This window comes from Lathamus discolor, chromosome Z (genome assembly GCF_037157495.1).
Source record: "Lathamus discolor isolate bLatDis1 chromosome Z, bLatDis1.hap1, whole genome shotgun sequence".
Lineage (NCBI taxonomy): Eukaryota > Metazoa > Chordata > Aves > Psittaciformes > Psittacidae > Lathamus > Lathamus discolor.
In genome coordinates this window covers 108039635-108534361 of record NC_088909.1, presented here as the reverse complement: position 1 = coordinate 108534361, position 494727 = coordinate 108039635, and the positions used below count along the sequence as shown (strand labels likewise).

General features: G+C 45.7%; 12 protein-coding genes and 22 long non-coding RNA genes across 93 annotated transcripts; 15 read left to right on the top strand and 19 right to left on the bottom strand.

The window, feature by feature from the left end:
* Positions 1 to 4079: 4079 nt before the first annotated feature.
* Positions 4080 to 55937, bottom strand: ARK2N (arkadia (RNF111) N-terminal like PKA signaling regulator 2N). 4 transcript variants are annotated; one of them, XM_065662575.1, is made up of 7 exons: positions 55790 to 55870; positions 37421 to 37504; positions 35806 to 36622; positions 16724 to 16906; positions 13131 to 13257; positions 6846 to 7031; positions 4080 to 4642 (listed from the first exon to the last, which is right to left on the bottom strand). In XM_065662575.1, exons 3-7 carry the CDS (start codon positions 36527 to 36529, stop codon positions 4621 to 4623), a joined length of 1242 nt encoding a protein of 413 aa, XP_065518647.1. In that variant the 5' UTR covers positions 36530 to 36622; positions 37421 to 37504; positions 55790 to 55870; the 3' UTR covers positions 4080 to 4620. The 4 variants fall into 4 exon arrangements, with proteins under 4 accessions (XP_065518647.1, XP_065518648.1, XP_065518644.1 ...); XM_065662576.1 differs by lacking the exon at positions 55790 to 55870 and adding an exon at positions 43399 to 43418; XM_065662572.1 differs by lacking the exon at positions 37421 to 37504 and having other exon boundaries at positions 55790 to 55937.
* Positions 55938 to 66462: 10525 nt separating this feature from the next.
* Positions 66463 to 79333, bottom strand: HAUS1 (HAUS augmin like complex subunit 1). The gene is made up of 9 exons (XM_065662187.1): positions 79112 to 79333; positions 76946 to 77120; positions 75892 to 76027; positions 74007 to 74141; positions 72880 to 73003; positions 72011 to 72076; positions 70463 to 70534; positions 68197 to 68244; positions 66463 to 67183 (listed from the first exon to the last, which is right to left on the bottom strand). Exons 1-9 carry the CDS (start codon positions 79322 to 79324, stop codon positions 67106 to 67108), a joined length of 1047 nt encoding a protein of 348 aa, XP_065518259.1. The 5' UTR covers positions 79325 to 79333; the 3' UTR covers positions 66463 to 67105.
* A 692-nt stretch (positions 79334 to 80025) lies between these two features.
* Positions 80026 to 87720, top strand: ATP5F1A (ATP synthase F1 subunit alpha). The gene is made up of 12 exons (XM_065662186.1): positions 80026 to 80192; positions 81172 to 81250; positions 82325 to 82494; positions 83332 to 83505; positions 83589 to 83755; positions 83902 to 84050; positions 85078 to 85229; positions 85354 to 85578; positions 85658 to 85765; positions 86328 to 86472; positions 86703 to 86853; positions 87511 to 87720. The coding sequence occupies exons 1-12, from the start codon at positions 80130 to 80132 to the stop codon at positions 87590 to 87592; spliced, it is 1665 nt and encodes a 554-aa protein (XP_065518258.1). The 5' UTR covers positions 80026 to 80129; the 3' UTR covers positions 87593 to 87720.
* Positions 87721 to 89367: 1647 nt separating this feature from the next.
* Positions 89368 to 165627, top strand: LOC136005794 (proline-serine-threonine phosphatase-interacting protein 2-like). 7 transcript variants are annotated; one of them, XR_010608885.1, is made up of 18 exons: positions 89368 to 89446; positions 96515 to 96615; positions 98749 to 98826; positions 99758 to 99792; positions 101110 to 101216; positions 101914 to 101976; positions 102462 to 102560; positions 102761 to 102806; positions 103185 to 103264; positions 105398 to 105496; positions 106003 to 106099; positions 106410 to 106491; positions 111549 to 111583; positions 112793 to 112850; positions 119693 to 121248; positions 121626 to 121705; positions 163047 to 163134; positions 163273 to 165627. XR_010608885.1 is itself a non-coding variant. In XM_065663640.1 (15 exons), the coding sequence occupies exons 1-14, from the start codon at positions 89414 to 89416 to the stop codon at positions 112840 to 112842; spliced, it is 1005 nt and encodes a 334-aa protein (XP_065519712.1). In that variant the 5' UTR covers positions 89368 to 89413; the 3' UTR covers positions 112843 to 112850; positions 114180 to 114426. The 7 variants fall into 7 exon arrangements, 5 of the variants coding, with proteins under 5 accessions (XP_065519712.1, XP_065519711.1, XP_065519707.1 ...); XM_065663640.1 differs by lacking the exons at positions 119693 to 121248; positions 121626 to 121705; positions 163047 to 163134; positions 163273 to 165627 and adding an exon at positions 114180 to 114426; XM_065663639.1 differs by lacking the exons at positions 119693 to 121248; positions 121626 to 121705; positions 163047 to 163134; positions 163273 to 165627 and adding an exon at positions 113999 to 114426.
* LOC136005807 (uncharacterized) lies at positions 104954 to 116640 on the bottom strand. Its single transcript, XR_010608915.1, has 3 exons — positions 116222 to 116640; positions 115288 to 115570; positions 104954 to 109757 (listed from the first exon to the last, which is right to left on the bottom strand). It is a non-coding gene; the product is annotated as an uncharacterized LOC136005807 (long non-coding RNA).
* Positions 117589 to 125568, bottom strand: LOC136005814 (uncharacterized). 2 transcript variants are annotated; one of them, XR_010608931.1, is made up of 3 exons: positions 125044 to 125568; positions 124645 to 124921; positions 117589 to 118002 (listed from the first exon to the last, which is right to left on the bottom strand). It is a non-coding gene; the product is annotated as an uncharacterized LOC136005814 (long non-coding RNA). The 2 variants fall into 2 exon arrangements; XR_010608930.1 differs by lacking the exon at positions 117589 to 118002 and having other exon boundaries at positions 124093 to 124921.
* LOC136005799 (uncharacterized) lies at positions 129555 to 138298 on the bottom strand. Of its 3 annotated transcripts, none has more exons than XR_010608905.1 (4): positions 137736 to 138298; positions 136663 to 136822; positions 132322 to 132453; positions 129555 to 129572 (listed from the first exon to the last, which is right to left on the bottom strand). It is a non-coding gene; the product is annotated as an uncharacterized LOC136005799 (long non-coding RNA). The 3 variants fall into 3 exon arrangements; XR_010608904.1 differs by lacking the exon at positions 129555 to 129572 and adding an exon at positions 131148 to 131249 and having other exon boundaries at positions 137736 to 138294; XR_010608903.1 differs by lacking the exon at positions 129555 to 129572 and having other exon boundaries at positions 132254 to 132453; positions 137736 to 138270.
* On the bottom strand, positions 152855 to 260208 carry LOC136005801 (uncharacterized). 4 transcript variants are annotated; one of them, XR_010608909.1, is made up of 4 exons: positions 259577 to 260208; positions 258491 to 258774; positions 254493 to 254549; positions 152855 to 154173 (listed from the first exon to the last, which is right to left on the bottom strand). It is a non-coding gene; the product is annotated as an uncharacterized LOC136005801 (long non-coding RNA). The 4 variants fall into 4 exon arrangements; XR_010608908.1 differs by having other exon boundaries at positions 254493 to 254531; positions 259577 to 260205; XR_010608910.1 differs by lacking the exons at positions 254493 to 254549; positions 258491 to 258774; positions 259577 to 260208 and adding exons at positions 159757 to 160037; positions 160852 to 161412.
* Positions 166840 to 198855, bottom strand: LOC136005339 (uncharacterized). The gene is made up of 5 exons (XM_065662737.1): positions 198405 to 198855; positions 197346 to 197629; positions 178999 to 179993; positions 178500 to 178780; positions 166840 to 168128 (listed from the first exon to the last, which is right to left on the bottom strand). Exons 1-3 carry the CDS (start codon positions 198853 to 198855, stop codon positions 179463 to 179465), a joined length of 1266 nt encoding a protein of 421 aa, XP_065518809.1. The 3' UTR covers positions 166840 to 168128; positions 178500 to 178780; positions 178999 to 179462.
* LOC136005795 (uncharacterized) lies at positions 199594 to 233783 on the top strand. 12 transcript variants are annotated; one of them, XR_010608888.1, is made up of 10 exons: positions 207346 to 207513; positions 207665 to 207760; positions 208435 to 208497; positions 209706 to 209782; positions 220605 to 220682; positions 231123 to 231211; positions 231365 to 231468; positions 232147 to 232515; positions 232696 to 233034; positions 233429 to 233783. XR_010608888.1 is itself a non-coding variant. In XM_065663642.1 (7 exons), exons 2-7 carry the CDS (start codon positions 207459 to 207461, stop codon positions 220920 to 220922), a joined length of 672 nt encoding a protein of 223 aa, XP_065519714.1. In that variant the 5' UTR covers positions 199594 to 199607; positions 207425 to 207458; the 3' UTR covers positions 220923 to 221409. The 12 variants fall into 12 exon arrangements, 5 of the variants coding, with proteins under 5 accessions (XP_065519714.1, XP_065519716.1, XP_065519713.1 ...); XR_010608887.1 differs by having other exon boundaries at positions 232147 to 232804; positions 232980 to 233034; XR_010608890.1 differs by having other exon boundaries at positions 232151 to 233034.
* Positions 211797 to 217930, bottom strand: LOC136005815 (uncharacterized). Its single transcript, XR_010608932.1, has 2 exons — positions 217405 to 217930; positions 211797 to 213320 (listed from the first exon to the last, which is right to left on the bottom strand). It is a non-coding gene; the product is annotated as an uncharacterized LOC136005815 (long non-coding RNA).
* LOC136005803 (uncharacterized) lies at positions 222368 to 229310 on the bottom strand. Its single transcript, XR_010608911.1, has 3 exons — positions 228934 to 229310; positions 227847 to 228130; positions 222368 to 223663 (listed from the first exon to the last, which is right to left on the bottom strand). It is a non-coding gene; the product is annotated as an uncharacterized LOC136005803 (long non-coding RNA).
* LOC136005804 (uncharacterized) lies at positions 235196 to 242051 on the bottom strand. Its single transcript, XR_010608912.1, has 3 exons — positions 241751 to 242051; positions 240674 to 240957; positions 235196 to 236491 (listed from the first exon to the last, which is right to left on the bottom strand). It is a non-coding gene; the product is annotated as an uncharacterized LOC136005804 (long non-coding RNA).
* On the top strand, positions 241824 to 247285 carry LOC136005811 (uncharacterized). Of its 2 annotated transcripts, none has more exons than XR_010608927.1 (4): positions 241824 to 241982; positions 243940 to 244028; positions 244192 to 244295; positions 244974 to 247285. It is a non-coding gene; the product is annotated as an uncharacterized LOC136005811 (long non-coding RNA). The 2 variants fall into 2 exon arrangements; XR_010608928.1 differs by lacking the exon at positions 241824 to 241982 and adding an exon at positions 242646 to 243201.
* On the top strand, positions 259258 to 264433 carry LOC136005808 (uncharacterized). 4 transcript variants are annotated; one of them, XR_010608918.1, is made up of 6 exons: positions 259272 to 259808; positions 261773 to 261861; positions 262015 to 262118; positions 262797 to 263165; positions 263346 to 263684; positions 264079 to 264433. It is a non-coding gene; the product is annotated as an uncharacterized LOC136005808 (long non-coding RNA). The 4 variants fall into 4 exon arrangements; XR_010608917.1 differs by having other exon boundaries at positions 262797 to 263454; positions 263630 to 263684; XR_010608916.1 differs by having other exon boundaries at positions 259258 to 259808; positions 262797 to 263684.
* Positions 264434 to 265640: 1207 nt separating this feature from the next.
* LOC136005800 (uncharacterized) lies at positions 265641 to 273099 on the bottom strand. Its single transcript, XR_010608906.1, has 3 exons — positions 272850 to 273099; positions 271768 to 272051; positions 265641 to 266881 (listed from the first exon to the last, which is right to left on the bottom strand). It is a non-coding gene; the product is annotated as an uncharacterized LOC136005800 (long non-coding RNA).
* LOC136005809 (uncharacterized) lies at positions 272549 to 282664 on the top strand. 6 transcript variants are annotated; one of them, XR_010608922.1, is made up of 10 exons: positions 272552 to 273081; positions 274169 to 274309; positions 275047 to 275135; positions 275293 to 275396; positions 275693 to 275799; positions 276619 to 276677; positions 276791 to 276983; positions 277164 to 277280; positions 277456 to 277510; positions 277898 to 282664. It is a non-coding gene; the product is annotated as an uncharacterized LOC136005809 (long non-coding RNA). The 6 variants fall into 6 exon arrangements; XR_010608923.1 differs by having other exon boundaries at positions 272549 to 273081; positions 276619 to 276682; positions 277164 to 277510; XR_010608921.1 differs by having other exon boundaries at positions 272550 to 273081; positions 274179 to 274309; positions 277164 to 277510.
* On the bottom strand, positions 279456 to 286289 carry LOC136005805 (uncharacterized). The gene is made up of 3 exons (XR_010608913.1): positions 285765 to 286289; positions 284679 to 284960; positions 279456 to 280696 (listed from the first exon to the last, which is right to left on the bottom strand). It is a non-coding gene; the product is annotated as an uncharacterized LOC136005805 (long non-coding RNA).
* On the top strand, positions 285770 to 291923 carry LOC136005797 (proline-serine-threonine phosphatase-interacting protein 2-like). 7 transcript variants are annotated; one of them, XR_010608900.1, is made up of 8 exons: positions 285770 to 285996; positions 287087 to 287227; positions 287966 to 288054; positions 288212 to 289055; positions 289169 to 289361; positions 289542 to 289658; positions 289834 to 289888; positions 290277 to 290712. XR_010608900.1 is itself a non-coding variant. In XM_065663651.1 (8 exons), the coding sequence occupies exons 4-7, from the start codon at positions 289320 to 289322 to the stop codon at positions 290351 to 290353; spliced, it is 291 nt and encodes a 96-aa protein (XP_065519723.1). In that variant the 5' UTR covers positions 285770 to 285996; positions 287087 to 287227; positions 287966 to 288054; positions 288212 to 289319; the 3' UTR covers position 290354; positions 291876 to 291923. The 7 variants fall into 7 exon arrangements, 2 of the variants coding, with proteins under 2 accessions (XP_065519723.1, XP_065519722.1); XR_010608901.1 differs by having other exon boundaries at positions 288212 to 289060; XM_065663651.1 differs by adding an exon at positions 291876 to 291923 and having other exon boundaries at positions 288212 to 289361; positions 290277 to 290354.
* On the bottom strand, positions 291825 to 298410 carry LOC136005798 (uncharacterized). Its single transcript, XR_010608902.1, has 3 exons — positions 298129 to 298410; positions 297048 to 297329; positions 291825 to 293062 (listed from the first exon to the last, which is right to left on the bottom strand). It is a non-coding gene; the product is annotated as an uncharacterized LOC136005798 (long non-coding RNA).
* LOC136005796 (proline-serine-threonine phosphatase-interacting protein 2-like) lies at positions 298202 to 305503 on the top strand. 6 transcript variants are annotated; one of them, XR_010608894.1, is made up of 8 exons: positions 298202 to 298360; positions 299451 to 299591; positions 300330 to 300418; positions 300576 to 300679; positions 301361 to 301725; positions 301906 to 302022; positions 302198 to 302252; positions 302639 to 302990. XR_010608894.1 is itself a non-coding variant. In XM_065663648.1 (8 exons), the coding sequence occupies exons 4-7, from the start codon at positions 301684 to 301686 to the stop codon at positions 302713 to 302715; spliced, it is 291 nt and encodes a 96-aa protein (XP_065519720.1). In that variant the 5' UTR covers positions 298202 to 298360; positions 299451 to 299591; positions 300330 to 300418; positions 300576 to 301683; the 3' UTR covers position 302716; positions 303045 to 305503. The 6 variants fall into 6 exon arrangements, 2 of the variants coding, with proteins under 2 accessions (XP_065519720.1, XP_065519719.1); XM_065663648.1 differs by adding an exon at positions 303045 to 305503 and having other exon boundaries at positions 300576 to 301725; positions 302639 to 302716; XR_010608893.1 differs by having other exon boundaries at positions 299461 to 299591; positions 300576 to 301725.
* Positions 304198 to 310766, bottom strand: LOC136005806 (uncharacterized). Its single transcript, XR_010608914.1, has 3 exons — positions 310480 to 310766; positions 309398 to 309681; positions 304198 to 305426 (listed from the first exon to the last, which is right to left on the bottom strand). It is a non-coding gene; the product is annotated as an uncharacterized LOC136005806 (long non-coding RNA).
* Positions 310411 to 312897, top strand: LOC136005812 (uncharacterized). Its single transcript, XR_010608929.1, has 3 exons — positions 310411 to 310711; positions 311802 to 311942; positions 312676 to 312897. It is a non-coding gene; the product is annotated as an uncharacterized LOC136005812 (long non-coding RNA).
* Positions 312898 to 312934: 37 nt separating this feature from the next.
* Positions 312935 to 314645, top strand: LOC136005810 (uncharacterized). The gene is made up of 3 exons (XR_010608926.1): positions 312935 to 314071; positions 314252 to 314368; positions 314544 to 314645. It is a non-coding gene; the product is annotated as an uncharacterized LOC136005810 (long non-coding RNA).
* Positions 314646 to 316541: 1896 nt separating this feature from the next.
* LOC136004911 (uncharacterized) lies at positions 316542 to 323142 on the bottom strand. The gene is made up of 3 exons (XR_010608617.1): positions 322821 to 323142; positions 321739 to 322022; positions 316542 to 317770 (listed from the first exon to the last, which is right to left on the bottom strand). It is a non-coding gene; the product is annotated as an uncharacterized LOC136004911 (long non-coding RNA).
* A 2138-nt stretch (positions 323143 to 325280) lies between these two features.
* LOC136005019 (uncharacterized) lies at positions 325281 to 327264 on the top strand. Its single transcript, XR_010608658.1, has 3 exons — positions 325281 to 326417; positions 326597 to 326713; positions 326889 to 327264. It is a non-coding gene; the product is annotated as an uncharacterized LOC136005019 (long non-coding RNA).
* Positions 327265 to 328887: 1623 nt separating this feature from the next.
* LOC136004570 (uncharacterized) lies at positions 328888 to 337690 on the bottom strand. 2 transcript variants are annotated; one of them, XR_010608538.1, is made up of 4 exons: positions 337676 to 337690; positions 335199 to 335924; positions 334117 to 334400; positions 328888 to 330135 (listed from the first exon to the last, which is right to left on the bottom strand). It is a non-coding gene; the product is annotated as an uncharacterized LOC136004570 (long non-coding RNA). The 2 variants fall into 2 exon arrangements; XR_010608539.1 differs by lacking the exon at positions 337676 to 337690 and adding an exon at positions 337344 to 337358.
* Positions 337691 to 341045: 3355 nt separating this feature from the next.
* Positions 341046 to 346673, top strand: LOC136004569 (proline-serine-threonine phosphatase-interacting protein 2-like). 3 transcript variants are annotated; one of them, XM_065661150.1, is made up of 4 exons: positions 341046 to 341246; positions 345587 to 345703; positions 345880 to 345934; positions 346323 to 346673. In XM_065661150.1, the coding sequence occupies exons 1-4, from the start codon at positions 341142 to 341144 to the stop codon at positions 346397 to 346399; spliced, it is 354 nt and encodes a 117-aa protein (XP_065517222.1). In that variant the 5' UTR covers positions 341046 to 341141; the 3' UTR covers positions 346400 to 346673. The 3 variants fall into 3 exon arrangements, 2 of the variants coding, with proteins under 2 accessions (XP_065517222.1, XP_065517221.1); XM_065661149.1 differs by having other exon boundaries at positions 345862 to 345934; XR_010608537.1 differs by lacking the exon at positions 341046 to 341246 and adding an exon at positions 345379 to 345406.
* Positions 346674 to 347880: 1207 nt separating this feature from the next.
* Positions 347881 to 354541, bottom strand: LOC136005022 (uncharacterized). Its single transcript, XR_010608660.1, has 3 exons — positions 354175 to 354541; positions 353085 to 353368; positions 347881 to 349121 (listed from the first exon to the last, which is right to left on the bottom strand). It is a non-coding gene; the product is annotated as an uncharacterized LOC136005022 (long non-coding RNA).
* Positions 353896 to 359402, top strand: LOC136005023 (uncharacterized). Of its 4 annotated transcripts, none has more exons than XR_010608664.1 (5): positions 353896 to 354406; positions 355505 to 355635; positions 356370 to 356458; positions 356616 to 356719; positions 358685 to 359402. It is a non-coding gene; the product is annotated as an uncharacterized LOC136005023 (long non-coding RNA). The 4 variants fall into 4 exon arrangements; XR_010608663.1 differs by having other exon boundaries at positions 355495 to 355635; XR_010608662.1 differs by lacking the exon at positions 355505 to 355635 and adding an exon at positions 357401 to 357463 and having other exon boundaries at positions 353899 to 354406; positions 358681 to 359402.
* An 838-nt stretch (positions 359403 to 360240) lies between these two features.
* On the bottom strand, positions 360241 to 380529 carry LOC136005021 (uncharacterized). Its single transcript, XR_010608659.1, has 5 exons — positions 380207 to 380529; positions 379287 to 379442; positions 366378 to 367381; positions 365684 to 365839; positions 360241 to 361541 (listed from the first exon to the last, which is right to left on the bottom strand). It is a non-coding gene; the product is annotated as an uncharacterized LOC136005021 (long non-coding RNA).
* On the top strand, positions 366121 to 394785 carry LOC136005020 (proline-serine-threonine phosphatase-interacting protein 2-like). 5 transcript variants are annotated; one of them, XM_065662114.1, is made up of 10 exons: positions 366121 to 366609; positions 368827 to 368933; positions 369611 to 369673; positions 381565 to 381704; positions 383008 to 383070; positions 383557 to 383655; positions 383856 to 383901; positions 384270 to 384348; positions 391986 to 392031; positions 392905 to 394785. In XM_065662114.1, exons 4-10 carry the CDS (start codon positions 381660 to 381662, stop codon positions 393082 to 393084), a joined length of 558 nt encoding a protein of 185 aa, XP_065518186.1. In that variant the 5' UTR covers positions 366121 to 366609; positions 368827 to 368933; positions 369611 to 369673; positions 381565 to 381659; the 3' UTR covers positions 393085 to 394785. The 5 variants fall into 5 exon arrangements, with proteins under 5 accessions (XP_065518186.1, XP_065518190.1, XP_065518191.1 ...); XM_065662118.1 differs by lacking the exon at positions 391986 to 392031 and having other exon boundaries at positions 393893 to 394785; XM_065662119.1 differs by lacking the exons at positions 391986 to 392031; positions 392905 to 394785 and adding an exon at positions 386990 to 388283.
* Positions 394786 to 395421: 636 nt separating this feature from the next.
* EPG5 (ectopic P-granules 5 autophagy tethering factor) lies at positions 395422 to 473547 on the top strand. 4 transcript variants are annotated; one of them, XM_065661767.1, is made up of 44 exons: positions 395423 to 395668; positions 400789 to 401727; positions 403708 to 403951; positions 404793 to 404929; positions 405510 to 405617; positions 406625 to 406698; positions 408990 to 409098; positions 409609 to 409723; positions 410397 to 410547; positions 411469 to 411624; positions 411967 to 412124; positions 431053 to 431207; positions 431779 to 431919; positions 432983 to 433147; positions 434562 to 434681; positions 436263 to 436522; positions 438160 to 438300; positions 438789 to 438933; positions 440152 to 440349; positions 440830 to 440940; positions 442182 to 442301; positions 443916 to 444082; positions 444281 to 444508; positions 446350 to 446473; positions 447375 to 447516; positions 449254 to 449425; positions 450354 to 450516; positions 451240 to 451382; positions 452960 to 453116; positions 454083 to 454277; positions 455375 to 455588; positions 456989 to 457149; positions 457265 to 457472; positions 458119 to 458194; positions 459103 to 459206; positions 459677 to 459852; positions 460532 to 460717; positions 463345 to 463554; positions 463691 to 463835; positions 465364 to 465606; positions 466394 to 466613; positions 468076 to 468291; positions 469264 to 469378; positions 470762 to 473547. In XM_065661767.1, exons 1-44 carry the CDS (start codon positions 395609 to 395611, stop codon positions 470942 to 470944), a joined length of 7755 nt encoding a protein of 2584 aa, XP_065517839.1. In that variant the 5' UTR covers positions 395423 to 395608; the 3' UTR covers positions 470945 to 473547. The 4 variants fall into 4 exon arrangements, 3 of the variants coding, with proteins under 3 accessions (XP_065517839.1, XP_065517838.1, XP_065517840.1); XM_065661766.1 differs by having other exon boundaries at positions 434559 to 434681; XR_010608603.1 differs by lacking the exon at positions 470762 to 473547 and having other exon boundaries at positions 395422 to 395668; positions 434559 to 434681; positions 468185 to 468291; positions 469264 to 469350.
* Positions 473548 to 478160: 4613 nt separating this feature from the next.
* SIGLEC15 (sialic acid binding Ig like lectin 15) lies at positions 478161 to 488626 on the bottom strand. Its single transcript, XM_065663150.1, has 5 exons — positions 488575 to 488626; positions 484386 to 484769; positions 480759 to 481118; positions 479724 to 479754; positions 478161 to 478257 (listed from the first exon to the last, which is right to left on the bottom strand). Exons 1-5 carry the CDS (start codon positions 488624 to 488626, stop codon positions 478161 to 478163), a joined length of 924 nt encoding a protein of 307 aa, XP_065519222.1.
* Positions 488627 to 494727: the final 6101 nt, after the last annotated feature.

Here is a 494727-nt window from a genome sequence, read left to right as displayed (position 1 = left end):
ACCTTGGGCCCACTGTAGGAGAGGATGTGGTTCGAGAGCATCTTCAAAATCTGAACGTGCACAAGTCCGTGGGACCTGATGGAATCCATCCGTGGGTCCTGAAGGAGCTGGCGAATGAAGTTGCTAAGCCACTGGCCATCATATTTGAAAAATCATGGCAGTCAGGTGAAGTTCCCGACGACTGGAAAAAGGGAAATATAACCCCCATTTTCAAGAAGGGGAAAATGGAAGACCCGGGGAATTACAGAGCAGTCAGTCTCACCTCTGTGCCTGGCAAAATCTTGGAGTACATTCTCCTGGAAGGCGTGCTAAGGCACATGAAAAACAACAAGGTGCTTGGTGACAGCCAGCATGGCCTCACTAAAGGGAAATCCTGCCTGACCAATTTGGCGGCCTTCTATGATGGGGCTACAGAATTGATGGATAAGGGTAAAGCAGTTGATGTCATCTACCTGGACTTGTGCAAAGCATTTGACACTGTCCCACATGACATCCTTCTCTCTAAATTGGAGAGATATCAACTTGATGGATGGACCACTCGGTGGATAAGGAACGGGCTGGATGGCCACACACAAAGAGTTGTGGTCAATGGCTCGATGTCCGGCTGGAGACCGGTAACGAGTGGTGTCCCTCAGGGATCAGTGTTGGGACCAGTCTTGTTTAACATCTTCATCGCTGACATGGACAGTGGGATTGAGTGCGCCCTCAGCAAGTTTGCTGATGACACCAAGCTGTGTGGTCCGGTTGATATGCTGGAGGGAAGGGATGCCATCCAGAGGGACTTCAACACGCTTGTGAGGTGGGCTCATGCCAACCTTATGAAGTTCAACCACGACAAGTGCAAGGTCCTACACCTGGGTCGGAGCAATCCCAGGCACAGCTACAGACTGGGCAAAGAAGAGATTCAGAGCGGCCCAAGGAGAAGGACTTGGGGGTGCTGGTCGATGAGAAAATGAACATGAGCTGGCAGTGTGCGCTCGCAGCCCAGAAAGCCAAGTGTATCCTGGGCTGCATCAAAAGGAGCGTGACCAGCAGGTCGAAGGAGGTGATCCTGCCCCTTTACTCTGCTCTTGTGAGACCTCACCTGGAGCATTGTGTGCAGTTCTGGTGTCCTCAACATAAAAAGGACATGGAACTGCTGGAACAAGTCCAGAGGAGGGCCACAAGGTTGATCAGGGGCTGGAGCACCTCCCGTATGAAGACAGGCTGAGGAAGTTGGGGCTGTTCAGTCTGGAGAAGAGAAGGCTGCATGGAGACCTCATAGCAGCCTTCCACTACCTGAAGGGGGCCTATAGGGATGCTGGGGAGGGACTCTTTGTCAGGGACTGTAGTGACAGGACAAGGGGTAACAGGTTAAAACTTAAACAGGGGAAGTTTAGATTGGATATAAGGAGGAAATTCTTTCCTGTTAGGTTGGTGAGGCACTGGAATGGGTTGCCCAGGGAGGTTGTGAGTGCTCCATCCCTGGCAGTGTTCAAGGCCAGGTTGGATGAAGCCTTGTGTGGGATGGTTTAGTGTGAGGTATCCCTGCCTATGGCAGGGGGGTTGGAACTGGATGATCTTGAGGTCCTTTCCAACCCTAACTATTCTATGATTCTATGATTCTATGATTCTATGTGTAAGAACCCTCCCTGAAAAGGCACCAGTCGGACTCCAGGAGTTCTGCATTCAATCTGCACCACCTACGGCAATAGAAAATGAATTTGACAGGGAAGTCTCGCTTGTTCTATTTTCCAGCTCTGATGTGGTTGCTCTGGATTCACTCAAAAGCTGCAGCTTGTAAATGTAGAAACTAACTGAAATTCAACTTTCAGGCAGTTTTCCCCTGCCCAATACAGCTTTGCCCCAAGATTCACTGTTTGAAAGATCCTTCCTTCCCAGTAACTGGCTCTCCATTCTGATTTCAAACTTAACTGCAAATCCAGGTGACTAAGCAACCCCAAGAGAAAACTTCCAATGGGCATTTATGAATCAGCAATCATAAGGACTCTCAGGGACACATTTACTTTTCATACACTTCCTGGTATCAAGATACAGACACAGGGACGGGGGGTTGAATCCTCATCTGCTGTTTAATCTCAATGAAAGTGTGGCATTCACCTCATTTGCACTGAAGATCTGAAGGGAGGCTTTAAGGGTGCTGGGGAGGGACTATTCATTAGGGACTGTAATGATAGGACAAGGGGTAATGGGTTAAAACTTAAAGAGGGGAAGTTTAGATTGGATATAAGGAGGAAGTTCTTTCCTGTTAGGGTGGTGAGGCACCTGAATGGGTTGCTCAAGGAAGTTGTGAATGCTCAATCCCTGGCGGTGTTCAAGGCCAGGTTGGATGAAGCCTTGGGCGGGATGGTTTAGTGTGAGGTGTCCCTGCCCGTGGCAGGGGGGGCTGGAACTGGATGATCTTAAGGTGCTTTCCAACCCTAACTATTCTATGATTCTATGATCCTATGATCCTACGATTCTAAGATGAAAATAAATGCGGGGCTCTTCTCAAGTTCGCATTTTACAGGCGTGCTGCTCCTCCCCTTCAAAGGCAGAACGGAAACTGCATCCCTGTGATGTTCTGGAGAGAGCCACAGCGCCGATGTTCACAGATGACAGCCCTGAAAAGAAGAGACACAAACAAGTAGTACTTCAGCAAATGAAGGTGATGCACGCAGCAAAGGGCACCAGTGACAGGTTCTCCTGGGAACTGGGGAACTAATGCACTTAGTCAAACCCTTCCTGTCCCTATTCTGAGGCAGACAAACTGAATTTGCAGCCTTTAATTTGCATTGCAATGACTTCACAGGGGAAAGACAGAGGGATGTGTTGAGTGCCACAGGAGGAATGTTAAGCTTTCCATTCAGTACACCCAGAAGTCTAAAGACTCTGAGTGTCTCTTCGTAATGGAGAAAGATCAGATTCAGGAGATACATCAGCTCTCCTCTTACCACAAGTGCATCAAACTCCACATCGCTGCTCTCCCTCAGCTGGTGATAGATGTGAAATAATATCTGAGCTTGGGGTCCACCCCCATGGTCAGACCCAGAATTTTTATTTTCAAGCTTCATGAAAACCAGAAATTCACCGGAGCTGAAAAGCCAACACTTCATTCTCATTATCCATCTTGACATTTAAAATATGTGAATAAACAGTTCTCCTTATTGACACCACTGAGAGTCTTCGCGTGATAAAAAGCCATCAGAACTAAAGTGAACTCCCCTTTTCAGTTAGAAGTGTAATGGATCTTTATTACTGGAGAATCACACCCTGGGTTGGAGTGGTACAGGCTCTTGTCCAAAGCCCCTCTTCCAGATTTCTTGTAGCCCCTTTAGGCACTGGGAGCTGCTCTAAGGTCTCCCCTTCAGGAGCCTTCTCTTCCCCAGGCTGAACCAGCCCAGCTCTGTCAGCCTGGCTCCAGAGCAGAGCTGCTCCAGCCCTCGCAGCATCTCCGTGGCCTCCTCTGGACTTGCTCCAGCAGCTCCATGTCCCTCTTGCGCTGCTCCCCTAGAGCTCCATCAGGACTGCAGGGGCAGGTCTCCCCAGAGTGCAGAGAGGGGGAGAATTCCCTCCCTCAACCTGCTGCTCATGCTCTGGGGATGCAGCCCAACACATGGGGTGGGCTGGGCTCAAGTGCACACTGAAGCTGGGTCATAGGGAGCTTCTCAGTGACCAAGACCCCCAAGTCCTTCTCCTCAGGGGTGCTCTCAGTTTGTATTATTACTGCTACTACTACTATTATTTCCATATTAGCTCTGAGAGGGCTATCAGGCAGCAGGACCCCAAATTTAGCACAGCTACACTCACCATCCTTCTCTTCACTTGTGGCTGTAAATTCCCCAGCATAACTCAGTGATTCTCCAGACTCTTCATCCTGACACCACGTCTCTCATGGTCTGCGAGGATCTGCACAGAGCTGCACAGCAGTTCTACACATTCATTTCAAATGTCAGTAGATCTGAGCCACAGCACTATATGGCTGTGTGAGAAAATACAAGTGTAACACTACCAGAGCTTAAGGCTGCATTTTGGAGATGTCACGCACAGCAGCATATTTAATGAAAGTGGAATGAAAATAAAAACCCCAAACAAATAGATATTGTTTAAATAATACACTTTATTTTGTTTTAAAATAGTTTAACCTTTATGCTACAGACTTGTTGCAAAAAACAGAAGGTCTCATCTTGCACCAAAAATATATATATTTATATATATAACACTCTGTTTTATTAATTTTTTTCTCCAAAGACCATTAAATACTAGATGGAAAATGAGAACTAAATAATGAGTGTCAAGAAGAATCAGATCTTTTAACAAGAGTTGTACATTTTAAACATTTATATCCTAAGCAATGATTTGTCTTCACTATAGAAGATTCCAAGTTCACACTCCAGCAATTTCAGGAACTGCTAAGCCATGAAGGGCTTGAGCCAATGCACACTGAAATCGATGGAAAACATCAGCTCCAATGGGTTCTGGATCAGCCCTCAAGTGCACTGGTTCGCAGCCATACAATGGCTAACACTTCTCTTTCCTGCTGAGTAGAGCAAAAGCGTCCAGGCACTTTTTGCTCTCTTAAAAAATAATAAAACAACAAGAAAACAAACCCACTTCGCAGCTATCCAGTGATTGCAGTTTTCAGATCTCTACCCTTTCAAATCTGTTAAGAACAAGAGAAAATTATGTAGTGTTTTAAATAAAAGAAAACCTGCATCAGACTACAATACATGAATTGTTTAAACTAACACAGTGCACAACTGGAGGAAGTTTGGTTAGGACACAGTCGTTTTTATATATATACATGGAAGTCACATCATATACAAACTGAAAAACAAGGGAGTTAGTTTGCATTTTCCATGGGAGGACTACAAATGGGTCCCTGCAGCTTTCTTCAAAACTCATCTTCAAAAGGCTTTGTGAAAAAGGAAGAAGGAGCAACACGGAGTCATGGTTCCAAAGTTACCTTTACAGCATGTGTGCTAAAAACTGCTTGGCTACAACATGAGGAGAAAAGATGGACAGCCCCTAACCAATGCAGTGCCCCAGTTGTACAGGGCTTTTCCTTCATGGGCTGCAGTGCCTCAGTCGTACAGGGCTCTTCCCTCATGGGCTCCATGCAGACACTGCTGCTTCCCTCCCTCCCATCCCCAGAAGAAGACATTGGCCACTAGAAACACAACACACATTTTTCTGGCCATGCAATTCACTTACGTTCAATGCCTTAGAAAGCTTGAAATTAGAATAACAATCCCTTAACCTAGTTGTTCTTTAAAGTGCAGTCACAGCTGTTCTGCTTATTAAAGACAGAGCTCTTTGTTACTAACAATACAGGGTTATTTTTTGTTTCTCTATGTGAAAAATAGGTAACCTTATTTATTTGTCTTGCCTATAGATACAATTATTGGAAGTCAAGTAAATTCAGAAACCATCCAACACAAAAACAAAATCACAACTTCCCACGTCCTGACTACCACCTTAAATGGCAAAAAGAAAAATACAATCCAAGGATAGAGCTGTACAAAATTCCCACTAGGAACATTTGGAATACAAAGGAACATTCTAATTGCACAGTAGTCTTTAAAGTGAATGTCATCTTGTTATAGTCTAATCTTTGGTTTTTGCCTTGAGAAAGGCTCAGAATGACAGATGAGGGGCGGGAATTCCCATACACGCTACAAGGAATCACAGCCCGCTCAAGGAAGTAGTTACGCTGATTTCAGTCAGTATTCTGGTAGACAAGTGGATCCTGGATCATAACCCCAAAACAATTCCAAAGCTAGGATAAGAGACATGGCCCAGAGCCAGGAAAATGGTGCAGATATAGGGGTTTGCAAAAAAAACCAACCAAAACAACCCAAAACAAAGATCCCAAACTCAGGCCCTGATCCTGCAGCATTGCTTAGGACAGGGTTTTAAGCACTTGAATGGCCCCACAGTTTCAGCTGCTAAAGTGCTTTGCCGGCCTGGGGCTTTGGAATTCCATTGTATACCCAATGAAGCAAATAACAGCAGAAATGAGACCTATGAGTGAAATGTTTCATTTCTCCCCTTCTCCTACTCCAGGCAAGACCCAGATACAGGTAGAAAAGTTCAGCTATATTTAAAACAGAGACAGATGCTGGGCCTTTTTATTACTTTTTCCCTGTGCTTTTGCAATAATCAGCTGCTACTAAGTCACTACCATTACTATTTTAAATCATAATAAGCAGTGGGAAATGATCAGTGAAACACAGTAGTCAAGTAGACAGAAGACAGCACTGGAAAGAGTGTAAACTGAAAAATTATTCAAAGTAAAAGTCCTTTAAAAGCTGTTCAGTGCATATGTTATGGGCCGTTTGCATTAAAGACAGTCCCTCCTGCTGGTATACACCAAATCAGCTTAGGTATGAATACTCTTGGCCCAGTTTTTGCAAGTGTTGAATACCCCCAATTCCACTAAAATCAGTGAGAACACAGCATTTCTCAAAATCACTGATGCTCACACAGCAAAACACTAACTTCTAACAAAAAAAACCCCTCAATATACTGATAAATGAAAAATCTTCTAAAACTGTAGGTGGGAAAAGGTGGGAGGATTTAAGTTTTCACACAGTTATTTCTTCAGATTAACACACACACATTAGTACTGTAGCTGTGTTTTAAATTTGGTGCTATTGGGTTTTAATTCTGGGAGGAATCCTCCTTGGAGAAGGCAAAACCATTTTAAAATATATTGAAATTACACTACATTTGGATGAAGTTTTCATGAGTTTGAATTTTGCAATGCTGGGAGCAGGGCTTCTGAAGCTGAAGCTTTAACAATGAACTTCTGTGCCATAAAGGGGAGAAGGGGTGGGGACAGAAACACAGTGACATTGAATTACAGTAGATATTTGCGTCTGGTATCCTCATCCAAAGTGAGGTCTACTACTTCAGGGGGTGAAGACCAATTCTGCTGGGGAGTCACAGCTGTCCATGATTGTGTTTGCTGAGTGTTAATATACTGTGAGCCTGAGCCATGCTTCCAGGAAGACACACTCTGAATCACGCCTCTCCTGGGATGCACACACCTGCAGGTAGGCAAAAAGCACAAAGGATTAAAGCTACAATTGGATTCACGCACAAGATTCTTATCTGAAGTGTTTCATCATTTAGACATCTTGTTAACATATCCCTCTCCAAACTGTTCTTGTGGAGTGTGCATTGGTAGAGTCCATGACATGTTAAATACCCAGTAAGCAAAGCTGAGACTGAACTTAAACTCGGGGGTGGTGGGGATTAAATTATTAAGAACTGCATTCTACCAGTGGGTGTACAAGATATTCCTCATAAAATATGTTAATGGAACCCAAGGAACTTGAAGAGATTTGCCCCACCATGCGTAGCACCACACATTATCCAGAAGCATGGTTCCCTGGTAGCAGTTTCACCCACTGGACTTTTTAAAAGGAGAAAAAATTTTAAGTGGGGCTTGATAAAAGCTGTCTTTCTATATGAAATCAAGCCCCTCTTAAAATAAGGACATAATGATACTTTCACTACAATAATTACAAAAGAGCTCTTGTAATTACATTACTATAGCCATTACATTTGATTCTTTCCTTTGGTCTTCTTAACTAAAGATTACAAACACGCTGGGAAATGCTCACTCATATAATGAGCACAGCCCCACTTCAGCAAAACATTTAAGCTTTCAGTGATTATTGTCAATGACACTGAATCAGGTATTTAAAGATAAGCACACATTAAAGTGTGCTTTGCAGGAGTGAGGTTCATACCTACTTATTTGCACAGTATTTTTACCTATTATATTCATAATAGATAGTGACAATTGAAGTACAAGCTAATAATAATTAGGAGAAAAAAAAGAAAGATCAACCAATTTTATTATATGATGAAGTGATAAAAATTTACTGGAGTCATTAAGATCATCACCCCACTTCCAGCTGTAAATCTTAAAAAACAAAGGCTAGTAAAACTTTAAACCTGGTGCTCCAAAAGTCATTTTGCTCTTGTAAGCATTGATGGTGGCTGTAGCTGCTCCTGGCAGCATACATAAGTAGGAGATGTTTGGCTGCTGGAGTAACATTTTCCCTTCTCTTTGTGAATCATGTGTACCGTATATTTCAGGAAGCCAGGTTTTCTGGTCAAATAACCCTGACATTTTAACTTAAAAGTAGTGCAGTTTATTTTCTTCAGATTTACTTCAGTTACACTCATCTCTCTTGGCTCCGGTTAAGAGTTTCATGAAATAGAATGAAAAATCTCATTCTCTGAGCTCTAGCTTCTCTGAATATAAATGTCTCATTTCCTTCTCAGATATGCTATTTAGTTTTGATGTGATGTTCAGAATGACTTTTTTATTACTTCTTCAGTCTTAAAATTACATGCTTACAGTACATATGTACAAAGAATTTGTAATAAAGGACTGGAACTCTAACAAATGAAGGATTTTTTTTTAAAGCTTTCTTCTAAGAAGAAGTATTTTTAAGCATAACTGACAAGAAAAGCTTGTAGCCAAAGCAAACTAAACACAATGTTTGGTCTCAGGGACTATGGCTCACCATTCCCATTCAGAACAGTCCTCAATGCTTAGACAAACCTAATACTAACTTTTCTCCCTGAATATGATAAAAAGCAAGCTATAAACTACCTCATGATACCTTGCAAAAATAAGTGTTTATCCTCAAACAAGTCACACAAGCAGCCAAGAGCAAAACATTCAATCAAACAGAGCTTTGGGAACATGCTTTCCAATCTGTAGCTAAGGAAAAACACCTGGTAAAGGAAACCAAAAGAAGGACGGGGGGAGGAAGTAGGAAAAATCAAAGGAAGACTGTTTTATGCACATGCGTAATTTACAAAAAATTTAAATCTATTAGAGAAAAATGAAACAAACTGAAAAACGTGACTTGTCCTAAGCAGATGCCAAGTAATATTCCAATGATGACAGATCCAGTAGCAATCTGAAAAAATCACAAATGATGGACAAACTCTGGGGTGTCACAACTCACACCACTCCAATGACAACATAGAATATGAAGCACAATGAAAAACACTGTGAGCAAAAGAACTGAATCCAAACACCATACTAAGCACGCAAAAAAATACTGATCAAAAACCTAAACCTCCAAATGACAACCCTGTCAGAAGCCCATCAATACTTCATAACTGCAAGCCTAGACCTGCAAGAGAAATAAAATTCTAACTAGGATTTGAACAACTGAAACGGATGAGTGTTGAACGGAGCCAGTAAAAACTAGTTTCTGGGAGATGGGAGATGGTTACCTGAACACAGGAAAAGCACAAAACCATGCTTTAAGACTATGTTTGCTGAAATTATCTCAGTACAAATATACACAAAACTGATTTCAAACAGCAACTCTGCATTAACCTAACATTACCTTGTACACGGTAAACGTTATCAAGGCAAGGAGCACAGAAAGCTTTTGAATAGGGGACCTCAAGCAGAGGGTTGTAAATAGTGCTAGAGAGGTGTACGTAGTGCTAGAGAGATTTGCGTGAACTAGTAACTGAAGGATAAGTCCACTCTGCTTATTATTAGGACAAAGCCCTGGGTCTGCTGCGTGAACAGCCAGGAGAACTACTTCCTAAGGAATTAGTATCTTCAAACGAGTTGGCCATGCAAGGACTTTTACTACTCTAAAAGCCAAGACTAAATCTCTCTTCCTTTGGCACCTTAAAATTTCCTTTATTCACATCCAACAGCACTGGACTGTGTCCAGACTATCTGCATAGTTTCCAGCACTGAGTCCTGCACACCTTTTTCTTCCTTTCCTCAAAAAGATGCAATGAAGGGACAATGAGGAACAACTCTCTTCCTTGTTCCTCACACTCCTGTTCCGTCTCCAAGCATGCACCAGGCAGCAAAACTAGTTTCAGAGAGAGTTCACTTGTTTACTGTTTGTCCTGGCTTTACCAGGAGCCATTTTGCTCCTTAGTAACTGGTGCAAGCTCTGTGTTTTGACTTCCAGCCTGGGCAGAGAGCTGATAACACCGATTGGTTTTAGTTGTTGTTAAGTAATGTTTATTCTGGCCAAGGACTTTGTGAGTCTCATGCTCTGCTGGGGACAAGGGGAAGCCGGGAGGAAGCAGAGACAGGACACCTGACCCAAACTAGCCAAAGAGGTATTCCGTACCACAGCACGTCATGCCCAGGGAGGTTACTGGCAGTTACCCGGAAAGGCACACTCTCTCTTCGGGGGGGGGGGGGGGGGGGTCGAACTCGTTCGGCAGTGGTATCGTATTCTCTTGTTATTTTCTCTTATCAATATTATCATTGGTGGTAGCAGCAGTGATTTGTGTTGTACCTTAGTTACTGGGCTGTTCTTATCTCAACCCGTGGGAGTTACATTCTCTCGATTCTCCTTCCCATCCCTCCGGGAGCAGGGAGGGTCGGGGCGGGGGGGTGAGTAGACGAGCTGTGTGGATTGGTTTAAACCACGACAGTTCTGCCTCTGGCAGAAAGCTCCAGGGGAGACTCAAGGTCGACCCCTTGGCTTTTGGAGTCGGGGGTACAAAGGATCTGAGGCCAGCTATACCCCAACTGAGAAAGAGATACTGGCAGCCTATGAAGGGGCTCGAGCTGCTTCGGAAGTGTTAGGCACTGAAGCACAGCTCCTCCTGGCACCCTGGTTGCCCGTACTGGGCTGGATGTTCAAAGGCAGGGTCTCCTCTACACATCATGCAACTGATGCTACATGGAGTAAGTGGGCTGCACTAATAACACAATAAGCTGGAATAGGAAATGCCAGTTGTCCAGGCATTCTAGAAGTCATCATGGACTGGCCAGAGGGCAAAGATTTTGGAATGTCACCAGAGGAGGAGGTGATGCGTGCTGAAGAGGCCCCACCATATAACAAACTGTCAGAAAGTGAAAAGCAGTATGCCTTGTTTACTGATGGGTCCTGCCGTATTGTGGGAAAGCATCGGAGATGGAAGGCAGCCATATGGAGTCCTCGGCGACAAGTTGCAGAAACTGCTGAAGGAGAGGGCGAATCAAGTCAGTTTGCCGAGGTGAAAGCCATCCAGCTGGCCCTGGGCATTGCTAAATGAGAAAAGTGGCCAGTACTTTATCTCTACACTGACTCATGGATGGTGGCAAATGCCCTGTGGGGGTGGTTGCAGCAATGGAAGCAGAGCAACTGGCAATGCAGAGGTAAACCCATTTGGGCTGCTGCACTGTGGCAAGATATCGCTGCCCAGGTGCAGAACCTGGTGGTGAAGGTACACCATGTAGATGCACATGTACCCAAGAGTCGGGCCACTGAGGAACACCAGAACAGCCAACGGGCAGATAAAGCTGCTAAGACTGAAGTGGCTCAGATGGACTTAGATTGGCAACATAAAGGTGAATTATTTTTGGCCCGGTGGGCCCATGACACTTCAGGCCATCAGGGCAGAGATGCAACATATAGATGGGCCCGTGACCGAGGGGTGGACTTAACAATGGACACTATTGCCCAGGTTATTCATGAGTGTGAAACATGTGCTGCAATTAAACAAGCCAAACGGTTAAAGCCTCTTTGGTATGGAGGACGATGGCTGAAGTACAAATATGGGGAGGCCTGGCAGATTGACTATATCACACTCCCACCAACCCGCCAAGGCAAGTGACATGAGCTTACCATGGTGGAAGCAACCACCATGGAAACATATGCTGTGCCCCATGCCACTGCCCGGAACACTATCCTAGGCCTTGAGAAACAGATTTTGTGGCGACACAGCACCCCAGAGAGAATTGAGTCAGACAATGGGACTCATTTCCGGAATAACCTTATAGACACTTGGGCCAAAGAGCATGGCATTGAGTGGGTGTATCACATCCCTTACCATGCACCAGCCTCTGGGAAAATCGAACGGTACAATGGGCTGTTAAAAATCACACTGAGAGCAATGGGTGGGGGAACCAACCAGGTGGCCTTTGGTGTGTAACACTAGAGGATCGGTCAATAGAGCTGGCCCAGCCCAGTCAGAACTTTTACATATTGTAGAGGGGGACAAAGTTCCTGTGGTGCACATGAAGAATTTGCTGGGGAAGACAGTTTGGGTTATTCCTGCTTCAGGTAAAGGCAAACCCACTTGTGGGATTGCTTTTGCTCAGGGACCCGGATATACTTGATGGGTAATGCGGGAAGATGGGGAAGTCCGATGTATACCTCGAGGGGATTTGATTTTAAGGGAAAACAGTCAATGAAGTTAATTGTATGCTGTTGCCTGCTGTGTAATACTTTTATAGCCCATCAATTAGATGTCTTCAGGTCACCATCGACTGGCCCTGACTTCCCCCCAACCATCATCCCAACAGAGAATGAATTCTGATAGAACCAGACAAGTTCTGCAGTGAAGGAACAATCAGCATCAGTAGGCAACACTGTTTTAAACTGCTTTTATTCCACCTAATTAACACTCCATACTATGTGAAAATGGCAATCTTGTTCAACTGCTACGTAATAATTTAAGCCAAGGAAAGACTGTAAACTAAATATGAAAGTAACATCAAAAAAAGCCTATAAAGAATAACAGCTGAAGCACAGCTGGACAGCTTTGTATCTGAGCTTGAGAGAAACCTCTGGGTTTCTCACCCTCATCTACTCTGAACTCTCTCATATCCTGAAATAAAACCAAGATTCATAAGGATATGATTTTTAATCTAAAGGGGCTATCTTATGACATTAGCCACTGAAAAAAATGACAGTATTAAATTCTTAATTAAACTGGAAGCTGATTAAATGCTTAAAGTACGTGAATATTCTGAAAGCAAACAAGAACCCATATAGTTTTGTTTATGTATGTGCATAGCCACACTATGCCTTTAAAATCTGTATTCCTGATGTACATGTATTATTTAGTATCTCAATATTTGGTATCTCAGTACTACATATGTTCAGCCTGTTAACATTTGACAGTAATCGCAAGCTTAGCCTGAATACTTACCAAGTTGGTAATATTCTGAAGGAAAACAGATTTTGACATCACCATGATCAGCAGAATGATAAAAGTGGAACATTTCCTAGCTTTGGGGCCTCAGTCGTGGATGGGTAACTACAGAAGTGTAAGTCAGCACGTTTTTTTCTTTATTAATTTTGGAAATACTGGTATTCTGAGAAAATGAAAGAAATATTAGAGCAAGAAAAAGGGATTCATACCTGGCATGTTCTTGAACTCCAACAATCTCTACTTCACTATCAGAAGAGGCGATATGAATTTCTTCATTGATCTGGACATTACCAGAAGAGGTTTTGTCACTTGCAAGGAAGCCTGGATCCAAATGACCTACAGATGGGGAAAAGACAAATACAGCCAATGTTTAATATCTTATGCAACTCAGAAATCAGCTGGAAAAGGAATTTCCCAAGCACCCCCAGGTCCTTTTCCATAACAGCTTTCCAGCTACTCTTCCCCACGCCTGGAGCCCTGAATGGGGCTGTTGTGGCCAAGTGGAAGACCCAGCACTTTGCCTTGCTGAACCTGATACCATTGGCCACAGTCACAACTAGTGAAGCCGTGTTGTGACATATTAAGTAATACTTGCATGAAAACCAGAAAACAGCCAAAACTAGTGTTTTACATAAAATAAATTATTTTTAAAATAGTTATTTCAATAAAGAGATGTAACTTCCATTTGATTATTTTTTCTTAACTAAAAAAAAAAATAAAATAATTATTTCTACTGTCTCTCTGTAGCAGTAACCTGGGGGACACTTGAGCCCTGAAGCAATGGCAATACCTGCTTCTTGGAAACCACTCACTCAACTGTACCACACAGGGGAAGAATCATTTTTGTAGCAGGAAATACGGGATTAGATGAACACGTTACACATGTCTAGTTTGAATGGACAATATTCTAAGATGAGAGGAGGAGAACACAGTAACAATCCACAGAATTTCAAAGGTGTGTAAACAGGCAAAACTGATTTATACCCCCAGCTGGATCAAGAGGACACAGAGGGAAGAAATTTAAGTTTGATTTAAGTTTAAACAAGTGCCAGAGAAACTTCCTAATGACTGCTTGAAGTACTTGGGAAAGATGCAAGCAAATAGAGGGGTAGAGACCATGTTGTATGTTCTGGTTTTGGAAAGCAAAGTCCCTTGGTGCAACACGGGGGTTAGCTAGGGAAGGAAACCTGTGTGCTGCCATGTACCCAGACGAGGAGTTTCCACCTCTCAAGACAAAAAAGATGTGTCAGCTTAAAATGAAATAATAACACAGGAGGCCTTTTCTAACATCAAATTTTAGCTGAACAATTGATAATTACCACTGACTGCCAGAAAGTCCCAAAATGGGTCACGGATCTTGCTTTAATAGAAGTGACTGGTCACACCATGAAATATAAAATGGAAGAGCTCAGAGGCTTTGAATCATGTGCTGGCAACGCAAACTGGGAGATTTATGTGTTCACCATCCCAGTGATTCACATCACCCTGCTCCTGAACATCACTGCTGCTAGAGCACAGGCAGCATGACAGTAACACAACCCTTGTGTGGCTCTTCTTGGTCCTTGGTCACCAAATCATGCAAGCTGGTACAGATACCAACCTGCCTTAATATGTTGTATTAATGTGCTAATGATGTAAACACCATTCTGCACCCTTTGCTAGACAGGGTAACATCTGGCAGAGGGGCAAAGCAGATTAAATAACCCCAAAATAAATCCCCAGAGGTATAAATGGGATTTCCAACAGAGATTTCACATATTACCATAGCTTTAAGCTCAGAGAACAAAAATGTGATTATCAGTAGAGAAACTATGATTAGCGGAGTAAATACTGTGAGAGTAGCTCAGGGTAAATCAGGATTATAGCATGCAGATGTATTTACAGACTCTGGCCATACAAATTTCATGCCTAATAACATGCCTACACTGTTAATTTCTTTGCAGGAACATTCGGATGATGCCCAAAGGAGATGTTTTGTTTGCCCTGCAATATCAGTTCTTGCAAAACAGCCCAAAATATTTGCCCATGCACAAAGATGTGATAGTGTGTCTTAGTAAGATTTTTCACTTAGATAAGGCTTATGTTGTTATTTTCCCATGGGAACACATCATTTAATGTCTGTTAAATTAGATACTGGCTGAAGATTATAGCTGTGAATGAGATGCAAGTGTTGAAAACTCTCCAAATGTGCAATCCTAGATATGGTCAGAAAAGACCAGTACTGACAAACGTACAGTCACAAGTGCACTGAGGCTACAAGGCTCTGGGGCAAGGTGTATGAAGGAAAAGAGATTAATTCTGTCAGACATTGAGATGGCCACAGCACCAGAAGCAAATCTGTATGGCCACATCCCCACAGAATCAGGGATGACGAAGTTTCTTGAAGCTTTCTTTTACCTGGCAACCTCCTCTTTCCAAGTCCCCATGGATACAGGTGGAGGAAGGAAGACAGATCTCCAGCTGCACTGCAGCACCGTACTCATAAGCAGAAAGTGGAACAAAGCTTGATAAGAAACTTACACTCCTTTGAAGTGACAATCTATTAGTGCTAAAGCTAATTTTCGGTGTTCTAATCTCTAATAAATCGCTTAATAAAGGAGTTGGCTTTTTAGGGGTCAAACAGCTATGTATCAGTCAGCTGATATCCTGCAAACAATACCAGTGAGCTTGTAAAACCAGCTATCTTCCAAAAGCAACAACATCTAGCTACAGATCACAGTGAAAATGCAACACTCATATTCAAATAACAGACTTGTCCACATGATAATAATGGAAGATCTTTTTCCAAATCAGCCACACGCTTGTATTTCTTTAAACTTTATAGACATTCAGAAGTATCTAAGAGCCATCAGGACACTTCCAATGCAGGTACCCTTTGGCTTGCTTACATTTGGAAAAACATAGCATGAAAGAAAATTTTGCTATGCTCCAGCACTGCAGGCAATACTCTATATCTTTCACAGTTAAAAATCTTAACATGGGTATTAAAAACACGAGTGGAAAGGAAGGCAGTATGTTAGCATATAAAACTACAGGATGAAGTTGATAGGAAGTACACCGTTAGCTCTATGCATGCAGAACACAGTAACATTTAATCTTGTGGTTTAATTCTTTTGTTAGGGAAGAATTGCAGGCACCAATGGAAACCGAACAATTTTTATGAGCTACATGAACTCTTCTGAATTCTCCCATAGTATTTCTGCTCTTGCTTTCCTGAAGGAAACTTCTTTGCTGTGTCTTGATCCTAAACCCATTTACCAACATCTTTTCACCCTTCATCTTTATCTGGTGCTGATCTATCCAATTTTCTAAGTTACATTAGAAATGCAGATGAAATATGGGAATGATTAATGCTTGCATTTCAAAGAAATAAACAGACAAAGAAGAAAAAAGACATACACAATTGCAATACTTAAAATGAGGTTATGATCAGTTTCCTAGCTGATGGCATAGGTCGTCATGATCAATTATTCAATAACAAGCTGAGCTCGCTTTAAATTACAAAACCATCAAATCCACAAAACCTAAGTTCCAATAACTAATTAGAGGGAAAAGAAAGAGAAAAAAATAATGAAGGAAACTACTATTAGTAATACATTGCAGCAACCTTTGCCTATATTTATCATTTGTATTTTAGAATAAATGTCAGACATTTTTAATAAGCACCTGTACTGTTTTACTGCAAAATCCACACATACAGCTTTTCAAGCTTCGTAAACTATGAAAATACTGAAAGCAGGAAATGGAGAGACACCAACTGAGATGCTGAAAAAAATGTCAAAGGAAAAGAATTTAAACAAACCTGTATCACCGCTCAGTTCATCTAGCAGCCCTCTGGTTCTCCAGGCAGATCCTGAGTCTTGATTTCCTAAGGAATTACTGTGCTCTTGAACTACTGCAGCTGCCAACAGATTATCCACATTCACCACTTCTGAGTCTGAATTTGTGTCTGATATATCATAATGAGGTATGACAGGAGGTCCATCTGCAGAAGGAGAGAAAAACAACATGGATTAGAAGTAGGCATACTGTGAAAGAAACCTTTAAAAGTACAAATGGTTTGTTGAAGGACTGATGTCTTCTCCTACATGAATCTATTATAGAACTATAAATTTTATGAATTCTTAACATTTCATTTAATGAATATAGTCTGAGATTACAGAGACATTTTAACCTTTGCATAGACAGAAAACACAAATGTAAGAAAACCATGTTTATAGATGTATCAGTAATTTGTGTATTATCTTTTACATTAACACATAAACATCTCCATATCTGACAATGTTACATTTACAATATTAAAAGGATAAAACCTTCAGTTTCAAATATAAAAATAGTTAAGTCACAGGACATAAAATTTGGCAAGACAAGATATTTACCTAGAGGATTTTACAGAACTCAAGTGACAGCTTGCATTACTTTAGGGTTTGTTGAATAAAACTAACTTTTTGATATAACTGACCCACTGACAATAAACTTAACATTAGGCAACTTCCCTTTCATAATATTTACCTGTTAATGGCAGGGGAATTTTTCAAAATGCAAAGTTTTTTGCTGCTGTTTTTTTTTAAGATCAAGAATAGCAAGAAACAAAACTATAATGTGCAGTGATAAATATGCTTTTAATTCAATATGATTACCATATGTATTTTTTGCCACCAAAGTGAAGGGGAGAAGCAGGAGAGAAAGCTGCTTACATGAAATCTATTCTTGAGGAATAACAAAAAGCTATTTTTGGTCTATTTTGTTAAGATGGACTATCTTCTTTGTGAGGAATGAAAATCCTAACTGGAAAGCATGCTGTAAACACAAGAGTCTCAGAAAAAAAAAAATAAAATTCAAGACAAAGATTAATATGGAAGCAGAGGGAATGGAAGAATGCTGCGATTCTGAAAGGATGCATATTTTAACTCAGATGCCTTGTCTCAGCAACAGCTTATCAACTAAGAGTGGATGAAAGTGGCTGGAGTTCCCACTCCCCATATGAGAGTATCAAAACTTTCTTTGGGCCACGACTTCATCCACAAAAATGAGTATGAAATAGAAGGAAACACAGGTTGGGTCAAAGCTCAGCAGGTTTGCCACTGCAGATCTTTAACTGTAAGGAAGTTCTAGCAGCTGAGAGTCTGCAAGACATTTTTGTTATGGGAATGAAACACAGATGGTGTAATTTGTATGGAATAATACAAAATAACCATAAACTAGTAATGTGTTTAGGATGATAGGAGCCTCAGAGTTACAGAACGACTAAAGAAATCTTTAAAAGTCACAAAGAATAAAATGAAAAAACTTTTCAGAAAGACTGGCTTCTTTTAGGAGTATTAAGTGGCTGTTGAAGACAGAAAAGAATATGATGATTTAAAAGTTTCAAATTTATTTCTCTGAAAGGCTGTTTCCACAGAGGTTTTTAGGGTGAGTTTGTCTGCTTGTGGGTTTTGGTTGGTTTGGTTTTTTTTTGTAACTTGGTCCCTGAAACATAATTCAACTCCCCCTATTTTAAGAAATGCCTATTTTATGATTAGCAACAGACTTCATTAAAGAGCGATTGTATTGCTTAAATCATACTAAAGATCAGTTTTGCAACAAGGTATGAAGAAATTCACAAAATATTTCCAATCAGACCTGCCTCCAACACAACATTTTCATATAACAGTGCTATATTACAAACTTAAAACAGACCAAACAAAAATAAATGGGTAGCTAAATACCAATGTATTAAAGACCAAACTGTTCACAACATGAAATGCTGATGGTTATGACTGATAAAGAAGTCCTGATAATTAACTGAAAGGCAGTATCAGTCTTTTCAAAAGGCAATTACAAAATAATGTAATACGAAGTTCAGAATTAAGCTGGCTGATGTTCAGTTAATTATTTGTGACAGCTGATGATTAAATTACATGCAGAAAGCAAGAACTGGACTGAATCATGAGAAGCATGTTTTCTTTCAGCCTTATCATCAAAGTTCATCATGAACATATATAATGTGATCTATAAAAATAAACAGTTGAGTGCAGAAGATACGAGGGTCAAGTACAATATTGACTATATGACCATTTTTTCAATAGGTTATCTAAGATTTCAGGAGCTATGCACTGTTCCTTCAGGTCTTTGTTTCTCTTGCTTTTGACTGAGAGCTTCAAAAGCAGAAGCAAAATTTGATTTTAGACAGACATGTCTACACAAGTGAAATTATATTTGGACAAAAGGCACCAATAGTCTCAAGTCAAAATTGTACCACTCCTACATGTATAATCATGCAAAAATGTATAATAAATGTATATACATGCAGAGTGATATTCTTATCACCTACCCATAGAAATAACTTGTGTGAAAGTCTTCATCAGTAGGAAATACAAGCATAAACTTGTTATCTGTAGCTCCACTCCTGTATCTTCCACACTTCCAAACAGCACACCTTATAACTTAGCTTAAATTTATTATACATCAAACAGACAGAAATATTTTCAATATAATTTACACACTGTACTTTCATACTTGTCAGCGCAATAGCCACCAATTTAACAATACTGAAAAACCAAACTCCTTATTTATAGAGAAATCACAGCAGAGGTCTATTTCTGCTTTTCTCAGCCTTGCATTTCAGGATCAGATCTGGAAATGAAAGGCTCCTGACACCAGGGTTATCCATACCTATCACCAGTAAATGACCAGCGAGGCCAAGATAATGGCCTCGACACTGCAACAAATCCTAGGATTACCAGCATGTGTAACAGAAGAAATAAGCAATAAATAAATGTGTGTATTTAAAGCAACCCAAACAATAAATAAAAGAATAAGTAAGTTGTAGACAACTACAGCTAGATGAAAGCTGCAGCAAAGGCACATAAAAAAATTATCTAAAAAACCCCTATTCCCAAAGGCATGCTTCCTTTTCAGTGCTAAAAGGATGGGTTAGGAGGGGTTAAATTTGGAAATAAATAATACTTCCCTAGCCAAATATGTGACCATCCTATGATGTGATGCAAAGTGAATGTGTGGTACCAAGAAATAAGGACAATTGGCCTCAGCTAGGAAATAAGTGGGAAAAAAAATGCTTTCAGGTTAATAATTAAGGGGAAAAAAATAAGGAAAATTAAGGATTAACTACAACCACAGTTGTACCTTATCATCTTTTCTTTACATTAGAGCTACTCCTCCTACTTACTGTCACAGGATTTCAACAGATAGAAAAGCAGACACCAAAACAAACCATGCCAGAATAAAAATTTAATGTAGCGCAATTAGGAGGCTCGCTGGTCAGTAATTTAAACAATCTATTTAAGAGAAATTGCTTCTTTTGAGAAGTCAAGGGAGCTGGAAGACTTACATTTCCCTGGTGATAAGCTTTAATTCATTTCTAAAGCAATAAACACTCAAAAACGGCAAGGCTGAAAAGTTAATAAGTACCAGCAGCAAAATACAGCTGTTGACATTTAATGTTAACAGGGGGAGGAGAGACTGCTTTTCTTATTTTTCTTTTAAAGAATTCAGAGGCAGAGGTCACCACGGGGACAGCGTTTCCAAGTGTCAAACTCTCCCTTAATTTACACAGCTCATCAAAACTAATTCTACTCAGGACAATTGCATCAGAAGCTACGTGTACAAAATCCCAGGGCTAACAACATCTTTCATTTTAAAGCTTGCAACAGAGGAAATTCAGTTATTTCTTCTCTGCTAGCCATTCTCATGCTTTTCATTGAGCCACATACCAACATTCAGTCTAAACTCTTGTTAAGATCCACACTCCTATTATCCCTTAATTCATTATAATGGCAGCACAAGCAAAAAGGGGGAATCAACCATAAAATTTCAGCTGTAGGTTAAAAGCAGTGATCCTGTAGAAGCACCGTACCTTTGTGCTGCAACAGCTTTGTATCAATGCACAGCAGTACTTCATAATAGGAAATAGAAGGTAGTAGCTAGCAAACCCTGAATTTAGTCTTTTAACTCATTATTTCCCTTTAGCTTTCTTAAATTTAGGCATCTAGTGCCATGCTCATCACTTACACTCCCTCCCACTGTAGCCTGAGAGAGGAACTTCAGGGTTAGGTAATCTCAGACTGGAAACTGCAGCCTGGAGCACCCTCATCTCCCTCATTCCTCAGTAAGCAGGAAGAGCTCAGACAACCCCCTTAGACAAGGCACCTAGCCTTCAGACCACTGAAGTTCAGCGAGATGAATTCCAGCCTTCAGGATGGGATTTAAATTTGCTGTATTTTTTCTACTAGTGGCAAAATCTCCAGAGGATTATCCTGACTGAAATAACTTCCAAATTAAAAGCCTAATTTTGGTGATCATCAGAATCTTTGCCATGAGAAAACACGGAGCCTCATTGACGTGTATCACCCTACGCTTTAAAACACACAGAATAGGTACACTAATAATAGCAATAATAACTAGAGCAATTTATTCTTACAAAAACCTTTCCATTAGTGGCTCTCTAAACAGCCCCAGGTGGTTAGTATACCTCCTTCTGCCTGTTGGGGAAACTGAGGCAAGCAGAGATTTGCAGTTTGCTCAAGGTTAACAAGCAGCAGAGCCCAGCTTTGCTGAAAACAACACTCCCCTAAAATTACTGAGCTATTCTTAACCAGTAAATTATTGAGGAGTTAAAAAACTGTGTTTGGAAATGCTTTCATGAAACATACAAAAGGTGTAAAGGCACCACACCGAGGCACCGGAGTAATCATAGAATCATAGAATAGTTAGGGTTGGAAAAGACCTCAAGATCATCTAGTTCCAACCCCCCTGCCATGGGCAGGGACACCTCACACTAAACCATCCCACACAAGGCTTCATCCAACCTGGCCTTGAACACCGCCAGGGATGGAGCACTCACAACCTCCCTGGGCAACCCATTCCAGTGCCTCACCACCCTAACAGGAAAGAATTTCCTCCTTATATCCAATTTAAACTTCCCCTGTTTAAGTTTTAACCCGTTACCCCTTGTCCTGTCACTACAGTCCCTGATGAAGAGTCCCTCCCCAGCATCCCTATAGGCCCCCTTCAGATACTGGAAGGCTGCTATTAGGTCCCCACGCAGCCTTCTCTTCTCCAGGCTGAACAGCCCCAACTTCCTCAGCCTGTCTTCATACGGGAGGTGCTCCAGTCCCCTGATCATCCTTGTGGCCCTCCTCTGGACTTGTTCCAGCAGTTCCATGTCCTTTTTATGTTGAGGACACCAGAACTGCACACAATGCTCCAGGTGAGGTCTCACAAGAGCAGAGTAGAGGGGCAGGATCACCTCCTTCGACCTGCTGGTCACACTCCTTTTGATGCAGCCCAGGATACGGTTGGCTTTCTGGGCTGCGAGCGCACACTGCCGGCTCATGTTCATTTTCTCATCGACCAGCACCCCCAAGTCCTTCTCTGCAGGGCCGCTCTGAATCACAAGCCCAAGACCACAGGTCTGCTTCTGGTCTCACATCTGCACTAGGAATGCAGGCACTGCTTTGTGTCGATCCCAGTATTCTAAACTAAGTAGTATTTACTTTTTCATATAACAAAAGAGACATTTAAAAACAATAAAAGATCTAAGAACACCCCGATTTACATGTGACATTTAAATTTGAGAGATAACTCCATTTACTTCACAATTAAGCAAAATATAGAACGGACTTCAATACCTATAAATTTTAAGATCAATGATCATTACAGTAATTGAAATAATCATATTTTGCATGCCAAAAACTTGAATATTCATCTTAAGTGACTTGCCAAAGTAGTTTTACAGTAGACACATCAGTAACTTTGATCAGAAAGGCTTCGGATATAAGACTGCAGGCTGAACTGACAGTCATTCTGTTGTAGATAAACAATATAAACCTGGCATTATTTAAAACATGATCCAGAGCTGCCTCTTCATAACATATGAGCAGTTTAAATGGCACAAACTAGCTGAATCCTAAAACAATTCCTAAAGCAGGGTGGGGAGGCAGGAGATTGCTGCTTTTTTATGTTGTTCAGCAACATGAAACACTTCATTACTGTTTATATTTATATTCATATTTATTTATTCCAGGTTACACTAGTTACATTTCAAAATATACAGGGTTAGGCAAAGAATACATTGTAAATACAATAAAAAACAATAGAGTGTAACAACATTCGCTCTAAAGCCATAAAGTGAACTTTATCCATGAATCCACTTTCCTCAGATTTTCCTTCATTTCGCACAGTAAAGCTTTTGTGGTTTTGTTGGGTTTTTTTACCATAATAATAAAATTATAAACTCAAAACATGATCAAATGAGTACCTGTTTTCAGACCAGACCATTTTTTAGACAGCACATCAAAAATTCAAGTCTTGCTGATCAACATTCATTCTTTCAGGCTTTTTGATGACTAGATGGAAAGTATCTTGGATTTGTTTTATCAAATTATACATGAAGACACAAAACAGCCTTTTTCATTGTGTGTTAAGCAAAAGCACATGGAACATGGCTGTGTACTGAAAATACCAAGAAGTAGTGCGCACTTCGTATCTTGTGATAAGATTTATTTTTCCTGATGTCACCTAATGATTCATTAATTATGGGAGCACATATGTTAGCCAGATCTCTTCCCTAGTTTCACTTGCAAAAGTGTATCAGGAGGGTTTTGGAAATCATCACACTCAACTCTGACAGAGATATGACAGTTAAAGTATTCCCTACGTACATACTGCTTACATTAGGAAAAGGCAAGCAAACACACTCACCTCCAGAAAACATCACATTTTTGCAAGTACAAACTGCATCTTCCCATGGAAGGGCTAATATAGCGTTTGTGCAAAACTTTTGATGGTCCAGACTAATCCCTTGGCTTGGCCAGCCTTTGAGATTTAACAGAGCACTTCAATCACTTCTAACTCAATCAGCCTATTTTCCATGTGCCTTCATTTTTCTGATCTAACACTATGAAACTAATAAAATTAGTGAAAAGTCCGGTTTCTAGCTTTTTTAATTTTGTTTTGTTTCGCAAGGTACTGTCCGTCTCTATCAATCAGCCTGAACATTTTAGCTCATACAGTATGAACTACACATTGCATTTGCTCTCATGCTCCCATATGAAACTGCAGAGGTCAGCTTAAAAACACCTACTTAACTTGTCTGATTTACACACACCCATCAGGCAAAAGTTTACCCTAGAAGTCAGCTGAAGGATTGATTCTCTGACCAAAAAACCTGCAAAACAAGTTCAGTTTCTAACAAGGTGAAATGATAGTCCCACTGAAATTAGCAGAAATTTTCTACTGCTTTTTAATGAGGATTTAATTTCTTAATGCCCTTGAAACAGTACTCTGAAAAAAAAAAAAAATTACAGTACTTGAATACAGGATGGGACAAAATACATTAACAGAATAAATCAGTGAAAATAAATACATTTCAATTTGCAAAATAACTGCTAAATATAATCCAGTGTCACTGAAGTTAAGATTTGTCCTCCAGGTCTTAACTCTAGCAGCTCAGACAAAACAATCTCAGAATCCTGCAAAAACACTAAACATCCTGTGAACTTAAAAAACAGAGATGTCTATTTCTGTCTGAGTTATTCTGTCCTACTACTATTAAAAATAACACTGAGGAGCAGTAAATCTGAAAGTTTTAAGATTATTTTCCCTTTTTTGTCCTTTTACCTGCTCCATTTATTTTTTATAACAGAAACACTGAATAAAGTTTCACTACCTTTGTTTGAATTTCTGCTGTATATAATACGGCTTTGTTTTTTTTTGTAAATAAAACCTGAAAATTCAGATGTTTTATCAGAAGCATGTGAAGCAAAACCCCAAAATGCTCAGATAAAACAAGGTGTGAAGGGTGGGATTTCCTGCAGACCCCACTAGATGAAGGGAAGCAGCACAAATCCCTGGGAAAGAACTTGCAGCCTAAGCCTGCAAAAACACTGCACACTAAATCCCCTGGAAATGCCAAGGACTCCTACATCGGCTCCAATTCTAGGAGCAGATCCTTCAATTTTTCATTTAGTGAATTGTCAGTTTGTATTTAGTGACATTTATATTAAATAAAGACTTATTTCTTTTGCACTTGCAAATAAAAGAGCTAACAAAGTAGCTGTGTTTTACATGCTACTAAATCTCAACTCTGCAGTCGCAGGGGTGTTCAATTACCCCCATGCAGAAACAGATGCCGCATGGAAAACACCTATTTCAATTTAAAGATGACAATACAGGAACTTGAATAGGCCAGTGAGGTTTAAGCTGACACCATCCTCCCTGGAATTACATCAGTCTGAACCAGCTGATCTGACTTGATGCATTTACTTTTTTCAAATCATACATAAAAATCTTTAAAGAAACCATAAGGTTTCTTTGCTCCACTCTTAAGTATAAAACCAGGGCAACTAAAGAAACTCTAAATTATAGTCTGTGATTCTCCACCTCTGTGAAAAACTCCTTCTGATTTCTCCTCCACTTGTTAAATTTCACGGGTTTGAAGTAATTTCTTGAAATGTGAGCATAAACAGAAATTCAAAATGTAACTGGTTTTGAAGCAGTTCACTGATATGCCAGCATAAACTTAGATTCAAAATGTAACGCTGGATTGGAAAGTTAAATAGTTTCCTTCTGATAACCTTAAAATAGTCTTAAATGAGGCCAGACTGGTTTAACAAAATATGGAAGAGATTAAAATTTATGTTAAAATTGCAGCTGAAGAAATTTTAACTCCCTGAAATTTTCTAGTCAAAGCCCTTTGATAACAAGAGGTTATAATGGAAATCATGAGAAACTTAACTGCAGACATACAATATAGCAAAGATATTTCCAGGAGAAAAAGTAAAACATAATCTGAAATTACATATTGGGAATCTGCTTTTTCAGATATGCCAAAGGCTGTCGCCACACACATTTAAAATACAGACTAATCACTAGGATCTGAAGGTTGGTTTTTTTCAGTGCTCTGCATCTTTCAAAATCACAATACAAAGCAAGAAGAGAGATGCTTCAGTTTAGACCAGACAGTCAGCTGTCTGGTCTAAGATGCACACTTTTCATCCTAGAGGAGCTGATTTATGACAGCTGAAGATCTGGCTCCAGTTTTGAGGCAAGTGAAAAGAGCAACTCAACCAAATCATATTTATCATTTACAGAACAATTTACAATCACTGGTCTTGCACAGGTGTTCTTCACACTATGTAGCTTTCGTAGGGGAGCTTCAGTTAAAATTATACCTAATACGAACTATTCCCTCAGTCTTCTGGGTGTCTTGGAGTAATTTTACCCTAGAAAAAGCATAGCTTTAAAGTCTGCATGCTCAACTGCTGTAATCTGCTTGTTTTTTCACATTCACAGCTGCTTGCAATTGAAAACAACAATTAACAGTAATGGATAAAAATGTTGAAAGTTTTAAATTTTTGCCTGTAGTAACAAAATCCAAATTTTTATCTATTAACACACTGAATTATTTAAATTTTTTTTTTTTTTTAAGAGTGCCTAACCAATGAGATGGGGAAAGAAGAAAGACAGAATGAAGGATAGCTCATTGTATATAGAACGAACCTTTTGTTTATTACTAAGTGACCTGGACCACAGGTGGACTCTGTAACAATGATAAGGAAGAGAACTCTTCAGTTAATGTTTAGGGAAACCAGTCAGAATCAACTAAGCAGTTGGCAAACGGGACAACAAGGATGGCCAGCTCCAAAGTTCAAACGATGAAGTGATGAAGAGGAAGATTATGAAGAAGTGACCACCAGGGATCTCAAAGATCACTACCACATTATTGTGCACATGTGGGAAGAATTTTCTAGAGATATGATGTAATGCATAAGTAACCTCATGAATATGCATGTTATGTAATGTATTTGTATATTTAATGATTATATAATCACAGCTTGTTTGGTGCTCCAGCGGGACACGCTTGGAGGAGCTATCCCCTGTGTCTCCCAGCACCGCCATAAAGAATACCTGCTTGTCAACTTAGATTTTGTTGGCGAGTTTTTAGAGTTTTTCTACAAATCACCAAGACATTGAAGACTGGCAGAAATTTTACTGGCTACATCCCTAGCAAAATTATTACCCATTTATGAGACCCCTACACAAAGATGTTTCAATCTGAGAGGCAAGTTCAACCTATCCCCTGAAACAATTTGTTTCTGAAATGCCTAATTGCTCCATATATACAGTTTGATAAAAAAGGTTAACGGCATGCTTACGGACATACTGAGTTAAGTGACTCTTGCACATTAAAAAAGAAACCAGTCACTGCAAAAAGCTGCTTCTGCATGCATGGGAAGACTTGTAAAATCATCATGCATTAAAATATGCTGTTCTTATTATCTGCATAAAAGATACACGTGTGTGTATATATATATATATGTATATATAAACCTATGAACACCAAAAGGATATGATTGTTCTCAATACCAGCAAATAATCTTCCCTGAAGGTTCTTAAATTTTAAATGGACAAGGACAAGTTACTGAATTACAAACAAACATAAAATAACTTATTTAACTTCTACCTGAAATGCTCAGAATTTCAGATAATGGACTTTTCTTACAAGTTTACATCAAAATCTTTATATCAAAATTATGCATGAAGGTGATCTGCAAAGAATTTATTCCAGTACTTAAAAACTATCTCCTGCATAGCCTTTCAAACAGTTACTATGAAAATAAAACAATTCTCTAACCACACAGGTTTTCAATGAAGGCATCACACACTAAAAAAAAAAAAAAAAAGTCTGGCCAAGTATTATACTGTTAGCAAAAAGCATTTCTTAAATTCTTACAGGTTTGATCCAAACCCCTACATAAATTAATGGAAAAACTCCCACTGACTTTGGGGAGGAGGGGGGGGGGGGAATAAAAAAAAAAAAAAATAAAAAAAAAAGAAAAAATAAAAATCAGTGGTTACTTCCAACAGGAAGAAAAGGAATTACATTAAAATAATTAGGGGGGAGGAAAAGTGACTGTAGTTTAAAAAGCAAAATAAGAGAGCTAAAGTGTTCTCTCTACTTCAGCTATGTCTATGCAGACTTTCAATTTCCATTATTAGAACTTTGATTTAACTCAAATTAGAAACTTTTAGCAAGTTCTATCTGATGATAAATATACATTTTTGGTAGCTACAGAGAAGTTACTTCACATGAAGAAAGACCTTAATGGAGAAATGACCAAAAAATCCCTGCGTGTACTGATAATAGCAAGAACTAAATAGAGATTTCTAATATATAGTTTAAATTAATCCTACTTTAAACATCACAGTTTCAAACCTTCCTATTTAGAGTAACTATAAGTATAAAAAAAAATTCCACACAATAGCAAGCTACTGTATTATTTAAAAAAACTAATGTTCTGGCATTCCCCATCACAAATAAGAAATTATTTCAGTGGCATTTGAATGCGGTTTAGAAGAAGCTCATGCTGTCTAACACAGACCAGCAACCCATCCCTTCAGATCACCACAGTGTTTACTAACCCAACTGTCAAGCTTTCCTTTAAATTCCTATGCCAAGGCTCAATTCATCCACTGGTGGCTGCTTATCTCAGGACTGACACAACTATTTTTATTCCAGCATGAAGGATGCAGCTCAATCGTATATACAGAAGGAAGCAGCAGTGCCTTATGTGTACAGGTCATGCACATACACGTAGTTGGATGTGATTCATCTCCCCAAGCTCCAGCCAGAAGTTATCTATACTAAACTGTTTGTAAGGGAAGTTGAGACAACTAATGGAAGACGAAGACATTGCCAGGAGGTATCCTCTCTAGGTGCTTACCTCTTCCCATTGTCTCAGGAAATCCACATAACAGCAAAGTAGACACTTAAAAATAGAGGAGATGATGTCCATCCAAACTGAACACACACACATATATATATACACACATATACACGTGCATACTTGTTTACACAGTATAAGACAGCTGCTTCCATAAATGTGCCATGTGCAACACAGTAGTGACATTAATAAAAACTCTGGACAGAAAATGAACTACTAAAAGGGAGAGCAGAAAAAAAAAAGCAAATCAGTTGTGCACATTTGCTATATATAGTTAAACCTTTAGGGTAAGCTTATTCATTACTTCTGCCTAAAAAATGGAAGAAGAAAGAACTAATGTTTGACATTTTCAAGCTGCAAAACTTGGGAATAAACAGATAGTCAAAAGAAATGTTATAGGTTTGTACCTAGTCTGGTTCTCTAGGGTACTTTACATATTTAAATATAAAACTTATTTCCTCATATAAATGTTCTGACATGCAAAAAGGGCCATTTGGATGAATACTCCGAATGCTCCTAATGTAGCAGACATAGGTCTACTGATTTTGGGGTAGCTAAAAGGGATTTTAAGTTCTATTTTCCCAAGTTTGGTGATGAAACTTAGGCTGGTTTCCCTCATACACACCTTTAAAGGTGCTGGTATGTGCGTGCTGGCACACGCATATGGGTACACTCTGGGTTTTTTTTAAACTACATATATATTCTCTGTAAATTAAAAAACAATTACACCATGGTAATAAAATCCCAAAGAGAAAAATCAAAACAAACATATATGAAGAAAAAAGCAAACCTTGTTTAAAGCATAATCCAAAACAACATCAATATTGCAAAGATCAGAATATTTTAAGTTTATGATTGATTCAGATCAGGCTCTGCAATATTCCCATTCTCTGGAAAGACAGGTGAAAAATTGTTATTAAAAGTCACTGGAAACTCTATCATATCATCAACATTTTGATAGCCCACGTAAGAACTGAATGAGTGCTGTGGAAGTATGTGGCTACCAGGCATCTGTAGGAAAGCCCCTGACTGTGTGGTAGGGGAGATTCTTTGGCCAACTAGTTGAATTTTAGGTTCCCTGGGCTCCAGTTGTTGCTTGCTTTCTTCATCTGTGTCAAGATGGGTTAGCTTTTCTATCCACATGCGAAATTTCTCCTCTGTCTGCCTCTGCATCTCGGCAAAGCAGTTCATGGCCTCTTCCAGGACATTGCCTATGCAGTTCCTATCCCACACGGTGCCCCTGTCAAGCAATCCTGGAATTTCCCTGGTCGCTCTTCCAGATCCCCCAGCACGAATGAAGCCAGCTTTAAAGACATTGAGGCCATTTGATAAGACATCATTAAGTAAGAACATAAAACTGTTTATCAATGCATGTTAACTCAGGAAATCAACTTTTCTAATTGTGTCCCTTGGATATGACAACAGGGGAGGAATTAACAAATATTAACCAACAGTACTACTGTCAAAAATAATTAACATTTTCACACTTACTGAGTTTATAATGGAAATTTTGGCTTCAAAATTATTTTTATCCTAGAATTCTCAGAAAACCCTGTCACAAAGGTCTTTTTTTTCCCCCACAAATAAACCAAAGTAGTCCAGTTCCCTTGCAATTTCTGTTTAGAATTCAACTGAAAGTGTCAAAACATTATTCAGTAACATGCTTACTTGTTATGCTGAGATCCAAATACTACTAACTCAGAAACCTGAATAATTATGCGTTACTTCACTTACATACTTGAACCTTTTTATAATGGACTGTTAAATGCAGACAAAATTGTACACAACAGAGATAAAGGCTGATATAGCAACTGCAGCACCTACAGTAGCCAAGCTCAAAGCTCTTGGTCCAGTTTTGGAGAACACAATAAACACCAGTGAAGAGAATGCACAACACAGACGTGTATGAACATGAGAAGATATGTGAATGCCATCCTAGTACATGAGGTGAAAGCAACCTCTGCTAGGTGTGACGGACACAGCTACACCACAATGACATGCCCATATGACACAACCTCACACCAATCAGAAGCATGCATTTCACCACACGAGCCGCTGGCTTTGCAGCATTTCTGGCATCAACTCTAGGCAAGGCAGAAAACCAGACAGGGCATAATTGGAAGGAAATTGTTCTCCTTCCTTCTATCCATCAAAAAGATGGTTGAAATTACTGGCTTTGGGATTATCAGGAAGAACTTTAGCAGCAAGGACAGAAGGCCATTCTCATTTGTTTACTCTAAGTATCAGTAAAGAAAAGGCAGTGGTATCTATATTTTTGAGTTTGGAGCTCATTCAGGAATCCCCTAGAAGCAATAAAACCCCAAGAAAAAGAGGCTCTGTAGCAGTTTGAGGAGTAATAAACAATATGTGCATGCTGTCCAAACACACAAATGTTTCCTAAGTTAATTCCAAAACAAGACAAGCACCACATTAAACTACATAAAGCACCTGCAGAATGTGACAATTTAATATGTAAACGTGAATCTTCTAGGATCCTCTAGCTTCAGACTAATAGAAAATACCCTAAGAATGAAAAAAATCATTGCACAACCTAAGCAAATATTTACTAACAAAAACATAAGGCACTAAATCTTTACTGGGATTTCCCTGTGCACATGAAATTGCAGTATTATTTACATAATACATTCTTTTTAGCAGCTATTTAAATGAGGTATACATAATTCCTTCAGTAGCAGCTAAACAAAGCCCAGGGTCATTCTCTTATTTCCAAGCAGTAGCAATGATACCTGTTGGGGGCCAAAACCATTCTGTTTTTAAACCCCCGCTTTTTAAGTCTTCTCTCCCATCTGTTCACCTATCAGGCAGGCTGGAAGTTCAGCATTCAGGTCCTCTGCTCAAAAATACGTTGCTTTATAGCAACTAATGTACATCCCTCCAACTGCATTTTAACTAAAACTAATTAAATAAAATGCTATTTTTTTCCCCTAAAATGTGGTTCGTTTTTTTATATTAAGTGTCTTTTTCCTCCCTAAGAAAAAAAAAAAACAAACTTCATTTTGTTCATATACTCCTAGAGCTGAACATCCAATACGATTCTGGATTTTTTTTTTTTTACTTTATTCAGGGATGTAATCCTAAAATCAAGTAACTACAGGGTAATCTTTCTGATTTCCACATGCTTATGATCAGACACAGTTAAGTAATGTTGAGTAACTTTAAACAGCAATTTAAATAAAAACTATTGATGGTGACGTGTGATTCTTGCTAGCTCACCTTTCAGAGTCAAGAATGAACTAGCATGATGAAAGTTGACAAAACCAATTTGTAAACTGAATTAACTATGCTTTGAAATCTATGTCACCCTGCAATACTATTTTTAAAAGGCACCATTTATAGTATATCTAGAATTTACAGTAGCAGCAAATCAATGTTTCAAATGCTTCCCTTGCAGTTCTTGTAAGTCTTGCCTTCACTGGTGGCCTTCACGGTTAGAAAGCAAATCAAGCCTAAAAATGCATTTTTATTGTATTAAAAATGCTAGCATTTATCTAACTGTTCCTTCTGCTATATAGAAACTTATAGCTCTATAGTTTTTCAAGTTATGCCAAGATAAAAGGTAATTTGCTATCTCAAAGGAGTCAGAATCCAAGAATCGTATCTTACTTTCAAGACAATACCTCCTGCAAAACAGCACCTACGAAATACCCCAATGCTGTCTCTTTATAGGATCTTTGAAATACTATCTAAATAATAACCAAATCCAAGGTTATTTAATTCAGGAAGTCTGACAAAGTAACAATTTAAAATATGCCCTATCTTCATTCTCATTATCAATGCTGGATGATTCCTCCATCTCATTATGCTACCATTTCCAAATAAGAGTGATTTGCAGTAAGATACTCAACAGATGTTTTTCAAAGATCATCCTCTTATGACATAAACACTATCTGCTGTTTCCTTAAGAATGACAAAATCCTAAATGCCAACAGAGAGGCTTAATCATTAAAAGAAATTTCTCCTCATCTGCAGTAATTCAAAAATCATGGCATTCCTTGCATTAATGAGACCAAGGTTAGGACTACACAGGTGAGTGAAAAAATTCCCAGTAGCACCTATGAAGTTTAGATTGAACCTGTATTTTCGGGTGTAAATTAACATCATATAATGCATTCAGAAAAACTTAACACACATTGTGCATAGCTCCTATTGAGCTCGCAGTATTTAAAGTACCACCAGTGAGATGTCAATTCTTTACTCTTCAGTCTTTCTTGAGAAGACAGACAAGCCTGCCAGTATTTTAACCCACATCACATTTGAGTTCAGCAGAGAGAATTGACTTTATTACAAAACAGCTCAGTTCACAACTTCATAGCATTGTTATGTATCTCACTAAACATTTCCCTTACCTTACTTATTTAGCTAAAAGTATTTCAGAGCCAGTGATGTGGATAATTTGAGAAAAATAACTGCACTATCACAATGGAAGAGGCTCATTTACACAACAGGAAAGATTACAGTGTTCTCAAATGCAGCACTTTAATTTTCAGACCACACACAAACCAACTGTCTCCTGTAACACTATGTGAGTTGAGAGAAAGTTAAGAGACAGGGTATGATGACATAAGCTCCATGCATGAAAGGCCACATTAACTGTCACTAAAAGTTTTTGAGCATCTCTGTTGGCAAAGCAATTATTCAGACAACAGACATTTGAAAATCAGTAATGAAACAATAACCAACCAAAACTACAACTGAAGCGTCCAAATACAGGAAGACTAAGACAAACACAGCCTATCTGTACAACTCCTCTACATCAATGCATACAGACCTTTTCCAAAAGTAAAGGTAAAAGTCTTTTCATGCTTCAGTCCCTCTAACAGGCACATTCTAATTTCTTGACATTAAAGCTCAAGCCTCAAGATAACCCGCTTAGCTTTTAACTGTCTTCAGAGGACACTCATGGACTGATTTTCCAGTAATGTTTTTTGATACCCTGTATTATTTTCTAACTACATGCTCATTCCCTAAATTTTGAGGATATTCACAGTGTAATGCTAAGTGCACTAAAGTGGCTTTCTAGTAAAAAAAAAAAAAAAAAAAAGACAATTCAAGGTAAGCACTTTGCCAGTTCCAAGAAGAGGGATCGCAGATGGCACGTGAACCCATCACTGCAACCAAGACCTGAGAGTCCTTCTCAGGCTCCCAGCTCCATTGCATCTGTTCAGACCACAACATTTCATTAACCCGCAAGTAGCACAAGATGCATTTTTGGCCGTCCTTGTCCTTATCTCTACAGAGAATACTTTTCTCTTGTACTTGGAGACTGTTTCCCACAAACCAAAGTTGCTCCTATTTAAAAGAAAATTACAATGCGGCAGGTACGCATTGCCCCTAAGTCCAAAATGACTGCTCAGAAGTTTTAACGTCTTAAATGTAGTTTAGTATCAAGCACTCCCACATCTTGCTCTGCAGGTAAACTTGGGCCTTCGTGCCATCACCACTGAATAAACAAGTTCTTTAGTGCACTGCAATGGGACCTTTTCATTGAAGGCGTCTCATAGTTAAGACAGAGAACTCTAAACACAGATATATGCCTTAGTGACACTGAAAAAGCACCCTGGAGCAGCTTCAGGTTCATGCAACAGAAGTAAAAAATCTAAGCAGACTTGAAAATGTCGTGCCTTTCCAGGTCACAAGGTATTTCTATAACTTAAAAAAATAACATAACCTGAGGGATTTATTGCGTATGGTTTGGGTTTTTTGAGGGCTGAGGAGGAACCTGTCCCAAAACTCGATGAAGTAAGTCTTGTTTGACAGGCTTTAAACCAGGCTTTAATTACCCAGCAAGTGTAAATATAGTAAATATAGGCACAAAACTAAGAAAGCTGTAAGTATAACTACTAAAATTATTTTCACCAATTTAGATCTCTATTAGAAGTTTACTACACAATAATTATAGGAGGACTATGCCTTTGCCAGACTTTGTAATAATAAACATTAATTTCCTTTGCACAACCTGCTTCCTAGCAGTATGTGGGAAAAATTGCCACTTCTCATGGTGCCAGAGCCATACACCATAAACAAGTCAGTTAAAACACAGTTATTTGTAAAATCTGCTGCAAATATTTTAAATAATTCATCTAGAAAATGTCAGTTCAGCAACTTAAGACTCAATTATTGCGGTTTTCCTTTAAATGGTCTTGTCTTATTTAAGCTGATATCTACCCCAAAAAAATCCCAAAACTTCTAGCACAAGAGGCAAAAAGGCATGTAACCCAGCAAAAACTGGCAAGCCAGAAAGTTTCTTTTTATGTGTTTTTATTTCTGATTTTCATATGATGATGGTTCTATGGTATAATATACTGCAAGAGTAATTCACACGAGCTCCTGTCCACAACACTTGAGCTAATAAAATAACAGACTGAGCAGACAGAAAAGAATTCATCTTTCTTTTGCTAACAAAGTCATGAGAAGGCCCTTGTAACTTGCTGCCTCCAATCTTAAAACGGATGTGTCAGAAATAAAACTTTCTACAGATGTTAAAGATTTATGTCAAAGGAAAACAGTAACAGGTTTGTCTTGTGTGTTAAAAATTTGGGGATGGAAATAGCTTGGGTACCTGCACAAACAAATTCATGTTTATGTCCTAAAATAGGTGACCAGCTGTGATCTGCAAGAATTTAAAGTACGGCTAAGTAGGTCTGTCTGTCATGCACTGAAATGTAGAGCTGAAAGCAATGGCAAGTGCAATATTGAACAGGGCCTTACTGTGACACAGCAAGAGGTTTGCCATGTTATTTCTAATACAGCTGCTGAGCTGTGGTCTTAATATATTAAAGCAAAGCTGGCCACTTATCTTAAGAATGTATTTACTACATTATCACCATCTAATGGGATTTGACAGCACTGACAGGAGTTCATAGAGGCTAGCAAAGGCAAAGATCTGAAAATTACAGAATTCAAAGATAGTCTTTCCTCCAATCTACCATTCCTATGCTTTGTTTGAGTGCAAAAGTGCAGTGAAACCTCAGAACAGATTTTATAATTTGCCCATGTCTTGTTAATACACTGCAGTCTTCAAATTTACACAGAGCTGCAGTTCTCCTGTTTTTTCTCAAGTGTCACTCATTTAACTTAACATGACAGCTGAGAAACGATGGCAGATGCGTTACAGTTCAGTTTAAAAAACATCCTCTACCTGGTATCTCTGTAGTGATTGTCTTGCTGCTCCCTGAAACCTCTTCATCATCCTCTGATGAGCTTGTGCTCGAGTCACACGTCAGGTCACTATCACTGGTACTGCTGTCCTGCAGCAGGTTGTACTTCTTGCGAGCAGCCGCTTCCCGTTTCTGTCTCAAGAGCCGGATTCTTTCCTTGTGCTTTTGGCTTCGATGACCTTTTACTTTGGTAACTCGACCATTCTGCTTATCGATAGACTGTCGGTTTTTCTTGGCAGCCATTGTTGAAGTTTCACTTTCAGACCTGGATCGCCTGGATTTCCTCCCAACTGCAACCCCAGCTGCTGCAGAAGGATCTCCCTCTACAACAGCTTCAGCCTGACAGGGCTCATTCTCTTCTGTGGAAGACAATGTATCTGAGTCAGCCAAATGACCACTGGAAGAAGGGGAAAGCATGCAGTGATTAGAAGAGTCACTCTCATAAACTCGACCACCCATTGGCTTATCACTCTCTGTAGATGCTAGCTGAGACTCTGAGGAGTCTCGCCTTAGTTCCATCAGTAAGCAAGGCATTGAGGACAGCACTGCAGAGTCTGCTGCAATGGGCACATTGTCTTTCTGAGTGTGTGTCTCAAGTTCTATAGGTCCATCTTCATCAGGAACAGTCTCTTGCTTTTCAGAAGTCTTTGGTGGAACTTGTGAATCAACAAGTTCTTCTGCTTTTCCCACCGCCTCCATCTTCATTTCAGAACACCAAGGTCCTCCTGGTCTCAAAGCATGGAGCACGTGGTCTGGAAGACTGGGTGAATAGGAGATGGACTTCAGCAATGCAGCAGCCTGCACAAGAACACAACAGTAAGAACAATTTACCCAAATAAATCAGTCCTGCTCTTTACAGTATTACCTAAACAACTCAGGGCTTTCAGTTACAGTTTAGTTCAGTATTGTATTGGTTTTCTTCATTTACTTCTTCCTAGTGGACCCATCTTGGTACACATCCATGAAAGATGGCACTGGAATCACCTCACTAGAGTGATCAGAACAGAATAGAAAATAATAAAAATATTTCTAAATGCTCACTTTATAAAACATAAATCAATATATTATAAGCAACACATGCTAAACGTCTTTAACTAGAACTTTAAACATATTTTAATGGAGAATTGTAGCCCTTGTGAACAATGCCAGCCTGAAAATTCCAAGACTTAGTGGTCATTTAACACAACAGATGGGACTACAGTTCAGTTTCCGTATCTATCGGAAATCTGCTTTTAGCTGACAGAACCTCAATCTTATAAAATTACAACAGTTTTACGGTAATCTCCAAACTTAAAGTGCTAACATGGTACAGGAGAAATACAGTCACTTTGAGCAGAAACCAAGCAGCTGCTGAACATTATCGACCAAGACTACAAACACCTTCCTCTCCCAGTGGCACTGCTCTGCCAGTAGATCTTACATACCAAAGACATGTTTACAAGTGACAGGAAAGGACACTAAACTGTCAGACACATGTGGTTTATGACACCTACAGGCAATGTCTTCAGAAGCATTAGCTATGTGTAACACAGATTTGCCGTCAGTACACAACCACCACAGATGGTGGTGAGTCACACAGAGACTTTGGAAGCGTACCTAATACTGAAGTGCTCCTTGAGTGTCTCCCATACAAGTCACGGTTATATGAGAACCTACAGGCTGGCCTAGTTTCTCTCAAATCTGCAAGGAAAACAGCATCAAATAGTATGGGCTGAAAGCAAGAAATGGTGTCCACCTACACCAGTATCTTACACTGTACTTCAAGTTATTATTTAACAAATTGCATTGCTTCACTGTAAATGCAAAACCCAAGCTATTTATCTGACTGGTAACCTGCAATTTACCAACCCAAAATCACCTGCAGCAACTTCAGGGAACTTTTGTTTGAGAGATCAGTAGCTATCATTCTAGCTTTGTTAAACACTCTTTGCCTTCCACCTACATTTTCCCACAGAATTTAACACAGAATAAAGATCTTTCAATTACCACATTTGCTTACAGATGAATGGTACAGAACAAATCGTTCTTCGGTCTAAAAGTACAGGAAATGATAAATTTATGGCACTTGAAAAAAACTAGACAAGAAAAAGCAGCAGTTGAGTTTAATCTACTGTTTTAAGATTAACTTCTGCAGACCAGGGCAATTAGTACTTGAGCAGCCTGAGAAAGCATCAATGCTTCAGAAAGAGATTCTTCTGTACCCTGACAATCCTTCATTTTTCCAGATCCATCCAAAGCTGCCTGTAATTGTATGTATGTAATTGCATGCTGCTTCCCCTACAACTGCAGCATGGAATAAAGCTACTTCCCTGCTTCTAAAAGCTACTGCAAAAAGCTCACTGTTGTCCTCTCTTCCCTAACCCACTTTAAAGAATACTAAAGGTGAGGGGAGGGAAAAAATAACCAACCTAAAACCCCAAACACACAGTAAACCCAGCATTTTACTTAAAAAAAAAAAAAAAAAAGGATAAAATACATACTATAAAATACAGAAACATTTAAAGAAAAATATTTCCTCACACTTGCACTGAGTATAACTCTTGAAAGCAGCTTAAAAGAATTTTGGGATAAAGTAATTTAATCTAGGCAATAAATATCACATAATAACCAGTTTATTTCCAAGGCCACAGCACAGCAGGAACAAACTCAAATGATGAATACACGTTCTAAGAAATAACTGCATCCAAATACTGCAATAAAATCAGTATTTCTACATATTTTTCATCCAAAAATGTACATTATAAAATCATTTTCCTATTATACAGATAAGTAAAACAAAGATTTGATGACTGAATGAATGGCCAAGAGTTATAAACAGCAGGGTATGTATTGTACCTGCTCATGAAACTCGCAGTTTTGCTCTGGTCTTGCACTTTGAAAAGAAATACGAGTTTTGAAATGTACATGCAAGGAAAAATTTGGTTGCTCAAACACATACCAGGAGATATTAGCCTAGCCAAAAGAAATGTACTTAAATATTCCGACTAATAGCTGCAGAATAGCTTCGGCACTAATCATCCTTTTAGCCTAAGGAACACAAAGAACAGAGCTTGACACAAAACTGAAGGACAGCCAAAGTGAACTAGAGACTCCTTCACAAACGTCCTACTTGGGTATATAATCTACCTCACAGCTCCCAAAGGGACTATAAAGACACCTGTACTTGCCTTTCCATCTCTCTGGCCTATCAGTCAGAGAAAAATATTTTCATCTATGTGTTGCCACTTTGGTAACAGCCTAATTGCAACAACTTGAGGACACCTGTGGCTGAAGCACTCTACAGACACATAGGAACAGCCTCACGCCTGCAGGCCCTTGTTCTCATAGGGGACTTCAACCACCCTGATATCTGCTGGAGTGATGGTATGGCCGGCACAAGCAATCCACGAGGTTCCTCGATTGCATGGAAGACAACTTCCTTCTGCAAGTAACAGAGGAGCCGACAAGGAGAGGTGCCATGCTTGACCAACAGGGAAGGGCTCGTTGGAAATGTGATGCTCCAGGGCAGCCTTGGCTGTAGCAATCATGAGATGGTCGAACTCTAGATCCTCAAGATAGTGAGAAGAGCGTGCAGCAAGCTCACTGACTTGGACTTCAAGAGAACAGACTTTGGCCTCTTCAGGAACTTCCTGTCCTGGGTTCAGCAGTAGCAGTTGTTTTTCTCCTTCTTGGTAGCTGGTGCAGTGCTGTGTTTTGACTTCTGGCCTGGGAACAGCACTGATAACACAGATGTTTTTAGTTGCTGCTCAAATGTTTGGTCTGGCCAAGGACTTTCTGAGCCTCATGCTCTGCCAGGGATGAGAGGAAGCTGGGAGGAAGCAGAGACAGGACACCTGACCCAAACTGACCAAAGAAGTATTCCATACCACAGCACGTCATGCAGACGTATAGGTTGATGATCGGTCAGGGGCGGGTGGTTGGGTGAGTTATCGGTTCGCTGATGTTGAGGTGTTGTATTCTTTCCCCTTGTTATTTCCTTTATCATTATTATTATTGGTGGTAGCAGTAGTGATTTGTGTTATACCTTAGTTACTAAATTGTTCTTATCTCAACTCATGGGAGTTTCATTCTTTCCAATTCTCCTCTCCGTCCCTCCAGGAGTAGGGGGTGGGGCAAGAAGGGGGGGAGTGGGAGAGCAATTGCGTGATTTATGGCTGACTTTGTTTAAACCACGACACCTCCTTAGTAAGGTTCCATGGGATATAGCTCTAGAGGGCAGGGGGGCCCAAGAATGTTGGTTGATATTCAAGGATCTCCTATTACAAGCTCAGGAGTGTTGCATCCCGACCAGAAGGAAGTGCAGCAGGAGGGCCAGGAGACCAACTTGGATGGATAAGGAGCTGCTGAGGAAACTTCAAAGGGAAAAAGAGGCTTATAAAAGGTGGAAGAAAGGACAGGCGGCCTAGGAAGAATACAGGGATGTTGTCTGGGAAGCTACGGACCAGTTTAGGAAAGCTAAGGCCCAGTTAGGAGTAAACCTGGCTAGGGATGTTAAGGATAACAGGAAGGGATTCTACAGGTACGCAGCGAATAAAAGACAGACTAGGGACAACACAGGCCCCCTGAGGAAGCTATCAGAAGAACTGGCTACCATGGACTTGGAGAAGGCTGAGGTTCTTAATGACTTCTTTGCCTCAGTCTTCACTGGCAAAGGCTATGACCACACCACCTAAGTCTTGGAAGGCAGAAACAGGGACTGTGAGAATGAAGACCTTAGGCCCACTGTAGGAGAGGATCTGGTTTGAGACCATCTTAAGAACCTGAACGTACACAAGTCCATGGGACCTGATGAAATCCATCCGTGGGTCCTGAAGGAGCTGGCGAATGAAGTTGCTAAGCCACTGGCCATCATATTTGAAAAATCATGGCAGTCAGGTGAAGTTCCCAATGACTGGAAAAAGGGAAATATAACCCCCATTTTCAAGAAGGGGAAAATGGAAGACCCGGGGAATTACAGACCAGTCAGTCTTTCCTCTCTGCCTGGCAAAATCTTGGAGTAGATTCTCCTGGAAGGCATGCTAAGGCACATGAAAAACAACAAGGTGCTTGGTGACAGCCAGCATGGCTTCACTAAGGGGACAACCTGCCTGACCAATTTGGTGGCCTTCTATGATGGGGCTACAGAACTGACGGACAGTGGTAGAGCAGCTGATGTCATCTACTTGGACTTGTGCAAAGTGTTCAACACTGTCCCACACGACATCCTTGTCTCTAACTTGGAGAGACATCAATTTGACAGGTGGACCACTTGGTGGATAAAGAACTGGCTGGATGGCCGCACACAAAGAGTTGTGGTCAATGGCTCAATGTCCATCAAGGGAGACCAGTAACAAGTGGTGTCCCTCAGGGATCAGTGTTGGGACCTATCTTGTTCAGCATCTTTGCCAGTGACACGGACAGTGGGATTGAGTGCGCCCTCAGCAAGTTTGCCGATGACACCAAGCTGTGTGGTTTGGTTGATACGTGGGAGGGAAGGGATGCCATCCAGAGGGACCTTGACACACTTGTAAGGTGGGCTGATGACAACCTTATGAAGTTTAACCATGCCAAGTGCAAGGTCCTGCACCTGGGTCAGAGAAAACGCAGGCACAGCTACAGGTTGGGCAGAGAAAGAGATTCACAGTGGCCCTGCACAGAAGGACTTGGGGATTTTGGTTGATGAGAAAATGAACATGAGCCGGCAGTGTGCACTCGCAGTCCAGAAAGCCAACCATATCCTGGGCTGCATGAAAACGAGCGTGACCAGCAGGTAGAATGAGGTGATCCTGCCCCTCTACTCTCTTCTTGTGAGACCTCACTTTGAATATTGTGTACAGTTCTGGTGTCCTCAACATAAAAAGGACATGGAACTGTTGGAACAGGTCCAGAGGAGGGCCACGAGGATGATCAAGAGACTGGAGCACCTCCCGTATGAAGACAGGCTGAGGAAGTTGGGGCTGTTCAGTCTGGAGAAGACAAGGCTGTGTGGAGATCTCATAGCAGCCTTCCAGTACTTGAAGGGGGCTATAACGATGATGGGGATGGACTATTCATTAGGGACTGCAGTGACAGGGCAAGGGGTAATGGGTTAAAACTTAAACAGGGGAAGTTTAGATTGGATATAAGGAAGAAGTTCTTTACCGTAAGGGTGGTGAGGCACTGGAATGGGTTGCCCAGGAAAGTTGTGAACATTTCATCCCTGGCAGTGTTTAAGGCCAAGTTGGACAGCCTTGGGTGGCATGGTTTAGTGTGGTGTCCCTGCCCATGGCAGGGGGGTTGGATCTAGATGATCTTAAGGTCATTTCCAACCCTAACTATTCTACGATTCTGTGATTTCTTAATTTATAAATAGGATCTCTACTTCATTGCCAAGTGGAAGGTGTCCCTGCCTGTGGCGAGAGATTGGAACTGGATCACCTTTAAGGTCCCTTCCAACCCAAACCAGGCTGTGATTTAACTATTTAAACCACAGTGGTTTGATCCCTCACACAACGATCAGTGAATTATGTTTTCAGTGAGAAGGCAGCACATGGGCTAGTAACTTCATAAAAGTTTATCCAGTCAACACTGATGTGCATTTCTGTGTATCTGGAAAAAAATACTTGCTTTGATGACGTTTGTGCTCTCCAGGTCCGTTAAACTGGCTACTTAAATGTCAACAATTCAAGTGTTAATATGTATGTAAAAAAGGACGTTTTATTCATCTCAGTGGAAAAAAGTCTGTCATGACTCAAACAGACTTTGCTGCAGGGAAGAACACAGGACAGTTCAGGGGAAAATGTCTACGCCAAGGAAAGCCATGTCTCAAAAGAAAGAAAATAGATTTCTATAGTTCTATTTGGAAAATTTACAGATCAGAAAGAGGAAGAGACTATATTGAAAAACTCCCATTCCTTTCTTGCCACTCACTTTTCTAGTAACAGCACGAGAAAAGGTAATCTCAAGGTGATGCTAGAGAAAGACCAGTTTATTTTACTTAAATGAGAACACAGCACTGAAATATAAATTGTGATGCTTACAGACACAGATGGGATACTTAATGAGACGTTGCTCAGAAATGTCATTCTCCTTTTTCTATTGCACAGATATTGCGCTGGTGATTTTAAAAGGCAATTCTGTGAAAACTTCTGTGCTAGAATTTCCCGATGGAAATTATTTTCCAGCTGCACATAGAACACACCAGTACGGTTAAACCATTAAGTATCTATCTGTTCCATTACCTGGGAAGTATTTTCATATCATAGACCCATTTGTATAGGCAAACAATTAGTACACTATGAAACCTGAACTGCAGTGAAACAATCCAGATGGATTTTAAAGGTCAGATCAGCAGAGCATTCCAGCCAGCCTAACAGTATGCTGCCCATAACAGGAATGAGTTTTATCCCCTGCTCTTTTACCACCCAATCCTGACTGCACAGTCATATTTCCCTCATTTGCACCAGAACTGGCTCATCCTCTTGTGGACAGATTCACTTCACTAAGCCAGCAGAAAACAAAACCAGAAAATAAGATACATTTTCTGGCAGGAAGGAGTGAAGGGAGGACAAGCACAAACCATCCCATTAGAAAAAACAAATCTGGTTAAAAACTACCTGCTGTTTGGTCTCATCACACCTTGAGCTCTCAGGTTCTAACTAGACACAGGAGAGGGTACTAGGTGTTTCCTTCACAGTACTCTGCTCTGAGAAGAGATGTTTGAACATAAAAATTTATTAAAAATTATATTAAAAAAAATAAAAAAAAAAAAGCTAAATTCAAACAGCGGTGTTAGCAGCTTCCAAAGAACAACTATCATATAATGTATACTATTAAGTAATATATATTACTGCACAAAGAGTGTTATTGAAGATGGCATGCATGCCCTTTATCAATCAGTAACTGGCACTGATACATCCTTCATACTTTTGTTTGGTTTGCTGTCAATGTTATCTATAATTGTACATCCTGCAATGTCAGAAGGACATAAGTTTCACCCAAACAAACGATAAGGCTTGAAATAGTTGTTATTAACACCCTGTCACCCTAACCTTAAGTGTACATTGTCGTTTTAGGTGTTACTGGACTGACAAAAAATGCCTAGCTTGTATGAAGCAAACCAGCTCTTCTTCTCAGCAACTCTTGATTATGAGAGATTCTCACATTGGTAGTACTGAGCTTTTCACAGCAACTTGCTGTTAGAAGTCACTTTAGTTTGTTACTGACATAATTCCTCTTATTTAGAGCCCAACAGACCACTTCTTTCCCCTGCTTAGAACCTTATCACCCTCCTATGCCAGTTCTACCAATTGTTTAAATTAAAAAAAAACCCCAAAAAACCCAAAACAGAAAAAAAACCCAAACAAACAAACAAACAAACAAAAAAACAAACAAAAAAATGAGAAGTACATTTGTCATATAATGCCATTTTAGTTAGCACTGAAAGAAAACAGTTTGAGGTTAGAGCAACCTACCTCCTCACACCATTAGCCATGTGTTTGTAACCTGTAATTTTTAAGAATGACAAACTGTAGCTACATTTTTGAAGAAAATAACATCAAATACGCTCTTTCAGGTTTTGTGACTAAATGAGAAGCTAAAACTGTAGTGCTGCATCAGAGTTACTTGTAAAGAATAGGAGTTACTTGTTCAGAATACAGTTAGCTACAAAGTTCCTTCCAGAGCATCTACAGCACTTTACAGCTCCAGTGCCACAGAATCAGTGTTTTCATCTAAATCTAAATATGTTTTTGTATTTATATGGAATTAAGACTAGAGTGGCTCCCATTTACACAAACAATCCCCAGTGATTACATTATCGCACATATACAAAACATAACTGATGATGAAATAAATCAAGAGGTGTGAGAGAGGTAATGAAAAATGTATAAAACTGAGGTTAATAAAATTATGTAAAACAGACAATTTTTTTTAAAAAATACACTCAGACAAGCTCATCAAGAACTCTGAATCATGCATATGGCAGACTATGTGTCTAAGGATGGTGGCTGGAAAAGGACTGAAGCAGCACATGACCTGCATACTGAAGAGTTGGCCATAACATGCAAGTCTACTTCATAATACAGGAGAAACCTTTGGCAAAGACCTAAGTTATCACAGAATGGTTTGGGTTGGAAAGCATCTTAATATCATGCAGTTCCAAATCCCTGCTATGGGCAGGAACACCTTCTACTACACCAGGTTGCTCCATGCCCTGCCCAGCCTGGCCTTGAACGCTGCCAAGGATGGGGCAGCCACAGCTTCCCTGGGCAACCTGTGCCAGCGCCTCACCACCCTCACAGTGAAGAATTTCTTCCTTATATCCATCCTGAACTTCCCCTGATTAAGTTTGAACCCATCACTCCTTGTCCTATTAGTCCTACAGTCCCTGATGAAGAGTCCCTCTCCAGCAGCATCTTTGTAGGCCCACTTAAGATACTGGAAAGCTGTGCTTTTGGGAAGTTATGTCCTCTTCTGACAGACAGACACATAGCTCTGGAGATGTGAATGACCGTCTCCACTTCCAACACCACTGAAAACCTTTGTAGGTGCATCTGCATGTTGATCATGCTTTGTCCCCACTACAACTGCCTTCCTTTCCATTAAAAGCCAACACGCTTAATTCAGCAAACTCACCAGAGACATTCTAATGCGAACAACACATACGCCCAACCACACAATGCCTAAGTAACAAGAAACTCATCAACCCAAATAATTAGACCTTTATCATAAAAGACTAATCTGTATCCAGACACACATAGACATACTAACGCCTTCTGGACTCATTCATTTCCTCCCCAAGATACTACACATTCTTTTCTATTTTCTTATAAGCATCACACATACCTATGCACGGAAAACAATACGAGTGTGACCAGCACTCGATTCAGACCAAAGACAGCTGACTCAGCTGCGTGTGGATGTGTGTGCATGATGCTCCAGAGCAGACTTTTCACAATACTAAGCCTCCCCCACGCGGATACTGTGTAATTTATATAGTGTTCTTTGAAAATGCTGCCCTAAAGCTGACTCACTGGCATACAATTCTACCTAAGGCACATTTCTGGGAGTGGAGCTGGCTCTTTATCAGATGATTCATAAATCAGGCCTGGTAGCAATCCTAAAGAATAGAAGCCACACACTAAGAGCATTGCAGTGAGAAACAAAAGAAGGAAGGATTAAACTAATGCTGTGTTTCAAATGGTTTTGCATAAACAAATGAAGGATACAAATAGGCTGCTCCTGCTGAGTGCTCAACAGGGTGCATATACAGATTACCCACAACTGAATTACAAATGTATGTGTTCAGACAAAGGTTTGCAGAGCATCCTTTGCAAGTGCGAAAAGCAACATTTTTCACTGTAAATACGATGCAAGACTTAACATTTAAATACAGGTTTTTGCTTCATAATGCTTAATGCATATATTATGCCTCTTTCAAATGGAAGGTAACTACCAGCTATGAGTTATATGACAAGCCTGCACACAGGCTGCTAGAAGCTTTCACCAGCTGCACTGGAATCACACACACAAAAATAAAATAAAATAAATTCATTATCATACAGATAAAGGCACACAGGCTTGGCTGTACTTGTCCTCCTAAAACTCTCATTTCTTTCTCACAGTCAAAGCATTTTTCCCAAGTCTGCAGTGATTTAAAGTCTACAATGTTCTTTACTCTAAAAACTTGAGAAGGCATATTTTTATCACTATCTGTTCCTAAAAATATAAGTGACTGTCAGATTTTTCATTATTCTTTCAACAAAACTGGTGGCAGAAATCAATGCTAGGATAGCCATGCTCCATTTCTTTTTCTCTCTACCATAGATTAGCTTGCACAAGATCACCTTACTGAGGACAATCGTATGCATGTACCAGCTTTCTCTCAGATGTTAACATTTTCTCACTTTACCTTCCCATTTCTGTTACTCAGAAGAAATAAATTCTGTGCCATTCTATCTAAATAGACCTTTTCTCAAGGAATGTTGTCTATTTTTCTACCACAGACAATAAAGTAATGCTCACAGAAAAGCCACATTTTAAATTGCTTGAGCATAACAGTAATAAATTAATCCTGATTTTCAAAGCACAGGTTTTCATTCTATTATGAACATTTATCTGAATTACTCCCAAACCAATCAAATTTTGCTAATTTACTAATTTATTTGCTAATAGCTCCAACTGGCAGATCAGGACAACTGCAGTGTAACTTTGATACAGTACTGCAGTATTCATTGGAGAAAGGCTTGTGCTGTCTCCCACAAAAATCAAAGACAGACACAAACATACCTTCCTGTTGCCGTTATTTGGTAGTTTTGAAGGAGGAATGAGTGCCATGGGACACAAAGGCAGCATTCCAGGAGGCTGTAAGGCCATCCTGCAGTCCATTGCAAATGTGCAGAGGTAGAAGTGCCTACCTGCTGGGCCAGTTTGCACCCATCAAGTCCTTTTGTAATTAAATTCCCCAGAGAAAAGCTGAGCACCTTATCATTGGGTTAGCGGCTGAATAAGATCAGTCAGGGTCCAGAAGGACAGTGAGAGCATCTTACACAACAGACAACAGCAAGAGGCCATGAACAAGGGAAAGCAAAACAGCACTCCAGAATTGCACAGCCCTTGACATCAGGAGGAGATATGCACAAGAGCTGTTTTATCAAGGTCTGTGTAACATTCCTTCCCAGTAACAGTGCTGCCTCCCTAACGATGCTACAACCACCAGGGCTGCCTTGTGGCACTTCTGTACCTCACGTAGCAATCCCCCCATCTCTTACAGCTATCTAAGAACTCTTGTCACTGAACTACAAGTGGTATAGATTTATGACAGCCATTCAACAAAGATGAGTTAAGAGATACTAAGTGACTCTACAGTTTCTAAGTATTTTATGATCAGACATTTTTTCACTTCTTTGCCTCAGGAAATGAACAAACCCCACATGTAATTTAAAGCTTCAAATACTTTAATTCAACACCAGTACTGTGTCTTTGCTTTAAGCCAGTATCTTTCTAGTGTAGGGCAGTAACATACACATTTTATCGTCTAGCCACTGAGGAAGAGAGTCAAGGTGACATGCCCAAAGGCTGCAAAGGAGCTGCAAGCCAACCAAACCCTGACCTTCAGTTATTTTCTCATCCACAAGCCACTAATATTATTCTTTTTTTTCCCCTTTAATTAGTAAGCTAGCAGTATACAAAAATATAACTATATATATGAAAATACAGTATAAATATTGCAACATGAATTTTCAGTAAATATATTACTGAAAAATAATTGGTATCAATACACTAAAGGCAAAGTCACACTGCATTGAAATTACGGAAGATTTAGTGGCAGTAAAATTCCAGCTGCTATTGGACTGTTCTTAACATTAAATCCTTGATCCTTTTTTGACCCATAATAAGATGTGACAATTGATTTCAGCATCCACTGGATTGCCAACAATGGATACCAGTCTTTGCATGTCCTAAGTGCTCCTGAAGAAGAAAGGACTCATCACACTGGTCTGTCATGACCTAATGAGGAATCAGTAGGCAACAGGTACACCTCCACTGGAAACTACCCACCACTTTCTCACCAAAAGCAGCTCTAAGGAGGACTTGGTGTTGTCTGACAAGAGCTCCCCATGACCCAGCCATGTGCACTGGCAGCCCAGAAACACCCTGTGTCCAGCAGTGCGAGCAGTAGGTCAAGGAAGGGGATTCTCCCCCTCTCTGCACTCTGGAAAGACCCCCTGCAGTCCTGATGAAGCTCTGGGGCAACAGCACAAGAGGGACATGGAGCTGCTGGAACAAGTCCAGAGGAGGCCATAGAGATGCTGCGAGGGCTGGAGCAGCTCTACTCTACAGACAGGCTGAGAGAGCTGGGCTGGTTCAGCCTGGAGAAGGCTCCTTAAGGGGAGACCTTAGAGCAGCTCCCACTGATGAAAGGAACTACAAGAAACATGGAGAGTTGCTTTGGACAAGGGCCTGTAGGGACAGGACAAGGGGGAACTGCTTTAAACTGACAGTGGGGAGACTGTGATGAGATCTTAGGCAAAAGTTCTTTCCTGTGAGGGGGGTGAGGTGCTGGCACAGGGTGCACAGAGAAGTTATGGCTGCCCCATCCCAGGCAGTGTTCAAGGCCAGGTTGGACATGGCTCGGAGGAACATGCTCTAGTGGAAGGCATCCCTGCCTGTGGCAGGGTATTGGAACTGGATGAGCTTTAAAGTTCCTTCCAACCCAAACCAGTCTGGGAGTCTATGACTGCACGAAGAAAATTCACCCCTGCCACTGAACTGTACTGAAGAGCACAGCTAACTCAAGACTGCTAATATTTTAGTCTGTATCTTCACAAATCCTAACTCTCTCCTCCTTAGTTGAGCTTTCCTAAGAAACTAATGCAATAAAATAGTTAAATACTTGTAGAACACTACAGCCATAGGCTGGCAGAATTAGAGGAACTGTGGCATGGTCTGTTATGGAAGAACATAGAAAAGGGACAGTGTAGGAGAGGGTTAATTGAGAATAAGCTTTTGACAAACAACAGATGAAAAACTGGTACAAAATAAACACAGGTTGACACTACAAAGAACAAAAGCTATTTGGGTATTTCAGAAAACAGAACAGACTGTGTCAAAAGCCAGTTACATGTGTTATGAATAATGCCTATAACACGGGTTTTACTATCAGATACTTCCTACAGTACCTACTCCCAGTTGGCAGAGGTGCAGAAATTTGACCTCTACTTCAAGAGAGAAACAGACAGAGCACGAAACAGACATTTCTCTCCCACAACATAAAGAACACTTTGCATGTATTTGCCTACAGAAATTAAACAATACCATGTAAGAGGACACCAAGTTACCAGCTATAAAAAAAGCTAAAAGAAAATTAAAAGGCAGTTTTCATCAGCACCATAAAGGTACTGACAGGAGTTGAAAAAAAAAAAACCCAACAACAAAAAAAAAAACAAACCCACAAACTAAAGAAACTTTTCTTACCCTCAAATAAAAGGGTGATATAGAAAGAAAACTATGAAGTCTAGAGTATTAATCCAACCCCATTCTGTTCATCCCACACAGTCTTATTACTATTGTAACTTGAAGAGTTCCATACAGAGAGTGAACACATACAGGTGTTAAAAAGTAGAAAAAACATTTTGATCTTTTAGGACAAAAAAGGAGAAATCTATTGTCTGTAATCAAACCAACATCACACTGAGGAGAGGTCTATAACTTTACAGGGGTTCAATCTCTGGCAAGATACTCATTAATTTCCCTAGCTTAGTTTTATGTTATTCAACAGTGTCTGAATTTTCTTTATACACAATGAGCAGATCCAAAGTCTGTGAACTGCCTTTAAGATGACTTATTAGTAACAGTAGCTTGAACCATTGAAAAAACAAACTTCACTTTAAAGGCTTTCTAAGAAAAACATACAAATATGCTTGTTTTTTTTTTATAATAGCCCCCCCCCCCCCCCCCCCCCCCCCCCCGCCCCGATTCTGAGTAGTACTGACCAAAAGGGATTACCAGCTCAGTAGCCACAGCTATTGACAACTCAGGCTGTATTTATCATTAAGTCAGCTCATGGATACTGCTACCACAAGCCCATTCTTGTCCCACAGCAACAACGTCACTTATAAGACACTGTAATAACCACGATGAGGCCTCAGGCTATGAGCATTTCATTCTACTTACTTTATTAGGAGACAGGCTCTAAATCCCCCTTATCTTATGCTGCATTTCTAACCACAAACACATGGAATTAATAGAGATCTTTCTGACCTGCTCTTCACTAACCTTTTTCCCTAAAACTTTTCCTTTGCTAGAACACTTCAAACTCTCTAGCAAGAGTTACTATTCCCAGAGACCTAGAACTGGGAGACAGAGCTGAGGAGTCAGGAGATTACCAGCTGGGGAGAAAGCTACAATATAAGAGAACAGCACTATCTTAACTGTACTGGGCTACCAGGTTAAATTGCTTCTTTTTACTTCAGAAAGTCTGACAATACTACTGGAGCATAAAGTCCCAATCTCAAACTGGTATCATGGAAATGTAATAGTCCCAAGGAAAAACAAATTACTGAAATGGCAACAACTGCATCACCACACAGACAACTGGTATTACAAAGTCTGGCTTCCAGTTATTCCCAGTTCTGCTACTGTGAGTCACTTCGTTTCTAACCATTTTGGATGAATGCAAGTGAAATCTGCCTTCTCTGAAATAAGACCAAGCACCATGAAATAAGACATTAGAGCAGAAACATAACAAAAACAACACATCTGATCATGGTCTGGCTCTTCCTGCTCATTTCCAGGAAATTTTGAAGCATCAGGGCAGAAAAACACTGCACAGGACACTGAAGAAATCTCACTATAATGTCAAACCCATGATCCACATATACTGAAATAAAAACGCTAACTTGAAAAAGTCTGAAATACTTGCATTTAATTAAAAGGTGGCCACCTGTTCTGCATATGATTTTAAAGCTGTCGGATTGAGTCCTAACAGCTTTTAAGCTGTCTTCCTGAAGACTAAATATCACAAGGCGCTATACAGCAGAAGCCTGTATGCTCTTCAGCTACTTTAATCAATTTCTGAGCATTCAAGAGACAGACTATGTGGTTAAACCGATACAAAACTCTAAACACCTTCTTAAATAAGAAGTGACATTAGGCTGGATCATTCCAAACCTAAAGCTGACTCACCACATGACCACGGGCATGTTACTTGAACTCCCTATGCATTCAGTAATGCATCTGGAAGAGTGTAATGGCAACACCTCAGTGACTGAGCAGCATCTCACTTTCAGTCCTCAACAAGTAATCACTGTGTGCCCAAGCTGCATAAAGTCAGTCATATCCATACAGAAACTGCTATACTGTACAGGCTCTATCTGTACAGTACTCACACTGATAAGACATGTGAAGAGGAACACTAACAAGTGGGAATCTGCAATCACAAAGTTTAAATTCTAACCCTAGCAGTAACACTGAAGAACTGACAGGGTATCAGTCACTCCAGCCTACCTGAGAGATGTACTTTGTTATGAGAAAGCAACTGCAGAGGCTAATATTTACACTGTATGAACATTTTCAGTTACAGTCCCTTTCCTCCAGTTTTCTTCTTGCTCAGAATTGCACATTTGTAGATGTTGCATTTCAGACCTCAAGTCGCAGGCTCAGCACTGCATTATGCATTAAAATCCTGGAACAAAGATGTGACAGAAAGACAATACAGATCACCACGAAAACAGTACTAAGTTTCCTGCAATAATATTTGCTGCCATAGATTCTGATGTCATAACAGTTCAGATGATCCCAAGTTACAGAGCTAAAATTCAAGGCACAAGCTTTGGTTCTCTCCCGAACTTCATGTACTGGAAAATGAAAACAAAAGCGGTTTCTTTGTGAACCTCAAGTTATCTTGACATGCATTATGTAAGACACAGCTTTAACCCAAACCTCTCCCCCAGCACTATGCCCATCCTCCTCTCCTGTTCCTTCATTTTTGGTTCTCCATTTCTACCAGTAACACTCAAGCTATCAAAGACTGTCAAGTTTTACTACTTATTTTCCAGAGCACTTGCTCTAAGGGGTTAAACAGTTGCAACTGTGGTATTTAAATCTTTCACTCTGATCTAGTAAATGTGTTATTAAATCTGCTGCTCAGTTTCTGTCAATGTTTACAGCTTTCTAAGTTATTTAGTCAACTGCAGATAAAAACACAGAAGCTGTGATTGACCATAGACCTAATTCTGTCAAAAAGTCCCATCAACATGCTAACTTTGAAATGTTACAGAAAATTAAAGCCAGGTTGCTTTAAACTATTTAGTAATTTGAAAAGTTTCCAAAGCTTTAACTGGTGGTGTTGTTCCAGTCAGAGGGCAATAAGGCAGATGTGCATGCTCAGCCTGCAGACACTTTCGCAGTGTGGCATGCGGAGACTCCCATCTTGTTAACAGATATTTATGTGAGATGTTGATATATGTGTGGGTCATAGATGGCACATACATCCCTGGTGGAGCAGGGAGCTGATGTGCAATGGGGTGAATAAGATCAAGGCAAGGCAAAGAAGCCAGCATTTTAAGGGTAAACATACAACATGCAGATGTGAGGTTGGGATGATCAAGGCAACTACTCCTTGTTGCTCTGGCCAAGTTACATCAACTTATCTACCTAACACTCAGTGTTCAAAGCCCCTCATGGCTCTCCATATCTACTCTTTGTTCATCCAACCTTACCTCACTAACCCCGCCTCGTCCATGCTGTCACATCAGCGTGATCTGCCCATCTGTCAAACATACATAAGCATCCTTTCCTTCTCACCTCTCTTACCAGCTAGAGCATGTATGACTACTCCACATCGACTGTTCTCAAACTGATTTGTGGTCGGCCTCAGGTTCCTTCTCTCTTCCCCTCCCTCCATAGCACCCAGCTTAACGTAGCCACTCGTTTCCCAACTTGTTTGTGCGCTTCAACGGTTAAGTAGCAGACCCCATGTGTTTATCGAGTGCACACACAGGTGGCCAAGCTGTAAAGCAATGCACGTTTGACGGTGTAAGACCACAGTCCTTTCCTCTTCCTGATCTCTCAGGAGTTTTTCTCATCGCACCTCTTCACGATGCCAACTAGCAATTAGGCTGAAGAGCAAACAGAAATAGTCAACACATCATAATTAAAAATTGAAGTGTTATTAAAAATGAGTCAGAACTGTTATCCTCATACTTGAGGATAAATACCAGCTGCCCAGACTCACGTACTACCTTCCATCACCCGCACTGTTCCTCCTCCTAATCCCCTAGACAAAACACCAGTGTTACTGGTGTACCAGAATCACAGAAAGCAGTATTTTATTAGCATTAATAGCCACACAACCACCCCCTTTGGAGCTTCTTTTGCCAGCACCAGACTGCTCCAGATAACCAGATGTGAGAAAGACGCAGAAAATTATGCTTAAGATAGATTGCTGTTGGACAGCTGAGTTTATCTCACTGCTTTTGTATCATGCATATACATGGGGAGAGATGTTTGGGCTTAGCAAACACCTGACAAGCTGCTGTCCTTGGAGCTTGTCACAAACCTGCTCCCTCTGCAAAGGCAGTGCTTCCCTCCTCCTGGTCAACAAGGGAATCTGCCCTGTTGTGCCTGACTTTCAGCTCTTCTATCACAGAAACAGCAATTACAGGTGTTAACTAGGGCAGAAGAACCACAAGATGAAGACCTCAAAAAAGCACTATACCCAGTTTCCACCTCAAGGTCAAACATCAAGTTTTTGAATAGACTTCAGCAACTTTAAGAAAAGCTTTTTACATTCATCGTTTGTTTGCCATTCTAAGGACAGAGCTATTACAGGTTGTACCTGAAATTTCACCTTGAAAACTGTAAATAAGCTATTATTTGGTTTTATGCTTGACAAATACCAGGCAAGACTTAAAACCAAATAAAAACTTAGGGAGGAGGGGGGCTTAAGAGAAATTTTACATTTTTAAAGAGATGCTCAAGGGTTCAAAGATTCACTACTCATTCATTTTAAAAGCTAAAATCACTTGCCCATGAAAGAAGAAACATCCAGTATCAAACAGGATTGACTTATCTGGCAGCATCTCTACACACACCTTTTTTCAGCCTTCTAAATGCTGCTAGGTACTTTGTGCTGGTTTAAAGTGTGTGATACTACAACCAAGACCTTGTTTAAGTTATTGCAGTTAAAGCTTCATGAAAGCAGCTACAAATGTTAATACAAGTAGCCTGGTTCCACTATTTACAAACAAAGACATAAATACAACTAGATGCTGCTTTACAAAGATGTAAGCTCTCCCTACCAACTACAGAACATAAACCTGAAAAAACCCACCCAGAAGTTTTTCAAAAAGCAGCCTTTTGAGTAGTTGCCAAATAACCCTGATACAAAGAAAGTTACACTACTTGAACTGGGGAAATGCTTAAATTTTACAAGTCTGCTCAGGCTGCCTTTTTCCTTTTTACAAAGAACAAGTAGCACAGTTAAATTTTACATTCTCTCTGGATAGCTGTGTGGCTCAAAGCCACATCTGCAACCCATTAGACATCAGTAGCTCAAGGGGACCTCAGGCTCGATAGGCAAGGAGTAACTTGAACTCTTTTTCCACATGAAATATATATTCCCACATCATCCAAGGTAAAAAAGAAGCAGAAAGACTAGAGAAGCAGAAACTGGAGTAGTTACACGCCTCGCTTTTCAGCAGTTTTTCTCCAAACAGCTAATACTACTCCATATATGATCCCACGGTGCAACACGCAAGTCCTCTAATCACAGAATCAGCTGGGCTGGAAAAGACCCTGAAGCTCATCAAGTCCAACCGTTCCCCAGCACTGGCAAGGCTACCACTAACCCATGACACTGAGGGCCTCATTGACACGGTGTGTGAACACTTCCAGGGCTGGTGACTCCACCACTGCCCTGGGCAGCCTGTCCCCAGAGGAAAAATACGGTCCCCACTGAGCCTTCCCTTCTGCAGACTAAACACCCCTAGGTCCCTCAGCCCTTCCTCCTCACAGTTGTGCTCCAGCCCCTTCATCAGCTTCGCTGCCCTTCTCTGGACCCCTCCAGCACCTCAGTGTCTCTCTTGTAATAAAGACTCCAGAGGGGACTGTCTCCCTCGTAGCGAGGGAATTCACAGTGCCCAGAAGTTGCTCCCAGGAGCTGGGACACAGCTCTCATCAGTGCATGGCTTCAAAGCGGAGGCTCGGCGGGTCTCCCGCGCCCCGGCACCGCACTGCCCGAGATGGAGGTCACCACTTACTGGCGCCCGAAGCCAGCCGCCGGGCACCCCGCGCTCCCGAAGCCCTTGGCTTGGCGCAGGCAGGACCGCCGCCTCCCCAGTTCCCAACACCGCCGGCCCCGGAGCTGGAAAGAGGATGGAGGGAGGCCGGCAGCAGCCTCCCGCCCGCGCAACAGCGGGGATAACGGCAGCGGCCCGGCCCGGCCCAGACCGGCCCCTCCGAAGCGCGCAGCTGACGAGCCCTATCCGCGCCGGCTGCACTCACCTGTAGGACGCGGGGCCCCGCTGCCGTCCCCGCCAAGCCGCAGCAGCCGGGCATGGACGGCCAGGACGAGACAGGTCTGAGCCCCGCCGCCGCCGCTCCCCCCCTACCTCCTCCGCCTCACAGAATGTCACCGAGGCCGCGGATCCGCGTGCGGCGTCACTTCCTCCCACAGAGGGAGCACCGAGCGCCGCGCAGAGCGGCCGTCGCCCCACAGCGCCACCCCCGGCGCCCTGAGGGGAGCACGAAGGTACCGCGCCGAGCCCCACACCGGCGGAGAGCAGTGAGGGGCCGCGGCCGGGTGAGGGGCTCGGCGGCGGCTGAGGAAGGAGCGGGAAGGGTGGGTCATCTACCGGCTAACGGCACACCCTGTTACCTGGTATCATAGAACGCTCACCCAGGTTGAATCCCGTCCCACGGGCAGGGACACCTTCCACTAGAGCAGGTTGCTCCAAGCCCCCGTGCCCAGCCTGGCCTTGAGCACTGCGAGGGATGGGGCAGCCACAGCTTCTCTGGGCACGCTGTGCTGGCACCTCAGCAGCCTCACAGGGAAGAACTTCTGCTCATCTCAATCTCCCCTCTGGCAGGTTAAAGCCATTCCCCCGTGTCCTGTTGCTACAGGGTCTTGTCTAAAGCCCCTCTCCAGGTTTCTTGTAGCCCCCTTTAGGCACTGGAAGCTGCTCTGAGTTTCGCAGTATGGGCAAACCAAGCTCAGCAGTTGGGGCTGACTCACCAGAGTAAAAGAGAAGATGAGGAAGCAGAAAGGAACAACAAAACAACAAGAAAGAAACATCTTCCCCAGTGCAGGGGCCAGGCAATGGGAAGGGCTGAGCTAGGTGAGGTGCATGCGAAAGGGCCGGAGCCCAGCACCACCTCTCAGCCCTGGGCCAACATGTGCTCCCCTGTGACAATGATCCCTGAGATCAGAGACCTGGGGGCTGGGTGGGAAGCATGGTGTGCAGTTACAGTGGTGTTACAACTCACACATTAAATACCCTTATGGTGCTTCTTAATCAGAGTATCTAGCTTTGCAGCTGTGAGGTATGCGTGCTGCACAACTGCACGGTGTGGGTAGTGCTCTGCAATTGGAAATGTGGCAGCAATTGTGAAATCATGGAATTGCTCAGGTTCAAAAAGACCTTTAAGATCATCCAGTCCAACTGTTAACACAGCACTGCCAAGGCCACCACTAACACATGTCACTAAGTGCCACATCTGTATGTCCATGAAACACCACCAGGGATGGTGACTCCACCACTGCCCTGGGCAGCCTGTTCCAATGCTTGACAGCCCTCTCAGGAAAGAAGTTATTCCTAATCTCCAGTCTAACTGTTCACTGGTACAGCTTGAGGCCATTTCCTCTTGTCCTATAACTTGGTACTTGGGAGAAGAGACCGACCCCCACCTCACAACCTCCTTTCAGGTGGTAGAATCATTGCAGTATAGTCCTTAAATCCTGGCCAAGGCCTAGGACAGTCTGGGAAATTCTAGTGTTAAACATGCATCGCAGGGCAGAGGAACCTCTGGCAGATCTATTATAGAGCTGATAATATAGAAAGCAGTATTTGCACATCTACCCTACCATCACCCAAATCATGTACATGGACTTGGGAAATAGAGATCACACACTACCTCACAAGAATTTGTCACAGCAAGGATTTATAACATTAAGAGATTCAGGTAGAAGTAGAGCTACATATCCAGGGATTCAGGAGCCTGTCTTCAAACAGTAGTTTGCAAGATAAATTTGTCACTGAACATGTAAAAATACTTCCTTTGCAGGAGTACCATCCTGATTGGTGCATCCAGTATCAGTGGAGTCAGCTTAAGAGGGAATGAGCATGGTGCTAATGAAGTTAGTGTTTAAGAAAAGATGAAACCTGCCCTGTGTGGGGAAAGTCTGCTCTTATTTCATGCGTGGCTCCAGCCATGCCCTGCCACCAACTAAAATCATGTGTCGTGGTTTAAACCGATCCACACAGCTTGTTCACTCACTCCCCGCCCCCCTTTTTTTTTTCTCCCTCTTTCTTTCTTCCCCACCCCCCCCCCCCCCCCGGCTCCCAGAGGGATAGGGAGAATTGAGAGAATGTAACTCCCATGGGTTGAGATAAGAACAGCCCAGTAACTAAGGTATAACACAAATCACTACTGCTACCACCAGTGATAATATTGATAAGAGAAAATAACATGACAAGAGAATACAATACCACTGCCGAAAGAGTTCATCCCCCCCGAAGAGAGACTGTGCCCTCTCGGGTAACTCTCAGTTACCTCCCTGGGCATGATGTACTGTGGTATGGAATACCTCTTTGGCTAGCTTGGGTCAGGTGTCCTGTCTCTGCTTCCTCCCGGCTTCCCCTCATCCCCAGCAGAGCATGAGACTCACAAAGTCCTTAGCCAGAATAAACATTACTTAGCAACAATTAAAAACAATCGGTGTTATCAGCTCTCTGCCCAGGCTGGAAGTCAAAACACAGAGCTTGCACCAGCTACTAAGAAGGAGAAAAACTGCTACTGGTGAACCCAGGACATCATGGAACCACAGCCTGCTTTGGGTTGGAAGGGAGCTTAAATTTATGCAGTTCCAACCCCATGCCACGGGCAGAGACACCTTCCACTAGAGAACGTTGCTCCAAGCTCCAACCAACAGGGCCTTGAACACTGCCAGGGATGGGGCAGCCACAGCTTCTCTGGGCAACCTGTGAGAGTGTGTCATCACCCTCACAGGGAAGAACTGCCTAAGAGCTCATCTCAGTCTCCCTCTGGCAGGTTAAAGCCATCAATCAGCCTTCACAACATGCCTGGCTACTTGTGGGAGAAAGAAAAACATCCCCAAAACTATGGTTTTGGAGGCACAGCTCCTGAAAGACACCCAGAGGACAACAGGCTGCCACACAGGTGCTAGGACACAGCAGTGAGGAACAGGCAATGCAGTTTTGGACAGCGTACAGGAAAGCATAACGATACAGGCGAGGGCGGTGAGCATCTGCCTTGCATTTGCAGCAAGACTGATAAATGGAAAGGAGCTCAAAGAGCCTCGACTGAAGGAACCAGAAGGCTCGAGGCGTTAGAAAGGAAAAGGAAAGAAATACTGCCAATTCTAGGTACAGTGGAATTAATAAACAAAGCAGGGAGGCATTAGTGATCTGTAAATATTTGAATGAAGTAAGTGGGATGAAGACTGGTGATATGTTACTGAGTTTAATGGGGTGGAATTAAGAAAGGGCATGTTTAAGCTGAAAATCAGGGTGGAAAGCTTTTGAACAGAGAATCATAGGCTGGAAAATTGTCTCCCTAAGGGAAGTGGTGAAAGCTTTATTGCCTGAGAGTTTATATGCCAGATGAGGAGAAACACCATGGAACTCATTCTGAATTTTCAGGGAGAGGGGTTGAAAGATTAAGAAGAGAGGAGAAAATGCAGGCGGTGGTGCTGGCTCCAGGAATACAGGAGTACAGCTCAGCGCCTTTTGTAGCCTGCTTTTGCTCTGCTATATCATTCTCTCTCCATATCTGCCAAGAATGAAATGATTTCAGTGTTAGTTATGTCCTCAAAGAAGCAATAAAAACTCTTCTGTCTAAGAAAGGGGAGTCTTGGTGGGATATCTCTAGGGAGGATCGCCAGAAAAGGGAGCAGCAGAAGCTCCTTCTGGCCTGAGCTTCCAAGGGAAGGTCACCACCACTGCTGCCACCACCTCTCTTCACAGCTTTCCCGAAGACAATGGGAGGAAATTAAAGAAGAGGCAGGAGTGACCCAGAGCCATGTTGTGGTGTCAAAGTAAAAGCTTTTTGAGAAGGTGCTTTGGCTCTAAGGGCTTCCAGGCTGGGTACCCTCTGCACCAGTTGGCAGGGAGAGCAGGAGTTCCTTCATCCCTCTCCCATCTCTTCCCCAGCCCCAGGCCGAAAGTTTTCCCCCAGCTCCAGACTGGGAGAATGACTTTTCATGAGCCCAATCCCAAGCATCTAACAGCGACATCCATAGGCAAATTACTGAGCATCCTCTGCAGAAAGAATATATAGAAACTTCACCTTCAGAGTAACATTTAAACAACACCCATTTTCCAATGGGCAGCGGGCTGCCAAGCATTTGAAATCACAAATGGGCTGCTGAAACCCGGACAAGCCATCACCCAGGCTCCTCCACAGGGGGGACCACGAGGAAGAACACTGAGGGGTTCACCGTCCCCAAGCCACAGACCGTCTGTCTCCTGGGGGAGGAACAGAGATAAAACCTTTCCTTACTGTTGGGTTTTACCGGCCAATACTGCCTAATCAAGCAGCTGCACTGCTTAATTAGCATGAAAGGCATATTTAGCAAGCAGCTAGAGGAAGCGTTTATTAGATTAAGTGGTGGCTTTGGAGTTGGTTGGCGTTTTTTTACCGGTGATTAGGTGGCTCAGGAAGGACGGTGCAATGCTGAATGACTTCAAGGCAGACGGAGGCAGCGCTGTATCTCCCACATAGGTGGTACCCAGCAAAGAGAGAAGGAGCAGCAAGTTCTCCTTTAAACTTATTGGTAAATCCTCTGCTTACTCACTTATGGTGTTTTTTGTTTTCAGAGGAAATATTTCTGAATTGGAGAAGCAGAAATCCTCCCAGACTGATAATGGTGTTTTAATTAAGGAGAAAATGAAAAACATTTCTAAAGCCACTTGAAGTTACTTACAACAAACAGAAACTCACAGTGAAGCATTTCCTGCAGCATGCAAGGGTGCATGGTCCAGGATTACTGTTGTTTCACTGCTGACTCTGTAGTTTAAAAACTCAAAGAATAGGTCAGAAATGCAAAATATTTCTTAGACCTATAAGACCTATTCAGTACCAGGTGGAACTAAACCAAATCTAAAGTACACTTACAATTCAACATGTCATATTTTTTTGCTGATAGGTACCCAAACAGAAATGAATATTGAAAGAGTATTTGGAGTGTTTTACTGGAGAAGTTACAAAATGCAACTTACTTTTAAAATAAATCTTGAAACTATTTTCTTAAATTGTATTTAATTACAAAGTCCCATATTAATATTCTGTAGCTACTAAAGGACTTATAGGAATGAAAAAATAAATTGAATGCATTCAAAGGAAGATTGAAAAGCAATCACAATGAAATATTTGCAATAAGTAACAATATTTCTATAGTACTAGCCAAAACATGTAGCCAAAAAGAGATCCTATCTGCATAGAATCATAGAAAAGTTTGGGTTGGAAGGAACCTTCAAAGTCCATCTAGTCCAACCCCACTGAAATGAGCAGGGACATCTTCAACCAGATAAGGCTAATCAGAACTACATCCATCTTTTGATTCAATGCATTTTGAGTGAATAGATACATATTTCAGCTCAGTAGCTTTAAATTTGCTTAAGGTATTTTGCATTTTTCTAGCATTTAAGGTTTATTACTTTGGATTTAGTACCTAAATGTTTTCTTTTAAATAAACACCCCTCACTTAGCTAGTATGTGGATGAATCTTAATTTCTCTAAAGCTGTTACTATTTTGCACATTGTCCTGGTAAGAACATTATGTCACTGTGTGGTAAAACAAATACATTTACACTCAAGGTTGACCAGTTTTCATGTCTAGTGTATAATTTTAACTTTTTTTTTTTTTTTCCTTTTCAGGTGGAATTTGGATACCCATCTTTTCCTGGAGGAGGATTTGAGCATATGGTGATAAAGCATGCACATTTTTGTGCTTTGTTGGTAAAACTGATGGTCTGCAGCTCCAGCACCAGAACTCAGGAGCCCCACACGAAGCTCACAGTGAGCACAACTGCTCTCAGGCTGCAGATATTAATAGACTACAAGAGTCTCCAAGACTCTGCAGATGTCTCCAGGAGTCAGGCTATGAGTTGAGATCGGAGCAGCTGATGTAACCCAAAGTGAGGCCCTTCCAGGCACTCACCCTGTGTCATTCTCAGCAGGGTGATTATATCATGATACATAATAGCCAAGGGGCCTGGCTGGCACCCTCCCTCCAGCTCTGCTGTGACCTCTGTGGAAATACTCAACAGTTGACAGGACAGAGAGTGAAGCCCAAAATCAGTGTCTCAGCAGAGCATTCAGGCTGGTGTGCTCCTGCGAGGCATTCCCAGCATCCCATTCCCATGCTGGACAATGCCAACAGTGAGGGAGGACACCTCTGTTGGCCCTGCAGGGCATTCAGCCCATGCAAACACTACCTGAAGAGCTGAGCAGCCTCACTGGCAGCCCACTGGCTGCACAGATCTTGCCTGACTCTCTCCATTTCCATCAAAAGGTGCGCTTTTGACCCAACAACTGGCCTCATATTTATGCTGCATGTGCTGCAGATGGCTCAGTTGTGCCACACAGCTTGAGCGCAGCTGCTGGGTGGTTTGTTTTGCAGGGTTTTTTAATTCCTTGCCTTTCCAGTGCTAGGAAGAGACAAGTGGTGATGTTTGGAGAGCTCTTGAGTGAGCCTGGCCCTGCTGCCGTCTGTATTCAGGCTCTTTGCCAATGAATGGGACACACGGCACTTGTGGTGCAGCTGCCCTGTGGGTGCAGGGGGAGAACTCACTCCCTGGTTTCACAACCAGTGTAGTATTATGTGATGAAGTGGAGCTAAAGAAGAGCCATAGTGCTGGGAAAGCCTCCCAAACCTCAAGCTGTGGCTACACGTGTGTGATAAAAAGCCTTCTGATGTTAGCTAAGTCTGAAGATTCTCATTGAAAAGCAGGGCTGAAAGCATCCTCCAGCCCTCGTCTAATCCATCTTTGTATCCTAAGGCATGATCCTTGCATTATAAACACTTAAGCAGCACATTTCTGATCTGCTCTTAAAGGCCTCCAGTGATTAAGATTCCTCAATTGTCAGGCCATGACCTCCACTGCCTTACAATGGCTGTCTTGTTAAACCATTCTCTGACACAACTCAGCTATGTTCTGGTGCCTTCCAAGACTTCTTTTCCCTTCCACAACAGAAAGGTCAGATTATACTGTTGCTCTTCACAGATTCAAACACTACTAGCTTGCCTTCCGTCAGTGTTTTTTCTGGTAAGCAGTAGCTATACCCGTAATCACCCTTATGCTACCACTCCTGGTCTGAATTTCATGTTGGTCACCTCTGAGGTAAATTCCCCTTAGCCAGCTTAGCCCATGTGTACAAAAGATGGCTTGTCCACTCACTTTTACCATCTTGACAGGCTCATAGCTGGACTTATTCAGCCTGGAGAAGAGAAGGCTCCTTAAGGGGAAACCTTAGAGCAGCTCCCAGTGCCTGAAGAGGCTACAAAAAACCTGGAGAGAGGCTTTGGACAAGGGCCTGTAAGGACAGGACAAGGGGGAATGGCTTTAACCTGCCAGAAGGGAGATTGAGATGAGCTCTTAGGCAAAATTTCTTCCCTGTGAGGGTGGTGAGGCACCGCACAGGGTGCACAGAAAAGCTGTGGCTGCCCCATCCCTGGCAGTGTTCAAGGCCAGGTTGGACACAGGGGCTTGGAGCAGCCTGTTCTAGTGGAAGGTGTCCCTGCCTGTGGCAGGGGGTTGGAACTTCATGAGCTTTAAGGTCCCTTCCAACACAAACCAGTCTGTGGTTCTGATTCTGTGATCTTGATTCCTAGCCCAGAAAGAATTGAAGATAAATAGTTGGAAACTAAGGCATCTAACCCCTTCCTAACACACTGATTTTAAAATCTAAAACTAAACAGCACACCCCCCTCTGGCATATGGAACATGAGGCTGAAGCTTCCCATGAGCAGTGGCTTTCTGAACGTCCTTCCATTTGTCCCCTTCACAGTGAAAGAAACAAGGTGAAGGGGCTATGGCACTGCACCAGTGTCATTCTGAAGTTGCAGCTTCTTAGAAATCAGAGCTAGACCCCAAGCAGAATCAGAGACAGATCTCATAATCCTGTTGCTTCAAAGGAGGATGTGAAGCAATAGAAAGAGTCCTCCTGCACATCAGCAGAATCAACGTCTGCAGTGAAGTAACAGCTCCTGGGGACAGGCACACCATGCTCTATCGTATCATAATCTTTTACAACTCTGACTGCAAACAGATTTTAGAATTAAACTTGGCTAGGGATGTTAAGGATAACAGGAAGGGATTCTACAGGTACGTAGCAAACAAAAAACAGACTAGAGACAACATAGGACCCGTGAGAAAGCTCCTGGGAGAACTGGCTACACAGGATTTGGGGAAGGCTGAGGTTCTGAATGACTTCGTCTCGGTCTTCACTGGCAATGGCTCTGACCACACCACGCATGTCTTGGAAGGCAGACACAGGGACTGTGAGAATGAAGACCTTGGGCCCACTGTAGGAGAGGATCTGGTTCGAGACCATCTTAAAAATCTGAACGTACACAAGTCCATGGGACCTGATGAAATCCATCCGTGGGTCCCGAAGGAGCTGGCAAATGAAGTTGCTAAGCCACTGGCCATCATATTTGAAAAATCATGGCAGTCAGGTGAAGTTCCCAACAACTGGAAAAAGGGAAATATAACCCCCATTTTCAAGAAGGGGAAAATGGAAGACCCGGGGAATTACAGACCAGTCAGTCTCACCTCTGTGCCTGGCAAAATCTTGGAGCACATTCTCCTGGAAGGCATGCTAAGGCACATGAAAAACAACAAGGTGCTTGGTGACAGCCAGCGTGGCTTCACTAAAGGGACATCCTGCCTGACCAATTTGGTGGCCTGCTATGATGGGGCTACGGAACTGATGGACAGTGGTACAGCAGTTGATGTCATCTACTTGGACTTGTGCAAAGTGTTCAACACTGTCCCACACGACATCCTTGTCTCTAACTTGGAGAGACATCAATTTGACAGGTGGACCACTTGGTGGATAAAGAACTGGCTGGATGGCCGCACACAAAGAGTTGTGGTCAATGCCTCAATGTCCATCAAGGGAGACCAGTAACAAGTGGTGTCCCTCAGGGATCGGTGTTGCGACTGGTCTTGTTCAGCATCTTTGACGGTGACACGGACAGTGGGATTGAGTGCGCCCTCATCAAGTTTGCCGATGACACCAAGCTGTGTGGTCCGGTTGATATGCTGGAGGGAAGGGATGCCATCCAGAGGGACCTTGACACGCTTGTGAGGTGGGCTGATGACAACCTTATGAAGTTCAGCCATGACAAGTGCAAGGTCCTACACCTGGGTTGCAGCAATCCCAGGTACAGCTACAGGCTGGGCAAAGAAGAGATTCAGAGCAGCCCTGCAGAGAAGGACTTGGGGATTTTGGTCGATGAAAAAATGAACATGAGCCGGCAGTGTGCACTTGCAGCCCAGAAAGCCAACCGTATCCTGGTCTGCATCAAAAGAAGCATGACTAGCAGGTAGAAGGAGGTGATCCTGCCCCTCTACTCCCCTCTCGTGAGACCTCACTTTGAATATTGTGTACAGTTCTGGTGTCCTCAACATAAAAAGGAACAAGTTGGAACAAGTTGGAACAAGTCCAGAGGAGGGCCATGAGGATGATCAGGGGACTGGAGCACCTCCTGTATGAAGACAGGCTGAGAAAGTTGGGGCTGTTCAGTCTGGAGAAGAGAAGGCTGTGTGGAGACCTCATAGCAGCCTTCCAGCATCTGAAGGGGGCCTATAGGGATGCTGGGGAGGGACTCTTCATCAGGGACTGTAGTGACAGGACAAGGGGTAATGGGTTAAAACTTAAATAGGGGAAGTTTAGATTGGAAATAAGGAGGAAGTTCTTTCCTGTTAGGGTGGTGAGGCACTGGAATTGGTTGCCCAGGGAGGTTGTGAGTGCTCCATCCCTGGCAGTGTTCATGGCCAGGTTGTACAAAGCCTTGGGTGGGATGGTTTAGTGTGAGGTGTCCCTGCCCATGGCAGGGGGGTTGGAACTAGATGATGTTGAGGTCCTTTCCAACCCTAACAATTCTATGATTCTATGTAGCTACAAATTGTCACTGAGAGCACCACTGCTGTTAGTCTGGACACAGCCCAGTAAAAACGGGCCCTAGTCCATGCCACCACTATTTCTGTATTTTGATTTTTAACCCATGCACAGATTTTCAGATTTTTTGCTTTAGTACAGTTCAGTTTTAAAAGCTGGGGTTTTTAAGGTTGGTGGCAACATGGAAGTAGAAGGGTGGCTCTGGGCACCCTTTTGGAAGATAACATTTGAGATAGAACTGGAGAGGACAATCCAGCTTAACTGTGATCACATCCCACAGTGGTTCTGCAAAAATATTCACGTATTTTGAGTTCTAGAAAGGTCTTACTATAGACCCATTTTATTTTTAAAGCTATCACCTCATTGTTCATAAAGCTATTTATCTACTTCCATTTGCTTGGCTCTATTTATAAAATCAGGAGAAACAACGAGTAGTCAGCAGAAGACTGCTTTCTCTCAAAGCCTTGAACTTGGGAAACCTTACAGGCTAGTGCCATGGGCTTCCCTGTTATGACATGACAGCCAGACTACAGAACCTTGTGAGTCTGATGCTCCTACATCTCAGCTCTTATCTGTGAGAGCTGTTCAATTTGCTGATCTGTGAAATCAACTCTGTGACCCACGTGAAACACCTCTGGGCTCAGCCTGTTTCCATGAAGGTAGACAGCAACAGACATGCACATGAAAATCCCTTTGTGAGCTGTCTCAGATGCTGCAGGGCTTTAGAGGCAACAGGAACTACTATTCTGAGCCCTAGATCACACTTTCTGTATCATTCACTTTAATCAAAATATCAAACACTGATGACATTATGGAGAAATGTAACTGTTTAATTCTGTTTAAAGAAAATGTTCAAATTAAGAAGTCTAGAATCAAATTCACAACCTTGGTAAACAGAAGACATTCTGTAAGAGGAAAAAAACATGTCCCCAGCTGTGCAGTGACAAGAAAAAATAAAAAAAAGGAGCAATAGCCAATGATCTAGTTGATGCAACATGAGTCTGTCATGATCATACTTATGCCAAAGACAGCACTCCAGGAAAAAGCCCAGTCCTTGGGCCTGGACAGGGAAAAAGACAAATCAACTCCCTTATCAGTTCAATTTTAAGTGGCAAACGTCAATCAAACCCTGACACATCTGGTGAAGGTGCCATCTGGAGGCCAGTTGCAGGTATGCACCACATATAAAAGGTAAGTAAATTCAGGGGCCTATTTTGTGAGAAACATATATTGTTTACAATAGGTATTGTTTTATGAGAAATAGGTATTGTTATTATGTACAAAGGTACATGAATTCCTAAAAACAAGCACGCTTGCTGGAATGGTTGCAAGTGTGCCATCCAACAGCAAGAAAAGTAAGGCAGAAAGCTGCAGAACTACAGCAACAATTCAAAAATCTTTTACCAGTGCAAATAGAAAATAGAAGGGAAATCTTCTTCCATGCAGGCCACTTCACGAGAATTTGCTGGGTATTTGTATGTCACGGGTCAACTCTTCAAGCTCCTTGGAGAACTTTTCATCCAAGTAATTCTAGCAGGAGAGAAAACGCAGAGCAATCAGTAACCCTGAAAACAGTTTCCTTATCTTCTTGTTACATACACGTATCTACAATGATCAAACCGTGGGACATTATTAGCATGAGTTAACCGAAGTATTGAACCAGAAGGTCTCACTACCACAAGCAGCAGTAGTCTCTAGACAACTACAGAGAAATCTTCACAGGAAGAAGGGCTAAACAAGCTCAGTTACTCCAGTGTGATATTAAACACCTTCAAGCAGAACAGATATTCTCCCTTGAATATTCTGACCTGATAAAAGCCTCAGGCTGTTAAGGTGAGCTTGTATTTCTGAATCAAATCCAAGTGGCTCATCAACCTGAGCAGTTTCATCTGAAAATGTACAAAATAGCTCCCAAATAGCTGTAATTTTTGATTGCAGCTTCCAGGCTTATGGCTGAATACCTCATGCTTTATCTATGAGCAAGCTGACAGTAGCCTAAAGAAATAGAGGTTCGCATGCTCAAATGTGGCCCAGCTGACTCAGGAAAGTTACATATGAACTTCCCAAACGTGTTTATACAACCATAAGTGCAGATGACACAAACGTGGATGAAATGGGCATTATGTTTTATAGGGGAAGGTCCCCCACCCACTTGTTTAGCGCAGCTGTTAAACAAAATACATGCCCTAGAGCTCTCTGGGAGTTCAGGAGCAGCAAGGAAGGCTGTGAGACCAAGAAGCTGCAACACAGCTGGGTGAATAAACACTCTGACAGGTGAAGCAGACAAAATCCAACAGGACATAGATACCTAATCCTCACTGATACCATTATGCCCAACTGCCTTTGTAACTGAGACTATCATTCCTTCACCAGTTCCTGCTACTGGTATGCATGGCTTCAGCCTTACCAGAGGAAAATCTCCCTTTAGAGATCATTAAGACTACAATCTGAGGTCAATAAAACAACAACCAATTAATACATGTAGTTTGTTTTAGAATATCAGTGCTCATTCAAATCTCTGTGAAAGATAAAAAAACTCTTACCAGTTCTTCTTGTAATCCTTCAACCATCACTTTTGCAAATGGAATATTCTAATGAGAGAAAATGGCATAAAAATTAATATTTCAGCTGGAAACAGAGTCCCTTCATCATGGCAAGAACCTAATGATGTGCTGCAGGGGAATTCGGGAATAATTAAATCAGTTATGTGTACACCCTTCACATGCAAGAGGTACTGACATTAAAAGGCTGGTCTCGGACTTTTACCCAATTTGGTTTGGGTAATCACAATATTTTTCAAAAGTCTGGTATGGCCTACAGTCAGAAAAAAAAACCCAAAGCATTTTTCGCAGCCTACTTACTAAACAAGGAACTAGATTTAAAACATATCCATACATGAATTTTTACAAAGCACAGTGAGTTTGCAAGGATAAACCTTCCTCCCTCCTTCTAACTGCACCAGGAGAGAGGCACTGGGGCTCTGCCTGTCTCTGGTGCCAGTACAAGGGGAGGGATGGGAAACTGGAGAACCTAATCCAACTTGAACATTTCATTTCACTTGAGAAAAGGAGGCAGCTGCCTCTTGGAATAAAATGGATCTGAAAGAGAAGCAGCGTTCTCTCCCTTCACTCTGTTCTTCTAGAAACAAGACAGCAGTAGCAGTAAGAGGGAGTTGTGTTGAAAAGCAGGAACTCTATGGAAGGGGTAACAAGGTGGGGAAAGAAGTGTGGCCTAGCAAACAGGTCCCTTGTTCATAATAAAAGACATGCAATTAATTGCTGAGTTTCTGTGTGATTTTGGGTACGTCCTTGTTTCTCTGGCCCTTTATGCCCCATTTATAAGTGGAATAAAACTTTTTCACTTCTTACACAGAAAGGTCTGAGGTTAGCTCTTTTAAAGGCTGTTCAGTACTCAGATGAGGAGGTAACAGGCACTATGTCAGCTAACTCAAATGCAAAACTGTAAATTAGAGAGTTACAGCTGAATTTAACAAAACCCAAACCCATTTAACTATTCACACTCCAGCTTTACCTACTTTTCCCCTGAATGACAAAAAGAAAAGTCCTTAATATTTCTTTGTAAAAGCAATGGCAATCTTTTAAAGGAGACTATAAATACTTGGGTTTGGTAGTCCCAAATACCACAGCTGGCAATGTACAGATGTCACACACAGCCAAGGCCTTGTTTCATGGACTAAAGCCTTGTTCACCCATGATTTCTTTAAGTCAGTATGAAGTTGTTGACAAAATTACCCTTTTTGTAATTTTGTCACAAGCATTCTAATTTGAAAAGGGTAAAATCATTTTTATAAAAGATGCTTCCCATAAGTCTGATAGTAACTCTTAGCACAAGGACCAGTAGTGATGATAGTCCAAACATAAAACAAAGACAGACAGGGCTTTCAAAACTGCAACTTAGTCACCTAAATGACAAACCTGACATAAGTAGACACTCATTTAGCATGAGCAGACAGCACCCTCAAGAGAAAGAGGGCCTACAAGGATGTTGGATTGGGACTCTTCATCAGGGACTGTAGTGATAGGACAAGGGGTAACAGGTTCAAACTAAAACAGGGGAAGTTCAGGCTCGATATAAGGAAGAAGTTCACTGCTGTGAGGGTGGTAAGGCATTGTAACAGGTGGCCCAAAGAACACAGGAATGCTCCATCTCTGGCAGTGTTCAAGGCCAGGTTGTTCAAGGCTCTGGCCTTGAGTGACATGATCTAAGGTGAGGTATCCCTGCCCCTGGCAGGGGGTTGGAACTGGATGATGTTAAGGTCCTTTCTAATTCAAACCATTCTATGATTCTAAATCAAAGAAGATGATGGAGCAGCGAGCACTCACACAAGCTAGAGTACTTGTTTAAGGTCAAATGCCTACATTTGGCTATTTCTTCATAATAATTAAAATCTTGCTCAGAGATCCAACCTTTGCTCAGTGTGCTGTGCCCGCCGTATTGACAGCTTTATGACATGCAGATCTAAAATACTGGTAAATAGCAAAAGACTGGTTGTGCTAAAGTATTATCCTTTCTTCTACATTTCTTTGTCTGATTTCTAGCTAATTCATTTCGATACTGAGTTTACCCAGCAAATATGTGTGTTTTGTTAGAATAGAGTTTGCCTGGTAAGCCTACTTATTTTTCCAGCTTTGAATAATAAATAGATTGCCTTTTGTTTAAGTCAAGTTTTCCATTTACAACCAACATACATCTGTCCACTGAAAACATCATAATATCTTTTACATTCTGAAGTCCATTAAAATTAATCTGATGGCAAACACAATAGAACAAAGTGGAAAAAATAATTACAGCAGGTAAATCTCGGTAGCTTTCCACTTTTTTCTTCAGTGGCACAAGATCTTTCTGCAGTCTATCCAGTTTCTGTGAAGAGAGTAAGGCAGATTATATTATACAGTCTTACTTGTAGAAGTGATACAAGCCAGTGAAATAGATCCACATTTATCTATAGCATTTCAAACCCCACAGATGCTGGTGAGAGCTTCCACAATCCATCTTAAAACTCATGGAAAATTACAGATCTGCTACTTATTTGGTTATCAATCAGTCAACACCAGTACAAGTTTTACGCAGAGGTTTCTTCGCTCTGAAGACATCTTCAGATATCTTTATTTTTACAGTACAACCACCTGACCACATCTCCCTGAATGAGAATCCACCAGACAGAGGATTTTTCACTGACCACCTCCATGCAGGCCAGAGAAAGAACTGAGCCCCAAGGAGACACACTCTCATGCCTGTGGCTTGTGTGTGGAAATGGTTTTTGCACATGCAGCAGCACAAAGACCCCCTTTACACTTGTACTGTTTTGCTTAATCTCTTAACAAGGGGAAACAATTTCTCTTTAGTGATGAAAATTAAGCACCTTCCACAGAACTCAATTATTTTCAAATAATTAATAATAAAAAAAGATGCACTCCAAAACTAAAGGCACTTGTGCTGCCCAGCTCACTGAGCTCTTGGCAAAGGAGACACAGAAGTGCCAGGGAGTCAAACCCACCCTTATGCTCAGGTTCTAAAAGATGACAAGTCTAGAAAAGAACACCTATGACTTTTTGTATATGAAACTCCTACAGAAATTATTTTTGGTTAGTACTCTTCTGAAACACTGTGCAGTGTAAACATTGCCACCCAGTGCTGGCTCATGAGAATGACAACATGAACGTCAGGAAACCTATTTACATTGTTCAACTTAAAAACGCAGGAACAGGTAGCAAAGAAATGGGAAGAAAGGCTAAGTTCTCATTACAGTAACAGCAAATAATATTAAAGCAAGTAATATAATATTCAAATGTGGTGAGTGCAGACAGAACAACACCAGTACATGCAACATGCTTCAGCATAAAGGTGGAGAATCTATAACTAGTAACTCAAGAAATGTGCTTTTTTTTTCCTTTAACAAATTATCCCACTGGGCTTACAATACAGCAGGAAAGTATATAAATAGTATAAAAAATATATAACACTTATATTTAAAGACACAAGGGAAAAAAAACCCACACAGTGGTTCAGCATTTGGGTTTCACTTGGCCTCCTCCAGTCACCCTGAAGTGTTTGAAAGAAAGCTTCTTACCAAGTCCAAAATAACCCCATATCTAACCCTGAAGAAAAGGTACCACTTCAGTACCCATAGGCGTTTCTCAGTTTCTAGAAGAGAAAAACCCACCGAACACACCCCAGCTCAGCAGAAGCCCATTCGTAAGATTCTTAAATGTGTTTCTTTTTATCATTAATATTTGTCGGGGTAACCAAATAACAACCTGCATTTCCTGAAATGATGCAACAAACAAGCCTGGTCTGTGCCACTGTAAAACATCTATCGTGTACCAGCAAACCTACCTGAGCCAGGCTCACCAGTGACTTGTGTGACAGCGACATGTCAAACCCGGTGGCAGCAAGCTCCATCTACAAAGAGGAAAGAGTTCCTTTGGAACTGACCACAAAATACAACAGGGAGGAGAGAGATTTTACCTTTTTTTTTTTTGAGCTAAAGAGCCAAACAAGAACACAACCTGTCAACAAAAGAAACATGCTCTGTGAACCACAGCTATAGCTGGTGTATGAATTCAGTTGCTACTAAAATTTGTATCAAGAATAGCAAGTCTTTCCAGAAAAGTACTGGGTGAAGACCACATGGCAAGGCTGGGAACAGGTATCCCTGGATATGTTCAAGGCTGGGTTGGACAGGGCTTGGAGCAACCTGGGCTAGTGGAAGGTGTCTAGTTCCAACAGGGGCTTAGAATTGGATGAGCTTTAAGGTTCCAAGCATCCAAGTGTTCAATAAAGCATCTGCATATCCTTCATCATGTGAAAGACAGTACAATTTCTGCCTTCTGTGTTTAATCATGCAGTAATTTTAAGAAAGTTGTATAATCAGAATTTTGACACACAATTTACCTCTGTGGATCAACTGCTTTAACGGTAGCTATGTGTATACTCTTAGATGACAGCACCTCACAATAAGCATGTGGTAGTCCTAGCTAATACAGCTCTCAGTGAAAGTGCCCTTGCATTTATCATAGGATGTCCTGGGGAGAGACCATGAATATAGCAGAAACAACTTAAGTGTAGTGTCATATTTTCCTGTTAGTCCAAAAATCCTCAGTCCTGGAGTTTAGGAAGCTCCTGGGATCTCTAGAACTACAATTTTTGGCCCAACCAACCATGACTGTGACATGGAAAAATTCTAGATGTAGATGGAAATCTACCTCAGCAGCATTGATCCTTTTTTTTAACTCTTCACATTTAAGTTTCAGGAACTGCACGTCCTGGGATCTTTGATCAGCTTTGGCTTTTCTTACTTCGATAACTTCCTGTGTATTTTTAAGATCCCTTAAAAAAAAAACCAAGAAACAAAACCCATCAAACTTATGTTCCAAGAGATACTGGTATACAGTAGTATGTATATTAGTTATTAGTATATATTAGTAGTATATATATTAGTTATGTATGCTCAAGCTAAACCCTATAATACAACCAACATGAGAAGGGAGAGAATAGATTAAAACTTGCATTTTCCTGTGAGATTTCCCAATGGACACATTACAGCTGTTACATCCAGAGTTCCAAAGACCAAGACAGGGAAAAAAAGGCCAAGGGGAAAGCCATCTGCATAAAAGCAAAGTGTATTGGTCTTCTGCATAATTCCAATTCAGTTAGAGACCTGCTAAGCAAGCTCAACTGAAGATGACAGAGAGGAGCCATGCAAACCTGCACAAAGCACACAGGTCTGGTATCTTTGTTACAGTTACTACTCTAAAAGACAAAAACCAGAAAATAATTAGCCTTGAAGAGGGCTGTGGAGAGCATCTGGGCCAATCCCCACTTGAGGCAGGGGCTGATCCTGCTATGCTTGGCAAAGCATTTCGGATTACATCCTCTAGGGATTGGACTTCATACCGACTATTAATTATTACTTGTTTTCTGAAGTCTGCTACACACTGGCTAAAGGAAATTCTTACCTGTGAGTCGTTTTTGTTTTGCCTGGTTCCTTCACTCTGACTAGAGAGCCCATGCTAAATGTGGTAAGAGAATCAAGTTTGCATCTACCCCCAGTGAAGGCAACTGGTGAAAGAAGCCAGTGCATACCTGAATACTGTTTGTAGATCATTTTTGGTTTACAGTAATGGATTTGATGGTATCCCAAACCTCTTTTCATTACCAAATGTGTCTGTAGCGCATGGCTTGTGATAAATTCTTCAAAATATTGTGAATTATAGATGTGCTAAGAAATTCAGTTATCCTTATTAGTTATCACAACCAACATTCCATATTGTGGAGATCAGAGGCATCACTTAAAATGTTTAAACATTCCCTTTTCTCATTCATTACTCACTTCTCTAACTGAGTTTGCAGCTCCAGTGCTTTAGTCATTTTTTCCAAGAGATTTTTCAATTTCTTTTCCATTTTTCTGTTTTCCAATTCTATTGTATAGAGTTCGGATGTCCTTTCATTGATGGCACAGATGAAGCTGGTGAAGAGAGACAGATTCAGTGGGAATACTCAGGAGCCAGCTCTTCTCAAACTCAGAATTATTATTTTCTCTACTCTTTACACTAATGACTTGGTTCTCATATTATGATAGAAGGAAAATAAAACAAATCATTAAGAGTATTTACCTCCCTTAACTAACAAAAGTTTCATCTGGAAGGGGAAGTGCCCCAGCAATCTGGTAGGAGTAAGTGAACAAGACCTCGCACTCTGGTGAATATAACCGCTGGGACTTGAGATCATCAGATGCTGCACTCCTGGCTTGCCAAATTTCCTTTGAGAGAAACTGTATTCAGTTCCTGAGGCATGCCCAGACTATTTTCAGTCTCCTTTCTCTTCCCAAATGGTTCAAAGTTGCTTTCCTCTCCAGCTCAGGAGAAGAGCTGTAAGAGCCAAGCTCCTGAACATCATAAAAAAATTGGATTTCAAGGCAGATTTTGGTCCTTACTGCCAGTGCTCAGCACAAACTTGCTGTGTTCTGGGTCAAAGACATGCCCAGGAAGACCAGGCTAACAGCGGCCATTTCTCTGTGGCTAAGAGAATATCCTTACCTTAAGTGAAGCCAGATAAGAGCGAAGAATGAGGACCTGAGCCTGAAAGACCAGAACTTTCAGTTCCCCAGCCCTTGCCTAAGCAGTATGAATGCTGCTCTAGCTTGTGCTACCTGCCACAACAATGTGAGCAACAACATCCTACAGTCATTGACCTCAAAAGAACAAGCAAAAAAAGAATCATAGAATCTTAGAAGCAACTGGATAGGAAAAGACCTTTAAGATCATCGAATCCAACTTTTAACCCAGGACTGCCACATTCACCACTACATGGTTTGTGAACATTTCCAGGGACGGTGATTCCACCACTGCCTAGGCAGCCTGTTCCAATGCCTTACCACTCTTTCGGTAAAGAAATTGTTCCTGATGTTCATTTTAAACCTCCCCTGGCACAGCTTGAGGCCATTTCCCCTTGTCCTGTCACTTGTTACTTGGGATAAGAGACTGATCCCCATCTCACTACAACCTCCTGTCAAGTAGTAGTAAGAGCAGTAAAGTCCCCCTTGAGCCTTCTCTCCTCCAGACTGAACACCCCAGGTTTCTCAGCCCTTCCTCATCACACTTGTGCTTGAGGCCCTTCACCAGCTCCACTGCCCTTCTACGGACCCGCTCCAGCACCTCAATGTCTCTCCTGCAGTGAGGGGCCCAGAACTGAACACAGGATTTGAAGTGTGGCCTAACCAGCTCCCAGCACAGGGGGACTATTACTGCCCTGGTCCTGCTGCCACACTATTGCTGATACAGGCTAGGATGCTGTTGGCCGCTTTGGCTGCCTGGCCACAAGCTGTTCATGTTCAGCTCTGTCAATCAGCACCGCCAAGGTCCTTTTCCATGAGAACCTTTCCAGCTACTTTTCTCCAAGCCTGGAGTGTTGCATGGAGTTGCTGTGGCATGAGTGCAGTACCAGTGCACTTCCTCTTTCCAAGTGCAATCCCTCTTCCCAAGAGGCATCTATCTCTTGCCAAGGCACTTAGGCTACAGAGACTTTCCTTTCCCCAGATAACCAAGGTTAGAGTTTTGTGCTGAGTTCCAATGTCCTTTAGAGCTGCCCAAGGAGTGAAAAATAAGCTGGACAAGTAAGATTCCTGGGTATGAAAGTCAAGTTTGCAACTACTGAATTGAAAAAACAGAGGGAAACAGCACAGACCATCACCCCTGATGCACAGTAGGAAAAATTACCTGGCAAGAGAAGTGTCCTTCGTTTCAAGTGTCATTGCGCTGCTTACCAGGACATCCAGGTACATGATGCTTTTCCCAGACAGCTTGTATGTGGGAAGACCCAGCTCTTCTGAGAGAAGGCGCTCTAGATACTTAGCTGGAAAACAAATACAACCCCAAAGAGTAATTTTATTTTTTAATATTACTGTTCTTTTAAGGGACTCTCCAAAGCTAGAACCCAACCTTTGAGCCATCTGGTCTACTGAAAAGTGTCCCTGCCTGTGGCAGGGGGTTGGAACCAGACGAGCTTTGAAGTCCCTTTCAACCCAAATTATTTTGTAATTCTGTAAACTTTGTCTATTTCTCCACTGTTAGGGAAAGAGACATCTTAAAAGAAGGCTTCAACATACCAAACTGCTGCCACACCCTTGCTTGTCAAACAAATTCAGCGAGTTGAAGGAGAAAGCACTGCTCCAATTTTCCTGACCAGCCTGCCTAAACTCACTCAAACACAAGTTCACCCTTGTGCGGTGTTGATGAGCACACACAGGTCTTCTCCCTGCAGAGCTCAACCTAAGCCTTTCCTGAGCATGAACTTCCCTGTCACAGCAGACTTGGGAAGTCTGAATTTGCACCAGAGTTAATACATATGCCTGTCTGGTAGTGCCCATGTTCCTTGACAGGCTAAGCCAACCATCCAGCCTCCATCATCATTTGTTTGATGGCAAGGCACTAGAAGACTGTCTATCCAGCCAATATTTCAATGCTGTGCTGTTCAGCCCAGCAGGGCAGGAGGTTTTAGCAATTAAACTCCTTGGCTGTATTAGCAGCATACTAAACATGGCTTAAAAAATTGCTCTTGACCAACCTTATGTCACCACAAATTTTGCTGAAAGGAAGGCATGGGATGCACTGTAGCAAAAACTGTACCAGAACAAAAGATGAGTTCATTTCAGTTGTATTTTTATATATATATATATATGTATATTTATGCTTGCAAGATTTAAACAAAGACAATCTTCAGGATTACTAAGAATAACTTTGATGGAACTGAGAACTGGAGCTTCAAACTCACCTTCTGCTTTATATTTGTTTGAGCACTCCTTCAAGCCCTCTATCACCAAAGAAGCATCTCTGTCTCTGGCTTCGCTGTATTCTGCAAGCTTACACGAGGTATTAACTGCCTGCTCATTCATTTTGTACTGTTGAATAGGCCAATTCCCAAATACTTTCTTTAGCCATGCAGCAACCTACCAGTGAAAGGGAAAAAAAGTACTGAATGAGTAAAAAGTGAAGTGAAATGGGAGAAAATACCTGATGGAGGTAAGAAATGTAAAGTGCTGCAGACTCTGCCTTCCTGAAGAATAACTCCCACGACACCTGTCAAGGTATGGGTGGCGCTCTTTGTCTCTTCTTCAGTCACGCTTGTAGTTTAGAAAACGATTTCCATTTTAACCTCCCTCATTTCTCTGGACACCTGTTTATCGCCAGGTGATAAAATTTTATCTTTTTATTAACATGACCTCTTTATACAGACACAGTAATAACCCAGAAGATGGTAAATAGGTATTTGGGCAGCTGGTAAAAACAGCAGTAGAGTAGCATGGGATAAAACTGCCCTAACTATGGCAGAGCACTGGGAACAGTCCCTACAGGCTAGAAGGGGAGAAATAGTTAATATAACATGCAGGCATGAGTCCTGCAAAGCATAGTACCTACTTCTGAAAAGAAGGTCAGAAATGGGAAAGAGATTAACAAAATCATAATTGAAAGATTCAATTATAATTGCTAATAATAGTTCTGGGGCCCCCAGCATAAAAAGGATGTGGAGCTGCTGGAACAAGTCCAGAGGAGGCCATAGAGATGCTGTGAGGGCTGGAGCAGCTCTGCTCTGGTGTCAGGCTGAGAGAGCTGGGCTGGTTCAGCTTGGAGAAGAGAAGGCTCCTGAAGGGGAGACCTGAGAGCAGCTCCCAGTGCCTAAAGGGGCTGCAGGAAACCTGGAGAGGGGCTCTGGACAAGTGCCTGTAGGGACAGGACAAGGGGGAATGGCTGGTTAACTTCCAGAGCGGAGACTGAGATGAGCTCTTAGGCAGAAGTTCTTCCCTGTTATGGTGCTGAGGTACTGGCACAGGGTGTGCCGAGAAGCTGTGGCTGCCCCATCCCTGGCAGTGTTCAAGGCCAGGTTGGACAGTGCTTGGAGCAACCTGGTCTAATGGAAGGTGTCCCTGCCTGTGACAGGGGCTGGAACTGAATGAGCTTTAGGGTTCAAACACACTGAGGAAATGTAAGTTGTTGTCTAAGGTTATTTAAGCAATGTGATGGAAAGGGACCCAGCCTTATAATTTTCTTTTTCTTTATGCTTCTACCACACCAGCATCTCAGCTACATTACATGGCATACTGAAAACATCATCCTAAACTAAACTGGGGAGAAAACCATCAAGGCCATAGAAGCAAAGAGCACTAATTTTGTGTAGGTGAAAACTCTCATACTGCAAGAAACCCAAGTTTGCAAATAAATAATAAATTACACTTTTCTGTCAGTCTCTCTATTGAGAAAGACTTGAAACACTAAAAACTTAAGCAATGCAAGATTTTCACAACTTAGGAATGATTCCTTCCCCAGAGGGTGCTCAGGCATTGGAACAGGCTGCCCAGGACTGCGCTGGAGTCACCATCCCTGGAAGTGTTCACAAACCGCGTAGATGAGGCCCTAGGTGACATGGGTTAGTGGTGGCCTCGGCAGTGCTGGGGAACCATTGGACTTGATGATCTTATAGGCCTCTTCCAGCCTGGCTGATTTTGTGATTCTTACGATCAGCCTCTCAAACCAGCTCACACCTAAAGCTGTGAGCCCGGGCTGCCACCGAGCAGGTAGCAGCGGATGAATACAGGCCTCTTTGCTGCAAAACACACCGCGAGACCGCACCTCCCCTCCCCCAGAACGCTGAAAGGGGCGAAAGCCGTTGGCAGGCTCGTTCCTGCCCGAGACCCGCGCATGTCCAAGCGGCGGCGCCCGCCGCTTACAACAGCGCAGCGCTCGGTGCCTCCTGTGGGAAGGATGAAGGAACGGCGCTGGGGAGGGAGGGACGCGGGCCCCGATAACGCACAGAGCCGTCCGTCCGTCCGTCCGTCCGTCCGTCCATCCTCTCCGGGGGGAATCCAGGCAACTGGTCCCCGTGCACAGACCTGCACCTCCGGTAACCCCATCCCGGGAACCTGCGCCCCGACCCCGCCATTACCTGCTGCAGCGTTGCCTCCCCAGATTTGTAACAGCCTCCGCGATACCGAAGTTCCCGCCACCTCCCGGCATGCGCCAAGCGCCGCAAGGGCTGATGGGATTTGTAGTTCCGGATGTGTAAGCGGGTGGGGGTGGGCTGGTTTGCGGGGATTTCGGGTTTTGAGGGAGTTGAATGTTTCATGTATACCGTAGAGCAAATTACAAATAAAAGCATCTACAGCCCTTCATCAACACGGGTATATCACATATTGAAGTTAAAGGGTAAAACTTGACATTTGAATAGCTTGTATATCGGTGCTTACATAAATCCATATAGCATCCGTGTTCTTTATAGGAAAAGACACCATAAAAACACACAGAATCATGGCATCACGAAATGTTTTGTGTTGGAAGAAACCTTGAAGCTCATGACCCTGCTCCATGTCCCTGCCCTGTGTCCCGTGTCCCTTCTCCATGTCCTACGCTCCTGCCCTGAACTCCATATCCTTGTCCCATGGCCCTGTCTCATGGCCCCTGCCCCATATCCCACTCTATGTGCCCTGCCCCATGTCCCAATACCCTCCCCACTCCCCTGCTCCATGCGCCATACCCCCACGACGCCCCAACGCAAGGCCTCATATGCACGCCTCACGCCCCCGCCTCATGTCGCAGACTGCGCACCTCATGCCCCACCCCCAAATCCGCCGCCGCTCTGTGCCCGTTCCGCCCCCCCCGAGGGCCATTTCAAGGGCACGTACAGCACAGGGCCACTTTTGTAAAAGCCCCGTTCCGGGTTTTTATTGTTTATACACGTATATATACATATACACAAACACTCCCTCACCGCTCAGAGGCACAGGGAGAAAAAGAAAAGCTCCCCGCCCCCTGAGGCTGAGGAACCCCTTCCGGCTCTCGCCCCGCCTCGCAGGCGTGGCCTCGTCGCCAAAAGGGAGGAGCGCGCCGCGGCCATTTTGTGGAGGGAGCGTGGGGCTGGCAGTCCTGGTCTGTTATCTTCACTCTTCGCCTGAGCTGTCGCTGCCATGATGCTCTCCGCCCGTGTGGCCGCCTCCCTCGCCCGGTCCCTACCGCGGCAGGCCGGCCTGGTGAGCCCTCTCTGTCTTCCTTGCAGCCAGCGGTGTCTGAGACGGGCGCCGTCGCCATCTTGGGGGCAGCGGTGACATTGAGGGGTCGCGGGCTCCCGATGCCGATGTCTGTGTGGGAGGGGAGGGGATGTGCGGGGCTCCCCTCAGCGCTGGGTTTCTGCGGGGCCTGGCAGCTGCTGAGGCAGTGGTGCTGTCACTTGGGGGAGGGGATGTCTAGAGGACGGCGTGTCCTTTGCGATTCGGGTTTGCATGGTTGGGGTTGAGGTCAGTGTCGGAAAGATGCTAGAACAAGGTCAAGGTTGGGTATTTGAGCTGGGAGGCTTTGCTAGGTGGCATTTCTCCTCCGTGTTTTGGGGAGTGGTAGTGTGAAGGTCTGTCAGGACCCGTTCCTGGCGTGTCCCCTTGTGAAGGTGAAAGCAGGAGAGGCCTGCACAGGCGTTCAGAAAAACAGCATTGATGCTGCATGGGGCTACCCTAGGAGCTTTGGGATGCTGATTGTAATCTTTTCATGTGTTATAATGTCTTAATGCATTATGTTAGATTACTCCTTGTTTCTGTTGTATATATTCCTGCCATGCTTTGGAAATTCTGCAGTTAGATCTTTCTTAGGTCAAGCCTTAGAAGACACAGTCTTATTTTCCCTTGTGCAGAACCATTAGGGGTTCGCTGTTTCTTAATGCACCACGGTTTTGCCAGTCATTGCGTAGACAGCAAACAAGATGAGGTGTTGCTTTCAGAGCTGCTGCAGTTCTATGATGGTGACATACGTGCAATGCAGGAAAATGCAGCAAGTAGTTTAGAGCAATCTTCTTTTCCGTCTGTGCTTGCTTAGTATTGCTGTGCGTGGTTCCATAACTGCAACTTGTGAATAGAGTGGAGCTCATGACATGTTAAAAATATAACCTCATATGATTGTTATCTCAACAAAATTTTTTTTGAATGACTGAAGAAATCTCACTGAAATAATTACTTATTTTAGGTTTCCAGAAACACCCTGGGTGCAGCATTTGTTGCTGCAAGAAATATCCATGCCTCCAAAACATGCTGCCAGAAAACTGGTGAGTCCGAGAAAGATCTTCATAGAAGAGTGTGGCTTCAGAACTTGCTCTGGCAGATAAAAAAGAGTTTGAATTTGGAATGTGAGGAGTGTCAGTTTTGTCAGTTGACAAAACATTTGAGGACACTTATGTACTGTCAGTGTCAGTATGGAACATTGAATTGCTATAGCCGCATCTAAGAGACTTCAGTTTAATAACTTTGTATGTCCAAACAAAATGAGTGGTGAGCTGTCTTACACAGCTTACCTGCTCTATGGGAATTCAATTAAGTCTTCAGCTCCTGCAGAATTATTTGGAAAACTCTCAGATTCCAGTTGCCTGTCTTGTTTGTAACAGAATGAGGGAACGGATGACTTTCCCTGGCCTGCTTGGGTTTGACCTTACGTCCTTGAGTGTCATTTTTTGGCTGCCAGTATCTTGGTGTTTAGAGAAGACAGCGGCACTGCACAGCTGTATTTTTGGTAGTGTTTCATGTACACTTTATGAAGTGGCTTAGGGTAATTAAAGGTATTATTAGGAAATAAGAGTTTCACAGCTGTATTTGAGGAAGTAAGAAGTCATTGGAGGTGCACTGCCAAACAGATTTGAGGAACATGAGGATTATATTTTTTACAGCTTATATCAAAAAACTTGCTCCATAAATGTATTAACTTCTTTTAAGTATATTTAGATCCTGGATTACAAATCAGGTGGCAGGGTGTTTTGATGCCTTCAGTCAATCTTCTGTAGGTGGAGCTGACACATCTGTTCTTTCTGGGCTATGGCTAATTATTCTGTTTGCTTTCTAGGGGAGAGAAGCTAATAGTGTAGGACATAATGAAGGATATTGAAAACTGAACAGCCATCAATGTTCTGATGAAAGCTGGCTCATAATGATGAGTTGAAGCTGCTTTTATTATCTGTGACTACAGAAGTTGTTACTTATCTTGAGTTCCTATGTGAGGAAGAATGTTGCTTGCTATACTTTGTGGCGTATCTACGAAAAGATACCTTGGTTTATGAATTCAGTACAAGCTTACAAAATTCATATGCTGTCTTAATGTGCTAAATGTGGTTTGAAATGTCTCTTTCCAGGTACTGCTGAGGTATCCTCTATTCTTGAGGAACGTATTTTGGGAGCTGACACCTCTGCTGAACTTGAGGAGACAGGCCGTGTGCTGTCAATTGGTGATGGTATTGCCCGTGTGTACGGCCTGAGAAATGTCCAAGCAGAAGAAATGGTTGAATTCTCTTCTGGATTGAAGGTAAGCGTTCTCTAAGGCAGATTGTTCAGTCTAGGAATATAAAGAAGACTTTTTATAAGGAGAACATGGGACTCTGCTGGAGATGCCTGTATGGACTTATACAGGCTTCTGTATAACAAGACTTCATTGCGACTTTAACACATAGTAACTAGTTGAAATAAAACTACAAAAAAGCAAATACTCTTCTAATTTGTAACACTTTGCTTCCAGTATCTGGTTCTTGGCCAGCATGAGAGCTTTATTTGTCTTCATCTAGGAAATATAAGAGCTAGTCAGGTGCTGGATTTGTTTTCTTTGGTTTCAGGCTGGCTTTTCTGCTGTTGGGTAATAGTCTCTCTGCTCCAGTACTGTGTGCAGTCTGCTCCAGTACTATGTGCAGTTTGCTGATTTCTTACAGTTTAAGAGCTGTCTAAAGCTAAAAAACTGTCTCGACTGTTCCAAGAGTACTGCAACGGCTCTTCCAGTTTTTTTAATGACTGAACTCTCTTTAGGGAGAGAAGAAGCCAGTGATACTCCCTTGTCCAATTCCTAGTCAAGGGACAAATGTATTTGAATTCTGCTTACCTTTTCTTTTTAGAGAGAGAAAGGGCTGAACACTACACTACTGCAAGTACAGTTCTGTAGTAAGCTGAAGGCTTAGGCAGGTTCTGTAACCACTATGGAAGAGCATACACGTGTTGTATGTAAAAGCAGAACATTGACTATTGTTACAAATAAGATTGAAGTAGGTTATATTGGATAGTCTACACTGTAGAATAATCACATCTGTTTTAAACTGTCAAAATGCTTGTAAATGTCGATATGGGTTTTCTCATGATAGTGTGGTCTTTGTTCTAGGGTATGTCCTTGAATTTGGAGCCCGACAATGTTGGTGTTGTCGTGTTCGGTAATGACAGACTGATCAAGGAAGGGGATGTAGTGAAGAGGACTGGTGCTATTGTGGATGTTCCAGTTGGGGAAGAGCTGCTGGGCCGTGTTGTAGATGCCTTGGGCAATCCAATTGATGGGAAGGTAAGTGTAACTACAAGATGTTTAATACCTCTGCTGTTATGTATGTTATACAGACTGTAACAGGGCTTTTCCTGTCTTTCAAGGGTTCCATTGCATCCAAGACACGTAGAAGAGTTGGCTTGAAAGCCCCTGGGATCATTCCTAGAATCTCTGTGCGTGAGCCTATGCAGACTGGTATTAAGGCTGTGGACAGCTTGGTGCCAATTGGTCGTGGCCAGCGTGAGCTGATTATTGGCGACAGACAGACTGGGTAAGCTAAATGCCCAAGCTAAAAATGTTTTCGTTTTGTTTTTTAAACTTGAGAACAGATTGCACTGATGTGCAGAGCTGAACACAGGGCGGTGTAGAGGTTTGGAGAACTGTAGGCAGCTTAATTTACCAACCTCTGTATTACAGGAAAACTTCCATTGCAATTGACACAATAATTAACCAGAAACGATTTAATGATGGAACAGATGAGAAGAAGAAGCTGTACTGTATCTATGTTGCAATTGGCCAAAAGAGATCAACTGTTGCTCAGCTGGTGAAGAGGCTTACTGATGCAGGTACCAGATACTTGAAGATAGTTCAGCCTGGCAACTGGTGACATCCTCTTCCTATTGTAATGCTAAATACTGCTATGACCTCTCCTACCTGTGCATATAGACAGAATTCTTTAGTTACTGAATGACTGAAATACTTGCTTTTGTGGACAAGAGCTACCTGGGGGAAAAAGCCTCCTTTTACTGCAGCACATTAGAAGGCTAGTATGAGCCCCTGGAACTCCTGAATTGCTTCTGGAGAAGTCAGCCTGGTTTTGTTGGGTTGTTTATTGGGCTTTTTGGTTCTGGTTTTTTTTGTGGTTGGTTTGGGGGTTTGGGGGGGGGTTGGTGTGTGGTTTTGTTGTTTTTTTTTGTTTTTTTTTTTTTTTTGTGGTGGTTTTTTGTTTTGTTTTTATGTTTTTTTTCTCATCAGCATTGAGCTTCCTCTTGGCAGGCAGGCCTGATGAGAAGCTGGCCTGCAAGTATTTTGGCATTTGTTTCATATATATGCAAGTCATTGTGAGTCGCAATTGTAAATATGGCAGATAGATTTTTACTGCCCAAACATGAGGGATTAGATGATAGTGTCTTTAAAGAAACAGTGATCTCCTTGACCTAAGCTGCATATGTAACAGCTTGCAAGAGATGAAGCAGCTTACCTCTTGCCTGCTAGTGCAAAGCAGAGTCATACCTAACAGGAAATAAAAACAAACCGCATTTAACTGCAGTAATTTGTTTGGCACTTTGAAACAAAGGATTGTATTGCCTTGCAGCAGCCAGGAAACCATGGGCTTCCAGGCTGAGTTACTTTCAGAACTAAAGTGTGTCTTAGTGAAAGTTTAAGCTTAATTTTAAATGGGAAATGAGCCTGCAAGTGTTAGACATTAGTTAGTTGTGTTGATGGATGTTTTAATCTAGTAGGGTGGTCTTTTTGTAACAGTGTAGGGATGCTGCCTTCGCTTGCTTCAGTGACTAGTACTTCACATGCCTGTTGTTTGCTGTTGACAGGCACACTGAGGTAATATGGTGTGTGTTTCCCATTCTTTTCCAGATGCGATGAAGTACACCATTGTGGTGTCTGCCACTGCATCTGATGCAGCACCCCTGCAGTATCTGGCTCCCTATTCAGGCTGCTCCATGGGGGAATACTTCAGAGACAACGGAAAACATGCATTGATCATCTATGATGACTTATCCAAACAGGTCAGGAAACACTGTTTGTAGGCCTCATAGTCTGGTATGTGTGTAGCTGTCAGATCACCTCAGGTTTAGAAATGCAAATTTTTACATGAGCTACTGAAGTCTGAAATCTTTGTCTACTACACAGGCTGTTGCCTATCGTCAGATGTCTCTGCTGCTGCGTCGCCCACCTGGTCGGGAAGCCTACCCAGGTGATGTGTTCTATCTGCACTCCCGCCTGCTGGAGAGGGCAGCCAAGATGAATGATTCCTTTGGAGGTGGCTCTCTGACTGCCTTGCCTGTCATTGAAACTCAGGCTGGTGATGTGTCTGCTTACATTCCAACCAATGTCATCTCCATCACTGATGGACAGGTAGGACTTCTCATGCCAGTACTTATGTGGCAGATCTCTGAGGAGGCTTCCAGGCTTACCAAGATACTTTCTCCTACAGATTTTCTTGGAAACTGAGTTGTTCTACAAAGGTATCCGTCCAGCCATCAATGTTGGTCTGTCTGTGTCCCGTGTAGGTTCAGCTGCTCAGACCAGGGCTATGAAGCAGGTAAGCATGAAACTGCAGCATCCTCTTACTAGAGACAAGTAGTGTGTAGGCTTTCCAACCCATTTCACTCTTTAAAGAGCTGTGAATACACAGAGAATAAAGTTTTTGATTCCTTAGCATTCTGACATCATAAAAGAGCAAACTTTGGGGACCTCTTTGATAACTTCTGTTGCCTCCTGGGGTTGGTAGGGGGAAAGGAAAATTGTGTCTGCACAAAGATGTAGGGCTGTTAAGTTTCGGTATGTTGAACTGGGTACTCATCTAACTAGAAACAGAGAATTCTCTCTTTACCTCATTCTTTTAGTCCAGATGTGGAATTAGGTTTCATATCCACTGTTGCCATTTCAGGGAGGATTAGTATGTTTGTTATAAATGCCAAGCAGGCTTTGTAGATAGCAGGACTTATAGAAATGCATATAATTATCTGTCAGAATCTTAGGATTCACTTGACTTGTAATGCCAGGCAAAGCTGACTTGTGACAGCTGTTAGCTGAAGATAACCTGCAGACTACCACATTTAAAAGGTGGTCAGACTCAGGCTGACCTGTATCTTGTGTGGTAGGTGGCAGGTACCATGAAGCTGGAATTGGCTCAGTATCGTGAAGTAGCTGCCTTTGCCCAGTTCGGGTCTGATCTGGATGCTGCCACACAGCAGCTGCTGAACCGTGGTGTACGTCTGACAGAGCTGCTCAAACAAGGACAATATGGTGAGTGTCTTGGACATAACAAGTCTGCATTTGCCATTAGTCTCTTGTGCTAACAAGGCTGGTCTTCCTGACAGCATTATGTCCATTCTGTGGACATGGTGAATGCAAACTGGATTGTTGACTAAACCATGTGGTAGATGTGCAGTTGATCTGTAAAGAAGGACTCTGTAGCACTGACTATGTCCTGATGTTGGGAGTTACCAGTGGCGTGAATGCTTTCTCTTCTGCAGTTCCCATGGCTATTGAGGAACAGGTTGCAGTCATCTATGCTGGTGTCAGAGGTCACTTGGACAAGCTGGAGCCCAGCAAAATCACCAAATTTGAGAGTGCTTTCCTAGCTCATGTACTGAGCCAGCACCAGGCCCTCCTGTCCACAATCAGGTATGATAGTTAATTGTGCATCATCCCAAGATGATGGTATGAATGGCTGGAGTGCAGATAATGTGCACTGAACTGTTAATTCAGGGTATCCTACAACATTAGGCCTTGGACTGCCTGTTATGGAGGTGGAGGTTAAATCAGCTTTGCTGCTTCTGGAACTCGGCTTTACATCTTCAGCTTTTACTTGGGGAAAATGAGAACCTGCTTGCATACCTATAATCTGACACTGAAATAATTTAATCAGACCCTAAATTTTTGGCAGCTTTAAGCTATGAGAGTGCTGTTCATTAAGTGCTGCTCAGTGCCTTCCCTGCTGCAGGGTGGACTGCTGGGGTTTTTGAATGTTTCTGCCCTAGTCATAGCTTGTTTTGTCATGAGTCAGATTACATGCCTACCATCACTCTGTAGAAGGCAAAGCCTTTCTGAACTACATAGAGCTGTTTTTAAAGCTATTTGTTGACAAACCTCCGTTCTTCAACAGGACTAACTTTGGAAGATGTTATGTTAGTTTCACTGCTACATAGCTTCATGCAGCAAACATGCTAATTATTGTGCTAATCTTGCTAGAAATGGGAGGGTTCATCGTAGTTTTCTTTGTCTTGGGGATTGACCATTATCTATTCCTGTGTCAGAAGTTTAACTACATTATTTCAACAGGACTGAAGGGAAGATCTCTGACCAGACAGAAGCGAAGTTGAAGGAAATTGTCACAAATTTCCTGGCTACTTTTGAGGCATAAACTTGTAAAACTGCTAAAACAGGCCAGGCTATTGTGATCCCGTGCTCCAGCTCCATCAAAGACTTAAAAGAATATGCGACTTGAATGTACAGATACTGGTGAGAATAAAAATTCCTGTGTAAAAAAGATGTGTATGTTCTGTTCCTTGTATGTTATACTGCCTTGCTGTGTGTGCCACGTACGCCTTTAAAACCACAGGGTTAAACTCCTGTAGACACTCACTTGTGAGAGGAAATCTGAAAATTCAAACTAGGGGTTCAGAATTGGGTGGATTGGACTCTATATAGAATATGGAGTATGGGTAGCAGTTGCATTCTGCTTTAAGGGACCTTTTAAAATTTATCCAGGGACACCTTCCACTAGAGCAGCTTGCTCCAAGCCCCATCCAACCTGGCCTTGAGCACAGCCAGGGATGGGGCAGTCACAGTTTCTCTGTGCTCCCTGTACCAGATCCTCACCACCCTCACAGGGAAAAACCGCCTAAGATCTCAGTCTCCCCCTGTGTCAGTTTAAAGCCATTCCCCCTTTTCCTGTACGTGTCCTGTGCCCATCCATAGTTTTTCCTGGGTCACTGCCTGGGGTGAGTCACTGGGTGCTGCCCTGTGAATGGTTCTTCAAAATGATGAAAGCAGGTAATGTATGACACTGCGTACCAGACAGCCTGAGTCGTACCCACTGCCCTAACCTCCTACCCTGCTTTTAACACAGGGAAAGCTACAGCAGTGGTCCAGTAAGGTAAAAAAAAAGGCATTTTCCACTTACAGGAAATAAATCGGCTCAGTTGTGACCTGGGGGCACTGCTGTTTGTTGGCAAACATTAGTTTTAATTTGACAAAAGCAGGCTTATGTGGATTTTTGCTTCCAACGTTGACGGCTGCAGTTCCTGTGCTGGTAGCGGAGGTCATGTCCGATCTGTTTCAGATCTGAAATACTTCAGGCAATGCTTTGAAAGTTTTAACACCTCACCTTTCAGCTGAGGTACAACCTGCACACGAACAAACTCCACAGTGTGAATTTTGGAATGAATTTTGTAGTTTTCTCCACCTGATCAGCTGATCAAGCAGGCTTTAGGACAGGGAGGTAAACCTGAGTGGGGCTGAAACCCCAAGAGAATCACCAGCACCACCACATGCTTCTCAGCTTTCCATCAGTGCTCTGTGGCTGAGGCAGCCAACAGCACCTTCAGGAATTGGTGGCAGACCCTCCACTACCAGTCCCATTGTCCCCACCTCTGACCAATCCCAGGTATTCACCACACAGTGCTTCAGTAAGGAAGTTCTCACCCTCCAAGTCACAGCAGCAACAGGGCAGAAAGCTGGAGCAGCTCTGTTCTGGAGAAAGGCTGAGAGCTGGGCTGATTCAGCCTGCAGAAGAGAAGGTTCCTTAAGGGGAGACCTTAGAGCAGCTGCAGTGCCTAAAGGGGCTACAAGAAACCGGAGAGGGGCTTGGACAAGGTGGAATGGCTTTGACCTGCCAGAGGGGAGATTGGGAAGAGATCAGAGGCAGAAGTTCCTCCCCGTGAGGGTGGGGATGCACTGTCACAGAGTGCCCAGAGAAGCTGCGGCTGCCCCATCCCTGGCAGCGTTCAAGGCCAGGCTGGATGGGGCTTGGAGCAACCTGCTCTAGTGGAAGGTGTCCCTGCCTGTGTCAGGGGTTTGGAACTGGGTGGAATTGGGTGAGCTTTATGGTCCCTTCCACCACAAAACACTCTGGTTCTCTGAGAGGGTGCTGCGGGGTGGGATTGGCTGGGCTGGGCGGGACGGGGCGGCACCAGGAGGTAGAGCGGTGTTCGAGCAGTGTCGCTGTCAGAGAGGCAGCAGGATGCAGGAGGCACGGTTCAGAGACCACTTCTGGGTGAGTGGGGTCTCATCAGGTGGGGGACAGTGTGGTAGGACCTAGTCGGACCCAGGGGGTTCACAGGAGGGCCGGGGGGTGTCACTCTGCTCTGGTCAGAGCTGCTTCAAAGCCACCTTCATGTTCCTGTGGTGCCGTTGCTGAAGGCTCAGAGCGTCCCCAGGCAGGCATTCCCTATCCACGCATGTCCCAGGATCCCTGGCTTTGCAGCCTGCCCTGTCCAGCTAAAATACACTCCATGGAGCTGCCGATCTGAGGGAAGTTGGTGCTGAGTTTGGGGTTTGATAGTATTAATTTGATGAACTTCTTAGAGACGCTATGGCCAAAAAGTCTCCTTTGATGCAAACTAATCCTGGGTAGGAATGAGTTCCTCAGTGTGCTGCTGTCAAATTGTAGAGGAAAAGCCACAGTTCAAGGAAAACCAAATAATTTTTTTTTTTTATTCTGAACATTGCTTTTGGAAATGGAGAAGTGCAGAATCCCCACTTAGCTGCTGCACAGCCCTGGCACTGTGGCTGCTCAGTTCCTCTTCATGTGTGAGCCTTCCAGGAAACAAATGACAAAATCTTATATTTGCAGGCTGAAAATCCCCATCTGTGAATGCCCCACAGGGTTTCCCAGATTTCTGTGAAGAAGCTCCTATCTTCCAGGGCAGGGAGAAGGCGTGTGGGTCCTGGGAGGAGCGGGTGCCAGGTCTGGGCGTGCTGATGAGGGGTAAATGCAGAGCACCCAGCTTGTGGAGCATCATTAGCGTGTTATCTAGCACATCATCAGATATGAAAGCCTAAATGAGTATTGAACCTGATTTGGAGAATGAAGCCAGCTTTGCATCTGGCAGATCTCAGCTATTCCCGCAGTTCTCACTTTGCTTTGCAAGTGTGAGGGAGAGGAGAGATTTGAGGGTGGTGGCAGCACCTCCCATGCTGGGGAGAATAACTATGATGCTATGCAGATGTGGATTGTCATGCTTTGTTGGAGCACTGGATTGAAGTAGAGGTCCTTGCTGCAGGGCTGGCTTTGGCTAGCACTGCCCAGTTTGTTCCTCTCTAGCTGAAGCAGGGTGCTTTCTAAAGGAGGATCTTGGAGAAAGGAGAAAATACCAGGGCAGGAGCAGCCCCAAGCCTCCAGGATGAGGAGGAGCTGGGACATTGCATTGGATGCTTGCTTCTGCCTGACCCCCCGTATTGCAAACATGGCTACATCCTGAATAATGCCCAGTGCTTGCTGAGCCTAAAACTATTGGTGCTGACATGGATTTTGCTTGGCTTTTAGCGTTTTCCTTTCCGAAGCTCGTGAGCTTCAACATTCCCCGCTCCCCCCTCCCGACAACGGAAATGTGCTTGGGCAGAGGCTGGAGTGGAACATGATGGATGTGACTCAGTGGAGAGAGAGGTCCTGCTGCGGTTGATCGGCCCATGGAAACAGCAGTTATCACCCCAAGCAGTCTTCACACCATGGGCCAGTGACTGTGCATCAGCTACAAGGGCTGGGGAGGGAGTGGGGGGGGCAAGAGATGGACAGAAAACCCCATATTTAGCTGAGGTGCAGAAGGCTGCTCATCCACCTTCTGTTTGCTGTTTAGTACTGTGAGAGCACAAACTTCTTGCTGCAGTTTTTGCTCTTAAGTTACTTTGCTTAAGCCAAAAATTCAAGGAGAATTTTTTGCTGAAGCAAGCGATTGTGCAGTGGTCAGGACAGTCCAATGGGAAAGGGGAGATTCTGGGGAAGGCTCCAGGTCAGGGATGCTCCAACTGATGGGACAAAGTCTGAAAAATAACCAAACCCCACAAAAGCTGAGCAGGGTTTGGTGTTGTAACTCCCAGCTTTGAAACAAATCTGGTTGTGAATGGCAACAGCTGAATTTCTCTCGGGGATAAGCTGCAGCCCACCTTGCTCTATCTGGGTGGCAGGGCTGTGCTTCAAGCCTATTTAAGACTGATTTAGCTTTAAACCCCATTAGTTCTGTTCTTTTCAGTGGTGTGCATGTGTCTGTCTTTTCCTGCACAGCAACCTAGTCCCCACCAAAGTTCATGGCGTGATGCTCATGATGTGCTGCACTGGGAAAGCACATGGCAACTTTGCTTGCTGCATGCCAGTTTACTCATGCTCTCAGGTCTCTACACAAGATGATAAATTCCCTGAAATAAAAGGTTTTTCTCTTTTGCATCCTCCTGCAGCTCCTGCTTACCCAGGGGCCAAAGCCCAGAGATGCCTGCAGCTACACATGCATTGCGCTGAATGTCCCCGCTTGCATGATGCATGCTGTGCTGCCTGGGAAAGAGCTGTGAGCACACCAAAGACCGTGTTTGTTTCCTCTTGCCCAGCATGTACTGATTGCCATGAGTTGAGCAAGTGTGGGCTTTTGTTTCCATTTGTTTTTGCAACATGCTGTTCTTCTTTCACTTTAACCATTTTCTTGGAAAGTGCCTTGATCTACACAAGCCTGCTCTTGCAGTGTATTTTGGGTAATCCAGCAGCAGAAATTTGGGTTTCATCAGAGCACTTTGGTCCTGTAATAAGAAAAATAGACATTATGATAATGCTAAGAAAAACCCACTTAAAGTCTGGTGTATTGGCTCACAGCTTGCCACTTGGAGAGTGGATTTTTGGTCATTTTGCATTAAACAAGACAAAACCACTGCTCTGCTCTTTACAGTGTATTTAGCAATGCTGCTACAACAATCCATAGCTCAGTCAAGTCATCTGCAGTAAAAACTGCACTGGTATATTTAGTTTTCTAATAAAGCATATGTCAAAGTACCTGAAAATACTTATATACCCCCAAATGCATAGGAAATAACTATAGCATCTCTTTTTGCAGTGACACAAAGGAAATGTGGGGGAAAATAAATGCTTTGCCCCTTGCTCCAGAGCAAGGGAGCATTGGTACGTGCAAAGGAACCAGCAGTTCCTCCCTGTGGCCTCTCTACCATGGGCTATGGATGGTATTTTGTCAGTGCTGTGCCTGGCTGTATTTCTCCTTCATTGGCATGATATTCTTTCAGCCCTGTTTAGCTGGCTGTGGATAAACTCCCTTTTCTTGTGTTCCCTCTGCCAGCCCCAGGCTCCTGGGTTCATCGCCCTGCTGCTGAGCCACAGTGTGATGCTGGCTGCGCCATTTCACTTCCCCTTTCTCCTGCCTGTCCTTCTCTAAACGGAGCCTGGCCTGGCAGAGTTTATCAGCAGTGTTATGAAACCCTCAGGTCCTTGTTTGAAAGGAACAAAGTGGGGTTTGTGGAAGAAGCAGTTGCATCAAAGCGGAATGGTCCATTGCTCTCTGTGTCTCTGGGATGAGCAGGATGGGTGTGTTTCCCTATGGCAAGGAAACTTCAAATGAAAAATTATTAATCAAAAAGCTGCTTTTTTGCTGTTCTGAGGTGGGTGACTTTACAGTGAGTCCTGTTCCTCCCTGCGGTGAGTTTTGTCTGTCCTGTTGTACCCACCTGGTCATGGAATGGGGAGGAACTGCAGCCTCTTGCACTCTACACCCTGCAGGCACCAGCACAAGGTTTTATTTCGTCCAAGCCATATCTGCAGGAGCCTGAGTGATTCTGAGGCTGTGCTGACTGTGAGCAAGAATAGCACAGCTATTTATTGCTGCACAGCACTTCTGGCTACTAAAATAGTCACTCAGCTTCTGCTGTGTTTATCTAAGCAAGCAAGACTGAGAAGAAAAATTCCGGACCCCTCACTTCATTTCTGGGCCCTTCACTACAAAGAGACACTTTACAAGAGAGACATTGAGGTGCTGGAGTGGGTCCAGAGAAGGGCAACAGAGCTGGTGCAGGGCCTGGAGCACAAGTGTGATGGGGAACAGCTGAGGGACATGGGGGGTTCAGTCTGGAGAAAAGGTGGCTCGGGGGGACCTTCTTGCTCTCTACAACTTCCTGAAAGGAGGATGTGATGAGGAGGGGGTCGGTCTCTTCTTCCAAGAAACAAGCAATAGGGCAAGAGGAAATGGCTGCAAGCTGCACCAGGGGAGGTTTAGACCAGGTGTTAGCAGATATCTTTCCCTGAAAGGGTTGACAAGTCCTGGAACAGACCATCTGGGACAGTGGTGGAGTCGCTATCTCTGGAGGCGTTTAAAAGACGTGTAGATGTGGCATTTAGTGACATGGTTTAGTGGTGGATTTGGCAGTGCTGGGTTAAGGGCTGGACTCAATGATCTTAAAGGTCTTTTCAGATCAAAACAATTCTGTGATTCTTTGATTCTCTCATGTCACTAGCTTCATTGGGTATGTGTCTTGAGGAGGTTTTCCATGTTGAAGATGAATGCCAAGCTCAGCAGCTCGCCCTTTAGCTGTGGGTCATACAAGGTCAAAACATGACTTCAGATCCCCACTAGAGCATTTTAGCTCTTTTGCCTGTAGGTATACCAAAACCCAAAGCATTACAACAGGCACACAAATTCCTTCTTGCCAAGTCCACTGGGGGGATGTTTCAATCCTAGGAAGTGGATTGGGAAGGGGGGCTCATCCTGCTGAGCCCTGCAAGCTCAGGAAACATCAGCTGCTGCTTTGTCACCCTGAAATCATCCGCTGTTTTCATGTAGTTTCCTCTAAAGAGCATATGGGTTCTGAGCTCTGACCAGTGGGGGGCACCAGGACAGCCTTGTGCAGGGGTGCAGGGTGGGAGGAGAGATGCTTGTCCTCCTGCATCCCTCTGGCTGGGGAGGCTTGGTGCAACTCCCAATTCTCCATATCTGTCTTTGGCTCAGTTATTATGTCTTTAAATCTTGTCCCCATGGCTCTGTGCTTGCCACATTGCCCTTCCTCTTTCATTGCTCCCTTCCTGCCCTGCCTTTGGGGTGTCCTATGGGCAGTCATGCTTTCATTCTTTCCACACCAACATCTGCCCACAAGGGTGCTTGCTGTGAAGGCTGGTTTCAGGGCATATAAACCTGCTCTGCTCCTTCTAGGCCAGGAGCAACTTTACTTCCTGGAGGTAGCTTTTTTGGAAACTTCCATTGGCCCTCTTACCTCTTATGTTTTGCGTAACACATTGCACTATGAGGGCTGGTCCAGCCTTGGGTGCTTAGGAAACAGAATCACAGACTGGTTTGGGTTGGAAGGTTCCTTAAAGCTCATCCAGTTCCAGCCACCTGCCTTTGAGCCTTTGGGTGCACTGACACTCAGTGATGTGGGTCTGACTGTTCTAGTTAGTGGCCCTCCACATCCGTTTTATTTCCTATGAAACCAGGGATAGGAAGACAAGTTAGAATGTTCCTGTGTTTTGCAACTGGCATGAAGGCTGATTTCAGTGTAGGCGTGTTTCCTTTTTCACAGGCCCCATTAGCAAAGACATGATGAAAGCTTGAGGATTGGTTGTGTGTTTATCAGCAATAAGCCCATTTTGGAAGGATGTTTGTGCTTTGCAAAGAAACAGAAGCTGTTTTGGTTTCTGCTTAGGTCCTGCTCCACAGTTCTCTCTTCCCATGCATGCCACGGATGGAGCAAAGTGGATCTGGGATACGCGGGGATTTCCTGCAGGTCCCACTCCACCACATCTACATTTCACTTCTTGTTTTCTGGCCATTGACATTCAAGTCCTTGACTCCTCAAGTCCACATGATTAAATCCGTCATTTATCACAAACACCAGCCGTGTTCCTGTTCTTATCTTGCACCAAGTATAAACTCCTGATAAATTCCCCCTTCTGCTGTCCACACTTTCACACCAGTTCTCTGCATACTCTCGCCCTAGCTTCAATGCGTTTCCTGAGTCTCTCTCTCCTGCATCATTCCTTTTTAGGTTTCTTAATAACTGTTTGTGGCTTTTGCTTCCTTTCCCTGAGTTTCGTATGTGCTTCTACCATTGCTTCCTTTCTGCAGCTTCTTTCCCTGTATTTTTTATTCTGATGTGTGCTGTTCTATGCAACATTGCTGCTCTTTGCAGAACACTACAGGTAGCAGCTTCTGCTCAGCTCCTCATCTGCTTCTTCCAGAGCATCTGTTCGTATTACTATAGCACTTAGGAAGCCTGTTTTCAGCCCAGGTTTCCAGGTAAATCCTTAAAAGGTCATAGGGCAAAACCCCATTTTTCGTATTAAGGTGCTTCCAGGCATGGGTATGAGGAACAGGATAGAGTTAGGCAACCTTCATTCTAGCCCACCTACGTCATTGCTGCATGACATATATATATATATATATACATATATATATATAAAAGCATTAGTACAATATATGGTTTTACAAAGTTTAAGAATGTTTTCCTTCAAATCAGAAGGAAAGCACTGATCCTTCAGAAGTCTATGTGAAGTGTGAGTGGCACTGTGGGACTGAGAGGGTTGGAAGATGGAACTTCTTCCATCTTGGAGATGGAGATATCTACATTTGACCAACCAAGTCCTGTGGGTGGCAGAGGCAGGACCTCTCCATGGCTGTGATGTTTTGTGGGGAGTGAAGAAGCCATTTGTGATGTATTGAAGCGCTTACAGCAGTGGTGGGGGAGAACTTGTTACTTAGGGAAATGATCTTTGCAGTGGTGTTTTGAATTGATGTGAGGGTCAGTGTTGCTTTTTGGAAGGCCAAAGAGAAAGCTGTTGCAGGACCGGCCATTGAGTGCATCCATGCATTACTGTGAGGGCAGCAAGAGTGCAAGAAGCCCATAGCTCAGCAATCCTGAACTGAAAAGTCTAATAAATTCATCTCCAGCCCATGAATATATACATATATATATACATACATATGTATGTATATATAGCTATATCTGAAGACTTGTGGGGCTTTTATTGTTTGATTTTATTAAGTTAAAGCTGACAGCTAAAGTCCTAGGAGTAGATACCATGCCTCATGAGGCCAGCTGTGCTTAGGCCAGGAGAAAGCAATGAGATGTGGTAGAGAACTGAGCTCTTCTGTTTTCTTGAAGTCATGGAAGTGCCTTGTCCAATATTGCCACCATTGTTCTCATTCTGGAGCCTTTCCCACCCCTCAAAGAAACATCTTATTTCATAAAGAGGCACTTGCACACTTGCTCCCAGCTGAGCCATCGCTTGTGCAAATGCTGCTTGAGGTGGCAGTGTCCATGGACTGCACTGACCAGGGTGTGACTGCTGTTCTTGTGTTTTCAGAGTACGGATCTGACAAGCACAGTTGGCTATGACAGCATAATTCAGCATCTGAATGATGGCAGGAAGAACTGCAAAGAGTTTGAGGACTTTCTGAAGGAAAGGTATGGAATTGTCTTCGACAACAGGTTGGGCTAAGCCTGGGAAGTGGGGTGGTGGCACTACTTCTACTCATGTATTCCCAGTTGGGTTTCTGCCACTTCGTCATGTCCACTATGTTTTGTGTTTTAACAAGTTTTAACATAAAACACCTCTGGTTTTTGACTGACGAGGAACTTAGGTTCTTACACTGTCCTTTCACTGCATGGCTTGGTGCTCTGGTATGAAGTCCACCCAGACATGGACTAGATGATCACGGTTTGAGCTGTCTATTAAAAAGAAAAGAGGAATCAGGAGCAGTTTAATAATTCAGTCTTACATGCTTGATGTGTTTGCAGCTGCTGGCAGCCTGCCCAGGCCACATGCTCTCCAATGAATTCCAGCTTGCTGTTCAGCTTGCAGAAGATCCTTGACATAGGACAGGCATGGCTTTGTTCTGAATTTGTCTTTGTACATCGTGGACAGCCCATATAGTTTATGTTAAAACGAAGTAATAGAGTAGGTAGTGCATTTATTAATCAGAGGATATGACCCAAGTAGAGGCTCTGTAGAGGGCACAACAGAGATGGTCTCGCCATGTATTTTGAGTTTATGGTTCCTCTGGTTAGCAACAGCTAATGAATAGTGTTGTAAAACAATAGTGAATTAATGTAATTTAATACTGAGAACTGGAGAAAACAAACCTCTAAATACAAGACTTGACAGAAACCAGCCTGGAACAAAGGTAAGGGGGATGAAGAGGAGAACCTGATGTTAGAAGTGTCTAATGCACATACATTATCTAGGCTGTAATCCCACATTCCAGGAAAATTTGGGCTTTCAGGCTGCCTGGGGAACCACCCACTGAACCCCAAGAATTGTGTCCCACTCAACCATGGCAATGGAAAGAGTGCAAAAACTGTGCCCTGTTCCTCTTTGCTGTTGAAGGAGGTTCCCACTGAGGTGTCTAGCTAGGAGGAAGTTACAGGCAGGCCTTGGACTTGTTACTGGCATCCCTCTCTGAATATGTCCCAGCTCTTCATGTACAGCCCACATGTTACATGGTCCCACTCATGGAGAACATGGGTGTTGGATCTGATGCTTTGCTCAAAAGGAAGTTCATGGGAATATTGTTAGATAGAGGAAATAAATCAATTAAGAATATTTATTTTTTCCATTTTCCTACAAGCTTTTTTTTTTTAAGAGTTAAGTTAGATGAACCCCACTGCCAAACTCTAGAAATCAGTAACATAGGCATCTGCATCTGCGCTAGAGATACAGGCATTTTAGGAAACTGTTTTACCCAGTAGACCTTGTAATGCAAGTCTTCAGCTGTGCTTGTTTCTCTCCACTGACTGCAGACAGCTATGGTAGCTTGACTAGATGGAGTTATCTGCATTTGACCAACTAAGACCTGGTTGTCCGTACAGATTTCAGTGCAACTGCAGAAAGCTGGTTGTTCATAGACTTCAACACATAGGTTTTCTTTCCCACCAGATTTCTTCCAAGAGAGGAGAACAATACAGTCTCTCAAAGGTGTTTTTATGTTACTGCACAAGATGTGGTCACTTCTTCGGGTGTTCTTCCTAAGAGGCAGAAGACAGTACCTATTGTCTCATTCTAAAAAGAGCTGAAAAGGCCTAGCTGAGCTTTGGAGTGCATGTATGGTAGCTGCGTGGTCTTTGAGGTGCTTAATCCCTTATGATTTAACTACATTTGGTTTGGATCAACCAAATCAGATTCAAAAGCACTTTGTGGGGATGGAGTGACAGACACGGGTGTCTGAGACACAGAAAACTTGTGTTCACACAAGCCTTGTTCACATGGGAAATAGAGCTAAAAACCGCAGAGGCAGTGGCCCCATCTAGCCACCAGCTGCACTGGCTGCCTCGTCCTCCACCTCCTGTGGAGGTGGTCCTTGCATGTATTGGCCACAGGGAGATGGGCAATGCATCGGGAACACAGACAGAGCAAAGTAAAATATTTTCATGAGAAGGCTGTTGTAGCAGCAAACAACAGTCTTCCTTCAGCCAACTGCGCACAGTTGGTTTGCAGCAGATGGGGGGGTGGGGGGTTAAGAGTGAGTCTTGGCTCGGCCTGCAAACAAGTATCAGTTTCTGAAATAAGAACTTCCTCTCATTTCAATCTTTCCTCAACAGGGCAATAATAGAAGAAAAGTACGGCAAAGAGCTCATTAACTTGTCGAAGAAGAAGCCCTGCGGACAGACAGAGCTGAAGTAAGTTCACAGTTCCGTGTATGTTTTGCTTTTATGGGTGTCCTTACTTGGAGAAATGAAGGAAGGAGGCTGTGAGAGACAGAAGAGTGTTGAAATGTGATTGGGATTGCTATCAGAGGATGATCTGAAATTGGTCTGTGAATGAATGGTGCACACTTGGGTTGTACTTTGCTGATGATTGAGTTGGGCTCCACCAAGTTCCCACCAGCAGTAGCCTAATCAAAGCACTGTGGATGCTCAGGCAAGATGTGGAGTGGTAGTTCAGCAAAGAGAAAAGTATCATGAGACCTTGGGTTTGCTCCTGACTGTTTTTGTGGTCAGAGGGAAGTACAGGCACTTCCTTGACTCAAACCATGCAAATCTGCAAAGCCCAGTGTTACCACGCCACAGAAATCCTGTGGCCACTGCAGTCGGCTTCGTAACTGTATCTCCATTTCCCCACCAACTCCTGGCACCTTCTACTTCCTGCTTTGTTTCTATACTTTATACATGCCTGGTCTGATATTCTCTGATGATTTATTTACAGTTTCATATTGAGGTGTCACATAAAATGTTTCTAAAATCTTTATTGCACAATCTTAATAAGGAGAAAAGTTCTTACAGTTCCAACCACTGGCCAGTGCACCATGTAGAAGGTGTTCGTATGTGCCAAATGATACTTTTAGGGCATTGCCTGAAATATTTGTCATAAAACTTAGAATTGTCAATAGCATCCAATGTTCAGAAAGATGTAAGGTAGATCTCAAACCAAGTAAGCTGTGTTATATTTGCTGAGAGGGAAAAAGCCAGATGTGTAAAGAGGGTAAATAAACCTGCTTCAAGCTGTCTTGGCCCATGTTAAGTTGGGGACATGCTATTCAGTTTGAGAGAGGTGCTCTGCTGATGCCTGAACCTGACTGTGCTTTCCCATTCTCTTTAATTTGTTTTTCAGCACACTGAAGAGATCCCTGGATGTTTTCAAGCAACGTAAGTAATTCTTCATGTTTGCCAGGACACTTGGCAGTGCCAAAGCCTGCTAGTTTAGAAAAAAAAAACAAATAGCAGAGAAACTTTCAAACCTGTCTGATGCTGGAGTTAGGTGTAGGCTGGCCTTCTGGCCCAGATCATTCCTTTGGCTCCAGAGCATCTGTGGGAGACAGACCCACAGAGCATCTTGCTGGGGATCTTTGTGTCCTTTTGGGGCAGGCTGCGCTCAGAAGTCACCCTTATGTTGTACATCAGAAGCTGTGCATGTGAAACTCATCTGGAGTTTCCTGGACTGTCTTGCCTTGCTCTCTTCCCAAGTAACAAGTGAAAGGACGAGGAAATGGCCTTGAGCTGCACCAGGGGAGGTTTAGATGGTTATTAGGAAAAATATTTTCCCTGAAAGGATTGTCAAACACTGGAACAGGCTGCCCAGGGCAGTGGTGGACTCACCGTCCCTGGAGATGTTTAGAAGATATGTATTTAGAGGTATTTAGAAGATGTGGTGCTCAGTGACATGGTTTAGTGGTGGACTTGGCAGCGCCAGAATAATGGCTGGACTCAGTGATCTTAAAGGCAGGTCTTTTCCAGCCTAAATGATTCCACAATTCTAATTGGACCATCTACAAGATGATGCTTTGGCCACCTTATATTGTCCCTCCATTTCAATGTACACACAGCGGGCAGCATCCCTGTGCCAAGGGCTGGTGCTCTGCTCTCCTGTGCTGAGTCCACTCTCTGCCCCAGCCACATTTGCCTGCTGCCCTAACCATCGGTGAACCTCCCCAGCCTGGCTCTGCTGTTGAAGCAGCTGGCTGTTCATGGCTGTAGATTTGAAAAAGCTCTGGGGCTCGAATCATGAGCTACACTTCGCTTATGTCCTTTGATGAGCTTGCTGGGGTGCTGTTCTACAGTATGACCAATTCATTTTCAGCAGGATGAGCCTGAAATGTTTTTAGTATTAGTGTTTCTGTGCCACAAGTTGACTGTCTGATAACCTGGGGCAATGCTTCCTTCATAAATCTGCTTCAGGCTGCCGTATGTTGAAGCCTACTTTAATTCACTGGGGTGAGGGGCAGATGTGACTGTGCTTGCCTGATACCAGTTTTCTTACACTGTAAAGCAGGCCCCAGCAGGACTGACCCAGGACTGATCCAAGGCAATGTTGCTCAGATGCTGCTTCAAATGTCCTGCTCCTTTTATATGTTTCTGCATGGGGATGTGTGATGTGGGCTCAGCATGCTGTGAGCTACAACAGTTGACTTGAGGAAAAGAGGTATATTTTGGGTATATATATACTCAAATTTCTTTTCTTTGCAGAGATAGACAATGTGGGACAAGGTCACATCCAGCTGGCACAAACCCTTCGGGAAGAAGCAAAGAAAATGGAGGAATTCAGGGAAAAGCAAAAACTGCATCAGAAGAAGGTCAGGGTGTTAATCTATCACCATCCTTGGTGATGGATCCTGGCTCGTGTTTCCCACCATGCCCCAGCCCCCTGTGTGCCCCAAATGCTTGCTGCTGGTGGGAAGTCCTGAGCCCTTTTCTATATATTGCCACCCTGCTGCTGAACCAGCAACCTCTGACTTCTATTTCTGCCACATCTTCTCCTTTGAGCACCTTTTGGGGCCAGCTATCGCAGGGGCTCAGCTCCAGAGACACCAGCCTCAACCAGGAATGTTCTTAAAGCATATATATATAAACTTATATATCTCATATATATAGAGTTGCCTGATCTCCACAGGGCTTGCAAAAATTGGCAAGCCTTTTAACCTCTTCTGTATTGAGATTCCTTTGTCTAGAAATTGAGGGAAAACTGCTAGAACTTTGGACCTAGCAGAAGGGAGAGGGAATACGAATTTTCCAGACTCTGTGGAGATGGTATGGTACTATATATTGCTGGATTTTATTTGTAGAGTTCTTTTCCATACACAAGTGGAGGCTTAGAGTGGAGGCTTAGATAGAAGTATTAAAAGTTGGGTTTTGTGAAGATGTTTTAAGTGGACATAGGTTCTTAAAGCCATCTGAGTTTGTACTGTGCCTCTTCTTTTCCAAAGCTACATAGTCCATCATGGAGCTTTGATGGTCAGTGATGTGTTGACTCTATCTCTGTTGTCTTCACAGATAGAGCTGATAATGGAGGCGATTCACAAAACCAGGAATCTGCAGTACAAGAAGACTATGGAGGTAAAGCAGACATGCTGCTCTTTCTTGCTATATGGTTTAACACTTCTAACATACGCGCACACTGCTGGTGCAGTCTTAAATATGAGGGTCTTCCTCTGCTGCAACTCATGCAGACACTACATCAAGAGCTACAGCAGAGGAAGACTGTCACATTTAAGTCTGCATATTGTGCTCTAAAAAACTGAAGAGTACACCAGGGACATGGCTGGTAGCAGCCTTGCACTGTTGGATAAGAGTGATTTAGATGTCAAGGACTCTATTGCTATGAGCTTTTCATGCCAAACGAAGAGCAGCTTGTCTTGTGAGATTTTTTTGCTCAAGCAGTAGGGCACTGGGGACCTTAAGCGCTGTCCCCTGCTCTGCAGACAGCCTGTGGCCACCTCTCCACTTGTAGGCTGTGTTTTCCTCCAGAGCAAGCTGCATGAGCTGTAATAGCGACTCATTGCTTGCTAACACGCTCCTGCCCTGTTTGTTGGCTTTCCTAGGCCAAGCGGCTCTATGAGCAGCGCTGCAGGGATAAGGATGAGGCGGAACAAGCTGTGCACCGCAACGCAAACATGGTTACACAAAAGCAGCAGGAGAAGGTATGGAGAGGTGGGTGGCCATGGGATGGGAGGAGGAAGGGTGCATGTTCTTGAAGCTCTCCTGCCCCATAACTCTTCTCCCAGCTCTGGGTTTGGGGGTGAGATGGATGGGATGGCAGTGTTCTTCAGTTGAGCTTCAGTACTGTTGGCAATGCATTGGAGCTCTCCTATAGCTTTTTTCTCTCTCCCATGTTTGGCAGTTATTCCTCAAGCTGGCTCAGACAAAATCATCTCTGGAAGACTCTGGTGAGTATGGAAATGCAGGCTTTGGCAGGTGAGGGGAGTGTTTTCTGGGGCAGGGGGTGTGAAGCCATGGCATGGCTATCGAGTGAGCTCCAGCTCTTGGTTCAGGTCTGGCTCCTCAGAAACTCATGCTCAACATACCAGCGGTGGAGAAGCCTTCACAGCCTTACCAATGCTGTTCCCACCATTTCCCTGTGGCATGACCCTCCACAATGCTGTGCAGCTCTGCATCTCCTTGCAGAGCACATCCATAGCTGAGCTCACGCATTACTGCTGCTTTCTCCCTGGTGTCCCTGTCAATTCCGTCTTCATGTATCGTCTTTCTAGCAAAGGGTGTTTTTAGTCATTGTTAACCAGATGAGAGCATGATTTCTCTCGCAGACAGGAGTTACCAGCAGAGCATTACCACACTGGAGAAGATCCGGGAAGAATGGCAGAAAGAGCATGTCAAAGCTTGTGAGGTAAAAGACTCCAAACGCCTTCATGTGGCAGTGTGGTCCTATGGATGTCCACTCCTCACTGCAGGGGTCCAGGATGGTATAGATGTGCCTTCTGTGTGCTTCTCTGGCAGTGAATCAGCAGGGTGTCTTGCAGCTAACCCTGTGTGTCTCATTCTTGGCTTCTGGCAAAGAAGCACCATGTGCTGCAGCTAACTCTGTATGTCTCACGCTTGGCTTCTGGATTTAAGGTCCCACCACTTCAAGGTTTCCACTATCTTTTTTAATTTTAATTCTACCATCTTTTAAAATTAACAGAGTCAAATTAGGGACATTTTACCCATTAACCTGCTTGCGTTGTTTGGTGTGGTCCTTATACTGACCAGCCTTGGTCACCTCTGTGACTTAATGTCCTTACAGCCACAACACCACCTAGCAGACTCTGAAACTCTGGAAGACTTTAAATGAGTTTGTAGCAGAAGGTGCTGGAACACTGGGGATGCAAGCTGGGTGAAGCCATCTCCATGTGAATCCAGTGTGCGAGCAGTCCTTTACCATGTATCTGGCATGGTAGCATGGGAACCCCTTTGAGCTGATGTATCAGTCTAAAGCAGACTGCCTCATAGCAAAGTGGTCTAGCCAGGACATCCAGCAAGTGCTGGAGAATTCCAGTGCTAGTGTAGAGAGGACTGTGACGCTGCTCTTCTGCTGACCTGTGTCTTGTAGCTGTCCAAGAAACGTAACCAAGGGTCAAAGGAGGTGATCCTGCCCCTCTGTTCTGCTCTTGTGAGACCTGACTTGGAGTATTTCACACAGTTCTGGTGTCCTCAACATAAAAAGGACATGGAGCTGTTAAGGCTAGTCCAGAGGAGGGCCATGAGGATGACAAGGGGGCTGGAGCACCTCCCATGTGAAGGCAGGCTGAGAAAGTTGCAGCTGTTCATCCTGGAGAGGAGAAGCTGTGTGTAGACCTCCCAGCAGCTTCCAGTATCTGAAGGGGGCCTACAAGGATGCTGGTGCAGGACACTTTATTAGGGATTGTAGTGACAGGACAAGGGGTAGTGGCTTCAAACCTAAACAGGGGAAGTTCAGGTTGGATATAAAGATGAAGTTCTTTACTGTTAGGGTGGTGAGCCCCTGGAATGGGTTGCCCAAGGAAGTTGTGAATGCTCCATCCCTGACAGTGTTCCAGGCCAGTTTGGACTGGCCTGACTATTCTATGATTCTATGGACAGGGACTGCAGTGGTTTAGATTTTATGCCAAGTCTGCTGCAAGTCTGCCAACAGCCTTCCTACTCCCAGCTCTTCTGGTCCCTCCCAAGCTACTTCTCATTAGGCCTCTATTTTAAGTTTTCGTTTTGAAATAGAATTTGCTGTCTGTATTGTGTGGTATGTCAGTGCCTCAGTGCTGCTGTGCTTTCCATGTCAGGAGTCTCTAGAAGCCTTTATGATAGTGGGGTGTAGAAAGCCGTAGTTTCACTTCCACAGATGGATCACGTGGAGGTATTCCCTTCAGTGTGTTGCAAAGGTTATAAAGGATAACAATTGCATATGTACACGTACGATGAAAGGCTGTCTGTCAGGGAAATGTGTAAAGGCTCATGAAATTGAGCTATACCAGACAGCACATTTCAAAAGACTTCTGTTTCAAGCTCCTTGGAAAAGGGATGGTAAAGAAAGAGAGAAAAGACAAACCAGTCAAGACACTTTGCTTTCAGATATCCCCAATGCTTTTTTATTGCTCCATAGTTGTGGGAGAGAAGTCAGCTGGGACTGCAGGACCATGGGGTACCTACGGAACATGCAGTGCCTTTAGGAAGCTGGCTTCGTCTCCCCAGAGGTAGTGGTGTGCTGAGTGACCCCCTCCACATCGATCCTGCAGACCTTCGTTGAGCTTAACACTCATCTTTGACATATCTGGTTGTGTAAAGGGACGACTTCTCTGGATGAGGTCTTTTCCATCCTAGTTGGTTCTATGATTCTATGACTCACGGTTACCATGCTTCCTGCAGAAGACCAACATCAGCTGCTCCTCTCTGTGGATGGCTGATCAAAGATCAACAAGTGATCTTTGTAGTGGTTTGAAAGGAGATCAGAATAGGAGACATTTGCTCTCTTCTTGAAGATGTTAGGGCTGTTTTGTCTGTGTCGTTTCAGTTCTTTGAGACTCAGGAATGTGAGCGGATCAACTATTTTCGCAATGCCCTCTGGCTTCACGTCAACCAGCTCTCCCAGGACTGCGTCCAGAATGATGAAGTATGTCAAAGGAAAATCTTCATCTTTATTTTGAGAAAACACAATCCAGTTTGCTTCCCTGTGCTGAGTTGGGTTGTGGCCTTTAATCAGCCGCCAGACACCAGCATGAGTGTGCAGGCAGATTCTGGCCCGAGCTCTCGCAGATGAGGTTTCTGCTGGGATTCCCATGATTTTTGAGGATTGTGAGGCTCTGGCACAGGTTGCCCAGAGAAGCTGTGGCTGCCCTAGCCCTGGCAGTGTTCAAGGCCAGGTTGGACACAGGAGCTTGTAGCAACTTGCTCTAGTGGAAGGTGTCCTTGCCCATGTCAGGGGCTTGGAACTGGATAAGCGTTAAATGTCTCTTCCAACCCAAACCAGTCTGGGATTCTATGATTCCCTTACCACTGGAGCTTGTGTCCATGTCCTGGATGAGTACTGGGTTTTCACCCATCTGTGAAAAACATTTGAAAAAACCCTCCTGTTTTTTTACCTCATTTACAAAAATGCATTTGATTTCCCTTTCATAGAAATACGAGGAAATCCGCAACAGTTTAGAACTGTGCAGCATTGAAAAGGACATTGTTTTTTTTGTAAATTTACGCAAAACTGGAAGTTTGGCACCAGGTAAGAGCTCAGTGCAATCTCACAGATTAGTGCTGTCTTCCTTGTACTTCTCTTGGAGCTGCTTCTCTGATAAGCATCAGCTTGGATGCAAGAAACACTGGTCTTGTAACATCTCTCCTTTCATTCCTTGGAATGCAACACTGATCTCTGCCACTCTTGACCAGCTCCTGAAGATAATCTCCTCTTCTTGTAACTTTAAATTCATTGATAAGACATTTTCACAGAGAGGGGACTTAGCAGCTGAATACTGGTATGACAGAAAATTTATGTCTTTAAAAGGTCTGGACTTCACTATTGTTAACTTTTTTAGCTCCTGTTGTTTATGAAAACTACTACAATACACAGAGAAATCCAGCTCCTGTGAGAAGTCCAGTTCCCATGCCTATACCAAGGTAAGGGACACAACATGAACAGTTGTGTCGTAGTTTAAGCCATGCTGGTAATTCAGAACCACGCAGCTGCTTGCTCACTCCCCCTGCTTCTTACTCCGCCCGCTCCTGGAGGGATGGGCAGGAGAATCGAAAGAATGCAACTCCCATGAGCTGAAATAAGAACAGTCCAGTTAGTAAGATATAATATAAACCCACTACTGCTACCATCAATAATAATAATGATAAGGGAAATAATAAGGGAAGAGAAAACAACCACTCACCACCCGCCTGTGGACACTCAGACTGACCTGAGCAGCAACCTACCCCTTCTGGGTAACTCCCCCTTGTTAATATACTGGGCATAACGTGCTGCAGTATGGAATACCCCTTTGGCAAGTTTGAGCCAGGTGTCCTGTCTCTGCTTCCTCCCGGCTTCCCCTCCTCCCTGGCAGAATATGAGACTCACAAAGTCCTTGGTCAGACTAAATATTACTTAGCAACAACTAAAAACATGGGTGTTACCAGCATTGTTCCCAGGCTGAAAGTCAAAAACACAGCACTGCACCAGCTACTAAGACGGAGAAAAATTACTGCTACTGCTGAACCCAGGACAGTATCCACCCCTTATTCCATATCATTCATGTCATGCACAAATCCCACACTTTTTCAATATACCACCGCTTTTGTCTCATATATATAGATACACACACACACACAAAAATATAATTCCTTAGTCCATGGACCAATCCCTATAAAGCTGCTGAATTCATCCATTCCATGATATTGGGCTCCATCTCTTGTAACAGTCTTTCAGAGCAGGAGAGACAGTGTGCAGTGCTGGATTGTTGCCTGAGATGACACTGCAGAACTTGTCTGGTTTCATCAAAGTTCGTTCTTTGTTGGGATGATGGTTGGAGGGAAGTCGGGGCCAGTCGCTGGTGACCTGAAGACATCTAATTGGTGGGCTATAAAAGTGCTACATAGCAGACAATAGCATACAATTGAGTTCATTGGCCGTTTTCCCCTAAAATCAAATCCCCTTGAGGTACACATCAGACTTCCCGTCTTCCTGCATTACCCATCAAGTATATCTGGGTCCCTGAGCAAAAGCAATCCCATGAGTGGGTTTGCTTTTACCAGAAGCAGGAATAACCCAGACTGTCTTCCCCAGCAAAATTTTATGTGCACCACAGGAACTTCATCCCCCTCTACAGTATGTAAAAGTTCTGATTGGGCTGGGCCAGCCCTTTTAGCAGATCCCCTAGTGTTGACCAGCCAGGTGGCTTCTGGTAAGTGTGAATACCAATGTTTGAAAGTCCCACCACCCATTGCTCTCAGTGTAGTTTTTAACAACCCATTGTACCGTTTGATTTTCTCAGAGGCTGGTGCATGGGAGGGGATGTGATATACCCACTCAATGCCATGCTCTTTGGCCCAAGTGTCTATAAGGTTGTTCCGGAAATGAGTCCCATTGTTTGACTCAGTTCTCTCTGGTCTGCTGTATTGCCACAAGATTTGTTTCTCAAGGCCCAGAATAGTGTCACGGACAGTGGTGTGGGGCACAGCATATGTTTCCATGGTGGTTGCTTCCACCATGGTAAGCACATGTCACTTGCCTTGGCGGGTTGGTGGGAGTGTGATATAGTCAATCTGCTAGGCCTCCCCATATTTATACTTCAGCCATCACCCTCCATACCAGAGAGACTTTAAATGCATGGCTTGCTTAACTGCAGTAGGTTTCACAGTTGTGAATAGCCTGGGCAATAGCATTCGTTGTTAAATGCACCCCGCGATCACGCGCCCATCTGTATGTTGCATCTCTGCCTTGATGGTCTGAGGTGTCATGGGCCCACCAGGCTAAAAATAATTCACCCTTTTGTTGCCAATCTATGTCCATCTGAGCCACTTCAATCTTAGCAGCTTTATCCACCTGTTGGTTGTTCTGGTGTTCCTCAGTGGTCTGACTCTTGGGTACATTAGCACCTACATGGTGTACCTTCACCACCAGGTTCTGCACCCGGGCAGCAATATCTTGCCACAGTGCAGCAGCCCAAATGGGTTTACCTCTGCATTGCCAGTTGCTCTGCTTCCATTGCTGCAACCACCCCCACAGGGCATTTGCCATCATCCATGAGTCAGTGTAGAGATAAAGTACTGGCCACTTTTCTCATTCTGCAATGTCCAGGGCCAGCTGGATGGCTTTCACCTCGGCAAACTGGCTTGATTCACCCTGTCCTTCAACAGCTCCTGCAACTTGTTGTAGGGGACTCCATACCACTGCCTTTCATCTCCAATGCTTCCAAAGCACTGGAGGGGCCCACTGGACTTGCCCATACTGTCCCCCACACCCTGCCACTCATGACTGTCCAGCCTCCTGGTGGCCCTCCTATATCATCATCTAACTCTAGACAAGACCCAAACCCAACTCTGCTTAACTTTCAAGATCAGATAAAATAGGGCATTCTCAGGGAGGGATGGACATGGGTAAAACACACTCTATGTGTGCCAACATGCTGATGCCCATCATAATCAGCAGGCAGGTCTCAAGGGTATTCAAAAGCCATCGAAAACCTTTAGAGCTCTCAAATGCTGCTGTAAACAGCCTGCTGAGGGAGCGGGAGATGTAAGCGATTGTCTCCTTCATAGGCTGACTGCCCGAGAAGGAAAAAAAGATGTGTAATTGCTAAACACTTCCATTATATACCTCCCAAAGTATAGAGGTGATGACCACACTGTGAACGCAAGCCACATCCGTTTCATGATCAATGAGTCTACTGTATTACAAGTCATTACTATAAACTACAACAAAACAAGAACCTTAGCCCAAGCTCCCCAGCCGGTAAACACTAAACCAGCAAATACCAGCTGTTTGTAAGATACAACATGCTGAAACTCTGAGATTAAGAGCAACAACTTTGAGAGCCAATAAATCAGCACTGTAATGAATGACTATTAATCTGAAACAATGAATGCTTATCACAGATATGATCAGACACACTCTGGACAGATCTGTGATTATCTCAACCCTCTGTGCCCCACGCTGGGCACCATAAGAACTGTCTTGGTTTAAGCCCAGCCAGTAACTCAGAACCACGCAGCTGCTAGCTCACTCCCCCCACTTCTTCCTCCCTGACTGACACTAAGCTCGACCTGAGCAGCGATCTGGGCCTTTCAGGTAACTCCCCCCAGTTTACATACCAGGCATGACGTGCTGTGGTATGGAATACCTCTTTGGTTAGTTTGAGTCAGGTGTCCTGTCTCTTCTTCCTCCTGGTTTCCCCTCCTCCCTGATGGAACATGACACTCAGAAAGTCCTTCTTCGGAGTAAACGTTACTTAGCAACAACTAAAACATCGGTGTCATCAGCATTGTTCCCAGGCTTAAAGTCAAAAATACAGCACTGCACCAGCTACTAAGAAGGAGAAAAATTAAGAAGGAGAAAAATGACTGCTACTGCTGAACCCAGGACAAATTGCAATTGGTATTGCAAATGATACTCTCCCAGACAAAAAAAGAAAAGAAAAAGCACATTTTGTTGCTTGCTTTCAGTCTATAGAGGTGTTGTGGTTTAAACCTAGTCAGCCACACAGTTTCAACTCCCTCCCTCCCTTTTTCTTTCCTTCCCCCTGACCCCCATCCCTGCTCCCGGAGGGATGGGGAGGAGAATCGAAAGAATGTAACTCCCACAGGTTGAGATAAGAACAGTCAAGTAACTAATGTATAACACAAATCACTACTGCTACCATCAATTATAATAATTATAAGAGAAAATAACAAGGGAAGAGAATATGATACCACCTGCTGAAATGAGCCTGACCCAGAAGAGTTGAGTGCCCTTCCAGGTAACTCCCAGTTACCTCCCAGGCATGACATGCTGTGGTATGGAATACCTCTTGGGCTTGGGTCAGGTGTCCTGTCTCTGCTTCTTCCCAGCCTCCCCTCCTCCCTGGCAGAGCATGAGACTCACTAAGTCCTTGGTCAGAGTAAACATTACTTAGCAACAATTAAAAACAATCGGTGTTATCAGCTCTCTTCCCAGGCTGAAAGTCAAAACACAGCGCTGCACCAGCTACTAAGAAGGAGAAAAACTGACTGCTACTGCTAAACCCAGGACAAGAGGCAGTTGCTTTTTCTTGCAACTATGGTTTCATCTATGACAGTTGCAACTACACTTCCAGTTGCTTGAAGGCTTGAACTGCAGAGTATTAGAAGAAAATATTTCCCATGCTATCAGTTCACACAGCAGGAGTTGTACCAATGCACTGCCTAACATAAGCTGCTTAAGAATTCCCTCCAGCCCCATCAAAGGATTCTGCTCCCCATTTGGGGGTCATTTCTCTCTTCTCATGATTGGCAATTTTATTCTGCAAGGGCTTTTGGTGAGGATCTGCTCATTTTTTTCTTGTACTCAAGCTATTCCAGAAGCCCTTTGCATGGAGGTGAAGGACTGCAGTGTTCAGACAGCTGAAAAGGAAGGCAGCCTGGGGAATATTGAATTTCATGTCTTGTTCTCTCTGGGAACTGTTTGAGCTCCCTTGTATAAGAGTTCAGTTTTTGGTGACAGAATGAAACCTGCTGCTCTTCCCTGTATGGTTCTCCATGTGTTCTGTTTATCTGAGGAGACCGGATTAGTTAAAAGCGTGTGTAGGTCGAGGAAGGACATGATGAAGGATGCTTCTGCCCAAGGGGAAGGTGAGAAGTCAGGGCCAAGGGGTCATGCTAAAGATGAGTGTGTCACTTTAGCTGTCACATCTGGAGAAGAGTCATGTCTAATTAGGGCTTCATGATGTCTCAGTCTGAGCAAAGGCATGTAAAAAGGCATGCACTGAGGCTCACTTGTGAATGTGTCCCCAACTTAGTGCTTGTTGGTCACTTCTTCCTCTCCCTAACCCTATCAGCTTTAATTCCCATGTCTGCCAAGCCAGCTGTTGGTGGTGAGCCCACCATGACGTGCCTTGGTATCAGGTCTCCATAAAGCCCAGGCTGGCCAAACCTCTTGCCCTCCAACCAGCTCTGGGAGGGCAGCTGGGGAGGCCAGAGCCATGCAGATCCTCAGGTCTGTCTTTTCTTCCATGCAGGAGGGCACCTCTACTTACCCCGGCCAGCACGTCAGGTGAGTTACTTGCTTTATGGGGTTTCTGGCTCCACTGAAGAACTCTGCTTTTGCTCTTCCCCATCAGATCATGAGCTTCAGCTCTCTAAAGGGAATGGACCAGTACAGGTTGGGGGTTGACCTGCTGGAAAGTAGTGAAGGGGAAAGGGACCTGGGGGTCCTGGTGGATAGGAGGATGACCATGAGCCAGCAATGTGCTCTTGTGGCCAAGAAGGCAAATGGCATCTTAGGGTGCATTAGAAAGGGAGTGGTTAGTAGGTCAAGAGAGGTTCTCCTCCCCCTCTACTCAGCCTTGGAATATTGCGTCCAGTTCTGGGCCCCTCTGTTCAAGAAGGACAGGGAATTGCTTGAAGGAGTCCAGCGCAGAGCCACAAAGATGATTAAGGGAGTGGAACATCTCCCTTATGAGGAGAGGCTGAGGGAGCTGGGTCTCTTTAGCTTGGAGAAGAGGAGACTGAGGGGTGACCTCATCAATGTTTACAAATATGTGAAGGGTAGGTGTCAGGATGATGGAGCTAGGCTTTTTTCAGTGATATCCAGTGATAGGACAAGGGGCAATGGGTGTAAACTGGAACATAGGAAGTTCCACGTTAACATCAGGAAGAACTTCTTTACTGTAAGAGTGACAGAGCACTGGAACAGGTTGCCCAGGGGGGTTGTGGAGTCTCCTACACTGGAGATATCCAAGGCCCGCCTGGACAAGTTCCTGTGTGATGTACTGTAGGTTACCCTGCTCTTGCAGGGGGGTTGGACTAGATGATCTTTTTAGGTCCCTTCCAACCCTTGGGATTCTGTGATTCTGTGATTCTGTGAAGCTCCTGCTCCAAGTCTGGTCCCCACTGAAAGATACTGGGAAGTTGCACTCTGACTTTAGAGGCAAGGTTTCACTCAGGAGAAGTTATGATCAAAGCCCTGTATGTAGGCATTTCTGAAGCTGAAGGATGTCCACGCTTAGGATACCACCAGTCTCTACAGTTTGGGCCCTTTGCTGATTCAACACCATGAGCTATATAATTCCCAGTGCCAGTTCAGTGGTGGAACTTGGCAAAATGTTTTGGTTGTTCAGCAAATCAAGACATCTCTTTCAGCCTCATCCACCATTGCCTCCCATCCCTTTAACATGGGTGGCCAGTGTTTCTGCCCTGTGTAGAATCTTGCAATGAGCACTTTGCAAAAGCAGACTTCATGTTTTTGTGCTCTGTGTTTCAGGTGAGCCTGATTATGCCACAGTTGATGGCTACAGTTTGATTCATCACTAATAGCCACAGTAAGTACTTATACTTGATGAAGAATTTAATATGAGATATAGCTACACACAGGAGGGTCAATGGAGAAAGAAAGGCCACAGGTTAAGGGATGACAATTTGAGGTGACCAGCTTGGAGTTACAATCACGTCAGGCCTCCCATCTCTTGTCTGAGCTAGAGGTGTGGTTTAGAGACTGCTAAACCTGTTTGTAGGTACTCCAAGCAGAAGACATTGTTGGTCTGGCTAGTGTGCTGGTGTTTCCAGTTACTCCCAACCAGACAGAGCTGAAGTGCTACACGGTTTCAGCAAAGTATTTGAGGACTCTGATAATTATTTGTACGTTCAGAAAGTGCCTACTACAGATCTGTGCCTTTGATCAGCAAACTCCTCGGACAGATATCCCATCTTCATACTCAGGGGAAGAAAAGGAATCTAAGCGATGGACCCAGACGCAGGGGCCATCTGTGTCAGAAGAAGTTTTTGATTTGAAATTCTTCTAAAGTGCAGCCATCTGGAAGAGGCTGGAGATAACCAAGAAGTCACATGTGCTGAGGGGAGTGCTGCACAATGCTTTGGGAAATTGGCTTATGGTTAGGGCAGAAGTATCCCACTCAGATCTCAGGTTAAGCTTTTCCCTGTTTCTCAAGTACTTCATTAATGGTGAATAAGCTTGTAATTTAGGTTTAATTTTGGCCATGTCTCTCAAGGAGCTCACTTAGAGGAGCACTAACAATAGACTTTGTTTCTGGCTTAGCTGTAGATGTGCTCCAGGCTTAACTGCTGATGCTGGAAGCTGATTTGCATTTTGCCTGGTGCAGTAGTCCACAGCGTAGCTACGCAATGAGAGCCTGTGCTGCCACAAACCTACACCCTGCAGTGCTGCTGAGGGTCTGGAGAAGATGCTCAGCTCTTCAACTACCTCTGTATTGAGGCGCTTGCACATTTTTAGGTTCACTATATAGCTTGTGCCTGGTAGGCTCTGCAGACCCTTGCTTGACTGACATCTGGTAAAGAAGTCCCTTGCACTTTTTGTGACTATGTATCATTACAAATAGACTTAGCTACTAATGTTGGGCTGGAGCACTGAAACTCATTTTCTGACCATATCTCCTCAAAGTTCTTGCTTTTTTTTCTTTCCCTACCCATGATCATGGCTTTAATTCAGAAGCTCATGTGCTGCAGGGATGCTGGTCTCTCTGATACCCTCATGTGCAGCATTGCTTAAGGAGGTCCTCAGTGCCTTATGACACGGATGCAGAAGAAGGGGACAAGCATACAGTTTAGCAGTTTAAACCTGGTGTCAGGTGACTAGCTTTGAGCAGGAGCTGCTGATGTATGATGTTCTTCAGGTTGAATCTGCATTACTTCAGTGCATGTCTAAGCCAAACAGTCCCTGGAGCTATTACTGTATTTCCTTCTGCGGAGAAGATGACAGTGAGCTTAAACATCTCTCCTGCTGCATTACAATGGACCATGCAGAGTGCACATCCAAGGAATCAGATGTCCATTTTAATTTCTGAAAGAACAATTGTGCAAATATTCTGCTGAAGGACCCTGCTGTAGCCTTTGTTCTTAAATACATATATTAAGTTTCGAGACTTGTATGCTGGCTGGCTTTCTTCTAAAGTACATCAGACTCACTTTTCATCTAGGCTAGGGCTGGTACACCTTCAAAGCACCCTTTGAAACCTTTCACCAGGTTCCTTCTCCTGGAAGGAAGCCTACAAGAGCATATTCTTCCTACTTGCTCAATGCCACAACAGCTCTGGGAGGAACACACCAAGATTTTAGCCTTCTCCTGAGCCCCTAGAGTCAGGCTGAGTTTCTTCACAGGTGTCTGTAGAAGGGTCTGTCCTCCTCCCAGGCACCCATAGAAGTGAATGGCCTAACAAGAGACCCTGATAACCAGCTGCACAGCTCCTGCCTTCCCCCCTAGTGAGAGAGAGGCCAGAGCCGCTTTAATAAGACAGAATAAGAGGAGGGATCCAGATAGCATGTGAATATTATGGCCCTTCAGATGCTGGGTACCCTGCTTTCAGGCATAGTTACAGCTTTCCTTTTTTGGTCCTACGAGCTAATACATAAAGTATCACAAGAAAACAGCATTATTCGTGAAGAAAGTTCACATGAGAAATTCTTGCTGCATTTCCAGATACAGGCAGGGCCAGGCAGCTGGTGTAAGGGTCAGTATCAGGTAGGAGCTGCCCACAGACCCCCTGTTACCATGAGATGGCCAAGCTCATCCTGCAGCCACGGGACTTGTGCAATGCAGACAAGCCCTGTGCCTACTCAGGGGATCACCAGCTCCATAATGTGCAATGGGCTCCTGGTCAGGATCATCTCTGCCTTGACCTATGCATAATTTACCTTTCCCACAGGTATTAGAAATGACAGCTGATATTGATAACAAAGAATCTTCTCAGGCCCAAAGTAGAGGCCTAAGAGAGTGGACATTACCTGTTCAAGATTGTTAGCTCCTCAACTATGATGCCTTTTGCAAGTACGGACTGAGCTCTGCAGGGTCTCATCCATGTGGGGACTGGTTGAAATCACTTCTGCTCCAGTGGGGCTTGGCCTTGGCTCCAGCAATGGCTCCCTGCGGCAGCTGAGCACTGGTGCAGGGATCAGAAGGGCAATGACACCTGGTCCCCCAGGCTGAGCCAGGAGCCCCACTGTGGCTGGAGATGCCTCAGGCACTGCAAGACAGGCTGCCCTGCTCCAGCGGCACTTCCAGGTCCTGCTACAGCACAAGTAGAAAGAAGAGACACACACTCCCCATTTTCAGTAGTAGGGGCTTGTTTTCTCAGCTCACGTTCCCTCTAGCAACAGCCTGACCTCCCAACAGACCCTTATAGAGATACCTGGCTCCCTCCCAGGCTCTTACAGAGGAACCTTACACCCCTACACCCACTGGGCCCCTCCACAGGTGCATATAGGGGAATGTGTCCTCTTCCTAGGTTCTACAGATGAGCTTCACCTCCCTGCCACCCCTTATAGGGGGAGCCTGTCCTCCCCTATCCCCAACGAGCCTTATATAAGAGCCTGGCTCCTCCACAGGCCCATATAGGGGAAGCTGGCCTCCTCCTACTTCCCAACAGATGAGTCTTGCCTCCCTGGTTGCCCTTGTTGAGACAGTCTGGTTTATATCATTAGAAACTAGATTCTTCCCTGCCTCCTACAGATGACCCTGGCCTCATATCCATTGCTCAATATGGGAACCTCCCTCCCAGACTCTTATAGAGGAGTTTGGCTTCCACACAGATCTTTATAGAAGATGTTGTCCCCCCACAGGGTCTCACAGGAGGGCCGATCCTCAACCCAAACTCTTACAGAGGGCATGATCTCCCCACATGATCCTACGGAGTAGTCCGACCTCCCTCCTGGCTCTTACCGACGAGCCTGGCCTTTCCACGAGGGTCCGTATACCAAACGACCCCACACCCGCCACACTCCCCACCGAACACCCCCCTCCGCCCAGACCAGTTGCGTCCTTCCGTGCATTACGTAACCTCCGCGCTTCTGACTGGACGGGAACGCGCAAGGAGGGATATGAGGCACGCCCTTCTTCTGCCTGCAGGCGCCGTGGCGGCGGGGTGGTGGTGCTGGTGAGCGTCGCCATGACAGAGGCTGTGAGGGTGCCCTGCAAGGCCCGCCCTAAAAGCGGACCCAAGTACGGGATAACGGGGTGATGGCGGGGAGCGGTTCCATTGGCTCTCGGCCGGGTTGGCACCGGCGCCTGCCGGTTCTGGCGGGTCCGGTGGGTTTAAAGCGGCGCAGAGGGTGTCAGCGCCAGGCCGTGTTTGTGTCCGTGTTTGTGTCCGTGTTTGTTTGCTGCTGGAAGCAGTTAGCTCTGGGTGTGTGTGCCTATCTAAAAAGACATGTCCCATCCCTGATCTAAGTGTCAGCTATGGCTGTGATTCCAGACCAAGTTTTATTTCGTGGGTAGGTAAAGACTGAAGGGACTACCCATCGCTGAAGTGTAAGTGTGTCATTGTTTGATTTGATTCAGCCCCATAGCATTTGTGAGGCAGTCACATCCTAAAACTGCTACCTGGGAGAATCCATTCCCTGCAGCAAGGTGGGGATTCACTAGTGACACCGCTGCGCGTTAACACGTGTACAGAATGACTCTGGTGGCTGCTGTCTTTGTCTGTGCCTTCCAGGTGTAATTCACTGTGAAACAATTCCCTGGCAATGTCACGTGTGGAATCTATATTTCCTCAGTCTTAAAATGACCCAGTTCTGTTATTTTTGTGGCTATTATTTTGCTCACCTCTGTTAATACTGTGTTTTGAGGGTGCTGTTTGGGGCTCAGTCGCATTAAAGGACTTCTGAATTCCCATGCCTCAGAAACAGGCATAATCTGGTGAAAAGCTGAATTTCTTGGGAGCTGGGAGGAAAGCTACTCAGCTGCAGGGCTGCCAAGCAGTGCACTGAAAGCCAGGGCTTCCTGAAAATAGTAGCCCCAAAGTTCAGCTAGTCCAGCACCAGTAACACAGGGATGTGGCAAAACCAGTGAAGCCAGTACTGGTGAAGATGAGCCTGCATGTCTGTGTGCTTCTTGGTGGGGAGCACTCAGGTCAGATCATAGAATCCCAGACCAGTCTGGGTTGGAAGGGAGCTTAAAGCTCATCTAGTTCCAGCTGCCTGCCATGGGGAGGGACACCTTCCACTAGAGCAGGTTGCTTCAACCCCATCTAACTTAGCCTTGAGCACTGCCAGGGATGGGGCAGCCACAGCCTCTCTGGGCAACCTGTGCAGGGCCTCAGCACCCTCACAGGGAAGAACTTCTGCCTAAGAGCTCATCTCAGTCTCCTCTCTGGCAGGTTAAAGCCATTTTCCTTGTCCTGTCCCTGCAGGCTCTTTCCCATTCAAATATTTACAGATCATTAATGCCTCCCTGCGTAGTTTACTAATTATGCTGTACCTAGCATAGTCAGTAATTCTTTCCTTCTCTAACACCTCCAGCCTGCTGGTTCCTTCAGCCGAGTACAGAACTTTTGATCAACTTTCCATTTATCACTCTTGTTCCAAATGCGAGGCAGATGTCCTTGCCTGTGTCATTGTACTTTCATGTACATTGTCCAAAATGGCATTGCCTGTTCCTCGCTGCTGTGTCCTAGTGCCTGTGTGACAGGTTGTTGTCCTCTGGGTGTCTTTCAGGAGTTGTCCCTGCAAAAATAGAGATTTTGGGATATTTTTTTCCCCCAGAAGTAGCCAGGCACATTGTGGAGGTTGGTTGATGGCTTTAAACTGACAGAGGGGAGATTGAGATGACATCTTAGGCAGAAGTTCTTCCCTGTGAGGGTGCTGAGTTGGTGGCACAGGTTGCCCAGAGAAGCTGTGGCTGCCCCATCCATGGCAGTGTTCAAGGCCAGGTCAGACAGGGCTTGGAGCAACCTACTCTGGTGGAAGGTGTCTCTGCCCATGGCAGGGGGTTGGAACTAGATGAGCTTTAAGCTCACTTCCAACCCAAAGCAGGCTATGGTTCCATGATTTCATTGGTGGCAGCGCACAGCTGGAGCCACACATGAAATCAGAGCAGACTCCTCACACGCACAGGGCAGGTTTTATCTTTTCTTAAACATGGACTTCCTTAGCACCCTGCTCATTCCCTCTTAAGCTTAACCACCAATACTGGATGCACCAACAAGGATGGTACTCCTGCAAAGGAAGTTTTTTTACATGTTCGGTGATAAATTTATATTGTATTATATACATTTCTGTATTATCAACCCTGTAACTGTGGGATCCACCAGAGGTTCTTCTGCCCTGCGATGCATGTTTAACACTTGAATTTCCCAGACTTTTCCAGGCCCTGGCCAGGATTTAGGGACTATACTGCAATGATTCTGCCACCTGAAAGGGGGTTGTGAGGTGGGGGTCTGTCTGCTTTCCCACGTATCAAGTGATAGGACAAGAGGAAACAACCTCAAGCTGCACTAGATGTGGTTTAGACTGGATACTAGGAACAATTTCTTCCCCAAGAGGGCTGTCAAGCACTGGAACAGGCTGCTCAGGGCAGTGGTGAAGTCACAATCCCTGGAGGTGTTTAGAAGATGTGCAGATGTGGCACTTCAGGACATGGTTTAGTGGTGGATTTGGCAGCGCAGGGTAAACATTTGGACTCAGTAATCTTAAAGGTCTTTCCCAGCCTAAATGATTCCACAATTCTAATTAGAGCATCTACAGGCTGATGCTTTGGCCACCTTACATTGTCCCTTCATTTCCATGTACGCATGGCTGGCAGCATCCGTACGCAGAGGGCTGGCACTCTGCTCTCTGTCTATCCCACCCACACTTGTCTGCTGCCGTGACCCTTGGTGAACCTCCCCAGCGTGGCTCTGCTGTTGAAGCAGCTGGCTATTTGTAGCCGTAGTTTTGAAACTACTCTGGGGCTTGCATTGTGAGCTACACTTCACTTACGTTCTTTGATGAGCTTGACAGGGTGCTGTTCTGTGGTTTGGCCACTCACTTTCAGCAGGATGAGCCTGAGGGTTTTTTAGTGTCAGTTTTTGTGTGCCCCAGCTTCACTGTCTGCTAACGTGGGGCAACTCTTTGCTTCAGGTTGCTGTGTGTTGAAACCTGGCTGAATTTGTTGGGGTGAGGGGCAGATGTGACTGTGCTTGCTTGAATAAATTCCTGATACCAGTTTTTTTTACACTGAAATGCGGGCCCCAGCAGGACCCTTACATATGCAATGCTGCTTGGATGCTGCTTCAAAATTCATGCTGCTTTTATATGTTTCTGAAAAGAGAGTTGTGCTATGGGGTCAGCTTGATGTCACCTATTTGAACAACAGAGTCTTTTTGTGTATTTGTGTGCATATATATATATATATGAAACTTTCTTTTTTTTTCAGAGATACATTGTGGAACAAAGTCACATTCAGCTGGTGCAAACCCTTTGGGAAGAAGCAAAGAAAATGGAGGAATTTAAGGAAAAGCAAAAACTGCATCAGAAGAAGGACAGGGTGTTGATCCATCACTATCCTTGGTGATGGCTCCTGGCTTGTGTCTCCCACCATGCCCCAGCCGCCTGCGTTCCCCCAGTGCCTGCTGCTGCTAGAAAGTACTGAGCTCCTTCCTATATGTTGCCACCTTGCTGCTGAACTGTGCAGCAACCTGTGACATCCTGTTTCTCACTGCCACATCTTCTCCTTTGGGTGCCTTTTGGGGTGGGCTGTTGGAGGGGCTCAGATCCAGAGATACCAGTTTCATCCAGGAGTATTCTGATATATGTATATATATATAAACATATATAAAATACACATCTCTCATATATATAGTGTTGCCTGATCTCCATAGGTCTTGCAAAAATTGGCAAGGCTTTTAACCTCTTCTGGCTTGAGATTCATTTGTCTGGAAAATGAGGGAAAGCTGCTGCAAGTTTGGACAGAGCAGAAGGGAGTGGGCTTACCAATTTTTCCAGATTCTATGGAGATTCTATGGTACTATATATTGGCAGGTTTAATTGCAGAGTTTCTTTGCATACACAGGAGGAGGCTTACATAGAAGTATAAAAGGTGGGTTTTGTGGAGATGCTTTAGGTGGAGAAAGGTCCTTAAAGCCATCTCAGTTTGGCTCAGGAATCTCCAGTACAAGAAGACCATGGAGGTAAAGTAAACATGCTGCTGTTTCATGTTACATGGTTTAACACTGTTAACACACATGCACAGTGCTGGGGCAGTCTTAAATCTGAGGGTCTTCCTCTGCTGCAACTCATGCAGACACAACATCAAGAGCTGTAGCAGAGGAAGACCGTCACATTTAAGTCTGCATATTGTGCTCTGAAAAACTGAAGAATACACCAGGGACATGGCTGGGAGCAGCCTTGCACAGTTGGATAGGAGTGATTTAAATGTAAAGGACTTGATTGCTATGAGCTTTTCTTCCCAAATGGAGAGCAGCTTGTCTTGTGAAGTCACTTTGGCTCAAGCTGTAGCCTCCTATGCAGGCAGCTGCCTCTTCACTTGTAGGCTGTATTTTCCTCCGGAGCTACCTGCATGAGCGGTAACAGAAACTCATCGCTTACTAACAGGTTCCTGCCCTTTTCATTGGCTCTCCTAGGCCAATCAGCTCTATAAGCAGTGCTGCCAAGGTAAGGAAGATGTGGAACAAGCAAGCTCTGCACTGCAATGCAAACATGGTTACACAGAAGCAGCAAGAGAAGGTTTGGAGAAGTGGGTGGCCATGCGACAGGAGGAGGAAGGGTGTATGTTCTTGGAGCTCTCCTGCCCCATAACTCTTCTCCCAGCTCTGGGTTAGGGGGTTAGATGGAAGGGCTGGCAATGATCTCCAGTTGGGCTTCAATACCGTTGGCAATGCACGTTGTCTCTCCTGTAGCTTTCTTCTCTCTCCCAGTTTTGGCAGCTGTTCCTCAAGCTGGCTCAGAGGAAATCATCTCTAGAGGACTCTGGTGAGTGTGGAAATGCAGGCTTTGGAGGGTGAGGGGAGTGTTTTCTGGGGCAGGGGGATCTGAAGCCATGGCATGGCTCTTGAGTCGGTTCTAGTTCTTGGGTCAGGCCTGGCTCCTCAGAAACTCATGCCCAAGATACCAGAGGTGGAGAAGCCTGCGTAGCCCTACAAATGTTGTTCCCACCATTTCCTTGTGCATAACCCTCCACCTTGCTGTGCAGCTCTGCATCTCCTTGCAGTGCACATCCAAAGCTGAGCTCACGCATTAGTGCTGCTTTCTCCCTGACATCCTTGCCAATTCAGGCTTCATGTATTGCCTTTTAGCAAAGGGTGTTTTAAATCAATGTTAATCAGATGAGAGTGTGATTTCACTTGCAGTCAGGAGTTACGAGCAGAGCATTACCACACTGGAGAAGATCTGGGAAGAATGGCAGAAAGACCACATCAAAGCTTGTGAGGTAAAAGCCCCCAGATGCCTTCATGTGGCAGTGTGGTCCTCTGGATGTCCACTCCGCGCTGCAGGGGTCTGGGATGTCACAGATTTGCCTTCTCTGTGTTGCCCTGGCAGTGAAGCAGCAGGATGTGTTGCCGCTAACCCTGTGTGTGCCTTAGGCGTGCCTTCTGCATTGAAGGTCCCACCACTTCAAGGTTTTCACTATCTTTTTTTTTTTTAATCATTTTTTCTTCTACCACATTTTAAAATTAACGAAATCAAAGTAGTGACATTTTTGCCCATTAACCTGCTTGCGCATTTGGTGTGGCCTTTATCCTGAACAGCCTTGGTCACCTCTGGGTACTTGGTGACTTAAGGCTAGTATGTCCTACAGCCACAACACCACCTAGCAGACCATGGAACTCTGAAAGACTTTCAATGAGTTTGCACCAGAAGGTACTGGCACACTGGAGATGCAGGCTGGGTGAAGCCATCTCCATGTGAACCCAGTGTGCCAGCAGCCCTTCACCATGTATCTCACGTGGTAGCATGGGAACCCCTCTGAGCAGATGTATCAGTCTAAAGCAGACTGTCTCATAGTGAAGTGGTCTAGCCAGGACTTCCAGCAAGTGCTGGGGCAGTCTAGAGCTATAGGAGAGAGGACCATGATGCTGCTCTGCTGCTGACCTGTGTCTTGTAGCTGTCTGTGATCTCTAACTGAGGGTCAAAGGAGGTGATTGTGCCTCTCTACTCTGCTCTTGTGAGACCTCACTTGGGAGTATTGTGTACAGTTCTGGTGTCCTCAACATGAAAAGGACATGGAGCTGTTGTGGTTAGTCCAGAGGAGGACCACGAGGATGATCAGGGGGTTGGAGCACCTCCTGTACAAGGACAGGCTGAGAAAGTTGGGGCTGTTCATCCTGGAGAAGAGAAGGCTGCGTGGAGACCTCCTAGCAGCTTCCAGTATTTGAAGGGGGCCTACGAGGATGCTGGGGAGAGACTCTTCATTAGGGACTGTAGAGGTAGGACAAGGGACAGACTGGCAGCAAAGTCTTGTGGCTTCTGTATTGCAAACAGAAGTGGTGAGGTAGCACCAGGTTGACTCCTGTTCTTACCTCTGCCTCCAAGTGATTCCAAAGAAAGTTTATCAATATGTTGATAAGTGCTTTATATGTATAAACATATCTAAACCTTCATTAGGGACTGTAGTGGTAGGTCAAGGGGTGATGGGCTCAAAAAAAACCAGGGGAAGTTTAAGTTAGATATAAGGAAAAGTTCTTTACTGTTGTCCTGGGTTTACCAGTAGCTGTTTTGCTCCTTCTTAGTAGCTGGTGCAAGCTCCGTGTTTTGACTTCCAGCCTGGGAAGAGAGCTGATAACACCGATTGTTTTTAATGTTGTTAAGTAATGTTTATTCTGGCTAAGGACTTTGTGAGTCTCATGCTCTGCTGGGGACGAGGGGAGGCCCGGAGGAAGCAGAGACAGGACACCTGACCTAAGCTAGCCAAAGAGGTATTCCATACCACAGCACGTCATGCCCAGGGAGGTAACTGGGAGTTACCCGGAAGGGCACACTCTCTCTGCGGGGGGGTCGAACTCGTTCGGCGGTGGTATCGTATTCTCTTGTTATTTTCTCTTGTCAATATTATCATTGGCGGTAGCAGCAGTGATTTGTGTTATACCTTAGTTACTGGGCTGTTCTTATCTCAACCCGTGGGAGTTACATTCTCTCAATTCTCCTCCCCATCCTTCCGGGAGGGGGGAGGGTTGGGTGGGTGGGGGGGGGGAAGGAAAGAAAGAGGGAGAAAGAGAAAAGGGTGGGGGAGTGAGTGAACAAGCTTTTGTGGTTGGGTTTAAACCACGACAACTGTGAAGGTGGTGAGGCACTGGAATGGGTTGCCCAATGTAGCTGTGAATGTTCCATCCCTGGCAGTGTTCAAGGCCCGGCTTTAAGCAGTCTTGGGTGACATGGTTTAGTGTGAGGTGTCCTTGCCCATAGCAGGATGGTTGGAACTAGATGATCCTAAGGTCGTTCCCAACCCTTACTACTCTATGATTCTATAGACAGGAACTGCAGAGGTTGAGGTTTTATCCCACATCTGCGGCAAGCCTGCAAACAGCAAGTGATATAAAGTGCATATGTACTTGCAGGATGAAAGGCTGTCTTTCAGGGAAATGTGTAAAGGCTCATGAAATTGAGTTATACCAAACTCAAAATAACAACCAGACTGGGAGGGCCTGTTTGAAGTACTGCTGACCACTGAAACTGCCGTGAGGACTGCCTAAAAAGGTTGTACACACTACACCTGGATCAAAAGACCAGTGGAACTCCCATCTGAAGAGGGGCATTGACATACGAGATCACCTAAGAACTCTGTGTGTATTAAGAGAGACAATAACCATACATTCCTGCTTCTGAAACTTTGCGAGAACCTTTATAAGGTTATTTTATATTTCCTATTCTGAAAACATACAGGATACAGGTAGCACGTAAATCTTATGTCTCTTCAGATGCTGGTCACCCTGGCTTCAGGCAGAGCTAAAGCTCTCTCTTTCTAGTCCTATGAGCTAATACATAAAGCATCACAAGAAAACAGCATTATTCATGAAGAAAGTTCACATGAGGATTTCTTGCTGCATTTCCAGATACGGGCAGGGCCAGTCAGCTGGAGTAAGGGTCAGTATCTGGCCAGAGCTGCCCACAGACCCCCTGTTACTATGAGATGGCCAAGCTCATTCTGGAGCTACAGGGTTTGGGCAGTGCAGACAAGCCCTGTGCCTGCTCAGGGGATCACCAGCTCCATAATGGGATCACCAGCTCCATAATGTGCAATGGGCTCCTGGTCAGGATCATCTCTGCCTTGACCCACGCATAATTTACCTTTCCCACAGGTATTAGAAATGACAGCTGATATTGATAACAAAGGGTGTTCTCAAGCCCAAGGTCTAATAGAGTGCACATTACCTGATCCTTAGGTCCTCAACTACGATGTCTTCTGCAGGGAGGGACTGAGCTCTGCAGGGTCTCATCCATGTGGGGACAGGTCAAAATCACTTCTGCTCCAGTGGGGCTTGGCCTCAGCTCCAACAATCAGATGCTTGGCAGCTGAACACTGGTGCCGGGATCAGAAGTGTCAGTGATGTCTTGTCCCCCAGGCTGAGCCAGGAGCCCCACTGTGGTGGGAGATGCCTCAGGCACTGCAGGACAGGCTGCCCTGCTCCAAATGCACTTCCAGGTCCTGCTATGGCACAAGCAGAGAGAAGAGACCTCACACTCCCTGTTTTCAGTAGTAGGGGCTTGTTTTCTCAGCTCACATTCCCTCTAGCAACAGCCTGACCTCCCAACAGACCCTTATAGAGATACCTGGTCTCCTGACAGGTTCCTATGGAGACGTCTCTCCCACACATACCCTCAGGGGCCTTACAGGAGGGCCTGGCCCCTCCACAGGTCCATATAGAGGAATCTGGCCTCCTCCTAGGCTCCAACAGATGAGTCTTGCTTCCCTGCCAGTCCATGTAGGGGGATTCTGGCTTACAGTCTTATAGAGGAAATTCGATTCTTCCCTGCCTCCTATAGAAGATCCTGGCATCTCACTCAGTGCTCAATATGGGAACCTAGCATCCTCCCAGGCTCCTATGGAAGACTCTGGCCTCTACACAAGTCTTTATAGAGGATGCAGTCCTCCCACAGGCCCTAATATGAGGGCCGATCCTCATCCCAAACTCTTATAGAGAGGTCTAGCCTCCCCACAGGATCCTATGGAGTAGTCCGCCCTCCCCCATGGCCCTTACTGAAAAGCATAGCCTTCCCATAGTTCCCTGTATACCAGCCTGTATACACAACAGCTCCGCCCCTGAATAGATACCCCGCCTAGCGCATACCATGCTCGGTACCTACAGCTGCATTGCGTCTTTCCGTGCTTTACATGACCTCCGCGCTGCTGTCTGGAAGGGGCCGCGCGGGGGTGTGTCAGCAATTCTACCCCTTCTGCCAGCAGCTGCTATGGCTGCAGTGCGTTGGTGCTGCAGAGCATGACCGTGACAAAGGAACTGCGGGGGTCCCACAGGGCCCACCCCAAAAGCAGGCCCAAGTACGGGATAGTGGGGTGATGGCGGGGAGCGGTTCCATTGGCTCTCGGCAGGGTTGTCACTGGCGCCTGACGGTTCTGGTGGGTCCGGTGGGCTTAGAGCGCAAAGAGTGGTCTGTGCGGTGCTTACACGCTGTGGGGTTTTTGTCAGGGCTTTGTCTCGTGTTCGAGGCTATTCCTGAGTGGATTTAAAGCGGCAGAGAGGCTGTCAGCTCCAGGCCGTGTTTGTGGCCGTGTTTGTTTGTCTGCTGCTGGAAGCAGTTAGATCTGGGTGTGTGTGCCTATCTAAAAAGACATGGCCCATCCCTGGCAGCGTTAAAGGCCAGGTTGGACTGGGCTTAGAGCACCCTGGTCTAGTGCCCAGATTTCAGTAGTTCGTGGGATGATCTGAACCAGAATTCCTTGCCTCACAGCTGGATCAAATTGGAAATGTTTCTCTTAATTGCTTAACCTCTTCCATGTTGTACACTTCACCCCAGAGAGCAACGGCAGTGAAGTCCTGGCTGTCAAAGCCCTTTGACAATAAATTAGTGAATTAATTGACCACTGTTCTGGAAAACAAGGGTCAGATCTAAGTGTCAGCAATGCCTGTGATTCCAGAAAAAGTTTTATTTCGTGGCTGTAGTTCTATGATTTAGTTGGTGGCAGAGCATGGCTGGAGCCACTGATGAAGTCAGATCAGACTCTCCCCACACAGGGCAGGTTTTATCTTTTCTGAAACATGGACTTTGTTAGCACCGTGCTCATTCCCTCTTAAGCTGACTCCACTGATACTGGATGGAGCAATGAGGATGGTACTCCTGCAAAGGAAGTGTTTTACATGTTCGCTGACAAATTTATCTTGCAAACTACTGTTTGAAGACAGAATCCTGAACCCCTGGGTACATAGCTCTTCTTCTACCTGAATCTCTTAAGCTTAATAATCCTCGCTGTGACACATTCTTCGGAGCTAGTGTATGATCTCTAGTTCCCAAGGCCATATACATGATTTGGGTGATGGTGGGGTAGATGTGCAAATACACGTTCCTATATTATCAACCCTATAACTCTGGGATCTGCCAGAAGTTACTCTGTCCTACAATTCATGTTTAACACTTGAATTTCCCAGACTTTTCTAGGCCCTGGCCAGGATTTAGGGACTGTACTGCAATGAGTCTACCACCTGAAAGGGGCTTTTGAGGTGGGGGCTGATCGCCTCTCCCAAGTACCAAGTGATAGGACATGAGGAAACAACCTCAAGATGCACCAGGTGAAGTTTAGTCTGGATATTAAGAACAATTTCTTCCCCGAGAGGGCTGTCAAGCACTGGAACAGGCTGCCCAGGCCAGTGGTGGAGTCAACATCCCTGGAGATGCTTAGAAGATGCGCAGATGTGGCACTTCGAGACATGGCTTAGTGGTGGATTTGGCAGTGTAGGTTAAACGGTTGGACTCAATAATCTTAAAAGTCTTTTCCAGCCTAAATGATTCCACAGTTCTATTCAGAGCATTTAGAAGATGATGCTTGGGCCACCTTACATTGTCCCTTCATTTCCCCATGCACATGGTGGGCAGCATCCCTACCCCGAGGGCTGGCCCTCTGCTCTCCTGTGCTGAGTCCAGTCTCTGTCACAGACACCTTTTTTTCTGCTGCCCTGACCCTTGTTGAACCTCCCCCGCGTGGCTCTGCTGTTGAGGCATCTAGCTGTTCATAGCTATGAGTTTGGAACAACTCTGCTGTTCTGTAGTACGGTCACTCGCTTTCAGCAGGATGATCCTGAGGATTATTTAGCATCAGTTTTCTGTGCCCCAGCTTGACTGTGTGCTTACCTGGGGCAACTTTGCTTCAGGTTGCTGTGTGTTGAAACCTGGCTGAATTCATTGGGGTGAGGGGCAGATGTGACTGTGCTTGCTTGAATAACTTCTTGATACCAGTTTTCTTATACTGAAAGGTGGGCCCCAGCAGGACTGATGCTGACATCGGTAATGCTGCTTGGATGCCGCTTCAAAAGTCATGCCGCTTTTATATGATCCTGCAAAGGTACGTGTGCTATGCGGTCAGTTTGATGTCAGCTACAGCAGTTGATTTGAGCAACAGAGTCTTTTCATGTATGTGTTTATATGTGTGTGTGTATATATATATGTATGTATATTTGAGTATATCTATATATATGAAACTTCCTTTTCTTTGCAGAGATAGTGTGGGACAAAGTCAGATCTAGCTGGCAGAAACCCTTTGGGAAGAAGCACAGAAAATGGAGGAATTCAGGGAAAAGCAGAAACTGCATCAGAAGAAGGTCAGGGTGTTGATCCATCACCATCCTTCTTGATGGATCCTGGCTCCTGGCTCATGACCCCACCATGGCCTGGCCCCCTGCGTGCTCTCAATGTCTGCTGCTGCTGGGAAGTCTTGAGCTCCTTCCTATATGTTGAAACCCTGTTGCTGAACCTCTGACTTCCTTCTTCTGACCACCATATCATCTCCTTTGGGTGTCTTTTGTGGATGCCTATTGCAGGGGCTCAGCTCCAGAGACACCAGCCTCAACCAGGAACGCTCTTAAAGCATACATCTCATATATACAGTGTTACGTGATGTCCATAGGGTTTCTAAAACTTGCAGGACTTTTAACTTCTGCTGGATTGAGATTCCTTTGTTTGGAAAATGAGAGCAAACTGCTGCAAATTTGGACACAGCAGAAGGGGTAGGCTTCCCAGTTTTCCTACATTCTATGGAGATGATACAGTACTATATACTGCTGGATTTCATTTGTAGAGTTCCACTGCATAGGCAGGTGGAGGCTTAGCAAGAAATATAAAAGGTGGGTTTTGTGAAGATGCTTTAGGTGGACATAGGTCCTTAAGGCCATCTGAGTTTGGGGTGTGCCTCTTCCATTCCGAAGCCACATAGTCCATTGTGGAGCTTCAGTGGTCAGTGATGTGTTTACTCTGGCTCTGTTGTCTTCACAGATAGAGCTGATAATGGAGGCGATTCCCAAAACCAGGAATCTGCAGTACAAGAAGACTATGGAGGTAAAGCAAACATGCTGCTCTTTCTTGCTATATGGTTTAACACTGCTAACACATGCGCACAGTGATGGCACAGTCTTAAATATGAGGGACTTCCTCTGCTGCAGCTCATGCAGACACTGCATCAAGAGCTGCAGCAGAGGAAGACCGTCACATTTAAGTCTACATAGCGTGCTCTGAAAAACTGAAGAGTACACCAGGGACATGGCTGGTAGCAGCCTTGCACGGCTCGATAAGAGCGATTTAGATGTCAAGATTGCTATGAGCTTTTCATGCCAAATGAAGAGCAGCTTGTCTTGTGAGGGCAGTTTTGCTCAAGCAGTAGGGCACTGGGGGCCTTGTGTGCTGTTCCCTGCTCTGCAGGCAGCCTTTGGCCACCTCTTCACTTGGATGCTATTTTCCTCCAGAGCTACGTGACTCACTGCTTGCTAACACGCTCCAGCCCTGTTTATTGGCTCTCCTAGGCCAAGTGCCTTTATGAGCAGTACTGCAAGGATAAGGATGAGGCGGAACAAGCTGTGCCCCACAAAACAAATGTGGTTACACAGAAGCAGCAGGAGAAGGTATGGAGAGGTGGGTGGCTGTGAGACAGGAAGGGTGTATGTTCTTGGAGCTCTCCTGCCCCATAACTCTATTCCCAGCTCTGGGTTTGGGGGTGAGATGGAAGGGCTGGCAGTGTTCTCTAGCTGGGCTTCAATACCGTTGGCAATGCACGTTGTCTCTCCTATAGCTTTCTTCTCTCTCCCAGTTTTGGCAGCTGTTCCTGAAGCTGGCTCAGCTGAAATAATCTACAGAAGACCCTGGTGAGTGTGGAAATGCAGGCTTTAGAGGTTGAGGGGAGCGTTTCCTGGGACAGAGGTTGTGAAGCAATGTCGTGGCTCTTGAGTAAACTCTTGCTCCTGTGTCAGGCATGGCTCCTCTGAAACTCATGGTCAACATACCAGAGGTGGAGCTTACTCGAGTGCCATGCCCTGGCTGCACACCCCATTTCCCATTTCTCACTGTTTCTCTGTGGCATAACCATCCACCTAGCTGCACAGCTCTGCATTTCCTTACAGTGCACATCCACAGCTGAGCTCACACATTACTGCTGCTTTCTTCCTGACATCCCTGCCAATTCAAGTTTCACATATTGCCTTCTAGGAAAGGGTCTTTTTAATCAATGTTAATCAGATGAGCTTGTGATTTCTCTCACGGGCAGTAGCTCCCAGCAGAGCCATTATCCTGAACAGCCATGGTGAACTCTGGATACTCAGTGACTTAAGGCCAGTGTGTCCTATAGCCATGACACCACCTAGCAGACTCTGAAACTCTGAAGGACTTTAAATGCTTTTGCAGCAGAAGGTGCTGACACACTGGGAATGCAAGCTGGGTGAAGCCATCTCAATCTAAACCCAGTGTGCCAGCAGCCCTTCACCATATATCTCACCTGGTAGCATGGGAACCCCTCTGAGCAGATGTATCAGTCTAAACCAGTATGTCTCATAGCAAAATGGTGTAACTAGGACTTCCAGCAAGTGCTAGGGAAGTCCAGAGCAGGTGGCGAGAGGACCATGATGCTGCTCTGCTGCTGACCTGTGTCTTGCAGCTGTCTGTGATGTGTAACCAGCGGTTGAAGGTGATCCGGCTCCTGTACTCTGCTCTTATGGGACCTCACTTGGGGTACTGCATACAGTTCTGGTGTCCTCAACATAAAAAGGATGTGGAGCTGTTGGGTCTAGTCCAGAAGAGGCCCACGAGGATAAGGGGGCTGGAGCATGTCCCATATGAAGACAGGCTGAGCAAGTTGTAGCTGCTCATCCTGAAGAGGAGAAGGCTACGTTGAGACCTCCTAGCAACTTCCAATACCTGAAAGGGACCTACAAGGATGCTGGGGAGGGAACTCTTTGTTAGGGACTGTAGTGATAGGACAAGGGGTAATGGCTTCAAACTTAAGCAGGGGAAGTTTAGGTTAGATATAAAGAAGTTCTTTACTGTGAAGGTGGTGAGGCACTGGAATAGGCTGCCCAAGGAAGTTTGGAATGCTCCATCCCTGGCACCGCTGAAGGCCAGGTTTGATGCAGTCTTAGGTGGCGTGGTTTAGCGCGAGGTGTCCCTACCCATGACAGGGGGGTTGGAACTAGATGATCTTAAGGTTCTTTCTAACCCTAAATATTCTGAATCTGTGATTCTATGGACAGGAACGGCAGAGGTTGAGGTTTTATCCTTTGTGTACTGCAAGCTTGCAAACAGCAAGTGATAACAAGTGCATATGTACATGTGGAATGAAAGGTTGTCTTTCAGGCTCATGAAACCGAGCTGTACCAGACAGCACATTTCAAAAGACCTGGGCTTAAAGCTGCTTGGAAAAGGGATGGGCAGGAAAGAGAGTGAAGAAAAATGAGTCAAGACACTTTGTTTTCATATATCCCCAATGCTTTTTATTGCTCCATAGTTGTGGGAGAGAAGTCAGCTGGGACTGCAGGACCATGGGGTACCTACGGAACATGCAGTGCCCTTAGGAAGCTGGCTTCATCTCCCCAGAGGTAGTGGTGTGCTGAGTGACCCCTTCAGCATCGGTCCTACAGACTTTCCTGAGCTTAACACTCATCTTTGAAGGACCTGGGTGTGTAAAGGGATGAATTCTTCTCTGGATGAGGTCTTTTCCAACCTAGCTGGTTCTATGATTCTATGACTCATGGTTACCCTGTTTCCTGCAGAAGATCAACATCTCCTGTTCCTTGCTGTGGACAAAGATCTTTGTAGTGGGATGAGAAGAGATCAGAATAGAAAAGATTTGCTCTCTTCTCACAAATATTAGGGCTGTTTTGTCTGTGTCGTTTCAGTTCTTTGAGACCCAGGAATGTGAGCGGATCAACTATTTCCATAATGCCTTCCGGCTTCATGTCATCCCCCCACGACGTGGCTTGGTATCATGTCTCCGTAAAGCCCAGCCTGGCCTAACCTCTGGCCTTCCCACCAGATCTGGCAGGGCAGTTGGGGAGCACAGAGCCACGCAGATCTTCGGCTCTGTCTTTTCTACTGTGCAGGAGGGCTTCTCTACCCACCCCGACCAGTGTGCCAGAATTACTTGCTTTATGTTGTTTCTGGCTCTACAGAACTCTGCTTTTGCTCTTCCCCATCAGATCATGAGCTTTAGCTCTCTAAAGGGAATGGTTTAGGTGACGTCCGGTCCCCCATGAAAGATCCTGGGAAGCTGGACTCTGACTTTGGAGACAAGGTTTCACTAAGGATAAGTTCTGATCAAAGCCCTGTATGTAGGTATTTCTGGAGCTTAAGGATGTCCAAGCTTGGGATCCCACCAGTCTCTGCAGTTTGGGCCTTTTCCTGATCCAACACCATGAGCTATATAATTCCCAGTGGCACTTTAGTGATGGAACTTGGTAAAATGCTTTAGTTGTTAGGAAAATCATAGATTCAAGACATCTCTTTCAGCCTCATCCACCATTGCCTCCCATCCCTTTAACACAGGTGGCCAGTGTTTCTGCCCCGTTTAGAGTCTTGTAATGAGCACTTCTCATAAGTTGACCTTATTTTTTTTGTGCTTACTCTTTCAGGTGAGCCTGATTATGCCAGAGTTGACGGCTACATCACTAGATGCTGTTGATCATGTTTGTAGGTTCTCCAGGCAGAAGACACTGTTCGTCTGGCCAGTGTGGTGGTGTTTCCAGTTACTGCCAGCTGTGAGAGAAACAGTGTTGTTTTTGCATAATTTGGGATGGGGTTTTACAATATTAAGACTTTCCAATATTAGAGCTTTAAGATCAATAGTAAGGCTCTGCAATAATAGGAGTTTTCAATACTAGGTCTGAGATTAAGTTCCTAAGGCAACGAAAAAAAGGGTTTGAGATATACTTATTCAAAAAGACACGTTCTGTGGTTCAAGACAGTGTCATCTCTAGATGAAAGACACACTCTATGGTTAAATAGAATACTATCTACGTACAACCTATGAAACTAAACCAGTGCAGGCTGGTTAAACAGTAAGTTGCGGTAAATATTTATATCCAGAGTATTGTTTCCAACCATACTGGGAATCACCTTGTCCTGGGTAGAGTGATGTTTGGTTTACAACTGGCTTGCACGGGTGGATCTCACCCAGTGCTTAGGGAAAATCTCTAAAAAGTAAAATTACGATGTTTAAAGGTCACATAGAATCTGACTGGGAGGGTTTAGAGTGTGGTCCCCTGCACTTGCTATTGCAAGTGCTGGAGGGGAAATAAGACAAGTTCATAGCCTGAGGGTAGATGTGACAAGAGGGGATTCAATTGCTAGATTTAGAATATTGGCTTGGGAGCCAAGAGGAATGAATGTGGCCAGCCTGGGGACACTACCATTCCTCCATCGGTGGGAACATGGACTCCACCTCATAATCCTAAAATAGTAAATGTAATTGCAATTAAAGATTTGCAGTAGATGTTTGAAATAGAAAAAGGATATATAAATACAATTGCCTGGAAGAATGGTTCAAATATACAGTGAAAATAGAATACTTTTTAGATGTATTAGCTGAAAAAGGAGGAGTATGCATAATGCTAGGGAATACGTGTTGCAGATTTATTCCAAATAATACAACACCAGATGGAGCCATAAGCAGAGCCTTACAAGGCCTCACTACCTTGGCAGAAGAATATGCTGAAAATACGAGAACAGATACTTCCTTAACAGGATGGTTAGAATCCTGGTTTGGAAAACGGAGAGGAATGGTGGTATCAGGTTTTACTTCTGTAATTGTAGTAGCAGCTGTATTAATAGCTATAAGGCGCTACATAATTCCGTATATAGGAAGATGGTTACAACTGGTTGAAACAACTTTGTGAAAACAAATGCTCCTGGGACCACCACCCTACTCTGATAAAATGCCCTAGATTTAAAAAAAAAAAAAAAAAAAAGGTGAAGATGACTGGGACGACTTATCTTTAGACCAAAACCATGAAATGATTTTATCCAGACTGGAAGCGACAAAAGGGGCAATTCTTTACAGAAAGTGTGAAAAACAAAATGGGTATAAATAAGAGAAAGGGGGAATTGTGAGAGAAACAGTGTTGTTTTCGTATAACTGGAGATGGGGCTTTGCAATATTAAGGCTTTCCAATATTAGAGCTTTAAAATCAATATAAAGGCTTTGCAATATTAAGAGTTTTCAATACTGGGGTTAAGTTCCTAAGGGAATGAAAGAAAGGGTTTGAGATACAGTAACTCAGAAAGACACACTCTGTGGTTAAAGCCAATGTCACCTCGAGATAAAAGATTCACTCCGAGGTTAAAAAGAATACTCTCTATGTACAAACTAAGCAGGTGCAGGCTGGTTAAACAGTAAGTTGGGGTACAACATGTCTGCCAAAGAGTTACAAAATTGAACCGGAAAAGGATTATGTGGTTAATAATGATGTGGTTAATAAGTAAGAGGAAGGGGCATACAAAGTCGAGTTAAGGGGAGGTATAAACAGAGGCGGGACAGTTAGCTTATAGATCATAAGCACTGAATAGGCTGCAAACCTTGGAGTACCCAACCAGTGGGAAAACAAGGGAAGGAACTTGTGGATGGGATAGGAAATATAAATCATAGTTACTCTTTTGCTGTGTCTGCTTACTTGCTAGGACACCCGTTTTTGCAGAAACATGAATAAAGAGCTGCTTCACTTTTGTGTCTACCCTGAGCTGAAGTTTTTAACTAGAAACCATTTCTCTCAGAAGTCACACACAGCGGAGGTGCTTCTACATTCAGCAAATTATTTGAGGACTCCAATAATTATATGCATACTCAGAAAGTGCCTATTACAAATCTGTGCCTGTGATCAGCTAAGTGCTTGGACAGATAGCCCATCTTCACACTGGGGGAAGCAAAGGAATCTAAGCGATGGACCCAGATGCAGGTGCCATCCGTGTCAGAAGAAGTTTTTCATTTGAAGTTCTTCCAAAGTGCAGCCATCTGAAAGAGGCTGGAGATAACCAAGAAGTCATATGTACTGAGGGGAGTGCTGCACAATGCTTTGGGAAACTGGCTAATGTTTAGGGCATATATATCCCACTCAGATCTCAGATTAAGCTTTTCCCTGTTTCTAAAGTCCTTCATTAATGGTGATTAAGCTTGTAATTTAGGTTTCAGTTTGGCCGTGTCTTTCAGGGAAGCTCACTTGAGGTAGCACCAACAATACGCTAGGTGTCTGGCTTAGCTGTAGATGTGTTCTAGGCTTAAGTGCTAACAGTGGAAGCCGATTTGCATCTTGCCTGGTGTAGCAGTCCACAGTGCAGCTACCCAATGAGAGGCTGTGCTGCCACAAACCTGCACCCTGCAGTGTTGCTGAGGAATTGGAGAAGTTGGTCAGCTCTTCAGAAACCTCTCCAATGAGGGGCTTGCAGATTTTCAGGGTCAAGGTATAGCTCGTGCCTCATCGGCTCTGCAGACCCTCATTTGATTAACTTCTCGTAAAGAAGTGCCCTGGACTTGTGATTATGTACCACTGGAAATAAACTTATTAATATTGGGCTGGAGCCTGAAACTCATTTTCTGACCATATCTCCTCAAAGTTCTTGCTTTTTTTGTTACCATATACATGACCATGGCTTTGATTCAGAAGCTCGTGTGCTACAGGACTGCTGGTCTCTCTCATATCCTCATGTGCAGCATTGCTTAAGAAGCTCCGCAATGCCTTATGACACAGGGATGGAGGATAAGGGGACCAGCACACAGTTCAGCTGTTTAAACCTGGTGTCACGTTACTAACTTTGGAACAGTGGGAGTTGCTGATGTATGATGTGCTTCAAGTTGAATCTGTGTGACCTCAGTGCATGTCTAAGCTACAGTCACTTGGCTTTTACTGTATTTTCTTGTCTGGAGAAGATGACAGTGAGCTTGGTTACACATATCTCTCCTGCTGCACTGCAGTGGACTGTGCGAAGTGCACATGCCAAGAAATCAGTAGTCCATTTTCATTTCTGAAAGACCAAGTGTACAAATATTCTCCTGAAGGACCCTGTTGTAGTCTTATTTCTCAAATACGTCTTTTAAGATGAAACTTTGAGACTTTTGTGGTGCCTATCTTTCTTCTGAAAGATGTCATACTTTTTTGTCTAGCCTAGGGCTGGTACACCTTCAAAGCACCCTAGGATGTTCAGGTTCCTTCTCCTGGGAGGAAGCCTACAACAGCATATCCTTGCTCAGCCTTTACTTCCAACATGCTCAATACCACAATAGCTCTGGGACAGAACACACCAAGAATTTAGCCTCCCCCTGGGCCCCTAGAGTCAGGCTGAGTTTCCTCACAGGCCTCTCTACAGGGGTCTCTCCTCCTCCCAGACAAACACAGAAGTGAAGGACCTAAGAAGAGACCCTGATAACCAGCTGCACAGCTCCTGCCTTCCCCCCTAGTGACAGAGAGGCCACAACTGCTTGAATAAGACAAAATAAAAAGAGGTATACAGTTAGAATGTAAATCTTACATCCCCTCAGAGCCTGGGCACCCTGCCTTCAGGCAGAGTTAGAGCTCTTCCTTTCTGGTCCTATTAGCTAATACACAAAGCATCACAAGAAACCAGCATTATTCACGAAGGAAGTTCACATGAGAACTTCTTGCTGCTTTTCCAGATACAGGCAAGGCCAGGAAGCTGGTGTGTCAGTACCAGGCGGGAGCTGCCCATAAACCCCGTGTTACCATGAGATGGCCAAGCTCATCCTACAGCCACAGCGCTTGCGCAATGCAGACCAGCCCTGTGCCTGCTTAGGGGATCACCAGCTCCATAATATGCAATGGGCTCCTGGTCAGGATCATCTCTGCCTTGACCCACACACAATTTAGCTTTCCCACAGGTATTATAAATTACAGACGATGTTGATAAAAAAGGGTCTTATCAAGCCCAAAGTACAAGGCCTAAGAGAGTGGACTTTACCTGTTCAAGATCATTAGGTCCTCGACTACAGTGCCTTCTGCAAGGAGGCGTTGAGCTCTGCAGGGTCTCATCCATGGTTGAAATCACTGGTTGAAATCACTTCTGCTCCAGGGGCGCTTGGCCTTGGCTCCAGCAGTGGCTCCCTGGGGCACCTGAGCACCTGAGCAGGGATCAAAAGGGTCAGCAATGCCTGGTCCCTCAGGCTGAGCCTGGAGCCCCACTGTGGCTGGAGATGCCTCAGGCAGTGCAGGACAGGCTGCCCCACTCGTGTGGCACTTCCAGGTCCTGCTATGTCACAAGCAGAAAGAAGAGACTTCAAACTCCCCATCCTTGGTAGTAGGGGCTTGATTTCTTACCTCGCATGCCCTATTAGCAGCAGCTTGACCTCTCCACAAATTCTTACAGAGACACCTGGCCATCTCCCAGACTCCTTTGGAAGAGAATCCCTCCCCACCCCCCTTCCGCCCCCGGGGCATTATAGGATAGCCCAGCCCCTTCGCAAGTACCTGCAGGGGAAGCTGGCATAAATGAGTTTTCCCTCCCTGCCAGTCCCTTTAGGGGAGCTTGGCCTCCTCGCAGGCTCCTATGGAGCAGCCTGCCCCTCCCTCCCCCCGCGGCCATTTTATGACAACTCCATCCCTCCACAGGTCCATAGAAGGGAACATGGCCTCCTCCTAGGCTTCCATAGATGAGCCTTGCCTCCCTGCCAGTCCTTATAGGGGGGGCCTGGCCACTCCCTTACAGAGAAGTTTGGATTCTTCCCCGGTTCCCAGAGATGACGTTGGCCTCCCATCCGGTCCTCAGTGGGGGCAGCGAGCTCCCTCCCAGGCTCCTACAGAGGAGCGTGGCCTCCACACAGCACTTCATAAAGGATTCTGTTCCCCACAGGCCCTTGTAGGAGGGCCGATCCTCATCTCAAACACCTATCGAGGGGCCTGGCCTCCTCACAGGATCCTATGGAGCAGTCCGACCTCCCCCCACGCCCTTACTAAGGAGCCCAGCCTTCCCACATAGGAGCCCGCATCTGAGCCTACTGCAAGCCCGCTCCCCTCCTGACAGAAGACCTGCCTCACCCAGGCTGGGCGGCCATTTCCTCGCTCCCAGGTCTGCGTTCTGCGCTGAGTCCTTCCGTGCTTCACGCAGCCACCGCGCTGCTGACTGGAAGGGAGCCGCTGGGGGCGGTGTCAATCTCTCCCTGCTTCCGGCCGCAGTACCCGTGGCTGCGGCTCGGTGGTGACGCAGAGCATGGGCATATTGGAGGCCGTGAGGGCGCCCCGCAAGGCCCGTGCCAAGAACAGGCCCAAGGTGCGGGGGGGCAGCGGGGATGGGTTCCGGGTGAGGTTCCTCGGGTCCTCGCCCGGGCTGGCTGCGCCGCCTCCCGGTTGTGGTGGGTCCGGCGAGCTTAGAGCGCCGGGGAGGGGTCTGCAGGGTTGTTGCACGCCGCGGGGCGCTCCTCAGCACTTTGTCTCGTGGTCGGGGCTCTTCCTGAGTGGGTTTAAAGCGGCAGAGAGGCTGTCAGCTCCAGGCCGTGTTTGTGGCCGTGTTTGTTTGTCTGCTGCTGGAAGACATGTCCCATCTCTGGCAGTGTTCAAGGCCAGGCTGGACAGGGCTTAGAGCACCCTGGTCTAGTGGAAGGTGTCCCTGCCCGGATTTCAGAGGTTTCTGGAATGATCTTAACTGAACTATTCTGCCTCAGAGCCGGGTCAAATTGGAAATGTTTCTCTTAATTGCCTAATCTCCTCCATGTTGTACACTGCACCATGGAAAGCAATGGCAGTGAAGACCTGGCTGTCAAAGCCCTTTGACAATAAATTAGTGAGTTAATAGACCAGTGTTCTGGAAAACAAGGTCAGATTGTGAGAAACGTGCTCACTTCAAAAAAACATTTAGTAGGGACAAAGTCATTGGATCAAAGAAAACAGTGGTGGGCGCATGACCTTAGCCAGAGGTTCACCATCATACCTGTACAGAAGCTTTTTATCCATTCCATATTGCATTAACTGAATACATATTCGTAGTTATCCCAAGAACAGGGAGGAATTACTACTGTTGCTTGTCCGAAAGTGTTTTCGTAAGTCCGCCCTGGTCTCCTTTTCGCACATGCTCTCTGCCTCCTGGTGTTTGTCTCTGCGGTCTTTGGGGCTGAAGTAAGACCTCTTCCTCTAAGGTGAACTTTTCACCCTGGGTCTTGAGCCAGTTCTGACCAGACCTGTGGGTGTTAGTTCTCTCAGTTTCTCTCACTGGTGTTACATTATAGGATGGTCATGTTTGATAAGCTTTTGTCTTGTGCAGGCCACATATGCTTGGAGAAAGCAAAATTTCATTAACCCTTTATTACCTCCCACAATCCACCCTTTTACTTTTTCCTTTAAATTTTGCTTGAGCCATAGTTATGATTCTCATTTATTCTCTCCATCCTTTCCATAATCAGCCTAGGTTCTTCTAAGGGGTCTTCTTCATTTATTGATTTCTTTTTTAATACCATGATTTTCTGAGCCATACTAGATGTAGCCATTTTAGGGCCTCTTGGCTTTGTGACTACTTGCATGCCTTGGACCACACTGGTGATTAACTGAATAAAACAAGTTATTAGTCAAGGAAGAAACATCAGGGTGGCAACTGCACATAACAGGAAGAAACCTACTTTCTTCCACCAGGCCACTCCCAAGAAATTGTCCCACCAGCTAGCTTTCATTATGGATTTCCATTTTTGTACTGGTACATGAGCTGTTTCCCGAATTTCCTTGGCTATATCTAGTACGGCATCCCCGTTATTGTCTATTTTTAAGCAACAATCTGAAATGTTAAATTTTCCATAAACACCTCCTTCTTTGGTAAGCAGATAATCTAAGGCTAATCTATTCTGGTAGACTGCTGCCCTAGTTTGTAATTGCTATTTTGTGATCAGTTCTAAAGCAGAAGCGGTCTTATTGGTAATGATTTCTGCCACAGCTTGGAGTCTTATTATCTGATTTAACATATATATTGAAGTTCTATATCCCCAGCTTCCATCTTGTGCCCAGGTGGCTGGCCCATAGGTGTTTATTATCCGCTCTGGGGGTCATTCGTCCTCTCCCTATCTTTGGGTTCCTTAAATATTGATCGCTTGTTTCTCTTTAAATTCTCATATACTGGTACCCCCAAATCATCACCTTCTTTGGCTGGTAGTAAGAAAAAGCCAGGTTGTATTATTCCCAGAGTACAACTTCCTTTCCATCTCTCAGGGAGTTCCGGATAAGTCCTTTTTCCACATATCAAAAATAGTCCATCTGGTGCTTTCCTGTAATTTTTGTTTGTGCATCCTCTGTTTTCCCAGAATTTAGATATCTCAGGTACACCAAAATAGGGGTTACTACCTGTTTTATTATATAAGAAAAGCTCAGTATCATTATCATACTTACATCCAGTATCATTTAGTGCCCAGTAAGATTTTGGTTCTTCTGGAACCCACCAGGTGGAGGTTCCGTTGTAGATATTAGGGGTATCTCCTACTCTATTAGAAAATTTATTCTCCTTACGCTGAATACACTCTTGTCCGATGACTATAGAACTCAAAATCCACCCCTCTGGTCTATTTGTTCCTTCTATTTCATTACGATTCCATTTGAGTAGTTCTATTGGACCTAAACTACTGCCTTTCCATGGCCATTCCTCAGTCATTAGAGCCTCTCCACAGATCCAGCAGTTAGTTACATTCAATTCTTTACCTATCCTTTCTCCCAGATCTACAAATAAATTTTGTCCAAACATCGGGTATCTTACATCCTTTTCCAGACGTTGTATTAATTTAGTATATAGATTACAGGTAGGTATCTTTTCTGCTTCCTCCTGTTGTAATCTTTTGGACACACTTTTAACTACTTCTTTTATCATATCTTGTACCCTTTCTCCATCCGAAATATCCCAGTGCCCTGCTTTAGTCAAACATATCTGTTCTTCTTCTCGTGGACAACCTATTCCCAATCTTATTCCCCCTTTTCCCAGATTCTTAGCTATCCAAAATTGTTGTTTTCCCATGGTGCAGGTTTCTAGTTTTTTTGAATCATAACAGACCTTATTGATCTGTGTGTGTGTAATGAGGTAATTACCCTATTTGCCTCTAAGATATAGGTGTTGCCAGCATTTATTGCTGGATGTTGTCTGTATTCTCAGAGGGAAATAAAATAAGAGGACTAACAGAGGTCCAGTATGACTTATACTCCCACCTCCCATACCTATGGGGTTGCTACCCACAGCAGGTATATGTGATCTTCACGAAGGTCAGTACAGAGGTCAATCTGGTCTTGCCCTCTATTATCCTTTTACTTATTTAGGTGCTTTATAAGTTGTTTGTTTAGTTTTTTGGGGTTTTTTTTTTGTTGTTGTTGTTGTTTTTGTTTTTTTTTTTGTTGTTTTTTGTTGTTTTTTCAACTTTCGGGGCAAATCTCTTCTGACACTTTTTTACAATGTTTTCCCACTCTCCTTCTGGTATTTTCCAATGTTCAGGGATAAATTCTGTTTTTCCACACAGAAGAGTAACAATGTTAGCCTCAGATATGTCCCTCTAGTCACACCTACTGCAGTCATGACCTGTTATGGGAGGAACAAAACCACCTTTTTTTACATTGTAGACATTCACACAAAACCCAACTTGGATGGAATTTATCAAGGCACTCTAGACAAGGTATTACTCGGTGTTTCCTTGAGTCTAAGGCAAAGTTATCTGCTTTAGGTAGTTCCCAGTCAATAGTGATAGGTTTCCAACTATATTCTGCCTTGTATATTCCTGCCTTTTCCTTATTGTTTGTTATTGGTTCTGAACGTGTCCCTTCCTGAAATACAACCAATGTTTTCTTTTCTAGGAACTCAAATTGGGCTAGTCCAAACCACCTGTGCAAAGACATATGTTCCCCTCCCTTGATGATTATTTAGTCCTTTTAAGAGTTACTTTCAGTGGGTCATCAGATGACGTTGTAGTCCATGTAACAGGTTCTTCTACTGGTCTTTTTACTTGGGAAGCATGTGTGCACCCTTTTTCTTTTGTTTGGATCGCAGTCTCAGTGGTGAGTAGTACCTGAAACGGACCTTCCCAGTCAGGGGTTAGCAAATGATCTTTCCAGGCTTTTATCAATACCCAATCTTCCAGTTTAACCTTATGATTTTTGAAGTCTAAAGAGGTGGTCTGAGGTAGGAGTCCCTTTTCTCGTAATTCCGTAAGTGTCTTGGCAATGGTGGTCAGATATTTACAGACATACTGATCTCCTTCCTCAGGGATTACCATATTCCTATCCTCCTGGTTCTGATAGGGTAACCCAAACATCATTTCATAAGGAGAGATACCCATATCTTTTCATGGTTTAGTTCGAATATGCATTAATGCCAATGGTAAACATTTAATCCAGGACATTTGGGTTTCGATCATTAATTTTGATAATGTTTGTTTTAGAGGTTGATTCATTCTTTCTACTCCTCCCGAACTCTGGGGGTGCTAGGGAGTATGTAATTACCATTCTACTCCCAAACTTTGGAACAATTGTTGTATAATTTTTGAAGTAAAATGGGTACCCCTATCAGAATATTTTTTTTCCATTATCCCATATTGGGGAATTATATGTTCTAACAAAATTTTAGATACTGTAGTTGCCGTTGCCCTTGCCACTGGAAATGCTTCTATTCAGTGTGTTAAATGGTCCACTAATATTAGAACATGTTTCCATCTTTGTAACTGTGGTAACTCAGTAAAATCTACCTGTATGCTTTGGAAGGGCTGGACAGCCAAATGCTGTCCCCCTGTGGGTGGACACTTCATTACCTTTCTGTTCACCTTCTGACAAGCTGGACATCCACTAAGTAATTGTTTTGCTATTGTATATATCCCTATATGTCGTGAAAGGAAGACTTGGATGACTCAATATGAGTTACCAGCAAGCTTCGTTTATTGGGCTTCTACCTTCGGTTAATATAACAGTGAATATGCAAATACTAGGCACTTGATTGGTTCTGGCACAAATAAGGCATTGTGTAAGCTCTATATTTTTGCAGCTACACCGTGCACCCCCCCACCATCCTCCTTCTCATGCACTTATCGCTTAGTGTCCTTGGCTGTGATTGGTCATAGTATGTTGCTGTTTGCCGGTGTCCTTCAGTTCCTCATTATCTGGCGTGAGAGGTTTGCACCATGTTCTACACAGATGTCTTGTTTCAGCTCGTTGATGGGAACGTGACCTTTTGACCTTTTTCGACAAGCCAAACCTCCACACCTATATACCCGTATTGTCTTAAAAAGTGATCACAGAGAGCCTGTACTCCCCAATGAGTCTTTTGGTGAATTTGTGATAACACTTCTCGAGATAGAGCTTTATCTAATATTTGCCTACCGTCTAGTAATTTCCATTTTCCTTCCACATCCCTTTTTGCCCCAGTTTTAATCACCTCTTTCAATTTCTGTAAACTTGGGATTTGCAAACTCACACTTTCTTGGAGTCATAATTAACAATATTGCTAAATGTGAATTCATGGCTGCTTCCTTGGCCATTTGGTCAGCTAGATTGTTCCCTCTGATTTCTCTTGACATTCCCTTTTGATGGCCTTTTATATGTGCTATTGCTGTCTCCAGGGGAAGTCTTAATGCTTCTAGAATCTCTTTAATCAATTGTTCATGGACTAGTTCCTTTCCTTTTGTATTAATCAGACCTCTTTTTTCCCAGATTTTTCCGAAAGTATGTACTACCCCAAATGCATACTTTGAGCCTGTGTATATAGTTCCTTCTTTGTCTTTTAGATATAACAATGCCTGGTTTAGGGCATATATCTCACAGGTCTGTTGTCCTGGGTTCAGCAGCAGTCATTTTTCTCCTTCTTAGTAGCTAGTGCAGTGCTATGTTTTTATTTTTTGGCCTGGGAACAGTGCTGATAACGCCAATGTTTTCAGTTGCTGCTCAAATGTTTGGTCTGACCAAGGACTTTCTGAGCCTCATGCTCTGCCAGGGAGGAGGGGAGGCTGGGAGGAAGCAGAGACAGGACACCTGACCCAAGCTGACCAAAGAGGTATTCCATACCATAGCACGTCATGTGCAGGAGATAACTGGGAGTTACCTGGAAGGGCTAGTGGACTGCAGGGTTGGACAAGGTATTGGTCGGTGCTCGGCTGGGGGGAGTGGGGCTAGTTATTGGTCAGCTGGTGTTGAGATGTTGTATTCTCTTCCCTTGTTATTTTCTTTAGCATTATTATTATTGGTGGTAGCAGTAGTGGTTTGTGTTACACCTTAGTTACTAAACTGTTCTTATCTCAACCCGTGGGAGTTGAATTCTTTTTGATTCTCCTCTCTGTCCCTCCAGGAGTAGAGGGAGGGAAAGAAGCGGGGGAGTGGACGAGCTGTGTGGATCAGTTTAAACCACGACATCTGTGCAGACCAGTTTGCAGGTAACCTTCCCCTTGTTCGATTGCAACCATCCTTTTACCGTCCGCCCCAGCAATCCTGACATTCTTTTCCCTTCAACTCACTGTGAAGAGCCATCAATAAACAATTGTTCCCCATATGGTAAAGGCTCATCAAGTAAATCCTCTCGGACCTTAGTCTGGTAATTAATCAAATCAACGCAATCATGTGCTAGTTCCCCTGTCTCTTCTCCTGTCCCATATAGGAGTTGGGATGGGTTAATATGTTTGTCAGTTACTAGGGTGAGGTCCGTTTGATCCATTAAGATTGCCTCATATTTTAATATTCTTGAATTTGTTAACCATCTCCCCACTTTTTGGTTTAGTATACTTCTTACTGCATTTGGGGTGTGTACTATCAATGATCCTTCAAAAGTCAATTTCTGGCTTTCTTCGACCAAAATTGCTGTGGCTGCCACTGCCTGTACGCATGTGGGCCAACCTTGGCTCACAGGGTCTAGCATTTTAGATAAATAAGCCACAGGCTTCTTTTGTCCACCCCATGACTGAGCCAAGACCCTGTGTGCTATTCCATTCTCCACATTCACAAATGTCAGTCTCACCTCTGTGCCTGGTAAAATCATGGAGCACATTCTCCTGGAAGGCATGCTAAGGCACATGAAAAACAACAAGGTGCTTGGTGACAGCCAGCATGGCTTCACTAAGGGGAAATCCTGCCTGACCAATTTGGTGGCCTTCTATGATGGGGCTACAGAATTGATGGATAAGGGTAAAGCAGTTGATGTCATCTACCTGGACTTGTGCAAAGCGTTTGACACTGTCCCACACGACATCCTTCTCTCTAAATTGGAGAGATATCAATTTGATGGATGGACCACTCAGTGGATAAAGAACTGGCTGGACGGCCGCACACAAAGAGTTGTGGTCAATGGCTCGATGTCCAGCTGGAGACCAGTAACGAGTGGTGTCCCTCAGGGATCGGTGTTGGGATCGGTCTTGTTTAACATCTTTGTCGCTGACATGGACAGTGGGATTGAGTGTGCCCTCAGCAAGTTTGCCGATGACACCAAGCTGTGTGGTCCAGTTGATATGCTGGAGGGAAGGTCCTCGTGGCCCTCCTCTGGACTTGTTCCAGCAGTTCCATGTCCTTTTTATGCTGAGGACACCAGAACTGCACACAATACTCCAGATGAGGTCTCACAAGAGCAGAGTAGAGGGGCAGGATCACTTCCTTCAACCTGCTGGTCACACTGCTTTTGATGCAGCCCAGGATACGGTTGGCTTTCTGGGCTGCGAGCGCACACTGCCCGCTCATGTTCATTTTCTCATTGACCAGCACCCCCAAGTCCTTCTCTGCAGGGCCGCTCTGAATCTCTTCTTTGCCCAGTCTGTAGCTGTGCCTGGGATTGCTCCGACCCAGGTGTAGGACCTTGCACTTGTCATGGTTGAACTTCATAAGGTTGTCATCAGCCCACCCCACAAGCATGTCAAGATCCCTCTGGATGGCATCCCTTCCCTCCAGCATATCAAACGGACCACACAGCTTGGTGTCATCGGCAAACTTGCTGAGGGCGCACTCAATCCCACTGTCCATGTCAGCGACGAAGATGTTAAACAAGACCGGTCCCAACACCGATCCCTGAGGGACACCACTCATTACTGGTCTCCAGCTGGACATCGAGCCATTGACCACAACTCTTTGTGACTTCCCGTAAGGGATGAAGTTTAGTCCCTCTGCTTTCCACCCCCTCCTCTTTCTCTAGCAAGGCAGTTACATGCCCACCCCCTTTTCATCGCTGACAGGTCCTCGGAGGGGCTGTCAGTGTCACCAGCATCCTCCAGTCATTATTTCTGTCCCCTGATTCATGCCTATTCTGATCCCCAATGGGTCTGGCGAATCCATATTCACAGGATTATAGGGAGGAGGTAAGTTATCCAGTGGGTCCCATTTCTTTCTTTCTTCTTCCTTGTCCTCTCCTTGTTTTGTTTCTTTTACTCTAAGTATCCTTATCTCTTGTGGCCAGATTTCACCTCTCCAGCATGCTGCATAATCATTCTCTTCCTGAATAAAAGGTTCCTTAGCATTAGCAAAAAGGGCTAATGCCTGGCAAATCCAGCCCTCATAAGGCCTGTACTGGGGCCACTAAAGTGAATTGGGCCTGATAGGACCTTTGGTCTATTCAAACATACAATATTGTGCTATTTTAGTTTCATCCTTCCCTTTAGTACAAGGAACATAAACACAATTTGCCAACATCCTCCCTAATGGACTGTCGGGGTGGATGTCTGAAGGTACTTCCCTGCTCCCTTTTGCTCCTGGACTGGGCTTACCCGCCCCTTGTCCCATTATTTCCTGGGGAGGTCACTCACTTCGTCTCTTCACTGGCCCACTCCCTCGCGGGCTATGGGAACCGTGGTTAGAAAGACTGAGCTCACTTCATAGGACAGTCCTACGTCTCACACACACTCCTTCCACCTCCCCTATCCCAGCCACCCAAGTGATACTTACAGTCCGTCTTCTTCTCACTCGGGCCTTGTGCACAAGTATTATTGGCTGCCGTGGTGCTTCCCTAGGAGCTCCTTCCCCTTCTTTGGTCCACAAGTCCCCTGCCGGGGTCGCCTCCGTCAACCCTCACTGGTGCCTGAGGGAGCCTAAGAGACCGCTGAACTCAGTGGGGTGCACATTCTGTTCAGGACCCCCAAGCCCAGCAAAAGAGAGGCTTCGAGTATCCCGGACGAGCCCCCAGTTGTGAGAAACATGCTCACTTCTAAAAAACATTTATTAGGTACAAAGTCAATGGATCAAATACAACAGTGGTGAGCGCATAACCATAGCCAGAGGCACACTGTTATACACAAGCTTTTTATGCATTCCATATTACATCAACTGAATACATATTCATTGTTATCCTGAGAACAGGGAGGAATTATTACAACTGCCTCTCTGAAAGGATTTCCGTAAGTCCGCCCTGGTCTCCTCCTTTTGGCGCATGCTCTCTGGCTCCTGGTGGTCGTCTTGGGGGTCTCTGGGGGTGAAGTAAGACATATTCCTCTAAGGTGAACTTTTCATACTGGGTCTTGAGCCACTTCTGACCAGTCCTATGGGTGTTAGTTCTCTCAGTTTCTCTCACTGGTGTTACATTACAGGATGGTCACGTTTGATAACCTTTTATCTTGTGCAGGACACATATGCTTGGAGAAAGTAAAATTTCATTAACCCTTTATTACCTCTCACAAGATCTAAGTGTCAGCTATGGCTGTGATTCCAGAACATGTTTTATTTCGTGGCTGTGGTTCCATGATTTTAGCTGGTGGCAGAGCATGGCTGGAGCCACCGATGAAGTCAGAACAGACTCTCCCCACACAGGGCAGGTTTTATCTTTCCTTAAACACGGACTTTGTTAGCACCGTGCTCGTTCCCTTTTAAGCTGACACCACTGATACTGGATGCAGCAATGAGGATGGTACTCCTGCAAAGGAAGCTTTTTTTACATGTTTGGTGACAAATTTATCTGGGTAAGCAGCTCTACTTCTACCTGAACCTCTTAAGCTTAATAATCCTCGCTGTGACACATTCTTCTGAGGTAGCGTATGATCTCTATTCCCCAAGTCCATGTACATGATTTGGATGGAGGTGGAGTAGTTGTGCAAATACACGTTCCTGTACTATCAAGCTGATAACTGTGGGATCTGCCAGAGGTTCCTCTGCCCTGCGATGCATGTTTAACACTTGAATTTCTCAGACTTTTCTAGGCCCTGGCCAGAATACAGGGACTATACTGCAATGATTCTACCAGCTGAAAGGAGGTTGTGAGGTGGGGGCTGATCTTCTCTCCCAAGTACCAGGACAAGAGGAAACAACCTCAAGATGCACCAGGTGAAGTTTAGACTGAATATTAGGAACAATTTCTTCCCCGAGAGGTTTGTCAAGCACTGGAACAGGCTGCCAGGCCAGTGGTGGAGTCACCATCCCTGGAGGTGTTTAGAAGATGTGCAGATGTGGCACTTCAGGACACGGTTTAGTGGTGGATTTGACAGCGTAGGGTAAACGGCTGGACTCAATAATCTTAAAAGTCTTTTCCAGCCTAAATGATTCCCCAGTTCTAATCAGAGCATCTACAAGATGATGCTTTGGCCACCTTACATTGCCCCTTCATTTCCATGTGCAGCATCCCTACCCTGAGGGCTGGCCCTCTGCTGTCCTGTGCTGAGTCCCCTCTCTGCCACAGCCACTTTTTTTTGCTGCCCTGACCCTTGTTGAACCTCCCCAGCATGGCTCTGCTGTCGAAGCAGCTGGCTATTCATAGCTGTGGGTATGAAATAGCTCTGGGGTGAATCCTGAGCTACATTTTCGTATGTTCCTCGAATTTACTGTGGTGCTGTTCTGCAGTAGGGCCACTCACTTTCAGCAGGATGTTCCTGAGGTTTTTTTAGTATCAGTTTTTCTGTGCCCCAGCTTGACTGTGTGCTAACCTGGGGCAACTCTTTGCTTCAGGTTGCTGTGTGTTGAAACCTGGCTGAATTCACTGGGGTGAGGGGCAGATGTGACTGTGCTTGCTTGAATAACTTGTTGATACCAGTTTTCTTATACTGAAAGGTGGCCCCCAGCACGACTGACGCTAACACAGGTAATGCTGCTTGGATGCCGCTTCAGAAGTCCTGCTGCTTTTATATATTCCTGCAAAGGTAGGTGTGCTATGGGGTCAGTTTCATGTCAGCTACAGCAGCTGATTTGAACAACAGTCATTCCATGTATGTGTGTGTGTGCATATCTATATATATATGTTTATTTGTGTATATCTATATATATATATGAAACTTTCTTTTCTTTGCAGAGATAGACAGAGTGGGACAAGGTCAGATCTAGCTGGCAAAAACCCTTTGGGAAGAAGCAATGAAAATGGAGGAATTGAAGGAAAAGCAGAAACTGAATCGGAAGAAGGTCAGGATGTTGATCCATCACCGTCCTTGGTGATGCATCCTGGCTCCTGGCTCGTTTCTCCCAACATGCCCCAGCCCCCTGCGTGCTCCCAGTGCCTGCCGCTGCTGGGAAGTCCTGAGCTCCTTCCTGTATGTTGAAACCCTGTTGCTGAACCTCTGACTTCCTTCTTCTGACCACTACATCTTCTCCTTTGGGTGTCTTTTGGGGATGGCTATTGCAGGGGCTCAGCTCCAGAGACACCAGCCTCAGCCAGCAATGTTCTTACAGCATATATACATATATCTCATTTATATAGTGTTGTGTGATGTCCATAGGGTTTGCTAAAATTGGCAAGCCTTTAAACCTCTTCTGGCTTCAGATTCCTTTGTCTGGAAAATGAGAGAAAACTGCTGGAAGTTTGGACACAGGAGAAGGGAGCTGGCTTCCCAATTTTCCTAGCTTCTATGGAGATGATACAGTACTATATATTGGTGGATTTCATTTGCAGAGTTCCTTTGCATAGACATGTGGAGGCTTAGCTAGAAGTATAAAAGGTGGGTTTTGTGAAGATGCTTTAGGTGAACATAAGTCCTTAAGGCTATCTGAGTTTGTACTGTGTCTCTTCCTTTCCTAAGCTACATAGTCCATCATGGAGTTTTGATGGTCAGTGATGTGTTGACTCTGGCTTTGTAGTCTTCACAGATAGAGCTGATAATGGAGACAATTGACAAAACCAGGAATCTGCAGTATGAGAAGACCATGGAGGTAAAGCAGACATGCTGCTCTTTCTTGCTATATGGTTTAACACTTCTAATATACGCGCACAGTGCTGGTGCAGTCTTAAATATGAGGGTCTTCCTCTGCTGCAACTCATGCAGACACTACATCAAGAGCTACAGCAGAGGAAGACTGTCACATTTAAGTCTGCATATTGTGCTCTAAAAAACTGAAGAGTACACCAGGGACATGGCTGGTAGAAGCCTTGCACGGTTGGGTAAGAGTGATTTAGATGTCAAGGACTCTATTGCTATGAGGTTTTCATGCCAAATGAAGAGCAGCTTGTCTTGTGAGGGCAGTTTTGCTCAAGGAGCAGGGCACTGGGGGCCTTGTGTGCTGTCCCCTGCTCTGTGTGCAACCTTTGGCCACCTCTTCACTCGGAGGCTGTGTTTTCCTCCCGAGCTACGTGCATGAGCTCTAATAGCAATTCATTGCTTGCTAACACGGTCCTGCCTTGTTTGTTGGCTCTCCTTGGCCAGGTGCCTTTATGAGCAGTGCTGCAGGGATAAGGATGAGGCAGAACAAGCTGTGCCCCACAAAACGAGTGTGGTTACACAGAAGCAGCAGAAGCTACAGAGAGGCGGGTGGCCATTGGACAGGAAGTGTATATGTTCTTGGAGCTCTCCTGCCCCATAACTCTTATCATAGAATCATAGAATAGTTAGGGTTAGAAAGGACCTCAAGATCATCTAGTTCCAACCCCCCTGCCATGGACAGGGACACCTCACACTAAACCATCCCACACAAGGCTTCATCCAACCTGGCCTTGAACACCGCCAGGGATGGAGCACTCACAACCTCCCTGGGCAACCGATTCCAGTGTCTCACCACCCTAACAGGAAAGAATTTCCTCCTTATATCCAATTTAAACTTCCCCTGTTTAAGTTTTAGCCCGTTCCCCCTCGTCCTGTCACTAGAGTCCCTGATGAAGAGTCCCCCCCCAGCATCCCTATAAGCCCCCTTCAGATACTGGAAGGCTGCTATTAGGTCTTCTCCCAGCTCTGGGTTTGGGGGTGAGATGGATGGGCTGCAAGTATTCTCTAGCTGAGCTTCAATACCGTTGGTGACGCATGTTGGCTCTCCTGTAGCTTTATACTCTCTCCCATTTTTGGCAGATGTTCCTCAATCTGGCTCGGATGAAATCATCACCGGAAGACTCTGGTGAGTGTGGAAATGCAGGCTTTGGAGGGTGAGGGAATTGTTTCCTATGGCAGGGGGTGTGAAGCCATGTTATGGCTCAAGTGATCTCCATCTATGGGTCAGGGCTGACTCCTCAGAAAGTGATGCCCAACATACCAGAGGGGGATCTCACTCGAGAGCCATGCCATGGCTTCACACCACATTTCCCGTTTCTCACCGTTTCCCTGTGGCATGACCCACAAACTTGCTGCACAGCTCTGCATTTCCTTGCAGAGCACTTCTATATCTGAGCTCACATATTACTGCTGCTTTCTCCCTGATGTCCCTGCCAATTCGCGTTTCATGTACTGCCTTCTAGGAAAGGGTCTTTTTAATCAACGTTAATCAGATGAGAGTGTGATTTCTCTCACAGGCAGGAGTTACCAGCAGAGCGTTACCACACTGGAGAAGATCCGGGAATAATGGCAAAGAGCACGTCAAAGCTTGTGAGGTAAAAGTCCCCAAACACCTTCACGTGGCAGTGTGGTCCTCTGGATGTCCGCTCCTCGCTGCAGGGGTCTGGGATGGCACAGATCTGTCTTCTCTGTGTTGCCCTGGCAGTGGAGCAGCAGGACGTGTGGCAGCTAGCCCTGTGTGTGCCTTAGGCATGCCTTATGTGTTTAAGGTCCCACCACTTCAAGGTTTCCACTCTTTTTTTTTGTTTTTGTTTTTCCTTCCACTACCTTTTCAAAGTAACAGAATCAAAGCAGTGATGTTTTTGCCCACTGACCTGTTTGCATGTTTGTTGTGGCCATTATACTGAACAGCCGTGGTCACCTCTGGGTACTCAGTTAGTTAAGGCCAGTGTGTCCTACAGCCATGACACCACCTAGCAGACTCTGAAACTCTGAAGGACTTTAAATGAGTTTGCAGCAGAAGGTACTCGTGCACTGGGGATGCAAGCAGGGTGAAGCCATCTCAATTTGAACCCAGTGTTCCAGCAGCCCTTCACCATATATTTCACGTGGTAACATAGGAACCCCTCTGAGCAGATGCATCAGTCTAAAGCCAGACTTCCAGCAAGAGCTAGGGAAGTCCAGAGCAGGTGGCGAGAGGACCATGATGCTGCTCTGCTGCTGACCTGTGTCTTGCAGCTGTCTGTGATGTGTAACCAAGGGTTGAAGAAGGTGATCCGGCTCCTGTACTCTGTTCTTGTGAGACCTCACTTGGAGTATTGCGTACAGTTCTGGTGTCCTCAAAATAAAAAGGACGTGGAGCTGTTTGGGCTAGCGCAGAGGAGGGCCACGAGGATGACGAAGGGGCTGGAGCACCTCCCATATGAAGACAGGCTGAGAAATTTGCAGCTGTTCAGACTGAAGATGAGAAGGCTGCGTGGAAACCTCCTAGCAGCTTCCAATACCTGAAAGGGGCCTACAAGGATGCAGGTGAGGGGACTCTTCATTAGGGACTGTAGTGATAGTACAACGGGTAATGGTTTCAAACAGGGGAAGTTTAGGTTAGATACAAGGAAGAAGTTCTTTACTGTGAAGGTGGTGAGGCACTGGAACAGGCTGCCCAAGGAAGTTGTGAATTCTCCATCCCTGGCAGCGTTCAAGACCAGGCTGGATGCAGTCTTGGGTGGCATGGTTTAGTGCGAGGTGTCCCTACCCATGACAGGGGGGTTGGAACTAGATGATCTAGTCCTTCTAGTCTAGAAGGTCCTTTCCAACCCTATCTATTCTATGATTCTGTGATTCTATGGTTAGGAAGTACAGAGGTTGAGGTTTTATCGCATGTCTGCTGAAGGCTTGGAATCAGCAAGTGATAACAAGTCCATAAATACACGTGGGATGAACGACTGTCTTTTAGGGAAATGTGTAAAGGCTCATGAAATTGAGCAATACCAGACAGCACATTTCAAAAGACTTGGGCTTAGAGCTGCTTGGAAAAGGGATGGGCAGGAAAGAGAGAGATTATAAATGAGTCAAGACACTTAGTTTTCTTAGATCCCCAATGCTTCTTTATTGCACCATAATTGTGGGAGAGAAGTCAGCTGGGACTGCAGGACCATGGGGTACCTACGGAACATACAGTGCCCTTAGGAAGCCGGCTTCTTCTCCTCAGAGGTAGTGGTGTGCTGAGTGACCCCTTCCGCGTCAGTCCTGCAGACCTTCCTGAACTTAACGCTCATCTTTGAAGTAGCTGGGTGTGTAAAGGGATGAATTCTTCTTTTGATGAGGTCTTTTCCAACCTAGCTGGTTCTATAATTCTATGATTCATGATTACCCTCTTTCCTGCAGAAGAACAACATCACCTGCTCCTTGCTGTTGACAGAGATCTTTGTAGTTGGATGAGAAGAGATCAGAATAGAGCAGATTTACTATCTTCTTACAGATGTTAGGGCTCTTTTGTCTGTGTCGTTTCAGTTCTTTCAGATCTAGGAGTGTGAGAGGATCAACTATTTCCACAATGCCCTCTGGCTTCATGTCAGCCCACCATGACGTGGCTTGGTATCAGCTCTCCGTAACGCCCAGGTTGGCCTAATCTCTTCCCTTCCCACCAGGTCTGGGAGGGGAGTTGGGGAGCACAGAGCCAGGACACTGGGAGTCCCAGAGCCATGCAGATCCTCGGCTCTGCCTTTCCTGCTGTGCAGGAGGACACCTCTACCCACCTCGACCACTGTGGCAGAATTACTTGCTTTATGTTGGTTCTGGCTCCACAGAAGAACTCTGCTTTTGCTCTTCCCCATCAGATCATGAGCTTTAGCTCTCTAAAGGGAATGGTTTAGGTGAAGTCTGGTCCCCCCCTGAAAGATGCTGGGAAGCTGGACTCTGACTCTGGAGACAAGGTTTCACTAAGGAGAAGTTCTGATCAAAGCCCTGTATGTAGGCATTTCTGGAGCTTAAGGACGTCCAAGCTTGGGATCCCACCAGTCTTGGCAGTTTGGGCCTTTCCCTGATTCAACACCATGAGCTATGTAATTCCCAGTAGCACTTTAGTGATGGAACTTGGTAAAATGCTTTGGTTGTTAGGCAAATCATAGAATCATAGAATCAAGACATCTCTTTCAGCCTCATCCACCATTGCCTCCCATCCCTTTAACACAGGTGGCCAGTGTTTCTGCCCTGTGTAGTATCTTGTAGTGAGCACTTCTCATAAGTAGACCTTATTTTTTTGGGCTTCCTATTTCAGGGGAGCCTTATTATGCCACAGTTGATGGCTACATCTCTAGATGCTGTTGATCCTGTTTGTAGGTTCTCCAGGCAGAAGACACTGTTGGTCTGGCCAGTGTGGTGGTGCTTCCAGTTACTCCCAGCTGTGAGAGAAACAGTGTTGTTTTTGCATAATTGGGGATGGGGCTTTACAATATTAAGACTTTCCAATCTTACAGCTTTAAGATCAATAGTAAGGCTTTGCAATAATAAGAGTTTTCAATACTAGGTCTGGGATTAAGTTCCTAAGGCAACAAAAGAAAGGGTTTGAGATATACTTATTCAAAAAGACACGTTCTGTGGTTCAAGACAGTGTTATCTCTAGATGAAAGACACACTCTGTGGTTAAAAAGAATACTATCTACGTACAACCTATGAACCTAACCTTGTCCTTAGGGAAAATCTGTAAAAAATTATGGTGTTTAAAGGTCACATAGAATCTGAATGTGGGGGGTAAAAGTGTGGTCCTGTGCACTTGATACTGCAAGTGCTGGAGGGCATATAAGTCAAGTTCATGGCCTGGGGGTAGGTGTGACAAGAGGGGATTCAATTGTTAGATTTAGAATATTGGCTTGGGAGCCAAAGAGGCACGAATGTGGTCAGCCTGTGGACACTACCATTCCTCCATCAGTAGGAATATGGACTCCACAAAAGAATCTTAAGATAGCGAATGTAATTGCAATTAGAGGTAGATGTTTGAAATAGAAACAGGCAATAGAAATACAAATGCCTGAGTAGAATGGGTCATATATACAGTGAAAATAGAATAGTTTTAGATATCTTAGCTGAAAAATGAGGGGTATGCATAATGCTAGGGAATATGTGTTGCATATTTATTCCAAATAATACAACACCAGATGGAGCCATAAGCAGAGCCTTACAAGGCCTCACTACCTTGGCAGAAGAATAGGCTGAAAATATGACAACAGATATTTCATTAACAGGATGGTTAGAATCCTGGTTTAGAAAATGGAGAGGAATGGTGGTATCAGTATTTACTTCTGTAACTGTAATAGCAGGTGTATTAATAGCTATAAGGTGCTACACAATTCTGTATATATGTCTTGTTTAACATCTTCGTCGCTGACATGGACAGTGAGATTGAGTGCGCCCTCAGCAAGTTTGCCGATGACACCAAGCTGTGTGGTCCGTTTGATATGCTGGAGGGAAGGGATGCCATCCAGAGGGACCTTGACACGCTTGTGAGGTGGGCTGATGCCAACCTTATGAAGTTCAACCACGACAAGTGTAGGGTCCTACACCTGGGTCGGAGCAATCCCAGGCACGGCTACAGACTGGGCAAAGAAGAGATTCAGAGCGGCCCAAGGAGAAGGACTTGGGGGTGCTGGTCGATGAGAAAATGAACATGAGCCGGCAGTGTGCGCTCGCAGCCCAGAAAGCCAACCGTATCCTGGGCTGCATCAAAAGGAGCATGACCAACAGGTCGAAGGAGGTGATCCTGCCCCTCTACTCTGCTCTTGTGAGACCTCACCTGGAGTATTGTGTGCAGTTCTGGTGTCCTCAACATAAAAAGGACATGGAACTGCTGGAACAAGTCCAGAGGAGGGCCACGAGGATGATCAGGGGACTGGAGCACCTCCTTTATGAAGACGAACTGAGGAAGTTGGGGCTTTTCAGCCTGGAGAAGAGAAGGCTGCGTGGAGACCTCAGAGCAGCCTTCCAGTACCTGAAGGGGGCCTATAGGGATGCTGGGGAGGGACTCTTCGTCAGGGACTGTAGTGACAGGACAAGGGGTAATGGGTTAAAACTTAAACAGGGGAAGTTTAGATTGGATATAAGGAGGAAATTCTTTCCTGTTAGGGTGGTGAAACACTGGAATCGGTTGCCCAGGGAGGTTGTGAGTGCTCCATCCCTGGCGGTGTTCAAGGCCAGGTTGGATGAAGCCTTGTGTGGGATGGTTTAGTGAGAGGTGTCCCTGTCCATGGCAGGGGGGTTGGAACTAGATGATCTTGAGGTCCTTTTCAACCCTAACTATTCTATGATTCTAAGACTTGTAAAACTTCTTATTGAAACATCATTGTCAAAACAAAAGGTCATGGGGCCATCACCCTACTCTGATAAAATTCTTTAGAGAAAAAAGAAAAAAAGTGAAGATGACTAGATGACTTTAGACCAGTGTCATGGTTTAAACCCAACCACAAAGCTCCTTCACTCACTCCCCCCCCTTTTTTTTTTCTCCCTCTTTCTTTCCTTCCCCCCTCCCCCCCCCCCCCGCCCAACCCTCCCCCCTCCCGGAAGGATGGGGAGGAGAATTGAGAGAATGTAACTCCCACGGGTTGAGATAAGAACAGCCCAGTAACTAAGGTATAACACAAATCACTACTGCTACCACCTATGATAATCATGATAAGAGAAAATAACAAGAGAAGAGAATACAATACCACCACCAAACGAGTTCATCCCCCCCCGAAGAGAGACTGCACCCTTCCGAGTAACTCCCAGTTACCTCCCTCGGCATGACATACTGTGGTATGGAATACCTCTTTGGCTAGCTTGGGTCAGGTGTCATGTCTCTGCTTCCTCCCGGCCTCCCCTCGTCCCCGGCAGAGCATGAGACTTACAAAGTCCTTAGCCAGAATAAACATTACTTAACAACAATTAAAAACAATCGGTGTTATCAGCTTTCTTACCAGGCTGGAAGTCAAAACACAGAGCTAGCACCAGCTACTAAGAAGAAGCAAAATGGCTACTGGTAAAACCAGGACAACCAGAAACGTGAAATTATGTTATCCTGACTGGAAGTGACATACAGGGCAATTTCTTAAAGCAAGTGTGAAAACAAGTACCAGTATAAATAAGGGGGAATTGTGAGAGAAACAGTGTTGTTTTCGCATAACAGGAGATGGGCCTTTGCAATATTAAGGCTTTCCAATATTACAGCTTTAAGATCAATTATTAAAGCTTTGCAATATTAAGAGTTTTCAATACTGGGGCTGGGGCTAAGTTACTAAGGGAATGAAAGAAAGGGTTTGAGATATAGTAGCTCAAAGAGACACATTCTGTGGTTAAAGCCAATGTGACCTCGAGATGAAAGATTCACTGCGAGGTTAAAAAGAATACTCTCTATGTACAAACTAAGCAGTTACAGGCTGGTTAAACAGTTAAGATGGGGTACAACATGTCTCCCAAAGAGCTACAAAATTGAACCGGAAAAGCATTATGTGGTTAATAATGATGTGGTTAATAAGTAAGAGGAAGGGGCATACAAAGTCGATTAAGAGGAGGTATAAACAGAGGCGGGACAGTTAGCATATAGATTATAAGCACTGAATAGGCTGTAAACCTTGGAGTACCCAAGCAATGGGGAAACAAGGGAGGGAACTTGTGGACGGGATAGGAAATCATAGTTCTGCTTTTGCTGTGTGTGCCTACTTGCTAGGACACCTGTTTTTGCAGAAACATTAAAAAGACCTACTTCACTGTAGTATTTACCTTGAGCTTAAGATTTTACTCAGAGACCATTTCTCACAGCAGCCACACAGAGCTGAAGTGCTTTTCCATTTCAGCAAAGTATTTGAGAACTCAGATAATTATTTGCACATTCAGAAAGCACCTATTATGAATCTTTGCCTGTGATCAGCAAACTGCTTGGACAGATATCCCATCTTCACACTCAGGGCAAGAAAAGGAATCTAAGCGATGGACCCAGATGCAGGGGCCATCTGTGTCAGAAGAAGATTTTGATTTGAGCTTCTTCCAAAGTTCAGCCATCTGAAAGAGGCTGGAGATAACCCAGAAGTCCTATGTGCTGAGGGGAGTGATGCACAATGCTTTCGGAATGCTGGCTTATGTTTAGGGCATATATATCCCACTCAGATCTCAGATTAAGCTTCTCCCTATTTCTGAAGTCTTTCATTGATAGTGATTAAACTTGTAATTTAGGTTTCAGTTTGGCCATGTCTCTCAGGGAGCTCACTTAGAGAAGCACCAACAATAGGCTAGGTGTCTGGCTTAGCTGTAGATGTGCTCCAGGCTTAACTGCTGATACTGGAAGCCGATTTGCATCTTGCCTGGTGTAGCAGTCCACAGTGCAGCTACCCAATGAGAGGCTGTGCTGCCACAAACCTGCACCCTGCAGTGTTGCTGAGGATTTGGAGAAGTTGTTTAGCTCTTCAAACACCTCTCAAAGGAGTGGCTTGCAGATTGTTTGGTTCATGGTATAGCTCGTCCCTGGTAGGCTCTGCAGACCCTCATTTGACTAACTTCTGGTAAAGAAGTCCCTTGGACTTGTTGTGTCTATTTACCACTGGAAATAAACTTAGTTGCTAATCTTGGGCTAGAGCCCTGAAACTCATTTTCTGACCACATCTCCTCAAAGTTCTTGCTTTTTTTGTTACCATATACATGATCATGGCTTTGATTCAGAAACTCAGGTGCTGCAGGGCTGCTGGTCTCTCTCATATCCTCATGTGCAGCATTGGTAAGAAGCTCCGCAATGCCTTATGACACAGGGATGGAGGATAAGGGGACCAGGACACAGTTCAGCTGTTTAAACCTAGTGCCACATGACTAACTTCGGAGCAATGGCAGTTGCTGATGTATGATGTGCTTCAAGTTGAATCTGTTTGACTTCAGTGCATGTCTAAGCCAAACAGTCCCTGCAGCTTTTACTGTAGTTTCTGCTCTGCAGAAGACGACAGCTTAAATCTCTCTCCTGCTGCATTACAATGTGCAAAGTGCACATTGCAAGGAATCACTTGTCCATTTTCATTTCTAAAAGACCAAGTGTACAGATATTCTGCTGAAGGACCCTGCTGTAGTCTTAGTTCTTAAATACATCATTTAAGATTAAGTTTTGAGACTTGTGTGGTGGCTATCTTTCTTCTGAAAGATTTCATAGTCACTTCTTTGTCTAGGCTAGGGCTGGTAAACCTTCAAAGAACCCTAGGACGTTCAGGTTCCTTCTTCTGCAAGGAAGCCTACAAGAGCATATCCTTGCTCAGCCTTTAATTCCAACATGCTCAATACCATGACAGCTCTGGGACAGAACACACCAAGACTTTAGCCTCCCCCTGGGCCCCTAGAGTCAGGCTGAGTTTCCTCACAGGCCTCTCTAGAGGGGTCTCCTCCTCCCAGACAAACACAGAAGTGAACGGCCTAAGAAGAGAACCTGATAACCAGCTGCACAGCTCCTGCTTTCCGCCCTTGTGAAAGAGGCCACAGCTGCTTTAATAAGACAAAATGAGAAGATGGATAGAGATAGCATGTAAAGCTTATTTCCCTTCAGATACTGGGCATGCTGCCTTCAGGCAGAGTTAGAGCTCTTCCTTTTTGGTCTATGAGCTAATACATAAAGCATCACAAGAAAACAGCATTATTCATGAAGGAAGTTCACATGAGAACTTCTTGCTGCATTTCCAGTTAGAGGATGGGCCAGGCAGCTGGTGTAAGGGTCAGTATCAGGCAGGAGCTGCTCATAAACCCCCTGTTACCATGAGATGGCCAAGCTCATCCTGCAGCCACAGGGTTTGGGCAGTGCAGACCAGCCCTGTGCCTCTCAGGGGATCACCAGCTCCAGAATGTGCAATGGGCTCCTGGTCAGGATCATCTCTGCTTTCACCCATGCACAATTTACCTTTCCCACACGTATTATAAATTACAGATGGTGTTGAAAACAAAGGGATTTCTCAAGCCCAAAGTACAAGGCCTAAGAGAGTGGACATTACCTGTTTAAGATCATTAGGTTCTCAACTACAATGTCTTCTGCAAGGAGGCACTGAGCTCTGCAGGGTCCCATCCATGTGGGGACTGGTTAAAATCACTTCTGCTCCAGGGGGGCTTGGCCTCGGCTCGAGCGATGACTCCTTTGAGCGGCTGAGCACCTGGGCAGTGCTCAGAAGGGTCAGTGACACCTGGTCCCTCAGGCTGAGCCTGGAGCCCCACTGTGGCTGGAGATGCCTCAGGCACTGCAGGACAGGCTGCCCCACTCGCGTGGCACTTCCAGGTCCTGCTACGGCACAAGCAGAAAGAAGAGATCTCATGCTCCCCATAATCAGTAGTAGGGGCTTGGTTTCTCACCCTGCATTTCCTACAGGAGCAGCTTGACCTCCCCACAAATCGTTATATAGAAACCTGGCCTTCTCCAAGAGTTTTATGGAGGAGAAACCCTCCCCAAAACCCTTCGCCCCCGGGGCATTATTGGATAGCCCGACCCCTCCACACCTACCTATAGGGGAAGCTGGCATCCTAATAGGCTCCTACAGATAAGCATTGCCTCCCTGCCAGTCCCTTTAGGGGAGCTTGGCCTCCTCCCAGGCTCCTATGGAGCAGCCTGCCCCTCCCTCCCTCCCTCCCTCCCTCCGCGGCCATTTTATGACAACTCCATCCCTCCACAGGTCCATAGAAGGGAACATGGCCTCCTCCTAGGCTTCCATAGATGAGCCTTGCCTCCCTGCCAGTCCTTATAGGGGGGGCCTGGCCACTCCCTTACAGAGAAGTTTGGATTCTTCCCCGGTTCCCAGAGATGACGTTGGCCTCCCATCCGGTCCTCAGTGGGGGCAGCGAGCTCCCTCCCAGGCTCCTATAGAGGAGCGTGGCCTCCACACAGCACTTCATAAAGGATTCTGTTCCCCACAGGCCCTTCTAGGAGGGCCGATCCTCATCTCAAACACCTATTGAGGGGCCTGGCCTCCTCACAGGATCCTATGGAGCAGTCCGACCTCCCCCCACGCCCTTACTAAGAAGCCCAGCCTTCCCACATAGGAGCCCGTATCTGAGCCTACTGCAAGCCCGCTCCCCTCCTGACAGAAGACCTGCCTCACCCAGGCTGGGCGGCCATTTCCTCGCTCCCAGGTCTGCGTTCTGCGCTGAGTCCTTCCGTGCTTCACGCAGCCACCGCGCTGCTGACTGGAAGGGAGCCGCTGGGGGCGGTGTCAATCTCTCCCTGCTTCCGGCCGCAGTACCCGTGGCTGCGGCTCGGTGGTGACGCAGAGCATGGGCATATTGGAGGCCGTGAGGGCGCCCCGCAAGGCCCGTGCCAAGAACAGGCCCAAGGTGCGGGGGGGCAGCGGGGATGGGTTCCGGGTGAGGTTCCTCGGGTCCTCGCCCGGGCTGGCTGCGCCGCCTCCCGGTTGTGGTGGGTCCGGCGAGCTTAGAGCGCCGGGGAGGGGTCTGCAGGGTTGTTGCACGCCGCGGGGCGCTCGTCAGCACTTTGTCTCGTGGTCGGGGCTCTTCCTGAGTGGGTTTAAAGTGGCAGAGAGGCTGTCAGCTCCAGGCCGTGTTTGTGGCCGTGTTTGTTTGTCTGCTGCTGGAAGGCATGTTCCATCTCTGGCAGTGTTCAAGGCCAGGCTGGACAGGGCTTAGAGCACCCTGGTCTAGTGGAAGGTGTCCCTGCCCGGATTTCAGAGGTTTCTGGAATGATCTTAACTGAACTATTCTGCCTCAGAGCTGGGTCAAATTGGAAGTGTTTCTCTTAATTGCCTAATCTCCTCCATGTTGCACGCTGCACCCCAGAGAGGAACAGCAGTGAAGACCTGGCTGTCAAAGCCCTTTGAGAATAAATTGGTGAATTAATTGACCACTGTTCTGGAAAACAAGGGTCAGATCTAAGTGTCAGCAATGGCTGTGATTCCAGAACAAGTTTTATTTCATGGCTGTGGTTCCATGATTTTAGCTGGTGGCAGAGCATGGCTGGAGCCACCGATGAAGTCAGAGCAGATTCTCCCCACACAGGGCAGGTGTTATCTTTTCTGAAACACGGACTTTGTTAGCACCATGCTCGTTCCCTCTTAAGCTGACACCACTGATACTGGATGCAGGAACGAGGATGGTACTCCTGCAAAGGAAGTGTTTTTACATGTTCGCTGACAAATTTATCTTGCAAACTACTGTTTGAAGACAGAATCCTGAACCCCTGGGTACATAGCTCTTCTTCTACCTGAATCTCTTAAGCTTAATAATCCTTGCTGTGACACATTCTTCAGAGGTAGTGTATGATCTCTGTTTCCCAAGTCCATGTACATGATTTGGGTGGATGTGCGGTAGTTGTGCAAATACACGTTCCTGTACTATCAAGCCGATAACTATGGGATCTGTCAGAGGTTCCTCTGCCCTGCGATGCATGTTTAACACTTGAATTTCTCAGACTTTTCTAGGCCCTGGCCAGGATTTAGTGACTATACTGCAGTGATTCTATCACCTGAAGGGAGGTTGTGAGGTGGGGGTCTGTCTGCTTTCTGAAAAACGAAGTGATAGGACAAGAGGAAAGGAGCTGCACCAGGTGAAGTTTAGACTGAGTATTAAGAACAATTTCTTCCCCAAGAGGGTTGTCAAGCACCGGAACAGGCTGCCCAGGGCAGTGGTGGAGTCACCATCCCCGGAGGTGTTTAGAAGATGTGCAGATGTGGCACTCTGGGACACGGTTTAGTGGTGGATTTGGCAGCATAGGGTAAACGGCTGGACTCAATAATCTTAAAGGTCTTTTCCAGCCTAAATGACTCCACAATTCTAATCAGAGCATGTACAAGACGATGCTTTGGCCACCTTATATTGTCCCTTCATTTTCATGTACACATGGCGGGCAGCATCCCTACACCGAGGGCTGGCCCTCTGCTCTCCTGTGCTGAGTCCCCTCTCTGCCACAGCTACGTTTGTCTGCTGCCCTGACCCTTGGTGAACCTCCCCAGCATGGCTCTGCTGTTGAAGCAGCTGGCTATTCATAGCTGTGGGTTTGAAACAGCTCTGGGGCTTGAATCGTGAACTACACTTGGCCTATATCCCTCGATGAGCTTGCTGGGCTGCTGTTCTGCAGTAGGGCCACTCACTTTCAGCAGGATGAGCCTGAGGCATTTTTAGCGTCAGTTTTTCTGTGCCCCAGCTTGACTGTGTGCTAACCTGGGGCAACTCTTTGCTTCAGGTTGCTGTGTGTTGAAACCTGGCTGAATTCATTGTGGTGCGGGGCAGACTTTATTGTGCTTGCTTGAATAACTTGTTGATACCAGTTTTCTTATACTGAAAGGTGGCCCCAGGAGGATTGACCCTTACATAGGCAATGCTGCTTGGATGCCGCTTCGAAAGTCATGCTGCTTTTATATGTTCCTGCAAAGGTAGGTGTGCTATGGGGTCAGTTTGATGTTAGCTGGAGCAGTTGATTTGAGCAACAGAGTCATTTGTATGTGTTTATATTTATATATACATATGTATGTATATTTTTGTATATATATGAAACTTTTTTTTCTTTGCAGAGATAGACATTGTGGGACAAGGTCAGATCTAGCTGGCACAAACCTTTTTGGGAGAAGCAACGAAAATGGAGGAGTTTTGGAAAAAAGCATCTGCAGGAGCTGAGGGTGTTGATCCATCACCATCCTTGGTGATGGATCCTGGCTCCTGCCTCCCACCATGCCCCAGCCCCCTGCATGCTCCCAGTGCCTGCCACTGCTGGGAAGTCCTGAGCTCCTTCCTATATGTTGAAACCCTGATGCTGAACCTCTGACTTCCTTCTTCTGACCACCACATCTTCTCCTTTGCGTGTCTTTTTGGGATGGCTATTGCAGGGGCTCAGCTCCAGAGACACCAGCCTAAGCCAGCGATGTTCTTAAAGCATATATACATATATCTCACATATATAGTGCTGCGTGATGTCCATAGGGTTTGCCAGAATTGTCAAGCCTTTTAACCTCTTCTGGCTTCAGATTCCTTTGTCTGGAAAATGAGAGAAGACTGCTGCAAATTTGGACACAGCAGAAGGGAGTTGGCTTCCCAATTTTTCCAGATTCTGTGGAGATGATACAGTACTATGTATTGGTGGATTTCATTTGAAGAGTTCCTTTGCTTAGACAGGTGGAGGCTTAGCTAGAAGTATAAAAGGTGTGTTCTGTGAAGATGCCTTAGGTGAACATAGGTCCTTAAGGCTATCTGAACTTAGCCTGTCTCTTCCTTTCCTAAGTCACATAGTCTATTGTGGAGCTTTGATGGTCAGTAATGTGTTGACTCTGGCTTTGTTGTCTGCATAGATAGAGCTGATAATGGAGGTGATTCACAAAACCGGGAATCTGCAGTACAAGAACACCATGGAGGTAAAGCAAACATGCTGCTCTTTCTTGCTATATGGTTTAACACTGCTAACACACGCGCACAGCTCATGCAGACACTACATCAAGAGCTGCAGCAGGGGAAGACTGTCACTGTCTGCATAGTGTGCTTTGAAAAACTGAAGAGTACACCAGGGACATTGCTGGTAGCAGCCTTGCACGGTTGGATAAGAATGATTTAGATGTCAAGAACTCGATTGCTATGAGGTTTTCATACCTAATGAAGAGCAGCTTTTCTTGTGAGGTCAGTTTTGGTCAAGCAGTAGGGCACTGGGGGGCTTGTGTGCTGTTCCCTGCTCTGCGGGTGGCCTTTGGCCACCTCTTCACTTGGAGCCTGTGTTTTCCTCCAGAGCTACCTGCATGGGCTGTAACAGCAACTCACTGCTTGCTAACACGGTCCTGCCCTGTTTGTTGGCTCTCCTAGACGAACCGCCTTTATGAGCAGCGCTGCAGGGATAAGGATGAGGCGGAACAAGCTGTGCCCCAAAACACAAACATGGTTACACAGAAGCAGCAGGAGACGGTATAGAGAGGTGGATGGCCTTGGGACAGGACGGGTGTATGTTCCTGGAGCTCTCCTGCCCCATAACTCTTTTCCCAGCTCTGGGTTTGGGGGTGAGATGGAAGGGCTGGCAATGTTCTCTAGCTGGGCTTCAGTAGCGTTGGTGATGCACGTTGGCTCTCCTGTAGCTTTCTTCCCTCTCCCAGTTTTGGCAGCTGTTCCTCAGTCTGCCTCAGATGAAATCATGACCGGAAGACTCTGATGAGTGTGGAAATGCAGGCTTTGGAGGGGAGTGTTTCCTGGGGCAGGGGGTGTGAAGCCATGGCATGGCTCTTGAGTGAGCTCCAGCTCCTGGGTCAGGGCTGGCTCCTCAGAAACTCATGCTCCACATGCCAGAGGTGGAGCTCACTCAAGAGCCATGCCATGGCTTCACAGCCCATTTCCCGTTTCTCATAGTTTCTCTGATGCATGACCCTCCACCTTGCTGCACAGCTCTGCATTTCCTTGCAGTGCACATCCATAGCTGAGCTCACACATTACTGCTGCTTTCTCCCTGATGTCCCTGCCAATTCGTGTTTCATGTACTGCCTTCCAGCAAAGGGTCTTTTTAATCAATGTTAATCAGATGAGAGTGTGATTTCTCTCACAGGCAGGAGTTACCAGCAGAGCATTACCACACTGGAGAAGATCCGGGAATAATGGCAAAGAGCACGTAAAAGCTTGTGAGGTAAAAGTCCCCAAACACCTTCACGTGGCAGTGTGGTCCTCTGGATGTCCGCTCCTCGCTGCAGGGGTCTGGGATGGCACAGATCTGTCTTCTCTGTGTTGCCCTGGCAGTGAAGTAGCACGACATGTTGCAGCTAGCCCTGTGTGTGCCTTAGGCATGCCTTCTACGTTTCAGGTCCCACCACTTCATGGTTTTCACTCCTTTTTTTGTTTTTATTTTTCCTTCCACTACCTTTTCAAAGTAACAGAATCAAAGCAGTGACCTTTTTGCCCATTAACCTGTTTGCATGTTTGTTGTGGCCATTATACTGAACAGCGGTGGTCACCTCTGGCTACTTAGTGACTTAAGGCCAGTGTGTCCTACAGCCATGACACCACCTAGCAGACTCTGAAACTCTGAAGGACTTTAAATGAGTTTGCAGCAGAAGGTGCTGACACACTGGGAATGCAAGCTGGGTGAAGACATCTCCATGGGAACCCAGTGTGCCAGCAGCCCTTCACCATGTATCTCACGTGGTAGAATGGGTACCCCTCTGAGCGGATGGATCAGTCTAAAGCAGACTGTCTCATAGCAAAATGGTCTAGCCAGACTTCCAGGAAGTGCTAGGGAAGTCCAGAGCTGGTGGCAAGAGGACCATGATGCTGCTCTGCTGCTGACCTGTGTCTTGCAGCTGTCTGTGATGTGTAACCAAGGGTTGAAGGAGGTGATCCGGCTCCTGTACTCTGTTCTCGTGAGACCTCACTTGGACTATTTTGTACAGTTCTGGTGTCCTGAACATAAAAAGGACATGGAGCTGTTGGGGCTAGTCCAGAGGAGGGCCATGAGGATGACGAAGGGGCTGGAGCACCTCACATATAAAGACAGGCTGAAAAAGTTGTGGCTGTTCAGACTGGAGAGGAGAAGGCTGCGTGGAAACCTCCTAGCAGCTTCCAATACCTGAAAGGTGCCTACAAGGATGCTGATGAGGGGACTCTTCATTAGGGATTGTAGTGATAGGACAAGGGGTAATGGCTTCAAACGTAAACAGAGGAAGTTTAGGTTAAATATAAGGAATAAGTTCTTTACTGTGAAGGTGGTGAGGCCCTGGAATGGGCTGCTCAAGGAAGTTGTGAATGCTCCATCCCTGGCAGTGTTCAAAGACAGGCTGGACGCAGTCCTGGGTGGCGTGGTTTAGTGCGAGCTGTCCCTGCCCATGGCAGGGGTGTTGGAACTAAATGATCTTAAGGTTCTTTCCAACCCTTACTATTCTATGATTCAGTGATTCTGTGGACGGGAATGGCAGAGGTTGAGGTTTTATCCTATGTGGGCTGCAAGCTTGCGAACAGCAAGTGATAACAAGTGCGTATGTACCCGTGGGATGAAAGGCTGTCTTTCAGGCTCATGAAATTGAGCTATACCAGACAGCACATTTGAAAAGACTTGGGCTGAAAGCTGCTTGGAAAAGGGATTGGCAGGAAAGAGAGAGAAGACAAATGAGTCAAGACACTGCTTTCTTAGATCCCCAATGGTTTTTTATTGCTCCATAGTTGTGGGAAAGAAGTCAGCTGGGACTGCAGGACCATGGGGTACCTACGGAACATGCAGTGCCCTTAGGAAGCCGGCTTCTTCTCCTCAGAGGTAGTGGTGTACTGAGTGACCCCTTCCACATGGGTCCTGCAGACCTTCCTGAACGCTCATCTTTGAAGTAGCTGGGTGTGTAAAGGGATGACTTCTTCTCTGGACGAGTTGTTTTCCAACCTAATCGGTTCTATGATTCTATGACTCATGGTTACCCTCTTTTCTGCAGAAGAACAACATCACCTGCTGCTTGCTGTGGGCAGGAATCTTTGTAGTGGGATGAGAAGAGATCAGAATAGAGGAGATTTGCTCTCTTCTTACAGATGTTAGGGCTCTTTTGTCTGTGTCATTTCAGTTCTTTGAAACCCAGGAGTGCGAGCGGATCAACTATTACCGCAATGCCCTCTGGCTCCATCTCAGCCCCCCATGACGTGCCTTGCTATCAAGTCTCCATAAAGCCCAGCCTGGCCTAACCTCTGGCCTTCCCACCAGCTCTGGCAGGGCAGTTGGGGAGCACAGAGCCATGCAGATCCTCGGCTCTGCCTTTTCTACTGTGCAGGAGGGCACCTCTACCCACCCTGACCAGTGCGCCAGAATTACTTTCTCTATGGGGCTTCTGGCTCCACAGAAGAACCCTGCTTTTGCTCTTCCCCATCAGATCATGAGCTTTAGCTCTCTAAAGGGAATGGTTTAGGTAACATCCGGTCCCCCCTGAAAGATGCTGGGAAGCTGGACTCTGACTCTGGAGACAAGGTTTCACTAAGGAGAAGTTCTGATCAAAGCCCTGTATGTAGGCATTTCTGGAGCTAAAGGATGTCCAAGCTTGAGATCCCACCAGTCTCTGCAGTTTGGGCCTTTCACTGATTCAACACCATGAGCTAAGTAATTCCCAGTGGGACTTTAGTGATGGAACTTGGTAAAATGCTTTGGTTGTTAGGCAAATCATAGAATCATAGAATCAAGACATCTCTTTCAGCCTCATCCACCATTGCCTCCCATCCCTTTAACACAGGTGGCCAGTGTTTCTGTCCTGTGTAGAATCTTGTAATGAGCACTTCTCATAAGCAGACCTTATTTTTTTGTGCTTCCTATTTCAGGGGAGCCTTATTATGCCACAGTTGATGGCTACATCTCTAGATGCTGTTGATCCTGTTTGTAGGTTCTCCAGGCAGAAGACACTGTTGGTCTGGCTAGTTTGATGGTGTTTCCAGTTACGCCCAGCTGTGAGAGAAACAGTGTTTGTTTTTGCATAATTGGGGATGGGGCTTTACAATATTAAGACTTTCCAATCTTGGAGCTTTAAGATCAACAGTAAGGCTTTGCAGTAATGACAGTTTTCAATACTAGGTCTGGGATTAAGCTCTTAAGGCAACGAAAGAAAGGGTTTGAGATATACTTACTCAAAAAGATACGCTCTGTGGTTCAAGACAGTGTCATCTCTACATGAAAGACACACTCTGTGGTTAAAAAGAATACTATCTACGTACAACCTATGAAACTAAACCAGTGCAGGTTGGTTAAACAGTAAGTTGTGGTAAATATTTATACCCAGAGTACTGTCTCCAACCATACATACATACATACAACATGTCTGCCAAAGAGTTAACAAAATTGAACCGGAAAAGGATTATGTGGTTAATAATGATGTGGTTAATAAATAAAAGGAAGGGGTGTACAAAGTTGAGTAAGGGGAGGTATAAACAGAGGCGGGACAATTAGCATCTAGATTATAAGCACTGAATAGGCTGTAAACCTTGGAGTACCCAAGCAATGGGGAAACAAGGGAGGGAACTTGTGGATGGGATAGGAAATATAAATCATAGTTCTTCCTTTGTTGTGTGTGCCTACTTGCTAGGACACCCATTTTTGTAAAAACATTAATAAGGAGCTCCTTCACTGTTGTGTCTACCCTGAGATTAAGTTTTTACCTAGAGACCATTTCTCACAGCAGCCACACAGAGCAGAAGTGCTTCTCTCTTTCAGCAAAGTATTTGAGGACTCAGATAATTATTTGCACATTCAGAAATCACCTCTTGCAAATCTTTGCCTTTGATCAGCAAACTGCTTGGACAGATATCCCATCTTCACACTCGGGGTGAGACAAGGAGGGCACAAAATTACAAAATGGAATATATAAACCTTTAGAATTAGTTTTGAGTAATGTTAAGTTTGATGGCTTTGTAACAGTAGCAGTGGAAAATTACTGAGGTGCAGAATACATGGAGAAAAAATAGAGTACATACTGAGAATTCTCACACGAGATAAATTGTTGTAGTTGACATAGTTTTAAGAAAAACAGGACATAGGGATAAGGTGTATCTGGGAACGGCAGGTGTCCAGGATGGGCTACAGCTAAACTAACTGGTAAGTAGGAGGATAGGAGTCTCTGGTGCTAACGAACCAATTAAACTGGTATAAACATCTACTGTGCATGCTTCAAAGGCTGCCAGAAGTGATGAAGATTGTTGGAAGAAGTAAATGACCCTCAGAGACCACCACCACCACAATTCTGTACGCATGCGGGGAGCTTTCTGGAAAATGATGTAATCAATACGTAGCCTCATGTATATGTATGTATGCCCAGTGACTATAAAAGGATAGCGTGTGTGGCAGCTGAGGAGACACACGTTAGGTGGAGCTATCCCCCGTGTCTCCCGGTGCCGCAATAAAGAATACCTGCTTGTCAGCTTGAAAACTTTGTTGGCAAGTTTGTTCCTGGAGTTTTCTCCGAATCAATCTGGCGACCCAGATGGGACCCTCTCTGCTCGGCTGCAGGACCCGCTGAGGACAGGGCCCCCTAGGGCCCTTGGGAATTTTTCCCGGAGGGACCCCTTGACTCATTCAGATCACTGCAGGAGCAGACAAGGATAAAAGGTATTCTTTTCTTTTGTGCAAGGTGCAGGGGGCATCTTGCATAAAGACTTCATTAGTAATTGGGTTGGTTTGGTAAGCGTACGCAAGGTTTGGAAGCCTTCCATAAATCGAGATAGGAAATCTCATAGGTAAAGGTGTATACCCGGCTGCTAGCGTCCGTTTGGTATACACCCACAAGAAGCAGGGGGCATCTTGTGGTTTGGGTCCTACAAGACGCACGGGGTGTCTTGTGGAAATGGTTTTGGATCTTGTTGGTATTTGGTTTATTTTGTGGCTTGTTACGTTAAGGATTTTGGTCGTGTGATTTGGTATTGGTGACAGGATGCTATAACTGTGTTATTAACTGTTGTCTGATAGAATTTTAGTCTCTGTCTCAAGTGTTGTAACTGTGTGGAGTGTGTCTGTGGGATCCCATGTGTATGTGTGAATGTGAGATTGATAATGGAAGATCAGCAGAGTGAAGAGATCTTGAAAAAGAGTCTTTTAGGGTGCATTTTGGCACACTGGAAGTAACTTGGAGGGTCTCCTGGGGGCTCGGTAAATAAGAAAACATTGGTAAAATATTGTAACCGATGGTGGCCTTTGTATATTTTGGAAAATCAGGGAAAATGGCCTGAAAATGGCCTAAAAATGGAACTCTGAATTCTAATACATTGTTACAATTAATGTTGTTTTGAGGTGGCAAGGAAAATGGGATGAAGTAATGTATGCAGATATGTTTTTCACTTTAAGAAACCACGTGGAGTGACAGACTGAATGCAAAATTAATATAGCTCCGCCAGATCCCTTAATTTTGGCTTTGGAAAAGGACAGGGAAAAAATGAAAGTTAAGATGGAGAGATGCTGTTCAGCCTGTGATATTGGGGAAAGATGTTTAAAGCTAAAAAACAGTAATCAGGAAGATAGGTTGGAAAATTATGTGTCACAGGTACCTCTAAGAGGAGCAGCCTCTGCACCTGTCCTATCTGATATTGATAAGGAGGAAGAGATTGTTGTCACTGGCAAAAAGCGGCAGATTCACATTCAGAGTTAAGAAAGGGTTAAACCAGAAGTGCTGTTGCAGAGGCAGGCATCTGGAGCCTCTGCAGAGCAGGGTGAGCAACTGTGAGATAAAAAAAAAAAAAGGGAAAACCAAGGGGGAAAGGAGGGGAGCTCGAGCAGCTCCCGTGTTTGAGCCTGGGAGGAGGGATGTTGGGCAGAGGTGGGGGAGTGGGCTCTTCTTCTGTGGAAGCGGATCGGTGTGCATGCTATGGGGAATTTGGACGTTGGAAGTGAGACTGCCTTGGGGGGGGGGGGGGGGGGGGGGCAGTGCCATGGGGTGGCTCCGGTGACTGAATTGCAACTAGACTGACGGGGACCTGGGGAATCTACCCTACCAGATCCACTGGTTAAATTAAAACTAGGGACTAGAGGAAATAAAGTGGAATTTTAGTGTTTACAGGAGCAAGTTATTTGGTATTAAATCAGAGAGAAAAGAATTTGCTACAGATGTGGGAGCTACTGGACACCAAGAAAAAAAAAAAAAAAAAAGAAAAGAAGAGAGGCATTCTTTCTGAAGCCTTTAAAGTACAAATTGGGAAAATAAATAGGAATGCATAAATTTTTATGTATGCCAAATTCTCTAAAATTTTTATTAGGGTGAGAAGCAACATTTAAAGTAGGCAAAATGGAATTTAGAGTTAAAAATAATCAATTAATTGCAGTTTTAAGTTTATCTTTAATTCAGCAGAAAAGCAAACAGGAGGACCTCTGTGAAATAGAAGAAAACCTTAATCAGGTATATCCAGGAGTTTGGGCATCAGAAATTCCAGGTAAGGCAAAAAATGCTTTGCCTATTAAAATTGAAATAAAAAGGGGGGCCTGCCCAGTTTGAATAAAACAGTAGCCTTTAAGAATACAAGATGGAAGGGGAATTAAAGGAATAATTGATATTTTTTTTTAAGATATGGTTTATTAGTGGAATGTGAATTGGAATATAACACACCCATTTTACCAGTAAAGAAAGCAGATGGGAAAAGCTATAGGCTCGTTCAAGATGTAAGAGCAATAAATAAAATACTAGAAGATATTCACCCTGTGGTGGCTAATCCATATACTTTATTGACCAAATTAAAACTAAATCAGAAATGGTTTGCCATCCTGGATTTAAAGGACGCCTTCTTTTGCTTGCCATTAGCCAAAGAAAGCCAAAATTTATTTGCTTTTGAATGGGAAAATCCTGATACAGGAAGAAAAACCCAATTAACTTGGACGGTATTACCTCAGGGGTTTAAAAACAGTCCAACAATTTTTGGAAATCAGCTAGCACAAGAACTAGAATCCTGGAAGCCACCTTACTCAGACGGGGACTCTGTTACAATACGTGGATGACCTGCTAATTGCTACAGAAACAAAGGAAGAATGTATCCAGTGGACAGTGGAATTATTGAATTTTCTGGGGCTGAATGGTTATTGGGTATCCAGACAAAAAGCCCAACTAATCCAAACCCGAGTTTCCTATCTAGGATATGAAATAACAGGAGGACAGAGAGAACTTGGAACTGCCAGAAAAGAAGCCATTTGCCAGACTCCTCGACCGTCAACCGTCAAGGAACTCCGGACATTCCTGGGAATGACTGGATGGTGCAGACTTTGGATCCATGATTATGGAGTTCTGGTAAGACCACTATATGAACTGTTGAAGGGAAACCCTTCCTCTTTGGACTGGACTGATAAAGCAGAGGGGGCTTTTAGAAATTCAAAGATAGAGTTAATGAGAGCTCCAGCTCTGGGACTTCCGGATGTAACTAAACCATTTTGGCTACATTCCTATGAAAAACAAGGAATAGCCTTGGGGGTCCTTGCTCAGAAACTAGGACCATACAGAAGGGCAGTGGCGTATTTTTCAAAACAACTGGATGAAGCGAGCAAAGGATGGCCTGGATGCCTAAGAGCTGTGGCCGCAGTCATCATAAATATTGAAGAGGCTCGCAAATTCACCTTGGGACAGAAGATTACTGTGCTAGTGTCCCATGCGGTATCAGCAGTCCTGGAACAGAAAGGAGCCCACTGGTTATCTCCTTCAAGTTTTTTAAAATACCAGGCCACACTTGTGGGACAGGATGATATAGAAATTGTGGTCACTAACGTTGTGAATCCAGCATCCTTTTTGCAGGAACAATCAACAGAACCACTAACACACGACTGCTTGGCCACCACAGAGACTGTATATTCGAGCTGACCAGACTTGAAAGAAAAACCTCTGGAAGACGCTGATTCTTGGCTCACTGATGGCAGTAGCTTTGTGAAAAATGGTGAACTAAAGGCAGGATATGCCGTTACCACCACTTCACAGGTAATAGAAGCTAAACCTTTACCTGCAAACACCTCAGCCCAGAAGGCAGAAATAATAGCATTAACGAGAGCCCTGGAATTGCCTAAAGATCAAAGGATAAATATTTGGACTGATTCTAAGTACGCATTTGGCGTGGTACATGCACATGGGGCTATCTGGAAAGAATGAGGACTTTTGAACACACAAGGGAAACAGATTAAACATGCTGCAGAAATTCTACAATTACTAGAAGCTGTTCAGCTACCTGAAGAAGCAGCTATTACATACTGTGAAGGACATCAACAAGGTGACTGATCAGGAAATTAGAAATAATTTGGCTGATTTTGAAGCCAGACGAGCAGCTGAACAATCTCAAATCATGTCCTTAATCCCTGACGGCAAATTAATAATTGAAAAATCTAAACCTAGATATTCAAAAGAGGATAGAAAATTGATTGAGGATCTAAAGTGACAGGAAAATAAAGAGGGTTGGGTTCAAATACCTGATGGGCGAATTGTAATCCCCTATAACCAACTCTGGAAGTTAGTTCAGGACGAACATAATAAAACTCATTGGGGTAGCAACTCTTTGCATAAATATTTAGACAAACAAATTGTAGGAAGGAATCTATACACCACAGTTCAATTAGTAACAAAACAATGTCAGCTATGTCTTAAGAATAATCCTAAAACTGAAAATAGAAATCAAATTGGGACAATTGGGAAAGGAAGTTATCCAGGACAGCAGTGGCAAATAGATTTTTCTGAATTACCAAGAAAAGGGGGCTATCGATATTTGTTGGTGTTAACAGATACTTTTTCAGGCTGGCCAGAAGCATTCCCTTGTAGGATAAATAATGCAAGACAGGTGATTAAGACATTATTAAATTAAATTAAATAATACCTTGTTTTGGAGTACCAGCGACAATATCTTCCGACCGGGGTTCACACTTTAGTGCAAAATTGTTACAAGAAATTAGCAAAAAATTAGAAATTGATTGGCAACTACATGTTCCATACAGGCCTCAGGCCAGTGGGCAAGTAGAAGAAATGAACCATCTGATTAAACAACAGATTAGTAAAATATGGCAAGAAACAAATTTATATTGGTACCAGGCGTTACCACTGGCTCTATTAAGAATTCGAACTAAACCTCGGTCAAAAGAAGAGGTTAGCCCATTTGAGATTTTGTATGGAAGACCATATCAGTCCCAGTTTACAGGGGAAAGTCTCCAGGAAGTGGGAGAAGGCTATCTATGACAGTTTTTGATTAATTTAGGAAAACAATTGGAAGAGATAAATAAGAGAATAGTAGGGACAAGAGCAAGAGGTTTGGATTATCCGGTTCACCCTTTCAGATCTGGAGACTGGGTTTATGTTAAGAATTTTTAGGAGATCCTCTACAGGAGAAGTGGAGCGGACCGTACCAGAGATTACTGACCACCTTTACAGCAGTGAAGATACAGGAACAACCTGCTTAGATACATTATTCAAGAGTAAAGAAAGCACCAGAGCCACGGAAAACATGGCAGATCGAACCTTCAGGACCCTTACATATGAAATTGCGTCGATCATGATTTGGACTTATGTGATAACTGGCGCACAAGCTTGGGACCAGAATTTGTACCTGAAATTAGTGCAGAATGTTACTAATATTTTTAATCGTAGTGACTGTTGGGTATGTGCACAGTTGCCTAAATCAGGAGAAAGCCTGGATCTCCCATTGACTGGAATTCCAATTCATAACACTGTCTCATGGACAAATTTGTGGGTTAACACTAGTAATCTGTATCCGAAGGAAAGGTTAAAATTTGGAATAGTTAATCTTAATCCAAGTAATAAATATTACACCTGTGCACAAAGTTGTATTACACCAGGAACCAGGGTAGTAAATCATGCTTGTTCAAATGCCACAGACGTAGGTCACCATTCAAAATGCAATCATACTATTAATATAGATGGTATCATAGTTCAGTGGTGGCCTGTTCCTAAAGGGAAAGGATGGTATTGGTTATGTGGAGAAAATGCGTACAAGATTCTACCCCCCAACTGGAAAGGAGCATGCACCTTAGGTGCTGTAATACCCAATTTTACTATTATCGACAGGTATCCTTCCAGGACCTGGATTAGAAGTTTTTCTAAACGGATTAAGCGAGGATTTAGCCCTATTATTGAACGGCACACTGCATTTCATAGTTTTATAAGAGGGCTAATTCCATCTTTAGGAGGAAGTGAATTAGAAAAAGCAATTGTAAATATCTCAGCAACTATAGAGGAAATGGAAAGTGAAAACACTGATATAATCCAGGCAGAACAACAAGAGATAACCAGCCTGTCTAAAGTGGTATTACAAAACCGAATGGCTCTAGACATGTTATTGGCATCACAAGGAGAGGTTTGTTCCATAATCAATGAAAGCTGTTGTTCCTATATAGACCAAAGTGGCAGAATTGAAACAGATCTGGAGGAAATTTGGAAACAAACTAAGATATTTCATGAAATGGCCATGGATGACACCTCCTGGGGTTTTGAAGAGATATGGAAAAGGTTAACTTCATGGTTACCCAGTCTCCCCTGGTTAAGGCAACTAGTTGCAGGAATATTGATGTTAATTACTTTAATATTAATTACTTGTGGTATGATACAATGTTCCCTCTGGTGTTGCAAACGATCTATGATAAATTATGAAGATTGGAAAAGAAATGAAATTAAGCACCAAGTAGAAACAGGAAATTATTTCAAAAAGACTTTTGATGGTAATGGTAACATATAAAATGTTGCAAAAGAATTTGCAAAAGGACAGAAAAAGGGGGGAGTTTGAGACAAGGGGGGCACAAAATTACAAAATGGAATATATAAATCTTTAGAATTAGTTATGAGTAATGTTAAGTTTGATGGCTTTGTAACAGTAGCAGTGGAAATTTACTGAGGTGCAGGATACATGGAGAAAAAATAGAGTACAGCTAGAGAACATACTGAGAATTCTCACACGAGATAAATTGTTGTAGTTGACATAGTTTTAATAAAAACAGTCTAGAAAAACAGGACATAGGGAAAAGGAGTATCTGGGAACAGCAGGTGTCCAGGATGGGCTACAGCTAAACTAACTGATAAGTAGGAGGATAGGAGTCTCTGGTGCTAACGAACCAATTAAACTGGTATAAACATCTACTGCGCATGCTTCAAAGGCTGCCAGAAGTGATGAAGATTGTTGGAAGAAGTAAACGACCCTCAGAGACCACCACCACAATTCTGTACGCATGCAGGGAGCTTTCTGGAAAATGATGTAATCAATACGTAGCCTCATGAATATGTATGTATGCCCAGTGACTATAAAAGGACAGCGTGTGTGGCAGCTGAGGGGCAAGAAAAGGAATCTAAGCGATGGACCCAGACGCAGGGGCCATCTGTGTCAGAAGAAGTTTTTGATTTCAAGTTATTCCAAAGTGCAGCCATCTGAAAGAGGCTGGAGATAACCAAGAAGTCATACGTGCTGAGGGGAGTGCTGCACAATGTTTCGGGAAACTGGCTTATGGTTAGGGCAGAAGTATCCCACTCAGATCTCAGATAAAGTTTTCCCTGTTTCTAATGTCCTTCACTAATGGTGATTAAGCTTGTAATTCAGGTTTCCGTTTGGCCATGTCTTTAAGGGAAGCTCACTTAGAGGAGCACCAACAATAAGCTATGTGTCTGGCTTAGCTGTAGATGTGCTCCAGGTTTAAGTGTTGATACTGGAAGCTGAAATGCATCTTGCCTGGTGTAGCAGTCCACAGCACAGCTACCAGTGAGAGGCTGTGCTGCCACAAACCTGCACCCTGCAGTGTTGCTGAGGATTTGGAGAAGATGGTCAGCTCTTCAGACACCTCTCCAACGAGGGGCTTGCAGATTTTGGCGTTCAGGGTATCGCGTATGCTCTGCAGACCCTCATTTAATTAACTTTTCGTAAAGAAGTCCCTTGGACTTGTTGTGTCTGTATACCACCGGAAATAAGCTTACTTATTAATGTTGTGCTGGAGCCCTGAAACTCATTTTCTAACCATGTCTCCTCAAATTTATTGCTTTTTTTGTTACCATATACATGATCATGTCTCAGATTCAGAAGCTCATGTGCTGCAGAGCTGCTGGTCTCTCTCATATCCTCATGTGCAGCATTGCTTAAGAAGCTCCACAATGCCTTATGACACAGGGATGGAGGATAAGGGGACCAGCACACAGTTTAGCTGTTTAAACCTGGTTCCTCGCGACTAACTTTGGAGGAACGGGAGTTGCTGATGTATGATGTGCTTCAAGCTGAATCTGTGTGCCTTCAGTGCATGTGTAAGCCAAACTGTCCCTGGGGCTTTTACTGTATTTTCTTGTCTGCAGAAGACAACAGCTTAAATCTCTCTCCTGCTGCATTACAATGGACTGTGCAAAGTGCACATTGCAAGGAATCAGTTGTCCATTTTCATTTCTAAAAAACCAAGTGTACAGATATTCTGCTGAAGGACCCTGCTGTACTCTTAGTTCTCAAATACATCTTTTAAGATTAAGTTTTGAGACTAGCGTGGTGGCTATCTTTCTTCTGAAAGATGTCATACTCACTTTTTTGTCTGGGATGGTACACCTTCAAAGTACCCTAGGATGTTCAGGTTCCTTCTCCTGTAAGGAAGCCTACAAGAGCATATCCTTGCTCAGCCTTTACTTCTTAGGTGCTCAATACCACAACAGCTCTGGGTCAGAACACACCAAGACTTTAGCCTCCCCCTGGGCCCCTAGACTCAGGCTGAGTTTCCTCACAGGCCTCTCTAGAGGGGTCTCTCCTCCTCCCAGACAAACACAGAAGTGAACAGCCTAAGAAGAGAACCTGATAACCAGATGCACAGCTCCTGCTTTCCCCCCTAGTGAAAGAGAGGCCACAGCTTCTATAATAAGACAAAATGAGAAGAGGGATAGAGATAGCATGTAAACCTTATGTCCCTTCAGATGCTGGGCATGCTGCCTTCAGGCAGAGTTAGAGCTCTTCCTTTTTGGTCTATGAGCTAAAATATAAAGCATCACAAGAAACCAGCATTATTCATGAAGGAAGTTCACATGAGAACTTCTTGCTGCATTTCCAGATAGAGGCAGGGCCAGGCAGCTGGTGTAAGGGTCAGTATTAGGTAGGGGCTGCCCCTAAACCCCCTGTTACCATGAGATGGCCAAGCTCATCCTGCAGCCACAGGGTTTGGGCAGTGCAGACCAGCCCTGTGCCTGCTCAGGGGATCACCAGCTCCACAATGTGCAATGGGCTCCTGGTCAGGATCATCTCTGCTTTCACCCATGCACAATTTACGTTTCCCACACGTATTATAAATTACAGATGGTGTTGAAAACAAAGGGATTTCTCCAGCCCAAAGTACAAGGCCTAAGAGAGTGGAAATTACCTGTTTAAGATCGCTAGGTTCTCAACTACAATGTCTTCTGCAAGGAGGCACTGAGCTCTGCAGGGTCCCATCCATGTGGGGACTGGTTAAAATCACTTCTGCTCCAGGGGGGCTTGGCCTCGGCTCGAGCGATGACTCCCTTGAGCGGCTGAGCACCTGGGCAGTGCTCAGAAGGGTCAGTGACACCTGGTCCCTCAGGCTGAGCCTGGAGCCCCACTGTGGCTGGAGATGCCTCAGGCACTGCAGGACAGGCTGCCCCACTCGCGTGGCACTTCCAGGTCCTGCTACGGCACAAGCAGAAAGAAGAGATCTCATGTTCCCCATAATCAGTAGTAGGGGCTTGGTTTCTCACCCTGCATTTCCTACAGGAGCAGCTTGCCCTCCCCACAAATCGTTATATAGAAACCTGGCTTTCTCCAAGAGTTTTATGGAGGAGAAACCCTCCCCACAACCCTTCGCCCCGGGGCATTATTGGATAGCCCGGCCCCTCCACACCTACCTATAGGGGAAGCTGGCATCCTAATAGGCTCCTACAGATGAGCATTGCCTCCCTGCCAGTCCCTTTAGGGGAGCTTGGCCTCCTCTCAGGCTCCTATGGAGCAGCCTGCCCCTCCCTCCCTCCGCGGCCATTTTATGACAACTCCATCCCTCCACAGGTCCATAGAAGGGAACATGGCCTCCTCCTAGGCTTCCATAGATGAGCCTTGCCTCCCTGCCAGTCCTTATAGGGGGAGCCTGGCCACTCCCTTACAGAGAAGTTTGGATTCTTCCCCGGTTCCCAGAGATGACGTTGGCCTCCCATCCGGTCCTCAGTGGGGGCAGCGAGCTCCCTCCCAGGCTCCTATAGAGGAGCGTGGCCTCCACACAGCACTTCATAAAGGATTCTGTTCCCCACAGGCCCTTGTAGGAGGGCCGATCCTCATCTCAAACACCTATCGAGGGGCCTGGCCTCCTCACAGGATCCTATGGAGCAGTCCGACCTCCCCCCACGCCCTTACTAAGGAGCCCAGCCTTCCCACATAGGAGCCCGTATCTGAGCCTACTGCAAGCCCGCTCCCCTCCTGACAGAAGACCTGCCTCACCCAGGCTGGGCAGCCATTTCCTCGCTCCCAGGTCTGCGTTCCGCGCTGAGTCCTTCCGTGCTTCACGCAGCCACCGCGCTGCTGACTGGAAGGGAGCCGCTGGGGGCGGCGTCAATCTCTCCCTGCTTCCGGCCGCAGTACCCGTGGCTGCGGCTCGGTGGTGACGCAGAGCATGGGCATATTGGAGGCCGTGAGGGCGCCCCGCAAGGCCCGTGCCAAGAACAGGCCCAAGGTGCGGGGGGGCAGCGGGGATGGGTTCCGGGTGAGGTTCCTGGGGTCCTCGCCCGGGCTGGCTGCGCCGCCTCCCGGTTGTGGTGGGTCCGGTGAGCTTAGAGCGCCGGGGAGGGGTCTGCAGGGTTGTTGCACGCCGCGGGGCGCTCGTCAGCACTTTGTCTCGTGGTCGGGGCTCTTCCTGAGTGGGTTTAAAGCGGCAGAGAGGCTGTCAGCTCCAGGCCGTGTTTGTGGCCGTGTTTGTTTGTCTGCTGCTGGAAGACATGTTCCATCTCTGGCAGTGTTCAAGGCCAGGCTGGACAGGGCTTAGAGCACCCTGGTCTAGTGGAAGGTGTCCCTGCCTGGATTTCGGTAGTTTGTGGAATGATCTCAGCTGAAATATCTTGCCTCAGAGCTGGGTCAAATTGGAAGTGTTTCTCTTAATTGCCTAATCTCCTCCATGTTGCACGCTGCACCCCAGAGAGGAACTGCAGTGAAGACCTGGCTGTCAAAGCCCTTTGAGAATAAATTGGTGAATTAATTGACCACTGTTCTGGAAAACAAGGGTCAGATCTAAGTGTCAGCAATGGCTGTGATTCCAGAACAAGTTTTATTTCGTGGCTGTAGTTCTATGATTTAGTTGGTGGCAGAGCATGGCTGGAGCCACCGATGAAGTCAGAGCAGACTCCCCACACAGGGCAGTTGTTATCTTGTCTTAAACACGGAATTTGTTAGCACCGTGCTCATTTCCTCTTAAGCTGACACCACTGATACTGGATGCAGCAACGAGGATGGTACTCCTGCAAAGGAAGTATTTTTACATGTTCGCTGACAAATTTATCTTGCAAACTACTGTTTGAAGACAGAATCCTGAACCTGTGGGTACATAGCTCTTCTTCTACCTGAATCTCTTAAGCTTAATAATCCTCACTGTGACACATTCTTCAGAGGTAGTGTATGATCTCTGTTTCCCAAGTCCATGTACATGATTTGGGTGGATGCGCGGTAGTTGTGCAAATACACGTTCCTGTACTATCAAGCCGATAACTGTGGGATCTGCCAGAGGTTCCTCTGCCCTGCGATGCATGTTTAACACTTGAATTTCTCAGACTTTTCTAGGCCCTGGCCAGGATTTAGTGACTATACTGCAGTGATTCTATCACCTGAAGGGAGGTTGTGAGGTGGGGGTCTGTCTGCTTTCCGAGAAACGAAGTGATAGGACAAGAGGAAAGGAGCTGCAGCAGGTGAAGTTTAGACTGAGTATTAGGAACAATTTCTTCCCCAAGAGGGTTGTCAAGCACCGGAACAGGCTGCCCAGGGCAGTGGTGGAGTCACCATCCCTGGAGGTGTTTAGAAGATGTGCAGATGTGGCACTCTGGGACACGGTTTAGTGGTGGATTTGGCAGCGTAGGGTAAACGGCTGGACTCAATAATCTTAAAAGGTCTTTTCCAGCCTAAATGACTCCACAGTTCTAATCAGAGCATGTACAAGACGATGCTTTGGCCACCTTACATTGTCCCTTCATTTTCATGTACACATGGTGGGCAGCATCCCTACACCGAGGGCTAGCCCTCTGTTCTCCTCTGCTGAGTCCCCTCTCTGCCACAGCCATGTTTGTCTGCTGCCCTGACCCTTGGTGAACCTCCCCAGCATGGCTCTGCTGTCGAAGCAGCTGGCTATTCATAGCTGTGGGTTTGAAACAGCTCTGGGGCTTGAATCGTGAACTACACTTGGCCTATATCCCTCAATGAACTTGCTGGGCTGCTGTTCTGCAGTAGGGCCACTCACTTTCAGCAGGATTTTCCTGAGGTCTTTTTTAGTATCAGTTTTTCTGTGCCCCAGCTTGCTGTGTGCTAACCTGGGGCAACTCTGCTTCAGGTTGCTGTGTGTTGAAACCTGGCTGAATTCTTGGGGTGAGGGGCAGATGTGACTGTGCTTGCTTGAATAACTTCTTGATACCAGTTTTCTTATACTGAAAGGTGGCCCCCAGCAGGACTGACATAGGTAATGCTGCTTGGATGCTGCTTCAAAAGTCATGCTGCATTTATATGATCCTGCAAAGGTAGGTGTGCTATGGGGTCAGTTTGATGTCAGCTAGAGCAGTTGATTTGAACAACAGGGCCTTTTCATGTATGTGTGTATGTGTATATGTATATATATATATATGTATGTATATTTGTTTATATCTCTCTATATATGAAACTTTCTTTTCTTTGCAGAGGTACAGTGTGGGACAAGGTCAGATCTAGCTGGCACAAGCCCTTTGGGAAGAAGCAATGAAAATGGAGGAATTCAGGGAAAAGAAAAATAGCATTGGAAGAAGGTCAGGATGTTGATCCATCACCATCCTTGGTGATGAATCCTGGCTCCTGGCTAATGTCTCCCATCATGCCCCAGCCCCCTGCATGCTCCCAGTGCCTGCCACTGCTGGGAAGTCCTGAGCTCCTTCCTATATGTTGAAACCCTGCTGCTGAAGCTCTGACTTCCTTCTTCTAACTGCCACATCTCCTTTGGGTGTCTTTTTGGGATGCCTATTGCAGGGGCTCAGCTCCAGAGACACCAGCCTCAGCCAGCAATGTTCTTAAAGCATGTATACATGTATCTCATATGTATAGTGTTGCGTGATGTCCATAGGCTTTGCCAAAATTGGCAAGCCTTTTAACCTCTTCTGGCTTCAGATTCCTTTGTCTGGAAAATGAGAGCAAACTGCTGCAAATTTGGACACAGCAGAAGGGAGTTCGCTTCCCAATTTCCCTAGCTTCTATGGAGATGATACAGTACTATATATTGGTGGATTTCATTTGTAGAGTTCCTTTGCTTAGACAGGTGGAGGCTTAGCCAGAAATATAAAAGGTGTGTTCTGTGAAGATGCTTTAGGTGAACATAGGTCCTTAAGGCTATCTGAGTTTGTACTGTGCCTCTTCCTTTCCTAAGTCACGTAGTCCATTGTGGAGCTTTGATGGTCAGTAATGTGTTGACTCTGGCTTTGTTGTCTTCACAGATAGAGCTGATAATGGAGGCGATTCACAAAACCAGGAATCTGCAGTACTAGAAGACCGCGGAAGTAAAGCAGACATGCTGCTCTTTCTTGCTATATGGTTTAACAGTGCTAACACACGCGCACAGTGCTCGCTCCGTCTTACATATGAGGGTCTTCCTCTGCTGCAGTTCATGCAGACACTACATCAAGAGCTGCAGCAGAGGAAGACTGTCACATTAAAGTCTCCATAGTGGGCTCTGAAAAACTGAAGAGTACACCAGGGACATTGCTGGTAGCAGCCTTGCATGGTTGGGTAAGAGTGATTTAGATGTCAAGGACTCGATTGCTATGAGGTTTTCATGCCTAATGAAGAGCAGCTTGTCTTGTGAGGTCAGTTTTGGTCAAGCAGTAGGGCACTGGGGGGCTTGTGTGCTGTCCCCTGTTCTGTGGGAAGCCTTTGGCCACCTCTTCACTTGGAGCCTGTGTTTTCCTCCAGAGCTCCCTGCATGGGCTGTAATAGCAACTCACTGCTTGCTAACACGGTCCTGCCCTGTTTGTTGGCTCTCCTAGATGAAGCGTCTTTATGAGCAGCGCTGCAAGGATAAGCTCTGGGTTTGGGGGTGAGATGGAAGGGCTGGCAATGTTCTCTAGCTGGGCTTCAGTAGCGTTGGTGATGCACGTTGGCTCTCCTGTAGCTTTCTTCCCTCTCCCAGTTTTGGCAGCTGTTCCTCAGTCTGCCTCAGATGAAATCATGACCGGAAGACTCTGATGAGTGTGGAAATGCAGGCTTTGGAGGGGAGTGTTTCCTGGGGCAGGGGGTGTGAAGCCATGGCATGGCTCTTGAGTGAGCTCCAGCTCCTGGGTCAGGGCTGGCTCCTCAGAAACTCATGCTCCACATACCAGAGGTGGAGCTCACTCAAGAGCCATGCCATGGCTTCACAGCCCATTTCCCGTTTCTCATAGTTTCTCTGATGCATGACCCTCCACCTTGCTGCACAGCTCTGCATTTCCTTGCAGTGCACATCCATAGCTGAGCTCACACATTACTGCTGCTTTCTCCCTGATGTCCCTGCCAATTCGTGTTTCATGTACTGCCTTCTAGCAAAGGGTCTTTTTAATCAATGTTAATCAGATGAGAGTGTGATTTCTCTCACAGGCAGGAGTTACCAGCAGAGCGTTACCACACTGGAGAAGATCCGGGAATAATGGCAAAGAGCACGTCAAAGCTTGTGAGGTAAAAGTCCCCAAACACCTTCACGTGGCAGTGTGGTCCTCTGGATGTCCGCTCCTCGCTGCAGGGGTCTGGGATGGCACAGATCTGTCTTCTCTGTGTTGCCCTGGCAGTGAAGTAGCACGACATGTTGCAGCTAGCCCTGTGTGTGCCTTAGGCATGCCTTCTACGTTTCAGGTCCCACCACTTCATGGTTTTCACTCCTTTTTTTGTTTTTATTTTTCCTTCCACTACCTTTTCAAAGTAACAGAATCAAAGCAGTGACCTTTTTGCCCATTAACCTGTTTGCATGTTTGTTGTGGCCATTATACTGAACAGCGGTGGTCACCTCTGGCTACTTAGTGACTTAAGGCCAGTGTGTCCTACAGCCATGACACCACCTAGCAGACTCTGAAACTCTGAAGGACTTTAAATGAGTTTGCAGCAGAAGGTGCTGACACACTGGGAATGCAAGCTGGGTGAAGACATCTCCATGGGAACCCAGTGTGCCAGCAGCCCTTCACCATGGTAGAATGGGTACCCCTCTGAGCGGATGGATCAGTCTAAAGCAGACTGTCTCATAGCAAAATGGTCTAGCCAGACTTCCAGGAAGTGCTAGGGAAGTCCAGAGCTGGTGGCAAGAGGACCATGATGCTGCTCTGCTGCTGACCTGTGTCTTGCAGCTGTCTGTGATGTGTAACCAAGGGTTGAAGGAGGTGATCCGGCTCCTGTACTCTGTTCTCGTGAGACCTCACTTGGACTATTTTGTACAGTTCTGGTGTCCTGAACATAAAAAGGACATGGAGCTGTTGGGGCTAGTCCAGAGGAGGGCCATGAGGATGACGAGGGGGCTGGAGCACCTCACATATAAAGACAGGCTGAGAAAATTGCAGCTGTTCAGACTGGAGATGAGAAGGCTGCGTGGAGACCTCCTAGCAGCTTCCAATACCTGAAAGGGGCCTACAAGGATGCTGGTGAGGGGACTCTTCATTAGGGACTGTAGTGATAGGACAAGGGGTAATGACCTCAGACTTACACAGGGGAAGTTTAGGTTAGATATAAAGAAGTTCTTTACTGTGAAGGTGGTGTGGTACTGGAATGGGTTGCCCAAGGAAGTTGTGAATGCTCCATCCCTGGCTGTGGGTGACTGATAGAAATAGTTAACGAAATGGATACAGGTGTTACTGCCCTGGCCCTGCTTAAGCCTTGGGTATGGTAAAGAAAATACCAGGTGCTATTTCCTTGTACAGGCTCAAGCCTTGGAAACCAGGAAGAAAATACCAGGTGTTAATGCCCTGCTCGGTCCTAAGCCTTGGGAACTGTAAAGAGAACTATGAAGGGTAAAGATCAGTTAGCAAAAGAAAGCAGGCAGTTTGGAAGATAAAGCAGGATGTGCATCTCAAAGACAGACCAAACAAGGTGAATATTTGTAACCGTTAGTAGTGTTGCTAAATCGGGATGATAAGGGGGTAAAAGAGTGCAAAGTTATTGCTTAGCACTTAGTAGACTGTAAAAGGGATGCTAGGCAACCAGTCAACGAATGCTTGATCGCGTGTAAAGGAAGCAGAATGATATAAATATGGGCTTATACAATAAAGTGTCTTATGCTGGATTCACACTGGATTGGGCATAGTCCATTTCTTCCCTTAGATGGTGAACCCGACATGATTCTTTGCAGCGAAGAAGAGGGGACCTGAAAGAGGAGACTGGCTGGAGAGCTGCGTCGGCTGGACCGAAGTCAGGATAGAACAAAAGGAAAACATTGCAATGGAGTCACCCGGCAAGGTGAGTAGTTGGTGTGGCTATGGGGCAGGCAGTGTCTGCAGAAGAAGGGGCCATAGTCAAGTTATTGTTAAAGATTCTCTGTACTAGAGGCATTAAGGTTGATGAAAGCCTTGTAAAGCACCTATTGTTGTGGTGCAAGGACAGAGGGTATTCCCCAGAGCCACAGATGTTTGATGTGGAGACTTGGGAAAAGATTGGTATGGAACTGTGGGATGCAGTTACAAAAGGCAATGACACTGAAAAATTTGTTGGTCATCTGAAGAACTATTTTAGAGATGTTAAAGTAAAAAAATGAGATTGTGGAGCCCATTGCCCGCCCCCCTTGCCCCGCCCCGCTCGCCCCTCCCCGGACCTCCGCCAGTTGCCGCCGCAGCTGCGAAGACTGAGGATAGAGATGATCTTTTTGACCCAGGCCCTCTTGACCCCGAGAAGGAGCCTGTGCACATTCGTCAGACTGCTGTTGCTGCTCCTGAGGTTCTGATGCCTGATGATTCTGATGCTGACCTGGATGGTCCTTTTAACCCAGGGCCTATTGATCCGCAAAAGGAGCCTGATTTATATCCCCCAGATCCTCATGATAAATGGGCAGCTGTAGAGGGAGAAGCGAGATGGGTGGGGGATGCAGATGTATTGTGTGCTTTCCCTGTGATGTATGTGCTGGATCAAGACCCGCGGTGGGAAGGTCTCTCGTATGCTCTTATCAGGGGTATTGGGCAGTCTGTGGTGGACCGTGGACTTGGGACCCCATATACAGCTCATTTGATACAGTCTCTGTGTGATACTCATGTACTAGAAGTTGGCAAATATATGTCCATGTTTCTGTTGATGCTTGGAGACCTTTATAGATATTGCTGGCCACTTCTTCCAACCTAGGCTGGCCATCTGTGTCAGGAGTGTGCCTTTTGGTCAGTATAAAAGCCCAAGCCTCATGCAGTGTGGGCAGGCAGAGCCTCTGCGGGCATGCTTGCTAAGGTTGAGTCTGCCACCTCGCACTGCGATGATGCTTCTCAAAACTGGTTTCCTGATAGTCTTCACAGGGTCCTTGTGCCACGTTCTATACGTGGGACTGTGTAGTGGGAGTAATGATTTTCTGGATTTTGTGTTTCAAATATTTTAGTTGTGTGGAGTGTGCTTGTGGGATCCCATAGATATGTGTGTGTGTGTGTTGAGGGCAGATGGTGTTCTGTGTATTTTTTTGTTGTTGGGTTCATGTAAAAGTTTTTAATGGGTAGCAGTTTAACATTTCGGGCAAGAAAGGGTTAATGCAAAAGTGCGGTTGCCAGCAGGTATTTATGGTTGCTGCTGAAGCAGGCAGGCAGCTGTAGCTGCTGGATCAGGCAGGCATTTGTAGCCACGCAAAGCAGAGTGAGCAACTTTGGGAAAAAAAAAAAAAGTAAAAATTTATTTGGTAAGAGTTCAGTACCCATGTTCAAAAGAAGCTGCCCTCCAATTCAGCTCCCAGTGCTCCACCGGTGGAACGGCCAGGATGGACACCGCTGCGGAGTGAAGAAGGAAAAAAAACCCCAAAACTCAAACCAAAACAAAAAACCCACCAAACCTTTTGATCTATTAAAGTATTGAGGCAGTTTGCAGAGACACCACAGACAAAGCCTAAAGAGCTCCTGGAACATGCTGGGCACATGGTAGGAGCCTTGCTTAGTGTGTTTAAAGTAACCTGGGGGTGAATCCAAGACTTAGAAGAACTGATCGCTTGAAAAAGCTGCTAACTGAAAAAGCGAGAGGGGTAGTGCAGCCACAAGCTTTATCAGCCATCACCTAAGCAGCATCAGGGTGGCAGAGAAAGAAGAAAAAAAATAGAATTAAAAAAAAAAAAGGGTAATGATGCAGCAAACTCCTTGACTGTTAAAAATGTGCAGTTTACTTCTGCAGCTGCTTTACATACCTTTTGCATCAGAATGCCTCTGCTTTAAGGAAACGCTTTAACCTGTCTGCTTCTCAAGAACTGATAACCTGGAGGAGGGGGTATATTTGTGTCCTCCTACCTACAGGTCCATGGCGGCTGCCTGCAGTTTGTCAAGCCTTGCCATGAGCTGGACAGACGAGTGGAGGAACCAGATGCCTCAGCTACAGGAGCTGACTGTGAATACCCCAAGCAGAATGAGATAGAGGAAGAGAAAACAAATGATTGCAAAACATCACCTGGGGGCAACTGAAAAGTAACAATTTGAATACGTGTGCTTGTAAATTATTAGAGGCTGTGATTTTGTGTATAAAACCACCTGTATTTACTAGCCAGTTGCTAATAAGAAACTACACCTTGTATGGATTTGTCACTTGTAAAAGAGATGTTAGAGCATGCAAATTTGCAGCAGCTGCTAGAAAATGCTAAGGCAAAAGCTAGAAAGATTCTAATACAATGGTAGTGTTATAAAGCAGATAATGGAACAAATTAAGAGGGTGGCAGAACTCCACTGGTAAGAAATTTCTTTGGCTAGTCCCTCGCTGCCATCAGCATCTTCAACATGCTGCTGCACCCTGTAATAGTTACTCTGCTAATGTAAATCTGTGTGTACTTTGCCATAGTAGTGACTTGTTACTGGATGAAGCAGGTGAAACTCTGCGTTGACAAGGTGCAAGGACTGAGGTTGACCAAATGCCTGCTACCACAGTCAAGGGCAAGACTAGGTTGGCCTCTGTGTTTGCCACCAAGAAGGACCTTTAGCTCCGCTGTTGGCTGCAACCCATCAGGTGTGGAGCTGTGGGGCCACATGCCATGCCAGACCTTGATGTGAGGGATGGCCGCCCTCCCCTGTTATCAGAGAGCCATCCAGGAGAAAAAGGGCAGGCCCAGCAGCCTGTGGTTGGCATATGTTGGAGATATGATCTAGTCCAAATCCCCTGCTCAAGTAGATTCATCCAAAAGATACATAAAACAAAAAAGGGGGAATGATAGGGGAGATCCCAAATGTACAAATCAATAAAGCAATGTTTATCTTAAATTTTCTAACATCCAGTTCTGATTTACACACGGGCATGAATGTCCCCCCAGTGATTAGGCATTTTTCTGCACTAACCCTTGTAGGCCCAGATCTGATACCAGGGAAAGAACCCTTTATGGTAATGGTAAAGTCTTTGGAAAATCATAACTGGGAAGGTCCTTTTAGGTTAATAACTTGGGGAAGAGGCTATGCTTGTATCTCTACAGAACAAGCACCCCGATGGATCCCTGCATGATGTACCTGTCCGTTTATACAGGTGATGGCTGCCAATGAAGATAGATGCAGATTCATAACTGGTTTGAAGTTAACCCATAGGAACTGTACAAAGTTAACTGGTCTCTTTTTGGAGAACCAGTCAACAGAGAGCATATCCATGCAGGAACGTATTGCAACTGGACTTTCCAGCCACTAGTAATAGACTGGGAACATTTAAGCCTGGAAAGGGTACCACTGGACAACAGGGTTGCTTTTAAGATGTTGATCCTGTGAGGCACACCTCACTACAGAACGGCTGTTGATTTTTATTGTTGGCTCAAGACCATGGGTGTGAAGATTTTGATGGTATGTGCTGCATGAATTTATCAGATCATCCATAAAAGCATTCCAGACTTAATAACAAGGACAGCATACCTTCAGGAAGATGAGGGACCGAATTGGTTGAACAAACTGTTTTCTGGCTTGAGCATTACAGAATGGCTCTACTTAATCATTTTGTTAGCCTTTCTAGATAATCTAATCTGCGTGCCTTACTCTTTTTAGGTATTCTAACCTGTGTGCCTTGTTTGGATAAATCATTCTATTAGTCTTTTTAGGTATTTTTAATTTGTGTGCTGTGCTTACAACAACTTATTGATACATCTATACAGGCTGTCTTTTAGTAAAACAAAAAGGGGGAAATGTGAGTGGCAGATAGAAATAGATAATGAAATGGATACAGGCGTTATCGCCCTGGCCCGGCTTGAGCCTTGGGAATGGTAAAGAAAATACCAGGTGCTGTTGCCCTGTACAGGCTCAAGCCTAGGGAACCAGGAAGAAGATACCAGGTCTTAATGCCCTGCTTGGGCCTAAGCCTTGAGAACTGTAAGGAGAACTATGAAGGGTAAAGATCAGTTAGCAAAACAAAGCAGGCGGTTTGGTAGATAAAGCAGGATGTGAATCTCAAAACCAGACCAAACAGTTTAAACATTTGTAACCTTTAGTAGTGTTGCTAAATCGGGATGATAAGGGAGTAAAAGAGTGGAAAATTACTGCTTAGCACTTAGTAGACTACAAAAGGGATGTGAGGGGACACAGAATGCGTGATCGCATGTAAAGGAAGCAGAATAATATAAATATGGGCTTGTCACACAATAAAGTGTCTTACGCTGGATTCACATTGGATCGGACATAGTCCGTTTCTTCCCTCACCTGCCAGCATTCAAGGCCAGGTTAGACGCAGTCTTGGGTGGCGTGGTTTAGTGCAAGGTGGCCCTGCCCATGTCAGGAGGGTTGGAACTAGATGACTTTAAGGTCCTTTCCAACCCTAACTATTCTATGATTCTGTGATTCTATATAGACAGGAACGGCAGAGGTTGAGGTTTTACCCTGTATGTGCTGCAAGCTTGGAAACAGCAAGTGATAGCAAGTGCATATGTACATGTGGGATGAAAGGCTGTCTTTCTGGCTCATGAAATTGAGCTATACCAGACAGCACATTTCAAAAGACTTGGGCTTAAAGCTGGAAAAGGCTTGGAAAAGGGATGGGCAAGAAAGAGAAAAGACAAAAGAGTCAAGACACTTTGCTTTCACAGATCCCCAATGTTTTTTTATTGCTCCATAGTTGTGGGAGAGAAGTCAGCTGGGACTGCAGGACCATAGGATACCTATGGAACATGCAGTGCCTTTAGAAAGCTGGCTTCGTCTCCCCAGAGGTAGTGGTGTGCTGATTGACCCCTTACGCATCAGTCCTGCAGACCTTCCTGAACTTAATGCTCATATTTGAAGTACCCGGATGTGTAAAGGGATGAATTCTCTGGATGAGGTCTTTTCCAACCTAATCGGTTCTATGATTCTATGACCCATGGTTACCCTGTTTCCTGCAGAAGACCAACATTACCTGCTCCTTGCTGTGGACAGAGATCTTTGTGGTAGGATGAGAAAAGATCAGAATAGAGATCTACTATCTTCTTAGAGATGTTAGGGCTGTTTTGTTGGTGTCGTTTCAGTTCTTTGAGACTCAGGAGTGCGAGCAGATCAACTATTTCCGCAATGCCCTCAGGCTTCATGTCATGTCAATACTAGGTCTGGGATTAAGTTCCTAAGGCAACGAAAGAAAGGGTTTGAGATATACTTATTCAAAAAGACACGCTCTGTGGTTCAAGACAGTGTCATCTCTACATGAAAGACACACTCTGTGGTTAAAAAGAATACTGTCTACGTACAACCTATGAAACTAAACCAGTGCAGGCTGGTTAAACAGTAAGTTGCGGTAAATATTTATATCCAGAGTATTGTCTCCAACCATACTGGGAATCACCTTGTCCTGGGTGGAGTGATGTTTGGTTTACAACTGGCTTGCACAGGTGGATCTCACCCAGTGCTTAGGGAAAATCTCTAAAAAGTAAAATTATGATGTTTAAAGGTCACATAGAATCTGACTGTGGGGGGTTAGACTGTGGTCACGTAGTATCTGCTACTGCAAGTGCTGGAGGGGAAATAAGCCAAGTTCATGACGTGGGGGCAGATGTGACAAGACGAGATTCAATTGCTAGATTTAGAATAGTGGCTTGGGAGCCAAAGAGGAATGAATGTGGCCAGCCTGGGAACACTACCATTCCTCGATCGGTAGGAACATGGAATCCACCATATAATGCTGAGATTGTAAATGTAATTGCAATTAAAGTGTTGATGTTTGAAATAGAAACAGGATATAGAAATACAAATGCCTGGGTAGAATGGGTCAAATATACAGTGAAAATAAAATAGTTTTAGATGTATTAGCTGAAGAAGGAGTATGCATAATGCTAGGGAATATGCGTTGCACATTTATTCCAAATAATACAACACCAGATGGAGCCATAAGCAGAGCCTTACAAGACCTCACTACCTTGGCAGAAGAATACGCTGAAAATACGAGAACAGATGTTTCATTAACAGGATGGTTAGAATCCTGGTTTGGAAAATGGAGAGGAATGGTGGTATCAGTTTTTACTTCTGTAATTGTAGCAGCATGTGTATTAATAGCTATAAGGTGCTACATAATTCCGTATATAGGAAGACGTACAACTTCTTGAAACAACTCTGTCAAAACAAAAGCTCATGGGACCATCACCCTACTCTGATAAAATGTGAAGTGTGAAAAACAAAATGGGTATAAATAAGAGGAAGGGGGAATTGTGAGAGAAACAGTGTTGTTTTCACATAACTGGAGATGCAATATTAAGGCTTTCCAATATTAGAGCTTTAAGATCAATATAAAGTCTTTGCAATATTAAGAGTTTTCAATACTGGGGCTGGGGCTAAGTTACTAAGGGAATGAAAGAAAGGGTTTGAGATATAGTAACTCAAAAAGACACACTGTGGTTAAAGCCAATGTCACCTCGAGATGAAAGATTCGCTCTGTGTTTAAAAAGAATACTCTCTATGTACAAACTAAGCAGGTGCAGGCTGGTTAAACAGTAAGTTGGGGTACCACATGTCTCCCAAAGAGTTAGAGAATACAACTTCTCGAAACAACTCTGTTAAAACAAATGCTCATGGGACCATCACCCTACTCTGATAAATGCTTTAGATTAAAAAAAAAAAAAATCAGTGAAGATGATTGGGACGACTCATCTTTAGACCAAAACCGTGAAGTTATTTTATCCAGACTGGAAGAGACATATGGGGCATTTCTTTACGGAAAGTGTGAAAAACAAAATGGGTATAAATAAGAGAAAGGGGGAACTGTGAGAGAAACAGTGTTGTTCTCGCATAACTGGACATGGGGCTTTGCAATATTAAGGCTTTCCAATATTAGAGCTTTAAGATCAATATTGAGGCTTTGCAATATTAAGAGTTTTCAATACTGTGGCTGGGGCTAAGTTACTAAGCTATAAGGTGCTACATAATTCCGTATATAGGAAGACATGTACAACTTCTCGAAACAACTCTGTCAAAAAAATGCTCATGGGAACGCCACCCTACTCTGATAAAATGCTCTAGATTAGAAAAAAAAAAAAAAAATTAGTGAAGATGATTGGGAACAACATATGGGGCAGTTCTTTACAGAAAGTGTGTGAAAGTGTGAAAAACAAAACCAGTATAAATAAGAGAAAGGGGGAATTGTGAGAGAAATAGCATTGTTTTCGTAAAACTGGAGATGGGGCTTTGAAATATTAAGGCTTTCCAATATTAGAGCTTTAAAATCAATATAAAGTCTTTGCAATATTAAGAGTTTTCAATACTGGGGCTGGGGCTAAGTTACTAAGGGAATGAAAGAAAGGGTTTGAGATATAGTAACTCAAAAAGACACACTCTATGGTTAAAGCCAATGTCACCTCGAGATAAAAGATTCACTGGGAGGTTAAAAAGAATACTCTCTATGCACAAACTAAGCAGGTGCAGGCTGGTTAAACAGTAAGTTGGGGTACCACATGTCTCCCAAAGAGTTAGAGAATTGTACCGGAAAAGGATTATGTGGTTAATAATGATGTGGTTAATAAATAAGAGGAAGGGGTGTACAAAGTCGAGTAAGGGGAGGTATAAACAGAGGCGGGACAATTAGCATCTAGATTATAAGCACTGAATAGGCTGTAAACCTTGGAGTACCCAAGCAATGGGGAAACAAGGGAGGGAACTTGTGGATGGGATAGGAAATCATAGTTCTGCTTTTGCTGTGTGTGCCTACTTGCTAGGACACCTGTTTTTGCAGAAACATGGATAAAGAGCTGTTTCACTGTTGTGTCTACTCTGAGCTTAAGTTTTTACCTAGAGACCATTTCTCACAGCAGCCACACAGAACGGAAGTGCTTCTCCGTTTCAGCAAAGTATTTGAGGACTTAGATAATTATTTGCACATTCATAAAGTGCCTATTTCGAATCTTTGCCTTTGATCAGCAAACTGCTTGGACAGATATCCCATCTTCACACTTGGGGGAAGTAAAGCGATGGACCCAGATGCAGGGGCCATCAGTGTCAGAAGAAGTTTTTGATTTGAAGTTCTTCCAAAATGGAGTGCTGCACAATATTTTTGGAAACTGGCTTATGGTTAGGGCAGAAATACCCCACTCAGATCTCAGATTAAGCTTTTCCCTGTTTCTAAAATCCTTCATTAATGGTAATTATTAAGCCTGTAATTTAGGTTTCAGTTTGGCCATGTCTTTCAGGGAAGCTCACTTAGAGGAGCACCAACAATATGCTATGTGTCTGGCTTAGCTGTAGATGTGCTCCAGGCTTAAGTGCTGATACTGGAAGGTGATCTGCATCTTGCCTGGTGTAGCAGTCCACAGCACAGCTACCCAATGAGAGGCTGTGCTGCCACAAATCTGCACCCTTGTCCTGGGTTCACCAGTAGCCGTTTTTCTCCTTCTTAGTAGCTGGTTCAAGCCCTGTGTTTTGACTTCCAGCCTGGGAAGAGAGCTGATAATACCGATTGTTTTTAATTGTTGCTAAGTAATATTTATTCTGGCTAAGGACTTTCTGAAACTCATGCTCTGCCGGGGACGAAGGGAGGCCAGGAGGAAACAGAGACAGGACACCTGACCCAAGCAGAATCTAGCTGGAGGTCTGTGACTAGTGGAGTTCCTCAGGGGTCGGTGCTGGGACCGGTGCTGTTTAATATTTTCATCAATGACCTGGATGAGGGAACTGAGTGCACCCTCAGCAAGTTTGCTGATGACACAAAACTGGGAGGAGTGGCTGACACACCAGAGGACTGTGCTGCCATTCAGCGAGACCTGGACAGGCTGGAGAGTTGGGCGGGGAGAAACTTGATGAAATTTAACAAGGGCAAGTGTAGAGTCTTGCATCTGGGGAAGAACAACCCCATGTACCAGTACAGGTTGGGGGTTGACCTGCTGGAAAGTAGTGAAGGGGAAAGGGACCTGGGGGTCCTGGTGGATAGGAGGATGACCATGAGCCAGCAATGTGCTCTTGTGGCCAAGAAGGCAAATGGCATCTTAGGGTGCATTAGAAAGGGAGTGGTTAGTAGGTCAAGAGAGGTTCTCCTCCCCCTCTACTCAGCCTTGGTGAGGCCGCATCTGGAATATTGCGTCCAGTTCTGGGCCCCTCTGTTCAAGAAGGACAGGGAATTGCTTGAAGGAGTCCAGCGCAGAGCCACAAAGATGATTAAGGGAGTGGAACATCTCCCTTATGAGGAGAGGCTGAGGGAGCTGGGTCTCTTTAGCTTGGAGGAGACTGAGGGGTGACCTCATCAATGTTTACAAATATGTAAAGGGTAGGTGTCAGGATGATGGAGCTAGGCTTTTTTCAGTGATATCCAGTGATAGGACAAGGGGCAATGGGTGTAAACTGGAACATAGGAAGTTCCACGTTAACATCAGGAAGAACTTCTTTACTGTAAGAGTGACAGAGCACTGGAACAGGTTGCCCGGGGGGTTGTGGAGTCTCCTACACTGGAGATATTCAAGGCCCGCCTGGACAAGTTCCTGTGTGATGTACTGTAGGTTACCCTGCTCTTGCAGGGGGGTTGGACTAGATGATCTTTTTAGGTCCCTTCCAACCCTTGGGATTCTGTGATTCCATACCACAGCACGTCATGTCCAGGGAGGTAACTAGGAGTTACCCAAAAGGGCAACGTCTGTCTTCGGGGGTGGGGAGTGGAACTCGTTCAGCGGTGGTACTGTATTCTCTTGTTATTTTCTTTTATCATGATTATCTATAGGTGGTAGCAGTAGTGATTTGTGTTATACCTTAGTTACTGGGCTGTTCTTAGCTCAACCCGTGGGAGTTACATTCTTTCAGTTTTCTTCCCAATCCCTCCGGGAGCAGGGGGTTAGGGGGGAGAGAGAGTGAACAAGCTGTGTGGATGGGTTTAAACCATGACAACCCTGCTGTGTTGCTGAGGATTTGGAGCTCACCTCTTCAACCACCTCTCCAATAAGGGGCTTGCAGATTTTTAGGTTCAGGGTATCGCTCATGCTCTGCAGACCCTCATTTGATTAACTTCTGGTAAAGAAGTCCCTTGGACTTGTTGTGTGTATATACCACTGGAAATAAACTCAGTTATTAATGTTGGGCAGGAGCCCTGAAACTCATTTTCCAAACACGTCTCCTCAAATTTATTGCTTTTTTTTGTTACCATATACATGATCATGGCTTTGATTCAGAAACTCAAGTGCTGCAGGGCTGCTGGTCTCTCTCATATCCTCATGTGCAGCATTGCTTAAGAAGCTCTGCAATGCCTTATGACACAGGGATGGAGGATAAGGGGACCAGGACACAGTTCAGCTGTTTAAACCTGGTGCCATATGACTAACTTTGGAGCAATGGGAGTTGCTGATGTATGATATGCTTCAAGTTGAATCTGTGTGATTTCAGTGCATGATAAGCCAAACAGTCCCTGGGGCTTTTACTGTATTTCCTTGTCTGGAGAAGATGACAGTGAGCTTAAACATCTCTCCTGCTGCATTACAAGGGACTGTGCAAAGTGCACATTGCAAGGAATCGGCTGTCCATTTTTGTTTCTGAAAGCCCAAGTGTACAGATATTCTGCTGAAGGACCCTGCTGTACTCTTAGTTCTCAAATACATCTTTTAAGATTAAGTTTTGAGACTTGCGTGGTGGCTATCTTTCTTCTGAAAGATGTCATACTCACTTTTTTTTGTCTGGGATGGTACACCTTCAAAGTACCCTAGGATGTTCAGGTTCCTTCTCCTGTAAGGAAGCCTACAAGAGCATATCCTTGCTCAGCCTTTACTTCCTACATGCTCAATACCACAACAGCTCTGGGTCAGAACACACCAAGACTTTAGCCTCCCCCTGGGCCCCTAGACTCAGGCTGAGTTTCCTCACAGGCCTCTCTAGAGGGGTTTCTCCTCCTCCCACACAAAAACAGAAGTGAACAGCCTAAGAAGAGAACCTGATAACCAGCTGCACAGCTCCTGCTTTCCCCCCTAGTGAAAGAGAGGCCACAGCTTCTATAATAAGACAAAATGAGAAGAGGGATAGAGATAGCATGTAAACCTTATGTCCCTTTAGCTGCTGTGCATGCTGCCTTCAGGCAGAGTTAGAGCTCTTCCTTTTTGGTCTATGAGCTAAAATATAAAGCATCACAAGAAACCAGCATTATTCATGAAGGAAGTTCACATGAGAACTTCTTGCTGCATTTCCAGTTAGAGGCAGGGCCAGGCAGCTGGTGTAAGGGTCAGTATTAGGCAGGGGCTGTCCCTAAACCCCCTGTTACATTGAGATGGCCAAGCTCATCCTGCAGCCACAGGGTTTGGGCAGTGCAGACCAGCCCTGTGCCTGCTCAGGGGGTCACCAGCTCCACAATGTGCAATGGGCTCCTGGTCAGGATCATCTCCGCTTTCACTCATGCACAATTTACATTTCCCACATGTATTATAAATTACAGATGATATCGATAAGAAAGGGATTTCTCAAACCCAATGTACAAGGCCTACGAGAGTGGACAGTACCTGTTTAAGATCATTAGGTCCTCGACTACTATGTCTTCTGCAAGGTCGGACTGAGCACTGCAGGGTCTCATCCATGCAGGGACTAGTTGAAATCACTTCTGCTCCAGGGGGGCTTGGCCTCAGCTCCAGCAATGGCACCCTGGGGCATCTGAGTACCTGTGCTGTGCTCAGAAGGGTCAGTGACACCTGGTCCCCCAGGCTGAGCCTGCAGCCACGCTGTGGCTGGAGATGCCTCAGGCACTGCAGGACAGGCTGCCCCACTCGCGTGGCACTTCCAGGTCCTGCTACAGCACAAGCAGAAAGAAGAGATCTCATGCTCCCCATAATCAGTAGTAGGGGCTTGATTTCTCAGCTTGCATTTCCTACAGGAGCAGTTAGACCTCCCCACAAATCCTTATAGAGACACCTGGCCTTCTCCTAGATTCCTATGGAGGATAATCCCTCCCCACACCCCTCTGCCCCCGTGGCACACGTATCTATAGGGAAAGCTGGCATCCTAACAGGCTCCTATAGATGAGCATTGCCTCCCTGCCAGTCCCTTTAGGGGAGCTTGGCCTCCTCTCAGGCTCCTATGGAGCAGCCTGCCCCTCCCTCCCTCCGCGGCCATTTTATGACAGCTCCATCCCTCCACAGGCCCATAGAAGGGAACATGGCCTCCTCCTAGGCTTCCATAGATGAGCCTTGCCTCCCTGCCAGTCCTTATAGGGGGAGCCTGGCCACTCCCTTACAGGGAAGTTTGGATTCTTCCCCGGTTCCCAGAGATGACGTTGGCCTCCCATCCGGTCCTCAGTGGGGGCAGCGAGCTCCCTCCCAGGCTCCTATAGAGGAGCGTGGCCTCCACACAGCACTTCATAAAGGATTCTGTTCCCCACAGGCCCTTGTAGGAGGGCCGATCCTCATCTCAAACACCTATCGAGGGGCCTGGCCTCCTCACAGGATCCTATGGAGCAGTCCGACCTCCCCCCACGCCCTTACTAAGGAGCCCAGCCTTCCCACATAGGAGCCCGTATCTGAGCCTACTGCAAGCCCGCTCCCCTCCTGACAGAAGACCTGCCTCACCCAGGCTGGGCGGCCATTTCCTCGCTCCCAGGTCTGCGTTCTGCGCTGAGTCCTTCCGTGCTTCACGCAGCCACCGCGCTGCTGACTGGAAGGGAGCCGCTGGGGGCGGTGTCAATCTCTCCCTGCTTCCGGCCGCAGTACCCGTGGCTGCGGCTCGGTGGTGACGCAGAGCATGGGCATATTGGAGGCCGTGAGGGCGCCCCGCAAGGCCCGTGCCAAGAACAGGCCCAAGGTGCGGGGGGGCAGCGGGGATGGGCTCCGGGTGAGGTTCCTCGGGTCCTCGCCCGGGCTGGCTGCGCCGCCTCCCGGTTGTGGTGGGTCCGGCGAGCTTAGAGCGCCGGGGAGGGGTTTGCAGGGTTGTTCCGGTGCAGAGTGTTAACCAACATACAAGGGGGTTAGAGGAATTCGCCTGCTTAAACAAAAGTATTGTCTGTTGATAAACACCCGTCATGCCTACTAAGCAGAACAAAGGCACAAAGTACTGATAAGGGGAGAAGCAGAGGTCTGGTTCTACTGATAAGCAACTAGTGACAAGGAAAAGCAGATGCCTGAGTCTATTGATAAGGGGGAGTAGCAGATACCTTATGGCTGGGATATCGACCAAACCCTAAGGGCATGCATGAAGATTAAAAGGTGAAAAGTTTAAGAAGAGGAAGACTCATTTACTTCGTCTTGAGACCCCTGCCCATAACCAGAAGGGGGCACTGCACATGGGAAAGTACCTTCTAGTTCATTATAGTACGAAGCGGGGATAGATACTAAATATGTATAGGCATATCAGTAATCTAATGCATATGTATACTTTAAGAGAATAAATGTAGAGGGAAAAACGACCCTGGGTGTGCATACTCTGAGGCACTAACCCCATGCACCTCAGTGCTGAATAAAGCATTCCTACTTTACAACTTTAACAAGTTGTGGAGTCAATCCCCCTATCAATTTGGCGAGCCAGCCAGGAGGCCCGTGTTCGGCTGCAGGATCAGCTGAGGGGTGGACATCCTAGGTGCCCCAGGCCGCTTCCCTGGAGGAGCTCCGCTTCTGGTCTGCTCACTGGGGGGACAGACAACAACCTCTGCTGGCTGCTGAGAAATGGTATGCTTGGAATTTAGGTACTTTAGGGGGCCTGTAAGGCGTACGTGTGGCCTGGGGCTGCTGGTAAGGCCTGCAGAGACGTCTGGTGCACAGCGAAGTTCCCCTTGGCAGGTAGGGCTTGCAAGCAGGGGGCTCATCGACCAATAGGGCGTCTGAGCGATCCTGAAGGCGGATCGGGCGGGCCGGGTTTTCGCTGCATCCCAAGTCTTGGGAGCCAGGACGGACTTGCTAAGGGAAGCAGGTGAAGGGTAGGTGAACCCACCAGGTCTCTGCTGTATCTCAAATTCTGGAAACCAGGACTGACCTGCTACCATAATAAGCAAGAGAAGGGTAAGCGGAACCATAGTGTGGGTGTGTGGGATCCCGTGTGTAAGGGTTTGTGTTTCTGTGTGACTGAGACGTAGCGTAGCTACAAAGCGAGTGTGGAGTCCTAATCCACGGTTCCATGTCTCCGCGAGGGGAGCGGCCGGAGATGGACGAAGCGTTTATGTTTTTCTGTCCTGTGTCTTGTCTGTATATAACCCTTAAACAGCTTAGAAAGTGGGGGAAGGTCCAGCTACCCCTCCCACAGTGGATAGCTTTACGAAATACAAGGGCAAGGGAATTCCATATGTGCCTTGTGGGAGTGTAACTATGTGACGAGTAGCATTTCAGGTGGATGTTGCGGCAGTGCTTTCAGTGTATATTCCACTTTTATAGCCACTCAGGATACTGGTGGGGCAGATACTGCTCGGGGTGTCCTACAAAACATTGGCAGGTTGTGGGGAAAAGCCACAAAATCCAGGAAGACTTCTGGGAAGTTAGAAAGGAAAACTGAGAAAGGGTTTGTAAAAGGTATTAAAAAAAAAAAAAAAAAAAAAAAGTTTTTTTAGGAGACGTGGTTACGAAGGAGAAAGTAAAATGGAAATACAACAATTGGTGTCTCTCTTTTTGGGACAATCCACAGAGGATATTAGGAAAAACTTCATAACCTCACATATGAGTGCATAATAACTTTTGAACAGTGGAACCTGCTGAGGATACTAGGGCAGTGTAAATTTTGCTGGAACTGAAACTATGATCTAACGACAGGGGAGCTGATCTGCAGAACCGAGAGATATTATCTTACTGAATCCCCTAATAATATCATAAAACTTGTGTGTAGGTGCTCTCATATTTTTTAAGTGCATTTGCAGAGCACTGGGAAAGAGAAGCTATAGAGATTTGTAAGAGATTGTTTGAAATGGGAGCCGGTCAAAACAAGTGAATTCAGAATAAAAGCCCATTGGATTACATTTTGGCACATTGGAAAGAACTGTGAGGTTCTTCTGGGGGCTCAGTAAACAAGAAAATGGTAAAATATTGTAACCAATGGTGGCCTTTATATACTTTGGAAAATCAGGAAAAATGGCCTGAAATGGAACTCTGAATTATAATGCATTTTTTACAATTAATGTTGTTTTTGAGGTGGCCAGGAAAATGCGATGAAGTAATGTATGCGGATATGTTTCACTTTAAGAAACCACCCGGAGTGGCAGACAGAATGTGAAATTAATATAGCTCTGCCAGATCCCTAATTTCGGTTTTGGAAAAGCACAGGGAAAACCAGAAAGCTAAGCTGGAGAGATGTTGTTCAGCCTGTGATATTGGGACAGTAATCAAGAAAATTATGTATCACAGGTGCCTCAGAGAGGAGCACCCTCTGCCTCTGTTCTATCAGGTGTTGGTAAGGAGGAGGAAATTGCTGTCACTGGCAACAAGCAGCACATTCACATTTGGAGTTAAGAAGGGGTTAAACCAGAAGTGCTGTTGCAGAGGCAGGCATCTGTAACCCCTGCAGAGCAGGGTGAGCACCTGTGAAAAAAAATTAAATAAATAAAAAAGGGAAAACCAAGGGGGAAAGGAGGGGAGCTCCCGCAGTTCCTGTGTTTGAGCATGGGATGGGTGCTGGGTCAGACAAACAGACATGTTAACAGATGGGACTGAAGGGTTGATGAATAAATGTGGATGGGAGTGAAGGAGGAAGCATGGAGAGTGTATAGGAATCGGAAACAGGTAGAAAAGAAAAAGCTGGGTCGTGCTGTAGCCATGGCTGCGCTGGTTGCTTTGAAAATGGTGGAGGAGGAATGTTGGGCAGAAGTGGGGGAATGGCCTTCTCTTCTGTGGAACCGGATCAGTGTGACTGCCATGAGGAGTTTGGATGCTGGGAGTGAGAATGCCCTGGTGGGGAGAGTGCCATGGGGTGGCTCTGGTGACTGAACTGGAACTAGACTGATGGGGACCAGGGGAATCTTCGCTAGCAGATCCACTGGTTATAATGGAGCTAGGGGACAAAAGAAAAAAAAAGGAAGTGGAATTTTTGGTTAATACGGGTGCAACGTATTTAGTTTTAAACAAAGCTTTAATGCCTTTGGGGACGATTATATTATGATAAAAGGGGCAATTGGCCAAGGTGAAAAGGCTTATTTTTGTAAACTATTAAAATATCAATTAGGAAAACAATGGGGCATCCATAAGTTTTTGTATATGCCTAACTCCCCGAAAGCTCTTTTGGGGAGAGATTTGTTAGAACACTTGGGAGCAACCATTACTTTCAAAGGAGGCGAGATCACTTTAAAAGTAAACTACCAACAGTATATAGAGATGTCAAAGCTTAGTTTTGATCACTAATCATGTCGAGGGAGAAGTCAGATTGAAGATATACTGGATCAGGTATTCCCAGGGGTATGGGCTACATACATACGTGGAAGGGCCAAAAATGCACCCCCGATACAGATAAGCTCACGGAGAGAAAACAGCCAGTCAGGATTAAACAATACCCCCTGAAAAGGGAAGATAGGGAAGAAATTTTTCCAAATGACGGAAAATTTCCTACAGCTAGGACTGCTAAAAGAGTGCCAATCTGATTTTAACACCCCTATTTTACCTGTTTGTAAACCTTATGGGTAATACCAGGTGGTACAGGACTTATAGGCTGTTAACAAAATAACAGGATCTTTACCCTGTAATAGCAAATTCATACACTTTGCTAACATGCTTAACATCAGAGCTAACTTGGTTTACTGTTCTAGATTTGAAGGATGCTTTCTTTTGCCTCCCTCTCCATGAAGCCAGCCAGAAAATCTTTGCATTTGAATAGAAAAGCCCTAAGAGTGGGTGCAAAATCCAGCTCACATGGATGGTGTTGCCTCAGGGATTTAAGAACAGTCCCACCCTGTTTGGAGAACAACTTTCAAAAGACTTAAAGTCCTGGGAAGCCCCACAGGAAGAAGGGAAGTTACTGCAGTACATAGATGACATCCTAATAGCTACCCAGACAGAAGAGGCCTGTGTGGCCTGGACAGTATGACAGGATGGTGTAGATTGTGGATCTACCATCATGGACTAATTATTAAGCCTCTATATGCACTACAACAAGAATCTTCAGTGGACAAAAGAAGCTACTTGAGCCTTCCACCAATTAAAAAATGCCTTGAGGTCGGCATCAGCCTTAGGACTCCCAGACGTGAGTAAACCATTCTTTCTTTTCTCCCATGAGAAACAAGGAATTGCCTTAGGAATACTAGCACAGGACTTGGGCCTGTACCAGCAAGCAGTTACTTATTTTTCTAAGCAGTTGGACTCTGCAGCTGAAGGATGGCCTGGATGCCTCAGGGCCATTGCAGCAGTTGTACTAAACATCCAAGATTCACCTTGGGCCAGAAAATGACTGTGCTGGTGTCCTATACAGTGTCTGCAGTGCTGAAAGTGAAAGGCGGGCACTGGCTTTCACCACAAAGGTTTCTGAAATATCAAGCCATCATGGTGGAGCAAGCCTCAGCAGAAATGAAGGAGAACCAGTACACCACGATTGCCTGGAGACTATTGAGGCCACATATTCCAGTCATCCAGATCTGAAAGATACCCCTTTAGACGACGCAGAAACCTGGTTTACTGATGGGAACAGCTATGTCATCAGTGGAAAACGGCATGCTGAAGTAATAGAATCCAGACCATTACCCATAAACACCTCTGCACAGAAGGTGGAACTGACTGCTCTGACTACAGCTCTGGAACTGGCAAAAGGAAAAAACATAAATGTCTATACAGACTCAAGATATGTATTTGGAGTTGTGCATGCACATGGTGCCATTTGGAAGGAGAGGACTGTTGAATTCACAAGGAAAGAAACATTAAACATGCACAAGAAATATTGAGACTGTTGGAAGCGATCCAGCTACCTGAGAAGGTGGCAATTATGCACATCAAGGCACACCAGAAGGTGAACTCAGAATTAGAGGAAGGAAATGAGCTGGCAGACAGAGAGGCAAAAGAAGCTGCAAAAGGTGAGATAACAATTGAAAGAGCTTTAATTCCTGATGGGAAAATTTCTCTGAAAGGTAAGCCAAACTATAATAAGGAAGATCAGAAATTAATTATAGATCAAGATGGAATATTTAATGAGGAAGGGTGGGCTAGTACACCACAGGGGAAGATAATTGTTCCCTCATCTTCGTTATGGTCCTTAGTAAAGAATGCACATCAAAAACACACTGGGGAGTGGATATAAATATTTGATAAGCAAAATTATGGCTAGAACTCTGTATGCTACTATTCAACAGGTAACTCACCAGTGTGATCTCTGCCTCCAAACAAACCCCAAAAGTAATCCTAAACCCAAAATGGGTCAAATTGGGAGTGGCAATGAACCAGGACAACAGTGGCAGATCAACTTTACAGAACTGCCAAGAAAAGGGGGTATAGATATAAGTTGGCACTAACGGATACCTTTTCAGATTGGCCAGAAGCCTTTCCAACTAGAACTGTGAAGGCCTGAGAAGAAACGCAATTGATACTAAGAACATATGCCTTGATACAGAACTAGGCATTTATCATTTTGAAATCCATCCAGACATTACTCAAAGGACTTTACTTGTATATATTGTATATGTGTGTGCTTAAGAACTGCTTGTGCTTTTGTGAGAATAGATAATGATAATGAAATCATGACTGTTAAGAATCATTCTAGTTTTTGTTTTTATAATTTTACTAAGAGCACTGGGTATGACTACATATTAAGCACCAGGTATATCCCACCAACTGATAAAATCCAGACCAGTTATATCCCACCAACCTGATAAAATCCAAACCCAGAGGGGTCCAGGAAAACAGAAAGGAAACTTTAATTACCATCCATCATAACACAGAAGAAATAAGCAGAGTCCTACTAAGGGTAGGACCAGATACAAGCCACCACTGGTGAAATGTACTTTTGGGATGACCACCAACTGCAACTGGCATACTGAATACGTTGTGTCACCCCATTATTGTTCTTCTAATGTTAGTTAGTATTAGTTTCATATTGTCTATTGAATTATTTGTTTGGAACTGGCGAATGTTACAACACATAATGATTTTGACCTCTCTATCAAATACACATAATAAGGTGCTGAGAGATACCTTCCCCAGGAATTGGTCGAAAGAGGAACTTGTCTGAAGAGTAAAAGAATTTACTCACTTTATAGAAAAGGGGGAACTGATGCAGAGGGTTAACCAATATACAAGGGGGTTAGAGGAATTCACTTGCTTAAACAAAACTATTGTCTGTTGTAAATATCTATCATGCCTACTAAGCAGAACACTAACTACTGATAAGGGGAGAAGCAGAGGTCTGGTTCTACTGATAAGCAACTATTGACAAGGAAAAGCAGATGCCTGAGTCTATTGATAAGGGGGAGTAGCAGATGGTTTATGGCTGGGATACCAACGAAACCCTAAGGGCATGCGTGAAGATTAAAAGGTGAAAAGATTAAGAAGAGGAAGACTCATTTACTTCATCTTGCAGACCCCTGCCCACAGGAGGAAGACTCATTTACCTCACCTTGAGACCCCTGCCCATGACCAGAAGGGGGCACTGCGCAGGAGCAAAGGACCTTCTAGCTCATTATAATAAGAAGCGGGGATAGATACTAAATATGTATAAGCATATCGGTAATCTAACCTTAAGAAAATAAATGTAAAGGACAAACGACCCTGGGTGTGCATACTTTGGAGGCGCTATCCCCATGCACCTCAGTGCTGAATAAAGCATACCTACTTTACGACTTTAACGAGTTGTGGAGTCAATCCGCGTATCAGTTCCACACCGTGGGGCACTTGTCAGCACTTTCTCTCATGTTCAGGGCTATTCCTGAGTGGGTTTAAAGCAGCAGAGAGGCTGTCAGCTCCAGGCCGTGTTTGTGGCCATGTTTGTTTGTCTGCAGCTGGAAGACATGTCCCATCTCTGGCAGCATTCAAGGCCAGGCTGGACAGGGCTTAGAGCACCCAGGGAAGGTGTCCCTGCCCGGATTTCGGTAGTTTGTGGAATGATCTGAGCTGAAATATCTTGCCTCAGAGCCGGGTCAGATTGGAAATGTTTCTCTTAATTGCCTAATCTCCTCCATGTTGCACGCTGCACCCCAGAGAGGAACAGCAGTGAAGACCTGGCTGTCAAAGCCCTTTGAGAATAAATTGGTGAATTAATTGACCACTGTTCTGGAAAACAAGGGTCAGATCTAAGTGTCAGCAATGGCTGTGATTCCAGAACAAGTTTTATTTCGTGGCTGTGGTTCCATGAGTTTAGCTGGTGGCAGAGCATGGCTGGAGCCACCGATGAAGTCAGAGCAGACTCTCCCCACACAGGGCAGGTGTTACCTTTTCTGAAACACGGACTTTGTTAGCACCGTGCTCGTTCCCTCTTAAGCTGACACCACTGATACTGGATGCAGCAATGAGGATGGTACTCCTGCAAAGGAAGTGTTTTTACATGTTCGCTGACAAATTTATCTTGCAAACTACTGTTTGAAGACAGAATCCTGAACACGTGGGTACATAGCTCTTCTTCTACCTGAATCTCTTAAGCTTAATAATCCTTGCTGTAACACATTCTTCGGAGGTAATGTATGATCTCTGTTTCCCAAGTCCATGTACATGATTTGGGTGGATGTGCGGTAGTTGTGCAAATACACGTTCCTGTACTATCAAGCCGATAACTATGGGATCTGTCAGAGGTTCCTCTGCCCTGCGATGCATATTTAACACTTGAATTTCTCAGACTTTTCTAGGCCCTGGTCAGGATTTAGTGACTATACTGCAGTGATTCTATCACCTGAAGGGAGGTTGTGAGGTGGGGGTCTGTCTGCTTTCCAAAAAACGAAGTGATAGGACAAGAAGAAAGGACCTCAAGCTGCAGCAGGTGAAGTTTAGACTGAGTATTAGGAACAATTTCTTCCCCAAGAGGGTTGTCAAGCACCGGAACAGGCTGCCCAGGGCAGTGGTGGAGTCACCATCCCTGGAGGTGTTTAGAAGATGTGCAGATGTGGCACTCTGGGACACGGTTTAGTGGTGGATTTGGCAGCGTAGGGTAAACGGTTGGACTCAATAATCTTAAAGGTCTTTTCCAGCCTAAATGACTCCACAGTTCTAATCAGAGCATGTACAAGACGATGCTTTGGCCACCTTACATTGTCCCTTCATTTTCATGTACACATGGCAGGCATTATCCCTACCCTGAGAGCTGGACTTCTGGTGTCCTGTGCTGAGTCTACTCTCTGCCATAGCCGCGTTTGTCTACTGCCCTGACCCTTGGTGAACCTCCCCAGCATGGCTCTGCTGTCGAAGCAGCTGGCTATTCATAGCTGTGGGTTTGAAACAGCTCTGGGGCTTGAATCGTGAACTACGCTTGGCCTATATCCCTCAATGAGCTTGCTGGGCTGCTGTTCTGCAGTAGGGCCACTCACTTTCAGCAGGATGAGACTGAGGGTTTTTTAGCATCAGTTTTTCTGTGCCCCAGCTTGACTGTGTGCTAACCTGGGGCAACTTTGCTTCAGGTTGCTGTGTGTTGAAACCTGGCTGAATTCATCTGGGTGAGGGGTAGATGTGACTGTGCTTGCTTGAATAACTTCTTGATACCAGTTTTCTTATACTGAAAGGTGGGTCCCAGCAGGACAGACGCTGACATAGGTAATGCTGCTTGGATGCTGCTTCAAAAGTCATGCTGCATTTATATGTTCCTGCAAAGGTAGGTGTGCTATGGGGTCAGTTTGATGTCAGCTGGAGCAGTTGATTTGAGCAACAGAGTCATTTCATGTATGTGTTTATATGTATATATATATATGTATGTATATTTGTATATATATATCTATATCTGTGAAACTTCCTTTTCCTTGCAGAGAAAGTGTGGGAAAAGGTCAGATCTAGCTGGACGTTGGGAAGAAGCAATGAAAATGGAGGAATTCAGGGAAAAGCAAAAAAAGCATCAGAAGAAGGTCAGGGTGTTGATCCATCACCATCCTTGGTGATGGATCCTGGCTCCTAGCTCATGTATTCCACCATGGCCTGGACCCCTGCATGCTCCCAGTGCCTGCCGCTGCTGGGAAGTCCTGAGCTCCTTCCTATATGTTGAAGCCCTGCTGCTGAACCTCTGTCTTCCTTCTTCTGACCACCACATCTTCTCCTTTGGGTGTCTTTTTGGGATGGCTATTGCAGGGGCTCAGCTCCAGAGACACCAGCCTCAGCCAGCAATGTTCTTAAAGCATATATACATATATCTCATATATATAGTGTTGTGTGATGTCCATAGGCTTTGCTAAAATTGGCAAGCCTTTTAACCTCTTCTGGCTTCAGATTCCTTTGTCTGGAAAATGAGAGCAAACTGCTGCAGAACAGCAGAAGGGAGTTGGCTTCCCCATTTTTCCAGATTCTATGGAGATGATACAGTACTATATATTGGTGGATTTCATTTGCAGAGTTCCTTTGCTTAGACAGGTGGAGGCTTAGCTAGAAGTATAAAAGGTGGGTTGTGTGAAGATGCTTTAGGTGGACATAGGTCCTTAAGGCTATATGAATTTAGCCTGTGTCTCTTCCTTTCCTATGCCACATAGTCCATTGTGGAGCTTCGATGGTCAGTGATGTGTTGACTCTGGCTCTATTGTCTTCACAGATAGAGCTGATAATAGAGGCAATTCACAAAACCAGGAATCTGCAGTACGAGAAGACCATGGAGGTAAAGCAAACATGCTGCTCTTTCTTGCTATATGGTTTAACACTCCTAACATGCACGCACAGTGCTGGCGCAGTCTTAAATATGAGGGTCTTCCTCTGCTGCAGTTCATGCAGACACTACATCAAGAGCTGCAGCAGAGGAAGACTGTCACATTAAAGTCTCCATAGTGGGCTCTGAAAAACTGAAGAGTACACCAGGGACATTGCTGGTAGCAGCCTTGCACGGTTGGATAAGAGAGATTTAGATGTCAAGGACTCTATTGCTATGAGGTTTTCATGCCAAATGAAGAGTAGCTTTTCTTGTGAGGTCAGTTTTGGTCAAGCAGTATGGCACTGGGGGGCTTGTATACTGTCCCCTATTCTGCAGGCAGCCTTTGGCCACCTCTTCACTTGGAGCCTGTGATTTCCTGCAGAGCTCCCTGCATGAGCTGTAATAACAACTCATTGCTGCCTAACATGCTCCTGCCCTTTTTGTTGGCTCTCCTACATGAAGCGCCTTCATGAGCAGCGCTGCAAGGATAAGGTTGAGGCGGAACAAGCTGTGCCCCACAGCGCAAACAGGGTTACACAGAAGCAGCAGGAGAAGGTATAGAGAGGTGGGTGGCCTTGGGACAGGACGGGTGTATGTTCTTGGAGCTCTCCTGCCCCCTAACTCTTCTCCCAGCTCTGGGTTTGGGGGTGAGATGGAAGGGCTGGCAATGTTCTCTAGCTGGGCTTCAGTACCGTTGGTGATGCACGTTGGCTCTGCTGTAGCTTTCTTCTCTCTCCCAGTTTTGGCAGCTGTTCCTCAGTCTAGCTCAGGTGAAATCATCACCAGAAGACTCTGGTGAGTGTGGAAATGTAGGCTTTGGAGGATGAGGGGAGAGTTTCCAGGGCAGGGGGTGTGAAGCAATGGCATGGCTCTTGAGTGAGCTCCAGCTCCTGGGTCAGGGCTGGCTCCTCAGAAACTCATGCTCCACATACCAGAGGTGGAGCTCACTCAAGAGCCATGCCATGGCTTCACAGCCCATTTCCCGTTTCTCTGTTGCATGACCCACCAACTTGCTGGGAAACTCCGCATTTCCTTACAGTGCACATCCATAGCAGAGCTCACACATTACTGCTGCTTTCTCCCTGATGTCCCTGCCAATTCGCCTTTCATGTACTGCCTTCTAGCAAAGGGTCTTTTTAATCAATGTTAATCAGATGAGAGTGTGATTTCTCTCACAGGCAGGAGTTACCAGCAGAGCGTTACCACACTGGAGAAGATCCAGGAATATGGCAAAGAGCACGTCAAAGCTTGTGAGGTAAGTCCCCAAACACCTTCACGTGTCAGTGTGGTCCTCTGGATGTCCGCTCCTCGCTGCAGGGGTCTGGGATGGCACAGATCTGACTTCTCTGTGTTGCCCTGGCAGTGAAGTAGCAGGACGTGTTGCAGCTAGCCCTGTGTGTGCCTTAGGCATGCCTTCTGCGTTTAAGGTCCCACCATTTCAAGGTTTCCATTCTTTTTTTTTGTTTTGTTTTTATTTTTCCTTCCACTACCTTTTCAAAGTAACAGAATCAAAGGAGTAATTTTTTTGCCAATTAACCATGATGCTGCTCTGTTGCTGACCTGTGTCTTGCAGCTGTCTGTGATATGTAAACAAGGATTCAAGGAGGTGATCCAGCTCCTGTACTCTGTTCTCATGAGACCTCACTTGGAGTATTGTGTACCGTTCTGGTGTCCTCAACATAAAAATGATGTGGAGCTGTTGGGGCTAGTGCAGAGGAAGGCCACGAGGATGACAAGGGGGCTGGAGCACCTCCCGTATGAAGACAGGCTGAGAGAGTTGTGGCTATTCATCCTGGAGCTGAGAAGGCTGCGTGGAGACCTCCTAGCAGCTTCCAATACCTGAAAGGGGCCTACAAGGATGCTGGGAAGGGGACTCTTCATTAGGGATTGTAGTGATAGGACAAGGGGTAACGGCTTCAAACTTAAACAGAGGAAGTTTAGATTAGATATAAGGAAGAAGTTCTTTACTGTGAAGTTGGTGTGGTACTGGAATGGGCTGCCCACGGAAGTTGTGAATGCTCCATCCCTGGCAGCGCTGAAGGCCAGGTTGGACGCAATCTTGGGTGGCATGGTTTAGTGGGAGGTGTCCCTACGCACAGCAGGAGGGTTGGAAAAAGATGAACTTAAGGTCCTTTCCAACTTAACTATTCTATGATTCTGTGATTCTATGGACAGGAACGGCAGAGGTTGAAGTTTTATCCCATGTGTGCTGCAAGCTTGCGAACAGCAAGTGATAACAAGTGCATATGTACACGTGGGATGAAAGGCTGTCTTTCAGGCTCATGAAACTGAGCTGTAGCAGACAGCACATTTCCACAGAATCACAGAATCCCAAGGGTTGGAAGGGACCTAAAAAGATCATCTAGTCCAACCCCCCTGCAAGAGCAGGGTAACCTACAGTACATCACACAGGAACTTGTCCAGGCGGGCCTTGAATATCTCCAGTGTAGGAGACTCCACAACCCCCCTGGGCAACCTGTTCCAGTGCTCTGTCACTCTTACAGTAAAGAAGTTCTTCCTGATGTTAACGTGGAACTTCCTATGTTCCAGTTTACACCCATTGCCCCTTGTCCTATCACTGGATATCACTGAAAAAAGCCTAGCTCCATCATCCTGACACCTACCCTTCACATATTTGTAAACATTGATGAGGTCACCCCTCAGTCTCCTCCAAGCTAAAGAGACCCAGCTCCCTCAGCCTCTCCTCATAAGGGAGATGTTCCACTCCCTTAATCATCTTTCTGGCTCTGCGCTGGACTCCTTCAAGCAATTCCCTGTCCTTCTTGAACAGAGGGGCCCAGAACTGGACGCAATATTCCAGATGCGGCCTCACCAAGGCTGAGTAGAGGGGGAGGAGAACCTCTCTTGACCTACTAACCACTCCCTTTCTAATGCACCCTAAGATGCCATTTGCCTTCTTGGCCACAAGAGCACATTGCTGGCTCATGGTCATCCTCCTATCCACCAGGACCCCCAGGTCCCTTTCCCCTTCACTACTTTCCAGCAGGTCAACCCCCAACCTGTATTGGTACATGGGGTTGTTCTTCCCCAGATGCAAGACTCTACACTTGCCCTTGTTAAATTTCATCAAGTTTCTCCCCGCCCAACTCTCCAGCCTGTCCAGGTCTCGCTGAATGGCAGCACAGTCCTCTGGTGTGTCAGCCACTCCTCCCAGTTTTGTGTCATCAGCATTTCAAAAGACTTGGGCTTAAAGCTGCTTGGAAAAGCGATGGACAGGAAAGAGAGAGATGATAAACGAGTCAAGACACTTTGCTTTCACAGATCCCCAATGTTTTTTTATTGCTCCATAGTTGTGGGAGAGAAGTCAGCTGGGACTGCAGAACCATGGGTTACCTACGGAACATGCAGTGCCCTTAGGAAGCCGGCTTCGTCTCTCCAGAGGTAGTGGTTTGCTGAGTGACCCCTTCCGCGTCGGTCCTGCAGACCTTCCTGAACTTAATGCTTATCTTTGAAGTACCTGGGTGTGTAAATGGGTGACATATTCTCTGGGCGATTTGTTTTCTAACCACCTGTTACTGTGGTGAGGCACTGGAATTGGTTGCGCAGGGAGGTTGTGAGTGCTCCATCCCTGGTGGTGTTCAAGGTGAGGCTGGACAAAGCCTTGGGTGGGATGTTTTAGTGCGAGGTGTCCCTGCCCATGGTGGGCGGGTTGGAACTAGATGATCATGAGGTCCTTTCCAACCCTAACTATTCTATGATTCTATGATTCTAATTGGTTCTATGATTCTATGACTCATGGTTACCCTCTTTCCTGCAGAAGAACAACATCACCTGCTCCTTGCTGTGGACAGGAATCTTTGTAGTGGGATGAGAAGAGATCAGAATAGAGGAGATTTGCTCTCTTCTCACAGAAGTTAGGGCTCTTTTGTCTGTGTCGTTTCAGTTCTTTGAGTTCCCGGAGAGTGAGCGGATCAATTATTTCCGCAGTGCCCGTTGGCTCCATGTCAGCACCCCATGGCATACCTTGTTATCAGGTCTCTATAAAGCACAGCCTGGCCTAACCTCTGGCCTTCCCACCAGCTCTGGCAGGGCAGTTGAGGAGAACAGAGCCAGGACACTGGGAATCCCAGAGCCACGCAGATCCTCGGCTCTGCCTTTTCTACTGTGCAGGAAGGCACCTCTACCCAGCCTGACCAGTGCACCAGTATTACTTTCTTTATAGGGCTTCTGGCTCCAAAAGAGAACTCTGCTTTTGCTCTTCCCCATCAGATCATGAGCTTTAGCTCTCTAAGGGGAATGGTTAAAGTGACATCCGGTCCCCCCTGAAAGATGCTGAGAAGCTGGACTCTGACTTTGGAGACAAGGTTTCACTAAGGAGAAGTTCTGGTCAAAGCCCTGTATGTAGGCATTTCTGGAGGTAAAGGATGTCCAAGCTTGAGATCCCACCAGTCTCTGCAGTTTGGGCCCTTTCCTGATTCAGCACCATAAGTTACATAACTCCCAGTGGCATTTTAGTGATGGAACTTGGTAAAATGCTTTGGTTGTTAGGCAAGTCACAGAATCATAGAATCAAGACATCTCTTTCAGCCTCATCCATCATTCCCTCCCATTCTTTTAACACAGGTGGCCAGTGTTTCTGTCCTGTGTAGAATCTTGAAATGAGCACTTCTCATAAGCAGACCTTATTTTTTTGTGCTACCTATTTCAGGGGAGCCTTATTATGCCACAGTTGATGGCTACATCTCTAGATGCTGTTGATCCTGTTTGTAGGTTCTCCAGGCAGAAGACACTGTTGGTGTGGCCAGTTTGATGGTGTTTCCAGTTACTCCCAGCTGTGAGAGAAACAGTGTTGTTTTTGCGTAATTGGGGATGGGGCTTTACAATATTAAGACTTTCCAATTTTAGAGCTTTAAGATCAATAGTAAGGCTTTGCAAGAATGAGAGTTTTCAATACTAGGTCTGGGATTAAGTTCCTAAGGCAACGAAAGAAAGGGTTTGAGATATACTTATTCAAAAAGATACGCTCTGTGGTTCAAGACAGTGTCATCTCTACATAAAAGACACACTCTGTGGTTAAAAAGAATACTATCTACGTACAACCTATGAAACTAAACCAGTGCAGGCTGGTTAAACAGTAAGTTGTGGTAAATATTTATACCCAGAGTATTGTCTCCAACCATACTGGGAATCACCTTGTCCTGGGTGGAGTGATGTTTGGTTTACAACTGGCTTGTACGGGTGGATCTCACCCAGTGTTTAGGGAAAATCTCTAAAAAGTAAAATTACGATGTTTAAAGGTCACATAGAATCTGACTGTGGGGGGTTAGAGTGTGATCCCGTAGCACTTACTATTGCAAGTGCTGGACGGGAAATAAGCCAAGTTCATGGTGTAGGGGCAGATGTGACAAGAGGAAATTCAATTGCTAGATTTAGAAGAGTGGCTTGGGAGCCAAAGAGGAATGAATGTGGCCAGCCTGGGGACACTACCATTCCTCCATCGGTGTGGACATGGACTCCATGTTGGAATCCGAAAATAGTAAATGTAATTGCAATCAATGTTTTGAAGTAGATATTTCACAGAGAAACAAGATATAGAAATACAAATGCCTGGGTAGAATGGGTCAAATATACAGTGAAAATAAAATAGTTTTAGATATATTAGCTGAAGAAGGAGGAGTATGCATAATGCTAGGGACTATGTGTTGCAGATTTATTCCAAATAATGAAACACCAGATGGAGCCATAAGCAGAGCCTTACAAGGCCTCACTACCTTGGCAGAAGAATACGCTGAAAATACGAGAACAGATACTTCCTTAACAGGATGGTTAGAATCCTGGTTTGGAAAACGGAGAGGAATGGTGGTATCAGTTTTTACTTCTGTAATTGTAGCAACATGTGTATTAATAGCTACAAGGTGCTACATAATTCCGTATATAGGAAGACGTACAACTTCTTGAAACAACTCTGTCAAAACAAATGCTCATGGGACCATCACCCTACTCTGATAAAATGTGAAGTGTGAAAAACAAAATGGGTATAAATAAGAGGAAGGGGGAATTGTGAGAGAAACAGTGTTGTTTTTGAATAACTGGAGATGCAATATTAAGGCTTTCCAATATTAGAGCTTTAAGATCAATAAGAAGGCTTTGCAATATTAAGAGTTTTCAATACTGGGGGTGGGGCTAAGTTACTAAGGGAATGAAAGAAAGGGTTTGAGATATAGTAACTCAAAAAGACACACTCTGTGGTTAAAGCCAATGTCACCTCTAGATGAAAGATTCACTCTGTGTTTAAAAAGAATACTCTCTATGTACAAACTAAGCAGGTGCAGGCTGGATAAACAGTTAAGTTGGGGTACCACATGTCTCCCAAAGAGTTAGAGAATTGTACCGGAAAAAGATTATGTGGTTAATAATGATGTGGTTAATAAGTAAGAGGAAGGGGCGTACAAAGTCGAGTAAGGGGAGGTATAAACAGAGGCGGGACAGTTAGCATCTACATTATAAGCACTGAATAGGCTGTAAACCTTGGAGTACCCAAGCAATTGGGAAACAAGGGAGAGAACTTGTGGATGGGATAGGAAATCATAGTTCTGCTTTTGCTGTGTGTGCCTACTTACTAGGACACCCATTTTTGCAAAAACTTTAATAAGGAGCTGCTTCACTGTTGGGTCTACTCTGAGCTTAAGTTTTTACCTAGAGACCATTTCTCACAGCAGCCACACAGAGCAGAAGTGCTTCTCTGTTTCAGCAAAGTATTTGAGAACTCAGATAATTATTTCCACATGCAGAAAGCACCTATTACAAATCTTTGTCTTTGATCAGCAAATTGCTTGGACAGATATCCCATCTTCACACTCAGGGGAAGAAAAGGAATCTAAGCGATGGACCCAGACGGAGGGGCCATCTGTATCAGAAGAAGGTTTTGATTTGAAGTTCTTCCAAAGTGCAGCCATCAGAAAGAGGCTGGAGATAACCAAGAAGCCGTACGTGCTGAGGCGAGTGCTGCACAATGTTTTGGGAAACTGGCTTATGGTTAGGGCAGAAATATCCCACTCAGATCTCAGATTAAGCTTCTCCCTGTTTCTGAAGTCCTTCTTTAATGGTGATTAAGCTTGTAATATAGGTTTCAGTTTGGCCATGTCTTTCAGGGAAGCTCTCTTAGAGGAGCACCAATAATATGCTGTGTGTCTGGCTTAGCTGTAGATGTGCTCCAGGCTTAGGTGCTGATACTGGAAGGTGATCTGCATCTTGCCTGGTGTAGCAGTCCACAGCACAGCTACCCAATGAGAGGCTGTGCTGCCACAAACATGCACCCTGCAGTGTTGCTGAGGATTTGGAGAAGATGCTCAGCCCTTCAACCACCTCTCCAATGAGGGGCTTGCAGATTTTTTGGGTTCAGGGTATCGCATATGCTCTGCAGACCCTCATTTAATTAACTTTTCGTAAAGATGCCCCTTGGACTTGTTGTGTCTGTATACCACCGGAAATAAGCTTACTTATTAATGTTGTGCTGGAGCCCTGAAACTCATTTTCTAACCATGTCTCCTCAAATTTATTGCTTTTTTTTGTTACCATATACATGATCATGGCTTTGATTCAGAAACTGATGTGCTGCAGGGCTGCTGGTTTCTCTCATATCCTCATGTGCAGCATTGCTTAAGAAGCTCTGCAATGCCTTATGACACAGGGATGGAGGATAAGGGGACCAGCACACAGTTCAGCTGTTTAAACCTGGTGCCACGTGACTAACTTTGGAGGAACGGGAGTTGCTGATGTATGCTGTGCTTCAAGCTGAATCTGTGTGCCTTCAGTGCATGTGTAAGCCAAACAGTCCCTGGGGCTTTTACTGTATTTCCTTGTCTGGAGAAGATGACAGTGAGCTTAAACATCTCTCCTGCTGCATTACAATGGACTGTGCAAAGGGCACATTACAAGGAATCAGTTGTCCATTTTCATTTCTAAAAGACCAAGTGTTCAGATATTCTGCTGAAGGACCCTGCTGTAGGTCTTGGTTCTCAAATACATCTTTTAAGATTAAGTTTTGAGACTTGCGTGGTGGCTATCTTTCTTCTGAAAGATGTCATACTCACTTTTTTGTCTGGGATGGTACACCTTCAAAGTACCCTAGGATGTTCAGGTTCCTTCTCCTGTAAGGAAGCCTACAAGAGCATATCCTTGCTCAGCCTTTACTTCCTACGTGCTCAATACCACAACAGCTCTGGGACAGAACACACCAAAACTTTAGCCTCCCCCTGGGACCCTAGACTCAGGCTGAGTTTCCTCACAGGCCTCTCTAGAGGGGTCTCTCCTCCTCCCAGACAAACACAGAAGTGAACGGCCTAAGAAGAGAACCTGATAACCAGATGTACAGCTCCTGCTTTCCCCCCTAGTGAAAGAGAGGCCACAGCTTCTATAATAAGACAAAATGAGAAGAGGGATAGGGATAGCATGTAAACCTTATGTTCCTTCAGCTGCTGGGCATGCTGCCTTCAGGCAGAGTTAGAGCTCTTCCTTTTTGGTCCTATGAGCTAAAAATATAAAGCATTACAAGAAAACAGCATTATTCATGAAGGAAGTTCACATGAGAACTTCTTGCTGCATTTCCAGTTAGAGGCAGGGCCAGGCAGCTGGTGTAAGGGTCAGTATCAGGCAGGAGCTGCCCATAAACCCCCTGTTACCATGAGATGGCCAAGCTCATCCTGCAGCCACAGGGTTTGGGCAGTGCAGACCAGCCCTGTGCCTGCTCAGGGGATCACCAGCTCCAGAATGTGCAATGGGCTTCTGGTCAGGATCATCTCTGCTTTCACCCATGCACAATTTACGTTACCCACATGTATTATAAATAACAGATGATATCGATAAGAAAGGGATTTCTCAAGCCCAATGTACAAGGCCTACGAGAGTGGACATTACCTGTTTAAGATCATTAGGTTCTCAACTGCAATGTCTTCTGCAAGGAGGCACTGAGCTCTGCAGGGTCCCATCCATGTGGGGACTGGTTAAAATCACTTCTGCTCCAGGGGGGCTTGGCCTCGGCTCGAGCGATGACTCCCTTGAGCGGCTGAGCACCTGGGCAGTGCTCAGAAGGGTCAGTGACACCTGGTCCCTCAGGCTGAGCCTGGAGCCCCGCTGTGGCTGGAGATGCCTCAGGCACTGCAGGACAGGCTGCCCCACTCGCGTGAAACTTCCAGGTCCTGCTACGGCACAAGCAGAAAGAAGAGATCTCATGCTCCCCATAATCAGTAGTAGGGGCCTGGTTTCTCACCCTGCATTTCCTACAGGAGCAGCTTGACCTCCCCACAAATCCTTATGTATAGGCAGCTGGCCTTCTCCCAGACTTTTATGGAGGAGAAACCCTCCCCACAACCCTTCGCCCCCGGGGCATTATTGGATAGCCCGGCCCCTCCACACCTACCTATAGGGGAAGCTGGCATCCTAATAGGCTCCTACAGAGGAGCTGGCCCTCTGTTCTCCTCTGCTGAGTCCCCTCTCTGCCACAGCCACGTTTGTCTGCTGCCCTGACTCTTGGTGAACCTCCCCAGCATGGCTCTGCTGTTGAAGCAGCTGGCTATTCATAGCTGTGGGTTTGAAACAGCTCTGGGGCTTGAATCGTGAACTACACTTGGCCTATATCTCTGGATGAGCTTGCTGGGCTGCTGTTCTGCAGTAGGGCCACTCACTTTCAGCAGGATGAGCCTGAGGCATTTTTAGCGTCAGTTTTTCTGTGCACCAGCTTGACTGTGTGCTAACCTGGGGCAACTCTTTGCTTCAGGTTGCTTTGTGTTGAAACCTGGCTGAATGCATTGTGGTGAGGGGCAGACTTTATTGTGCTTGCTTGAATAACTTGTTGATACCAGTTTTCTTATACTGAAAAGTGGCCCCAGGAGGATTGACCCTTACATAGGCAATGCTGCTTGGATGCTGCTTCAAAAGTCATGCTGCTTTTATATGTTCCTGCAAAGGTAGGTGTGCTATGGGGTCAGTTTGATGTCAGCTGGAGCATTTGATTTGAGCAACAGAGTCATATCATGTATGTGTTTATATTTATATATACATATGTATGTATATTTTTGTATATCTATGAAACTTTTTTTTCTTTGCAGAGATAGACATTGTGGGACAAGGTCAGATCTAGCTGGCACAAACCTTTTTGGGAGAAGCAACGAAAATGGAGGAGTTTTGGAAAAAAGCATCTGCAGGAGCTGAGGGTGTTGATCCATCACCATCCTTGGTGATGGATCCTGGCTCCTGCCTCCCACCATGCCCCAGCCCCCTGCATGCTCCCAGTGCCTGCCACTGCTGGGAAGTCCTGAGCTCCTTCCTATATGTTGAAACCCTGCTGCTGAACCTCTGTCTTCCTTCTTCTGACCACCACATCTTCTCCTTTGGGTGTCTTTTTGGGATGGCTATTGCAGGGGCTCAGCTCCAGAGACACCAGCCTCAGCCAGCGATGTTCTTAAAGCATATATACACATATCTCATATATATAGTGCTGCGTGATGTCCATAGGGTTTGCCAGAACTGGCAAGCCTTTTAACCTCTTCTGGCTTCAGATTCCTTTGTCTGGAAAATGAGAGAAGACTGCTGCAAATTTGGACATAGCAGAAGGTAGTTCGCTTCCCAATTTTTCCAGATTCTGTGGAGATGATACAGTACTATGTATTGGTGGATTTCATTTGAAGAGTTTCTTTGCTTGGACAGGTGGAGGCTTAGCTAGAAGTATAAAGGTGTGTTCTGTGAAGATGCCTTAGGTGAACATAGGTCGTTAAGGCTATCTGAACTTAGCCTGTCTCTTCCTTTCCTAAGTCACATAGTCTATTGTGGAGCTTTGATGGTCAGTAATGTGTTGACTCTGGCTTTGTTGTCTGCATAGATAGAGCTGATAATGGAGGTGATTCACAAAACCGGGAATCTGCAGTACAAGAACACCATGGAGGTAGAGCAAACATGCTGCTCTTTCTTGCTATATGGTTTAACACTGCTAACACACGCGCACAGCTCTTGCAGACACTACATCAAGAGCTGCAGCAGAGGAAGACTGTCACATTAAAGTCTCCATAGTGGGCTCTGAAAAACTGAAGAGTACACCAGGGACATTGCTGGTAGCAGCCTTGCACGGTTGGATAAGAGTGATTTAGATGTCAAGAACTCGATTGCTATGAGGTTTTCATGCCAAATGAAGAGCAGCTTGTCTTGTGAGGTCAGTTTTGGTCAAGCAGTATGGCACTGGGGGGCTTGTGTGCTGTCCCCTGCTCTGCGCGCAGCCTTTGGCCACCTCTTCACTTGGAGCCTGTGTTTTCCTCCAGAGCTACCTGCATGAGCTGTAATAGCAACTCACTGCTTGCTAACACGGTCCTGCCCTGTTTGTTGGCTCTCCTAGGCCAAGTGCCTTCATGAGCAGCGCTGCAAGGATAAGGGTGAGGCGGAACAAGCTGTGCCCCACAGCGCAAACAGGGTTACACAGAAGCAGCAGGAGAAGGTATAGAGAGGTGGGTGGCCTTGGGACAGGACGGGTGTATGTTCTTGGAGCTCTCCTGCCCCATAACTCTTCTCCCAGCTCTGGGTTTGGGGGTGAGATGGAAGGGCTGGCAATGTTCTCTAGCTGGGCTTCAATACCGTTGGTGATGCACGTTGGCTCTGCTGTAGCTTTCTTCTCTCTCCCAGTTTTGGCAGCTGTTCCTCAGTCTGGCTCAGTTGAAATCATCACCAGAAGACTCTGGTGAGTGTGGAAATGCAGGCTTTGGAGGGTGAGGGGAGAGTTTCCAGGGGCAGGGGGTGTGAAGCAATGGCATGGCTCTTGAGTGAGTTCCAGATCCTGGGTCGGGGCTGGCTTCTCAGAAACTCATGCTCCACATACCAGAGGTGGAGCTCACTCAAGAGCCATGCCATGGCTTCACAGCCCATTTCCCGTTTCTCATAGTTTCTCTGATGCATGACCCTCCACCTTGCTGCACAGCTCTGCATTTCCTTGCAGTGCACATCCATAGCTGAGCTCACACATTACTGCTGCTTTCTCCCTGATGTCCCTGCCAATTCGTGTTTCATGTACTGCCTTCTAGCAAAGGGTCTTTTTAATCAGTGTTACTCAGATGAGAGTGTGATTTCTCTCACAGGCAGGAGTTACCAGCAGAGCGTTACCACACCGGAGAAGATCCAGGAATAATGGCAAAGAGCACGTCAAAGCTTGTGAGGTAAAAGTCCGCAAACACCTTCACGTGGCAGTGTGGTCCTCTGGATGTCCGCTCCTCGCTGCAGGGGTCCGGGATGGCACAGATCTGTCTTCTCTGTGTTGCCCTGGCAGTGAAGTAGCAGGACATGTTGCAGCTAGCCCTGTGTGTGCCTTAGGCATGCCTTCTACGTTTCAGGTCCCACCACTTCATGGTTTTCACTCCTTTGTTTTTATTTTTCCTTCCACTACCTTTTCAAAGTAACAGAATCAAAGCAGTGACCTTTTTGCCCATTAACCTGTTTGCATGTTTGTTGTGGCCATTATACTGAACAGCGGTGGTCACTTCTGGGTACTTAGTGACTTAAGGCCAGTGTGTCCTACAGCCATGACACCACCTAGCAGACTCTGAAACTCTGAAGGACTTTAAATGAGTTTGCAGCAGAAGGTGCTGACACACTGGGAATGCAAGCTGGGTGAAGACATCTCCATGGGAACCCAGTGTGCCAGCAGCCCTTCACCATGTATCTCACGTGGTAGCATGCGAACCCCTCTGAGCAGATGTATCAGTCTAAAGCAGACTGTCTCATAGCAAAATGGTCTAGCCAGACTTCCAGCAAGTGCTAGGGAAGTCCAGAGCTGGTGGCAAGAGGACCATGATGCTGCACTGCTGCTGACCTGTGTCTTGCAGCTGTCTGTGATGTGTAACCAAGGGTTGAAGGAGGTGATCCGGCTCCTGTACTCTGCTCTCGTGTGACCTGTAAGAGTGACAGAGCACTGGAACAGGTTGCCCAGGGGGGTTGTGGAGTCTCCTACACTGGAGATATTCAAGGCCCGCCTGGACAAGTTCCTGTGTGATGTACTGTAGGTTACCCTGCTCTTGCAGGGGGGTTGGACTAGATGATCTTTTTAGGTCCCTTCCAACCCTTGGGATTCTGTGATTCTGTGATTCTGTGACCTCACTTGGAGTATTGCGTACCGTACTGGTATCTTCAACATAAAAAGGATGTAGAGCTGTTGGGGCTAGTCCAGAGGATGGCCCTGAGGACGACAAGGCGGCTGGAGCACCTCACATATCAAGAAAGGCTGAGAGAGTTGTGGCTATTCGTCCTGGAGCTGAGAATACTGCGTGGAGACCTCCCAGCAGATTCCAGTGCCTGAAAGGGGCCTACAAGGATGCTGGGGAGGGGACTCTTCATTAGGGATTTTAGTGATAGCACAAGGGGTAACAGGTTAAAACTTAAACAGGGGAAGTTTAGGTTAGATATAAGGAAGAAGTTCTTGGCTCTGGAATGGGTTGCCCAAGGAAGTTGTGAATGCTCCATCCCTGGCAGTGTTCAAAGCCAGGCTGGACGCAGTTTTGGGTGGCACGGTTTAGTGCGAGGTGTCCCTGCCTATGGCAGGGGGGTGGGAACTAGATGACCCTAAGGTCCTTTCCAACCCTACCTATTCTGTGATTCTGTGATACTATTTACTGGAAGTGCAGAGGCTGATGTTTTGTCCCATGTCTGCTGCAAGCTTGGAAACAGCAAGTGATAACAAGTGCATATGTACACGTGGGATGAAAGGCTGTCGTTTAGGGGGCTGTCTTTCAGGCTCATGAAATTGAGCTATACCAGACAGCACATTTCAAAAGACTTGGGCTTCAAGGTGCTTGGAAAAGGGATGGGCAGGAAAGAGAGTGAAGAAAAATGAGTCAAGACACTTCGCTTTCTTAGATCCCCAATGCTTTTTTATTGCTCCATAGTTGTGGGAGAGAAGTCAGCTGAGACTGCAGGACCACAGGATACCTACGGAACATGCAGTGCCTTTAGGAAGCTGGCTTCGTCCCCTCAGAGGTAGTGGTGTACTGAGTGACCCCTTCCACATGGGTCCTGCAGACCTTCCTGAACGCTCATCTTTGAAGTACCTGGGTGTGTAAAGGGATGAGTTCTTCTCTGGGCGAGTTGTTTTCCAGCCTAATTGGTTCTATGATTCTATGACTCATGGTTACCCTCTTTCCTGCAGAAGAACAACATCACCTGCTCCTTGCTGCGGACAGGAATCTTTGTAGTGGGATGAGATGAGATCAGAATAGAGGAGATTTGCTGTCTTCTCACAGAAGTTAGGGCTCTTTTGTCTGTGTCGTTTCAGTTCTTTGAGATCCAGGAGTGCGAGCGGATCAACTATTTCCGCAATGCCCTCTGGCTCCATCTCAGCCCCCCATGACGTGCCTTGTTATCAGGTCTCCATAAAGCCCAGCCTGGCCTAACCTCTGGCCTTTCCACCATCTCTGGCAGGGCATCTGGGGAGCACAGAGCCACACAGATCTTCGGCTCTGTCTTTTCTACTGTGCAGGAAGGCACCTCTACCCAGCCTGACCAGTGCGCCAGAATTACTTTCTTTATGGGGCTTCTGGCTCCAAAAAAGAACTCTGCTTTTGCTCTTCTTCATCAGCTCATGAGCCTTAGCTCTCTAAAAGGGAATGGTTTAGGTGACGGTGACATCCGGTCCCCCCTGAAAGATGCTGGTAAGCTGGACTCTGACTTTGGAGACAAGGTTTCACTAAGGAGAAGTTCTGATCAAAGCCCTGTATGTAGGCATTTCTGGAGCTAAAGGATTTCCAAGCTTGGGATCACACCAGTCTCTGCAGTTTGGGCCTTTCCCTGATTCAACACCATGAGCTATATAACTCCCAGTGGCACTTTAGTGATGGAACTTGGTAAAATGCTTTGGTTGTTAGGCAAGTCACAGAATCATAGAATCAAGACATCTCTTTCATCCTCACCCACCATTGCCTCCCATCCCTTTAACACAGGTGGCCAGTGTTTCTGTCCTGTGTAGAATCTTGAAATGAGCACTTCTCATAAGCAGACCTAATTTTTTTGTGCTTTCTCTTTCCGGTGAGCCTGGTTATGCCAGAGTTGATGGCTACATCTCTAGATGCTCTTGATCCTGTTTGTAGGTTCTCCAGGCAGAAGACACTGTTGGTCTGGCCAGTTTGGTGATGTTTCCAGTTACTCCCAGCTGTGAGAGAAACAGTGTTGTTTTTGCATAATTGGGGATGGGACTTTACAATATTAAGACTTTCCAATATTAGAGCTTTAAGATCAATAGTAAGGCTTTGCAAGAATGAGAGTTTTCAATACTAGGTCTGGGATTAAGTTCCTAAGGCAACGAAAGAAAGGGTTTGAGATATACTTATTCAAAAAGATACGCTCTGTGGTTCAAGACATTGTCATCTCTAGATGAAAGACACACTCTGTGGTTAAAAAGAATACTATCTACGTACAACCTATGAAACTAAACCAGTGCAGGCTGGTTAAATAGTAAGTTGTGGTAAATATTTATACCCAGAGTATTGTCTCCAACCATACTGGGAATCACCTTGTCCTGGGTGGAGTGATGTTTGGTTTACAACTGGCTTGCACGGGTGGATCTCACCCAGTGCTTAGGGAAAATCTCTAAAAAGTAAAATTACGATGTTTAAAGGTCACATAGAATCTGACTGTGGGGGGTTAGAGTGTGGTCCCGTAGCACTTGCTATTGCAAGTGCTGGAGGGGAAATAAGCCAAGTTCATGGTGTAGAGGCAGATGTGACAAGAGGGGATTCAATTGCTAGATTTAGAAGAGTGGCTTGGGAGCCAAAGAGGAATGAATGTGGCCAGCCTGGGGACACTACCATTCCTCCATCGGTGTGGACATGGACTCCATGTCAGAATCCTAAAATAGTGAATGTAATTGCAATCAAAGTTTTGAAGTAGATGGAAACAGGATATAGAAATACAAATGCCTGGGTAGAATGGGTCAATGAAAATAGAATAGTTTTAGATATATTAGCTGAAGAAGGGGGAGTATGCATAATGCTAGGGAATACGTGTTGCACATGTATTACAAATAATACAACACCAGATGGAGCCATAAGCAGAGCCTTACAAGGCCTCACTACCTTGGCAGAAGAATACGCTGAAAATACGAGAACAGATACTTCCTTAACAGGATGGTGAGAATCCTGTTTTGGAAAACGGAGAGGAATGGTGGTATCTGTTTTTACTTCTGTAATTGTAGCAGCATGTGTATTAATAGCTATAAGGTGCTACCTAATTCCATATATAGGAAGACATGTACAACTTCTTGAAACTCTGTCAAAACAAATACTCATGGGACCACCACCCTACTCTGATAAAATGCTCTAGATTGAAAAAAAATAATAAATCAGTGAAGATGAGTGGGACGACTTATCTTTAGACCAAAACCGTGAAGTTATTTTATCCAGACTGGAAGCGACATACGAGGCATTTCTTTACGGAAAGTGTGAAATCCAAAACCGGTATAAATAAGAGGAAGGGGGAATTGTGAGGGAAACAGTGTTGTTTTCACAGAACTGGAGATGGGGCTTTGCAATATTAAGGCTTTCCAATATTAGAGCTTTAAGATCAATATGAAGGCTTTGCAATATTGAGAGTTTTCAATACTGGGGCTGGGGCTAAGTTAAAAGGGAATGAAAGAAAGGGTTTGAGATATAGTAACTCAAAAAGACACACTCTGTGTTAAAGCCAATGTCACCTCTAGATGAAAGATTCACTGCGAGGTTAAAAAGAATACTCTCTATGCACAAACTAAGCAGGTGCAGGCTGGTTAAACAGTAAGTTGGGGTACCACATGTCTCCCAAAGAGTTAGAGAATTGTACCGGAAAAGGATTATGTGGTTAATAATGATGTGGTTAATAAATAAGAGGAAGGGGCGTACAAAGTCGAGTAAGGGGAGGTATAAACAGAGGCGGGACAGTTAGCATCTACATTATAAGCACTGAATAGGCTGTAAGCCTTGGAGTACCCAAGCAATGGGGAAACAAGGGAGGGAACTTGTGGATGGGATAGGAAATCATAGTTCTGCTTTTGCTGTGTGTGCCTACTTGCTAGGACACCTGTTTTTGCAGAAACATGAATAAAGAGCTGCTTCACTGTTGTGTCTGCCCTGAGCTTAAGTTTTTACTTAGAGACCATTTCTCAGAGCAGCCACACAGAGCTGAAGTGCTTCTCCCTTTCAGCAAAGTATGTGAGGACTCAGGTAATTATTTGCACATTCAGAAAGCACCTATTACAAATCTTTGCCTTTGATCAGCAAACTGCTTGGACAGAGTGCTTCACACTCGGGGGAAGTAAAGGAATCTAAGCGATGGACCCAGATGCAGGTGCCATCCGTGTCAGAAGAAGTTTCTTATTTGAAGTTCTTCCAAACAGCAGCCATCTGAAAGAGACTAGAGATAACCAAGAAGCCATACGTGCTGAGGGGAGTGCTGCATAATGTTTTGGGAAACTGGCTTATGGTTAGGGCAGACGTATCCCACTCAGATCTCAGATTAAGCTTCTCCCTGTTTCTAAAGTCCTTCTTTAATGGTGATTAAGCTTGTAATTTAGGTTTCAGTTTGGCCATGTTTTTCAGGGAAGCTCTCTTAGAGGAGCACCAACAATATGCTATGTGTCTGGCTTAGCTGTAGATGTGCTCCAGGCTTAAGTGCTGATACTGGAAGGTGATCTGCATCTTGCCTGGGGTAGCAGTCCACAGCACAGCTTCCCAATGAGAAGCTGTGCTACCACAGTCCTGCACCCTGCAGTGTTGCTGAGGATTTGGAGAAATTGCTCAGCTCTTCAACCACCTCTCCAATGAGGGGCTTGCAGATTTTGGGGTTCAAGATATAGCTCATCCTCTGCAGACCCTCATTTGATTAATTTCTGGTAAAGAAGTCCCTTTGAATTGTTTTGCCTATATACCACCGGAAATAAACTTAGTTATTAATGTTGTGCTGGAGCCCTGAAACTCATTTTCCAAACACGTCTCCTCAAATTTATTGCTTTTTTTGTTACCATATACATGATCATGGCTTTGATTCAGAAACTGATGTGCTGCAGGGCTGCTGGTCTCTCTTATATATCCTCATGTGCAGCATTGCTTAAGTAGCTCCACAATGCCTTATGACGCAGGGATGGAGGATAAGGGGACCAGCACACAGTTCAGCTGTTTAAACCTGGTGCCACGTGACTAACTTTGGAGGAACAGGAGTTGCTGATGTATGCTGTGCTTCAAGCTGAATCTGTGTGCCTTCAGTGCATGTGTAAGCCAAACAGTCCCTGGGGCTTTTACTGTATTTCCTTGTCTGGAGAAGATGACAGTGAGCTTAAACATCTCTCCTGCTGCATTACAATGGACTGTGCAAAGGGCACATTACAAGGAATCAGTTGTCCATTTTCGTTTCTAAAAGACCAAGTGTACAGATATTCTGCTGAAGGACCCTGCTGTAGGTCTTAGTTCTCAAATACATCTTTTAAGATTAAGTTTTGAGACTTGCGTGGTGGCTATCTTTCTTCTGAAAGATGTCATACTCACTTTTTTGTCTGGGATGGTACACCTTCAAAGTACCCTAGGATGTTCAGGTTCCTTCTCCTGTAAGGAAGCCTACAAGAGCATATCCTTGCTCAGCCTTTACTTCCTACGTGCTCAATACCACAACAGCTCTGGGACAGAACACACCAAGACTTTAGCCTCCCCCTGGGCCCCTAGACTCAGGCTGAGTTTCCTCACAGGCCTCTCTAGAGGGGTCTCTCCTCCTCCCAGACAAACACAGAAGTGAACGGCCTAAGAAGAGAACCTGATAACCAGCTGCACAGCTCCTGCTTCCCCCCTTAGTGAAAGAGAGGCCACAGCTTCTATAATAAGACAAAATGAGAAGAGGGATAGAGATAGCATGTAAACCTTATGTCCCTTCAGCTGCTGGGCATGCTGCCTTCGGGCAGAGTTAGAGCTCTTCCTTTTTGGTCCTATGAGCTAAAATACAAAGCATCACAAGAAAACAGCATTATTCATGAAGGAAGTTCACATGAGAACTTCTTGCTGCATTTCCAGATAGAGGCAGGGCCAGGCAGCTGGTGTACGGGTCAGTATTAGGCAGGGGCTGCCCCTAAACCCCCTGTTACCATGAGATGGCCAAGCTCATCCTGCAGCCACAGGGTTTGGGCAGTGCAGACCAGCCCTGTGCCTGCTCAGGGGATCACCAGCTCCAGAATGTGCAATGGGCTCCTGGTCAGGATCATCTCTGCTTTCACCCATGCACAATTTACGTTTCCCACACGTATTATAAATTACAGATGATATCGATAAGAAAGGGATTTCTCAAGCCCAATGTACAAGGCCTAAGAGAGTGGACATTACCTGTTTAAGATCATTAGGTTCTCAACTACAATGTCTTCTGCAAGGAGGCACTGAGCTCTGCAGGGTCCCATCCATGTGGGGACTGGTTAAAATCACTTCTGCTCCAGGGGGGCTTGGCCTCGGCTCGAGCGATGACTCCCTTGAGCGGCTGAGCACCTGGGCAGTGCTCAGAAGGGTCAGTGACACCTGGTCCCTCAGGCTGAGCCTGGAGCCCCGCTGTGGCTGGAGATGCCTCAGGCACTGCAGGACAGGCTGCCCCACTCGCGTGAAACTTCCAGGTCCTGCTACGGCACAAGCAGAAAGAAGAGACCTCACACTCCCCATAATCAGTAGTAGGAGCTTGGTTTCTCACCCTGCATTTCCTACAGGAGCAGCTTGACCTCCCCACAAATCCTTATGTATAGGCAGCTGGCCTTCTCCCAGACTTTTATGGAGGAGAAACCCTCCCCACAACCCTTCGCCCCCGGGGCATTATTGGATAGCCCGGCCCCTCCACACCTACCTATAGGGGAAGCTGGCATCCTAATAGGCTCCTACAGATGAGCATTGCCTCCCTGCCAGTCCCTTTAGGGGAGCTCGGCCTCCTCTCAGGCTCCTATGGAGCAGCCTGCCCCTCCCTACCCCCCGAGGGGCATTATGTGGCAGCTCCGTCCCTCCACAGGTCCATAGAAGGGAACATGGCCTCCTCCTAGGCTTCCATAGATGAGCCTTGCCTCCCTGCCAGTCCTTATAGGGGGGGCCTGGCCACTCCCTTACAGAGAAGTTTGGATTCTTCCCCGGTTCCCACAGATGACGTTGGCCTCCCATCCGGTCCTCAGTGGGGGCAGCGAGCTCCCTCCCAGGCTCCTATAGAGGAGCGTGGCCTCCACACAGCACTTCATAAAGGATTCTGTTCCCCACAGGCCCTTGTAGGAGGGCCGATCCTCATCTCAAACACCTATCGAGGGGCCTGGCCTCCTCACAGGATCCTATGGAGCAGTCCGACCTCCCCCCACGCCCTTACTAAGGAGCCCAGCCTTCCCACATAGGAGCCCGTATCTGAGCCTACTGCAAGCCCGCTCCCCTCCTGACAGAAGACCTGCCTCACCCAGGCTGGGCGGCCATTTCCTCGCTCCCAGGTCTGCGTTCTGCGCTGAGTCCTTCCGTGCTTCACGCAGCCACCGCGCTGCTGACTGGAAGGGAGCCGCTGGGGGCGGTGTCAATCTCTCCCTGCTTCCGGCCGCAGTACCCGTGGCTGCGGCTCGGTGGTGACGCAGAGCATGGGCATATTGGAGGCCGTGAGGGCGCCCCGCAAGGCCCGTGCCAAGAACAGGCCCAAGGTGCGGGGGGGCAGCGGGGATGGGTTCCGGGTGAGGTTCCTCGGGTCCTCGCCCGGGCTGGCTGCGCCGCCTCCCGGTTGTGGTGGGTCCGGCGAGCTTAGAGCGCCGGGGAGGGGTCTGCAGGGTTGTTGCACGCCGCGGGGCGCTCATCAGCACTTTGTCTCGTGGTCGGGGCTCTTCCTGAGTGGGTTTAAAGCAGCAGAGAGGCTGTCAGCTCCAGGCCGTGTTTGTGGCCGTGTTTGTTTGTCTGCTGCTGGAAGGCATGTTCCATCTCTGGCAGTGTTCAAGGCCAGGCTGGATACCCTGGTCTAGTGGAAGGTGTCCTTGCCCGGATTTCAGACGTTTCTGGAATGATCTTAACTGAACTATTCTGCCTCAGAGCCGGGTCAAATTGGAAGTGTTTCTCTTACTTGCCTAATCTCCTCCATGTTCCACGCTGCACCCCAGAGAGGAACAGCAGTGAAGACCTGGCTGTCAAAGCCCTTTGAGAATAAATTGGTGAATTAATTGGCCACTGTTCTGGAAAACAAGGGTCAGATCTAAGTGTCAGCAATGGCTGTGATTCCAGAACAAGTTTTATTTCGTGGCTGTGGTTCCATGAGTTTAGCTGGTGGCAGAGCATGGCTGGAGCCACCGATGAAGTCAGAGCAGACTCTCCCCACACAGGGCAGGTGTTATCTTTTCTGAAACACGGACTTTGTTAGCACCGTGCTCGTTCCCTCTTAAGCTGACACCACTGATACTGGATGCAGCAATGAGGATGGTACTCCTGCAAAGGAAGTGTTTTTACATGTTCGCTGACAAATTTATCTTGCAAACTACTGTTTGAAGACAGAATCCTGAACCCGTGGGTACATAGCTCTTCTTCTACCTGAATCTCTTAAGCTTAATAATCCTCGCTGTAACACATTCTTCGGAGGTAGTGTATGATCTCTGTTTCCCAAGTCCATGTACATGATTTGGGTGGATGTGCGGTAGTTGTGCAAATACACGTTCCTGTACTATCAAGCCGATAACTGTGGGATCTGCCAGAGGTTCCTCTGCCCTGCGATGCATGTTTAACACTTGAATTTCTCAGACTTTTCTAGGCCCTGGCCAGGGTTTAGTGACTATACTGCAGTGATTCTATCACCTGAAGGGAGGTTGTGAGGTGGGGGTCTGTCTGCTTTCCGAAAAATGAAGTGATAGCACAAGAGGAAAGGACCTCAAGCTGCAGCAGGTGAAGTTTAGACTGAGTATTAGGAACAATTTCTTCCCCAAGAGGGTTGTCAAGCACCGGAACAGGCTGCCCAGGGCAGTGGTGGAGTCACCATCCCTGGAGGTGTTTAGAAGATGTGCAGATGTGGCACTTCGGGACACGGTTTAGTGGTGGATTTGGCAGCGTAGGGTAAACGGCTGGACTCAATAATCTTAAAAGGTCTTTTCCAGCCTAAATGACTCCACAGTTCTAATCAGAGCATGTACAAGACGATGCTTTGGCCACCTTACATTGTCCCTTCATTTTCATGTACACATGGTGGGCAGCATCCCTACACCGAGGGCTGGCCCTCTGTTCTCCTCTGCTGAGTCCCCTCTCTGCCACAGCCACGTTTGTCTGCTGCCCTGACCCTTGGTGAACCTCCCCAGCATGGCTCTGCTGTCGAAGCAGCTGGCTATTCATAGCTGTGGGTTTGAAACAGCTCTGGGGCTTGAATCGTGAACTACACTTGGCCTATATCCCTCGATGAGCTTGCTGGGCTGCTGTTCTGCAGTAGGGCCACTCACTTTCAGCAGGATTTTCCTGAGGTCTTTTTTAGTATCAGTTTTTCTGTGCCCCAGCTTGCTGTGTGCTAACCTGGGGCAACTCTTTGCTTCAGGTTGCTGTGTGTTGAAACCTGGCTGAATTCTTGGGGTGAGGGGCAGACTTTATTGTGCTTGATTGAATAACTTCTTGATACCAGTTTTCTTATACTGAAAGGTGGCCCCCAGCAGGACTGACGCTGACATAGGTAATGCTGCTTGGATGCTGCTTCAAAAGTCATGCTGCATTTATATGATCCTGCAAAGGTAGGTGTGCTATGGGGTCAGTTTGATGTCAGCTAGAGCAGTTGATTTGAACAACAGGGCCTTTTCATGTATGTGTGTATGTGTATAAGTATATAGATATATATGTATGTATATTTGTTTATATCTCTCTATATATGAAACTTTTCTTTGCAGAGGTACAGTGTGGGACAAGGTCAGATCTAGCTGGCACAAGCCCTTTGGGAAGAAGCAATGAAAATGGAGGAATTCAGGGAAAAGAAAAATAGCATTGGAAGAAGGTCAGGATGTTGATCCATCACCATCCTTGGTGATGAATCCTGGCTCCTGGCTCATGTCTCCCATCATGCCCCAGCCCCCTGCATGCTCCCAGTGCCTGCCACTGCTGGGAAGTCCTGAGCTCCTTCCTATATGTTGAAACCCTGCTGCTGAAGCTCTGACTTCCTTCTTCTAACTGCCACATCTCCTTTGGGTGTCTTTTGTGGATGCCTATCGCAGGGGCTCAGCTCCAGAGACACCAGCCTCAGCCGGCAATGTTCTTAAAGCATGTATACCTGTATCTCATATGTATAGTGTTGCGTGATGTCCATAGGCTTTGCCAAAATTGGCAAGCCTTTTAACCTCTTCTGGCTTCAGATTCCTTTGTCTGGAAAATGAGAGCAAACTGCTACAAATTTGGACACAGCAGAAGGGAGTTCGCTTCCCAATTTCCCTAGCTTCTATGGAGATGATACAGTACTATATATTGGTGGATTTCATTTGTAGAGTTCCTTTGCTTAAACAGGTGGAGGCTTAGCTAGAAGTATAAAAGGTGTGTTCTGTGAAGATGCTTTAGGTGAACATAGGTCCTTAAGGCTATCTGAGTTTGTACTGTGCCTCTTCCTTTCCTAAGTCACGTAGTCCATTGTGGAGCTTTGATGGTCAGTAATGTGTTGACTCTGGCTTTGTTGTCTTCACAGATAGAGCTGATAATGGAGGCGATTCACAAAACCAGGAATCTGCAGTACTAGAAGACCGTGGAAGTAAAGCAGACATGCTGCTCTTTCTTGCTATATGGTTTAACAGTGCTAACACACGCGCACAGTGCTGGCTCCGTCTTACGTATGAGGGTCTTCCTCTGCTGCAGTTCATGCAGACACTACATCAAGAGCTGCAGCAAAGGAAGACTGTCACATTAAAGTCTCCATAGTGGGCTCTGAAAAACTGAAGAGTACACCAGGGACATTGCTGGTAGCAGCCTTGCACGGTTGGATAAGAGTGATTTAGATGTCAAGAACTCGATTGCTATGAGGTTTTCATGCCAAATGAAGAGCAGCTTGTCTTGTGAGGTCAGTTTTGGTCAAGCAGTATGGCACTGGGGGGCTTGTGTGCTGTCCCCTGCTCTGCGCGCAGCCTTTGGCCACCTCTTCACTTGGAGCCTGTGTTTTCCTCCAGAGCTACCTGCATGAGCTGTAATAGCAACTCACTGCTTGCTAACACTGTCCTGCCCTGTTTGTTGGCTCTCCTAGGCCAAGTGCCTTCATGAGCAGCGCTGCAAGGATAAGGGTGAGGCGGAACAAGCTGTGCCCCACAGCGCAAACAGGGTTACACAGAAGCAGCAGGAGAAGGTATAGAGAGGTGGGTGGCCTTGGGACAGGACGGGTGTATGTTCTTGGAGCTCTCCTGCCCCCTAACTCTTCTCCCAGCTCTGGGTTTGGGGGTGAGATGGAAGGGCTGGCAATGTTCTCTAGCTGGGCTTCAATACCGTTGGTGATGCACGTTGGCTCTGCTGTAGCTTTCTTCTCTCTCCCAGTTTTGGCAGCTGTTCCTCAGTCTGGCTCAGATGAAATCATTACCAGAAGACTCTGGTGAGTGTGGAAATGCAGGCTTTGGAGGGTGAGGGGAGAGTTTCCAGGGGCAGGGGGTGTGAAGCAATGGCATGGCTCTTGAGTGAGTTCCAGATCCTGGGTCGGGGCTGGCTTCTCAGAAACTCATGCTCCACATACCAGAGGTGGAGCTCACTCAAGAGCCATGCCATGGCTTCACAGCCCATTTCCCGTTTCTCATAGTTTCTCTGATGCATGACCCTCCACCTTGCTGCACAGCTCTGCATTTCCTTGCAGTGCACATCCATAGCTGAGCTCACACATTACTGCTGCTTTCTCCCTGATGTCCCTGCCAATTCGTGTTTCATGTACTGCCTTCCAGCAAAGGGTCTTTTTAATCAGTGTTACTCAGATGAGAGTGTGATTTCTCTCACAGGCAGGAGTTACCAGCAGAGCGTTACCACACCGGAGAAGATCCAGGAATAATGGCAAAGAGCACGTCAAAGCTTGTGGGGTAAAAGTCCCCAAACACCTTCACGTGGCAGTGTGGTCCTCTGGATGTCCGCTCCTCGTTGCAGGGGTCCGGGATGGCACAGATCTGTCTTCTCTGTTTTGCCCTGGCAGTGAAGTAGCAGTACATGTTGCAGCTAGCCCTGTGTGTGCCTTAGGCATGCCTTCTACGTTTCAGGTCCCACCACTTCATGGTTTTCACTCCTTTTTTTGTTTTTATTTTTCCTTCCACTACCTTTTCAAAGTAACAGAATCAAAGCAGTGACCTTTTTGCCCATTAACCTGTTTGCATGTTTGTTGTGGCCATTATACTGAACAGCGGTGGTCACCTCTGGCTACTTAGTGACTTAAGGCCAGTGTGTCCTACAGCCATGACACCACCTAGCAGACTCTGAAACTCTGAAGGACTTTAAATGAGTTTGCAGCAGAAGGTGCTGACACACTGGGAATGCAAGCTGGGTGAAGACATCTCCATGGGAACCCAGTGTGCCAGCAGCCCTTCACCATGTATCTCACGTGGTAGCATGCGAACCCCTCTGAGCAGATGTATCAGTCTAAAGCAGACTGTCTCATAGCAAAATGGTCTAGCCAGACTTCCAGCAAGTGCTAGGGAAGTCCAGAGCTGGTGGCAAGAGGACCATGATGCTGCACTGCTGCTGACCTGTGTCTTGCAGCTGTCTGTGATGTGTAACCAAGGGTTGAAGGAGGTGATCCGGCTCCTGTACTCTGCTCTCGTGTGACCTGTAAGAGTGACAGAGCACTGGAACAGGTTGCCCAGGGGGGTTGTGGAGTCTCCTACACTGGAGATATTCAAGGCCCGCCTGGACAAGTTCCTGTGTGATGTACTGTAGGTTACCCTGCTCTTGCAGGGGGGTTGGACTAGATGATCTTTTTAGGTCCCTTCCAACCCTTGGGATTCTGTGATTCTGTGATTCTGTGACCTCACTTGGAGTATTGCGTACCGTACTGGTATCTTCAACATAAAAAGGATGTAGAGCTGTTGGGGCTAGTCCAGAGGATGGCCCTGAGGACGACAAGGCGGCTGGAGCACCTCACATATCAAGAAAGGCTGAGAGAGTTGTGGCTATTCGTCCTGGAGCTGAGAATACTGCGTGGAGACCTCCCAGCAGATTCCAGTGCCTGAAAGGGGCCTACAAGGATGCTGGGGAGGGGACTCTTCATTAGGGATTTTAGTGATAGCACAAGGGGTAACAGGTTAAAACTTAAACAGGGGAAGTTTAGGTTAGATATAAGGAAGAAGTTCTTGGCTCTGGAATGGGTTGCCCAAGGAAGTTGTGAATGCTCCATCCCTGGCAGTGTTCAAAGCCAGGCTGGACGCAGTTTTGGGTGGCACGGTTTAGTGCGAGGTGTCCCTGCCTATGGCAGGGGGGTGGGAACTAGATGACCCTAAGGTCCTTTCCAACCCTACCTATTCTGTGATTCTGTGATACTATTTACTGGAAGTGCAGAGGCTGATGTTTTGTCCCATGTCTGCTGCAAGCTTGGAAACAGCAAGTGATAACAAGTGCATATGTACACGTGGGATGAAAGGCTGTCGTTTAGGGGGCTGTCTTTCAGGCTCATGAAATTGAGCTATACCAGACAGCACATTTCAAAAGACTTGGGCTTCAAGGTGCTTGGAAAAGGGATGGGCAGGAAAGAGAGTGAAGAAAAATGAGTCAAGACACTTCGCTTTCTTAGATCCCCAATGCTTTTTTATTGCTCCATAGTTGTGGGAGAGAAGTCAGCTGAGACTGCAGGACCACAGGATACCTACGGAACATGCAGTGCCTTTAGGAAGCTGGCTTCGTCCCCTCAGAGGTAGTGGTGTACTGAGTGACCCCTTCCACATGGGTCCTGCAGACCTTCCTGAACGCTCATCTTTGAAGTACCTGGGTGTGTAAAGGGATGAGTTCTTCTCTGGGCGAGTTGTTTTCCAGCCTAATTGGTTCTATGATTCTATGACTCATGGTTACCCTCTTTCCTGCAGAAGAACAACATCACCTGCTCCTTGCTGCGGACAGGAATCTTTGTAGTGGGATGAGATGAGATCAGAATAGAGGAGATTTGCTGTCTTCTCACAGAAGTTAGGGCTCTTTTGTCTGTGTCGTTTCAGTTCTTTGAGATCCAGGAGTGCGAGCGGATCAACTATTTCCGCAATGCCCTCTGGCTCCATCTCAGCCCCCCATGACGTGCCTTGTTATCAGGTCTCCATAAAGCCCAGCCTGGCCTAACCTCTGGCCTTTCCACCATCTCTGGCAGGGCATCTGGGGAGCACAGAGCCACACAGATCTTCGGCTCTGTCTTTTCTACTGTGCAGGAAGGCACCTCTACCCAGCCTGACCAGTGCGCCAGAATTACTTTCTTTATGGGGCTTCTGGCTCCAAAAAAGAACTCTGCTTTTGCTCTTCTTCATCAGCTCATGAGCCTTAGCTCTCTAAAAGGGAATGGTTTAGGTGACGGTGACATCCGGTCCCCCCTGAAAGATGCTGGTAAGCTGGACTCTGACTTTGGAGACAAGGTTTCACTAAGGAGAAGTTCTGATCAAAGCCCTGTATGTAGGCATTTCTGGAGCTAAAGGATTTCCAAGCTTGGGATCACACCAGTCTCTGCAGTTTGGGCCTTTCCCTGATTCAACACCATGAGCTATATAACTCCCAGTGGCACTTTAGTGATGGAACTTGGTAAAATGCTTTGGTTGTTAGGCAAGTCACAGAATCATAGAATCAAGACATCTCTTTCATCCTCACCCACCATTGCCTCCCATCCCTTTAACACAGGTGGCCAGTGTTTCTGTCCTGTGTAGAATCTTGAAATGAGCACTTCTCATAAGCAGACCTAATTTTTTTGTGCTTTCTCTTTCCGGTGAGCCTGGTTATGCCAGAGTTGATGGCTACATCTCTAGATGCTCTTGATCCTGTTTGTAGGTTCTCCAGGCAGAAGACACTGTTGGTCTGGCCAGTTTGGTGATGTTTCCAGTTACTCCCAGCTGTGAGAGAAACAGTGTTGTTTTTGCATAATTGGGGATGGGACTTTACAATATTAAGACTTTCCAATATTAGAGCTTTAAGATCAATAGTAAGGCTTTGCAAGAATGAGAGTTTTCAATACTAGGTCTGGGATTAAGTTCCTAAGGCAACGAAAGAAAGGGTTTGAGATATACTTATTCAAAAAGATACGCTCTGTGGTTCAAGACACTGTCATCTCTAGATGAAAGACACACTCTGTGGTTAAAAAGAATACTATCTACGTACAACCTATGAAACTAAACCAGTGCAGGCTGGTTAAATAGTAAGTTGTGGTAAATATTTATACCCAGAGTATTGTCTCCAACCATACTGGGAATCACCTTGTCCTGGGTGGAGTGATGTTTGGTTTACAACTGGCTTGCACGGGTGGATCTCACCCAGTGTTTAGGGAAAATCTCTAAAAAGTAAAATTACGATGTTTAAAGGTCACATAGAATCTGACTGTGGGGGGTTAGAGTGTGGTCCCGTAGCACTTGCTATTGCAAGTGCTGGAGGGGAAATAAGCCAAGTTCATGGTGTAGAGGCAGATGTGACAAGAGGGGATTCAATTGCTAGATTTAGAAGAGTGGCTTGGGAGCCAAAGAGGAATGAATGTGGCCAGCCTGGGGACACTACCATTCCTCCATCGGTGTGGACATGGACTCCATGTCAGAATCCTAAAATAGTGAATGTAATTGCAATCAAAGTTTTGAAGTAGATGGAAACAGGATATAGAAATACAAATGCCTGGGTAGAATGGGTCAATGAAAATAGAATAGTTTTAGATATATTAGCTGAAGAAGGGGGAGTATGCATAATGCTAGGGAATACGTGTTGCACATGTATTACAAATAATACAACACCAGATGGAGCCATAAGCAGAGCCTTACAAGGCCTCACTACCTTGGCAGAAGAATACGCTGAAAATACGAGAACAGATACTTCCTTAACAGGATGGTGAGAATCCTGTTTTGGAAAACGGAGAGGAATGGTGGTATCTGTTTTTACTTCTGTAATTGTAGCAGCATGTGTATTAATAGCTATAAGGTGCTACCTAATTCCATATATAGGAAGACATGTACAACTTCTTGAAACTCTGTCAAAACAAATACTCATGGGACCACCACCCTACTCTGATAAAATGCTCTAGATTGAAAAAAAATAATAAATCAGTGAAGATGAGTGGGACGACTTATCTTTAGACCAAAACCGTGAAGTTATTTTATCCAGACTGGAAGCGACATACGAGGCATTTCTTTACGGAAAGTGTGAAATCCAAAACCGGTATAAATAAGAGGAAGGGGGAATTGTGAGGGAAACAGTGTTGTTTTCACATAACTGGAGATGGGGCTTTGCAATATTAAGGCTTTCCAATATTAGAGCTTTAAGATCAATATGAAGGCTTTGCAATATTGAGAGTTTTCAATACTGGGGCTGGGGCTAAGTTAAAAGGGAATGAAAGAAAGGGTTTGAGATATAGTAACTCAAAAAGACACACTCTGTGTTAAAGCCAATGTCACCTCTAGATGAAAGATTCACTGCGAGGTTAAAAAGAATACTCTCTATGCACAAACTAAGCAGGTGCAGGCTGGTTAAACAGTAAGTTGGGGTACCACATGTCTCCCAAAGAGTTAGAGAATTGTACCGGAAAAGGATTATGTGGTTAATAATGATGTGGTTAATAAATAAGAGGAAGGGGCGTACAAAGTCGAGTAAGGGGAGGTATAAACAGAGGCGGGACAGTTAGCATCTACATTATAAGCACTGAATAGGCTGTAAGCCTTGGAGTACCCAAGCAATGGGGAATCAAGGGAGGGAACTTGTGGATGGGATAGGAAATCATAGTTCTGCTTTTGCTGTGTGTGCCTACTTGCTAGGACACCTGTTTTTGCAGAAACATGAATAAAGAGCTGCTTCACTGTTGTGTCTGCCCTGAGCTTAAGTTTTTACCTAGAGACCATTTCTCAGAGCAGCCACACAGAGCTGAAGTGCTTCTCCCTTTCAGCAAAGTATGTGAGGACTCAGGTAATTATTTGCACATTCAGAAAGCACCTATTACAAATCTTTGCCTTTGATCAGCAAACTGCTTGGACAGAGTGCTTCACACTCGGGGGAAGTAAAGGAATCTAAGCGATGGACCCAGATGCAGGTGCCATCCGTGTCAGAAGAAGTTTCTTATTTGAAGTTCTTCCAAACAGCAGCCATCTGAAAGAGAGTAGAGATAACCAAGAAGCCATACGTGCTGAGGGGAGTGCTGCATAATGTTTTGGGAAACTGGCTTATGGTTAGGGCAGACGTATCCCACTCAGATCTCAGATTAAGCTTCTCCCCGTTTCTAAAGTCCTTCTTTAATGGTGATTAAGCTTGTAATTTAGGTTTCAGTTTGGCCATGTTTTTCAGGGAAGCTCTCTTAGAGGAGCACCAACAATATGCTATGTGTCTGGCTTAGCTGTAGATGTGCTCCAGGCTTAAGTGCTGATACTGGAAGGTGATCTGCATCTTGCCTGGGGTAGCAGTCCACAGCACAGCTTCCCAATGAGAAGCTGTGCTACCACAGTCCTGCACCCTGCAGTGTTGCTGAGGATTTGGAGAAATTGCTCAGCTCTTCAACCACCTCTCCAATGAGGGGCTTGCAGATTTTGGGGTTCAAGATATAGCTCATCCTCTGCAGACCCTCATTTGATTAATTTCTGGTAAAGAAGTCCCTTTGAATTGTTTTGCCTATATACCACCGGAAATAAACTTAGTTATTAATGTTGTGCTGGAGCCCTGAAACTCATTTTCCAAACACGTCTCCTCAAATTTATTGCTTTTTTTGTTACCATATACATGATCATGGCTTTGATTCAGAAACTGATGTGCTGCAGGGCTGCTGGTCTCTCTTATATATCCTCATGTGCAGCATTGCTTAAGTAGCTCTGCAATGCCTTATGACGCAGGGATGGAGGATAAGGGGACCAGCACACAGTTCAGCTGTTTAAACCTGGTGCCACGTGACTAACTTTGGAGGAACGGGAGTTGCTGATGTATGCTGTGCTTCAAGCTGAATCTGTGTGCCTTCAGTGCATGTGTAAGCCAAACAGTCCCTGGGGCTTTTACTGTATTTCCTTGTCTGGAGAAGATGACAGTGAGCTTAAACATCTCTCCTGCTGCATTACAATGGACTGTGCAAAGGGCACATTACAAGGAATCAGTTGTCCATTTTCGTTTCTAAAAGACCAAGTGTACAGATATTCTGCTGAAGGACCCTGCTGTAGGTCTTAGTTCTCAAATACATCTTTTAAGATTAAGTTTTGAGACTTGCGTGGTGGCTATCTTTCTTCTGAAAGATGTCATACTCACTTTTTTGTCTGGGATGGTACACCTTCAAAGTACCCTAGGATGTTCAGGTTCCTTCTCCTGTAAGGAAGCCTACAAGAGCATATCCTTGCTCAGCCTTTACTTCCTACGTGCTCAATACCACAACAGCTCTGGGACAGAACACACCAAGACTTTAGCCTCCCCCTGGGCCCCTAGACTCAGGCTGAGTTTCCTCACAGGCCTCTCTAGAGGGGTCTCTCCTCCTCCCAGACAAACACAGAAGTGAACGGCCTAAGAAGAGAACCTGATAACCAGATGCACAGCTCCTGCTTCCCCCCTAGTGAAAGAGAGGCCACAGCTTCTATAATAAGACAAAATGAGAAGAGGGATAGAGATAGCATGTAAACCTTATGTCCCTTCAGCTGCTGGGCATGCTGCCTTCGGGCAGAGTTAGAGCTCTTCCTTTTTGGTCCTATGAGCTAAAATACAAAGCATCACAAGAAAACAGCATTATTCATGAAGGAAGTTCACATGAGAACTTCTTGCTGCATTTCCAGATAGAGGCAGGGCCAGGCAGCTGGTGTACGGGTCAGTATTAGGCAGGGGCTGCCCCTAAACCCCCTGTTACCATGAGATGGCCAAGCTCATCCTGCAGCCACAGGGTTTGGGCAGTGCAGACCAGCCCTGTGCCTGCTCAGGGGATCACCAGCTCCAGAATGTGCAATGGGCTCCTGGTCAGGATCATCTCTGCTTTCACCCATGCACAATTTACGTTTCCCACACGTATTATAAATTACAGATGATATCGATAAGAAAGGGATTTCTCAAGCCCAATGTACAAGGCCTAAGAGAGTGGACATTACCTGTTTAAGATCATTAGGTTCTCAACTACAATGTCTTCTGCAAGGAGGCACTGAGCTCTGCAGGGTCCCATCCATGTGGGGACTGGTTAAAATCACTTCTGCTCCAGGGGGGCTTGGCCTCGGCTCGAGCGATGACTCCCTTGAGCGGCTGAGCACCTGGGCAGTGCTCAGAAGGGTCAGTGACACCTGGTCCCTCAGGCTGAGCCTGGAGCCCCGCTGTGGCTGGAGATGCCTCAGGCACTGCAGGACAGGCTGCCCCACTCGCGTGAAACTTCCAGGTCCTGCTACGGCACAAGCAGAAAGAAGAGACCTCACACTCCCCATAATCAGTAGTAGGAGCTTGGTTTCTCACCCTGCATTTCCTACAGGAGCAGCTTGACCTCCCCACAAATCCTTATGTATAGGCAGCTGGCCTTCTCCCAGACTTTTATGGAGGAGAAACCCTCCCCACAACCCTTCGCCCCCGGGGCATTATTGGATAGCCCAGCCCCTCCACAGGGGAAGCTGGCATCCTAATAGGCTCCTACAGATGAGCATTGCCTCCCTGCCAGTCCCTTTAGGGGAGCTCGGCCTCCTCTCAGGCTCCTATGGAGCAGCCTGCCCCTCCCTACCCCCCGAGGGGCATTATGTGGCAGCTCCGTCCCTCCACAGGTCCATAGAAGGGAACATGGCCTCCTCCTAGGCTTCCATAGATGAGCCTTGCCTCCCTGCCAGTCCTTATAGGGGGGGCCTGGCCACTCCCTTACAGAGAAGTTTGGATTCTTCCCCGGTTCCCAGAGATGACGTTGGCCTCCCATCCGGTCCTCAGTGGGGGCAGCGAGCTCCCTCCCAGGCTCCTATAGAGGAGCGTGGCCTCCACACAGCACTTCATAAAGGATTCTGTTCCCCACAGGCCCTTGTAGGAGGGCCGATCCTCATCTCAAACACCTATCGAGGGGCCTGGCCTCCTCACAGGATCCTATGGAGCAGTCCGACCTCCCCCCACGCCCTTACTAAGGAGCCCAGCCTTCCCACATAGGAGCCCGTATCTGAGCCTACTGCAAGCCCGCTCCCCTCCTGACAGAAGACCTGCCTCACCCAGGCTGGGCGGCCATTTCCTCGCTCCCAGGTCTGCGTTCTGCGCTGAGTCCTTCCGTGCTTCACACAGCCACCGCGCTGCTGACTGGAAGGGAGCCGCTGGGGGCGGTGTCAATCTCTCCCTGCTTCCGGCCGCAGTACCCGTGGCTGCGGCTCGGTGGTGACGCAGAGCATGGGCATATTGGAGGCCGTGAGGGCGCCCCGCAAGGCCCGTGCCAAGAACAGGCCCAAGGTGCGGGGGGGCAGCGGGGATGGGTTCCGGGTGAGGTTCCTCGGGTCCTCGCCCGGGCTGGCTGCGCCGCCTTCCGGTTGTGGTGGGTCCGGCGAGCTTAGAGCGCCGGGGAGGGGTCTGCAGGGTTGTTGCACGCCGCGGAGCGCTCGTCAGCACTTTGTCTCGTGGTCGGGGCTCTTCCTGAGTGGGTTTAAAGCAGCAGAGAGGCTGTCAGCTCCAGGCCGTGTTTGTGGCCGTGTTTGTTTGTCTGCTGCTGGAAGGCATGTTCCATCTCTGGCAGTGTTCAAGGCCAGGCTGGATACCCTGGTCTAGTGGAAGGTGTCCTTGCCCGGATTTCAGACGTTTCTGGAATGATCTTAACTGAACTATTCTGCCTCAGAGCCGGGTCAAATTGGAAGTGTTTCTCTTACTTGCCTAATCTCCTCCATGTTCCACGCTGCACCCCAGAGAGGAACAGCAGTGAAGACCTGGCTGTCAAAGCCCTTTGAGAATAAATTGGTGAATTAATTGGCCACTGTTCTGGAAAACAAGGGTCAGATCTAAGTGTCAGCAATGGCTGTGATTCCAGAACAAGTTTTATTTCGTGGCTGTGGTTCCATGAGTTTAGCTGGTGGCAGAGCATGGCTGGAGCCACCGATGAAGTCAGAGCAGACTCTCCCCACACAGGGCAGGTGTTATCTTTTCTGAAACACGGACTTTGTTAGCACCGTGCTCGTTCCCTCTTAAGCTGACACCACTGATACTGGATGCAGCAATGAGGATGGTACTCCTGCAAAGGAAGTGTTTTTACATGTTCGCTGACAAATTTATCTTGCAAACTACTGTTTGAAGACAGAATCCTGAACCCGTGGGTACATAGCTCTTCTTCTACCTGAATCTCTTAAGCTTAATAATCCTCGCTGTAACACATTCTTCGGAGGTAGTGTATGATCTCTGTTTCCCAAGTCCATGTACATGATTTGGGTGGATGTGCGGTAGTTGTGCAAATACACGTTCCTGTACTATCAAGCCGATAACTGTGGGATCTGCCAGAGGTTCCTCTGCCCTGCGATGCATGTTTAACACTTGAATTTCTCAGACTTTTCTAGGCCCTGGCCAGGGTTTAGTGACTATACTGCAGTGATTCTATCACCTGAAGGGAGGTTGTGAGGTGGGGGTCTGTCTGCTTTCCGAAAAATGAAGTGATAGCACAAGAGGAAAGGACCTCAAGCTGCAGCAGGTGAAGTTTAGACTGAGTATTAGGAACAATTTCTTCCCCAAGAGGGTTGTCAAGCACCGGAACAGGCTGCCCAGGGCAGTGGTGGAGTCACCATCCCTGGAGGTGTTTAGAAGATGTGCAGATGTGGCACTTCGGGACACGGTTTAGTGGTGGATTTGGCAGCGTAGGGTAAACGGCTGGACTCAATAATCTTAAAAGGTCTTTTCCAGCCTAAATGACTCCACAGTTCTAATCAGAGCATGTACAAGACGATGCTTTGGCCACCTTACATTGTCCCTTCATTTTCATGTACACATGGTGGGCAGCATCCCTACACCGAGGGCTGGCCCTCTGTTCTCCTCTGCTGAGTCCCCTCTCTGCCACAGCCACGTTTGTCTGCTGCCCTGACCCTTGGTGAACCTCCCCAGCATGGCTCTGCTGTCGAAGCAGCTGGCTATTCATAGCTGTGGGTTTGAAACAGCTCTGGGGCTTGAATCGTGAACTACACTTGGCCTATATCCCTCGATGAGCTTGCTGGGCTGCTGTTCTGCAGTAGGGCCACTCACTTTCAGCAGGATTTTCCTGAGGTCTTTTTTAGTATCAGTTTTTCTGTGCCCCAGCTTGCTGTGTGCTAACCTGGGGCAACTCTTTGCTTCAGGTTGCTGTGTGTTGAAACCTGGCTGAATTCTTGGGGTGAGGGGCAGACTTTATTGTGCTTGCTTGAATAACTTCTTGATACCAGTTTTCTTATACTGAAAGGTGGCCCCCAGCAGGACTGACGCTGACATAGGTAATGCTGCTTGGATGCTGCTTCAAAAGTCATGCTGCATTTATATGATCCTGCAAAGGTAGGTGTGCTATGGGGTCAGTTTGATGTCAGCTAGAGCAGTTGATTTGAACAACAGGGCCTTTTCATTTATGTGTGTATGTGTATGTGTATATGTATATAGATATATATGTATGTATATTTGTTTATATCTCTCTATATACGAAACTTTCTTTTCTTTGCAGAGGTACAGTGTGGGACAAGGTCAGATCTAGCTGGCACAAGCCCTTTGGGAAGAAGCAATGAAAATGGAGGAATTCAGGGAAGAGAAAAATAGCATTGGAAGAAGGTCAGGATGTTGATCCATCACCATCCTTGGTGATGAATCCTGGCTCCTGGCTCATGTCTCCCATCATGCCCCAGCCCCCTGCATGCTCCCAGTGCCTGCCACTGCTGGGAAGTCCTGAGCTCCTTCCTATATGTTGAAACCCTGCTGCTGAAGCTCTGACTTCCTTCTTCTGACTGCCACATCTCCTTTGGGTGTCTTTTGTGGATGCCTATCGCAGGGGCTCAGCTCCAGAGACACCAGCCTCAGCCGGCAATGTTCTTAAAGCATGTATACCTGTATCTCATATGTATAGTGTTGCGTGATGTCCATAGGCTTTGCCAAAATTGGCAAGCCTTTTAACCTCTTCTGGCTTCAGATTCCTTTGTCTGGAAAATGAGAGCAAACTGCTACAAATTTGGACACAGCAGAAGGGAGTTCGCTTCCCAATTTCCCTAGCTTCTATGGAGATGATACAGTACTATATATTGGTGGATTTCGTTTGTAGAGTTCCTTTGCTTAGACAGGTGGAGGCTTAGCTAGAAGTATAAAAGGTGTGTTCTGTGAAGATGCTTTAGGTGAACATAGGTCCTTAAGGCTATCTGAGTTTGTACTGTGCCTCTTCCTTTCCTAAGTCACAGAGTCCATTGTGGAGCTTTGATGGTCAGTAATGTGTTGACTCTGGCTTTGTTGTCTTCACAGATAGAGCTGATAATGGAGGCGATTCACAAAACCAGGAATCTGCAGTGCTAGAAGACCGTGGAAGTAAAGCAGACATGCTGCTCTTTCTTGCTATATGGTTTAACACTGCTAACACAGGCGCACAGTGCTGGCTCCGTCTTAAGTATGAAGGTCTTCCTCTGCTGCAGTTCATGCAGACACTACATCAAGAGCTGCAGCAGAGGAAGACTGTCACATTAAAGTAAAATTACGGTGTTTAAAGGTCACATAGAATCTGACTGTGGGGGGTTAGAGTGTGATCCCGTAGCACTTACTATTGCAAGTGCTGGACGGGAAATAAGCCAAGTTCATGTTGTATGGGCAGATGTGACAAGAGGAAATTCAATTGCTAGATTTAGAAGAGTGGCTTGGGAGCCAAAGAGGAATGAATGTGGCCAGCCTGGGGACACTACCATTCCTCCATCGGTGTGGACATGGACTCCATGTCGGAATCCAAAAATAGTAAATGTAATTGCAATCAATGTTTTGAAGTAGATATTTCAAAGAGAAACAAGATATAGAAATACAAATGCCTGGGTAGAATGGGTCAAATATACAGTGAAAATAAAATAGTTTTAGATATATTAGCTGAAGAAGGAGGAGTATGCATAATGCTAGGGACTATGTGTTGCAGATTTATTCCAAATAATGAAACACCAGATGGAGCCATAAGCAGAGCCTTACAAGGCCTCACTACCTTGGCAGAAGAATAGGCTGAAAATACGAGAACAGATATTTAATTAACAGGATGGTTAGAATCCTGGTTTGGAAAACGGAGAGGAATGGTGGTATCAGTTTTTACTTCTGTAATTGTAGCAACATGTGTATTAATAGCTACAAGGTGCTACATAATTCCGTATATAGGAAGACGTACAACTTCTTGAAACCACTCTGTCAAAACAAATGCTCATGGGACCATCACCCTACTCTGATAAAATGTGAAGTGTGAAAAACAAAATGGGTATAAATAAGAGGAAGGGGGAATTGTGAGAGAAACAGTGTTGTTTTTGAATAACTGGAGATGCAATATTAAGGCTTTCCAATATTAGAGCTTTAAGATCAATAAGAAGGCTTTGCAATATTAAGAGTTTTCAATACTGGAGGTGGGGCTAAGTTACTAAGGGAATGAAAGAAAGGGTTTGAGATATAGTAACTCAAAAAGACACACTCTGTGGTTAAAGCCAATGTCACCTCTAGATGAAAGATTCACTCTGTGTTTAAAAAGAATACTCTCTATGTACAAACTAAGCAGGTGCAGGCTGGTTAAACAGTTAAGTTGGGGTACCACATGTCTCCCAAAGAGTTAGAGAATTGTACCGGAAAAAGATTATGTGGTTAATAATGATGTGGTTAATAAGTAAGAGGAAGGGGCGTACAAAGTCGAGTAAGGGGAGGTATAAACAGAGGCGGGACAGTTAGCATCTACATTATAAGCACTGAATAGGCTGTAAACCTTGGAGTACCCAAGCAATTGGGAAACAAGGGAGAGAACTTGTGGATGGGATAGGAAATCATAGTTCTGCTTTTGCTGTGTGTGCCTACTTACTAGGACACCCATTTTTGCAAAAACTTTAATAAGGAGCTGCTTCACTGTTGGGTCTACTCTGAGCTTAAGTTTTTACCTAGAGACCATTTCTCACAGCAGCCACACAGAGCAGAAGTGCTTCTCTGTTTCAGCAAAGTATTTAAGAACTCAGATAATTATTTCCACATGCAGAAAGCACCTATTACAAATCTTTGTCTTTGATCAGCAAATTGCTTGGACAGATATCCCATCTTCACACTCAGGGGAAGAAAAGGAATCTAAGCGATGGACCCAGACGGAGGGGCCATCTGTATCAGAAGAAGGTTTTGATTTGAAGTTCTTCCAAAGTGCAGCCATCAGAAAGAGGCTGGAGATAACCAAGAAGCCGTACGTGCTGAGGCGAGTGCTGCACAATGTTTTGGGAAACTGGCTTATGGTTAGGGCAGAAATATCCCACTCAGATCTCAGATTAAGCTTCTCCCTGTTTCTGAAGTCCTTCTTTAATGGTGATTAAGCTTGTAATATAGGTTTCAGTTTGGCCATGTCTTTCAGGGAAGCTCTCTTAGAGGAGCACCAATAATATGCTGTGTGTCTGGCTTAGCTGTAGATGTGCTCCAGGCTTAGGTGCTGATACTGGAAGGTGATCTGCATCTTGCCTGGTGTAGCAGTCCACAGCACAGCTACCCAATGAGAGGCTGTGCTGCCACAAACATGCACCCTGCAGTGTTGCTGAGGATTTGGAGAAGATGCTCAGCCCTTCAACCACCTCTCCAACGAGGGGCTTGCAGATTTTTTGGGTTGTACAGATATTCTGCTGAAGGACCCTGCTGTAGGTCTTAGTTCTCAAATACATCTTTTAAGATTAAGTTTTGAGACTTGCGTGGTGGCTATCTTTCTTCTGAAAGATGTCATACTCACTTTTTTGTCTGGGATGGTACACCTTCAAAGTACCCTAGGATGTTCAGGTTCCTTCTCCTGTAAGGAAGCCTACAAGAGCATATCCTTGCTCAGCCTTTACTTCCTACGTGCTCAATACCACAACAGCTCTGGGACAGAACACACCAAGACTTTAGCCTCCCCCTGGGCCCCTAGACTCAGGCTGAGTTTCCTCACAGGCCTCTCTAGAGGGGTCTCTCCTCCTCCCAGACAAACACAGAAGTGAACGGCCTAAGAAGAGAACCTGATAACCAGATGCACAGCTCCTGCTTTCCCCCCTAGTGAAAGAGAGGCCACAGCTTCTATAATAAGACAAAATGAGAAGAGGGATAGGGATAGCATGTAAACCTTATGTCCCTTCAGCTGCTGGGCATGCTGCCTTCAGGCAGAGTTAGAGCTCTTCCTTTTTGGTCCTCTGAGCTAAAAATATAAAGCATTAAAAGAAAACAGCATTATTCATGAAGGAAGTTCACATAAGAACTTCTTGCTGCATTTCCAGTTAGAGGCAGGGCCAGGCAGCTGGTGTAAGGGTCAGTATCAGGCAGGAGCTGCCCCTAAACCCCCTGTTACCATGAGATGGCCAAGCTCATCCTGCAGCCACAGGGTTTGGGCAGTGCAGACCAGCCCTGTGCCTGCTCAGGGGATCACCAGCTCCAGAATGTGCAATGGGCTCCTGGTCAGGATCATCTCTGCTTTCACCCATGCACAATTTACGTTACCCACACGTATTATAAATTACAGATGATATCGATAAGAAAGGGATTTCTCAAGCCCAATGTACAAGGCCTACGAGAGTGGACATTACCTGTTTAAGATCATTAGGTTCTCAACTACAATGTCTTCTGCAAGGAGGCACTGAGCTCTGCAGGGTCCCATCCATGTGGGGACTGGTTAAAATCACTTCTGCTCCAGGGGGGCTTGGCCTCGGCTCGAGCGATGACTCCCTTGAGCGGCTGAGCACCTGGGCAGTGCTCAGAAGGGTCAGTGACACCTGGTCCCTCAGGCTGAGCCTGGAGCCCCACTGTGGCTGGAGATGCCTCAGGCACTGCAGGACAGGCTGCCCCACTCGCGTGAAACTTCCAGGTCCTGCTACGGCACAAGCAGAAAGAAGAGATCTCATGCTCCCCATAATCAGTAGTAGGGGCCTGGCTTCTCACCCTGCATTTCCTACAGGAGCAGCTTGACCTCCCCACAAATCCTTATATAGACACCTGGCCTTCTCCCAGACTGCTATGGAAGAGAAACCCTCCCCACAACCCTTCGCCCCCGGGGCATTATTGGATAGCCCGGCCCCTCCACACCTACCTATAGGGGAAGCTGGCATCCTAATAGGCTCCTACAGAGGAGCTGGCCCTCTGTTCTCCTCTGCTGAGTCCCCTCTCTGCCACAGCCACGTTTGTCTGCTGCCCTGACTCTTGGTGAACCTCCCCAGCATGGCTCTGCTGTTGAAGCAGCTGGCTATTCATAGCTGTGGGTTTGAAACAGCTCTGGGGCTTGAATCGTGAACTACACTTGGCCTATATCTCTGGATGAGCTTGCTGGGCTGCTGTTCTGCAGTAGGGCCACTCACTTTCAGCAGGATGAGCCTGAGGCATTTTTAGCGTCAGTTTTTCTGTGCACCAGCTTGACTGTGTGCTAACCTGGGGCAACTCTTTGCTTCAGGTTGCTTTGTGTTGAAACCTGGCTGAATGCATTGTGGTGAGGGGCAGACTTTATTGTGCTTGCTTGAATAACTTGTTGATACCAGTTTTCTTATACTGAAAAGTGGCCCCAGGAGGATTGACCCTTACATAGGCAATGCTGCTTGGATGCTGCTTCAAAAGTCATGCTGCTTTTATATGTTCCTGCAAAGGTAGGTGTGCTATGGGGTCAGTTTGATGTCAGCTGGAGCATTTGATTTGAGCAACAGAGTCATATCATGTATGTGTTTATATTTATATATACATATGTATGTATATTTTTGTATATCTATGAAACTTTTTTTTCTTTGCAGAGATAGACATTGTGGGACAAGGTCAGATCTAGCTGGCACAAACCTTTTTGGGAGAAGCAACGAAAATGGAGGAGTTTTGGAAAAAAGCATCTGCAGGAGCTGAGGGTGTTGATCCATCACCATCCTTGGTGATGGATCCTGGCTCCTGCCTCCCACCATGCCCCAGCCCCCTGCATGCTCCCAGTGCCTGCCACTGCTGGGAAGTCCTGAGCTCCTTCCTATATGTTGAAACCCTGCTGCTGAACCTCTGTCTTCCTTCTTCTGACCACCACATCTTCTCCTTTGGGTGTCTTTTTGGGATGGCTATTGCAGGGGCTCAGCTCCAGAGACACCAGCCTCAGCCAGCGATGTTCTTAAAGCATATATACACATATCTCATATATATAGTGCTGCGTGATGTCCATAGGGTTTGCCAGAACTGGCAAGCCTTTTAACCTCTTCTGGCTTCAGATTCCTTTGTCTGGAAAATGAGAGAAGACTGCTGCAAATTTGGACATAGCAGAAGGTAGTTCGCTTCCCAATTTTTCCAGATTCTGTGGAGATGATACAGTACTATGTATTGGTGGATTTCATTTGAAGAGTTTCTTTGCTTGGACAGGTGGAGGCTTAGCTAGAAGTATAAAGGTGTGTTCTGTGAAGATGCCTTAGGTGAACATAGGTCGTTAAGGCTATCTGAACTTAGCCTGTCTCTTCCTTTCCTAAGTCACATAGTCTATTGTGGAGCTTTGATGGTCAGTAATGTGTTGACTCTGGCTTTGTTGTCTGCATAGATAGAGCTGATAATGGAGGTGATTCACAAAACCGGGAATCTGCAGTACAAGAACACCATGGAGGTAGAGCAAACATGCTGCTCTTTCTTGCTATATGGTTTAACACTGCTAACACACGCGCACAGCTCTTGCAGACACTACATCAAGAGCTGCAGCAGAGGAAGACTGTCACATTAAAGTCTCCATAGTGGGCTCTGAAAAACTGAAGAGTACACCAGGGACATTGCTGGTAGCAGCCTTGCACGGTTGGATAAGAGTGATTTAGATGTCAAGAACTCGATTGCTATGAGGTTTTCATGCCAAATGAAGAGCAGCTTGTCTTGTGAGGTCAGTTTTGGTCAAGCAGTATGGCACTGGGGGGCTTGTGTGCTGTCCCCTGCTCTGCGCGCAGCCTTTGGCCACCTCTTCACTTGGAGCCTGTGTTTTCCTCCAGAGCTACCTGCATGAGCTGTAATAGCAACTCACTGCTTGCTAACACGGTCCTGCCCTGTTTGTTGGCTCTCCTAGGCCAAGTGCCTTCATGAGCAGCGCTGCAAGGATAAGGGTGAGGCGGAACAAGCTGTGCCCCACAGCGCAAACAGGGTTACACAGAAGCAGCAGGAGAAGGTATAGAGAGGTGGGTGGCCTTGGGACAGGACGGGTGTATGTTCTTGGAGCTCTCCTGCCCCATAACTCTTCTCCCAGCTCTGGGTTTGGGGGTGAGATGGAAGGGCTGGCAATGTTCTCTAGCTGGGCTTCAATACCATTGGTGATGCACGTTGGCTCTGCTGTAGCTTTCTTCTCTCTCCCAGTTTTGGCAGCTGTTCCTCAGTCTGGCTCAGTTGAAATCATCACCAGAAGACTCTGGTGAGTGTGGAAATGCAGGCTTTGGAGGGTGAGGGGAGAGTTTCCAGGGGCAGGGGGTGTGAAGCAATGGCATGGCTCTTGAGTGAGTTCCAGATCCTGGGTCGGGGCTGGCTTCTCAGAAACTCATGCTCCACATACCAGAGGTGGAGCTCACTCAAGAGCCATGCCATGGCTTCACAGCCCATTTCCCGTTTCTCATAGTTTCTCTGATGCATGACCCTCCACCTTGCTGCACAGCTCTGCATTTCCTTGCAGTGCACATCCATAGCTGAGCTCACACATTACTGCTGCTTTCTCCCTGATGTCCCTGCCAATTCGTGTTTCATGTACTGCCTTCTAGCAAAGGGTCTTTTTAATCAGTGTTACTCAGATGAGAGTGTGATTTCTCTCACAGGCAGGAGTTACCAGCAGAGCGTTACCACACCGGAGAAGATCCAGGAATAATGGCAAAGAGCACGTCAAAGCTTGTGAGGTAAAAGTCCGCAAACACCTTCACGTGGCAGTGTGGTCCTCTGGATGTCCGCTCCTCGCTGCAGGGGTCCGGGATGGCACAGATCTGTCTTCTCTGTGTTGCCCTGGCAGTGAAGTAGCAGGACATGTTGCAGCTAGCCCTGTGTGTGCCTTAGGCATGCCTTCTACGTTTCAGGTCCCACCACTTCATGGTTTTCACTCCTTTGTTTTTATTTTTCCTTCCACTACCTTTTCAAAGTAACAGAATCAAAGCAGTGACCTTTTTGCCCATTAACCTGTTTGCATGTTTGTTGTGGCCATTATACTGAACAGCGGTGGTCACTTCTGGGTACTTAGTGACTTAAGGCCAGTGTGTCCTACAGCCATGACACCACCTAGCAGACTCTGAAACTCTGAAGGACTTTAAATGAGTTTGCAGCAGAAGGTGCTGACACACTGGGAATGCAAGCTGGGTGAAGACATCTCCATGGGAACCCAGTGTGCCAGCAGCCCTTCACCATGTATCTCACGTGGTAGCATGCGAACCCCTCTGAGCAGATGTATCAGTCTAAAGCAGACTGTCTCATAGCAAAATGGTCTAGCCAGACTTCCAGCAAGTGCTAGGGAAGTCCAGAGCTGGTGGCAAGAGGACCATGATGCTGCACTGCTGCTGACCTGTGTCTTGCAGCTGTCTGTGATGTGTAACCAAGGGTTGAAGGAGGTGATCCGGCTCCTGTACTCTGCTCTCGTGTGACCTCACTTGGAGTATTGCGTACCGTACTGGTATCTTCAACATAAAAAGGATGTAGAGCTGTTGGGGCTAGTCCAGAGGATGGCCCTGAGGACGACAAGGCGGCTGGAGCACCTCACATATCAAGAAAGGCTGAGAGAGTTGTGGCTATTCATCCTGGAGCTGAGAATACTGCGTGGAGACCTCCCAGCAGATTCCAGTGCCTGAAAGGGGCCTACAAGGATGCTGGGGAGGGGACTCTTCATTAGGGATTTTAGTGATAGCACAAGGGGTAACAGGTTAAAACTTAAACAGGGGAAGTTTAGGTTAGATATAAGGAAGAAGTTCTTGGCTCTGGAATGGGTTGCCCAAGGAAGTTGTGAATGCTCCATCCCTGGCAGTGTTCAAAGCCAGGCTGGACGCAGTTTTGGGTGGCACGGTTTAGTGCGAGGTGTCCCTGCCTATGGCAGGGGGGTGGGAACTAGATGACCCTAAGGTCCTTTCCAACCCTACCTATTCTGTGATTCTGTGATACTATTTACTGGAAGTGCAGAGGCTGATGTTTTGTCCCATGTCTGCTGCAAGCTTGGAAACAGCAAGTGATAACAAGTGCATATGTACACGTGGGATGAAAGGCTGTCGTTTAGGGGGCTGTCTTTCAGGCTCATGAAATTGAGCTATACCAGACAGCACATTTCAAAAGACTTGGGCTTCAAGGTGCTTGGAAAAGGGATGGGCAGGAAAGAGAGTGAAGAAAAATGAGTCAAGACACTTCGCTTTCTTAGATCCCCAATGCTTTTTTATTGCTCCATAGTTGTGGGAGAGAAGTCAGCTGAGACTGCAGGACCACAGGATACCTACGGAACATGCAGTGCCTTTAGGAAGCTGGCTTCGTCCCCTCAGAGGTAGTGGTGTACTGAGTGACCCCTTCCACATGGGTCCTGCAGACCTTCCTGAACGCTCATCTTTGAAGTACCTGGGTGTGTAAAGGGATGAGTTCTTCTCTGGGCGAGTTGTTTTCCAGCCTAATTGGTTCTATGATTCTATGACTCATGGTTACCCTCTTTCCTGCAGAAGAACAACATCACCTGCTCCTTGCTGCGGACAGGAATCTTTGTAGTGGGATGAGATGAGATCAGAATAGAGGAGATTTGCTGTCTTCTCACAGAAGTTAGGGCTCTTTTGTCTGTGTCGTTTCAGTTCTTTGAGATCCAGGAGTGCGAGCGGATCAACTATTTCCGCAATGCCCTCTGGCTCCATCTCAGCCCCCCATGACGTGCCTTGTTATCAGGTCTCCATAAAGCCCAGCCTGGCCTAACCTCTGGCCTTTCCACCATCTCTGGCAGGGCATCTGGGGAGCACAGAGCCACACAGATCTTCGGCTCTGTCTTTTCTACTGTGCAGGAAGGCACCTCTACCCAGCCTGACCAGTGCGCCAGAATTACTTTCTTTATGGGGCTTCTGGCTCCAAAAAAGAACTCTGCTTTTGCTCTTCTTCATCAGCTCATGAGACTTAGCTCTCTAAAAGGGAATGGTTTAGGTGACGGTGACATCCGGTCCCCCCTGAAAGATGCTGGTAAGCTGGACTCTGACTTTGGAGACAAGGTTTCACTAAGGAGAAGTTCTGATCAAAGCCCTGTATGTAGGCATTTCTGGAGCTAAAGGATTTCCAAGCTTGGGATCACACCAGTCTCTGCAGTTTGGGCCTTTCCCTGATTCAACACCATGAGCTATATAACTCCCAGTGGCACTTTAGTGATGGAACTTGGTAAAATGCTTTGGTTGTTAGGCAAGTCACAGAATCATAGAATCAAGACATCTCTTTCATCCTCACCCACCATTGCCTCCCATCCCTTTAACACAGGTGGCCAGTGTTTCTGTCCTGTGTAGAATCTTGAAATGAGCACTTCTCATAAGCAGACCTAATTTTTTTGTGCTTTCTCTTTCCGGTGAGCCTGGTTATGCCAGAGTTGATGGCTACATCTCTAGATGCTCTTGATCCTGTTTGTAGGTTCTCCAGGCAGAAGACACTGTTGGTCTGGCCAGTTTGGTGATGTTTCCAGTTACTCCCAGCTGTGAGAGAAACAGTGTTGTTTTTGCATAATTGGGGATGGGACTTTACAATATTAAGACTTTCCAATATTAGAGCTTTAAGATCAATAGTAAGGCTTTGCAAGAATGAGAGTTTTCAATACTAGGTCTGGGATTAAGTTCCTAAGGCAACGAAAGAAAGGGTTTGAGATGTACTTACTCAAAAAGATATGCTCTGTGGTTCAGGACAGTGTCATCTCTAGATGAAAGACACACTCTGTGGTTAAAAAGAACATTATCTACATACAATTTATGAAACTAAACCAGTGCAGGCTGGTTAAACAGTAAGTTGCGGTAAATATTTATACCCAGAGTATTGTCTCCAACCATACTGGGAATCACCTTGTCCTGGGTGGAGTGATGTTTGGTTTACAACTGGCTTGCACGGGTGGATCTCACCCAGTGCTTAGGGAAAATCTCTAAAAAGTAAAATTACGATGTTTAAAGGTCACATAGAATCTGACTGTGGGGGGTTAGAGTGTGGTCCCGTAGCACTTGCTATTGCAAGTGCTGGAGGGGAAATAAGCCAAGTTCATGGTGTAGAGGCAGATGTGACAAGAGGGGATTCAATTGCTAGATTTAGAAGAGTGGCTTGGGAGCCAAAGAGGAATGGATGTGGCCAGCCTGGGGACACTACCATTCCTCCATCGGTGTGGACATGGACTCCATGTCAGAATCCTAAAATAGTGAATGTAATTGCAATCAAAGTTTTGAAGTAGATGGAAACAGGATATAGAAATACAAATGCCTGGGTAGAATGGGTCAAATATACAGTGAAAATAGAATAGTTTTAGATTTATTAGCTGAAGAAGGGGGAGTATGCATAATGCTAGGGAATACGTGTTGCACATGTATTACAAATAATACAACACCAGATGGAGCCATAAGCAGAGCCTTACAAGGCCTCACTACCTTGGCAGAAGAATACGCTGAAAATACGAGAACAGATACTTCCTTAACAGGATGGTGAGAATCCTGTTTTGGAAAACGGAGAGGAATGGTGGTATCTGTTTTTACTTCTGTAATTGTAGCAACATGTGTATTAATAGCTATAAGGTGCTACCTAATTCCATATATAGGAAGACATGTACAACTTCTTGAAACTCTGTCAAAACAAATACTCATGGGACCACCACCCTACTCTGATAAAATGCTCTAGATTGAAAAAAAATAATAAATCAGTGAAGATGAGTGGGACGACTTATCTTTAGACCAAAACCGTGAAGTTATTTTATCCAGACTGGAAGCGACATACGAGGCATTTCTTTATGGAAAGTGTGAAATCCAAAACCGGTATAAATAAGAGGAAGGGGGAATTGTGAGGGAAACAGTGTTGTTTTCACATAACTGGAGATGGGGCTTTGCAATATTAAGGCTTTCCAATATTAGAGCTTTAAGATCAATAAGAAGGCTTTGCAATATTGAGAGTTTCAATACTGGGGCTGGGGCTAAGTTAAAAGGGAATGAAAGAAAGGGTTTGAGATATAGTAACTCAAAAAGACACACTCTGTGTTAAAGCCAATGTCACCTCTAGATGAAAGATTCACTGCGAGGTTAAAAAGAATACTCTCTATGCACAAACTAAGCAGGTGCAGGCTGGTTAAACAGTAAGTTGGGGTACCACATGTCTCCCAAAGAGTTAGAGAATTGTACCGGAAAAAGATTATGTGGTTAATAAGTAAGAGGAAGGGGCGTACAAAGTCGAGTAAGGGGAGGTATAAACAGAGGCGGGACAGTTAGCATCTACATTATAAGCACTGAATAGGCTGTAAGCCTTGGAGTACCCAAGCAATGGGGAATCAAGGGAAGGAACTTGTGGATGGGATAGGAAATCATAGTTCTGCTTTTGCTGTGTGTGCCTACTTGCTAGGACACCTAATTTTGCAGAAACATGAATAAAGAGCTGCTTCACTGTTGTGTCTGCCCTGAGCTTAAGTTTTTACTTAGAGACCATTTCTCAGAGCAGCCACACAGAGCTGAAGTGCTTCTCCCTTTCAGCAAAGTATGTGAGGACTCAGGTAATTATTTGCACATTCAGAAAGCACCTATTACAAATCTTTGCCTTTGATCAGCAAACTGCTTGGACAGAGTGCTTCACACTCGGGGGAAGTAAAGGAATCTAAGCGATGGACCCAGATGCAGGTGCCATCCGTGTCAGAAGAAGTTTCTTATTTGAAGTTCTTCCAAACAGCAGCCATCTGAAAGAGACTAGAGATAACCAAGAAGCCATACGTGCTGAGGGGAGTGCTGCATAATGTTTTGGGAAACTGGCTTATGGTTAGGGCAGACGTATCCCACTCAGATCTCAGATTAAGCTTCTCCCTGTTTCTAAAGTCTTTCTTTAATGGTGATTAACCTTGTAATTTAGGTTTCAGTTTGGCCATGTTTTTCAGGGAAGCTCTCTTAGAGGAGCACCAACAATATGCTATGTGTCTGGCTTAGCTGTAGATGTGCTCCAGGCTTAAGTGCTGATACTGGAAGGTGATCTGCATCTTGCCTGGTGTAGCAGTCCACAGCACAGCTTCCCAATGAGAAGCTGTGCTACCACAATCCTGCACACTGCAGTGTTGCTGAGGATTTGGAGAAATTGCTCAGCTCTTCAACCACCTCTCCAATGAGGGGCTTGCAGATTTTGGGGTTCAGGATATAGCTCATCCTCTGCAGACCCTCATTTGATTAATTTCTGGTAAAGAAGTCCCTTTGAATTGTTTTGCCTATATACCACCGGAAATACACTTAGTTATTAATGTTGTGCTGGAGCCCTGAAACTCATTTTCTGACCATGTCTCCTCAAATTTATTGCTTTTTTTGTTACCATATACATGATCATGGCTTTGATTCAGAAACTGATGTGCTGCAGGGCTGCTGGTCTCTCTTATATATCCTCATGTGCAGCATTGCTTAAGTAGCTCCACAATGCCTTATGACGCAGGGATGGAGGATAAAGGGACCAGCACACAGTTCAGCTGTTTAACCCTGGTGCCACGTGACTAACTTTGGAGGAACGGGAGTTGCTGGTGTATGATGTGCTTCAAGTTGAATCTGTGTGACTTCAGTGCATGTGTAAGCCAAACAGTCCCTGGGGCTTTTACTGTATTTCCTTGTCTGGAGAAGATGACAGTGAGCTTAAACATCTCTCCTGCTGCATTACAATGGACTGTGCAAAGTGCACATTGCAAGGAATCGGTTGTCCATTTTTGTTTCTGAAAGCCCAAGTGTACAGATATTCTGCTGAAGGACCCTGCTGTAGGTCTTAGTTCTCAAATACATCTTTTAAGATTAAGTTTTGAGACTTGTGTGGTGGCTATCTTTCTTCTGAAAGATGTCATACTCACTTTTTTGTCTGGGATGGTACACCTTCAAAGTACCCTAGGATGTTCAGGTTCCTTCTCCTGTAAGGAAGCCTACAAGAGCATATCCTTGCTCAGCCTTTACTTCCTACGTGCTCAATACCACAACAGCTCTGGGACAGAACACACCAAGACTTTAGCCTCCCCCTGGGCCCCTAGACTCAGGCTGAGTTTCCTCACAGGCCTCTCTAGAGGGGTCTCTCCTCCTCCCAGACAAACACAGAAGTGAACGGCCTAAGAAGAGAACCTGATAACCAGATGCACAGCTCCTGCTTTCCCCCCTAGTGAAAGAGAGGCCACAGCTTCTATAATAAGACAAAATGAGAAGAGGGATAGGGATAGCATGTAAACCTTATGTCCCTTCAGCTGCTGGGCATGCTGCCTTCAGGCAGAGTTAGAGCTCTTCCTTTTTGGTCCTCTGAGCTAAAAATATAAAGCATTAAAAGAAAACAGCATTATTCATGAAGGAAGTTCACATGAGAACTTCTTGCTGCATTTCCAGTTAGAGGCAGGGCCAGGCAGCTGGTGTAAGGGTCAGTATTAGGTAGGGGCTGCCCCTAAACCCCCTGTTACCATGAGATGGCCAAGCTCATTCTGCAGCCACAGGGTTTGGGCAGTGCAGACCAGCCCTGTGCCTGCTCAGGGGATCACCAGCTCCAGAATGTGCAATGGGCTCCTGGTCAGGATCATCTCTGCTTTCACCCATGCACAATTTACGTTACCCACACGTATTATAAATTACAGATGATATCGATAAGAAAGGGATTTCTCAAGCCCAATGTACAAGGCCTAAGAGAGTGGACATTACCTGTTTAAGATCATTAGGTTCTCAACTGCAATGTCTTCTGCAAGGAGGCACTGAGCTCTGCAGGGTCCCATCCATGTGGGGACTGGTTAAAATCACTTCTGCTCCAGGGGGGCTTGGCCTCGGCTCGAGCGATGACTCCCTTGAGCGGCTGAGCACCTGGGCAGTGCTCAGAAGGGTCAGTGACACCTGGTCCCTCAGGCTGAGCCTGGAGCCCCGCTGTGGCTGGAGATGCCTCAGGCACTGCAGGACAGGCTGCCCCACTCGCGTGAAACTTCCAGGTCCTGCTACGGCACAAGCAGAAAGAAGAGATCTCATGCTCCCCATAATCAGTAGTAGGGGCCTGGTTTCTCACCCTGCATTTCCTACAGGAGCAGCTTGACCTCCCCACAAATCCTTATGTATAGGCAGCTGGCCTTCTCCCAGACTTTTATGGAGGAGAAACCCTCCCCACAACCCTTCGCCCCCGGGGCATTATTGGATAGCCCGGCCCCTCCACACCTACCTATAGGGGAAGCTGGCATCCTAATAGGCTCCTACAGATGAGCATTGCCTCCCTGCCAGTCCCTTTAGGGGAGCTCGGCCTCCTCTCAGGCTCCTATGGAGCAGCCTGCCCCTCCCTACACCCGCGGGCCATTATGTGGCAGCTCCGTCCCTCCACAGGCCCATAGAAGGGAACATGGCCTCCTCCTAGGCTTCCATAGATGAGCCTTGCCTCCCTGCCAGTCCTTATAGGGGGGGCCTGGCCACTCCCTTACAGAGAAGTTTGGATTCTTCCCCGGTTCCCAGAGATGACGTTGGCCTCCCATCCGGTCCTCAGTGGGGGCAGCGAGCTCCCTCCCAGGCTCCTATAGAGGAGCGTGGCCTCCACACAGCACTTCATAAAGGATTCTGTTCCCCACAGGCCCTTGTAGGAGGGCCGATCCTCATCTCAAACACCTATCGAGGGGCCTGGCCTCCTCACAGGATCCTATGGAGCAGTCCGACCTCCCCCCACGCCCTTACTAAGGAGCCCAGCCTTCCCACATAGGAGCCCGTATCTGAGCCTACTGCAAGCCCGCTCCCCTCCTGACAGAAGACCTGCCTCACCCAGGCTGGGCGGCCATTTCCTCGCTCCCAGGTCTGCGTTCTGCGCTGAGTCCTTCCGTGCTTCACGCAGCCACCGCGCTGCTGACTGGAAGGGAGCCGCTGGGGGCGGTGTCAATCTCTCCCTGCTTCCGGCCGCAGTACCCGTGGCTGCGGCTCGGTGGTGACGCAGAGCATGGGCATATTGGAGGCCGTGAGGGCGCCCCGCAAGGCCCGTGCCAAGAACAGGCCCAAGGTGCGGGGGGGCAGCGGGGATGGGTTCCGGGTGAGGTTCCTCGGGTCCTCGCCCGGGCTGGCTGCGCCGCCTCCCGGTTGTGGTGGGTCCGGCGAGCTTAGAGCGCCGGGGAGGGGTCTGCAGGGTTGTTGCACGCCGCGGGGCGCTCGTCAGCACTTTGTCTCGTGGTCGGGGCTCTTCCTGAGTGGGTTTAAAGCGGCAGAGAGGCTGTCAGCTCCAGGCCGTGTTTGTGGCCGTGTTTGTTTGTCTGCTGCTGGAAGGCATGTTCCATCTCTGGCAGTGTTCAAGGCCAGGCTGGACAGGGCTTAGAGCACCCTGGTCTAGTGGAAGGTGTCCCTGCCCGGATTTCGGTAGTTTGTCGAATGATCTCAGCTGAAATATCTTGCCTCAGAGCCGGGTCAAATTGGAAATGTTTCTCTTAATTGCCTAATCTCCTCCATGTTGCACGCTGCACCCCAGAGAGGAACGGCAGTGAAGACCTGGCTGTCAAAGCTCTTTGAGAATAAACTGGTGAATTAATTGACCACTGTTCTGGAAAACAAGGGTCAGATCTAAGTGTCAGCAATGGCTCTGATTCCAGAACAAGTTTTATTTCATGGCTGTGGTTCCATGATTTTAGCTGGTGGCAGAGCATGGCTGGAGCCACCGATGAAGTCAGAGCACACTCTCCCCACACAGGGCAGGTTTTATCTTTTCTGAAACACAGACTTTGTTAGCACCGTGCTCGTTCCCTCTTAAGCTGACACTACTGATACTGGATGCAGCAACGAGGATGGTACTCCTGCAAAGGAAGTGTTTTTACATATTCGCTGACAAATTTATCTTGCAAACTACTGTTTGAAGACAGAATCCTGAACCTGTGGGTACATAGCTCTTCTTCTACCTGAATCTCTTAAGCTTAATCCTCACTGTGACACATTCTTCGGAGGTAGTGTATGATCTCTGTTTCCCAAGTCCATGTACATGATTTGGGTGGATGTGCGGTAGTTGTGCAAATACACGTTCCTGTACTATCAAGCCGATAACTGTGGGATCTGCCAGAGGTTCCTCTGCCCTGCGATGCATGTTTAACACTTGACTTTCTCAGACTTTTCTAGGCACTGGCCAGGATTTAGTGACTATACTGCAGTGATTCTATCACCTGAAGGGAGGTTGTGAGGTGGGGGTCTGTCTGCTTTCCAAAAAACGAAGTGATAGGACAAGAAGAAAGGACCTCAAGCTGCAGCAGGTGAAGTTTAGACTGAGTATTAGGAACAATTTCTTCCCCAAGAGGGTTGTCAAGCACCGGAACAGGCTGCCCAGGGCAGTGGTGGAGTCACCATCCCTGGAGGTGTTTAGAAGATGTGCAGATGTGGCACTTCGGGACACGGTTTAGTGGTGGATTTGGCAGCGTAGGGTAAACGGCTGGACTCAATAATCTTAAAAGGTCTTTTCCAGCCTAAATGACTCCACAGTTCTAATCAGAGCATGTACAAGACGATGCTTTGGCCACCTTACATTGTCCCTTCATTTTCATGTACACATGGTGGGCAGCATCCCTACACCGAGGGCTGGCCCTCTGTTCTCCTCTGCTGAGTCCCCTCTCTGCCACAGCCACGTTTGTCTGCTGCCCTGACCCTTGGTGAACCTCCCCAGCATGGCTCTGCTGTCGAAGCAGCTGGCTATTCATAGCTGTGGGTTTGAAACAGCTCTGGGGCTTGAATCGTGAACTACACTTGGCCTATATCCCTCGATGAGCTTGCTGGGCTGCTGTTCTGCAGTAGGGCCACTCACTTTCAGCAGGATTTTCCTGAGGTCTTTTTTAGTATCAGTTTTTCTGTGCCCCAGCTTGCTGTGTGCTAACCTGGGGCGACTCTGCTTCAGGTTGCTGTGTGTTGAAACCTGGCTGAATTCTTGGGGTGAGGGGCAGACTTTATTGTGCTTGCTTGAATAACTTCTTGATACCAGTTTTCTTATACTGAAAGGTGGCCCCCAGCAGGACTGACGCTGACATAGGTAATGCTGCTTGGATGCTGCTTCAAAAGTCATGCTGCATTTATATGATCCTGCAAAGGTAGGTGTGCTATGGGGTCAGTTTGATGTCAGCTAGAGCAGTTGATTTGAACAACAGGGCCTTTTCATGTATGTGTGTATGTGTATAAGTATATAGATATATATGTATGTATATTTGTTTATATCTCTCTATATATGAAACTTTTCTTTGCAGAGGTACAGTGTGGGACAAGGTCAGATCTAGCTGGCACAAGCCCTTTGGGAAGAAGCAATGAAAATGGAGGAATTCAGGGAAAAGAAAAATAGCATTGGAAGAAGGTCAGGATGTTGATCCATCACCATCCTTGGTGATGAATCCTGGCTCCTGGCTCATGTCTCCCATCATGCCCCAGCCCCCTGCATGCTCCCAGTGCCTGCCACTGCTGGGAAGTCCTGAGCTCCTTCCTATATGTTGAAACCCTGCTGCTGAAGCTCTGACTTCCTTCTTCTAACTGCCACATCTCCTTTGGGTGTCTTTTGTGGATGCCTATCGCAGGGGCTCAGCTCCAGAGACACCAGCCTCAGCCGGCAATGTTCTTAAAGCATGTATACCTGTATCTCATATGTATAGTGTTGCGTGATGTCCATAGGCTTTGCCAAAATTGGCAAGCCTTTTAACCTCTTCTGGCTTCAGATTCCTTTGTCTGGAAAATGAGAGCAAACTGCTACAAATTTGGACACAGCAGAAGGGAGTTCGCTTCCCAATTTCCCTAGCTTCTATGGAGATGATACAGTACTATATATTGGTGGATTTCATTTGTAGAGTTCCTTTGCTTAAACAGGTGGAGGCTTAGCTAGAAGTATAAAAGGTGTGTTCTGTGAAGATGCTTTAGGTGAACATAGGTCCTTAAGGCTATCTGAGTTTGTACTGTGCCTCTTCCTTTCCTAAGTCACGTAGTCCATTGTGGAGCTTTGATGGTCAGTAATGTGTTGACTCTGGCTTTGTTGTCTTCACAGATAGAGCTGATAATGGAGGCGATTCACAAAACCAGGAATCTGCAGTACTAGAAGACCGTGGAAGTAAAGCAGACATGCTGCTCTTTCTTGCTATATGGTTTAACACTGCTAACACACGCGCACAGTGCTGGCTCCGTCTTACGTATGAGGGTCTTCCTCTGCTGCAGTTCATGCAGACACTACATCAAGAGCTGCAGCAAAGGAAGACTGTCACATTAAAGTCTCCATAGTGGGCTCTGAAAAACTGAAGAGTACACCAGGGACATTGCTGGTAGCAGCCTTGCACGGTTGGATAAGAGTGATTTAGATGTCAAGAACTCGATTGCTATGAGGTTTTCATGCCAAATGAAGAGCAGCTTGTCTTGTGAGGTCAGTTTTGGTCAAGCAGTATGGCACTGGGGGGCTTGTGTGCTGTCCCCTGCTCTGCGCGCAGCCTTTGGCCACCTCTTCACTTGGAGCCTGTGTTTTCCTCCAGAGCTACCTGCATGAGCTGTAATAGCAACTCACTGCTTGCTAACACTGTCCTGCCCTGTTTGTTGGCTCTCCTAGGCCAAGTGCCTTCATGAGCAGCGCTGCAAGGATAAGGGTGAGGCGGAACAAGCTGTGCCCCACAGCGCAAACAGGGTTACACAGAAGCAGCAGGAGAAGGTATAGAGAGGTGGGTGGCCTTGGGACAGGACGGGTGTATGTTCTTGGAGCTCTCCTGCCCCCTAACTCTTCTCCCAGCTCTGGGTTTGGGGGTGAGATGGAAGGGCTGGCAATGTTCTCTAGCTGGGCTTCAATACCGTTGGTGATGCACGTTGGCTCTGCTGTAGCTTTCTTCTCTCTCCCAGTTTTGGCAGCTGTTCCTCAGTCTGGCTCAGATGAAATCATTACCAGAAGACTCTGGTGAGTGTGGAAATGCAGGCTTTGGAGGGTGAGGGGAGAGTTTCCAGGGGCAGGGGGTGTGAAGCAATGGCATGGCTCTTGAGTGAGTTCCAGATCCTGGGTCGGGGCTGGCTTCTCAGAAACTCATGCTCCACATACCAGAGGTGGAGCTCACTCAAGAGCCATGCCATGGCTTCACAGCCCATTTCCCGTTTCTCATAGTTTCTCTGATGCATGACCCTCCACCTTGCTGCACAGCTCTGCATTTCCTTGCAGTGCACATCCATAGCTGAGCTCACACATTACTGCTGCTTTCTCCCTGATGTCCCTGCCAATTCGTGTTTCATGTACTGCCTTCCAGCAAAGGGTCTTTTTAATCAGTGTTACTCAGATGAGAGTGTGATTTCTCTCACAGGCAGGAGTTACCAGCAGAGCGTTACCACACCGGAGAAGATCCAGGAATAATGGCAAAGAGCACGTCAAAGCTTGTGGGGTAAAAGTCCCCAAACACCTTCACGTGGCAGTGTGGTCCTCTGGATGTCCGCTCCTCGTTGCAGGGGTCCGGGATGGCACAGATCTGTCTTCTCTGTTTTGCCCTGGCAGTGAAGTAGCAGTACATGTTGCAGCTAGCCCTGTGTGTGCCTTAGGCATGCCTTCTACGTTTCAGGTCCCACCACTTCATGGTTTTCACTCCTTTTTTTGTTTTTATTTTTCCTTCCACTACCTTTTCAAAGTAACAGAATCAAAGCAGTGACCTTTTTGCCCATTAACCTGTTTGCATGTTTGTTGTGGCCATTATACTGAACAGCGGTGGTCACCTCTGGCTACTTAGTGACTTAAGGCCAGTGTGTCCTACAGCCATGACACCACCTAGCAGACTCTGAATCTCTGAAGGACTTTAAATGAGTTTGCAGCAGAAGGTGCTGACACACTGGGAATGCAAGCTGGGTGAAGACATCTCCATGGGAACCCAGTGTGCCAGCAGCCCTTCACCATGTATCTCACGTGGTAGCATGCGAACCCCTCTGAGCAGATGTATCAGTCTAAAGCAGACTGTCTCATAGCAAAATGGTCTAGCCAGGACTTCCAGCAAGTGCTAGGGAAGTCCAGAGCTGGTGGCAAGAGGACCATGATGCTGCTCTGCTGCTGACCTGTGTCTTGCAGCTGTCTGCGATGTGTAACCAAGGGTTGAAGGAGGTGATCCGGCTCCTGTACTCTGTTCTCGTGAGAACTCACTTGGAGTATTGCGTACAGTTCTGGTGCCCTCAACATAAAAAGGACATGGAGCTGTTAGGGCTAGTCCAGAGGAGGGCCATGAGGATGACAAGGGGGCTGGAGCACCTCGCATATAAAGGCAGGCTGAGAGAGTTGTGGCTGTTTATCCTGGAGAGGAGAATGCTGTGTGGAGACCTCCTACCAGATTCCAGTGCCTGAAAGGGGCCCACAAGGATGCTGGGGAGGAGCTCTTCATTAGGGACTGTAGTGATAGGACAAGGGGTAATGACTTCAAACATAAACAGGGGAAGTTCAGGTTAAATATAAGGAAGAAGTTCTTTACTGTGAAGGTGGTGAGGCCTGGAATGGGTTGCCCAAGGAAGTTGTGAATGCTCCATCCCTGGCAGTGTTCAAAGCCAGGCTGGACACAGTCTAGGGTGGTATGGTTTATTGCGAGGTGTCCCTGCCCATGGCAGGGGGTTGGAACTAGATGAACTGAAGGTCCTTTCCAACCCTAACTATTCTATGATTCTGTGATACTATGGACAGGAAGTGCAGAGTTTGAGGTTTTAGCCCATTTCTGCTGCAAGCTTGCCAACTGCAAGTGGTAACAAGTGCATATGTACATGTGGGAGGAAAAGCTGTCTTTCAGGCTCATGAAACTGAGCTATACCAGACAGCACATTTCAAAAGACTTGGGCTTAAAACTGCTTGGAAAAGGGATGGGCAAGAAAGAGAGGGAACACAAACGAGTCAAGACACTTTGCTTTCATAGATCCCCAAAGCTTTTTTATTGCACCATAGTTGTGGGAGAGAAGTCAGCTGAGATTGCAGGACCATGGGGTACCTACGGAACATGGAGTGCCCTCATGAAGGCAGTCTCCTCAGAGGCAGTGGTGTGCTGAGTGACCCCTTCCACGTTGGTCATACTGACCCTCCTGAACATAATGCTCATCTTTGAAGTACCCGGGTGTGTAAAGGGATGACTTCTTCTCTGGACGAGTTGTTTTCCAACCTAATCGGTTCTATGATTCTATGACTCATGGTTACCCTCTTTCCTGCAGAAGAACAAAATCCCCTGCTCCTTGCTGTGGACAGGAATCTTTGTAGTGGGATGAGAAGAGATCAGAATAGAGGAGATTTGCTCTCTTCTCACAGAAGTTAGGGCTCTTTTGTCTGTGTTGATTCAGTTGAGACCCAGGAGTGTGAGTGGATCAACTATTTCCGCAGTGCCCTCTGGCTTCATGTCAGCCCCCCATGACATGCCTTGGTATCAGGTCTCCGTAAAGCCCAGGCTGGCCTAACCTTTGGCCTTCCCACCAGCTCTGGCAGGGCAGCTGGGGAGCACAGAGCCACGCAGATCTTCGGCTCTGTCTTTTCTACTGTGCAGGAGGGCTTCTCTACCCACCCCGACCAGTGTGCCAGAATTACTTGCTTTATGGGGCTTCTGGTTCCACAGAAGAGCTCTGTTTTTGCTCTTCCCCATCAGATCATGAGCTTTCCCTCTCTAAAGGGAATGGTTTAGCTGACAGCGATGCCCGGTCCCCCCTGAAAGATGCTGAGAAGCTGGACTCTGACTTTGGAGACAAGGTTTCACTAAGGAGAAGTTCTGGTCAAAGCCCTGTATGTAGGCATTTCTGGAGCTTAAGGATGTCCAAGCTTGGGATCCCACCAGTCTCTGCAGTTTGATGGAACTTGGTAAAATGCTTTGGTTGTTAGGCAAATCATAGAATCATAGAATCAAGACATCTCTTTCAGCCTCACCCACCATTGCCTCCCATCCCTTTAACACAGGTGGCCAGTGTTTCTGTCCTGTGTAGAATCTTGTAATGAGCACTTCTCATAAGCAGACCTAATTTTTTTGTGCTTTCTCTTTCCGGTGAGCCTGGTTATGCCAGAGTTGACGGCTACATCTCTAGATGCTCTTGATCCTGTTTGTAGGTTCTCCAGGCAGAAGACACTGTTGGTCTGGCCAGTGTGGTGGTGCTTCCAGTTACTCCCAGCTGTGAGAGAAACAGTGTTGTTTTTGCATAATTGGGGATGGGGCTTTACAATATTAAGACTTTCCAATTTTAGAGCTTTAAGATCAATAGTAAGGCTTTGCAAGAATGAGAGTTTTCAATACTAGGTCTGGGATTAAGTTCCTAAGGCAACGAAAGAAAGGGTTTGAGATGTACTTACTCAAAAAGGTATGCTCTGTGGTTCAGGACAGTGTCATCTCTAGATGAAAGACACACTCTGTGGTTAAAAAGAATATTATCTACATACAATTTATGAAACTAAACCAGTGCAGGCTGGTTAAACAGTAAGTTGCGGTAAATATTTATACCCAGAGTATTGTCTCCAACCATACTGGGAATCACCTTGTCCTGGGTGGAGTGATGTTTGGTTTACAACTGGCTTGCACGGGTGGATCTCACCCAGTGCTTAGGGAAAATCTCTAAAAAGTAAAATTATGATGTTTAAAGGTCACATAGAATCTGACTGTGGGGGGTTAGAGTGTGGTCCCGTAGCACTTGCTATTGCAAGTGCTGGAGGGGAAATAAGCCAAGTTCATGGTGTAGGGGCAGATGTGACAAGAGGGGATTCAATTGCTAGATTTAGAAGAGTGGCTTGGGAGCCAAAGAGGAATGAATGTGGCCAGCCTGGGGACACTACCATTCCTCCATCGGTGTGGACATGGACTCCACCTCATAATCCTAAAGTAGTAAATGTAATTGCAATTAAACATTTGAAGTAGATGTTTGAAAGAGAAACTGGATATAGAAATACAAATGCCTGGGTAGAATGGGTCAAATATACAGTGAAAATAGAATAGTTTTAGATATATTAGCTGAAAAAGGAGGAGTATGCATAATGCTAGGGAATACGTGTTGCACATTTATTCCAAATAATACAACACCAGATAAGCAAAGCCTTACAAGGCCTCACTACCTTGGCAGAAGAATAGGCTGAAGATACGAGAACAGATACTTCCTTAACAGGATGGTTAGAATCCTGGTTTGGAAAACGGAGAGGAATGGTGGTATCAGTTTTTCCTTTTGAGGGAACTGAGTGCACCATCAGCAAGTTTGCTGATGACACAAAACTGGGAGGAGTGGCTGACACATCAGAAGACTGTGTTGCCATTCAGCGAGACCTGGACAGGCTGGAGAGTTGGGCGGGGAGAAACTTGATGAAATTTAACAAGGGCAAGTGTAGAGTCTTGCATCTGGGGAAGAACAACCCCATGTACCAGTACAGGTTGGGGGTTGACCTGCTGGAAAGTAGCGAAGGGGAAAGGGACGTGGGGGTCCTGGTGGATAGGAGGATGACCATGAGCCAGCAATGTGCTCTTGTTGCCAAGAAGGCAAATGGCATCTTAGGGTGCATTAGAAAGGGAGTGGTTAGTAGGTCAAGAGAGGTTCTCCTCCCCCTCTACTCAGCCTTGGTGAGGCCGCATCTGGAATACTGCATCCAGTTCTGGGCCCCTCTGTTCAAGAAGGACAGGGAATTGCTTGAAGGAGTCCAGCGCAGAGCCAGAAAGATGATTAAGGGAGTGGAACATCTCCCTTATGAGGAGAGGCTGAGGGAGCTGGGTCTCTTTAGCTTGGAGGAGACTGAGGGGTGACCTCATCAATGTTTACAAATATGTAAAGGGTAGGTGTCAGGATGATGGAGCTAGGCTTTTTTCAGTGATATCCAGTGACAGGACAAGGGGCAATGGGTGTAAACTGGAGCATAGGAAGTTCCACGTTAACATCAGGAAGAACTTCTTTACTGTAAGAGTGACAGAGCACTGGAACAGGTTGCCCAGGGGGGTTGTGGAGTCTCCTACACTGGAGATATTCAAGGCCCGCCTGGACAAGTTCCTGTGTGATGTACTGTAGGTTACCCTGCTCTTGCAGGGGGGTTGGACTAGATGATCTTTTGAGGTCCCTTCCAACCCCTGGGATTCTGTGATTTTGTGATTCTGTAATTGTAGCAGCATGTGTATTAATAGCTATAAGGTGCTACCTAATTCCATATATAGGAAGACATATACAACTTCTTGAAACAACTCTGTTAAAACAAATGCTCATGGGAACGCCACCCTACTCTGATAAATGCTTTAGATTAAAACAAAAATAATAAAAAAGTGAAGATGATTGGGACGACTTATCTTTAGACCAAAACCGTGAAATTATTTTATCCAGACTGGAAGCGACATATGAGGCATTTCTTTATGGAAAGTGTGAAATCCAAAACCGGTATAAATAAGAGGAAGGGGGAATTGTGAGAGAAACAGTGTTGTTTTCACAGAACTGGAGATTGGGCTTTGCAATATTAAGGCTTTCCAATATTAGAGCTTTAAGATCAATATGAAGGCTTTGCAATATTGAGAGTTTTCAATACTGGGGCTGGGGCTAAGTTACTAAGGGAATGAAAGAAAGGGTTTGAGATATAGTAACTCAAAAAGACACACTCTGTGGTTAAAGCCAATGTCACCTCTAGATGAAAGATTCACTGCGAGGTTAAAAAGAATACTCTCTATGCACAAACTAAGCAGGTGCAGGCTGGTTAAACAGTAAGTTGGGGTACCACATGTCTCCCAAAGAGTTAGAGAATTGTACCGGAAAAGGATTATGTGGTTAATAATGATGTGGTTAATAAATAAGAGGAAGGGGCGTACAAAGTCGAGTAAGGGAAGGTATAAACAGAGGCGGGACAGTTAGCATATAGATTATAAGCACTGAATAGGCTGTAAGCCTTGGAGTACCCAAGCAATGGGGAATCAAGGGAGGGAACTTGTGGATGGGATTGGAAATCATAGTTCTGCTTTTGCTGTGTGTGCCTACTTGCTAGGACACCTGTTTTTGCAGAAACATGAATAAAGAGCTGCTTCACTGTTGTGTCTGCCCTGAGCTTAAGTTTTTACCTAGAGACCGTTTCACAGAGCAGCCACACAGAGTGGAAGTGCTCCGTTTCAGCAAAGTATTTGAGGACTCAGATAATTATTTGCACATTCAGAAAGCGCCTATTACAAATCTTTGCCTTTGATCAGCAAACTGCTTGGACAGATATCCCATCTTCACAGTCGGGGCAAGAAAAGGAATCTAAGCAATGGACCCAGATGCAGGGGCCCTCTGTGTCAGAAGAAGTTTTTAATTTCAAGTTCTTCCAATGTGCAACCATCTGGAAGAGGCTGGAGATAACCAAGAAGCCGTACGTGCTGAGGGGAGTGCTGCACAATGTTTTGGGAAACTGGCTTATGGTTAGGGCAGAAATATTCCACTCAGATCTCAGATTAAGCTTCTCCCTATTTCTAAAGTCCTTCTTTAATGGTGATTAAGCTTGCAATATAGGTTTCAGTTTGGCCATGTCTTTCAGGGAAGCTCTCTTAGAGAAGCACCAACAATATGCTATGTGTCTGGCTTAGCTGTAGATGTGCTCCAGGCTTAAGTGCTAATAGTGGAAGGTGATCTGCATCTTGCCTGGTGTAGCAGTCCACAGTGTAGCAACCCAATGACAGCCTGTGCTGCCACAAACCTGCAACCTGCAGTGTTGCTTAGAATTTGGAGAAGATGCTCAGCTCTTCAACCACCTCTCCCAGTGAGGGGCTTCCAGATTTTTGGTCTCTCTCATATATCCTCATGTGCAGCATTGCTTAAGTAGCTCCACAATGCCTTATGACACAGGGATGGAGGATAAAGGGACCAGTTCAGTTTAAACAGTTCAGCTGTTTAAACCTGGTGCCCCGTGACTAACTTTGGAGGAACAGGAGTTGCTGATGTATGATGTGCTTCAAGTTGAATCTGTGTGACTTCAGTGCATGTGTAAGCCAGACAGTCCCTGGGGCTTTTACTGTATTTCCTTGTCTGGAGAAGATGACAGTGAGCTTAAACATCTCTCCTGCTGCATTACAATGGACTGTGCAAAGTGCACATTGCAAGGAATAAGCTATCCATTTTTGTTTCTGAAAGCCCAAGTGTACAGATATTCTGCTGAAGGACCCTGCTGTAGGTCTTAGTTCTCAAATACATCTTTTAAGATTAAGTTTTGAGACTTGCGTGGTGGCTATCTTTCTTCTAAAAGATGTCATACTCACTTTTTTGTCTGGGATGGTACACCTTCAAAGTACCCTAGGATGCTCAAGTTCCTTCTCCTGTAAGGAAGCCTACAAGAGCATATCCTTGCTCAGCCTTTACTTCCTACGTGCTCAATACCACAACAGCTCTGGGACAGAACACACCAAGACTTTAGCCTCCCCCTGGGCCCCTAGACTCAGGCTGAGTTTCCTCACAGGCCTCTCTAGAGGGGTTTCTCCTCCTCCCAGACAAACACAGAAGTGAACGGCCTAAGAAGAGAACCTGATAACCAGCTGCACAGCTCCTGCTTTCCCCCCTAGTGAAAGAGAGGCCACAGCTTCTATAATAAGACAAAATGAGAAGAGGGATAGAGATAGCATGTAAACCTTATGTCCCTTCAGATGCTGGGCATGCTGCCTTCAGGCAGAGTTAGAGCTCTTCCTTTTTGGTCCTATGAGCTAAAATACAAAGCATCACAAGAAAACAGCATTATTCATGAAGGAAGTTCACATGAGAACTTCTTGCTGCATTTCCAGATAGAGGCAGGGCCAGGCAGCTGGTGTACGGGTCAGTATTAGGCAGGGGCTGCCCCTAAACCCCCTGTTACCATGAGATGGCCAAGCTCATCCTGCAGCCACAGGGTTTGGGCAGTGCAGACCAGCCCTGTGCCTGCTCAGGGGATCACCAGCTCCACAATGTGCAATGGGCTCCTGGTCAGGATCATCTCTGCTTTCACCCATGCACAATTTACGTTTCCCACACATATTATAAATTACAGATGATATCGATAAGAAAGGGATTTCTCAAGCCCAATGTACAAAGCCTAAGAGAGTGGACATTACCTGTTTAAGATCATTAGGTTCTCAACTACAATGTCTTCTGCAAGGAGGCACTGAGCTCTGCAGGGTCCCATCCATGTGGGGACTGGTTAAAATCACTTCTGCTCCAGGGGGGCTTGGCCTCGGCTCGAGCGATGACTCCCTTGAGCGGCTGAGCACCTGGGCAGTGCTCAGAAGGGTCAGTGACACCTGGTCCCTCAGGCTGAGCCTGGAGCCCCACTGTGGCTGGAGATGCCTCAGGCACTGCAGGACAGGCTGCCACACTCGCTTGGCACTTCCAGGTCCTGCTACAGCACAAGCAGAAAGAAGAGACCTCACATTCCCCATCCTCAGTAGTAGGAGCTTGGTTTTTCACCCTGCATTTCCTACAGGAGCAGCTTGCCCTCCCAACAAATCCTTATATAGAAACCTGGCCTTCTCCCAGACTCCTATGGAGAAGCATCCCACCCCACCCCCTTCTGCCCCCGGGGCATTACAGGATAGCCTGGCCCCTGCACAGTCCCTATAGGGGAAGCTGGCATCCTAATAGGCTCCTATAGAAGAGTTTTCCCTCCCTGCCAGTCCCTTTAGGGGAGCTTGGCCTCCTCTCAGGCTCCTATGGAGCAGCCTGCCCGTCCCTCCCCCCGCGGCCATTTTATGACAACTCCATCCCTCCACAGGTCCACAGAAAGGAACATGGCCTCCTCCTAGGCTTCCATAGATGAGCCTTGCCTCCCTGCCAGTCCTTATAGGGGGAGCCTGGCCACTCCCTTACAGAGAAGTTTGGATTCTTCCCCGGTTCCCAGAGATGACGTTGGCCTCCCATCCGGTCCTCAGTGGGGGCAGCGAGCTCCCTCCCAGGCTCCTATAGAGGAGCGTGGCCTCCACACAGCACTTCATAAAGGATTCTGTTCCCCACAGGCCCTTGTAGGAGGGCCGATCCTCATCTCAAACACCTATCGAGGGGCCTGGCCTCCTCACAGGATCCTATGGAGCAGTCCGACCTCCCCCCACGCCCTTACTAAGGAGCCCAGCCTTCCCACATAGGAGCCCGTATCTGAGCCTACTGCAAGCCCGCTCCCCTCCTGACAGAAGACCTGCCTCACCCAGGCTGGGCGGCCATTTCCTCGCTCCCAGGTCTGCGTTCTGCGCTGAGTCCTTCCGTGCTTCACGCAGCCACCGCGCTGCTGACTGGAAGGGAGCCGCTGGGGGCGGTGTCAATCTCTCCCTGCTTCCGGCCGCAGTACCCGTGGCTGCGGCTCGGTGGTGACGCAGAGCATGGGCATATTGGAGGCCGTGAGGGCGCCCCGCAAGGCCCGTGCCAAGAACAGGCCCAAGGTGCGGGGGGGCAGCGGGGATGGGCTCCGGGTGAGGTTCCTCGGGTCCTCGCCCGGGCTGGCTGCGCCGCCTCCCGGTTGTGGTGGGTCCGGTGAGCTTAGAGCGCCGGGGAGGGGTCTGCAGGGTTGTTGCATGCCGCGGGGCGCTCATCAGCACTTTGTCTCGTGGTCGGGGCTCTTCCTGAGTGGGTTTAAAGCGGCAGAGAGGCTGTCAGCTCCAGGCCGTGTTTGTGGCCGTGTTTGTTTGTCTGCTGCTGGAAGGCATGTTCCATCTCTGGCAGTGTGCAAGGCCAGGCTGGACAGGGCTTAGAGCACCCTGGTCTAGTGGAAGGTGTCCCTGCCCGGATTTCGGTAGTTTGTCGAATGATCTCAGCTGAAATATCTTGCCTCAGAGCCGGGTCAAATTGGAAATGTTTCTCTTAATTGCCTAATCTCCTCCATGTTGCACGCTGCACCCCAGAGAGGAACGGCAGTGAAGACCTGGCTGTCAAAGCCCTTTGAGAATAAACTGGTGAATTAATTGACCACTGTTCTGGAAAACAAGGGTCAGATCTAAGTGTCAGCAATGGCTCTGATTCCAGAACAAGTTTTATTTCGTGGCTGTGGTTCCATGATTTTAGCTGGTGGCAGAGCATGGCTGGAGCCACCGATGAAGTCAGAGCAGACTCTCCCCACACAGGGCAGGTTTTATCTTTTCTGAAACACAGACTTTGTTAGCACCGTGCTCGTTCCCTCTTAAGCTGACACTACTGATACTGGATGCAGCAACGAGGATGGTACTCCTGCAAAGGAAGTGTTTTTACATATTCGCTGACAAATTTATCTTGCAAACTACTGTTTGAAGACAGAATCCTGAACCTGTGGGTACATAGCTCTTCTTCTACCTGAATCTCTTAAGCTTAATCCTCACTGTGACACATTCTTCGGAGGTAGTGTATGATCTCTGTTTCCCAAGTCCATGTACATGATTTGGGTGGATGTGCGGTAGTTGTGCAAATACACGTTCCTGTACTGTCAAGCCGATAACTATGGGATCTGCCAGAGGTTCCTCTGCCCTGCGATGCATGTTTGACACTTGAATTTCTCAGACTTTTCTAGGCCCTGGCCAGGATTTAGTGACTATCCCGCAGTGATTCTATCACCTGAAGGGAGGTTGTGAGGTGGGGGTCTGTCTGCTTTCCAAAATACGAAGTGATAGCACAAGAGGAAAGGACCTCAAGCTGCAGCAGGTAAAGTTTAGACTGTATTAGGAACAATTTCTTCCCCAAGAGGGTTGTCAAGCACCGGAACAGGCTGCCCAGGGCAGTGGTGGAGTCACCATCCCTGGAGGTGTTTAGAAGATGTGCAGATGTGGCACTCTCGGACACGGTTTAGTGGTGGATTTGACAGCGTAGGGTAAACGGCTGGACTCAATAATCTTAAATGGTCTTTTCCAGCCTAAATGACTCCACAGTTCTAATCAGAGCATGTACAAGACGATGCTTTGGCCACCTTACATTGTCCCTTCATTTTCATGTACACATGGCGGGCAGCATCCCTACACCGAGGGCTGGCCCTCTGTTCTCCTCTGCTGAGTCCCCTCTCTGCCACAGCCATGTTTGTCTGCTGCCCTGACCCTTGGTGAACCTCCCCAGCATGGCTCTGCTGTCGAAGCAGCTGGCTATTCATAGCTGTGGGTTTGAAACAGCTCTGGGGCTTGAATCGTGAACTACACTTGGCCTATATCCCTCGATGAGCTTGCTGGGGTGTTGTTCTGCAGAAGGGCCACTCACTTTCAGCAGGATTTTCCTGAGGTCTTTTTTAGTATCAGTTTTTCTGTGCCCCAGCTTGCTGTGTGCTAACCTGGGGCAACTCTTTGCTTCAGGTTGCTGTGTGTTGAAACCTGGCTGAATTCATTGGGGTGAGGGGCAGATGTGACTGTGCTTGCTTGAATAACTTCTTGATACCAGTTTTCTTATACTGAAAGGTGGCCCCCAGCAGGACTGACGCTGACATAGGTAATGCTGCTTGGATGCTGCTTCAAAAGTCATGCTGCATTTATATGTTCCTGCAAAGGTGGGTGTGCTATGGGGTCAGTTTGATGTCAGCTAGAGCAGTTGATTTGAACAACAGGGCCTTTTCATGTATGTGTGTATGTGTATATGTATATAGATATATATGTATGTATATTTGTTTATGTCTCTCTATATATGAAACTTTCTTTTCTTTGCAGAGATACAGTGTGGGACAAGGTCAGATCTAGCTGGCACAAGCCCTTTGGGAAGAAGCAATGAAAATGGAGGAATTCAGGGAAAAGAAAAATAGCATTGGAAGAAGGTCAGGGTGTTGATCCATCACCATCCTTGGTGATGAATCCTGGCTCCTGGCTCATGTCTCCCATCATGCCCCAGCCCCCTGCATGCTTCCAGTGTCTGCCACTGCTGGGAAGTCCTGAGCTCCTTCCTATATGTTGAAACCCTGCTGCTGAAGCTCTGACTTCCTTCTTCTAACTGCCTGTCCTGGGTTTACCAGGAGCCGTTTTGCTCCTTCTTAGTAACTGGTGCAAGCCCTGTGTTTTGACTTCCAGCCTGGGCAGAGAGCTGATAATACCGATTGTTTTTAATTGTTGCTAGGTAATGTTTATTCTGGCCAAGGACTCTGTGAGTCTCATGCTCTGCTGGGGACGAGGGAGGCCGTGAGGAAGCAGAGACAGGGCACCTGACCCGAACTAGCCAAGGAGGTATTCCATACCATAGCACGTCATGCCTGGAGGGGGAACTGGAAGTTACCCGGAAGGGGCAGGCTCTGGCTCTTCGGGGGGGGGTCGAACTCGTTCGGCGGTGGTATCGTATTCTCTTGTTATTTTCTCTTATCAATATTATCATTTGTGGTAGCAGCAGTGGTTTGTGTTATACCTTAGTTACTGGGCTGTTCTTATCTCAACCCGTGGGAGTTACATTCTCCTGATTTTCCTCCCCATCCCTCCGGGAGTGGGGAGGGTCGGGGGGGGGGGGGTGAGTGGACGACCTGTGTGGATTGGTTTAAACCACGACACTGCCACATCTCCTTTGGGTGTCTTTTGTGGATGCCTATCGCAGGGGCTCAGCTCCAGAGACACCAGCCTCAGCCGGCAATGTTCTTAAAGCATGTATACCTGTATCTCATATGTATAGTGCTGCGTGATGTCCATAGGCTTTGCCAAAATTGGCAAGCCTTTTAACCTCTTCTGGCTTCAGATTCCTTTGTCTGGAAAATGAGAGCAAACTGCTGCAAATTTGGACACAGCAGAAGGGAGTTCGCTTCCCAATTTCCCTAGCTTCTATGGAGATGATACAGTACTATATATTGGTGGATTTTGTTTGTAGAGTTCCTTTGCTTAGACAGGTGGAGGCTTAGCTAGAAGTGTAAAAGGTGTGTTCTGTGAAGATGCTTTAGGGGAACATAGGTCCTTAAGGCAATCTGAGTTTGTACTGTGCCTCTTCCTTTCCTAAGTCACATAGTCCATTGTGGAGCTTTGATGGTCAGTAATGTGTTGACTCTGGCTTTGTTGTCTTCACAGAGCTGATAATGGAGGCGATTCACAAAACCAGGAATCTGCAGTACTAGAAGACCGTGGAAGTAAAGTAGACATGCTGCTCTTTCTTGCTATATGGTTTAACAGTGCTAACACACGCGCACAGTGCTGGCTCCGTCTTAAATATGAGGGTTTTCCTTTGCTTCATTTCCTGCAGACACTACATCAAGAGCTGCAGCAGAGGAAGACTGTCACATTAAAGTCTCCATAGTGGGCTCTGAAAAACTGAAGAGTACACCAGGGACATTGCTGGTAGCAGCCTTGCACGGTTGGATAAGAGTGATTTAGATGTCAAGAACTCGATTGCTATGAGGTTTTCATGCCAAATGAAGAGCAGCTTGTCTTGTGAGGTCAGTTTTGGTCAAGCAGTAGGGCACTGGGGGCCTTGTGTGCTGTCCCCTGTTCTGCGGGCAGCCTTTGGCCACCTCTTCACTTGGAGCCTGTGTTTTCCTCCAGAGCTACGTACATGAGCTTTAATAGCAACTCATTGCTTGGTAACACGGTCCTGCCCTGTTTGTTGGCTCTCCTAGGCCAAGCACCTTCATGAGCAGTGCTGCAAGGATAAGGATGAGGCGGAACACAACAAGCTGTTGTGCCCCACAACACAAACATGGTTACAGAGAAGCAGCAGGAGACGGTATAGGGAGGTGGGTGGCCGTGGGACAGGAAGGGTGTATGTTCTTGGAGCTCTCCTGCCCCATAACTCTTCTCCCAGCTCTGGGTTTGGGGGTGAGATGGAAGGGCTGGCAATGTTCTCTAGCTGGGCTTCAATACCGTTGGTGATGCACGTTTGCTCTGCTGTAGCTTTCTTCTCTCTCCCAGTTTTGGCAGCTGTTCCTCAGTCTGGCTCAGTTGAAATCATCACCAGAAGACTCTGGTGAGTGTGGAAATGCAGGCTTTGGAGGGGAGTGTTTCCTGGGGCAGGAGGTGTGAAGCCGTGGCATGGCTCTTGAGTGAGCTCCAGCTCCTGGGTCAGGTCAGGCTCCTCAGAAACTCATGCTCAACATACCGGAGGCGGAGCTCACTCAAGAGCCATGCCATGGCTTCATAGCCTATTTCCAGTTTCTTGCCGTTTCTCTGGTGCATGACCCTCCACCTTCTGCACAGCTCTGCATTTCCTTGCAGTGCACGTCCATAGCTGAGCTCACACATTACTGCTGCTTTCTCCCTGATGTCCCTGCCAATTTGCATTTCGTGTACTGCCTTCCAGCAAAGGGTCTTTTTAATCAATGTTAATCAGATGAGAGTGTGATTTCTCTCACAGGCAGGAGTTACCAGCAGAGCGTTACCACACTGGAGAAGATCCGGGAAGAATGGCAAAGAGCACGTCAAAGGTTGTGAGGTAAAATTCCCCAAACACCTTCACGTGGCAGTGTGGTCCTCTGGATGTCCACTCCTCGCTGCAGGGGTCCGGGATGGCACAGATCTGCCTTCTCTCTGTTGCCCTGGCAGTGAAGCTGCAGGACATGTTGCAGCTAGCCCTGTGTGTGTCTTCGGCTTGCCTTCTGCATTTAAGGTCCCACCATTTCATGGTTTTCACTCTTCTGTATTTATTTTTCCTTCCACTACCTTTTCAAAGTAACAGAATCAAAGCAGTGAACTTTTTGACCATTAACCTGTTTGCACGTTTGTTGTGGCCATTATCCTGAACAGCCGTCGTCACTTGCAGGTACTCAGTGACTTAAGGCCAGTGTGTCCTACAGCCATGACACCACCTAGCAGACTCTGAAACTCTGAAGGACTTTAAATGAGTTTGCAGCAGAAGGTGCTGACACACTGGGAATGCAAGCTGGGTGAAGCCATCTCCATGGGAACCCAGTGTGCCAGCAGCCCTTCACCATGTATCTCACGTGGTAGCATGCGAACCCGTCTGAGCAGATGTATCAGTCTAAAGCAGACTGTCTCATAGCGAAATGGTCTACCCAGGACTTCCAGCAGGTGCTAGGGAAGTCCAGAGCAGGTGGCAAGAGGACCATGATGATGCTCTGCTGCTGACCTGTGTCTTGCAACTGTCTGCGATGTGTAACCAAGGGTTGAAGGAGGTGATCCGGCTCCTGTACTCTGTTCTCGTGAGACCTCACTTGGAGTATTGCGTACAGTTCTGGTGTCCTCAACATAAAAAGGACATGGAGCTGTTAGGGCAAGTCCAGAGGAGGGCCATGAGGATGACAAGGGGGCTGGAGCACCTCGCATATAAAGGCAGGCTGAGAGAGTTGTGGCTGTTTATCCTGGAGAGGAGAATGCTGTGTGGAGACCTCCTACCAGATTCCAGTGCCTGAAAGGGGCCCACAAGGATGCTGGGGAGGAACTCTTCATTAGGGACTGTAGTGATAGGACAAGGGGTAATGACTTCAAACATAAACAGGGGAAGTTCAGGTTAAATATAAGGAAGAAGTTCTTTACTGTGAAGGTGGTGAGGCCTGGAATGGGTTGCCCAAGGAAGTTGTGAATGCTCCATTCCTGGCAGTGTTCAAAGCCAGGCTGGACACAGTCTAGGGTGGCATGGTTTATTGCGAGGTGTCCCTGCCCATGGCAGGGGGTTGGAATTAGATGAACTTAAGGTCCTTTCCAACCCTAACTATTCTATGATTCTGTGATACTATGGACAGGAAGTGCAGAGTTTGAGGTTTTAGCCCATGTCTGCTGCAAGCTTGCCAACTGCAAGTGGTAACAAGTGCATATGTACATGTGGGAGGAAAAGCTGTCTTTCAGGCTCATGAAACTGAGCTATACCAGACAGCACATTTCAAAAGACTTGGGCTTAAAACTGCTTGGAAAAGGGATGGGCAAGAAAGAGAGGGAACACAAACGAGTCAAGACACTTTGCTTTCATAGATCCCCAAAGCTTTTTTATTGCACCATAGTTGTGGGAGAGAAGTCAGCTGAGATTGCAGGACCATGGGGTACCTACGGAACATGGAGTGCCCTCAGGAAGGCAGTCTCCTCAGAGGCACTGGTGTGCTGAGTGACCCCTTCCACGTTGGTCCTGCTGACCCTCCTGAACTTAACGCTCATCTTTGAAGTACCCGGGTGTGTAAAGGGATGACTTCTTCTCTGGACGAGTTGTTTTCCAACCTAATCGGTTCTATGATTCTATGACTCATGGTTACCCTCTTTCCTGCAGAAGAACAAAATCCCCTGCTCCTTGCTGTGGACAGGAATCTTTGTAGTGGGACGAGAAGAGATCAGAATAGAGGAGATTTGCTCTCTTCTCACAGAAGTTAGGGCTCTTTTGTCTGTGTTGATTCAGTTGAGACCCAGGAGTGTGAGTGGATCAACTATTTCCGCAGTGCCCTCTGGCTTCATGTCAGCCCCCCATGACATGCCTTGGTATCAGGTCTCCGTAAAGCCCAGGCTGGCCTAACCTTTGGCCTTCCCACCAGCTCTGGCAGGGCAGCTGGGGAGCACAGAGCCACGCAGATCTTCGGCTCTGTCTTTTCTACTGTGCAGGAGGGCTTCTCTACCCACCCCGACCAGTGTGCCAGAATTACTTGCTTTATGGGGCTTCTGGTTCCACAGAAGAGCTCTGTTTTTGCTCTTCCCCATCAGATCATGAGCTTTCCCTCTCTAAAGGGAATGGTTTAGCTGACAGCGATGCCCGGTCCCCCCTGAAAGATGCTGAGAAGCTGGACTCTGACTTTGGAGACAAGGTTTCACTAAGGAGAAGTTCTGGTCAAAGCCCTGTATGTAGGCATTTCTGGAGCTTAAGGATGTCCAAGCTTGGGATCCCACCAGTCTCTGCAGTTTGATGGAACTTGGTAAAATGCTTTGGTTGTTAGGCAAATCATAGAATCATAGAATCAAGACATCTCTTTCAGCCTCACCCACCATTGCCTCCCATCCCTTTAACACAGGTGGCCAGTGTTTCTGTCCTGTGTAGAGACTTGTAATGAGCACTTCTCATAAGCAGACCTAATTTTTTTGTGTTTTCTCTTTCAGGTGAGCCTGGTTATGCCAGAGTTGACGGCTACATCTCTAGATGCTCTTGATCCTGTTTGTAGGTTCTCCAGGCAGAAGACACTGTTGGTCTGGCCAGTTGGGTGATGTTTCCAGTTACTCCCAGCTGTGAGAGAAACAGTGTTGTTTTTGCATAATTGGGGATGGGGCTTTACAATATTAAGACTTTCCCATTTTAGAGCTTTAAGATCAATAGTAAGGCTTTGCAAGAATGAGAGTTTTCAATACTAGGTCTGGGATTAAGTTCCTAAGGCAACGAAAGAAAGGGTTTGAGATATACTTACTCAAAAAGATACGCTCTGTGGTTCAAGACAGTGTCATCTCTAGATGAAAGACACACTCTGTGGTTAAAAAGAATACTATCTACGTACAACCTATGAAACTAAACCAGTGCAGGCTGGTTAAACAGTAAGTTGCGGTAAATATTTATACCCAGAGTATTGTCTCCAACCATACTGGGAATCACCTTGTCCTGGGTGGAGTGATGTTTGGTTTACAACTGGCTTGCACGGGTGGATCTCACCCAGTGCTTAGGGAAAATCTCTAAAAAGTAAAATTATGATGTTTAAAGGTCACATAGAATCTGACTGTGGGGGGTTAGAGTGTGGTCCCGTAGCACTTGCTATTGCAAGTGCTGGAGGGGAAATAAGCCAAGTTCATGGTGTAGGGGCAGATGTGACAAGAGGGGATTCAATTGCTAGATTTAGAAGAGTGGCTTGGGAGCCAAAGAGGAATGAATGTGGCCAGCCTGGGGACACTACCATTCCTCCATCGGTGTGGACATGGACTCCACCTCATAATCCTAAAGTAGTAAATGTAATTGCAATTAAACATTTGAAGTAGATGTTTGAAAGAGAAACTGGATATAGAAATACAAATGCCTGGGTAGAATGGGTCAAATATACAGTGAAAATAGAATAGTTTTAGATATATTAGCTGAAAAAGGAGGAGTATGCATAATGCTAGGGAATACGTGTTGCACATTTATTCCAAATAATACAACACCAGATGGAGCCATAAGCAAAGCCTTACAAGGCCTCACTACCTTGGCAGAAGAATGGGCTGAAAATACGAGAACAGATACTTCCTTAACAGGATGGTTAGAATCCTGGTTTGGAAAACGGAGAGGAATGGTGGTATCAGTTTTTACTTCTGTAATTGTAGCAGCATGTGTATTAATAGCTATAAGGTGCTACCTAATTCCATATATAGGAAGACATGTACAACTTCTTGAAACAACTCTGTTAAAACAAATGCTCATGGGAACGCCACCCTACTCTGATAAATGCTTTAGATTAAAACAAAAATAATAAAAAAGTGAAGATGATTGGGACGACTTATCTTTAGACCAAAACCGTGAAATTATTTTATCCAGACTGGAAGCGACATATGAGGCATTTCTTTATGGAAAGTGTGAAATCCAAAACCGGTATGAATAAGAGGAAGGGGGAATTGTGAGAGAAACAGTGTTGTTTTCACAGAACTGGAGATGGGGCTTTGCAATATTAAGGCTTTCCAATATTAGAGCTTTAAGATCAATATGAAGGCTTTGCAATATTGAGAGTTTTCAATACTGGGGCTGGGGCTAAGTTAAAAGGGAATGAAAGAAAGGGTTTGAGATATAGTAACTCAAAAAGACACACTCTGTGGTTAAAGCCAATGTCACCTCTAGATGAAAGATTCACTGCGAGGTTAAAAAGAATACTCTCTATGCACAAACTAAGCAGGTGCAGGCTGGTTAAACAGTAAGTTGGGGTACCACATGTCTCCCAAAGAGTTAGAGAATTGTACCGGAAAAGGATTATGTGGTTAATAATGATGTGGTTAATAAATAAGAGGAAGGGGCGTACAAAGTCGAGTAAGGGGAGGTATAAACAGAGGCGGGACAGTTAGCATATAGATTATAAGCACTGAATAGGCTGTAAGCCTTGGAGTACCCAAGCAATGGGGAATCAAGGGAGGGAACTTGTGGATGGGATAGGAAATCATAGTTCTGCTTTTGCTGTGTGTGCCTACTTGCTAGGACACCTGTTTTTGCAGAAACATGAATAAAGAGCTGCTTCACTGTTGTGTCTACCCTGAGCTTAAGTTTTTACCTAGAGACCGTTTCTCAGAGCAGCCACACAGAGCGGAAGTGCTCCGTTTCAGCAAAGTGTTTGAGGACTCAGATAATTATTTGCACATTCAGAAAGCGCCTATTACAAATCTTTGCCTTTGATCAGCAAACTGCTTGGACAGATATCCCATCTTCACAGTCGGGGCAAGAAAAGGAATCTAAGCAATGGACCCAGATGCAGGGGCCCTCTGTGTCAGAGGAAGTTTTTAATTTCAAGTTCTTCCAATGTGCAACCATCTGGAAGAGGCTGGAGATAACCAAGAAGCCGTACGTGCTGAGGGGAGTGCTGCACAATGTTTTGGGAAACTGGCTTATGGTTAGGGCAGACGTATCCCACTCAGATCTCAGATTAAGCTTCTCCCTGTTTCTAAAGTCCTTCTTTAATGGTGATTAAGCTTGTAATATAGGTTTCAGTTTGGCCATGTCTTTCAGGGAAGCTCTCTTAGAGGAGCACCAACAATATGCTACGTGTCTGGCTTAGCTGTAGATGTGCTCCAGGCTTAAGTGCTATTAGTGGAAGGTGATCTGCATCTTGCCTGGTGTAGCAGCCCACAGTGTAGCAACCCAGTGACAGCCTGTGCTGCCACAAACCTGCAACCTGCAGTGTTGCTTAGAATTTGGAGAAGATGCTCAGCTCTTCAACTACCTCTCCCAGTGAGGGGCTTCCAGATTTTTGGTCTCTCTCATATATCCTCATGTGCAGCATTGCTTAAGTAGCTCCACAATGCCTTATGACACAGGGATGGAGGATAAAGGGACCAGTTCAGTTTAAACAGTTCAGCTGTTTAAACCTGGTGCCCCGTGACTAACTTTGGAGGAACGGGAGTTGCTGATGTATGATGTGCTTCAAGTTGAATCTGTGTGACTTCAGTGCATGTGTAAGCCAGACAGTCCCTGGGGCTTTTACTGTATTTCCTTGTCTGGAGAAGATGACAGTGAGCTTAAACATCTCTCCTGCTGCATTACAATGGACTGTGCAAAGTGCACATTGCAAGGAATCGGTTGTCCATTTTTGTTTCTGAAAGCCCAAGTGTACAGATATTCTGCTGAAGGACCCTGCTGTAGGTCTTAGTTCTCAAATACATCTTTTAAGATTAAGTTTTGAGACTTGCGTGGTGGCTATCTTTCTTCTGAAAGATGTCATACTCACTTTTTTGTCTGGGATGGTACACCTTCAAAGTACCCTAGGATGTTCAGGTTCCTTCTCCTGTAAGGAAGCCTACAAGAGCATATCCTTGCTCAGCCTTTACTTCCTACGTGCTCAATACCACAACAGCTCTGGGACAGAACACACCAAGACTTTAGCCTTCCCCTGGGCCCCTAGAGTCAGGCTGAGTTTCCTCACAGGCCTCTCCAGAGGGGTCTCTCCTCCTCCCAGACAAACACAGAAGTGAACGGCCTAAGAAGAGAACCTGATGACCAGCTGCACAGCTCCTGCTTTCCCCCCTAGTGAAAGAGAGGCCACAGCTTCTATAATAAGACAAAATGAGAAGAGGGATAGAGATAGCATGTAAACCTTATGTCCCTTCAGATGCTGGGCATGCTGCCTTCAGGCAGAGTTAGAGCTCTTCCTTTTTGGTCCTCTGAGCTAAAATATAAAGCATCACAAGAAACCAGCATTATCCATGAAGGAAGTTCACATGAGAACTTCTTGCTGCATTTCCAGATAGAGGCAGGGCCAGGCAGCTGGTGTAAGGGTCAGTATTAGGCAGGGGCTACCCCTAAACCCCCTGTTACCATGAGATGGCCAAGCTCATCCTGCAGCCACAGGGTTTGGGCAGTGCAGACCAGCCCTGTGCCTGCTCAGGGGATCACCAGCTCCACAATGTGCAATGGGCTCCTGGTCAGGATCATCTCTGCTTTCACCCATGCACAATTTTCGTTTCCCACACGTATTATAAATTACAGATGATATCGATAAGAAAGGGATTTCTCAAGCCCAATGTACAAGGCCTACGAGAGTGGACATTACCTGTTTAAGATCATTAGGTTCTCAACTACAATGTCTTCTGCAAGGAGGCAGAGCTCTGCAGGGTCCCATCCATGTGGGGACTGGTTAAAATCACTTCTGCTCCAGGGGGGCTTGGCCTCGGCTCGAGCGATGACTCCCTTGAGCGGCTGAGCACCTGGGCAGTGCTCAGAAGGGTCAGTGACACCTGGTCCCTCAGGCTGAGCCTGGAGCCCCACTGTGGCTGGAGATGCCTCAGGCACTGCAGGACAGGCTGCCCCACTCGCGTGGCACTTCCAGGTCCTGCTACAGCACAAGCAGAAAGAAGTGATCTCACATTCCCCATCCTCAGTAGTAGGAGCTTGGTTTTTCACCCTGCATTTCCTACAGAAGCAGCTTGCCCTCCCCACAAATCCTTATATAGAAACCTGGCCTTCTCCCAGACTCCTATGGAGAAGCATCCCACCCCACCCCACCCCCTTCTGCCCCCGGGGCATTAAAGGATAGCCTGGCCCCTCCACAGTTCCCTATAGGGGAAGCTGGCATCCTAATAGGCTCCTATAGAAGAGTTTTTCCTCCCTGCCAGTCCCTTTAGGGGAGCTTGGCCTCCTCGCAGGCTCCTATGGAGCAGCCTGCCCCTCCCTCCCCCCGCGGCCATTTTATGACAACTCCATCCCTCCACAGGTCCATAGAAGGGAACATGGCCTCCTCCTAGGCTTCCATAGATGAGCCTTGCCTCCCTGCCAGTCCTTATAGGGGGAGCCTGGCCACTCCCTTATAGAGAAGTTTGGATTCTTCCCCGGTTCCCAGAGATGACGTTGGCCTCCCATCCGGTCCTCAGTGGGGGCAGCGAGCTCCCTCCCAGGCTCCTATAGAGGAGCGTGGCCTCCACACAGCACTTCATAAAGGATTCTGTTCCCCACAGGCCCTTGTAGGAGGGCCGATCCTCATCTCAAACACCTATCGAGGGGCCTGGCCTCCTCACAGGATCCTATGGAGCAGTCCGACCTCCCCCCACGCCCTTACTAAGGAGCCCAGCCTTCCCACATAGGAGCCCGTATCTGAGCCTACTGCAAGCCCGCTCCCCTCCTGACAGAAGACCTGTCTCACCCAGGCTGGGCGGCCATTTCCTCGCTCCCAGGTCTGCGTTCTGCGCTGAGTCCTTCCGTGCTTCACGCAGCCACCGCGCTGCTGACTGGAAGGGAGCCGCTGGGGGCGGTGTCAATCTCTCCCTGCTTCCGGCCGCAGTACCCGTGGCTGCGGCTCGGTGGTGACGCAGAGCATGGGCATATTGGAGGCCGTGAGGGCGCCCCGCAAGGCCCGTGCCAAGAACAGGCCCAAGGTGCGGGGGGGCAGCGGGGATGGGTTCCGGGTGAGGTTCCTGGGGTCCTCGCCCGGGCTGGCTGCGCCGCCTCCCGGTTGTGGTGGGTCCGGTGAGCTTAGAGCGCCGGGGAGGGGTCTGCAGGGTTGTTGCACGCCGCGGGGCGCTCGTCAGCACTTTGTCTCGTGGTCGGGGCTCTTCCTGAGTGGGTTTAAAGCGGCAGAGAGGCTGTCAGCTCCAGGCCGTGTTTGTGGCCGTGTTTGTTTGTCTGCTGCTGGAAGACATGTTCCATCTCTGGCAGTGTTCAAGGCCAGGCTGGACAGGGCTTAGAGCACCCTGGTCTAGTGGAAGGTGTCCCTGCCCGGATTTCGGTAGTTTGTCGAATGATCTCAGCTGAAATATCTTGCCTCAGAGCCGGGTCAAATTGGAAATGTTTCTCTTAATTGCCTAATCTCCTCCATGTTGCACGCTGCACCCCAGAGAGGAACGGCAGTGAAGACCTGGCTGTCAAAGCCCTTTGAGAATAAATTGGTGAATTAATTGACCACTGTTCTGGAAAACAAGGGTCAGATCTAAGTGTCAGCAATGGCTCTGATTCCAGAACAAGTTTTATTTCGTGGCTGTGGTTCCATGATTTTAGCTGGTGGCAGAGCATGGCTGGAGCCACCGATGAAGTCAGAGCAGACTCTCCCCACGCAGGGCAGGTTTTATCTTTTCTGAAACACGGACTTTGTTAGCACCGTGCTCGTTCCCTCTTAAGCTGACACCACTGATACTGGATGCAGCAACGAGGATGGTACTCCTGCAAAGGAAGTGCTTTTACATGTTCGCTGACAAATTTATCTTGCAAACTACTGTTTGAAGACAGAATCCTGAACCCCTGGGTACATAGCTCTTCTTCTACCTGAATCTCTTAAGCTTAATAATCCTCACTGTGACACATTCTTCGGAGGTAGTGTATGATCTCTGTTTCCCAAGTCCATGTACATGATTTGGGTGGATGCGCGGTAGTTGTGCAAATACACGTTCCTGTACTATCAAGCCGATAACTGTGGGATCTGCCAGAGGTTCCTCTGCCCTGCGATGCATATTTAACACTTGAATTTCTCAGACTTTTCTAGGCCCTGGCCAGGATTTAGTGACTATACTGCAGTGATTCTATCACCTGAAGGGAGGTTGTGAGGTGGGGGTCTGTCTGCTTTCCAAAATACGAAGTGATAGCACAAGAGGAAAGGACCTCAAGTTGCAGCAGGTAAAGTTTAGACTGAGTATTAGGAACAATTTCTTCCCCAAGAGGGTTGTCAAGCACCGGAACAGGCTGCCCAGGGCAGTGGTGGAGTCACCATCCCTGGAGGTGTTTAGAAGATGTGCAGATGTGGCACTTCGGGACACGGTTTAGTGGTGGATTTGACAGCGTAGGGTAAACGGCTGGACTAAATAATCTTAAAGGTCTTTTCCAGCCTAAATGACTCCACAGTTCTAATCAGAACATGTACAAGACGATGCTTTGGCCACCTTACATTGTCCCTTCATTTTCATGTACACATGGTGGGCAGCATCCCTACACCGAGGGCTGGCCCTCTGTTCTCCTCTGCTGAGTCCCCTCTCTGCCACAGCCACGTTTGTCTGCTGCCCTGACCTTTGGTGAACCTCCCCAGCATGGCTCTGCTGTCGAAGCAGCTGGCTATTCATAGCTGTGGGTTTGAAACAGCTCTGGGGCTTGAATCGTGAACTACACTTGGCCTATATCCCTCGATGAGCTTGCTGGGGTGTTGTTCTGCAGAAGGGCCACTCACTTTCAGCAGGATTTTCCTGAGGTCTTTTTTAGTATCAGTTTTTCTGTGCCCCAGCTTGCTGTGTGCTAACCTGGGGCAACTCTTTGCTTCAGGTTGCTGTGTGTTGAAACCTGGCTGAATTCATTGGGGTGAGGGGCAGATGTGACTGTGCTTGCTTGAATAACTTCTTGATACCAGTTTTCTTATACTGAAAGGTGGCCCCCAGCAGGACTGACGCTGACATAGGTAATGCTGCTTGGATGCTGCTTCAAAAGTCATGCTGCATTTATATGTTCCTGCAAAGGTGGGTGTGCTATGGGGTCAGTTTGATGTCAGCTAGAGCAGTTGATTTGAACAACAGGGCCTTTTCATGTATGTGTGTATGTGTATATGTATATAGATATATATGTATGTATATTTGTTTATGTCTCTCTATATATGAAACTTTCTTTTCTTTGCAGAGATACAGTGTGGGACAAGGTCAGATCTAGCTGGCACAAGCCCTTTGGGAAGAAGCAATGAAAATGGAGGAATTCAGGGAAAAGAAAAATAGCATTGGAAGAAGGTCAGGGTGTTGATCCATCACCATCCTTGGTGATGAATCCTGGCTCCTGGCTCATGTCTCCCATTATGCCCCAGCCCCCTGCATGCTCCCAGTGCCTGCCGCTGCTGGGAAGTCCTGAGCTCCTTCCCATATGTTGAAACCCTGCTGCTGAAGCTCTGACTTCCTTCTTCTAACTGCCACATCTTCTCCTTTGGGTGCCTTTTGTGGATGCCTATCGCAGGGGCTCAGCTCCAGAGACACCAGCCTCAGCCGGCAATGTTCTTAAAGCATGTATACATGTATCTCATATGTATAGTGTTGCGTGATGTCCATAGGCTTTGCCAAAATTGGCAAGCCTTTTAACCTCTTCTGGCTTCAGATTCCTTTGTCTGGAAAATGAGAGCAAACTGCTGCAAATTTGGACACAGCAGAAGGGAGTTCGCTTCCCAATTTCCCTAGCTTCTATGGAGATGATACAGTACTATATATTGGTGGATTTTGTTTGTAGAGTTCCTTTGCTTAGACAGGTGGAGGCTTAGCTAGAAGTGTAAAAGGTGTGTTCTGTGAAGATGCTTTAGGGGAACATAGGTCCTTAAGGCAATCTGAGTTTGTACTGTGCCTCTTCCTTTCCTAAGTCACATAGTCCATTGTGGAGCTTTGATGGTCAGTAATGTGTTGACTCTGGCTTTGTTGTCTTCACAGAGCTGATAATGGAGGCGATTCACAAAACCAGGAATCTGCAGTACTAGAAGACCGTGGAAGTAAAGTAGACATGCTGCTCTTTCTTGCTATATGGTTTAACACTGCTAACACACGCGCACAGTGCTGGCTCCGTCTTAAATATGAGGGTTTTCCTTTGCTTCATTTCCTGCAGACACTACATCAAGAGCTGCAGCAGAGGAAGACTGTCACATTAAAGTCTCCATAGTGGGCTCTGAAAAACTGAAGAGTACACCAGGGACATTGCTGGTAGCAGCCTTGCACGGTTGGATAAGAGTGATTTAGATGTCAAGAACTCGATTGCTATGAGGTTTTCATGCCAAATGATGAGCAGCTTGTCTTGTGAGGTCAGTTTTGGTCAAGCAGTAGGGCACTGGGGGCCTTGTGTGCTGTCCCCTGTTCTGCGGGCAGCCTTTGGCCACCTCTTCACTTGGAGGCTGTGTTTTCCTCCAGAGCTACGTACATGAGCTTTAATAGCAACTCATTGCTTGCTAACACGGTCCTGCCCTGTTTGTTGGCTCTCCTAGGCCAAGCACCTTCATGAGCAGTGCTGCAAGGATAAGGATGAGGCGGAACACAACAAGCTGTTGTGCCCCACAACGCAAACATGGTTACAGAGAAGCAGCAGGAGACGGTATAGGGAGGTGGGTGGCCGTGGGACAGGAAGGGTGTATGTTCTTGGAGCTCTCCTGCCCCATAACTCTTTTCCCAGCTCTGGGTTTGGGGGTGAGATGGAAGGGCTGGCAATGTTCTCTAGCTGGGCTTCAATACCGTTGGTGATGCACGTTTGCTCTGCTGTAGCTTTCTTCTCTTTCCCAGTTTTGGCAGCTGTTCCTCAGTCTGGCTCAGATGAAATCATCACCAGAAGACTCTGGTGAGTGTGGAAATGCAGGCTTTGGAGGGGAGTGTTTCCTGGGGCAGGAGGTGTGAAGCCGTGGCATGGCTCTTGAGTGAGCTCCAGCTCCTGGGTCAGGTCAGGCTCCTCAGAAACTCATGCTCAACATACTGGAGGCGGAGCTCACTCAAGAGCCATGCCATGGCTTCATAGCCTATTTCCAGTTTCTCATAGTTTCTCTGGTGCATGACCCTCCACCTTGCTGCACAGCTCTGCATTTCCTTGCAGTGCACATCCATAGCTGAGCTCACACATTACTGCTGCTTTCTCCCTGATGTCCCTGCCAATTTGCATTTCGTGTACTGCCTTCCAGCAAAGGGTCTTTTTAATCAATGTTAATCAGATGAGAGTGTGATTTCTCTCACAGGCAGGAGTTACCAGCAGAGCGTTACCACACCGGAGAAGATCCGGGAAGAATGGCAAAGAGCACGTCAAAGGTTGTGAGGTAAAATTCCCCAAACACCTTCACGTGGCAGTGTGGTCCTCTGGATGTCCACTCCTCGCTGCAGGGGTCCGGGATGGCACAGATCTGCCTTCTCTCTGTTGCCCTGGCAGTGAAGCTGCAGGACATGTTGCAGCTAGCCCTGTGTGTGTCTTCGGCTTGCCTTCTGCATTTAAGGTCCCACCATTTCATGGTTTTCACTCTTCTGTATTTATTTTTCCTTCCACTACCTTTTCAAAGTAACAGAATCAAAGCAGTGACCTTTTTGACCATTAACCTGTTTGCACGTTTGTTGTGGCCATTATCCTGAACAGCCGTCGTCACTTGCAGGTACTCAGTGACTTAAGGCCAGTGTGTCCTACAGCCATGACATCACCTAGCAGACTCTGAAACTCTGAAGGACTTTAAATGAGTTTGCAGCAGAAGGTGCTGACACACTGGGAATGCAAGCTGGGTGAAGCCATCTCCATGGGAACCCAGTGTGCCAGCAGCCCTTCACCATGTATCTCACGTGGTAGCATGCGAACCCGTCTGAGCAGATGTATCAGTCTAAAGCAGACTGTCTCATAGCAAAATGGTCTAGCCAGACTTCCAGCAAGTGCTAGGGAAGTCCAGAGCAGGTGGCAAGAGGACCATGATGATGCTCTGCTGCTGACCTGTGTCTTGCGACTGTCTGCGATGTGTAACCAAGGGTTGAAGGAGGTGATCCGGCTCCTGTACTCTGTTCTCGTGAGACCTCACTTGGAGTATTGTGTACAGTTCTGGTGTCCTCAACATAAAAAGGACATGGAGCTGTTAGGGCAAGTCCAGAGGAGGGCCATGAGGATGACAAGGGGGCTGGAGCACCTCGCATATAAAGGCAGGCTGAGAGAGTTGTGGCTGTTTATCCTGGAGAGGAGAATGCTGTGTGGAGACCTCCTACCAGATTCCAGTGCCTGAAAGGGGCCCACAAGGATGCTGGGGAGGAACTCTTCATTAGGGACTGTAGTGATAGGACAAGGGGTAATGACTTCAAACATAAACAGGGGAAGTTCAGGTTAAATATAAGGAAGAAGTTCTTTACTGTGAAGGTGGTGAGGCCTGGAATGGGTTGCCCAAGAAAGTTGTGAATGCTCCATCCCTGGCAGTGTTCAAAGCCAGGCTGGACACAGTCTAGGGTGGCATGGTTTATTGCGAGGTGTCCCTGCCCATGGCAGGGGGTTGGAACTAGATGAACTGAAGGTCCTTTCCAACCCTAACTATTCTATGATTCTGTGATACTATGGACAGGAAGTGCAGAGTTTGAGGTTTTAGCCCATGTCTGCTGCAAGCTTGCCAACTGCAAGTGGTAACAAGTGCATATGTACATGTGGGAGGAAAAGCTGTCTTTCAGGCTCATGAAACTGAGCTATACCAGACAGCACATTTCAAAAGACTTGGGCTTAAAACTGCTTGGAAAAGGGATGGACAAGAAAGAGAGGGAACACAAACGAGTCAAGACACTTTGCTTTCATAGATCCCCAAAGCTTTTTTATTGCACCATAGTTGTGGGAGAGAAGTCAGCTGAGATTGCAGGACCACGGGGTACCTACGGAACATGAAGTGCCCTTTGGAAGGCAGATCTTCGTCTCCTCAGAGGCAGTGGTGTGCTGAGTGACCCCTTCCACGTTGGTCCTGCTGACCCTCCTGAACTTAACGCTCATCTTTGAAGTACCCGGGTGTGTAAAGGGATGACTTCTTCTCTGGACGAGTTGTTTTCCAACCTAATCGGTTCTATGATTCTATGACTCATGGTTACCCTCTTTCCTGCAGAAGAACAACATCACCTGCTCCTTGCTGTGGACAGGAATATTTGTAGTGGGATGAGAAGAGATCAGAATAGAGGAGATTTGCTCTCTTCTCACAGAAGTTAGGGCTCTTTTGTCTGTGTTGATTCAGTTGAGACCCAGGAGTGTGAGTGGATCAACAATTTCATGTCAGCCCCCCATGACATGCCTTGGTATCAGGTCTCCGTAAAGCCCAGGCTGGCCTAACCTCTGGCCTTCCCACCAGCTCTGGCAGGGCAGCTGGGGAGCACAGAGCCATGCAGATCTTCGGCTCTGTCTTTTCTACTGTGCAGGAGGGCTTCTCTACCCACCCCGACCAGTGTGCCAGAATTACTTGCTTTATGGGGCTTCTGGTTCCACAGAAGAGCTCTGTTTTTGCTCTTCCCCGTCAGATCATGAGCTTTCCCTCTCTAAAGGGAATGGTTTAGCTGACAGCGATGCCCGGTCCCCCCTGAAAGATGCTGAGAAGCTGGACTCTGACTTTGGAGACAAGGTTTCACTAAGGAGAAGTTCTGGTCAAAGCCCTGTATGTAGGCATTTCTGGAGCTTAAGGATGTCCAAGCTTGGGATCCCACCAGTCTCTGCAGTTTGATGGAACTTGGTAAAATGCTTTGGTTGTTAGGCAAATCATAGAATCATAGAATCAAGACATCTCTTTCAGCCTCACCCACCATTGCCTCCCATCCCTTTAACACAGGTGGCCAGTGTTTCTGTCCTGTGTAGAGACTTGTAATGAGCACTTCTCATAAGCAGACCTAATTTTTTTGTGTTTTCTCTTTCAGGTGAGCCTGGTTATGCCAGAGTTGACGGCTACATCTCTAGATGCTCTTGATCCTGTTTGTAGGTTCTCCAGGCAGAAGACACTGTTGGTCTGGCCAGTTTGGTGATGTTTCCAGTTACTCCCAGCTGTGAGAGAAACAGTGTTGTTTTTGCATAATTGGGGATGGGGCTTTACAATATTAAGACTTTCCCATTTTAGAGCTTTAAGATCAATAGTAAGGCTTTGCAAGAATGAGAGTTTTCAATACTAGGTCTGGGATTAAGTTCCTAAGGCAACGAAAGAAAGGGTTTGAGATATACTTACTCAAAAAGATACGCTCTGTGGTTCAAGACAGTGTCATCTCTAGATGAAAGACACACTCTGTGGTTAAAAAGAATACTATCTACGTACAACCTATGAAACTAAACCAGTGCAGGCTGGTTAAACAGTAAGTTGCGGTAAATATTTATACCCAGAGTATTGTCTCCAACCATACTGGGAATCACCTTGTCCTGGGTGGAGTGATGTTTGGTTTACAACTGGCTTGCACGGGTGGATCTCACCCAGTGCTTAGGGAAAATCTCTAAAAAGTAAAATTATGATGTTTAAAGGTCACATAGAATCTGACTGTGGGGGGTTAGAGTGTGGTCCCGTAGCACTTGCTATTGCAAGTGCTGGAGGGGAAATAAGCCAAGTTCATGGTGTAGGGGCAGATGTGACAAGAGGGGATTCAATTGCTAGATTTAGAAGAGTGGCTTGGGAGCCAAAGAGGAATGAATGTGGCCAGCCTGGGGACACTACCATTCCTCCATCGGTGTGGACATGGACTCCACCTCATAATCCTAAAGTAGTAAATGTAATTGCAATTAAACATTTGAAGTAGATGTTTGAAAGAGAAACTGGATATAGAAATACAAATGCCTGGGTAGAATGGGTCAAATATACAGTGAAAATAGAATAGTTTTAGATATATTAGCTGAAAAAGGAGGAGTATGCATAATGCTAGGGAATACGTGTTGCACATTTATTCCAAATAATACAACACCAGATGGAGCCATAAGCAAAGCCTTACAAGGCCTCACTACCTTGGCAGAAGAATACGCTGAAAATACGAGAACAGATACTTCCTTAACAGGATGGTTAGAATCCTGGTTTGGAAAACGGAGAGGAATGGTGGTATCAGTTTTTACTTCTGTAATTGTAGCAGCATGTGTATTAATAGCTATAAGGTGCTACCTAATTCCATATATAGGAAGACATGTACAACTTCTTGAAACAACTCTGTTAAAACAAATGCTCATGGGAACGCCACCCTACTCTGATAAATGCTTTAGATTAAAACAAAAATAATAAAAAAGTGAAGATGATTGGGACGACTTATCTTTAGACCAAAACCGTGAAATTATTTTATCCAGACTGGAAGCGACATATGAGGCATTTCTTTATGGAAAGTGTGAAATCCAAAACCGGTATAAATAAGAGGAAGGGGGAATTGTGAGAGAAACAGTGTTGTTTTCACAGAACTGGAGATGGGGCTTTGCAATATTAAGGCTTTCCAATATTAGAGCTTTAAGATCAATATGAAGGCTTTGCAATATTGAGAGTTTTCAATACTGGGGCTGGGGCTAAGTTACTAAGGGAATGAAAGAAAGGGTTTGAGATATAGTAACTCAAAAAGACACACTCTGTGGTTAAAGCCAATGTCACCTCTAGATGAAAGATTCACTGCGAGGTTAAAAAGAATACTCTCTATGCACAAACTAAGCAGGTGCAGGCTGGTTAAACAGTAAGTTGGGGTACCACATGTCTCCCAAAGAGTTAGAGAATTGTACCGGAAAAGGATTATGTGGTTAATAATGATGTGGTTAATAAATAAGAGGAAGGGGCGTACAAAGTTGAGTAAGGGAAGGTATAAACAGAGGCGGGACAGTTAGCATATAGATTATAAGCACTGAATAGGCTGTAAGCCTTGGAGTACCCAAGCAATGGGGAATCAAGGGAGGGAACTTGTGGATGGGATAGGAAATCATAGTTCTGCTTTTGCTGTGTGTGCCTACTTGCTAGGACACCTGTTTTTGCAGAAACATGAATAAAGAGCTGCTTCACTGTTGTGTCTACCCTGAGCTTAAGTTTTTACCTAGAGACCGTTTCTCAGAGCAGCCACACAGAGCGGAAGTGCTCCGTTTCAGCAAAGTGTTTGAGGACTCAGATAATTATTTGCACATTCAGAAAGCGCCTATTACAAATCTTTGCCTTTGATCAGCAAACTGCTTGGACAGATATCCCATCTTCACAGTCGGGGCAAGAAAAGGAATCTAAGCAATGGACCCAGATGCAGGGGACCCTCTGTGTCAGAGGAAATTTTTAATTTCAAGTTCTTCCAATGTGCAACCATCTGGAAGAGGCTGGAGATAACCAAGAAGCCGTACGTGCTGAGGGGAGTGCTGCACAATGTTTTGGGAAACTGGCTTATGGTTAGGGCAGACGTATCCCACTCAGATCTCAGATTAAGCTTCTCCCTGTTTCTAAAGTCCTTCTTTAATGGTGATTAAGCTTGTAATATAGGTTTCAGTTTGGCCATGTCTTTCAGGGAAGCTCTCTTAGAGGAGCACCAACAATATGCTACGTGTCTGGCTTAGCTGTAGATGTGCTCCAGGCTTAAGTGCTATTAGTGGAAGGTGATCTGCATCTTGCCTGGTGTAGCAGCCCACAGTGTAGCAACCCAATGACAGCCTGTGCTGCCACAAACCTGCAACCTGCAGTGTTGCTTAGAATTTGGAGAAGATGCTCAGCTCTTCAACTACCTCTCCCAGTGAGGGGCTTCCAGATTTTTGGTCTCTCTCATATATCCTCATGTGCAGCATTGCTTAAGTAGCTCCACAATGCCTTATGACACAGGGATGGAGGATAAAGGGACCAGTTCAGTTTAAACAGTTCAGCTGTTTAAACCTGGTGCCCCATGACTAACTTTGGAGGAACGGGAGTTGCTGATGTATGATGTGCTTTAAGTTGAATCTGTGTGACTTCAGTGCATGTGTAAGCCAGACAGTCCCTGGGGCTTTTACTGTATTTCCTTGTCTGGAGAAGATGACAGTGAGCTTAAACATCTCTCCTGCTGCATTACAATGGACTGTGCAAAGTGCACATTGCAAGGAATCAGTTGTCCATTTTTGTTTCTGAAAGCCCAAGTGTACAGATATTCTGCTGAAGGACCCTGCTGTAGGTCTTAGTTCTCAAATACATCTTTTAAGATTAAGTTTTGAGACTTGCGTGGTGGCTATCTTTCTTCTGAAAGATGTCATACTCACTTTTTTGTCTGGGATGGTACACCTTCAAAGTACCCTAGGATGCTCAGGTTCCTTCTCCTGTAAGGAAGCCTACAAGAGCATATCTTTGCTCAGCCTTTACTTCCTACGTGCTCAATACCGCAACAGCTCTGGGACAGAACACACCAAGACTTTAGCCTTCCCCTGGGCCCCTAGAGTCAGGCTGAGTTTCCTCACAGGCCTCTCCAGAGGGGTCTCTCCTCCTCCCAGACAAACACAGAAGTGAACGGCCTAAGAAGAGAACCTGATAACCAGCTGCACAGCTCCTGCTTTCCCCCCTAGTGAAAGAGAGGCCACAGCTTCTATAATAAGACAAAATGAGAAGAGGGATAGAGATAGCATGTAAACCTTATGTCCCTTCAGATGCTGGGCATGCTGCCTTCGGGCAGAGTTAGAGCTCTTCCTTTTTGGTCCTCTGAGCTAAAAATATAAAGCATCACAAGAAACCAGCATTATCCATGAAGGAAGTTCACATGAGAACTTCTTGCTGCATTTCCAGATAGAGGCAGGGCCAGGCAGCTGGTGTAAGGGTCAGTATTAGGCAGGGGCTGCCCCTAAACCCCCTGTTACCATGAGATGGCCAAGCTCATCCTGCAGCCACAGGGTTTGGGCAGTGCAGACCAGCCCTGTGCCTGCTCAGGGGATCACCAGCTCCACAATGTGCAATGGGCTCCTGGTCAGGATCATCTCTGCTTTCACCCATGCACAATTTTCGTTTCCCACACGTATTATAAATTACAGATGATATCGATAAGAAAGGGATTTCTCAAGCCCAATGTACAAGGCCTACGAGAGTGGACATTACCTGTTTAAGATCATTAGGTTCTCAACTACAATGTCTTCTGCAAGGAGGCAGAGCTCTGCAGGGTCCCATCCATGTGGGGACTGGTTAAAATCACTTCTGCTCCAGGGGGGCTTGGCCTCGGCTCGAGCGATGACTCCCTTGAGCGGCTGAGCACCTGGGCAGTGCTCAGAAGGGTCAGTGACACCTGGTCCCTCAGGCTGAGCCTGCAGCCCCACTGTGGCTGGAGATGCCTCAGGCACTGCAGGACAGGCTGCCCCACTCGCTTGGCACTTCCAGGTCCTGCTACAGCACAAGCAGAAAGAAGTGATCTCACATTCCCCATCCTCAGTAGTAGGAGCTTGGTTTTTCACCCTGCATTTCCTACAGAAGCAGCTTGCCCTCCCCACAAATCCTTATATAGAAACCTGGCCTTCTCCCAGACTCCTATGGAGAAGCATCCCACCCCACCCCCTTCTGCCCCCGGGGCATTAAAGGATAGCCTGGCCCCTCCACAGTTCCCTATAGGGGAAGCTGGCATCCTAATAGGCTCCTATAGAAGAGTTTTCCCTCCCTGCCAGTCCCTTTAGGGGAGCTTGGCCTCCTCGCAGGCTCCTATGGAGCAGCCTGCCCCTCCCTCCCCCCGCGGCCATTTTATGACAACTCCATCCCTCCACAGGTCCATAGAAGGGAACATGGCCTCCTCCTAGGCTTCCATAGATGAGCCTTGCCTCCCTGCCAGTCCTTATAGGGGGGGCCTGGCCACTCCCTTACAGGGAATTTTGGATTCTTCCCCGGTTCCCAGAGATGACGTTGGCCTCCCATCCGGTCCTCAGTGGGGGCAGCGAGCTCCCTCCCAGGCTCCTATAGAGGAGCGTGGCCTCCACACAGCACTTCATAAAGGATTCTGTTCCCCACAGGCCCTTGTAGGAGGGCCGATCCTCATCTCAAACACCTATCGAGGGGCCTGGCCTCCTCACAGGATCCTATGGAGCAGTCCGACCTCCCCCCACGCCCTTACTAAGGAGCCCAGCCTTCCCACATAGGAGCCCGTATCTGAGCCTACTGCAAGCCCGCTCCCCTCCTGACAGAAGACCTGCCTCACCCAGGCTGGGCGGCCATTTCCTCGCTCCCAGGTCTGCGTTCTGCGCTGAGTCCTTCCGTGCTTCACTCAGCCACCGCGCTGCTGACTGGAAGGGAGCCGCTGGGGGCGGTGTCAATCTCTCCCTGCTTCCGGCCGCAGTACCCGTGGCTGCGGCTCGGTGGTGACGCAGAGCATGGGCATATTGGAGGCCGTGAGGGCGCCCCGCAAGGCCCGTGCCAAGAACAGGCCCAAGGTGCGGGGGGGCAGCGGGGATGGGTTCCGGGTGAGGTTCCTCGGGTCCTCGCCCGGGCTGGCTGCGCCACCTCCCGGTTGTGGTGGGTCCGGTGAGCTTAGAGCGCCGGGGAGGGGTCTGCAGGGTTGTTGCATGCCGCGGGGCGCTCGTCAGCACTTTGTCTCGTGGTCGGGGCTCTTCCTGAGTGGGTTTAAAGCGGCAGAGAGGCTGTCAGCTCCAGGCCGTGTTTGTGGCCGTGTTTGTTTGTCTGCTGCTGGAAGGCATGTTCCATCTCTGGCAGTGTTCAAGGCCAGGCTGGACAGGGCTTAGAGCACCCTGGTCTAGTGGAAGGTGTCCCTGCCCGGATTTCGGTAGTTTGTCGAATGATCTCAGCTGAAATATCTTGCCTCAGAGCCGGGTCAAATTGGAAGTGTTTCTCTTAATTGCCTAATCTCCTCCATGTTGCACGCTGCACCCCAGAGAGGAACGGCAGTGAAGACCTGGCTGTCAAAGCCCTTTGAGAATAAACTGGTGAATTAATTGACCACTGTTCTGGAAAACAAGGGTCAGATCTAAGTGTCAGCAATGGCTCTGATTCCAGAACAAGTTTTATTTCGTGGCTGTGGTTCCATGATTTTAGCTGGTGGCAGAGCATGGCTGGAGCCACCGATGAAGTCAGAGCAGACTCTCCCCACACAGGGCAGGTTTTATCTTTTCTGAAACAGGGACTTTGTTAGCACCATGCTCGTTCCCTCTTAAGCTGACACCACTGATACTGGATGCAGCAACGAGGATGGTACTCCTGCAAAGGAAGTATTTTTACATGTTCGCTGACAAATTTATCTTGCAAACTACTGTTTGAAGACAGAATCCTGAACCCGTGGGTACATAGCTCTTCTTCTACCTGAATCTCTTAAGCTTAATAATCCTCACTGTGACACATTCTTTGGAGGTAGTGTATGATCTCTGTTTCCCAAGTCCATGTACATGATTTGGGTGGATGCGCGGTAGTTGTGCAAATACACGTTCCTGTACTATCAAGCCGATAACTGTGGGATCTGCCAGAGGTTCCTCTGCCCTGCGATGCATGTTTAACACTTGAATTTCTCAGACTTTTCTAGGCCCTGGCCAGGATTTAGTGACTATACTGCAGTGATTCTATCACCTGAAGGGAGGTTGTGAGGTGGGGGTCTGTCTGCTTTCCAAAATACGAAGTGATAGCACAAGAGGAAAGGACCTCAAGCTGCAGCAGGTAAAGTTTAGACTGAGTATTAGGAACAATTTCTTCCCCAAGAGGGTTGTCAAGCACCGGAACAGGCTGCCCAGGGCAGTGGTGGAGTCACCATCCCTGGAGGTGTTTAGAAGATGTGCAGATGTGGCACTTCGGGACACGGTTTAGTGGTGGATTTGACAGCGTAGGGTAAACGGCTGGACTAAATAATCTTAAAGGTCTTTTCCAGCCTAAATGACTCCACAGTTCTAATCAGAGCATGTACAAGACGATGCTTTGGCCACCTGACATTGTCCCTTCATTTTCATGTACACATGGCGGGCAGCATCCCTACACCGAGGGCTGGCCCTCTGTTCTCCTCTGCTGAGTCCCCTCTCTGCCACAGCCACGTTTGTCTGCTGCCCTGACCCTTGGTGAACCTCCCCAGCATGGCTCTGCTGTCGAAGCAGCTGGCTATTCATAGCTGTGGGTTTGAAACAGCTCTGGGGCTTGAATCGTGAACTACACTTGGCCTATATCCCTCGATGAGCTTGCTGGGCTGCTGTTCTGCAGAAGGGCCACTCACTTTCAGCAGGATTTTCCTGAGGTCTTTTTTAGTATCAGTTTTTCTGTGCCCCAGCTTGCTGTGTGCTAACCTGGGGCAACTCTTTGCTTCAGGTTGCTGTGTGTTGAAACCTGGCTGAATTCATTGGGGTGAGGGGCAGATGTGACTGTGCTTGCTTGAATAACTTCTTGATACCAGTTTTCTTATACTGAAAGGTGGCCCCCAGCAGGACTGACGCTGACATAGGTAATGCTGCTTGGATGCTGCTTCAAAAGTCATGCTGCATTTATATGTTCCTGCAAAGGTAGGTGTGCTATGGGGTCAGTTTGATGTCAGCTAGAGCAGTTGATTTGAACAACAGGGCCTTTTCATGTATGTGTGTATGTGTATATGTATATAGATATATATGTATGTATATTTGTTTATGTCTCTCTATATATGAAACTTTCTTTTCTTTGCAGAGATACAGTGTGGGACAAGGTCAGATCTAGCTGGCACAAGCCCTTTGGGAAGAAGCAATGAAAATGGAGGAATTCAGGGAAAAGAAAAATAGCATTGGAAGAAGGTCAGGGTGTTGATCCATCACCATCCTTGGTGATGAATCCTGGCTCCTGGCTCATGTCTCCCATTATGCCCCAGCCCCCTGCATGCTCCCAGTGCCTGCCGCTGCTGGGAAGTCCTGAGCTCCTTCCCATTTGTTGAAACCCTGCTGCTGAAGCTCTGACTTCCTTCTTCTAACTGCCACATCTTCTCCTTTGGGTGTCTTTTGTGGATGCCTATCGCAGGGGCTCAGCTCCAGAGACACCAGCCTCAGCCGGCAATGTTCTTAAAGCATGTATACCTGTATCTCATATGCATAGTGTTGCGTGATGTCCATAGGCTTTGCCAAAATTGGCAAGCCTTTTAACCTCTTCTGGCTTCAGATTCCTTTGTCTGGAAAATGAGAGCAAACTGCTGCAAATTTGGACACAGCAGAAGGGAGTTCGCTTCCCAATTTCCCTAGCTTCTATGGAGATGATACAGTACTATATATTGGTGGATTTCGTTTGTAGAGTTCCTTTGCTTAGACAGGTGGAGGCTTAGCTAGAAGTATAAAAGGTGTGTTCTGTGAAGATGCTTTAGGTGAACATAGGTCCTTAAGGCTATCTGAGTTTGTACTGTGCCTCTTCCTTTCCTAAGTCACAGAGTCCATTGTGGAGCTTTGATGGTCAGTAATGTGTTGACTCTGGCTTTGTTGTCTTCACAGAGCTGATAATGGAGGCGATTCACAAAACCAGGAATCTGCAGTGCTAGAAGACCGTGAAAGTAAAGCAGACAAGCTGCTCTTTCTTGCTATATGGTTTAACAGTGCTAACACACGCGCACAGTGCTGGCTTCGTCTTAAATATGAGGGTCTTCCTCTGCTGCAGTTCATGCAGACACTACATCAAGAGCTGCAGCAGAGGAAGACTGTCACTTTAAAGTCTCCATAGTGGGCTCTGAAAAACTGAAGAGTACACCAGGGACATTGCTGGTAGCAGCCTTGCACGGTTGGATAAGAGTGATTTAGATGTCAAGAACTCGATTGCTATGAGGTTTTCATGCCAAATGATGAGCAGCTTGTCTTGTGAGGTCAGTTTTGGTCAAGCAGTAGGGCACTGGGGGCCTTGTGTGCTGTCCCCTGTTCTGTGGGAAGCCTTTGGCCACCTCTTCACTTGGAGGCTGTGTTTTCCTCCAGAGCTACGTACATGAGCTTTAATAGCAACTCATTGCTTGCTAACACGGTCCTGCCCTGTTTGTTGGCTCTCCTAGGCCAAGCACCTTCATGAGCAGTGCTGCAAGGATAAGGATGAGGCGGAACACAACAAGCTGTTGTGCCCCACAACGCAAACATGGTTACAGAGAAGCAGCAGGAGACGGTATAGAGAGGTGGGTGGCCGTGGGACAGGAAGGGTGTATGTTCTTGGAGCTCTCCTGCCCCATAACTCTTTTCCCAGCTCTGGGTTTGGGGGTGAGATGGAAGGGCTGGCAATGTTCTCTAGCTGGGCTTCAATACCGTTAGTGATGCACGTTTGCTCTACTGTAGCTTTCTTCTCTCTCCCAGTTTTGGCAGCTGTTCCTCAGTCTGGCTCAGATGAAATCATCACCAGAAGACTCTGGTGAGTGTGGAAATGCAGGCTTTGGAGGGGAGTGTTTCCTGGGGCAGGAGGTGTGAAGCCGTGGCATGGCTCTTGAGTGAGCTCCAGCTCCTGGGTCAGGTCAGGCTCCTCAGAAACTCATGCTCAACATACTGGAGGCGGAGCTCACTCAAGAGCCATGCCATGGCTTCATAGCCAATTTCCAGTTTCTTGCCGTTTCTCTGGCATGACCCTCCACCTTGCTGCACAGCTCTGCATTTCCTTGCAGTGCACATCCATAGCTGAGCTCACACATTACTGCTGCTTTCTCCCTGATGTCCCTGCCAATTTGCATTTCGTGTACTGCCTTCCAGCAAAGGGTCTTTTTAATCAATGTTAATCAGATGAGAGTGTGATTTCTCTCACAGGCAGGAGTTACCAGCAGAGCGTTACCACACCGGAGAAGATCCGGGAAGAATGGCAAAGAGCACGTCAAAGGTTGTGAGGTAAAATTCCCCAAACACCTTCACGTGGCAGTGTGGTCCTCTGGATATCCACTCCTCGCTGCAGGGGTCCGGGATGGCACAGATCTGCCTTCTCTCTGTTGCCCTGGCAGTGAAGCTGAAGGACGTGTTGCAGCTAGCCCTTGTGTGTGTCTTCGGCTTGCCTTCTGCGTTTAAGGTCCCACCATTTCATGGTTTTCACTCTTCTGTATTTATTTTTCCTTCCACTACCTTTTCAAAGTAACAGAATCAAAGCAGTGACCTTTTTGACCATTAACCTGTTTGCACGTTTGTTGTGGCCATTATCCTGAACAGCCGTCGTCACTTGCAGGTACTCAGTGACTTAAGGCCAGTGTGTCCTACAGCCATGACACCACCTAGCAGACTCTGAAACTCTGAAGGACTTTAAATGAGTTTGCAGCAGAAGGTGCTGACACACTGGGAATGCAAGCTGGGTGAAGCCATCTCCATGGGAACCCAGTGTGCCAGCAGCCCTTCACCATGTATCTCACGTGGTAGCATGGGAACCCCTCTGAGCAGATGTATCAGTCTAAAGCAGACTGTCTCATAGCAGAATGGTCTACCCAGGACTTCCAGCAAGTGCTAGGGAAGTCCAGAGCAGGTGGCAAGAGGACCATGATGATGCTCTGCTGCTGACCTGTGTCTTGCAGCTGTCTGCGATGTGTAACCAAGGGTTGAAGGAGGTGATCCGGCTCCTGTACTCTGTTCTCGTGAGACCTCACTTGGAGTATTGCGTACAGTTCTGGTGTCCTCAACATAAAAAGGACATGGAGCTGTTAGGGCAAGTCCAGAGGAGGGCCATGAGGATGACAAGGGGGCTGGAGCACCTCGCATATAAAGGCAGGCTGAGAGAGTTGTGGCTGTTTATCCTGGAGAGGAGAATGCTGTGTGGAGACCTCCTACCAGATTCCAGTGCCTGAAAGGGGCCCACAAGGATGCTGGGGAGGAACTCTTCATTAGGGACTGTAGTGATAGGACAAGGGGTAATGACTTCAAACATAAACAGGGGAAGTTCAGGTTAAATATAAGGAAGAAGTTCTTTACTGTGAAGGTGGTGAGGCCTGGAATGGGTTGCCCAAGGAAGTTGTGAATGCTCCATTCCTGGCAGTGTTCCAAGCCAGGCTGGACACAGTCTAGGGTGGCATGGTTTATTGCGAGGTGTCCCTGCCCATGGCAGGGGGTTGGAACTAGATGAACTGAAGGTCCTTTCCAACCCTAACTATTCTATGATTCTGTGATACTATGGACAGGAAGTGCAGAGTTTGAGGTTTTAGCCCATGTCTGCTGCAAGCTTGCCAACTGCAAGTGGTAACAAGTGCATATGTACATGTGGGAGGAAAAGCTGTCTTTCAGGCTCATGAAACTGAGCTATACCAGACAGCACATTTCAAAAGGCTTGGGCTTAAAACTGCTTGGAAAAGGGATGGGCAAGAAAGAGAGGGAACACAAACGAGTCAAGACACTTTGCTTTCATAGATCCCCAAAGCTTTTTTATTGCACCATAGTTGTGGGAGAGAAGTCAGCTGAGATTGCAGGACCACGGGGTACCTACGGAACATGGAGTGCCCTTAGGAAGGCAGATCTTCGTCTCCTCAGAGGCAGTGGTGTGCTGAGTGACCCCTTCCACGTTGGTCCTGCTGACCCTCCTGAACTTAACGCTCATCTTTGAAGTACCCGGGTGTGTAAAGGGATGACTTCTTCTCTGGACAAGTTGTTTTCCAACCTAATCGGTTCTATGATTCTATGACTCATGGTTACCCTCTTTCCTGCAGAAGAACAACATCACCTGCTCCTTGCTGTGGACAGGAATATTTGTAGTGGGATGAGAAGAGATCAGAATAGAGGAGATTTGCTCTCTTCTCACAGAAGTTAGGGCTCTTTTGTCTGTGTTGATTCAGTTGAGACCCAGGAGTGTGAGTGGATCAACAATTTCATGTCAGCCCCCCATGACATGCCTTGGTATCAGGTCTCCGTAAAGCCCAGGCTGGCCTAACCTCTGGCCTTCCCACCAGCTCTGGCAGGGCAGCTGGGGAGCACAGAGCCACGCAGATCTTCGGCTCTGTCTTTTCTACTGTGCAGGAGGGCTTCTCTACCCACCCCGACCAGTGTGCCAGAATTACTTGCTTTATGGGGCTTCTGGTTCCACAGAAGAGCTCTGTTTTTGCTCTTCCCCGTCAGATCATGAGCTTTCCCTCTCTAAAGGGAATGGTTTAGCTGACAGCGATGCCCGGTCCCCCCTGAAAGATGCTGGGAAGCTGGACTCTGACTTTGGAGACAAGGTTTCACTAAGGAGAAGTTCTGGTCAAAGCCCTGTATGTAGGCATTTCTGGAGCTTAAGGATGTCCAAGCTTGGGATCCCACCAGTCTCTGCAGTTTGATGGAACTTGGTAAAATGCTTTGGTTGTTAGGCAAATCATAGAATCATAGAATCAAGACATCTCTTTCAGCCTCACCCACCATTGCCTCCCATCCCTTTAACACAGGTGGCCAGTGTTTCTGTCCTGTGTAGAGACTTGTAATGAGCACTTCTCATAAGCAGACCTAATTTTTTTGTGTTTTCTCTTTCAGGTGAGCCTGGTTATGCCAGAGTTGACGGCTACATCTCTAGATGCTCTTGATCCTGTTTGTAGGTTCTCCAGGCAGAAGACACTGTTGGTCTGGCCAGTTGGGTGATGTTTCCAGTTACTCCCAGCTGTGAGAGAAACAGTGTTGTTTTTGCATAATTGGGGATGGGGCTTTACAATATTAAGACTTTCCCATTTTAGAGCTTTAAGATTAATAGTAAGGCTTTGCAAGAATGAGAGTTTTCAATACTAGGTCTGGGATTAAGTTCCTAAGGCAACGAAAGAAAGGGTTTGAGATATACTTACTCAAAAAGATACGCTCTGTGGTTCAAGACAGTGTCATCTCTAGATGAAAGACACACTCTGTGGTTAAAAAGAATACTATCTACGTACAACCTATGAAACTAAACCAGTGCAGGCTGGTTAAACAGTAAGTTGCGGTAAATATTTATACCCAGAGTATTGTCTCCAACCATACTGGGAATCACCTTGTCCTGGGTGGAGTGATGTTTGGTTTACAACTGGCTTGCACGGGTGGATCTCACCCAGTGCTTAGGGAAAATCTCTAAAAAGTAAAATTATGATGTTTAAAGGTCACATAGAATCTGACTGTGGGGGGTTAGAGTGTGGTCCCGTAGCACTTGCTATTGCAAGTGCTGGAGGGGAAATAAGCCAAGTTCATGGTGTAGGGGCAGATGTGACAAGAGGGGATTCAATTGCTAGATTTAGAAGAGTGGCTTGGGAGCCAAAGAGGAATGAATGTGGCCAGCCTGGGGACACTACCATTCCTCCATCGGTGTGGACATGGACTCCACCTCATAATCCTAAAGTAGTAAATGTAATTGCAATTAAACATTTGAAGTAGATGTTTGAAAGAGAAACTGGATATAGAAATACAAATGCCTGGGTAGAATGGGTCAAATATACAGTGAAAATAGAATAGTTTTAGATATATTAGCTGAAAAAGGAGGAGTATGCATAATGCTAGGGAATACGTGTTGCACATTTATTCCAAATAATACAACACCAGATGGAGCCGTAAGCAAAGCCTTACAAGGCCTCACTACCTTGGCAGAAGAATGGGCTGAAAATACGAGAACAGATACTTCCTTAACAGGATGGTTAGAATCCTGGTTTGGAAAACGGAGAGGAATGGTGGTATCAGTTTTTACTTCTGTAATTGTAGCAGCATGTGTATTAATAGCTATAAGGTGCTACCTAATTCCATATATAGGAAGACATGTACAACTTCTTGAAACAACTCTGTTAAAACAAATGCTCATGGGAACGCCACCCTACTCTGATAAATGCTTTAGATTAAAACAAAAATAATAAAAAAGTGAAGATGATTGGGACGACTTATCTTTAGACCAAAACCGTGAAATTATTTTATCCAGACTGGAAGCGACATATGAGGCATTTCTTTATGGAAAGTGTGAAATCCAAAACCGGTATAAATAAGAGGAAGGGGGAATTGTGAGAGAAACAGTGTTGTTTTCACAGAACTGGAGATGGGGCTTTGCAATATTAAGGCTTTCCAATATTAGAGCTTTAAGATCAATATGAAGGCTTTGCAATATTGAGAGTTTTCAATACTGGGGCTGGGGCTAAGTTACTAAGGGAATGAAAGAAAGGGTTTGAGATATAGTAACTCAAAAAGACACACTCTGTGGTTAAAGCCAATGTCACCTCTAGATGAAAGATTCACTGCGAGGTTAAAAAGAATACTCTCTATGCACAAACTAAGCAGGTGCAGGCTGGTTAAACAGTAAGTTGGGGTACCACATGTCTCCCAAAGAGTTAGACAATTGTACCGGAAAAGGATTATGTGGTTAATAATGATGTGGTTAATAAATAAGAGGAAGGGGCGTACAAAGTCGAGTAAGGGGAGGTATAAACAGAGGCGGGACAGTTAGCATCTACATTATAAGCACTGAATAGGCTGTAAGCCTTGGAGTACCCAAGCAATGGGGAATCAAGGGAGGGAACTTGTGGATGGGATAGGAAATCATAGTTCTGCTTTTGCTGTGTGTGCCTACTTGCTAGGACACCTGTTTTTGCAGAAACATGAATAAAGAGCTGCTTCACTGTTGTGTCTACCCTGAGCTTAAGTTTTTACCTAGAGACCGTTTCTCAGAGCAGCCACACAGAGCGGAAGTGCTCCGTTTCAGCAAAGTGTTTGAGGACTCAGATAATTATTTGCACATTCAGAAAGCGCCTATACAAATCTTTGCCTTTGATCAGCAAACTGCTTGGACAGATATCCCATCTTCACAGTCGGGGCAAGAAAAGGAATCTAAGCAATGGACCCAGATGCAGGGGCCCTCTGTGTCAGAGGAAGTTTTTAATTTCAAGTTCTTCCAATGTGCAACCATCTGGAAGAGGCTGGAGATAACCAAGAAGCCGTACGTGCTGAGGGGAGTGCTGCACAATGTTTTGGGAAACTGGCTTATGGTTAGGGCAGACGTATCCCACTCAGATCTCAGATTAAGCTTCTCCCTGTTTCTAAAGTCCTTCTTTAATGGTGATTAAGCTTGTAATATAGGTTTCAGTTTGGCCATGTCTTTCAGGGAAGCTCTCTTAGAGGAGCACCAACAATATGCTACGTGTCTGGCTTAGCTGTAGATGTGCTCCAGGCTTAAGTGCTAATAGTGGAAGGTGATCTGCATCTTGCCTGGTGTAGCAGCCCACAGTGTAGCAACCCAATGACAGCCTGTGCTGCCACAAACCTGCAACCTGCAGTGTTGCTTAGAATTTGGAGAAGATGCTCAGCTCTTCAACCACCTCTCCCAGTGAGGGGCTTCCAGATTTTTGGTCTCTCTCATATATCCTCATGTGCAGCATTGCTTAAGTAGCTCCACAATGCCTTATGACACAGGGATGGAGGATAAAGGGACCAGTTCAGTTTAAACAGTTCAGCTGTTTAAACCTGGTGCCCCGTGACTAACTTTGGAGGAACGGGAGTTGCTGATGTATGATGTGCTTCAAGTTGAATCTGTGTGACTTCAGTGCATGTGTAAGCCAGACAGTCCCTGGGGCTTTTACTGTATTTCCTTGTCTGGAGAAGATGACAGTGAGCTTAAACATCTCTCCTGCTGCATTACAATGGACTGTGCAAAGTGCACATTGCAAGGAATCGGTTGTCCATTTTTGTTTCTGAAAGCCCAAGTGTACAGACATTCTGCTGAAGGACCCTGCTGTAGGTCTTAGTTCTCAAATACATCTTTTAAGATTAAGTTTTGAGACTTGTGTGGTGGCTATCTTTCTTCTGAAAGATGTCATACTCACTTTTTTGTCTGGGATGGTACACCTTCAAAGTACCCTAGGATGTTCAGGTTCCTTCTCCTGTAAGGAAGCCTACAAGAGCATATCCTTGCTCAGCCTTTACTTCCTACGTGCTCAATACCACAACAGCTCTGGGACAGAACACACCAAGACTTTAGCCTCCCCCTGGGCCCCTAGACTCAGGCTGAGTTTCCTCACAGGCCTCTCTAGAGGGGTCTCTCCTCCTCCCAGACAAACACAGAAGTGAACGGCCTAAGAAGAGAACCTGATAACCAGCTGCACAGCTCCTGCTTTCCCCCCTAGTGAAAGAGAGGCCACAGCTTCTATAATAAGACAAAATGAGAAGAGGGATAGAGATAGCATGTAAACCTTATGTCCCTTCAGATGCTGGGCATGCTGCCTTCGGGCAGAGTTAGAGCTCTTCCTTTTTGGTCCTCTGAGCTAAAAATATAAAGCATCACAAGAAACAAGCATTATCCATGAAGGAAGTTCATGTGAGAACTTCTTGCTGCATTTCCAGATAGAGGCAGGGCCAGGCAGCTGGTGTAAGGGTCAGTATTAGGCAGGGGCTGCCCCTAAACCCCCTGTTACCATGAGATGGCCAAGCTCATCCTGCAGCCACAGGGTTTGGGCAGTGCAGACCAGCCCTGTGCCTGCTCAGGGGATCACCAGCTCCACAATGTGCAATGGGCTCCTGGTCAGGATCATCTCTGCTTTCACCCATGCACAATTTACCTTTCCCACACGTATTTTAAATTACAGATGATATCGATAAGAAAGCCCAATGTACAAGGCCTACGAGAGTGGACATTACCTGTTTATGATCATTAGGTTCTCAACTACAATGTCTTCTGCAAGAAGGCACTGAGCTCTGCAGGGTCCCATCCATGTGGGGACTGGTTAAAATCACTTCTGCTCCAGGGGGGCTTGGCCTCGGCTCGAGCGATGACTCCCTTGAGCGGCTGAGCACCTGGGCAGTGCTCAGAAGGGTCAGTGACACCTGGTCCCTCAGGCTGAGCCTGGAGCCCCACTGTGGCTGGAGATGCCTCAGGCACTGCAGGACAGGCTGCCCCACTCGTGTGGCACTTCCAGGTCCTGCTACGGCACAAGCAGAAAGAAGAGACCTCACATTCCCCATCCTCAGTAGTAGGAGCTTGGTTTTTCACCCTGCATTTCCTACAGAAGCAGCTTGCCCTCCCCACAAATCCTTATATAGAAACCTGGCCTTCTCCCAGACTCCTATGGAGAAGCATCCCACCCCACCCCCTTCTGCCCCCGGGGCATTACAGGATAGCCTGGCCCCTGCACAGTCCCTATAGGGGAAGCTGGCATCCTAATAGGCTCCTATAGAAGAGTTTTCCCTCCCTGCCAGTCCCTTTAGGGGAGCTTGGCCTCCTCTCAGGCTCCTATGGAGCAGCCTGCCCGTCCCTCCCCCCGCGGCCATTTTATGACAACTCCATCCCTCCACAGGTCCACAGAAAGGAACATGGCCTCCTCCTAGGCTTCCATAGATGAGCCTTGCCTCCCTGCCAGTCCTTATAGGGGGAGCCTGGCCACTCCCTTACAGAGAAGTTTGGATTCTTCCCCGGTTCCCAGAGATGACGTTGGCCTCCCATCCGGTCCTCAGTGGGGGCAGCGAGCTCCCTGCCAGGCTCCTATAGAGGAGCGTGGCCTCCACACAGCACTTCATAAAGGATTCTGTTCCCCACAGGCCCTTGTAGGAGGGCCGATCCTCATCTCAAACACCTATCGAGGGGCCTGGCCTCCTCACAGGATCCTATGGAGCAGTCCGACCTCCCCCCATGCCCTTACTAAGGAGCCCAGCCTTCCCACATAGGAGCCCGTATCTGAGCCTACTGCAAGCCCGCTCCCCTCCTGACAGAAGACCTGCCTCACCCAGGCTGGGCGGCCATTTCCTCGCTCCCAGGTCTGCGTTCTGCGCTGAGTCCTTCCGTGCTTCACGCAGCCACCGCGCTGCTGACTGGAAGGGAGCCGCTGGGGGCGGTGTCAATCTCTCCCTGCTTCCGGCCGCAGTACCCGTGGCTGCGGCTCGGTGGTGACGCAGAGCATGGGCATATTGGAGGCCGTGAGGGCGCCCCGCAAGGCCCGTGCCAAGAACAGGCCCAAGGTGCGGGGGGGCAGCAGGGATGGGTTCCGGGTGAGGTTCCTCGGGTCCTCGCCCGGGCTGGCTGCGCCGCCTCCCGGTTGTGGTGGGTCCGGCGAGCTTAGAGCGCCGGGGAGGGGTCTGCAGGGTTGTTGCATGCCGCGGGGCGCTCGTCAGCACTTTGTCTTGTGGTCGGGGCTCTTCCTGAGTGGGTTTAAAGCGGCAGAGAGGCTGTCAGCTCCAGGCCGTGTTTGTGGCCGTGTTTGTTTGTCTGCTGCTGGAAGGCATGTTCCATCTCTGGCAGTGTTCAAGGCCAGGCTGGACAGGGCTTAGAGCACCCTGGTCTAGTGGAAGGTGTCCCTGCCCGGATTTCGGTAGTTTGTCGAATGATCTCAGCTGAAATATCTTGCCTCAGAGCTGGGTCAAATTGGAAGTGTTTCTCTTAATTGCCTAATCTCCTCCATGTTGCACGCTGCACCCCAGAGAGGAACGGCAGTGAAGACCTGGCTGTCAAAGCCCTTTGAGAATAAACTGGTGAATTAATTGACCACTGTTCTGGAAAACAAGGGTCAGATCTAAGTGTCAGCAATGGCTCTGATTCCAGAACAAGTTTTATTTCGTGGCTGTGGTTCCATGATTTTAGCTGGTGGCAGAGCATGGCTGGAGCCACCGATGAAGTCAGAGCAGACTCTCCCCACACAGGGCAGGTTTTATCTTTTCTGAAACATGGACTTTGTTAGCACCATGCTCGTTCCCTCTTAAGCTGACACCACTGATACTGGATGCAGCAACGAGGATGGTACTCCTGCAAAGGAAGTGCTTTTACATGTTCGCTGACAAATTTATCTTGCAAACTACTGTTTGAAGACAGAATCCTGAACCCGTGGGTACATAGCTCTTCTTCTACCTGAATCTCTTAAGCTTAATAATCCTCACTGTGACACATTCTTTGGAGGTAGTGTATGATCTCTGTTTCCCAAGTCCATGTACATGATTTGGGTGGATGCGTGGTAGTTGTGCAAATACACGTTCCTGTACTATCAAGCCGATAACTGTGGGATCTGCCAGAGGTTCCTCTGCCCTGCGATGCATGTTTAACACTTGAATTTCTCAGACTTTTCTAGGCCCTGGCCAGGATTTAGTGACTATACTGCAGTGATTCTATCACCTGAAGGGAGGTTGTGAGGTGGGGGTCTGTCTGCTTTCCAAAATACGAAGTGATAGCACAAGAGGAAAGGACCTCAAGCTGCAGCAGGTAAAGTTTAGACTGAGTATTAGGAACAATTTCTTCCCCAAGAGGGTTGTCAAGCACCGGAACAGGCTGCCCAGGGCAGTGGTGGAGTCACCATCCCTGGAGGTGTTTAGAAGATGTGCAGATGTGGCACTTCGGGACACGGTTTAGTGGTGGATTTGACAGCGTAGGGTAAACGGCTGGACTAAATAATCTTAAAGGTCTTTTCCAGCCTAAATGACTCCACAGTTCTAATCAGAGCATGTACAAGACGATGCTTTGGCCACCTGACATTGTCCCTTCATTTTCATGTACACATGCAGCATCCCTACACCGAGGGCTGGCCCTCTGTTCTCCTCTGCTGAGTCCCCTCTCTGCCACAGCCACGTTTGTCTGCTGCCCTGACCCTTGGTGAACCTCCCCAGCATGGCTCTGCTGTCGAAGCAGCTGGCTATTCATAGCTGTGGGTTTGAAACAGCTCTGGGGCTTGAATCGTGAACTACACTTGGCCTATATCCCTCGATGAGCTTGCTGGGCTGCTGTTCTGCAGAAGGGCCACTCACTTTCAGCAGGATTTTCCTGAGGTCTTTTTTAGTATCAGTTTTTCTGTGCCCCAGCTTGCTGTGTGCTAACCTGGGGCAACTCTTTGCTTCAGGTTGCTGTGTGTTGAAACCTGGCTGAATTCATTGGGGTGAGGGGCAGATGTGACTGTGCTTGCTTGAATAACTTCTTGATACCAGTTTTCTTATACTGAAAGGTGGCCCCCAGCAGGACTGACGCTGACATAGGTAATGCTGCTTGGATGCTGCTTCAAAAGTCATGCTGCATTTATATGTTCCTGCAAAGGTAGGTGTGCTATGGGGTCAGTTTGATGTCAGCTAGAGCAGTTGATTTGAACAACAGGGCCTTTTCATGTATGTGTGTATGTGTATATGTATATAGATATATATGTATGTATATTTGTTTATGTCTCTCTATATATGAAACTTTCTTTTCTTTGCAGAGATACCGTGTGGGACAAGGTCAGATCTAGCTGGCACAAGCCCTTTGGGAAGAAGCAATGAAAATGGAGGAATTCAGGGAAAAGAAAAATAGCATTGGAAGAAGGTCAGGGTGTTGATCCATCACCATCCTTGGTGATGAATCCTGGCTCCTGGCTCATGTCTCCCATTATGCCCCAGCCCCCTGCATGCTCCCAGTGCCTGCCGCTGCTGGGAAGTCCTGAGCTCCTTCCCATTTGTTGAAACCCTGCTGCTGAAGCTCTGACTTCCTTCTTCTAACTGCCACATCTTCTCCTTTGGGTGTCTTTTGTGGATGCCTATCGCAGGGGCTCAGCTCCAGAGACACCAGCCTCAGCCGGCAATGTTCTTAAAGCATGTATACCTGTATCTCATATGTATAGTGTTGCGTGATGTCCATAGGCTTTGCCAAAATTGGCAAGCCTTTTAACCTCTTCTGGCTTCAGATTCCTTTGTCTGGAAAATGAGAGCAAACTGCTGCAAATTTGGACACAGCAGAAGGGAGTTCGCTTCCCAATTTCCCTAGCTTCTATGGAGATGATACAGTACTATATATTGGTGGATTTCGTTTGTAGAGTTCCTTTGCTTAGACAGGTGGAGGCTTAGCTAGAAGTATAAAAGGTGTGTTCTGTGAAGATGCTTTAGGTGAACATAGGTCCTTAAGGCTATCTGAGTTTGTACTGTGCCTCTTCCTTTCCTAAGTCACAGAGTCCATTGTGGAGCTTTGATGGTCAGTAATGTGTTGACTCTGGCTTTGTTGTCTTCACAGAGCTGATAATGGAGGCGATTCACAAAACCAGGAATCTGCAGTGCTAGAAGACCGTGAAAGTAAAGCAGACAAGCTGCTCTTTCTTGCTATATGGTTTAACAGTGCTAACACACGCGCACAGTGCTGGCTTCGTCTTAAATATGAGGGTCTTCCTCTGCTGCAGTTCATGCAGACACTACATCAAGAGCTGCAGCAGAGGAAGACTGTCACTTTAAAGTCTCCATAGTGGGCTCTGAAAAACTGAAGAGTACACCAGGGACATTGCTGGTAGCAGCCTTGCACGGTTGGATAAGAGTGATTTAGATGTCAAGAACTCGATTGCTATGAGGTTTTCATGCCAAATGATGAGCAGCTTGTCTTGTGAGGTCAGTTTTGGTCAAGCAGTAGGGCACTGGGGGCCTTGTGTGCTGTCCCCTGTTCTGTGGGAAGCCTTTGGCCACCTCTTCACTTGGAGGCTGTGTTTTCCTCCAGAGCTACGTACATGAGCTTTAATAGCAACTCATTGCTTGCTAACACGGTCCTGCCCTGTTTGTTGGCTCTCCTAGGCCAAGCACCTTCATGAGCAGTGCTGCAAGGATAAGGATGAGGCGGAACACAACAAGCTGTTGTGCCCCACAACGCAAACATGGTTACAGAGAAGCAGCAGGAGACGGTATAGAGAGGTGGGTGGCCGTGGGACAGGAAGGGTGTATGTTCTTGGAGCTCTCCTGCCCCATAACTCTTTTCCCAGCTCTGGGTTTGGGGGTGAGATGGAAGGGCTGGCAATGTTCTCTAGCTGGGCTTCAATACCGTTAGTGATGCACGTTTGCTCTACTGTAGCTTTCTTCTCTCTCCCAGTTTTGGCAGCTGTTCCTCAGTCTGGCTCAGATGAAATCATCACCAGAAGACTCTGGTGAGTGTGGAAATGCAGGCTTTGGAGGGGAGTGTTTCCTGGGGCAGGAGGTGTGAAGCTGTGGCATGGCTCTTGAGTGAGCTCCAGCTCCTGGGTCAGGTCAGGCTCCTCAGAAACTCATGCTCAACATACCGGAGGCGGAGCTCACTCAAGAGCCATGCCATGGCTTCATAGCCTATTTCCAGTTTCTTGCCGTTTCTCTGGTGCATGACCCTCCACCTTCTGCACAGCTCTGCATTTCCTTGCAGTGCACGTCCATAGCTGAGCTCACACATTACTGCTGCTTTCTCCCTGATGTCCCTGCCAATTTGCGTTTCGTGTACTGCTTCCAGCAAAGGGTCTTTTTAATCAATGTTAATCAGATGAGAGTGTGATTTCTCTCACAGGCAGGAGTTACCAGCAGAGCGTTACCACACCGGAGAAGACCCGGGAAGAATGGCAAAGAGCACGTCAAAGGTTGTGAGGTAAAATTCCCCAAACACCTTCACGTGGCAGTGTGGTCCTCTGGATATCCACTCCTCGCTGCAGGGGTCCGGGATGGCACAGATCTGCCTTCTCTCTGTTGCCCTGGCAGTGAAGCTGCAGGACGTGTTGCAGCTAGCCCTGTGTGTGTCTTCGGCTTGCCTTCTGCATTTAAGGTCCCACCATTTCATGGTTTTCACTCTTCTGTATTTATTTTTCCTTCCACTACCTTTTCAAAGTAACAGAATCAAAGCAGTGAACTTTTTGACCATTAACCTGTTTGCACGTTTGTTGTGGCCATTATCCTGAACAGCCGTCGTCACTTGCAGGTACTCAGTGACTTAAGGCCAGTGTGTCCTACAGCCATGACACCACCTAGCAGACTCTGAAACTCTGAAGGACTTTAAATGAGTTTGCAGCAGAAGGTGCTGACACACTGGGAATGCAAGCTGGGTGAAGCCATCTCCATGGGAACCCAGTGTGCCAGCAGCCCTTCACCATGTATCTCACGTGGTTGCATGGGAACCCCTCTGAGCAGATGTATCAGTCTAAAGCTGACTGTCTCATAGCAAAATGGTCTAGCCAGACTTCCAGCAAGTGCTAGGGAAGTCCAGAGCAGATGGCAAGAGGACCATGATGATGCTCTGCTGCTGACCTGTGTCTTGCAGCTGTCTGCGATGTGTAACCAAGGGTTGAAGGAGGTGATCCGGCTCCTGTACTCTGTTCTCGTGAGACCTCACTTGGAGTATTGTGTACAGTTCTGGTGTCCTCAACATAAAAAGGACATGGAGCTGTTAGGGCAAATCCAGAGGAGGGCCATGAGGATGACAAGGGGGCTGGAGCACCTCGCATATAAAGGCAGGCTGAGAGAGTTGTGGCTGTTTATCCTGGAGAGGAGAATGCTGTGTGGAGACCTCCTACCAGATTCCAGTGCCTGAAAGGGGCCCACAAGGATGCTGGGGAGGAACTCTTCATTAGGGACTGTAGTGATAGGACAAGGGGTAATGACTTCAAACATAAACAGGGGAAGTTCAGGTTAAATATAAGGAAGAAGTTCTTTACTGTGAAGGTGGTGAGGCCTGGAATGGGTTGCCCAAGGAAGTTGTGAATGCTCCATCCCTGGCAGTGTTCCAAGCCAGGCTGGACACAGTCTAGGGTGGCATGGTTTATTGCGAGGTGTCCCTGCCCATGGCAGGGGGTTGGAACTAGATGAACTGAAGGTCCTTTCCAACCCTAACTATTCTATGATTCTGTGATACTATGGACAGGAAGTGCAGAGTTTAAGGTTTTAGCCCATGTCTGCTGCAAGCTTGCCAACTGCAAGTGGTAACAAGTGCATATGTACATGTGGGAGGAAAAGCTGTCTTTCAGGCTCATGAAACTGAGCTATACCAGACAGCACATTTCAAAAGGCTTGGGCTTAAAACTGCTTGGAAAAGGGATGGGCAAGAAAGAGAGGGAACACAAACGAGTCAAGACACTTTGCTTTCATAGATCCCCAAAGCTTTTTTATTGCACCATAGTTGTGGGAGAGAAGTCAGCTGAGATTGCAGGACCACGGGGTACCTACGGAACATGGAGTGCCCTTAGGAAGGCAGATCTTCGTCTCCTCAGAGGCAGTGGTGTGCTGAGTGACCCCTTCCACGTTGGTCCTGCTGACCCTCCTGAACTTAACGCTCATCTTTGAAGTACCCGGGTGTGTAAAGGGATGACTTCTTCTCTGGACGAGTTGTTTTCCAACCTAATCGGTTCTATGATTCTATGACTCATGGTTACCCTCTTTCCTGCAGAAGAACAACATCACCTGCTCCTTGCTGTGGACAGGAATATTTGTAGTGGGATGAGAAGAGATCAGAATAGAGGAGATTTGCTCTCTTCTCACAGAAGTTAGGGCTCTTTTGTCTGTGTTGATTCAGTTGAGACCCAGGAGTGTGAGTGGATCAACAATTTCATGTCAGCCCCCCATGACATGCCTTGGTATCAGGTCTCCGTAAAGCCCAGGCTGGCCTAACCTCTGGCCTTCCCACCAGCTCTGGCAGGGCAGCTGGAGAGGACAGAGCCACGCAGATCTTCGGCTCTGTCTTTTCTACTGTGCAGGAGGGCTTCTCTACCCACCCCGACCAGTGTGCCAGAATTACTTGCTTTATGGGGCTTCTGGTTCCACAGAAGAGCTCTGTTTTTGCTCTTCCCCATCAGATCATGAGCTTTCCCTCTCTAAACGGAATGGTTTAGCTGACAGCGATGCCCGGTCCTCCCTGAAAGATGCTGAGAAGCTGGACTCTGACTTTGGAGACAAGGTTTCACTAAGGAGAAGTTCTGGTCAAAGCCCTGTATGTAGGCATTTCTGGAGCTTAAGGATGTCCAAGCTTGGGATCCCACCAGTCTCTGCAGTTTGATGGAACTTGGTAAAATGCTTTGGTTGTTAGGCAAATCATAGAATCATAGAATCAAGACATCTCTTTCAGCCTCACCCACCATTGCCTCCCATCCCTTTAACACAGGTGGCCAGTGTTTCTGTCCTGTGTAGAGACTTGTAATGAGCACTTCTCATAAGCAGACCTAATTTTTTTGTGTTTTCTCTTTCAGGTGAGCCTGGTTATGCCAGAGTTGACGGCTACATCTCTAGATGCTCTTGATCCTGTTTGTAGGTTCTCCAGGCAGAAGACACTGTTGGTCTGGCCAGTTGGGTGATGTTTCCAGTTACTCCCAGCTGTGAGAGAAACAGTGTTGTTTTTGCATAATTGGGGATGGGGCTTTACAATATTAAGACTTTCCCATTTTAGAGCTTTAAGATCAATAGTAAGGCTTTGCAAGAATGAGAGTTTTCAATACTAGGTCTGGGATTAAGTTCCTAAGGCAACGAAAGAAAGGGTTTGAGATATACTTACTCAAAAAGATACGCTCTGTGGTTCAAGACAGTGTCATCTCTAGATGAAAGACACACTCTGTGGTTAAAAAGAATACTATCTACGTACAACCTATGAAACTAAACCAGTGCAGGCTGGTTAAACAGTAAGTTGCGGTAAATATTTATACCCAGAGTATTGTCTCCAACCATACTGGGAATCACCTTGTCCTGGGTGGAGTGATGTTTGGTTTACAACTGGCTTGCACGGGTGGATCTCACCCAATGCTTAGGGAAAATCTCTAAAAAGTAAAATTATGATGTTTAAAGGTGACATAGAATCTGACTGTGGGGGGTTAGAGTGTGGTCACGTAGCACTTGCTATTGCAAGTGCTGGAGGAGAAATAAGCCAGGTTCATGGTGTAGGGGCAGATGTGACAAGAGGGGATTCAATTGCTAGATTTAGAAGAGTGGCTTGGGAGCCAAAGAGGAATGAATATGGCCAGCCTGGGGACACTACCATTCCTCCATCGGTGTGGACATGGACTCCGCCTCATAATCCTAAAGTAGTAAATGTAATTGCAATTAAACATTTGAAGTAGATGTTTGAAAGAGAAACTGGATATAGAAATACAAATGCCTGGGTAGAATGGGTCAAATATACAGTGAAAATAGAATAGTTTTAGATATATTAGCTGAAAAAGGAGGAGTATGCATAATGCTAGGGAATACGTGTTGCACATTTATTCCAAATAATACAACACCAGATGGAGCCATAAGCAAAGCCTTACAAGGCCTCACTACCTTGGCAGAAGAATGGGCTGAAAATACAAGAACAGATACTTCCTTAACAGGATGGTTAGAATCCTGGTTTGGAAAACGGAGAGGAATGGTGGTATCAGTTTTTACTTCTGTAATTGTAGCAGCATGTGTATTAATAGCTATAAGGTGCTACCTAATTCCATATATAGGAAGACATGTACAACTTCTTGAAACAACTCTGTTAAAACAAATGCTCATGGGAACGCCACCCTAATCTGATAAATGCTTTAGATTAAAACAAAAATAATAAAAAAGTGAAGATGATTGGGACGACTTATCTTTAGACCAAAACCGTGAAATTATTTTATCCAGACTGGAAGCGACATATGAGGCATTTCTTTATGGAAAGTGTGAAATCCAAAACCGGTATAAATAAGAGGAAGGGGGAATTGTGAGAGAAACAGTGTTGTTTTCACATAACTGGAGATTGGGCTTTGCAATATTAAGGCTTTCCAATATTAGAGCTTTAAGATCAATATGAAGGCTTTGCAATATTGAGAGTTTTCAATACTGGGGCTGGGGCTAAGTTACTAAGGGAATGAAAGAAAGGGTTTGAGATATAGTAACTCAAAAAGACACACTCTGTGTTAAAGCCAATGTCACCTCTAGATGAAAGATTCACTGCGAGGTTAAAAAGAATACTCTCTATGCACAAACTAAGCAGGTGCAGGCTGGTTAAACAGTAAGTTGGGGTACCACATGTCTCCCAAAGAGTTAGACAATTGTACCGGAAAAGGATTATGTGGTTATAATGATGTGGTTAATAAATAAGAGGAAGGGGCGTACAAAGTCGAGTAAGGGGAGGTATAAACAGAGGCGGGACAGTTAGCATCTACATTATAAGCACTGAATAGGCTGTAAGCCTTGGAGTACCCAAGCAATGGGGAAACAAGGGAGGGAACTTGTGGATGGGATAGGAAATCATAGTTCTGCTTTTGCTGTGTGTGCCTACTTGCTAGGACACCTGTTTTTGCAGAAACATGAATAAAGAGCTGCTTCACTGTTGTGTCTGCCCTGAGCTTAAGTTTTTACTTAGAGACCGTTTCTCAGAGCAGCCACACAGAGCTGAAGTGCTTCTCCGTTTCAGCAAAGTATTTGAGGACTCAGGTAATTATTTGCACATTCAGAAAGCACCTATTACAAATCTTTGCCTTTGATCAGCAAACTGCTTGGACAGAGTGCTTCACACTCGGGGGAAGTAAAGGAATCTAAGCGATGGACCCAGATGCAGGGGCCCTCTGTGTCAGAGGAAGTTTTTAATTTCAAGTTCTTCCAATGTGCAACCATCTGGAAGAGGCTGGAGATAACCAAGAAGCCATACGTGCTGAGGGGAGTGCTGCACAATGTTTTGGGAAACTGGCTTATGGTTAGGGCAGACGTATCCCACTCAGATCTCAGATTAAGCTTCTCCCTGTTTCTAAAGTCCTTCTTTAATGGTGATTAAGCTTGTAATATAGGTTTCAGTTTGGCCATGTCTTTCAGGGAAGCTCTCTTAGAGGAGCACCAACAATATGCTACGTGTCTGGCTTAGCTGTAGATGTGCTCCAGGCTTAAGTGCTAATAGTGGAAGGTGATCTGCATCTTGCCTGGTGTAGCAGCCCACAGTGTAGCAACCCAATGACAGCCTGTGCTGCCACAAACCTGCAACCTGCAGTGTTGCTTAGAATTTGGAGAAGATGCTCAGCTCTTCAACCACCTCTCCCAGTGAGGGGCTTCCAGATTTTTGGTCTCTCTCATATATCCTCATGTGCAGCATTGCTTAAGTAGCTCCACAATGCCTTATGACACAGGGATGGAGGATAAAGGGACCAGTTCAGTTTAAACAGTTCAGCTGTTTAAACCTGGTGCCCCGTGACTAACTTTGGAGGAACGGGAGTTGCTGGTGTATGATGTGCTTCAAGTTGAATCTGTGTGACTTCAGTGCATGTGTAAGCCAGACAGTCCCTGGGGCTTTTACTGTATTTCCTTGTCTGGAGAAGATGACAGTGAGCTTAAACATCTCTCCTGCTGCATCACAATGGACTGTGCAAAGTGCACATTGCAAGGAATCGGCTATCCATTTTTGTTTCTGAAAGCCCAAGTGTACAGATATTCTGCTGAAGGACCCTGCTGTAGGTCTTAGTTCTCAAATACATCTTTTAAGATTAAGTTTTGAGACTTGCGTGGTGGCTATCTTTCTTCTGAAAGATGTCATACTCACTTTTTTGTCTGGGATGGTACACCTTCAAAGTACCCTAGGATGTTCAGGTTCCTTCTCCTGTAAGGAAGCCTACAAGAGCATATCCTTGCTCAGCCTTTACTTCCTACGTGCTCAATACCACAACAGCTCTGGGACAGAACACACCAAGACTTTAGCCTCCCCCTGGGCCCCTAGAGTCAGGCTGAGTTTCCTCACAGGCCTCTCTAGAGGGGTCTCTCCTCCTCCCAGACAAACACAGAAGTGAACGGCCTAAGAAGAGAACCTGATAACCAGCTGCACAGCTCCTGCTTTCCCCCCTAGTGAAAGAGAGGCCACAGCTTCTATAATAAGACAAAATGAGAAGAGGGATAGAGATAGCATGTAAACCTTATGTCCCTTCAGATGCTGGGCATGCTGCCTTCGGGCAGAGTTAGAGCTCTTCCTTTTTGGTCCTCTGAGCTAAAAATATAAAGCATCACAAGAAACAAGAATTATCCATGAAGGAAGTTCATGTGAGAACTTCTTGCTGCATTTCCAGATAGAGGCAGGGCCAGGCAGCTGGTGTAAGGGTCAGTATTAGGCAGGGGCTGCCCCTAAACCCCCTGTTACCATGAGATGGCCAAGCTCATCCTGCAGCCACAGGGTTTGGGCAGTGCAGACCAGCCCTGTGCCTGCTCAGGGGATCACCAGCTCCACAATGTGCAATGGGCTCCTGGTCAGGATCATCTCTGCTTTCACCCATGCACAATTTACCTTTCCCACACGTATTTTAAATTACAGATGATATCGGTAAGAAAGCCCAATGTACAAGGCCTACGAGAGTGGACATTACCTGTTTATGATCATTAGGTTCTCAACTACAATGTCTTCTGCAAGAAGGCACTGAGCTCTGCAGGGTCCCATCCATGTGGGGACTGGTTAAAATCACTTCTGCTCCAGGGGGGCTTGGCCTCGGCTCGAGCGATGACTCCCTTGAGCGGCTGAGCACCTGGGCAGTGCTCAGAAGGGTCAGTGACACCTGGTCCCTCAGGCTGAGCCTGGAGCCCCACTGTGGCTGGAGATGCCTCAGGCACTGCAGGACAGGCTGCCCCACTCGTGTGGCACTTCCAGGTCCTGCTACGGCACAAGCAGAAAGAAGAGACCTCACATTCCCCATCCTCAGTAGTAGGAGCTTGGTTTTTCACCCTGCATTTCCTACAGAAGCAGCTTGCCCTCCCCACAAATCCTTATATAGAAACCTGGCCTTCTCCCAGACTCCTATGGAGAAGCATCCCACCCCACCCCCTTCTGCCCCCGGGGCATTACAGGATAGCCTGGCCCCTGCACAGTCCCTATAGGGGAAGCTGGCATCCTAATAGGCTCCTATAGAAGAGTTTTCCCTCCCTGCCAGTCCCTTTAGGGGAGCTTGGCCTCCTCTCAGGCTCCTATGGAGCAGCCTGCCCGTCCCTCCCCCCGCGGCCATTTTATGACAACTCCATCCCTCCACAGGTCCACAGAAAGGAACATGGCCTCCTCCTAGGCTTCCATAGATGAGCCTTGCCTCCCTGCCAGTCCTTATAGGGGGAGCCTGGCCACTCCCTTACAGAGAAGTTTGGATTCTTCCCCGGTTCCCAGAGATGACGTTGGCCTCCCATCCGGTCCTCAGTGGGGGCAGCGAGCTCCCTCCCAGGCTCCTATAGAGGAGCATGGCCTCCACACAGCACTTCATAAAGGATTCTGTTCCCCACAGGCCCTTGTAGGAGGGCCGATCCTCATCTCAAACACCTATCGAGGGGCCTGGCCTCCTCACAGGATCCTATGGAGCAGTCCGACCTCCCCCCACGCCCTTACTAAGGAGCCCAGCCTTCCCACATAGGAGCCCGTATCTGAGCCTACTGCAAGCCCGCTCCCCTCCTGACAGAAGACCTGCCTCACCCAGGCTGGGCGGCCATTTCCTCGCTCCCAGGTCTGCGTTCTGCGCTGAGTCCTTCCGTGCTTCACGCAGCCACCGCGCTGCTGACTGGAAGGGAGCCGCTGGGGGCGGTGTCAATCTCTCCCTGCTTCCGGCCGCAGTACCCGTGGCTGCGGCTCGGTGGTGACGCAGAGCATGGGCATATTGGAGGCCGTGAGGGCGCCCCGCAAGGCCCGTGCCAAGAACAGGCCCAAGGTGCGGGGGGGCAGCGGGGATGGGTTCCGGGTGAGGTTCCTGGGGTCCTCGCCCGGGCTGGCTGCGCCGCCTCCCGGTTGTGGTGGGTCCGGTGAGCTTAGAGCGCCGGGGAGGGGTCTGCAGGGTTGTTGCATGCCGCGGGGCACTCGTCAGCACTTTGTCTTGTGGTCGGGGCTCTTCCTGAGTGGGTTTAAAGCGGCAGAGAGGCTGTCAGCTCCAGGCCGTGTTTGTGGCCGTGTTTGTTTGTCTGCTGCTGGAAGGCATGTTCCATCTCTGGCAGTGTTCAAGGCCAGGCTGGACAGGGCTTAGAGCACCCTGGTCTAGTGGAAGGTGTCCCTGCCCGGATTTCGGTAGTTTGTCGAATGATCTCAGCTGAAATATCTTGCCTCAGAGCTGGGTCAAATTGGAAGTGTTTCTCTTAATTGCCTAATCTCCTCCATGTTGCACGCTGCACCCCAGAGAGGAACGGCAGTGAAGACCTGGCTGTCAAAGCCCTTTGAGAATAAACTGGTGAATTAATTGACCACTGTTCTGGAAAACAAGGGTCAGATCTAAGTGTCAGCAATGGCTCTGATTCCAGAACAAGTTTTATTTCGTGGCTGTGGTTCCATGATTTTAGCTGGTGGCAGAGCATGGCTGGAGCCACCGATGAAGTCAGAGCAGACTCTCCCCACACAGGGCAGGTTTTATCTTTTCTGAAACATGGACTTTGTTAGCACCATGCTCGTTCCCTCTTAAGCTGACACCACTGATACTGGATGCAGCAACGAGGATGGTACTCCTGCAAAGGAAGTATTTTTACATGTTCGCTGACAAATTTATCTTGCAAACTACTGTTTGAAGACAGAATCCTGAACCCGTGGGTACATAGCTCTTCTTCTACCTGAATCTCTTAAGCTTAATAATCCTCACTGTGACACATTCTTTGGAGGTAGTGTATGATCTCTGTTTCCCAAGTCCATGTACATGATTTGGGTGGATGCGCGGTAGTTGTGCAAATACACGTTCCTGTACTATCAAGCCGATAACTGTGGGATCTGCCAGAGGTTCCTCTGCCCTGCGATGCATGTTTAACACTTGAATTTCTCAGACTTTTCTAGGTCCTGGCCAGGATTTAGTGACTATACTGCAGTGATTCTATCACCTGAAGGGAGGTTGTGAGGTGGGGGTCTGTCTGCTTTCCAAAATACGAAGTGATAGCACAAGAGGAAAGGACCTCAAGCTGCAGCAGGTAAAGTTTAGACTGAGTATTAGGAACAATTTCTTCCCCAAGAGGGTTGTCAAGCACCGGAACAGGCTGCCCAGGGCAGTGGTGGAGTCACCATCCCTGGAGGTGTTTAGAAGATGTGCAGATGTGGCACTTCGGGACACGGTTTAGTGGTGGATTTGACAGCGTAGGGTAAACGGCTGGACTAAATAATCTTAAAGGTCTTTTCCAGCCTAAATGACTCCACAGTTCTAATCAGAGCATGTACAAGACGATGCTTTGGCCACCTTACATTGTCCCTTCATTTTCATGTACACATGGCGGGCAGCATCCCTACACCGAGGGCTGGCCCTCTGTTCTCCTCTGCTGAGTCCCCTCTCTGCCACAGCCACGTTTGTCTGCTGCCCTGACCCTTGGTGAACCTCCCCAGCATGGCTCTGCTGTCGAAGCAGCTGGCTATTCATAGCTGTGGGTTTGAAACAGCTCTGGGGCTTGAATCGTGAACTACACTTGGCCTATATCCCTCGATGAGCTTGCTGGGCTGCTGTTCTGCAGAAGGGCCACTCACTTTCAGCAGGATTTTCCTGAGGTCTTTTTTAGTATCAGTTTTTCTGTGCCCCAGCTTGCTGTGTGCTAACCTGGGGCAACTCTTTGCTTCAGGTTGCTGTGTGTTGAAACCTGGCTGAATTCATTGGGGTGAGGGGCAGATGTGACTGTGCTTGCTTGAATAACTTCTTGATACCAGTTTTCTTATACTGAAAGGTGGCCCCCAGCAGGACTGACGCTGACATAGGTAATGCTGCTTGGATGCTGCTTCAAAAGTCATGCTGCATTTATATGTTCCTGCAAAGGTAGGTGTGCTATGGGGTCAGTTTGATGTCAGCTAGAGCAGTTGATTTGAACAACAGGGCCTTTTCATGTATGTGTGTATGTGTATATGTATATAGATATATATGTATGTATATTTGTTTATGTCTCTCTATATATGAAACTTTCTTTTCTTTGCAGAGATACCGTGTGGGACAAGGTCAGATCTAGCTGGCACAAGCCCTTTGGGAAGAAGCAATGAAAATGGAGGAATTCAGGGAAAAGAAAAATAGCATTGGAAGAAGGTCAGGGTGTTGATCCATCACCATCCTTGGTGATGAATCCTGGCTCCTGGCTCATGTCTCCCATTATGCCCCAGCCCCCTGCATGCTCCCAGTGCCTGCCGCTGCTGGGAAGTCCTGAGCTCCTTCCCATTTGTTGAAACCCTGCTGCTGAAGCTCTGACTTCCTTCTTCTAACTGCCACATCTTCTCCTTTGGGTGTCTTTTGTGGATGCCTATCGCAGGGGCTCAGCTCCAGAGACACCAGCCTCAGCCGGCAATGTTCTTAAAGCATGTATACCTGTATCTCATATGTATAGTGTTGCGTGATGTCCATAGGCTTTGCCAAAATTGGCAAGCCTTTTAACCTCTTCTGGCTTCAGATTCCTTTGTCTGGAAAATGAGAGCAAACTGCTGCAAATTTGGACACAGCAGAAGGGAGTTCGCTTCCCAATTTCCCTAGCTTCTATGGAGATGATACAGTACTATATATTGGTGGATTTCGTTTGTAGAGTTCCTTTGCTTAGACAGGTGGAGGCTTAGCTAGAAGTATAAAAGGTGTGTTCTGTGAAGATGCTTTAGGTGAACATAGGTCCTTAAGGCTATCTGAGTTTGTACTGTGCCTCTTCCTTTCCTAAGTCACAGAGTCCATTGTGGAGCTTTGATGGTCAGTAATGTGTTGACTCTGGCTTTGTTGTCTTCACAGAGCTGATAATGGAGGCGATTCACAAAACCAGGAATCTGCAGTGCTAGAAGACCGTGAAAGTAAAGCAGACAAGCTGCTCTTTCTTGCTATATGGTTTAACAGTGCTAACACACGCGCACAGTGCTGGCTCCGTCTTAAATATGAGGGTCTTCCTCTGCTGCAGTTCATGCAGACACTACATCAAGAGCTGCAGCAGAGGAAGAATGTCACTTTAAAGTCTCCATAATGGGCTCTGAAATACTGAAGAGTACACCAGGGACATTGCTGGTAGCAGCCTTGCACGGTTGGATAAGAGTGATTTAGATGTCAAGAACTCGATTGCTATGAGGTTTTCATGCCAAATGATGAGCAGCTTGTCTTGTGAGGTCAGTTTTGGTCAAGCAGTAGGGCACTGGGGGCTTGTGTGCTGTCCCCTGTTCTGTGGGAAGCCTTTGGCCACCTCTTCACTTGGAGGCTGTGTTTTCTTCCAGAGCTACGTACATGAGCTTTAATAGCAACTCATTTCTTGCTAACACGGTCCTGCCCTGTTTGTTGGCTCTCCTAGGCCAAGCACCTTCATGAGCAGTGCTGCAAGGATAAGGATGAGGCGGAACACAACAAGCTGTTGTGCCCCCCAACACAAACATGGTTACAGAGAAGCAGCAGGAGACGGTATAGAGAGGTGGGTGGCCGTGGGACAGGAAGGGTGTATGTTCTTGGAGCTCTCCTGCCCCATAACTCTTTTCCCAGCTCTGGGTTTGGGGGTGAGATGGAAGGGCTGGCAATGTTCTCTAGCTGGGCTTCAATACAGTTGGTGATGCACGTTTGCTCTGCTGTAGCTTTCTTCTCTCTCCCAGTTTTGGCAGCTGTTCCTCAGTCTGGCTCAGATGAAATCATCACCAGAAGACTCTGGTGAGTGTGGAAATGCAGGCTTTGGAGGGGAGTGTTTCCTGGGGCAGGAGGTGTGAAGCCGTGGCATGGCTCTTGAGTGAGCTCCAGCTCCTGGGTCAGGTCAGGCTCCTCAGAAACTCATGCTCAACATACTGGAGGCGGAGCTCACTCAAGAGCCATGCCATGGCTTCATAGCCAATTTCCAGTTTCTTACCGTTTCTCTGGTGCATGACCCTCCACCTTGCTGCACAGCTCTGCATTTCCTTGCAGTGCACATCCATAGCTGAGCTCACACATTACTGCTGCTTTCTCCCTGATGTCCCTGCCAATTTGCATTTCGTGTACTGCTTCCAGCAAAGGGTCTTTTTAATCAATGTTAATCAGATGAGAGTGTGATTTCTCTCACAGCAGGAGTTACCAGCAGAGCGTTACCACACCGGAGAAGATCCGAGAAGAATGGCAAAGAGCATGTCAAAGGTTGTGAGGTAAAATTCCCCAAACACCTTCACGTTGCAGTTTGGTCCTCTGGATGTCCACTCCTCGCTGCAGGGGTCCGGGATGGCACAGATCTGCCTTCTCTCTGTTGCCCTGGCAGTGAAGCTGCAGGACGTGTTGCAGCTAGCCCTGTGTGTGTCTTCGTCTTGCCTTCTGCGTTTAAGGTCCCACCATTTCATGGTTTTCACTCTTCTGTATTTATTTTTCCTTCCACTACCTTTTCAAAGTAACAGAATCAAAGCAGTGACCTTTTTGACCATTAACCTGTTTGCACGTTTGTTGTGGCCATTATCCTGAACAGCCGTCGTCACTTGCAGGTACTCAGTGACTTAAGGCCAGTGTGTCCTACAGCCATGACACCACCTAGCAGACTCTGAAACTCTGAAGGACTTTAAATGAGTTTGCAGCAGAAGGTGCTGACACACTGGGAATGCAAGCTGGGTGAAGACATCTCCATGGGAACCCAGTGTGCCAGCAGCCCTTCACCATGTATCTCACGTGGTAGCATGGGAACCCCTCTGAGCAGATGTATCAGTCTAAAGCAGACTGTCTCATAGCAAAATGGTCTAGCCAGGACTTCCAGCAAGTGCTAGGGAAGTCCAGAGCAGGTGGCAAGAGGACCATGATGATGCTCTGCTGCTGACCTGTGTCTTGCAGCTGTCTGCGATGTGTAACCAAGGGTTGAAGGAGGTGATCCGGCTCCTGTACTCTGTTCTCGTGAGACCTCACTTGGAGTATTGCGTACAGTTCTGGTGCCCTCAACATAAAAAGGACATGGAGCTGTTAGGGCAAATCCAGAGGAGGGCCATGAGGATGACAAGGGGGCTGGAGCACCTTGCATATAAAGGCAGGCTGAGAGAGTTGTGGCTGTTTATCCTGGAGAGGAGAATGCTGTGTGGAGACCTCCTACCAGATTCCAGTGCCTGAAAGGGGCCCACAAGGATGCTGGGGAGGAACTCTTCATTAGGGACTGTAGTGATAGGACAAGGGGTAATGACTTCAAACATAAACAGGGGAAGTTCAGGTTAAATATAAGGAAGAAGTTCTTTACTGTGAAGGTGGTGAGGCCTGGAATGGGTTGCCCAAGGAAGTTGTGATTGCTCCATTCCTGGCAGTGTTCAAAGCCAGGCTGGACACAGTCTAGGGTGGCATGGTTTATTGCGAAGTGTCCCTGTCCATGGCAGGGGGTTGGAACTAGATGAACTGAAGGTCCTTTCCAACCCTAACTATTCTATGATTCTGTGATACTATGGACAGGAAGTGCAGAGTTTGAGGTTTTAGCCCATGTCTGCTGCAAGCTTGCCAACTGCAAGTGGTAACAAATGCATATGTACATGTGGGAGGAAAAGCTGTCTTTCAGGCTCATGAAACTGAGCTATACCAGACAGCACATTTCAAAATGCTTGGGCTTAAAACTGCTTGGAAAAGGGATGGACAAGAAAGAGAGGGAACACAAATGAGTCAAGACACTTTGCTTTCATAGATCCCCAAAGCTTTTTTATTGCACCATAGTTGTGGGAGAGAAGTCAGCTGAGACTGCAGGACCACGGGGTACCTACGGAACATGGAGTGCCCTTAGGAAGGCAGATCTTCGTCTCCTCAGAGGCAGTGGTATGCTGAGTGACCCCTTCCACGTTGGTCCTGCTGACCCTCCTGAACTTAACGCTCATCTTTGAAGTACCCGGGTGTGTAAAGGGATGACTTCTTCTCTGGACGAGTTGTTTTCCAACCTAATCGGTTCTATGATTCTATGACTCATGGTTACCCTCTTTCCTGCAGAAGAACAACATCACCTGCTCCTTGCTGTGGACAGGAATCTTTGTAGTGGGATGAGAAGAGATCAGAATAGAGGAGATTTGCTCTCTTCTCACAGAAGTTAGGGCTCTTTTGTCTGTGTTGATTTAGTTGAGACCCAGGAGTGTGAGTGGATCAACAATTTCCGCAGTGCCCTCTGGCTTCATGTCAGCCCCCCATGACATGCCTTGGTATCAGGTCTCCGTAAAGCCCAGGCTGGCCTAACCTCTGGCCTTCCCACCAGCTCTGGCAGGGCAGCTGGGGAGCACAGAGCCACGCAGATCTTCGGCTCTGTCTTTTCTACTGTGCAGGAGGGCTTCTCTACCCACCCCGACCAGTGTGCCAGAATTACTTGCTTTATGGGGCTTCTGGTTCCACAGAAGAGCTCTGTTTTTGCTCTTCCCCATCAGATCATGAGCTTTCCCTCTCTAAAGGGAATGGTTTAGCTGACAGCGATGCCCGGTCCCCCCTGAAAGATGCTGAGAAGCTGGACTCTGACTTTGGAGACAAGGTTTCACTAAGGAGAAGTTCTGGTCAAAGCCCTGTATGTAGGCATTTCTGGAGCTTAAGGATGTCCAAGCTTGGGATCCCACCAGTCTCTGCAGTTTGATGGAACTTGGTAAAATGCTTTGGTTGTTAGGCAAATCATAGAATCATAGAATCAAGACATCTCTTTCAGCCTCACCCACCATTGCCTCCCATCCCTTTAACACAGGTGGCCAGTGTTTCTGTCCTGTGTAGAGACTTGTAATGAGCACTTCTCATAAGCAGACCTAATTTTTTTGTGTTTTCTCTTTCAGGTGAGCCTGGTTATGCCAGAGTTGACGGCTACATCTCTAGATGCTCTTGATCCTGTTTGTAGGTTCTCCAGGCAGAAGACACTGTTGGTCTGGCCAGTTTGGTGATGTTTCCAGTTACTCCCAGCTGTGAGAGAAACAGTGTTGTTTTTGCATAATTGGGGATGGGGCTTTACAATATTAAGACTTTTCCAATTTTAGAGCTTTAAGATCAATAGTAAGGCTTTGCAAGAATGAGAGTTTTCAATACTAGGTCTGGGATTAAGATCCTAAGGCAACGAAAGAAAGGGTTTGAGATATACTTACTCAAAAAGATACGCTCTGTGGTTCAAGACAGTGTCATCTCTAGATGAAAGACACACTCTGTGGTTATAAAGAATACTATCTACGTACAACCTATGAAACTAAACCAGTGCAGGCTGGTTAAACAGTAAGTTGCGGTAAATATTTATACCCAGAGTATTGTCTCCAACCATACTGGGGATCACCTTGTCCTGGGTGGAGTGATGTTTGGTTTACAACTGGCTTGCACGGGTGGATCTCACCCAGTGCTTAGGGAAAATCTCTAAAAAGTAAAATTATGATGTTTAAAGGTCACATAGAATCTGACTGTGGGGTGTTAGAGTGTGGTCTCGTAGCACTTGCTATTGCAAGTGCTGGAGGAGAAATAAGCCAGGTTCATGGTGTAGGGGCAGATGTGACAAGAGGGGATTCAATTGCTAGATTTAGAAGAGTGGCTTGGGAGCCAAAGAGGAATGAATATGGCCAGCCTGGGGACACTACCATTCCTCCATCGGTGTGGACATGGACTCCGCCTCATAATCCTAAAGTAGTAAATGTAATTGCAATTAAACATTTGAAGTAGATGTTTGAAAGAGAAACTGGATATAGAAATACAAATGCCTGGGTAGAATGGGTCAAATATACAGTGAAAATAGAATAGTTTTAGATATATTAGCTGAAAAAGGAGGAGTATGCATAATGCTAGGGAATACGTGTTGCACATTTATTCCAAATAATACAACACCAGATGGAGCCATAAGCAAAGCCTTACAAGGCCTCACTACCTTGGCAGAAGAATGGGCTGAAAATACAAGAACAGATACTTCCTTAACAGGATGGTTAGAATCCTGGTTTGGAAAACGGAGAGGAATGGTGGTATCAGTTTTTACTTCTGTAATTGTAGCAGCATGTGTATTAATAGCTATAAGGTGCTACCTAATTCCATATATAGGAAGACATGTACAACTTCTTGAAACAACTCTGTTAAAACAAATGCTCATGGGAACGCCACCCTACTCTGATAAATGCTTTAGATTAAAAAAAAAAAATAATAAAAAAGTTAAGATGATTGGGACGACTTATCTTTAGACCAAAACCGTGAAATTATTTTATCCAGACTGGAAGCGACATATGAGGCATTTCTTTATGGAAAGTGTGAAATCCAAAACCGGTATAAATAAGAGGAAGGGGGAATTGTGAGAGAAACAGTGTTGTTTTCACAGAACTGGAGATGGGGCTTTGCAATATTAAGGCTTTCCAATATTAGAGCTTTAAGATCAATATGAAGGCTTTGCAATATTGAGAGTTTTCAATACTGGGGCTGGGGCTAAGTTACTAAGGGAATGAAAGAAAGGGTTTGAGATATAGTAACTCAAAAAGACACACTCTGTGTTAAAGCCAATGTCACCTCTAGATGAAAGATTCACTGCGAGGTTAAAAAGAATACTCTCTATGCACAAATTAAGCAGGTGCAGGCTGGTTAAACAGTAAGTTGGGGTACCACATGTCTCCCAAAGAGTTAGACAATTGTACCGGAAAAGGATTATGTGGTTATAATGATGTGGTTAATAAATAAGAGGAAGGGGCGTACAAAGTCGAGTAAGGGGAGGTATAAACAGAGGCGGGACAGTTAGCATCTACATTATAAGCACTGAATAGGCTGTAAGCCTTGGAGTACCCAAGCAATGGGGAAACAAGGGAGGGAACTTGTGGATGGGATAGGAAATCATAGTTCTGCTTTTGCTGTGTGTGCCTACTTGCTAGGACACCTGTTTTTGCAGAAACATGAATAAAGAGCTGCTTCACTGTTGTGTCTGCCCTGAGCTTAAGTTTTTACTTAGAGACCGTTTCTCAGAGCAGCCACACAGAGCTGAAGTGCTTCTCCGTTTCAGCAAAGTATTTGAGGACTCAGGTAATTATTTGCACATTCAGAAAGCACCTATTACAAATCTTTGCCTTTGATCAGCAAACTGCTTGGACAGAGTGCTTCACACTCGGGGGAAGTAAAGGAATCTAAGCGATGGACCCAGATGCAGGGGCCCTCTGTGTCAGAGGAAGTTTTTAATTTCAAGTTCTTCCAATGTGCAACCATCTGGAAGAGGCTGGAGATAACCAAGAAGCCATACGTGCTGAGGGGAGTGCTGCACAATGTTTTGGGAAACTGGCTTATGGTTAGGGCAGAAATATCCCACTCAGATCTCAGAGTAAGCTTCTCCCTGTTTCTAAAGTCCTTCTTTAATGGTGATTAAGCTTGTAATATAGGTTTCAGTTTGGCCATGTCTTTCAGGGAAGCTCTCTTAGAGGAGCACCAACAATATGCTACGTGTCTGGCTTAGCTGTAGATGTGCTCCAGGCTTAAGTGCTAATAGTGGAAGGTGATCTGCATCTTGCCTGGTGTAGCAGTCCACAGTGTAGCAACCCAATGACAGCCTGTGCTGCCACAAACCTGCAACCTGCAGTGTTGCTTAGAATTTGGAGAAGATGCTCAGCTCTTCAACCACCTCTCCCAGTGAGGGGCTTCCAGATTTTTGGTCTCTCTCATATATCCTCATGTGCAGCATTGCTTAAGTAGCTCCACAATGCCTTATGACACAGGGATGGAGGATAAAGGGACCAGTTCAGTTTAAACAGTTCAGCTGTTTAAACCTGGTGCCCCGTGACTAACTTTGGAGGAACGGGAGTTGCTGATGTATGATGTGCTTCAAGTTGAATCTGTGTGACTTCAGTGCATGTGTAAGCCAAACAGTCCCTGGGGCTTTTACTGTATTTCCTTGTCTGGAGAAGATGACAGTGAGCTTAAACATCTCTCCTGCTGCATTACAATGGACTGTGCAAATTGCACATTGCAAGGAATCGGTTGTCCATTTTTGTTTCTGAAAGCCCAAGTGTACAGATATTCTGCTGAAGGACCCTGCTGTAGGTCTTAGTTCTCAAATACATCTTTTAAGATTAAGTTTGAGACTTGCGTGGTGGCTATCTTTCTTCTGAAAGATGTCATACTCACTTTTTTGTCTGGGATGGTACACCTTCAAAGTACCCTAGGATGTTCAGGTTCCTTCTCCTGTAAGGAAGCCTACAAGAGCATATCCTTGCTCAGCCTTTACTTCCTACGTGCTCAATACCACAACAGCTCTGGGACAGAACACACCAAGACTTTAGCCTCCCCCTGGGCCCCTAGAGTCAGGCTGAGTTTCCTCACAGGCCTCTCTAGAGGGGTCTCTCCTCCTCCCAGACAAACACAGAAGTGAACGGCCTAAGAAGAGAACCTGATAACCAGATGCACAGCTCCTGCTTTCCCCCCTAGTGAAAGAGAGGCCACAGCTTCTATAATAAGACAAAATGAGAAGAGGGATAGAGATAGCATGTAAACCTTATGTCCCTTCAGATGCTGGGCATGCTGCCTTCAGGCAGAGTTAGAGCTCTTCCTTTTTGGTCCTCTGAGCTAAAATATAAAGCATCACAAGAAACCAGCATTATTCATGAAGGAAGTTCACATGAGAACTTCTTGCTGCATTTCCAGATAGAGGCAGGGCCAGGCAGCTGGTGTAAGGGTCAGTATTAGGCAGGGGCTGCCCCTAAACCCCCTGTTACCATGAGATGGCCAAGCTCATCCTGCAGCCACAGGGTCTGGGCAGTGCAGACCAGCCCTGTGCCTGCTCAGGGGATCACCAGCTCCACAATGTGCAATGGGCTCCTGGTCAGGATCATCTCTGCTTTCACCCATGCACAATTTACCTTTCCCACACGTATTATAAATTACAGATGATATCGGTAAGAAAGGGATTTCTCAAGCCCAATGTATAAGGCCTACGAGAGTGGACATTACCTGTTTATGATCATTAGGTTCTCAACTACAATGTCTTCTGCAAGGAGGCACTGAGCTCTGCAGGGTCCCATCCATGTGGGGACTGGTTAAAATCACTTCTGCTCCAGGGGGGCTTGGCCTCGGCTCGAGCGATGACTCCCTTGAGCGGCTGAGCACCTGGGCAGTGCTCAGAAGGGTCAGTGACACCTGGTCCCTCAGGCTGAGCCTGGAGCCCCACTGTGGCTGGAGATGCCTCAGGCACTGCAGGACAGGCTGCCCCACTCGCGTGGCACTTCCAGGTCCTGCTATGGCACAAGCAGAAAGAAGAGATCTCATGCTCCCCATAATCAGTAGTAGGGGCTTGGTTTCTCACCCTGCATTTACTACAGCAACAGCTTGACCTTTCCAAAAATCCTTATATAGACACCTGGCCTTCTCCCAGACTGCTATGGAGGAGAATCCCTCCCAATCCCCTTCCACCCCCGGGCATTAAAGGATAGCCTGGCCCCTCCACAGTTCCCTATAGGGGAAGCTGGCATCCTAATAGGCTCCTACAGATGAGCATTGCCTCCCTGCCAGTTCCTTTAGGGGAGCTTGGCCTCCTCCCAGTCTCCTATGGAGCAGCCTGCCCCTCCCTACCCCCGCGGCCATTTTATGACAGCTCCATCCCTCCACAGGCCCATAGAAGGGAACATGGCCTCCTCCTAGGCTTCCATAGATGATCCTTGCCTCCCTGCCAGTCCTTATAGGGGGGGCCTGGCCACTCCCTTACAGAGAAGTTTGGATTCTTCCCCGGTTCCCAGAGATGACGTTGGCCTCCCATCCGGTCCTCAGTGGGGGCAGCGAGCTCCCTCCCAGGCTCCTATAGAGGAGCGTGGCCTCCACACAGCACTTCATAAAGGATTCTGTTCCCCACAGGCCCTTGTAGGAGGGCCGATCCTCATCTCAAACACCTATCGAGGGGCCTGGCCTCCTCACAGGATCCTATGGAGCAGTCCGACCTCCCCCCACGCCCTTACTAAGGAGCCCAGCCTTCCCACATAGGAGCCCGTATCTGAGCCTACTGCAAGCCCGCTCCCCTCCTGACAGAAGACCTGCCTCACCCAGGCTGGGCGGCCATTTCCTCGCTCCCAGGTCTGCGTTCTGCGCTGAGTCCTTCCGTGCTTCACGCAGCCACCGCGCTGCTGACTGGAAGGGAGCCGCTGAGGGCGGTGTCAATCTCTCCCTGCTTCCGGCCGCAGTACCCGTGGCTGCGGCTCGGTGGTGACGCAGAGCATGGGCATATTGGAGGCCGTGAGGGCGCCCCGCAAGGCCCGTGCCAAGAACAGGCCCAAGGTGCGGGGGGGCAGCGGGGATGGGTTCCGGGTGAGGTTCCTGGGGTCCTCGCCCGGGCTGGCTGCGCCACCTCCCGGTTGTGGTGGGTCCGGCGAGCTTAGAGCGCCGGGGAGGGGTCTGCAGGGTTGTTGCACGCCGCGGGGCGCTCCTCAGCACTTTGTCTCGTGGTCGGGGCTCTTCCTGAGTGGGTTTAAAGCGGCAGAGAGGCTGTCAGCTCCAGGCCGTGTTTGTGGCCGTGTTTGTTTGTCTGCTGCTGGAAGGCATGTTCCATCTCTGGCAGTGTTCAAGGCCAGGCTGGACAGGGCTTAGAGCACCCTGGTCTAGTGGAAGGTGTCCCTGCCCGGATTTCGGTAGTTTGTCGAATGATCTCAGCTGAAATATCTTGCCTCAGAGCCGGGTCAAATTGGAAGTGTTTCTCTTAATTGCCTAATCTCCTCCATGTTGCACGCTGCACCCCAGAGAGGAACGGCAGTGAAGACCTGGCTGTCAAAGCCCTTTGAGAATAAATTGGTGAATTAATTGACCACTGTTCTGGAAAACAAGGGTCAGATCTAAGTGTCAGCATTGGCTGTGATTCTGATACGTGGATTGACTCCGCAACTCGTTAAAGTTGTAAAGTACGCATGCTTTTTATTCATCCCATTTTCCTGGCCACCTCAAAACCAACATTAATTGTAAAAATGTATTATAATTCAGAGTTCCATTTTTAGGCCTGTTCTCCTAATCTTCCAAAGTATATAAACACCACCATTGGTTACAATATTTTATCAGTGCTTTCTTGTTTACTGAGCCCCCAGAAGACCCTCCCAGTTCTTTCCAATGTGCCAAAATGTAATCCAATGGGCTTTTATTCTGAATTCACTTGCTTTGACCGGCTCCCATTTCAAACAATCTCTTACAAATCTCTATAGCTTCTCTTTCCTAGTGCTCTGCAGATGCACTTAAAAAAATATGAGGGCACCTACACTCAAGTTTTATGATATTCTCAGGGGATTCAGTAAAATAATACCTGTGTGTTCTGCAGATCAACTCCCCTGTCGTTAGATCATAGTTTTGGTTCCAGCAAAATTTACACTGCCCTAGTATCCATGGCAGGTTCCACTGTTCAAAAGTTATTATGCACTCATATGTGAGATTATGAAGTTTTCTCCTAATATCCCCCGTGGATTTCCCAAAAAGAGAGACACTATTTGTTGTATTCCCATTTTACTTTCTCCTTTGTAACCACGTCTCCTCAAATTTTCTTTGATACCTTTTACAAACCCTTTCTCAGTTTTCCTTTCTAACTCCCCAGAAGTGCTCCGGGATTTTGTGGCTTTTCTCCACAAAGTAATATTTTTATTTCTGGTCCCAGAGAATAACCAATTGGGTAACTATAATTTCCCACCCGCCAGTGTTTTGTAAGACACCCCGGGCAGTATTTGCCCCACCGGTACCCTGAGTGGCTATAAAAGTGGAATCTACACCAAAAGTACTGCCACAATATCCACGTGAAATGCAATATCCATGTGAAATGCCACCCGTCGCATACAGTTATACTCCCACAAGGCACACAGCCGCAATATCCACGTGAAATGCAATATCAACGTGAAATGCCACCTGTCACATACAGCTACACTCCCACAAGGCACATACAGAATTCCCTCGCCCTTGTATTTCGTAAAGCTATCCACTGTGGGAGGGGTAGCCGGACCTTCCCCCACTTTCTAAGCTGTTTAATGATTATACACAGACAAGACACAGGACAGAAAAACATAAACACTTCGTCCGTCTCCGGCCGCTCCTCTCACGGAGACACGGAACCATGGATTAGGACTCCACACTTGCTTTGTAGCTATGCTATGTCTCAGTCACACAGAAACGCAAACCCTTACGCACGGGATCCCACACACTCACACTATGGTTCCGCTTACCCTTCTCCTGCTTCTTATGGTAGCAGGTCAGTCCCACTTCCCAGAATTTGAGATACAGCAGAGACCTGGTGGATTCGCGTACCCTTCACCTGCTTCCCTTAGCAAGTCCGCCCTGGCTCCCAAGACTTGGGATGCAGCGAATATTCGGACTCGCCCTATCCGCCTTCAGGATCGCTCGCAGGCGCCCTATTGGTCAACAAGCCCCCTGCTTGCAAGCCCTACCTGCCAAGGGGAACTTCGCTGTGCGCCAGACGTCTCTGCAGGCCTTACCAGCAGCCCCGGGCCACGCGTACACCTTAAAGCCACCTAAAGTACCTAAATTCCAAGCATACCATTTCTCAGCAGCCAGCAGAGGTTGTTGTCTGTCCCCGCAGTGGGCGGACGAGAAGCAGAACTCTTCCAGGGAAGTGACCTGGGACGCCTAGGATGACCGCCCCTCAGCCGATCCTGCAGCCAAACAGAGGTCTCCTGCCTGGCTCACCAAATTGATAACACGGGTTGACTCCACAACTCGTTAAAGTTGTAAAGTAGGAATGCTTTATTCAGTGCTGAGGTGCATGGGGATAGTGCCTCCAAAGTATGCACACCCAGGGTCGTTTTTCCCTCTACATTTATTCTCTTAAAGTATACATATGCATCAGATTACTCGATACACCTATACATATTTCGTATCTATCCCCGCTGTGTATTATAGTGAGCTAGAAGGTCCTTCACGCCTGTGCAGTGACCCCCTCTGGTCATGGGCAGGTGTCTCAAGACGAAGTAAGTAAGTCTTCCTCCTGTGAGTAGGGGGTCTTCAAGATGACGTAAATGAGTCTTCCTCCTTAAACTTTTCACCTTTTAATCTTCATGCATGGACTTAGGGTTTGGTTGGTATTCCAGCCATAAGCCATCTGCTTCTCCCCCTTATCAATAGACTCAGGCGTCTGCTTTTCCTTATCAATAGTTGTTTATCAGTAGAACCAGGCCTCTGCTCTTCTGCTTATCAGTAGTTAGTGCCTTTGTTCTGCTTAGTCTGCATGATAGATATTTACAGCAGACAATACTTTTGTTTAAGCAAGCAAATTCCTCTAACGCCCTTGTACATTCCCCCTGTACAACCCCTCTGTACTACCTTGCTGTCCATTAGTTGGACCCCCCTGTACACTGGTCAACACTCTGCATCAATTCCAGAACAAGTTTTATTTCGTGGCTGTGGTTCCATGATTTTAGCTGGTGGCAGGGCATGGCTGGAGCCACCGATGAAGTCAGAGCAGACTCTCCCCACACAGGGCAGGTGTTATCTTTTCTTAAACACAGACTTTGTTAGCACCGTGCTCATTCCCTGTTAAGCTGACACCACTGATACTGGATGCAGCAACGAGGATGGTACTCCTGCAAAGGAAGTATTTTTACATGTTTGCTGACAAATTTATCTTGCAAACTACGTTTTGAAGACAGAATTCTGAATCCATGGGTACGTAGCTCTTCTTCTACCTGAATGTCTTAAGCTTAATAATCCTCGCTGTGACACATTCTTTGGAGGTAGTGTATGATCTCTATTTCCCAAGCCCGTGTACATGATTTGCGTGGATATGGGGTAGTTGTGCAAATACACGTTTCTGTACTATCAAGCCGATAACTGTGGGATCTGCCAGAGGTTCCTCTGCCCTGCGATGCATGTTTAACACTTGAATTTCTCAGACTTTTCTAGGCCCTGGCCAGGATTTAGAGACTACACTGCAATGATTCTATCACCTGAAAGGAGGTTTTGAGGTGGGGGTCTGCCTGCTTTCCAAAATACGAAGTGATAGCACAAGAGGAAAGGACCTCAAGCTGCAGCAGGTGAAGTTTAGACTGAATATTAGGAATTTTTTTTTTCCAGAAGAGAGTTGTCAAGCACCGGAACAGGCTGCCCAGGGCAGTGGTGGAGTCACCATCCCTGGAGGTGTTTAGAAGATGTGCAGATGTGGCACTCTGGGACACGGTTTAGTGGTGGATTTGACAGCGTAGGGTAAACGGCTGGACTCAATAATCTTAAAAGGTCTTTTCCAGCCTAAATGATTCCACATTTCTAACCAGAGCATGTACAAGACGATGCTTTGGCCACCTTACATCGTCCCTTCATTTTCATGTACACATGGCGGGCAGCATCCCTACACCGAGGGCTGGCCCTCTGCTCTCCTGTGCTGAGTCCCCTCTCTGCCACAGCCACGTTTGTCTGCTGCCCTGACCCTTGGTGAACCTCCCCCGCATGGTTCTGCTGGGTTTGAAACAGCTCTGGGGCTTGAATCGTGAACTACACTTTGTGTATATCCTTCTATGAGCTTGCTGGGGTGCTGTTTTGTGGTATGGCCACTCACTTTCAGAAGGATGATCCTGAGGATTATTTAGCGTCAATTTTTCTGTGCCCCGGCTTGACTGTGTGCTAACCTGGGGCAACCTTGCTTCAGGTTGCTGTGTGTTGAAACCTGGCTGAATTCATTGGGGTGACGGGCAGATGTGACTGTGCTTGCTTAAATAACTTCTTGATACCAGTCTTCTTATACTGAAAGGTGGCCCCCAGCAGGACTGACGCTGACACAGGTAATGCTGCTTGTATGCCGCTTCAAAAGTCCTGTTGCTTTTATATATTCCTGCAAATGTAGGTGTGCAATGGGGTCAGTTTCATGTCAGCTACAGGAGTTGATTTGAGCAACAGAGTCTTTTCATTTATGTGTGTATATGTGTATATATATATATATGTATATATATTTGTGTGTATATAAGGTCAGATCTGGCTGGCACAAACCCTTTGGGAAGAAGCAACGAAAATGGAGGAATTCAGGGAAAAGAAAAAACTTCATTGGAAGACGGTCAGGGTGTTGATCCATCATCTTTCTTGGTGATGGATCCTGGCTCCTGGGTCGTCTCTCCCAACATGCCCCAGCCCCCTGCATGCTCCCAGTGCCTGCCGCTGCTGGGAAGTCCTGAGCTCCTTCCTATGTGTTGAAACCCTGCTGCTGAACCTCTGACTTCCTTCTTCTGACTGCCACATCTTCTCCTTTGGGTGTCTTTTTATAGAATCATAGAATAGTTAGGGTTGGAAAGGACCTCAAAATCATGTAGTTCCAACCCCCCTGCCATGGGCAGGGACACCTCACACTAAACCATCCCACACAAGGCCTCATCCAACCTGGCCTTGAACACCGCCAGGGATGGAGCACTCACAACCCCCCTGGGCAACCGATTCCAGTGCCTCACCACCCTAACAGGAAAGAATTTCCTCCTTATATCCAACCTAAACTTCCCCTTTTTAAGTTTTAACCCGTTACCCCTTGTCCTGTCACTACAATCCCTGACAAAGAGTCCCTCCCCAGCATCCCTATAGGCCCCCTTTCAGGTACTGGATGTCTATTGCTGGGGCTCAGCTCCAGAGACACCAGCCTCAGCCAGCAGTGTTCTTAAAGCATGTATACATGTATCTCATATGTAGTGTTGCGTGATGTCCATAGGGTTTGCTAAAATCGGCAAGCCTTTTAACCTCTTCTGGCTTCAGTTTCCTTTATCTGGAAAATGACAGAAAACTGCAGCAACTTCGGACACAGCAGAAGTGAGTTGGCTTCCCAATTTTCCTAGTTTCTATGGAGATGATACAGTGCTATATATTGGTGGATTTCGTTTGTAGAGTTCCTTTGCTTAGACAGGTGGAGGCTTACCTAGAAGTATAAAAGGTGGGTTTTGTGAAGATGCTTTAGGTGGACATAGGTCCTTAGGGCTATCTTAATTTAGCCTGTGCCTCTTCCTTTCCTAAGCCACACAGTACATCCTAGAGCTTCGATGGTCAGTGATGTGTTGAGTCTGGCTCTGTTGTCTTCACAGCTAGAGCTGATAATGGAGGCGATTCACAAAACTAGGAATCTGAAGTACAAGAAGACCATAGAGGTAAAGCAAACATGCTGCTCTTTCTTGCTATATGGTTTAACACTGCTAACACACACACAGAGTGCTGGCTCCGTCTTAAATATGAGGCTTTTCCTTTGCTGCAGCTCAAGCAGACACTACATCAAGAGCTGTAGCAGAGGAAGACCGTCACATTAAAGTCTGCATAGTGGGCTCTGGAAAACTGAAGAGTACACCAGGGACATTGCTGGTAGCAGCCTTGCACGGTTGGATAAGAGTGATTTAGAGGAGCGCGGCAAACAGAGCGGGACGAGGCAGTTTGCGCGGCAGTTCGCACGGGCAGGCGAGCGGGATGGTGAGCACCCGTCGTATGGGTCGGGCCTGCGCTGGGAGCTCTGCTCTGGCTGCCCTGGTGGTGGCCACCTTAGGCACCCAGACAGAGCCGATGAGAGGGGAGGCTGCAGCGCAGAGCTCGGAGTGTAGAGGGTGCCTGCGCTGGTCTTTTGAGGGAAAGGAGAACGACGGGCAGGGCTGTGCTCGGTGCTCCCTGATGGAGGCTCTCCTGCAGCAGGGGCTGAGCTGCGGAATGCTATTAGCGGGCTTCAAGATGTCAGGGTAGCTGAGAGGAAGCGGGGCTGCTTGCTCCAGCCCCATACTGTGCGGGGGCCTCAAGCTTCCCCTCCAACTCATGAAGAAAAGAAGGAGGCCACCAACCCAGAAAATTGGGAATTGGTGACAAAGAAAAATAAGAAAAGAAGGAGGAAAAAGACAATTAAAAGCAAGGAGCTTCCTCCTAAATCTGTTGTCCCCACGCAGAACCACTTTGCTGTCCTGCAGGAGACTAATAAGGAAACAAACTTGCACCACAAACAGCCGGATTATGCATGGGTTAAGATCTCTACTGGCGCCACAAAGAAAAAGCAGCGGGTCTTAGTAATAGGGGACTCTACTTTGAAAGGGACGGAAGCACTCGTCTGTCGGCCTGACCCCGTCTCGAGGGAGGTGTGCTGCCTACCATGGGCATGGATCAGGGATGTTACAGAGAGGCTACCTGCTCTGGTAAGTTCCACGGACTATTACCCGCTCCTGGTGATCCATGTGGGTGCTAGGGATATAGGTAGTAGTAGACTGGGGACCATAAAGAAAGACTACAGAGCCCTAGGAGAGGTGGTTAGGGGCTCCGGTGCTCAGATAGTCATTTCGTCAATTCTCCAGGACACAGGGGAGGACCAAGAAAAAGCTAGGAGGATTGGCCAGGTCAATAGATGGTTAAAAGGGTGGTGTCATAGTCAGGGGTTTGGGTGTCTTGAACATAAGACTGAAGTTAGTAGGCCAGATCTACTGGGGGCTGGTGGAGCTGCTCTGGTAAAGAAGGGGAAGAGCAGTTTTGGTAGGAGGCTAGCCAGACTGGTCAAGGAGGCTTTAAACTAGATGTGTTGGGGGAGGGGGGCATCATTCCATCCCAACACCCAGTCAGTTGCCAGCACCTATAATAAATGCTCGGAACAATGTAGAGATATTCCAGCTGCTCCAGCCAACAAGCCAGCTTCAATTGGAGCTCGTCTCAGATGCCTCTATACAAACGCCCGTAGCATGGGGAACAAACAAGAGGAATTAGAGATGTGTGCACATCTACGGGGGTATGATATAATAGGCATCACAGAAACATGGTGGGATGGCTCCTATGACTGGAGTGTTGGAATGGAAGGTTACAGGCTCTTTAGAAAGGACAGGCCCGGCAAGAGGGGAGGGGGAGTTGCCCTTTATGTTAGGGATAGGCTGGAGAGTATGGAACTCTGTCTGGGGACAGGTGGGCAGTTTACAGAGAGTTTGTAGGTCAGGGTTAAAGGGAAAACAGCAGTGGGAGACATTACTGTGGGGATCTGTTACAGGCCGCCTGATCAAGGAGAACCTGTGGATGAAGCACTCTACAGACAGATAGGAAAAGCCTTACGCTCGCAGGCCCTTGTTCTCATGGGGGATTTCAACCACCCTGACATCTGTTGGAACGATGGCACTGCACGACACAAGCAATCCAGGAGGTTCCTCGATTGTGTGGAAGACAACTTCCTTCTGCAAGTAATAGAGGAGCCGACAAGGAGAGGTGGCATGCTTGACCTTGTGCTCACCAGCAGGGAAGGGCTTGCTGAGAATGTGGTCCTCCAGGGCAGCCTTGGATGCAGCGATCATGAGATGGTCGAATTTGAGATCCCCAGGACAGTGAGAAGAGCGTGTAGCAAGCTCACTGCCCTGGACTTTAAAAGAGCAGACTTTGGCCTCTTCAGGAGCCTGCTTAGTAAGGTTCCATGGGATATAGCCCTGGAGGGCAGGGGGGCCCAAGACTGTTGGTTTATATTCAAGGATCACCTGCTGCAAGCTCAGGAGTGCTGCATCCCAACTAGAAGGAAGTGCAGCAGGAGGGCCAGGAGACCTCCTTGGATGGATAAGGAGCTGCTGAAAAAAATTCAAAGGAAAAGAGGCTTATATAAAATGGAAGCAAGGACAGGTGGCCTGGGTAGAGTACAGGGATGTTGTCTGGGAAGCTAGGGACCAGGTTAGGAAGGCTAAGGCCCAGTTAGAATTAAACATAGCCAGGGATGTTAAGGATAATAGGAAGGGATTCTACAGGTACGTAGCAAACAAAAAACAGACTAGGGACAAAATAGGCCCCCTGAGGAAGCTTTTGGGAGAACTGGCTACACAGGATTTGGAGAAGGCTGAGGTTCTGAATGACTTCTTCGCCTCGGTCTTCACTGGCAAAGGCTCTGACTGCACCACCCAGTTCTTTGAAAGTAGATGCAGGGGCTGTGAGAATGAAGACCTTGGGCCCACTGTAGGAGAGGATTTGGTTCGAGACCATCTTCAAAATCTGAACGCACACAAGTCCGTGGGACCTGATGGAATCCATCCGTGGGTCCTGAAGGAGCTGGTGAATGAAGTTGCTAAGCCACTGGCCATCATATTTGAAAAATCATGGCAGTCAGGTGAAGTTCCCGATGACTGGAAAAAGGGAAATATAACCCCCATTTTCAAGAAGGGGAAAATGGAAGACCCGGGGAATTACAGACCAGTCAGTCTCACCTCTGACCGCACACAAAGAGTTGTGGTCAATGGCTCGATGTCCGGCTGGAGACCGGTAACGAGTGGTGTCCCTCAGGGATCGGTGTTGGGACCGGTCTTGTTTAACATCTTTGTCGCTGACATAGACAGTGGGATTGAGTGTGCCCTCAGCAAGTTTGGCGATGACACCAAGCTGTGTGGTCCGGTTGATACGCTGGAGGGAAGGGATGCCATCCAGAGGGACCTTGACACGCTTGTGAGGTGGGCTGATGCCAACCTTATGAAGTTCAACCACGACAAGTGCAGGGTCCTACACCTGGGTCAGAGCAATCCCAGGCACGGCTACAGACTGGGCAAGGAAGAGATTCAGAGCGGCCCTGCAGAGAAGGACTTGGGGGTGCTGGTCGATGAGAAAATGAACATGAGCCGGCAGTGTGCGCTCGCAGCCCAGAAAGCCAACCGTATCCTGGGCTGCATCAAAAGGAGTGTGACCAGCAGGTCGAAGGAGGTGATCCTGCCCCTATACTCTGCTCTTATGAGACCTCACCTGGAGTTTTGTGTGCAGTCCTGGTGTCCTCAACATAAAAGGGATATGGAACTGCTGGGATAAGTCCAGAGGAGGGCCACGAGGATGATCAGTGTACTGGAGCACCTCCCGTATGAAGACAGGCTGAGGAAGTTGGGGCTGTTCAGCCTGGAGAAGAGAAGGCTGCGTGGAGACCTCATAGCAGCCTTCCAGTACCTCAAGGGGGCCTATAGGGATGCTGGGGAGGGACTCTTTGTCAGGGACTGTAGTGACAGGACAAGGAGTAACAGGTTAAAACTTAAACAGGGGAAGTTTAGATTGGATATAAGGAGGAAATTCTTTCCTATTAGGGTGGTGAGACACTGGAATTGGTTGCCCAGGGAGGTTGTGAGTGCTCCATCCCTGGCGGTGTTCAAGGCCAGGTTGGATGTAGCCTTGTGTTGGATGGTTTAGTGAGAGGTGTCCCTATCCATGGCAGGGGGTTTGGAACGGGATGATCTTGAGGTCCTTAACAACCCTAACCATTCTATGATTCTATGATTCTATGATACTAGATGTCAAGAACTTGATTGCTATGAGGTTTTCATGCCAAATGAAGAGCAGCTTGTCTTGTGAGGTCAGTTTTGGTCAAGCAGTAGGGCACTGGGGGCCTTGTGTGCTGTCCCCTGTTCTGCGGGCAGCCTTTGGCCACCTCTTCACTTGGAGGCTGTGTTTTCCTCCAGAGCTACGTACATGAGCTTTAATAGCAACTCATTGCTTGCTAACACGGTCCTGCCCTGTTTGTTGGCTCTCCTAGGCCAAGCACCTTCATGAGCAGTGCTGCAAGGATAAGGATGAGGCGGAACACAACAAGCTGTTGTGCCCCCCAACACAAACATGGTTACAGAGAAGCAGCAGGAGACGGTATAGAGAGGTGGGTGGCCGTGGGACAGGAAGGGTGTATGTTCTTGGAGCTCTCCTGCCCCATAACTCTTCTCCCAGCTCTGGGTTTTGGGGGTGAGATGGAAGGGCTGGCAATGTTCTCTAGCTGGGCTTCAATACCGTTGGTGATGCACGTTTGCTCTGCTGTAGCTTTCTTCTCTCTCCCAGTTTTGGCAGCTGTTCCTCAGTCTGGCTCAGATGAAATCATCACCAGAAGACTCTGGTGAGTGTGGAAATGCAGGCTTTGGAGGGGAGTGTTTCCTGGGGCAGGAGGTGTGAAGCCGTGACATGGCCCTTGAGTGAGCTCCAGCTCCTGGGTCAGGTCAGCCTCCTCAGAAACTCATGCTCAACATACCGGAGGCGGAGCTCACTCAAGAGCCATGCCATGGCTTCATAGCCTATTTCCAGTTTCTTGCCGTTTCTCTGGTGCATGACCCTCCACCTTGCTGCACAGCTCTGCATTTCCTTGCAGTGCACATCCATAGCTGAGCTCACACATTACTGCTGCTTTCTCCCTGATGTCCCTGCCAATTTGCATTTCGTGTACTGCCTTCTAGCAAAGGGTCTTTTTAATCAATGTTAATCAGATGAGAGTGTGATTTCTCTCACAGGCAGGAGTTACCAGCAGAGCGTTACCACACCGGAGAAGATCCGGGAAGAATGGCAAAGAGCACGTCAAAGGTTGTGAGGTAAAATTCCCCAAACACCTTCACGTTGCAGTGTGGTCCTCTGGATGTCCACTCCTCACTGCAGGGGTCCGGGATGGCACAGATCTGCCTTCTCTCTGTTGCCCTGGCAGTGAAGCTGCAGGACGTGTTGCAGCTAGCCCTGTGTGTGTCTTCGTCTTGCCTTCTGCGTTTAAGGTCCCACCATTTCATGGTTTTCACTCTTCTGTATTTATTTTTCCTTCCACTACCTTTTCAAAGTAACAGAATCAAAGCAGTGACCTTTTTGACCATTAACCTGTTTGCACGTTTGTTGTGGCCATTATCCTGAACAGCCGTCGTCACTTGCAGGTACTCAGTGACTTAAGGCCAGTGTGTCCTACAGCCATGACACCACCTAGCAGACTCTGAAACTCTGAAGGACTTTAAATGAGTTTGCAGCAGAAGGTGTTGACACACTGGGAATGCAAGCTGGGTGAAGACATCTCCATGGGAACCCAGTGTGCCAGCAGCCCTTCACCATGTATCTCACGTGGTAGCATGGGAACCCCTCTGAGCAGATATATCAGTCTAAAGCAGACTGTCTCATAGCAAAATGGTCTAGCCAGGACTTCCAGCAAGTGCTAGGGAAGTCCAGAGCAGATGGCAAGAGGACCATGATGCTGCTCTGCTGCTGACCTGTGTCTTGCAGCTGTCTGCGATGTGTAACCAAGGGTTGAAGGAGGTGATCTGGCTCCTGTACTCTGTTCTCGTGAGACCTCACTTGGAGTATTGTGTACAGTTCTGGTGTCCTCAACATAAAAAGGACATGGAGCTGTTAGGGCAAGTCCAGAGGAGGGCCATGAGGATGACAAGGGGGCTGGAGCACCTCGCATATAAAGGCAGGCTGAGAGAGTTGTGGCTGTTTATCCTGGAGAGGAGAATGCTGTGTGGAGACCTCCTACCAGATTCCAGTGCCTGAAAGGGGCCCACAAGGATGCTGGGGAGGAACTCTTCATTAGGGACTGTAGTGATAGGACAAGGGGTAATGACTTCAAACATAAACAGGGGAAGTTCAGGTTAAATATAAGGAAGAAGTTCTTTACTGTGAAGGTGGTGAGGCCTGGAATGGGTTGCCCAAGGAAGTTGTGAATGCTCCATCCCTGGCAGTGTTCCAAGCCAGGCTGGACACAGTCTAGGGTGGCATGGTTTATTGCGAGGTGTCCCTGCCCATGGCAGGGGGTTGGAACTAGATGAACTTAAGGTCCTTTCCAACCTTAACTATTCTATGATTCTGTGATACTATGGACAGGAAGTGCGATGTTTGAGGTTTTAGCCCATGTCTGCTGCAAGCTTGCCAACTGCAAGTGGTAACAAGTGCATATGAACATGTGGGAGGAAAAGCTGTCTTTCAGGCTCATGAAACTGAGCTGTACCAGACAGCACGTTTCAAAAGACTTGGGCTTAAAACTGCTTGGAAAAGGGATGGACAAGAAAGAGAGGGAACACAAACGAGTCAAGACACTTTGCTTTCATAGATCCCCAAAGCTTTTTTATTGCACCATAGTTGTGGGAGAGAAGTCAGCTGAGATTGCAGGACCACGGGGTACCTACGGAACATGGAGTGCCCTCAGGAAAGCAGTCTCCTCAGAGGCAGTGGTGTGCTGAGTGACCCCTTCCACGTTGGTCCTGCTGACCCTCCTGAACTTAACGATCATCTTTGAAGTACCCAGGTGTGTAAAGGGATGACTTCTTCTCTGGACGAGTTGTTTTCAAACCTAATCGGTTCTATGATTCTATGACTCATGGTTACCCTCTTTCCTGCAGAAGAACAACATCCCCTGCTCCTTGCTGTGGACAGGAATCTTTGTAGTGGGATGAGAAGAGATCAGAATAGAGGAGATTTGCTCTCTTCTCACAGAAGTTAGGGCTCTTTTGTCTGTGTTGATTCAGTTGAGACCCAGGAGTGTGAGTGGATCAACTATTTCCGCAGTGCCCTCTGGCTTCATGTCAGTCCCCCATGACATGCCTTGGTATCAGGTCTCCGTAAAGCCCAGGCTGGCCTAACCTCTGGCCTTCCCACCAGATCTGGCAGCGCAGTTGGGGAGCACAGAGCCATGCAGATCTTCGGCTCTGTCTTTTCTACTGTGCAGGAGGGCTTCTCTACCCACCCCGACCAGTGTGCCAGAATTACTTGCTTTATGGGGCTTCTGGTTCCACAGAAGAGCTCTGTTTTTGCTCTTCCCCATCAGATCATGAGCTTTCCCTCTCTAAAGGGAATGGTTTAGCTGACAGCGATGCCCGGTCCCCCCTGAAAGATGCTGGGAAGCTGGACTCTGACTTTGGAGACAAGGTTTCACTAAGGAGAAGTTCTGGTCAAAGCCCTGTATGTAGGCATTTCTGGAGCTTAAGGATGTCCAAGCTTGGGATCCCACCAGTCTCTGCAGTTTGATGGAACTTGGTAAAATGCTTTGGTTGTTAGGCAAATCATAGAATCATAGAATCAAGACATCTCTTTCAGCCTCACCCACCATTGCCTCCCATCCCTTTAACACAGGTGGCCAGTGTTTCTGTCCTGTGTAGAGACTTGTAATGAGCACTTCTCATAAGCAGACCTAATTTTTTTGTGTTTTCTCTTTCAGGTGAGCCTGGTTATGCCAGAGTTGACGGCTACATCTCTAGATGCTCTTGATCCTGTTTGTAGGTTCTCCAGGCAGAAGACACTGTGGGTCTGGCCAGTTTGGTGGTGCTTCCAGTTTCTCCCAGCTGTGAGAGAAACAGTGTTGTGTTGCATAATTGGGGATGGGGCTTTACAATATTAATACTTTCCAATTTTAGAGCTTTAAGATCAATAGTAAGGCATTTCAAGAATGAGAGTTTTCAATACTAGGTATGGGATTAAGTTCCTAAGGCAACGAAAGAAAGGGTTTGAGATATACTTACTCAAAATGACACGCTCTGTGGTTCAAGACAGTGTCATTTCTAGATGAAAGACACACTCTGTGGTTAAAAAGAATACTATCTACGTACAACCTATGAAACTAAACCAGTGCAGGTTGGTTAAACAGTAAGTTGCGGTAAATATTTATACCCAGAGTATTGTCTCCAACCATACTGGGAATCACCTTGTCCTGGGTGGAGTGATGTTTGGTTTACAACTGGCTTGCACGGGTGGATCTCAACCAGTGCTTAGGGAAAATCTCTAAAAAGTAAAATTAAGATGTTTAAAGGTCACATAGAATCTGACTGTGGTGGGTTAGAGTGTGGTCCCGTAGCACTTACTATTGCAAGTGCTGGAGGGTAAATAAGCCAAGTTCATGGCGTGGGGGCAGATGTGACAAGACGAGATTCAATTGCTAGATTTAGAAGAGTGGCTTGGGAGCCAAAGAGGAATGAATGTGGCCAGCCTGGGGACACTACCATTCCTCCATCGGTGTGGACATGGACTCCACCTCATAATCCTAAAGTAGTAAATGTAATTGCAATTAAACATTTGAAGTAGATGTTTGAAAGAGAAACTGGATATAGAAATACAAATGCCTGGGTAGAATGGGTCAAATATACAGTGAAAATAGAATAGTTTTAGATATATTAGCTGAAAAAGGAGGAGTATGCATAATGCTAGGGAATACGTGTTGCACATTTATTCCAAATAATACAACACCAAATGGAGCCATAAGCAAAGCCTTACAAGGCCTCACTACCTTGGCAGAAGAATGGGCTGAAAATACAAGAACAGATACTTCCTTAACAGGATGGTTAGAATCCTGGTTTGGAAAACGGAGAGGAATGGTGGTATCAGTTTTTACTTCTGTAATTGTAGCAGCATGTGTATTAATAGCTATAAGGTGCTACCTAATTCCATATATAGGAAGACATGTACAACTTCTTGAAACAACTCTGTTAAAACAAATGCTCATGGGAACGCCACCCTACTCTGATAAATGCTTTAGATTAAAACAAAAATAATAAAAAAGTGAAGATGATTGGGACGACTTATCTTTAGACCAAAACTGTGAAATTATTTTATCCAGACTGGAAGCGACATATGAGGCATTTCTTTATGGAAAGTGTGAAATCCAAAACCGGTATAAATAAGAGGAAGGGGGAATTGTGAGAGAAACAGTGTTGTTTTCACATAACTGGAGATTGGGCTTTGCAATATTAAGGCTTTCCAATATTAGAGCTTTAAGATCAATATGAAGGCTTTGCAATATTGAGAGTTTTCAATACTGGGGCTGGGGCTAAGTTACTAAGGGAATGAAAGAAAGGGTTTGAGATATAGTAATTCAAAAAGACACACTCTGTGGTTAAAGCCAGTGTCACCTCTTGATGAAAGATTCACTGCGAGGTTAAAAAGAATACTCTCTATGCACAAACTAAGCAGGTGCAGGCTGGTTAAACAGTAAGTTGGGGTACCACATGTCTCCCAAAGAGTTAGAGAATTGTACCGGAAAAGGATTATGTGGTTAATAATGATGTGGTTAATAAATAAGAGGAAGGGGCGTACAAAGTCGAGTAAGGGGAGGTATAAACAGAGGCGGGACAGTTAGCATATAGATTATAAGCACTGAATAGGCTGTAAGCCTTGGAGTACCCAAGCAATGGGGAATCAAGGGAGGGAACTTGTGGATGGGATAGGAAATCATAGTTCTGCTTTTGCTGTGTGTGCCTACTTGCTAGGACACCTGTTTTTGCAGAAACATGAATAAAGAGCTGCTTCACTGTTGTGTCTACCCTGAGCTTAAGTTTTTACCTAGAGACCGTTTCTCAGAGCAGCCACACAGAGCGGAAGTGCTCCGTTTCAGCAAAGTGTTTGAGGACTCAGATAATTATTTGCACATTCAGAAAGCGCCTATTACAAATCTTTGCCTTTGATCAGCAAACTGCTTGGACAGATATCCCATCTTCACAGTCGGGGCAAGAAAAGGAATCTAAGCGATGGACCCAGATGCAGGGGCCCTCTGTGTCAGAGGAAGTTTTTAATTTCAAGTTCTTCCAATGTGCAACCATCTGGAAGAGGCTGGAGATAACCAAGAAGCCGTACGTGCTGAGGGGAGTGCTGCACAATGTTTTGGGAAACTGGCTTATGGTTAGGGCAGACGTATCCCACTCAGATCTCAGATTAAGCTTCTCCCTGTTTCTAAAGTCCTTCTTTAATGGTGATTAAGCTTGTAATATAGGTTTCAGTTTGGCCATGTCTTTCAGGGAAGCTCTCTTAGAGGAGCACCAACAATATGCTACGTGTCTGGCTTAGCTGTAGATGTGCTCCAGGCTTAAGTGCTAATAGTGGAAGGTGATCTGCATCTTGCCTGGTGTAGCAGCCCACAGTGTAGCAACCCAATGACAGCCTGTGCTGCCACAAACCTGCAACCTGCAGTGTTGCTTAGAATTTGGAGAAGATGCTCAGCTCTTCAACCACCTCTCCCAGTGAGGGGCTTCCAGATTTTTGGTCTCTCTCATATATCCTCATGTGCAGCATTGCTTAAGTAGCTCCACAATGCCTTATGACACAGGGATGGAGGATAAAGGGACCAGCACACAGTTCAGCTGTTTAAACCTGGTGCCCCGTGACTAACTTTGGAGGAACGGGAGTTGCTGATGTATGATGTGCTTCAAGTTGAATCTGTGTGACTTCAGTGCATGTGTAAGCCAAACAGTCCCTGGGGCTTTTACTGTATTTCCTTGTCTGGAGAAGATGACAGTGAGCTTAAACATCTCTCCTGCTGCATCACAATGGACTGTGCAAAGTGCACATTGCAAGGAATCGGTTGTCCATTTTTGTTTCTGAAAGCCCAAGTGTACAGATATTCTGCTGAAGGACCCTGCTGTAGGTCTTAGTTCTCAAATACATCTTTTAAGATTAAGTTTGAGACTTGCGTGGTGGCTATCTTTCTTCTGAAAGATGTCATACTCACTTTTTTGTCTGGGATGGTACACCTTCAAAGTACCCTAGGATGTTCAGGTTCCTTCTCCTGTAAGGAAGCCTACAAGAGCATATCCTTGCTCAGCCTTTACTTCCTACGTGCTCAATACCACAACAGCTCTGGGACAGAACACACCAAGACTTTAGCCTCCCCCTGGGCCCCTAGACTCAGGCTGAGTTTCCTCACAGGCCTCTCTAGAGGGGTCTCTCCTCCTCCCAGACAAACACAGAAGTGAACGGCCTAAGAAGAGAACCTGATAACCAGCTGCACAGCTCCTGCTTTCCCCCCTAGTGAAAGAGAGGCCACAGCTTCTATAATAAGACAAAATGAGAAGAGGGATAGAGATAGCATGTAAACCTTATGTCCCTTCAGATGCTGGGCATGCTGCCTTCGGGCAGAGTTAGAGCTCTTCCTTTTTGGTCCTCTGAGCTAAAAATATAAAGCATCACAAGAAACCAGCATTATCCATGAAGGAAGTTCACGTGAGAACTTCTTGCTGCATTTCCAGATAGAGGCAGGGCCAGGCAGCTGGTGTAAGGGTCAGTATTAGGCAGGGGCTGCCCCTAAACCCCCTGTTACCATGAGATGGCCAAGCTCATCCTGCAGCCACAGGGTTTGGGCAGTGCAGACCAGCCCTGTGCCTGCTCAGGGGATCACCAGCTCCACAATGTGCAATGGGCTCCTGGTCAGGATCATCTCTGCTTTCACCCATGCACAATTTACCTTTCCCACACGTATTATAAATTACAGATGATATCGATAAGAAAGCCCAATGTACAAGGCCTACGAGAGTGGACATTACCTGTTTAAGATCATTAGGTTCTCAACTACAATGTCTTCTGCAAGAAGGCACTGAGCTCCGCAGGGTCCCATCCATGTGGGGACTGGTTAAAATCACTTCTGCTCCAGGGGGGCTTGGCCTCGGCTCGAGCGATGACTCCCTTGAGCGGCTGAGCACCTGGGCAGTGCTCAGAAGGGTCAGTGACACCTGGTCCCTCAGGCTGAGCCTGGAGCCCCACTGTGGCTGGAGATGCCTCAGGCACTGCAGGACAGGCTGCCCCACTCGCGTGGCACTTCCAGGTCCTGCTACGGCACAAGCAGAAAGAAGAGACCTCACATTCCCCATCCTCAGTAGTAGGAGCTTGGTTTTTCACCCTGCATTTCCTACAGGAGCAGCTTGCCCTCCCCACAAATCCTTATATAGAAACCTGGCCTTCTCCCAGACTCCTATGGAGAAGCATCCCACCCCACCCCACCCCCTTCCGCCCCTGGGGCATTACAGGACAGACTGTCCCCTCCACAGTTCCCTATAGGGGAAGCTGGCATCCTAATAGGCTCCCATAGAAGAGTTTTCCCTCCCTGCCAGTCCCTTTAGGGGAGCTTGGCCTCCTCCCAGGCTCCTATGGAGCAGCCTGCCCCTCCCTACCCCCCGAGGGGCATTATATGACAGCTCAGTCCCTCAACAGAACAGTAGAGGGGAACCTGGCCTCCTCCTAGGCTTCCATAGATGAGCCTTGCCTCCCTGCCAGTCCTTATAGGGGGGGCCTGGCCACTCCCTTACAGAGAAGTTTGGATTCTTCCCCGGTTCCCAGAGATGACGTTGGCCTCCCATCCGGTCCTCAGTGGGGGCAGCGAGCTCCCTCCCAGGCTCCTATAGAGGAGCGTGGCCTCCACACAGCACTTCATAAAGGATTCTGTTCCCCACAGGCCCTTGTAGGAGGGCCGATCCTCATCTCAAACACCTATCGAGGGGCCTGGCCTCCTCACAGGATCCTATGGAGCAGTCCGACCTCCCCCCACGCCCTTACTAAGGAGCCCAGCCTTCCCACATAGGAGCCCGCATCTGAGCCTACTGCAAGCCCGCTCCCCTCCTGACAGAAGACCTGCCTCACCCAGGCTGGGCGGCCATTTCCTCGCTCCCAGGTCTGCGTTCTGCGCTGAGTCCTTCCGTGCTTCACGCAGCCACCGCGCTGCTGACTGGAAGGGAGCCGCTGGGGGCGGTGTCAATCTCTCCCTGCTTCCGGCCGCAGTACCCGTGGCTGCGGCTCGGTGGTGACGCAGAGCATGGGCATATTGGAGGCCGTGAGGGCGCCCCGCAAGGCCCGTGCCAAGAACAGGCCCAAGGTGCGGGGGGGCAGCGGGGATGGGTTCCGGGTGAGGTTCCTGGGGTCCTCGCCCGGGCTGGCTGCGCCGCCTCCCGGTTGTGGTGGGTCCGGCGAGCTTAGAGCGCCGGGGAGGGGTCTGCAGGGTTGTTGCATGCCGCGGGGCGCTCATCAGCACTTTGTCTCATGGTCGGGGCTCTTCCTGAGTGGGTTTAAAGCGGCAGAGAGGCTGTCAGCTCCAGGCCGTGTTTGTGGCCGTGTTTGTTTGTCTGCTGCTGGAAGACATGTTCCATCTCTGGTAGTGTTCAAGCCCAGACTGGACAGGGCTTAGAGCACCCTGGTCTAGTGGAAGGTGTCCCTGCCCGGATTTCGGTAGTTTGTCAAATGATCTCAGCTGAAATATCTTGCCTCAGAGCCGGGTCAAATTGGAAGTGTTTCTCTTAATTGCCTAATCTCCTCCATATTGCACGCTGCACCCCAGAGAGGAACGGCAGTGAAGACCTGGCTGTCAAAGCCCTTTGAGAATAAACTGGTGAATTAATTGACCACTGTTCTGGAAAACAAGGGTCAGCTCTAAGTGTCAGCAATGGCTCTGATTCCAGAACAGGTTTTATTTCATGGCTGTGGTTCCATGAGTTTAGCTGGTGGCAGAGCATGGCTGGAGCCACCGATGAAGTCAGAGCAGACTCTCCCCACACAGGGCAGGTTTTATCTTTTCTGAAACACGGACTTTGTTAGCACCGTGCTCGTTCCCTCTTAAGCTGACACCACTGATACTGGATGCAGCAACGAGGATGGTACTCCTGCAAAGGAAGTGCTTTTACATGTTCGCTGACAAATTTATCTTGCAAACTACTGTTTGAAGACAGAATCCTGAACCCCTGGGTACATAGCTCTTCTTCTACCTGAATCTCTTAAGCTTAATAATCCTCGCTGTGGCACATTCTTCGGAGGTAGTGTATGATCTGTTTCCCAAGTCCATGTACATGATTTGGGTGGATGCGCGGTAGTTGTGCAAATACACGTTCCTGTACTATCAAGCCGATAACTGTGGGATCTGCCAGAGGTTCCTCTGCCCTGCGATGCATGTTTAACACTTGAATTTCTCAGACTTTTCTAGGCCCTGGCCAGGATTTAGTGACTATACTGCAGTGATTCTATCACCTGAAGGGAGGTTGTGAGGTGGGGGTCTGTCTGCTTTCCGAAAAACGAAGTAATAGGACAAGAGGAAAGGACCTCAAGCTGCAGCAGGTAAAGTTTAGACTGAGTATTAGGAACAATTTCTTCCCCAAGAGAGTTGTCAAGCACTGGAACAGGCTGCCCAGGGCAGTGGTGGAGTCACCATCCCTGGAGGTGTTTAGAAGATGTGCAGATGTGGCACTCTGGGACACGGTTTAGTGGTGGATTTGACAGCGTAGGGTAAACGGCTGGACTCAATAATCTTAAAGGTCTTTTCCAGCCTAAATGACTCCACAGTTCTAATCAGAGCATGTACAAGACGATGCTTTGGCCACCTGACATTGTCCCTTCATTTTCATGTACACATGGCGGGCAGCATCCCTACACCGAGGGCTGGCCCTCTGTTCTCCTCTGCTGAGTCCCCTCTCTGCCACAGCCACGTTTGTCTGCTGCCCTGACCCTTGGTGAACCTCCCCAGCATGGCTCTGCTGTCAAAGCAGCTGGCTATTCATAGCTGTGGGTTTGAAACAGCTCTGGGGCTTGAATCGTGAACTACACTTGGCCTATATCCCTCGATGAGCTTGCTGGGGTGTTGTTCTGCAGAAGGGCCACTCACTTTCAGCAGGATTTTCCTGAGGTCTTAGTATCAGTTTTTCTGTGCCCCAGCTTGCTGTGTGCTAACCTGGGGCAACTCTTTGCTTCAGGTTGCTGTGTGTTGAAACCTGGCTGAATTCATTGGGGTGAGGGGCAGATGTGACTGTGCTTGCTTGAATAACTTTTTCATACCAGTTTTCTTATACTGAAAGGTGGCCCCCAGCAGGACTGACGCTGACATAGGTAATGCTGCTTGGATGCTGCTTCAAAAGTCATGCTGCATTTATATGATCCTGCAAAGGTAGGTGTGCTATGGGGTCAGTTTGATGTCAGCTAGAGCAGTTGATTTGAACAACAGGGCCTTTTCATGTATGTGTGTATGTGTATATGTATATAGATATATATGTATGTATATTTGTTTATATCTCTCTATATATGAAACTTTCTTTTCTTTGCAGAGGTACAGTGTGGGACAAGGTCAGATCTAGCTGGCACAAGCCCTTTGGGAAGAAGCAATGAAAATGGAGGAATTCAGGGAAAAGAAAAATAGCATTGGAAGAAGGTCAGAGTGTTGATCCATCACCATCCTTGGCGATGAATCCTGGCTCCTGGCTCATGTCTCCCATCATGCCCCAGCCCCCTGCATGCTCCCAGTGCCTGCCGCTGCTGGGAAGTCTTGAGCTCCTTCCTATTTGTTGAAACCCTGCTGCTGAAGCTCTGACTTCCTTCTTCTAACTGCCACATCTTCTCCTTTGGGTGTCTTTTGTGGATGCCTATCGCAGGGGCTCAGCTCCAGAGACACCAGCCTCAGCCAGCAATGTTCTTAAAGCATGTATACCTGTATCTCATATGTATAGTGTTGCGTGATGTCCATAGGCTTTGCCAAAATTGGCAAGCCTTTTAACCTCTTCTGGCTTCAGATTCCTTTGTCTGGAAAATGAGAGCAAACTGCTACAAATTTGGACACAGCAGAAGGGAGTTCGCTTCCCAATTTCCCTAGCTTCTATGGAGATGATACAGTGCTATATATTGGTGGATTTCGTTTGTAGACTTCCTTTGCTTAGACAGGTGGAGGCTTAGCTAGAAGTATAAAAGGTGTGTTCTGTGAAGATGCTTTAGGTGAACATAGGTCCTTAAGGCTATCTGAGTTTGTACTGTGCCTCTTCCTTTCCTAAGTCACATAGTCCATTGTGGAGCTTTGATGGTCAGTGATGTGTTGACTCTGGCTTTGTTGTCTTCACAGATAGAGCTGGTAATGGAGGCGATTCACAAAACCAGGAATCTGCAGTGCTAGAAGACCGTGAAAGTAAAGCAGACAAGCTGCTCTTTCTTGCTATATGGTTTAACAGTGCTAACACACGCGCACAGTGCTGGCTCCGTCTTACGTATGAGGGTCTTCCTCTGCTGCAGTTCATGCAGACACTACATCAAGAGCTGCAGCAGAGGAAGACTGTCACTTTAAAGTCTCCATAATGGGCTCTGAAATACTGAAGAGTACACCAGGGACATTGCTGGTAGCAGCCTTGCACGGTTGGATAAGAGTGATTTAGATGTCAAGAACTCAATTGCTATGAGGTTTTCATGCCAAATGAAGAGCAGCTTGTCTTGTGAGGTCAGTTTTGGTCAAGCAGTAGGGCACTGGGGGCCTTGTGTGCTGTCCCCTGTTCTGCGGGCAGCCTTTGGCCACCTCTTCACTTGGAGGCTGTGTTTTCCTCCAGAGCTACGTACATGAGCTTTAATAGCAACTCATTGCTTGCTAACATGGTCCTGCCCTGGTTGTTGGCTCTCCTAGGCCAAGCACCTTCATGAGCAGTGCTGCAAGGATAAGGATGAGGCGGAACACAACAAGCTGTTGTGCCTCACAACGCAAACATGGTTACAGAGAAGCAGCAGGAGACGGTATAGAGAGTTGGATGGTCGTGGGACAGGAAGGGTATATGTTCTTGGAGCTCTCCTGCCCCATAACTCTTTTCCCAGCTCTGGGTTTGGGGGTGAGATGGAAGGGCTGGCAATGTTCTCTAGCTGGGCTTCAATACAGTTGGTGATGCACGTTTGCTCTGCTGTAGCTTTCTTCTCTCTCCCAGTTTTGGCAGCTGTTCCTCAGTCTGTCTCAGATGAAATCATCACCAGAAGACTCTGGTGAGTGTGGAAACGCAGGTTTTGGAGGCTAATGGGAGAGTTTCTTAGAGCAAGGGTTTTGAAGCCATGGCATGGCTCTTGAGTGAGCTCCAGCTCCTGGGTCAGGGCTGGCTCCCCTGAAACTCATGCTCCACATGCCAGAGGTGGAGCTCACTCAAGAGCCATGCCATGGATTCATAGCCTATTTCCTGTTTATCTGTGGCATGAACCATCACCTTGCTGCACAGCTCTGCATTTCCTTGCAGTGCACATCCATAGCTGAGCTCACACATTACTGCTGCTTTCTCCCTGACATCCCTGCCAATTCTCGCTTCATGTACTGCCTTCTAGCAAAGGATGTTTTTAGTCAATGTTAATCAGATGAGAGTGTGATTTCTCTCACAGGCAGGAGTTACCAGCAGAGCGTTACCACACTGGAGAAGATCCATGAAGAACGGCAAAGAGCACGTAAAAGCTTTTGAGGTAAAAGACCCCAAACACTATCTTGTGGCAGTGTGGTCCTCTGGATGTCCAGTTCTCATTGCATGGGTGTGGGATGGCACAGATCTGCCTTCTCTCTGTTGCCCTGGCAGTGAAGCAGGACGTGTTGCAGCTAGCCCTCTGTATGCCTGTAGGCGTGCCTTCTGTGTTTAATGTCCCACCACTTCAAGGTTTACACTCTTTTTGTTTTTATTTTTCCTTCCACTACCTTTTCAAAGTAACAGAATCAAAGCACTCACTTTTTTCCCCATTAACCTTCTTGCGCATTTGTTGTGGCCATTATCCTGAACAGCCGTGGTCACTTGTGGGTACTCAGTGACTTAAGGCCAGTGTGTCCTACAGCCACGACACCACCTAGCAGACTCTGAAACTCTGAAGGACTTTAAATGAGTTTGCAGCAGAAGGTGCTGACACACTGGGAATGCAAGCTGGGTGAAGACATCTCCATGGGAACCCAGTGTGCCAGCAGCCCTTCACCATGTATCTCACGTGGTAGCATGCAAACCCCTCTGAGCAGATGTATCAGTCTAAAGCAGACTGTCTCATAGCAAAATGGTCTAACCAGGACTTCCAGCAGGTGCTAGGGAAGTCCAGAGCAGATGGCAAGAGGACCATGATGATGCTCTGCTGCTGACCTGTGTCTTGCAACTGTCTGCGATGTGTAACCAAGGGTTGAAGGAGGTGATCCGGCTCCTGTACTCTGTTCTCGTGAGACCTCACTTGGAGTATTGCATAGAGTTCTTGTGTCCTCAACATAAACAGGATGTGGAGCTGTTAGGGCTAGTCCAGAGGAGGGCCATGAGGATGAAAAGGGGGCTGGAGCACCTCCCATATGAAGACAGGCTGAGAAAGTTGGAGCTGTTCAGCCTGGAGAGGAGAAGGCTGTGTGGAGACCTCCTATCAGATTCCAGTGCCTGAAAGGGGCCTACAAGGATGCTGGGGAGGGGACTCTTCATTAGGGACTGTAGTGATAGGACAAGGGGTAATTGCTTCAATCTTAAACTGAGGGAGTTTAGGTTAGATATAAGGAAGAAGTTCTCTACTGTGAAGGTGGTGAGGCACTGGAATGGGTTGTCCAGGGAAGCTGTTAATGCTCCATTCCTGGCAACTTTCAAGGCCAGGTTGGACACAGTCTTGGGTGGCAGTGTTTAGTGCGAGGTGTCCCTGCCCATGGCAAGGGGGTTGGAACTAGATGATCTTAAGGTCCTTTCCAACCCTAACTGTTCTGCAATTCTGTGATTCTATGGACAGTAAGTGCAGAGTTTGAGGTTTTATCCCATGTCTGCTGCAAGTTTGGAAACAGCAAGTGATAACAACTGCATATCTACATGTGGGATGAAAAGCTGTCTTTCATGCTCATGAAATTGAGCTATACCAGACAGCACATTTCAAAAGACTTGGGCTTAAAACTGCTTGGAAAAGGGATGGGCAAGAAAGAGAGGGAACACAAATGAGTCAAGACACTTTGCTTTCATAGATCCCCAAAGCTTTTTTATTGCACCATAGTTGTGGGAGAGAAGTCAGCTGTGAGTACAGGACCATGGCGTACCCTATGGAATATGCAGTGCCCTTAGGAAGCTGGCTTCGTCTCCTCAGAGGTAGTGGTGTGCTGAGTGACCCCTTCCACATTGGTCCTGCTGACCCTCCTGAACTTAACGCTCATCTTTGAAGTACCCAGGTGTGTAAAGAGATGACTTCTTCTCTGGACGAGTTGTTTTCCAACCTAATCGGTTCTATGATTCTATGACTCATGGTTACCCTCTTTCCTGCAGAAGAACAACATCACCTGCTCCTTGCTGTGGACAGGAATCTTTGTAGTGGGATGAGAAGAGATCAGAATAGAGGAGATTTGCTCTCTTCTCACAGAAGTTAGGGCTCTTTTGTCTGTGTTGATTCAGTTGAGACCCAGGAGTGTGAGTGGATCAACTATTTCCGCAGTGCCCTCTGGCTCCATGTCAGCCCCCCATGACATGCCTTGGTATCAGGTATCTGTAAAGCCCAGGCTGGCCTAACCTCTGGCCTTCCCACTAGCTCTGGCAGGGCAGTTGAGGAGCACAGAGCCACGCAGATCTTCGGCTCTGTCTTTTCTACTGTGCAGGAGGGCTTCTCTACCAAGCCTGACTAGTGCACCAGAATTACTTGCTTTATGGGGCTTCTGGTTCCACGGAAGAGCTCTGTTTTTGCTCTTCCCCATCAGATCATGAGCTTTAGCTCTCTAAAGGGAATGGTTTAGCTGACAGTGATGTCCGGTCCCCCCTGAAAGATGCTGGGAAGCTGGACTCTGACTTTGGAGACAAGGTTTCACTAAGGAGAAGTTCTGGTCAAAGCCCTGTATGTAGGCATTTCTGGAGCTTAAGGATGTCCAAGCTTGGATTCCCACCAGGCTCTGCAGTTTGGGCCTTTCCCTGATTCAACACCATGAGCTATAAAATTCCCAGTGGCACTTTAGTGATGGAATTTGGTAAAATGCTTTGTTGTTAGGCAAATCATAGAATCATAGAATCAAGACATCTCTTTCAGCCTCACCCACCATTGCCTCCCATCCCTTTAACACAGGTGGCCAGTGTTTCTGTCCTGTGTAGAGACTTGTAATGAGCACTTCTCATAAGCAGACCTAATTTTTTTGTGTTTTCTCTTTCAGGTGAGCCTGGTTATGCCAGAGTTGACGGCTACATCTCTAGATGCTCTTGATCCTGTTTGTAGGTTCTCCAGGCAGAAGACACTGTTGGTATGGCCAGTGTGGTGGTGCTTCCAGTTACTCCCAGCTGTGAGAGAAACAGTGTTGTGTTGCATAATTGGGGATGGGGCTTTACAATATTAATACTTTCCAATTTTAGAGCTTTAAGATCAATAGTAAGGCATTGCAAGAATGAGAGTTTTCAATACTAGGTCTGGGATTAAGTTCCTAAGGCAACGAAAGAAAGGGTTTGAGATATACTTACTCAAAATGACACGCTCTGTGGTTCAAGACAGTGTCATTTCTAGATGAAAGACACACTCTGTGGTTAAAAAGAATACTATCTACGTACAACCTATGAAACTAAACCAGTGCAGGTTGGTTAAACAGTAAGTTGCGGTAAATATTTATACCCAGAGTATTGTCTCCAACCATACTGGGAATCACCTTGTCCTGGGTGGAGTGATGTTTGGTTTACAACTGGCTTGCACGGGTGGATCTCAACCAGTGCTTAGGGAAAATCTCTAAAAAGTAAAATTAAGATGTTTAAAGGTCACATAGAATCTGACTGTGGTGGGTTAGAGTGTGGTCCCGTAGCACTTACTATTGCAAGTGCTGGAGGGTAAATAAGCCAAGTTCATGGCGTGGGGGCAGATGTGACAAGACGAGATTCAATTGCTAGATTTAGAAGAGTGGCTTGGGAGCCAAAGAGGAATGAATGTGGCCAGCCTGGGGACACTACCATTCCTCCATCGGTGTGGACATGGACTCCACCTCATAATCCTAAAGTAGTAAATGTAATTGCAATTAAACATTTGAAGTAGATGTTTGAAAGAGAAACTGGATATAGAAATACAAATGCCTGGGTAGAATGGGTCAAATATACAGTGAAAATAGAATAGTTTTAGATATATTAGCTGAAAAAGGAGGAGTATGCATAATGCTAGGGAATACGTGTTGCACATTTATTCCAAATAATACAACACCAGATGGAGCCATAAGCAAAGCCTTACAAGGCCTCACTACCTTGGCAGAAGAATGGGCTGAAAATACGAGAACAGATACTTCCTTAACAGGATGGTTAGAATCCTGGTTTGGAAAACGGAGAGGAATGGTGGTATCAGTTTTTACTTCTGTAATTGTAGCAGCATGTGTATTAATAGCTATAAGGTGCTACCTAATTCCATATATAGGAAGACATGTACAACTTCTTGAAACAACTCTGTTAAAACAAATGCTCATGGGAACGCCACCCTACTCTGATAAATGCTTTGGATTAATAAAAAAAAAAAAAAAAAGTGAAGATGATTGGGACGACTTATCTTTAGACCAAAACCGTGAAATTATTTTATCCAGACTGGAAGCAACACATGGGGCAATTCTTTACAGAAAGTGTGAAAAACAAAAGGGATATAAATAAGAGAAAGGGGGAATTGTGAGAGAAACAGTGTTGGTTTCGCATAACTGGAGATTGGGCTTTGCAATATTAAGGCTTTGCAATATTGAGAATTTTCAATACTGGGGCTGGGGCTAAGTTACTAAGGGAATGAAAGAAAGGGTTTGAGATATAGTAACTCAAAAAGACACACTCTGTGGTTAAAGCCAATGTCACCTCGAGATGAAAGATTCATTGCGAGGTTAAAAAGAATACTCTCTATATACAAACTAAGCAGGTGCAGGCTGGTTAAACAGTAAGTTGGGGTACAACATGTCTCCCAAAGAGTTACAAAATTGAACCGGAAAAGAATTATGGGGTTAATAATGATGTGGTTAATAAGTAAGAGGAAGGGGCGTACAAAGTCGAGTAAGGGGAGGTATAAACAGAGGTGGGACAGTTAGCATATAGATTATAAGCACTAAATAGGCTGTAAACCTTGGAGTACTCAACCATTGGGGAAACAAAGGAGGGAACTTGTGGATGGGATAGGAAATCATAGTTCTGCTTTTGCTGTGTGTGCCTACTTGCTAGGACACCTGGTTTTGCAAAAAAATGAATAAAGAGCTGCTTCACTGTTGTGTCTACCCTGAGCTTAAGTTTTTACCTAGAGACCATTTCTCAGAGCAGCCACACAGAGCAGAAGTGATTCTCCATTTCAGCAAAGTATTTGAGGACTGAGATAATTATTTGCACGTTCAGAAAGTGCGTATTACAAATCTTTGCCTTTGATCAGCAAACTGCTTGGACAGATATCCCATCTTCACACTCAGGGGAAGTAAAGGAATCTAAGCGATGGACCCAGATGCTGGGGCCATCTTTGTCAGAAGAAATTTTTGATTTGAAGTTCTTCCAAGGCACAGCCATCTAAAAGAGGTTGGAGATAACCTAGAAGTCATACGTGCTGAGGGGAGTGCTGCACAATGCTTTGGGAAATTGGCTTATGGTTAAGGCAGAAGTATCCCACTCAGATCTCAGATTAAGCTTTTCCCTGTTTCTAAAGTCCTTCATTAATGGTGATTGAGCTTGTAATTTAGGTTTCAGTTTGGCCATGTCTTTCAGGGAAGCTCACTTAAAGGAGCACCAACAATACCCTATGTGTCTGACTTAGCTGTAGATGTGCTCCAGGTTTAAGTGCTGATACTGGAAACTGACTTGCATCTTTGCGTGGTGTAGCAGTCCACATTGTAGCTACCCAATGAGAGGCTGTGCTGCCACAAACCTGCACCCTGCAGTGTTGCTAATGCTCTGGAGAAGTTTGTCAGCTCTTCAACCACCTCTCCAATGACAGGCTTGCAGATTTTTATTTTCATGGTAAAGCTCATGCCTGGTAGGCTCTGCAGACCCTCATTTGATTAACTTCTGGTAAAGAAGTCCGTTTTCCTTGCTGTGACTATGTACCACTGGAAATAAACTTAGTTATGAATGTTGGGCTGGAGCCTTGAAACACATTTTCTGACCATGTCTCCTCTAATTTATTGCTTTTTTTTGTTACCATATACATGATAATGGCTTTGACTCAAAAAAACAAGTGATGCAAGGCTGCTGGTCTCTCTCATATCCTCATGTGCAGCATTGCTTAAGAAGCTCCTCAGCTGCTTATGACACAGGGATGTAGGATAAGGGGACCAGCACACAGTTCAGCTGTTTAAACCTGGTGCCATGTGACTAACTTTGGAGGAACGGGAGTTGCTGATGTATGATGTGCTTCAAGTTGAACATGCGTGACTTCAGTGCAAGTCTAAGCCAAACAGTCCCTGGAGCTTTTTATTATATTTCCTGGTGCCAACAGGACGACAGTGAACTTAAACATCTCTCCTGCTGCATTACAATGTACTGTACAAAGTGCACATGCCAAGGAATTGTTTGTCCATTTTCAGTTCTGAATGTCCAAGTGTACAGATATTCTGCTGAAGGACCCTGCTGTAGTCTTATTTCCCACATACATGTTTTAAGGTGAAGTTTTCCAAAGTGTTTTGGTTAGGGCTGGTACACCTTCAAAACACCCTAGGATGTTCAGGTTAATTCTACTGTAAGGAAGCCTACAAGAGCATATCCTTGCTCAGCCTTTACTTCCTACGTGCTCAATACCACAACAGCTCTGGGACAGAACACACCAAGACTTTAGCCTCCCCCTGGGCCCCTAGACTCAGGCTGAGTTTCCTCACAGGCCTCTCTAGAGGGGTCTCTCCTCCTCCCAGACAAACACAGAAGTGAACGGCCTAAGAAGAGAACCTGATAACCAGATGCACAGCTCCTGCTTTCCCCCCTAGTGAAAGAGAGGCCACAGCTTCTATAATAAGACAAAATGAGAAGAGGGATAGAGATAGCATGTAAACCTTATGTCCCTTCAGATGCTGGGCATGCTGCCTTCAGGCAGAGTTAGAGCTCTTCCTTTTTGGTCCTCTGAGCTAAAATATAAAGCATCACAAGAAAACAGCATTATTCATGAAGGAAGTTCACGTGAGAACTTCTTGCTGCATTTCCAGATAGAGGCAGGGCCAGGCAGCTGGTGTAAGGGTCAGTATTAGGCAGGGGCTGCCCCTAAACCCCCTGTTACCATGAGATGGCCAAGCTCATCCTGCAGCCACAGGGTTTGGGCAGTGCAGACCAGTCCTCTGCCTGCTCAGGGGATCACCAGCCCCATAACGTGCAATGGGCTCCTGGTCAGGATCATCTCTGAATTTACCCACACACAATTTAGCTTTCCCACAGGTATTACAAATTACAGATGATATCGATAACAAAGGGATTTCTCAAGCACAACGTACAAGGCCTAGGACAGTGGACATTACCTGTTTAAGATCATTAGGTCCTCAAATTCAAAGTCTTCTGCAAGGAGGGGCTGAGCTCTGCAGGGTCTCATCCGTGTGGGGACTGGCTGAAATTAATTCTGCTCCAGTGGGTCTTGGCCTCGGCTCGAGTGGTGGCTCCCGGGGGCAGCTGTCCACCTGGATAGGGAATAGAAGGGTCAGTGACAACTGCTCCCCCAGGCTCCTATGGAGCAGCATGCCCCTCCCTACCCCCCGAGGGGCATTATATGACAGCTCAGTCCCTCAACAGAACAGTAGAGGGGAACCTGGCCTCCTCCTAGGCTTCCATAGATGAGCCTTGCCTCCCTGCCAGTCCTTATAGGGGGGGCCTGGCCACTCCCTTACAGAGAAGTTTGGATTCTTCCCCGGTTCCCAGAGATGACGTTGGCCTCCCATCCGGTCCTCAGTGGGGGCAGCGAGCTCCCTCCCAGGCTCCTATAGAGGAGCGTGGCCTCCACACAGCACTTCATAAAGGATTCTGTTCCCCACAGGCCCTTGTAGGAGGGCCGATCCTCATCTCAAACACCTATCGAGGGGCCTGGCCTCCTCACAGGATCCTATGGAGCAGTCCAACCTCCCCCCACGCCCTTACTAAGGAGCCCAGCCTTCCCACATAGGAGCCCGTATCTGAGCCTACTGCAAGCCCGCTCCCCTCCTGACAGAAGACCTGCCTCACCCAGGCTGGGCGGCCATTTCCTCGCTCCCAGGTCTGCGTTCTGCGCTGAGTCCTTCCGTGCTTCACGCAGCCACCGCGCTGCTGACTGGAAGGGAGCCGCTGGGGGCGGTGTCAATCTCTCCCTGCTTCCGGCCGCAGTACCCGTGGCTGCGGCTCGGTGGTGACGCAGAGCATGGGCATATTGGAGGCCGTGAGGGCGCCCCGCAAGGCCCGTGCCAAGAACAGGCCCAAGGTGCGGGGGGGCAGCGGGGATGGGTTCCGGGTGAGGTTCCTCGGGTCCTCGCCCGGGCTGGCTGCGCCGCCTCCCGGTTGTGGTGGGTCCGGTGAGCTTAGAGCGCCGGGGAGGGGTCTGCAGGGTTGTTGCACGCCGCGGGGCGCTCCTCAGCACTTTGTCTCGTGGTCGGGGCTCTTCCTGAGTGGGTTTAAAGCGGCAGAGAGGCTGTCAGCTCCAGGCCGTGTTTGTGGCCGTGTTTGTTTGTCTGCTGCTGGAAGACATGTCCCATCTCTGGCAGTGTTCAAGGCCAGGCTGGACAGGGCTTAGAGCACCCTGGTCTAGTGGAAGGTGTCCCTGCCCGGATTTCGGTAGTTTGTCGAATGATCTCAGCTGAAATATCTTGCCTCAGAGCCGGGTCAAATTGGAAGTGTTTCTCTTAATTGCCTAATCTCCTCCATGTTGCACGCTGCACCCCAGAGAGGAACGGCAGTGAAGACCTGGCTGTCAAAGCCCTTTGAGAATAAACTGGTGAATTAATTGACCACTGTTCTGGAAAACAAGGGTCAGATCTAAGTGTCAGCAATGGCTGTGATTCCAGAACAAGTTTTATTTTGTGGCTGTGGTTCCATGATTTTAGCTGGTGGCAGAGCATGGCTGGAGCCACCGATGAAGTCAGAGCAGACTCTCCACATGCAAGGCAGGTTCTTAAACACGGACTTTGTTAGCACCGTGCTCATTCCCTCTTAAGCTGACACCACTGATACTGGATGCAGCAACGAGGATGGTACTCCTGCAAAGGAAGTTTTTTACATGTTTGCTGACAAATTCATCTTGTAAACTACTGTTTGAAGACAGAATCCTGAACCCCTGGGTATATAGCTCTTCTTCTACCTGAATCTCTTAATAGTCATTGCTGTGACACATTCTTCTAAGGTAGTGAGTGATCTCTATTTCCCAAGTCCGTGTACATGATTTGGGTGGATATGGGGTAGTTGTGCAAATACACGTTCCTGTACTATCAAGCCGATAACTGTGGGATCTGCCAGAGGTTCCTCTGCCCTGCGATGCATGTTTAACACTTGAATTTCTCAGACTTTTCTAGGCCCTGTCCAGGAGTTAGGGACTATACTGCAATGAGTCTACCACCTGAAAGGAGATTGTGAGGTGGGGGTCTGTCTCCTTTCCCAAATACAAAGTGATAGGACAAGAGGAAATGACCTCAAGCTGCACCAGCTGAGGTTTAGACTGGATATTAGGAAAAACTTCTTCCTCGATAGGGTTGTCAAGCACCGGAACAGGCTGCCCAGGGCAGTGGTGGAGTCACCATCCCTGGAGGTGTTTAGAAGATATGCAGATGTGGCCCTTCAGGACATGGTTTAGTGGTGGATTTGGCAGTGTAGGGTAAATGGTTGGACTCAATAATCTTAAAGGTCTTTTCCAGCCTAAATGACTCTACAGTTCTAATCAGAGCATGTACAAGACGATGCTTTGGCCACCTTACATTGTCCCTTCGTTTTCATGTAGACATTGTGGGCAGCATCCCTACCCTGAGGGTTGGCCCTCTGCTCTCCTGTGCTGAGTCCAATCTCTGACACAGCTATGTTTATGTGACCCTTGGTGAACCTCCCAAGCATGGCTCTGCTGTTGAAACAGCTGGCTATTCATGGCTGTGGGTTTGAAACGGCTCTGGGGCTTGAATCATGAACTACAATTGGCCTATATCCCTGGATGAGCTTGTTGGGCTGCTGTTTCGCAATATGGCCACTCACTTTCAGAAGGATTTTCCTGAGGTCTTTTTTAGTATCAGTTTTTCTGTGCCCCAGCTTCCTGTGTGCTAACCTGGGGCAACTCTTTGCTTCAGGTTGCTGTGTGTTGAAACCTGGCTGAATTCATCGGGGTCAGCCCCAGATGTGACCATGCTTTCTTGAAGAACTTCTTGATACTAGATTTTTTACACCAAAAAGCGGGCCCCAGCAGGACTGACACTCACATAGGCAATGCTGCTTTGATGCCTCTTCAGAAGTCCTGCTGCTTTTATATATTTCTGGAAATAGAAGTGTACTATAGGGTCAGTTTGATATCCGCTACATCAGTTGATTCAAGCAACGGAGTCTTTTCATGTATGTCTATATGTGTGTGTATATATATATATGTATGTGTATATATATACGTATGTATGTATATTTATAAATATATGTATATCTCTCTATATATGAAACTTTCTTTTCTTTGCAGAGACAGACACTGTGGGACAACGTCAGATCTAGATGGCACAAAGCCTTTGGGAAGAAGCAACTAAAATGGAGGAATTTGGGGAAAAGGAAAAACTGCATCGGAAGAAGGTCAGGGTGATGATCCTGGGATACTGGCTCTTGGCTCGTGACTCCCATCATGCCCCAGCCCCTTGCTTTAAGGGGCCACTGCTGGAAGGATGGCTGCCGCTCCTGGGAAATCCTGAGCTCCTTCCTATATGTTGCAACCATGCTGCTGAAGCTCTGACTTCCTTCTTCTAACTGCCACATCTTCTCCTTTGGGTATCTTTTGGGGATGGCTATTGCAGGGGCTCAGCTCCAGAGACACCAGCCTCAGCCATCAATGTTCTTAAAGCATATATACATATATCTCATATATACAGTGTTGCGTGATGTCCATAGGCTTTGCCAAAATTGGCAAGCCTTTTAACCTCTTCTGGCTTCAGATTCCTTTGTCTGGAAAATGAGAGAAAACCGTTGTAAATTTGGACACAGAAGAAGGGAGTTGGCTTCCCAATTTTCCTAGATTCTATGGAGGTAATACAGTACTATATATTGGTGGTTTTCATTTGTAGAGTTCCTTTGCTTAGACAGGTGGAGGCTTAGCTAGAAATAGAAAAGGTGGGTTTTGTGAAGATGTTTTAGATGGACATAGGTCCTTAAGGCCATCTGAGTTTGTACTGTGCCTCTTCCTTTCCTAAGCCTCATATTCCATCCTGGAGCTTCGATGGTCAGTGATGTGTTGACTCTGGCTGTTGTCTTCACAGATAGAGCTGATAATGGAGACGATTCAGAAAACCAGGAATCTGCAGTACAAGAAGACCATGGAGGTAAAGCAACTATGTTTCTCTTTCTTTCTATATGGTTTAACACTGCTAACACACTCACACAGTGCTGGCACAGTCTTAAATATGAGGGTCTTCCTTTGCTGAAACTCATGTAGACACTACATCAAGAGCTGCTGCAGAGGAAGAACATCATACTAAAGTCTGCATAATGTGCTCTGAAAAACTGAAGAGTTCACCAGGGACATTGCTGGCAGCATCCTTGCGTGGTTGTGTAAGAGTGATTTAAATGTCAAGGACTCGATTGCTATGAGCTTTTCATGCCAAATGAAGAGCAGCTTGTCTTGTGAGGTCAGTTTTGCTCAAGGAGTAGGGCACTGGGGGCCTTGTGTGCTGTCCCCTGCTCTTCAGGCAGCCTTTGGCCACCTCTTCACTTGGAGGCTGTGATTTCCTCCAGAGCTACCTGCATGAGCTGTAATAGCAACTCATTGCTTGGTAAAACAGTCCTGCCCTGTTTGTTGGCTCTCCTAGGCCAAGCACCTTCATGAGCATCCCTGCAGGGATAAGGATGATGCGGAACAAGCTGTGCCCCACAGCGCAAATAGAGTTACACAGAAGCGGCAGGAGAAGGTATAGAGAGGTGGGTGGCCTTGGGACAGGAAGGAAGAGTGTATGTTCCTGGAGCTCTCCTGCCCCATAACTCTTCTCCCAGCCCTGGGTTTGGGGGTGAGATGGAAGGGCTGGCAATGTTCTTCAGTTGGGCTTCAATACCGTTGGTGATGCACATTGGCTCTGCTGTAGCTTTCTTCTCTCTCCCAGTTTTGGCAGCTGTTCTTCAAGCTGACTAAGACAAAATCATCTCTGGAGTACTCTGGTGTTGTGGAAATGCAGGCTTGGAGGCTGAGTGGAGTGTTTCCTACGGCAGGGGGTGCGAAGCCATGGCATGGCTCTTGAGTGAGCGCCAGCTCTTGGGTCACGGCTGGCTCATCGGAAACTCACGCCAAACATACCATAGGTGGAGAAGCCTGCGTAGCCCTACCAAGGATAATCCCGCCATTTCCCTGTGGCATGACCCTCCACCACTCCACCTTGCTATGCAGTTCAGCATTTCCTTGCAGTGCACATCCATAGCTGAGCTCACATATTACTTCTGCTTTCTTCGCGACGTCCCTGCCAATTCACGTTTCATGACTGCCTTCTAGCTAAGGATGTTTTTAATCAATGTTAATCAGATGAGAGTGTGATTTCTCTGAAAGACAGGAGTTACCAGCAGAGCATTACCACCCAGGAGAAGATCCGGAAAGAATGACAGAAAGAGCACGCAAAAGCTTTTGAGGTAAAAGCCCCCAAACGCCTTCACGTGGCAGTGTGGTCCTCTGGATGTCCACTCCTCGCTGCAGGGGTCCGGGATGGCACAGATCTGCCTTCTCTCTGTTGCCCTGGCAGTGAAGCAGCAGGATGTGTTGCAGCTAGCCCTGTGTGTGTCTTCGGCTTGCCTTCTGCATTTAAGGTGCCACCACTTCAAGGTTTCCACTCTTTTTTTTGTTTTTATTTTTTCTTCCACTACCTTTTCAAAGTAACAGAATCAAACCAGTGACATTTTTGCCCATTAACCTGCTTGTGCGTTTGTTGTGGCCCTTATCCTGAACAGCCGTGGTCACCTCTGGGTACTCAGTGAGTTAAGGCCAGTGTATCCTACAGCCATGAAAACACCTAGCAGACTCTGAAACTCTGAAGGACCTTAAATGAGTTTGCAGCAGAAGGTACTGGCGCACTGGGGATGCAAGCTGGGTGAAGCCATCTCCATGTGAACCCAGTGTGCCAGCAGCCCTTCACCATGTATCTCACATGGTAGCATGGGATCCCATGTGAGCAGATGTATCAGTCTAAAGCAGACTGTCTCATAGCAAAATAGGCTATAGAAAGTGGGGGCTGTTCAGCCTGGAGAAGAGAAGGCTGCACAGAGACCTCATAGCAGCCTTCCAGTACCTGAAGGGGGCCTACAGGGAAGCTGCGGAGGGTCTCTTCGTCAGGGACTGTAGTGACAGGACAAGGGGTAACGGGTTAAAACTTAAACAGAGGAAGTTTAGATTGGATATAAGGAGGAAGTTCTTTCCTGTTAGGGTAGTTAGGCACTGGACTGGGTTGCCCAGGGAGGTTGTGAGTGCTCCATCCCTGGCAGTGTTCAAGGCAAGGTTGGATGAAGCTTTGGGTGGGACGGTTTAGGTTGAGGTGTCCCTGCCCATGGCAGGGAGGTTGGAACTAGATGATCTTGAGGTCCTTTCCAAACCTAACTATTCTATGATTCTATGATTCTATTCTAAAATGGTCTAACCGGGACTTCCAGCAAGTGCTAGGGAAAAAGAGGCTTATATAAAATGGAAGCAAGGACAGGTGGCCTGGGTAGAGTACAGGGATGTTGTCCAGGAAGCTAGGGACCAGGTTAGGAAGGCTAAGGCCCAGTTAGAATTAAACATAGCCAGGGATGTTAAGGATAATAGGAAGGGATTCTACAGGTACGTAGCAAACAAAAAACAGACTAGGGACAAAATAGGCCCCCTGAGGAAGCTTTTGGGAGAACTGGCTACGCAGGATTTGGAGAAGGCTGAGGTTCTGAATGACTTCTTCGCCTCGGTCTTCACTGGCAAAGGCTCTGACTGCACCACCCAGTTCTTTGAAAGTAGATGCAGGGGCTGTGAGAATGAAGACCTTGGGCCCACTGTAGGAGAGGATTTGGTTCGAGACCATCTTCAAAATCTGAACGCACACAAGTCCGTGGGACCTGATGGAATCCATCCGTGGGTCCTGAAGGAGCTGGCGAATGAAGTTGCTAAGCCACTGGCCATCATATTTGAAAAATCATGGCAGTCAGGTGAAGTTCCCGATGACTGGAAAAAGGGAAATATAACCCCCATTTTCAAGAAGGGGAAAATGGAAGACCCGGGGAATTACAGACCAGTCAGTCTCACCTCTGTGCCTGGTAAAATCTTGGAGCACATTCTCCTGGACAACATGCTAAGGCACATGAAGAACAACAAGGTGCTTGGTGGCAGCCAGCATGGCTTCACTGAGGGGAAATCCTGCCTGACCAATTTGGTGGTCTTCTATGATGGGACTACAGAATTGATGGATAAGGGTAATGCAGTTGACGTCATCTACCTGGACTTGTGCAAAGTGTTTGACACTGTTCCACACGACATCCTTCTCTCTAAATTGGAGAGATATCAATTTGATGGATGGACCACTCGGTGGATAAAGAACTGGCTGGACGGCCGCACACAAAGAGTTGTGGTCAATGGCTCGATGTCTGGCTGGAGACCGGTAACGAGTGGTGTCCCTCAGGGATCGGTGTTGGGACCGGTCTTGTTTAACATCTTCGTCACTGACATGGACAGTGGGATTGAGTGTGCCCTCAGCAAGTTTGCCGATGACACCAAGCTGTGTGGTCCGGTTGATACGCTGGAGGGAAGGGATGCCATCCAGAGGGACCTTGACACGCTTGTGAGGTGGGCTGATGCCAACCTTATGAAGTTCAACCACGACAAGTGCAGGGTCCTACACCTGGGTCGGAGCAATCCCAGGCACGGCTACAGACTGGGCAAAGAAGAGATTCAGAGCGGCCCTGCAGAGAAGGACTTGGGGGTGCCGGTCGATGAGAAAATGAACATGAGCCGGCAGTGTGTGCTCGCAGCCCAGAAAGCCAACCGTATCCTGGGCTGCATCAAAAGGAGTGTGACCAGCAGGTCGAAGGAGGTGATCCTGCCCCTCTACTCTGCTCTTGTGAGACCTCACCTGGAGTTTTGTGTACAGTTCTGGTGTCCTCAACATAAAAGGAACATGGAACTGCTGGAACAAGTCCAGAGGAGGGCCACGAGGATGATCAGGGTACTGGAGCACCTCCCGTATGAAGACAGGCTGAGGAAGTTGGGGCTGTTCAGCCTGGAGAAGAGAAGGCTGCGTGGAGACCTCATAGCAGCCTTCCAGTACCTGAAGGGGGCCTATAGGGATGCTGGGGAGGGACTCTTTGTCAGGGACTGTAGTGACAGGACAAGGGGTAATGGGTTAAAACTTAAACAGGGGAAGTTTAGATTGGATATAAAGAGGAAATTCTTTCCTGTAAGGTTGGTGAGACACTGGAATCGGTTGCCCAGGGAGGTTGTGAGTGCTCCATCCCTGGCAGTGTTCAAGGCCAGGTTGGATGAAGCCTTGTGTTGGATGGTTTAGTGAGAGGTGTCCCTGTCCATGGCAGGGGGGTTGGAACTAGATGATCTTGAGGTCCTTTCCAACCCTAACCATTCTATGATTCTATGATTCTAAGTCCAGAGCTGGTGGCAAGAGGACCGTGATGCTGCTCTGCTCCTGACCTGTGTCTTGCAGCTACATGTGCAAGGGTTGAAGGAGGTGATCCAACTCCTGTACTCTGCTCTCGTGAGACCTCACTTGGAGTATTGTGTACAGTTCTTGTGTCCTCAACATAAAAAGGACGTGGAGCTGTTGGGGCTAGTCCAGAGGAGGGCCACGAGGATGACAAGGGGGCTGGAGCACCTACCATATGAAGACAGACTGGGCAAGTTGCGGCTGTTCATCCTGGAGATGAGAAGGCTGTGTGGAGACCTCCTAGTAGCTTCCAGTACCTGAAAGGGGTCTACAAGGATGCTGGGGAGGGACTCTTCATTAGGGACTGTAGTGATAAGAGAATAGGTAATGGCTTGAATCTTAAACAGGGGAAGTTTAGGTTAGATATATGGAAGAAGTTCTCTCATGTGAAGGTGTTGAGGCATTGGAATGGGTTGCCCAATGTAGCTGTGAATGCCCCATCTCTGGCAGTGTTCAAGGCCAGGTTGTACGCGGGCATAGGTGGCAGTGTTTAGTGCGAGGTGTCCCTGCCCATGGCAGGAGGGTTGGAACTAGATGAACTTAAGGTCATTTCCAACACTAACTATTCTATGATTCTGTGATACTATGGACAGTAAGTGCAGAGTTTGAGGTTTTATCCCATGTTTGGTTCAAGCTTGTAAACATCAAGTGATAACAAGTCGATATATATATGTGGGATGAAAGGCTGTCTTTCAGGGAAATGTGTAAAGGCTCATTGAATTGAGGTACACCAGACAGTACATTTCAAAAGACATGGGCTTAAAGCTGCTGGGAAAAGGATGGGTAGGAAAGAGAGAGAAGACAAATGTGTCAAGACACTGCTATCATAGATCCCCAAAGCTTTTTTATTGCTCCATAGCTGTGGGAGAGAAGTCAGCTGGGACTGCAGGACCATGGGGTACCCTATGGAACATGCAGTGCCCTTAGGAAGCTGGCTTCATCTCCCCAGAGGTAGTGGAGTGCTGAGTGACCTCTTCCACATTGGTCCTGCAAACCTTCCTGAGCTTAACTATCATTGAAACACCTGGGTGTGTAAAGGGATGACTTCTTCTCTGGACGAGGTCTTTTCCAACCTAATTGATTCTATGATTCTATGACTCATGGTTACCCTGTTTCCTGCAGAAGACCAACATCACCTACTCCTTGCTGTGGACAGAGATCTTTGTAATTGGCTGAGAAGAGATCAGAATAGAGGAGATCTGCTCTCTTCTCACAGATTCAGGGACTGTAGTGACAGGACAAGGGGTAACAGGCTAAAACTTAAACAGGGGAAGTTTAGATTGGATATAGGGAGGAAATTCTTTCCTGTTAGGGTGGTGAGTCACTGGAATCGGTTGCCCAGGGGGGTTGTGAGTGCTCCATCCCTGGCAGTGTTCAAGGCCAGGTTGGATGAAGCCTTGTGTTGGATGGTTTAGTGTGAGGTGTCCCTGCCCATGGCAGTGGGGTTGGAACTAGATGCTCTTGAGGTCCTTTCCAACTCTAACTATTCTGTGATTCTATGATTCTATCATAGGGCTGTTTTGTCTTTATCATTTCAGTTCTTTGAGACCCAGGAGTGCGAGAGGATCAACTATTTCCGCAGTGTCCTCTGGCTTCATGTTAGCCCCCCATGACATGCCTTGGTATCAGGTCTCCATAAAGCCCAGACTGGCCTAACCTCTTGCCTTCCCACCAGCTCTGGTAGGGCAGTTGGGGAGGACGGAGCCAGGGCATTGGGAGTCCCAGAGCCATGTAAATCCTCAGCTCCGTCTTTTCTATTGTGCAGGAGGGCACCTCTACCCACCCCGACCAGTGCGCCAGAATTACTTGCTTTATGGGGTTTCTGGCTCCACAGAAGAGCTGTACTTTTGCTCTTTCCCATCAGATCATGAGCTTTAGCTCTCTCAAGGGAGTGGTTTAGGTGAAGTCCTGTACCCCTGAAAGATGCTGGGAAGCTGGACTCTGACTTTGGAGACAAGGTTTCACTAAGGAGAAGTTCTGGTCAAAGCCCTGTATGTAGGCATTTCTGGAGCTTAAGGATGTCCAAGCTTGGATTCCCACCAGGCTCTGCAGTTTGGGCCTTTCCCTGATTCAGCACCATGAGCTATAAAATTCCCAGTGGCACTTTAGTGATGGAATTTGGTAAAATGCTTTGTTGTTAGTCAAATCATAGAATCACAGAATCAAGACATCTCTTTCAGCCTCATCCACCATTGCCTCCCATCAATTTAACACAGGTGGCCAGTTTTATTACCCCGTGTAGAGTCTTGTAATGAGCACTTCTCATAAGCAGACCTAATTTTTTTGTGCTCTCTGTTTCAGGTGAGCCTGATTATGCTACAGTTGACAGCTACATCACTAGATGCTGTTGATCCTGTTTGTAGGTTCTCCAGGCAGAAGACACTGTTGGTCTGGCCAGTTTGGTGATGTTTCCAGTTACTCCCAGCTGTGAGAGAAACAGTGTTGTTTTCGCATAATTGGAGATGGGGCTTTGCAATATTAAGACTTTCCAGTCTTGGAGCATTAAGGTCAATATTAAGGCTTTCCCATATTATGAGATTTCAGTACTGGGGCTGGGGCTAAGTTCCTAAGGGAATGAAACAAAGGGTTTGAAATCTAGTAACTCAAAAACACGAACTCTGTGGTTAAAGCCAATGCCATCTCTAGACTAAAGATACACTCTTTGTTTAGAAAGAATAATTTCCATGTACAAACTAAGCCAGTGCAAGCTGGTTAAACAGTAAGTTGGGGTACCACGTTTAAGAAATCAAACCAGAAAAGGATTATGTGGATTTCAATAATGTGGTTAATAAATGAGACGAAGGGGCGTACAAAGTCGAGTAAGGGGAGGTGTAAACAGAGGCGGGACAGTTAGCATATAGATTAAAAGCGCTGAATAGGCTGTAAACCTTGGAGTACCCAACCAGTGAGGAAACAAGGGAGGGAACTTGTGGATGGGCTAGGAAATATATATCATAGTTCTACTTTCACTGTGTGTGCCTACTTGCTAGGACACCTGTTTTTGCAAAAACATAAATGAAGAGCTGCTTCACTGCTGTGTCTACCCTGAGCTTAAGTTTTTACCTAGAGACCATTTCTCAGAGCAGACACACAGAGCGGAAGTGCTTATCCGTTTCAGCAAAGTATTTGAGGACCCAGATAATTATTTCCACATTCAGGAAGAGCTAATTACAAATCTTTGCCTTTGATGAGCCAACTGCTTGGACAGATATCCCATCATCACCCTCGGGGGAAGAAAAGAAATCTAAGCGATGGACCCAGACGCAGGGGCCATCTGTGTCAGAAGAAGAATTTGACTTGAAGTTCTTCTAAAGTGTAGACATTTGCAAGAGGCTGGAGATAACCAAGAATTCATACATGCTGAGGCGAGTGCTGCACAATGCTTTGGGATTGCTGGATTATGTTTAGGGCATATATATCCCACTCAGATCTCAGATTAAGACTTTCCTGTTCCTATAGTCCTTTATTAATGGTGATTAAGCTTGTAATTTAGATTTCAGTTTGGTCATGTCTTTCAGGGAGCTCACTTAGAGGAGCACCAACAATACACTATGTGCCTGGCATAGCCGTAGATGTGCTCCAGGTTTAAGTGCTGATACTGGAAGCTGATCTGCATCTTGCCTGTTGCAGCAGTCCACAGCGCAGCTACCCAATGAGAGGCTGTGCTGCCACAAACCTGCACCCTGCAGTGTTGCTGAGTATCTGGAGAAGTTTGTCAGCTCTTCAACCACCATTCCAATGAGGGGCTTGCAGATTTTCAGGTTCATGGTAAAGCTCCTGCCTGGTAGGCTCTGGAGACCCTTATTTGATTAACATCTGTTAAAGAAGTGCCTTGGACTTGTTGTGACTATGTACCACTGGAAACAAACTTAGTTACTAATGTTGGGCTGGAGCCCTGAAACTCATTTTCTGACCATATCTCCTCAAAGTTTTTGCCTTTTTTGTTACCATGTACATGATAATGGCTTTGATTCAGAAGGTCATGTGCTGCAGATATGCTGGTCTCATATCCTCATGTGCAACATTGCTTAAGAAGCTCCTTAGTGCCTATAAGACAGAGGTATGGAGAATAAGGAGCCCAGCACACAGTTCAGCTGTTTAAACCTGGTGACATGTGACTAACTCTGGAGCAACGGGAGCTGCTGATATATGCGTTCTTAAGTTGAATCTCTGTGACTTCAGTGCATGTCTAAGCCAAGCAGTCCCTGTGGAATTTACTGTATTTCCTTCTGCGGAGAAGATGACAGTGAGCTTAAACATCTCTCCTCCTGCAGTACAATGAACTGAGCAAAGTGCACATGCCATGGAATTGGTTGTCCATTTTCATTTCTGAAAGCCCAAGTGTACAGATATTCTGATGAAGAACCGTGCTGTAGTCTTAGTTCTCACATATTTTACGATGAACTTTTGAGACTTGCATGGTGGCTATCTTTCTTCTGAAAGATTTCATACTCACTTTTTTGTCTAGGCTAGGGCTGGTACACCTTCAAAGTACCCTAGGATGTTCAGGTTCCTTCTCCTGCAAGGCAGCCTACAAGGAGCATATGCTTGCTCAGCCTTTACTTCCTACTTGCTCAATACCACAACAGCTCTGGGTCAGAACACACCAAGACTTTAGCCTCCCCCCTGGGCCCCAAGATTCAGGCTGAGTTTCCTCACAGGCCTCTCTAGAGGGGTCTCTCCTCCTCCCAGACACCCACAAAAGTGAAGGGACTAACAAGAGACTCTGATAATTCAGCTGCACAGCTCCCGCCTTCCCCCTATGGACAGAGAGGCCACAGCTGCTTTAGTAAGACAGAATGAGAAGAGGGATACAGATAGCATGTAAATCTTATGTCCCTTCAGATGCTGGGCATGCTGCCTTCAGGCAGAGTTAGAGCTCTTCTTTTTTGGTCCTATGTGCTAATACATAAAGCATCACAAGAAAACAGCAGAATTTATGAAGGAAGTTCACATGAGAACTTGCTGCTTTTCCAGATAGAGGCAGGGCCAGGCAGCTGGTGTAAGGGTCACTATCAGGCAGGATCTGCCCATAAACCCCCTATTACCATGAGATGGCCAAGCTCATCCTGCAGCCACAGGGTTTGGGCAGTGCAGACCAGCCCTGTGCCTGCTCAGGGGATCCAGCTCCATAATGTGCAATGGGCTCCTGGTCAGGATCATCTCGGCCTTGACCCATGCACAATGTACCTTTCCCACAGGTATTATAAATCACAGATGATGTTGATAATAAAGGGTCTTCTGAAGCCCAAGGTACAAAGCCTAAGAAAGGGGACATTACCTCTTCAAGATCATTAGGTCCTCGACTACAATGTCTTCTGCAAGGAGGGACTGAACTCTGCAGGGTCTCATTCATGTGAGGACTGGTTGAAATCACTTCTGCTCCAGTGGGGCTTGGCCTCAGCTCCAGCAGTGTCTCCCTAGGGCAGTTGAGCACCTGGGTAGGGAATAGAAGGGTCTGTGACACCTGGTCCCTGAGGCTGAACCTGGAGCCCTGCTGTGGCTGGAGATGCCTCAGGCACTGCAGGACAGGCTGCCCCGCTCCAGTGGCACTTCCAGGTCCTGCTACGGCACAAATAGAAAGAAGAGACCTCACACTCCCCATCCTCAGTAGTAGGGGCTTGGTTTCTTACCTCGCATTCCCTACAGGAGCAGCTTGACCTCCCCACAGAGACTTATAGAGACACCTGGCTTTCTCCCAGGCTCATATAATGGACTCTCCCTTCCTAACTCACCGCACCCCCACCCCGGAGCACTACAGGAAAGCCTTGCCCCTTCACAGGTCCATAGAGGGGAACCTGGCCTCCTCCTAGGCTTCCATAGGTGAGCCTTGTCTCCCTGCTAGTCCTTATAGGTGAAGCCTGGCCACTCCCTTGTAGAGAAGTTTGGATTCTTTCCTGGTTCACAGAGACGACGTTGGCCTCCCATCCGGTCCTCAGTGGGGGCAGCGAGCTCCCTCCCAGGCTCCTATAGAGGAGCGTGGCCTCCACATAGCACTTTATAAAGGATTCTGTTCCCCACAGGCCCTTGTAGGAGGGCCGATCCTCATCTCAAACACCTATCGAGGGGCCTGGCCTACCCGCAGCAGCCTACGGAGTAGTCCGACCTCCCCCCACGCCCTTACTAAGAAGCCCAGCCTTCCCATAAGAGCATATATATGAGCCTGCCCCAGGCCCACGACCCTCCTGACAGGAGACCCACCCCAGCCGGGTCACGCCAGGTGGCCAGGCCCTGGCTTCCAGGGCTGCGTTCTGCGTTGCATCCTTCACGTAACCTTTGCTCTGCTGACGGGAAGGGAGTGGGTGGGGGCGGTGTCAGTCTACCTCCGCTTCCGCCGGCAGCCACCGTTGCCGCGTCTTGGTGGTGACGCAGAGTATTGCCATGGTGGAAGATGTGAGGCCGCCCCTTAAGGCCCCGCCAAGGGCAGTCCCAAGGTGCTGGGGGAAGGCGTGGATGAGCTCCGGGGGTGGTTCCTCCTGTCGGCGTCCGGGTTGGTTCTGCCGCCTCCCGGTTGTGGTGGGTCCGGCGAGCTTAGAGCGCCGGGCAGGGGTCTGCGAGCTTGTTACACGCCGTGGGGCGCTCGTCAGCACTTTGTCTCATGTTCGGGGCTATTCCTGAGCGGGTTTAAAGCGGCAGAGAGGCTGTCAGCTCCAGGCCGTGTTTGTGGCCGTGTTTGTTTGTCTGCTGCTGGAGGCAGTTAGATCGAGGGGTGTGTGCCTGCCTAAAAAGACATGTCCCATCCCTGGCAGTGTGCAAGGCCAGGCTGGACAGGGCTTAGCAGAACCTGGTCTAGTGGAATGTGTCCCTGCCCGGATTTCGGTAGTTTGTGGAATGATCTGAGCTGAAATGTCTTGCCTCAGAGTGGGGTCAAATTGGAAATGTTTCTCTTAATTGCCTAATCTCCTCCATGTTGCACGCTGCACCCTAGAGAGGAACGGCAGTGAAGACCTGGCTGTCAATGGCCCTTGAAAATAAATTTGTGAATTAACTGACCACTGTTCTGGAAAACAAGGGTCAGATCTAAGTGTCAGCAATGGCTGTGATTCCAGAACAAGTTTTATTTCATGGCTGTGGTTCCAAGATTTTAGTTGGTGGCAGGGCATGTCTGGAGCCACCCGTGAAGTCAGAGCAGACTCTCCCCACACAGGGCAGGTTTTATCTTTTCTTAAACACGGACTTTGTTAGCACCGTGCTCGTTCCCTCTTAAGCTGACACCACTGATACTGGATGCAGTAACGAGGATGGTACTCCTGCAAAGGAAGTTTTTTTAAATGTTTGGTGACAAATTTGTCTTGCAAACTACTGTTTGAAGACAAAATCCTGAATCCCTGGGTACATAGCTCTTCTTCTAACTAAATCTCATAAGCTTAATATTCCTCGCTGCCGTACGTTCTTCTAAGGTAGTGTATGATCTCTATTTCCCAAGTCCATGTACATGATTTGGGTGGAGGTAGGGTAGATGTTCAAATAAACATTCCCATATAATCAACCCTATAAATGTGGGATCTGCCAGAGGTTCCTCTGCCCTGCAATGCATATTTAACACTTGCATTTCCCAGACTTTTCTAGGCCCAGCCCAGGATTTAGGGACTATACTGCAATGATTCTACCACCTGAAAGGAGGTTGTGAGGTGGCGGTCTGTCTCCTTTCCAAATGCCAAATGATTGGACAAGAGGAAACGACCTCAAGCTGCCCCAGGTAAGGTTTAGACTGAATATCAGGAACAATTTCTTCCCCAAGAGGGTTGTCAATCACTGGAACAGGCTGCCCAGGGCGTATGTCCCTCAGTGAGCTTTCTGGGGTGCTGTTCTGTGGTATGGTATCTCACTTTCAGCAGGATGAGCCTGAGGCTTTTTTAGCATCATTTTTTCTGTGCCCCAGCTTGACTGCGTGCTTATCTGGGGCAACTCTTTGCTTCAGGGTGCTGTGTGATGAAACCTGGCTGAATTCATCAGGGTGAGGGGCAGATGTGACTGTGCTTGCTTGACTAACTTCTTGATACCAGTCTTCTTACATTGAAAGGTGGGTCGCAGCAGGACTGATCCTCACATAGCTAATGCTGCTTGGATGCTGCTTCAAAAGTCCTGCTGCTTTTATATGTTTCTGAAAATGGAGGCATACTATAGGGTCAGTTTGATGTTAGCTACAGCAGATAATTTGAGCAACAGAGTCTTTTCATGTATGTATGTATGGGTGTATCTATATATATGAAACTTTCTTTGCAGAGGTAGTGTGGGACAAGGTCAAATCTAGCTTGCACAAACCCTTTGGGAAGAACTAAAGAAAATGGAGGAATTCAGGGAAAAGCAAAAACTGCATCGGAAGAAGGTCAGGGTGTTGATCCATCACCATCCTTTGTGATGGATCCTGCCTCGTATCTCCCACCATGCCCCAGGCCCCTGCATGTTCTCAATGCCTGCCGCTGCTGGAAAGTCCTGAGCTCCTTCCTATATGTTGCAGCCCTCCTCCTGGACCTCTGACTTCCTTGTTCTGACCACCACATCTTCTCCTTTGGGTGTCTTTCGGAGCTGACTATTGCAGGGGCCCAGCTCCACAGACACCAGCATCAACCAGCAATGTTCTTAAAGCATATATACATATATCTCATATATGCAGTCTTGCGTCATGTCCATAGGGTTTGCTAAAATTGGCAAGCCTTTTAACCTCTTCTGGCTTCAGATTCCTGTGTCTGGAAAACGAGGGAAAACTGATGGAAGTTTGGAGGTAGCAGAAGGGAGTGGGCTTCCCAATTTTCCTAGATTCTGTGGATATGATACAGTACTATGTTTTGGTGGATTTCATTGTAGAGTTCCATTGCATAGACAGGTGGAGGATTAGCTAGAAGTATAAAAGGTGGGTTGTGTGAAGATTCTTTAGGTGGACAAAGGTCCTTAAGGCCATCTGAGTTTGGCCTGTGCCTCTTCCTTTTCTAAGCCTCATATTCCATCCTGGAGCTTCGATGGTCAGTGATGTGTTGACTCTGGCTCTGTTGTCTTCACAGATAGAGCTAATAACGGAGGCGATTCAGAAAACCAGGAATCTGCTGTGCAAGAAGACCATGGGGGTAAAGCAAACATGCTGCTCTGTCTTGCTGTACGGTTTAACACTGCTAACACTTGCGCACAGTGCTGGCACAGTCTTAAATATGAGGGTCTTCCTCTGATGCAACTCATGCAGACTCTGCATTAAGAGCTGCAGCAGAGAAAGACCAACACATTTAAGTCTGCATAGTGTGTTCTGAAGAACTGCAGAGTTCAACAGGGACATTGCTGGTAGCAGCCTTGCACAGCTGGGTAAGAGTGGTTTAGATGTCGAGGACTCTATTGCCATGAGCTTTTCATGCCAAATGAAGAGCAGCTTGTCTTGTGAGGTCCGTTTTGCTCAAGCAGCAGGGCACTGAGGGCCTTGTGTGCTGTCCCCTGCTCTTCAGGCAGCCTTTGTCCAAATCTTCACTTGGAGGCTGTGTTTTCCTCGAGAGCTACCTGTGTGAGCTGTAACAGCAACTCACTGCTTGCTAACACGGTCCTTCCCTGTTTATTGGCTCCCCTAGGACAAGTGCCTTAATGAGCACCGCTGCAGAGAAAAGGATGAGGCAGAACAAGCTGTGCCCCATAACACAAACATGGTTACAAAGAAGCAGCAGGAGAAGGTATAAAGAGGGGAGTGGCCATGGGACTGAAGGAGAAAGGGTGTATGTTCTTGGAGCTCTCCTGCCCTGTAACTCTTCTCCCAGCTCTGGGTTTGGGGGTGAGGTGGAACGGCCGGCAATGTTCTCTAGCTGGGCTTCAATACTGTTGGTGATGTATGTTGGCTCTCCTGTAGCTTTCTACTCTCTCCCATTTTTGACAGCTGTTCCTCAATCTGGCTAAGACGAAATCATCACCAGAAGACTCTGGTGAGTGTGGAAATGCAGGCTTTGGAGGGTGAGTAGAGTGTGTTCTGGGACAGGGGGAGTGAAGCCAGCTTTTGAGTGAGCTCCAAACCTTGGGTCAGGGCTGGCTTGTCAGAAACACATGCTCAACATATCAGAGGTGAAGGAGCCTGCGTAGTCCTACAGGCTGGTCCCACCATCTCCCTGTGACATAACCATCCACCTTGCTGCACAGCTCTGCATTTCCTTGCAGTGCACATCCATAGCTGAGCTCACACATTACTGCTGCTTTCTCCCGGATGTTCCTGACAATTCAGGTTTCATGTACTGCCATGTAGCAAAGGGTGTTTTTAATCAATGTTAATCAGATGAGAGTGTGATTTCTCTCACAGCAGGAGTTACCAGCAGAGTGTTACCATACTGGAGAAGATCCGGGAAGAATAACAGAAAGAGCACATCAAGGCTTATGAGGTAAAAGCCCCCAAACGCCTTCACGTGGCAGTGTGGTTTTCTGTATGTCCACTCCTCGCTGCAGGGGTCCGGGATGGCACAGATCTGCCTTCTCTCTGTTGCCCTGGCAGTGAAGCTGCAGGACGTGTTGCAGCTAGCCCTGTGTGCGCCTTACGCATGCCTTTTGCATTTAAGGTGAAAGCACTTTATGGTTTTCACTCTTTTTTTTTTTTGTTTTTATTTTTCCTTCCACTACCTTTTCAAAGTAACAGAATCAAAGCACTCACTTTTTTGCCCATTAACCTTCTTGCGCGTTTGTTGTGGCCATTATCCTGAACAGCCGTGGTCACTTGCGGGTACTCAGTGACTTAAGGCCAGTGTGTCCTACAGCCACGACACCACCAAGAAGACTCTGAAACTCTGAAGGACATTAAATGAGTTTGCAGCAGAAGGTGCTGACACACTGGGAATGCAAGCTGGGTGAAGCCATCTCCATGGGAACCCAGTGTGCCAGCAGCCCTTCACCATGTGTCTCATGTGGTACCGTGGGAAACCCTCTGAGCGGATGTATCAGTCTAAAGCAGACTGTCTCATAGCAAAATGGTCTAGCCAGGACTTCCAGCAAATGATAGGGAAATAAAAAGGTGGTGGCAAGAGAACCATGATGCTGCACTGCTGCTGACCTGTGTCTTGCAGCTATATGTGCAAGGGTCGAAGGAGGTGATCAGGCTCCTGTACTCTGCTCTCATGAGACCTCACTTGGAGTATTGTGTACAGTTCTGGTGACCTCAACATAAAAAGGATGTGGAGCTGTTGGGGCTAGTCCAGAGGAGGCCCATGAGGATGAAAAGGGGGCTGGAGCACCTCCCATATGAAGACAGGCTGAGAAAGTTGCGGCTGTTCAGCCTGGAGATGACAAGGCTACGTGGAGACCTCCTAGCAGCTTCCAGTACTTGAAAGGGGCCTACAAGGATAGTGGTGAGGGACTCTTCATTAGGGACTGTAGTGATAGGACAAGGGGTAATGGCTTCATTCTTAAACAGAGGAAGTTTAGATTAGATATAAGAAGTTCTCTACTGTGAAGGTGGTGAGGCTGTGGAACGGGTTGCCCAAGGAAGTTGTGAATGGTCCATCCGTGGCAGTGTTCAAAGCCAGGTTGGATGCAGTCTTGGGTGTCAGGATTTAGTGCGAGGTGTTCCTGCCCATGGCAGGGGGGTAGTAACTAGATGATCTTATGGTCCTTTCCAACCCTAACTATTCTATAATTCTGTGATTCTATGGACAGGAACGGCAGAGTTTGAGGTTTTATTCCATGTGTGCTGCAAGCTTCTAACAGCAAGTGATAACAAGTGCATATCTACACGTGGGATGAAAAGCTGTCTTTCAGGCTCATGAAACTGAGCTATACCAGACAGCACATTTCAAGACTTGGGCTTAAAGCTGCTTGGAAAAGGGATAGGCAGGAAAGAGAGAGAAGACAAATGAGTGAAGACACTTTGTTTTCATACATCCCCAATGCTTTTTTATTGCACCATAGCTGTGGGAGAGAAGTCAGCTGGGAGTGCAGGACCATGGGCTACTTAGGTAATATGCAGTGCCCTTAGTAAGCTGGCTTCGTCTCCCCTGAGGTAGTGGTATGGTGATTGACCTCTTCCGCATCGGTCCTGCAGACCTTCCTGAACTTAACGCTCAACTTTGAAATACCTGTCTGTGTAAAGGGATGACTTCTTCTGTGGATGAGGTCTTTTCCAGCCTAGTATTTTATGATTCTATGACTCATGGTTACCCTCTTTCCTGCAGAAGAACAACATCACCTACTCTTTGCTGTGGACAGAGATCTTTGTAATTGGATGAGAAGAGATCAGAATAAAGGAGATTCGCTCTCTTTTCACAGATGTTAGGGTTCTTTTGTCTGTGTCATTTCAGTTCTTTGAGACCCAGGAGTGGGAGCGGATCAACTATTTCCGCAGTGTGCCCTCTGGCTTCATGTTAGCCCCCCATGACGTGCCTTGATATCAGGTCTCTGTAAAGCCCAGGCTGGCCTAAACTCTGGCCTTCCCCCCAGCTCTGGCAGGGCAGTTGGGGAGCACAGAGCCATGCAAATCCTCAGCTCTGTCTTTTCTACTGTGCAGGAGGGCACCTCTACCCACCCCGACCAGTGCGCCAGAATTACTTGCTTTATGGGGTTTCTGGCTCCACAGAAGAACTCTGCTTTTGCTCTTTCCCATCAGATCATGAGCTTTAGCTCTCTCAAGGGAATGGTTTAGGTGAAGTCTGGTCCCCCCTGAAAGATGCTGGGAAGCTGGACTTTGACTTTGGAGACAAGGTTTCACTAAGGAGAAGTTCTGGTCAAAGCCCTGTATGTAGGCATTTCTGGAGCTTAAGGATGTCCAAGCTTGGATTCCCACCAGGCTCTGCAGTTTGGGCCTTTCCCTGATTCAACACCATGAGCTATGTAATTCCCAGTGGCACTTTAGTGATGGAATTTGGTAGAATGCTTTGGTTGTTAGGCAAATCATAGAATCATGACATCTCTTTCAGCCTCATCCACCATTGCCTCCCATCAATTTAACACATTTGGCCAGTGTTTCTGTCCTGTGTAGAGACTTGTAATGAGCACTTCTCATAAGCAGACCTAATTTTTTTGTGCTCTCTGTTTCAGGTGAGCCTGATTATGCCACAGTTGACAGCTACATCACTAGATGCTGTTGATCCTGTTTGTAGGTTCTCCAGGCAGAAAACACTGTTGATCTTGCCAGTGTGGTGGTGTTTCCAGTTACACCCAGCTGTGAGAGAAATAGTGTTGTTTTCGCATAATTGGAGATGGGGCTTTGCAATATTAAGACTTTCCAATCTTGGAGCATTAAGGTCAATATTAAGGCTTTGCAATATTAAGAGATTTCAGTACTGGGGCTGGGGCTAAGTTCCTAAGGGAATGAAACAAAAGGTTTGAAATCTAGTAACTCAAAAAGAAGAACTCTGTGGTTAAAGCCAATGCCATCTCTAGACTAAAGATACACTCTGTGTTTAAAAAGAATACTCTCCATGTACAAACTAAGCCAGTGCAGGCTGGTTAAACAGTTAGCTGGGGTACCACATCTCTGCCACAGAGTTAAGAAATCAAACCAGAAAAGGGTTATGTGGATTTTAATGATGTGGTTAATAAATAAAAGGAAGGGGCATACAAAGTCGAGTAAGGGGAGGTGTAAACAGAGGCGGGACAGTTAGCATATAGATTAAAAGCGCTGAATAGGCTGTAAACCTTGGAGTACCCAACCAATGAGGAAACAAGGGAGGGAACTTGTGGACAGGATAGGAAATATGTATCATAGTTCTACTTTTTCTGTGTGTGCCTACTTGCTAGGACACCTGGTTTTGCAAAAATATTAATGAAGAGCTGCTTCACTGCTGTGTCTACCCTGAGCTTAAGTTTTTACCTAGAGACCATTTCTCACAGTAGTCACACAAAGCTGAAGTGCTTCTCCATTTCAGCAAAGTATTTGAGGACTCAGATAATTATTTGCACATTCAGGAAGTGCCTATTACAAATCTTTGCCTTTGATGAGCCAACTGCTTGGACAGATATCCCATCATCACCCTCGGGGGAAGAAAAGAAATCTAAGCGATGGACCCAGACGCAGGGGCCGTCTCTGTCAGAAGAAGATTTTAAAGTTCTTTCAAAGTGCAGACATCTGAAAGAGGCTGGAGATAACCAAGAACCCATATGTGCTAAGGGGAGTGCTGCACAATGCTTTGGGAATGCTGGCTTATGTTTAGGGCATATATATCCCACTCAGATCTCAGATTAAGCTTTTCCCTGTTTCTGAAGTCCTTCATTAATGGTGATTAAGCTTGTAATTTAGATTTCAGTTTGGTCATGTCTTCCAGGGAGCTCATTTAGAGGAGCACCAATAATATACTGTGTGTCTGGCTCAGCTGTAGACGTGCCCCAGGTTTAAGTGCTGATCCTGGAAGCTGATCTGCATCTTGCCTGTTGCAGCAGTCCACAGCGCAGCTACCCAATGAGAGTCTGTTCTGCCACAAACCTGCACCCTGCAATGTTGCTGAGGCTCTGGAGAAGTTTGTCAGCTCTTCAACCACCATTCCAATGAGGGGCATATCCTTGCTCAGTCTTTACTTCCTACTTGCTCAATACCACGACAGCTCTGGGACAGAACACACCAAGACACCAAGAAAGAAGAGACCTCACACTCCCCATCCTCAATAGTAGGGGCTTGGTTTCTTATCTCGCATTCCCTGTAACAGCAGCTTGACCTCCCCAGAGTTATAGAGACAGCAGTCTTTCTCCCAGACATGTATAGAGGACCTTCCCTCCCCAACCCACCCTTCCCCCACCTCTGGAGCATTATAGGAAAGCCTAGCCCCTTCACAGGTCCCTATAGGAAAACCTGGCCTCCTCCTAGGCTCCTATAATTGAGCATTGCCTCCCTGCCAGTCCTTTTAGCTGGAGTCTGGCTACTTTCTTATAGAGAAGTTTCGATTATTCCCCGGTTCCTAGAAATGGTGCTGGCCTCCCATCTGGTCCTCAGCAGGGGAACCTAACTGCCTCCTAGGCTCCTATAGAGCAGCGTGGCCTCCACACAGCACTTTATAAAGAATTCTGTTCCCCACAGGCCCTTGTAGGAGGGCCGATCCTCATCTCAAACACTGATGGAGGGGCCTTGCCTATCCGCAGGTTACTATGGAGTAGTCTGACCTCCCCACAGGCCTTTACTAAGGAGCTTAGCCTTGTCATAGGAGCATATATCTGAGGATACCCCAAGCCCACGACCCTCCTGACAGGAAACCCACCCCACTCAGGCCAGGCCAGGCAGCCAGGCCCTGGCTTCCAGGGCTGCGTTCTGCGTTGCATCCTTCCGTTCTTCACGTAATCTTCACTCTGCTGACGGGAAGGGAGCGGGTGGGGGCGGTGTCAGTCTACCCCTGCTTCTGCCCGCAGCCAGAGTTTCTGAGTCTTAGTGGTGACACAGAGCATGGCCAAGGCGGAGGCAGTGAGGGCGCCCCGCAAGGCCCGTGCCAAGAGCAGGCCCAAGGTGCGGAGTGGAAGGCGGAGATCGGCTTCGGGGGTGGTTCCTCCGGTTCTCTTCCGGGCTGCCTCCGCCACCCAAAGGTAGTAGTGTGTCTAGAGAGGTTAGAGCAGAGGGGACGGGACTGCGGAGTTGTTACACGCCGTGGGGCGTTCATCAGCCCTTTGTCTCATGTTCGGGGCTATTCCTGAGCGGGTTTAAAGCGGCAGAGAGGCTGTCAGCTCCAGGCCGTGTTTGTGTCCGTGTTTGTTTGTCTGCTGCTGGAGGCAGTTAGATCGGGGGGGAGGGGGGGGGGGCCGGGTCCTGTCTAAAAAGACATGTCCCATCCCTGGCAGTGTGCAAGGCCAGGCTGGACAGGGCTTAGCAGAACCTGGTCTAGTGGAATGTGTCCCTGCCCGGATTTCAGTAGTTTGTGGAATGATCTGAACTGAAGTAACTTTCCTCAGAGCCGGGTCAAATAGGAAACGTTTCTCTCAATTGCCTAACCTCTTCCATGGTACACACTGCACCCCGGAGAGCAACGGCAGTGAAGACCTGCCTGTCAAAGCCCCTTGAAAATAAATTGGTGAATTAATTGACCACTGTTCTGGAAAACAAGGGTCAGATCTAAGTGTCAGCAATGGCTGTGATTCCAGAACAAGTTTTATTTCATGGCTGTGGTTCCATGATTTTAGTTGGTGGCAGAGCATGGCTGGAGCCACCCATGAAGTCAGAGCAGACTCTGCCACACAGAGCAGGTTTTATCTTTTCTTAAATATGGATTTTGTTAGCACCGTGCTTGTTCCCTCTTAAGCTGACACCACTGATACTGGATGCAGCAACGAGGATGGTACTCCCAGCAAAGGAATTTTTTTTACGTGTTTGGTGACAAACTTATCTTGCAAACTACTGTTTGAAGACAGAATCCTGAATCCCATGATACATAGCTTAATAATCCTCGCTGTGACGCATCCTTCTAAGGTAGTGTATGATATCCATTTCCCAAGTCCATGTACATGATTTGGGTGGAGGTGGGGTAGATGTTCAAATACACGTTCCCATATAATCAACCCTATAACTGTGGGATCTGCCAGAGGTTCCTCTGCCCTGCGATGCATGTTTAAGACTGGAATTTCCCAGACTTTTCCAGGCCCAGCCCAGGATTTAGGGACTATACTGCAATGATTCTGCCACCTGAAAGGAGGTTGTGAGGGGGGGGTCTCTCTTCTTTCCCAAGTACAAAGTGATAGGACAAGAGGAAATGACCTCAAGCTGCACCAGCTGAGGTTTAGACTGGATATCAGGAACAATTTATACCCCAAGAGGGTTGTCAAGCACCGGAACAGGCTGCCCAGGGCAGTGGTGCAGTCACCATCTCTGGAGGTGTTTAGAAGATGTGCAGATGTGGCACTCCGGGACACGGTTTAGTGGTGGATTTGGCAGCGTAGGGTAAATGGTTGAACTCAATAATCTTAAAGGCCTTTTCCAGCCTAAATGATTCCACAATTCTAATCAGAGCATCTACAAGATGATGCTTTGGCCACCTTACATTGTCCCTTCATTTCCATGTACACGTGGCGGGCAGCATCCCTACGCCAAGGCCTGGCTCTCTGCTCTCTTGTGCTGAGTCCACTCTCTGCCACGGCCACGTTTGTCTGCTGCCCTGACCTTTGGTGGACTTCCCCAGCATGGCTCTGCTGTTAAACCAGCTGGCTATTCATGGCTGTGGGTTTGAAACAGCCCTGGGGCTTGAGTCGTGAGCTACACTTTGCATACTTCCCTCAATGAGCTTGCTGGGTGGTGTTCTGCAGTATGGCCACTCACTTTCAGAAGGATGATCCTGAGGGTTTTTTAGAGTCAGTTTTTCTGTGCCCCAGCTTGCCTGTATGCTGACTTTTGGCAACTCTTTGCTTCAGGTTGCTGTGTGTTGAAACCTGGCTGAATTCATTGGGGTGAGGAACAGATGTGACCATGCTTGCTTGAAGAACTTGATACTAGATTTTTTACACTGAAGGGCAGGCCCCAGCAGGACTGACCCTCACATAGGGAATGCTGTTTGGATGCCGCTTAAGAAGTCCTGCTGCTTTTATATGTTTCTGTAAATAGGGGTGTGCTATGGGGTCAGTCCGATGTCAGCTACAACAGTTGATTCAAGCAACAGAGTCTTTTAATGTCTGAGTGTATGTGTATATATATATCATTATATATATGAAGCTTTCTTTGCAGAGATAGACAGTTTGGGACAAGGTCAGATCTAGCTGGCAGAAACCCTTTGGGAAGAAGCAACGGAAATGGAGGAATTCAGGGAAAAACAAAAACTTCAATTGCTATGAGCTTTTCATGCCAAATGAAGAGCAGCTTGTCTTCTGAGAGCAGTTTTGCTCAAGCAGTAGGGCACTGGGTGCTTTGTGTGCTGTCCCCTGCTATGCGAGCAGCCTCTGGCCATGTCTTCACCGTGTTTTCCTCCAGAGCTACCTTTGTGAGCTGTAATAGCAACTCACTGGTTGCTAACATGGTCCTGCCCTGTTTATGAGATGGAAGAGCTGGCAATGTTCTCTAGTTGGGATTCAATACGATTGGCGCTGCTCGTCGTCTCTCCTGTAGCTCTCTTCTCTCTCCCATTTTTGGCAGCTGTTCCTCAAGCTTGCTTGTACGAAATCATCTCCAGAGGACACTGGTGAGTGTGGAAATGCAGGCTTTGGAGGGTGAGGGGAGTGTGTCCTGGGGCAGGGGGTGTGAAGCTGTGGCATGGCTCTTGAGTGAGCTCCAGCTCCTGGGTCAGGGCTGCCCCCTCAGAAAGTCATGCCCAACATACCAGATGTGGAGAAGCCTGCGTAGCCCTACCAAGGCTGTTCCCACCATTTCCCTGTGGCATGACCCTCCACCTTACTGCACAGCTCTGCATCTCCTTGCAGTGCACATTCATAGCTGAGCTCACACATTAAGTCTGCTTTTTCCCTGATGTCTGTGAGAATTCAGGCTTCATGTACTGCCTTCTAGCAAAGGGTCTTTTCAATCAATGTTAATCAGATGAGAGTGTGATTTCTCTCACAGGCAGGAGTTACCAGCAGAGCACGTGAAAAAGGAAAGAGAGAGAAGACAAACAAGTCAAGACACTTTACTTTCATAGATCCCCAATGCTTTTTTATTGCTCCATAGTTGTGGGAGAGAAGTCAGCTGGGACTGCAGGACCACGGGGTACCTAGGGAACATGCAGTGCCCTTAGGAAGCCAGCTTCGTCTCCCCAGAGGTAGTGACGTGCTGAGTGACCTCTTCCACATTGGTCCTGCAGACCTTCCTGAGCTTAACGCTCATCTTTGAAATAGCTGGGTGTGTAAAGGGATGACTTCTTCTCTGGATGAGGTCTTTTGCAACCTAGTTGGTTCTATGATTCTATGACTCATGGTTACCCTGTTTCCTGCAGAAGACCAACATCACCTACTCCTTGCTGTGGACAGAGATATTTGTAGTGGGATGAGAAGAGATCAGAATAGAGTAGATTTACTATCTTCTTACAGCTGTTAACTCTGTTTCGTTTGTGTCATTTCAGTTCTTTGAGACCCAGGAGTGGGAGCGGATCAACTATTTCCGCAGTGTCCTCTGGCTTCATGTTAGCTCCCATGACATGCCTTGGTATCAGGTCTCCATAAAGCCCAGTGTCCTCTGGCTTCATGTTAGCCCCCGTGACATGCCTTGGTATCAGGTCTCCATAAAGCCCAGGCTGGCCTAACCTCTTGCCTTCCCACCAGCTCTGGTAGGGCAGTTGGGGAGCACAGACCAAGGCATTGGGAGTCCCAGAGCCACACAGATCCTCAGCTCTGTCTTTTCTACTGTGCAGGAGGGCATCTCTACCCACCCCGACCTGTGCGCCAGAATTACTTGGTTTATGGGGTTTCTTCTCCACAGAAGAACTCTGCTTTTGCTCTTCCCCATCAGATCATTAGCTTTCGCTCTCTCAAGGGAATGGTTTAGGTGAAGTCTGGTCCCCCCTGAAAGATCCTGGAAGCTGCACTCTGACTTTGGGGACAAGATTTCACTAAGGAGTTCTGATCAAAGCCCTTTATGTCGGCAGGAATTAAAAACACATGCAGATATGACTGAGGAGAATGCAGAAAACTACTCAGCTATAAAAATCCCCAGAGCAGACTTAGGTTGGTTCTGTGGGAAAAAAGTCCTAAGGTCTGCACTTCCTCCAAACTGTAGGGGATCCTGCCCAACTGTTAAATTGGCAATTCCATTTAACCTGGCATTTGAGAGGGAAACAAACTCCTCAAGGCACAGAGTAAAGAGAAGTATTTTAGGAACAGCCTTTGAGGGTAGAATCTCTACTGATTCAGTTGGAGTCCCTTGAGGAGTTCTTGACAATCACAAAGCTAGGAACGAAGGAGCAACAGGGTTTGAATTTTTTTTTTTTTTTTTTTTGTAGGTTACAATGAATATAAATATAGGCCCAGGCCAGGATTTTCCCTGTTCGTAAAGTCCTTCATTAATGGTTATTAAGCTTGTCATTTAGGTTTCATTTTGGCCATGTCTTTCAGGGAGCTCACTTAGAGGAGTACCAACAATATACTGCGTGTCTGGCGTAGCTGTAGATGTGCTCCAGGTTTAAGTGCTGATACTGGAAGCTGATTTGCATCTTGCCTGGTGTAGCAGCCCACAGCACAGCTATTCAATGAGAGTCTGTTCTGCCACAAACCTGCACCCTCCAATGTTGCTGAGGCTCTTGAGAAGTTTGTCAGCTCTTCAACCACCTCTCCAATGATGGTCTTTGCAGATTTGTAGGTTCATGATATAGCTCGCGCCTGGTAGGCTCTGCAGACCCTCATTTGATTAACTTCTTGTAAAGAAGTCCTTTGGACTTGCTGTGACTATGTACCACTGGAAATAAGCTTAGCTACTAATATTGGTCTGGAGCCCTGAAACGCATTTTCTGACTGTATCTCCTCAAAGGTCTTGCTTTTTTATTGCCATATACATGATCATGGCTTTGATTCAGAAGCTCATGTGCTGCAGGTCTCTCTCATATCCTCATGTGCATCACTGCTTAACAGCTCCTCAGTGCCTTATGACAGAGGAATGGAGGATAAGGGGACCAGCACCCAGTTCAGCTGTTTAAACCTCTTGCTACGTGACTAACTTTGGAGCAGTGGGAGTTGCTGATGTATGATGTTCTTGAAGTTGAATCTGCATGACTTCAGTGCATGTGTAAGCCAAACAATCCCTGGAGCTTTTACTGTATTTCCTTGTGTGGAGAAGAGGACAGCGAGCTGAAACATTTCTCCTGCTGCATTACAATAGACTGTGCAAAGTGCACATGCCAAGGAATCAGTTGTCCATTTTCGTTTCTGGAAGATGGTGTACAAATATTCTGCTGAAGGACCCTTTTGCAGTCTTAGTTTTTAAATACATCTTTTAAAATTAAGTTTTGAAACTTGTGTGCTGGATATCTTTCTTTTAAAGGAGGTCATGTTCACTTTTTTCCGGGGTTGGTACATCTCCAAGGCACCCCAGGATGTTCAGGTTCTTTCTCCTGGAAGGAAGCCTACAAGAGCATATCCTTGCTCAGCTTTTACTTCTGACTTGCTCAATATGACGACAGCTATGGGACAAAACAAACCAAAATTTTAGCCTCCTCCTAGGCCCCTGTAGTGAGGCCAAGCTGCGGGGACTTACAGGAGAGCTTGGCCCCTGGAGGGGCAATATAGGGCAACGTGGCCTCCTCACAGGCTCCTACGGAGGAGCCTGGGCACTGCCTTGTAGAGGAGTTTGGATTCTTCCCTGGCTCCTGGAGATCCTGGTCTCCCATCCTGCCCTCAAATTGGGGAACCTAGCTCCCTGGCAGGCTCCTGTGGAGGAGCCTGGCCTCCACACAGATCTTTATAGAGGATGTTGTCCCCCCCCAGAGACCGTTATAGGAGGGCTAACCCTCATCCCAAAGTCCTGCAGAGGGGCTTGGCTTCTCCACAGTACCCCGTGGAATAGTCCGACCTCCCCCTCGGCCTTTACCGTGGAGCCTAGCCTTACTGGAGGAGGCTGTATCTGAGCCTACCACAAGCCCGCCCCGCTCCTGGCAAAACGCCCCGCCCCGCAGCCGCCTTGGTTGGGTCAGATTCCATCACCGACGCCTGCGTTGCGTCCTTCCGTGCCTCATGAAGCCTCCGCGCTGCTGATTGGAAGGGAGCTCTCAGGGGTGGTGTCAGCCCACTTCCTTTCCGCCCGTAGCCGCCGTGGGATCTGTGGTGGTGCCGCAGTGGATGACAATGGCGGAGGCCGTGAGGGGGCCCCGCAAGTCCCGCGCCAAGAGCAGGCCGAAGGTACGGGCGTAGTGGGGGGACGGCGGGGAGCGGCTCGGGTTGAGGTTCCTTCGGCCGGGCTATACCCGCCGCTTGCCGTTTGTGGCGCGTTCGGTGAGTTTAGAGCGACGGGGAGGGGTCTGTGGGGTTGTTACACGCCGTGGGACATTCATCAGGGCTTTGTTTCTTGATGGGGGCTATTCTGAGTAGGTTTAAAGCGACGAAGAGGGTGTTAGCTGCAGGCCGTTTGTGTCCGTGTTTGTTTGCTACTGGAAGCCCTTAGATCAGGGGGTGTGTGCTTATCGAAAAAGACGTGTGCCATCCCTGGCAGTGTTCAAGGTCCTTTTGGACGGTGTTTGGAGCACCCTGGTCTAGTGGATGGTGTCCTTGGCCTTGGCAGGGGGCTGGGACTGGATGAGCTTTGGGTTCCCTTCCAACACAACTCAGTTGTGATTCTGTTTCTTATATAGTCTTTTGAAATAGTTGTGCATGGTGAGGCAGCTGCAGTGGGTTCTGTCGTGAAGCTGTAAGGCAATAGAACTCACCGGTGTTTAGCACTGTTTTACTGTAGTGTGAGGTGACAGTCTTACTACATCTCATACACACAGCTCTAACTTTGGAATACTCAACTCTTGAGGGCATAGTAGTATGGAAGTTGGCAGCCTTTCTTCTTAATTAGCTGGTGCTACATTTAACAATGTCTCTTCCTAAGTTTTAATGCTGCTGTATGTTCCTTGTTCACTCTGTTGGTACCAACAGCTTTCTGAAGTTGTTGTTTTCTTTGCAGCTGTTATACACAATATTTCAGTAGTTTGTGAAATGATCTAAACTGAAATACCTTGTCTCAGAGCTGGGCCAGATTGGAAATGTTTCTCTTAATTGCCTAATCTCTTTCATGTTGTAAACTGCAGCACAGTGAGCAATGGCAGTGAAGTCCTGGCTGTCAAAGCCCTTTGAGAATAAATTGGTGAATTAATTGACCACTGTTCTGTAAAACAAGGGTTAGATCTAAGTGTCAGCTGTGATTGTGATTCCAGAACTAGTTTTAGTTAGTGGGCAGGTAAAGACTGGAGGGAAAACCCATCACAGAAGAGTAAGTGTGTCATTGTTTGTTTGGATTCAGCCCCATAGCATGTGTGTGGCAGTCACATTGTAAGACTGCTGCCTGGGAGAATCAGTTCCTTGAAGGAAGGTGGTGATTCACTGGTGACACTGCAGCCAATTAACACGTGCAGAATGACTCAGGTGACTGCTGTCTTTGGCTGTGCCTTCCAGGTGTAATTCCCTGTGAAACAGTTCCCTGGCAATGTCATGTGGGAATCCATCATTCTTCAATGTTACAGTGACCCATTCCTGATATTTTTGTGGCTATTACTATGCTCACCTCTATTAATATTGTGTCTTGAGGGTGTAGTTTGGGGCTCAGTCACATTAAAGGACTTTTCGATTCCCATGCCTCAGGAACAGCCATAATCTGGTGAAAAGCTAAATTTTCTGAGAACTGTGAGGAAGGCTGCTCAGCTGCAGGACTGCCAAGCAGTGGAACGAAGCCCAGGGCTTCCTGAAAATAGTAGCACCAAAGTTCAGCTAGTCCAGCAGCAGCAGCACGGTGAGGTAGAAAAAACCCAGTGAACCCAGAACTGGTGAAGATGAGCCTGTGTGTCTGTGTGCATCTTGGTGGGAAGCACTCATGTCATATCATATCATCCCAGACTGGTTTGGGTTGGAAAGGAGCTTAAAGCTCATCCAGTTCCAACCCCCTGCCACGGGCAGGCACACCTTCCACTAGAGAACATTGCTCCAGGCCTCGTCTAACCAGGCCCTGAACACTGCCGGGGATGGGGTAGCCACAGTTTCTCTGGGCAGTCTGCTCCAGGGTCTCACTGCCCTCACAGGGAAGAACTTTTGCCTCAGTCTCCCCTCTGGCAGGTTAAAGCTGCTTTCCTTGTCCTGTCCCTACAGGGCCTTGTTCAAAGCCCCTCTCCAGGTTTCTTGTAGCCCCTTTAGGCACTGGAGCTGCTCTAAGGTCTCTCATTAAAGAGCTTTCTCTTCTTCAGGCTCAACCAGCCCATCTCTCTCAGCCTGTCTCCAGAGCAGAGCTGCTTCAGCCCTTGCAGCATCCCCGTGGCCTCCTCTGGACTTGGCTCCAACAGCTCCATGTTCCTCTTGTGCTGTTGCTCCAGAGCTGGATCAGGACTGCAGGGGAAAACTCCCCTGGGCAATGCAGAGGGGAAGAATCCCCTCCCTCAACCTGCTGCTCATGCTCTGGGGGTGCAGCCCAGGATAGTGTTGTTCACTTCTGTGCAGGAAGAGGAGAGTGGTTTGGAATGGACGAGGCTAATGAGCAGGTGTCATCTTTGGCTTAAAGGCTAGACCTCGGAACATAGAACAGCAAGTTTTGTTTACCTGTTAGTTCAGAACCTGATTGTTCTTATCCTTCCTCAGATGAAATCCTTGTTAACAATTATGGATATTTTTTTTTTCCCTTGGAATTTGGGAACTGAAGGGTACTTCATAAATTTGAAAAACTGCCATTTTATCTAATAGTGGCATTTGGAAGGAATACAGTATGCTGCTGAGAGATAAAGGGAGGTTTTTCTGTATGAGGACTACAAGAGGGAACTTTGAGGTTGTAGCAGGGAGAGGAGCAGCATTGTTTGCAAAGTTTGTGATTCAGCACACTGTCAGAGTATGATCTAGTGTTAAAGTATGCTGTGGAAATTACTGACCTTGAGTTAATTATTAGGAGATATTTATTGTAACAACAAGTCGTAATTTAAGGAATTGTGCTGATCTGTTTTTAACCTCTCACCTGTAGCTTCAGTTATCCTTGGAGTGTGTCAGAACTGTGTTGTGATTGGATACTGGAAAACACAATCTGAAAGCAAGGCCAGTGTATTGCTATTTTGTAAAGCAGCTGTTATCATATGTTAAGGAAAATTAGGCTTGAGATGGAGGTTAGCTAGGGTCTAGATGTGAGCTGTTTTCATGTGTGCCTTCTCCTAAGGTGAAGTCATGTCAGATGTTTAGTGAAAGTATATGTGATACTGTAAGCAATTCTGTCATATTTTCCCCAGTTATGGAGGAATACTGAGAGCTTTTCTGAACTTCAGCTAATTTCTTTGTCATATTATCTCCAAAACTGGAGTGCTGTAACCCATCTCTTTTCAGTTTCCCTCCATATAAACTAGTAGGTGTACACCAACAATTTATAAATTAACAGAACACTTTGCTAATTTTATCTTGTAGAAATTAGGATCTGATTTACAAACTGGCAAACTCATTGCTGATCTCATGTACAATATTATTTCCCATGCTGTGCTTTGGGAAGGATACTAATCTACACCTTAGGCTGGGTTTATGGGATATATTTACCCCAAAACTGATCTTAATGTGAAAGCAGGCAATCGATTTGCAATTTTAATGTCATTGCCAACTTTTCCTACATCTCTAGCATGTAGTTCCTGTTAAAAATAGGTATTTTAGTAATTGTACAGATGTTATTATGGTTTCAAAATGAGGTTGGCAGGTGCATTTCAGACTTTCTGTGTTCTGAAATTACCTTTCTGAAAAGATTTTTTTTTTTTGTTATTAAAATATTTCTGTAAAACTTAAGGCAAATCACAGATTTTTTTTTTTTTTTTTTTGTAATACGGTGATATCTAGTGACTGTTTAGAGTATCAGGGTGCTGTTACTTTGATTATTTTATGTTAATGAAGCATTCTGTCCTGTGATATTTATAACTTCTTTTGTAGAAATGTTGAAGCATTGATCAAGAACTGACCAAGAAAATAGACACTGATAGGCTTCAAAGGGCAGCTAAAGAACATTGATCTGTGTGGTACATTTGTTTTTATCTTTAATAGTATGAAAATCATGAAAATCAGTGTGTTAAAGAGGAGCTTTTAGAATCATAGAATAGTTAGGGTTGGAAAGGACCTCAAGATCATCTAGTTCTAACCCCCCTGCCATAGGCAGGGACACCTCACACTAAACCATCCCACCCAAGTCTTCATCCAACCTGGCCTTGAACACTGCCAGGGATGGAGCACTCACAGCCTCCCTGGGCAACCGATTCCAGTGCCTCACCAACCTAACAGGAAAGGATTTCCTCCTTATATCCAATCTAAACTTCCCCTGTTTAAGTTTTAACCCGTTACCCCTTGTCCTGTCACTACAGTCCCTGACGAAGAGACCCTCCCCAGCATCCCTATACGCCCCTTTCAGGTACTGGAAGGCTGCTCTGAGGTCTCCACGCAGCCTTCTCTTCTCCAGGCTGAACAGCCCCAACTTTCTCAGCCTATCTTCATACGGGAGGTGCTCCAGTCCCCTGATCATCCTCGTGGCCCTCCTTTGGACTTGTTCCAGCAGTTCCATGTCCTTTTTATGTTGAGGACACCAGAACTGCACACAATACTCCAGGTGAGGTCTCACAAGAGCAGAGTAGAGGGTCAGGATCACGTCTTTCGACCTGCTGGTCACACTCCTTTTGATGCAGCCCAGGATACGGTTGGCTTTCTGGGCTGCGAGCACACACTGCCGGCTCATGTTCATTTTCTCATCGACCGGCACCCCCAAGTCCTTCTCTGCAGGGCTGCTCTGAATCTCTTCTTTGCCCAGTCTGTAGCTGTGCCTGGGATTTCTCCAACCCAGGTGTAGGACCCTGCACTTGTTGTGGTTAAGCTTCATAAGGTTGGCATCAGCCCACCTCACGAGCGTGTCAAGGTCCCTCTGGATGGCATCCCTTCCCTCCAGCGTATCAACCGGACCACACAGCTTGGTGTCATCGGCAAACTTGCTGAGGACACACTTAATCCCACTGTCCATGTCAGCGACGAAGATGTTAAACAAGACCGGTCCCAACACCGATCCCTGAGGGACACCACTCGTTACCGGTCTCCAGCCGGACATCGAGACATTGACCACAACTCTTTGTGTTTTGGAGTTGTGATGTTGACACACACTAGTTTTGGCAATGGTGGGATTTCAAGGGGCGGTTTAACCTCATAGTGACACTGTTGTATTTGGGTTTTTTTGTTGTTGTTTGTTGTTTTTTGTTGTGGATGTTTTGTGTGTGTGTGTGTATTTTTTGTTTGTTTGTTTTTGGTTTTGGTTTTATTATTTTTTTTCTTTTCCCTAGGAAAAAAAGAAGAGAAGTAGTGAGGAGACCCAGGTGCAAGAGTCCAATGATGTTTTCCTCCCTCCTGTGGCAGAAGTGGCTTCTCAAGCCAATAAAGTGCAAGTGAAACATCCTGGAGAATTTATTGAAATTCGGCTCAGTGATGAAGTGGCGGAAGAAAAACCCAGAAGTGATATGTGTGACATCCCCCAGAGTAATTTATCTTCAGCAAATGAAGGGTCTTCGACAGCAATTCTGGAGCCTCCCAGAGATGCAGAAGAGCTCAGAGCTGATCCTTCCCATGAGGAATGTGGGGGGGATGTTGAGAAGAGTGGAAAAAGCAAGTTGGACAAACCTCACAGCCCTGTGGAGGTGGTTGCTAGCAGATCAGGAAACTCTGATTTGTTGTGTAGTACCTTCCATTCCAGTGCTGCTGGCTTGCAGACAGCAGTGGGCTTTGTACAGGATAAAGGACCTGAAAATGTACAAGAAGTTAAGAATCCTCTTGTCTCTTCTTCAGAGAAGCTTCCTCTTAGCATCTCACAGCTCTCTGAGAAATCCAAAGCACGTGTTCCACAGCCAATATTCAAACCAATTTATCCAGACTTACCAGCTGAACTGTCCTATGAGAGACCAACCGTAATAGCAGTTAAGCCGCTGTTGCACAATGAAAGGCTGTATCCGGAGCTGCCCACTGAGCCAGAGCTGGTGCCGTTTACCAGGGAACAACTGAAAATCTTTGAGCCATGTTCATGGCTGGAGAACGTTGATTCCTACACAGAGGAATTTGAAAGCATTGCTCATCAGGACAGGCACGAGTTCTATGAACTGCTCCTGAACTACATGCGCTGCAGGAAGCAGCTGTTGCTTGCTGAGGCAGAGCTCCAGGCTATGACTACAGACTGCCAAAATGTTAAGGGGAGATTATGGACTTTTAAAGAAGAACAGAAGACTGTGCAGGTGCTGTTGCCTAAGCCACTTTTGAACCCTAGTTATTTGGATGTGATTCCAGACATTAAGTTTGCTTACTGTCAAGTTTGATTGTGTTTAAGCTGTTTTGTTTTGAAACAGGTGGTTGCTTTTGCTTTCTCTTTGTCCACTGACCCCCAGCAATTCAGAGTGTCATCATGTTGAGATTTAAGACAGTTTGTTATTTTTACTCTGATAGGTGTAGGGTAGTGGGATTCTCAAAACAGTGTTCTCTTTTGAAGTCAGACGCATTTCTGCACTCAGAACAAGCTGTGTACACACAGTTCTGCCTGTAGCATGGGATGAATTTTATATCACAGTACTCCAAGTAGATGCAGGACATACGTGGTGGAGGAGGACTTCAAAATGACTGTAGTGGTGATGTCCCATCTACCTTGCTGCCTGTAATGACAGTTTTCATTGATGTCATTCCTGGCTGTGCTGTTGTCAGAGGTGGCAGCTGCAGAGGAGCTGGAGTCATGCTTTTGGCCAACCCTGTTGCTCAAAGCAGAGGGAGCATGAGGTCCATCCACTTCCAGTAACTGTTGCTCCGTAAGTGTAGCTGTAGTTTTAGCTACTTCGAGGGTGTTCATGGCTCTCTGTAGCCTTTCTGTCTGCAAACCAGAGGGCTTTTGGGAGTGTTTTGGGACACGCATCAGAAAAGTTTTTGCGCAAGCTCGTTTTGTGTCACTTGTCTTTGGAACTGGATGTTACAGTGGGAGTGAATGAAATTACACTGGCACTCTGATGCTGTTTGTAGCCAACATGTCACCAAAATTGTCCAAGGGTGCTAAATACCGATATATGTGGTAGCTTTTACTGCTGTTTCTGTGAGTGCAATGCCTCTCCTCTGCAGTTTCTCAGAACTGAGACACTGAGAGACATCCACTGAACAGATATGAATCTTCCTTTTTACCGGGGAACAACACTGAACCTCATAGGACTCTCAGTTTTGTGCTGATCACTTTTTACACTGAAAGCAATTTTGGCTTCACTCATACATCCTCACTAGTCGTCATACAGTTGGCTAAGGTTGCTGCTTGCTTTATTCCATTCCAGTTCACTGTGTATTTATTGTATGTCCAAAATAATTGTCTTTACACTAATTTGGACAGAGTTTTGGGTGACCTGGCCTAGTAAGAGGTGTCCCTGCCCATAGCAGTGGGCTTGGAACTGGATGATCTAAAGGTACTTTCCAACCCAAACCATTTTATGATTCTAATTTAAAATTCTTATTCTACTAACTTAGAAAACACAGGGTATTCAAGTTAAGCTTCCAGTGCTGCTTCTGAAATACGTTTTCTGTTGCATAGAAGAAAAACAGGAATGTTACATATTGTGGCTTTCTTGTGCTGAAGAATGACGAGATCACAGAATCAGCTAAGTTGGAAGAGACCTTTAAGATTGTCAGGTCCAAGAGACAGGGCAGAGGAAGGTTGGCCTCAGCTTTTAATTCCAGTTTGGGAAAAAGTTACTGTGCAGTTAACATCTCAGAATTTTAAACATAAAATGGATAACTGCTACAAATACTTGGTTCTGGGAGCTTAGAAACAAATATATCTCGTTTCAGTACAGATGTTAGCTGTAAAATGCTAGGTCCAAATATTTATCTAAATCTATAAAGAAGCAGGTGTGCAAACTGGGAATGAGACTTGGTTTTGTTCACATCTGTCAGTGATACAGACAAGTCACTTCAGGTCTGTTTCTAAAACTGAGTTACTGAGGGTTTATAGAGTTATTTTTTCAGAAGTCAGGGATGTGAATCTTCCATAATCAGTACCTCTAAAAAATGTATAGGATGTTCCCAAATATTTGTCTTTTCTACTTATGTATTGTCCCCTTTCATGAAAGTTGTGAAATCTCTTGAGGAGTGGGTTATGTCAAGGTTAATTTCTGTTTTAAACCACGACAGCATGCTTGACCCAAGAAAATGGCAGAACCACTTATATGAAATAATTGGTCTTTTTCTAGGGTGTCTGTGCAGATCAGTGCAAAGTGACGGGTCACCATCGCTACCAGACAGTGGAGCTGAATGACAATGTGTTGGGGGAACTGAAAAGGCTGTTGGAAGCCGAAGCAGAGCATGTGCATCAGACACTGGCACTGCACTCGTACACTTCGGTGTTGTCCCGGTTGCAAGTGGAGTCGTATGTCTACAGGTTGCTCAGCAGCTCATCCTTGCTGAGATCAGTGGCTCTTCAGCAGCAGGAACCAGGTGTGTTGCTGGTCTGGATCACCCCCCGTGCTGTTCAGGGTGCTCAGCACCTTGTTCACCTGCAGTTTGGAGTCTTGTGGTAGAATTTGTGTACTGGAGTGTTTCTCTTCTGAAACTAAAACCTGCTGAACTCATGCAGGGATCGGAGAAACTTTGTTCTGACAGGAAAATCTCAAGTGCTGTTATATTACCCGCTTGGAGAGTGGGAGCTGAATGCAGGAATGCTTTCTTCTTCACACCAGGTGGGATGGGACACTCGGACTCCAGTTTTTTGTTGTGAAAGGCAATGTATAATACAGTGCCTTTTCTAAACTGATTATGCACAATTCTAAAACCAGCTGGGTAATTTTCCTCCTTTACTGCCTCTTTGAAGGCCATTTGGAATCTTGCAGTGCTAATACTTAGAAATCCTGTTTTTCATCCTAGGTGTATTACTTATTTGAATTTGTTCCGGTGTAATATTTTTGCTGAAGGTATCCCTCCCCCTTCTGCCCTGGACATTTATCCTTCCTACTCCTCCTCCCTTTGTCCCGACCTCCTAGGTGGTTTATATGCATGGTAAATGATGGTTTGTACAGTTTCTGTTGAGGGAAGGCCTTTTGTGAGAGTAACCGTAGTATATTCTTCCTGTAATTAGTGCCTGGTGCTTAATTATAAGATTATATAAAGTCCTCTACATAAGTGTTCTTCTTCGTCAGATTTAGCAAGGAGCTGTGTTGAAATATCTTGGTATCTGTAGATACAGAGAGGAAGTTTTTCGATATAGCCCCAAAACCACTACTTTCACAACTATTCTCAGAGCTGCTCGTCAAAGCTCCTTAATTCTCTTTTCAACTTACAGTTTCAAAGCAGTCAGAAAATCTTTCTGCAGACTTGGGCCACTTGAAGGAGTGTATCAGCGTCCTTTTCAGTTTCACTCGCAGAGTTATTGAAGATCCTCAGTTCCAGAGTGACCTTCTCATGTGGCTGCAGAGACTGGTGAGGGAGTAAGCATGGATATATCTGATCCAGCATGTGGGATGAATTTGGGAGTGACTTCTACAAGTGTTACTGTTTTTCTCACTGTCCCACATGCAGTGATTTTCTGGGGGTTCTACTTGAGGAACAGAATCTCTTAGTGAATCTTTAGAATGAGTTCCCTTGTCTGATGAAGTCAGTGGAGGTAAGCAGCATTAATGAGGGCTGGCACTTGAGCAGTCAACACTGCTCACTGACAACACTGCTCACAGACTTAATATTCATTATGCTTTTATTTTTTAAGTTAAAACTAATTAGACTTGTAATTTTTGAGAAACTTCTGTTCTTGCATATTTTAAATGAATTAGTTTTTAATGAAACTTCAAAGTAATTAATTTTATATACCAAGAAAAACAATTTGTAGCTTGTAAGAGGAGCAAGCAGACTTAAATATTATTCTCTTCTAACTTGCTCTGAAAATTTAGGTTTGTTAGAAAGCATAGGAAAGAGAAATGAAAACACAGTATTACTCTTAATTAGCAATCCTTTAAAGGAATGAGCCTTTAAATTGTTCACAGGATTCCAGTATTCTTCCCTTTAGGTGTCTGTGTTGCAAAGAATTGGCTGTCCAGGTGACCATCTCTTCCTCTTCAACCACATCCTTCGGTGTCCATCTGGGATCAGTGAATGGGCTTGTCCATTCATTCAGGTGTGAATGTTTAATTCTTTATTGTCAGAAATTTGGAGTGGAGTGGGAAAGAGAGGAAAGTGTTGTGCCTGATCAACCCCTAATGTTGACACTCTTTCCAGGCATGTGGAATTGTCTTTACAGTGACGAGTTTGTCAAGTGATGTATTTACTGATGTTAGCCCAAACATGAGCAGGTTAACAGGGAAGCACCATGAAAGGGAGTCAAGGAACTGTGGTGTGCCTCAGAGGGCCTCAAAAAGCAGCAGATTTTGGGAGTGTTCCCTAAGAAAAGGAAAGGATATTCAGACTTGAAGCAGCAGCCGTATATAGGAAAAGCAAGATTGGAGGTGGCTGTGATTGATGTGTAAGGGCTGAGAAAGAACAGATTGAACATAGTGAAATGGGACTGGTTTCCTTCAAAAGTTTATTAGTAATTTTAAGGTCAAAGGGAAGAACTCACTGTATAGATCAGAGGGAGTGCAGATATCCAAAGGCACCAGGGCATTCTTGCAAAGAGCATTTTTTCTCCAAGAGGAGAAGATTTTGGAAATGTAGCTGTAGATTGTAATGATTGTAGATTGCAATTACACAAAGAGAGGAAAAGCAAACGATGAAATGATAGAATACAATCACTAGAGGTTGGAAAATACCCTTAAGATCACGGAGTCCAAACATTAACCTGACATGGCAGGATCCTGACTTCCCCTGTGCTCAACATCCAATTTCCCCTAATGCTCAGCAGTACATGTGAAACAAAGAGAGAAGCTGTCTCTTTTGTGGAGCTTTTGATGACTATTTTTCCTTTGCTCCTTTAATTTCTATAACTACTACTTTTGAGCAACTGCAAATATTTTGTCATAGCGATACTTTCTCCAGGGGGTGGGTGCTGTCTTGGACAGATACTTTTTAGTATGAGCGAAAAGATAGTGAAAAAAGTGAAACCCAAATTTTGAATTTCTCTGATAAAACTGATTTACCCTTTATTTGGCTTATTTATATTTACTTAGATTTTTGCAATAATTTCAGATCAAAGTCTTGGATAATCCATCAGGTGTCTTTCATTTCATGCAGTCTCTTGCCTTGCTTATGTCTCCTGTCAAGTAAGTATGAATATGATTTTATAAATGTTCTGATTATGGAAAAAATGTAAAAAACATGACGTATGATCTCCTTGTAAACTTTGGAAGTTCATTACAGGACGTCATAAAAGCAGGCCCAAGTAAGAAACTTGCAGTTTAAATAAAACTGGTTTTACTCATTCATCTTAAAACACAGCCCTGGCAGTACATTCTCCTACTGTGCATGGTATGGTGAAGCTTGCTTTCAGCTGTGAAATAGTTTCTGAAGACTGACATCCCACATGTTTTGTTACTGTGAATACTTGCCTTGCTCGGTGGCCTGTTCGTTATACTGTCTTGGCAACAAAAGCACTTGAATGAAGGGTTTGCTAAATTGGTGTATTTGCTGGTTGGGCTTCTTAATTTATTTTTCATCTTTTTTTTTTTTTAAATCTATAAATGATGCTTGGTGCTTGGAGGAGCTAGTTAATGAAATCAGTCATTAGTGAAAGCACTTACATGCTTCAGATAAAATATATAATTTGCCTTCCTCTCTGGCCAAGTTTTAATGTCAAATTGCTGGTATTTGGAGCTGTCATAGTGATTTTGATACCCTGACCCTGATTTAAGTGGGAGTCCTGTTTATTGGAAGCTGTTATTTTGGAGAGTTTTGTTTTCATGTTTCTTATCTAGAGCTGCCTGGAGAAACAAGTGTTCTGAGGGCATGAGTACTGCCAGTGCATTTTGATGCTTGTGTTTTGAAGAAGGGCTGACTTATGGTGTCTGGAGTGATGCTCTCAACTTTTGGTACTATAATGTAGAGACTCCACAATGGCTGTACTTACTGGTAAAAGAGCTCAGACTTGTCTGTTACAGGTGCTGCATGTCAGGAACAAATTTGAATACTGAATTTGGTTTGTGAGATCAGTATCTTAATATGAATATGTTAAAGTATATACAAGTTTTATCGGAGTGTGAATTTAAGATCTGGAGAGTGATACTATGCTGGAGTTTTGTGGCACTTTCTGCAGAGTTCTGCCAATAGATTTCAAGTTGCAAGGAAGTTGGTTGTTAGGATTTTAACTTTTATGTAACCTTTCTGGACATTTGTTTAACTTTCTGTTATCTCTGAACATCTAAGTATTTATATGGTATAGAATCTGAAGGTCTGTATCCCAGACATGAGATCGTCTAGTACATGGAACTGAAGCTGGCTTGATTTGAGGCAGCTCTTTCCTGGAAGGTCATTAATTGTAGCTCAGCATACACAGGACTTGTCTTACTAGCACTGATGTGGTGTCCAGCTAATGCAGCTATGAATGTTGTGTAGTGGAGCACTCATCCTGTTTGACTTAGTGAATGATAGCCCTAAGTGATTGTTGTAGAGGACATCTTCTGAAGGATGCTATCCTTTTTTTTATTTTTTTTTTTAAGGCATTTTCTTACACATGTGCAAGACCAGTGTTGTTTCTTACATATTTACCTGTGCTTCTATACATGGCTGGTAGTGATTTACGTTACTCAGAATATTTCTTGGAAGATCATTTACTGAATACAGCATATTTGTGTGAGTCTTGAAGGACCAGGGTTATCATAGAATCATTTAGAATCATGGAATCATTTAGGTTGGAAAGGACTTTTAAGAATATTGGGTCCAACCATAAACCTAACACTGACAAGTTCTCCATTAAACCATGTCGTTCAGCCTTTTGGTGAAGAAATTTTTCCTGATTTCCAGTCTAAACCTCCCCTGGAACAGCTTGAAGCCATTTCCTCTTGTCCTGTCACTTGTTACTGGGGAAATGAGATGACCACCACCTCACTACAACCTACTGTCAGGTAGTTGTAGAGAGCGTTAAGGTCTCCCCAAGCATGCTCTTCTCCAGGCTAAACCCCCTTAGGTCCCTCAGCTGTTCCTTATCACACTTGTGCTCCAGGCCCTTCACCAGCCCCATTGCCCTTCTCTGGAGCTGCTCCAGCACCTCGATGTCACTCCTGTAGTGAGGGGCCCAGAAGTGAACAGATAGTTTGACGTGTGTCCTTGCCAGAGCCCAGTAGAGGGGGATGGTTGCTGCCCTGGCCCTACTGGCCCCACTGTTGCTGATACAGGCCAGGATGCTGTTGGCCTTCTTGGCTGCACAGGCAAATTGCTGGCTCATATTCTGTTGGCAGTAGACCAACACCCTCAGGTTCTTTACCACTGGGCTGATTTCTGCCATAGTTGTTAATTGCATGTTCTTGTATTTGTTTTTCTAATATCTCCTCCTAAATAAAAGATTACTTAATTCAGAATTTTTAATTTTCTGTAAACTTTATTTTTCACTTCAAATCAGAAATCGGGTGGACTTCATGTGCCACATGAAACCAACTGAAAGGAAAAGTTCCTCTTCATCTGGGAAAGAACTGGGGAACTGGACCCTGGTAGATGAAGGAGGAGAAGAGGTACAGCAAGAGACTTCTTTCTCTTTTTCCTTCTATGCTTTTGCTCAGATTATTGTATTGATTTTTTTTCTGAAATGGAGAAAAAAAGCTGACTTGTCTGGTTAAGTAACATGTTTCAAAACTTAGATCTGTTGTATTCTCCTTTTATTTCTGTGATGTAACTGTAGATAGTGAAGCTTGCAGAATGAGTGTTCCTGATAGGATTTGAACGTTTGAGTTGTTGTGTGCAAAAGGAGCATGGCAGTAGACATATGTTTGGATAACTTCCCTTCAGAAGCTGTGTTGGACTAACATAGCATTGCCTCCAGTTCTGTTCCCTAACTGATGAGGGCTTTTATATAAAAACCTACAGAGAAGAGGAATTTAGGGGCTTGTAATGTGGGAAGGAGAGTTCATTTGTGCTTTCTTTTATTTTTCTCTTACAAGCAAAATGGAGTTAGCACAGTAGCAATGTCCTTTTACAATATGTTTTATTGTAAAGCTACTTAGAGTAACTGTATTTGTCTATAGGATGAGGATCCTGAAACAAGCTGGATTCTGCTTTTGGAAGATGATTTAATTGCCTTGTTGTCACAGTTTCCATTTCATGAACTCTTTCAGCAGTTCGTTGGGTTTCAGTCTGGAGGTAAATAAGCTGCTAAAGAGGTATTATTCATTTTGCTTACACTAATTGTATTAATGATTAAAACTGCCAAGAATGCTGCTGCATTATGAGAGTCTGAGTGAAGTAAAAATGAAACTGCGCAGCTCACAGACTAAATAGATGAGACTTACATGCATATAGCCATACTAGCATGCAGAGCATTAGAGTCCTTTCTCTTAGTTTTGATCTGCTTGGTAGTTATACTCACAGATGTGCTTTCAGAAATAATTTTGCTCCTTTGCCTCTTAGTTGAAATGTTACTGTGATTTTTCTGTAATTATTTAGTAATTCTTTATTTTGCCGAATTTCTGGACAAGTACAAGAAGATAATTGCATGCTACAGGTCTTATAACAAGCGTAGTTTTATTTTTACTTTCACACTTAACAGGTATTAATTGTTTATTTCATAAACAAAATATAAATTTCAGTTCACTAGGTAGCTAGCAAACAAGGAACTGTTTGCCAGATCTATGATGAATTGTTTCTTTGAATGCTTGTTAAGTTACTTTAAAAATCCAGAATTCACACTTCTCTTTTTCCTTTTCTATCTTATATATATATACATATACATACATACATATATATATATATATATATATACATACATATATATATATATATATATATATAAATTCTTTTTTTGTCTTGGTCTTAGGTGCTTATTTTCCTGAAAAAACAACTCCCCAGGAGATGATGAAGATTTTTGCATTTGCAAATTCTTTGGTGGAAATTCTGTCTGCAGGGTTGGAAACATTTAACAGAGCACGGTACCGACAGTTTGTGAAGCGAATTGGTCAGCTGATCAAGTAAGGCAATATTTTCTCTGTGGCATGATTAAATTTTTTCATACAGTTCTGGTTTAAAGGGTTTTAAAGAAATCCCAAACAAGCCAAAATAAATAAAAAAGCCCCAGACAGGACTTTGGTAGATTTTGCATTGAGTGTTGGTCAGTTTAGGGATAGCAGTTTGGTAATCTGTAATTTCAGGGTCCCTCACTCTAAAACTGGGGAAATGCAGAATCTAAATGCTGTGGGTACAAAGGAGCTGAATGAGCTGTGGAACACCAGACTATCTTCCATCAGATACACGCTTAGGCCTCTCTTGAGAAGACACCGAAATCCACCAAATAGTTTCTCAAATCACTCCTTTGTATAACGAATATTGGTGTTTGCTTTCTGTTGTCCAGATTTAGTGCTTTTAATATGCTCCTTGAAAGTCATCATGTGGTTGAAATAAGCAAATGTCATTGAAATCTGGGAGTTGCTCTTTATTTTTAAGTCTCTAGCAGTCACTTTATATGGCTTCTATAAGTGCGTTTTCAAAGAAACAAAATCCTTGTTTTTCTTTGTGTTTATTAGAGAGGTAACTTTCTTAGTATAATTATTCTTGTATAAGATTTTTGCATGTGCTGCCATGTAGGATTAAGTTGGATGGGACTTGGAGCAACTTTAAGGTCTCTTCAACCCAAACCATTCTGTGATTACTGTAAGGCTCCAAACAAAGTTCATAGACAAACTAGTGTGGTATAACAGAATATTATTGTTTGCTTGCGAAATCAAGGAAGGAAAACACAGGCATTTTAGATTAATGCTGTTTACATAGAAATCTCTGGAAACCAGAGGACAAAATGTTGAACATGCCTCTGATCTAGTCGTGCTTGTCTGTGTTTTTGTACTGTGATGACACACTGAATGATCCTTATTCCACTTGTTTGTCCTGCTGTGTAGAATGACACTTTGTCATGTGAGTGACCACTGGGCCCAGTATGTTAGCAGCAATAAACAGTATGGATCACTAGCACACCCCTACTCTGTGGAAAAATTGCAACTGGAGTTTGATGAGCTGTTTTTTAGAGCTGTTCTACATGTTCTGAAGGCAAAAAGGTAGGCTGTCTCATGGGATTGATACTGGCTTCGTCTTGGAGGAGTTAGATATTTGAAATAGGGGGTTGGAGTGGTTTTGAATATTTAATGGTTTAAATAACACTCCAGTATGCAGATACACTGGTAGCATCAAGATTAAGAGGAATTATGTCTTGAATTTTAGCACCTGACAGAAGCTCTTGTTCAGTTCAAAATGAGGTTAACTCAGAATTCAAGATAGCAAGACACATCCTCACGTTTCTAATTCTGTTACATGGCAGAGATATGTGCATATGTCTCCTTTTAAAATGTTGGGATTTATCAGAGTGAAACTGTTTCTATCTGCCTCTTCAAATCCAACAGATTGGGAGTCTGGTTGTTCATGTCAGAGATGCCTTATGGAACCTTATCCAGCAGTATGCTTTGGAGGCTCTTCTTTGTAATGCACTGTGCAGAGAGTGAGAACCTGGAAAAACTCTGCTCCACTTTGCAACCTGATGACTGCAAGCAAAGACTCAAAGGTAGAATTCCTACACTCAAAACCAATTCTAATTGATTTGGTTATTGCTGCAAGAGCTACACATTTAATTCTTTGCAGGTTCCATTGTTAAATGGGTCCAGAGGCATTAGAACTATCTTGAGTAGTTCATGGTCTTCCAGTACTTGTGTGCCCAAACTCTCATTTTTAACAGGAATTGTTGGATCTACTGTCCCTTTAGCTTTCATTTAGGTACGTTTTATGTATCTTGGTATCAGGTCCCATCTTGACCTTTGATAGTATTTGGTCATAGAAAGACCCCAGTCCTCCTTTCTCCCCTCTCCCCCAGACTTGCTAGTTCTGGCTTCAGTAACTTACAGAGTGGGAGATGGTCGTGTTTTAAATCCAGCCGTAACTCAGAGCCATGCAGATGCTCTCTCACTCCCCTCTCTTCCTCCCGCCATGGCCCCTGGAGGGATGGGGAGGAGAATTGAAAGAATGTAACTCCCACGGGTTTAGATAAGAACAGTCTAGTAACTAAGGTATAACACAAACCACTACTGCTACCACCAATGATAATAACAATGAGGGAAATAACAAGAGAATACAACCGCTCACCCTCCGCCGACCAATACCCAGCCTGACTGAGCAGTGATCTAACGCTTCCGGGTAACTGCCCACAGTTTATATAGTGGGCATGACGTGCTGTGGTATGGAATACCCCTTTGGTTAGTTTGTGTCAGGTGTCCTGTCTCTGCTTCCTCCTGGCTTCCTCTCCTCCCTGGCAGATCATGAGACTCATAAAGTCCTTTGTTAGAGTAAACATTACGAAACAGTAGCTAAAAACGTTGTCAGCGCTGTTCCCATGCTGAAAGTCAAAAAACACAGCACTGCACAAGCTTCTGAGAAGGAGAAAAATGACTGCTACTGCTTAACCCAGGACAGAGATCTGCTTATCTTCCACAACTACAGATGTTTCCCTTACCTTGAGCCTTTTTTTGTTGCTTTTCTTCTATATGCCGATTTTCTTTCTGTCTTCCCCTTGACTTCTGTCTTGTATTGATCTCCACAGTGATTGTGGTAGCTTTAGCTATAGCAAGAGTTATTTACATGCCAGCTGGAATGCTGCTTTCACTGTGCTGCTGCCTTCATGGAAAGTATGTCAGGATTTGATTGGCAGGGAGACAGGTAAACAAAGCTGTAACTCCCTGCTTCACAGCCTCTTTGCTGTGTTTGCTGTCTTCAGGGAGAGCAAATCTCACTGTCAATTTTAGTTTTCAGCTCTGTGGTAATGCAAATAGCTGTTACCACATCAACCAAGTCTTTCAATGGAGAAGCAGAAGAAAATGGTGATTTTTATGTTATTGAGTGTCTTGACTCTGTGCAAGTTCAGCTGACATAGAAGGTGATTTATGCAGAGCAGGGGGGAGATCAAGACTGTAGTTGTGTACACTTTGAGGTGCTGATCTGATTAGAATTGCTTCCCAAAACAGTTAGTTACGTGCTTTCAATGAGACTATTTTTGTTTTTTGCAAGAAATTTTTACTGCATCTCAAGCAAAGAGAATGGAATATGATGTAGTGGGTTGCAGCTCTGGCAGTAACAAATGCCAGTTTGTTTTGTTCAGGCTTTGTTTTGCTTTTAGCTAACTTTTATATTTCAAAGTCCTTTGTATGCTGATGCAGGGTATTTTCTATCCTCTTCATTCTCCTCATTGGGTTATGTCAGCACAGTACTATTTGTCACAAATGTCTAGACAGTGAATATCAACAATTCTTTCAGTGAAATCCACCTAATCTGAAAGATCTTTTTCTGACTGACACTTACTAATGTAATGCTGACTTATTTTCCTGTAATACATACTCTGTAAGACCATGGCATTAACATTCTCTTGGGAGAAAATGTTTTGTATTGATTTCCCTTCCCAAATGAAGTTTGAGAAATGTTAAGAGTGAATCTACAGGTGGTAGCAAGCCTTGGTAACTGATGGAAGATTTAAGCTTGCATATGTAGAGGTTGGAGACCAGTTCCTTTTAAGGGATAGTGAGTCACCCAGGGCTAGTCACTCACCCACATACCTCAGAACTTCTCCAACCAAGAAGAAAAGAAGAGTAATTGTGGTGGGTGACTCCCTTCTGAGGGGAACAGAAGGGCCCATTTGTCGACCGGATCCACCCCACAGGGAGGTCTGCTGCCTGCCTGGGGCTCGGATTAGAGATGTTAAAAAGAAGCTCTCTGAACTGGTGCAGCCGTCTGACTACTACCCACTGCTGGTTTTTCAGGTTGGCAGTGACGAAATTATTACGAGGAACGTAAGGGCAATGAAGAGAGACTACAGGGCCCTGGGACGGCTGGTTAAAGGGTCTGGAGCGCAAGTGGTGTTTGCCTCCGTACCTGTTGCAAGCGAGGGTGAAGGGATATATAAGAAGACTCTGCAGGTTAATGTATGGCTACGTGACTGGTGCCAAAGGCAGGGGTTTGGGTTTTTCAGTCACGGGCTGCTGTATGGGACACCTGGTTTGCTGGTGACAGGCGGGATACACCAGTCCCAGAGAAGAAAAAGGGTTTTGGGGCAGGAGTTAGCAGGGCTTATTGACAGGGCTTTAAACTAGTTATGAAGGGGGGAGGGGATTTAACAGGGCCTGTTGGGGACAAGCCCAAGAGGAACATGCTAGGGATTGAAGGATGGCGGGCTAAGGAGGACTATCAATCTCTTGTTTCACTTGTGGGAAAGGATAGCTTTTTAGACCCTGTCCCGCAGGGGAAAAAGGGTACTAGGACTGGCTCCCTGAAATGTCTGTACACCAATGCACGCAGCATGGGGAATAAACAGGAGGAGTTAGAAGTCTGTGTGCGGGCTAAAGGTTATGATCTAGTGGCGATTACAGAGACATGGTGGGACAGTTCACATGACTGGAATGTGGTCATGGATGGCTATGTCCTTTTTAGGAAAGATAGGTCAGCAAAGCGAGGTGGTGGAGTGGCTCTTTACGTGAGAGAGCAACTAGAATGTATTGAGTTCTGTCCGGGGTCGGATGAGGAGCAAGTGGAATGTCTGTGGGTACGAATCAAGGGGCTGACTGGCACGGGTGATACAGTTGTGGGGGTCTATTACAGACCTCCTGATCAGGACGAAGGAGTTGATGAGGCTTTCTACAGGCAACTGGAAGTAGCCTCGCGACTACATGCCTTAGTCGTCGTGGGGGACTTTAATTACCCCGATATTTGCTGGAAGACTCACACAGCCAGTCATTCACAGTCTAGGAGGTTCCTCGAGTGCATTGATGATAATTTCTTAATGCAAATGGTGGACGTACCAACTAGGGGAGCAGCGCTGCTAGATTTAGTACTCGCCAACAAGGAGGGTTTGGTCGAAGTGGTGACGGTCAATGGCAGCCTTGGCTGCAGTGACCATGAGATGGTGGAGTTTAGGATCCTGTGTGGGAGGAATAGAATACCTAGCAAAGCCACAGTTCTGGATTTCCGAAGGGCCAACTTTGGCCTCTTCAGTCAACTGCTAAGGGAAGTCTCATGGGAAAGTGTACTAGGCGGTAAAGGGGCTCAAGATAGTTGGTTAGCATTCAAGGACCGCTTCTTCCAAGCTCAGGATCGGAGCGTCCCAATAAGTAGGAAGTCAAGTAAGGGATCTAGGAGACCGGCGTGGTTAAACAAGGAGCTGCTGGGCAAACTCAAGTGGAAAAGGAGAATCTATGGATTATGTAAGGAGGGGCTGGCCGCTTGGGAGGAATATAGGACAGTTGTTAGAGGATGTAGGGAGGCAATTAGGACAGCTAAGGCCTCCTTGGAACTCAATCTTGCTAGTCGGGTTAAAGACAATAGAAAGGGCTTCTTCAAATACATAGCAAATAAAACTAACACAAGAGGCAATATAGGCCCACTGCTGAACGAAGTGGGTACCCTGGAGACAGAGGATATAAAGAAGGCAGAGGTGCTGAATGCCTTCTTTGCCTCTGTCTTTACTCCTGCAGACTCTCCCCGAGGGCCCCGGATTTCTATAGCCCCAGAAGGAGTCAGGACAAAGGAGGAGTTTGCTTTGGTAGATGAGGATTGGGTTAGGGATCAGCTATGCAATCTGGACATCTGTAAATCGATGGGTCCGGATGGAATGCACCCACGGGTGCTGAGGGAGCTGGCGGAGGTCATTGCTAGGCCACTTTCCATCATCTTTGGTAAGTCGTGGGAAACGGGCGAGGTGCCTGAGGATTGGCGGATGGCAAAGGTCACACCAATCTATAAGAAGGGCAAGAAGGAGGACCCGGGTAATTATAGACCGGTCAGCCTTACCTCCATCCCTGGAAAGGTGATGGAACAACTTATTCTTGACTCCATCACTAGGCATATCAAGGATGAGGGGGTCATTAAGAACAGCCAACATGGTTTTATGAGGGGGAAGTCATGTATGACCAACCTTATAGCCTTCTATGAGGAAGTGACTAGGTGGAGGGATGATGGTAGAGCGGTAGATGTAGTTTTTCTTGATTTCAGTAAGGCATTTGATACTGTCTCCCACAGCATCCTCATAGATAAGCTAAGGAAGTGTGGGCTTGACGATCAAGTAGTGAGGTGGATCGAGAACTGGTTGAAAGGAAGAAGGCAGAGAGTTGTGGTCAATGGCGCAGAATCTAGCTGGAGGTCTGTGACTAGTGGAGTTCCTCAGGGGTCGGTGCTGGGACCGGTGCTGTTTAATATTTTCATCAATGACCTGGATGAGGGAACTGAGTGCACCCTCAGCAAGTTTGCTGATGACACAAAACTGGGAGGAGTGGCTGACACACCAGAGGACTGTGCTGCCATTCAGCGAGACCTGGACAGGCTGGAGAGTTGGGCGGGGAGAAACTTGATGAAATTTAACAAGGGCAAGTGTAGAGTCTTGCATCTGGGGAAGAACAACCCCATGTACCAGTACAGGTTGGGGGTTGACCTGCTGGAAAGTAGTGAAGGGGAAAGGGACCTGGGGGTCCTGGTGGATAGGAGGATGACCATGAGCCAGCAATGTGCTCTTGTGGCCAAGAAGGCAAATGGCATCTTAGGGTGCATTAGAAAGGGAGTGGTTAGTAGGTCAAGAGAGGTTCTCCTCCCCCTCTACTCAGCCTTGGTGAGGCCGCATCTGGAATATTGTGTCCAGTTCTGGGCCCCTCAATTCAAGAAGGACAGGGAATTGCTTGAAGGAGTCCAGCGCAGAGCCACAAAGATGATTAAGGGAGTGGAACATCTCCCTTATGAGGAGAGGCTGAGGGAGCTGGGTCTCTTTAGCTTGGAGAAGAGGAGACTGAGGGGTGACCTCATCAATGTTTACAAATATGTAAAGGGTAGGTGTCAGGATGATGGAGCTAGGCTTTTTTCAGTGATATCCAGTGATAGGACAAGGGGCAATGGGTGTAAGCTGGAGCATAGGAAGTTCCACGTTAACATCAGGAAGAACTTCTTTACTGTAAGAGTGACAGAGCACTGGAACAGGTTGCCCAGGGGGGTTGTGGAGTCTCCTACACTGGAGATATTCAAGGCCCGCCTGGACAAGTTCCTGTGTGATGTACTGTAGGTTACCCTGCTCTTGCAGGGGGGTTGGACTAGATGATCTTTTTAGGTCCCTTCCAACCCTTGGGATTCTGTGATTCTGTGATAGGTAGAAATAGCATAATAAAATGGAGTGCAGTGGTGGAGCTGCACTTACTAGGATGACTTATGAACTATGAGAGCTGCCAGATATAAAATAAACCTATGGGAACATACAGGAAGTCTGGTTGCTTGACATGTTCTTGACTGGACCAGACGTTAATAAACTTACTGTGGAACACATGTTTTCACTGACAAGCAATGACCTTACTGTTTCTGCTTGATGTTTGATTCATGTGTGAGTAGAAGCATGTGTTCTCTGTAAGCTCTGTTAATATAGGATTAACAGCTTTGCCCTTTCGTCTGTTGCAATTGACAATAAGAACCTGCTGAACGACATTTCTTGTTATAGCTTTTTTACTGCCAGTATTAAGATTTAAGTAGCCACTGATTTTTAGGGTCTCTCTGAACTTGAATTGCTGCATGGTCAAATGTACAGAGAAGGAAGAGAATTGGCTCAGGTAGTGACTGTGTGTTGAGGTTGTCATTGCCCTGCTGTGAGGTGATGGGTTTGAGGTGGAGCTTCTTTTCTTCGCTGTTTGCCTTGTCCCCATCCTTCAGGGCCAGTGTGTGGCTTGGTGTGGGTTTCAGGTTGGTGTGGGATCTGCAGCACGTAGAGCCCACAGACTGGCAACAGGCACAGTGAAGATGAATGTGCAGCTGAAGCAGGAAGCTTCAGGGTGACTGCAGAGCTATGACTTGCACAGGCAAGGTCTAGTGCATATATGCTCAGATAATCTTCACTTAAATTGCACAGTCCTCTAGCACAGTGTTCATGAGATGTTTTGGCTGTGTGAGTCTGACCTTCTCAGGTTGAAGTACAGTTGCAAAATTCTTGAAAGCTCTTAAAATAGAATGTGACTTAAGTGGAAGTGTCTTGCTTTGCTAGTGTTTCTGTTCAGGGGCAGATTTCTAGGTTTCAGAATTAAGTGTATTAATATCTCACAAACAACTTTATCAGTAACACAAAAAGAGGAGCAAACCATATGCCATCTTTCAGTTCATGTTTTTAGTGAACACAGTTCCATGGGCTCTTTGAACTTGAGAGCAAACATGCATTTTTTAATCTGCAGATGTTACAGCAAACTATAAGCCAGATGTTTTAATTCGTTAGGTGTTTTTCTGGGGAAAAAAAAAAATCTGCTTGCATTTAAATAGATGTTCAGATTGCGAAAGGAATTTGCTTGAAAACATCTTTTCCACCCGTATGAAAACTATATCAGAGAAGCTTACCACACGTGTGACGCGGTGTGAGAAATCATCACAAAGCTGGCCAAATTACAGTAATCTCCTTCACACCTGAAACATGATCTTTGTAAAAGTCACTTCAGTGTAAGGAGTCGGATCTGGATCGTGGAAAGACCTTTTTTAATATATCTGATATTGCAAAAAGAACACTGAAACCAAGAATCTGCTGAGGGATATTGCTCCAGCGGGTGAATTTCCTTCCCTCTGGGAATTAACATCACACTCTTCAGTTCTTTCACTCCTTAGTGTGCTGTTGCTCTTACCTTTGTTTGTAGTGATCAATGAGGATTATGGTTTTAAAGCAAATGCTTTAAAGATGCAAAACCTTTGGTTTTCAAAGACAGAGAAGAATTATGTACCTGTCTGAGCTGCAGGTAAAGAAGGTTACAGCTGTGTGAGCACTGATGTGAGTAATTAATTGATCTCACTTTACAGTGAAACGCTTATTGGACCTTACTCCATCATGAAAAGATGGTAGGGTTGTCCCCAGGTGTACGTGATTTTAAAGTCTGTAACTTGCTGGATCCATCTGGAAGGCAAAAGTTTATAGTATAGCCTGCTCCTATAAACAGAGTGCACAGAGAGATGCACTCAAAAGATCAGTTTACTGGGATTACATACGTCAGATGTGGTCATTATTGTGTCATATATGTTATAAAATAATTTGAACCTAAAACCGGGCATGGAGATTTCTAGCATTTCCTTTAAAAAAAATTAAACAAAAAAACAAAACAAGCCCCCCCCCAAAAAAGAAAAAGCCAGACAAAAACCAAAACCAAACCCTGCATGAGTCTTCTGTCTCTGATGATGTTTTAGGAGTTAACTGCAGTCCACCTAGGATTAAAACGATTCAGCAGAAGCAGCTGTGCAGAGTTAAACCCCCGTAAACTAACTTAATTCAGTTTAGTGTAGACTGTTCCCAGAGCAAGGCACTCAGAGGTATTGTAGGGACAGTATGAATCTGTCAGCAGTGGGAGTACGAGCATTTTCCCACACTGTTTTGAATGGCTTATGTGGATCTGTCAGCAGCCAAAAATTATGGGATAATTTGAGTGGGACAAATTTGTCTTTGAATGGCTAACAGTACTCCAGAACAAGCTTTAATAAAATTAATATGCCTGGCAATAAAATTAATAACTCTTCACTGAAGTTACTTATGCTAGCCAAGGATCTAACTCCCAGCTTGTTATACAAGTGAAGAGGCTGCAGGTTTCAGAAGGCTCTGCACTCAAAACTTGTCTAGGGAATGCCATTCTTCACTGTGTCTTTGAACCCTCACTATGCCTTGAGGTAAACTCCTCCCAGGTGCCAGTGGATTAAATCATCCTTGTATGGAGGTACAGTTTCGACTGGTCATTATCGTTCATGCAGCACAGTTTGGAGGAGTACCCAGTCTCTCTGTCTTTCACACAAAGAGCTTTACAAAACCAGAGGATTTCATTATTATTGCTGGTCGAAGATCATCAAAGTCATTTTGTTTCGTCTTGAACAGTAGTCAGAGAGGTTAAAGTGAGGTTAAACTGCCTAACCAAAATGGAAGCAGTTACATAGTGGGATCATGGAGGACTGTTTGCTTTAACCCTTGCTGACATAAAAAGCACTAGAAGAAAAAAGTTCCCCGGCTCTTTACAATTGTTAAATGCATCTGTCTGTTTAAGCTCATGCCAGACTTAGAATAGAATCATAGAATCATAGAATAGTTAGGGTTGGAAAGGACCTCAAGATCATCTAGTTCCAACCCCCCTGCCATGGACAGGGACACCTCTCACTAAACCATCCAACACAAGGCTTCATCCAACCTGGCCTTGAACACCGCCAGGGATGGAGCACTCACAACCTCCCTGGGCAACCGATTCCAGTGTCTCACCACCCTAACAGGAAAGAAGCCCCAAATTCCTCAGCCTGTCTTCATACGGGAGGTGCTCCAGTCCCCTGATCATCCTCGTGGCCCTCCTCTGGACTTGTTCCAGCAGTTCCATGTCCTTTTTATGTTGAGGACACCAGAACTGCACACAATACTCCAGGTGAGGTCTCACAAGAGCAGAGTAGAGGGGCAGGATCACCTCCTTCGACCTGCTGGTCACACTCCTTTTGATGCAGCCCAGGATACGGTTTGCTTTCTGGGCTGCGAGCGCACACTGCCGGCTCATGTTCATTTTCTCATTGACCAGCACCCCCAAGTCCTTCTCTGCAGGGCCGCTCTGAATCTCTTCTTTGCCCAGTCTGTAGCCGTGCCTGGGATTGCTCCGACCCAGGTGTAGGACCCTGCACTTGTTGTGGTTGAACTTCATAAGGTTGGCATCAGCCCACCTCACAAGCGTGTCAAGGTCCCTCTGGATGGCATTCCTTCCCTCCAGCGTATCAACCGGACCAAACAGCTTGGTGTCATTGGCAAGCTTGCTGCGGGCACACTCAATCCCACTGTCCATGTCAGCAATGAAGATGTTAAACAAGACCGGTCCCAACACCGGTCCCTGAGGGACACCACTCGTTACCGGTCTCCAGCCTGACATCGAGCCATTGACCACAGCTCTTTGTGTGCGGCCATCCAGCCAGTTCTTTATCCACCGAGTGGTCCATCCATCAAATTGATATCTCTCGAATTTAGAGAGAAGGATGTCTTGTGGGACAGTGTCAAACGCTTTGCACAAGACTTCTTCACTTAAATCTTCTCAGGAGTGTCACTGTTTTAAACACTATCAGTTTCCCAACAGTTCCCAACACAGCCCCCATTCAGTATCTGATCTTTGCAGCATTGTCATCACTTTGCAAGCTGCTTTGTAGGACAGGACTTAAACTGTGCTGGAGATGTGCCTGTAAAAGTTACACCTTAGCTTTTCCTACTTAGCCTTGTCTTTTTCTTCTGAGTAACTATGTGGAAGAGCAGCATGATGGGGAATGCACATCTGGCCCATTCCAAGCTTTAAATTGCAAGACAGGGAATTGCCTCTTCTACTCCATTCAAGATTATATCACAGCTGAATTGTCAAACTTGGCCTTCCAGTGGCTTACATCGTATGATGGGATGAGATCTGCCCTTTGCTAGTTCTGTTTTTTCTGTTACTCAAAAATGAAAGGTAGTAGCATAAACAGCTTTCACTTACAGTGTGAGCCTTGCTGTATTATGGGTCTTAAACAGAGTACTAAATCTAGCAGCGCTGCTCCCCTAGTTGGTACGTCCACCATTTGCATTAAGAAATTATCATCAATGCACTCGAGGAACCTCCTAGACTGTGAATGACTGGCTGTGTGAGTCTTCCAGCAAATATCGGGGTAATTAAAGTCCCCCACGACAACTAAGGCATGTAGTCGCGAGGCTACTTCCAGTTGCCTGTAGAAAGCCTCATCAACTCCTTCGTCCTGATCAGGAGGTCTGTAATAGACCCCCACAACTGTATCACCCGTGCCAGTCAGCCCCTTGATTCGTACCCACAGACATTCCACTTGCTCCTCATCCGACCCCGGACAGAACTCAATACATTCTAGTTGCTCTCTCACGTAAAGAGCAACTCCACCACCTCGCTTTGCTGACCTATCTTTCCTAAGAAGGACATAGCCATCCATGACCACATTCCAGTCATGTGAACTGTCCCACCATGTCTCTGTAATCGCCACTAGATCATAACCTTTAGCCCGCACACAGACTTCTAACTCCTCCTGTTTATTCCCCATGCTGCGTGCATTGGTGTACAGGCATTTCAGGGAGCCAGTCCTAGTACCCTTTTTCCCCTGCGGGACAGGGTCTAAAGAGCTATCCTTTCCCACAAGTGAAACAAGAGATTGATAGTCCTCCTTAGCCCGCCATCCTTCAATCCCTAGCATGTTCCTCTTAGGCTTGTCCCCAACAGGCCCAGTTAAATCCCCTCCCCCCTTCATAACTAGTTTAAAGCCCTGTCAATAAGCCCTGCTAACTACTCGCCAACAAGGAGGGTTTGGTCGAAGTGGTGACGGTCAATGGCAGCCTTGGCTGCAGTGACCATGAGATGGTGGAGTTTAGGATCCTGTGTGGGAGGAATAGAATACCTAGCAAAGCCACAGTTCTGGATTTCCGAAGGGCCAACTTTGGCCTCTTCAGTCAACTGCTAAGGGAAGTCTCATGGGAAAGTGTACTAGGCGGTAAAGGGGCTCAAGATAGTTGGTTAGCATTCAAGGACCGCTTCTTCCAAGCTCAGGATCAGAGCGTCCCAATGAGTAGGAAGTCAAGTAAGGGATCTAGGAGACCGGCGTGGTTAAACAAGGAGCTGCTGGGCAAACTCAAGTGGAAAAGGAGAATCTATGGATTATGGAAGGAGGGGCTGGCCGCTTGGGAGGAATATAGGACAGTTGTTAGAGGATGTAGGGAGGCAATTAGGACAGCTAAGGCCTCCTTGGAACTCAATCTTGCTAGTCGGGTTAAAGACAATAGAAAGGGCTTCTTCAAATACATAGCAAATAAAACTAAAACAAGAGGCAATATAGGCCCACTGCTGAACGAAGTGGGTACCCTGGAGACAGAGGATATAAAGAAGGCAGAGGTGCTGAATACCTTCTTTGCCTCTGTCTTTACTCCTGCAGACTCTCCCCGAGGGCCCCGGATTTCTATAGCCCCAGAAGGAGTCGGGACAAAGGAGGAGTTTGCTTTGGTAGATGAGGATTGGGTTAGGGATCAGCTATGCAAACTGGACATCTGTAAATCGATGGGTCCGGATGGAATGCACCCACGGGTGCTGAGGGAGCTGGCGGAGGTCATTGCTAGGCCACTTTCCATCATCTTTGGTAAGTCGTGGGAAATGGGCGAGGTGCCTGAGGATTGGCGGATGGCAAAGGTCACACCAATCTATAAGAAGGGCAAGAAGGAGGACCCGGGTAATTATAGACCGGTCAGCCTTACCTCCATCCCTGGAAAGATGATGGAACAACTTATTCTTGACTCCATCACTAGGCATATCAAGGATGAGGGGGTCATTAAGAACAGCCAACATGGTTTTATGAGGGGGAAGTCATGTATGACCAACCTTATAGCCTTCTATGAGGAAGTGACTAGGTGGAGGGATGATGGTAGAGCGGTAGATGTAGTTTTTCTTGATTTCAGTAAGGCATTTGATACTGTCTCCCACAGCATCCTCATAGATAAGCTAAGGAAGTGTGGGCTTGACGATGAGTGCACCCTCAGCAAGTTTGCTGATGACACAAAACTGGGAGGAGTGGCTGACACACCAGAGGACTGTGCTGCCATTCAGCGAGACCTGGACAGGCTGGAGAGTTGGGCGGGGAGAAACTTGATGAAATTTAACAAGGGCAAGTGTAGAGTCTTGCATCTGGGGAAGAACAACCCCATGTACCAGTACAGGTTGGGGGTTGACCTGCTGGAAAGTAGTGAAGGGGAAAGGGACCTGGGGGTCCTGGTGGATAGGAAGATGACCATGAGCCAGCAATGTGCTCTTGTGGCCAAGAAGGCAAATGGCATCTTAGGGTGCATTAGAAAGGGAGTGGTTAGTAGGTCAAGAGAGGTTCTCCTCCCCCTCTACTCAGCCTTGGTGAGGCCGCATCTGGAATATTGCGTCCAGTTCTGGGCCCCTCTGTTCAAGAAGGACAGGGAATTGCTTGAAGGAGTCCAGCGCAGAGCCACAAAGATGATTAAGGGAGTGGAACATCTCCCTTATGAGGAGAGGCTGAGGGAGCTGGGTCTCTTTAGCTTGCAAAAGAGGAGACTGAGGGGTGACCTCATCAATGTTTACAAATATGTGAAGGGTAGGTGTCAGGATGATGGAGCTAGGCTTTTTTCAGTGATATCCAGTGATAGGACAAGGGGCAATGGGTGTAAACTGGAACATAGGAAGTTCCACGTTAACATCAGGAAGAACTTCTTTACTGTAAGAGTGACAGAGCACTGGAACAGGTTGCCCAGGGGGGTTGTGGAGTCTCCTACACTGGAGATATTCAAGGCCCGCCTGGACAAGTTCCTGTGTGATGTACTGTAGGTTACCCTGCTCTTGCAGGGGGGTTGGACTAGATGATCTTTTTAGGTCCCTTCCAACCCTTGGGATTCTGTGATTCTGTGATTCTTTACTGAATTCCCTGCAGGTTCATTGCTGTGCAGCAGAAAAACCCATCAAAGAGTCATAGGAAGGTGGTGTGTTTAAAGAAAGAACAGGAAATAAGTTCTTAATCTATAAGCAGATATTGACACAGTGTTTATTGAAACTTGTCTATCTGAAAGGGGACTAAGTCTTCTATAGATAACCCAAATGAAGAATTACATGCCTCATTTTATCATTATGTAAGATTCTTGCAAAATGGCTCCTCTGTACCTTGAAGGAGTGTTACTGAAATAGCTCCTGTGTAGATGTGAAGCTTGGCAAAGTTAACGGTGAAATATGTCTGTGATCCTGTGTCAAGCCTCCAAACATAGGATGACTCTTTCAAAGAGTTCTCTGTATCCTGTGAAGTATTTATCTTGTTTGAGCTTGTTGTGAGGCTTAAGGACGAAACCAGCAGGGAATAGGATTAAAGGAGAACACTGCTTTTATAGCTTGTAAAAGAGCTTGCAATTACGTGATGTATCATCTGCTGGCAAAAAAAAAAAAAAAAAAAAATCAAGAGAAAACCCAAGCTTTTTATGCAGAGAAAGCAATAAAACCAGCTTGTCAATGGAGCCGAAATGTTCAATAGAAAAAAGATTTAATAGTTTCCCAGTAATAGAAGGGGTGTTGCATAGGGTTGAATCAGGCTCTTCTCAAAACATAACTGTAAGTGGTAAGGACTATATAATACTCTTACACAAGTATCTGCTCACCTCTGATAATTAACCATAGCCAAAAAAGGAAGTAGGATATTTTGGTTTCTGTTGCTTGAGATTTAAAGCAATGGAAATCTGTCAGATTTCTGTAAATCACAAGCATGCTGAGCATGTCTGTGCAGTTTAAGTAAATGAGTGCCACACTGGGTACTTTCAGTGTATTCTACTGCTGTGATAAGATCACTGTAAACAGTGTTTACTGCATGTTATTAGGAAAAAACTCTGCCCTGTGAGGGTGGTGAGGCGCTGGCACAAGTTGACCAGGGAAGCTGTGGAACGTCCATGGTGGGGTTCAAGGCCAGGTTGGATGGGGCTTGAAGCAACCTTCTCTAGTAGAAGGTGTGCCTGCCCATAGCAGAGGGTTGAAACTGAATGAGCTTTAAAGTCCCTTCCAACCCAGACCAGTCTGGGATTCTGTATCTTATGCTTCAGAGGAAGCAGACTTCTCTCCATTTTACAGCTCAAATCCAGCTTTCAGTGCTAGTTTTCCTGCACTGAGCCTATTTAAAGTTATTTGGAAGAAATAAAAATTATGTTAGAAGTCCTGTACAGGTTTTTGTTGAACAACCTTCCTGTTACCACACCCACCCAAACAAATGAAACGTTTATTTGCATTTGGCAACATCTCACTATCAAATTTAATTGAAGTGAAAGCGTCTCTTAGCTTTTCTCTCCTGTGCAACTTCAGTCCTCTGTTTTGAGAGATGTTTTCCGAACAAGCACATTCATTATAGAATCATAGAATCATAGAATAGTTAGGGTTGGAAAGGACCTCAAGATCATCTAGTTCCAAGCCCCTGCCATAGGCAGGGACACCCACCCAAGGCTTCATCCAACCTGGCCTTGAACTCTGCCAGGGATGGAGCACTCACAACCCCCCTGGGCAACCGATATTAGTTTTTTTGTGTTGAATTTGGGAGACTGAAACAGACCTTCTTCTTTGTAAACCCTGGACATAATCTAAGCCCAGGGATAGATGCTTGAAGTATTTTTATTTGTAATCAGCACAGAATGCTCTCCCAAGTTTAATTGCTGCTGGAGTTCGTGGTATGTGGAATGGCCAGAGTCATAGAATCATAGAATAGTTACGGTTGGAAAGGACTGCAAGATCATATAGCTCCAACCCCCCTGCCTGGACACGCTCCTTTTGATGCAGCCCAGGATACGCTTGGCTTTCTGGGCTGCGAGCACACACTGCCGGCCCATGTTCATTTTCTCATTGACCAGCACCCCCAAGTCCTTCTCTGCAGGGCTGCTCTGAATCTCTTCTTTGCCCAGTCTGTAGTCGTGCCTGGGATTGCTCCGACCCAGGTGTAGGACCTTGCACTTGTCATGGTTGAACTTCATAAGGTTGGCATCAGCCCACCTTACAAGCGTGTCAGGGTCCCTCTGGATGGCATCCCTTCCCTCCAGCGTATCAAACGGACCAAACAGCTTGGTGTCATCGGCAAACTTGCTGCGGGCACACTCAATCCCACTGTCCATGTCAGCGATGAAGATGTTAAACAAGACCGGTCCCAACACCGATCCTTGAGGGACACCACTCGTTACCGGTCTCCAGCCAGACATTGAGCCATTGACCACAACTCTTTGTGTGTGGCCATCCAGCCAGTTCTTTATCCACCGAGTGGTCCATCCATCAAATTGATACCTCCAGTTTAGAGACAAGGATGTTGTGTGGGACAGTGTCAAACGCTTTGCACAAGTCCAGGTAGATGACGTCAACTGCTTTACCCTTGTCCATCAGTTCTGTAGCCCCATCATAGAAGGCCACCAAATTGGTCAGGCAGGATTTCCCCTCGGTGAAGCCATGCTGGCTGTCACCAAGCACCTTGTTGTTTTTCATGTGCTTTAGCATGCCTTCCAGGAGAATGTACTCCAAGATTTTGCCAGGCACAGAGGTGAGACTGACTGCTCTGTAGTTCCCTGGGTCTTCCATTTTCTCCTTCTTGAAAATGGGGGTTATATTTCCCTTTTTCCAGTCCTCGGGAACTTCACCTGACTGCCATGATTTTTCAAATATGATGGCCAGTGGCTTAGCAACTTCATTCGCCAGGTCCTTCAGGACCCGTGGATGAATTTCATCAGGTCCCATGGACTTGTGCACATTCAGATTTTTAAGATGGTCTCGAATCACATCCTCTCCTACAGTGGGCACAAGGTCTTCATTCTCACAGTCCCTGTGTCTACCTACTAAGACTCGGGTGGTGCGGTCAGAGCCTTTTGCCAGTGAATACCGAGGCAAAGAATTCATTAAGAACCTCAGCCTTCTCCAAATCCTGCGTTGCCAGTTCTCCTGAAAGCTTCCTCAGGGGGCCTAAGTTGTCCCTAGTCTGTTTTTTGTTTGCTACGTACCTGTAGAATCCCTTCCTATTATCCTTAACATTCCTGGCTAGGTTTAATTCTAACTGGGCCTTAGCCTTCCTAACCTGGTCTCTAGCTTCCTGGACAACATCCCTGTACTCCTCCCAGGCCTCCTGTCCTTGCTTGCATTTTTTATAAGCCTCTTTTTTATTTTGAATTTTCTTCAGCAGTTCCTTATCCATCCAAGGAGGTCTCCTGGCCCTCCTGCTGCACTTCCTTCTAGTTGGGATGCAGCACTCCTGAGCTTGTAGCAGGTGATCCTTGAATATCACCCAACAGTCTTGGGGCCCCCTGCCTTCCAGGGCTATATCCCATGGAACCTTACTGAGCAGGTTCCTGAAGAGGCCAAAGTCTGCTCTTTTGAAGTCCAGGGCAGTGAGCTTGCTGCACGCTCTTCTCACTGTCCTGGGGATCTCAAATTCGACCATCTCGTGGTCGCTGCATCCAGGGCTGCCCTGGAGTACCACATTCTCAGCAAGCCCTTCCCTGCTGGTGAGCACAAGGTCAAGCATGCCACCTCTCCTTGTTGGCTCCTCTATTACTTGCAGAAGGAAGTTGTCTTCCACACAATCGAGGAACCTCCTGGATTGCTTGTGCCGTGCAGTGCCATCGTTCCAATAGATGTCAGGGTGGTTGAAGTCCCCCATGAGAACAAGGGCCTGCAAGCGTGAGGCTTTTCCTGTCTGTCTGTAGATTGCTTCATCCACAGGTTCTCCTTGATCAGGTGGCCTGTAACAGATCCCCACAGTAATGTCTCCTACTGCTGTTTTCCCTTTAACGCTGACCCACAAACTCTCTGTAAACTGCTCACCTGTCCCCAGACAGAGTTCCATACTCTCCAGCCTATCCCTAACATAAAGGGCAACTCCCCCTCCCTGCCTGCTGTGCCTGTCTTTTCTAAAGAGCCTGTAACCTTCCATTCCAACACTCCAGACATAGGAGCCATCCCACCATGTTTCTGTGATGCCTATTATATCATACCCCCATAGATGAGCACACATCTCTAATTGCTCTTGTTTGTTCCTGTCCTGGGTTCAGCAGTAGCAGTCATTTTTCTCCTTCTTAGTAGCTAGTACAGTGCTGTGTTTTCATTTTTTGGCCTGGGAGCAGTGCTGATAACGCCGATGTTTTTAGTTGCTGCTCAAATGTTTGGTCTGGCCAAGGGCTTTCTGAGCCCTGTGCTCAGCCAGGGAGGAGGGGAGGCCAGGAGGAAGCAGAGACAGGACACCTGACCCAAACTAGCCAAAGTGGTATTCCATACCACAGCATGTCATGCCCAGGAGGTAACGGAGAATTACCCGGAAGGGCTAGCTAGGACTGCAGGGTTGGACCAGGTATCAGTCAGTGTTCTGCTGGGGTGGAGTGGGGCGAGTTATTGGCCGTCTGGTGTTGAGGTGTTGTATTCTTTCTTCTTGTTATTTCCTTTATCATTATTATTACTGGTGGTAGCAGTAATGATTTTTGTTATAGCTTAGTTACTAAACTGTTCTTATCTCAACCCATGGGAGTTGCATTCTTTCGATTCTCCTCTCCATCCCTCCAGGAGCAGGGGGAGGGCAAGAAGGGGGGGAGTGAGTGAACGAGCTTTTGTGGTTGGGTTTAAACCACGACAGTTCCCCATGCTACAGGCATTTATATAGAGGCATCTGAGCCAAGCTCCAGTTGAAGCCGGCTTGTTAGCTGGAGCAGCTGGAACGTATATACATTGTTCCGAGCATTTATTAGAGGTGTTGGCAACTGTCTGGGTGTGTTGGGATGGAATGATGCCCCCCTCCCCCAGCACATCTAGTTTAAAGCCTCCTTGACCAGTCTGGCAAGCCTTCTACCAAAACTGTTCTTCCCCTTCTTTACCAGAGCAGCTCCACCAGCCCCCAATAGACCTGGCCTACTAACTTCAGTCCCGTGTTCAAGACACCCAAACCCCTGACTATGACACCACCCTTTTAACCATTTATTAATCTGGCCAATCCTCCTAGCTTTTTCTTGGTCCTCCCCGAAAAGACTATCTGAGCACCAGAGCCCCTAACCACCTCTCCCAGGCCTCTGTAGTCTTTCTTTATGGTCCCCAGTCTACTACTGTCTATATCCCTAGCACCCACATGGATCACCAGGAGCGGGTAATAGTCCGTGGAACTTACTAGAGCAGGCAGCCTCTCTGTAACATCCCTGATCCGTGCCCCTGGTAGGCAGTACACCTGCCTTGAGACCGGGTCAGGCCGACAGACGAGTGCTTCCGTCCCTTTCAAAGTAGAGTCCCCTATTACTACGTCCCGCCGCTTTTTCTTTGTAGTGTCAGTAGAGATCTTTACTCGTGCATAATCTGGCTGTTTGTGGTGCAGGTGCGTTTCCTCGTTAATCTCCTGCAGGACAGCAAAGTGGTTCTGTGTGGGGACAACAGATTTAGGAGGAAGCCCCTTCTCAACTTGTACAAAACCTCTCTGCTGTGTTTGGATGGATTTAATTTTAATCTTCTTCTGGGTCTGTGCTGATTGAAACTAATACCATTTCACATAATTTGGATTTAATCTGTGAAATATTTGCTGCAATATGTCATGGAAGCTAAAACTGATGACATTTTAAAAAAGAAAGATGCAAGCTGTTGGTGACAAAAAATTCTTCCTGTTGGTGATTCGACATTGTATGGTTAAAATGATGTAAAAAATTGAATTCCAGCTCTTCTTGAAGCAGGTTTAGCTTTTGTTATTAATTACTAGCATATTAACTGAATCATATGGGCTCACTGCACATTATGGTGTTTCTTGCACCTTAAAGCTGGTAGCAGCCGGTTCTGAAGAGAGGATACTAATTTATAAGCCTTCAATGATGATAATTCCTTTGCCACTGATACCTTCTATGGGATTGGGCTGTGAATAAATGTATGAATATTGATGACATATGTCCTGTAATACTTCTTTATTGTGTTTCTTTCATGTCACTTTCTTTCTAGACCCAGCGCACCTTGAAAATTTTGAAAAGTATCTCAAAACAATGAACTGTTCAGAGGAAATCTGTCTGCTCACCACATTTGCTCAGATGGCCCAAACAAAACACGCTGATGTTGATGAGGATTTTATCAAAATAATTGTCTTGGAGATATATGAGGTGAGTAACATGTACTACATTCAGGAAAGAATGTGCTTTTTTTCTTTGTAACAGTGGAAGATATGAAACATCCATGGTTTCTGTAGTCTGTTCTACCATGTAACTAAGAAGGTACTATTTCTCAGCTTTATAATCTTGTACTGAATTAAAATATCGTAGAGAGAGTGTTTTTCTGGGAGGAAAACCAGCTTTATTATAGACCAAGCTAGAACGAAACAAATGAACAAAAATGTATTACTTTTTTTTTTGTTTTTCTCATGCTAGTCTAACTTGCAGCTCTGAAATTCATTGTGTGGTGTTTTTTCTGTGTGTGTAGTTGTTTGGGGTTTTTTGTTTGTTTGTCTTTTTATTTAGTATGTGCAGTGGTGGTGTTCCTGTGTTTAGTTTTGGACTCAGTATAAAATAGTAATTTCCTTATCTTCCAAGGTGATTCAGTTTTAATATGGGCACTTACCAACTTTGTTCAGGATCACCAAGAGCAATTTGGTTCTGTATTTTCCAAAAGGCATTTTATTGCACTGCCAAGGAAGGTCAGCCATAACCAGTAACTTCTTCATGCTCATTTTCTCAGGTCTCTTATGTTAGTCTTTCTACAAGAGAGACATTTTCAAAAGTTGGTCGAGAGCTCCTAGGAGCAATTGCCAGCATCCATTCGCAGATTGTTTCTGTACTCCTGGATCGGGTTAGAGAGACCATTGAGACAGTTGGAATGGTAAGTGCTAATGTCCGTCATATAAAACAGGCATACATGTAAAACCAGAGGCAGTACCAGCCTGTGTTAGAAGATATGGCTTGGTATGAATGAATCACAGAATCACTAAATCATTTAGGTTGGAAAAGAGCTTAAAGATCATTAAGGTCAACTGTTAACCCAGCACTGCCAAGTCCCTGACTAAACTATGTCCTTCAGTGCCACATCTACATGTCTTCTAAATACTTCCTGGGATGCCAACCCCACCACTGCCCTTTGGAACAGGGCAGCCTGTTCCAGTGCTTGACAACCCTTTTGGTGAAGAAATTTTTCCTGCTATCCAACCTAAACCTCCCCTGGTGCAAGCTGAGGCCATTTTCTATTGTCCTGTAACTTGTTACTTGCCAGAAGAATGGATTGTGTTAAACACCTGTCGTGTTTTCTTCCATCATATCACTATTTAAGATAAAAGGGCATAATGCTGATTATTTGTCATGGTTTAAGCCCAGCCATAAATCAGAACCATGCAGTCTCTCTCTCACTTCCCCCCTTCCAACCCACCCTGCTCCCAGAGCGATGGCAGGCTGAGATAAGAACAGTCCAGTAACTAAGGTATAACACAAACCACTACTGCTACCACCAATAGTAATAATGATAAGGGTAATAACAAGGGAAGAGAATAAAGCTGCTCACCACCTGCCAACCTGACCCAGCAGTGATCACCCAGCCTGACCGAGCAGTGATCTAACCCTTCCAGGTAACTGCCCACAGCTTATATAGTGGGCATGATGTGCTGTGGTATGGATTACCCGTTTGGTTAGTTTGGGTCAGATGTTCTGTCTCTGCTTCCTCCCAGCTTCCCCTCCTCCCTGGCAGAGCATGAGGCTCAGAAAGTCCTTGATCAGAGTAAACATTACTAAGCAGCAACTGAAAATGTTGTTGTCAGCGCTGTTCCCATGCTGAAAGTCAAAACCACAGCACTGCAACAGCTACTGAGAAGGAGAAAAATAACTGCTACTGCTTAACCCAGGACATTATTGTTCCATACTGAGTTCTGATTAGCCTTTGTTTTCTGTCCTCGAAGGTTTCTTTATACCTGTTTAAAGAACTGCCGCTGTACCTGTGGAAGCCTTCTTCATCTGAGATAGCCCTGATTCGTGACTGGTTATTAAATTACAGTCTAACAACTGTGGAGAATAAACTAGCCTGCATCATCTTGGAAGGGCTAAACTGGGGATTCCGTGAGCAAGTATGTATTGAAAACAGGAGGCCGGAACCTGGCCAGTTTTTCAGAGCAAAAATTCTACTTGAGCTGGGACTATAAATGAGTTTGACAGTTCATTGCGTGCTTTTATGTGATAGCTGTACATTTGATGGCATAGGATGGGAAATTCAGAGCAGCCCTGCAGATGCAGAGCAGCCCTGCAGATGCAGAGCAGCCCTGCAGAGAAGGACTTGGGGGTGCTGGTCAATGAGAAAATGAACATGAGCCGGCAGTGTGCGCTCGCAGCCCAGAAAGCCAAGCGTATCCTGGGCTGCATCAAAAGGAGCGTGACCAGCAGGTCGAAGGAGGTGATCCTGCCCCTCTACTCTGCTCTTGTGAGACCTCACCTGGAGTATTGTGTGCAGTTCTGGTGTCCTCAACATAGAAAGGACAGGGAACTGCTGGAACAAGTCCAGAGGAGGGCCACGAGGATGATCAGGGGACTGGAGCACCTCCTGTATGAAGATAGGCTGAGAAAGTTGGGGCTGTTCAGCCTGGAGAAGAGAAGGCTGCGTGGAGACCTCAGAGCAGCCTTCCAGTACCTGAAGGGGGCCTATAGGGATGCTGGGGAGGGTCTCTTCGTCAGGGACTGTAGTGACAGGACAAGGGGTAATGGATTAAAACTTAAACAGGGGAAGTTTAGATTGGATATAAAGAGGAAATTCTTTCCTGTAAGGTTGGTGAGGCACTGGAATGGGTTGCCCAGGGAGGCTGTGAATGCTCCGTCCCTGGCAGTGTTCAAGGCCAGGTTGGACGTAGCCTTGGATGAGATGGTTTAGTATGAGGTGTCCCTGTCCATGGCAGGGGGTTGGAACTGGATGATCTTGAGGTCCTTTCCAACCCTAACTATTCTATGATTCTTTGATTCTAACTTCACAAAAATTCTGCAGCATTCCAGCTGACGATTTGCTTGTGTTGCTTCCCTGTAATGCTGCATCTGAGATGAAAAGAGATATTTAAGCAAGAATTTCCTCTTGCTAAGCAAGAGGAAACAGCTGACAGGGCAATATTTCTGAATTACTTGATTAAGATGTCTGTGGCTGCAGAAACAGAGGAATCCTCAAAGAAGTGTGTATGAGACTGGTATGACTGTAGTTTGCAGGCTGGTATCCAGGTGTGTTTTCACAATGGCAGAAAACTAGGGATAGACCTTAGAGATTTCAAAGCCCTGAGCATTATTTTAAATGATTGGAAAATATTCTGTAGAATGTGTTAGTCCAGAAGCTCCATCTGTACAAGATCCAGTCAAGGGTGAATACTTTTTCAGGTGTCTGTAGCTTTTGATCTGGGGAAAACTTATTCTTCAGTGTGGCAGCTCATAAGAAGAATTACCATGTTTCTATACAAAAAAAACTGTGGTATGTTCCGAAGTTTTGTGATGCATTTCTGATTTTAGCAGGATGTTCTTCATCTGGATCCAGTTGTCCATTCTGAAGTTGCACTGATGGTCCTGGAAGCGTATCAGAAATATCTCTCCCAGAAACCATATGCTGGACTGCTTTCTGAAAGCATAAAACAGGTATTCCTCCTTGAGAATTACAGGGAATGGCTTACTGATAATGATAGAAACATTGCAGGCCAAGACATTGTTTTCTGTTATTTTCTGTTTAAAAGCTATGCTATCTTGATACTAGGACACCATATTATACCAACTCTCAGTGTTTTCTGTACACATACAGCTATTCCAAAATACTGTTAGGCTTACATTGAACATCTGTATGAGAAATACATGTTTTAAGTTTGACCCCCCTTGTAGAAATGCATTATTATCCCGCTGTAGTGGGATAGTTGCCAAATGTTCTTCCAAAGCATCCTTTATTCATATGGAGTTGGACAGTACTTGTTGAATTAAAGGCTGCTTATTATTACGGGTGAACATAAGAAGACATCCTTCATGTGCCTCAAGTTCTTAGTCCTACCTCATTTGAAGGCTCTAGTGTCAATTTCTTTAGGAGTTTTTCGGCAATGATCCATGCTGTGTTAGCTGAACACCCTACAAACATACATTACATTGATTTTACAGCACAGTGGTGACTGAGGAAGGTATGGCTCCAAGTTACAAAAGGGGAATGGAAGGATAAAGTTATCAAGGTTAAAAATCCTTTTTTGGGTGTTTAGTCCAAGATGCTTCTATTTATTTATTCAGAGCTTTTAGCATTGTCCTGTGCTTCATCTTAGCATTTCTTGTACAGTGCTTTCTCCTTTCCTCCTCCCCTGGGCTCATTTCCCCAGTCTTTTCTTCCCACACTCTTAATGTTCCTTGTTTCTCTGCTCTTTTCTAACTTGCTTCTCTGCACTACTTAAACAAACCATCTAGCTGGTTTGTTGTCTTGTGCTAGCTAGATGAGTTCTCTTTTTAAGCCTATTTCAGCCTTGGTTGCCACTTGTATTATTAGTGAATCTGTCCTGAGTTGCATGAGCTTGTAACTGGAACTTGAGAGAAAGTAATGTTTAGGTTCTTGTACTTCCACTCAGAGAGGGTGAAATGTCTGCATTGACTCCCAGCTCAACAATTTACACTGGTCATGTACAGTATATTTTTCCCCAGAAATTTATAATTTCTTCTGGTCTGCACAGGGTCTTTATGACAATGGACAGGCAAATATGACAGACTCTGCCTGTCCACTTCAGTGACTACTTTCTGAGGAATGGCTGCCAGGTTTTATTCTTTTTGTTGACAGATGGTATTTTTGTGTGTGTGTGTATATATATATATTGTTTTCCTTTTGCTAGCAGTCTGAAATATTACTGAAGGTTGTGTGTGGCTTTTTTAAGTAGGAAAGATAAATTTTAAATCTGAGTATGTAGTTTGAAACAGTTTAGGAAAACAGTATTAAGTTGATTGATCAGGTTTACCAAAAGGGATGGAGTGGGAAAAGGCTTAGGGGAGGTGGAAATCAAAGCCATAGAAAGAGAGACTTTGGATAATCCTGACTGGTTGTGCTATGTGGTATGTCTGATAAATAGCTACTGTTGCTCTAATGTCAGTGTTGTGATAGAAGAGGAAACTTATCCACACTGTCCCAAGTCCTAGACTTGCCATATGTGCTGTAGTATGGCTGTGCTTCCTCTCACTCCTGTTCCCGCTGCTTTTATCCAGGTGTCCTACTTAGCCAGCATTGTTCGATACGGAGAAACACCAGAGACTTTCTTTAATCAGTGGGCATGGGGTTTGATTTTGAGGTTAAAGCTTCACAGAAATGACCGTGGCATGCAGCATGGCTGGCCTGCAGTCCCCGTGTCTGACAATGTGCTGGACATGACGGAGTCGGTCACACTTCATCCCCTCCTGAAGGCTGTCAAAGCCAACATCCCTATTGGTTGTTACCTGGCTCTGGCAATGACCACGCTGGGTCACAGGTAAGTGTGCAGTTTTGTGTTTAACTTTGGTGGATGGCCCCAGTGACTGGGCAACTCAGCTAATGATGAACTGAGGGCTGTTAACATCTTTATGCATGTATAAAGAGTAGAGGACTTCTGCTGCAAAGGATTTAGCAGTTGTTCAGGGGCTGCAGTTTCAAACGAGGCATTTCCTTTAGCTTACCAATAGTATTTTTTGCCTTCAGCATGTTAAGGCCGAAACAGTCATTGAAAATAGTACTGAAACTAAGATGTCAGCATGATTGCTATGGGCAGGAATAATTTTTGACCACGCTTACTGAAAGGGTTGTTCTACAGGCAGTGTTTTTTTAGCAGCAAAGCATTCAGAAAACAGTAAGGAGGAAAAAAACACTCATGCTGGTGGTGATAGAGAGCTTTGTGACCTTGATACTGAACCTCCTAGCCCTGTGTTCCAACACAGTCTTTTCAAGTGATTTCAGCTAGTTTGTAGATAAGGCTTTTAGACATAATCAAATGTATTAGTTGATTAAGATGCAGAGCCATAGATAGGTTAATCTCTCCCAGGTCTATTTTCCCTGAATCTGTTACCTCTTACAGTACTAAAAATCTTCACTAACTTGTTTTCTGCATATAATATTGCTTTACTCTTTAACAAGAAATTATCTTGGCTTTCTTCTTACCCAGGCTGTTGCTTGATGCTAAGTTCATGCCATAGGTAAATATGTGCTTCTTCAAAGCACTTGGAGTAATTTGAGACTGAAAGGAAGGTATTTGGGTTTGAGAATGGAAATTTTTACATGAAAAACAATGAACTTCTTTACTTCTGAGGTTTGTTTCCCTCCCACCCTCTTCCTCCAGCACATCCTTCTCCTATCTAAACAGTGACACAGATACTTGTCACATACAAAAGTTCGAGGCCAGTTGTGTTAATGAGCAAAAGAAACAAAGTGTTTTACTGTATGCTAGTGACTTAATACCAGATTTCCTCTTCCTCACCTTCAAGTAGACATAGGATTAATGTTTTGCATCTTTTCCTAAAGTGCAACGTTTTTTAATTAGCACAACTTGATGTAGAGCATCAAATAAGCTGCTGCTAGTGAGTTTTCTGGACAGTAGGAGTAGGACTCATCTCAGTACCATCTAAGTAGCTACTCTAAGGAAACCCTCTGAGCTCCATCCATAGGTAGTGAAAAAAAAATGTCCAGAGCATCATCCACCCTGAGGAAAAGTCAAAGCTAGATCATATGAAACTCACTCTGTAGGCTCTTCCTTTGCCTGGAGAGTGAAGGTGGTTGGCAAGGTTAGACAAGAACAGAGAGCTTTAAACTGGTTGAAACTTGGTGGGTGAACAGCCTAGCTCCGGTGATTTTTGGAAGACAGGACACAAACCCCCAGAAGGACAGGAAATACTTAATCTGACAGCAACTGAATGACCCCTACAGCTGAAAGAATACCTGTGGATTTAGCTGTTTAGGATTTCAGAGATTAAATGTAAAGATATAAATGTCTTTACATCTCAGTTCACGAAAAAAATGATCAAAAACCTGTCTCCCTTTCTACTGATAGTCACTGGGTTTTGGTTTGTTGGTGTTTTTTTTTTTGTTTGTTTTTTGGTTTTTTTTTTTACGTTTTTCTTTTTTTTTTTTTTTTTACAGCATTGAGAAGTTCTGTGCTGAAGGGATCCCTCTTTTGGGTGTACTTGTCCAGTGTAGACATCTGAGAACAGTGGTCCACGTACTGGATAAAATTCTACCCTTGTTTTACTCTTGCCAGTATTATCTCCTGAAGAATGAACAGTGAGCATTATATATTCCTTACATGTTTATTGATACAGATCAATGAAAGTTAATCTTAACTGTTAAATTTATCAGACTTTGTTCTGGGTTTTGCATCCAGTGAAAATGTGAGGCAGATGATGGGAAAGTAACTGTGGTTTCTTTGTAGAGTTATTTTTTGGCACCGACTGTAGTTCAGATAGTTGTAGAAGGGTTTCCTACTCGCATAATGTGTACAGCTGTCACTGATGCTGCTGCTGCGCCACAGAAGTGGTGTTCAGACAGCAAGTATTTGCAAGCAGCTGCTGTGTTTGTATGCTACATACCAAGAAAGCAGGCAAAATCATTTGACTAGTAATTAAATCTGCAGGATGATTGTGAATCATAGGCATTGTATATGGTGTCACCAGTGACGTTAAGCTGGTTTGCAATTTTTTAAAAACAGGTTTTCTGTAATGTTATGCAGTAGGAGAAATTTTAGAATTAATTCAATTTGGTGACATCCTTAGGTTTTTATCTTGTATCCAACTGTTCCTTCATCTGGATAGTGGAGTCCCTCAAGGTGTGACCCAGCAGGTTACCCATAAAGTAACACAGCACTTGACAGGAGTGAGCTATGGAGAAAATGTTAAGCTGCTCAGTAGTATGATGCAGGTAAGAAGGTTATTAAAAAATAAAAAGGGTGGGGGGAAGGGAGTTTTTTAAAAACAGGTAGCCTTTGGCTGAATTAGTGTTTAAAGTTAGGAAGGATAAAAATCTGGCAGTTCTGCAGCCATGGAATATGCAGCATCAAGCAGTCTTGGGTGACATGGTTTACTGTGTGGTGTCCTTGCCCATGCCGTTCGGGTTGGGACTGGATATCTGAAGGTCCTTTCCAACCCAAACTATTCTGTGATTCTAAGCACGAATAGTTGGGTTTTGTTTCCTGAAATACTTCTGCTTAAACTTGCCTGTCCCTGGCAGTGCATGTGATATTGGACATAACAACAGTATGTATCTTCCAGACTAACTGGAAAAAACATTTTCACCAGTTTGCAGGTAAAAATTGCCTAGAAAGGGAATGTAGAAGGCAGCATTACTTTTTTGCTTGTGTTAGTCGAGGAATGCAGAAGATTAATGTGTAGTTCACAGCAGAGCTTGCGAACAGTAGCATATGGATGTGGTATGAAAATATGTTCTGTATTGGGAACAGTTATTCCCTAACCTAAAGAGAGTGTTCTTGCCCTCTCTGAAGTATTTTTTTGTAAGAATAGGCACACTAATGTTTAGAGGAAAATAAGGACTAAAGGGAAAGAGTCGTAACTGGGGAAGTCATTTTGCAGGGACAGCAGGCTGCACTTAAGAAGTAGGTGCTTTTTATGACTGCAGGTCACAGGGGTCCTGCTAATGACTAATTTATAATGTGTTTTTTTTGCTGATTGCACAAGATGCTGAGTTCTCCAGGCTGCAAAATCTGCAGAAATTTGGACATGGCAGAGCTGTTTTTACGTGGGTGTAGAGAGCATCATTGTAAATTATTTATTTTAAGGATAGGCCCACAGCCTTATGCAAATGACATGGCTCTCCAATAAATTGAGGGGAGATTGAGATGAGATCTTGGGCAGAAGTTCTTCCGTGTGAGGGTGGTGTGGCACTGGCACAGGTTGCCCAGAGAAGCTGTGGCTGCCCCATCCTTGGCAGTGTTTGCGGCCAGGCTGCTTGGGGCTTGGAGTACCATTCTGTAGTGGAAGGTGTGCCTGCCCATGGCAGGGGGTTGGGACTGGATGAATCTTAAGGTCCTTTCCAACCCAAACTTTTCAACAATTCTGTGAAATTCTTAAGCTTTAATTGAAGCTGCAGTCTCTTGAATGGTTTTTCCCTTTAATGTGGCAGACTCACATTTTTCTAAATGACCAGCCAAATGGAGCGGGACCAGCTGCAGTGCTGGAGTTCTGGGTTCACGTCCTCACCAGCCAACAGCTGTGGCACAGGGACAGGGCCACACTCTTCTTGCTGGATGACTTATGTAAAGCTGCGTTTCAGTACAGGCAAGAGGACTGTGTTCAAAAGCTGCTTTACCAACAACACAAGGTAAATGGATATGGTATACTGGTGTGGCTGTTGAGTAAATAGTCAGTTCATGTATTGCTGATTCTTTTTTGATGTGAATATGTCTTGCTGATGTGCAGCAAGAACAGTCATGATGATTGGTAATGGGGCTATCTGATTTGTTTCTGAGTAGGTCAAGATTAATGAAATTTCTGATATTTTAGCAATATTATCTTTTAAAACCGATTTGGAGCAGAGGCTTCATTCGTATGAATTACGTCACAGTATTGTGGTCTTTGCATTTCAAGTATTTGATAGTGTGCTTAGAACAAAAATAGAGTTTCCTGTCTTGAAGAATCAGACACTGTCACTATGGCAGAATCTCTGGAACATGAGGCAGAAAGGAACCTGGATGAAGATAGTGACATACCTTTGGCTTGTAAATCATCTGTTAGGCTGCTTACAAAAAATCCCCCCAGCAAACCAAAAAAACCCAAACAAATGTTTTCTATTTCCATGCAGAATGCTTTGGGCTATCATTGTGACAAAGGTCTGCTGTCTTCACTTGTCAGCTGGATTGTGGCTGGCAATGTGACACCTTCCTTTGTTGAAGGCAATGCCAATTCCTCTCAGGTATGTGGTATGATGGTGTTGTATATACAGCCCTGGGATAAACAATTTCAGGTGTGTAGGCTTGGGGATTCTTTTCTTTTTGTACGTTTCCTTTTTTTCCCTTGTCGTGGTTTAAACAAAAGTTGTCCATAAATCACACAGTCGCTCTCTCACTACCCCCACTTCTTGCCCTCCCCCTGCTCCTGGATGGACGGAGAGGAGAATCGAAAAGAATGCAACTCCGATGGGTTGAGATAAGAACAGTTTAGTAACTAAGGTGTAACACAAACCACTGCTGCTACCACCAGTAATAATAGTGATGAAGGAAATAACAAGAGGAGGAGAATACAACACCTCAGCACCAGCTGACCGGTAACTCCCCCACCCCATCCAACTGAGCACTGACCGATACCTCTTCCAACCCTGCAGTGAACTAGCCCTTCCGGGTAACTCTCCATTACATCCTGAGCATGACGTGCTGTGGTATGGAATACCTCTTTGGCTAGTTTGGGTCAGGTGTCCTGTGTCTGCTTCCTCCCAGCTTCCCCTCCTCCCTGGCAGAGCATGAGGCTCAGAAAGTCCTTGGCCAGACCAAACATTTGAGTAGCAACTAAAAACATTGGCATTATCAGCACTGTTCCCAGGCCAAAAATCAAAAACACAGCATTGCACCAGCTACCAAGAAGGAGAAAAACGACTGCTACTGGTGAACCCAGGACACCCTCTTGCTTCCTATCCCAGTGTTTGACTTTTCCTGTGATAAAATCCTAATTTAGCCTAAAAGAATAGTGTGGGCTTATAACGCTAAAGGAAACATGGACATTTTAAACATGGCCTAAAGACTTACCTGTTCGATCACTCTTTATCTGATATATTTTGGATACTAGTTGCTTTCTCTCTGCTTAAGCAAGTTCCTTATTGCAGTTCTCCAACTGGAGATGCGTAATGCAGGTTGGAGAGAGATCTTATTTTACTGGGTTTGAGTATGTTGTTTCCTTGTTTCCTCCAGAACTCTGTATAATTCTGTCAGTTGTCTCTGGTTTCCCCCTTCTTTCCCAGGCTTGTACAAAATACAGAGGGGAAGTTTGAATGTAAATAAGGAGGGAACTGTTTGTTGATTTTCTTGTTGAGATATGATACTCTTTTGCAACTTTGTATTGAGAATCTGGCAAAGATATACTTTTGTTAAGAAAACAGGAAGCTTCTGGATGCTACCAGTGCTATTTTGTGATCAGTGTTTCTGTTATCACTGTGTTGTGCAGGTCTGGTTTTCATGGATGGTGTTAAACATGGAGTCAATTTTTGAAGAAGATTCACAGCTTCGCAGAGTTGTGGAACGGGAGTTGGTTATTAATGCTTTAACTCCTGATCAAGCTTTGAAGGTGAGGGAACTTTTCATCTGCTTTTATTAGGGAGAACTGCTGGAGAAGAGTGTTCTCTGCTATTGTTTAGCTTTTATCTTATGCACTCTTTCTTACCAGGATAAAATGTTTATCTGGTTTTACAGAAGAAAGTATACCGCAGGGAAGTTTTCTTTTACATTTTGACCTGAACATTTTAAAACTGCCATGCAAATATTTTTGTTTTAATACACCATTATTTACAGAAAACCTCACTCACTAATTAGTGCTCTAGCACGATTTTATGGGTCATCTGAATGCCTCACGGTTTTCAGTGGATTTATTCTGTACCACTGAAACGGGGAGTGCGGATGCTTTTATTTTAGAAATGGCAAAATATGTCTGTATTTTAAAGAGCATTTCTCAGGTGATCTGAATTTTGCGGAATTCTGAGCTTTAATTGTTTCTGTATTTGCGGAATTATTTTCCAAGACTTTCAGAACTGTTTAGGTCTCTCCGTTAAAGCACTTCTGTGTGCTGTAAGCCACGTTACAGCATTTTCCAGATTCTTTGCCCAAATTCATCTAGAAATTCTGAAATGAAGCAAGTAGAAACCAAAGCTGTCCAGTCTAATGGTGTAACTTTTTTTTCTCATCCTTCATTTCAACTGTTTCAGTGTGTTTAAATGAAGAAGGTAGTCTAGAAACTCTGTGAGAACAGGTTTGCTTGGGCTATGTCCATGGTGGTACATATCTGGCATCCTTGGAATCTAGTCTGGAGAACATTTGTCTGGTGGCTTGCATGTCTTGATTTAGCTGGGGTGCAGTGACATAGTACATGCGTAGTGTGTGGAAAAGAATTCTGAGGGTTCCCGATACTATTCCACATACCATACCATTCCCCTGGTATGAGGAATGAAGTAGTGCCAATGTCTGTGCTGAAATTTGGGAACTCAGAAGAGCCTCCTATTCCCCTGCTTTGGGCACAGACTGTGGGAGCTTGGTGTGTGACTTCTTAATCATTTAGTGGGTTCACGGAGTAGTGTTCTGTCTTGCTAATACAGAGTGCTGGTACTCATGCGTTATTTTGCCTTTGTTCTGCTTTTGCAAAGAAAAATTCATTTTCCTTCTGTATTCTTTCTTCACATGACTTTGTTTTAGATTCTCAATGGAGCTGTATGGAATGTAGTCTGGAAAAAGCTAAAAGTAGCATGCTGTAGGATTCTGTGTCCTCGGATGGCTTAAGTCTTGGTTTTGGTGGTTGGAATGTGCTGTGTGCTTCACTATTGCTGCTTTGTTCTCTAGTATCAGCTTGGATCTTATGGAAGTCTAAACCAGGAGCCTCCTGTGAGGAGGAGCAGTAATTAAGTGTAGTTAACATCAGTGGTCCATATGTTGCCCATGCATCACAGAGCCATCATGCCATTTATTTTTTTCAGCATCAGAGATGCAGCACTGGTTTCTAACAGCTGTTCAACATAACTGTAAGCTGGGCAGCTCTTTCTTTAAATCCTGTTACGGATGTGTGAGTGTTTCCAAGCTTTAATCCTCTGAAATGGCTGAGTTTTCATGCTGTATTAATCTGTCAAGTTCATCTGCCACAGCCTGTTACAGGGAACTGCAGCATAACGTTTGTCTGAAAATGTTCTTCCTGCAGAAAGCTCAGGCCCAGCTGAAGCTGCCCATCGTGCCCTCCCTCCAGAGGCTCTTGATTTACCGCTGGGCTCACCAGGCCCTTGCTACCCCTGCTGATCACCCTCTCATGCCACTAATCTGGCAGAAATTCTTCCTTCTTTACCTTCACCGACCAGGACCACAGTATGGGTGAGTCTGATCATAAGAGCTGTAGCAGATTAGCAAGAACTAGTAAGTTTGCACTGCAAGTGAGAGGAAGTGTGTCATGCTTAAGACTGCACCTGAGAGCAGTGGGTGCCATCAACTTTTCTAGAGTCAGTTTATTTGCAGAGGTGCGGATTTGACACTTGAAACAAGACTTCGTTGTGCTTTTCTGTTCATGTTTAGATTACCTGTAGATGGCTGTATTGGAAGACGTTTTTTCCAGAGTGCAGCTCATGTTAACTTACTCAGTGAGATGAAGCAGCGCTTAACAGAGGTAGCAGACTTCCACCATGCTGCCAGTAAAGCACTAAGAGTGGAGAGTCCTGCAGAGGGCAGTGACAGATCACCAGAGAAGGCGAGCTCCTCACCAAATTACCTGACTTCACCAGAACTGCATAAGGAACTTGTCAGGTACAAAAAACCTCCTGCCCAGTTCAGTCATATTCAGTGCAACCACTTGAGCAACTGCTACAGCACAGTCTTAACAGTGGGAGACTTGAAGGGATGTGACCCTTGGCTGACCTAGATGTACTGGAGGTGCTTGTTATAGGCATAGTTGTAGTCAGATCTGTTCCTGTGTTGATACTACTTGTTTTGTTTTGAGAGGGGAGCTGATTTAACTACTGAAAATAGAACATTGTTGATAGAGTTGTTGCTTCCCTTAGGGGAGAGCTTTGCTTTTTGATTAATGGTTATGCACATGCTGGTAAAATACTTGTTGTTTAGATGTATGTGCTAACAGTACGTCTGTCACTAGCTATACATGTAAAGTGTTACTTTGTATGTATATATCTGGTTGTCACAGACCAGGGCATAAGTTTATGTCTCAGTAAGATTTCTTCAGGGAATTTACTGGGGACTTCAGTGTGTGATTCAGTTAACGTAGTTCACCCAGTTAGCATGCTAAAGTTGAGTTGTGACAAGTGTGTTCTGTGTCAGCTGTAAAGTGATGTGCCTGCTTAACCAAAACCTTAGCACAAGAGGACAGTTGTGTTGGAGTAGGCTAGGGATACGGACAGAGTCACTCACTGTGACTCAGCTGATCAATGCTCACTTTTGTAAGGGGAGATAACTCTGAAGAGTTACGTTATATCCTGTACACTGGAACTGTAGCTATGGTGTTCAGCAGTCTGTGTTTCTGTTACACAGAGGCTTTTGCTCTGGGAAGTGTACATTAAAAAACACTCACAGTACTACAGCATCTGAATATTCTCAGAAACTAGTTGAAAGGATTACTTGGAAAGAGTCTCTTGTTCAGGAGGTTTGTGCATGTGGAATCTGAGCTTCTTTTAAGTTCCCCCACCTTCTGCTTCCCCCAGTAATCAGTAGGTACTGTACAAACAAACAAGAGAGATCATAAATCCTCCTTGGGCATTTGTGAAAAATAATCCAGAAATACTCATGGCGTGTAACTTGAGCAATATTTTCAGTCTTTCATTTCGAAGGAGTTCCCTCCTCCAACATAAAAGCAGACTGCTCTGAAGCCAAGTAAATCTGCTCAGGAAGTTCAATGACCACATGGACAGGAGGGAAGATATTAGTAGAGTTCATAAGGGCTGAACTCTTGGAACTAGACTACTTCAGTTTTTCCAGCAATGATACTGATACAGAAAACAGGAGTTTTCTAGTGATATTTAATACCACAGTGTGAAGATTTAGTGCATTCTAGTTTTTCCTTGTCAGGAAAGCTTGCATGGTATGATTATGAAAAGGGTACCACTCGGTAGAATGATGCCAATTGAAGAACAAGATGTGTTTATGTTAAAGTATGGTCTTAGCAGTGGAGGAAATGAGAATAAACTAGCCGTGAATTTGAGTCTTCAAAGAAATTAAAAAATGTGCTACCTTCTGGAGTGGGCACTCTAGAGAAGTCATGGGGTGGGAAGCCAGACTTGCTCGAATGTTCTCTTGTTTCCTTTGGCCTTTGAATGGGGTTATGGATGAGATTTCCTGACAATAAGAGGCTATTCCAGTCCTGGGTCATGTGCTAATTCGAATAACTGTTTTGTTTTCAAAATTTGTCCTGTTACTCATTGTTATTGGCCTTCATATTTTTCTAAATAGCTTCTTTCAGCTGCTGGTCTTTGAACTGACACTTAGTAAACTAGTCACAAAGCATCTGAAACATCAATGTTTTGGGCCTTGTCACCTTGTACTATTTGTTGCCTTAACCCCAGAATGAGACTGCTATGTAATACATGCAACTAAAGTTCACATTGATTTATTTTTTTCCTTTGTGTTTTTCTTCTCAGGCTTTGTAATGTTTTTGTTTTGTGGTTGGAAGAAGAGAGTTTCCAGAAAGGAGACGCATATATTCCTTCTTTACCGAAGCAATATGATGTACACAGACTTGCTAAAGTCATGCAGAATCAACAGGTGAAGGGCTAAAGACACTAGCAATCTGGAATCCAAAATTCACTTCACTTGTTAAAAGGGTTCTTCTAAAGTAGTGAGCTACTTTACTGTCTCTAGTCTTTAATATGCATACAGCATGTGTAACAGCTTCGCAGCTCTGACTTTTTTGCTAAAATTCTGTGCTATCCGAAACTGCCTTCCTTTATATTTGAGAGAGGACTCATGAGTAGATTTCTTGCATATCTTAATGAGAACACAGTCCTTATTCTGTACTGCTCTGTAATTCTTTTTATGTTCTAAGATAATTTTAGAGAATTATTGAAGTTGGATCTTTAAATGACAGAAGCTGAAATCTGCTCATGTTGATAGCGTGTAACATGTCAGGTTCAAACGTAAGTTAGTGAGTGGAAGTGTGTATTATTCTGTCCAGTAAACTGAAGAGTTAGCATAATAAAATGTATGTGAAAGAGATTGAAGTGCTTTTCCTCATTCATGTGTTTTATTCCCGCAGTGTATGTGACCACTGGAATTGCAGCCTGCTTTAGCCTGGTTACAGTTAATCATACCATGATGTTTTAGACTATCTTGGTCTCCTCTGTGTTCCTTTTTTAGGAACAGAATTTTAATAATTTGTACCCTTTTTCTCTTATTTGTTAGAAATTATACTGAGTGTACTTGTCAGATTTCTTCCCACGTCATGAATGCTTTCCAATAGGTTATCGATATATGTGATAGAAAATCTGCCTAATTTTTCTTCAGTAGGTATATATATATTCACATAGTAATAATTTTTATTATGACTTTAAATTGCAGGGTCTAATTTTATGTGCTTATTTTAGTTCCCCACTTACTGAGGTGGATACTTCACAGTGTGTGGTAATCACCAAAATAGAAGTGATAATTTAATTCTTCTTTGCTATAGGATTTGTGGATGGAGTATGTCAATGTGGAACTCATACACCGTGAGTTTCAGGAAGCTCTAAACCTTTGGCTGCAGGTTCAGGTGGAATCACATACAGCCTGTGTTTCTGCAGGGCGAACAGATTTCACCAACCCTTTATCAGGTATGACATAAGACTAATATTAATGAAACTGGGCCACAAAGAATTATGAGTGTGTTGAAGCCCTGGTTTCTTTAGGAACATGATGTCTGTGAATAAAGATGTTAATACAGTTTGTTTTCTATAAGTGCAATATTTTGTGTGAAGTGTTCTCACTAAGATGCTGAGGTGAGAGGCTAACATCGATGGTTTTTGGCTGAAAGTTTGCCACATCACAGAACAGCAGGTCATGTTGTGTCTAGACCTTCGTAGGTAAGCTCCCAAAAGATCCCTCTGCACAGAGTGTGCTCCAGACAAGCTGAATAATCCTGAAGTTTAGACAGAGATAGCTCCAAGCAAAAGCAAAAAGCATTGAAACTGAAAGCAAAGATAGTGCCTGGGATTTATTTTGTTGCTTTTGATGTTGTTTTCAATGTCTTTCACTGCAATTTCGCATGGTAAAATGGTTGTTCCAGTACAAAGGGAATAGGTAATAGTCATGGTAGATACACTAAGGATATAGTGAGATTGGATATTTTTCTGTGGCTGATTTAAAAAAGGGAGGCAGGAAGTAGAAGGGAACTGGAATAGTTTCGTCGGTGAATTGGCACTGTTTAGGCAAGGGAACCGAATGGGAATCAGAAGGAGGAGAGAGCTAACCTAGAGAGAGGCTGTGCTTTGGGGAGGACCTGGGGCTGACAAGACTAGAGGTTAGGATGAATTGTAAGGAAAGGAAGATGTATTTGGCTTAGACTTGGTCTGGGAACCTCTGTTGGATGAGGGAAAAAAATGGGGTGACAAGAGGAAATTTCAAAGGCTGGAAGGTAGGAGTGACTGGGGGAAACAAGTTGAGCAATGGGTCCTTGGATCCTGTTGTGGCTTAAGCCCAGCTGGCATATGTGCTCTCTTTGGCAACACATATACTAAAATTGGAAGGATACAGAAAAGATTAGCATGGCCGCACGCTGGGTGCCACAAAGAACTGTCGTGGTTTAAGACCAGCCAGTAACTCAGAACCACGCAGCCGCTTGCTCACTCCCCCGCTTTCTTCCTCCCCCAGCTCCTGGATGTAATTCCCATGGGCTGAGATGAGAACAGTCCAGTAACTAAGGTATAACACAAAATTGCTACTGCTACCACCAATAATAATAATGATAAGGGAAATAACAAGGGAAGAGAATACAACCATTCACCACCCGCCAACTGATACCCAGCTCGACCTGAGCAGCAGTCTAGCCCTTCCGGGTAACTCCCCCCAGTTTCTATACTGGGCATGTCGTGCTGTGGTATGGAATACCCCTTTGGTTAGTTTGGGTCAGGTGTCATGTCTCTGCTTCCTCCTGACTTCCCCTCTTCCCTGACAGAGCATGATACTGACAAAGCCCTTGATTGGAGTAATCATCACTGAGCAACAACTAAGAACATTGGTGTTATCAGAGTTGTTCCCAGGCTGAAAGTCAAAAACACAGCAATGCACCAGCAACTAAGAAGGATTAAAATGACTGCTGCTGCTGAACCCAGGACAGATCCTAATGTCTGTGTGGTGCAGCTGAAATTAGCTGTGTGAAATAAACTTTGCCATCCAAAACAGGGAGATTAGCTAAGGGTTTTTTTTTTATTTATTTGTTTTCTTTTTAAAGGGGGGGAATCCTGAGCAGTATTTGTCTGCTGCTAAAGGTGGTCCGTGTGAAACAAATATTTTTGTTCAGTTTTTCCTGAAGTTTTCTTACTGACAGAACTTGCTCTTGCTTTCTTCTTTAGCTAAAGAGAGAATAATAAATAATTTGAAGAAGTTTGATACTCCAAAGCCCCCTCTTCCACTCCAGACGATGAAAGCTCCTGTGCCAGTTATTTCCTCTGCCAGTCTAGTAAGTCAGAAAGAAGCAATTCAGCTCATGCGCGTGGACCTTAACATCTTGCAACGACATGCCAAGTAAGATACAGCTGTTTCCCTTCCGCCTCACTAGCATACCTAGTGGTATCTTCAGGTGTCCTTTACAGCAGCCTCGTTTGTGCTGGGACAAGACTGTCACTACTTGAATTCTGCTTCACTTTTTTCTTTTCTTCTTTGCTATCATGTTGTTATTCCACTCCTTTATCAAAGATAAGACTACTTAAGTCTTATCTAATGACTGAGATTGCATCAGCTGACATCTGTCTTCCACAGTTTCTGTTCTCATTTGGCATATTTCTTAAAGCCTCCCTTTAGCCTGAATTTGTTCACAATTAGTTAATTAACCCATTTGCAGCAATGGAGTAGCTGCAGTGTGAAGCACTGGGGTCCCCAAAAGTGAAATTCTAGGACTGTTAGCTTCTGGAAGCTTCAGATGGAAGAATCCATCTGAATTATTTTGAAACACAAGCTGTTCATGTCCAGTAACAATATAATTTAGTAGCAATATTATAAACCAACATAAAACGTGCTAAGCCTAAGAGAGAATGTGTCCAATCAATTCCAGCACCACTTCTAGGTAGGTTTGCGTTTGTTTGTTTGTTTGTTTTCTTATCTCTTTTGTTGTTGTTGTTGTTGATTGAATAATCCCACAGTCCATTTTTTTTTGCTTGGTGGAAAATGCCAATTTCCTGTAGAGGGTTATCTATTTAATTTTTTTCCAGATTACCATATAGAATAGTTAAAAGGGACTTATGCAGACTTGAGCAGTTTTGTTCTTATGAACCTATTTCTTTCTTGCTTTGAAGTGCTATTGTTTTGAATTTTTAACTCAATTTCATCTAATGTTCTTACTTTCTAGAAAAGTGTCATGAGTCTTTGTATAGCACATTGAGTTGAAGTCTTATGAATTCTAGCATTACTGTTTTCAGTGAATATTTTGGTAACTTTATTAATAAATGGTTTTCAGAACTGCAGCTCTGTGGGAATCTCAGCATGTTGCTCTTAATAGTGAGATATTGGACACAGTACCTAAGCTGTATGTCAATCGGGAAGAGCAGATTACCCTTCATTTGGAGTGCCGGGGAACTTCAAATAAAGGCTGTCAGGGAGCAGCTCTCCTAACCATCCAGGTACAGACATGTTTTCACTTCTGGTTTGGGGCTGTTGGACGTGGATAATTAAAGTGCATTGGCTGAATGATTACAAGAATGGTAGCAGTTGACTAAATGAAGCCATACATGCATAACAGTCACCTGAAATACTTTGTATGTGATGCTCGAATGGAGATGCAGATCAGCAGCTGAATGATAAGTTGTTGCATAAAGTTTGTTTTGCTCATAGCATTCATTCTGAAGTGTTTTCCAATGAGTGAATGTGGGAATAAGTTCACTGATGCCCCATCCCTGGAAGTGTTCAAGGCTGGATTAGATGGGACTTTGAGCAGCCTGGTCAAGTGGAAGATATCCCTGCCCCATGGCAGGGGGTTGGAACTGGGTGAGCTTTAGGGTCTCTTCTAACCCAGACCAGTCTGCGATTCTGTGATAAGAACAGAGGCATGAAAATGTTTACAGAAATACTCCCATGTTGCTTGATACATGAATTTCTTGATCCCCTTTATGTTTCAGTCCCTGTGAATTAAAAAGCTGTGAATTACATTAGTGTGTGATAACTAAACAGGAGCATGACCAAGGATGTGTACTTGATGAAAGCTCTCGGGGCAAGGGAGCAGGGGAAGACATCTGTATTCAGAGTTCTTTTACTGGGCTTTGCGTCATTCAAGTAGGTGCAACATTGAAGAGTTATAAAAACCCCATAAATATTGTGAAATGAACATGTATCTTTTTGTCATTTAGTTTGAAGGGAAACATAAAAATGAAGCAGTGAGCCAGCAGCTTCATGCTTTGCGTAAAGAAGTGAGACAACTGCTGGCAGAAGCCAAGAAGCCACCTTCTCTGGGTGTCGTGGAAGCAGCAGTACATGTGGAAAACTTTATAACGTAGGTTGTTCAGACACTGGTTTAGGTAGTGATGTTTCGTATTTTTTTTTTTTTCTGTGTGTTAGAGTTCAAAATGTGAAACCTGTTTATGTATTTTACATACTGGTTAACAGCTTGGGTCAGCAATAGAGCTGGAATGCTGAGGCCTTTGTGTTTGTAATGAAGACACCTAAAGAAATAACACTTATTATTAGAAGATCATTCAGCTTCAGAAGGGCAAACAGTATTGTTTTCTACCTCTGTTTATGATGCTGTGTATTAGGATAGCCCAAAAGCACACTGAGTGATGACAGGGATGATATGTTTAACTTTAGGAAGTGGCAAATTTGTACCACAGCTGTCTCAGCCATGGGCTAACCTGCATGTTTTTAATATCTTTCTCTGTATTTTTTTCCTGTTACAGTTCAGTTCTTTAATAGAGAGTTGTGATTTGAAGTAGCTTTTCAATATGTGAAACAAAACTGCAGTGGAAGAGGGCTATGTAATAACCACTTTTTTTGGGAGAGCGGTTAACAAATGGATTAATCCAAAGCCCTCTTCCTCTTAAAGACCTTTTAGGGTTCTTCCCAGGAGTCCAGTTTTGCAACACCATTCTTCTCCAGCTTCTAGACTGGGATTCTTTTAGAGCAGTTGTTTTCCCACAGAGTGTAGTCACAGTACAAGTGAAAATATTTTGTTGCTGTTTGTGTGTATTCATTCTTGCTCATTAATCTGAAAAATTCTGTAGATGAGCTAGTTCTTCACATTTACATCTGTGGAATTGCGTTTCTTCAGATGTTCTAATTCAGACTCAGTGAAGATGGGGTTTGAGCTCAAAAAAACCATTTATTTGGCAATACATAAAAATTGTTTCTGTTTTAATTCTGCAGAGCTTGTTAAGTAAAGTGAGGTAAATTTTCTTGCAGTACAGGTGTAATAGAGGTGGCCTAAAAACATGAAGAACCCATGATTTAAGGGAGAAATAGTGTCTTGGAACTATGCTGTGAAAAACCTTTTGATGATCACTTTCTGACTAGTTATGAAGATTTTCTGAGGTTTGGAGGCAGCAAAATTAATGGAGCTCAACAGAGGCTGTTCAGCCTTGATATGAGAAGGCTCAGGGGGTTCTCATTAACGTATAGAAATACCTGAAGAGTGGATGCAATGAAGATGGAGCTAGGCTCTTTCTAAGGTTGCCCAGTGACAGGGTAAGAGGCAATGGGTACAAACTAAGACACAAGAGGTTCCCTCTGAACATCAGGAAACACTTTTTTACTGTGAGGGGTAACACAGGCTGCGCAGATACGTGAAGTATCCGTCCTTGGCGATACTCAGAAGCCATCTGGACATAGTTCTGGGCAACTAGCTGTAGGTGGTCTTGCTTCAGCAAGGGGGTTGGTCCAGATGTCTTCCAGAGGTCCTTCCCAACTTCAGCCATGCTGTGATTCGGTGAACCTGTGCCTGATTATCATTTAAGCCAGAAATACCCATCTCAAGGCTATACACTGGCAAGAAACCTTTCTTTCTTTTTACAGATTGTTTGCCTTATGAAAATCTAATCTGTGCTTTCTTTTTTTTTTTTTTTTTAATCCTTTCAGGGCCTTAATAAATATCTACAAGGTGCAGCCTATGCCTGCAATCAAGAAAGTTGGAATTAGTTTGTTTTTTACATTAGTGGAATATGTGTGTGATGAAACTCAACGCAGTCCTCCCACAAGGCAGTTCTTTACATCCTGCATTGAGATTCTAGGCCAAGTGAGTTTATTCTCCTGATTTTTGGATGTCTAATGCTTATTCCAATTGCCTGCTGATGTTAGGAGTCTAAAACATTCAGAAGTCTGAAAATTAACTTCTGTGCTTCCATTCAGTTTTGCTTTCAACCATTTGTATAATATACAGAGTCTTTAGGAGAGTTTACGCTTACATATAAGCAAAATAAAAGCTGTTCCTCTGAGATGCCTTCTTTGTGCTAATAAATGCTGTCTGTGTTAGCTAAATGCTATGGTAGGCTGGATTTTTGGGCAAGTAGCTGAAGTTTGGGTACCTCCAGTGCATAAGAGTGGTTTTGGCGTATATTTTGCTGTTACCAGTAACTTTCTAGCTGATGCATATCTTGTCAACGTAGACATCTCTTGCTACAGACTTGCAGTATTCTTTGTGTAGGGAGTTAGCCAGAAGTTCAATAGAGAACATAAGTTCTTGTTGGTGGTGATAGTGTTATCTGTGGGGAACACATCACAAGGTGCTCTGAGAAAAAGCATTAGCCTCTGCTGTGGGTCCAAGTATTTATTTTCATCTCTCAAATACATGATTTTTTCTGAGAAGCAGATGTCCTTAAGCACCTCTAGCAGCTGAAGTGGTGAAAAGCTCTTCATAGCCCTAGTTCTGCTAAATTTTTCCTACTATTAGGCAGGGCTGCTGAAACTTGAATTCATTTTCTTTAGCTATCCCATGAAAGAAGTTGTATTTCTAGGTAATTTTAGACAACATGTGTAGTCACAAGTGCTGTTCTTCAGCATGCTAGGGAAGCATGCTTATTTTACATGATATCTTGTGGAGCAGCAGTGTTTAGTTGGTGATGATCTCATACAGTCTTTTGTTTTTTGAGAAAATCTTTCTTTTTAAAAAAGACCAGAACTGTGCTTGCCTCTACAAACCAGAGGTGTGTGCTCCAATAGATTCATACTAAGGTACTTTTCTCACTATTCCCAATTTCATCAGGTGTTCATCAGTGGGACCAAGTCAGAGTGTAAACGTCTTCTCCAGACGATCCTGCAGAACCGGAGGCTCTGTACACTGCTTTCCCCTTACTTCACTCCTGTTGCCTCTCCCAGTGAATTTGTGGCTTTATATGAAAAAGTCGTGGCCTTTCTGAGTGAGGATAACAGTGATGTTGTCTTCATGCTGCTGACAAAGGTAAAGTACTCGTGTATACTGCATCTGCTTCGTGGGTTGCTTTTCTGGGTCTTCTTTTCCTAAAGATGGTGACTTTAGGCTAAGGAAGAAAGAGGTGCAAATGCAGTACTTTACAATAACAGTGACAGGTTCTATAATTTGATATTGCTCACCCTGAACGGTATACGTTTTAAGCTCAAGAGGGACTGGAAGCGAAAGCAAATAGGAAGCTAAAGCTACTGTTTCCTAGCCCAGATAGTATCAGTATGTGCTTCCTAGGAGTTAATCTTCAGTGCACTCTTACTCTTGAAATTAAAGCAGACTCTCAATAGCTTCTGTCTGGTATCTCTTCAGAGACATTCATTAGGATAGCCACTGAATCCCAGGTATCTTGCCAAAATATTTTTTTATTTTTATTTTTATCTTAGAAACACTTTGAAACACTGTCTGAAACTTCCATCTCTGCTTGACACCCATATCCTTCCTGCCTGTCTTATAACATAAGCAAGTGATTTGCACATCTCTTCTTTCAGGGCTGCAGGATACTGCCTACCTGTAGTGCCATTGGAGAAATTCCTGTTATACTTAGGCTTTGATGTCACTGGTTCTCTTCATTAGTTGCAGAGATGTGGGGTATGGCAACTGTGAATAGCAGGTAGTCTGTTTTGGCCACAGCTCTGAACTGTTCTTAGTGGCAATGATCAGCATTGTCCCTAGTAACCTAGATCTAAGCAGATGGTCTAAAAGCTACAAAAACTTTGTGCCTTCACCTGAAAATTTATGAATTACGGAGAGTAATCCAGTCTAATGCTTGTAAGTGTTTGCTTGGCAGTGTTTCTAAAGCACGGAAATTGATACACGTCTTTATGAATCAGAAAACTCCTGCCCAGGCTTGTTTCATAAATTCTGGGACTTCTGCAACATGCTAAATCATAACCTCTAGAGAACATTGCCTTGGTTTTGAGTTGGGGTTAATGAGGTGCAGATTAATTTGTTTTGTTCTTAAATATATAAAAACTTCAGAATATTTTTTTTTCCCCTGATAATTCTTCCTTCTCCTAAAGATGTTGTGGCTGTTAAAACTTCTGCTTACAAATGTGTCCTGTCCTCTGTTCTAGTTTGACCTTACGCAATGGTTAAGCATTGCTAAACCACCTCTGTCTGAACGTACTAAGCTTCTGGAGTCTATTCACTTGGCTCTGAATGCATGTGGCCTTGAACCCGACGAAGATATTTTGATGCCATTTAATATCTTCTGCAAACATTGGACTAACCTTCTCCAATATCAGTTCCCTGATCACTATAGTGATTTCTTAAGATTGTTCTTGCAAAGTGAGTATCTGAGTAGATGTGTACATAGCCTTTTGTACTGAACTTTTCTGGCTTAAAAAGATGAACTGTGTGCAGTAGAGTTAAATAGCAGCAAATGTGGAATGATTGAAACCAAGTTTCTATATGCACTTTTACGTGTGTGCTGTGTGGTATGTTTTTATTAGACATCTTTTAGCTTGACTAGAAGGAAACACTCTTCTGCAGACCAAGTACACACATCAGTGACAGCAGATTTTCAACCCATATGTCGTGGAAAAATGACTGATACTGCTGAAACCAGGACACCGTATTACAGAATAAGGATGGAGGAGAGGTTTCTATTAATGGAAGCCCTTATTAATTATAGTTATGCCACAATCTGTAATGCAGAATCCTTGTTCTAGAGCACCCTTCAATGTAAAACTGAGAACTGAAATTATGGGGACCTGGGACTGATACTGCAATTTGCTGAAAACATGCTGGTTGACATTGATGCTACTTACAATCTGATGTGCCTCTAAAATAAGAACAAAAGTACTTCCTTTCTGTCAAACTATGCGCTGATGCAGCAGCTGTCTCTTAATATGTGATTGTAGCCAGGAACGTGCTAAGTGCCTGGGAAACTCTTAAGAGAGCATGATCCTGCCCCTTTACTCTGCTCTTGTGAGACCTAACCTGAAGTATTGTGTGCAGTTCTGGTGTCCTCAACATAAAAAAGGACATGGAACTGCTGGAACAAGTCCAGAGGAGGCCCAAGAGGATGATCGGGGACTGGAGCACCTCCCATATGAAGATAGGCTGAGGAAGTTGGGGCTGTTGAGCCTGGAGAAGAGAAGGCTGCATGGAGACCTCATAGCAGCCTTCCAGTATCTGAAGGGGGCCTATAGGGATGCTGGGGAGGGACTCTTTGTCAGGGACTGTAGTGACAGGACAAGGGGTAACGGGTTAAAACTTAAACAGGGGAAGTTTAGATTGGATATAAGGAGGAAATTCGTTCCTGTTAGGGTGGTGAGACACTGGAATCGGTTGCCCAGGGAGGTTGTGAGTTCTCCATCCCTGGCAGTGTTCAAGGCCAGGTTGGATGAAGCCTTGTGTTGGATGATTTAGTGTGAGGTGTCCCTGCCTATGGCAGGGGGGTTGGAACGGGATGATCTTGAGGTCCTTTCCAACCCTAACTATGCTATGATTCTATGATTCTATGTAGATGCCAAAAGGGAAGGTTAAATTTCTTATGTTTGGGAAATAGAAATACTTCACACCTTTAAACTTTGGAATTTCAAACTCATGCTGTAGCTATTTATGTTTATTTTTTTTTATGTAGTAGGGAGGTCTAATTTCAACCTTTTCTGACTTGTATTGGGAAAGGGGCTAACACCCTTTTCCTGATTATCACAAATGCATTTCCTTCTCTTTCTCCTAAGGCTCATCAGAGCAGCTTCTAAGCCCTGACTGTTGGAAAGCATCACTTAGAGCTTTGGGATGTGGTTTACCAGTGCCTGAGCAGGCAAGCTTCAAGAAAAATGACTCTACTGAAAACCCTGTATTGCAGGATGCAGCAAAAATTCTCCTCTCTGCAGAACAGGTGGGTTCCTCTTTGCCTGATTTATTATGTTTTTTGGCTTTAACAGATGCTCACCAGTGACAACACTACTGTGCAGTCTTTCTGCACCTGATGAATAGTTTCCTTCTTTTCACAGGTTAGAGAGACAATAGAATGGCTTTCCACATCTTTCTGCAAACTCCGACTCAGTTCAGCGGACTTCAGGACTTTTGGCCTGTTTTCAAAGTGGAGTCCTTATGTGGCTGAACTGAATAAATTTCTGGAGTATCTTATTAAACGACTTACTGACATGGAAGTTGCCAATTTAGCCCAAGAGCCTGTTGGCAGTAACAGAATTCTAGCAGGTAATGTGTCTTTAAAGCAAATTACTTAAGAACAGTCATTCAGTTTCTGTGATTTTTCTCTGTTAAAGACCATTTAAGTATACAGTAAAATTTTCTTGTTCTGCATTTGTACAATGATGAACACATTAAAATACAGACAGTAAATGTCGATGCTACTTCATAGCCATATGAGACTTTCTGCTTTATCTTGGAGGAAGCTTGTTTAGTTATTTTAGGAAGAGATCATACTTCCTTCAAAGAAAAATACAGTCTTTTGCACTGAGCAGAGATTTGGAAAGGAGTTACTAATGAATTTCATCACTGAAATGCCTTTTATTTTAGTACATACAGGTTTAAAGTCTGAATCGTCATTACCTTCGCAACCTCAGATGCGCTAAAGTGGTATTAAAATATCTAAGCAATGCAAAATGCTTATGATTGTTGTTAAAACAACATTGCTAATGTAATTAGTAATATTTTATATATTTTTATATATGTATTTAAATATTGTATGTTACATTTGTATTTGACCAGGAAGAACTTATTAAATGTTACAGTAAGTAAAGGACATTGTACTCAAGTTTGGAAATGTGGAGTATGTTCACTGTTGCTAATTTGAAGGAAAAAAAAATAAAGAAGGCAACTTCTTTGTTTTGTTTTCTTCTAGCATTGCAGTCCCTGTATTCAGTCATTGCTGGACTCTTTAAACCGTGGATACTGGTCTTGGATAAGGAAGATGCAAGGTATATGTTGCATTTTAAAGTTAGATGAATTTTTGCTGAAGTAATGACTTTAGGCCTGTAAGAATGGTTTTCATTGTTGCCTGGGATTTTTTTAGTTTCTGACTGTATTATGAGTTTCTATTTAAGTAGCTGTTACCTCTGCCATATCCTAAGTAGTTACAGAACTAATTAATTATTTAAGTCTCATTTTCCAAGGCTTAAATTAAATAATAATTTTAGATTTATGAAATATCTCTGTTCCCTGACCAGAGCTTGCTTATGAGAAAAATGATTGCAATCAGTTCTGAAAACACTGAAACTTGATTTTATAGATTCGTTTTTTTAGCTTCCATAATATCTATAATTCCTTAGTTTAAAACAAAACAAAGAAAGCCAAACATACACAATCCAAAGCGGTATGTAGAGAAACTTGAGGCTAAATCAGTCCTATGATAATCTACTGTCTTGTGTACCTGTGTCTTCACATCGATAATTATTTGTAATATTATGCATTTAAATTTTACTTTCTTCCAAAACCAAAGCTTTTTGAGTTGTGAGCGCATCTTCAGCACTTGGAAGGGTGACTGCAGGTGATACGTGCTGTCATTCAGAAATTCTGGTGTTTTGCTCTTTAAGTCAGTTACAAATGTCAGATTTGTAATCACTGTTGTGATTTGTAATCAGGTAAGTCAGATTTGTAATCAGGTAATCACTGCTTACTCAGTGGTATCGTGGATCATCAGTGTGACATTACAGTATGTACTTTTTCTAAGGAAGAAGAGAAAAGTCTGAAAAAGTTGAGTTTGAGAGAACTGCTGGTGCCTGTGCTATATTGATTTACTGTGCTTTAGAATTTTTGAATATTTAAATTGTTTATGATTTGATAACTCAGCACTGAATTTATGTTGCTTTTCTTCTACTTCTCTAAGTAACCAGCCTTGCTACCCTTGGTTGGAGAGTGACACTCCTGTAGTATCCACCATGGTCTGTTTGTTTACAGATTCCATCAACCTATTGCACGAGAGCTTTAAAGGTGGGTGAAGTCTACACTGTTTTAATTTAGTGGCGCTTTCTGGCCTATCAGGTCAAAAAAGACTGTTGATTTAGATGTGGGATGTCAGGTGATTTTATCTGTTACAAACTTTTAGCCAGGCTGATCACTGCAGTGATACCAGGAGCATTTCTTTATTTCATCCTTTAAAAAACACAAATACAACATAAAAGCAATGAAGTTCTACATGGAAGGAATTTTTTAGAACTTAGAATTGTTGTCCTGCAACTTTTAATGTCCTTCTTGAGGAGGGGCATGAAATCATAAGCTTCCCTAATTGTTGATTTGGAGGAAAAAAAAATAATCTCAAAGCTTAATGTGCATTTTTTATTTTCTTTAAATTTTAGTGTAACTTCCATTTATGGTTTTTCATCTTCAGAATTGGATGTCTGTAATCAAGCTTTCCCTGATTTTTTTTCTGTTGTTGATTGAGCTGTTGTCTTTGAATCTAGATAAGTTGTTGCCAAGCCACCATGGAGCTCTTTGGTTACACCTGATGCATTACTGTGAATGCTGCACAGCCCCCAAAATGCCAGAGTTTATTCTCTATACTTTGCATACTGAGTTCAGAAAGCTTCCATGGAAGGAAATGCATCCAGACCATATGCTTATGGAAGAGTTCTTTAAAGTGAGTACACAGTATCTGTTGAATTAAGTTCATAGTGTTGCCATTGAAGACAACTGGAGAGCTGAAGACAGTTCTTCTAGCAAGTAAACTTTTAGAGTCTGTAGAAATCACAGCTGCTCATTTTGTGATTGATTTTTGTAAATGAGTGCTATTGAGTGTTAGACAAAGTTGTGTGGAGATGTAAAACTGGCAGTCTTTGTAATCTGTCATTGCTCTATCTGAAGATCTCATTACATATATAGAATCGTAGAGTAGCTTGGGTTTTATTTGATATGTATTTAGTTAAGAGTTAACGTATTTTACTGTTGTCATTTTGTTCTCATTTCTGAGTTGCCTGAGACAATGTAGAACTGCAAATGGGTGTGGAAATGCTCCAGGATTTACTGCTTATCTGTTTGGGATGAGTTCTTCATGCAGTTCTAAACAGGCTTTATTACAGCTAAGAGTTTGTAATAAATCAATTCTTTCTGGCCTGCAGTAGCTTGGTGTTCTGTATTGGTTATTTGAGAGGCTTAGACAGTTACATGTGCAACTCTTCTGGTGGGGGGTAAAATGGTGGAGAAGTGCATCTGTCTTCTCCTTTGCTGACCTAAAATGCTGCTGTGGCTACTGAAAAGTATGAAAGTATTTATATCTTGCTTTATTTTTTATATGCCTTTTTTTCATTTTTCCTTCCTAGATTGAAAGAGGCAGCCCCAAGAGTTGTTTCCTATTCTTGGGTTATGTGTTATGTGAAATAAACTGGGTCAGTGTCCTCTCTGATGCCTGGAATCCCAACCCTCATCCTCAGACTCACAGCATGATTGTCTGTTTGCTGTATATGATGGTCCTGCTGGCAAAGGAGGAACAACTTACAGGCAAAGAGGTAATTTTTGGAAAGGTTCATACCTGTCTGTCTCAGAAGAATAACAGCCCTTTGCTAGCAAAGGCAAGTAACGTTGTGCCTCGCTTGCAGAATTACTAATTCAGAAGGGGTTTTTGCATAGGTGAAATACCCCAAACAATCTTCCAGAGATGGCCAAGACTAATTCCTTATGTAAAGCGTTTTGTATAACTTGTGTGGAAAAGAACAGGAGCTGTTGTTCATTTCAAAAAGCTTCTGTTGATGCTCCAGTAGTGATGTAAAGAGTAAGGAAATAAATACAAACAGCTTCCTGGAGTTACAAAATGACTCTCTAGGCTTTGGAAAGAACAAGTAAGTACGTCAGTTTCATTAATTTTTAAAAAAATTATTAAAGCTACTGTGCAGTTGTTTCACCTTCCATTTTTAAGTCTGGGATGCTCCATCATACAGTTTTCTTTTCTCTTAAGCCAGTCTTTAGTTAAAATATGTGTTTCCTTTTTTCTTTCCTAGTTTTGGAGAGTGTTACTTACAAGCACATGCAAAGCAGAATCAGTATTATCAAAAATTTACATATGCACATATAATACATGTGCATATATGTGTACATATAGGTATATAGGTCTGCCTGGTTTGATTCAAGTAGTCTGCTGACATGAGTGCAGGTGCAGCTTTGACTGGTGTTTGTGCCTGTGGGAAGAATTGGGAGGATCACTGAATCACGTTTATTCTGTCATAGCCAGTCACGTAAATCTCCACTGTGCCTTGCTGCTTTTTCCGAGTGGCAAACATGAATGTATAGAGGGATGGTAAGGAATCATCCACTTATGAAAAGCTTATGCCTGGCTCTGTGCCTTACTGTATGCATGTTCGTGGTGTTTTCCAGCCTGATCTTCAGTGCTGGTCTTCCAGTACTGTACTACAAGTACTTCCAGTTTCTTGTGTTAAGCACAACTCAGCAGTAGGATTAGTCCCTGTGAGGTTAGGAGCAGCACTTCATCTAGGTGTAGGGTTTTTTCATTGCTGTCTAAAAGGAAAATACTTGTCTGTTTGAACATGTTTACTGTAATTGTTCAGTCCTTAACAGAAGTGCTTTTACAAACATTTATATTTTACTTTAAAATGCTCCCCTTCTAACTCCATATGATGTGATGACGAGTAACAATGATGTAACAACACCTTGAAGACCAGATACATCTTTTAAGAAGTTTTGCACTGACTGCTCCTGAGTTACTGGGGACAAATTACTTCATCTGTAGGTTGAGTTTTCTTGTTCCCTTGATCTGAAGGGGGATTTGATAATTTCTGATTTCTCAGTGCTTTTCCTGTTTCCCCAGTAATTCTGAATTAACCCCTGTATTTCTGAATTACTGGAATAGGAAAGAGAAGCACTGGGTGTTAGGATGGACTTTGCAAACCCTGGTTTTGCTATGAGTGCTCTATGGGTAAATCTTAGTCCACTGCTTCTGGAGGACTCTTGCAAAGGGGCTGGGTAATCTTCAAGAAGGCCATTTCACATCTGCTAGTTTTCTTCTAATTGTAGTGTCTTCCATTGTCTGTTTCCTCTGAGGCATTACAAGATGCTGTGTCAAGATGTCACCAGCAGCCTTTGATCAACATTGTATTCCAGTTTAGGAAAATTACCAGAGTTCACATGCTTTGACCTGTATGTATTTGCTTATCAGAAGCTTCTAAAGTTTCAAAAGATACCTGTTTGTACATTGTGTGAGTCAGCCTCAGGAATTCCCTCCTAGCCTCCATCAGTGTGTTAAACTGACACAGCCCATCACTTGTCTTTTACCTCCCAGGAGGCTCCTGTGACACCTTGACCTAAGCCTCAAACTTTCTCAGCCATATGTTCCAGTGTATGAGCAACTTGAGAGGTACTTGATGTACCAGAGTCACATTCTTGTTGGTGTAGTCTAATTTGGGTCAGTTCTGGATCATTACAATCTCTAGGTTGTGTGTCAGCACAATTCCAGTATTTGTTCATTATATAACATGCAGAAATCTGGTGCTTCTCTGTGTCTAGGGTGGCCCTTTTATATTGCAGATGTGTATGAACCCATGAGAGGAGGATGATGGTAAAGGAAGCTGTACTCTCTGCTGCTTTTAGACAGCTGTGTGCCTGCACTGCCAGTCTGAGTTGTGGACACTGTAGGCTGCTGGACAGTTCAGGATGGTATTTATGAAAATAACCACTTGAGGAGGACCCCAGGTTGGAAGATGTTCCACTGAGGAAAATTGAGATACATGGCTTCTGTCCCTGGTTCAACTGTGAACTTAGGTTTTTTAAAATTAATTTTAATGCCTTTTTTAAACCTCTGCTGAAGTGACTTTATGGTGTAGGTCTTTGTTTCTTTCTAGCTCTTTACCTGCTGAATTTTAATGTCTCTCAGTGACTTTTGAGCTTGGTTAGAGCTGCTGCAGCAGCCTGGCTACTGTTAAGTGATGCTAGAAGTGACATACATGGGCTGGCTTTCTGCTTGCATAAGAAGCCAGACTCCCAGTGGTCATCTGTTTCTGTTGGGTTTCTGCTCCATCTCCTTCAAATTTCGGAGTCTGGTCTTCCTTCCGGTATTGAGTACTGTGAACGTTAATTTTAAACCCTGAAGAAGGTCAAGCTTAGACTAATGTCTTTAAATCTTCAGGAATCACCACTCATAAACCTTCTTGGACAGACCAGCTCCCTTCCTTGGCAGCTTGTGGGAATTTCATCTTACCAAAGTATCATCAGCTACTGCAACAGTCACTATCCTCCCTCTGTTATCCTTGCTAAGGATGCTGCAGCTGAACTGATCGTGAAGCTCCTGAAAATCTCAGCAGGCTTTGGTGCATCTTCAGACAGTCATGTCCACCTTGTAAGTTGAACTGGATTTGCAGTGTCCCTTGAGCTTTTCTTGTCATTTGTGTGTTCTGCTTTTGTATATTATAGAGTGTGGAAAGAGTTCTAGGCATGATCTTTCTTTCCTAATTTATTTAAATTTCGGTTAACAGGATGCAACACTGAAGTGCCAAGCATACATTCGCCAGGTGGTTCAGTTTCTCAGCACCTTAGAACAAAGTGGAAAGATTACTCTTGCAGTTCTGGAACAAGAAATGTCCAAGTTGCTAGATGACATTGTCATCTTTAATCCTCCAGGTTTGTGTTAAAGAAGTGGCAAACTACTTTAAAGCTGTGAAGATCCCTTATTCTACTGCATGGCTTGTTGAGCATCTGTGACTGTGTAACTACATGCATTACTCTAATATCTTTTTGAGCAGCAGGGCATGTTGCCTTGATGTATACATAGGTGGTATATTAGCACAACACAAAAATATGAATGTTAGCCTGTAGAGCTGTTAAGAGTGACAGAACCAAAACTAGAAACAGGGATTATGTTGTGAGGAAAAAATCGACCAATATACAGGAGTTTGACAGATTCTATTTTGTGTTCTCTATTTCTTTTAGTATTTTTTTAAATTTTATTTGCATCTTTATTAAAAGGAAGGATAACACAATTACTCTCATTGTCCTTCAGGGATGGGATTCTAGAAAGAGTTCCAACCTGTTGTGCAATTTGGAAAACTGACTGTTGAAGTAGGGGAATGATATTGATATACACTAGTAGTATGGTATGTCCACACTTACAGCATTTGTATCTTTCTCATTTCTATTACTAATACCAGCCTGAGCTTCCTCTACCAAACCAAAACTTCAGGTGAAATCAGCTGTCTTGCTGTGCTACACAGCAAGTCAGGAGTCGTGTGTCTTCCTGTCCATTACTCATGTAGCTCATGAGAGTGAGAACTGTCTCTTTCACTACTTGTATTGCTACTTAGAGAAGCTCTGTAGGATACCCCCATAGTCAGTAAAATTCTTTGTGACTTGAAGAGAAGTGAAGGCTTACCTGTTGCGGCTGATGCTTCTTGTAGCTGAGATATTCTGGACAAGACAGGAGCTCTAGTGTCAGAGGTACAGATCTGTTTCATGAACCCCTGCGCACGCTTGTTTATGTTTAAGGGCTGAGAGAATGCTGTCTTGCTCAACCAGACTGTGGAGTGCAGGAGGGTCACTGGTGCAGTGCCACGAAAGCAGTGGTGTGTGTAAGATTTAGCTTCTCTGTGAGGCATGAAGGAGGCCCGCAGAAGTTTTTGGAAGAGGCTCTGGGGCACCTCCTTGAGGCCAGGAGAACCATTTCAGTACATGGACACTGGAACCCAAATTCAGCTTCTCCACTGAACACTTTCTGTAGGTACTGGGAAAAGTCTCTTGCTCATTACACACCTCAGTTCCCTGCCTGCATTTACAAAACGGCAGTAAGACCCCCATTCCTTGCAGTCTCTTCCCTTTTCGACGTAGTTCATCATTCCTTAAACAGAGAGACACCTGATAAGGCCGCACAGCAGAGTACACTGGAGCCCATCTTTCACGTAGGGTCTTTTACCAAGACAACAGTGCAAATAAATTGAATGATAAAGCATGTTTACAGTCTCCAAGATGAACTCTGGTATAAAATCACAGTTTAAAGCACAGCTTAGAGTGAAACAAACAAGATTTTAGATTATTCAACTTAAGATACAACAGACATGAGCCCTGAAATGTTACAATCCCCTCATGCCTTTCAGGGTTTCCTGCTAATCCCAGTGTTCAGTCCCATAATATCTTTCTGAAACTATCTGACTTTCAGATATGGACCTGCAAATGCGTCACATGGCCCTCAGCAGCCTCTTTACAGAAACACTGATGATGGTGAACAATTCTAGAGTGACAACTGCTGAGTCTCTGCGAGGGAGCTTGCGAAAGTGGGTTGACAGCAAAGTGCACGGGTTGCTGGCAATGCCCCTCCTCACAGCAGCGTGTCAGAGCCTGGCCTCTGTGCGGCACATGGCAGAGATGACAGAAGCCTGTATCACTGCTTACTTCAGTGAAGGTAGGAGCCTGTCTTCTGCTGTTTGTCTCAAAAAGTTTGATTAGTCTTGGATGCCCATTGAATACAAATCATCTGGAATACTTATAGCTTCACTCTATGTAGCACTGGAACTGGGTTTTAATCTGGTTTCCGTAATCAAAGCCACTTTCTTTGTATCTGATGGCTCCCAAAGCTAGATAGAGAGAAGTTAAGCCATTGTGGTTTGAGTTTTGCAACTCCTCTAATTGTGTTTTCTTAAGAACCATACCTGACTCTGTGAAAACCAGTTTGCTCTGTGTAATGGTTGCCATTTTTCCAGCTAAAAGGGAAGACTTTTTAAAAACAAGGAATCATCCCAAGAGAACAAACCAAGTATTTTTCTGCTCCTTTAGTGTTCTATAGGCTAATTTAAGAAGAAATCAGTCTTGATTGGTAAAATTCTGAGGGTTTTTTCTCTTTTTTATGTGATTCCCCCCTCCCTTTCTGCTTATATAATCCTTGTGGAACCACATTTTGGTTTCTTCCACATTCTGTGTGATCGGATTTCAGTACACCTGAAGGAAAGATTTAAAATTCCATTGTTAAAATTCCTGAATTTAATCCTGACTGCTGGGGAAGTATCTTGCCTTGGCCTCAAGGAGGTGCCATATGATAGTGGAGTTTTTCTTTTGTCTCCATCAGAGTAGCATGGCACGCTGATTACCTGGAAAATAGCTAAACTGGCCCAAATTCTGTGTTACAGGAATACAGGAAAATAAGTGCTGCTTTCTCACGCACTCTTTGTTCTGTTCTTTTGTTTTATTTACAGATTCTCCTCACCACCAGGATTTAGGCTGGGGCCCTATACTTGCCTCCCTCCAAGTTCCTGAGCTAACCATGGAAGAATTCCTGCAGGAGTGTCTGTCTTTAGGAAGCTACTTGACCCTATATGTCTACCTGCTGCAGTGCCTAAACACTGACCAGACTCTTACCAATGAAATGAAGATCCTGCTAACCTTCAGCAAATGGCTGGAACAAGTGTACCCAAGGTAGAAAACTCAAGGCTTCTGAATATGCTTTGACTTTTAATTAGGTTGTCGTTGTATAGGCAGTATAATTAGGTAGCCAGGTTAATTAGGTAATTTTTACCATGCTGCTGAATGAAATGCAAGCCCTTCTATATCCACTGTTAGGGAGTCTGTCCAACCTCAGTGCCAACACTAATAGTTGTTGTGGTTAAACAGGAGAAAGAATTTTACTTGAACACTTCTGGTGCAGTTTGAGTCAGTTTTCAGTCAGATAAACTTGATTTCAGTGGCAGCCTGAATTTGTGCTGAATTAAAATGACTTAAGCAAACCCTAAATCACTGGTTTCACTTCGGAGAATGTCCACTAGGTGGGATGTGTTATGTGCTAAATCCTCAGTTTGGCGCTGAGAGACGTCGTGGTCAGAACTGCTTAATGGGGACTGTACAGGAGAACTGAACCACGTCTGAATTCAGTGGATCTGGTGGGGTGCCCAGAGTTAGGGACCTGTAAAACAACTTGCTAGATAACAGAGTTCTGGGAGGGGGAAGGATGAATAGCTTTGGGGTTTAAATAATAATACCTTGTACTTAAAGTATGTAACAACTGTATCTACAGTTGCTGCTGAAATTGCCAGAGTTTGGTGAATATTTTTCCATATTAATATTGCTAATATTAATATTTGCTGTGAAGGAATGCTTTGGGAAAATATCTGTTCCCACTATTTCTGGAAATTCAAAGAATCCCTTCACTGTTGTAGGTACCATAGTAATTCAATTGCCAAAGTGTGAAGGAGACAGCAAAGCCACTATACACAGCAAATTAAAGCTTGCTCTAAACATCAAAGCTGAGAGTGCCTGGGGTGGGAAATGACTGGGTGGAGTAATGTGAAGATAGTCTGATGCAGGAAACTCGTGCTGATGCTTTATGTGGAAAATCTGAGCTTGTCAACTTAAACTGCAAACTGTTTTGGAAAGAATAAAAATATCATAGGGGGAACTTCACTTTGTGCTTTGCTTAACAAAAATCTTCAGTGTTTCCTTTTCTACATGATCATATCAAAAGTCTAAATTGTTGTGGAAACAATAGCTAGTGCTTCCTAAAATGTTTTATTGGTAAGTAAAGAAAAAAGGGTAGAGATACAGCTTCATTCCTTTTATGCCGAGTCTTAGACAAGTTTAAATCCACTTATGGCTGCAGTATAATTTATTCTTAATTGTAAAACTTTAAAGGAAGCATTGTTCTTTGTCCTTTTATAAACCCTTAAAACTTGCTAGCTGATTTGTGCATCACGTCCGTAACAACAGCAGTTACAGCAGTATGGTATCTGGTGGTAGTATAGTTATGCTCTAAGATTAGCTGTCGTTAATTAACCATCTGGGTTCTTCATGAGCATAATGGGGAGAGTTGCAAACTTCTTAACCAATGCATCTGACTTTTTTATTCATATTTTGTTTTATTTTATTCTTTAAATCTTACCTAAAGCTCAGCAAAGGAAGAGGCAAAGTTGTTTCTTTGGTGGCATAAAGCCATGCAGCTATCCTTGATTCAGATGGAGCATGATGACACTGTTCTGGTTGAATCTGTCATTCAGACACTGCTGTCAATCCAGGGCAGGCAGAGTCAGCTGGCTGAAGAGAGATTGACTTCTGGAATACTTGGTGCTATCGGGCTAGGCAGGAGATCTCCTTTGTCACCCAGGTAAGGGCTGAAGGTAAATTAATTGATTTGAATCATCATGTTAAAAAGCTGCAGCCTGTATCCAGATTGCACAGTACAATGTCAAAAGATGTTCTGAATGCATGCCGTGCCTCAATCTATAAGGTTGTTTGGGCCCATCACAGAAAAAAATGTGCACATGTTTTAAACTTGTTAGGAAATGAATATGAGCTTCTGCAAAGTTTGCAGTGGAAATGGAAGGAAAATGGAGTGATTTGTGATTCTAGCTTAATGTCCATCTCAGCAAAGTTTATAGAGAGTCTGTTTATTAAAGGAAGATACTTCTGCCTCATCTGTAGAAGATAATTTGAGTTGTCCTCACAAGAATTTTATATGATCACATGCACATTGCCTTTTCCATCTTACCCTGGAGGTGTCTGAAATCTTAAGAGAAACTCAAAGAATTATGTGCTTGTCTGTTACTCACTTTACCTTCTAAAGAGAGACACCAAGTTTGGTTATTAGGTATTAAAATCAAGTTCACCTTGAAAGAATACTACAAAAAAAAAAATACTTAAAATGTTTGTGGAACATCAATTCAAAACAGTACCTAAACATAACACTGTGTTTATAAAAACCTTCTGGTATGCAATCCTGTTGAAATTGCTCTGAAATCTTAGTCTTGTTAACTCTTTCTTTGTTTCGGGTGATAAGAATGTTTCAAAGGCTAAGTGAAGAAGTATTTCAGATCTGACCTGAGGTCTTTAGTTAATCTTGGAACAGATGTAATATTTCATATGTATGGTATTTTATTGTTCTCTAGTATGTATGATATCCTATTATGTATATATTAAAGTGATGCATTTATTTCTAATGCATTTAGAAAAAGGTTCTCTAAAGCCATTACTATGTTTCTCATAGAGATGCCTCATGGGATAGAACCTCAGTTTATCTGCTGTTGGAAGACTTGCAAATTTGATACCACCTTCTCTCTCTGTCCTTTCCCTATACAAGGTTTCGGGTGGTTGCCCGCAGTTTGTCAGCCTTCCTCCTGGTGCAGATTCCTGCGGAGGGTCAAGTCCGCCTGAAAGCAGGGTCAGAGCCAAAGCTGTCGCTGAAGGCCCAGCAGGTAGTGTGTGCCAGTTGCTGGCTTATTGACATGCCTTCTTTGTGTCCTTGCTCAGATTGTGGGTTAAAGCTTGTAAGAGTCACTATACAAGCATTCCTTCAAGCTAAATCATGCTCTCAGCTTGTTAATTTTGTTTGACACTGAATGCCCTCAGTCTTTCTTTGCTACTGCTTTTTTCCTGGCTCTAAATTGTGAATTTCAGAAGCAGGTTGTGGCTTCCATGTATTGTCTCAGGGAAGGGGGTATATCGTGAACTTCTTGCGCGTTGTTTTGCCGTACACCAAAACATCATCTTGGAATTTGCTAGAGACAAGGCCAGCTGCAGCATAGACCAGGTGATGAAGTGAGTTTGCTGAACTCTGGTAGTGGGGCTGTGTGTCTGAGCCTTAAGCTAAAGTGATCCTACATAAAACTGTTTATACAGCCTTGTGTATTAATATGAAGGCATCATTTTCTAGTCTTGCATGCTGTAAAGATGCAGGTGAACTTACTGTGTCTGTAAACAGAACATTTTGGAGCATAGCACATGGAAGGAATTTAAAGCAAACAGGAAAAAAACAAAGCTGCTGTGATTGCACTGCTTTCGAGTGATAAAGCAGAGCTGCATTCACACTAACATTTGTTTATATGAGATCAGGGCTTAAAAGCCCTGTGACAAATAAACATTACTTCTTTAGCATGTGCACTCACTGTGTTGTTGTATCACTAAGTACATGAGAAGAGGAAGGAGGAGTTGATAAGAAACCAAAGCAAAGTAACATACTTGGTACAATTTGTTTCTCTTCTCTCAGAAATTAATGAACCTTGTCCAGACATATTTCTAGTGTTTCCCCTGACTGGTACTGCCAGCATAGGCTCTTTTACATACAATTTCTAGCTTGGCATTGTCTCTTAAATATTATTAATGGGAGCAAAACAATACTTTCATGAAAGTAAGATGTTCAGAAGAAGCAAATAATTGTGTTGCCGTTTGTACTTTGGTGCACTTTCCTTAGAACTGTGCCTTTGAGTTCATGAAGTGAATATTTGACAGTGTATTTAATAACATATATTTAGTAATGATAGTATATTAGTAATATATCTAGTAATAATAGTAATATGTTTAGTAATAATAGTATATTTAGTAGTATCTGTCAGGTTATAGTTCCTAACAAGCCCTGATGAAACAGGTATGTTGATTTCAGGGAGTGAACAGCTTGAAAAATGCGAGTTAATTTGAAACACTTCTATGTGATTGTATTTTACAAATGTTGTGTTATGAATACTCCGGGTTCTCTGGCACATAAGGGTCTTTTAGTAGAATTGTGCATGTGGTGGCTTACAAACTGGTCTATTGTGGACCAAAGTACTCACAGCTAACAGAATTTTCCCTTGTATCTATAGGCACTGACTGTTCTTGGATCTATGGCCTCAAACAAACAATATATGGATTATCAAGAGCAGCTCTCCCAGGCTTCTCTGTTCATCAAGCATCCAGAGCATTGTCTTCGAGATTGCAATAATCTTCTGGCTCTCCTTATTAACACTCTATATCCAGAAGTGCATTATTTGGATAGCATACGGTAGCAGCACTGAGCTCACAGATTCATCATAGAGTCATGGAATCAGCTGGGTTGGAAGTGATCTTGAAGATCAAGTCCAGCCATTACGCCAGGACTGCCAACATGTCGTGGTTTAAACAAAGTCAGCCATAAATCATGCAATTGCCCTCTCACTACCCGCCCCTTCTTGCCCTCCCCCTACTCCTGGAGGGACGGAGAGGAGAATCGAACAGAATGCAACTCCCACAGGTTGAGATAAGAACAGTTTAGTAAACTAAGGTATAACACAAACCACTACTGCTGCCACCAGTAACAATAATGATAAAGGAAATAACAAGGGGAAAGAATACACCACCTCACCACCAGCTGACCAATAACTCACCCAACCCCAGCCAACCTAGCACTGACCGAGTACCTCGTCCCACCCTGCAGTGAACTAGCCTTTCCGGGGTAACTCTTCATTACATCCTGGGCAAGACGTGCTGTGGTATGGAATATGGCTAGCTTGGGTCAGGTGTCCTGTGTCTGCTTCCTCCCAGCCTCCCCTCCTCCCTGGCAGAGCATGAGGCTCAGAAAGTCCTTGGTCAGACCAAACATTTGTGTTATCAGCTCTGTTCCCAGGCCAGAAGTCAAAACACAGCACTTCACCAGCTACTAAGAAGGAGAAAAATGACTGCTACTGCTTAACCCAGGACACAAGGCTACCATTAAACAACATGACCACATCTGCACGGTTTATGAACGCTTCCAAGGATGATTCCCAGGGCACTTCCCACTGCCCTGGGAAGCCTCTTCCAATGCCTGATTGTCCTCTCTGAAGGAATTTTCCCAAATATCCAGTCTAAACCTCCCCTGGCTCAGCTTGAGGCTGTGACTTCTTGTCCCATCATCCAATGTTAATTATTCTGGTTTACATAGGATGTTGTTACTGCACAAGTAATTTTTACCTTCCACTTTTAATCAAGTCCAGAAATGTGAATGGGAACTGGACACTGGCAAGTTTTCGTATTTTCAATGTTTTCTTTCTTTTGGTTTGTTGGCCTGTGGAATTGCTTAGTTTTTGTTGACTGGAAACACTTGAATATCTTCCTGTGTATGGTGCAGGAGGATACGTGAGGATAGGTGTACAAATCATTAGCCAGCAAAGCTTACCCTGTGGCATCTTAAGTTTTTGCTTTGTGCTTTTTATTTTTCACCATGCCATCACTCAGCCCAGTTCAAAGTGAGTGAAGTATTATGTATGAAAGAGGTTTTGACTTTCTTAACCATTCTAACTTGATCTTATGTGAGTGTGTCTGGAGACTGGTGAAATCTCTGTATTTGGAAAAAATAGTGTTTTAAATTTTGACTTTTTTTTCTTGCTGTCCCACAGAAGTCTGTAGTTGGAAGGCATGCTTACAATCTTCTCCCACTTCCGTAAATACAAACTAGAAAAAGAACTTTGGGGTTTCCTATTTTCTAAATACTAGTGAATACGCATATATATTACTTGATTAAATGCAGGTAACTTCTAGCCAAGTTCTTTTTAAGTCAGGGGATTTAAATGCTGAGACGCATCTTCTGTATCTCCAGTGTCTGGCAGGGGATCATTCAGTTATGTTCTTGTCAGATAGGATTCCTTAATTCTGAAAGTCTGGTTGTTTAGGAAATACTGATTTAACAGGTGGATACCTGCCATGTAAGTTTATGTTCTGGCAGAACTTTAGAAGATATTGTGTAAAGGTATTTTTCTTGTATTGAAATTGGTGATCACTTGTTTCAAATTCTGTTGCCAAAGCTTGAACCATGAGTCTGTAAATCTGCTGTCTCAGCTGAATAATAGCTGGTTTTGTTGCCTTGTCTGATCATAAGATGCACTTTTGTTCAGGGAAAGCAGAAGGTGAGTGTCCCCAGTTGCTTGTCAATTGTCCCTGTCATTACTGATCTATTTGAAGTGACCCGTGATTCTGCAGTCCCAATCCATACACCTCTATGAAGGAATGCTGACTGCCTCTTCTCTTCCTCCATTAATTGTGCCTTTATGACATGGTTACGCATGGTACTTGGTACATGTATCATGTTGGTACATGTTTATAACATGTTACACATGGTTAAAAGATTAGTTCTGGTCACTAGAGGAAGGAAGTGTGCTACCTACTGTCTGGTCAGTGATGCTTTGAAGTTTTGCTGTGGTTCTGGTGTTCTTGGAGAAGAAAACACCTATTTTTTCCTTCACAGATTCTGCTAACTGTGCCAGCTGGGTCATTGAATCACCTTTATCTTAATGTGGTCTTATTGTTCTTTGCTCTAACTGTGAGCCTATACATATACATGCATATGTACATCCCTCTGTATATTAACCAGATAGCAATGCAGCATGGTTTTTAACAGACTCTTTTGGAAAATTCATGTCTGGAAGAATACATTCTGCTGCTTTCCCACCCCCTGCCCAAAGACTTAAAATCGCTGGTTTTATTAGGTTTAATGTTACAGATCAGTTGCATAAAAATGTGAAAAAGTCAGAAATATATATGTTTGACATGCACTTTGCAAATGAGATGTTGTTTCAGCTTTTGAGTTTTTACAAATGTATTTATAATATGCTTTATCTTCAAAGACTATACAAAATAAAAATGAAAAGTCAAGTAATTTGTGACAAGCACTATGGTATTTTCAACCTGTTGGAAGAATTCAAGTTAGGTAGTAATTGTTCTTTGAGAGGAAGGTATGATGGGGAATGCCAGCTCAGTTGATGAAGGTCTGGAGACTATTCTCTTCAACATTCTGGAGTTGATGTGTGTGATGCAACAGCCTGGTTTTGTGCCGAGAGGCAAGGAGAAATTAAATTTATGTAATGGCAGAAATAATGCTTCTCTGTCCTGGCAAAATCTCTCAAACCTCTGTAGGAATGTGACTGTAGGGCTGTGCACTGGTTTGGTTCTTTCAGCACTCACAACTGACCTAGGCTGGAATTTGGTATTTATACCAAATGAGGGAAAATCTGAATGTGTGTAGGTAAGTGGGAGAAAACTCTGCCTCCAGTGCTGGTGGTACAGCAATTTTGCTGAGGGCTTTGCTGGTGAGAAGGGCTGAAGCAAGGTGTTGCTGCTATCAGCAAACACTGCTGACACCACCATCATGTCCATTTCTTTTCACTATTGTAACATCTCCCTGAATAACAGTGCTTAAAAAGAGAGGCTTTGGACAAGGGCCTGTAGGGACAGGACAAGGGGGAATGGCTTTAACCTTCCAGAGGGGAGATTGAGACCAGCTCTTGGGTAGTTCTTCCCTGTGAGGGTGCTGAGGCGCTGGCTCAGTGTGCCCAGAGAAGCTGTGCCTGCCTCATCCCTGGCAGTGTTCAAGGCCAGGTTGGATGAGGCTTAGAGCAATCTGCTCTAGTGGAAGATGTCCCTGCCTGTGGCAGGGGGTTGGAACTGGTTGAGCTTTAAGGTCCCTTCCAACACAAACCAGTCCTTGAGTCTATGAAAAGTAATAGAAAATATACTGGTACCTTTTTTTTTTTACCATTTCTTGATCAAATAATTCTGATGAAAATTATTTGTTTATCATGGCTAAAGTGCTCTCAATAGTACTATGGTGAGCACCAAGAATTCTGGAGAATTCCCTGTGAGCTACTGCTTTTGCTGTGTGTGTCACACCAAACCAGTCTTCTGGCTACCATGGTAGTGGAAGAAGTCTGAACCTATGCTTTCCTCAAGTACAGGGGAACATTTTTATTAAGTAACAGATCCACTGGCAGTTCTCTGTTGCAAATATGAACACCGGATCCTAGGGTTTTATTCTCCCTAAAAATAGTGGTGCCCAAATAAGTGGTGCCCAAAAGATTGATGACTTGTTTCTTCTTGTTTTACTGGAAAGGTTTTAATCTTCTCTCTACTTCACACCTTTCCTTCTACCCTGAACTGCAGGGTTTTGTTCACATCAGGTCTTGTTCACATCATAAATGTCACCAGGTAATCTCAGAAGGAGAACAGTTTTGTGTTGATTTTAGCACTGTAGCTTGCAATGGAAGGAGATGAAATTGGAATGTCAGCTTAAAGTGTGCCTTTTGGGTAATTGGTGCAGTTTAGTTGGGGAATGAGTATCTCTTTTGTCTTGCACAGCAGATGTTGCATTGGGATGAATTGTTGCCTGTGGACTGCAGCTTAAGTATTAATTAAGAAAATTGAGGACAAATGGGGAAATGGACCTAACAGCTGAATGTGGCATTAATTTAAGGCAGTGGAGTGGAAAACCAGAAGCTGAACAGCAAGGTGCATGAGACATACTCCTATGCAGGGTGACTCCACAGCATCCCACAGGGGCTGTGGTGGTGTGGGGATGGGAGCTGCTACCACTGACTCTGGAAGCTGCTCATCAGAGCAATGGCCAAATCCTCCCAAACACTGTGTGTGAACTTGGGGGGAAAAGGGATTGAACTGGAACACATTTATTAGACGCCAGATAAGGACTACTGGAAACCTCCTGGCATGTGTCCTGCTGTGTTTGGTCGCTCCTACACTGTTTTGAGTGGTGCTTTGAGTCCCTGGTGAGGAGCAGGACCTGCCAACATGGGGCTTCTTCCTCACGTGCCTCCTGGGCAGGTTGGGGTGCAGTGGGCACCTACCACACCATCACTTCTGTTTGTTGGCCTGCTAACATTGACCTGTAATCTGTCAGCAGGCTTATCACCTGCCCCTGAACAGTGCCCTGTTGTTGCTGTTGCACTCTCACATTAAGGACAGCTCCTCATCCTCAGCTTGTCCTTCCTGAAGAGGCTTTATCCATCCATGGCAGCACTTCAGGCTTTTGAGCTGCCTCATAGCATCTCTGTCATGCCAATGAGGCTGTACCTGTGCAACTGTACATGGACCTCTCAGTTCCTCCTGCTTGTTCCCCCTGTTGAGAGGCACTTGGCTGTGCTGATTTCTCAGAACAGGTATGAGAGCTTTCCCCACAACGCTGTCCTGTAGGCACATTATTGTGCATATACACTGGAGTGGGCTCCTTCCACTCCACTGCTGGCTACGGGGTCTCTCCTCTGCACCTCTCCCATACCCTTTGCTTTCCAAAGAACAGAACAGCAGGTAGTGAGAGGGAAAGGCTGGGAGCAGACTCTTCCCATTGAAGATCGATTTAGATGGATGGGTTGGAGGTCTCTTACTAGGAGGACCAGCAGGATTCAGGCAAACTAATTCCTCTGTTTCTCCTAGGGCTGTAGTGGGGTTCCTGTACCTGGATATCCTTATTCTTCCATTTCCTGCACTTTAACATTGGCTGTGCTCTGGAAGCCAAGTAAGTGAAAGTCAGTGCTAATCCATGAGTTTTCTTACATCTAAATTGCTGCAGCTATTCTGTGCTGTCCATTTGCTGTCAGCACACCTGTGCATCCCAGGTGGGTTTTGGGGTATGAGGTCTGATACTTCTATTTGGACCCCAATTGCTTGAGTTACAGAAGTAGTTTTCAAGAGAAGAATCCTGTAAGCCAAACCCCAACCCCATACATAGATAGAAATGGGTTCTCATTACTCTATGTCTATAAACCATAAGGGCTTATAAATCCAATTCAGTTTGTTCAGCTAGTATTTCTGAGGTCTCTTCCTGTGATACCTCTGAAACTGAGCTTACTGGTCGATGACTATGCTGTCTGCTATAACTTCATTTTTCTCTTTGCATCTTTCCCTTTTTTTTATTAAATGTAGCTTTTCCACTGCTGGGATTTTAAACTGTGATCTAAAAAATCAGGTTAAAGTATTTCCTTGTATTTATTATTTCTTTATTTATGTATTTTCCCTTGTTACCCTCTCCAAGTAATTTAAAGTTGTGCTTTCCTTTCCCAGTGAAGGGGTGAACTTTAAAGTAACAGTTCCCAGGGTGGGGATGAGCTTGCAGCAGAACCACAGGCTTGATGGTGATTCATGAGCAGCTTGGGCTACCAAAAGCAGGATTGTTACTGGGAGAGTTTTGGAGCCGCTGCACTGGCATTATTGTATAGAGCATTGAATCCAGGGATACAAACCTGAAAGTAAGTTCTTGTCACCACTTCCTGTCTTTCGATTCTTTCTCATTCTCTTATATGCCAACCTGTTGCTCTTCACAGCCCTCTCCTGGACCTTTGTCTGCCTGACCAAGACTCCAAGTGGACTTGCATCGTCCTGTATTGTAAGCTGGGTATATTCACCTGGTCTTTGAGCACATTAGCAATTGGGTTACAGACTTGCCTGTGGATGGCCAGTGACTGTAGTAGCAACTTCATCTCAGGAGAGATGAGTAGTGGGGCCTTAAGGGAAATTATTAATGTAATACAGAGGTGAAAACTGTTTGGAAATAATTTTCTTTGGCTCTTTTTGTGGTTTTTTTTTTTTTTTGTTTGTTTGTTTTTGTGGGTGGTTTTTTGGTGTTTTTGTTGTTGTTGTTTGGTTGGTTTTTTTTTTTCTTTTAAATGCCAGTTTGGTTTATGTGAACATTTTCATGGCATATTTATTACAAAGCACCAAGATTCTGCTTGTGTGTGCACATTGGCACTAGTTGCAGTAGTGGTGCTGCAGTACAGACCACCCTTTGCAAGCCTTGCTTTCAGCTTTGCTGTCTACCAGCTTTTGGAAAACCTCTTTTTCGTTTGGACTCCTCTTGGAAGTTAGGATTTTTTTTAAACTCTTAAATAAGCTCTTCTGGAAGATAAGGAATAATAATAATTAAAAAAAAAAGTAAAAGAAAAAAAGAAACAAAACCAAACAAAGAATTCAAAATCCAAAACCCAAACAAGAACCCAAACAAGCAGAAACTCAAGTAGTGTTTTTTTCACAGCTGATATTCGAAACATGAAAATTCACTTGCTGGCTCTAGGAAGCTGCATGTGGTTTGACAAGTGGAGTGGTGAAAAACTGCTTTTTGAAGTAATGTTTGCAAAAGACCAAAACAAAAAGATGTGAGAAAAATTGTAGACTGTTACGTGCTTGCTCAATGCTATCTGATACAAGCTAAAAACACACAGGTTGCGTTAGAACTGACATCCTGTGTAGATCCTCTGCTGCTCTTTCAGCTCCATTCCTCTTTGAGTTCTCTTTCCTTCTTTCTGTTTTCCATATAAATGCTTCCCTGGCTTTCAAGCAGCATCAGGAATGGAAGTCGTGCGGCTGCAAGGCCTGTTTGACCTTCTGTGCATCATCCAGCATTAGTCTTATACCCAGTGGGAAAAAGCACCCTTGTACAGAGCAGACAGGAATTGGAACCATGTGGGTGTGGATGAGACTTCCTTGTCCTCAGCTGCATCTCGATGCTGTTCTTTGTGTTGACAAAGTCTGGTCACCACTGTGTCTGCGATCAAAGTTCTCATAGGTAGAGTCTTGTGGCTGTGACCTGGCAATAGGAGAAGTGAGTAAGGTGAAGACAGATTTCTGGCGGTGTTAGACTTTATGAAGTGGTTTCAGCCAATAGTTATGGAGTGTCAGAGTGTCTGCAATACTGTATCATACAGATTCTCCCTGCTGCAACAGGTAGCTTTCAAGTGTCTGAGTTACATCTAATGTTTTACATCTTAAAGCATCCAGCATCATCTCCAACACTTTCAACATTAACTAGTACTACTGTCCCACTACTCAGAGCTTCAGGAGTTTGTGACAAACCTCTCTTGAGAAGGGTCTTCTCATGTAGAATGTGGAGGATCTTGTTTCTTAAGCTGTTATCTGTGTATGTATCTATAGAAACACAGTCAAGGGTGCATGTGGTTTAGACACTGAATCAGTGGAACTGTGCTTTTGCAAATAGTTATTAGAAGTTTAACTCTCAGATTAAACTTTACAGAGGGGAGATTGAGACGAGATCTTTGGCAGAAGTTCTTCCCTGTGAGGGTGCTGAGGTGCTGGCACAGGTTGTCCAGAGAAGCTGTGGCTGCCCCATACCTGGCAGTGTTCAAGGCCAGGTTGGACAGGGCTTGGAGCAACCTGCTCTAGTAGAAGGTGTCCCTGCCTGTGGCAGGGGTTGGAACTGGATGACCTTTGAGCTCCCTTCCAACACAAACCAATCTGGGATTCTGTGATCACACAGGAGTAACTCAGGCTGGAAGGGAGCAGCCCTAGGCAGGTGTAATTATACTGACCTCAGATACAGCTTCTTCAGGTTTAGTCTAAAGATTAGTTTTGGGTTTTAGTTTGTTTGTTCCCCTTGCACTTCCATCCCTTTGTAGCTTGGCCACTGCTGCTGTCACTATTCAGGATTGGTGTTGTGCTGGGCAATGTGAAATGCCAAAGGTACTGTGGGAGCGTGGTATTGATGCCAGCCAAAGAATGGCCCTGTCGCACCTGAGCTGGCTCTAAGGTGAGTTGTTTGGGATCTCTGTACCTTCCTCCAGCCTTCTCAGAGCTCATCAGCTTTGCGGTGGGCACTTTTGTGCTTCATTAGAGACTGGGGTGCAGATGTAAGAGAGGGTTTCTGTTTCACCATTTCCTTTCTCTTCATCATTCCTCAGGCTGGCGCAGACTGTATCCTAGCCTGTTCCCCTATCCTGTCCCTCAAGTGAATCATTCTTTCTCTGTGTTAATGTGGTTTCCTACCACACTGTGGGGCTATGGCACACATAAACTTCTGCTGCAGCATCCGTATGCTATGGTCTCTCCAACCTGCTGCCCCAGTCCCTTCTCCTCCTCCCAGAAGTGCCTAAGCCCTGGTCCCTCACAGAAGCCCCCATCCCAGCCCTGTCCTTGTCCCAGGAGCCTGCTCTCAGGCCAGAAGATGGCTGCCAAGACCAAGGACATATTGCATTTCTCTTCTTTGCCATCTCCTCACTCCTGATGGATAAACAGAAGCAGAAGGCAAGACATTCTTACCGGGCCAGGCTTGATGGAGCTGAGGAGGGACCTGTGAAGTGAGAAGGAAGACATGGGTTAGCAATGTGGCCAGAGTGAGCTGGGGAGCCGGGACTGACCTAGAGGTGCTGGGGACCTGCACTGCGGGGTGGTCACAACACTCTAGTGAATGGGGAGAAGATTTTTTTGTCAGGCGTGTGGTACTCTTCATGGGGTGAGAACTGGGCACTGGAATATAAGGAGCAAAGTGTTTCTGGATGGTCTTACGGCCTCTACAGTTCAAGACAAGCAGTGGCTTTTGCAAGGTGTTGATGTCAGATTGTATAGATTGGTCATGGTAATATAATACTTTGTCCAGCCTGAAATGCAGAGCCCAGGATCCTTCCTGGTCTCCTTCTCCCCAGCAACACAGAGCAGGGGGCTGGGGACCAGCAGCCTCTGGGCTTCTTGGTAGGTCTTATTCCCCAGTCCATGAACTGATTTTCACCTGCTACAAGCCTGGTTTCCCTGCTCTCATGGCCTTTGTGTGGCTGGGAGGTGGGATGTCACTAATGATGGGAAAGCACCTGGATAGTGAGGCCCAGGGGACCAAGAAGTGTGGTCTATTAAATGAGGATGCCCACCCCAGGAGATGAAAATATTGAATGGGATGAAGCAGATGTGAATCCTGCCCCTGGACTACAGGAGAAGAGGTGGTAATTAGTCTGCTTCAGAAAAAAATAAAATAATAAAATCGTGGCTGTGTAGGCAGCAGGTTCTCTGCTAATTGCCCATCTGTTAGTTATAACCTTACTCCTTGGGTGCAGGAAAACTCCTGCTCCCTCTGTCTTTTCAAAGATCCCTTCTCAAAGGAGACCTCTGGTCTGCAGCCAGTGACCAGCCAGCGAGGAGCAACCTCTTACTTGCTTTTAGATTTCCTCTTAGAAATATCCTTCTAGAGTGGAAAATCACAAAAACCCTTATGAAGTTCTCAAAACAAACCCAGCCCTTCCTAACTGCTGTTACCTGTCACATCCCATTGCAGGTTACCAGTGTGATAGATACAGCAATACGTACCTCCTCTAGAGAAAACGGTGAAGGTAACTATCACCAGCAAAATGAGCACTTTAATTCCCAGAGGCACAAAGATCAGGATGAGGAGGAAGGAGCTGCTGGATGATCTGAACCTATAGAAGTACACGGCTCCCTCTGCTCTCCCATGGCTGTTGACAGCAGTGCAAGTGTATTTCCCATCATGGGTCAGGTACTGGAGCTCCCTGGTGACACGGTGGCTGGTGCTGGTGCTGGAGCTGAGGTTGCTGTAGGGTGGTCCCGTCCAGGTCAGGGAGGGCGCTGGCTCCCCCTCGGCAGTGCAGCGTGCTTGGAACGTGTGATCCCCATTGGAGCTGACAGTAATGTTAATGATCCTGGGGGCAGCTGCAGAAATCAGGAGAGGAAAAGTGTATCAGGGGTCTAAAATGAAATAACCTGGAATGAGGCCACATCCAACCTGGCCTTGAGCACTACCAAGGGTAGGGCAGCCACATCTTCTCTGGGCACCCTGTGCCAGCACCTCAGCACCCTCACAGGGAAGAACTTCTGCCTAAGATCTCATCACAATCTCCCCTCTGGCAGGTTAAAGCCATTCCCCTTGTCCTGTCCCTACAGGCCCTTGTCAAATCCCCTCTCCAGGTTTCTTGTAGCCCCTTTAGGCACTGGAGCTGCTCTAAAGTCTCCCCTTAAGGAGCCTTCTTTTCTCCAGGCTGCCCCAGCCCAGCTCTCTCAGCCTGACTCTAGAGCAGAGCTGCTCCAGCCCTCGCAGCATCTCCGTGGCCTCCTCTGGACTCCAACAGCTCCACATCCCTCTTGTGTTGTTGCCCCAGAACGGGGGTTTCCCCAGAGTGCAGTGGAGGGGGAGAATCCCCTCCCTCAACCTGCTGCTCATGCTCTGGGGGTGCACCCCAGCACAAGTGGTGGTTCTGGGCTCAAGCTCACACTGAAGCTGGGTCATGCTGGATTCAGACCTTTCCTTCCTTGTTTTTCTCAGCACCTTCTGGCTGATCTCTGCTCCCAAGGAACAACAGATGGGACAAAAGGAAATGGCCTCAAACTGTACCAGGAGAGGTATAGATGGAGATTAGGAGCAACTCATTCCCCAAAGGGTGCTCAGGCATTGGAACAAGCTGCCCAGGGCAGTGCTGGAATCACCGTCCCTGAAGTGTTCACAAACTGTGTAGATGAGGCATCAGTGACGTGAGTTAGTGATGGCTTTGACAGTGCTGGGGTAGTGGCTGGACTTAATGGTGTTAAAGGTCTTTTCCAGCCTGGTTTATTCTATGATCCAATGGTTCTTTCCTTAGAATTCCCCACCCTACCTATGTTGGATAGTGGAGCAAAGGGGTTCACCCAGCAAAGCCTGGGTGCAAGGATGTGTAGGCTTTTTGTGTTTTATCTCTGCAATGACTCAGTTTTATGAGCTTTGGTCAGCTACAACTGTTGTGACTTTCCACAGTGGCAGAAGGCAGATGCACTGTGCTGTGCAGGGTAGTAGGCCATGGGGATGGAGTGCTTTCTGCAGCTGCACCATGAATCACAGCCTGATACTGTCTGTGACATGGGCTCCTGTACAGCTGGTGACCCTTTTGGACTGGCTGTGCCTGCACATTGTCCAGGACAAAGCAACCATGGTGCTCTCCTGCAAGTGTCATGGCTATTCCTTTGGTCTCTGACCTCCAGAGCACACATGGATCCATTTGTGTGAGCCCTTTGATGTGTGAGACTTGACAGATTTGGCAAATTATTGTCAGGGAACATTTACACTCCTGACAACAAACTATTATTCATGTTTTTCTCCAACATTGTAGTGACACCTACCAGTGTAGGTCCCTGATTGCTTTGAGGCAGCACACCAATACCAAAATAGGGCCACTTTGTATCCTGGATTTGCAACATATAGGATTGAACAGTGGTAAACATCATTTAGGGGATGAGAAATGTTAAGAGGTCCACCACTGAACATGTCATCTTTGGTCTAGTCTGCTAAGGAAGCATTGAACATAGGACCAAGCTTAACTTACTTATCGACCCTCTCCTCTTGGGTCTGTTGACCTATTTAATGCATTTGGTTCCTAAAGGCCATCTGAAAACTGAAGGGAATTCAACGACTGTCCTCATGGAGAAACAGGATGAGTTCCATATTGATCTAGTTTTCTGTTGGGCTAGAAAACAAATATATGGCTCACAAACACCTGCAGCATGTTTTTCTCCTTGTCTGTGTGACACAGGAGGGGTTTGAATGTGGAGGACTGATCCAGAGGAAGGCTAGCGGTGTCATTTATCTCATTTTTTTGGTGTGTAAATTAACATTTTAAGCATTATTTAATTCTTCTATTCACACTGCCAGTGTCCATTCCCAAAGCAGGGTGCAGCCTGAGTACCATCTCTGTGTATGTTAACCAGTTCCTATGATGGTAAAATACAGCAACCCCTGAGAGGCCAATCCTGCAGCTGTCCTACCCTGCTGTGCTGTGTATGCAGGTTTTCAGGAGCTGCTCCAAGTGCAGAAGAGCTGTGGTCATGCTTTGTGTGTGTGCCTTGGAGCTGCTCCAATGAAGGAAAGCGCCAGCCTTGCAGAGCTTCCCTGGCAGTAACCATGCTCACCCTCGGGTCCCATCTGGACCTCACAGTGCACAGCAGACCTGAGACATTTGCACTTCATATGCAAAGTCATCCAACACATGGCACTTTTGCACTTGTGGGTGAAGTCTGAGTATGCTCCTGAGCCCACCTAGGTCTCCCACTGATCCTCTGATCTACTGTGCACTCTGGGAGACAGGAATAGTGTTTGACATTTGCTGATCTGAGCTGGTTTTCAGGGTTTTTGTACTTACTGTTTGCTGCTCCAGATTGTGAACCTATGGCACCCAGGTACCAGGTGGCTTGTCGTTCCAATCCACTATTATCATCTAGGGATTCATGTGTTTACATTTGCTAACATGTGCTGGGCACTCAGGCTCTCCAGTGTAGATTCTGATGAAGAGGATGTCTTTAACCCCTCCCCATGGGCTGCTGACCCCAACTTGCCTCTCTGCTGCCAGTAAAGGTCTTGTGCTGCATGGACAAAATGGGAACATAGAAGCCTATGATTTGTGTTGGAAGGGATCTTAAAGCTCAATCAGTTCTAACCCGCTGCCACAGGCAGGGACACCTTCCACTGCAGCAGATTGCTCTAAGCCCTGTCCAACCTGGCCTTGAACACTGCCTGGGATGGGGCAGCCACAGCTTCCCTGGGCACCCTGTGCCAGCACCTCAGCACCCTCGCAGGGAAGAACGTCTACCTAAGAGCTGATCTCATTCTCCCCTCTGGCAGGTTAAAGCCATTCCCCCTTGTCCTGTCCCTACAGGCCTTGTCCAAAGCCCCCCACCAGCGCTCCTGTTGGTCTCTTTAGATACTAGACTTGTCTGGCTCCTACACCAGCACCAGAGCCTAGCTATTTCCTTACCACTTTTGTTCCTATTTCCTTCCCTGTTTTGCACTCATTTTCTCATACTGGAAGACTACAGAAGGCAATGAGTATTCCCTGCTCAAATGTTATAAACCATCCACAGAGATGGCAAAGCCAACCCTTCGGAAGACTGTCTCATCAGTTTCCACATATTCCCTATATGGAGGCTTTGCCTCCTTTGTCTCTCCTGCCCTCTTACCGATCAAATGCAGTTTTATCCCATTCCTGCTTTCATACTTGTCGTGGGTATCTCCAGACAGCTCCACCCTGCAGAAGTATCTCTCGCTGTCGCTCCAGGTCAGATTGTCAATCCTGATAGAAAGGTCTTTATGCCAGGGGTTGCCAAGTAGTTTGTATTTGTTTTTATAGCTGATGGCAGTCTTGCAGAGCTCACTGGTGCTCTGACTAATGCACTTGAACACAACTGTGCCATTGTAAGGTTCTTTGATCCTCCAAATGGCAGTGAGAGTCCTGTCAAACGTTTTGTAGGGGTGTGTGAAGGTGCAGGGCAGGATAACCATCTTCCCAAGCTCACCAGTGACATCAGATGGGACGTGCACAGACCAGCCATTGGACTGCAGGCCTGGAAGCAGAAAGAGATGATCAAGACTGATTTATCTGGAGTGTGTAAGAGGGAAATTGGCCATCCTTCCTGCATTGCTCTGTTGTTGGTCAGACAATGATGCTGTGTTCCTGTGGTGGGCCCTGTGCTGCTTGGTGTTCTTGCTGAGGAGCTGCATATGGTTGTGCAGCCCAGTTGCAGTGAGCCTGGTACCAGACAGTGTTGAAAGTGATTTAATTCCTAAGCAGACCTCTTGTTTGTAAAGTGAGCAACTTACACCTTAACCTGTGTAACAGTCTTTTGCAGTTAACAGACATAAAAAAGCATTCGACACTGTCCCACATGACATCCTTGTCTCTGAATTGGAGGGGTATCAATTTGACAGATGGACCACTTGACCACTCAGTGGATAAAGAGCTGGCTGCATGGCCGCACGCAAAGAGTTGTGGTCAATGGCTCAACGTCCGGCTGGAGACCAGTTACAAGTCATTTCCCTCAGGGATTGGTGTTGGGACCAGTCTTGTTCAACATCTTTGTTGGTGACACGGAGAGTGGGATTGTGTGCACTCTCAGCAAGTTTGCTGATGACACCAAGCTGCGTGGTTCAGTTGATAGGCTGGAGGGAAGGGATGCCATCCAGAAGGACCTTGACACGCTTGTGAGGTGGACTGATGCCAGCCTTATGAAGTTTAACCATGCCAAGTGCAAGGTCCTACGCCTGGGTCAGAGCAACCCCAGGTACAGCTACAGGTGGGACAGAGCAGCCCTGTGAAGAAGGGCTTCGGGGTGTTGGTCGATGAGAAACTGAATATGAGGCAGCAGTGTGTTCTCGCAGCCCAGAAAGCCAACCGTATCCTGGGCTTCATCAAAAGGAGCGTGACCAGCAGGTCGAAGGAGGTGATCCTGCCCCTCTACTCTGCTCTCATGAGACATCACTTGGAGTATTGTGTACAGTTCTGGTACCCTCAACATAAAAAGGACATGGAACTGCTGGAACAAGTCCAGAGGAGGGCCACGAGGATGATCAGGGGACTGGAGCACCTCCCGTATGAAGATAGGCTGAGAAAGTTGGGGCTGTTCAGGGTGGAGAAGAGAAGGCTGCGTGGAGACCTCATAGCAGCCTTCCAGTATCTGAAGGGGGCCTACAAGGATGCTGGGGAGGGACTCTTTGTCAGGGACTGTAGTGACAGGACAAGGGGTAATGGGTTAAAACTTAACCAGGGGAAGCTTAGATTGGATATAACGAAGAAGTTCTTTATTGTAAGGGTGGTGAGGCATTGGAATGGGTTGTCCAGGGACGTTGTGAATGCTCCATCCCTGGCAGTGTTCAAGTCCAGGTTGGACAGAGCCTTGTGTGGGATGTTTTAGTGTGAGGTGTCCCTCCCCATGGCAGGGGGTTGGAACTAGATGATCTTAAGGTCCTTTCAAATTAACTATTCTATATTTTAATGATTCTAGGACGTTTATGTATTTGGAGGAACAGACTGCTTTTTTCTCTAAATAATAATAAAAAAGGTTAAAAAATATACTTTGCATGTATTCTGAAATCTGTTGGCTTTAGGCCAGTGTAGCAGCCCTGTATTTGAGTGCATGCACACACATGCTACTATGTTATTGTATTTGTTACAGTAATCGGTTGGTGGTTGCCTTACCCCTGGGGAAGGTGTTAACAGCTGATGCTCCTAATGATCAGTGCTGCTGTCATCACAGTAGCATCTAACCGTAAGCTATGGCAGCATCTGAATAAAGACTTGAAGATACTCATCTTAAGGCTGGTGAGAACAGTCAAGTTCCCTGTATTAGCTCCTGTTATTAGGAAGGAGGATGTCCTTGAGAATAGAGAAAGCATCTCCCTCTCAGCAGAGCAGGTTGTCACTGTGTGGATTCTTCCCAGTATTTTCCCAGTCAGGTCTCATGGTGAGGGGAAAATTGAGTTTTCCATCTGATGTCACATATGGGATTTTGCTTTCTTGGCCAAACAGTCTCAGTAAATCCTAGTGCAGTCTGGGGAGCTGAACCCCACTGCCATCAGACCCAGCCTGATCACTTTTGTCTAGTGATGAACAGCCTTCAATTGAATGGATACTCCCCACCTTTGAAGTATATAGTGAAAACTCAATGTCTCATCCATTTCTCTTCCCCAGGAACCCACAGCATCAACAAACAGCACCTGTAAGCAGTGTTTGCTATATAGTTACGCGTATCTACCCACTGTCTTGCTAAGTGCAGGCTATACCAGCAGACTGTGTCTTTAGGAATGTCTGTGGCTATGTTTCTCTCTTATAAAACCTACTTAATGGCTTCGTTAAGTCAGGAGCTTTCCCCTCAATAGCCAAGAGTAACTTCAAAATCTGTAAAGGTGACCTGCAAGTAATTGCCACCTACTCCTGGTCCAGCTGGCTTCACTGTGGACCCTGGGCATTCAACTGTCAGGTTCCTTTTGTAAATTCCAAGATAAGATTTGTTGCATGTTCTTATACCTGTTCTCCATGATATTTGACAAATACCTTGTTGGCAGTGCAACCTGTGTCAATCTATTGTCTACTGCACAATGGGTGAAGGCCAGTGCAGGATCAGTTCTCTGCTGTTATTTATCTGGAACCAGCGCCAAGCTAGTACTTTGATTCCTGAGATCTGGAGTCAGGCTGCCTTGCCATTCGTTATAGCCTAGGAGCCTTTTGCAGCCTAGATAATCTAATATACAAGGCTACATGGCTCCAAGAAGCTCATGGAGCATAAAGACCTGGCAGTGAAAGAAGAAAATGCTCTTGGCTTTCTAGTTTATTCCATGTTATTTTGGTTATTTTACAGCATGTCACTGTGACCCTTACTTTTGGAGAACTGAGGATCATGTGCTTTTGAGTACATAGTATCATAAAATGGTGAGGGTTGGAAGGCAACCTAAAACATGACTTCCTTTTCTCTGCCACCTTTTTGGACTGCATTTTTAAAAGTATATTAACCAGAAAAGGTTCTCTTTTAGCACATGAACATCCCCACCTTCCACAAGAGAAATAATGCTAAAAATCAGGGCTTCTAATGTTACCAGTTCCACCCATTTCTGTGGAATGGCCACGGTTTCCCTAATGAATGGAGAGTTTTGTCAGCATCTTCTGTATGATTTAACCATAACCTTAAAGATTGGTAAGTCCTCCATGGCTTCCTCCTGCTAATATCCAGACTCCATACATTCCTGGAATTGAAGCTCTCACAAGAAATGGTGAAGCTCATAGCTAAATAGCCTACAGAGCTTACACACAGGAGTTGTCGGGTCAGTGTATCTGCTATTTGTCAGTGGAACAGCCATGAAGACAAGATCAAGAGCTGAATACCACCACAGACATTAGCCTTGCTCTAGCAAACACTTTTTGACAGTATATCTAAGCAAATTCCATTCAGTATATGGAATTGAGTATAATGTAATAAGTGCATACAACTTGGGCTGAGGTGCTCAGTGGAACTACAGCAAATTGTGTCTGTCACATAAAAACTACTGGGAACATGAAACAGCACTTCTAAGGTGGTGGTGGAAATGCTGCATCCTGCTGACAATGCAGGGGAAATGTTAGATGAACTCCCTGCACAGGTTAAAAAAGTAAAAAAAGCAAAAGAAAACCCAAACCAAAAACCTCTCTCACAAATGCAGAGCCATGTATTGGAGTTTTTCCAGTATTTGCACCTGGAATATCAGGATCCTTTTAAACAATGGAATGGAGGGTGCAATTGTTGGAGAGTTGATTGCATCAGGCAATTCGCCTTGCAGTTTGACTAGAACCAGAAGAAAAGCCCCGCACAGATAGGGAGTCATAGCAAGCTCAGGACTCACCTTTCCTGGAGATGAGAAGGAGGCACAGAAGAAACAATCCAAACTCTCTCATGATGGTTGATGTTCACCACTAAGGTGTTTCAGTAAACCAGAACTGTCCCTGCTACATCTGAGCTGTAGTCTGGCAGTCAATAAAGGTTTTTACATAGCTGGAAGAAGTTGTGGTTTTCTTCTTCTTGGAGGGGATGAGCTGTCCATCTGAACTGGCTCTGGATTCAGGTATTAATAGCTTTGTGGTCAGTCATGTGAAAAATACACCAGAGGGAATCAGCATTCCCATTTTCCAGCTAAAGGAAGGAGACTGCAGACTGAGGCTGCAGACATCAGCTCCCTGTGTCTGATGGGGCAAAAGGATGCTGTCAGTTGCTACCAAATCACTAGTCTGGAGGAAGTCCTTACAATCTGGCTAAAAGAGGTGGCGAGTAGGACCCTTGCTCTCCTGGCTTGAGGCAGTTCCTCCCGAACCTTGAGCCTGACTTTGCTTTAATCTTTGGGCTCACTGGTTGTTGTGATCCCCAGGTGTACAAAAACAACCAACCAAACACAACCTTCTTTTCAAATCATCTGAGCATTTGTGCCAAGGTTCAATGGTGGAAAAGTGCTCTGGTGTACGTGGTAGCCTGCTCTGTCTGGACTCATGACAGGCTTTAAGGTGCCAGAGGAGAGACTGAGATCAGCTCTTAGGCAGAAGTGCCTGTCAGGGTGCTGAGGGTGCCCAGAGAAGATGTGGCTGCCCCATCCCTGGCAGCGTTCAAGGCCAGGTTGGACACAGAGGCTTGGAGCAACCTGCTCTAGTGGGAGGTGTCCCTGCCCATGGCACAGGTTGGAACTGGCTAAGCTTTAAGCTCCCTTCCAACGCAAACCAGCCTGAGATTCTGTGACCTTGATGAGTTGTGAGTAGTTCTCCTCCTTGTTGTTAACCTGTGTTTGAAATAAGCTGAGCTCCAGCTTTTGCCTGAAATCCTTGTATAAATGCTCTTTCCTCCTGGGTTTAGCTTTAGCAAACTTACTGTGCAGTTCACTAATCTTCAGAGCTTGGGGCTTGTGGAGAGCTGGCTGTTCTCCCCTCCATGTCATCTTCCATAAAGTGATCCCATGATTTTAGGGTTAACCTTGCAGCATGTGTTCCCCATTAGGTTTAACTTGAGGTTTTCTGTTTTTACTTCAGACAGGAGTATGGCCAGTGCCTGACACCCTCTTCTCATCTCCGCAGCTATGCTGTTGTAGGATCCTGCTGCCTCTCTCCGTTTTGGGAACAGGGACAGCAGCATCCATACGATTCCCGCTGTGCAGCCACTGGAGGGCTCCCAGAGCCAACACAAAAAGATGCTGCTTAGTCACTGCTGCCACTTTTGCTGTACCAGGAGCCAGCATCTTTCACCATCAGACATGCCAGGGCCCCCTTTTGCTCCTTGCCTCTTCCCCACGTGTTCCCTTCTAACCCATTGTGCAAAAGGACCTAAAAGAGGGGCTTGGAGGTTTGGGAGCATTAACTGTGTTTGCTGCTTTCTGAACCCTTTTGTCGCTCTGATCAAAGTTAGTGCGTCTGTAAAGGGAGGGATTTCTGTTTTCTCAGGCTTTTTGGAGGAGGCTCTGAGAATGCCTAACTATTATTATATTAGGGGTTGTACATTGTTATTATTAAGGGGTTGGAACTAGATGAGCTTTAGGTCCCTTCCAACCCAAATAATTCTGTGATTCTATGATTATTTTTGGTGGCTCTGACCTGTTGCTACTCATCAGACCATGGTATTATTTCAACTAATGACTTATGTATGTCATTCTCAAGCAGGGGGATCAGGATCCAGTGCTCTAACTACTTTGCAAATTCTCCTTAGTAGCTGTAAAAAGTAGTATGTGCCATCATCAGTAGAGAAACCTGAGTGTATGGGTGGCGGAAGCAGCAAATGAGAGGCCTGTGTCTTTATCCCACCTGTGTTATGTAACTTTATATGCACTTTCTCAATTTTCTTCCATATACTGTTTGACTTTTATCTGTTTATGATGTAAACTTTTTGGTGTCGCATCTGTCTTCAATCATTTCACCACTTACGGCACAGTGGGACTCAGTGGATTGAAGTAAAAGATTAAAACAAAATCCACGATAAAACCATGTTGTTACAGTGAAGCATAAATGATTAATGTAAAGAATAATTGCAGTTCACACTTAGTGTGAATCTCTTCGTCTCTAATATTTTACTCCAGCATACTTGAAACAAATATCTGGTAAATCAGTGCAGAAGTATGAAACCTCTATCCCTGGGCTTTGTTTTTGGACCATGAAATAGCTCTTTGCAATGAAACATCTTAATGTTTTAAATGTGGAGTTGAAAATGTATAGCTGAAAATGTTTACAAATATATTTTGTAATTATGCAAAATATAACCACAAAAATATTACAAAATACGGCAAAAAAAAAAAAAAGTTGTAAACAAAACCAGTCATGGCTGTATGATCTACAGACTGCTATCTGTCACCTTTTTTTCAATTCTGGGCTTAAATACCTGCTGCAAGCTCAGGGGTGCTGCATCCCAACTAGAAGGAAGTGCAGCAGGAGGGCCAGGAGACCTCCTTGGATGGATAAGGAGCTGCTGAGGAAAATTCAAAGGAAAAAAGAGACTTATATAAAATGGAAGCAAGGACAGGTGGCCTGGGTAGAGTACAGGGATGTTGTCCAGGAAACTAGAGACCAGGTTAGGAAGGCTAAGGCCCAGTTAGAATTAAACATAGCCAGGGATGTTAAGGATAATAGGAAGGGATTCTACAGGTACGTAGCAAACAAAAAACAGACTAGGGACAAAATAGGCCCCCTGAGGAAGCTTTCGGGAGAGCTAGCTACGCAGGATTTGGAGAAGGCTGAGGTTCTGAATGACTTCTTCGCCTCGGTCTTCACTGGCAAAGGCTCTGACTGCACCACCCAGTTCTTAGAAAGTAGATGCAGGGACTGTGAGAATGAAGACCTTGTGCCCACTGTAGGAGAGGATCTGGTTCGAGACCATCTTCAAAACCTGAACGCACACAAGTCCGTGGGACCTGATGGAATCCATCCGTGGGTCCTGAAGGAGCTGGCGAATGAAGTTGCTAAGCCACTGGCCATCATATTTGAAAAATCATGGCAGTCAGGTGAAGTTCCCGATGACTGGAAAAAGGGAAATATAACCCCCATTTTCAAGAAGGGGAAAATGGAAGACCCGGGGAATTACAGACCAGTCAGTGTCACCTCTGTGCCTGGCAAAATCTTGGAGCACATTCTCCTGGACAACATGCTAAGGCACATGAAGAACAACAAGGTGCTTGGTGACAGCCAGCATGGCTTCACTAGGGGGAAATCCTGCCTGACCAATCTGGTGGCCTTCTATGACGGGGCTACAGAATTGATGGATAAGGTAAAGCAGTTGACGTCATCTACCTGGACTTGTGCAAAGCGTTTGACACTGTCCCACACAACATCCTTGTCTCTAAACTGGAGAGATATCAATTTGATGGATGGACCACACGGTGGATAAAGAACTGGCTGGACGGCCGCACACAAAGAGTTGTGGTCAATGGCTCGATGTCTGGCTGGAGACCGGTAACGAGTGGTGTCCCTCAGGGATCGGTGTTGGGACCGGTCTCGTTTAACATCTTCGTCGCTGACATGGACAGTGGGATTGAGTGTGCCCTCAGCAAGTTTGCCGATGACACCAGGCTGTGTGGTCCGGTTGATACGCTGGAGGGAAGGGATGCCATCCAGAGGGACCTTGACACGCTTGTGAGGTGGGCTGATGCCAACCTTATGAAGTTCAACCATGACAAATGCATGGTCCTACACCTGGGTCGGAGCAATCCCAGGCACAGCTACAGATTGGGCAAAGAAGAGATTCAGAGCGGCCCTGCAGAGAAGGACTTGGGGGTGCTGGTCAATGAGAAAATGAACATGAGCTGGCAGTGTGTGCTCGCAGCCCAGAAAGCCAACCGTATCCTGGGCTGCATCAAAAGGAGCGTGACCAGCAGGTCGAAGGAGGTGATCCTGCCCCTCTACTCTGCTCTTGTGAGACCTCACCTGGAGTATTGTGTACAGTTCTGGTGTCCTCAACATAAAAAGGACATGGAACTGCTGGAACAAGTCCAGAGGAGGGCCACGAGGATGATCAGGGTACTGGAGCACCTCCCGTATGAAGACAGGCTGAGGAAGTTGGGGCTGTTCAGGGTGGAGAAGAGAAGGCTGCGTGGAGACCTCATAGCAGCCTTCCAGTATCTGAAGGGGGCCTATAGGGATGCTGGGGAGGGACTCTTTGTCAGGGACTGTAGTGACAGGACAAGGGGTAATGGGTTAAAACTTAAACAAGGGAAGTTTAGATTGGATATAAGGAGGAAATTCTTTCCTGTTAGGGTGGTGAGACACTGGAATCGGTTGCCCAGGGAGGTTGTGAGTTCTCCATCCCTGGCAGTGTTCAAGGCCAGGTTGGATGAAGCCTTGTGTTGGATGGTTTAGTATGAGGTGTCCCTGTCCATGGCAGGGGTGTTGGAACTGGATGATCTTGAGGTCCTTTCCAACCCTAACCATTCTATGATTCTATGATTCTAAGATTTCAGTAAAGAAGGCTGATTCTGGTTCAACACAAAAACCAGAATACCTTCCATACTTTTCAAATACTGGTTTTCTGCCTAGCAAATCTTTTTTTTTAAGAGCTGTGGGTAGTGAAAATTGTTATGCTACTTTGCTAATACCTTCTTTCAGTGCTTGTACACAACAACAGTCACAGATCTGCTCCCTGAGACACTCCAGGTTCTGGTGCTTTTATGTGTTGTGAAAATTCATGGAATCTGGAGAAAGAGAGGGGAATGGAAAAGTGGGTTTTCCCACCCAGAAAATGGATGAACCCAATTAAATAAAAAGAACCTGTAAATAAAAACTAGAAGAACCTATAAACACAAGTAAGTAGTAATTGACAATGTGCCAGTGGCAATTCCTCAGCCAGTGTTAGGGAGACACCTGCCAATCGTGCCAGTGGCATGGCCAACTGGAGGGGAGTATTTCATATCCACATCACCTTCCTGGCTCTGTCCAGTCCTGTGAAAAGCAGTCCTGGTGTTTAGAAGGTTACCTTTGGAAGATGCCAGCTAAACCGAACTGTGTTCAGCAGCAGACATCAGCCATTCCTCCTTGGGTTTTGCCTCCTGTGTCTGCCCTGAATCCAGGAGGTGGCCTCATGAGGCACTGAGAAAGGTGAGAGGTGTATGATGTCTGGGTGTTGCTTTCACTACCTTAACCATGTGTTAGTGACACCATAAAGAGCTACGTACCATATCATACAGGCTGTAATTTTAAAGTGTTCCCTGATGGAGGAAGAACAAATGGAGGCGAGAGTGATGTTAAAATAAACTCCTCATGATGCTTAATGACTTCATCTTGATACTGAGAATCTTTTACAGGGCCAGCAGCATTTCACAGCCCTTTTAACCTTCCCTGGTTGGCTTATTTCTTGTAAAGCTTGGCTTCTTGTAAAGTGTTCATCTGAGCATCTGTCTGGTCCTGAGTGGTGGTGATGCCCACCCAGGCTGCAACACATAGATGGAGGTGAGCACAGCAGAACTTTTACCTCCTGGTCCTGGGTTTCACTTTGGACCTAAACAATGAGCTCTTCAGCCTGTGCTGATAATACACCCACTTATTCAAGGTACAGAGTGAAGCCAGTTGTTCCCCTTCCTGCCCTTGGGTCTTAATTTCAGCTCTAAGGTTTTCCACTTCAATGACGCCAGTGGCATATATAAGTCCTGCCCCTAGTCCTCTGAATGTGCCAATCTGCATATGTTCAACACAAAAAGCTTATGACTAGATGACCTTTGAAGGTCCCTTCCAACCTTAAGTATTTTATGATTCTATGATTCTATGATTCTATGCCTTGTCAAATCTGGCACTCTTCCTTACAGGGACTGGGTCTGTGAAGTAGCTGGGAGGTCAGAGGAATTTTCCTCCATCTGTTCCCTGCTAGCTCAGCAGGATAAAGCTGAACTGTGCTCCCCTTCTTCTTGGGTGCTGTTCTGTGCTGCTGAGCTCCCCTGTGCATTCTCTTTATCCTCACTGAGCTGGAGGGAGAAAAATATTAGCAAGTATACCTACAGCACAAGGAAAGTAGAAGGGGTGGGAGGGATGGGAGGCTTCATAGCCAG

What these genes read in the sequence shown, in the direction of transcription:
- LOC136005797 (XM_065663651.1), top strand. Translation starts at nt 289,320, where the DNA reads ATGAGGTTTTCATGCCAAATGATGAGCAGCTTGTCTTGTGAG. An exon ending in TGAGCAGCTTGTCTTGTGAG is followed by an intron (nt 289,362 to 289,541) that starts GTCAGTTTTGGT and finishes TGGCTCTCCTAG; the next exon opens with GCCAAGCACCTTCATGAGCA. An exon ending in ATCATCACCAGAAGACTCTG is followed by an intron (nt 289,889 to 290,276) that starts GTGAGTGTGGAA and finishes TTTCTCTCACAG; the next exon opens with GCAGGAGTTACCAGCAGAGC.
- LOC136005020 (XM_065662114.1), top strand. Translation starts at nt 381,660, where the DNA reads ATGCCAAATGATTGGACAAGAGGAAACGACCTCAAGCTGCCCCAG. An exon ending in TGTGCAAGAAGACCATGGGG is followed by an intron (nt 383,071 to 383,556) that starts GTAAAGCAAACA and finishes TGGCTCCCCTAG; the next exon opens with GACAAGTGCCTTAATGAGCA. An exon ending in ATCATCACCAGAAGACTCTG is followed by an intron (nt 383,902 to 384,269) that starts GTGAGTGTGGAA and finishes TTTCTCTCACAG; the next exon opens with CAGGAGTTACCAGCAGAGTG.
- LOC136005339 (XM_065662737.1), bottom strand. Translation starts at nt 198,855, where the DNA reads ATGACGGGTGTTTATCAACAGACAATACTTTTGTTTAAGCAGGCGAAT. An exon ending in GAAATGGCCGCCCAGCCTGG is followed by an intron (nt 197,630 to 198,404) that starts GTGAGGCAGGTC and finishes CTTGTGCTGTAG; the next exon opens with CAGGACCTGGAAGTGCCACG. An exon ending in GACCTAATGATCTTAAACAG is followed by an intron (nt 179,994 to 197,345) that starts GTACTGTCCACT and finishes AAACCCACTCAG; the next exon opens with GAAGAGCCCCGACCACGAGA.
- ARK2N (XM_065662572.1), bottom strand. Translation starts at nt 55,843, where the DNA reads ATGCCCGGCTGCTGCGGCTTGGCGGGGACGGCAGCGGGGCCCCGCGTC. An exon ending in TGAACTGAGCGGTGATACAG is followed by an intron (nt 13,258 to 16,723) that starts GTTTGTTTAAAT and finishes CCCCATCTGTAG; the next exon opens with GTCATTTGGATCCAGGCTTC. An exon ending in GGAGTTCAAGAACATGCCAG is followed by an intron (nt 7,032 to 13,130) that starts GTATGAATCCCT and finishes GCCTACCTGCAG; the next exon opens with GTGTGTGCATCCCAGGAGAG.
- ATP5F1A (XM_065662186.1), top strand. Translation starts at nt 80,130, where the DNA reads ATGATGCTCTCCGCCCGTGTGGCCGCCTCCCTCGCCCGGTCCCTACCG. An exon ending in AATTCTCTTCTGGATTGAAG is followed by an intron (nt 82,495 to 83,331) that starts GTAAGCGTTCTC and finishes TCTTTGTTCTAG; the next exon opens with GGTATGTCCTTGAATTTGGA. An exon ending in GCAATCCAATTGATGGGAAG is followed by an intron (nt 83,506 to 83,588) that starts GTAAGTGTAACT and finishes CTGTCTTTCAAG; the next exon opens with GGTTCCATTGCATCCAAGAC.
- LOC136004569 (XM_065661149.1), top strand. Translation starts at nt 341,142, where the DNA reads ATGGTCAGTGATGTGTTGAGTCTGGCTCTGTTGTCTTCACAGCTAGAG. An exon ending in AGTACAAGAAGACCATAGAG is followed by an intron (nt 341,247 to 345,586) that starts GTAAAGCAAACA and finishes TGGCTCTCCTAG; the next exon opens with GCCAAGCACCTTCATGAGCA. An exon ending in GCAGGAGACGGTATAGAGAG is followed by an intron (nt 345,704 to 345,861) that starts GTGGGTGGCCGT and finishes GCTCTGCTGTAG; the next exon opens with CTTTCTTCTCTCTCCCAGTT.
- LOC136005794 (XM_065663640.1), top strand. Translation starts at nt 89,414, where the DNA reads ATGCAGGAGGCACGGTTCAGAGACCACTTCTGG. An exon ending in GAGGACTTTCTGAAGGAAAG is followed by an intron (nt 96,616 to 98,748) that starts GTATGGAATTGT and finishes TTTCCTCAACAG; the next exon opens with GGCAATAATAGAAGAAAAGT. An exon ending in AGTACAAGAAGACTATGGAG is followed by an intron (nt 101,977 to 102,461) that starts GTAAAGCAGACA and finishes TGGCTTTCCTAG; the next exon opens with GCCAAGCGGCTCTATGAGCA.
- EPG5 (XM_065661766.1), top strand. Translation starts at nt 395,609, where the DNA reads ATGACAATGGCGGAGGCCGTGAGGGGGCCCCGCAAGTCCCGCGCCAAG. An exon ending in CTCCTGATCAAGCTTTGAAG is followed by an intron (nt 442,302 to 443,915) that starts GTGAGGGAACTT and finishes TTCTTCCTGCAG; the next exon opens with AAAGCTCAGGCCCAGCTGAA. An exon ending in TGTCATCTTTAATCCTCCAG is followed by an intron (nt 463,836 to 465,363) that starts GTTTGTGTTAAA and finishes TCTGACTTTCAG; the next exon opens with ATATGGACCTGCAAATGCGT.
- LOC136005795 (XM_065663642.1), top strand. Translation starts at nt 207,459, where the DNA reads ATGCTGCTTGGATGCTGCTTCAAAAGTCATGCTGCATTTATATGTTCC. An exon ending in AAAAAAAGCATCAGAAGAAG is followed by an intron (nt 207,761 to 208,434) that starts GTCAGGGTGTTG and finishes TTGTCTTCACAG; the next exon opens with ATAGAGCTGATAATAGAGGC. An exon ending in AGTACGAGAAGACCATGGAG is followed by an intron (nt 208,498 to 209,705) that starts GTAAAGCAAACA and finishes TTTCTCTCACAG; the next exon opens with GCAGGAGTTACCAGCAGAGC.
- HAUS1 (XM_065662187.1), bottom strand. Translation starts at nt 79,324, where the DNA reads ATGCTTTTATTTGTAATTTGCTCTACGGTATACATGAAACATTCAACT. An exon ending in AAAGGATCAATGCTGCTGAG is followed by an intron (nt 72,077 to 72,879) that starts GTAGATTTCCAT and finishes TCCTCTTTGTAG; the next exon opens with ATGGAGCTTGCTGCCACCGG. An exon ending in GCTACCGAGATTTACCTGCT is followed by an intron (nt 68,245 to 70,462) that starts GTAATTATTTTT and finishes TTCTCTCATTAG; the next exon opens with AATATTCCATTTGCAAAAGT.
- LOC136005796 (XM_065663648.1), top strand. Translation starts at nt 301,684, where the DNA reads ATGAGGTTTTCATGCCAAATGATGAGCAGCTTGTCTTGTGAG. An exon ending in TGAGCAGCTTGTCTTGTGAG is followed by an intron (nt 301,726 to 301,905) that starts GTCAGTTTTGGT and finishes TGGCTCTCCTAG; the next exon opens with GCCAAGCACCTTCATGAGCA. An exon ending in ATCATCACCAGAAGACTCTG is followed by an intron (nt 302,253 to 302,638) that starts GTGAGTGTGGAA and finishes TTTCTCTCACAG; the next exon opens with GCAGGAGTTACCAGCAGAGC.
- SIGLEC15 (XM_065663150.1), bottom strand. Translation starts at nt 488,626, where the DNA reads ATGAGAGAGTTTGGATTGTTTCTTCTGTGCCTCCTTCTCATCTCCAGG. An exon ending in CCTTCTCATCTCCAGGAAAG is followed by an intron (nt 484,770 to 488,574) that starts GTGAGTCCTGAG and finishes TTCTGCTTCCAG; the next exon opens with GCCTGCAGTCCAATGGCTGG. An exon ending in GATAAAACTGCATTTGATCG is followed by an intron (nt 481,119 to 484,385) that starts GTAAGAGGGCAG and finishes TGATTTCTGCAG; the next exon opens with CTGCCCCCAGGATCATTAAC.